The 576716-nt window shown below is 49.3% G+C and overlaps 1 protein-coding gene and 2 long non-coding RNA genes across 12 annotated transcripts; 1 reads left to right on the plus strand and 2 right to left on the minus strand.

Moving 5' to 3' along the window:
* The first annotated feature begins 10010 nt into the window (after positions 1 to 10010).
* On the plus strand, positions 10011 to 437923 carry PLXNA4 (plexin A4). Of its 6 annotated transcripts, none has more exons than XM_038556478.1 (32): positions 10011 to 10120; positions 75336 to 76604; positions 92727 to 92909; positions 281264 to 281395; positions 331787 to 331887; positions 343928 to 344051; positions 344758 to 344911; positions 346132 to 346231; positions 347059 to 347173; positions 357679 to 357879; positions 365127 to 365223; positions 365645 to 365835; positions 369848 to 369999; positions 374303 to 374420; positions 379346 to 379482; positions 380665 to 380829; positions 383832 to 383925; positions 384400 to 384639; positions 385299 to 385445; positions 386032 to 386266; positions 388873 to 389015; positions 395245 to 395513; positions 397894 to 397960; positions 398772 to 398918; positions 402507 to 402666; positions 413907 to 414010; positions 414539 to 414638; positions 415766 to 415977; positions 416831 to 417000; positions 421112 to 421324; positions 428494 to 428644; positions 430704 to 437923. In XM_038556478.1, the coding sequence occupies exons 2-32, from the start codon at positions 75420 to 75422 to the stop codon at positions 430797 to 430799; spliced, it is 5703 nt and encodes a 1900-aa protein (XP_038412406.1). In that variant the 5' UTR covers positions 10011 to 10120; positions 75336 to 75419; the 3' UTR covers positions 430800 to 437923. The 6 variants fall into 6 exon arrangements, with proteins under 6 accessions (XP_038412406.1, XP_038412405.1, XP_038412408.1 ...); XM_038556477.1 differs by lacking the exon at positions 10011 to 10120 and adding an exon at positions 11562 to 11695; XM_038556480.1 differs by lacking the exon at positions 10011 to 10120 and adding an exon at positions 11562 to 11695 and having other exon boundaries at positions 415787 to 415977.
* On the minus strand, positions 62211 to 65814 carry LOC111098723. The gene is made up of 3 exons (XR_005369287.1): positions 65226 to 65814; positions 64637 to 64732; positions 62211 to 63040 (listed from the first exon to the last, which is right to left on the minus strand). It is a non-coding gene; the product is annotated as an uncharacterized LOC111098723 (long non-coding RNA).
* Positions 437924 to 461741: 23818 nt separating the features above from the next.
* On the minus strand, positions 461742 to 483117 carry LOC111098658. 5 transcript variants are annotated; one of them, XR_005369146.1, is made up of 5 exons: positions 482967 to 483103; positions 481997 to 482068; positions 467066 to 467159; positions 466657 to 466778; positions 461742 to 463173 (listed from the first exon to the last, which is right to left on the minus strand). It is a non-coding gene; the product is annotated as an uncharacterized LOC111098658 (long non-coding RNA). The 5 variants fall into 5 exon arrangements; XR_005369148.1 differs by having other exon boundaries at positions 461743 to 463173; positions 483012 to 483117; XR_005369147.1 differs by lacking the exon at positions 461742 to 463173 and adding an exon at positions 463192 to 463639.
* Between the last annotated feature and the right edge of the window lie 93599 nt (positions 483118 to 576716).

Raw genomic sequence — 576716 nt, forward strand, 5'->3', positions numbered from 1 at the left:
CTTAGGAAGCTTCTGCGACTAACCAGGTAGGGAACAGAGGGATGGAAAGAAACTCCCTTGGAGTAGGGAGAGGCTGCCCAGTGGGAAGAAGGACAAAAACAATCTGAACACACACAAGGAAAGGCTGAGGACTCAGGGGAAAATTTGAAAGCCAAAGGGAAACAGTGAAAATCCAGAAAGCTGAATTATTTGAGCCTCCACTTGACAACTGATAAGGTTCCATAGAGGCCTGTGCTGGGCAAAGGATGGTATGTCTGGTGAATGAGGTGAACAGGACAGAAGGGGGAAGAGGCAGGTTTAAGGTAGTTCTGCATCATCTCGTTACTTTCATCCCACTCTTTGACTTGACTATATTTCTGATTTCATCCTTGACTTCCCTCCCTGGTGTTGGTGTTGAGTGGGACATCAAGACCCATCAGTCAGCTTCGCTAGATATTTCCCCCAAAGCATGACGGTTGAATTCAGTAAACATTTACTGACTCAACACAAAGCCCATGCTGTGGAAGATAATGACAATGAGCACATTAACAACTAAAACTTCAGACCCTTGAAGACATCAGAGGTCGTTTCATCCCAACTTCCATCTTCACCTAGTTTTCCAAGTGATGGAGAACTCCAAGTGATGGAGAACTTACTACCATCCAAGGAAATCTATCCTGTCTTTAGAGAGCTCCGTTAGAAAGATATTCTTTTTATTGGGCCAAAATATTTCTACATAAGATACATTCCATTCACTCATCCTATCTTGATATCTTGAAGTTATATAGAGCTAATGCAGCCCTTCAAATATTTGAAGCTGTCATATTCCCTTGAGTCTTACTTCCCTGAAGCCGAACATCATCAGTTCCTTTGAATGTTCCAAATATAATAGGGTTTGGCCAATTTCTCTTGAATGTGGTCAAGTTTTTCCTGAAGTGCAGGACCTGGAACTGTATACAATAATCTGGGTATTGTTTAGCTGTCTCAAAGTAGAGCAGGGCTATGGTTGCGTGTTCTTTGGGACTCTGTTCTTTATTAATATAGCTTCTAAGATCATTGGCTTTGGCAGCATCTCACCATTGATTCACATGGGTAACCTACTGTCAACTCCAGCTTAGACTCTAAAAAAAAAATGTGGTTACATTTCCTTGATCCTGGATTTACAAAGTTATTTCTATGCTTATCTATAGGACCTTGGCTGTACCCATATTACACTTCATTTTGTAAAATTTCCCCATAATTTTAGCACACAAAATTGCTTTTGGTTACAAACAGTAAATTCTATGTTGCTAAGCTTTGATCATATACTTGTAGCCTGAATGAAAGAGGTTCTTCTTGATTCTACATTAAGATCCATGGCACCAAATACATGCAAAATATCCAAAGTAAATGCAAAATCAACCCTTTCAAAGTGTAGAAAAATTACAAAGGTCTTTTTTAAAATTTATTTTATTTTATTTTTACAAAGTTCTATACTGGGTGGTCTTTTGAGGAGCCATCAAAAAAAGGAATTACATCATATACTCTGAAAATCTGAAAGACTTTCTAAAAACCTCCCTTTTTTCTGACTGATGCTCATGGATCTCAGGACTCCCTATCTTCTCAGCCTTCCTCTTGCCTGGCACTCTCATCCTCACCCCCAACTTCCATCCTAGGCTGCTGCTTTATTTCTCCCCTCATTACTAAATTCTTTTTCTTTCTGGAGTGCTCCATGTATTTTCAAATGTTAATCAGCTAAACTTCTCTTACCTCTTCCGTTCCTCAGCATGATGCTCCAGGTCAACACCAAAATGCCTTATTAAAGCACAAAAAAGCCCAATATTAAGCAAAAGTTGCTTTCTCCTTTTGATAGGAGGAGGATTATAAATACGTATTTATATTTAATATTTTTCTTTTATTGCGGTCGTGGACACATGTGATGACCATGCCTCCTGTTTTCTTATCCAGGTTATGAGTAAATCTGTTGAAAAGGGTTACTTGGAGAACAGAGCTCGGATACCGATCCTAAGAAACCTTCCTGTGGGTTTTCTCGAAGCACTAATGAACCATCTTCGGGGGTTAACCATTCAGGCAGCTGACCCATTCAGCCCACATTGCCCCATGTTCTAAGGATTTTATTAAAGAGTCTATCAAGTGCCTTGATACTCTTTTGATTCAGATACTTTCTCTTTCGTTTCCTTGATCGAAAAATCTCAGCACTCTGCTGAGTTAGGGAGCAAGAACAGCCTGACTGGGTTTGTTCTTTGAGATCCCAGAGGTAATCCTTGTGATCACTGTATCTCTCTCTAAATAATCATATGTCTACTTTTTACTGAACTAGTGGTTAACATTGTGCCAAGCTCATCAATTTATATTTTCCAGAACTTACCTTATTTTCATCTCTCATAAAACTGGAATGGCATTTTGCCTGCCTAATCCTTCCTTACCTCTCCGTATATAGATTAATAATTCACTATGGAGTGCTCACCTGTTAATATGTAAATTATTATTAGCATCATTGTCATTTTAGCCTGCACCGCCTCTGGGTGTTAGTTTTCATGAGTTTACTGATCCCAGTGTAGAAGAATATCGCCTTTGCCTTGAATCAAAAGTTACGTGCTTTGTCACAGAAAGGATTTCTGGATCATTCCTGGAATCTGTCTCTGATCATTTAGAGACAAACAGAAGTCCTCAGGCCAAGAAGGACACTGGTGGGTCTTTAGGAAATAAGAGATGAAGACTCATGTGGGTTGTGCACCTCATCATGCCCGACAGACAGACTGCTGTGTGACCTTCATGGCAGCCCACAAATGAGGAGCAAGATGGAGCAGATAGTTGGAAACTGGAACAAAGGCAAGCTCGACTATGATACAGATGGGGTGGAGGAGTGGTTGGCTGGATTCAGGAAGAGAGAGAGTGGAGGACTAGAGGCGTGATGAAGATGCTTTTAGCAGCAGTATTTTTTGTTCCTTTTTAACAAGCTTTTTTAAAAAATGGAGAACGTAGTACTTGCACATGGTAAAATGTCAAAAAGAACAAAAGATGTACAGTAAAACAATAAAATATATATCACTCTGGCTCCCACTCTGAGGTTTCTACTGGTAACTTCCAGAATGTTCTATGTATATACGAGCCTATATGGATATATACATACTATTCCATATGCTGAAAATATGCAAATATATATACAAATACTCCTCTTTCTCCTTTTTTTTTTCTTCAGAGCATAGATTACATAGATTTACTTCATTTGTTTGAGATCTACACTGTGTTCTATTGCAGGGGTGTACCATAATTTTAACAGTAGTGTTTGGAGGGAATGAAAACAGAATTGTGGCCAAACACAGGGTATTAATCTTAAATTTGAAGGGGGGGCAGGAAACAACAGGTGTTACAGGTTTACACTTCAGATACCTAAGTAACCTGAGATACGTCACTTCAATGTCCCTTGCCTCAGTTTGCCTAGCAGGAAAAGGAAATCACATTCCTTCTTAATTCCAGTGTTGAAAAATATGAAAAAAAAAAAAGAAAGAAAGAAAAATCTCCTTAAATACAAGATTTGGGAAAAACAGCTACTGGAAAGGGTATACATTAATATTTTCTTATCATCTAGCAGTGGGATGTGGGCAGGAAGGCAACTCTCACTCTGGCTATAGCTATGCTAAATTGAGCTGATGGTGGTGATGTGTTTGCTGGGTGTCTGTGAACAGTCAGCTGAGTAACTAAACAGGCCTCATCTGGGCTGACCCACCTTATCGTGGCCTGTTGCCAGGCCCGGGGGTGTCCTGGGAAATGTTTAACAATGGGCTTTCCCCCAAAATAAGAGCCCTGGTGTGTAGTGCTGATTCCCGTGGTGTAAATATTTCCACCATGACTGATTTCTGGCTATAGTATGCTGGCATTGAATGTAGAGGTGGGGAGAGAGGCACACAATTGGTTGCATACCGCTGCAGCCTGCGGGCTCTGAGGGGCCTCACCAGGGACACCCAACATTTGTAAAGCCTGCAGTCTGCAGGAGTGTACTGGGAGGAATGCCTTTAACAACAGAAGAAGGAGGGATACCTGGGTGGCTCAGCAGTTGAGCGTCTGTCTTTGGCTCAGGGGCATGGTCCTGGAGTCCCAGGATCGAGTCCCACATCGGGCTCCCTGCATGAAGCCTGCTTCTCCCTCTGCCTGTGTCTCTGCCTCCCTCTCTCTGTGTCTCTTGTGAATAAATAAACAAAATCTTAAAAAACAAAACAAAAACAGAGGAAGGAGAATTGGGCCAGAAGGAGAAATGGGGTCAGGTTACAGAGGCCTAGAGGGAGATGTTAAGGAGGAAAGAGGTCACCTTGGGCCCATGCACCATCTCTGGAAACTCCTTGAGACTGTTTGGGGCTTTCTTTCTACCCTCACTTAGCATAGGCACCTCTGTTGTTCTTACCCTTCCCCATTGCTACTTTCTTCCCTCTCCCTTTCTTCCTACCCCTTGTTCATGCCTTGGCTTTGCTGACAACCCTTGGGCACTGCTTGGTTCTCCAGAAACCACCAAGGATTGAGAAGATCCCCTGAAGCCCAAGAGAAGGCGATGTGACAAAGTCTTCATGGGACACTGTGTGGTGGGGAAACTGCACTGTCCGCTTCCAGCCACTTCTTGTTTCCAGTCTCTTCTTGCTGTGACACAGAAGAGTCCCTGGACCTTCCTCCTGCCCTGCAGTGTGGTAAGGGCCAGGGTCAAGTGTAGAGAACTCTTCTAGCACCATAGGGACTGGTATTCACACTGGAGTCCACACAATCTGACCTCCAAGAGGCTCCTCTGAAGGCAGGTGCCATTCAGCTTGTTAAAAAGAATAGGATCCAATGCCCCTTTGCACTTCAGTGTTGCATGTCTCTGAGGCTGACCATCTGGAACTGACTGCATCCAACTTCAGGTAAGCGTTGGACTCGAGCATTCTGTGTGCTGATGGTTTCCAGCACCCTGGCTGGGTTTTCTCATTTTCACTTGACACATTGAGATATGCTAAGAGGCTTGATGCAGGGGCTCTGAAGGGAGTTCCTGGCAGGGCACATATTGGTGCCCAGTCCCACCCAGTATGGTTGGTCTCATACACCAAGCATGTCCCCCTCTGCCCTTCTTATTCTGAAGCACAGTGGGAAAAAAAATAAAGCCCAGTGGGCTCAAATAATAAGAGTAAGAGGCCAGTGAGGCCAAGGCCAGGGGAAGGATTCCCTCTCCGCAAGTCACTGCGTTAGTCATCTATAGCTTTACAATGGAGCACCTCCAAACATCTTGACTCTACTCCACAATGTCCAGGACCTCAGTTGAAAAACTAAAAACTAGAATTATCTGAAGATTTGACTGGGGCTAGAGAATCTTCTTCCAAAGTGGCTTGCCCATGGGATGTCAAGTTGTGCTGGTGGCTGGTGGGAAACCTTGGTTCCTTTCCAAAGACTGCTAGGGGATCCTCACCACATGGTGGTTCACTTGCCCCAGTGAGTGACACAAAAGACCAAGCTGGAAGCTGCCATGTCTCTTATGATCTAGCTTAGAAATCACACATGATCACTTGTGCAGTAATGTTTTCTTGGCCACCTAAGTCAGCTCTGATTCATGGCGAGAGGGGACTGCAGGAGGGTGTGAGTACCAGTCGGTGAGGATTGTTAGGGACATTCTGGAGGCTGGCTGTCACAGTTGTTTAGGAGATGAAACTTAGACCACACCATCATCATCTTGGAAATATATGATACCAGATGCCAATGGTCAACCCATCAGCCCAAACCCATCTTCATTACGAGGAAAATGACTTCAGGCTTTTGTGCTCTTTGCACCCTAGTCAGAAGGGCCAAGCACCTCACTTAAGCTATTTGGCAAGTGAAGTAGGCAGAAGCAAGATGGAGCCTTCGTGGGGGAGCCATGAATTATATCTAATCCTTGGAATTCAGGCACACTGTAGGATCTCATGCCTCCTGGGACTGAAGTGCTTACATTTTCTTGTTGAACAAAATACAGAACTGGATGGAGGGGCACCTGGGTGGCTCAGTGGCTGAGCATCTGCCTTCAGCTCAGGGCATGATCCCAGGGTCTCAGGATCGAGTCCCCCATCGGGATCCCCGCGGGGAGCCTGCTTCTCCCTCTCCTGTATCTCTGCTTCTCTCTCTGTGTCTCTCGTGAATAAATAAATAAATTATATATATATATATATATATATATATATAATTTTTTTTTTTTTAAAGAAGAACTGGCCAGAGCTGGGACTCTGCTGTTTCTGGCCAACGAAGTTAGATCACATCCTCTCCCTCCCTCCCCCAACCCCCCCCAACCCCCACACCTACCCTGCCACTATATCCTCTAACTTTTGGTTCTTACAGTTGAAAATGCAAGTTTATGTGTTAGCTGTAAGAGAAGGAAGAATTCTGAAGAGGAGTGGTGGGTGAAAGGGTCTGGGAAGGCAGGAGAGAAAGATTTGGATCATAGGAGCTGCTTAGGGCCCAGATGACCAAGATCTACCCAACGTGTAAGGGGGGTGGGGCGGGCATCCTTCCTATCTTGGTACCAGCCTCCTGGCATGGCCTGGGAAGTCCCAGCAGAACAGCAGGGCTGGCTGTGTCCAGCAGTATAGGTGGGCAGAGGCGACGAGAGTGATGTCCTTCTCTAGGCAGTAGACTTCAGTGATGGGGCCCATGGAGAATGACATGATCAGACTGGCCCCTAAGCACGACCACCGTGTGTGTGTGTGTGGGGGGCTGTCTGTGACATAATGAGGGGAGACAGGAGGGGTTGGTCAGTAGAGGCCGAGTCTGCGTGAGCAGGGCAGGCTGGGAGCTGAGAGTCAGGTGTTCACATGTGTGTACCCTCGCTAGGACCCACAGGCTCAGGAAGCCTGGGACCAAGGCCCACACCAAGTTCAAGCTACAATCAGGGACTGTGGTGACTCAGGGGCGCCCCTCCCCCACCCTCCTCCAGGGACACTCATTTTTCTGTCCTTTTTTTACGGTTCTATGGCCCAGAGTCCCAAAAATAGAACCCCTGGGCTAGAAGCTTACTTAACCCCTTAGGAATCAGAGGAAAGAGTAAGTTTGTTTCAATGGATGGAGAATCTTGAGAGTAGCCTTTAGACCCCCAGGGGGCCGCTTGCTCGGATGCCGACCAGAGCTTGCTGGGGTGTGTAGTGGACAGCAGGTGACACACCCAGGAAGCCAGGGGCAGTGGGGAGCTGGGGCCCTTCCTGCTGTCTGCAAGGCATGCAGCCTCGTGTCGCGGGGGACGCCTCCCTCTCTTCCCAGTGTGTGCAGCGACTCGGGATAATGTTGATATTTCCACTCTCCTGCAGGTGGCGCCACAATTTAGGTTTTTAAGGCACCAGCGGCCTGAGGTTTTCATCCAGGGCTCGGTGCACCGCACAAAACCCAGCCAAGGGGCCAGCTCTTGGGGGAAAAAAATTTCTCTGTAGCACCACCAGGCTCCGGTGATTTATTTAACAAGCAAATCTGGCTTTTATCAACTTAAATAGCAGTTCTGTTCCTAGGCTAATAAAATGGTGGTAGCTAAGTGAGGGAAAACTTAAGGTTTTCTTCTCCTCTCTCCTATTAAATCTGGCCCTTTTATTCCACCGTGAGGGATCGGCCAATACTTTTCTCCTGAAGGCCCTCAATAAACCACAACCAAATTGCCATAAAAAAATCGCCTTCTTAGAAGATAAGACTTTATGAAGCAATATGACTTTCAGTTCCCCCTCTTGTGGCCGTGGGGCCTGGCAATGACTACCTGTTTTCTCACCAGCCTGGAGGGGAAGAGGTGACGTACAGAGCCAGTGTCAGCTGGGGAGAAAGCTTGGGTCCCTCGTCACCCCTCACCAGCTGTCAGGGGCTGCAGGAGGCTTGAGAGGGAGAAGGGTTTGTAATTAATGCAGAAACCCATTTTGCACTGTTACAGAGCTTGCCCTTCCCAGCGTGTCTGTTCATAGAAGAAGGGTCAAGACGACAGAGGACCTCCCCCCCCCCAATATTATGCCATTTAAAAAAGCATATGTCCTTCTGCAAAGCAATGCTAATTCCTTGGGTGTGTGTTGCGCTTAGAGTTTCCAAATGCATGAAAGGGTAGCATCTCCTTTGAATGGCACTACCTGTAAGGGCTGAGTCGGGCAGGTGAAAATGTGACATCTCCGGATTATCGAGCTCGTGGGTGGCAGTGCTCAGACTAGGACCCTGGTCTTCACGCTTCCAGTGTAGAGTCCTACTCATCCCACCCCAACCCACTCTCCAGCCTTGAGAGAGCAAATCCAAGGAGCCATAATAATAACAATAATAGTAATAATAATAAAAATCAAGCCCTGCACAGTTGCTAATTTGACCCTTCCTGGTCTCGCTCACAATGACATTATAACCACCCTTTCAACATGCCTCTCATTACTAACTGGAAGGGAAGGAGGGTAAAGGTGGTTGGCCCAATGGCCCTGTTAATGATGAAAGAAACAGCCGGGGCCCCTCACCTGCCCATTGTTGGGCCAGCTTTGTATCCCACTCCTTTTCTGGCCATTTGGTTCTGTTATTACTCTTCAGGCACCACATGGCATCCGTGTTTCTGAATGAAAATAAATAACACCACACACTAGGCAGGAGATAAAGAATAATAAATATATTTTATTTGCCACCTCTAAAAAAGGTCTTTGACTTCCCATCCATCCATCAGAAAATGACCCTGGGGCTCACCAGCAATATTCGTGTGTGTGTGTGCGCACACACACACACACACACACACACACAAGCACAGGGAGGCTACAGGAAGGAAAAATCAGTTGTATTAAAAATACACGTTAGAATGGCAGCAAAGCTGTTTTCTTGCTTCCCCTCTCTTTTAGCATTTTTATGACATACCCTGAAAGCCGAGTGGCAAGCAGAGATTTGAAAGGCTTGCCTGCCCCGCTCCCCACCCCACTGCTTTTATTAAGCCATGGTCCGTAAGTGACCCATTACGGTTTTCTATGTGGCTGTCTGCCTGTCACCTCCGGGAAAGGCCTGTGATGGTCCCGTACAGCAATTTTAGAGCTGATGGCTGAGAGTGGGGTCAGGACCATGTGAGGACAGCCTTACAGGAGCCTGAGCCTGGGCACCTCTTTAAATTTTGCATCCTGGGGACCTCACCCTGGCCTCGGTCTGCCTAGACAGGCGTTTGGCCCTGGGCTTCCTCTGCCCGGATGCGAGTCCGCGGAGCAGCAGCAGTGAGTTATTTTGTTATGTGTTTCTCTGGACTTCCGAAACTAACCTGATATTGTGTGCTTTATCTAGAGTCTGGGATCCAGGGTTTCTGAGAATAGAGGAGCCAGATCAATGTATTAACGCTAGCTAATAAGATAACTCCTCGCTGCTTTCTGGGCCATGCAATACTCAGCGGAGGACCAGAGGCTAAAAGGGCTCCACTCTGTCTCCCGGAATACCCTGTAACCAAACAAGCAAACGTCTGGTTTCCTCCTGGCGCTGGCGGCTCATCTTTGCACGGAGGCGCCCACCTTTGAGAGCCAAGCTTCGGCAAGGCGCGATCTAGCCGGGCCCTGCCTGACCTGCCAGGCGGCCCACCCCGGGGGCTCGTAGAGCTGGGTAGTTCGCAGCTCCTTTCCAAGGCTCCTCGGTTTACAACTCGGATTTCTGTGAAAATCTAACCCCTACAGGAAGGTGTAGGGATTTATGCCGTCGTCAATCATTTCCACCTAATGGCAAGATTCTCAGGAGATGTTTTGATGGGAGGGACAGTAATGGGCAGGAAGTTGGCTGCCTATGGGAAAAGGAAAGTTGGGGAGGAGTGTGAGGGGGGCGGCCGACACCCCGCGGCTCCGCTGGCCGCTCCTCGGTGATGGTGGCCCACGAGGGGAGGCAATGGTGGCGCAGCGGAGGTTGCGCCCTGGGACTCTGGTGGGGGTAGGGGTGCGGGCCGGGGCCTTAAGCGCGGAGTGGGTACCCAGGGCGGGATCTCTTAGGCGTCTCCTGGTGGGTGGGGGCCCGTTCCCGGGAGGGCGAGGCAGAGGGTTCAGGGGTGGCGCTACCCACTTCCCATCCGGCCTCTCCTCTCTGCCAGACGACTGCCTAAACCGCAGCAACGTGGAGATTTCTTTCTTCGGACCCCGGAAAGTGCCCTGACGTCGGCATTGTCTGTTTGGCTGCGGTCTGGGTTGCGGAGACGGGGAGCCAGGTCGGCCTCTCCTACACACCTGGATTCGAGTCAGGTTCCGGAGCAAGCTCCAGGGCACTTGGCCATTCATGCCCGGAGCTCCCCCGGGCCTCGGTCCGTGGGGGCCGCAGTGGGGGGGGGGGGGGTGCCTCGGTGGGGTGCGTGCGCCCGCGGGGGCCCTGCGACCGTCGGCGTGCCCATCCGGGGAGGCTGAGCCTTGCCCCCTTCCGAGCGCGCGCCCCGCGCCCCTGCCCCCCGCGCCCCTGCCCCCCGCGCCCCGCGCCGCGTCCCCCTCCCCCTCCGGCCAGCGCCGCCCGGGGCAGGGGCGCCGAAGGTCCGCGCGGGGCGGCGCCGGCGGGGGGCGCGGGGGGCAGGGGCGCGGGCCCGGGCCCCGGGGGAGGCGCCCCTGCCCCCTCTGCCGGCCGCCCTCCGACGGTCCGGGTGTCAGCCGCGAGCTCCGAGCCAGCCGGGGCGAGCCAGGGAGGGAGCGGCGGCGGCGGCGGCGGCGGGGGAGGGGAGGAGGCGAGGGAGGGAGGGAGGGGAGGGAGGGAGGGAGGAGGTGCAGGGAGGGCGGAGGGAGGAGAGAGGACCCAGAGAGCGCCAGGCAGCTGGAGTTTTTGCAGCGCTTGGCCGGGCTTCAATGCACAGCAGCAGCGAGCCGCGGCGGCAGCAGGCAGCCCGGGAGCTCCGGCGGCGGCCGAGCCAGCGGCGGCCCCGCTGCCTGCCCCCTGCAAACTTTGCGAGCGGCCCGCCCGGGGGGCCGGGGGCGCGCCCGGGAGGCCCGGCTCGGCCCGCGGCCGCGGCTCTCCGCCGCCCGCCCGCCACCGCCGCAGCCCCGGCGCCCTCCCGGGAAGCAAGCCGGCGGCTCCCGCGGCCCCGCAGCCCCGGGCCGGCGGCACTGGCCGGGCCCGGTCCCCCGGCAGGGGCGGGGGCCGGGCAGCAGCAGCAGCAGCGGCGGCGGCGGCGCGGCGGGCCGGGGAGGCGCGCGGAGTGCGCCGAGAGCGCTCCCCGGCGGGTCCCCCGCGCAGTCGCCGCGCCCGGGCAGCGGCCCGACCCGGGGAGCATGGGCGGCGCGGAGTGACGCCGCCGTGCCCGCTTGGCATCAAGGACATTCAGCCCGCGGGGTGGGCACGGAGGGGGCAGCCCCGCGCGAGAGCCGCCGCCGCCCGGGCTCGGGCTCGGGCTCGGGCTCCGGCTCGGGCTCCGGCTCCGGCTCCGGCTCCGGCTCCGGCTCCGGCTCGGGCTCCGCGCCCCGGGCTGGGTGCAGGGCAGCGGCGCTGGGAGCGCATCCGCGTCCGCCGACCTTTTTGTTGGACCTTCCGCCCACCTCGGGCGCCGCCGGAGGAGCTGTCAAGCCCCGCAGGCTGTGATTTCGCCCTCCGCTCGCCTGGCCTGCCCCGGGCTCCCGGCGCCTCGGTGGAGCATCCGCGGCCGGGCCGGGGCCGGGCCGGGGCCGGGGCCGGGGCCGGGGCCGGGGCCGGGGGCAGCCACACGCGCGCACGCACACGCCGGAGGAGGACGAGAGGCAGCGGCGCGGGCTCCATCCGCAGTGTCAATGCGGCGCTCCCGCTGAGGAGGCGAAAGCGGCGCTTCCAGGTAAGGAGCCGGCGGCGGGCGGAGAGGAGGTGCGCGGCTCGGGCCGGGATCCCCGGGCCCCCGGAGCCACCCGCTGCACGCTCACACTCGCGCGCACACACGGCCACACACTGGCACACGCCGCGCACACGCACCTGCCCACGTCCCACCTGGACGCCCGCCCCGGTGCGGCGCGGCCGGAGTGGGCATCTCCCTTGTTCTCGCTCCTCCGAGGATCCGGACTCACACTTCGGCTGCCCAGGACTTTGGGGCTGGGGTTTTGCGGATCGCCGCCTCCCCCCGCACCGCGGGAGGCCGAGGGAGCGATTTCTCAGTTCCCGCCCCCCCCCCCCCCCCCCCCGCATTTCCAGCCGGCTTTCAAACCGGGAGAAGTGAGGGGAGCTTTGGGGGAGACCCGCCCAGCGCCATCTCTGCTCCGTGGCCGTTGGACACGCGGGGGGATCGGCGGGAGACGGACCCACAGATACTCGGGCAGGTATTTGGAGAGCGGGCCGGCCCGGCGTGCAGGGAGGAGGCCAGCGAGGCAGACGGGCTGCGGTTCTGCAGGGCGGTGCATATGGAACAGGCACTGCGTTTCCCCAGTAAGAGGCAGCACAAACGCCTTTCTGGAGCGCGGCACCGCTTCCCTGCGAATGCGCCGGGATCTCAGGCAGGAAGGGGCTTCAGCGTCGCATTGGGGGTATGTGGGGATCGGATCCTCCAATAAGAGGTATGGCCTCTTCGCCTCTGCAGTCTCCCGGCACCAGCAAGCCCCCCGGGACCCAGGGACACAGGACTCGGGTGCCCTCCCCGCCGGGTGGGAAAGCGTGGGGCTGCTTTGCCTGTGCCTCTGGCTTACACCTGTCACATGCCTTTGGAGGTGTGTGTCTGAGAAACCGACCGGGAAGGGGTCGGGAGGAGGGTGTAGCGCTGGAAGGCACGGGGGTCGCCTCTCCTGTCACGACCTCGGCAATGGCCCCCTATAAGGGGACCAGGCATTCTTGGGCTTGCCAGTGTTCCCCAGAGCCAGGCTGCTCCCGACAGTGTAGGAACCACTCACTCTCCAGAAGCCCGAGGGTCAAGGTTCTATCTCCCCGAAGCTTCTCCTTTCCTTTTCGTGCCGACTGAGATTTCACAGGCTGCTCATTTTTCAAACTTTTTCTGGAGGAGGTAGGAGGTGGTTGGAGCTCCAGAAGGGCTTTTTGGCAGTTTCCATTTAGGGGTCAAAGAGCATTTCATTTGGGCTCAGTTGTTGTAGGGGGAAGGACGTGAGATCCAAGTAAAACATTATTTTGCAGTTGCATGTAAATAGAGCAGGGTCCTGTGTTTCCCCATAGCTGTCCCTTTTGGGGGTAGCTTGTTGGGCAGCCTGGCAAGAAATGGGATGAACTCGTACCCTTTATGCGAGATCATGTGTTCAGAGTGTCCTACAAACTCACCAGTGGGAAAAATATGTTGGGAGTCTTCCAGAACATGAGGAGAAAGGAGTCAACATTCTTTCGAACAAGGGGCCTCAGTGTTGGGGCACAAGATTTGGTTGATGCTGGAAATCCTGAAGATGGGTGCTGAAATAAAGGGCTCTCTCCCGCACCCCCATCTCTGCTGTTTTCAAACTTTGCCAGCTCCCGCAAAGGTCTCAGCCAGGCTGGGGAGGAGAACAGCAGACGCCCCTGGGGGCAGATTGTATTCCTGCTGTGTGCTGTGTGAACTGCCCTTTGATTGATTGGAAAGGGTAGATGGATACAGCAAAGCTCTCCCAGTGGGGAGAACCCAGTAGGGGGAAGGAACATCATTTTCTTTTTTAAAGAATGGCGTGTGTGTGTGTACACACACCCAGATATATGCGTGGTTTCTCAAAGAGCCTAGCTCAATGTGTTCGGCTCGTCCACCGTGTGACAGCAAGACCCACCTCTGGAACTGAATCATTTCCCGGCAGAACTGGATCATTTCCACACGCATGCCCTCTGAGTGCGTGGACAGGGAGGTCCCGCGTATGCGTAGAGGAGCACATGGTTTTCAAAAGAAATAGTGAGCTCCAGCACCAGTGGGTGGCTCCCAGGTAAACATTCTCTCCCGAGACCTCCAAGAGGCAAAAGATGGTGGGTGTGCAGAGCTTCCTGAACCGTCTGCCTATCTTCGGCCCAGACCTCTTGCTCCCTTCCCTGCTTCCCCCCTGTCTTGTAGCCTTAGGATCCATCATTTTAATGCAAAGCCAGCAGTCATCATGCTAGTTATAACCTAAACATTTTTAAACTTGGGTTCAAAAAAATCCCCACACTTTCTGCACTTAGCATTAGGTACCAATTTGGTTTCTAGGGCAAAGCAGGCATTAATTAACATCTGTGTAAAGCTGGGTGTACATCATCTAATTTTTTCCTGGCTCTCTTGCTGAGCCCTGGAGCATGTCACGTTGTCACACTCTCTCTACCACCCCTCAGTGGCGTTCCTTTTAAGTTCTCTAGGGTCTTCGCATGCGGAAGGGAGTCATACCAGAGAAGCTGGAACCCTGAGTGCTTCTTTTCAGCAGCCCCTCGCTGCTGCAAGGCTGAGCTCTAGGGGCTCCTTGGAGAGCATGGGCTGCCCAGGGGTGCTATTCCTTCAGGCCCAATCTGGTGTTCACTTGTAGGCTCGCCTCTGTCCTCCCCCAGCCTGGTCCTGGAGGCCCTCCCACCCCGATGCTCCAGCAAACATTTCCAGAGGAATCTGAGGCCTCCAACTTGTTTCCTTTCTGCTCTGTGCCTCTGCCTCTCCGTGGCTGCTGCTGCTGCTGCTGCTCCCTGCAGACGGGGGGGGGGGGGGGGGGGGATCTGTGAGGCAGAGTCTGCCTACACTGGGCCTCCTGATCCTGATAATCCTGATAATCACAATGAGGGCTGCTGGGAATCGGGAGGGGAATCGGGAATCGAGTGGGGCTTTCTAGGGAGGCAGCAGTCCTGAAGTGGGGAGAGAGCTGAGGGGGCGGGGTGATGAAACTGCTCTTAGCTCCTAGTTATCACCAGGCTTGGATGCAAAGAAACAGGCTGCCGATCTCTGTCCTCCCAGCTGGCTAGGGGGCATTTCTCAGCCCGTCTCCTCATGCTCACTAGGAGAAGGCACCGCGCAGACAATGCCACCTGAGAGACCTGTTGGAGTGGCTCCGTGATGGGCGGGGATGGCCCTCCGGAAAACCAGCCCGTGATCCACGCTGTGCTTAGTCTGTGCGACAGATGTGCCCTTCTCTTTAGGCTCCGCTGGCCTCTTCTTGTCTGTGTCCGGCGGCCGGCGACGTGAAGCTGGTTCAGATCCTGGGGCAGCAGAACAGGGCTCATTTCCTTGCCCTGATGCCCCCCTTCCTGCTTCCCTTTCCCCCCCACAACTGGCTCATTCACCTCTTAGCTTTGTGTGCACATCCGACAGCGCGTTCGCCCTCAAATTTGTGGCACTCCAAGAAATCAATATAACATGAATTTAACGACAGCTGGATGATTAAGTGTTATTTATATTTAAGAGCGGCATTCTAAAAAGACGTTGCGCTAATAAATCAAACGGCTGTTGGGGAGATGCACATGATTAGGGTAATTGCCCTATAGGCTCCACTGAGCAATGCTTGGCCCATGCAGACACTACCTCTTTGGAAGCTGCCCCCTGCCCCCTCCTGCTGCTCCTGACCCTAACCTCCCACCCCATCCCCACCATCCCCCCCACTTACTCACTCTTGCCTCTCTCCTCACTGTCCAGGCTGGAGCATCCCAGTTGTGGCAGGCAGGTGGAGTCCAGTCAGGGACACAGAAGGGGCATCTGCTACTAAGTGTTAGGAGATGGGTCTTAAAAGTGAAGGCAGGCAGGAGGTTCCGATTCCCAGAGCAGAGGCCTTGTTCCAGAAGGAGGAGGTGGCTTCTCTGCTTGATATGAGGCAGCCTGGGAGAAAAGCTTCCTGAGTCCCTGCAGGAGTCTGTGCCAGCCCCCCAGACCCCTGTCCTTACGATCATGTGGCATCACCCTCCCCAGGGAAGAGGCTGTGTGGACATTAGTATTTGCCCTTGTGAAAATGGCAGAAGGGAAAGGAATGATCATCAGTGATGATGGTGGTGGCTAATATTTATTCAGCACTGACTTGGAGGAGCCATCATTTAAGTGGTTTATACAGGTTGGCCCATATCCTCCACGAAACTACCCAGAGAGGCAGGAACTGAGTTATCCCCCCCCCCCCCCCCATTTCCTGCATGAGCAAACCGAGGTGCCTGAGGTTAAGGACTTTGTCCAGGATCATACAGTTGGTGGGTGGTGGAGCCACCTCTCAACCCTAAGCACACTGACCTCGGTCCTTCTCGCTGAGCTGTCTGCCTCCGTAGGAGACCTGTGAGGAGCGTGTTACCACCCTGGGGAGGTTTGTGGGAGAGTATGCTGAGGGCGCAGAGAATATGTGGTTTCTTCCTGGGACAAGTCTGTGACCCTGGGTGAAGCTATTTATTCTTCCGCTCTCGATTTCCCCATTCATCAAGTGGGACGGCCTTATCTCTGACTGTTGGCGAGTTGTGAAATTGCATGGATCGTTCTAGCAGAGTGCTCAGTTTCTGAGGGTGACTCTTGCCTCTTTTGGCAACTCCCATTTCTCCCTGGGAAAAAGTAAGGAGGAATGAATGAGTGCAGCCCTCACCTGTGCTTTTGACTCTATGAGCTCTGAGTCTTGTGCTGGTGGGCATCCAGTTGTCTCTAGTAAGGGCTTCAAATCTGCTGATGGTGTACAAATACCACTCTCTCATTTAATCCTTCAAACCATCCAGCAGGGTGGGGGACTGTTTATTCTCATTTTGATTGCATAGGGATGGAGAGGGAATGCCTGAGGCTCCAGGACACTACATGGCGGATGGTCTCTTCACTCTTGGGCAAGGATGCCCGTGGTAGGGACTTTTTGGTTCACTCATTCATTAGCCCTAGAGTCCTAGATTTTGGAAGCTGGAGAATCTTGGAAAGCCAGGGAAGGAATCTTGGCCTGTGGGCATCAGGTCACACCGGGCGCCTGGGCCATATAATAGTGGGAACAGAGATTCACTGGAGGTTGGTGCCAATGGCTGCGTGTGGGGAAAGTCGTCCTGTGTACTTAGTGTGAGTGGAATACTTTGTTAGGAATGTCTTCCAGGTCCTGAGAGGTGGGAGGTGGAGGCTGGGAGGCCCTGATGGAGCCTGTAGACCTGGCTTGGTGCTCTCCCATCCTGAAGCCAAGCCTCAGTTGCCTGACTTGGTCTCTCTAGCCTCACCTTAACATTTTAGGGAATAGCCACAGGTGATACTCTTACAGTTAGTTGTTTGGTTAATTTTTCCCTCCAAAGATAAACTTTTAGCCTACACTTTCTTTGGCTTCTTCTCTACGCCTCGAGGTGAGCAGAAGTTTCTGCTTTGTCACCTCCCATCTGGAGCAACAGTAGGCGTGGCTGGAACTGGCGTCCCTGGAGTCGTGCTCGGACCTACATCAACAGGTGCATGTGATTTCTTCGGCTCCCTCTCCTTGCCAGCTGAGCTTGACTCGCCCTCTCCCTCGCCACGATGCCTTCTCCACGAACCAGGATTCACAACAGCAAATTGAATTTTGGAATGTTTTGTCACTCCAACACAAAAACAGATCACTAGCTAAGAGGACGTCACCTCTGCAGTCAATGCGCTGAATGTAGACCCATGGAATCAATTCTGAGGTCTTCTGGGGAAGAGTATTTTCATTAGGAAGCATGTGGAGAGAAGCAGTAGAGGAGGGCAGGCGTGTACTGGGTCCCTACGAGAGGAAAGCCATGGCAGTTCAAAGGCTTTCCTGGTCTTTGCTCAATATCAGCTTTACGTCTCGCATTCTCATTGCACTTGTCCCAGATGAGCACAGCTGGATTTGCCTCCTGGTGGTGTGAGGTCTGGAGCTGGAGGCCCAACAAACCATTCCTTGGCTTTGGCCCAGAGGACAAGAAGAGGGAAAGTAAGAAGAGCAGAGTTGGCTGTTTCCCCTCTTATGGCGGGAGGAGACAATGAGAGGAGAACATGTCAGGGCTGCAGCCACCAGGAAGTGTCGTTGAACTGACCTATGTAGAGTGTCAGCTAACCTTGCAGACAGAGCTACAGTTCTTTTTCTCCCTCTCCATCTCAGATCTGCTTCCTGAAGGTAAACCTAAAATAGAGCAGCGTCTCCCAAAGTATAGTCTGTGGGAGTGAATAGATATTACATACACAAAAGTTACCACGGCCAAAGTTGGAGAAACCCTGAGTGTGTAAAGCAGAGCTAGAGTTCCTTGTTGCAGGGCTTCTCAGAGCCTTTAAACATACTAACTTGGATAGTAAAACCACCATTGGCAGATATACTGGGTAGCGGCCCTGAGAATCCACGGAGAAAAGGCTGACCTAAGACTAAGCATTTTATTTTTCTATTCTTAACTGAATAAAGGGATGGATTCCATGGATCCTACAATGAACATTTCAGCAGAGCATTCATGCTATAGACACTGGGAACTGGGTTCTGGTGATTAAGTGGATACTAGGGTTTCAAGCAGAATTTTGCCAGATGAGCAGATAGTCGAACTCCAGGCCCAGCGTTTGCCCCTTGTCCTCCCAAGACGGCAGGGAGGTTCTTAGGCAGGAGTGAGGTCCAGACAGGTGTATATTTTCTCAGGTTCCTCAATGGTTCTGGTATGTTTCCCTGGTTAAAAACCACTGGTGCTGTGGGAGAAGTTCGGTTTTAGAGGCACATAGATGTAGCTCTGTCACTTACCAGCTAGGGGGTCTTGGGAAAAATCACCTTATGCTTCAGGATCACCAGTGATAAAATGAGGGGCTTGGTCAAGATTGGTGATTGTAAACATTTTATTTTATTTTAAAAGATTTTATTTATTTATTCATGAGAGAGAGAGAGAGAGAGGGAGAGAGAGGCACAGACCCAGGCAGAGGGAGAAGCAGGCTCCATGCAGGAAGCCCGATGTGGGACTCGATCCCATCCAGGATCACGTCCTGTGCCCAAGGCAGGCGCTCAACCGTTGAGCCACCCAGGTGGCCCTGTAAACATATTTTAATATGTTTGTGGTGGAGTTCTTTATTCAGATGAAATTTTACATGAGATTCTAACACACAGGACAGATGCAAGAAGGACTGTTCTGCTCGAAGCTATGAAAGGGCCCAGAGCCTTGCACTTTTGGTTTGTCTGACCCTCACCCCTGGTTTTGGCCTGGCTTCCCTGGAAAACAGAGCCTGAGGCAAAAGCTGATGTGGGAACACTTTGTTGAGGGGGGAAATCCCAGAGCAGCAAGGAAAAAGGGGGGAGATGTAGGGAAGGAACAAAAATGACAAATGTACAAAGAATGCATCACCCAGCCAGCTAGAGAGTCCTGTGGAAGCACAACAGGTGGCTCATTACCTAGAGAAGCCTGAGGGAACACAGTCTCAGAAGAGTCTGGAGGGCAGGCACAGTCAGCACTGTGCTGGGCCCTTCTTGTGAGCTGCAGCCCCTTGGGCACCAGTCCCCCCTTGAGGCAGGGGCTCCCACCCACTTTGGGGTTGTGATGCTTGTGCAAACCAGAGCTGTCCATGGTCAGGCCCATAGGCTGGGGCTTCTGGGACTCCTCTCACTGTGGGCCCGCTGGAGCCTGGCCTTTGCCTGGAAGGAAGAAAGCTTTCGAGAACCTTAGGAGTCATGTGAGGTGTTCCTGAGGCCACTCAGGCTAGAAGTGCGATAACTGGCTGAAGACACAGCTTTGGGGGTGAGGGTGGGGTTTCAGGGAAGACCTGGGTGGCAACATAAATTGGGGGTCTGGGCTACTTGTTTCCATATAAGAAACATATCATATCTTTAGAATAGAATCAGCTGGAACAGACTGCTCCAGTGAGGCATCATTCAGCCCTCAGAAGTCATGACCCCATGGCCACGATGGCCGTCCACACTGTGGGCTACCCAGTGTAAGCCTCCAGTAGGAGCTGCGTTAAGAACAGGTTCCAGTTAGGTCTCAAGAGGCTTTCCTGACGTTTAGAGCTTATTCGCCAAAGGAGTGCCTTCCACCCGGCCATGTGTGGATACCTCAGAAACTTCTGTGTGTCGGCTGAGGGGCATGGCTGCTTGGAAGCTGTGGTCAGAGGCAACCGACCTCTGCCTTTCTCTTGGTTTTAAGAAATATTGTAAATATTGAAATATAAGACAAAAAGGGGGCATTTTTGCATAAAATACTTTGTATAAGTCATCACATCCAGCCAGCACCCCTTCCTTTTTACAACTCCTGTGTTTTGAAGCCCCTCCAGGGTCAGGTGGAGCAAAGGAATGATGGTTGGGCTGTGCTTGTGACCTCTTTCCCCGCTCTCTTCACCATTAGATACTGACCCCTGTCTTTCTTCCCTAAATGCACTTGCCTCTAACCGCTGATTGATGTGAGCCAACTCACTGACTTCGAGACATGTGTCTGCATTAGCATGTCTGCCTGAGATTTCTGGCTCCCGAGGGTCAGGCCCAGCCTCTCGTTGAAGTGTCTCTTGTGTAATCAGAACTTAATTCATACTTTTAAATAATGGTAAAGAAGCTGCTGCTAGCAGTAGTGATGATGACAATAGCATTGAAATTATTTATTTCCTTACGTCTATAGACGAGAGGTACCAATTCTTACTTTTCTTGTGTACTTGGTGCTCCACCTAGGGCCTATCATACTGGAAGCAATCAATAAATATTTGCTGAGTAAATAGAATGAATAAATGGAGGAGGAGAAGGGGGAGATGAATGGCCTATAAAGACAGAACTAGAGGCTGGTGAACCAGCTGCTATGGCGAGTGCCTGATCTCTGGCAGGGGCAGGGTTGACCCACATCAGGGCAGGTGGCTATTACAAAGGGTAAGACAAACGAGGACGAGTGCTGGCCAAGCCCATCAGTCACCGTAGAGCGTCCTGGGTTCTGGTGGTTCAGGGGCAGGTGGTCTATTGACATTGACACACATGGAATCGAACTCTTGCTTTCCATGTAAAACCCATTGTGGTTTTAGGTGCCAGGAGTTTGGGAGGGATGACCAGACTGCACTTCCCAAATCATTCCAAAGACTGATTCCTCCATGGAAAAAAACATCTGTGGCCAAGTAAGCCTTACAAACACCTTATGGTCTGTCCTCCTCTTGGAGATTCGAGATGTACATTAAAGGCATAGGAGTCCCGCTGTAGACACACCTGTTCAGTTATTCTTAGCCAACCGTTTTTCAGCTTATTTGGTGGTAGGTATTTAAGCCAATCAACAACTCCTGGAATAGTGCCTTGCACCATCCCCCTCCCTGGCCTGGCGGCCCCTCCCCCTCCTTAGCAGGGGCAGGCTAAGGAGCCCGGTGCTCTCCCTTCCTCCCATGCACCCTCATGCCCATTTGCACAGCTGCCCAGGTGCCCTCAGTAGTGAGGGTGGGCGTCCCAGGGAGGGGGTAGCAGGACCTGTCCCTGTATTTATTTAAAAAGTGATGATGTAATATATTGGGGTTGGGGGAGGTCCCATTGCCCTGGGCCTCATCTTAGCATTTCAGGGGCTGGGGGAGCCTGGGGCTGGGGAGACCAGGGGCCTAGCCCCACAGAGTGAGGACAATGTGACCTCCCCCTCTCCCCTTGCGGCTTCTCCACTCAGTGATTGGAGAGGCGATTCCCCCTCTCCTCTTCCCTCCTCTCCTCTGCTCCACCTTGGGTATAAGCGACAGGAAGAAATAATAATAATTTAAGATTCACAAACAAAACAAAACAGTGTTGGACAGAAAGCATTTGGGGGAGATGCTGGCCTTCAAGTGAGAGCTTTTGGGTTTGAGTTTGGTCTGGAGGGGAAGAAACAGGAGAATGAGTCTCCCAAATTGTTACATGGGGGGACTTTTGAGGTCCAGCTTTCAGAGGGGCTGCCTTCTTCCACTCCTTGCCATTTGCTTTTGAGAATGTCAGAAATGGCTGTGAATTGTTATGAGATGTTGGCGACCATAGTGTCTTCAGATGTACATTTTCTAAAGAAACCGTTTTAAGGAGCTTGATTGTGGCTCTGACTGGTGTGTGGAAATGTTTTTGACAAGGAGCACTTTTCGGTCGCACATGATAGATCGAGATGGATGTTTGTATAATATGTGAGTAATGACATTTACCGTCTCCATATAGTTTTCTCGGCTACTTTCATCCAATAAGAGGCTTCAGTATAACTGGAGAAATGTTCTGCATTAACAAAGAAGGCTTGAGTTATTAAGACATAGCTTCCTAAATTTTGGATAGTTGAAACAAAAAAATATTCTCTTGAGGAAGAAACTTTGCTACCCCAGAGAGGCTGAAGGTTTCTAATTAGACTATAAATCCATGGTTTCCACTGTTGTGTAGTGACCCAGAGAGCAGAGTTAGGCATTTCCCATGGGCAGCATTTCAGTGCCTGGCACTTATCTTATATAGGTAATGGTGTGTGTGTGTGTGTGTGTGTGTGTGTGTGTATGTGTATGTGTGTGTTGGGGAGGGGGTGGGAGTGGGCTATCACCTCAATGATGTTTGGATTTGGATCACCTGGGGACACCAGGCGGGTGACCCACGTGCCCAATTACAAGGCTTCAGCCATGCTTTGCTCAAGCACGGTGCTCCTTTGCAAAGTGAATAACAGTTGCTAACACACACTTACTAACAAAATTCCCCTGACGCCCATTCATGAAGCATTGCACTGGTGATTCTATCAGCATTAAACTGTTTGGTGACTGAGTTTAGAATTATAGGAATCGGAGAAATGAATTAACAATAAATCAAGTCCCAGCTGAGTTCGAACCCAACTGCAGTGAGTTTTAAATTAAAAATATCTTGCTATGATGAAGCAGTTGTAAGTCAAGCACTGGAGCTCTGTCACTCTTGACTTTAGAGAAGTGTAGCAGTCACCCTTTGAAAGGAAAACCCTGGCAACAGCTTGTATTGATTCCCAGCCATGCTGGGAAATTGCCACTTCATTTCTTCTTCATAGACTGTTGGCTTTCATTTTTTTTTTTTTTTTTTGAAAAGGAATCCTATTTGCGGGGACACGACAGAGCTCTAGGAACTGGGCAGGTGGGAGAGGGCTCAGGCCCAGGGTGTTCATTCACTGCATTCTCTTTGGTCCTTCTCAGGAGGAGCCATGCAGAAGGGGAATCTGGGTCTGCAGGTGTCATGTGATTTGTTTTCCTGCTCGGACCATATTTGATTCTTCTTTCTGGGGGATCTGTACAGAAAAACAACAAAGAGAACACTTCAAGGAAACTGCAAGACTGTCATGTTGCAGTGACAATTGCAGTGTAATAGGAAATCATTTATGTAAGTTACGGTGCCCTCTGAATGGAGCTTGTCAAAAATGTGGCTACAGCTTCTCAAGGCCTATTTTTTTTCCTCTCCTGCAAAATAATCCTGAGGTTTTCATTTTCAGAGCAATTGAAGAAGTATTATGTGCCGGGCAGGGAATAGGGAGACCCAGCTTCTAATCCTAGGCCTGCTGACTCTCTTCCAGCGAGTTCCCTCTCTGGGCTAGGCCTCAATTTCTCTTCCTTTATAGCTAGAGTAAGCCCTTGCTGTTCCCGAGCTGAAGCTCAGGAGGCGAAGATGAAGGTGGCCATCCGTATTAAAGGACCAGGTGAGCAGCAGAAGATTGTATTCGCATGCAAGGTCAGAGAAAATCAGGAAGGAGAGAGAATGAAGTCTAAGCTCTGGCCTCTCACCATTACACTCGAACCAGCTCCTGTGAGCTTGCTGAGCTGAGCTGATGAAAGCAACCTGCAGAGTCTGAAAGGAGGATGTACATGCAAAAGCAGGAGACCAGGGGAGGGGATGGTTACTGCAGGAGTGCAGAGGCCCAGGAAGGAGGGGACACCTCATTCTAGTAGTAGTAGTTTAGGTCAGGACTATGCAGAAAGAAAAGGGGTTGTGATTTCTCTTGATGTCCACCTTTCACTTTGCTTTATTTGTATATATTTACGTGTTTTAGTTGGAGAGGTAGATGTGATGTTAAGTAATGTTTACCCAACAAGTCGATTGATCAGGCAGGCAGTTCAGTCAATATTTACTGAATGCCTACTATGTGCTATGACTGTGCAAGAGCTTGGTTGTATGGAAGCAAAATGGTTTCCGTCGTTGGGGAGCTCACAGCTTGGTGTGGTCACAGCGCCCTTGTCTGTCTATTAAACCCAACATACAAGGGAGATCTGTGTACACAGACGGCATCCTGAAAATATGCAAGATTTTCATATAACTGGGTGCACTGGGTGCACCATCCAGTTATCAAAGGCAGGACATGGAGAAGGTGTCCTGGAGAAGGACAAGGGGTGCGTGGCATTGGCCGCGTGAACCTATGAGGAAGAGGTACCAGGTACAGGAAGTAGCATCGTCAAGGCATGGGGGTGAACTCACACGGCACTATCCCCCTGCAGTAGTGCAAGGCAGGGGTGGGAGGTGGGGCACGATGCAAACATGGGTGCAGCCTGGACCAGCACCAGTGTCCTGTAGGCAGTGGCAAGGCCTTAGGGATTCTCAGGTAAGAGAAGCAAGGTTTTCCTGGTAGAAAAATCACTGTGGGGGCAGCAAAGAGAAAGAATTGGAGGTGGAAGTGTGAGAGTAGTTATGGGGGCACAAGGGAGGGCTGATCAAAGGCAGTGGCAGAGGGGAGAAATGGACGAATCCGAGAGGCACATAGGAGTTTGAATTGACAGATGGGGTATGGCAGTGAGGCAGTAGGGAGCAAGCAGAGGGGGCTATGGGAGGCCTCGTAGGTGGGAGGTGACACCATTTCCAGACCCACACTTGGTTGAGGGGAAGTGGTGAGGAAGGAGGATGTGTTGTTTTCTGGACATGGTGGATTGAGATGCATATGGGACTTTGGGTAGAATCGAGAAGGAGGCCAGCAGACATAGGACCCTTGTTCCCTGGCAGCTTCATCTCAGTGCCCCCATGTAGGGTGCTACTCACCCCAGTTTTATACTTGCTTTACTTGGGGATCTGCTGGAAGCTTGGTAAGGAAGCAAGAAGACACATATATATGGATTTTTGCATTTTCCAAGTGGTTCATGGTTCAAATTAAACATACTCTCTGGCACTTTTTGCATGAGATTGTTCTGAAAACCCCCAGGTCCTCACTTTGCCATGGGAGATCTCCACTCGTTTCCAGTGGGAAAACAGTCGTACCTGGAGGCTGAGTCCTACACAAAATATTACCAAGCAAGCTCAGGATAAAGGCAGAATTTGGGTGACGGAGAATGACTAGGCCTTTGTGCTGGGCAACACTGGTTCCCTTTCTTGGGGTGTGCACCTCATTTTTAATGTGTACACACTCAAAACAGCAGGAGCTGCTACAATGAGCTCCACCAGGAGCAGAGATGGCAAAGAAAATTTTGACCTACTGTCAAATAAATAAAATCTTAAAAAATAAAAGAAAATGCTGACCTTGCCCTTCAGAAATCATGTCTTGTTTGTCTGCACATCGGAGCGGTCTGTACGGGTCCGGCCCACAGGTGGATAGGTTTTGCTTGGCCCGAAGAATGTACAGTTGGTTCACTTGGTTCATGAGAAGCAGTGCTGTTATTCGGATGCTGTTAGGTGTGGCGGCCCCTCTCTGGGGAGCCGCAGATTCCACTCCCGGTCGTCACACCTTTGCCTCACACGTTTGTGGTGAAGGTACTTGAATTAAAATACCAGCAGCCTAGGACCTAGTGGCTACTCCAGCGGTGATGCTGGCCCCTCCCTCCGTCCCCTCCCTCATGGAGAAAATGAGCTGAGGTATCAGCGTGGAGCACTTTGCATTCTACGGGGAAGCTCTGTGATTCTGGAGCCTTACTCATCACAGCAGATGCAGAAGGGGCTGGTGGTGAACACGTTAATCTCTCGGTGCTCTATCAGCATGTTTGTACTATGGAATCTTTAGAACACAGGCCATTTAGTTTGAGCAGAGTGTGGAGAGAAAATACGCAACTCCTTCAAGCCTACCCAGACCCTTTCAACCCCCTGCCTCTGCCCCGGCTCCTCTGTGCTGCTGTGGAAGGCCTCCAGGCTTGTGGGGAAGGGGAAGTAGTGGTCCCCGGACGGGATGCGGTGTCCAAGTAGCATGGACACAGTTTCCACTGGGCCTGCAAAATAGGAACTCGGAGCTTCCAGCCCCAAAGAGTGTCTTCAACTGCAAATTGGCAGCTCGGTTTCAAGTGAAACAGTGCATCTCCTCTCTTCTCCGGATGGCTCCTTGGTGTCTCAGAGCTGCTAATAAAAGTGGCTGGTGGACTCTGATACGGAATGGGAACGGGACCCGGGTAGGTAGTTTGAGCTCTAACCTTCCGAGGGCCCCACAGAGAGCACGGGCTTTCTGCGCTTCCCTCCTCCTGCCCCGGCGGCCAGCCATCCTGCATTTTGTTGGCCCCACTCAGTACAGAATAGATTCACAGAGCTGCACTTTCTGTCTCGGGGAACTCGGCAGTTTCCCCCAGTTTATCTGGTGGCAACTTATTTCCCTAGTAGGGGGCAGAGAGCTGGGCCTGGAGTCCTAAGAAGGGAAATGATCTAACCACATTGATCTGTGGTTGGGACCAAAATAAAGTTGTTGACACCACTCTGGGCTGTGCTTGTGGACGGTGGCCTATGCCAGTGGAGGAGGGGGCCGTGTTCAGGAATGGGGAGCCGAGTCCTCTCAAAGGCTGCCCCAGAGCCTGAGAGACAAAGGTAGGGGACCCCCACTGCTTCTCCTTTTGGATTTTGCTGTAGAGACTTCCCAAGGGCCTACTGGTTATCAGATGTCCTCCAAGCGGCTTGCTCAGAGGAGAAGATCTAAGACAGGTGCAGACACTCGAGGTGCTGACAGAGTGCATAGTGTCAAATTGGCTGTTGACAGCCCAGGGCTGGGTGGTGGGGGAGGTGGGAGAGAGCAAGCCTTGCCAAACCCAGGACTAACTTCATGAAGAAGTGGCTGCAACTCAATCTCATCTTCATTCCTTCCTCCCTGAGTTGATGCCAGCAAGACCGAATGCTTCCTGGCAAATACTCTATAAGTAAACAAATCAAACATTCTGGAAAGCCTGTCTTTATGCATGGTTGCCATTATTGAGTGAAATGGTATGTTCTTTGCCTATAGGATCTGGATGCCATAGAAGCCCTCATGCTTTACTTTGGTGATGGCCATGTTCCGATTGTTCAAGAGAGCTCACGTTAAAAGCTTTAGGGACATCACATGGCCAAATAGAGAAACTAACTTCCTAAACTGTCAGACCACATTTCGTCAGCATGTATTGTTTTGAAAGAATGGCATATTCATTCCAAAATTTATATTAGCAAATTTAAAAAAAGTCTGTAGGCCCAGAAGAGGTTTAACCAGCTGACAAATTTTTCAAGTAGCCTTGTTCGCATTCCACATGTTAGCTAGGTCTAAGTATTTTTGTGTCAAGACAGCAGTATACCTAGAAACTGCAAATTCAAGCTGCCGAGAACTAATTTGTAACATATGATCTATTGACTCGTGTTTTTAGCATTTTTATCTCGTATTCTCACTTCATCGCAAGCTTTGAAGGCAAAGACACACATACAGTTAAGGCACACGTGTTTTAAACATACGTGCAGTTCCCTTTGGACCCAATATTAGGGTGGTTGGATTGTCTTCTCTAGATCCCCACCTTAAATTTGGTTTTCTGAGCTTAAAAACAAGCGTGCTTGAATGGTCAGGCAGCAGCGGGGATCACACGTACCGAGACCACGACAAATCCACCGGAATCAGGAAGTAGCATTAAGGGGAAAGTCTGCACGCACTGATGGCTGTGTGCTGATGTTGAGTCTTTTATTTAATTGTCATTGCCCTACGATTGCGAACGAGCAGCTACTGAGTTGGAGTCTCGACCACAGACTTAGCATATCGATGGGAGGCACGGAGAAACAGCTCTTACTTCCTCTCCAAAATGCAAACTTGGCTGAGTTCTTGTCTTTGGCCAGAAGGTTCTGAGGTTTCACAAAGGTGAAAAAATACAAATGATAACATCAAAGTGCAATTCGAGGAGATTTTTATCGAGGAGCACAAATGGCTGCCCCTCTTGCCTGTAAGAAAATCTTACAGTTCAGGCTTTTATCAATCCTCCTTCTGCCTCTTTTCTCTGAGCCACACATGTGGGCTTTGCTGGCAAGGTGGACCTCTTTGCAGGGGGTGGGAACACCCTGGCTTTGGGAACAATGATGGAGGGCTTTCTCTCTTACTTTCCATGTGGACTTCGAGTTCATTGCTGCTCATGGCACAGTTAGGCCTGAGTCCACATCCAACTTTGGAGAAAGTCAGAGTCTGCAGGAGGTGGGAGCAGCAAAGCCCAGGATGGGTTCCTATGTGCATCTGGGTTGTTGGGCACAGGTGCCCTGAAGCACTCAGGCCAGCCCCATCCCACCGCTGGTTCGTAACCATTGGGTCTCTAAACTCCTTCCATGCTCATTTTGTGTATATTTTGCATGAGCTTCTGCCATTTGGAACTTTATTAATTAATACTTTTTTGAAACTTAAGTTTTGAACATGTTCTTACCATGGTAAATTTCATTCTGGGGTCCAGTTTGGATCCTGTTCTAGTCGCTAGGATAGTTTTGAACTATCATCAGTGGATAAAGACTTACAATAACATGACTTCTCTCATAGTATCTCATCTGACCTTCACAAGTCCTGGAACTTGTCATCCACTAATTTGAGAAGTGTGACTCTCATTCTTTATTCAAATTACTGATAAAAATTTGAAACAGCATAGCACCAAGGACAGAACCCTTTAGCCTGGCATTTCCTGGAGAGCTTCCCTTGTAGGTTTGACGGGAAAAAAAAAAAAAAAATTGATTAATCTACTTCGGGCCAAAGAAGCAGTGGGGCATCCAGGACCCAGCATAGACATTGGAGGCAGACAGACATGGCATTGTAACCTGGCCTACACCAACTTGGCCATTCCCAGTGATCAGATTATTTGGGGGCTCAATATCTAATGACTATAGGTAGGTGAGAGCTGTAGGCATCTCCACAGGCTTCCAAACAAATCAGGTGTCACACTCAATTCTACTATATATCAATGTGTCATGTGACTACACAGTAACAGTCACATAACCTGTTCTCAAAGCTCAGTGAAGACCTGATCTTCTGTTTTAACTAATGTGTCAGGGACAGTAAGTGCCTGAAACCTGAGGGCAGACACATAGGGCATGTAGCCTCTAGAGCCCTAGGCCAGCCCTGGCTCCACGAGGTAGTACAAATATTATCATTTCCTATGTGTTCCAGGAAATGAGAAAGTTTGGGAAGCCCTGACATAATGACTGTCTAGTTCGGGCTGTTGTAACAGAATATAATAGACAAGGCAGCTTAAACAATAAACATTATTTCTCATAGTTCTGGAGCCTGAAGGTCTAAGATCAAGGTGCCAGCATGGTTGGGTTCTTGGTAAAGACCCTCTTCCTGGTTTACAGATGACCAACCATCTTCTCACTGTATCTGAGAGGGAGAGGCAGAGAGGGATACCTTAGTCTCGGTCTCTTTTTATAAGGACACTAATCTCATTTGCAGGAGGGCTCCACCTGCATGACCTAATTACTTTCCAAGGGCCCTACCTCCTAATGCTATCCTAGTGGCATGAATTCAGGAATAAACAAACCTTCAGTCCATTATAATTACCCAGACAAGTTTATTTGATGGAAGGTTTATTTGAAGCAGATGCAACAGTATTTTGGTTTTAGGTTTCAGCTCACTTTCTAGTGGTATCGGAATTCAGAATCTTTTGAAGGATGAAACATAGACCCAATGGGAGCCCTAGACTGAAAACAGAGCCAAAAATGCTCTGGGCTTGCCAGATTTTTGTGCCCACAGGGCAGAGATTCCTGGACAGTATTTCTAACCGATCATCTATCTTTGACACCACTTAATTTCCCACTGAAAAATTATTTCTAACATCTCTTATGCTCTTTAGTAAACTCAGTAGTGCTGATCAAGATAGTATAGTTGAAACACTTGGGTGAACTCTGATGTGAGTCTATCAAAAGCCAACTCACCAACCCTGGTGTGTGCCTTTTTGATGACAGCACTTCAGATGTTGACTAACCATCCTTGGGTGTAGATTAGAACTAACTCTCACACATTATAGCACACTGTTTAAGCTTAAGTAGTTTAAAGTAAGTTGTAGACATCATGAAACCCTGGCTCCTTGGCTGTGTGACCTTGGGCATGACCTATCCTCTCTGATGTTCAGTTTCCTTATCATTAAAAAGGTAAGAGAATACATGACAGGGTTACTGTAACAATTAAGTGGTAAAATACACACTGCTTGGCTCATATTAAGTGCTCAATAAATGGAGGCGTAATATTGTGGAAAATTCTGGTCTGCTCTTCAGATACCTAAAACGTGTTAGTTGTAATTTCTTAGCACTTTGCAATTCGATTAAAACACTTGGATTTTCTTGGTTTATAAATAGTCACATCTGTTTTGAATGCTGGGCTTCTGTGGGCCTATTGCCTTGAGGTTCTACAAGCAAATGGGAAGACAAGAAGAGAAGGGGCTGCCTTTTCCCTAAGGATGAACTCTTTAAAAAAAAGACTTAAAAATCTATGCAGGGATTCCTTCATTTCTGGAAGATCCAGCACTTGCTTGGAGTTTAGATTTAACAGCTGTGTTTGTATATCTAATCTGTGCATAGTACAGCATCTTCTTTACCAGGGCACACGTGTAAACATACGTTGTTTTTATAGGACCTCCAGTGATAGCTTAGATAGTGTGTTTTCCTTGCCAGGCAGTGGTGATGGTTGCTGGTTTTTTAAGTTTACCACCCAGCACCCTAGATTTGTTTTAAGGGAGAAGCAAGTAGAAGACTCTCGGCTTTAACTCATGGCTAGGATTAACCATTAGCAGGTAACTGTTGCCTAGCACCTACCTGCTTCTCATGTCAAGCACTGCAGGCTGAGGCAGTTGCTAATGTTTGTCGGCCACAAAGTCATAAAGCTGACACGGTCCACCAGACACTATGAGAGGGGTTCGAGTGTGCATGGCATTGACCACCTGGATATACTTGCCTGCATCCAATGGGGGAGATTTATGAAGACAGCCCATCTCACCTGTCTTCAGTCCCACTTCAGTCTCACTTGTTTCCTGGCACGATAGCCTTAAATGAGATGGTAAGGGCCTCTGGGATTCTCCTGTGGAGTTTACGCTGTGGGTGTCCCGCTCTCCAATCAGAGTCCTTTGGCCTGTGGCACCGTGGTTGTCAGAGCGGGCCCAATACCTCTGCTCCAAAATCAGTAAAATCTCTGCATGATGACAAACCATTAAGCTTGAAACGTTGCATTATTCCCAGCAACGCTCTGGCTGAGAGGAGGGAACCACTGGGTGTCTGTGGAGAAAGGTGATGAGCCACTGCAGAGGGGGCTGATGGCGTGGGGAGTCTAGGGACTAGCAGTCCGTCCGTGTATTTTGGTGATGATGGGGCCTCGGGGAGCTGAGCTCAGGCCAGCTCTGAATGAGACGGCCCTTCTGCTGCAAGCACACCTCGGAGAGACTTGCGGCTCCTCCGCTGTCCCCTGAAGGAAGGGAGGCACCTCGCCGGCACCATCACAGCCATCCTCTGCTCTTCAGCCCTTCTAGGGGGACGACAGCCTCAGGATTTAGAACAGCCTTCACTTCAGCTGTTCCATGCCATAGACGGACCGACCGTGTCTCCTGGTAGTTTTGGTTTGAAAATAGTTATTATATCTACTTATTAATGTATATATATGGAATATATTTATATATAAATATATGATGTAAAATTAAAAATTAATATGTGATATAAATTTATATATTTATGTATAGAGATAGACATCTATCTCTATACATATATATGTATACACGTATCTATCTATCTCTACTATCTAATTTTCAAAGGGTATCTTTGAACAAAATTGGGAAGTAGTTGAGTTTTTCCTAAGCTCTCCATTCAGCGTGAAGGTACTTCCTTTCTGCCTCTCCTTTTCTTTCTTTAGACAGGGCCTCTGGCGCTAACCACAGTATTTTGTGTCCCCTTGAGTCAGGGGTGAGTGAAAGCTGGCATCCTGCCCATGTTCTATTGCCCGAGCTCTGCTGCATCTCCTTGCTGGGAGAGAGTTGCTTTTTTTCTTCCAACAACATGCCTTCTGCCCACCAAGCTTGGCAGATAAGAGAGGATAGCTTTCCCTAATTCTCCCCAAGTAGTCCTATAGACCAGTGGGGACCCTGTTGATTGTCCTCTCTCCCTTCTTCTGCGTTAGTGCTGTCCTCAGAGTTCCCTTGGCCACAGGGAAGGGGAGGTGATGGAGGAGTAGTACCAAGAAGGGAGCTGTTGGAGGAGAGAGCATAAGGCTTGACCCAAAGAAACAAGTTCCAGAGGTGACATTTAAGGCATTCGGTGGAGGGGGTAAGATGTTGGTTGGCACAGGGAGACTTTTCTAGAACTTCTCAAACCAGACAGAAAGGCCCCCGAGCACTAGCTCTATGTGTCTGTGATTCACTTTGGGCCTGGAGATGCTGTGTCTCTGGCCCTTCCTTCGCATTTCATTTGTGGATTTGTCAGGAAGCTCTGCCCCTGAGCTGATGGCTGTCACTCTTTGGCTTTTCTGATGGGTCTGGGGAGGCCTGGGGGAATGCGGAGATCCTTCCAGCAGTGTTATGTGTCTCCTGGGGCAAACCATCATCAGTATTAATGTGGAAAATAGCTCAAGGGTGATGAGAGCTGCTGGTCCCCCTGTCCCCACACTTCCTTTCATCTGTCTCCTCTCTGTCATTCCAGGAAATGCTGACCTCAGGGTGAGCAGGTCACAGGCCACACCTGGGGCTAGCAGAAACAGACCTCAGGATGCATCTCTGTGTCTAGATCATCCGGGTGCGGATGTGGGTGCTGGAGATAGGTATTCAGAGCAGCAGGGTTTCTGCCTGTGAGGTATACCCAGGACGACTGCTTTGTTCAGGAACCACAATTAGAGAGCCTCTTTTTCATGCCATGAGGGCCCCAGAGCACCCCAGAATCATAGGCCAAGGGCTAACAACAAGCCAATCCCCTGACTCCTGGCAAGACCACCCGCGGGCAGCTTATGATGGGCTGTGCCAGACCCAAGGCAAGATCTCCTGTTAGTCTCTTTCCTTTTAACAGAGCTTCCACTGGTGTCACTTAGCTGGCATCAGGGAAGGCACTGAGGCCTTACTCCTGATGTTAATCTCCAGGGAGATAAAACCCCAGTTTTCCTTAGGTCAGAGATTTGGAGCCCAAGGGGAGTGTGTCTCCAGGTGGAGGAAGCGCAGCTGGTATATCAGTGCTGACCTGAGCTCCAAGATGGTGGGGGTGGTAGTGGTGGTGGCAGTAGGGGTGGGGGGTAGGGGAGGTCATCAGATCACCCCTTCAGCTGGAATCATCATGCTTGCCTCTTCCCACCCTCTGGAGCCTTTCTGCTAGGAAGCGTGCCGCAGGAATTGGGGAGCTGATGGAGGAGCAGGCCTGCCCATTCCCATCCCCATGGTGGTGCCCAGTGCCCCATCTCTTGGGGCAGGGGTCCTCCTAGCTCCCCTTTATGGCCCAGGTCTTCTGAAGGGGCCTGAACCTCAAACAAACAACTCTCATCGTGGCTTCTTTCTTAGAGCGAGTATTTGCTGAGAACGAAGTCAACCCTCTAAGCTTGTTCCTTTCTAGGCTTGTAAGGAAAGGTCTAGGAGTTTGATCTCGAGCACCAACGTCCTGGGGAAGTTTGCCAACTGTGATCTGGACACAGGCTCTCTGAATGGCTTTTCCAGCTCCAATTAACATCCTCTCTGCTAGTCCCATTAACTCCCATCAGGAGCTCTCCTGTGCAAGACTGGGAGGCAGAGTGAGCCCTGAGCGCTACATGTGCCGTCGACGCATCTCAATTGCATGTGGGGCATTGATTCTACGTTTTCCTCCTCAGCAGACCTGCTAATAAGATTCTTTTCCCTCTCTTCCCTCCCTCCCCACCCTACCCGCTTCAACCTGGCCCGACTCCTGGTCAGACCTTGATTACATGTCTCATTGATTCCATTCAGCTATTTATTAATACGCTAATTAGTATGTTCATTTAAAGGAGAGTGACACCACTTTTTAAAAATAAATGTACAGAGGTGCAGGTTAATGGAAATTTCTGTTTATTTAACATTGATGTCTGGTGTGAAGAGGATTAGTTTTGGATGTTAAAAGGACACGAGGGTTTTTCCAGGGTTTAAATCACTTTCGCTGACAGTCGCTAACGCTCTTTGAAAGGTGACACTTAGGATCATATTGCACTTTCCTTCAGTGATCACCCCGCGCTCAGCATTTTGGGTAGAGAAGCTGGGGGAGGAGGGGCCGCTGAGAGGGTGCAGGGCTGGCCTACGCACAACTTGGATGCATATGAGGATGGTTGGCCGTTGTGGTAGAAACAAGTGAGGCACACTCACTACTCTGCCTGCAAGACTGTCTGGGCGTTTGGAATAAAAAATGTATGAATGGTTGAATATTACTTTCCTGTTAAAGTCTTGTTCTATTTGTTGTTGAGTTGCTTATGAGAGGTGTTCTCATCAGAGTTGGCTAGTTCTATAATGTACAGTACCAGGGGGTTCACACATTGCAGTGTGATATCAGTACAAGGGGGGAGCCTTGCTCCATGCAGTCACTCAGGAAGCCAGGTTCCTTCCACCTTGTGGCTTCATCGCCCCTGGGGCTTCCCAGTTCCCTACTGGCCCTTCTGCACCCGGCCAGGAGAGGAAGAAAGAGAAAATGTGTGAAGGAAGTTACGTTGCGGGTGTGGGGACTGGGCTCGCTGTCCTCAAGCCCATCAGCACTGGGACCGGACACCAAGTCTCTTTCTACACAGGAGTAAAGCATAGCTGCGGACCAGCGCAGAGACAGAAGAGTGCCTAGAAAGCCTGCAGGACACTGCTAATCCAGGAGAGAGAGAGAGAGAGAGAGCGTGTACATACCTTAGATCAAGAAAGACTTCCTGAGAGGTATTTTCTAGACTTTGTGGATAACAAAAAAGAGCTGCAAATTGAAAAAGAAAAAAAAAAAAAAAGCAAGTAGGAGAGAAATTCATAAGATCCCAAAAGGGAATAGATTTGTGTTTCAGAAGTCTCTGGGGGAATATTTTCCCTGCAGTTGGCTAGGTGCTGGGCTCCTTGGGTAGGGACTGAATGGTATCTTTGTTACAGAGAGGAAGGCAGTGTAAAGTGTATGGGATGTTGGGAGCTGCGGGGGAATCATGTTATTATGCGATGGATTGATTTGGAAAGAGTTTTGAGAAGATTCAGCATTATCTATCTTTCATGCCCCCAATGTCCCCAGTGTTATGAGAGTGAGTCTTGGCCAAGGGTACCATTATTATGGTGTGAGCCCCTCTCTTCTGCTTTTCTCCAGTGATGGTGGCCTCCTGCCTTTTCCCCAAAGCCCGGGGCAGCTTAGTGTATAGTTCTGGCATCCTTCATCTCACTTACAGCTTAGACCATACACACCCTGGCTTCCTAGCGATGCCCTCCCTTGGTAAGAGGGAGTGCCTACTAGACTACTGTCATGGGTTAAGGTCACTTAGGAAGGTGGCAGTGATTGTGCTGTGAGTCAGCTGGGCCCCACTGAAGAAGGCAACACAAATGCACATAGCAGTTTGGCAACATCTAATAAAACAATAATTCCTGCTCCTAAGGATATAGCTCATGGAAATAATAGTACTGATATGTGAGGATGTGTGTGCAAGGATGTTTATAATAGAATCAGTCTTGGAGCAGACTAAAGAGAATGCCCACCAATAGGGGAATGGCTGGATAAATTGTGGTGCAGCCACACCATGGGTTATTATAGAGCCATCCCCAAATATGGTCACAGCTAAACCAGGTGATCTGGAGTGTTTCAATGAGGTATTGTTGAGGGAGAAAAGTGTGTGGAATATAACTCCGTGTGTGTGTTTGATTCTCTGTGTGTGGAGAAACTTGTGGGAGAATACTTGGATGTCAGTAGTCTCCTGGAAGAGGGAGGTGAATGCGAATGGGGTGGTGGTGGGAAGGCAAAATAAGGTACGAGTTCAGACTTTTGTGCTGTAGAATGTGCGTTTGGCAAGGAAGGTAACCTGACTTGATTTACCTTTTAGAAATATCACAGTCTCGGGGGTATGGTGGGTGGCACAGAGGAGAATGAAGCTTCGTCAGGGAGTCAGTTAGGGGCCGGCACTACAATGTGGGAAGAGGTGAAGGCATCGGAAGGAAGGGGAGGGAAGGGAGGAAGCATCTAGAAATGGGCCAGAGGTTGATGAGCAGGTCTTGATGGTAATTGGACGAGGGGCTTACAGACCATGAGGGTGGTGCTGTACACAAAGGGAGAGAATGCAGAAGGAGCAGGTGTAGAAGTGGAGGGACTGGGCTTTGGTGAGCTGAGTTTGAGGTCCCGTGGGCATTGACTGGACACGTGCAGGGTATGGTATGCAAGGGACCTGGAGGCCAGCGGAGAGGGGCTAGGCAGAGATGTGGTCATTGCGGCCTGGTGGGAGTGTGATTTACCTGAGCCCTCGGCCAAAGTGGATTTGGGGGGGTGTGGATGGGCAGCGGACCTGGACTATCTCCCTCCTCCTCCCAGTGGGTCTCATGGAAACCTTGGCGGCAAAGGGAGGTGATTGTGTACAGCAGGATTCAGTGCCTTCTGAATACAAAATAAAGTCATATTTTGGTTAAAATCTAAATTACGATGATTTTTTTTAAATCAACGAGCTGTACTCAGAACCTCTTTAAGCGTGTAGTAATTGCCTCCTGCAGCTCAAGAAGTGCTGACCGACTCCCTGTTGCTGTGCTCCCCACGTATCCAAGTAGCCACATCCCTCTCGGCAAGAGAAGGGAGGCCAAACTCTGAGTTAACCTTACTGACGGGTGAGATTAAGGAAGGGAACAGGAGAGTAACGTAGAGGGTGCGTACCCTGATTCACCGCGGAGCCGCGGGCCTCCTGACTCCTTTCTGGGCATCTGGAAAGGGTAGGTTCATTGCCATGCTCTGGGCTGGAGGCTCTCTAAACTCCCATTGAACCCCCACAGTCCAGCCCTCATTATCTTCCTAGGGGATGTCCACTTCCTTCAGGGGATGCCTCCCTAATGGGTACAGGGGTGGAGAATGGCCTAAGACACCAACGGAGCAACAAGGGAAGAATAAGCTTGTCCAGCACCGGCATGCTTCCCGAAGTCTGGGGCAGTGCCCCAAGCCACACCTGGATCTGGGCTCAGCCTCTCCTCCTGGTAAAGGGAGCACCTGCTCACCTGTTCTGTCTTCTCCAGCAACTCCTTTTTCTACCTCATGCTCAAACTGGAACTCACATATCCCTTCCCCAAAACGAGCTGAGCATTTGAAAATCATTTTAGGAAACAAAAATCCCAGCTGCTTCACGCTGCTCAATAAACAATCAAACAAACAAAAACCCAGGGAATCTTAACTATGTCGTCGTAACTTAACCCAAATAGCGGTTTGCAGGACTGCTGAGGACATCTCCCTGCAGTCAATGTACTTTACCACGTTCTAGAACACCAAAGTGGATAGTGGTTCAGGCAAAGGGTCAGAATCAAGGAATCTACTCCCTGTGGTATTTAGTGTCTATTCACTTTGAAGGTTTTTCCAGTATATGTGCTTCCAGGTTTCAGAAATCTTAGGAGGGACCGAATATAACAAAGTTGCTGGGGTTGAGGTGTTTTATAAAGCCCCTAAGGTGATTCTCATGCACAGCCAAGTTCAGAGTCATTTCTAGTGGCTGAACTACACAGCTGTCTCTGCCTGAGACATCTCAGAGGGAAAGAGCCGTTAATACATGGTTTGTGAATGGGGTGACTAGGTTGCCTGGGATTCCAGTTCCTTTGGGTGTGATGGCAATTTTAATCATACAAATTAGGAAAAACATTGGTGTTTTGAGCCCCAGGTCAAAGAGTTAGGTTGTGTATCTTTTGGAAAATACAACAGAATTCTTGGTCTTGATCTTTGGTGAGAACATGGCCAATTCTGAGTCAGAACAGGTGTTTCTGGAATGAGTGGTGGGAGCAGAACCCGAACTGCCTGGCATCCATCCAGGGGCTCCCCCATTGTTCTCAGGGTAATCTATCTCCAGGTTATGCACCCCTGTTTCTGGATGCTTCCTGCCAAGCAAAACCCCCCAGAAGTGGACAAAATGATGGGACGTTAAAGAAAAAAAAAAAAAAAAAAAAAAAAACAAGACCTCACATGCACTTAAAATCATCCTAGGCTCGTCAGCTTATCATAAAAATCCTTTCTCAGTCATCTTGAAGTTAGAATTCAACTCAACTTTGAATTAATTTTGTGTTAGGATTTAATTTGATTGAAGACGGTGCTGGGTGAGTCTAGAACTCCACTTCCTACTATGACAACTAAGGGCTGTTCAACGCGCAGGCCTCTCCAAACCCCTCACAAACCCCACCGGATTTGGGACGTGGCATTCCTAGAAACTCCTTTGAGTCTTTCCAAAGCGAGGCTTTGTCTCTCTTCACGCTGTCCCCATCCGCGGCCCTGGAGCGAAGCCACCAATTCAAAGGGCTCTGTTTGGCTGGGTGTTTTCTTCGGTTTCACGTTTTGTTCGACAGCATTAGATGTGCTCACGCTCAGACTCCCCGGGGCCTGTGTGTGCGTCAATGACGGCTTTCTGTCCTAATTTGGTCATGGTGATCTTGGGATCTGTAGTTGTGGCTACAAAGAGAGGTGCTCTCTAGTTTCTTGTCATCCCCAGGGCTCATTTGCAAGCTGCTGCATAGGCCTGAAATAGAGAGCAGTCCGGAGAATAGAAATCCAGGCTGCCAACAAACTCTCTTGTTATCTTGATGCCTGGTATGCTTCTCTTGATGGGTGTTTGCTGGGTCCTGATGGCTTTTACCCCATCCCTGTCTTCTCCGTGGCTCTGGAATGCCTGTCCTTTGGTTCTTCTGCCCAGCAGACAAATGAGTTGGAATCCCTGGAACAGCCCTACCCTCCCCAGCTGATCCCGGGAGGAGCCTTCTGTAGACTCTTCTCTTGACTTCTGCCCTCCATCCTGCTGCATTCTCAACCACTCCTGAAGGCATTCAGGGAAGCCCTGGTGAAGGTACGGAAGGAGCTACATTGCACGGAGAGGATGTTTATTGAGTGAAAGACCTAGAAACTTAAACAGAGATGTAGATGTGGGAAGGTTTATGGAAGCAACATGCTGCAGGCTTCAAGGTAAGGCTGGGATCAGATCTAGATGTAATTTGCGTCCTGTGACTTCCTACTTGGGCAAGTTACTTAAGCCTCCCCGAGGCTGCTGCTTCATCTATAAAAATGGGGTGATGATACCTTCCTTACAGCGTTCAGTGAGCTGATGTATGTCAAGTGCTCATTAGCAATACCCGGCCCAGGGCAAGCATTGTTAAAGAATGTGCCCTACTACGTCTTCCTTTTGGAAAGGATTTCAGCTTCAAATGATCACGAACAGGAATCAGGGACAGTCTCACCGTGGAGCTAGCCTGCTGTAATTCAGTTTACTATTTCAAGAGAGGAAATATTTGAAAAATAAATGTATTTTTCAGGTCACTTGTGACAGATTGGCATAGTTTTGGCCTCCCGTTCCTTGAATAGTGAAACCAGATGGGCTAGTTTGGCGTTTGACTTACACATTTTCCTTTTGTGAATCTCATGGGTTGAACTCATGGTTCCCAAGCCCTACTTATCCTAGGATTCAATGAAGGAGTTTCTGAGAAAGTACAGATTCCCTGGCCTAATCCCAGGATGCTTGAATCTGAATCTCCAAGGGTGTCAGGAGTAGAGGTGGGGATGGGGAACCTTTGGAAAGGGCTTCAAGGGGGATCTGGTGATCAGTTTTGGAAGTTCAAGCAAGAACCCCATGACCAGTGTCAGTTTGCTGGTGGGGGGAGGTGCTGGAGCAATTTGCAGGATGGTTTCCTCTCCACTCGGCTCCCCGGTGTATCATTAAAAAAAAATTAATACTCAAAGGATTATCAACACCTATCCCCTTCTGTTCCTGAATCTAAATGAGCATGTGCCTGGTCCCGAAGCATGACCCTTTTTGGCCTTTTTTGGCCACAGTGGCACTACATTCTGGAGCTATGCTCACAAATAGTTTTCAGAAATTCTCCTTTCATTTTAGGCTTTTACATGTGACACATGCATTGGATTCCTTCTCTTTCGATTCCTCCACCCAGAGGTGCAGCATTGCTGAACCCTCTCAGCTGGGCAAAGGGGATCGAGAGGTCAAGACTGCCTTAAGCAAATCCATGTCAGTGTGGTATCCTCTCTCTCTTCCCCTCCCCTTTCTTGTCCTCAAACCTCCTTGTGAGGACCATCCCCAGCTGTGACCCTGAGGAGCTGTAAAGGAAGAGAATAAAAGCATGAGACTGTGGGAGTATGGGTGTCCCTCCTTGACCCTTCCTTGCTGCCTCCTCTTCATTTCTCTGCTTGGGTGGAAAATAGTAACACTCAGGTCACGATGCTCAGTGGCTCCTGCTAAAGTCTGAGCAATGGCTCTCTGCTGATCCTATCAGGAAAATGCTTCTGGAGGCTTTCGCTGATGTCTGTTAGATCTGCTGCAGGGAGAACAGACTTTAGGAAATGTAGAATTATTTCTTCTAATTTTTTTTTTTTTTCTTCTCAAGGACAAGTTTTAGATGTTGTGAGTGATCGTGTTTTAGAATCTTGTCAGTTTTGTTTCTTCTACAGATTCTGAGAAACCAAGGGAGGGATCTGGGAGCCTCAAATCTGTGAATTTCTAAGGATTTTCAAGGACTCTGACATGAGTTAGGACATCAGCAAGGCGTACCTCCTTCTTAGCAGTGAATGCCCTGAGCGTGCTCTTATGGTAGGAGCTACAGGGTCCACCCCTGGCCTAACTTTGGGAAAGAGACTGGATCATCTTGAATGGTTTTGCAAATGGGGTCTTCCTCTCCTTTCCTGGGAGGTACTGGAGGGCTACCCTAGAGCAGACTAGAAGGCCACTGGCTCCTTTTGCATCTGAGCATTGGCTGATGTAATTCTGGGAAAGGAAGGAGAGTCTTTCTAGGGATGGTTGAAAAACGTCCTGCTAAAATTTAGTGATTCTCAAATGGGTCCTAAACCAGTGGTTCTCAAGCATGACTATTAAGTGAAAACCCATGAGCCAAATCACATTTGTATTTTATTTAGGTCCATGGAATGTTTTGCTGTTGGACAGATGAAAATCGAGTGAATTCTGACTTCAGGGCTCAGAAATGGGAGGAGCTAAGAGAATGAGCTCCACTAAAGGGGTCTCTAATACTTGTCCCCTCCTGGATACTAGAGTTCTTATGGTCCTGGGAGCATCCATTTTCACATATCCATATTCAAAGCTTTTCTGTACGTGCCACCATTGTTTCTCATTCCAAAGATTAGCTTTGGGAGTAGGCAAAGTCCTGTTCCTGAACTTGTAGCTAGAGGATAGGACCCCAGGTCTTGGGGAGTGAGCAGAACATAGGTCTGGCTCAGTCAGGTGAACACTTCTGGAGCACTTTGTCCATTTGGGCAGTTGTTAAGGCAGCTTTTGGACTAGCTAGTTATCAAAGATGATTTGCCACTCAGTACAATTCAGTTTCTAGGGTTGGTGGGTTACCGATGGTTCCCTTCCCATGTCCTGACCTCCACCCTGAATAAATAATGTGATTCCATCAAGTCAGCAGGAATAGATCACCTTCTGTGAGGTCCAGACCCAAAGGTACTGGGGAGCTTTGTGGCAGATGGTGTCAACCAATCAGCCAGACCTTTCTCTACTCTATTACACTTCCTAACACCTTCACCCCAACTGATCCCATCCTCACCTTCCTTCCTTTCCTGCATAACACACAGCAAAGTCATGCCATCATCCGTTTCTGGGGAATCTGGAAATCCAACTGCTGTCCTGCTTGTTTTAAGGAATGAGGGTCTTGAGAGGAAAACATGTCAGAACACATTCACAGGGGATACCCTCCTTGGGACTATGTAACAAAAAAGTTAGAAAAACATCAGGTCGATCCATTGCCCTGCTTTCAGGTGGCAAAATGTTTAAGAATTACTTACAGAGAAGTGATGCTGGGCTTTTTTTCCTCATCCCAGGATCTCAGTTCAGCAGTTACTGTATTTATAGAGTGCCTTCTCTAAGCCAGGGATAGTGCCAGGAGCTGGGGTTCCGTGGGGAACTGGTAAACATGGCCCTACCCTCAGGGGGCTCATGGTCTGTCCCTGGGCCATTGTTGTTGTGGCCTCACTCTGCATCAATACCCACAGCTACTTTCTAACTCTCATTGAGTTCAATGAAGGCTGCCTGCAGGAGACTAAGAAGGGCTGGCAGGAGGTAGGGTCCTTTTGCAACAACTACTAGGAACTTTCTGAGCCCTCCCATCCCCCCGCAGAGGATATTGGGAGAGTGGCTGGCACACTCTTGAATTCCACGTCTGAGAACAGGGAGAGGAAAGCGCATTTGTTTTGTGCAGATCTTATTGATTTGGTGCAGACAATTAATAAAAAGGGCAGGAGCGGACAGGTTATGTATATGTGGGGAGCTTTGCTTAATGTGGCCCAGTGCTCTCCTTCATCGGTAGCACACGTTCGGCTCAGATCAATGCCATGCTCGGTAATTTATTTATGAAATTATATAGCCCTTCCTCAAGTAACATTTTACTTTTATCTTATTTCGTCTCCCAGATCCCCACAGTGAGAGCAGAAGTTATTTCCTCATAGGGAGCTACCTTTTGACACTCATTCATATAAATGGAAGGGGGAAAAATATCTGCAGTATGTGGCAGACATCTACCCAAAGACGTGATTATAATTTAAAGGTTTACATTTCCATTGGATTCAGTCTCTACCTAGAAACCTGGGAAGTTAACCCTAGTAGGCACCTTCTCATCACTCAGTGGAACCAATAATGAGAGTCCTAGGAGTCCCCCAGGACCACCTGTCACATAGTGATGGGGTGTGCACCTCTCATCCTCCACACACTTAAGTCTGTTACTGCGTACTGTTTATCTTCTGTGGAACTTCCTGGTTGTGCTCTGAAGCTCCAGGATCTCTAGTTATTAACAAGGAGCCCTGGGAGCTTTCCTCTTCCTCCAAATAAGAATTATGCTACCAGCCAATGTCACTTATGGAATCTCTGCTGTCACAAAATGGGGTGAGAAATCTCTGAGAGAAATCTCTGTTCCTGAAATGCAATTAATGTTATGCCATATTGTAAGTCAGGCACTTGCCAGAAGCATCAGAACTCTTTCTGGAAGAAGGTAATGTTATCCTAGTCATCAAGTTCTTCCCACAAATGAAGCTTTGAATACAACGTCAAAGCACACAATCAAAGATGAATTGGCCCACAAAGAAGCAAGGGAACATGAATAAGAACCAGCACCAACAATAGACCTGCAGGTTTTCTGGGTACTGCAGTGATCAAGCACTGGCTTTAAAATAACGATGCTTACTTACCATTTTAAGTAGAAATAAGACAAGATTGCAAAACCTGGCAGCTGACTGGAAACTATAAAAATGACAGTAGATTTGAAACATGGACCAAAAAGAAATTCTAGAATTTAAAACATAGCAGGTGAAATTAAGAACTCACTGAATGGATTTTAAAAGAATTTAGACACAGCTGAAGAGATAATTAATGACGTGGGGGACAGGGCAAAATAAACCATCTGAAATGAAGGATAAAAAATACAAAAGAGGAGGTTAGAGACATAGAGGATACCATGAGAAGGTCTTACTTATTGAACTGGATTTCCACAAAGAAAGAGAGAGAGTGAGGGAAAAGGTATTATTTGAAGACGTAATGGCAGTGAATTTTCTAAAACTGAAGAAAAATACCAATACACAGATTCATGGAGGCCTACAAGCTCGAAGCAGGATACATAAAAAGAAATCTGCATTTAGACGTGTTGTCATACAAATGCAGAAAGCTGAAGACAACTTGCACTACAACTTCCCAAGCAAGTCCCCAGTTTCCTCATATCTGTACCTTTGTGTGTACCATTCCTTGCTGCTTCAGCTTTATCTGTCCAGATGTTACCTAATTTTTCAGGCATTATCCAGTAATCTTCCTGTTTTTACCTCCATCCAGATTCGTAATTAAAATTATCAATAATAATTTAATGTCAACAATATTAATCCTACTTTTTGGACTACTGCTACCATTATGGAACACCTGTTGCGTTCTGGGCGTTGTTCTTGACATTCATCATACATGATCTCATTTAATTCTTATAAAACTTGACAGGAGTTTCTACAACAGGATAAAAACTGAGGCCACCTGGCTCTCCTATGAACTCAACATAGCATTTTACCAATTTTGTGCCATTTATACCATTTTTTCTTGAACTACTATATTTTCTATGCAAAGCCCATTTCATCTAGACAGTGAACCTCATCTTTTTGGGTCTCTTTCTGTGCCTAAGACCTAGCTTTGCACGTGCATAGGAGGTGTCCCTTTATTTGCTGAGGAAGCCTCACACGTGGCATGTCCCTGAGATGCCTGAAGTGCCTGTGGATCTGTTAAAAGTCTGAGCAGACGCACCAGTGGAAGTTGTGAGCCTGTCCCCACACCTTATCACATCTGCCTGCCTCAGCGGCTCCCATTCACACGTTAAATTGAAAGCAGCGACCGATGCTCTATTTAAAGTGTCCTCGAAAATGGTACTCAAGTGTGGAACACAGCTATTTCACTGACGTGGGCAAGGTATTTATGGAGAGGTTGTTTTTCCTTTGGATGGGGGGGGGGGGCGTTGTAACCAGAAGCCATTATTTGACACCTGTGTGGATGTCAAAAGGAAAACAATGGAAAAAAAAAACCCTCAAAAAACTCCTCTACCAGTTACCTCCATCTCTATCAAGACATAATCTTCCTGGTTATTTTCTACATGAAGCCGTGTCTCTTCCATCAGCATCCAAAGATCACAGACTATGACCCCGGGCCAGCAAAAGTTGAAGCAAGAATTGTCCAGAGCAGAGAAAATAATTGTAGTGTTCGCCATTAGCATTCCGGCAACGGCTCTCTCTGGATTTGTTCTCTACCTCAGCTTGACAGCTTAATGGCCGGAGAAGAAGGAATGTTTTAGCACAGCCAGTCTCTACCTACTGCGGGGAGGGGGTAACCGGTGAAAGCACTAGGTGAAATCTCTAGGGGAGGGGGTGCTATGGGAAAAGAGGTGTTAAGTTAGGGGAGATAGCCAACTTCATCAGAGCTGCACGCCATCCCTGCTTCCAGCAAACCCATGATTTGCATGGGCTTCCATGTCCTGTGGCTAATCTTTCCCTCCCCAGCTCTCTGTCTGGGCACCTTTTCACTGAGTGTGTCCTTTCAAATAAATCTTTATTGATTCTACTGATTAAATCCACTGCTTGCATTTTTGACAGCCAGGTCTTTTTTTTTTTTTTTTTTTTTTTTAACTCTGAACAGTACCGACATTCCCCTCTCTCTCCCCTCCCTCACCTTCCCTTAGCTAATAGCACAAGGTTTTCAAGGCAAGTTCATGCTACACCTTCTACTCCTGGACCCAACATCCATTTCCTGTAGAGCTTTTTGCAGTGTGAAGGAATCTCTAATACCACAGTGCTAGAAAATGTTTGCCTGGGTCATGGAGGTGCAGACCTAGTAGAGATTTGGCAGGGAGTGGTTAAAGCTAGAAGCTTTGGGCAATTGCATTTTCAGGTGAGGACAACATGTCTAGAATAGTAGCTAGCCCTCATGACAGCTAACGTAGGAGTCCTGGGGACTCTGGCAGCAAACATATCCTATGAAACTTCCAAAGCTTCGCTGCAACTGGTGTGATTTGATTGATGGACTCTCTAGGCAGCCTCTGACCGATGTCCTCCTGGATAGTCTGAGCCTCTAGGGCGGTCAGTGTTTCTAAGTCACGTTCTGGGCAGGACAGTTCTTCCTTATTCAGGACCGTCTTGCACAACACAAGATGAGCATCCCTGACCCTCTGGTGCTAAATAGCAGAGATGCTCAGTCAACCAGAATAGCCTCAGTGTGTTTCTAGATGCCCATGAGGAGAAACTGCCCAGACTGAGAACTTTTGCAAGTCTGAGAAGAGCATAGCTGACCCCTGTACCTCTTCCTGAGGTGGGGCACTGCTGAGGTATCTTTGACAGCTGGGTGACCTCGAACAAGTCACTTCAGAAACTCTCTGAGCCTTCGGAGTTCTCGCCTGTTGAATGGTGATGGTGAAAGAATCCATCTCGGAGGAGCCCCTGGGTGGCTCAGCAGTTGAACGTCTGTCTGCCCCTTTGTCTCAGGGGGTGATCCCGGGGCCCTGGCATCGAGTCCCGCATCGGGCTCCCTATGAGGAGCCTGCTTCTCCCTCTGCCTCTGTCTCTGTCTCTGCCTGTCTCTCATGAATAGATGAATAAAATATTTTTTTAAAAAAAGAAGCCATCTCTGAGGTTTGGTGGGAGGATTGATATTAGTGAATCTGTGTGAGTTTACAGTGTGCTTGGCAATTCACTGAGCACATCGTATGCAGGATCTCATCTGATCTTTGCAGACAACCACCCAGTAAAGTAGGATCTATTATTATTCCCATTTTACAGATTATGAAGCTGCTTTTAGTCCCATCTCATGGGTGCAAAGACTCAAGGCCATGCAGCTAGTGGGACTATAAATTTGGTCAGTGGTTCTCAAATTTCAGCATGCTTCAGAATTTCCTGGGAGGCTTGTCAAAATCACATATTGCTGGGATCTACCTCCAGAGTTTTTGATTCAGTAGGTGTGGGGTGGGCCTGAGGATTTCTGTTAAGTTCCTGGGAGCTCTGGTGCTACTGCTCTGGGATCTCGGGTTGACAGTCACTGGCCTAAGTCTTCCAATTTATAACTACTAATAATCCAATGCAATGTGTTGTGAGCTGTAAGAAGGCAGCTGGAAAGTATATCCCCTCCTCTCTGCACACGTAACACACACATCAAGGGATTTTGTATGTCCCATGTGGTCTTGGGCGGGGCTTAGTCCCCAGGGCAGAGGACAGAGTCTTGGAATCTGTCTTCACCACCAATCTATGGAGGCTTCATGTGTCCCTCAGCCCTGGGCTGAAGAGGTAGGGTCCTAAGTAGGCACTAATGAGGTCCTTGAACCTTGTAGTAGGACAGAGAAAGGCAAGGTGGGTGACAAGGTAGCAGGTAGCCACAGGGAGACACTCAGGGACTGGCAGCTTGGGAAGCGCTATAAGACGTGACTTATTATAGGTTCAGAGACCTGGACACAGACAATGTAATTATTTTATTGTGCTTGTATTTTCTGTGACTATCAGATTTTTATTCTCTTCTTCTGACAATATCCATCTGCGCAAAGAGAAGGCAAGGAAAGAGATTTTCCTTCCTCCGTACTTGGGCCAGAGTGTTAGGAGGGGAGCAGTGGCTGGTCATGGTCGTAGCAAAGTGAGAGAAGCCCAGAGAGAGGCAGACCTGGGGCAGGGGCAGCCTCCAAAAGCGTCCAGGCTTGCTTGGTCCAGCAGCCCATCTAGGGAGCTTTCCAATAACAATATTGTAACCACCAATCAAGTGATTGATTGTTTACTGTGTCCCAGGGCTTACGCTGAGCACTACCAGCTGTGGAGATGAATCCTTATTTTCAACTCCATTTTACAGATGAAGAAAGTCAGTTTGAAGATTCAGAAATTTGCTCAGGGTCATACAGTGAGCAAGTGACAGAGACAGACCTGGAGCTCAGGGCTGCCCGAGCTAAAGCCCATATCCTTAACCACTTTGCATCAATGCTCAGCTAAAACCTTGGCTCTTGCCTTGTTTGAATTTGGGAAGACTCTTCCCTTATTGCCCAGACACTTCAGCTCCACTCACCCTGCCCAGAAGCCGGTACCCCCTAAGCCTCATGGGGCTGGTGATACCCCACACTTCAGACCAGCCTTTGCCCAAGACCCTGCCCATGAACCTGAGTTGGTCAGACAATCTCACGGGGTCTGGGTGTCTCCCCTTTGTGAGCACCAGGAACACTCTCCTCTCTTGCGGGGCTGCTGTGTGGATGCTGATATGTCTGGGCTCCTGGGAGGAAAGGTGGTAGTGGCATCTCCTACCACCGGGGCGGTCACAGCTCCAGCTGCCACCCCAGTGTTTGCAAGCCTTGTGCGTGTGCCTCCTCTGGGTAGGGGGCCTCACTCGAGAGCTGGAGAAGGGGAAGGCAGAGGATGGGACTGTCTTGATGTCTTTTCTAGGAGGAATTGAATTGCAAGCAGGTCCAGGGTCAGAGCAGGATCAGTGATTCTCAGCATGCTGCAGAGGAGTTGCTCTGTGCTGGGGATTTTCCCCTCTGCTGGTTTGATAAATGATCCAGGGCTGGGTGTCCAGGCCCCACATGTGGGTCATGGTGGCCCCCACTGCCCATCCACTTCCCCATGAAATTGACAACAGAAGCTCCTGGATTGAAGGGCTTGGTCCAGATAAAGACCCCATTTAAAATTTTTTTTAATTTATTTTTTTATTTTGTTCCTATTCTTTCCAGAGGTTTCCTGTCATTGTAGATTTGACACCTCACTCTCCGAGGGCCTCTAGCCTCCATCTCTCTCCTCCTCTCTGTGTCTCCCGTCCCTTTTTCCTACACAGCACTAGCTGTAGATGGTGCTGGGAGAAGGCCCCCTGCCTACTGGGAAGGCATATGACCCTCGGTTCTGGGGTATCCTGCAGTCCTGTTTCAGGATGTCTGTCTCAAGCTAGGGAATCCCAGCTAAAGCTCTTAAAAAGGGCCTTAACTTTTTTTTTTTTTTTTTTTTGGAAATAGTCTCTTGAGTGCTGAAAATGATCTCATCCAGGGCAGTGAGTGCACTTAGAGGATTGAGGCCCCTTCCAAAAAGGCTGGCTTTATGATTTTGAGCCAAAAAAGAACCATGAAATCTCATCACTGGATTAATAACGACCATAAAAGAACTCATGTGTTGAGTTCTTAGTCGGTTTTGCACACTGCTAAGTGCTCGTGTAGGCATCAGCTGGTCCAGCGTCCTGCCCCGCGTGGGACCCTGCACACAGCATCCCTACCAAATGGACACTTGGCTTTGGACTGAGCGTGCCTGGGGTAGCCTCTCCCACAGCCAGGCTGGCCCGTGGACACAGGCAGGATGGAAATCTCTGCCTTATGGCCTCCATTCACAGGCCATTTGGAGTGCTCCAGAAAGGTCCCTCTCTCCTCCCGGTAGCAGCCCCACGTTCAATCTAGACATCCCATGCCTTCAAGAGGCCCTGGTCCTCTGTGGTTGCTTGTTTCTTTTCATCCCTTTCACTGTCCTGATGCCTCCGTGAGTCAGGCCAATGCGATAGCCTTCCTTTGCAGAAAGCAGAGTCAGGCACAGAGTGGGGATGCAGCAATTCATTCTCAAAAGATGCACTTTTCTTCTGAAATTCCCCACTCACAAATAGCTCTTTTCACCTGGTCTTCTTGGAAGTAGGACTTTCAACTAGGCCAAGTCGGCCATCTCTATAAAGCTGCTCATGAAGGGGAGATAGCTTTCTGTCTCACAGACCCTGTGAGATTGTGTGACCAACTCGGGTTCACAGGCAGGGTCTTGGGCAAAGGCTGGTATGAAGTGTGGGGCATCACCAGCTCCATGAGGCTTAGTGGGTGCCGGCTTCTGGGCAGGGTGAGTGGAGCTGAAGTGTCCAAGGGGACAAACTAGGAGTTTGGCTGGGAGAGGCAGCAACTTGTGCCCTGAGACCACAGCCTCCTGCCCCTCTCAGCAGCTGCCTCCTAGGGAGCAGGGGGTCCTCTGGGCTGGTTTCCCCCAGGACTGGATGCCTAATTGGTCTCCAGACATCTGCAGCCCCAGTGGAGCAGGCTTATGGGGCAGACCTCTGCAGAGGGAAGGCTGCCTGTGCCAGCTGGGGGTCCCACAGGGGCTGCAGAAGGCCTCGTCCAGAAGTCTTCTCCTTTCTTGGGTTCCATTCACATCCTGGTCCATTGGCTGAGCCCCGGATGTGGCAGTGGGGTGTGTGCCGCGGCAGAGGTGGGAGCAGGGAGAGAGTTTAGTCTCTCCTCTCTGTAATCCTCAGCTTCTCCCCCGGGGCCTGGAGCAAGAGCCAGGATTGGGATAAAACGATAAGGATTAGTCTCTTGTGGGGAACAAACGGAGGAGCAGGAGCGACTGAGCTGATGGGGGAGAGCAATGCAACACGAGAAGGACTGGGACTAGACGGCTGAGGCTGATGGGGGACCCTTTCTGCCCAGCACTCTTAGGAGCATTTACACCTATTAACTCACTTAATCCTCACAAAGGCCCCATGTGGTATGTGCTATTTAGCTCCACTTTATACATGAGGAGCCTGAGGTTCAGAGGTAACTTGTTCAAGGTCATAAGACAGATGCACACTTTTCTCCCCATCTCTGTGAGGAGCAGAAGAGAAGTGGGAGGCAGAGGTCCTAGGCTGGGGTGGAGTCTGGGCTCCACCCCCCCCAAATTGCCTACCCTCTGTGGACCCCAGGCCCCTGCTCTGTCAAAGGGTAGTGGTAGGAGCTCCCTCGTGGTTTTGCGGTGAGGGGTGCTGGTGTGGTACGGTGAGGGGGTCAAGGGTACAGCCCGGTGCTGGGCATGTGGCAGGCCTCAGTAATGAGCTCTTATTGTGAAAGCGAGGATGCTTCCATTTTCAATCACAGAAAAGATATCCTGAGTGTGGGGTCTGCTGAGAGGGTCTTGATCAAGGACTAAAGCAGAGTCTGGAGATAAAGGGACCTAGGTACTCATTCTCTGTCACACTTGCCTTTTGGGACAGTGGGGTATGGCCTTGCAGGCTGGCTGCCACTAAGTTAAATGAGATGAATAAGGTGCTTGAATAGGAAGAAACCTCTCCCCTTTTCTTCTGGGGCCCCAAATCTGCGGCTGATGTGAGGAAGGAGGTGGGAGGAATGATGAGTCCACTGGATGGTCTCGGTCACAAGGGCCTTTAACAGAAGCTGGATCTTGAGGTTCCTGAGTGTGTAACCCTCACTCCTTACACTCCCACCAGACCACCATCCATTCCCTGCCCAGCCAGCCCAGGGCAGCCCTTGACAAAGACAGGCTATGGGTAGAGTCTGCCTGCCATGCGTTGCCATCCATTGGGCAACACCTCAAAGTAAATCAGCACTTAAGGGGAGGTTCATCATTAATGATGGTGAATATAAATCCAGATATGAAAACAGTCTTCCTAATGCATTTTTTTTTTTAGAAGGGAGTGATGAGTTGGTGTGGCTAGTTGGTCCTATAGCCTGTAATGTGGATGATGAAGAGTTTGCGCTAGTAGGATTACCTGTTCATTTTCCTGTTGATCACTAGTGTCTGCGTTATTTGTATTATTTTCTTTCCATACTCTCCTGATAGGTATCTTTTAAAGCCACTTACTAAGTTTTTAAAACACTGGATCATTAACGTGAAATAATGCAATAAATCGTAAGTCCCCTTAATTGGCACCAATATGCAACAATATCTTGCAAATGCTGATGGGAAATTAAGGTGTGAGGGGACCATGTGAACCCCTCAGCATCATGAGAGAGCCTCTGTTGCCCTCAGGACACCTGCTTTACTCTGTAGGACATAGACCTGTTGATATGCCACCCTGTGGGTAGGCCAGTTCTATGTGCGGAATGGTAGTAGAGCTGTTATCTTTCATTCATCTCTCTCTCTCTCCCTCTCTCTTTATATATATATATTTCATTCTTTTACTATTTTCTTTCCCTTAATCTTTAGTTTGGAGACCACAAAATAAAAGACCTTCTGTGCCAGCCAACTCAGTATCTGTCCATTTGCTCCAAGTCCTGGCTGTTTTTGCTCTGGAGACTCAATCCTCCTCCGTTTGCTCCTCACATGTCCCCTTCCCCACTGCTGTGTCTCCAGACACTTGCACACTTCTGTGTGTCTCCATGAGCACATCCCTAGTAGCCAGCCTCTTGCCTCTGCACTAGGGTAGAGAGGAATCCCAGGCCATGCTTCTCTCTCCTGGAAGATGGGATGCTCCTCCTTCACTGACACTCCGACAGCACGGCGGAAGTCCAATGGTAGGAGAAGTCAGAAGTCAGGTGGCCCTGTATCAAGTTAGTTGGAGAGCCTGGGTTAGGGTCAGGGAAGAACTGAAATGGCTGGCGGGTCTCACTAGGTTATAGCCAAGAAGCAGAGAGAAGAAGTATTGCATCCTTTCTTTGTTTACGCTGATATGTTTTCCATTTCTGCAAGAGCTCCTGCTCTCCACTCCTCTTCACCCTATCCACATGGGTCAAGCTAGAACTCTCTCTTTCCTGGCCCTTTCTTCATCATAGCATTAGCCTTGGGAGTCATCACAGACCGCCATTTTGTTTCCCAGCCTCCCTTTCTTCAGCCGTCCCCTCCCCTCTCACAGGAATGTCTCTCAGTCTCATTGCCTTGCCTGGTGAGCTGCCAAAACAAACCCACACACATCATTAGCCCTTCCTTTGGAACAAGTCCGCGAGGCCATGGGGCCCCAAGATGAGGACATGTTTAAGGAGATGGGTTGGCATGGGGTGATGGCGCTGAGGCCGGAGATGCTGATGGCAGGTGGGGAAAGGAGCATGGAGCAGTCTAGGCCTGCAGCCTGTGTGTGGGAGAAGCCCGGGGACTCCACCGAGTCGGAACTCCCCGAGGTGGGCAGGGCAGCGGCAGCTTCACAGACTAGCAGAGCAGAAGGAGAACAGAGCTCCACAAGCATCAAATCAGAGAAAAAAAATGGTTTTCTTGTGGAGCCAAGGTTTTTTTTGTCTTAAGTAAGCACAAGGGACTCCTGATGTGGAAGGGAATCTTTGAATGATTGGAAAATGCTTTGGGGATGGAAAATTGGGCTGAGGCTGGCCTCTGTGGATTTGGGGAGCTCTTTGAACAGGGGGCATCTGGAGACCCTTCTCCAAAGCTCAGCGGCTGGTTCACAGGACAAGTTAAATCTTTTCATGTTGGAGGCCTTACACCCATCCAATTCCTGAATTGATATCCTGCCCCAGGATTTGGCTACCTTGGACGGGGGCTTAGAGCCGTAGGGATGCTGTAGGGTCCATTTAGGGTCTCATGAGACTGATCATTTCTTCTTCCATGTCCTATTGGGCACTTACGCTGTGCCAAGTACTGCGTACTGTGAATTGAACTATAAATAAGAAGTATATTTTCACGTCAGGAGGGCTTATTTAGCAGCAAAGTGAATACAGATGTAAACATTATGGCAAATGCAAAGTAGAAAGCAATCCACTCTGACGTTTGCACACATTGCTTGGGAAATTCAGGGAAGAAGGGAGATTCCTTTGGCTTGGAGGTTGGGAGGGATTGTGATGGTGGCAACACGGATTGCCACCACTTAGAAGGCAGGTCCCACTGTCATTCTCATTTCCTGGCTGAGGATACGGAGACCTAAAGGGAAGCAGTCATTAGTCCAAGGTCAAATTTTCAAGGGTAAAGATAGGGAAGGAGGAAGGAAAAGGGAGTTTCAAGCAAAGAGAACAACTTGGTGAAGTTATGAAAGCAGGAAAGCACAGGCCATGTATGAGCAATGAAGAGTAGTTCTATTTGACTGGAAATGATAAAAGTTAGATGTCAGAGATCTTTGAATACAAGGCTAAGTTTGTCCTCCATTCTAGAGGCAATGGGGAGCCACTGATGATTCTTGAGTAGGAGAGTGTCATGATCAGAGCAGACAAGTGGTTTAGAAAGAGGAGAATCGGAGATGTATAGACCATTAAGAGGTGACTGTAACAGAACATGAGAAGTAATGTGCTGTGCCCAGGGGACATTATAAAGAACTATTACCTTGGACAATGCAGGAGAGAAAATTTCTTCTCATTTTGGTAAGAGGCAACTGATTTCATAAGAATGAAGGAAAAGTGGTCCATTTTCCAATTCTTTCCGACTCCATCCACCCATTTATACATATTCTCCTAATCGCTAAACTAGACCCTACTCATTACCGCTCCACTCTTTTCCTTTCTGCTTACTGGATTTCTTTTCACAAATGTGATCACTTTAACGCAGTTAAATGGAATGAATTAAATCTCTTTCATGGCTTCAGACATTTATTGGCTTTGAAGGAAGTGGTATGTGAGTGCGAAGTCGACATACAGAAGCATCTAGATCACTGAGGTAAAGGTATTGCGCTGTAGTGGAGAGCACTGAACTCAGGTTCTAGGTCCAGGTGGTAACTCCTTTGGTGGTGCTAGGATGTGTAATCTGATTTTGAGTTTCTGTGCCTGCAAAATGGGGCTAAAAATACATAAGCCAGTGGGGCAAAAGAGAGATAGTGATAAGGCAAATGAGAGTCTGTATGTCAGTGGTTCACCAAGTGTGGACCCCAGGCAAGCATCATCAGTGTCACCTGGGAACTTGTTAGAACTACAAATGACCAAGTCACGCCCCGAACCCACCAAATCAGAAACTCAGGGTGGGCCTTCCAGGTGATTCAGCGCTGCATGGTCAAGTTAGAGAGCCGCTGCTGCTATATCATAGTGCTCAAGCATTCAGGCTCATGTGGGAACTCTATCTTGAGCTGTCACAGCGGTTCTCAAACCTGGGTGTGCCCACAAACACCTGGAGGCCTTGTTTCAACACAGGCCCCTTAGCGCTGGCGTGAGGCCTGAGAATATGCATTCTAGCAAGTTCCCAGGTGAAAACCCCTGCTCTATTACACTCTGGCTTTGAACATATCTCTAGCTCTCTCTGGAACTCTTGTTTCCTCACCTGTAAAATAAAGATCATGATGATATCTACCCTATAGGCTGTTAGGAAAAACAAATGAGGTAGTTCATATAGAGCACATAGCTCTCTAAACGTCCTTGTTATTCATGAATTTGTAACATATTTCGCAAATATAGAGGATCATTGGGAAAGCCGGATCACAGAGGACTACAGTGGGTCTATTTAAAAAAATTATTGTGGTAAAATATATAAAACATGAAATTTTCCAGTTTTTAAAAAGATTTTATTTATTTATTCATGAGAGACACAGAGAGAGATGCAGAGACACAGAGGGAAAAGTAGGCTTCCTGCAGGGAGCCCGATGTGGGACTCGATCCCAGGATCCTGGGATCATGACCTGAGCCAAAGGCAGATGCTCAAACTCTGAGCCATCCAGGTGCCCCCAAATTTGCCATTTTAAGTATACAACTCAATGGCATTAATTACATTGGTAATGTTGTGCAACCATCACCACCATTCATCTCCAGAATTTTGTCATCTTCCTCAACTGGAACTCTACCCATTGAACAGTAACTGCCCCCTTCTCCCTTCCACCAGCCCCTGGTAACCTCTAACCTGCCTTCTGTTTCTATGAATTTGCATATTCTAGATATTTCGTAGGAGTGGAATCATAGAATATTTGTCCTTTGGTGTTTTGCTTCTTTCACTTAGCCTAATATTTTTAAGGTTCATCCATGTATCAACACTTTATTCTTTTTTAAATCACTGAGTCATATTTAATTGTATGGATACACCGCATTTTGTATATCCATTCATTTACTGATGGATACTTGGGCGGTTTCCGCCTTTTGGCCCTTGAACATAGGCTAAGTGAACATTGGTATACACATATACCTTTGAGTCCCGGTTTCCACTCTTTTTGTCATATACCTAGGAGAGGAATTACCGGGTTGTATGGTAATTCTAGTTTTAGCTTTTTGAGGAACCACCCGACTGTTTTCACAGCAGCTGCACCATTTTACATGTTCACCAGCAATATTCAGCCATTTCAATTTCTCTCCATCCTTGAAAACATTGGTATTTTTCATCTGATGGTAGCCATCCTGGTTAGATATGAAGTGGTACCTCATTGTGGTTTTGATTTGCATTTCCCTAATGACATCTTTTCAAGTGCTTAATGGTCATTTGTCTATCTTCTTTGGAGAATGTCTCATCAAGTTATTTGCCCAATTTTGAATTGGGTTCTTTGTCTTTTTGTTGTTGAATTGCAGGACTTCTTTATGTATTCTGGATACTAGACCCTTATTAGATGTGTGATTTGCCAACATTTTCTCCCATTCTCTAGGTTGTATTTTTTCTTTTAAATATATATATTTTTTATTTTAGAAGGGGGGGAGAGAGAGAGAGAGAGAGATTGAGCAGGGAAGAGGGGGGCAGAGGGAGAGAAGCCTCAAGCAGACTCCCTCCTGAGCACGGAACCCAACAACATGGGGCTCAATCCCACAAGCCTGAGATCATGACCTGAACCAAAATCAAGAGCTGGCCGTTGAACTAACCAAGCACCCCTAGTCTATTTTTTAAAGTATAGTTTCACTGAGATATAATTGATATGCTATACACTACGTCTTTAAAGTATACAATTTAATGGGTTTTGATGTATGGAAACAGCGGTGAGATCATCGCCATCATCAAGATATGAATAAACCCATCACCCCCCAAAGTTTCCTCATGATCCATTATAATTTTCCCTCCCTGCCCTTCCTCTCTCTGCCTGTTAATAGTAATGCTCTAAATGCCCTGCGGTTGGCAGTGAGGCATAATGGGAAGATGCCTAATCTGGGACTCAGGAGGCCAGACTCCTGGTGCTCTGGCTCTGTTGGTGGATGCTGATTTTGAACAGCCTCTCCACTTGCCTGGGCTTGCTTTCTCACCTGCACATGACAGGATCCTGCTATCAGTGGTTCTCATCTACTCTGGCCACATATTAGAATAATCACCTGGGAAGAAAATGATTATTGCTTTTTTAAAAAGCTACATTTTAATAATTACTTTATAGTTAATTTTGAATAATTACTGCTTTTTGAAAAACACGGATGTCTATCCCCCATCCTTTGAATGAGAGTTTCTGGAGGTGGGATCTGTGCTTTTTAAAAAGCTCCCCCAGTGATTCTGATGCACAGTAAGTTGAGATGATTTTCTTCTTATTCAAAATTCCATGCTTTATATATCACTTTGTATTTTTCATATTGATTTTCTTTCACTCTTTCAAAAATATGGTGATGTAGGTCAGAAAGATATGTTTGTTTACAGACAAGGACACAAATCTAGACAGTGGGTAAGGGACTTGAGTAGATGTAATGTAGCGTGGAGACTGCAAGGTAGCATGTGTTCTCCATTATTCCCTTCAATTGCTATTAAATGAGGTGACACCAGCATGCAGGCAGCCAGTGGTTTCTGGGTGGGGCTCCCAGGGTGGGATACCATGGATCAGGGTTTGACTTTGTCAGTGTATCCAGAGATTAACAGACTCTCAGGACTAACTCACTCTAACTCCCTAAGACATTGATATTTAAGGTAAAATGTCACATTATTCATTTTAATGGAGTCTGCTCCTATCTAGTTAATGAAAGAATGGTGGTTGCCCTCCTAGACACCCTTCATGGCCTTCATGGCAGCAAGGTCTCCAGAGGGTACACTTGTAGCCTGAAGATGTCCTAGGTGAGTCAGTGAGATGTGTTCAGCCTTCAGATGCTTTCAGCCATTGGCGCTTTCCTCTCTGCTGAGCCATGGTGAGCATATCAGTGATGTCTCCCCTCTTGGTCAGGAGAAGTCTGCAACAGTTGACCCAACTGCAAGTGGTAGGCAAGTAAGGACAAGGGGTGCTCCTTCACATGAAGCACCTGGCAGGCTTCTCATGTGGTCCAGTTGGCCAGGTTTAAATCTTGTGAATGTTAGGAGCTCATGCCTGGCAGAGGGGAAGGTTGACTTAATCCAACCTTGATTAACCACTGGGGCTAGGAATCATTGGCTAATTCCAGGCATGCCCAACCCCCTTCTGAGGTGGGGCCCCAGATGGAGGGTGAACTCCCAAATAAAGTTAGGGGTTATATCAGTGGGAAAGGATCAGTGGGGGGTCAGCTGCCTCACTGGGGAGCATGAAATTGGAACCAGGAGGTTAGTGTTTTTGAGAACCATGTCATCCATTGCTTGGAGAAGTCTGATGGCCAGCTGTCATCACTCCTGGAGTGTGCTTCCTGTTGAGCCACATAATCATGTCTGGAAGCCACCACAGCTCTCTCTCTCTTTCCCTGGTTTGTGTAAGATTAAAAACCAGCAGTTATTGCTGTTTTGCTTTGTGCTCTGGGCCGACCACCCAGAGTTGGTTAACATCTTCTTTATTCTGACTCTTTAGATTACAGCCTTCTTGAGTTATATTCTTGTTGGAGGAAGAAACCATGTCACCTGAGTGGGCTTCAATTCCCTGCTCTTTCAGCAGTGATTTCGGGACAACTTGCCCCTGTAAGGTGGCTTCTACAGATACCTGGCACTGCTGTGCAGATGTCTTGTTACTAAATTAACTCTCAGAAGGTCACCTTATCTCCTTGTTCCAGGGACTTCTTTCTATAGCCTCTGTGTGCAGACTCCATCAGCCACCTCTTGGCTCTGTTTGAAGAAGTTGATTAGGTCAGGTGGGTGCCTGGGTGGAGGTTGAATCTGCACCTGGGCAGTGTGCTGGCAGGTGGAGTGAGGAGTTGATTTGGGCAAACACAAACATGACTGTGATGTGGTCGGGTGTCAATTCGGGTGGGAATGCGGGTCATTGGTCGGTTGCCGCATCGATCTTTTCCAGGCTGAGCATTTTGCCTCATTGATTTTTTCACTGCCGACTGACTCTTGTTCATCTGTTCACTTGGAGATTGCTTCATTTCTTTTTAGTTCATTTTTCTGTGCCTGTTTGACATTCAGCCACATTGTATTGCCCTTACTATAGGTGCTGATCACCCCTTTCCTAGGACAATCTCTGTGACCCTGGCAAAGGACTTTAGCCTCCCTGAGCCTGTTTCCTCATCTACATGGAGAGGATAACTCCTGCCTAAAGCATTGAGAAGCTGGGGGCATTTGGGTATCCAGAAGGGTAGCTCCGGAGAGGCGGGTGCAAGACTTGTTTGGTAAAGAAACTGTGGTCTTGCTCAGACTTGGCAATGGGGGAGAACCTCCACTTGAGGAGGGGTGCTGAGATTCTATGGCTTCCATTCTCCAACCAGTGCATGCAACTCAGGCCATGTTGGCTCCAGAGACCAGCGTGTATCTTCCTTGTAACCTCAGCCCAAGTATGGCTTTACAACTGCCCATCGATGTCTAATAGCACAGCTGAGACAAGCCTGGACACTTTAACAGGACTCTGCTAGGGACCTGGGGGTAATAAAGGGGAAATAAATAGAGTTACTATAACAAGTCAATGTGGTTTCCAAGTTATGTTTTATTTTGCTTCATCAGTAGATGAAACCCCAGTTTAACACCAATTGTGCCACCATGGAGCACTGTGCGTTTTTGATCCTTAGCGGGACCCAACAGATCCCTTAAAGTTTAGGCATAAAGACTGAGGCCCAAGGAAGGATGGGAGTTCCTTCTCCTACCTGCAAAGGTGTGCCACCAGTCCTGATGACCTGTGTTGGGAGCCATCTCTTACCCAGTTGACTTATATCGTGAATTTCCACTCTTCATGAGCATAGCCTTACACCAAAGACCAGGGCGGAGGAGTAATTATCCCTAAATAAGGCAGCAGCCCCACAGGATCACCAGAAACACCTGCTTTCCAGGCAGCAAGGAAGTGAGGCATCCAGACAAGGTGCTTGGAAGCTGAACTAGCTCTCTGAGGTGGGGGTAGGTGGCGAGTGACAGGGCCTTTGAGTCTGGGAACAAGTTAGGGATGGATGCAGCAGAAACCCATACTTTGTTTAGATAGACTCATTTTATGCTTCTTCCTTTCTCTGTGTTTATTTTGTTTTCCCGTCGATTTCATGTGATCACAGAGAAAAATTGCCACCTCTCTCAGCTATGCTAAGAGGAACCTGGAGAAGTGGGTTGTAACAGGTGTGTGGTGTTGTGCCGGGAGGTTAAAGGGAAGGGTGTTATGTACCCATGAGGCTGTGGTGACGGTGGACACAGTGTGTTACATCACTGGGCCTTCAGCAGAAAGGGGAAATCAAGGCGACATTTGTCCTAGCTCCTTCCCCTCACCTAGAGATTTTCCTTGCAGTTCTGAATCTTGAAAGCTTTTTTCCCCCTTTTTCAATAAGTAAAGCAAATTACCTTCAATTTCTCAGTCTACTTGACAGAATTTTTATAAAGACTAAGTGAGAAAATAGATGTAAAAGTGTTTTTGAGAAACAGAAGCCAGCATACCAACATTTCCCAAAGTGTGTACCATGGAACAGTGTTCCTAGAGATAGTAGTAGGTGTTACGCAATCAAGGATTCCTTGGTCAAACACAGTTGAGAAACCTTGGTTACCAATCCTACAACAGATGTCTTCATCAAAGGACTTCTCGGGACTTTTAATACGCTCATGTGCCTCTTGGCTCTCCAAGAGGGTGATTTGGTGTTTCCCAAACTTGATTAAGCAGGGACCCTTTGTGGGCAGAGCTTTGGGAAGGATTGATAATCTTCACTGGGTTGTACCAATATAATTGTGTGGGTTTGGAGTTGCAGGCGGGTGGAGGGGCATGCTTTCATCCAGTAAGCTACGACAGGCATTTGTCGATAGCGGTTTCTCATTTCAGTGCTTCTTCCCATTCTCATCAGTGTCTATGAAATGGCAACTACAAACAGGAGTTACTTAAAATCCAGATGAGTACTTTTGAAGGGGAAAGATTTTTTTTTAAAGTTAAAAACCATCTTAGCCCACATGCTATATCACAGGTGAGCTTTGAAGACATTGTGCTAAGTGAACTAAGCAAGACACACAGGGGCAAGTACTGTATATCTCCACTTATATGAGGTCCCTAAGGTAGTCAGATTCATAGAGATGGGGGCACCTGGGTGGCTCAGTCCATTAAGGATCTGTCTTTGGCTCAGGCCATGATCCCAGGGTCCTGAGATCAAGCCCCGCATCCGGCTCCCAGCTCCACGGGGAGCCTGTTTCTCCTTGCCTTTGCCTCCTTCTTTCTCTCTCTCCCTGTGTCTCTCATGCATAAATAATATCTTAAAAAATATAAATTCATAGAGACAGAAAGTAGAAGGGTAGTTGTCAGGGGCTGGAGGGAGGAAGGTTTGGGGGAGTTAGTGATCACTGGGGAACTGAAACCCTTTTCAGTCGGGGATGATGAAAAAGTTCTGGGGATGGATGGTGGTGATGGTTGCACAAGAACACGAATGTACAAGAACGTTAATGCCACTCAACTGTACACTTAAAAATGGCTAAAGTGGTAATTTTTATGCAATGTCCATTTTACCACAATTTTCCAAAAAGTTATTAGAAAAAAAATCTTGTCCTCGGTCTGAGTTCTTTTGATTTGGTCTGATTTCTGTCAGACTCTGGCCATCAGACCTTTGCTGGTTTGTGATCACTGAGTCCCCAGGATGCCCTTTAGAACTTGAGTGAGAGCTCTCTGCTAGGAAGTCTCTGGCTGATGCCGATTATCCCTTGCCATGTTTATTCCTTGAATAATTCCTTGAATAATTTTGGTTGGAAATTGATGAAGTTTACAAATTGGTCCATACTTCGTAACCATTTGTAATTTTCCTTTAGCAAAATTGAAATTTTGATGTGATAGTTATTTTTCCACCAAACCTAAGTGTAAAATACTAGGTCCCCGAGTAAAATATTTTGTAATTTTTATTGGCATCATCTTCTAGCTGAGGTCATTGGTGCACCATCTGCATGATCAGGGGACTGTCACAAGCGAGGACCCTGATGAGTAGGGGGCTTTCTGTAGGCTTAGGCTCAGGACTCAGCCTCATTTTATATTTCATTGAGAATCAGCTTCTCATCTAGAAAATAAGGATACCCTTAGCATCCTCTTGGGAGTATTTAAATAAGGTGCCTAATGCAGACCACACAGCTGGTTCTCCAACTACCTCCCTCCATTATTCCCATTTGCATCAACCTGGGCAGGGCCAGCTCTGCGGATGACCTTGCCCTTAATGCTCCAAATGGAACTCTGGACTTGTTTGTTCCCCTGCAAAGCCGTCCCCGTATCAGTAACGTGCCACTGCTGTTTACCCAGTTCAGTTGCTCAAGCCAAAATCAAGGAGGTGTTACAGCTTTCCCTCTCTCTCTTCCCTCTCATTTCTGTACTCACCAGCAAGCCCTGTTGGAGCAGGTTGTCTGTTTTCAGCACTGATGCCTGACCCAGGCCACCCATCACCCCTCAATGAACTGCAGGTCTTCTCTTCCACCCACAAACCATTCTCCATCAAGCAGCCGGACTGAGTTTGTGATAAACCTGACCTTGTTTAAAACCTTTCCATGGCTTCTCACACCCTTTGCAATGAAATTCACATTTCTTCCCATGGTTTTAAATATCCTCTGTCATTTGCCCCCTGCCTTCCTCTCTGACCCCATTGCTCACACTTCTCTGCTCACCAATGCCTTCCAGACCCTCAGCCTTCTGCCTTTTCCTTGCCAAGTCTGCTCCTCCCTAGAGTTTTTGCATTCACTTTTCCTTTGATCTCCCCAAATCTTTGTGTTGCTGCCTCCTCCTTGTGATTTATTTAGCCCCCCTGCAAGCATCACTTCGGATAGACCTCCACTGGTCACTCCAGTTGGGGACCCTGCTCCCACCTACAGTTACTCTATATGGAATGACTTTGCCTCCCTTTTTTTTTTTTTTTTAAGGTTTTAGCACTGTCTGAAAATAATATTTTTTTCTTATTCATTGTCATTCTCCCTATTAAGTGTAAGCTCTGTGACATCAAAGACTTTTTTGTCTTATTCATTGTGTACTCTTAGAACCTGGGTTCCTGGTATGTAGTAGCAGCTGGGTAAATGTTGAACAAATGCACGAATGGACTTGGGTCATCTTCCCTGTTTTCTGATTGGCCTCTCTCATATCATCCTTTGGCTACCCAGGGCTTGTCCAGTTGTGCCATGTCCCTGGGATGAAGGAGAGTTATCTCTCCTTCACAGGCAGGTTACCAAGGCCTAGCAAGGTGATGGCACTCCAAAGCAGTTTGGTTTTTATGCACAAATAGGTTAGAAGGCTTTCTTCTCCTCCCACTTAACAACTACACATGGGTTGTGGAACCTCCTAGATTTATCTGCTCTCCTACTTTTGATATACAGTCTTCGGTGATGATGTCTGATGGATGACTTTGTGGTTTACAGGGAAGCATTGGATCTGTCAGAAGACTTGAGTTATAGACATGAATAGCACGGCTTTGGGGAAGTTAATGACATTCTCTGAGTTTCTGTGTCCCCATCTGGACAACAACAATCATGGGTTGGATAGTGATGAATATATATTTTTGGAGTCATGAGTGTTTATTGCTTATGAAGGAGCTTGTGGAAGGCAAGGTTTACACACAAACAAGAGGTGGTGGTGGTGGAATTTCAGGCCGTGTAAGAGGAGGAGTGGGTGGAGCTGGCAGGTGTTTTCTTCTCTCTATGCAGCACTTCGTGTTTTCATCTACTGTGCAATGTGCGGGGCAGACTCATGAAAACGGTGAATCTGCTGAAAGGCCTCCTGGGTTTTGCAGTGGATTCAACCCTCTCTCATACCTTAGATCCATCTCTTGGCCTTCCTGCATCCCCAGTGACACAACTTCTGTGTATCCAACATGAATCATCCTCTGGCTGGCCTTGCCCTGGATCCTCGCAGCAATATGCCCCATCTGTATTCTTGTCACCTGGACAGAGAAGAGAACACAACTAATTCATAGGAGTGCTAGCGGAGGACCCCAGTCCTGTCAGGGGTGCAGGCAAGAGGGCCTGGAGTTGATGTTGGGGCAGAGGTTGACTTGTTGAAAACCATGTTCTGTTGCTGCTTTACAGTGATGGATGCCTTGGAGAATGGCATCGAGGGTCTTCACCATTCTGTGCCTTACTTGTGAAAGGGCAATGGGATGGGGGATTAAGATTTTCTGCCCCTTGCCTCATAAGTTGCTGGTATAAATGCAGAGGTAGGGTGAGGTTTCAGCAGAGTAGGGTGGGCAGAGCAGGAATCAAGAGTTTAGGCATGTGTTAGTGAATTTAGAATTGTTGCCCGAAATCGCACATCTCTTTGGTCGTTTGACTCATAGGCGTGTGCCCAGCAGGTGGGGAAGCAGTGTGACTCTGTGGTACATGGAAATAAGCAGGGGGAAGGCCACCAACAAGCTCCTTGGAAGGAATAGCATACTATCCTAGCATGACTTGATCAATACTAAACATTTAAAAGTTCCGTGTTGTCATGGTGATGGAATTATTTCCAAACTTTAAGCCAGAAAACCTACTATTCGGCTACCTTGCTTATTTCCAGGTCTCAGTATCTGGCCCCAAAACTTTGTTGCAATCATTCTGAGTGTGGTATTTGGTTTTTTTGTTTTTGTTTTTTGTTTTTTTTTTTTGAGGTAATATAGCTCTGTTCGGCTTCCGGCTGCAAGGGAGACTTCTGCCAAGATTTGCGGCACGCAGCTGAAATATGTTTTGTATTTTATGAGCTTTGGCTCATCGTGGAATTAAATAGCACTAATTACATGAATATAGACCAGCAAGGGAGACAACTGTTCACTTCCTGATTTTCCCTGGAATTGAAAAAGAAAGGGAGGAGGTAGAAGGACAAGTAGGGGACTGGGGAAAGGGCCCTCCCACTAGACGTTAAATGACAACAGAAGTACTGTCATTTGGCCCAAACACATGCCCAAAGGGCTGCCCCTTCACAGTGCCACTCATTGGTGGAACTAGTGACTTCCTTATTTGGAGACTGTGTGGGTGGAAAGGGGGGTGGCTCTGATGGGGGCAGTGACAGGGCCAGGGGTCAGGGAGCCACTGGGGATCCAAGTGCCAACTGGGGGAGATGCTGAGGCCCAAGGATTTGAGAGCAATGGGCTCCCAGCTGGATTCCCCCAGCACCCTGTATTTAGCATCCTTTCCAGCAAAGTCTAATGAGAGATTTCACACTTGTCTAAAGAAGGGAATCTTCATTCCTGTTTTCATTTGTTTTCTTGCTAAAGGGAGGGAAGGAAATGGACAGCATCACTCTAGCACGGGTGTAAGTTAAGCCCTTGGTTGGGGTGGGGGAGTGTCAGGGCCTAGAGGACTCTTGCCTGCTCTTCAGAGAGCTGTTGTAGGTGGAAGTCTCCAGAAGCCGGAAGAAGTGAAGGCCCCTCCCTGAAGGGTTAGCTTGCTTGCTTGGACCGGGCTCAGTGCAATGGGCCAGGACCTGAGCTGACAAGGTGCATCCCACTCCAGCCTCCCTTATTATGAGAGACAAAATAGGCTCAAGGAGGGTGATTGAGGCCCACCTGACAGATGAGTGTCCTGTGTCCTCAGAGGGCAGGCTGTGGAATCCAGACCATGGCAGGCTCTCCCAAGGCACCCCACAGCTTAGATGTAGGTCGCTACAAAGCCAATTTATGCAAAGATGCAAAGAGCCTCGAGAGAGAAACTTCAGTACCAGCCTTTTGCTTTTTAGTCAATACCCCTACCCCCTGGAGTATTGTAATGGGCACCATCATGTGACTCTACTGCATGCGACTTTGGTGGAACCCTCCCAACATCAGTGGTGGCCTGCCTTCCCTGAGGACTAAGTGCCTTACTCTTGCCTCTCCTAGATCTGTCCCAACAAGAAACTTGGTGATCTCTCTTGCCTCAACATCCTGTTTCCAGAAACACCATTTTACAGGTGGAGAAACTAAGGTTTTGAGAAAGAAGGGCAGCAGGACTGTGACCAGGTGGGATGACCATTCCTGATGGGTGACTTTGGCTGACACATCAACCACCCCCGACTGTGGGCTAAGGAGATCTGACTTTTTCCCCTGGTCGAGAGAGGAGGGGAGGGTCTGGAGAGGAGGAGCTTGTTGAGGTGAAGCCATGTATCATGGTTTTGCTTACTGCTGCCAGGCTGGGAGTCCAGGCAGAGAGGATGGCAAGGCCATGGGAAATGTGGCTGGAAGAGCTGTCCCTTCCAGATGAAAATCAGGCCTCTGAGCAAGTCTTCAATCCACCTCTCCCCAGGCCATGGCCACCAGAGGAGCTACATGGAGCGATGACTGTCCTCAGGATGTGGTAGACTCCCAGCACCTCCCCTGGGACCTGAGTGTCCACCCAGGACTTGGGGGAGCAAAAGTACCAGCAGACACTCCCTTCATCACAGCTTGGGGGTGTCCTGAGCACCTCCCCATGACATCTTTCCACTTCTGTACATCCAGAGGCAATGGGGACCCTCAGAATGCCAGCAGCCAGCCCCCCCTGGGCAGAGCACTCCTCATGGGCTGGGCTCTGGGTTGGGGCCGGACAGAGTGACCACACTGATGCCAAGTCCAGCCGGGGCATCTGACCCCAAATTCCTGGCCAGCCTGTTTCTTTAAATGAGACGCTGGAAAGTTGACGACTCTGTCCTCCCAGCTCAGGCTGCTCTTGAGAATGTTGTGTTTTTAAAGCCTCACAGCCAGACTTGGAGTAAAGAGAGTCATTGCTTAGCGACTCCCCCACCCGGAGTGCAGTGTCTGGAACATAAAGGGCTGCTGCGATGTAATAATAGAGTTCCATGTTGGGCTGCCTGGGCTCGCCGAAGCTCCCGCTCAGCTCTGCTGGGAACACGGCAGACTTGGCCAGGGAAAGGTGGTTCTGTCCCTGGGGGGCTCCCTCAGGGCCAAGGACGGGGAGGCCTGGTGGAGGGGAAACCATAGATGGGGGGCCTCAGGGGTCCAGGGACGCCCTAATCTCTGAATGGGGCGGCTCACACACTCACCCTCCTGCAGAGGCTTCTTCTAGGCTCCTTCCAAAGGCTCTGTCCATGGTAATCACGGTTCCCCAACCCCCCTTTAATCAACTGGGAAGTAAGGATTAAGAGGGCCCGAGCTGCTGAGCTTGGTGCTGAATTTCCTGGGGACCAGGGCTGGTTGCCTGGGCACAAGGACTCTGAAGCCTGCGGCCGGGTCTGCGTTACTCTGCTTCCCCATCCCTCATGCCCCTCTCCAGCCCTTCCCCCAGCCGCCAGGGCCACATTTCTCATTGCTCAAGAGAACAGAAGCAGAGCGGAGGGAAAGCGGACTGGATGGATTGACTCCTAGGCTCACGGCCTGCTCTAGCTGTTGCTGCATTGTGGTTGTGCACTGGGTTATGGCCACGCTGACCTTTCAGAGTCCCCCGTGCACACACGACTGTCCAATGACAGTGCTGTGACCTTCTCTTGGGAAGACAGCTGCTTTGACTTGATTTTTCCCCCTAGCGGTCGTGATGGATTGCACTGCGACATTCACACCCTCAGGCCCTTTTCCTTTTATGAATGTAGCCCTCATTTCTAGGGCAGCGATGAGGAGGAGGGGCAGGGGGCCGCGGGCCCATCGCAGGCTTCGGAGGCACCACTGCACAACTAGGCCACAGACGTCCCATGTAAATAGTAATTCTTCAGAACAATAAAATAACGATTCATGCCTCCTGCTTCTGGAAACCAAGAGTTTAATGTGAGAAAAGCAGGCAGTGGGACGCCTGGGGGGCTGGGTGGTTGAATGTCCACCTTCAGCTCAGGTCGTGATCCCAGGGTCCTGGGATCGAGTCCCACATCGGGCTCCCTACAGAGAGCCTGCTTCTCCCTCTGCCTGTGTCTCTGCTTCTCTCTGTATGTCTCTCATGAATAAATAATTTTTTTTTTAAAAAAAAAGAAAAGCAGGCAGGAAAAATACTGGTTAGTTAACTGAGGAGATTACAGACTCAAGTGGGAATCTGAAAAGGGCATTTGTTCCTTTTGCTAATTTGGATCAGTGGCTGTCTAGTGTTCCTTGAATTAAAATGGGAGAGCTGTGCTGTGTCCCATCCCCTCCCGGCCCTCAGCAGCACACACGTAGTGCCTCCCCAGCCCTCAAACTTTGAAAGGGCCGCTGAGGAGCATGAAGATTTTTCTGCCTTATGGACAGTGGCGCGGTCATCTCGTACCTGTCTAGGCAGCTACTTGCAATCTGGCTTTGGGAACGAGGAGGGGGCCGCTGGCACCTAAAGGGAGGCCCCCTAGAGGCACCCTCGTGTACTACAACGATCAGGGCCCCCACAGTGCCCAGCCTGGGCTTCGAATCCCTGCTCTGCCGCGCTGGCTGTTTCTGCCTGTGTTAGGGTGTTGCCAACTGCTATGACACACACATCCACCATTTCAGAGCCTTGTTCCAGTGATGGTTTCTTTCTTGCCTTGGCGAATGAGTGCTTTCATCTCTAGGCCCCATCCTCCCATAGAGCCTCAGACTCCTCTTTCTCCAACTAATGAAAGGCTCTGTAGGGAAGACATATCCTTGTCTTACCGCTTTGGTGTGGAGGTGGACCCATGACGCTTCTTCACTCTTCACAGGGTCACACTGGATACTGTGTGAAAACATAGAGGCTGGGGCAGGTGGGCCGTAGCTGGCGGCCACCTCTTAACCAATAACTTCACACCATCGGCCACATGGATGGGGAAGCACACACTTTTGGTGGATCATTAGCTTCCTGTCCTTCAGCCTTGCCCAGACAAAAGCTGAACCACGTCTAGTGTGGCACAGGAGAGGAGGCTAGGGGAGTGAGTTTCCTGGTTTGTAGTGAGTGCAGAACTTACCATGACTGGAGATAACCTCAAAGACGGACAGCGGGAAGGGTCCTATAAGAGACCACCAGCCGCCAGAGGGCAGGGGTACTGCTGTCTTCATCTTCTTCTTTTTCTTTTTTAAAAAGATTTATTTGTTTGAGAGACAGAGAAAGAGAGAGCATGGTGGGGGAGGGGCAGAGGGAGAATCTCAAGCAGGCTCTGCACTGAGCACAGAGCATGAGGCCCAATCCCATGACCCTGAGATCATGACCTGAGCTGACATCATGACCTGAGCTGAAGTCAAGAGGCAGACACTTAACTGACTGAGCCACCCAGGCGCCCCGAGGGGGTCTGTCTTCTGCATTTGAGTATCTGTACCCCGTGCAGCCAGTTCAGAGCCCCTCACGTGGTCCTTGCTCAATCGACATTCATTGGGTGAATGAAAGAATGCATGCTGATTCTAGCAACCATGTCTCCTGCATCATCTAAGTTTTCCTCAATGCAAGTTTGTTTTAAGGCCCTGCTCTTTCTCCTCAACAGAGTCTGTGCTGATTTTCTCTGCTGAATAAATGATGGTTCTCAAAGTCCGATTTGTGGATACAAGGCAACTTGTTACAATATTCCAGCCGGTGGCCTGGCAGTTTTTGTTGTAAGTCCTGTATGAAAGATATAGTTCCCCTGATGCATTTGAAGTCATGCTTTAAGCAGACAAAACTGAGTATTTTAAGTAGTTAGAAGCCCTGGACCAGAGCAGGGTAAAACCAGCATTTTAAATTTGGTCACTGTTTCAGCAAGTGGCCCAACGCCAAGATTTGCACTGTACTTTTGCTATAGGTGATCCCAGCTGCCATTGCCGACACGCTGCAGGGGAGTAGGCATTCATTTGTTCATTCATCATTTATTCATCCATTCATTCGTGTGTTCTCCAACATTTATTGGAGCCTGCTATATATCAGGCTCTGGTCTTGGAACTGGAGGGAATAGTAATGAAAAATATATAATTTCTGATCTCTAGGACCTCATATTGTTAGAAAGGGGACAGCATTAATGGACAAATACAACGGAGTTTGTAAAATGTGAGACGCTGGTGGGCATTCATTCCTCTACTAACATATCACAGGGGCTTCCTACATCAGAGGCAGGGCCAGAGATGGCTTCTTTGAAGATAAGATCCTAGATGAGGTGGGGATCCCAGGGAAGTGTAAATCTCCTATGCAGAAGATGCAGAGGCATGGACAGGTGGCGAAGACACATCCGAAGACACATGCAAGCACAGCCCTCAAAGCAAACGTCCAGCAGACAGAGGAGCACTGTGTTTGATTCTGAAAGTCAGCACATGCATACGCGTACACACACCTTTACACACCCAAATCCCGCCTGAGATAAAGCCTCACTACTTGCAAATTCTAGATTAGCTCTGTGGCCAGTGAGACGCGGGGATCTCTGGCATGCTTACTTTTCCCTGTGAAAGAATAGTCTATTAGAGAGGATGTGGTGAGAGACACTTTAGTCTTTTGGCTCAAAGGCTGGGTTTTTCTGTGTATGGGTTAGGATTCTTTCATTAACAAATACCAGAACCCACACTGGCTTATGTGAAAGGGGAATTTTTGGCTCGTGTAACTGGAAAGTGTAAGCATAGAGCTGGCTTCAGCACACTTGATCCAGACATCTGTGTGATGTCACCAGGACCTGAGATCGAGTAACTTCCATGCTCTTGCTCAGCTCTGCTCTCCTCAGTGCTTGGGCTTCATGCTGTTCAGGCCCCCCTGCCCACCTCCCACCCTCATGGCTATAGTATGGTACCCACGATTTTCAGGTGCATACCTCTCCAAGGTCACAGCCAATGGAAGACCTAGAACTTTTTCCTCAGCACTCTCATCCAAAGCCTGTGGCCTCTTAGAGATTCTGACCAGACTAAGTATCCATCCCTGAACCAATCCCCGTGACACTCCCCCTCCCCTGCTGCCCTCACTGCTCCACAGCTCTGTACTGATTGGTTTGGACCCAGTCATGTGTTCTCTCTTGGACTGGGGTGGAAGCCATTTTCCCAGAAGCTTTTGGGCTGAGAGAGGGTGAAGAGGTGGATCCCTAGAGGATAAATGATTGGTAGAAAAATAAAAGATGTCCAGCATCTTTAATAGTGTCTTTCAAACATTTTGTTGATCACGCCTGTATTAGTCAGCGTTCTCCAGAGAAACAAAAACTGTGTGTGTGTAGGGAGACAGAGAGATTGGTTTTAAGGAATTAGGTCGTACAATTGGAGGCTCCAAATCTAAAATCTGCAATGGTAGACCCACAGACCTGAGACTCAGCAGAAAGCCAAAGGGGTCTGCTGGCAGCATTCCCTCTTCCTCAGGGAGGTCAGTCTTCAACTGATTGGATGGCCACCTTATAGGGGGGAGTCTGTTTCACCCCACTCCCACTGATTTCAATATTAATTTCATCTGGAAACATCTTCACAGAGATACCCAGAATAATGTTTTTCTGCATGTCTGAGCACCATAGCCCAGCCAAGGTGACATATAAAATTAACCATCACAGCAACTCACAGTACGATACGCACTTACACCACACTGGAGCACACGTATATATGGCTGAAACCAAAGTGGTGCTAAATAGTGGTTATCCTTCCTAACTGTGACATAGCCTTGTTTTTCCCTTCTATTTTATTTCATTAAAAAGCATGTGTGACCCCCTCAATTGGTTTCTGGATTTGTGGTATGTCATAGAGATGGTCTTGTGAAACACCATCTGAGAATATATCTTCAGAATGTTCTATCATCCCATAGCAAAGGTCCTTCCGGCCTGACTTTGTCTTACCTCAGCCCAGACCTGTGCCTGTTCATGCCTCGGTTTCCTTATTTGTAGAGGAGGCATACTTACAAATATTTCTTTTACCTAACAGGGTTGTCGTGAACAATAAAATCAGAACGAGGCAATGTATATGAAACCGTTTTGTAAACTCTGAAGTAATTTCGTGAGGTAATTGCTATTTTAAACTAGTCTATAATAACTTTCTTGTCTACCACTCAGGAACCTGAGAGGATGGTGCTATTTCATGAAAATTAGTTGGAGCTCTTCAACACTACTTGCCACATAAAACAAAGACAGCCCCAATTTCTTTAATCAAAATGATGATCAGCTTCTAAAAATGAGTCTCATCTCCCCTGAGATCATTCAGCATTAAAATCTGATTTTAAAGAAGGGAAAAGGGGCGGTATGTCTGGGTTCGATTCAGAGCCTCTCAGTTCTCCAGCCTTCTGCGACTTGCCCACTCTGCTAGTTCAGCGAGGCCTTTGGGGCAATCTTGGGGTGATTCAGTCACATCATCTGCCTTTAAGAATCAGTGATGGGCTGAATGCCACCTCCAGCACTTTGTTTTAAAGCCATCTAACTGATGACCTGGGGAAGACATGGTGGGCAGGACCTAGAATTGGGAGCAGGGTTTCCTAGGTTGCATCCCCACTTATGAGGACAGAAGACAGATGTCCTGGAATGGAGCTGCCCTGGCAGGCCAGCCTGCAGAGACAGAGCAGCCTCAGGCAGCCCCGGGGGGCCAGAGGGCTGACCGCTCTGCCCTCTGCCTACTTGTGGGGCCGGAGCTGGGGGAGCATAGGCGCTTTGGTGGGGTTCCCCCTGCAGTGGTGCCCGGCAGGGATGTCTGGGGAGGCAAGCTGAAGCCCACACCCTGCTTGTTCCTTTTTTCTAACATTTCTTTGTTACTTGTTTTCTAATCAGTCCTTCCGTGGAGTGTAAAATGCGAGGCTGGTTATTCCTATCACACGTTACTGTTTACTGTGGGTTCCCCCCTCTCGAGGTGCCACCATCCTTAGATGAGGATGATAAATGTTTGAGATGCATAACTGTGTCTCATTTCAGTATCTAGAAGATGGAAGAAGAGCCCTGGCACCTTTCTGCTCCGTAAATTCATAATTACAGGCTTCCTTGCCTCGCTTCTTGCAAACTGGGAAACTGTTGATTGGCGTGTGGGTCTGTGAGTGTGTACAGTAAGGTCGGGGTATGGCAGGCACACTTCCCCGGTCCCTGCCAGGTTCTGATACAGGGACTGCAGAAAGGTCCCTCCAGAGAGTTGGTGGCTGAGCCCTGACTGGCACCTGCCTGTTTGGAGTGAGGATCACCAGCCCTGCTGGAATTGGGTTCTTGGCAGCAGTGTTCTGAGAGCTGTGTTAGCCAGCAGCGCGTATGGCACCCAAAGAGCAAGCTCCTCCAGACAAAGGCCAGGGAGCAGGTGCTGAAGCGAGTTCAAACAAAGTTGGAAGACTAGGCTGCAGGTGATGGAAAGAGCACTGGACTGGGAGTCCAGAAGCCTGAGCTTAATGCCGCCCCACCTTCAACTCACCATGTGACCTTCTGCAAATCATTTAACTTCTCTGGATCACAGCATCCTTGTCTTTAAAATCAAGGATCGGAAACCTTTACGCTGAACTGCCTGTTTCAGATGAAAAACCTCTAGATTCTTCTCTGATATTTGGATTTGCACAGGCAGTTCAAGATGAGCCATCCCACGAACTGAGATGGTGCCATCGGGTACCACCTTGTTATCATCATCCTAACCCTGTTCATCTCCTTTCAGTCTTGTCAACAAGAACAACTCTCACTTCATAAGTACTTAGGGCATGCCAGGCTGAAGGCCCTGTGCCAGGCGCTGTCCGTCGTGAACGCTCTTAGAGGTGGATGGTGGTGCCCACCTGCTGCATGTTACCTGCCAGGCTATGCCCTGTGGGTCCCAGGGGCTTGGCTTCCCCCTGCGGAGCTGGTGGGGAGGTGTTACCGGGAGATGCCCTGGGGCTTTTCTGCTTGAGGCCTTATGTGGATTAAAAGAGGCTTCCACGTGCTCTATATTCTGGACTCAGAACTGCGTGTTTCTAGAAGGACTCTAGGTTTTGCGGTTTGATACAAACCTGGGTTTCAACCTAAGCTCTGCCACTTATCAGCCCCTTGCCCTGGACAGAGTTACCGTCACCTCACTGGAGAAGCAGGTGAGAGCACTCTGACCCCAGCAGACAGCCGAGCTGAGCAGGCGAGGGGTGGGCGCGCAGGCCTAGGGACCGGCTGTGGCAAATGACGTGCCTCCTCGCTTCCCAGCCCTCTACTAATCAGATAACAAGCCTTGAGTCTCGGCTATATGTCGAGCATGGGCCTGGCACTTGGACTCACCAGTGAGCATGGCGGGTCCCCAGCCCACAGCCCTCAGCCCCAAACCCAAGTCCTCCTGCGGAGGCTACATCGATGGAAGCATGCCCCCCCCCCCCCGGGGGGGGGCCTGTGCTCTGTTCCTTCAAGCGCCTCTCCTCATTACCACAGGTGTATAGTCTCCACCTGGCAGCGATGTCCTGACAAGGCCCAGGGCTTCCCTTGAGCCCTGTCTCCTATCTCCAGACTCTCCCTGGCGTACCTGCCATTTGATAGGCTTCTGCTACGCTGACCCCTCCCCGAGGAGACCTTCCAGCTCTGCGGGTCCTCCCTTGGTTCTCGGCCAGGCCCTAATGCCACCCACCGCTTTCTCCCTCACCCCGAGCTAGGAGTCAGTGTTCCTCAAGGGACCTGCTGAGCATTCTATGATCTGTCACGCAGCATTTTGCTGTCTGCATAAGTTAGGTTCTGGTGGCACCTACCCGACCTGACCTCAGGTTCTTTGAGGGCCCAATCAGCCTGGCTGTGCTGGGACCCCGCGGCATTCTGCACATGCCGTGTACGCCCTGTGCCAGTATCGGTCACCTGGGGGAGTGAATGAAGGCCCTGGGTTGGCAGGACTGTCCTGGGCCGTGGCTACACAGCCAGGGCTCCTCTTATGTGCATTTGAGCAGGCCTGGGGTTTCTGTCAGGGTTTCAGCTGACAACATCAAGTCTTGGCTTTCTTCTTTTCTTCTGTCTTCATGGAAACTTGCAACTCTCCCCGTGGGGGCTCTCTTGCTCTACCTCTTCCCACCACCCTGTTATTGAGGATTTGGGGGGTGAACACGACAAGTTTCACAAAGCTGAGATGCCCCCAAATTGGATGTGGGCCATTCCTGCCCCGATTTCTCTCAAATAGGAAGGAATATGACACCGTCCTCTAGAGTAGAAATGAAGGAGACTGTTAGGACCGAGAGCTATTTTGTTCCATGGGGAGTTATTTATTTATTTATTTATTTATTTATTTATTTATTTATTTATTTACTGGACCACTTCTCAAACTATTTGTTCTCTCCCTTTAATGAAAACCTCTCAGAGGAGGCCCCAATAGGGGAGGCAGCCAGGATCTGCCTCATTAAAATGACATCAGGGCTCAGAGCCGGGCAGCATACCTCGAGGACTGGTTGCTGCCGTGGTGCAAGAGATCCAGGATGTGGTTTTTACATTTTGGCCTCATACACCATTTGGCAGTGGGGAGGCTCAAAGGAGAAGCGTAGGTGTCAACCCAGAGGGCTGGGGTGTCACCGACAGCCCCCGAGGAAGGGTTGTTTGCACTCTGTGCTGTGCATAGACAGTAACTGGTATACAGCCTCCCCTGTGCCCGGCTGGGGTAGACCGAGATGGATGCAGTTAAGGAGAACCCACTGTAGACTTGCACTCTTGGGTTTGAATCTATTTCTACCACTTGTAGCTATGCAGGCTGTAAACCTTCCCTAAGCTCTGCAGTGGGGACAGCTACCCCAATTCAGAGGACTACGAGTCAGGGTCCCAGCAGGAGACAGCACACAGAAATCCGGTTATTTGTGCAAAGGGTGATATAGGAACCCTTCACAAAGGTGTGGCTCCGACAGAGGCAGAGCAGTATTTGGGAGTAGGAACGGTGAGGCCCTGTTACCTCCTCTAGGACCAACTGGGGGTAGGCAGGAGGTGGTTCACAGAACCTGGAGACAAGTCCACTGGGACCTGTGGGTGAGGGTGGGAGCCAGAGCATGCAGCCCACCTCCATCCTCCTGTCCCGTCCCCTTCCTGCCAGCCTTCCGCTCATGTTCCCAACTGGCTGCACATAACCAGGCCCCAGGGTCAGCAACCCACAGATATGCAGTCCATACAGCTCAGCCTCCTGGGCACAGAGAAGGGCAGAGAGTGGGTCTAGAGGGGCAGGTGGAAGAGAGCCAACACTGAAGGGTTTGTGAGTTGGAATGAGACAGTCTATGGAAGGTGCTGGACGGTGACTGTTACAAAGCCAGGCATTGGGTGGCCATGTCTGTTCCTCCTCCTCCTCCTCCTCCTCATTGCTATTGTTATCATTACCATTATTGTTATTGTTGAGGTCGCCCTCCTGGCACTGCTGCCACCCAGCCCTGCCTGTCCCCCCACACACATGGGGGCAGAGTCCCTTGGTCTTTGGCTTCTCCAGTGTAGTTCTGTGTCCTGGCATGTGCAGAGGGCTTTCGGGGTCCAGTGGCCTAAGCTGTGAGGTGAAACTAAGCCATTATCCTTGTTGTCCAATATCACATCTTTGCTTTCCCCCACAGGGAGCCTTTCCTCCTGAGTCCTGGCCCTCCGAGGGGACTCCTGTGCCAAGTGCTACCACGCTGCAAGGAGGACCTGTTTCTGAAATGAAAGCCATGCCTTGGAACTGGACTTGCTTTCTCTCCCATCTCCTGATGGTAGGGATGGGCTCCTCCACTCTGCTCCCCCGGCAGCCAGCCCCGCTGTCACAGAAGCGGTCCTTTGTCACATTCCGTGGGGAGCCAGCTGAGGGTTTCAACCACCTGGTGGTGGACGAGAGGACAGGGCACATTTACTTGGGGGCCGTCAACCGGATCTACAAGCTTTCCAGTGACCTGAAGGTCTTGGTGACCCACCAGACGGGGCCGGACGAGGACAACCCCAAGTGTTACCCTCCCCGAATCGTCCAGACGTGCAACGAGCCCCTGACCACCACCAACAATGTCAACAAGATGCTCCTGATAGACTATAAGGAGAACAGGCTCATTGCCTGTGGGAGCCTGTATCAAGGCATCTGCAAGCTGCTCAGGCTGGAGGACCTCTTCAAGCTGGGGGAGCCTTTTCACAAGAAGGAGCACTACCTGTCGGGAGTCAACGAGAGCGGCTCTGTCTTTGGAGTGATCGTCTCCTACAGCAACCTGGACGACAAGCTCTTCATTGCCACAGCCGTGGATGGCAAACCGGAGTACTTCCCTACCATCTCCAGCCGGAGGCTGACCAAGAACTCCGAGGCAGATGGCATGTTCGCTTATGTCTTTCATGATGAGTTTGTGGCCTCAATGATTAAAATCCCTTCGGACACCTTCACCGTCATCCCCGACTTTGATATCTACTATGTCTATGGCTTCAGCAGTGGCAATTTTGTCTACTTTTTGACCCTTCAGCCTGAGATGGTGTCTCCACCAGGCTCGACCACAAAGGAGCAGGTCTATACATCCAAACTCGTGAGGCTTTGCAAGGAGGACACTGCCTTCAACTCCTATGTGGAGGTGCCCATTGGCTGTGAGCGCAGTGGGGTGGAGTACCGCCTGTTGCAGGCTGCCTACCTGTCCAAAGCCGGGGCTGTGCTCGCCCAGACCCTTGGAGTCCGTCCAGAGGATGACCTCCTCTTCACTGTCTTCTCCAAGGGCCAGAAGCGGAAAATGAAATCCCTGGATGAGTCGGCCCTGTGCATCTTCATCTTGAAGCAGATCAATGATCGCATTAAGGAGCGGCTGCAGTCCTGCTATCGGGGGGAGGGTACGCTGGACCTAGCCTGGCTCAAGGTGAAGGACATTCCCTGCAGCAGTGCGGTGAGTCAGGGGGAGGGCCTGTGGGCTGGGGTGGCGGGGTGTGGCAGGGGGACTCTGGCCTGTGGCTTCCATGGGATGTGAGTCACCCATCCCATTTTGCACGTGAGACAAGTACCTCCGTCCCTGGGTCTCACCGGACTCAGATCACCACAAGCTCCAATGTGCTATGGCTATGACACTGAGCTTATCAGAGCTGGAGGTATTGCTGAAAGGCAGATTTCTTAACTGAGCACTTTTCTCAGTTCCATACTGGCTCATGGTTATAGGAGGGCATGCTAGGAATGAGTGGGAATTATGTTTTATAGGTGTCACATGTACCGGGCATTGTTAAGGCTAGATTACCGTGTGCTCTGCACAAGACATGTCCCCATCCTTCGTACTGACCATGCCTGCAAATCACTTTCCTGGGAGCTAAAATAAAACCATTACTAGAATGAGCTAGTCAGTCTACATTTGGGATAGATCTAGAACTTCAGGGACATTGTGTTTTTAATTTCTTGAGTATCTTTAGGAAAGGGCAAAATGAGAGCAGAAGTAGGGTGGGAGTCCAGTGAGCATAGAGGCGAAAGCAGAGCTTGCTCAGAAGCCTGCATATAGTAAGCATCTTCCGTGTGTACTGTTCCATGGAAGAGATATGCCCAGCAACCTTGGAACAGTAGTGGGTGACCGAAGCGCTGGAGGAAACCGCAAAAGGTGAGAATGAAGGGTTGGTTTAGGAGGCCTTCCAGGGCCTTGCTGGGAGGTCACAGGTGCAACAGGGGACATAGCCTCCTGCCTCTCCCAGCTGAACTCACTTGTAACCTGGCTTGCTGTGGCTGGACTTCTATTCATTTTTAAAATGATTCCAGTAGCTTAGAAGGCTCCGTTCTGAGCATTTTCTATGTCCTGTGTCCATGTGCTTCCCCTTCTTATCATTCACTTAAAAGATCATGACCCTGGTTTGAGAAAAATCCATCCTGTAATCTTAACGTAGAGAGAAGAAAGGAAAATTCACATACAAGTAGAAGTATGTGATTCTTGATGGCCAGTCCAACTTTGGTGGAATTCCATAGTACGAAACTGTATTTTGATTGGCTTTAAAAGTCCAAGTTTCCCTTCATGAAGTATGGCCACTTGCCAAGCACATTTCAGGGGGCGCTGCACCCAGGCAGCCTGTGAGGAGGCCATTCCTGCGGGCGCTGGAGAGATGGAGAGGAAGGGAGGGTTTATCTTTGGTATTCTAACCTTTAGGCTCAGGCTGTTCTCAGTGGTGAGTTTTCCAGGTGCCTGGGCTGAAACTAAAAGAGGCCGTTTCTTGGAGGTACTGAGAAGCCAAGAGTCCCCTAGTGTCACAGAGGAAATGGGAGAGGCACCATTGGCTGGAGAGGGTGGAGGGGACTCCACCGTACCTGCCGAACCCTAGCGGGTGACGTATCTTTGGGAGCCTTTGGTTTGGGGCAATGACTGATCCACTCAGTAGAGTTGAGGGGAGAGGTTTATGAACTGGGGGGCCATGGATTTCTCCCAAATGCAGGCTATGAAGCACGGGTCAGGGGCTGTGTTGGGTGTATGTATACTACACATCCAAGCATAGCTCCCTGGGGGGGGATGATGGTAGGAAGCTGGCATGGGGAAGGCCCTTGGAGACCCTCTGGTCTCAACCTTCAAGTTGAATGAATTGCCCAAGGTCACATATTTTGGAAAACAAAGTCAGACGCAGCACTTGAGGGAAATTTCCCTGGCCTTTTGAAGAAGGAAATCCCACTTGCACACACTCATGCACACACATACACACCCCATACCTACACGTGCACGTGTGCACACATGCAGTCAATGCCCCTACCAGCTTGCACATGTACGCACACACCCTATGTTCAGAAATGCAAGTTTACACAGTGTGCTTGTGAAACAGCTAGTTCTTTTGAGATCAGAGGGGTTGGCTATTTTTTCCTGTTAGATGCTTTTCTGTAGAAAACTTGCTCAAATTCTGTCTTTTCGGGTGAGGCTTTTGGGAGTAGAATCAGCCACCGGGATCAGCCTGGCTGCCTATGGGCAGGTGTTTGTCCCGCCCTTGCCCCCTGCCACAATACAAAAAGCAAAGTTCATGAGGGAAGTCTGCAGAGCTGCGGGTCCTAAGACCGCATGGTGGCCTTGGAGAGAACAGAGGGACGACAGCTTTGCAAGGCAGGCTAATGCCAGGGCTGGGAGTCATGGAGGCAGATAACAAGCTTTTGATTTTTCTGTGGGCTTTAATTAGCCCTTTCAAGTTAGAGGCAAGTTCAGGGCTGAGAGCAGAAAGGAGGAGGCCAGAAACTCCACACCGGGCTGGGCTGTCTCCCCAGCCAGTGTAAAAGGCCATGCCAGCTTGTAATGTCAAGTATCGGTTTCCTTTGATTCGGCCGGCGCTTGGATTACTTTGCTCCGGTGCTCCGGTGCTCCGGCGCTCGGCTACAGTTCACTTGGCCCCAGCTCAGACCACACATGCTCCCCATGCCATCAGCCGGGCCGGAGTCCTGGGGCTCCCCAGGGAGGAGCCCTGCTGGGCGCACCGCTTGCAAACCCAGCTTCTCCTCCACCCATTCACATGGCTGCTGGGTTCCCTTCCGTTCTCCCTTCCTGCCTCGAGGCAAGGATCGGCAAGGTGAATCTAGAGTTCTCTCTTGCCTCTGAGTCCAAGATTCCCCGGAGGCCTGTGACGTGGGACAGAATCTCAGATGGATGGCCCGTGTCCTGGAGCGTGCCCTGTGTAACCACGGAAGGAGGGAAGCCTGGGCACAGGAGGTTGACTTTTAACATTCGTGTTTTGCAGGCTAGGTGTTCCCTCTGGGCTTTATCATAATTACGATGCAGGGAGTTTGAAAAGGTGTGACTAGTGGTTCATTTTTTTTTAAATTGAGATATAACTGATGCAGGGCATGGTCTCGGTTTCAGGTGTACAATGAATGTAATGATTCGATATTTGTATGTATTGCAAAGTGATCACCGCAGCAAGTCTGGTTAACCACACCAAGTTACAATTTTTTTTTCTTGTGATGAGAACTTTTAAGATCTTTCTCTTAGCAACCTTCAAGTATACGATACAGTCACCATGCCGTACATTACATCCCCAGGACTTAGTTATGTTATAGCTGCAAGTTTGTACTTCTTGACCAGTGATTTGCTTTTATTGTGTTCCTGTTGTCTTCATTCCCCAAGGCTAGAATGCTCATCCTGTGATATCCTTCAGGGTCTTCTGGCCTCTCCCATTTGTTGGGGTCCACATTCCTTCCCCTGAACTCGGGCCTCTGGAACTCAGACCAGGGAGCAGTGTGCGCTGTGAGGCCCCTCTCCCCCTCCCTAAATCCCAGCTGCCACTTTGCATATGCTCACGGAAGATGAGGCGGTGTGGGAAGGGAACATCTGTGTGACCTGGGCTGCCGTGCCACGGAGCATTCATGGAGGCACATGGTGAGCTGTAGCCTGGTGGCCAGACCAAGGGAGAGGTGTGGAACTCGGCCTGCAGGCTCCCAGAGAGCTCCCTGTAGCTTTAATGCCAGGTGAATCAGGGAAGGCTGGTGGAGCCCACCAGAAACAGAGGATGGCGGGCCGGAGTGGCCTCCTCCTGGGAATGTAAATGCGTCGCACACACAAATCTCTGAGTGGGTGTCGGGCAGGTGCGTAGAGGCTAGGAAAGCAGCCCTGGTATTTTCTGGTGCTTGTGGGAGATGGAAGTGACTTCCAACTTTGCCTTCTAGGCCATTCTTTTTCTAATCAGCCCTAATAGAAAGAGGTATCCAAGAACAAATGGCCTAGAGTCTGAAAAATGTTCTTTAGGTCTCAGGAGGGCATGGGCAGAAAGAGGGTCCTAGAGGCATCAGCCAGGGATCCCATTCTATTTTGAGATTCAAGGGACTAGGGACCAATCTGAGGCCCTTTGCTTACCCACATCTAGGAGGGTTAATGCTAACATGTAAGCTCTGTTTCTCCTGTTCAGCCCTCAGATGGTCTCTGTCTCTGGTTTCTTTTGAAAGCCGTTACCCAGCTCCCCAAACCGTCTGTATGCAGAGCACAAGATGATTGGCACGAGGAGCCCATTGCCTATGGCTTCTGTCATGTGCCATGGTCCTGAGCAGGCCAAGGTGACAGCTCCAGACTTTTCCTGGGAGCCCTGATACTCCTGACCTGGAGGGGGGCAGCCAGGCTGGAGAGCGTGCTATTGTGGGCCAAGGCTCTTGTGCTCTACATGGACCAAGTGGCCTGGCCCCCAGGGTCCCCAGGCATAGCTCTCCATGCCTCCTCAGCCTCCTGAGGTAACTCATGGAACACTATCCCTCCCACCTCCAAATGAATTAATGAATAAATGAAACAATTATCAGGCCCTGGCAATGTACGCCTTCCTAGTGGATGCCAAAATCATGAAATGACATCAGTGTCCGGGGGCTCAAGAGTCCAGGAGAGAGATGCACCCCAGCAGGTGATTTTGACCTGTGTGACGGGAACAACGGCTGTGGTCATGGGAAAGGTCATCTCTCACGCCACTAAATCTGTGTGAGTTTGGATCCAATTGAGAAGTGGACATGGGAGTCAGGGAGTGTCAGCTTTAGTGCTGATAAAGCTAGATGGGGCAAAAATCAAATTCTTAATCTTCCCCTCAATCCTTGAACTTCGAGTGACCTTGCAATACAAAACATAGGTGCTTGGGGGAGAAACTTTTATCCAGAATCATTGCCTGACACTGGTCAGGTGTCCGTAGTGGGAGTGGAGAGCGGTGACCTCCGAGCTGCCTGGCAATCCCATTGCAGGGCTTCGCATTGTGCCTAACAGTTTACAGAGGGGCTCATCACCTACTTTTCTTCTCAAAATGGTGCTGCAGGGTAAAGCAAAGGCAACATCATCTCCACTTGAGGAACTGGAGGAACAGAAAAGTCAAGTATGGCCCTCAAGGTCATAGGATTGGTAGACTAGAACCTACTCTGCATCCTAATTCTCAGCTCAGTGTTTCCCCAGTGTGCTCATTGGTGTGTTAGTGGCATCCGGTGTGGGACAGTCTATGGTGTGGGGGTTGTTGGGGCATTGCAGGGCATTGACAATCCTGGGACCCCCGTCACTGCAAGAACTAGAAAAGCCTCTCACATTTCTGGAAGTCTCTGGCTGAGGACCATTGCTAAACCATATATCCGACATGGGGCTTACCCGCCAGCCCTGCTCTATCATTCCACAAGGTTCACAGAGGTACAGGGACTGAGCTTTTGATTTTTAACCCCACCAAGCTTCTCTTCACGTCCGACAGGAGAACCCTCCTCACAGGTGCCCTTGCTTTGACTCTTGTATGCCTTGGTTTTACAGGCACTGAAGCCCTGGGAGGAGACAGGATCACCCCCCCACACACACACACAGCCCCCCACACACACCCCAGTCTTGGGCTGGCCTCCCATCCTGGCCTGGATGGGTTACTCAGGTTTGTCTGGCGCCTGGGATCCTGAAACTCCATAAGAGTGAGCATCCGGAATGGTCAGGCGGCCACCCCGGGCTCCGGGGGCTGGCTTCTGCTCGTCTGTTCAGAGTGTTTTCTTACTCCTGGCCAGCAGGAAGTGCAGCTCTGGCTAGATGGGGTGTATCCTGTTGTTCATGGCGCTAGGCAAGGTTTTTCTCTTGCCGCTCAGACCAGGAACTCCTCCTCTTGCAGGCCCCATGCCTCCTTCCTCAGCTCCACTACATGTCTCTGTCTCTCTGTCTCTCTGTCTCTGTCTCTGTCTCTCTCTCTCACACACACACACACACCAGGCCCACCAAACATGCTCAGAGCACACACACACTCAAGTCCCAGTGACAGCTCAAGTCACCTGTCTCCTTTCTCACGGGCCCAGGCACCCAGCTCTCACAGCCCATTGACCCAGTACTCCAGACCTCAAGTTTGGCCCTGGGGCGGGGGGCCTGTCATATTGCAACCCCAGTCTTTACAGAAGCAAGTGTTTCTCTCCTCCAGGTTTGGCTTCTGTTCTGGGTATGCTGGTGAGAAGGCCACCCATCTCCCCCTTTTTGGCCAGCAGGTTTTGCAGGGAAAGTCCCAGCTAAGTACCCACAGATGGTGCTTTGGGCTACAGGATGGTGGCTGGGCCTTGGGTGGTGTGCTGGATGTATCCCCCCAGATGCCACCTTGGAGCCTGCTGAGTCAGCAGGGGGAGTGATGGAGACCCAGGAGTCCCGTGTGCAGAATTTGAACACGGACAGCTGCCAAGAGACCTCGGAGGCCCCTCAGCCCTGCCTCTGCTGCTCACTCTGCTGTGTTCCACTTACCTCCTAAATCCCTCTTCCTCCTCTTTCTGCGATGCATTCTCCTCCACCCACCCACTACGTGGAACAGCTAATGCAGAGAGATCCCTCTCACGTGTGTGCACGTGTGTGCACACACACATGGCCCATACGGCATGCGGCAGCCCAACCCAAATCAGCAGCTGGGTCTCTCATTCGTGAGCATACAGACCAGCCAGACTTTACGGTCCAGCTCTGCATTCCGGGCCTTTCCTTCCAGTCCTGTCACCCTCACAGGGTGGTGTCTTGGCCAGGATTCTGGCTGGAGATTTCGGGCCCCTGGGTCTCAGCCAGTCCCATCCTATGAGATGTCACTGGGCTGGTGAGCAGCTTCCCTTTTGCTCTGAATTACACATTTCATCTCCAGGAAGGAGGTGGCAAAAACAATATCCCTTTCATAAAGTGTGTTGAGACTCCTAAGGAAAGAGAACTACGAAGACATTAATAAATACCGAGAGGCACGGAACACCTTGTGTTTGCAAGATGCTTCCACATCCTCACCGCCCCACCTGTAAGGTTCTCCTGTGGTTGGAATGAACCTCTGGTGGGGCAGAAAGGGATTTAATAACACTGCTAGGATTTCAGGCTTATATTTTGGCTTCACCAGTATCTGCGTTTCAGAGATCTGGGCTCACCCAGATGCTGCGTTCTCTAGCCCAGGCCTGGAATGTGCTCGTTTGCCTGCCCATCCCTCTGGCCCATGTTGCAGATGCAAAGTGAAGACATTTGAAGGAGAGGCTACATTTCAAGTCAGACCCCCCTGCTGTCACCTTCAGGTGTCCCTCGGTTTTTGCAAGGCAGAGGGGAATGACTGCGCATCGGTGCAGGAGGTTTGCTTCTTTTCCTTAGCAGAGTTAGTGGAGAGGAGGGGGAAAAAGACAACTACGGGAGTTTCCCAGTTGGCCTCTCCATTTACATTTTTTCTCCCCTGGAGGACTGGGCCCCACGTGCTGTCCACGTAGATGAAACGGGATCCGCGGGAGAAGCAAGCCCACGTCTTTTCCCAGTCCCGGTGTCATTACTGTGTCTCTGTCAGTGTTCCAAAATATAATGGGATTTGTTTGGCTGATTTATCCTGTATGCAGGCAACATTATCCAGACTCACACACAGGCCTGAGGAGCAAGAGGGGAAGATGCATGGCAACAAGAGTGAGGCTAATAAAATTTATTCCCACTAACAAGGGAGTGACCTCTCCCCATAATTCAGCCTGGCCAGTGGGGCCACTGCTTCCCAGGGCCTGCCAGAAAACACACAGACTTAATCACTGTGGCGTGCCCTGCTCCAATTACAGCTTTGGTGGCGCTGAGGCCGTCTGGAAGGGGAGTGAGAATGTGGGATGATGAGCAGTGTGCAACTTCTTTGCCCTTGACAGGTAGCCACTGGCGACCTTTGAAGCCAAGGCACAAATGGACAGAGCAGCACCCAACGGGGCTGTGCTTGGCACCATTCCCAATGCTGGGAAGCCTTCCCTGGTATTTCCCTATGGTCACCCAGTTTGGGCCACTGGATGAGCCTCTGCGTGGTGGCCATCTGCAGAACTGGGCCAGTGGAGTTGAGGTCCTGGTTTTCTTGCTCCACTGGCCTCTAGTTCTGGTCATGGTATCTTGGACCTGTCTGCTTGTCAGAGGGAGGAACCGGGGCTCTCAACAGCTGAGCTAGTGAGGAGAAGGTTGTGGGCTCAACCCCCCAGATCCTATCCTGGTTTGGGGTTACTCTTTGCTGGCTCTACTCAGCTATTCCTAGGAGGGGTGCATTGCTACACCTAACTGTTGGTTACAGGCCTCAGAGAGTGCACTTGGCCTAAGCCTCTCTCTTGGGAAAACAGCTCAAAATAGTGGCATTAGTTTCATCTTGGAAGGATAACTTATTATGATGATGAGTGAAAGGCTGCTTAGTGATCTGGTGGGATTGGACACAGTCTCAAACACACATAGAAATATTAAAATGAGTATAAAAATAAGCATTGCTTTTAGCACATCATTTCCATTGATTCACAGCTAGTTACGTGCGTTAGTCCAGTGAATGTTTGCATCAGAGGCCACATGCACATACAGAACTCCTAAACCATGGTGACCTTCTGTCCTATATTTTAGTATCCACCCTTTCAAGATGCTTGGAAACAGGGCACTTGACTCCTGGGAACCTTGGTGTGATTTGTTGGGTTGTTTGTTCTTCCAACCCCGAGATACTTCTCATGAAGCCCCTTCCATAACAGTTTTGTCTAACTCGGTTGTTGTGACTGTGGGTTTGCTGGCTTCCCCTCTGTGTCTCTGTCCATGTCCATTTCCCCTACAATCTCGCTGGAAAAAGACACGGTACAGGAATCATTCTGTGGTGGTGCTATAGTAAGGAAGTGGATGACGCCCCATTCCCTCACTCTGTTTTTGACGTCTGTGTTCACAGCCAGGGTAGGAGGGCCGGCCTTCACCTGCTATGGGACTTCCCTGGCTCTCAAGAGAGTTCAGGGACGATTAGAGCTCAGAAAAGAGAAAGGGAATTTTATGTAGAATAGTAAAGTGGTTGGTTGGTGGGCCGCAGAGTCCCATTTTGGGGGATTTTTGTCTTTGTTACAGAAATGAGCACTCAGGCACATTGGACTATTTTATGGAGTAGGAAGCTTTTTGCTAAGAGTCACCCTAAGCCTCTGAAAGCCTCCTCAAGATGTTCCCAGCTCCCCGAGGACTCTGTCTGCTTACTTCTCCCTCGACCCTCAGAAGGTGCTTAGAGTCATCTCAAGGGGTAGCTGCACCCTGGACCTCAGACCCTGTTGCCTTTATTAACACCTTGGGGGTCAGTGGTCATATTTGAGCTGGGGCCCCCAATAGGTGGGTAATTATTGCCTTCTTGTGCTGTGGAGCTTTACAACTGGAGTCTGTATTTAGACATGATCTACTTCAGCTTATCTGATCAATATCCCCCTTTAAAAAAATCCCATGTGCATAATTCACTGATTCCCTATTTCCAGGGGAAGTCTGCTCTGATCAGTTTTGGGGATGTGTGTGTGTGTGTGTGTGTGTAAATGTAATTAATTAATGGGAAGAATTTAGGGCTGCTGAGCTTGAAGAATCCAAGACCTTTTCTCTTCCACAGCAACAAGCCCCTCATGGGCATCCCTCCTCTTTTTCTCCTAACTCACATTTCTTTTCAAAACTGTAGCCCTCACTTTCCTTTAGGACCAAAGACCAGGAAGGGAGGAAGCCCTGTTCTGATGATTGGCCAACAGCCTCCTTCGTAGTGGAGAGTTAGTTGCTTCCAGAGGCCCCAAGAAGGCAGAGCGTTTGTCCTGGGTGGCAGGACGGAGAAGTCTTCCCTGCCCAGGTCCTGGCCCTGGAATAGGTTCCTTTGGCACCACCCTATAGGAACCTGGAGAAAACCCCTATGTAAGATGAGTGTTTGCCTTCCAGACCAGGATCTGGGGTTCTGGTGCCATTTCTCCATCAACTTAATAGGTCACATGGCAGGGGGGTCATTTTGCTCTGTAGGCCTCTATTTCCTCCTCTGCAAAATGGGACTCTTGGAGTTTTTTGCCTTCTCTGAGACAGCCAAGGTGTGAAAGCGTGGCCGTGCCCTGTGCTGGATGGAGCACTCAGAACTAGGCCCCGACTCACCTCTCCTGCGAATCCCTGCTGCTTCTGTGTGCCCCCTCTACCTCAAGCACTGTGTATACAACTGAGGCAGGGCATGTATGGCCTTATCTAGGTCATAGCCTAGGTCTATATCCCCCACTGAGAAGGGGGCAGAAACCGATAAGATGTTTCCATCTTCACCTTTTTGTGTCCTCACTGAGGCCTTTGTTCACTTCTTCCCTTCCTACTTGTCCTTATGCCTACAGTAAATAGTGTTGTTTTCAGTTAGGACCTCGGTTTCCCCTTATAGAAACAGGAGTTCCAATAGCCTAAGGTACCAAAAGTTTGATGGACAAAAGCCCAGCTAAAGGCTCTTCAGTGGGTAAGCTTGGGCAAGTGTCTGGTACCTTCTCCCCCTGTGTGATGATCTGGCCTTCCAGCTTTGGGGGTGAGCCTGGGGTGCCCAGGACTGCTCTGCACGAGACGAGATGCTGCCTTTACATTTAGGAAGGGCAGGAGAGCTGGTTGCTCCTAGATGGAAGGACTCCTCCCCTTGCTGGACCAGGAGCTGCCCACAGAGCAAGAGGGGACCAGGTCTGACTTTGTATTTTCCACCCTGGGCTCAAGATCACTGCTGCCGACCCCGAGCAGTTGGCGGCTGCATCCCTGTTTGAAGGAGTTGGCCGCATCTATCTGCCCAAGCCTGCTGGCCTACCTGGTGGGCCTCCTTTGGATCAATTCGGGATATTTGTAAACAGTCAATGCCTAGGGTAAGGGGGTGTCCTGTGGCTATGGAAGAGGCTGTGTCCTAGAGCTGAGCTAATTGGCCCACGGGGGGATGGACCTGGTGACCCTTACCTCATTAGCACCACATCTGGATCACTGAGCTCTGGCCTAGTTCTGACCTTTCCATAATAAGGACTCGATGAGGGGTTTCTGCAAAGGTGGGGCACCTGGGGGCGGGGCTGAGACAGCCCCACTGGGCAGGGGAGGTGCCAGCAGAAGCCAGGCTAAGGGCCGCATTAGCCAGAGTGAGAAGCAGCTTCAGGACCGGGCCCCTGCTGCCTTACCACCCAAGGCCTTCCTGGTGGCTTGGCACAGGTGTCAGGGTGACAGAGGTTCCTTATGAGTATGTCCCCAGGGCACGGGGCAGGAGGCGGTACCGAGGAACTCCCAACCAGATGCCCTGCTGTCTCCTCCACCCCCTTCGGAGTCTCTGCAGAGGCCATCGGACACCTCTGGGGTCCTCGGGGACTGCTTTGCAGCTCTGCCCCCAGGGAGTCTGGGGAGACGGCGGGGGAAGGCTGCCGGTGGAATTAAAACCCCCTTTCCATGGAGATGATAGAGCTCTTCAGAGTGCCAGTCTGTCTACAGAGTGGGAGCAATTTCCCTGTAATTGGTAAAGTAACCGTAACTGCTCTGTCATTTGTATGTAGCGACACGTAATTGCACGGTAACCTTTGCCGCCGTGCGCAGGGGAAGCGCACTAAGCTGTTAGATTGTAATTTGGAGTGTCAGCTCCGCTGTCCACACCGCCTTCACCGCCAGCGCTCGGGAGCCTGCCACCGAGCCTCTCTATCCGGATCCAGAGGGCCTGCTCTGGAGCGGCTGCACCGTCCCTCCCTGGGCCGGGGCTGTGGTGTCCTTGGCAAGGAAGGGACCTCCACAGGGTCCCAGGCCAGTGCTTCCCCACCTGCTGAACGAGGCTCCAGCACCTACCTGGGAAGGGGTTAAGATGCAGGTCCCCGAGTTCCTGATCCAGTAGATCCGGGGTCGGTTCCAGAATTTGCGTTCCAAATGAAACAGCGATAAATGTTCTGGATCCTGCCATCACTCCGTTCCTTCCTTCCGCCTCATAGGCCTTATAGATCTTTAGGAAACACTACTTTTGCTATCTCATCTTGAAGACATTAGCCTCTTTGAATGTGGTAACACCTCTCTGAGGTGGACACCATGAATTTTCCCCAAAACGTGAGACACACAGAGGTTGTTGGGATTGTCTAAGGATGACAAACGACAAAGCTGACACTCCTGTAGTATTTACTAAGTGCCAGACGGTGTTCTACGTGTCTTAAATCATTTAATCCTCACCCCAGCACTAGCAAGTATATACTCCTGTTATTATCCCCGGTCTACCAATGATAAGCTGAGGCACGGAGAGGTTAGATACCCTTGCTCAAGGTCGCACAGCATTAAGTGGTGGAGTTGGGGTTCAAGTCTAGGCCTTCTGATTCTAGTTCAGCAGTGTTAACCACTGGGAAATCAGGCTTTAATTTACTCATCCGTCTATCTGTTCATTTAACTCACATATGTCTCAACCTACTGTGAACCAGGAATGAAGCTAAGGGTATGAAGATACATAAAACGTGGTCCTGTCCTTGAGCTCATGGTCCCTGGAATCCAGTAGATCACAGATCTTTTTTTTTATTTTATTTTTTATTTTTAGATTACAGATCTTGACTAATAAAGCCATGCAACCGTGAGGATGTTTGTGGAAAGCGGACTTGGGATCTTCTTGCGTGGGGCAGAAGGGGGTGGCCCTGTCTGAGGCTTTAATGGGACCCTGTCTGTTCCCAGGGTTGCCCACATAGGCACCTCATACATCCCCATGGAACAGATCCTTATTTTTTCCTTGGTAAGAGTGAAGTTGCTCTCTAACAAATAAGCATTATAACAATGGCCAAAGCTCATTTGTGTGCATTTGTGGAGCAACCGAGGGAGAGGTATGGCTGGGTTCCTGATTATAGTGGGGTCCAGTCCACCCCTGGTGCCCCTGGCTGCTGCTCTAATCTTGCTGTTAATGGGGCCCAGGGGAGAGCTTGGCCATGGCAAGAGTATAAACTCTCCTCCCCCATTGCCCAGGGTGTTCTGGAATCCACACCAGCCCTCACCTGTCGAAGGCTTTCAGCAATTAGCCTTTCCTTCCAGGGCCCACACGGCCCCGGCATCTCTGCTCCTTACACCTCAGCCTCCCCGGTCTGTGGTCCCTATGGGGTCCCCCTGCAATGATCAGTGCTCTAATTACCCTCTTCCCACAGCTCAGACCCAGCATAGGGGCGTCCTTAGGGAGCCCACTCTGGTCAGGGGCCATGCTAGGGATGCTCCCTGCAGCCATCCCACCCCTGTTCTGGGCAGGATTCCCATGAAAAAAAACAAAAAACAAATATAAACTATCATCCTGCATTGACAGGGTGCTTTCCTCTTTACCCAGCATCCTCACACCAGTTTTCTCACCTGGCCCTCAGGACAGTCCTGTCTTACTGTTTTATATTTGAGTTGTGCGGTTGGGAAGGGAGCTGCCACGTGATCCCGAGTCCTGTGTCATCTCTGCTACTTCGGTGTTAAAGGTCCCACCCACCTCCATTGCCCCTGCTTTGAGGAAACAAAAAGTAGGCCCCCCTCGGGCCACAGCTGGGGGACCTCAGCATCCCTGCAGACCTGGACTGCACCCGGCTGAAAGCCTCGATCAGAACTTTATCACCTGGGGCCCTATGTAGAGGGAGAAACCGATATGTGGTGGGAAGGGCGGATGCTCGGGAGAAAGCCATCGTTGTCCCAGTGCCACGTGAGGAGCCCCAGCGGTGGCCCTGGTCCCATCGGAGCCCAATGACAACACCCCGAGGCAGGTGGGCAGTGTGCGGGATGGTTGTCAGGTCCAGGCGAGCGGACTGGCTGCCTCCTGACTGTCACGAGCCGAAGACGGGCAGGGCCGTGGCCACCAGGCTGCCCTGCTCAGCTGTCCTCACTTACCGCCCCCCCCGCCCCCGTGGAAACATCCCTCCCTGGCCCCCCTGCCGCTCGTGGTGCCAGAGTGGCAGAGACTTGCAGCCTCCAAGCAAGCCATGATTCATGCTGCAAGCGGCCAAACATGCACGCTGCTCCTTTTGTAGGGGGTTGGGTATTTATCTGTTGGTGTTCGGTCTGGCCGAGGGGAAGAAGGGTGTCCAGTGATGGGCCACTCCAGAAATGTAATTATGGGGGCTGAGCAGCCTACAGCCTATGCCAGCGAGGTGCATGTTTGTGCCAAAGGTGGTGGGAGAGTGTCAGACATGCCTGGTCTTGCTCCCTGCCTCAGTTTCTCCTTTTGCACCATAGATGATCATCCAGCTTCATCTACTTGGAAAATGCACCATGAGGGCAAAAGTCCCTGTGGCACAGCTTAAGCCCAAGGAAGTTAGGGGTGAGGGCTCCTTGTGAAGAGGAGGCAGGAACATGCAAGGCCATGAGGATTCCCAGCATGCCCTAGGCAGCCCTTGGCATGCTGGCATAGCATCCTGCTCGTATGTCTGCCAGGGAGAAGGCACTGTCCTCCCTTTATCTGGATTTTTCCTTCTTCTTTTCTTTCTGTCCCTTTTACCCTCCACCACCTGCCTCCTACCCCATGTCCTCATTTTAGGAAAGAACCATAAAGATCAGACTAAACCTTGAAAGCTCCCTCCTAACTTTGACTTCTGTATTGTTTTTTGGGGGGTGGAGGGGAGGGGTTGGGGGTTGTGTTTGGCCTGGGCTATTGGGCCAGACCACGCAAGAAAGGCCAGAGGGGATCAAAGGTGTGGTGCAGACATCTGTTATGCACGTGGCCTGCTGGGCCTGCCCCCTGTTCTCCCCAGCTCTGCCCCAACTGCCCCCATGAGAAGAAGAAGGGGAGAGGTCAGAGAGAGGTTTTAGATGCTCAGCATGTTGTCTTCTCTGAGGTGGACAATGCCCATCACCCCAGCCGCCATCCTTCGAGGGAGCTGAGGGGCCCTCTGAGTCTCTGGAAAACTCAGAGTTGGCCACTTACACACAGCTCCTCTGGCAAGAGCTTGCCTGCTGCTTCTCCAGATGCCTTTTCCTTTGGCTGGATTGAAGCCTTTAAAAAAATGACACCTTGGATTTTATTTCACTCCTTTTTCTAAAAAGTCCAAAGACGTTTACAGGCGTGAGCTCTATAGACTTTATGGAAACCCATCAAAAAGCAGGCCTTGTTTCCTTCATCTTTATAGAGTGGAAAATAAAAGCACAGGGAAGATGGAATAACTCTTCTAAGGCCACACAGTTCTTCTGAGAAAGAGGGGAGGGATAGCCAGCGTAGGTTCCTAGAGCAGCCTCGGAGAGGTCTGTGCCAGACCAGAGCTGCTCGATGGGCACGCTGGGGGCTCTGCGCCAGCTGTGGCAAGGTCCCTTCCACTCCCTGGAAGGACAGACCCGGCTGTGACCCTGTGCTCACATGGGGATCCGGGAGGCTGGAATAAAACAAGGAGAGACTCACCAGAAACACAGTGGTGAAATGGTCCAAAGGCTTTTTCTGTTGGTTCCCGGACTCCTGAAAGTGTCCAGGACTCAGGAGCAAAAGGTTGGATGCGTGTGTCACACAGGGTATCCAGGGGATATTCTCTTTAAGGAATGCTCGTAGACGTTCCAGTCATTTTTAGGGACTACAGTGCTTAGGAAAGGCTGAAGGAATGTTAAACATATTTCTTCCTGAAAAGACTTTTCAGATCTTTCCTGTAACTAATCGTTAGGAGCCTCTCACGTGGTGTTGGAATGTACTGTTTCAGTACAAAATTATTTGCCAAGGAGCCCTGTTTTGGTAGAGCATCCTTGGGGGGCTTGACTTCCACAGAAGACACCGTGGGGAATGCTGGGTGGCCCATCTTCCCCCATGCTTTAAAAAACAAAACAGAACAGGGAATCTGAGATGGGGCATCATGAGGCACCACTGTGGCTTGTTGAGTTCATTCATGAACCTTCTACTTCTATTCCTCTCTCCCCAACTGATTGCCTGTGCATGCCTCTGTCATGGTATTGTCACTCACATGTTAATGTTTCTAGTTCTCTGTTCTGCACTCAAGAGTCCTCATCTGTGTGTCTGCTCAATAATAAGTGTCTCCTCAATAATAATAATAATAATAATAATAATAATAATAATAATGTGGAGGCCACATTCCCTCTTATTCCGGAGGAGAGCTGTCTGGAGCGGCCCCTGCTCATGGGTGCTGGCCCAGGGCTTGCTGGGTGATGGCGATGATGGACGATCTAAGCTACCAAGATGGAGCCCTGAGGGGTTGGAGGTGGGGCAGAGAGGCCGCGGAGGCCAGCAGAGGAAAGAGACTCTAGGGATCTGTGTTTTTTCGCCATGGTCCTTCCAACTACTTAGGTTGACTGTTGACAGGCCACCTAGTTTCTCTGGATCTGATTTTTTCCCATGAAAGAGGATTCTCCTAGCCTTGCCATTCCCTGACTCGGTACTCCTGCTTATTGCCCTGATGTTCCCTCCTAATTTTCCTCCTTTTAAATTTTCAGCTCTTAACCATTGATGATAATTTCTGTGGCCTGGATATGAATGCCCCCCTGGGCGTGTCGGAGATGGTGCGTGGCATTCCCGTCTTCACGGAGGACAGGGACCGCATGACTTCCGTCATCGCGTATGTCTACAAGAATCACTCTCTGGCCTTCGTGGGCACCAAAAGTGGCAAGCTGAAGAAGGTAGGACCTGCGAAGGCAATCTCTTCCCACTGGCATGGATATTATCTCATGCTGTTTTACTACTTTGGCCCCAATGGGCAAGTGATACAAGCTTGAGCTAAGCAGATAAGTTGCTATTGAGGTCATGAATGATGCCCTGTCCCTCCTCTGCCTTCGTGTGGAAGGTTGTTGTGGGGATCACAGTGGGTGAGCATGCAGATTCACCTCTTTCCTAGGGCTGGTGTGCACATGGCGGAGTTACTGCAGCCTCACCCGGCCATCCTAAAGGGTGTGCTCTGGCCAGCCTGGGTTTGTGCCCTGCAGCAATGGCTCTTGAAGGGCACTGGTTGGGGAAGGTGGACAGGGGCAAGGTATGTGCCAGTTCCTCTTGCTTCAGTCCTTTTGACTGGTGCATCCATCTGGAATCCGTGCGGGGAAACAGATAAAAGAAAGTTCAGGACCTGCTGGAGCTGCTGTCGGGACTGAGAGTCAGATGGTGGGATGAAGAAACTGTGGGTATTGTGAGGGCATAGAAATGACTTGAGGTGGAGTAGAATGGTATGACCTGGACATGAGCTTTTCCTCCTCATCCTCTAGAAGCTTTCAGGCCTCAGGGTATTAGGGTGATGTTGGCCCATCAGCAGCACTGGGGGCACCCTTCCACCTAGGACTCTTCTCTCAGCCACATTTGCTCAGGCTTCTCATCTCAGTGACTTGGAGCTGGTGCCCTAGAGAGCCCCGGCTTGATTGGATCCAAAGCCTTCCTAAGACTAAGCAGTATATCCTGTTTTGTGTTGGCTGATAATTGCACTTCAGTCTCATCCCAGGGAAATATTGGTGAATCTATGTGGAAATCCTGCTTGTCTAATTTAGGCTTCCCATGGAATTCTCTGGATGTTGTGTGATTCACACTGGGCACTACCCGATCTGAAACCGTTTTGAACTCTACTTTCTCTTCATTGTGTTTTGGGGTATTAGCGCCACGTGGTCAAGGGGACATGTTCTGGGCAAATCTGGAAGACTTTGCCTACTCTCCCATCCTACTATATAACAGCCTGGCAATCATTTCTTTCTCTAAATCCGACATCTCTTGGAACAGGCAGTGGGGCTGGAGTGTGAGAGTAGGGAGGGGGAAAGGCAGGGAGAGTGTGTGTGTGAGGTGGGGGGATGTGTGGGGTGTAGTTACACGAGTAGTATCTGGAAGAGGAAGCATGTGCTGGGGAAGTGCCATGACGCGCCACCAGGATGATGCGGGCGGCGTGCCACCATCTGGTGCTGCCCAGAGAGCTAACCGTGGAACTGTCGTGGAGGGCCTTCCGTGTCAAATGAATGACTAATTTCACCATCATCTCCATAGCTTTCAGAACTATATTTCCTAATTCCCCGCATTTCTGTGAAGACTATGTTAAGTCTTGTGGCTGCCTTGGCCTGTTGTGATTCTGGCTCACACGTTGAACTGAAACTCGTGGAAACCCGAGAGGCTGCCGTGTGCGAGGTGTTGGTGTGTCGTCCTGGCATGACTCCTACCTGGATGGTGCTGTCTTCTGCCTCTCCCTCTAGTGCACATGTGTCTACGCGTCTCATCACCTCCAGCTGCTGTCAGCAGCCTGGGCCAACTCCAGTCTCTCCTCCTCCCTCTGTCCTTGGCTTCCAGCTTTCCGTGAACTGGGAGTCAGGTATCCAAACTGGCTGAAATTGTGTCCCATAAGCCTCGGTATCAAGAGAGGAGGGAAGAGCCCAGACTTTGGAGCAGGGGTCTCGAGGTGTTTCTGTTGGATGCCCAGAGGATTTCATTTTTTATTATGATTCGGAGAGTTTGGTTTGCTAGGAAAGTGAGTTCTAAATACAAAAGGCATTCCCACAGGGTGTTCATACAATGACCTGCTTCACCTGACCTGATGTGTAAATAAGCACTATTGGGAGTAGAAAGTAAGCAAGACGATTTGGGGTGCTTTAACTCTTTTCTCTAGAGACCCCAATCTCAGTGCAATGGAGAAGTAACTTACCCCAATGTGCTAAAAGATTCGCACCCACTGAATTTCCTACCCTGGGCCATAGGATCACTTACTTGCTGGCAAGACTGAGTAGATCCTTAGGAGGCTTTTTTTTTTTTTTTTTTTTTGTCATTGTCTGAGCTGGTGTCAGTGAAATAAACACTGAGAGTTCAGTGCACATAACAGAACAGACAGTTATTTTCTCTTGGGGGAGCAAAAGAGACATGTTTCCTGGCCATGGTTGCATTGTAAACCCAAGACAGTCAACCTGCAAATGTGCGCTGTTGGTCAGAGGATGGATCGAGGTCAGTGGGGCTGGCTCTCTTGCACCCGTAGAAGCCAGGCCCCTGATGGGGAGGTCAGAGTGCAGCGCATGTCCATGACAGTGGGCTGAGGACACTTCCGGGGGTCTGGGCACGCAGAGTGCACAGAGACAATGCCCATAGGGCAGGCTGTAGGCAGAGCCTTGCCTTCAAGTGTCCCCAGAGCTCAGCCAGGCCTGCAACGACAGGCAATACCTGACCAGGAGGCTTGGGGCTTTATAAACCTTGGACTGGCATTTCCCATTGTTTTGGGGAGTTGATGTAAGAACAATTCTGTTCCAGCCACCTGGGACGTTCCATTTAATTTCCAGAGCAATGGGGCGATTGGTGAAGCATAAACATTTGAGAGGTAAGAGCAGAGGGTCATGTGGGGGGAATGAGCCAGCGGCCCTCCTGGGGAAAGCCGGGCCGTTGGGGCAGCCAAACTTTCTGCTCCATGAGCTCAGAGTGGCAGCCTTTTTAATAGTTTTGCTGGAACCCAGCTACTGCTGCTGCAGACTCAGCATAGTTGGCCCAGGGGACAGTGTGAGTTGGGAAAGGAAGGCTGGGCTGCTGAGTCTGTTGTTTGAAATAATAAAAAGCAAAGGCCAGTTTATTTATTTTTTCCAAACAATAGAATTTCCCACCACCCTGCTCGCTGAGCACCACTCCCCTTTCCTTGCCATAACTTTGTATCGCTTTTCCCAGAGGTTATCGGACCACATTCACCTTTTGGGCAGAGGCCCAGCCACGAAATGCTTTGGGGCTGCAGGAGGATTTTTGCAGGAAGTTTTGTGAGCTACTGAAACGAGGGGGTGAGAATAATGGAAATCACACTGCAGCCGTAATTACAGAGTTGTCTTCCCTGAGCCCTGTAATAATCTCCTGTGTGTATCAAGGGCCGTGCAGAGTTCTTTGCAATACGACAAGAGACTTGAGGTGGGGAGGGTGGGTGGGAGGGCTTGGGGGTTTGCTGTGGGTTTCAGGGGTCTGAGAGCTAGACTGTAGCTATCCATAGGCTGCCCTCAAAATTACTGACTTTTCCTTTTGTTTGAAAGGTGTGGGTCCCCATCATTTGCAACCTTGTCTCTGATGACCATAATTTCACTCCTTTAGTGCACACATCACATGAGGCAGAGGGAAAGGAGGTGAGGAAAGTGCCAATTTGGATGTCTTTCATGTTTTCTGATGTGTGTGTGTGTGTGTGTGTGTGTGTGTGTGTGGCAGGTATTGGCAGCTTTTCCATGGCTAGTGTTATAGGCAAGTACTGTTAAGCAATGTGGCATATAAATGCTACCAGTCACCAGGAAGTACCTAGGAACTTAGAAATAACACACAGACTGTTAAAATTTCAACTCCTGGTTAAAAAAAGTCTTAAGGCGAATACTATCCTGATCTGCTGTAGAGTGTCTGCGGAAACAAGAAAATCTCTGTCCTGAGTTGGGGTAATGAGGCCAGTGTTGCCTCAGATGAAGAAAAATCTCTTTGCTTAAATATTTTGGCTCTTTCCTTGCCTCTTGCATTCCTACCACTAAGTGATCATATTTTATAGCTGCTGTTCGGCAGTGAATTTACTGCCTGACATTAGTGGGAGAGACTAATGTTCATTGTGAGCCAAAACATCATAAACTTCCACGTGAGGTGTGATGGCTCCTTTCCTTTTGTGATTGCATTGTTCCTGAGTATTTAACTAGGCTAAACTGTTGACATCTAAGGGGCAGAGCACTCTGTGGAGACTGGTTATGCAGAACTCGGACTGGTCCGACTCTTGGCCCATAGGAGGGTATGTACCCTTGTGTGTGACATGCCAAGCCTCAGCAGCCTCCCTTGACAGGGACTCAGCGTGTGTCAGCAGGGAGAGTACACAGGAGTAGGTATCTTAAAAATCATTCCCGTTGGGAATTATTATGCACATCATCAAAATTGATATTGCCTATTTAGAAATTGATTTGCTTGTGTTCCACGGTTCCAGAAGGGCAACCAAACAGAAGTGGGGTGGGGTGGAGGGAGACCCACCTGGGTCTGTATCATTCTGACCATAAGTTCTAGGGAATAGATGCTCTGTGTGTGTGCAATGCTCAAGTCACAGAGCAATACTGGATCAGAGATGTGTAGCCACTGCTTTGCGACTTCCTAAATGTATCTGAGAATTCTAAACAATCCCCTGGAAGTTTGAATCAACTTTAACAAAGAAATTCATTCCATTGATAGGACTCCAAACGGGTGAAGGTATCACAAAATCGAATGGAGATGTAATGTTGGAACTCCAACTTGCCTGGGGATCCTGAGATCAGAGCAGAGGTGCATGATCTGGGGCAGGATTTGGTCAGTGAGCTCTGTTACGAGTTTCTTCCAACAGAGGTGTGTAGGAAGCCTGTGTAGATCTGAAGGTGTGGGGTAAGTGAAGAGGAGCTGAGGTTGAAGATGCTACAGACAGAAGAGCACCACAGATGTTTTAGGGGTGCCGTGCCCCTTCTACTCATCTTTCATCTCAGGGGGGACAAGACATGGCTTTTCTGTCATTAGTCCTTCAAGCCTGGGGACCGCAAGACTGGCTGGCCTTCAGACCAACCTCACGTCATGCCAATTGCCCACTCTGGTCCATCTCCTACTTGTGCAGCCTTCCCTGCTGGGTTTTAAGCCATTTTGTCCATGCGGCATGTGGTAGATGTGGAGGGCGGCCTAAGCTGGTCAATGTCCTCAAGGGCGTGTCTTATATTCTTGAGCAATATTAAGTCTTCATTCAATCATCCTTTTTATATAAGTGTATCCCCACTGGCATTCACTTCCTGCCCCTTGCTATTTTTCACTACTTTCCCTTGGGCCCACCCATTGTCCCTGCATGTCCCTGGTTGGGGGAATCTCAGGTGGTTGCTCAGAGCAGACCTGACCAGGCATGGGGAGGTGTCCTCACCATGGAGCTTCGGCCTCAGCCCCTCTTAGAGCAGCTTGACACCATAAGCTGGGGCATCATCTCTTTCTCCTGGCAACCTCTTGAAACACACACTTTGAGATCCCCAGAAAATACTACCTCGGGAACGCTTGTCATTTTATATTCCAAATGATCATTAATAGTGCACATGATTTAAGGAGATAGTCTTCAATGAGCTTTGCCAATTCAAGATTTATTGATACACGTGTGCCACTTTTTTGAATCATATGTGTGTGTATATGTGTGTGTATGCATTTGTGTAGAGTGATCCTGATCATAAATTAAAATGCAAAGGCATTAAGATGGAAGAGAGTGCTGCAGAAACACCCCAAATCATAGAGCGCACTCAGTCAGCTGATGCTCAAATGCCAGACACGCTGGAAGAATTTATCCAGTGACACATGCAAGTGAAGTAAAATATTGTGCTTTACAAGAACATATCATTAAAATGAAAACTAGCAGCATATCAGGAGTCTGGCCATGTAACCAAGACAACAAAGATGGGAAAGGATGAAAGACATGGTGTACCAGAGGAAGAGGGAGGAGCAGAGGCGAGGGGAGGATGGGGCCCCCAGCTGTAAAGGGCCTCTTACTGCTGGGCTTGCATCTGATAGGACCCATATCAGAGGAAGACAGTATCTTTGAGTCCGCAGCGGTGAAGGCACTCGGTGAGGGCAAGACCAGGGGCAGGTCTTCATTGCCTGAAATCACTGCACTTCCTCAGCCACTTTGATGGGAAAGGTAGTGGCAGCTGAACAGACTCAGGACTTGTGGGCTGAGCTCTGATTGGGGTGTCTGCTGAGAGTCCCTCCTTGTTAGCAAGGGACTTCTGTGAATGTGGCCACATGACTGGCCGCCTGGGGGTGTCACGGAGCGTTTCTCAGCAGCTTTGGCTTCTTGTAGAGGCATTCACGGGGACCTTTTTAATTTTTAAAATTTTTTTTTCATAAAAAATTTATTTTTTATTGGTCTTCAATTTGCCAACATACAGAATAACACCCAGTGCTCATCCCGTCAAGTGCCCCCCTCAGTGCCCGTCACCCATTCACCCCCATCCCCACCCTCCTCCCCTTCCACCATCCCTAGTTCGTTTCTCAGGGGGACCTTTAAAATAGCTCTCTCAAGTGTGCTGTAGTCACTTGGTGCTTTCTATTTGGCCCCGGATGACACAGGGGCCTTGCTTATCCACTGGGACAGAACAAGTTACCCCAGAATGTAGGGGCTTAACCAAAACAACATTTGTTATCTCGTAGCTTCTGTGGTTGGGCATCCTGTCAGGGCCTAGCTGAGTGGTTCTAGTTTGGGGTTACTGACAGACTGCTAGTCCAGGAGGCAGGCGGGGCTGGGTAGGGGGAAGATGCACTTCTAAGATCATCCCTGTGGCTGTGGGCAAGCTTCAGGTCCCCACTGGCTGCACCATGTGGACCACCCCCCCATGACGGCCGTTCATACAACACAGCAGCTGAGAGAGAGAAGAGAGGGCGAGCAACCTGAAAGCGTCGATCTCTTTGAAACCCAATTTCAGAGGTAGCATCCTGTCACCTTTGCTGTATTTCGTTCCTTGGGACTGTCATATGATCCAGCCTCCCTTCAGGATGAGGGGCTTCCAGCTTCCACCTAGGCCTGGATACCAAGAGGCAGGGGCCACGGCCCTTTTAGTGGCTGCTCACCACACTACGGCCGTTTCTGCATCCTCGAGGGCACCCAAGCCAGTACTCTTAGACTTCCAGTTATCTGTTTGTGGTGCAAGGAGGGGCACAGCCCGGAGACTCTATGGCTCCCGGCTTTGTCCCCATTGGGAAGCACCTCCTTCCTTAGGAAGGGCTCCCTTTCCTAGTGATGGAGCTGGCAGGAAAGAAGATGGGAAGGGAACCCTAGTGCTTTGAACGTCTGGTGAGTACCAGTTCCTGTTCTGGGCATTTTACGTGCATAATCCTCAGCATTTCCTTTGGGGTAGATGCTACAACCTCCATTTAACACATGAGCCAAGAGACTGCCTAACTCTCCAGGGTCACATGGTTCGACCTAAGGTCTGCCCTTGACTCCTTTATGTGGTAACATCTGGGACTCTACTGAGGTTGTGCTCTCAGGCTGTGGGTTAACCTCACCTCCCCAACTGGGAGAGGAGGTGGTCACCTGGCCTCCTGCACCTGGCCAGTGTGCCTGTTGGTCAGAAACTTCCTTTCGTTCCCTCTGCCCCAGTGCAGGCTCAGGGCCCTGTGCTGGAACCCCGGGTGGTTAGGTTATAACCGATTTCCCGTGTCTAGGTGCTCCCTTCTTTAATTGTCCTATGAGTGTGCCAGGTCCATCTATCCAAAACAACTCCAAGCCTATCTATCTGTGTCCTGGGTAAAAAAAAAAAAAAAAGGAAAAGAAAAGAAAAGAAAAGAAAAGAAAAGAAAAGAAAAGAAATGAAAAGAAAAGAAGAGAAAAAAAGAACAGTTGCCTCACCCAGGCTCCTGTGGCCCCCGGCTATGACCCTGCTATAAATAGCCCGGCCCCACTGCCTTCCAGCTCAGCTCTTCAGCCCTGGCCCGGCACCGGTTGAGTCCTTAAGGGCCCTGGCTACCTTTAAATGCCAACGAAGAGCCTCCCACCTGAGAAACAATGGGATGCCCACCTACATGGCAGCTCTCCACGGTTTCCCTCTGGAGGAGCCATCCTGCTGCAGCCCCAGCCTGCACAGAGTGGGCGGTGGCCTCGGGGAGGGCCGGAGCTTTTCTGGGACGCAGACAAGCTGTGCTTTTCCACTTGCCACTGACCTGCTGCCTAGGACGCACTCGGGCGCTCCTTTGTCTTTAGCTTCTCACCCGCGTGCTCTCTCCCCACAGCCTGGGGACTGTGTGTAGAGGTTCTTGATGGGTTTTCTCATTGTTGGGTCATCCAGGGCCCCTGTCTTTGCTCATTGGATGATGGCTGCTTCTCCTTAGATTCCAGAATTGCTTTGCAAGCCTTGTGGGGCCGAGGACCTAATGACACCCTCTCCTTACCACGCTTGGTCATTTTGAGCACCTCCCCCGTCCAGCCCGGCTTGCCTTCATTTTCTCCCTAAATGTCCATCCCCCCAGCCCGAGCTTCTTGGCCGTGTCCTCAGTCCTGGGCTTGCCTTTGTCCACTGCCACCTCTCAGCTCTTGCCTGTTGCTCGGTGTCGTTATGTAGTATTGTGCTTCTGCCAAACATGTATCTCCTCATGAACATTATCTTGATCAACTCACCCAGGACCACTGTGAGGCTAGTGAGACCTGGGGCAGCCCTGATTCCACAATTCCTTCCTAGGTTTGGTGGCCTGAGGGACAGTGACTTGAGGGGCACCCTTTCCTCCAAAGCCGCCCCTGGATGCCCGTCGCCAGGTGGCATTATCTCCATTGTTCACTGCAGAAGCCAAGGCTCATAAAGATGAGGAGTGAGAGCCCATCTTCACATCCCATGTTGCTGGCACAGTGGGGTGGGGACCTGCTTTGTCCACATGGGTCCCATCAGGAAAAGAGGGCCAAGGAGTGGATGTGAGAGCAGTGGGTGTTGGCTCAGGGGTCTTCCCGACCCCATAGACCCTCCCTTCTTCTCAGGCTACTGAAACACACAGCATCCCCAGTGCCTCTCCCCAGGTCCCAACTTTTCTGGCTTCCTGGAGAATCATTCAGAAGCCCCCTCCCTTCCCCTTCTTTAGTTCAGGCTCTCTGCTGTCTCCCCAACATTTCCTCCAGTGATCATTCTGTTCATTTTCTTCAGCCTCCCCCAAAAGATCATAAGCATTTATCCATGAGTTTCTACCAGAAACAGGACTCCTCTGTGGGGACTTCTTATGATGGGTATACAAGTTTTTTAAAAAGTTGTATGTAATAATATCTTAAATGGCTCAGATTAGCGTACATGGACTAGCTTATTTAATCTTTATGATCACAGTTGTTTTGGGCCTTCCCTCAGACATGCCAGATGTGAGAGAGGAAAATACATTTTCTATTTTTTAAAGATTTATTCATCCATTTTATTATTTTTTACAGATTTATTTCTTATTTTAGAGAGAGAAAGAGAGAGAGCGAGAGAGCGAACATAAGTGTATGTGAGTGGGGGGAGGGACAGAGGGAGAGAATCTCAAGCAGACCCCCTGTTGAGTGTGGAGCCTGAACCCAAGGGGCTCGATCCCATGACCCTGAGATCATGACTAGAGCTGAAACCAAGAGTCAGATTTGAAACCGACTGTGCCACCCAAGAGCCCCAGGAAAGCACATTTTAAACTTCACTTTCAGAGTAAATCTCTTTTAGATCCCGTGAGGTTTTTCGGATAGAATCAGCTTAGGCCCTGGGTGGACCTGAACTTGCACATCGTTGACTTTAAGTGCCACCAATGGCCACTGGGGACGCTTGACCCCACCGTGATCTGGGCAGCACCAAGGCCACAGGGATGCTGGAAGTGCCCACGCTACTTCTTGCCTCCACTAGCCTGTGAGCTCTTTCTCCAATGGAAAGGCATGGGCTTTGGTGGAAGAGATTCGAGTTCATCAAAGGCAGCCAATGAATCCTTTTTCAAATGGGAGAATGGGTTCCCCAAATGGATACATTATGTATCCATTTTATCAATTTGAGTTTTTATTCAGTCCTGTTTTTTTTTTTAAGATTTTATTTATCCATTCATGAAAGAGAGAGGGGGTGGGATGCAGAGACACAGGCAGAGGGAGAAGCAGGCTCCACGCAGGGAGTCCGACATGGGACTCCATCCCGGGTCTCCAGGATCACGACCTGGGCCGAAGGCAGTGCTAAACCGCTGAGCCACCCAGGGTGCCCCAAGTCCTGTTTTGATTTATCATAGTCCATCAGAGGTTCCAAACTCTATAACCGAGAACTTCTGAAAGCAGTTTATTTTCTTCACATAAAAAATGGGCAATTAATATAGCTGGATCTGTGACCCAGTGTGTCTAAATCTTCCCAGTTGGACCACAATAAAGGCCATTTCCAGCTCGCAGTCACGCGCACCCTGGTTGGGCGGTGGCTGTGCTCCATGTGGTATATTTGGGGCAGAGACTGAAGAGCAGCCCCTCAGTCTGGGACATGCCAGTCTTCTGCTGCAAGGAAGAGAGAGGCAGCAGAGCCACCTGACGACTGTTAGAGCCGCCCCTTGGAGGGAGCACCCATTACTGCTGTTCACATTTTATTGGTCAAACCAAAGTGAATGGTGTGGGAAGTAGGAATCTGCCACGGGAAATGGCCCCATGTGGATGTGTATGGCAGGGAGGGAGAGAGGGGCAGAGAACATTTTGTCAAAACACAGTTTACCGGAAAGACTATTAGTGCGATCGTCAACGTTGAGTCAAGAAATATCAACTTGGTCATCTGTAATGTGCTAGATGCATCTTGACTTAAAGAGCTTGGTCTTTTCTGCCTTAATATTGGAGAAAATGTGTGAGGAATATAGGATATGACTGACTTCATATCATCAACCCCCAGACATCGTGTTAGAGATTTTTTTTTGAAAAAAAAAAAAAAAAAAAAAGACCTAAACCCTCTATCAGCTGGTTTTCTTGTGATTTGCTTTTTCTCCCGAAACCAAAACTAGAGTTGTTCAAGTCCTTCCATTAGTTAGGCTCTGAATGTTTGTATTTCCTTGCATTCAGTTGTCCGTAAGAGTGAGGGTACTTTTTTACATACGGAGATCGGATTGTGCCCAGCAGAGGTCTCTGGAGGTAATTAAATTATCCAAATTTATTCAATCATTTCTCTTACCTGCAATTAAATAGAGCCTCCCAAATTCATTTTCCCTGAGTAACTTAACTCCCTAAACTTCCCGCATTTCCCCCTCTGAACTCTGCTTTTCTAACTGTGAATTCCAAAATTCATTCTGGACACAGGCAGGACCTCTGGCCCCTGAGTTCCATTCCTCTGGGCGATGAACCCACCCTGGTTCCCGCTGACTACCTACTCAAGGCCAGCTCACAGGCCTCCTTCTCAGGGCTCCCTACCATCCACTGCTCTCTAGAAAAGGCAGGAGAAGTGCAGAGCTGGAATTCCGAGCCGAGGAAGCCGTCCTGCAGATTGGTTTGGAAAACATTGATTTTTTTAGCTCTCAAACTTATTTTGTAGACTGCCAATTTTTTGGCAGACACGTCTTAAACTTATATCACACTGATGATGCATGAGAGCCATCGAGCATCCATAACTGGGGAAAATGCTAAGTATTTTCATGGCTGAGCTGGTGGCAGTGATTGTGAGGGCCTTGGCAATCACGGAAAGCTCGTGAGGAGTTTGCCCTTTTGCAAATGCGCTAGGAGGGGCCCGCTTGTCCTTTCTAGGCTCTCCACCTTCTATTTCCAGGTAGATAAGACATATACCCACATGCACATGACTGTGTGCCCCCTCCACCCACACACATTCACGTCACCAGCATGCACATGTGCTGAATCCCCACATGTACCTGTACGTGGGCACTGAGGTACCAGACCCTCCTCTGCGCTCAAGCCTGGGGCTCGTCCCCTGTGCCCTCCTTGGCTGCGCTCCCCCTCCCTCGTGTTCTCTCTGGGAAATTAGCAGCACACCATCTAATCAGTTTACCTCTGACTCGCCCACTTTGGCTTCGAGATGATGACAGAGTGGAGCTATTTAGCTGTCAAACGCGCTGACTGTTGCCCAGATGGACAGCATTTCAGACATCAGAGTGGGCTCTTTTTCCTCCGTGTGTGTGTGTGTGTGTGTGTGTGTGTGTTGGGGGGGGGGTAATGAGTCTCCCAGATGCTTTTTTAAGTGCTTCTTGCATCTGCCTTTCATTTTAATGCCTCCTGCTTGCTGACCTCGCTTCCCGGCAGCCAGTGTAAGTGTGATTCCCATAATTAGCTTAGTGATAATTTAATCTCTGTGTTTTAAATTTGATTGTTTTTGAGGGCCCTGGGTCTGGGGACGGGAGAAAAGGGGACCTTTGCTTTTGTCCAGACTCTCTCTGTCCAGGGACACGCGCGGGGAGGGGACTTGCTGGATTGGGGTGGGGGTGGGGACAGTGAGAGGAAGGCCATTGTGGGTAGATTCTGGTTCCCTTCCTTTGTCCCTGTGTCCCATCAGAGTATGAAGGCAGGTGAGTATGTGTACACACAGCACTTGAAGGTGCCTCAGTGAGGAGCAGCTCCAAGATGGGAAAACATCCACTTCCCTAGTAGTCATGGCAGCCATTCTCTTAAGCCAGAGAAGGACAAGAAGGAGAAAAAGGAGCCACTGGGTGCCACCTTGTTGCATCCCACACTCATCCCTGCAGTCTTCATGTCCGGGTCCATGTCTATATGTTCAGGTGTGCACCTGGGGTTGCCTGTGCCTCTCAATGGTCAGGAACCAGGCCTGCATATTACATGAAGAGCTGGAATTGACCGCAGGGAGATCTCAGCTGTGTTTCTGGTTGCACTTCCAATTTCAGACAAATTATTTATTTGAACAATGAGAATATTGATATATGCACCCTCCGCCTCTCTCATGAAGGAGCTGGGGATAACAGGACTTCCCATCTGCAGAGCAGTCTTTGAGTCACCAGGAGGGAAAAAAATAAAAATGAAGAAGATGGTGAGGAACGGATGACTTTCTATGCTTAGTAAACTTCCAAGAAGAAAAAAAAAAAAAAAACTTCCAAGAAGAGTCTCCGAAACCCATGGATAGAAATGCCCAGGTGAACCCAGGCCAGGACTGTGGAAGGTCTCCAGAGATCGGGGCCTGTAGGGGAAACCTCAGATGCTCCAAATAGATGCACTAACCAGTCCTTGTGAGATTTAACTGTGCTCAAGATCTCTTTGGCAGAACTTCAGAAGCCCAGTGAGGAAGGGGAACGATGTCATTCAGCTGAGCTACTCTTGGCCCCTCACTGAGCGGCTAGGACATGTGAGGCCCTCGAATGGGTGAATAACCAGGGTGAGAAGGGGGCACGGGCAGGCCGTCCTCGGCTCTGAGCTTGGGTTCCCTCCTACCATCTCCTGCAGCCTGGAAACAAGGTCTTTGATTTATGAGCTGACTTTTAATTAAAAGAACAGCAGAAAAGAAATCTCATTTTGCCACCATAGGATAAATGATTCACGATCCGAACTAATTTTGCTTCTTCTCCAAATGTCCCCGTGCCACAGGAGCGTGTGCATGTGTGTCTGTGATGGGACGTTGGCTCGGGGCTCTGGTCTGACTCCTCTGACGCGTCTGTGCTCCCAGGCCTGACCTTGCCTCTACCTTCGGGGTCCTCCTGTGCTGTCCTAACACCTGCTTCCAGGTGTGCATTCTTGCCCAGGGTCACAATTTCTCTTTGCAGCTTTCCTCAGGATCTTTACTTGAAGAGATGCTGTCAATTTTAAGTTGCTTGTAGAACTTTTCTTTCTTCTTTCAACCACGACGATGTTCATACGGTCTCTGGCAGAAGAGACTTTATTTTGTGGTCACCCCGAATTCTCAGGATGCTTTTATTTCCCTGAGAGCCCCTCATGACTTCCCTTTGGCATTTCCCAGGGTGGAATCTACCAGACCCGCAGCCCATGTTCTCTGGGAGTTGATCTGCTGTAATATGACCGAATCTGATGTGGGTGTGACCTGCCACGTGCGTGGACATAAACTTGGCCTCTTTATGTGACATTTCTTTACCATCACTATCCATCCCCCACCTTTAGCAGTATGATATGGACTGCCTTTTCCTGTGGGTCCTTCCTCTGGAAATACCAATGTTTATTTGCTATTTAGAAGTATATTTCTGTCTATCTGAGAGGCTACTGGGTCTATTCTCAGTATTTCCATCCTTCCCTCCATCAGCAAGATTTGTGGGGCCTGTCCATTGGCTACAGAAGCACGAGCCAAGTGTCCTCAACACAACCAAAGGACCCTCCTGCCACTACCCTGCTGTGACTTTGGGGCAATATTGGGGAAGCCACCATAGTCTCTTTGCTCCAAGGAAGGAGAGAGAATCTGTCCCTGAAATACACTGAAAAACCTCAGGGGAAGTGGCCAGCAAAAATCACCAGCTAAGATAAGCCAGGAAAAAAAATTTGCAGAGCCACGGAGAGGCCTCTTGAGCCAGTGGCAGGAATTCGGGTTTGTACTTGGTGATGAATTTTCATTCTTCTCTGCTGGCTGACTCACTTTGAGGGATGAGGGACAATCACCCCCCTTTGCAGGGTCTCAGTCTTATTTGCAGTAAACAACAGAGGGAGTGAGCTCCAGCCCTCCCCCACCTTCTGTCTGCTGCTGCATTTATAAATACTCAGTCACATAATGTCCTGGTGTCAGCACGGGGGAGGCTCACAGGGACATAAGCCACCACTTCACAGTTAGAATGTTTTTTACTGCCTGCCACTCACCTCAAACTAAGAATTGGTATCTGTGGGCTCTCCTTCAAGCACCAGCTCACGCAGCCCGCTGCCTGTCACCAAGCCCAGCCGTCTCCTGCACCTGCTCCTCTTTCATGAGTTGAGGGAAAGACCCCTCCCTGTGCCCTCCACCTACGTTGGGGGACCAGCAGTGACGTCTACTTTCCAGCCTGTCGAAGTGATGCTTCCCAGAGCGCTGTGGGGCCCTGGGGCTGTCCTGCGAGATGAGATCACTGGTGCTAAACTTGTCTTTGCTGACAGCCCGGAACTGGATTCCAGGGTTCCTGGCAGGCTTGGGAGGTAGTCGGCTGGGGGTGAGTTCCCACAGATGCCCCAGCTCCTGCCACCACTGCTGTCTCCTGAGACGGGCTTCCTTCTCCTCTGACGCTTCTCTCCTCCCAGTCGGGTTTGCCAGGCTCCCTGTTCTAAAGAATTGCCTCCCTGTCCACCACCCCCACTGGTTCCTGGTGGCTTAAAAGGCTGTAGAAAGCCAGGTTGGAGATCTTTAGAAAAAAAAAAAAAGAGGGGGTGGCGGAGCACCTGGGTGGCTCAGTTGGTTAAGTGTCTGACTCTTGATTTCAGCTCAGGTCGTGATCTCAGGGTTTTGAGATTGAGCCCCACGGTGTGGGGGGCTCCTGCTTGGTGGGGAGTTGGCTTGAGGTTCCCTCTCACTCCCTCTCCCCCTGCCCCTCCCCTACTCTCTCTCTCTCTCTCTCTCAAATAAACGAATCTTTTTTTTTTTTTTTAAGCCAGGTTGGAGGATACGCCAGGCATCAGTCGCTTCCCTGTTCTTGCGTGTGGACAGCTGTCTTGCATCACAAGCACTGGTGTTTGGTGTTGTGCAGTCCATGCCCGGGGGTGGGGTGGGGTTGCTGCAGTTGGGCCCCAGAGCCTGAAAGAGCTCCTCTCCTCTTCAGGCTCCGGCATGTCTGTGACCTGCCGTCCTGACAGATGAGTATGGAACTCCAAGGGTCCCAGGAATTTAGAACAAGACTTGGGAATCCCATCACTGGGAACCTGGGCCATGTGACTCTGAAGGAGAGGGCTTTCTGGCAAGGGAGACGGAGCCCGGCCAGGGTGCTCCACAGAAGTCGCAGGTGAGATAGATGAGCTTCCCTGCTGGGAGGACTTGGCCAGGAGCACCTTGAGAGAAGCCCAGGGTGGGGGGGAGGGGGTTGTGCAGAGGGAGCACCAGGCATCTCACCAGGGACCAGCAGCGAGCGTTTTAGTCTCCTGTCACTTACTGACTTCAAACAGCACAGTTAGTAGGTTAGAAGTGACATGGGTCTCACTGGGCCAAAATCACAGTGTCTGACAGCTGCATTCCCTCCTGGAGCTTCTCAGGGAGAATCCATCCCCTTGCCTTTCTGGCTTCCGGAAGCTGCCCACATTCCTTGGTTCAGGGCCCTCCTCCTCTGTTTTCAAAGCTCGCAGCATTGCGGCTCTCGAGCCTTCTGTAGTCTTAGCTCCCTCTGACCCCAGCTGGGAAGGGCTTTGGGCTTTTAGGACTCGTGATGTGATTAGATCGGACTCACCTGCATAATCATCAGTGGAAGCTGATGACACTGCAAAGGTCAAAGTCACCACATCATCAGTCAGGGTTGGAGAGGGGAGGACAGGATGGAAGAATGAGAGAAAAGTGAGCAGCTACTGCGTGCCAGGCCCTTTGCTACCCAGACCTTACATGTGAAAGTCTTCGGCCCTTGCAGCAGCCCTACGTGCTAAGTGTTTACTCCAGTTTTTTCCCCAAGACACTTAGATTCAGACCCCAGAACCCACGCTCTTGTGTTCGCTCTCCCTGTACGGACATAACAGATTTTGTGTATGTGTGCCCATGTACATTCTGGAGCTTGATTTGGTTTCCTCACCCCAAATCCAGCTTTGTGTAGGTAGGGGTGAGGCCGGGGCATGTGAGGAGTTTGAGCCCCAGAGAGGAAGCTCTTGGTCTTAGCATCCTGGGCAGCTCTCCTTGCTGGAAGTTTCTGAGCATTCCAGGGCCTGTGTTCTGAGCCCCAGAGAGAGTGGGCCTTTTCTCTCGCCGCCTGTTGAAATCCCTGGACTCTCACCACGAGCTTCTCTACTTACAGGACTGAGCTCAATTGGGCTTGTGAAAAGGAACAGCTGATGTGTTACATAATTCCCTTTCAAATGTGTGTGTAACAGTATGTGCATAAATATAGTGTGTGTATGTGTGTGTGTAGGGGGGGAGTTGTTCCTGGAAAAGCTGAGGAGGACCTGTTTGCCATTTTCGATGACTTGTTCTAAAGCATTCCTCTGCCTGTCTTCTCATTCCGTTCTCCTTCTCCTGCTCCTGCAGGAAGACGGAGAGAAGTCGCAGTGCGCAGCAGCCTACGGGAAGGGATGTTAGGGACATTGGGCTTCCGACTGCCTCTTCTACTGTGTCACCATAAGGCACAGACCTCCCCATGTGACCTCAGCTCTTTGGGTTATTGACATGAGAAATTCTGCCTTTGGGCTTCAATGAGATCGAGTGTGCAAACAGATACCACGATCAGGAAAAGCTACTTGTGCAGAATATGGATGTGTGTGTATAAATCTGAATTTACAAAGAATAAATGGGGATGGCTTTTAAATAGAGCCTTTAAAAGATGAATTATGTTTTCTTTTCTTTTTTTAAGTTTTTATTTAAATTCTTTATTTAAATTTTTTATTTAAATTCTTTTCTTTTTTTAAGTTCAATTTGCCAACATACAGCATAACACCCAGGGCTCATTCCATCAAGTGGCCCCCCTCAGTACTGTCACCCAGTCACCCCAACCCCCCGCCCACCTCCCTTTTCACCACCCCTTGTTCGGTGTCTCTCATGTTCTGTTGCCCTCACTGATATTTCCCACTTATTTTCTCTCCTTTCCCCTTTATTCCCTTTCACTATTATTTATATTCCCCAAATGAATGAGACCATACAATGTTTGTCCTTCTCCGATTGACTTACTTCACTCAGCATAATACCCTCCAGGTCCATCCATGTGGAAACAAATGGTGGGTATTTGTCGTTTCTAATGGCTGAGGAATATTCCATTGTATACAGAGACCACATCTTCTTTATCCATTCATCTTTCAATGGACACCGAGGCTCCTTCCACAGTTTGGCTATTGTGGACATTGCTGCTAGAAACATCGGGGTGCAGGTGTCCCGGCGTTTCATTGCATCTGTATCTTTAGGGTAAATCCCCAGCAGTGCAATTGCTGGGTGGTAGGGCAGGTCTATTTTTAACTCTTTGAGGAACCTCCACACAGTTTTCCAGAGTGGCTGCACCAGGTCACATTCCCACCAACAGTGCAGGAGGGTTCCCTCTTCTCTGCATCCTCTCCAACATTTGTGGTTTCCTGCCTTGTTAATTTTCCCCATTCTCACTGGTGTGAGGTGGGATCTCATTGTGGTTTTGATTTGTATTTCCCTGACGGCCAGTGATGCAGAGCATTTTCTCCTGTGCATGTTGGCCATGTCTATGTCTTCCTCTGTGAGATTCTGTTCATGTCTTTGCCCATTTCATGACTGGATTATTTGTTTCTTTGGTGTTGAGTTTAATAAGTTCTTTATAGATCTTGGAAACTAGCCCTTTATCCTGATATGTCATTTGCAAATATCTTCTCCCATTCTGTAGGTTGTCTTTGAGTTTTGCTGACTGTATCCTTTGCTGTGCAAAAGCTTCTTATCTTGATGAAGTCCCAATAGTTCATTTTTGCTTTTGTTTCTTTTGCCTTCGTGGATGTATCTTGCAAGAAGTTACTGTGGCCGAGTTCAAAAAGGGTGTTGCCTGTGTTCTCCTCTAGGATTTTGATGGACTAAAGATGAATTATATTTCAAATTTTCAACAATCCCGTGTGTGTGTGTGTGTGTGTGTGTTAGTTAAAGCTTTGACGGTGTGAATGTAAAGATTTCCTATCTTTTTTATAATTACATTAAACTTATCTTTGGCCCAGTTGATTTGATAGCCGACTAGAGTTTTGTGTGACTGTTTTCCAGAAACTTAAAAATTAAGAGGGGCTGTTCCAGCTCATCCACACAAGGATTGGTCAGGGAATACCCAGTTACATACCCAGGGAACCAGCCAACGAACCAGGTGGAGTCAGGGTGTGTAAGTGCGAGTGTGATACGCCTATGTGAGAGCCCTGTGTAATTACCTCTGATGGTACCTTCTGCATTAGGGGGACAGGTGTTTCATTAAGTCTGAGAGATCTGGGACACCCTCACTATGCCGTGGTGGGATCTTGGCGTTCCAAAGTGAGCACGCAAGGATCCAACTGCCGAGAAGCTGGTTTTCTCAGCATATTTTAACTGCTTGGACACCACTGTCCTGAACGACGAGCTTATTTAAAGGATCAGAAAGACTCAAACTATACCACCACACAGCCTTTGAGAATGCTGTCTTCCCATCCCGGGAAGAGACTGGAAGTCTGGATCCCTGGTCCACTGCTTTTTTGTTCTGTGATCTTGTGTCTGCCACTTTCCCTCTGTCTATTGCAGACCAGAAGACATGCTGGGGACGTCCTTGCTGAGAGCAGCCTGTGAGTGGTTTTCAGAGCCCAGGATTGGCGGGCCCTGTTGGCCCAAGCAGGCCAAGATCTTTCAAGTGCTCCCTGCAGGGGGGCGGCAAAGGCCACTAACCGCTGGCCTCAGGCAGAGAACCCCGAGTCTTGCCAGATGGGTCACCTCGGCCACAAGAGTGTGTGACTGATTCAGCTCTGGAAAAATAACGCAGACCCCATGTGCTCCCCATTGTAGGTCAGGGGGCTTCGCACCTCTTTTGGCCCTAAGACCAGCCACTCTGCAAAGCAGTGGGGAGGACTGCAGGGAGGGGGCACTCTGAGCTCCTTCTCTTGTTTGATTATTCAATGACCCAGGAGACAAGGGAGCAGGCAGGAAAATAGGCCCCGTGGGACCACAGTCCCTTCTCCACCAATCACTTCTCAGCCTGTCTTACAGCTTCTCTAGGTGTGAAACAAGTAGTGGGCAGTTTTACCTGACAGAGCTGTTTAGAGAATCGCGAACAGGTGATGACAGTGCATATTTCTCTAAGAGGCTACGAAACATTTCAGCCTGGTGACTTCCCCCAACAGGAGTCTCCTGCTGAAGTGCCCAGAAAGCCAAGAATCTGTGAACAGGCAACCACACCCATGGCCATACTTATTTGGTCTTCTGATAAATGGTTTGGCAATTTGACTTTAAACTACTAAAAGAGCACAGAGGAGAACTTGAAAAGTGTTTTAAAAATTTAAGAAGGAGGGAGGGGCCCCTGGGTGTCTTGGTGGTTGAGCGTCTGCCTTTAGGCTCAGGGCTTGATCCTGGGGTCCTGGGATTGAGTCCCGCATCAGGCTCCCTCAGGGAGCCTACTTCTCCCTCTGCCTCTGTCTCTGCCTCTCTCTTGAATAAATAAGTAAAATCTTAATAAAATAAAATAATTAAAAGGAGTGAAATGGAGGGATCAGGGAAAGGAAATGATGGGAGAGACGGAAATAGAGCCACTGCCCCCATGAGAGGGGTTATGCCTAGAGAAGATTGCTGTTGGGGTGCCGGTCACATTCTAATGCCACCTTTACCTACACCCATGCTCCTCAGTTAGTGAGGCTGAACGCGATGGGGACTTACCCATGCCTGCTCTGGGCAACATTTATGTCATGCTTCCTGAGTGTGGGCACTGCCCTGGGTGATGGACCTCTATCAACTCAATCAGGTCTCCTAACTGCCCTACAAAGTAGACATGCTTGGGATTGCCAAGATCACTTGAGGAAACCAAGGCCCAGAGTTGTTCAATCCAAACCATGTGATTAAAGCCGTGGAGGCAGGATCCCCAGGGCAGGGCCTGGCTCTAAGCCCATGTGTGTTGGTCTCAGGCTGAACAGAGCGTGGTCACCCGCAATGGCCCGAGGGAAGCCTGCAGCCTCCCAGGAATGTCAGAACTCACCCTCTTCTTTGTCTCTTATCCCTTGAGCTGAAGCAGCCCTCCCCCACCTTGCATTCTCTCTGCCCTGAAATCTTTGGTAGCCAGGCAGTGATGGGTGGCTCCTCCCTGCCCATCTGGTTGATGGCTTCTTTCTCCCTGGAGGAGAAGAAAGGCCAGGCAGTATCTGCTTACTGATGTTGAGTGTCCTGGGTTGAGACCAGGCCCCTTGGCCCATGTGGACACCCAGAACTATGACCTGGTGTTGTTCATGGGCTTTCTATATTTGAAGGGGATGCTCCCTGGCTCTAGATTGGCATCTCTTCTTCCCTAGCCTTCTCCTCTTTTTCTAAAAATACACATTTCGAAAGTAGCAGATGGCTTCATGGGTGATCTTCCAGCCCCTTCGCCTCCAGCTCCACAGGGTGAGGTTTTCTTCTCTTGGCCTTTTTTTGCCTTCCTTCCTTCCCCTCAAACCTTCTGGCCAAGGCCCAGCCAAGTGTGTGATCACACTTTGCTCTTTGGGCTCATGCAGCCTGGGCTGAGATGCCTAATCCCTGTGGCCCTGGCACCAGAGCACAGGCCAGAGGAAGAAGGGCTTTTCTATGAATGGATCAACTTCTTGTCCTCAAGCACAACAGCCATGTGTCCAGAGAAATTCTGGGTGGTGTTACTGTTGAACTAGATTTTCCCCATAAAGAGTAACATTGCCATTATTTGGGTGGGGAAGAGGCCTTTAGATGGCTTAGCTCAGGCCAGGGACCAAGGCTTCAGGTGGCTTAGCTCAGGCCAGGGACCAAGGCTTCAGTCATTATTCTTCAGAGCTTCTAGGGAAAAGATTTTGAAGCTTTTTTTTTTTTTTTTTTTTTGAAGCTTTTTAGACAGAGAAGTCATTCGTCAAATAAAATCTTAATGGAAGCCAAACATAAAACTGATGCAAATCAGGTCAGGTTGAAGTTGCTGGTTGGGGGAAATGAAGAGGGAGGAGGTGGTTTCAGACTCCTGAAAGACTCTAGGGCACCCCATGGAGCTCAGGGAGCCCCACCTACATGTGGCTGGTCTCAACTGAGTCATGAAATCTTCCTGGTGTCGGGGCTGCATGTCTTGCGTTGTTGAGGTGAGGCCGGGGGGAATGCAGGGTGGTGTGTATGTAAGGGAGTAGAAAGAGAAGGGAACTTCTGCTGCTTCTCCTTTGCCCTTTCAAAGTGGGTGGCACCTGGGTCCCCCAGGACTACGTGATGGTCCTTAAAGGGAAGCCAGGCCCCCAGAAATGTGTTGAGTACGATTGTGCGTCTTCTCTCTTAGCCAGTATCTCAGAGCTGTGAAGAAAACAGCTTCTAGTGGGCCGCTTTTGCTTTTAGGGTGAGATGCTTCCATGGGAGAAATATCCTTGAACGTAGCTGCCAGCACAGGTGCCAGGGTCGGGAACAGCCTGTCTCCTGGGCTCCTGCAGCAGGACACCTGTGTTACTGGTGTGTTCCTTTAACTTGCTGAGAAGGGTGGGCGCCAGCTCGGGGCGATTTTCATTTTGGTGATCAACAATGGCTGTGTTAGCCAAGGTCACCTGTGCCACCACTGCCACCAGCTACTTAGGGACCTCCCCTAACATCTGAATCACACGTGACAGTTTGCAAAGCCTATACCGAGTCATATGTTGCCACGCTTACGTGGCACACCCACCTGCAAAGTAGGTGCACCGATTCTGGTTTTACAGATGAGGAATGTGTCTTGAGAGGTTACCTGCCGCCAGCAAGGTCGCCAGAGCAGTTAGTGGCACGGCGGGCAGGTTCCCAGCCAACCATCAAATCTCGGATTCTGAGTCCAATGCCGTTTACACTTTTCCACAGGTGCTTCCAGCTGTCAGGTCTGGCAGCTCAGGTTGGGAGAAGAGCAAGACGAAGGAAGGCCCTCGATTCTAGCGGGTTCTCCGCATCCCCTACTAAATGTCCCACAATGCTCCGGCTCGCCTCACCCTCCCTCCTTGGCGAGAGAGAGAGTGGGGCTCTTCCAGAGCACATTCCCATTGTTATTTTTTGCATCTCAGCACCACGTGTCTCACTATTTTTATCCTGTACTAGAAACTATTAAGAGGGGGAGAGATGTTAATTGGTATTATTACAGCAAACCGGGTCCTGGTAACATTGCAATTCAGAGGTAAGCGCTCCACTTGCCTCCCCTGCCTCTCAGGCCGAGGTAGGGATTTTATCCGTTTGGCTGGCAGCCAGCACAGATTTCTTGGGCTGGTGCAGGCCGGGGGAGAAAGAAGTGTTCAGGCCTCTGCCATGCGCCCCCGGGCCTCCGGGCCTCCACCCCACGGTAGTTGGCGAGGGAAGGATGTAGGGCGGCGGGCGGTGATGCGATTGTCCTGCCTGATGCAGCGAAGCTAGGCTGGAAGGGAGCGTGTCTGCTCAGGAAGCTCTCCTGGGGTGCCGCCTGCAGGGTCTTTGTGGGAGAATCTGGGGCATTAGTATTCACGGCCCAGCTGAGAGCGAGAGATAGCAGCCTCCTCCTGTCCTCCGAAGCCAGAGCGAAGAACCAAGAGATTAGGAAATAATAGCAACGAAGTCGGGCAAGTGTGGCTTCACTTCCAGAAGGAAGAAAGGAAGGGGATTCGAAGAACAGGCTGCCTGTCCGCTGGCTCTCTGGGTTCAGATCCTGGCAGGTTTCCTTGGCACCACGTGACTGCAAGCGGGTCTCTCACCCTCTCTGGCCTCAGCTTCCTCATCTGTAAAATGGAGCTGGTGTATCTGCCTCGGGGCCGTCATGGAGTTTAACGCACATTGCGCGCAGCGTGCAGAGAGGGTTCGAAAAAGTGGAACTTTTATGGGGAGATTTTTCTCACGTGCTCAGAGATTCTTGAGGGCTGAGTGTGCCCGAAGCAGCGGGAGGCAGAAAAATCTAGATTGCGGCCTGGTGCTGTCTGCTGACCGCTTGGACCCAACCCGTGGCCCCTAATGTCTTCTAGAGCCTCTCTCAGTGCCCACTTCTCTACCCCTGCTCAGCTTGCTGTCATGACATCCTAAAACTCTTATTTTTGATAATGCTTGTTACCTTTTAAGAGTTACTATAGCAATATGTATCATTTGTGGAAAATACAGAAAAAGAATAAATGAGAAAATGAAAATCATCTGAAATCCTACCACTTTCAGAAAATTATTATTTTGAGACATGTGCATGCAAACACACACACACACGTACACACACACGCTAATGTGGGGGAGGAGCAGGGGGAGAGGGAGAGAGAATCTCAGGCAGGCTCCACGCTCAGTGCAGAGACGTACGCAGAGCTCAATGCCACGACCCTGAGACCATGACCTGAGCCCAAATCCAGAGTTGGATGCACAACCAACTGGTTCACCCAGGTGCCCCACCTTCAGAAAATTATTATTGAGACTTGGATGTATTCTTCTGTGTCTTTATTTTCTATAAACTTGTACTTTAAATATATATAAAGTTGAGATTATAGACTCCATATATATTATATTTATAACATGCCTTTCTCTTACTTTTCATTGTGAACATATTCCCATGTGATTAAGTATCTTTCAAACATGATTTCTAAAGACAGCCTAGTGTTTCATCATACAATCCTTGCTCTTCTGTTCTTTATCTTTAAGCTTTCTGGTTTTCTTTTTAATGCTTTTACTTCCTGTTTCCTTCTTATCTGTTAATTTTTGCTTTATGGATTGGATTTTCTCTGCTTTCCCTCCCCCTGGTGATTTGGAAAGTATTCATCCTATTTAAACTCAATAGTGATTACACTTAAGTTTTTGAAAGCATATTTAAACACATAAGCATCAAAGTTAAGAATTAAACAATACGGTTTTATGTCCTTCCCTTCTCCAATTTCCCCATTTTGGCTACTATGCACTAGGTTTTTTAAGACCCATGCTAATATTTTTATACATTATGATCATTTCAATATTCCTTCATCCCTTTCAAACATAGATTCACATTTCTGCTATTCCACCATTAAAATTGCACTAAGTATTCAGGCAGCTCGAACAGCTTATCATGGCTCATGTATTTCTTACCCAGCACATCCCCCACCTGCGGGTTCTGGATTTTGCTTTATCTCTTGGTGGATCAGCATTTGATTTTAAGACTTTTTTTTTTTTTTTTTGCTATAAAGGGAAGACTGGTAATGAAACTTATTTAACCCTTGAATATCTGAGAGTGTCATTCTATCGACTTCATATGTGAATGATAACTTGGTTATTTCCTATTTCTCAAAGTTGTTGAAATTTTTCCATTGTCTCTGAGCAATGAATGTCGGAAAGTAGCCCCAGATGAGCTGATTTTGATTCTTTGATAAGTTTTATTTTCCTTTTTCCTGTTTGAAGGTTTATAGAATTTTCTATCTAGATACCAAACAAAGTATATGTTGATTTAATTTCTTTTGCATTGCATTTAAATATGCTCTTTTAATCTGCAGCTTCTGAGTTTTCAACTCGGGTTTGATGATCATGAGGGTGATCGTGATTGTGATGGTTCTGCTCTAGGCTGTTCTCTTCTAGAAGGATTCCTTCTACCCGTGTATTGGGTCCCCTGGTTTTGTTGTCTAGGACTCTCTTTTCTCCTCACTGACATACAAGTCCTGGGAAAGCTTTTCCAGTGTAGCTTTACATCTTGAAGTTAATTTCTTGCAGTTCTCTTTTTGCTGCTAAGTGCTTTCCATGAGGTTTTCACTGTGGCCTTTCAAGTAAACTCTCCTGACTCCACATCCTTCCTTTTAGATCAGTGGTGGAGGACCAAGTAGGGTCGAAGTCTGGGTCTGGTCCTGGCTGTTGTTTACATACTGTCTACTGCTCTGGGGAGCCCAACGGAGTCGTTGCAGAAGAGACCATGTGGCCAGCAAAGCAATTAATATTTACTCTGTGGTCTTTGAAAGGAAAAGCCCATTGACTCTTGCTATAGATACTATTTAGTTTGATTTCTTTCAGACAGGAGTTCTCTTGAATCATACTGAAAAGCAGATAAGAAAAATTTCTAAACATTCCCTCTTTCTTTTTCATTATATTCAATCTATCTCATAGGAAGGTATTTTTTAGTGAGCCTTCATCTTTTTGTTTTTATTTTCTGGACCTGTAATATCCATTTTACTAATTTTTTTTTCTGTTTGCTCAGCATTCCTCAGAGACGTTGTATTGGGAGGTCTGGTGGGTCTACCGGAGATCACTGTGGGCTCCGTTCTGAAATGTTTAGATTTCCAGTACCTCTCTCTCGCTGTCTCTTTCTGTCTCTCTGTCTCTGTCTCTGTGTCTGTGAGTTTGTGTTTCACTCAAAAGGCAAAGTCACCCTCATAGTGAGTGATCTGTGAGATTAGCAGAAGGTGGGATTCACTCTTACCACCTTATGCAGTAAGGGAAGGAAAGAGACGCAGAGAGGCTGTGATGATATGATCAGAGTTTTGAGTTTAAACCCTGCTTTCTTGCTCTGAAGCCCCCAGGCCCACTTCCCAGCTGGCAGCGCCACCTCCAGCTGTCCTGACCTGATGTGGTTTCCACCTGGGGAAAACTTCCCCTAGATCTTTGGCACCTGCGTTTCTGGGAAGGCCCCAACTCTGTCGTTCCAGAGATGGACTGGATGGAACCCTAGGGAGAGGGGGCTGGGAGCACACAGCCAGTGTTTTCTGTGCGGCTGTTTTTGCAAACATTTGGAGAATTTATGATTTGAATTCTTTTTATATTGTACCCGAATTGTCCACAGCCATCAGCGTTCTTGACACTGGTTTCCACCTGGTAATTCCCACACCTGGACTTCCAGAAGCAGAAGGTGAGAATGTCTGCCTGCACAAAGTGAGGCATATTTGCTGCACTCCCGGGTAAACATAAAATATTGTTTGAAAGTGATTCCCCTTCACTATGTATGTTCTCACAGGCTAGCAGGGTGTGTGTATATGCGTGCTTGTTGGAGGGGAAAAGTGAAGAGAAGGAGCAGGGCGTGCACACACTTCTTAGTACAGACATGAATTTGAAAGTTGGGCATTTTCTTTTCCTTTTTTTTTTTTTTCTTTTAAAGATTTTATTTCTTTGACATAGAAAGAGCATAAGCAGGGGAGCAGCAGGCAGAGGGAGAGGGAGAAACAGGCTCCCTGAGGAGCAGGGAGCTCCATGTGGGCCTCGATCCCAGGACCCAGGGATCATGACCAGAGCCCAAGGCAGACACTTAACTGACTGAGCCACCCAGGCAGCCTGAAAATCAGGCATTTTCACAATTTAGGCAGCTCCAATTATCTGCATTTCTGGAAAAGAGATGTGGTGCAGATGATGGAAACCAGCAGATAACTTACAGATTACTTCTACTTTGTTTGGAGATACTTGATATTAGGGGCGGAGGAGCCTGCCAGTTCACCCCAAGCTCCTGCCCCTGGCTCCGTGCTTGCTTGGGCTGGTGTTAAAGCAAACCCAGGTTCCGTGACACGCTGCTGGAAGGCCAGGGGTCAGCCCCAGGGTGGGTGGTGATATGAATTGAAACTGACTGAGGGGAACAAGCTCCACTCAAAGCCTCCGGACGGGACCCCCGCCCACCATCTTCTCGGGGCATCACTAACACCCCCTTTGCTTCACCTGGAAGAATCTCACAGAATCCAATTTCCTCCGGCCCACTTACTGCTCGTCAGCCTGCCCCAGAGTCTTCTCTGCACTGCCAAGGAATGATCACTCCGTCTCCCGTTGACTGCCGTTCCGTGTGCTCCCGGCTTCTCTGGCAGGATGGATTCTGACCAAGCAGGTTGAATTTCAAATAATACAAGAAGGTGGGGAAATCTTTTCCCAAACAAACAAACAAACAAACAAACAATCATATCGTGTTGGAAACAACAGCAACAAGGTATTTAAATTCTTACCCTGAGCTTCTTCATGCAGTTTTTAAATTATGAGCTCTGTCCCAGAAAACTGCTCAGGAGAACTCGTCCTCGCAGGTGCTGCCTTTGTTCAGACGGGCAGCGCAGAGGGTCCGCAGGCCTCCAGGAGGCAGGTGGCGGCCGTGCCGGGCTCTGTGATTCGGTCACGCCGCGCAACCGTGCATGCCTCACCTGGGCCCACATAGACGCCTGTGTTTACGCTTACTAAGCTACATATTTCCGGGCTGTAATTGCATCCCGTGTCTCCACAGCATTATAGACATGAAGGAAAGACGAGGGCTTTGCATGTTCCTAGAGATGTGATTATGATAACAGGCAGCAGACCCTGTTTGCTGTGCTTGTCCCGCTCGGCATCTCGCACAGCTCTCTGCCCCAGGTGGTGTTGCGAGTGGATGGGCTTGGCACGGACACTGCTTCCCAGCCTGGGTTTCTTGGGTAACTTTGGTTATTTATTTATTTTTAATTTAAATTCAGTTTGCCAGCATGTAGTATAACACCCAGTGCTCATCCCATCAAGGGCCCTCTTCCATGCTGTCATCTTGGGGTGACTCTGAACTGAACTTTCATGCCCACGTGGGAAAGTGTATTCATCCTAAGTGTGTGTGCCTCGGTGACTTTTCACGCGTTGAGCTCCTCCGTGTAACCTGCACCCAATTCGAGAAAGAAAACATTCCCCATTCCCAGAATTCCCCTTACACTCCTCTTTGAGTCACTACTCCCACTTTCCCAAGGGCAGCCCACCCTCCTGACTTCCCACAGCATAGATTTGGTTCTCCAGCTTTTACTTTAGATGAATGAAATCGCGTGGTGCACACCCTCTTGGGTCTCATTTCTCTTGCTCCACTTTAGGTTTATGAGATGGACCCCTATCACTGCAAGTAGATGTAGTTGTTCGTTCTTGTGGTTGCATAGCATTCCATTGTGTGACTATCCTAAAATTTATTTTCCTCTTTTATTGTTGATGAGCATTTGAATGGTTTCCAATTTTTGCCTTTTATGAACAGGGCTATTCTTAATACTCTTGTGTATGTCTTCTGGAGACCATAGATTCATGTTGCTACTGCAAATGTACCTAGGAGTGAAATTGCGAGGGTCATTGCATGCTCTCAGCTTTAGTAGATACAGCCAAATATAGACTAGATCTTTTTTAAAGGGCTTTTAAATTGTGGGAGGCTGGCTAATACCCTCGCCGGAAAATAACAGAAAGGGGTAGCTTTTTCAGACAGTTACGGCGTAGTGGGTTTCAGCGGAGATAGACCTGGTGTGTTCAACAAGTGTTTATTGACTGTCCGGTATCTTAAGTGGCTGCTGTGACAAATTACCACATAGTTGGTGGCTTAAAACAACACAGACCTATTCTCTTAAAGCCCTGGAGGTCAGAAGTCTAACATGGGTCTCAGTGGGTGGAAATCAAAGTATCTGCAAGCCCGTGCTCCCTCCAGAGCCTCTGGAGGGACATCTGTTTCCTTACCTTTTCCAGCTCCTAGAGCTGCCCTGGCTCACACCTCCTTCCTCTGTCTTAAAGGGCAGCATCGTGGCATCTTCCAATCCCTCTCTGCCCTGTGTAGTGAAGTCTCCCTCAACCGCCCTCCTATAGGGACCCTTGTGACTGCATTTTAGGATCCACCCCCAGAATCCAGGATCGTCTCCCCATCTCAGGATCCTTAACTTAATCACACCTGTAAAGCCTCTTCTACTATATAAGGTAACATCCACAGGCTCCAGGGATTAGGACCAGGTACCTAGCCATGACTCAGCCTCCCACACAGGGAGATACCATCCTCTCTTGGTTTCCCTGGGACACCCACAGAACCTGCCCTCATGGGGCAGCAGCTTCCCACATCACAAAGCTGCCTGATTGTGCTGCTACTCTTGATGACTTTTATTGCACTGTGGGAAAAGGTTGACGGATGGGACCAGAGAAGTGTATGTAAAGGATCCACCTGACAAGATTTGTTTTATCAAATTATACTACTTTCAGTGGTAATAAAGACTTTCAAACGGGTAGGAAGAAAAATATAATGCAAGACACCAAAACTGCAATGTGGGATCACAGATTATTAGATCCTGGGACAGAAAAAACAGACAGGAGGGGCAAAACTGGTGAGATCCTAATATAAGCCTGTAAGTCTCATTAATTTTGTTTCAGGAATTGTGCTGTGGTTATGCAGGCTGTTAATGTCAGGGGAAATGTGGTGAAGGATGTGCAGGCACTCTCTGTATTATCCTGGCAATTCTTCTATAAATCTAAAGTTCCTTCAAAATAGAAAGGGGGGTGGGTGGGGAAACAGTGCAAGGCATCCACTCAGGGCCAGTAGAAAGCTCAAATTCTGTTTATGTGACCTAGGATCTCCTAGGGTCCTGTGTTGGCAGAATGGATTTAGAAGATCCCGAGGGTAATGATGAGGCTTACCAAAAATATAACCCCAGAGTATGAATGGAGATGGGGGCGGGTGAGACCAGTTATCCTACCCCCCGGTGGAGCTGGAGCTGGGGTCCAGGGTGCTGCTCGGGTGTGAACGGGGGAGAGGCCAGCCTTCTGCCTGCAACTGATTCATCAACTCCTCCCTCCCACCCCCGATCCTGGCCCATCACAGGGGCTCAGTCTTTTAAGGGCTCCCCAGTGGCCAGCCAGCTCACAGCTGAGTTTGTTATCTTCCCGCACACACTTATCTGGGCATGGTTAGAGCTTCCTAATAAAATTTGTCACTGACTTTAATCCCATCACTGTCCAGACCCAGTGATTAGCCCCTCCGGTTGTTTTGGCTTTGCTTTGTACCTCCAGCCTCCTCCGAGGAAATTGGTAGAGATAGGAGTTCAGAGAGAGCTCTTGGCCCCATAAAAAGAGGACACAGAAGAAGCAAACCAGGACCACGAATAATTCTACAATAATTAGATACAAACGGCTTCGTCTCCCTCCTGCCTTCCCGTCTACCCCCATCTCAGGCCCCCCAGGCACAGAAGCAGGAGAGGGGAAGTCTTGTCTGGTCCCTGCTGGGAGCTGCAGAGGCTGGCCTCACCTCTGAGCTCTTGCCAACCCCACATGCCCTCTGCCTTGCTTCTTGGTTGCCTGTGATGGGGAGGGGGCGATGGGCAGGTCTGGGCAGGGGAGAGGAGGCTCTTAGTCAGCTCACCTGGAGCCATGCACCCACACCCTGAAACTGGCTGTAGAATTTCTGGGCCACATTTCCCCTCCCTTCTGCCAAGCCCCATGGAATGTCCTGGCAGGCTTCTGGGGTTGTATAACTCTCCACACAGCTGCAGGACTGGATGCACAATTCTGGAGCCCAGAAAGAGAGTGGATGTGGAGAATGCAAAGAGGGAAGTCTCCGAGGCGCACGTTCACTCAGCAGATATAGTGGGGGTGCTCCCGCCAGGCACATGGACGGTACCTGGGGGGTGTGTGTGTAGGGGGCGTGTGAGTGCACTGAGATTCGCCGTGTCTCCAGGTGGAAGTTGAACATACCACTGTGTCTGCGTGGGTGTCGGGGTGGAGGGACTGTGTGGTATGTGCAGGGGCTCACTGTTCCATGAGCTGGCCTTTCTCCCCTGCTCTTCGGGCCCTGCCGGGCCGCCCTCACTGCTACCTGCCCCCTCTCCTTCCTTGCCTCCCGGCCCCGGAAGGTATCCCTCTTCTCTGTAAGTCTGTGTAAGCCCCCGAGTTTCCTTTCTCAGCTGTCGGGGCTTCATGCTCTGGCTTTGGGCACCTGCCAGGAGGGAGGCAAACACCGGAATGCAGGGGCAGCAGGTACCTGCCATGCGTGTGCAGAGGCCACGTGGGCCGGAGGCAGGAGGCCTGGAGCCAGCACTGCCTCTCCGTCCGAACTGCCTGTCTCCCTGAGGTCCTGCAGCTGGGAGGCCGCGCCTATGCAGTCCCAGATGCACGGAATCTGCACTGCCGGCCGATCAGCCCCAGGGGGGCACCGCAGGAGCTGCGGAGGGTGGACGGTTCCACGGGCCACAGGAAGAGGTCAGCCCCAGGAAGGTGCCGTAGACCCAGGTGGCCCAAACAACACAAACGTATTATCTCGCAGTCCTGGAGGCTAGGGGTTCAAGATCGAGCTGTGAGCAGGGTCGGTTCCGTCCGAGGCCTCTCTCCTTGGCTTGTAGCAGGGCCTCTTCTCTCCGTGTCTTCACACGGCCTTCCCTCTACACATGTCTGAGTGTCCACATTACCTCTTCTTATAAAGATATCAGCCAAATTGGATCAGGGCCACCTTAATGACCTCATTTTAACTTAATTACGCTTTAAAGACCCTATTTCCAAATACAGTCACATTCTGAGCCGGGGTTAGGACTTCAACACGTGGCTTCTAGGGGCACAGTTCAAGCCATCGCCAGGACTACTCTGCCTCCCATCTGTAGGCCCATGTCCTAGCTAGCTTCAGGTTACAGCCAGGGAGTCCCCCCCACCCCCGGCAGAACCCTGGCTCTCTCTCCTGCATGGGTGTTTGGGCAGCTTTTGGTCTGGTGGCTTACAAATTACCTGCAAAGAAAATAGAGCGGGGTTATTTTCTTGGCTCTTCTTTTAATAATTTTGGATCAGGAGCAGGCAAGGTAATGTAGTGGCCCAAATAATAACTCTGTGACACCAGACGGTGGTGTGGCCTTGGCCAACTTACTTCACCTCTCTGACCATGTTTTTATTTTTATTTTTTTAATAATAAATTTATTTTTTATTGGTGTTCAATTTGCCAACATACAGAATAACACCCAGTGCTCATCCCATCAAGTGCCCCCCTCAGTGCCCGCCACCCAGTCACCCCCCCCCCCCGCCCTCCTCCCCTTCCACCACCCCTAGTTCATTTCCCAGAGTTAGGAGTCTTTACGTTCTGTCTCCCTTTCTGATATTTCCCACACATTTCTTCTCCCTTCCCTTATATTCCCTTTCACTATTATTTATATTCCCCAAGTGAATGAGACCATATAATGTTTGTCTAAAGCGACACGATGGGGCTGTTGTGAGGCTTGAGATAATGTGTGTGAAATGCTCAGGGCACTGCCTGGCCCCCAGTGGGTGCTCCAGATTTCTTCACCTCCTGTCCTATCAGGTACGGGACCGGTGCTCCCACCATTCCTGCAGGCGGGCTAGTGTGACAGACACTGAACCCAGCGCGCCACCGACAAGTACCTGCTGTCCACGCAGCAGAGCTGGGGCAAAGGCTACTGAGCGTGAGGTGCGGCCCTGACGCTGCTGTTTCTGAATGAACCGTACTCCAACGTCGTCCCTGCTAATTGCAGGTCGAAGACAAAACCTCTGTACAGAAATGGTTATTGATACATTGAAAGCAATGCCCAGTCTTGGGAACTTTGAATACAAAATTTGAAGAAAGAAAAGCTCACGTGGGCAGAGGCTGGAGAGAAAAAGGAATGGAGTCCCCTTACCCTACAGGCGCTCAGACTTGAACAGGAACCAGCCACCTGGGGGGTCAGTGGTTAAGCGTCTGCCTTCTGCTCAGGGCGTGATCCCGGGTCCCGGGCTCGAGCCCCACATCGGGCTCCCTGCATGGGGCCGGCTTCTCCTCTGCCTGTGTCTCTGCCTCTCTCTCTGGGTCTCTCACGAATAAATAAATAAAATATAAAAAAAAAAAACAAATCATAAATCGGACCCCATCCTAGGGTTTCTGATTCAGGAGAAGTTGCCTTTCTAGCAAGTTCTTGGGAGATGCTGATGCTGATGCTGCTGGTACAGGGACTACACCTGGAGAAGTCCTGCTGCATAATATCAGTCTTGGCTTAGGGTCCATATCACCTGGTGTTGTCCAGAGCTCTTCCATCTTGGCTGTTGTCCTAGCTGCCTGGTCTGACTTCTCTGTGCTTGACCTGGGGAGCATGGGGAGGTGGGCAGGCTTCTCGAAACTTCTCTCTCCTCTCCCTGATTCGCACAGGACTTTCACTTTTTAGCAGGTGACTATTTCTTTGGCTCTTATCCCTCTTCCCTTTTCTTACCCCTCTTTTGTGTTTGGGCCTCCGGATATTTCACCCTGACTGAGGAGCACCCCACAACGTACAGCCCCCTCACTGATGCCTGTGCTGAACCCAATTAAGAGGAGGCAGATGCAAAAAAAGAGCATCTTTCCCATCACCATCCTCATCTTCCGTACCCCATGTGCCTCTACCCCAACACATCAGTTCCGTGGCCCCAATTCCCTAATCACTTTGCCAGAGTAAATAATTGCCGGTGTGTGGTGACCCAAGGTCACAGCCAATGGAGGGATGTAATTAGGGCCTTCATTTCCGACCATTTTGGGAGCTGTCTTCCAGCTGATACTTGTTTCTTGGATCCCTCGTGCTGATGGTCATGTCCCTCCCTCATACTCCCCTTCTGAGACTGGACAGCTCGGGCTGGAACAGAATTGCTCATGAGCAGAGTCTTTCCCTACAGAAGGAAGACGGTGGCACATCCTGGGCCGGAGAGCCCAGAGCGTGGCCCTCACCCCTTTCGCACCACACGTCACAGTGTGTGAGTGCCTGCTCACCACTATTTCCGGGGAGGACTGAGACTAGAAACTTGGCCCGTGCCCTCTCTCCCTGGACTGCCCAGCACCACACGGCCACCAGGCTTCTCCAGAGTTACAGTATCTGCTTTAATCGGTGCCTTTGGAGCCCTGCTGATTCGTGCTGGCGAGAGCTGGGCCTGCTGTGAGCTCCCTGGGCTGGGCGGGCCTGAGTGCCTTGAAAGGGGTTACGGTGGGTGGCACGCTGCAGGGGGAGGCACAGGCCCTGCCTTGTGTTCCTGCCTCTTCGATCTCTGGCTGCGGGTGCCAGGATGGCTGGCTGGGGGCGATGATGACAGATGACTGCCTTGCAGGTTCTTCTGGAAGTGTTCCCCTTGGTCAAAGCAGGGGAGGCAAACATCTTCTTGTCTCTACTCTAACTCTCAAAGCTAAGCCAAGACTTGAGACAAAAATAAACCTGTGACTACTCCAAGAGAAAAGGCCAAGAATTTCTCGTGTGTCCTTCCAGCCTGCCTTTTTTGGGATGGGGAGGGGGCTGTTGAGGAAGGAAGTGGGCAGTATGTGATGTCATGTTTTGGTGTCTGGTGCTTTGAGCCTCATTTTGGAAGAATGTCCATACTAAGCCTGAGGGAAATGGAAGGTTTCTTGATTTAAGAAAAGGAGGCTCATTGGCTGTCACCTCTGGGAAGGTCACTGCTACAAGGAACTTGCACAGCCCCGCATCCCACCCCTGTGAGTGTGTGCAGATCCCAGCCTGGTGTACGCAGGCCATTCTGGGCCGCTGAGGCAGCTGAAGAGTGTGAGCTTGTTCGTGCTCTCTCTTAAAGGGCCGGGCCAGGCCTTCTGTTCCTGGAGGTCCCCCTAGGTCCAGGAACCATGCTGTCCCCTCTTTCTTCTCTTAGAAAGCTTTCTACAGGCAAGGATGTGTCCTTGACTGCTTGCCCCTCTTTTGTTTCCTCACTGGGGACATCAGGCACAGCAAACAACAAAATATAAGTTTCTTCTCCCACCCCCTCCCCCCACCGCCCGGGGGGAAATATAAAGCTGCTCAGCCTATCAGTTCTTGTTGGGGGGATGTGATGCTGACTGGGAAGGCAAAGGCCACTGCCTCAGACTCCCTTCCCATGGTGACTCCCAGAAACCTCAAGGCAGGGGTCCAGTGAAAAGGGAGCCCAAAGCAAGGCTTCACCCGGCAGCACCTGGAGGTGGAATCAAGCTGTCCCCCTGCTGCTCATGAGGCACGGAGGGGCCTCAGCTAGGAAGGGTGAGCCCTGAATCCACCTGTTCTCCCACTTGTCTTTCTTACCCAGGGTCTCCTGGAGGTGTGGTCAACCGCTATTTAAAAAGAAAGGGGGTAGGTGTCAGTGAGTCGGGACCTACCCTAAGTTAGCAACAAAAACAACCCATACCTTGAGCGTGTGGGGACACAGGAGAACGTAGCCTGGGAATTTTCTGCAGGCTTGAGTCATCTCATTTTTGAGGCCTCCAAGCCTTGGGTGGTAGAGAGCTCAAAGATTGGGTCCCTGTCTGGCTCCCTGAACCAAGAAGTGAGAGGCCAAGGATCAGACTTACCTGCCTGAGCCTCTCTGGTTTTCCAACTTGCCCAGAGAAGCTCCAAGCCAGAATGGAAGAGAACCCTAACTCTTGAACATGTAGAGATTATTCTGGAATTTCAGAGAGAGGGCTGAGAGGCCCTCTGTGAAGGTTATGAGTCCAAGGGGAGAGCACGTCTGCCTTCTTGGCCGTTGGCTCTGGGGCAGGCTGAGCAGGTCCCTCCAGTTCCTAGAGTTCTGTCCTGAGAGGAGGGCCATTCTTTCTGGTCCCCCAGTTATCTCTGGTCCCTACAGCCAACCTGTGGGGAGCAACTCTCCTCAGCAGTCAAGTGATGGAAGAGTTGGGGAGGGGGAGTGAAGTGAACATGATCGCTTGCTGCTGATAGAACAGTAATGAAATTAACGGGTAGTTAGAGCTGCCCCATTAACAGTGGAGTCAGTGTGTCAGAGCCACTTAGGGTATCAGTCTTCCAGATGTCATCTGGGACAGACAGAGCTGCTCATTTGTCCTATCTACCTTTGTGGGAAGACCTATCTGCTCCCCAGAGGGCTCACTCCCTTTCCTTTTGAAACCTTGATGTGCACCCCTAGCTGGGGAGACGTGGAAGGCCAGGGTTTTGCTAAGGTTGTTTCGGAGGCCTGTGAGAGATGCATGACACGGAAGCATTATACAGCAGCACTCCATAGCTGCTCCGAGTGCCGGAGAAAACCACAGCTGCCCGGGCCTGCCTTCCAGCCCCATCTCTCTTAACAACTTACTGTGTGAGCCTGATGTACGTACACAGCCCCTGCGGGGGCCAGTTTGCTCATCTGTAATGTGGAGGGATCCTATGCGACAATCATTTTCCTTCCTGGAGGAGGGGAGGGATTCCAGATGAAAAACAAGAACGGGTGTCCAGGAAGGAAATGGACAGTGTGACTGAGAAGCATTTCGTCCGGTGTCCTTAATCTGGAGTCGTTGGCCTGGGGCCCCCTGCTGGGCTTTTGGAGGCTGATGAACTCTGTGGAGTTGTCCATAAACAACAATGGATGAGTGAACATTTTCCAGAATTTTTGAGAAGACTCCCGGAGAGGTCTTGGCCCTTATAAAATGAATACCCACTGGCAGCTTCGTGTGGGAGCAGCCTGGACTTCAGCCACTAGATTGGGGAGGACAGCCCCTCCCCTAGAGGCAGGACCTCACTCGGCAAACGTGGCCTTTTGTCCAGCAGATGGAGAAAGCCTTGCTTCTGACTCTGGGTGAAGCTGTTAGGGAAGACGGAGAGACATGACAAGTGGAGGCAATCACACATGACAGGGGAGTCAGAGGACAGGGTTCCAAATGAGGTGCATTTGCCTCCTCAACCCTTGGTAGGAGCAGAGCTGGGGCCATGAGACCAGAATGAGTCCCTTAATTACCCTGGGCACTGGGTCCCCTTAAATGGATCAACTGTGGTGAGAAACATTGATCAGGCAAGAGTTTTGGGGAGATGGCTCCTCCTAGCTTCTGAACCCCTTTGGATGGGAACCTGGCAACAATTCTTGGCTGGCTGGACTTTGAGTTGTCCTTATTTGTCAGTGTTCTAGGTGCAAAGCTGAACATTGTCAGGGACCGAGTTGCCAGGTAAACTAAGACCCGCAGTCCCAAACCATATGGCTCTGAATAAGGGGCCAGAAGCCTGGGAAGCTATGGAGGAGGAAAACAAGTGGGAAAAGTCGGGACGAGGTAGAGAGCCCTAGGCACAAGCCCAAGTGAAGTTATAAGGTCAAGCTCGTACCTAATCAAGTATCTGTCTACCCAGCAGCTGATTTTCCACCTCATTGGAAAGAAAGGGTTCGAAAGGGTTGATCTCTGATAATAAGCCAGTGCTTTGCCAGCAATTCAATTCAGTGCAAAGCAATTCAGTGAATAAACCAAATATTTGTGAATTACCTGTTGTGTCTTCAGTACCTTACCAGGTACTATAAGAAGTAAAAGGCAGGATCTCTGCTTTGATGAGGAGAATAAGCATTTATAGAAGAAGGAGCTGGAGAGAACCATGGCTGGGCTCGGTATAAATGTGCATCAAGAATTCAGTCTTTGGTTAAGAGCTCTTGTTCTTCTATCCCTCCAATTCAGGTTTCTAAGAAATTAGAGAATCCGGAGTCTCTTATGTCTCTCCCCCCTTTTCCATTATAGGTCTGAAAACATGACCCATGATTGTTTTCCTCAAGGAATAAGTAACATACAAATACAGGAGCTGAGGGAGTGAGGTTGTGTCTGGTTAGGAAAAAACAGCCCTCATTTACAGCATACGCCAGTTTCTGTGGTGTCAATACTCCCACTGTGGTGAGCTCAAGCCGGCTTAACAACAGCCATGAAAGTCCTAAAAATGTAATAATCAGCTGTCCTGAGCTGGCAGCAGCTGGCTCCAGCCCACCGCTGTTGGCTCCAGACCACCTGTTGATCAGATCATCACTGATCACTTCATGGAGCACTGGGTCCAGATCTTATTGGAAGAGTAGTGGCTTCCATAAAATAGCAGGTTGAGCACCTACAGGGCAGCTTCCAGTGGGAATGGGAAGTTCCAGAAAGAAAATGTAGCTCTATTTAATACCTTTTAATTCCACATAATTATCAGAGAAGAAACTGAACATTGAGAGAGACAGAGAGACAGAGAGACAGAGAGAGAGAGAGAGAGAGAGAGAGTCTGTGTGCTTGTTTGGGTTCTTAAACTTAGAATAAGTCTTAACTTTTTGAAATATGCTGTGTGTCCTGGACAGAAGACTGGCTTAGATGACCTCTAAGGATTATTAAATCCATTTTTAGAAAACTTTTAATTATGTGAAGCCTTCTGACGGACTAAGGGATTAGGGCCCCTCTGCAACATGGTAACCTGGCCACCTTGCCACCCCTTTCACTGAGCCCCTCCTCCTCACACCTTCCAATCCGCTTTGCTTTAGGGTAATCTCCTTCCTCAGCCACAAGAAGTCAATTTACCTGAGGTCTGGTTGCAAACATCAGTACTTAGGTCAAAACTCACCTGGCCCCACCTCACAGGGATGCCTACTTCCTACAGTTTCCCCTTCCTTCCCCTCCAAGTTGAGAGCCCTGAAGGATTGAGGAGGAGATCCTACCCACCAACTGGGTAATGGGAACTGAGTCCATGGGGTGCTGAGCACCTGTGAGCATGGGAAGAGGGGAAAAGTCTAATTCAGCTTCTCCAGGTGAAGAGCTATCCCATCCCGGGCTCCGGTGGGAAGCTGGCCAGCCAGCTGAAGGTCTCTGAGGGGGAAATCAACCAGAAATGTCAGTCAGGCAGTGGAGCGGGACCAGAAAAATCAATGCTGAATTCCAGAACGCCAGGAGGGCAGGAGAGGGAGGATGGAAGGATGAAATAAGAGCATTTGTTTGCAATTCTAATATAACAAATCAACAGATCACCGGGCAAAGATGTCTAATGAGAATGCACATGATGGATGCGGGCGGGTGCAGAGAGGAAGGGAAGGATGGAAAGTCCAGGCACAGGCCTGCTGAGGAATTCAGAGGTATCTGTGTCCACTGTGATCCTGCTGCCAAGAGAAAGGGCATCCAGACCAACTCGCCTGAGGCTGCAAGCCCAGATCTGCCACTTACTCATCATGTGGCCTCAGACCAGTTACCTCACCTTCCTGCTCCTTCATTGCCTTCTCTGTAAAAGGGAGCCATCAGGAACACCCACCAGGTAGGGCTTTCACGGGGATAAAATGAGGTAACTGGGGTAGCTGATGCTTGCTATATGGAAACAGCCATTATTGATTTTCTTATTTAAAACACCCATCATAGTGCCTGGTGCATGAAGTTAACTCCTTTTGCCCCTCGGGGCAGATTGAAGGCTGAAGAAAGCAGGGAGGTTGGAGCCCAGATGTCACCGTCCAGGCTATGTCAGAGCCTTCACCATATTTCCTCTCTGGGTCTCTCAGATGGAACCAACACATTCCAGTCTTGTCTAATCCTGCTTTCAAATTTCTTTCTGGCTGGGACATATATTTAATAGTATAAAGTCTGGACTTCCTCACATGTAAAGTGATAGTAATGGTGCCTAGCTTAGCAGGCTGTTATTAGGAGAGGGAAATGCAAGATATTCTGGGAAGGTTCATTGTTCTTACCTAACCTTTACTGACGTGTATGAAGTATAGTCTCAGGTTTGAGCAGGCTACATGCATTATCTCATTTAACCATTAACAACCATAAGGAGTTCATACTGTTGCTCATTTATGGTTTTGGGAGATCGGGAGTTAGTTGACTAGCTATGCCCAAGACCAAACCTGCCCATCTTGCCCTCAACCCGGTGATCGCCCTACCTGGGGCCTCCTCTTCCTCCATCTGAGCTGACGTGCTCTTCTCAACATAGTGTAGAGCTGAGGTGGACCCATCAGGGAGAGAACTCAGCTTTCAGAGCTGGGTAAACAATCCCCTTCATCAAGAAGTACCTGTGAGTTTTTTCCCAATGAATTGTGGCCTTGATTTCTACCAGCTTATCCTGTGAGCCTGAGAGACTCTGTCAACCATATCAGAAGGTGGAATCTCTGAGGGAGGACACAGGGAGAGCCCAGAAGAGTTCCCAGTGAGAAGTACTTCCTGCCACCACCCTTCAGTACCACTCAGAGCATTCCATCCCCCTGGAGGGGGTCAACGGAATCTCTGAGGAGATCCCCAGAATTGTGCTTTCATGTTTCTCTCTTTCTGTCCTTATAGACAGAGAAGTGAGGTATTTGAATGAAATCAGGCAAGATCTTCCAAACCATATTTTTGCCCTCTTTCCACACGTTGGCAAATTTTAAAAGCATTTTAGGTGTGAAAAATGCCGTTCTCTCTCCAGGAGTGAGGGTCCCAGTTTAATCAGCGTGATGTGTGCTATAGAGTAAATGTTTGTGTCCCACCCCACCCCCAATATGCTTCAGTTGAAAACCAATCCCTAATGTGATGGTTTGGGGATGTGGAGCTTTGGGGAGGTAATTAGGTCAGGAAGGGGGAGTCCTCATGAATGGGAGTAGTGTCTTTATAAAAGAAGCCCCAACAGAGCTCCCTGGCCCCTTCTGCCTATTGAGGACACAGCAAGGAGAGGGCTGCCTGTGACCCAGGAAGTGGGCTCTCACCAGTGAATCTGCTGACCCTTTGACCTTGAACTTCTCAGCCTCCAGAACTGTGAGAGATAAATTTCTGTTGTTTATAAGCCATTCAGTCTATGATATTTTGTTATAATAGCCCAGACTAAGATAAGGCAATAATTGCTGACTTATACCATGGAGAGAAGTCATTTATGTACTATCACCATGGAAATAGGAACGAGACATGTCTGTGTGTCTATGAGGTGTGTCCTATGGACTCCAGTCCCCCAGGGTCCCACAGCGGCTGGTGAAGGCTGAATGAGTAGATACCAAGGCAGGCATGTCTGCTCCGCTGCCGTGAGGAGAGGGCTCCAAAAACTGGACAGAGAAAATCAGATGGTCTGGGATGGAAATTACCCCCAGACAAAACTCTTCTCATCTGCTTCAGAAATAACAGAAAAAGCAGCAGGTGGCAGGTCTGGGATATTAGACCACGGGTATAAGGGTAGAAGTCATGAGGTGATACGGTTGGCCGGATCAGGAGGTTAATGAGAACCACACTTAAGGAGAGGTCCTTTAATGGGCCTGATGGTGCTAGTGTTCACTGTGTGGGAGCAGATACGGTGATTGTCAGGTTCTTCTGGGCTTCTAGAAAAATGAATTAGCACGGACACTCTACAGGTGATAAAGAGCAGTGTCCTCCAATGTGGGGAAGGCCGAGCATGTGTGTGGTTCAGGGACCAGTGCCTACCCCCTGGCAGGCACACCCTCATCAAATCCTGCAATCCCTCTGCCCCACACACCAACATAAACCCTCATGCAGTTGTGCACTGGACCGCCTGGGGTTCCTGGAACTCAGGTCCCTTTACCAGATGCCACCTGTCGCTCAGGATGCTCAAAATGCAGCATATGGTCCTCGTTGTCCAGAATGGAGTTAATTCCTGAAAATATATCTCAGAAAAGGGCATTGCTGAGAGGGTGAGGTAAGTGTTTGGTTCGATTTCCAAATTGAAAAAGGAAAGCGTGCGTGGGAGAGAATTTCAAAATAAAAGTTTCAGATTCTAGAAAAAAAAATACTACTGAGGACTACAATTTAGCAAGAAAATGCTGTGTTAAGTTCACCTGAATGTTTTAGGTGAAGCAGGGTAGTGGGAAGCAGGGTATTTGGGGAGAAGGAACAGGGAAAGGGGGTCCCCTGGAGTTCACAAAAGGTATGCGTGGTCCGGTGGATGCCGGTTTCAGCACACAGAACGATGGGATTTGAATGGGCCCGAGGTCTTCCCTCTGCTCATTGATAGGATCAGTCTATTATTGTGTTTCCTGGAATGGAAGCACACATTTTTAAAAAGAAGCGATGCCAGATTCATTTTAATTTGAGAGAAGTGCCAATTTAGGAAATGAAGGGGGAACCCTGGAGAGGCTCCATGTTGTTGGTCTTGGGAAATTTTCTCTGCTGAATCCTTCAGTGACAATATTTTCCTTTCCATGTAATGAAGAAAAGATACAGACATGAGGTTAATTAAGAGGGACGTATCTAAAGGAAGGCTGAGTGCCGAGCAATCCGGGGGGAACGTGGCCGTGACCACCAGCGGCACCTTCGTCACTACCCTTGATTCCTATTGACTGAGCACATGCTGGGGAACAGCATGGGCCCACCGGCCGCTAGAAATCGAAACATCTGGGCTGAGAGGGCATGGAAGTCACTGTCATGAAAGCATCAGGCTGTCTTACCCTTCAGAAGGAGAAAATAATACGCAGAGTGTCAGTAGAACTGGGGTCTGGGAAGTCAGGCCAGCTGACTTTAACTTTGGGGAGCGAGACTCCTCTTTCTGAAGGCTTGGGGCTTCACAATGTGTTCACAAGCAGCCCAGGGGACAAGCATGCTTCCCCAAAGAGAACAGGGTGCAAAACATGATGCCACTCATTGGATTTGCCTTTCCTGTAGGAAGAGAACCACAAGGGGAAGATAGGCTCTGAGCATCAGCAAAGGAATCTGTTCCGGGGGGCGGGGGTGGTAAAGCTTTCTGCTCCTCCACAGAACTTGAGGGAGCTGGGCCTCAAGAGACACCAAAGGTGTGAAAAGCAGTGGAGAGGTCTGCTGTCCCTGGGACTTCTGGCCTCTGTTGGTCGGTCTCCTCCATGACAAAGCCCGGGGTGGTGGTCAGGTGTACAGCTGGGATGCCCCAGGAGCAGCCAGTCAGCACTGACACCGTCCACAACCACTAGGCCCCACTAGCACCACCCTGCCCAACGTCAGCCAGCCTGGGGCATAACGCAGGGCTTTGACCTCTCAGGGCCATGCTAGTTCCAAAAACCTAGAAAACCTTAAGTCCGTCAGGGCAGGGCAGGTCCGAGGGTAGGTCCAAAAGAATAATGAGGCAAAAGGCATTGCTTCGGGTTCCTGTTTGCTGCCCATCTTTCATGCTACATTGTAAGCTCGGAGGCCTGGTATTGTTTTTGCTTTACTTGGTGAGTGCTTCTTAAATGCATGAAATAAGTTTGCAGACAGGGCCCTCTGTGAGCAACAACATTTGGGAGGACAAAGGTCAGTATCTAAAAGAAAAATAAAAAGGACAAGAAGAATCCATGGAGAAGCAGCAGATAGGAATCCAAAAAGAAAACGTAGGAGATGGGGGAGGTGGCCCATTCGCAAAAAGTGAAACTCTTGAGGCATTCCCAAGAAGCAAGGGGGTGGAAGGGACATCTGTTAGAACTTCTGAAAATGGGTTGGGTGCAGGGGGGATGCTTCATTCGCTCTTTCCAGGTTTTTAGGCCCTTTGTTTTCCATTTCTGTGTTTCCTTACATGCAGTCTTGCAACCTGCAGGCGGCTCACCTCTCCTGCCGTCACCTGGGGCCTCTGGGGTCTGGGGCCATGAGACGCACCACACATGTCCCGGGGCCATGGGGACACCACACATGTTCCTTTAATCTCCAGCTCTTTGCTCCTGTCTGATACTTTTTTCTCTCCTCACCTCAGGCTTTGATTTGTTCTCGTTTGCAACTGGATCTCCCAGGCCAGCCCTGAAGGCCACATGTGACAATTTAGGGTCTGGAGCCTCCTTTCACCTCTGTCTCTGACGGATGGTGACTTGAGGCCAGGAATGTCACTCTTGCAGGCAATTGGTGACCTGCTACTTTCTAAAACAGTTGGCACTCCTTGCCCTGAGGGGTCCTCCAAGCGCATCCTAGTCAGACCTCTGGCCTCATTAATCTGGGTCTACCTTTGGGAACTCTGTTCTCTGACATTCAGCTTTTGTTGGCCTTGGGCAAGTCATTTGTTGAAAGACCTTTGTTCCCCTGACTGGTGGCCAAGCAATAGGATTATTATTTGACTGAATAGGTTTTTTAAATGTTTTTAAAATTATATATATATATATATATATATATATATATATATATGAAATCAGGATAATACAGTAATATAGTCAAGAAATGTACATCTATACACTATATTTATATAATTACATAATATACACATATATACATATATGTACTATATTTATATACATACATTATATTTATATTACATAAAATCAGGGTAATATAGTAACATAGTCAAGAAATACACATATATGCACTATATTTATATAATTATATATGCACAGTATATTTATATATATAAATACATACACAGTATATTTATATAAAATTAGAATAATATAGTAATATAGTCAAGAAATATACATATATACACTATATTTGTATAATTACACTACATAATATATATTATTTATATGTTCTATATTTACATAACATACATATACATATCATATACATAACATGAAATGTAAGAAAGCATGAAATAAACTCCAAAAGCAGACCTTGGAAAAGGATCCCATTCATTACTATTTACAAAGGTGGAGCGTGGGGACATGAGCACACACACATGCTGGGGTTCTATCAGCTTGGGGTTTGTGGGCAGGGCCCGGTGCTTCCGGGCGTGTGTTCCTCGTGTGTTCCTCGCTGGGGGCTGTCAGCGGGAGGTAAGAGACTCTGTTGTTCTTCTCGGTTGAGTTCAGCCGAGCACGTAGGGAGGATGCTCGCTAGACCTGGCAACGTGCTGGGCACCGCGAACCCAGAAAGAATTAACCGTGGCCTGAGGAGCTCCCAGCCCCACTTTTGGTCAGTCTTCTAAAATGGTGTAAAGGGCAGCATCTTGTCTAGGATCACACAGGAAGCCCAGTGACAAAGCCATGTTTAGAAATCACTTTTGGAATTTGCATTTTGTGCAAGGCAGGTGAGATGCCGTCTCACGGGGCAGAAGCAAGCTGGGGAAGGTGGGGAGGGAATTTTCTGTGACTAAGCTGTGAGACATAGGTTCTTAGCTCCATCTCTGATGGAAAGTCAACCCTGATGGACTGTAGACAGGCCATGATGTTGGGGTTCACCCTGGAAAGAACCCTGCATCCACCTCCTGCGATAGGATCCAAGAAGGCGAGTCTTCAGTACTCCAAGCCTTAGATTTTTCCATATGTAAAATAGAAATAATAGTGGGATGCTCACCCTCTTTCCCTTACATGGATTTTTAGGAAATAAAATGTGAGAACAGCTGTCAGAATATTTTGGAGAAATCAGCATAAAGCCATCCGGATGCTGCATCTGAAAGTAAGTGTCACCCTGCCCATCAATCTTCTCTGTGCCTCATTCCCTTCTCTACCAGGTGCCCAGTGAAACCCTGTAGAGCCCAGCAGGACTGCTACAAAGACAGTCAGATACAATTTAAAAAACATTCTACTTGCAGGCAAAAATCCCACAGCAGCGGTGAGGCCCTGACCCCTGTACACTTGGCTCTTTCCACAAACAAGTGCCTGATAATCACCCTTCATGGTGATATATTTGATTTATTCTATGGAGGTTCATTGGAGGGCCTTTAAAAAAGGAAACTGTGTAAAAACATTTGCTAGCAGCTTTAGGGAAAGGGAGGAAGGAGCAGAAAGAATTACGACCACACACCCTTGGAATTGTTATCATATTAAGCCTGTTTCCATGAGTGGATGGATTTTCTGATGCAGTTGGGTATCTTGCCTCCAGACACTGAAATTGCTGTCCTCTACCACAGAATAAATTACGTGTCAGGCTCTTTTAAGCAGTTTCAGGATGGTTAGTTTGAAGACAGCCGCGCACGCTGGGAAGGCAGGCAGGGCTCAGGGTGGGAAGATGCACTTTCAAAAGTGGCCGGTTGCGTGTCATCGTGTTATTTGCTGTGTCGTGTTGATCTGGTGTGATTTGACAGCTGCACGTGAGAGGCAGCAACCTCAAAGAATTGTGAATTGCCCTCCAGGTGTTTGTCTGTGCAACACATGTCTGTGCAAGATAGTGGGGAAGGTAAACCAAGCCTCCCTTTTTAAACACGGGGATCCTGGCATTTTCCTGCAGACTGAAGCTCAGAACTTTTATGGTTGCCTCATTGTGGGGCAATGTAACTGATCCCTATCGAGTTAAAAGTGTGTTCTATGGCAGCAATGCACAACCCAACACAGACCCATGCCCATGCATGCACACACGTACACGCACACACACACACACTCATAGAATAAGGTTTTCCAATTAGCTGGCCAGAAGCATGTTATCCTAATCCCATAAAGCTTCAGAAAACACTACACTGCTCATTCAGCTTTAGGACATTTTCTGGGGCAAAGAACCAGACGATTCTCACCCTGGTAATCTCCCAATTGGTAGGGCCTGGAGGACCACAGGTAAAAAGGCACGTGCATTAAAACATTTGCTTTAATGTTTAGGGGGAGAAAATACCATAGGCTTCAGGGAAGGGAAAGAGAGAGCGAAAGACTCACTGCCACAAACTTTGGTTGATCACCGTTTGCATGCGCCTGTGAGTCCAGAGCTTGCCCCTTGAGCCGGTGGTTTGCACATGTTTGGGTTCCGGAAGCTGCTTGAGCAGAAAACGTCCCCGCTCTCCCCCACAAACATCTCTACCCAACGTGTCACCTGAGGTGAATAAGGAGTGTAGTTGTGCATTGAATATATGCATATGCAAGATTGATGCATATGCATGCGTGTGTATGTGTGTGTGCAAGTGTGTGCTATTTGGGTAACCAAATACATACTTATTCATGTGTTCTAAAGCATGGATGGTCACACACCCTGAGAGGCTTGTCTGTAGACAGTCTGGAGGCTCCTCCGAGGCTTCCAGCGATGACTTCTTTCCAAGGGGCCGGCCTTCACGATCGCTGAGGCCGAGCGCGGTGGGCCCGCATCTGCAGGCCACGTGTCTGAAGCCCCGGCACCTGCCAGCTGAGCTACGAGTGTCAGGGCGGCTGGATCTGGCGGAGACTCTTTTATGCTTTTCAATTCCCTCCGGGGCCAAAGATAAAACAGGAACTGCAGTTCTTGAATGATACCAGGGCTGCTGAATGAACCAGAGACGGTTAACATCCTTGCTGATAGTAAAGCGTGTTATACGTGGTAATAATTGCAGGTTATAGAGCTTGCTGCCTGGGATCAAGGGTTTAAAACGGACATGCCAGTTCATCTCAACGCCAGTTGAAGAATTAATATGTCCACGTGTCTCACGGAGTCATGGCACGTTAAACCTTAGACACCATCCTGTAAAAGCCTTTCAACGACTTGCTGTCCAGTGGTGGCCAGCTGATTTGGAACAAAGCTTTAGTTTTGATATGCTGACAATCAGTTGTAAGGAAGATTGAAAAAAAAACCCATTAAACCGAGAATAGAATTGTCAATATTCAGCACATCTAAAGCTATACAGAATTGTTTTTTACTTTAAATCACCTCTCAGGTTGTGAGTCGATGCTGGGCATTGGGCGAAGCCAGGCTGATGGTCGGCAAGTGGCAGTTATGGTCACTGCCATGGTGTGACATCAGAGTCTTTGTTTTGCCATTATACCATATGTCACTTTGAAATATATGTTGGACTGATGTTGAGATTCTCAGGCTACAGTTACCATTCTAGGCGAACGTTCATCGGGTGGTTGTGAAGTGCCGATTTGCATGTTTGCCTGGATAAGCAAATCGCAGCTGAGTTGCAAATAATATTATGTATCTGATACTCCCCTAATTTTGTTGCCTCATTTTAAACCTTTGATGGGGGTTCTGGAAAATAATAAAAATGGATGTTTATTGAGCACCTAGTCCATGCTAGACGCTGTGCCCAGTGCTTTATCTGTGGTTTGTATCATAAAAACGACTTGCTCAGAAAGAGTTGCTTTACTGCCTACATCTCCCAGATGAGAAAATTAAAGCTCCAAGTGGTCACGATTTAACCAGAGTCTGTGGCCTTTACCACTTTTACTCTCAAGTTACTGGGGTGTTCTTTTGGCATGGTGTGGGCCTACATGTTTGTGGATCGTGCAGAAGCTTTCCTATAGAGTGCATCAGAGCCGTGGCTTCTCCCACAGAGGGCCCCAGGTCAAGAAGGACACCTTTTCAGGAGGCAGGCATCATGCTCCTACAACAGTGGCCACACTCAATGTGGCTACTGCCACCAACTTTTGTCTTGCCCCCCAGTCTTCCCCTCGCTGAACCCTTGGCTTTGTCTCCACTCTTGCGCATTCCACTTTGGACTCCTTACCACCCCCCACCCCCCCTTCACCTTTTTCACCTCCCTGTGTCTGGGGATGGAGGCTTCCACCTGATGTGATCGGCTGCTGTCTCCACTCACCTGGACACTGTGCAGGGCGGTAAGAGTGACTGTGCTGGTGTGCATCCCCCTGGCTGCAGCCTCTGGAGTTTTCTGTATTTTCAGGTTGTGTGTACTTAGTGGCGTGGGCCAGCCCGGGGAGGGAGAGCTCTGTCTGCTTTGCATTGAGTAAGATGAGAACAAGAGGAGTGTGAAGAGATGGATCAGGGCATGGTGGGCTAAGGATCGCTCGGTGTGGAGGTACAGATCCAACAGGGTTTTTTGTTTTCACTCAGAAGCCGCTCTCTTCCCGTTCTGTGCTATTGCAGATGCAGGAACCTCAACTTTCACATGTACACCCACACGCCACCAGTGACTGCAGTTTCCTTTGTGAGAAGGTGTGCGTGTGCAAGCACATGCCTCTGCATGCGCTATGACCACATCCTTCCCTGTTAGATATCTGTGCCTCAGAAATTGGCTTCATCAAGCCTTTTAATGATTTGAGCTCAGGACCATGAAGAGGGGAGGCAGTGAGCTACTCTTTCTGGCTGTCAGCAAAGATCTGTATTTTTCAGGATTTGACTTTTTATGTTCCATATCCTGACCTTTATGCTTCTGGAGAGCCTCTTGAAAAGCAAAACAGACATATAAGAGGGGCGCCTGGCTGGCTCAGTCGGTAGAGCATGAGATTCTTGATCTCAGGGTTGGGAGTTCAAGCCCCAAGTTGGGCATACAGATTACCCCCCCAAAAAACCAAACAAGTCCCCCCAAAAGACCCCAAAACAGACACACAGTGCTAGTTGGTGGGTCACCTAAGCTGGATTCTCTTTTACAAAGGGACAGCTAGTAGCTTTTTTCATCTGAGGACTCAGGGAAGCAGAAAGAAGGAATCTGGAAGGAATGCCCTTCCACATTAATGATGTTGGATCCAAGGTCTCAATGGGCATCATCCTTGAACAAGCAATGCTTGCATAAGACGGAGCATTCAAGGGGCACTGCAGCCAGCAGGCCCAGTAAAATCCAAGCCAATGGCTCCAGTCGGCTCCTGCAGTGGTGGCATCTGAATGGCCAACAGTCCAAGTATGCTCAACCCTCTGTCTGTGGAGTATGGCAGCTGTGAAACCACCCCTGGAACCATATCCCAGCTGGCCAGAGGGGACGGGGATATTGGTTGATCATTCCTAGCTTGTGGCACACAGCGCCCCCACCCCTGTCTCCTGTTCATTCCTTTTCATGGATGGCTGTCCTGTGCTGATTTTTGGTCTCCCCATGTCTCCTGGGCAGTCTGGCATCAGGACCTCTGGCATCAGGACCTTGATTTCTCTGTGTAGCGACTTAGGTGGGGAGTTGAATTGAGTTTTCTCTGAGACTCCCCAAGGGCTGGGGGAACGATGGTCCTGTGTGAGTGGGCTCTTCCACCCTGCTGGCTCCTTTGCTTGGGTCTCCAACGGCAGCCGTGACACTTACAGCTAGGGTGCAGGTGGAGAGCTGGGCTTCCTGAAGCAGGCTGGCTCTGTCCCCACACTCATAATCTGTGGGGCAAGCCTTCCCCCGTGCCCCGCTTCCCCGGCTCCAGGATGGCTAGGCCAAGTAATTATCCCCGACAGCTGCACGGTGCTCACTGCCATGGCCTTACCTCATCAGCCCCCCATTTTTGACTCTAGCTGCTTAAAATATAAACCAGATCCCTTGTCCCCCTAGACGGACTCCCTTCAGAGCAGGACGGAGTGTGGCGTGTCATATGTCATCTGATTTGCAGTGTGTTTGGGTGATTGCCAGATGGGCATAGGGGGAGGGAGAGGGCAGCAGAGTGAGCAGAGGGGAGTTCAGTTTTCTGGGGATGGCGTCTCCAAGCCCATACCAGACCCAGTGGGTGACGTTGACAAGCCGTTTGCCTCTGAGGCCCCATGTGTAGGTCGGAGAAAAACCTGTAAGTCACCAGTCATTTTCTGGGAACTGGAGGAGTCTGGAGTCTGCGTAGGCAGCCCCCAGCCATAACCGCCCCCCCCCCCCCCCCCCCCCCGGCCCCGACTGCGGCGGAATGCTGGAGAACGTTAGTGTGATGCTTCTCTCCATCCCAACTCACTGAGCAATGGTTGGAAGCTGCTTTCTGCGGGGCGCTGGCCCTTTCCTTTGCCTTATGGGGGTTACCTTTGGCCTTTGGCCTCGAGCTTCACAAGTGATGAGAGAGAAGAGAGTATTCCCAGGTGTCAGAAAGGAGGAAGAGAGATGTGGAGAGGCTCAGGTGATGGGACCAGGAATAGCCACTGGCGTGATGGCTGGTGGCTGCAACATGTCACCCATGTGCCCAGAGGCTTCCCCGTGCAAAGACAATCATCCTCTGATACGCACACCCCCCCCCCCCACACACACACAATTCCCACACTTCTGTCAGCTGGACCCCTGACTGGGTCTCCTTCCATTTCCCATCCTCCTTTCCCCAACAGACCTCACCCTTTCTGGGAGAGCAGGGCCATCGGAGGGTGGTAGGGGTCCTCCTGCCCGGACGGGTGGGGGCGTTCACGGACTGGGACCGAAGGCTCCAGAGCCCGCGCTGATTAGAACAGGCTGCAGTTTGAGCAACTGTAATAAGGAGCGGTCGTCATGGAAACGGGCTCTTGATGTTGTCCAGATTTCAGAATCTCTCCCTCTCCCCACCTTGCTTATTTGCCTTCCTTCCTTGTTTGTCCCCCGAGGCCACAGCTACATGTTTGGCAGGAGTTTATAGGGCCACAAGCGAGGCTGAGGAGCGTGGATCTCGGCCAGGCCCCGCCACGCGGCTGCCTTTCTAGATGAGGATGTGGCCCTGCGTGGCCAGGAAGGCCGAGGCAGGGCACGCACTTCCTGTGGGAATCCCGGAGATGCGGGCCGGCATGTCCAGATGTCAGGAGTGTAGACAGGTCCTGAGAAAGGCCGGGGAGCTGGACCTCAGCTCTGCCTGCTTCCCAGGGGTGGCCCCAGAGCAGAGCAGCTGGGAGGAGCGATGGACCTGGTGTCTCTGCGGGGGCGAAAAATCCAAGCCAGACCTAGGTCGTGGCCACCTGCAGGACCAGAAATGCAGGTGTGCTCAAGTGTCCCTCTGCATGGGAGCCTCCTTCTCTAACGGCCCCACACCTGCACTAGTCGGGGTCATGCTCACGGAGCTGAAGGTGGCCAGAGCCCGGCATGGCCTGCCACTCTAGTTCAGCATAGCGTCACTCATGGTCGTGTGCCTCAGTGTCCCTGGATGCAAGAAAGTGGGGATCATGTCCCTTGATCTGACTGCACCTGTCTCAAGGATATTGGGAGGCTAAAGGAGTTGATGGGTGGCAAACTGCTTGGATGGGAGCGAGCCTTGCTGCTGCGAACCTATTGCAGGACAGAGTTGGAACAGCAGGACTAAGAAGAGCCCCAAACTCACTCACATTGAAGAGAAACTGAACTTCTCAGTTTTTTTATATTTCTGGAGATAGACAGCAAAGTGACTGCAGGCCCCGTCCTCCCTCTTTGCCTCCCACTGTGGGAAGCTGGCACAGGTGTGGCAGAGATGCCAGCCTGGCTGGCTAATGTGGGCTGGGTCCCAGGGACGAGCAAGGCAGGCACCCTAAGTGGCCAGAAAGCCACGGAACTGGGAGTTGAGTGCGAACTGTGGCCAAAAGGGAGCCCTGAGAGCTGATGCTATAAGTGTCAAACCAGATGCCAATGAGGGATCTGGGGATGGGGAATAGGAGACAAAAGCAAAATGGCAGGAGCGAGGAGACATAAGAACAGAAAGGGAAGGAAGACCAAAGGTGGCCGGTGTCCCTGGTGTCAGGTAAGGCTGTTTGGTGGTGGACTGACCAGTTCCGGCTAAAGGTCCAGGTTAGAGCAACAAAGTAGTTGCACTAGGAGGTGATGGATAAGCCTTCATCCATTGGGTGATACTGGTCATCATCTCTAGGGCTCTGGGTCTTCGACTTTTCCTTCTGTGTGTCCTTAGCCTGGTTTCTAGCATGTTGGGCACTTTATTTCTCATTTTCCTTCTCTGCCTATTCAACTGACTATAGTGAGGATGTGGAGGCAACTTCCCAAGATGGTGGTTCTTTCTAGAATATGGGGAGTACAAGATGGGATATTAGGAAGGCAAGGGGCCACCTGACTCCTTTTGTCTCCTTTGCAGGAGGTCTGGGGTACCCCAGGTGGGCACCTCTGTCTGGGGGCCCCTCCTTCCAAGCAGTAAAATGCCTCACTCTAAGGAAGCAAGATGGGCAGCCTGTTCTCTGTTCCAAGTTCCCAGAACAGAGAGGAAGCTTCAGAGGCGAGCCAACCATTCTCTTGTTGCGGTGGTGTTTGTGCTGTCTCCAAAGGGAAACGAATGCTAAGCATGAAACTCAGAAAAACATCCTATTTAGAACGGTTCTGCCCCTGGCCACGTGTTTCCTCTTTCAGGTGTATTTCCTTTGTCCTTTACCTCTGGCCACCCATATTTCACACCAACTAGCCAAGTGGGCACCAAAGCCTTTGCTGGTGTTGAGGCTGGAAGGTGTTTAGGATGGGCCTCATCTACTCCAGGGAGCCCAAAGGCATGTATCTAGCATCACTTTGGTTGCTACAGTAAAGGGGTGACATCAAGCCACTTGCTGTAGTAACAGGTAACATCACAGAGTTGTCAGAGTGATGAATGATCAATTTCACAGTCAAAAAGATTGATTTTTCCCCCTCAAATTTTTTACTCTGGTGAGGGCACATCCATAGCAATTTGGAAATTAAATAAAACTTCTAAGTTTGCCAAGCCAACCAGATGCTTTCATCTTATTATTTTCATTCCTGTTGCCCCCTCGGTACCAGCGTCAACCACAATTCCAGAGAAGAATTATGTAAGAGCGTGCAGTCGAATGGTCAGCACTGACTGGCGTGATACCAACGCATGGAAGAGGCAGGCTAACTCCCATGGTGCCTTAGAGTCCTTTGCAGAGGTTCCATGGGACAAAACCATGGAAAGCAGGACTCAAAAGCATCTGAGTTTCAGCAATGCCATTTCTAGGCGTGTGACTTTGGACAAATCACTCGATATGTTGGGCTTCATCTGTAGAAGTGAAATGAGCCCACCTCTCAGGGAGAAGAAATTGGGAGGGTATTTGTAAAAACACACATTTCCCCTGCTGACCCCTATTAGCCAGACTCTCTTCCCATGAGCGGTCCTTCATGACTCCCTTTTATACTCTCTCCCTCAGTTTCCCCATCTGTTAAATAGAGGCAGTGGCTCTCCCACTCTCTGGCTTTCCCACCAGAGCCCCCGCACACACACTTGTTCCTCCTGTCCCCCCCACCCTGTGTTTGTGAAGAAAGGATAATAGACGTGAAAAAGCCTCGAGTTCCTTGAAACCAAGAAGTGGGATAAATACCCTATATTGATTATGATGATTATATCTGGGACTAGAAAAATATGATTGCTTCGTTGCCAGTAGCAACCAGATGGAAATGCAGGAGTAAAGGGGCGGCGCCGTGTTGTGTAGAGAGGCTCCCTGGAAACAGGAACACCTTTCTTCTTCTTTTTAAAATCTCCACTTCTGCTCCCTCTGTCTGGCATCCCTGCTCTTGGGAGATGTGGTCAGGTGTAAAATGGGACTCAAAGGGATTTACAAAATGGGCTGACTAAGGGCTTCTTTGGGAATGCCCAAAGAAGGGGGCAGGTGAGTCTTCCTACAGAGAGCTTTCCCCTTTTGAGGCAGAGAGGGGAGACCCAGCTGGTTGGCAGTGGGGGGGGGGGGGCAGGCAGCCGCTGGCCCAGGGGAGAGAGGAGAAGCGCAGGACCCACAAAGGAGATTGGGGGCCACTGAAGAGTGGGTGAGCAGTGCCCCTCGCCGAGGCCCTCTGGGGATGCTCTGGGCTCGGGTAAAGCCGCTTCTCCCTCCCAGGTCCAAGGAAGGTGTTGGTTAAGAGGAGAAGCCCCAACCTCATCTTGGATGGTGAGCAAAACTATCACATCACTGCATTCCAGATCCCTCTGCCTTGATGCCAGAAGTGCCAGGCGCTGGGCTGCAGTGTGTGCCGCACACACGACATCTCCTGTAGCCTCGTTTAACTGCTGTCCCTGCTCACAGAGTCACAGGGCCAAGGAGTGGCAACATCAGGTTTGGAACTCATGGTGCCTGCATCCAAAGGCCGTGCTCCTCAGGCCTTGATGCTAATCATTTCCCCAGCCGGCCAGAGGATTAGCAAGTGTCTGATGGCTGAGCTTGAGCATGAGGGCTCCCAGGAGAGCCTGGGAGTATTAGAGAGCCCCTGTCCTTGCCCACTGATCGGAGACTTTGCCTCCAATCCCTCTGTGATGCCCTTGTGTTCTAAGAAAGAAAGCATCTGACCCCTAGGTCAGGACTTCCTCCCTCGCTCCGGCAGGGTTGGGGGCTGTGAGTATTCTGTGAGCACACTGACTTCCTTGACAAAGATCCCATGTGGGGCTATACATTTCTTGTTGCTGGCAGCCACTAGCTGACTCTGGGAAGTGACTGGGGGAGTGTATGTCAGCTCCTGAGGATGTGGCGAGGCCCCCCCACTCCCCGGGGGGTGGGTTGGGAGGGTGAGGAAGGGAGCTAGTGGGGATCGTAAAAATGCACTCCCCTCTCCTGAGAAGAAGCTGCTTTGGCTCTAATGTGACTTCTGCCCAAGGGACATGATTTGACTGCTGGTTATATAGAAATGCATAGTATTTATCACAGCACTCAAAGAGCAGTTTAACTAATTATGAATTTACCGAATATAGTAAAGTTATTCTGGTATAAGAATCACCATAGTAGCTAATGTTTATGAAGTGTGCATAAGCACTTCACACGAATAACCTCACCTGATTTCACAACGGGGCGGTTGTAAAATTGACTCCATTTTATAGGTGAGGAAACTTGCTCCCAGGGAGGATGGACCATTTCCAGTAAGGGCTGGAGCTGGACTCTACAGCCCTGGGCACTAACCTTTGCAGATCATCCCAGGCCCCTCTTCTGCTCCCATCAGCCAAGCGGCTCCACTTGCCTGTTCCTGCTCTGGTTCAGGGTCTCTTTATTTTTTTATTTTTATTATTATTATTTTTTAATGCTACTAAGATTTATTTTATTTTTTATTTTTTTATAATAAATTTATTTTTTATTGGTGTTCAATTTACCAACATACAGAATAACACCCAGTGCTCTTTAAATGGACTCCTTGCTTACTCCAGGCCTTATGTACTCCGCTGCCCTATTAATCTTCCTAATCTCATTGGCACCCAATCACCTCTGTTCAGAAAACTCAGCACCTCCCACCACCTACACAAGTTTAAACTCCTTTGTCTACATTCTGGGCCCCAGATATCTAGATAGAGTTCAACGCTGGGCTCTTAACACTCATTGTTATTCTTCAAGGCACACGCGTGGACCAGCCAGCTAAACTACCAGCATTCTTAGAGATGCCGTCGTCACACCTAAGGCCGTTGCTGGTTATCCTTCTGGCTGGAACATCTCTCCTCTCTCTTTTTCTCTCTCTGTCTATGTCTCTCTCTCTCTCTCTCTTCTCCAATTGCACATGCTCAAACCCCACCCATTTTGACAGGCTCAGCTCAACTGCTTCCACCGTCACCGGGCCTTTCTTGATTTCTCTAACTGGGCACAAATTCTCCCTCCTCTCAACTTCCACAGGATTTGATCTTTCTTATGCCTCTAACCATTTTCCATCTTTCACATACAGTCACTTATTCATTTATTCAACATCTACTGAGCCTCTCCTGTGTGTCCCATGCAGTGCTGGGTGCTAGGGACGAAGGAGGAATAATAGGGCCCAGTCCTCAAGGTACTAACTGAATGGATGCTTGGTATCAGTATGTGTCTGATATCCATGCCCAACTGGCATCTGGCGCAGTGCCACAGGAGGCATGCGACACAATACATTTGTTTGAAATGAATGTAGATGCTTGTACTCCGATGGGAAAATGAGAAGTGGTAGGAGGACAGTGTTGAGCCAGGTTGTATGGCATAGAAAGCCAGGAGATTGGTCCCCTGTTGCTTTATATGCCAGGAGACCCTCTGGCTTAGCTAGAGAGGGGTGAATCAGGACACAATCCCTCTTCCATTCATTTCTAGAGGGGAATTACTTCCTCAGCTAAGGAAACCTCTGCTCTACTTGCCCAGTTGCTCACAATTGACAGTGATGTCAAATCGCCCTTGTAGGGAGATTTCCTGAGGGCTTCACACAGTTGGTGGTGGCCCGCCCTATCATGCCAGTGTCACCCAGCAAAGACTGACCATTAAGACTAAATGCCGTGGGGCACCTGGGGGGCTCCATTGGTTAAGCATCTACCTTCAACTCAGGTCATGATCCCAGGGTCCTGGGATCGAGCCCTGAGTCGGGCTCCCTGCTCAGCGAGGAGTCTGCTTCTCCCTCTGCCCCTCTTCCCCTGCTTATGTTCTCTCTCACTCTCTCTCTCTCAAATAAATAAATAAAATCTTTAAAAAATAAGAAAAAAAATAATGCCTGGCTGAGTCCATGGAGTCATGTCTAAGCTGCATGTGTGAAGCAACCAGAGAAATATAAAGTCTTCAAGCAGCATGTAGAGTAGGGGTTGGCAAACTCCAGTCCGCAGGCCAGATTTGGACCACCTGTTTTTGTACAGCCTGCAAACAATGGTTCTTATATTTTTAAATGGTTGGGGGGGGAAATTTTAAAAAAAGAAAATATTTCATGGCATGTGAAAATGATATGAAATTCAAACTTCATTGTCCATAAATAAAGTTTTACTGGCACACAGCCATGCCCATTTGTTCACATTTTGTCTGTGGCTGCTTGCATGCAGCAACGGCAGCCCTGAGTAGTTGCAGCACTGAGCACATAGCCCATGGGCCTCAATATTTGCCCTCTGGCCCTCTACAGGATAAGTTTGTGAGTCTTGTGGTAGAGGTCAAAGTTCCTATACCCATCCTTTTTGGTCAAGAATAAAGGACTTCTCACTTCTTCCAGTACATAGGGCCAATCAGCTGCTGGGATCAAAGGCTGGTGGTAAGCAGCCTACAGATGGACAAAGCATGGGCAGGGGTTTGGAATCTGAGTTCTGTAAAGTTGAGGTGAGACCCATAAGTTTGGGATGTGTGGTCTCTAAGGAAGGCCCCATCTTCCCTATAGGTGGGCACGGTTCTCTGGTCTACCTGACCTGTTCTGCAGAACAGTCTGTGATGCATGAGGATGATGCTGGGCCTTGCAGACTTGTCCTCTAAGGCTTTGGTCTGGGCAGCCATCAGGATCCTGGCCCAGTGGACACAGGAGCACCCCTCACTGCAGGGTGCCAGCCCTTGCAGCCCACTGCTCACCAGGAACCCTGTCTTTTTCCTTGCATTGATCCCTGTTTGGACTCAGCTCAGCCTTTTTTTGAAGTGCCTGAGATCTAGACGGACTGTAATTATGTAATTCTTCCTCGTTATCTTTTCTAATTGTTCTCAGAGCTGTTTCCTAAACTGATTGGAAACAATTGCAGACAGGGAATGGAGTGGGAGGTAGGTGAGGACCTGGAGGCTGGCCAGAGCCAGGCTGACTGCTGGAGGCTGCGTCTGAGCAGGGTAGGTGCAAGGTGGGGACCGAGAGGCAACCGCTCACAGGTCCTTTTGTCTGGGTGGTGGGGGTGGCAAGGAGAAGCACTCATTGAGGTGTTGGAACCTCTGGTTTAATCCTTCACGAATAACGAATCTCCCTTCTGCTCTCAGGCCCAGAGGCCTGGCTGTTTTCCCTTTTTCTGCTGCCTCGGTGACGTTGGTGGAGCTCCCTGGGGATTTTGGTGGTGGCCAACAGGGAACAGGGCCCTTCCCTCCTGGCATTGCATTGTTTGTGCTTTCTTGACAGAATAAAAAATGCAACTCTTGAGCCATCTAGCACCCCAGAAATCTGGGGAGGACTGGTGGAGGGAGACTTGCTACTGATTTGGGCCCGAGTGGGTGAAATGAGGCTGCTGGTAGTAGGTCCTCAGGAGAGCAGCAGAGGTGTCATCTTCCTTGAGCTGAACTCTGGAAAAGGGACCAGGCATAAGACAGGGCACGTAGGGCACTGGGGGCAGTGGGGCTCTGGGGACCATCGCTGTCACCTTGGGTCTTCTTAGCTGTGACCTCTGTTTCTTTCTGTGAGGACAATGATGCCCTCCCCACCCCCCACCCCCCACCCCCATTGCTCTTTCCCTGCTCTGCAGAAAATATGTGAGTCTGCTTCTCTTAGAAGTGCAGAGGGTCTTAGAAAGGGAAGATGAGGTGGGTTGGGGCTGGGACGCCCACCGTGCCTAATGCTTGATGAGATTCCCTCTCAGACACACCATCGTCATGACCCTTTTTACCATTCCCAGAATCCCTCTCACACAGGGGAGACTCGCTCCCTTTTGAGAACCTTTAAGAAAGGACTGAACTGGATTCTGCAAAGGTGCGAAGCACCAACTGTGGCAGATGCTAGAGAAGGCACTGGACACAGAGACCCCTTCTCCGAGGACTTGACTTGGAAGTTTGCACAGATGTTCCCACCATCTGGGAGCTGGCATTGGCAGTCAGCATGTGGGGTTCAGAGCTCTTTCCACCAGACCCAGAGCTGCCCATTGAGGCTGAGACTGGCCAGGTCGGAAGCCGCATTGCTTGCTTGGAGGGTTCAGCCCAGGGTCACTTCTGGTGGGGTGGGGGGCAGCAGCCGTCCTGCTGAGTATCTCTCTCTCTCTCTCTCTCTTTCTCCTCCTTCCCAGCCTCTGTTCAGAGTGGGGATCTAAGGGGGAGTTGGAGGGGTGCCCATGGAGTGTTGGGGACCCAAAGGTCCCTTGCTCTTCCTCAGTCCTCCACCCAGAGCACCCAGCTCCACTGGCCATTTTTAAGGCCCTAAGTCCTCTCAGCCCTAAACTTTGTTCCTGTCTCAGGTTGCCTGGGGCATGTCCATTGGATATCTCATTTCTTTCTGGGCTTAAGATCTAGGCTGAGGGGCAGAAAGAGGTTCCTAACATAGTTGTGTTCTGGAAACTCTTTTCCTCTGACCTGGCATCTTAAAGGGTGTCAGCATCTTACAGGGTTGCCCTGCTCTGGTACTATCTCAATGTCCAAGACTGAATCTCTTACACATTTTTTTTCAAATATTTTATTTATTTATTTATTTAATAAATAGAGAGAGAGACAGGGAGAGAGGCAGAGATTCAGGCAGAGGGAGAAGCAGGCTCCATGCAGAGAGCCCGACGTGAGACTTGATCCCGGGTCTCCAGGATCAGACCCTGGGCTGAAGGCGGCATTAAACCACTGAGCCACTTGGGCTGCCCGAACCTCTTACACTTTTAAAGCTTGTCATTGCCTTCATTGGGACATCTAGGGCTCATTGCCTTGGGGCAGAGCCCGCTTCTATGCCCAGTCTCTTGTTCAGTTGAGGGGATGAACGTGAGTTTCTTCATCTCTGACCCGTGTGGCCATGAAATGTCACCCTGGGGGCCATTGCCCCAGGCCAGCATTTCTCAAACTCTTTTTCATTATTACCTTCTCCAACTAGGAGAAAAATAAATTTAAATTCTTCCAAATGAGGAGGTATGACAATGTATCAGGTAGGGTTGAGCTTAAGAGGGCGAAAAACCATTGTAATTCCTAAGATTTTTGTATGCCCTCCAATCTTCATGCTCCTGGGGACGCTATGGCCCCCACTCAGAATGCATGCTGTAGGCTTTCCAGAACATGTTTCCAAACTGTGTGTGAATTCTCTATTATCTCCTGTGACATAGAGAAACAAGAGTCTTAGTGAATAAAGAGTATGGTCTCAAGGACTATGTGAGACATATAAATTTGGTCCTTTCCTGGAATGAATAGCTTCCCTTTTTGGGGCCTTACTTTTTCCACTTATAAAACCTGCTTCTTGCCCCCTCAACCAATTAGGAGACCACAGCTAGGGTCAGGCAAGCATGATCCTGGCCACATATGTGTGCTTCACATAGGGATGTGGGCCAAGGCCAGACAATAATACCATCCTGTTCTTCCTTAGTTTCTGCCCCACCATCCAGCCACCCAATGGTGCTCCTGATGGTCGTGGGAAGCCCCATGCTCACCCTCTTGGTAGCTCTTCTTCTTTTTTTTCTTAAGATTTATTTATATATTTGAGAGAGAGAGAGAAAGTGAGAGAGAGCATGCACATGCCTTCCTGCACATGAGCACTAAAGCAGGGAGAAGGCAGAGGGAGAGGGAAAGAATCTCAAGCAGATGCCACACTGAGTAAGAGCCCAACCTGGGCTTGATCCCAGGACCCTGAAATCATGACCTGAGCCAGAACCAAGAGTCAGACACTCAACTGACTGAGCCACCCAGGTACTCCTCTTGGTAGCATTTCTGATATGTCACTGTGGGGTATTGAAGGGCTGGTGACTTGCGGGCAGGTGGGGTCTTCAGGATGATCATGGGACTCTGCACGTCTTCTCCTTGGCCTGCTTTTAAGCACCCCCATTCTTACACAGATTTCCCTCCAGAGGATGCCTTCTGGCCCCTTCTGTAGGAACCACAAACCCCAGCATGCTGCTTTTGTCCTAAAGGAGGCCCTGCAGACCTTGTGCCTGCACTCTCTGACATTTCTGTTTTAGGACCAGGGAGTTTGGGCCCACTGAGCAGGGTGAGCCAGGGCACGAAGCCAAAGGACTGCCCTGTCTGTCTCTAGTTGAGCACAAGCTGAGAGCAAGTACAGCCCAGGGTCCCTGGCCAGTCCCTTCCATGCAGAGTTTAATGGGACGCACAAATGAGAAGCAGGCTTCTGGAATTTGGCTTTGGCTTCTGGCTCTCAGTTTCCTCCAGTGTTTCTTTCTTCTCTACCTTCCCTCCTGTCCTTCTCTCTTTTGGTTCTCTTCCCTTTCTGCCTCCGTGCATTATTGCCTGACTGCCCGGCTGCCTGGCGGCTTGCTGCCTGCCTCCCATTCGACTTAAAAGCAGGTGCCCCTGACCAAGCCAGGACTTGAGGTGGGATAGAGGGAGGGAGAAGGAAGAGGAGTGAGCAGTGGCCCAGTGATTCCAGTAAATAGAAATTAACCCTTCCCTGGCCTGGGGAGGTCAGCCAGCTATTTCCTTCCCCTTCCCACCAAGGTCATAAAATCCATTTCTAACTTTTACCAATTCCCCTGTTAGTACCAGAAACACACAATTAGCTTTAAAAGTGTCTCCAAGCTGTGGCCAGTTAGAAATTTATGACTTTTTTTTTTAAAAGCTTTCCTTTAAAGTGGCTAATTAGGTGTATTTCTCCAATGGTAATTTAAAAAATGCTAATTGGTCTACACTCTGGAAGGAGGAGAGAAAAAAAAAAAGTTCCCCCTTTATTATCTTGGCACTAGGGAGACATAGAAGAGACTGACCCAGCCTGAGCAGTGAGAGCAGCCTCCAAGAACAGGGCCAGGTGCTGGCCCTTTTATGAGTTTGGCAGCCAAGAAGAGGCCGGGAGCATGGTTTTCTGTGTTCCAGACCATCTCCTCAGGCAGGGGATGCGCACAGTGCATCTGAGGAGGATGGCCAGGGCAGGGCAGGGGCAGAAGTGGTTTACCCAGCCCCAGGGTGGGCCTGAGAGAAGCCTTCATGGTGGCTTCCAAGGGGGACGGATGGGGAAGGGGAGGGTGCAAGGAGGGGTCGCCCCAGCCAGGACTCACGCACCCTAGGGACCCTGCCCTGGCACAGAACTTGACAGTTGCTGAAGAACATGCTAGTGGAACACATCATTTGGGGGAGGCTGTGTATTCTGAGGACAATTGCAAATTGAATCTGTAGATACTGTTCCTACATTGGAGATGGGATGTGTCACAAGGAACCCTGGGCCAGGAACTTGGCAGGCAGAAGCCTGGGCTAGATGCCACTGACCACCCCCTGGCATGCCAGACAGGGTGGGGGTGACCCAAGACTTGTGTCCCCATGGAGAGATGGAAAAGGCCTCAGTTTGTCCGGGTGTCCCCCAGAGCTGGTGCCCCCCACCCCTCCCGGTTGGGCAGTCAGCAGCTCCCCAGCTGAGCTCCCTCTGCTCCTTCAACCACAGCCTGCCTCGGGCCTTGGGAGTTGGCAGTGGGTTTCTTGGATCTGCCTTTTCTCCAAAAGGAGCTCAGAGGTGGGGCAAAACAGCAGGGCCAGGGCAGCCCGGCAGAAGCCGGGTGGGAACCTACGACTCCTGCATTTGCAAGGCGTGGCCCTGGTGAAGTCGGAAGATAGAGTCAAAGGTTCCTTGTCTCGCAGCTAGGAAGTCCAGAGACCCTGCTGGAGAGGAGGCCTGGTGCCTTCCCTTCCGTTTCTTGCTTGTGCTCCTCGGGCCGGCTGATGGGGAGCAAGCAGCAAAGGGCAGGCTCAGGAGATGGTGCAGGACGCGCGGCTGTGGGTGGGGAGCCCTGGGTGCCACCCCGCCCAACACGGAGGGTCTGGGGACCAGGTGAGTTCTCCTGGAGAGCCAGTCACGTTTTCGCCTTGGCCCAGACGCTGGTGGCTCTAGTCCTGCAATCCCCGTGCGTTGCTATGTGAATAATACAATTACGAAGACATAGGACGGGGATACACAGAAAACATTCTGCAGCAGAGAGAGCGTGAGAGGGAGGGCCAGTGACAATCAGATATTTTGTTATCGGATCATTTCAGGGAGGAGTAGAATTCTTTAAAACCCTGTGCTATTGCGGATGGGAGGAGCGATGAGCAATTATACAAATTACTCCATTTATTTTTCAACATTAGCTTTTATCAGGCATCTCTCGCAGTTTGCCTCCTCTCTGTGGCTCCAGTAGGAAAACCAGATGGAGGTGGGGCTAGAGTCTAGCCCCGAATCTCTGCTCCTGGACTCAGTTTATCCATCAGAAATGTCAGAGGGGGGAAGCTCTGCATTATCTCTGCAGCGGCAGTGGGGATGATTTGCTCGGATGGGCAGAGCAGGGCCTGAGTCCTGGCTCTGCATTTCCCAGCAGGTGAGCCCGGGAGGATCCCTTTACCTTGTAAGCTCTGGTCTGTTGGGAAAAACCAAATGAAATGCACAAATTGTGCAAAATGGAAATATAGACTCAATGTAATTGTTACCAAAATGAGAGGAGATGATGGATGCAAAGTATCTAGCACGGTGCTGGGAAGGCGGAGCCCTCCACAGTACAGCTTTTACCTTATTACTGACTCTTCCCGGATAATTGTGCGGTGTTCACAGGGGAGGCTAAGGAGGATGAACATAGCTCAGGAGGTGTGTAAAGAATCCTGAGCCATTCTGAGGGGCCGTTGGGGCAAGGATGATAAATGTTCCTAATTTGAACCCACCACACAATCCATTTTATTCTCCCCTGCCTCTCCGAGGCTGATGTGGTGGAGAGGCCTGACTCTTTTGGCTACAGGAGGCTCTGTTTGAGGGTTCCACCTTCAGTGGTTTCCTGAGGTGCTGGGCCTCCTGGTTCATCCATCTCCTGGGATGTCCAGAATTACTTAACCTTTTGGACTCTCTGTCCAGTGGGGTAGTAATACCCACATTACAGGGTTCCTATGGGGATTAAGAGAGCTAATTCATGGCCTAAAGCTCTTGGAACAGGGATGGGGTCTTGGAAACTATTTGATGAATGCCACTTCCCTTCCCTCTGCAAACCCAATAAACAATTAATTAGCAATTAGACGTTGGGCTATGCACATCACTCATTAGCTTGAGCCATAAAGGAAACAGAAAGGACCAAGAGCCAGGCCATTTAGACAGGACCAGTGTGAATCCATCTCCGAATGGGTTTCTGATGGACAATTAGAACAGGATCTTACTAATAAGGCTGCTTGAAAGCATGGACCCTTCATAGATTCTGGAGGGAGACAAATCTGTTTTTCATCTCAGCTTTATGATGGGCTGATCACATATCTTCTCTGTGATTTTTTCATACTTGTCCATAGATGAGAAGGATTAAGTATCATTGTGGATGTAGAAAACCTGGTAGCACACAGTGGATTCCTCCGTAGATACTAATTTTCTCCCCTTCCTCCTCTCTGAGTGGGGATCAGCTTGGTCTGCGTAGGATCCCCATTGTTCTGCAGGAAAGTCAAAGCCTTTGGATCACATACGTGCACAGCCATGCATGGGGGTGAGTCGGGGCTTGGCATATGGCAAAGGCTCAAAGCATTCAGTGACCAACCGAGTGAATTTGTTCCCAAACTATTAGCATTTGTCTGAAACCACAGGTGTGTATTTAACAATGACTTCCCTGTGAAAGGCTCCAGAGCCCTTTGAAGACTTTGCCTCATTGTGGGGAAGATCCTAGAGGCATCATTTGATCTACTTCACAGGGTAGCAGGGCTAAGGAACAGAGAAAGACAATGGCTTGCCCAGGTTGCAGGGAAGCAGTGGTGTATTTGACATCTGAGTCCCAGGCCCTGCCTGTCATACTTTTCGTAGTAAATCAATTGGTGTCTCAAAAATGAGGTTCTAGTTTTCTCCTGGGGAGATTTCCAGGGATCATTTGGGATACTAGGAATCACTCTAATAATAATAATAATTATTATTATTATTATTATCATCATCATCATCATCATCATCATCATTTTGAGCACTGAATTTTCAGCTTTGTGTTAGATATGTTGTATCTTTCAATTTATTTTTACAAGTGTTATATACAAGTTTGATATTTCTATTTTATAGATGAAGCTTTGGTCAAAACGTATAGCTAATAAAGTGAAGAAGCAGCTAAGATTTAAATTCAGCGGTGCCATAAGTAAAGCCTGCTCCCTCTCCCTGACACCACGCTAACCAAGAACCAGAGGAAGAGCAGACCCGGTGAACATTCTGAAGATAGAGTCTAGATGAGGAGATGGATATTGCTAGGGGGGAAAGATGAAGAGAGTTTGTCTTGAATTTTGTCACATGTTAAAACTGAGAAAGGCCTACTTATGCCCTTAGTTCTTAGGAAATTTGGGGACTCATCTTTCATTTTTTTAAAGATTTTATTTATTTGTTCATGAGAGAGAGACACACACACACAGAGGCAGAAACATAGGCAGAGGGAGAAGCAGGTTCCATGCAGGGAGCCTGACATGGGACTTGATCCCAGGTCTCCAGGATCAGACCCTGGGCTGAAAGTGGCGCTAAACTGCTGAGGCACCTGGGCTGCCTGGGGACTAATCTTTTAAAGGTGAGCTTTTGCTTATTCTACTTTAAGAAGGAAGGAAATCCTGACCCATGCTCTGACGTGGACGAATCTGGAGGTACATCGTGCTATGTGAACTAAGCCAGACACAAAAGGACAAATGCCAAATGATTCCACTTATATGATGCCTAGAGTAGTCCAGCCATAGAGATAGAAACTGGAATGGTGGTTTGGGGGGCTACAGGGAAGGAGGAGTGGTGACTTGTATGATGGGTACAGAGTTTCAGTTCTTAGAGTTGAAAAGAGTTCTGGAGATTGCGCAATACATATGAATGCGCCTAATGCTACTGAAATAAACATGTAAAAATAGTTAAGATGGTAAGTTTGATGTTATGTATAGTTTACCACAATTTAAAAAAAAAAAATGAGTGTTCTTATTCCTGTTCAGATGCTTGGAAGTGAAGAGCCTTTTGTTGTACTGCAGCTTCTGGGTGGACACTTGGGACCACTTGGCTTTAGGTTAGGTGATGGGACTGTGGTCAGCTAAAGCCCAGGAGTTGGCATCAAGGAGCACCTAGGGGGTAGTCCCTGATGTAGACTGCATACGTGAGCCAAGAAAAGATTTGGAAAGGTCGGAGTCTCTCTCCCCTTCCACCAGACCAGCAGCTTCTGGAAACTACTGGCTCACAGTCTCATGGAAAAGATAAGCTAGCAAAGAGATGTTTCAGGGGAGTGTGAGAAACCAATGACACAGAAAACACATCCTCTCTGAAGAAGCCATTCAGGGGAACGGGGCCAATAATTAAATACGTTATGCCTCAGACTAAACAGAAGCTGTAGTCCAACTTGAGCTTGACCTTAACTCATAGACAGCTATGGCAAGGTTATTGGGGCTCCCTACACCCCCACCTATTCACTGATGCCAGAACCCTTGAAGAAAAGAATTGGCACATGCCATAAACATTGGTGACATTGTAGTGGCTCCGGGTTGGCAAACTATGGCCCACAGGCTACCTCTGGATCACCCCTTGATTTTGTAGAGCCTGTAAGCTAAAAATGGTTTTCACATTATTTAATGGCGGAAAAAAAAATCAAAAGAAGAGTATTTAATTAAAAAATTAAATAAAATGTGCCTTTCCGTGTACAGAAGTAATGTTTGATTGGAGCACTATCACGTGTGTTTATGTATTGTCTGTGGCTGCTTTCATGCAGGCATAGCAGAGCTGACCGGTTGTGACAGATCATACAGCCTGCAAAGCTGAAAATATTTCTCATCTGCCCTTTACAGGAAAGTTCGTTGACCCCAGTCTAGTCTAGTATTTTTTCAAACTGCGGGTCACAACCCATAAGTCAGTCGTGAATCAACTTAGGGGGACATGATCAGTATTAAAAATAAGTTTTAAAAAAAAGAACACTGGACAGAAAACACCAGAGTCCATCATTTGTTGTAAGGCCAATTTCTCCTTGCACATTTTTTTCCTCTCCTTAAGCTTTCATTTCAGTTAAATACACATGTATATACTCAATCATGATGAGAACTGTTTTTCCTATCTGTGGGTCTTGGTGAAAATGGTGGAAAGCTATCAGTCCAGGTGAACCTAGGAAATTTACTGTTGTTCACCTGGGCATCCGGGATAAAACCTGCACGCAGGCCTCTCAGGGACCTCTGCTCAGGGGTACAGTAGTCTGTACCTGCAGCCCAGGCTCAAGCTACGCTGGTTGGTACAGGATTCTCCACTACATTTCTCCCCCCAGAGCATCCCTGTCAGCAATTGCCACGATGTGGCTGTGAAGTGACCCCTGGCCCCAGGTAGGGCTGTTCCTTTGTTTCTGTCCAGTTTTCTCCCCCTTGAAGAGGGAGGTTTCCATTTCCCCAGAGGGCAAAGAATGAGGAACGCTCAGTCTTGGGTGGAAAAAGAAAAACAAGCAAAGCCCAGGACCAAGGACTTGGAGCTCCCTTCCTGACCCCTTCGATTGACAGCTGATACGGAGTGACGAAGGACAGATCTTGTGCAAGGTGACAAGAGGCAAGATCCGAGAAGGCTTTGTGTTTACAAACATATTGCCAAAAGTGTCACGGATATAATTGAAAAACATCAATAGCGATCAATGGGAACGAATCACTGGCCCCGGCCGTTAAAAAGGAATAGAAATTCAGGTGTGAAAGAAGTGAAGAGGAGAATCTGTTATGACCCTCCCGCTCCCTCTCCCCCTCCCCCTCCCGACCTCACTGTCCCTTTTCCTTTCCTTCTGCTCCCTCGTCACTGCCAATTCTTCTTTATGCAGTGGAAGGAAAACCATTGATTTGTGCAAGAGCATTTGCCTTGTCTTAGATGCAGAGTGAGAACAGGGCTACCTGCTTTCCCCCCCTTCCTCCCAGCCGTGCCCAGTGTGTCTGTTGAATCTCCATGAGATTCTCAGTGCTTAGCCAAATTCATGTTCTCAAAGCCATTAACCATAGGCGTCCTCCACTCTGGCCTTAAAGGCCCAGGAACAACAGCCGTTGTAATACAATAGGCCTTTGTCTGAAGTAGATTATTCCAGGCCTCAAAAGCTAAGCTTGGTTGGGTCCATCCTGATTCTGAAACCTTTCTTTTTCTTTTTTTGTATATTTTTTATTGGAGTTCCTTTTGCCAACATATAGTATAACACCCAGTGCTCATCCCGCCAAGTACCCCCCCAGTGCCCATCACCCAGTCACCCCAACCCCCCGCCCCGCCCACCTCCCCTACCACAACCCCTTGTTCATTTCCCAGGGTAGGAGTCTCTCACATTCTGTCTCCCTCACTGATATTTTCACTCTTTTTCTCTCCTTTCCCCTTTATTCCCTTCCACTATTTTTTTATATTCCCCGAATGAATGAGACCATATACTGTTTGTCCTTTTCTGATTGGCTTATTTCACTCAGCATAATACCCTCCAGGTCCCTCCACATCAAAGCAAATGGTGGGTATTTGTCGTTTCTAAAGGCTGAGGAATATTCCATTGTATACATAGACCACATCTTCTTGATCCATTCATCTTTCGATGGACACCGAGGCTCCTTCCACAGTTTGGCTATTGTGGCCATTGCTTTCATTGCATCTGTATCCCTGGGGTAAATAAATCCCCAGCAGTGCAATTGCTGGGTCGTAGGGCAGGTCTATTTTTAACTCTTTGAGGAACCTCCACACAGTTTTCCAGAGTGGCTGCCCCAGTTCACATTCCCACCAACAGTGTAAGAGGGTTCCCTCTTCTCCGCATCCTCTCCAACATTTGTGGTTTCCTGCCTTGTTAATTTTCCCCATTCTCACTGGTGTGAGGTGGTATCTCATTGTGGTTTTGATTTGTATTTCCCTGATGGCCGGTGATGCGGAGCATTTTCTCATGTGCTTGTTGGCCACGTGTATGTCTTCCTTGGTGAAATTTCTGTTCATGTCTTTTGCCCATTTCACGATTGGATTGTTTGTTTCTTAACACCCTTTTTGAACTTGGCCACAGCAACTTCTTGCAAGACACATCTATGAAGACATTGGAAACAAAAGCAAAAATGAACTATTGGGACTTCATCAAGATAAAAAGGTTCTGGGATCCCTCGGTGGCGCAGCGGTTTGGCCCCTGCCTTTGGCCCAGGGCGCGATCCTGGAGACCCGGGATTGAAACCCACGTCGGGCTCCCGGTGCATGGAGCCTGCTTCTCCCTCTGCCTGTGTCTCTGCCTCTCTCTCTCTCTCTGTGACTATCATAAAAAAAAAAAAAAAAAAAAAAAAAAAAAGATAAAAAGGTTCTGCACAGCAAAGGATACAGTCAACAAAACTAAAAGACAACCTACAGAATGGGAGAAGATACTTGCAAATGACGTATCAGATAAAGGGCTAGTATCCAAGATCTATAAAGAACTGATTCTGAAACTTTTCAAAGGCCAAGGAGGCGTGTTCATCAGGCAGCTTTCAACACTCACATCATGGTGGAAAACAAATGGCACTGTTCTTTAAATTAGGAGCAATGGGTAGGTAGGGAGTCCAAGCAGTTGTGGCAGATGTGATACGGGTGTAGACATCTGGGATGGTGACTCTTGCAGGTAGGATGAATGAACCCTGATGGACAGTGAGAAGAACCTTTCGTAAAGTTCAAGCCACTTTAGGATCTTGAGAAAGGGTATAATATATCTGTAATTAAAATATAATAATACTGGCAGCAGCAGCAAAATGGCAGCTAGGTGCCACTTCCAGGGCTGCAGAGGGTTGGGGAGCCTAGGCATCTTGGGGCGGCAGCAGGCTTGGCTGGGTGCTTGACTATGAATGATCACTGGAGTCCTTCGGCGCCCAGAATCTCCCACACTAAATCAGCTCAAAAAGTCTCAAACATAAGGAATAATAGATTAGGGGAATTTTATCCAAATAAACCAAAATGACCAAGGAAGACAGACCTCCAAGGATGAGTAGTAGGGCAATTACAGAGAAAGCAGTGTCTCACAGAACCGGAGGAGGTAGATTGGGGACCACAAGAAGGAACAGGACCCAAGGACCAAGGAGCAAGTCAGCCTTCTTGGGGACAAAACAATAGACTGGGTATGAGCTGGAGTAACAAGTTTAGTGCCGATGGAGTCCCCCTTCCCTTTTTCTCTGTCTCTGTCTGTCTGTCTCTCTCTTATTTATTCTTCCATTATATTGGTTGTTTATTAAATGCTGGGCATTTTCCCATGTTGGGATTAAGATTTAAAAGATACAGCATTAAAATCCTTGCCCTCAAGGAATTAGTGAGCAAAAGCATCACCACAGTGCTTAACTACCGGACAAAGTCTATATCCTGACATTTTTCACCTTGTCGCCAAACAGCTTTACCATTCGAATAGCTGAATATGGAGTTTGAGGGAACCCCGAGGAGCAGGGGTCTAGGAGCAGGCACAGGAGGCAGCTCTAATCAAGTGCAGGCCCTCTGAGGAGGGGTGAGAACCAAGTTCTTTAGGTGATGGGGAAAATAATGCCCAATACAGCCTTCAGACGAGGGCCACCTTCTGCTGTTTCATCTCTGGCTGTCAGAGGCTCCCCCCCACCAACCCCAGTCAGTGAGTGAGATGTCAGGAGGATGGATTAGCCTCGCACAATGAGGTACTACTAAGGATCTTTGAGGCTAGAAGGGAAGCAGGGGTCCTTGTAGAGCGCTTATAAACTTATCCTAAGATGGAGTCTGTGGGTTTCTAGTGCAGGCAAAACAGCCTCCGGCAACTTTCCTTTGCAGAGACACAGACTCCTTCTTGGTCCTGATATCATCAGTAGGATACACTGACTCCTTAATTGGACTCTGGATTGCACTTGAATTTGTTCTATGTTCTGAGACGTTTTTTCCTCTTGGTGGCTTGGGGAGAAGCACCTGTGCATACGTGAATAGCAGTGTGTGGGGGGTGGGGGGGTGGCACCAGGCTATAAAGTGGTTAAAGGACTTTTTGACAGATGTCATCCATCCAACCAACCAATCATGGGTTTACTTGAGAAGTACGTCCTGACTGCCCACAATATGCCCTGAGCCATACCGTAGGGACAGAGTAGAGAACAGAGTCCTACTTGGCTGCTTCCCAAGCTCTAGGTTTGCCGCTTATCTTTCCAATGGCTGCTCTTTCACAAAGGCCCAACTTCTCATTCTTGGATTGGACAGCCTTGTGCCATCGCAAGAAGGGAAGATACAGCAATAGGGGCAATGAGAGTTATTGCTCCCAAGCAAAACCTACCTGTTAGGAATCAGGATAGTGTGAGATTAGGATGAAAATTGCCTCCGGGTCCACATCTCAAGAGGAATCAAGAATGAGGACAAATGGGAAGGGCCCAGAGTGACAGGCTGGCTGGGAAGGGAAGGGCCCTAGACTTAACCGACTGTGTGGCCCAGGACAAGTGGCTTCCCTAGTGTTCACTGGCCTCAGGTGTAAGGAGAAGGGATTTGGCATTCAAACTCTTCAGTCTCTTTCTTCTGTGACATTGAATGAGGTGCCACTTGGTAATGACGCCAACATATTGATCTGTCTTGCTGCTTCACTCTCTCCTTTCCTTGCTGCTCCATTTCCTTTCCTTTCTAGATGTGATCAGCTCACATGTCTGCACAGTCCTTCCTGCAGCTGTTTTTCCTGAAGGGCATTCCATCTTGCCAACATCTCCCACAATCCTCTTGCCCAGCACCATCTAGTAGAACCTTCAGGGACGATGGCAATAGTCACATCTATCTGGTCACTCTGGCAGCTGCTAACCACATGTGACTATGAAGCCCTTGAAATGTGGCTGGTGTGACTGAGGAACTGGACCTTAAATTTTACTTAATTTTCACTTAACTTATGTGTCCAGCAAGCACCTTATTGCATACCGCTAACTTCTTTTCCCAACACCCCTGGGTCATTGTTGTGTTTGCCTATTTATTTCTTCTTATACCCCTGGTTTAGAGCTTGCTATCTGTAGTCTAACTTCCTTAGCTCAAACCTTCATGACCACTCACTGGCTGCGGGACCTTGAGCAATTTACTTAACTCTTTCAAGCCTCATTTTCCTTGCCTGTAAACTCAGGCTACTAATAGGCCTACCTGCCAGGATGGTTGAGGGTATTAGCTGGATAATGAAAGTAGAGCATTTAGCAAAGTGCATGGCACTCTGTAGATGTTACCTGAGGAGGGGGGATATATTTCCACCCCCTCTCTTCTCTTAGAGTGAAGTCTTAAGGGCTAAGACGATCTAACCTGGAGTTATTACTACTTAGCAGATGGAGACAATCCTTTGTCTTCCTGGGCTCACATGGGAGTCATTTTCGTTTGATCCCTATTCTCCTTGCCCATCTACCCGCTCTCTCCCTACCTCTGTGCGCGGCACCAGGCCAGAGTCAAGAGGCCTAACAGTGCCTACCCTGATGGGAGCTGAGAGACCGCCAGTCCACCCTCACATACATACGTGTGCCCACATGCACACAATCCTTACAAAGTATTTGGATCCGGGATTTCATTCCTTCAGACGCATCTGCGTCCCCTGTCTCTGGCTGCTTCTCCTCCAGGCGATGGGGAACAGGGTGACTACCCCATTAATTCTAGGCAGGCCCTTGCTCCTCTGCAGGTCTCTCACTCCCTTCAGACCTCCCCTCCGGCCAACTCCATCTCCCCGGTGACACCTCTCGATCCTGCCCCAGGAATCAGATGTCTAAATAGCAAATGAAAGATTAATGCCAGTGGCCAAGATTGGGGTGTGAATAATTTAAAGGGAAGAGTAAGCGCAAGCTCTGCTTACCACCAGGGCTGCCTGGGCAGAGGTCAGGGAGAGGTTAAGGGCCAACTTCAGGCCAAGGATAGGAGGTTGTGGATTCTAATGAGTTGACTGGGAAAGGATTTGTTGTCATTGGGTGTTGGGAAGAACTCGTAGTTACAAGCAGAAAATGGGTCCTTTGGCATTCTTGTCGATACAGGTATGATGGTTGTCACGAGGAGTGTGGGCAGTTTTCCAAGTGGGTGCCATGTTTCCATGGACACGGCAGCGCTGGAAACAACCCATCGGAGGAACTTCCTGTCCCCCCCGGGATGAGGACCCCTCACACCAGTGTCTCTGTTCTTGTTGCCACCCGGAACCTGTTGGGCTCTAGGAGTCCACATGACTGGGATATTTAATGGAATGCCTTGTGGGGATATGGACTTTGAAGTGAGGAGGGAAGAGCAGCCTAATGTTTGTGAAACGAGCAGAGTTTTCACAGTGTGGCTCTTGTCCAGGCAGGAAACCTCTGTGTGCATATTTTCCTCTCCTCTCTCTACCACCTTGGTCACCTCTCTGCTCCCCCAGCCTCCTGTTAGGTTTACCGCAGTCTCTCCTCTGATGGTTTGGGGTTTGATAAATATTTTCCCCTCCGGAAGTCTTTAGCCGTGCAGCAAGAAGGTTACATGATGGATTCTCCCCATCACTTAATTGAAGCCATAAAAAATGGAAAGAGAGTTTCCAATAAACCAAACCATTACTCACTGGTGGATGGAGAGGAGATCCCAGAACCAGGCCCTGGGAGGCGCAGCTGGGAAGCCCTCCAGCTGACTGTCTATTATGATTATTAATCACAACGGCAACAGGGTTCATCTGCACAGAGCTTCTTAATGAACTTGGACTCATGTCCTTACAAGGTTGTAGCTATTATAACAGCCAGGGCCTTTCTGTTTGAAATCCCTGAAGGCTTTGTTGACTGGGATGGATGCCCAAGTGGGAGCGTTTGTCCTGGTGCTCCCCAAATTATGAGATATGTATGGTTGTGTCTAGGCCTGAATAGTGGAAGGGAGAAAGCCACATCTGCTGTGGCTGGGGGACCCCAGTGTGATTAGAAGTATGAAGATGTGGCTCGTAGCCGGGTGCATGCTGTTTATGGGTGCCAGACTAATGGTTGCATGCTGCGTATGGCACGGTGAGAGTTTTGTTGGGTGGGTGGTTAATATGGGTATGGAAGTGAGGGCTGTTCATGGTAATGGGTATATATAATTTATATATGCTTTAAAATAGCATCATCTCTATGGGTGTATAACATTTGGGTTTCCAGGTGCATTATAAGCAGGAAGACCCACAAATTTGTTGTCCAAAATAGAAGAGTTTTGAAAGTAAAATGGGGCATGATTACTATTTTGCCTAGAGCACGCCTAAACCAGGACTTTTGCAGGCAACCAAAGATGTGTGGTGACTCCACGTACAAGCTACCTCTGAATTGCTTAGGTGTGTTTTCCATTGAGGTTGACCTCCAGTTGAGTTTATATTGAGAGCGAGTCTGTCAAGAGTTAGAACTTAGAGGTGTGGGCAGAGGGTTGCCCACAGTAATCACTGGCATCTCACCTGATTGCTGCCACATGGTGGGAAATGCAGCCCCATGGACCCTTCCCCAGACCCATTGCTCCAGTTTTAGAGATTTCCTGGTTCTCTGCCCATGTCTTGACACCTGAGGGACTTCGGCACCCTCTCCAGGAACCCAGTGTCATCAAGATGGGAAGTGTGGCCAGTGAACCTGTTGCCTGCAATCTCACTGCCCTAGGAGGGACTCAACTGACCCAGGGGATCTTCAGACTCGCCATCTGCAGGTTTGCTGTGTCTGCGTCCTGGGAGTCACAGTGCCATGAGCCAGGAGCCAGACTCTGTTCCATTGTGGTTGGGTCTGCCTTTGGTTGCCTCGGGCCTCAGTTTACCTCTATGTGAAACCCAGGGAATAATAGTATTTCCCAACAAGAGTAGTCACATCTGAGACGGCATTTGGGATGGGCTGTGTAAGAGAAATACACCTTCTTTTCTGCTTCCTCCTTGTTCTCCAGCCCCTCAGCCCTTGTTCTCCAGCCTTGTTCTCCAGCCCCTCAGCCCTGCAGTATTTTTGTGTATCAGGTGACTTTGCCTCTAAAGACCCCAGACCTTTGTTCCCTGGAGTTCCCCCATATCAACAATAAATTGCTGCACTACTGGCAAACTCCTGAGGTTTGGGAGGAAAGGAGAGAGAGGAGTCCTAACGGAATCTCGGCTGGTGTTTTCGTGGAGGTCGCTCTCTGGTGCCCTGGTTTTCTTTCCAGCTTGCTCTGTGATCCGTGGCAGTCAGTGGCTCCCCAGGTTAACACCTACGAGAATCCTGCCCCGGCTGCTTTCTGCAGAGACTCTCTCTCCCACCTTCTCCCTGAAAACCAAGAACTCCCTCATGCCACAAGCAACTAGATGCAAACAGACATTAATCCATCTGCAAAACCTCAACATGTCACCTAATCCTTATCAGTGAATCATTGCCTCCAAGGAAGATCTTCTTCTATTAAAAAGCAGTTGCCCTCTCTGCTTATAGATTTTGTGTGATATTTATACCAGATGTAGCTATCAGCACGTGAGATGCCATCCCCTTCCTTTTGCCTGGGTCTTGGCTCTTAGCCTTTGCAGATGTCTCTCATGACCTCAGTTTCCCACAGGGCCTCTGTTGGCAAGATGCTAAGCTGCATGAAGGTATCTGTCTTGCTGGATATTGTATCACCAGCACAGGAAGGGTGGCTGGTGCACAGGAAGCATGTAATTTCCTCCATCTTTCCAGTTCATTCATTCATTCAACAAGCAGATCCAAGGTCTAGAGGGAGAGACAAAACAAACAAACAAAACCAAAAATAAAGACAAGCAGTTATAAGGGCTCTGAAAGAACAAATAAGGTCTTGAAACAGAAGATAATCAGGGTTAGGGTGTACCTGGAATGAAAGGCAGGAATATCCTTTCTGAGAGCTTAAAAAAATGACAAGGAGTGGCCACGAGTGTTAGTGGGAAAAGGAGGTCTCTAAGGAGGGAGCTCTACCTGGGGGCTGGGAAGTGAAGAGAGAACTGAGCTCCCTTGAAGGCCTGGGAAAGTCTCCTGTGGATTGAATTTGATGAATGGGAGCATTTGTTGGGTTTAGAGAGGTAGGGAGGAACTAGGCCATTTCAGAAATGTGCAGGTGGTCAAGGCACTGGGGGGATGTGATTGGTAGGTAGAACTTGGACTCCTCTATACTCCAGGCAGAAGGATCTAGAGGATCTAGAGATGAAGCCCCTGGAAAGTCTGTAGTATGAAAACAAAAAGTGAAGGGGGTGAAGAATGTAATCTGAGAGATGTTGGGCAATGGGTTGGATGCCAGGACTTCTGGGTCTCCTTTCTGGTCATACTTTGACACATCGTTTTCTTGTGTCTTGTGTTCCTCCATGTTTATCAAGATGATGTAGCTACAAATAGGGTGTCTGGACTCATGTGGCTCTTGCTCAGAGTCAAGTTCTTGCTCAAGGGCAGAACTTGAAATCAGGGCCTAGCCAAAACCTTGTGCTAAGTCGACGAGACCCAAATTTCAACAACAACCATTATTTTAACAAGGTCAACAACAGCCCCTTCTTACCTCCCGCCTCTTTGGTGTCAGTTAATGGAAAGCAATTTAACTTGAGATAGATTCGGTGGTGAGAGCCAAGCCCATAAAATGTCCTTCAAGGGTTATGGTCTTGTCAATTAATCATCAGAACAAGTTGTTGATGAGAGATCTCAGGGCTGAGGCCCAAGCAGGGTGGAGAGGTGCCAGCACACAATCCAACTGGTGGGAGTTGCTTCACAGAACCTGAAGACGCACAGCCTGTGCAGAGTTTGCCCGGCTCCAGGAGAATTGGGGCCTTCATCTGCAGAGAGGGAGATGAGGGAGTTTCCGGACCGGAGGAGCGACTCGTTAATTAGAAGTTAAATGTTCTCCTATTTCTGCCAGATCTGAACGCATTCAAGTGAAAATATAGAGAGCACAATCCCATTTCTTTCATCTTTCCATTTCTAAATATTTCTTTGCCTTAAACACCCTCATGTTCCTTTAATTTGTGGCAGCTAGATTATTCATGGACAAACATGATTGGGGTGACAGCAGAAGCACCAGGACTTTTTCTACAAGACAGTGCTAAGGACTGGGCTGTTAGCTCCTGGGGCTCACATCTCACTCCCGGTGGGGTCCCTGTCCAGGAGAGATGCCAGCCTGCAGGGAGGGGGTGGACAGACGGATGGATGGACAGCCAGAAAGGGAAAGACCAGGAGTCCAGGTAGGTCCCCGGCATCCTCTGGTTCTCTTGATGGCGGTTAGTGAGGTGGAAAATGGTGGTGGGCCTGGGGGTGGAGTAAGTGCTTGGCAGAAGGCAATCTAGCGCCCCCCCCCCTTTTTGCCCATTGCTCCTGCCATCCCATTCCCTCTCCCCAGGCAATAAGCTTGCCCTTATTATTTGTAAACCAACCCTCCTTGTAAGGATTGACAGTCCTAGCCTCCATCAACCCAAAGGGCTCAATTCAGGAGGAGGGAAGATATTCAGGAGGAAAGGAGATATTCAACACATTTTACCACGAAGGGCATGAAGTCTCCTGCTAGGTCAGGCATTAGCTCTTTAGGTGATAGATCTGAGGCAGGTGCTCGGGGTGCCCTAGCGGAAGGGCCGGGGGCTGCTGGGGCCACTGGGAAGGCATTGGAAGGCAGTGGCTTCCTACCAACCAGTGCAGAAATATTTCATTATGTAAACTTCCTGGTGCATAACTGGCTGAATATCAGGTCTAGGAGCAAGAAGTCTTTCCTTGAAACTGTGGGAAGGATGGCCCAGGGCCAGAGGAGACGTACAATCACACATAAATACACATGTGAATATCCCACCTGGGGGGAGAGCTGAGGGATCCAGCCATTCTCTCATCCTGGGTGGGAAGTTAGTTCAGTATATAGATTCTCCTCATTTCCCCTGCCCTGTGAACTCTCAGGTGCTGTAGGCTCCTCAGGATTTCAAAGAGTGGCCAGTAATACCACAGAGGACCTAGGACTCAGAAACATGACATCCCGCTTGTGAGGAGGTGCCCCCGTGCTCAAAACAGACCCCCCCCCCCAAAAAAAAAACCCACCGAGTTTGGTCAAAGGGAAATGCCTGGGGGCTAGGGCTGCTGGGGCGAATGTGAGACGTGAGATCTGTCCTGCCATCCCAACATGGGCAATCCTGCCACCTGGTCCAAGTTCTGGAGATCAGCTTTGGTGGGGCTCTTGGATGGAGACCCAATGCTGAGGACCTGCATCCCCCAACAGCAATTCCTGGCTTCACAGCACAGCTGCCAGTGACCCCCTTCATTTGGGTGTTTGGCTGCAAATGTTCAACCCTAAGGGCTCCATGTCAGCATGTTTCTCTGTGGACTGGGCAAAAGCAGCTGCATCTTCTAGCAAACCCTTCCAAGTCTACTGCTAGTTAGCAGGATTATAGTATTTTCCTTGCAAGATGGTGACACCTCTTGGGCCACTTTTTGAAATCCCATTCTCAAACACAGGAGGAGAATGTTTCAAGGCACAGAGAGTTAGAACAGAGTGGGTTTTAGAGGCCATGTGGTCCCACAGGCTTGTTGTGGAGATGAAGAAGGGGGTGTGGGGTGGGTGAGGCAGGCAGGAAGGTCACATAACTTCCCTGAGGTCGCCTGCAGAGGTGATGGCATGACTGACCCTTTCTCTCTCTAATATCTCATTTGGTTAAAGTTTTTAAAAAAAGAATTTAAGAGAAAAATTATTTGTTTTGGTTGGAAAATACAGAAACATATAAAAGAAAATACATACCCAGAATGCTGCCACCCCACAGCCATTGTTAATACTTCTTTTCAATTTTTATATTAATTATTTCCCATAATTAAGATTATCATATATGTGTGTGTGTATATATATACTGAATAGCCCAAAATGAAAACCACATATATGTGTATATATGTATATGTATGACTGGATATGTATACAATCGTGTGTGTATATATATATACATACACACACATATATGAGTTTCCTTCTGGCCTATTTAGTGAAACCTTGTAACTCAAGTAATTTCTCCACTTGTTTTAAACTCTTCATAAACATAATTCTAAACATGTGCTTAAAATTCTGTTATGTGACTATATCATGATTTACTTACCTCCTCCCATACTGTTTTATATTTAAGTTACTTCTCATTCTCAAATTATAAATAATACTAATATGAAAATGATTATGTGGAAAGGTTTTCTTTTCTTTCTTTCTTTTTTTTTTTTAAATCCCGTATTTCAGACTATTTCCTTTGGCTAGAATCCCAAAGTGGTGTTTCTAGGTCAGAGTGTAGAAACACATGAAGGATTGGCGATCTATTACTAAACTGTTTTCCAAAAGTATTGTTCCAATTTACGTTTCCACCAGAAAGCTATGAACTTTTATTAAATCTTTGCTAATGTGGTAGACAGTTCTCATTTCTGATGTGAAAAATCTCAGTGTCCTAAGTTCAAGCATGGCTGTGAGGCAACAGAGATTTTGATGTGAATAAATAGTCCCATTAAACGTTTTTGAAAATTTAACAAAGCCCTGAATATACCCTAGAAAGCAAAGAATTGGCCCTATTTAGCCCAGTTGGCTAAGACCAGGCCCTAAAAGTGATGTCTACATCCCAGACTGGGAGAGATATACTGACATAGCCCAAGGAATACAAATAAAGCAGGGTAGATTCATCTCCAAGGGGCCTGCTAGAATGTACGACCTGAACAGTTGTGTGCTCATGTGCGTGTGTATGTGTACACGACTGTGTGTTATGTGTGTGCATGAAGCATGTCTGTCCCTAGGGGAAACCAGAGTGCTGGATCAACAGACTCATATGTGCATGTCCCATGATAGAAAATGGGAGTGATGCACCATCCTGTGACAATCACAAGGGTGACTCATTTGGCTTCTCGGAAGATCTATGTTGGTCTTTCTCAGCCCTGCTGTTCAGAGGTCCTCCCTGTTCTGGGGTGGGAGGTGGGTTTCCCAGCAAGGTTGAGGCCATTTCAACCAGGCTAGGGGAAAAGGCAGGCTGAGATCATGAGCAGGAGCTAGTGACAGGGGCAGTGTGGCGGGCAGGGACCTCTCAGAACCAATGAGAACATTAATGTTTGCCTCTCCAGACCCACAAATGCAGGGCTGTCATTGGAGATCTTTCAAGAGCTCCCTCTCCCCTGAAGCTCTGTAAGAATGTGACGACACACTGGAATGATGGGTCCTTATGGAAATGGAAATGCCACGTGAACTTGTTTTCCTTATCGTTAGAGAAGGGGACAATGAAAGTTTGGGTTTAACCCTCAAAATCATCACTCAGTCCATTTCAGTTCCCTGGGGACACCTTCAGCCTTTCCTGTTCATATGTAGGCAGGTCACCCTTTTCACCCTCCTTGGGAGGGAAGTTGTGAGGGATGCTGGGACCTGGGAGACAGATTGACTGAACTCTGGCCCTGACTCTGGTAATCTGTGTGGCTCCAGGCAAGTCACCTGGCCTCTCTGGGTCATGCTCTTGTCACCTGCAAAGTAGAAATCTGGATTTGGTGAACACTAGGCCTTTGCCTAAAGTTTTACATATTTGTAATATGATTTTAAAAACCGAGCATGCTTAAAAGAGTGATGTTTTGGCAAGAAGAGAGCAGTTGCTCTGAATCCAAGAGTCCAGAGGAGTGGTCCTTCCTGCCACTGGTGTGTCATGGAGGCCCCTGGGTTTCCTTTCCCATCAAAAGATATAAAGAAGTGTTGAAGGTAGACAGCAGGTAAATTAGAGTCCGGGTCACTGTGGTCCTAAACAGTCTCAGAAGGGAATGGGGAAGACCTCAAGTATAACAGTTTAGTGACCGAGCCCGGTTTTGAAGGATCCCTTGGAGAGTGTCAGTGGCTCACCCAAGGCTGCCTCATTTGTGTCCCGTGAAGAAGATCCATGGAACACTGTGTGGCAGGAGATGGGTGCCAATCCTTTCCAATGAGCCAGGGGATGTGCGCGCTGAGGATTAGTCACCGGGGCCGCGCAGGAGATCTTCTCACCCTGCAATTTAGGCCTGGCCATATCGGGTCTCTGCATCTGTCGGGCAGTCTGTCCCTCTGCAAAATGGAGCCTTTGCTCTGTACCCTTATAAAACCATTGTCATTTCCCTGCCTCTCCACCGGGCTTTCCAAACTGGGGGTCCCAACCTTTTAGTGTGCTGTTAAGTCCAGTTAGTGGGCTGTGACTCGGCGTTTTCAAGAATGGAATAGAATGAGAAAACAGAGTGCATTGCGGGTAGCAAGTGTAGGGGCTTGTCTTTGTGAAAAGCTTTGTTTTATCCTGGGTTGCAAGGTGAATGAGATCTCCTGAGTAGGTCTCAATCAAAGCCTTGAAAACTACTCTGTGGGATGGAGAACCCGAGGATAGGACGCTGGAGGCTCTGCCCACATCATCACAGTTTATATTGCCACGTGGGTATGTGTAGTGACCACCAGAAATACCACCTGGGCCACGAGGTGGCCGCTCAGCCCCCTGGGTCCTGGCTTTGTGGCCTGGGCTCCTGACTCAGGAGTCTTGCCCGACAATGCCCCCTCCCCTAGGATGACAAATACCTGTCACCAACCCTCTCCGGGCCAGCAAGATGCGGGGACCCTCCGTGTCCCTTTGTCCCTGCCCCTCTGGCTGCTTTCAAGCCTAAGATGGTGAAGAGCAGTGGCCATTCAGCATCTCCTGGTGAGTCCAGGAGGCAGGAATTTGGCCCCAGTACCTGGAATTTCATAACTAGAAGGAGCGGTAGGAGCAGCCTCATCTTGCCCCCACCATTCTGCAGGGGACCTGATACTCGGTCAAACAAACTTGTAGCAGCCAATTTAAAACTCAGGTTCTCCATCAGCGGGTCTCATGCTCCATCCCCGTATGTGTCCTCATCCTGCCAGAAGCACCACATTTTAGCAAATAGCTTCTGAGAGCTTTGGGGTGAAAACATACATCCCTGAGAAGGGATGTGTGTAACCCTCCAGCCAGGCACACACACATACGCCCCCACCCAGCTGCCCCTTCTGTCTTCACTGCAAATAACCCATCCTGGTGCTCTCCCAGAGCAGAATGGTAGCAGCAGATCTCAGCTCAACAAGCAGGACCAGCACTGGAGTAGCGGCGGGGTCAGTGGGGGTGACAGGGAAGCCCCTAGCATCCCTCCCTCTGCGTTGCTCACTCATGGCAGGCCCCGCAGCCCCATCGTCCCACCTTTCCATGCCCCTGGTCTCAGCCGTGAGAGGCAGGAAAAGGAGGAGGAGGAGGAAGAAAGGGGAAGGAGTAGGAGAGGAGGAAGGAAAAGAAGGAGAAGGGGAGGAGGAGGAAAAAGAAAGAGAAGGAGAAAGGACAACCGTGGTCATCAGAGTAGCCGTCAGAGCCTCCACGGGGCACTGATCCAGGCTTGGCGCTGTTCCAAGCACTTTACATGAATCATCTCAATTAGTCTTCACGCCCCTGTGAGGTAGCACGATTGCTACCACCACCGACCCCCTTGAGCATAGAGAAAACCAGGCCCAGGAAAGTTGCACGATTCATTGTCACACAGCTCGTTAGCATCTCTACCAAGCAGCCTGGCTTGGAGGCCCCACTGGTAACCACCGCCCTGGTGCCCGGTTCAGGGCCAGGTGTGGCCCTCGGGGCCCGAGCAGCCTCCCTGGCCATGCGGTGTCCCAGTTCTGTCACAGTGAAGCCTGCCTGGGCTCAGGGCCCAGAAGAGCTGGATTGTGGCAAAGGGTGAAGGGATGCGGGTCCCGCTGCTGTCTGCTCCGGCCTCCTCCTCCACCCTGTGGGGTTCCATGGTAGAGTTCCTGGGGTGGGTCTCCCATGGCCCAGTGGAGAGGAATCTTCTGGAAGCTTTTTGGGGGTGTTTCCTGGAGTTCTGCAGGGCAGGATTCTGCAGCGATGTGGCATCCTGCGCAGCCTCCCGTCAGCCTACTGGAGGCTTACATAAGATGCAGGCTTCTCGAAAAGCTATGTGGGGTCAGGCCTCCAGGTGAATTCCTCCAGGGGATCTGACCCATATTGCGCCACGGAGGTGCTTGGGGACCCGTGGAAACAAAAGAAGTGAAAGAAACCCTTCTCCTCCCCCCCCCCCCCCCCCCCCCCCCCCCCCCCCGCCGCCACCTACAGAGTCTAGGGCCTCCTCGCTGCTCCGAATTGCCAGGGCCAACTACGGAGCCCTCTCCCGGTGTGAGCCCCGGGCCCCCTCCTGGGTTCTCGAGTCCAGCCTGAGTCTGCCGCCAACTTACCTGGCTGCCCTGGGGACCACGGAGGCCTCCCTGGAAGGGACACCGGACACCTGGACCCTGAAAGTTAGGGTGGGTCCAGGTGGCCACCCCCCAACTCATTTGGATTCTGCACCCAAGTGGGCGCCCAAACACTCCCCTCCTTCTCTCTCCCAGCGCCCCCACCCCCAATCCCGGCAAAGTAAAGCCACAAGACCTACCTTTTGGAGGTTGTATGCCTCTGTCATCACTTTCAGTGGGAATGGGGGTGGTGGAGGAGGTTGGAGAGAAAGAAGAGAAAAGGCTGGGAGGGAACAAAAGTCCCCATTTAAACCCAGGCCAATGCTGACACAGCAAAAAAGCAAGATTAGTAAAAGTGAGCAGGAGATGATTTATGTTTTATGCCTGAGGACCCAGGGAAGGCTTCCAGGTGTCACCCAGGCTGCCTGGCTGTCTTTAGCAGCAATTAGAGCTGGACACTGTCCTGAAGCCCCTGGCCCCTACCTGCCTGCTTAGTTTCAGGCTGATGCTTTCATTTACTCTCGTGTGCATGGGGGCTTCCAGAAGCCTCCCTTCCCTGTCTGAATTGTCTTTCTCTATTCTTCCCCTTGGGTGAAAATAGGATATGGCATCCGTGCTTGGGTGTTGGGCTGGTGGAGGATGGTGTATGGCCAAGCCTTAGGATGCCTGGGTCTGGGGCCTCCATCCTCTTTCCTGGCCACCCACCCTCGTGTCCAGGCTCCAAGTGTAGGACAGGGATCAGGAAAGACCAACCAGTCTTCCCTCATCACCCCTCTGAGGGTTGTTCCCTGGGGTGGAGATGTGGAAAGGGAGTGGGGGGCAGGCCCTTCCTCTCTGGTTTTGAACCACACAGAGAGCAAAGGCAATGTAGCTGGCCGAGTTGCTGCTCGGCATCATCACCAAGGAGTGGAGACCTCTGGGTTTTGCGCCTGGGCGTCGTGGCATTGCATCAGTGGAGCAGTTTGTGTTTTGTTAACGAGCTCTTATCCACTAGCGCCCTGGTGGCAGGTCCATGGGTAGGTGTGCTCGGCCCAAGAAATGATGGACCCAGGTCAAGGACACACAGCACGTGTGGCCATGCTGCCGTTGGAGTTCCCGGCCAGATCCTAGCATGGCCCTCGTCAGGATTGGGGAGGAGCTTCTCCTGGTCCTCGGCTGCCTTCCTCTTAAGGCTGGTTGACCCAATAGACTGAGCCGGTTGGGAGCAGCCTGCCCTTGGCTCCGTGTGCCATGGGAGGGCAGTGGTGGCTGCCACAGGGAAGAAAGCAAGCTTCGAAAGGGGCACTGATGTTTTTGGGCAGAGGGCATTCTCTGGAATCAGTAAGGCTGGCCGGCTGCCCCTTACCTGCTGGCCCCTGCAGCAGGACGCGGCCCCTCACCCTTGCACATCCGTTGGACGGATTAACAACGGGCACAAGAGAAGGCAAGGAGAGGCTCTGCAGGGTTTTTAGAAGCTGGGCCTGGGTGTCCTGAAGCTCCTTATCCACCTTTACAGTGGAGTCTCCTGCCAGACGAATGCCCCAGGCTCTTGTAGGGAGATTCATGTCTTCCCTCTGCCATTGAGGTGTCTGTCACCTACCAAGTGTCCCTTTTGTCAGCAATGCTGTCTGCTACATCACCTGTTTAATTTTTCCTTTTGAATTTCCTGTGAGCTTGGACGTAGATCATCAAACTTATTAGACTTGTGTGTAAAACAAGAAGAAAAGAGTCATTGAAGAAGTACTCAAGGGACCCACCGCGTCAAGGGCGTTTGCTTTGATGTATAGGAGCTGAGATCTCTATTTTAACCCTTTCCAGGTTGTTCCTGGTATTTTCTAGTGCGGGGTGGGGTTCTGGATGGGGACACCTAATCCAGGCAGCTGAGGGCAGGTAGGTAAAGGGGTTATGAGCCATGAGGGGGACGCCTTACTTTGATACTCAGCCACACTATGTTCCACACTATGTTCTGAAGCTTCTCCAAGTTCTCCACCCTTTGGTGACCCCAGAGATGCTAAATGTCTCCTTGAGAACTCTCTCCGCTGACAATTGCTCTTGGCAATTTGCAAGGACTTAAAGCCAGTTCAGGTGGTTGAGAGATCCACCCCCGCCCAAGGGCTGGGATGGAGCCAGTTTATTATTCATGGTTTTATCCATCCTCACTTGTCAACCATCAACCGAGTCCCAAGTTCAATCCTCCTCCTCCTCCTCCCCCCTCCCTCCTCCCCCCCCCCCCGTATGACCACGCCCTCTCCAAGCCCTTCTTTCTTGACCTACCTGGCCTTCCCAACCGCTCCTGCCTCTGAGCGCCCCCCACCTCTCTGCAGTCCATGCTTGATCCCACATCTCCCAAGATGCCTTCCTCCTCCTCCTTTCCCTGAACGCCTGTAATACTTGAGGTAGTAGTTTGTTTGTTCATTCAATGGGTAGTAATTAAGCCCTAGGTGCAGAAGCAGGTGCAGACTGTTCTGGGAGCTCCTGGGTCTGTAACCTCTCAGCCAGCATCTCTGCTCCTGCCGTGGCAGCTCTCAACCTGGACGCACGCAGGATCACCTGGGCACGTGGGAGCTTTGATGCAGAGGCTGCACTCGCAACTCAGTAAGCCAGACACCAGCATCATTTTTTTTTCCTTTCACTTTCGATTTTGAAATAATTGTGGATTTGCATGCAATTGCAAGAGGTGGCACAGAGAGGCCCTTTGTACCCTCCACTCAGTTTGCACCCCCACCATGATCACATTTTAACGTAACCATGGTGCAATGTCACAAACGGAAAATTGACACTAGGACAACCCACCCATTCGGATTTCACCCGTTTTCCATGCACTTCCGTGTTGTGCACAGGCACGCACGTGTATTTAGTTGTGCATAATTTTACCACAGGCGGAGATTCATGGAATTACCTTGTGATCACATTATTTTTCAAAACTCCCAGATGATTTCAGCCTGTGACTGAGGTTGAGAGCCAGCACTCCGCGAGCCACACCCTGTTTGCATCCGGCAGTGCCCCTCAACTGATGGTTGCTGTTTCCTTCCAAATCGGGATTTCTTCTCCACAGCCAACACACCTGACCCTCTGGGAGCCGGCCGGCTGTGCCCACCCTCCCAGCTGCTGCGGTTCTCCTCTCTCTCTCTCTCTCTCTCTCCCCCTCCCCCCCCATCGGCCCCCGACCCTGACTTAGGACCCCACACGTCAGGTTGCTAGAGTCCTCCTCTGGCCCTTCCTGCACACAGAGCTATTTCCAGGGCTCGAGAATGAAATTGAAAATAGACCAAACAATGTGACAGTTTTCTGCTGCTATTTTTTCTTCCATGAACAGAATGTTCAGCATTATTTTTTTTCTCTTTTGTGCAATACTGCAAGTGAGAAATAATCTGATTGGAATGCTGGCTTATGCTGTTTATAAGCTGCAGTCACCAGCAAGCTGTGCCGAGGGAACTTTCCTGGGGACTCGGTGGGGGGTGGGGGCAGGTGCTGGCGAGTCATTGGTTACGGCCACAGCCGGGTGCTGATTAGGCTGGGAAGTAAATGCCCACATGCACGTGGCTGCTCCTTCTTGGAGCTTCTCTTTTCCTGGAAGCTTCATCATGCTTTTTGCCTGAGAGTGATCAAGGCCTGGCATGTGAGTACTGGGAAAGCACTGGGAAGGAAGGCGGAAGGTGTCTGAGGCTGGGGCACATCCGACCTCAGACATTGCCACTGAAGAGCCGAGGGGAAAGGGGGGTATCCCTAATGCCCCAAGTTTGCTTTCCCAAAGAACCTGGACTTTGAGGCCTGATTGGGCCAGCTGTAGAAGCACAACAGAGTTCAGGGTTTGGGGCTGCAACACGAAAATACTCTTTGCATCCTGTTGGGGACTCCTCTCCAATCGCCAGAGAAGGGACAGGAAGTTTCATGACTGGCAGTGTCATATGGGAGCTTAGAGAAAGTGGAATCATTATTTCCTGGGAGTCTTTAATCTCAGGATACTCATTCTTTCCCTCATAGAAGAAACAGAGGGATCATTGGCTCTCTGCCACGCGTCGAGCTTGGTTCTGAGGACACCCAATGTTTGTCTCTCTACAAAGGACTTAATTTTATTTTTTCTCCTGGGATAGGAGGGGGACCAGAGTTAAGCAAGAGAGAAAGTTGATTATTTTGATTTATCCCAATCCACAAATGCCCAGAATACGTAAGGACAGGCCAATCCCATTTTAAAATCACCTTCCTTATTCTTCAAGTGCTCTGGAAGTGTTCTAGACCTTGACACAGGTGAACGGGTGAGTTTGTTAAAAGCTCATCAAAATGTACACTTAAGATCTGTACCTTTAATTGTGCGTAACTTTTACCTTTAAAGAAAAAGAAATCACTTTCCAGACAGAAAATGGAAAAGAAGCAGTGAAGCCACAGTTAAGAGAAGAAAACTTTAATCAGGAATAAAATCCTGATTTTGAAATTTCATCCTAACTACATTTTCGTAGGCCAGGCATGGTGGCCCCAAGGCTTGGCCCCTCCGAGGCATAGACATGTGCCCATCAGGGGACTCGCTCTACCCCTGGCCTGGGTTCCCTGCTTCTGCTTCTGGAACATTCCTCCCACACTCCAGTAGGGCCAGCATGGTCCTGCCTTCCCCATGAAGCCTTTCTCAGTCTTCTCCAGTGAGCCTAAGTGACCGTTCCCTTTTCTGCTTACCTGCATTGACTGCCTTAATATAATTTGACCCTTGGTTACTGAGCATCTTTCATTTTTATGTACTGAATAAGTTAGTACGTTGAAAGGCCTTAGAATGGTTCCCGGCACAAAATAAAGCTCAATAAATGATCATCGTTATTGTTGTTATAGCTTATGCTTCCAGTCAGTCTCCCAAGGGCCTGTGTCCTTGACTGATGTGCAAGTGTGGTGGGGGCTGGCTTGCGTCCTGTGGTCATCAGCACAACGCTGGACGTTTGTGCTCAGTGAACTCTGCACAGATGTGTGTAAACTCCAGGTAACTCTAAACCTATGTATTTGTTGAATCTGACTACACCAGAGCTGACTGAGGAAAATTCTAGCAGAGTCTTCTGCACTGAGATGCAGCACCAACCTGGTGGTGTGGGGAAGGAGGGCATGCCCGGATTTTAAAACCTCTTTCCAGACCCATGTTTGAGAGACCCTGAGAAAACGCGTGGTCTCCAACACAGCCAAGAGGAGGAAGGTTGTGACCTCGGAGTACCTGGTCCTTGTGGATGGTCTTTGGAGCCTCCCATGGCACCCTGGGGTGGGGTAATGAGATGCCACTTGATGACAGCAGCCCTGCTTCTCAAAGTGACACTCAGCAAAAGGGCAGCATGACAATGACACCTGCTCACGAGCCCCACCCACCTCGAGACTGTGAGGGCTGGGCCACCCTGCTCATTAGGTCGGCATCTGTCCCCACCAGCCTGCCTGCAGCTGATGCTCATTAATCCTGGAGTCCTGAGCCTGGTGGGCCGAAAGAGGCTGAGCTTTTAGAGCCATTTATGGCAATAGGCTTGGTGACAGCCGCTAGATTGATTTATAATTGGGCTGAAGGGCCCCCTGCGTCCCTGGAGCCCAGACTCTCATGGTAGGCCAGTCCAGGAGGGTGGCTTTGGCTCACAGACTTCATGAAGATTCTCATTGCGGGGGTGACTTTCCTGCCAGATCAGCATGGTGGCAGTGCCACTGAGCCGATTCCAGCACACTCTGGGGCTTTCTGGATTGGCCTTCGTGGTTTGGGAGACTTAAGAGGACCTACCTCGGTGAGGACACAGTCCCTTTGGGAGGGCAAGATGCTCATCATGGTCTGCCCTGGCCAATTTAGGGATTAGCCTTCTGAACTCATAGCAGTCCTGCAGGAGAATAACACTAATGCAAACAGCGGATGATGTGCGTTTAGCGCGTACTATCCCCCCTGACATTGAGCAAAGCCTTCAAATGTCTTATCTCATTCGATGAAGCAAAATCAGGCCCCTTTTGCAGATGAGGAAACTGAGGCACAGAAGGCTAAATTACCCGCTCCAGGCTGTACCTTCTGAGAGGCGGAGCTAGGTGGCCTGGCTCTGGGGTTTGGTGCCTTTGCTTTCTGCTACCCCAGGGGTAGGGCTTGGAATTCCCAGCCCACGCAATGAGTCTGAGGTGTGTCAGAGATGCTGGGAGCCTCCACAGTGAGACGAGAAGCCCTGGCTGATGGAAAAGATGCTGGAGGGAAACTGAGACCCCAGTTGTATTCCAGCCACCTGGCAGCCATGGGATGCTAGATGCTTTACCTCCCTGCCAAACAGGCCTACTGTCCTCCAATGTTGTTTGTAAATTAAGGATACCAGCCTTCAAGGCATGTGAAAACACTTAGCAAAAAGTTAATAATGACAGCAGTAACTGCCCCGGGCCCAGCAGGAAGTCCCCACCACTGGGAGCACCCACCTGGAGGAGTGGCCCATTTCGGGGAGTAGCGTTGATGGGTGATGTTTCATCCGTCACCGGGGTGGATGGCAGCTTTCTGTCCTCCTTCCCCTTCCCCTTCCGTGCGCCGTGGATGTGATTAGACCTCCAGTCACCCAGTCACCTTCTCTCTGGGTCCTTCCCTGCTCCTGGCATGGGCTCTCATGAGCGTGTGGGTTGGAGTGAGCTCATCTCACTCCTCTCCCCGAATCTTCCCATCGGCTTCTCTCCACATCTCCTTGCCTCTCTCTCTTTCTGCTTGGTTCGTGATCATCAAAGACCGATCTTGGGATCCAAACTGTGAACCCAACTGTCTCCATTGCTGCAGGTTTCAGAGCAGCCGCGTGACAGTGGCGCTTTTTATGGCACCAGAAGCTGCTGATGCATAATTCAACAAACAATCTAGAAATGCATCAGAATCCAAATTACTCACATCAGAGGGATCTTGATGTTAAACACAGTCTCTTAAAAACCCACTCCATTCATGCCGGTTCCTGCACTTTTATCTTCCAGCATTTGTAAAAGTTTGGGGAATGCTGGGCTGCGGTGGGAAGTTTTCAACCTAAAACTGATGGCTGGGTGTCCCTGTGGAGGATGTGGGTGGTGTAAGGTCCCCAGCCCCCGCCCAGGCCAGCTGTGAGAGCAGCAGGTGCCTGGGGCTAGGTCTTGGGGCTGGATTCCCTCAGGTCCCCCAGGCCTGGGCAGGGGCTGGCCCTGGAGTCTCCAGTCCTTCTGGCAGGTTACACCCACAGCGGCAGGGCCCTGCCCTGAGGACGGCAGCCTCCTGATCCACTGCAGAGAGGCCGTAGTGGTTAGGGACACAGGCTTTGCAAGAAGACACGGGTTCGAGGTCTGGCTCTGGCACGAATCCTCTGTTTAACTTTGGGTGTGCTTCTTAAGCTCTCCGTGCCGTCCGTTCCTTATCTGTAACCCGTGGAACACAGCCGGACTTACCTTACAGTGCTGTTGTGAAAACCAGAGTTAATTTATGCGAGTGCTATGTAAATGTGGGCTACGGCTGTTACTGCAGAAGCTTCCATGGCTATCTAGGGGCCCTTGGGTCTTCGCATCCCTTCCAGAGGCTCTCCAAGTTTCAAAGCCCTCTGGTTCTGCCCCAGCAGCCCAGCAGCAGCCACATGGCCAGATATGAACCGTGTAGGTTGGAGGTGCCTGGCTGCCTACAACACTTTGAAAATAACCCCTCGCCCCCAGCCCACAGGTGCATTCTTCATCAGCAGGACTCCCTCTGGGGTCTTCCCTCTCAAGCTGTCTCTTACTTATTTCCTCCTCCCCTGGGCTTCAGAGTCTAAAGAAACTTCCTATCTACCCTGCCGCACCCCTACAGTCCCCTCATTCCCTGGACCGTCACCAAGCACCCCTTATCCTCGGCCGTGCTGACTAGCTCTGGAAAGCCCGTTTCCCTGTCATTTTGCAGCACACACACGTGTGCATTTTCTATGTGGCTGGAGGGGCTGCTGTGGCTAGTCTGTGCTCAAGTCCACACCTGAACGCCTAATTGGGTGTTTCTCGCACTATTTCCAGGAGTGAAGAAGGGAGTTATCTGATCAATAGGCCTCATGGCTGCTTATCAATGGCCCTGGGTTTTACCCACTTGCTGTGGGGTTGGAGAGAGGCACTGCGTCCCCTCCGCCAGGTGTGCACCTGGCCACACCCGACCCTGCAAGGCAGGGCCACATTTACACAAGGTGAGGACCTGACCTGGGTCCCTAAAGGCTGAGAATTCCCACGGCTGGCCGTGGACTCACTGGGCTGGCAGATCGGAGCCACGGATGGCCGCCGAGGCCTCTGGCTAAGCCAAGGCAGGTCTGTAAGTGCGGAGGGAGGGCAGGAGCCCGGGGGAGGACAGATATTGTGGCAGGTGGACCAGGGCCATCCTTGTGGCAGGAATCCCGGGGGTGGGAGGTAGTGGGAAGCAAGTGGGGGAATGTGTTTCATGGATCCTCAGGATTTCTTCTTGGTTTCAGTGTGACCCTGACTTCTGACTTTACGCCAACTCGGTTTGAATGCAATGTGACTTATAAACTCGTGCTGGCCTTAGCACAAAGAGGTGAGGGGATTTACTTAATGTCACACAGCGGGCTACTAGTGGGATAGATGTAAGGATCAGGTTCTCTCTCCTGTCAACGCAGTAGACGCCGTCCTGACGGCTAGAAGCTCACACTCGGACAACAGGAACACTCAAGTTCAGAGAGGTGAAGTCACTTGCCCAATGTCACACAGCACATTTGTGGCAGGGTTGGGACTGGAACCCAGCTCTCCTCATTCGTCATCTAGCATTTGTTCCCCTCCCCACCCCTGATCGCTTTTGCTGGTTTGCTCACCTGCTCCCCTCATTAGCTAGGGAGGAGGGGTCCTCCTAGGACCTGGCATCTGCTGATGCCATCTGCACTGAAATCGGCCTGACTATCTCAAGGGGGAAGGACAGAAACAGCCCTACCGGCTGGGCATCACTTCACAGGGAAGCTGGCCCATCCCAGGGCCCTGGGCTGAATGGAAGGGCAGGCTTTGCATAAGCACACACTGCTCCCATCCCCCTGCCGCCCCCTCCCAAGTGTCCTGGGTCTCCGCCAGGGCTTGGAAAAAAATAAATTCTGGATGGCTGCTAGCCAGGCAGACACCCAGGTTGTCAGGGGATTGGGGAAGGTCAGACAGGGATGCCAGTTAGCATGAGGAAAAAAAACAGAGGATGGGTGTAAATTAGTGGCCTGTGTCTCAACAGCTCCGTGCCTGGAATCTGAAATGGGCCTCACCACAAGTTGGCTGGGGATTCTAGATGACAGCACAACCCTCTTTTGGAGTTCAGCCCCCTGGCTTTACTGCCACATTTAAGGCGACATAGGTCAGTGTCCTGGTAGCACCCCACCACCCCAGCCTCTTCCCTACCGAACCGGGCGGCAAGACTCTGATGTCTCTGGGTGCCCTGTGCTCCACGTGCAGTCACACACCTCGTCTGTGGATCCCACGGGCCCCTCTATTCCCCCTACCATGTCTGTTGGCTCTTCTCTCTCTTCCTCTAGGCCAAGGGGTGCTGGAGGGTCAGGGCTATGTCTCTTTCCCCTCTGAATGCCCGGTGCTGAACACAGGGGCACATAGCAGGTGCTCAATAAATATTTCTCAGATGAGTGAACGGGTGAATTCCTGAATGAACCAATGAAGAAATGCTTAGTTAATAAGATTAGGCCCAGAGAGATGAGGTGATTGAGGCTTCCAGCAAAAATCAGCCCTGTCCAATGCCAACTTGTGGCAGAGTTTGCTCTCCACAGGTCTGTTGGTCTGATATGCAGGCCAGAGGCTCTGATTGTGGCCCCTCAAGGCTAAAGCTCATTCGCTGGACTACTAAGTGCCAGGCACTGACTTAGGTGCTGGGCTGATAATGAGATGAAAATGATGGTCCCCCTGACCTTGAGGGGATCACAGTCTGGGGGAGAGTAAGGCACACAAACTGCCTGTTAGTGGCTGTAATTGAGGGATTCATCCCCCACTGTGGGGCCTAGAAGGGGGCGTCGAGAGCCCTCCTTGGGACGGTGGGGCTGGGTCAGGCTCCGGCCCAGTGGTGTAGGAAGGGTGCTGATAGAGAAAGAGAGCATGAGCTGGATCTGGAGGGATAAGTGAAACTTGGCAAACAAAAAGTGGACAAAGGAGGGGAACACACTTGGAGGAGTATATTGACAGCCTGTATGAGGAACTCAGGCTTTATTTGGCTGTGGAGGGGTTGTAGGGTGCTGCATGCCAGCGGAAGAAGATGGCCTTCTGTGGACCTGACCACAGGCGTGGGTGCTCAGACAGATGCAGAGAGGCTGTAGGGTTTTGCAAATGGTTATGCCTCATCTGCTAACTGGCCCCGAGCTCAGCTGGATGCCGAGTCTGTGTGTGTGCCCTGGTTTGAGGCCCAGAGTTGCCACAGCTTCCAATGGCAGGGCTCCTCAGACAATCTAGAGGAGGCTGAGGACTGGCAGTTAACATAGTGACTGCTGAGCGAGGCACGTGGCACCTCACTGCAAAGGGCACTGAGTTCAGAAGTAACTTCCAGGGGCTCTGGGGCACCCAACCCCCTGCCCAGAGCATCGGCTCCCCATATGAGGCCCTTTCCAACTTGGACTATCATGACTCTGATCAGTGAGAGGCCTAGGAAAGTCGAGGAATTGTTTCCCTGGAAGCATTCAGAGGACAGGCCAGGAATAACAGCTTCCCACAAACATTAGAGGGTGAACCTGAACTACAGGTTAGAGATAATAATAACCAGGCTCACGTTTAGATACTATACGAGGGCTGGTTAGCTTTGCTTCCCCTCCTGATGGCCGGCCTTCCTTCCTTCCTTCCTTCCTTCCTTCCTTCCTTCCTTCCTTCCTTCATACTTTCACTTGTTAGTGTAATAAATAGTAATTGAATGTCCTTCAAGCACAGGGCACACAGACTCTACCCTCAATGAACTAGGAGGACAGAAATATAAGTAATTCCCACATCATGCTGTGATGTATGTCTATCCCTGTCTTTTGTTCATGCCCCAGATCCTCTGCAGCTTCTGTAGACTCCTTGGGCTCATTTGCCTCTGACTTCCAGTTGGTTTTAACAATGAGGAGTTTAGCAGGAGAGTGGGGTGGAAAAGAGAGAGGCTAAGGGTCCCCAGGTCCTCAGGTCCTCACTGCTACCCCTTCCTGCCACTGTCTCCTGGGTAGCCTCGGGCCACCTGTGTCCTTTACCTACTAGATCACTTCTCTCAAACTGGCCATGGAAGCCTTTCTCCTTTCAGCTTCCAGGAACCATTCCCATCCCATTCTCCTTCAGGTTCAAGGGTGGAGGGGGTTCCTCACTTTCCCAACCCGGGGATACTGCACTATCCCTTGAGGTTGTCCTTTATCTCACATTGGGAATCAGGAAAATGATAGAAGTGTATCTGCCCATGTCACCCTCACTAGCAGAAGACAGACTCACGGAGGTCCCACCATCCCCTCCAACATTCCTTGCTCGTCTCATTGGTATGATATGGAAACCAGAATGAGGAAGCTCGAGCAAGAGAAGAGAAGTGGATCCCCTGATTCTCCCCGTCCTGGCCCTAATGCGGGACATCACCCCTTGCGTTTCCGATGTGTGGTCTGTCTCCCCGATGCCACGATGGTTCGTGGCCACGCACACGTGGATGCCACAACTCTGCTTCTACCAGCTTCTGGTGCTCTTCCAGCTTCTGGTGCTCCTGGCTCGGGACATAGTCACCTCTCCATGATGCTGTGTTTGGAGAGAAGCAGAAACAACCGGAAGATGCTGGCATTCCTCCGCGTCATTCAGAAGGAGAAGGTTGGGCAAAAGGGAAACCCCTTAAGACCAGGGGCTCTTGGGGGAAATTACTTGAGTTCACTCTCCACGTGCCTTCCAGTCCCATGGTCTTCTCTTCCATTAACTTTTGAGTCACCAAATAATTTCCCTTTTTATTATAAGCATCCTTTTCCAGGATGAAAAGCAAAAAGGAGAAACAGAAAGCCTTTGCCCGTTTCATGCCCAGCCAATGCGAGGAAGTGAATGCTAAGTTGAACTTTCAAGGGATCCCAAGAGTATGCTGAAATGCTGGGGGCACGGGACAAGCATTTCTTAGGAAACACTGAGGGTGGAGTGTTGCTGGTGAGAAAGCGGGTGAGGACACATGGGGCAAAGAATCTCAGGTCATGCTATGGCATGTGCTGGAGCTCTCTCTGTCAAAAGGTAAAGTTAGCGAGAGATGGATTTGCAGCGGGGCCTTTCCTTTTGAGAGCACTGTCATTTCCAGCCAGAGTTCTGGGAAGGCCATCACCTTGGCTCTGAGCTGCTTGTCACTGCTTATGTGTTTCAGGTTCTTCTCATACGTTATAGGACTTGACAGGAAGAAGCCCCAGTTTGAAGCATAGAATAATGAAGGCTGGTGCTCCCTAGAATCTCCTGGAACTAAAAGGGATGAGAGAGGCTGCTTAAACGGATGAGCCCCAGGCTTGAGTGGGTCCTGAACCCCACAGCAAGAGGTCAACACGGTTCCTGGTCTGGCCACTGTTGAGACCAGTGTGGCCCTAGTATGGGCCCCAAGGCCTCTGGGCACCCCTCTGGGTGAAACTCTTTATGACTTATTCTCCAAAGGGCTAGATGCAGGACCAGAGGAAATTGTTTTAATAAGCAGATTATTTTCTCTGAATCAAAACTGGGAGTTGGGGCAGATTCTTATGATAAAATATTGGGGGTACCGAAGCTGTCATTGGGGTGGACTGTCTCGAGACTGGGATCAGTATGGGTGAGTGACTCACAAATCCCACATTTTCCCATGTTATCTTAGGCAGCAACACAAACCAGCTGGGTAACTGTGAGCAAGACACGTGGCTACCTGGGACCTCGGTTCCGAGGGTCTCTCGAGCTCTATGAAGTGAGGATTTTAGGTGAAAGAGGAGAAGAGTCCCGTGAGGGTCAGAAGGAAGTGAGGGTCAGAATAACAGTGCAGGTGGGCCACAGTGGCCCAGGGTGGCCCCCGGGAAGGGGAGCCCTGGAACTGTGACCCCAGAGTTAGGGGCTGCTTGGGAGTCAGTGAGTGTCCCTTGTGATTTCCCTGGCTGGACTAATGGGGCTGCGACTTCTGTCCTCCCCCATGTTCAGGTTCAATGTTTAATTAAGGACCAGGGCTGCCCCTCAGTGGGAATTGATTGAAGCGGGTCTGCAGCCCCAGACACAGGCACAGACGCGCTGGCGGAGGGGTGCAGAAAGCAGGCCCCTGGGGGCTGCCGGCCTCTCTGGCGCGCTGCTGGAGACAGAGCAGGGCACAGAGAGCCCTTAATGGCCAAGCACATTAAGAACATGGTTCTGGCTGAGGGCACAGGGCCCTGGAGAATGATAATCAAACTCCTTGCAGCCAGTCAAGCAGCTAAGCAGACAAGATCTAAATAAACCTGCTTCTGTCTCCAGCCGGGCGGGCCCCGCTCTGGGTTGTGGAATCGGGTTGTCTCCTCCAACAGCCTGACCTTGGACTCCCCTCTGGACCCTGGTGAGGTGCCAGCTTCCCAAAATCAGCTTCCCCACCGTCCCTCGCCCCCGTGCTCCCTCTTCTGGGCTGGCTCCCGGCCCCGGTGCTGTCCGGCCACCCATGGGCTCCGCTTTTCTCCTCCACCCTCGCGCCACAGCATACATCAGCCTGCAGGCTCTGCTGAGTAGTCCATCCCCTCTCCAACTTAGTCAAGACGCTTCGACATTAAGGATCTCGAGTGGCTTATTCAAAGATCCTCGAATTCGAGGACGACATTGTAATCTATTAAATCAGGAGCCCGATCTGCACCCATGCTTCTCCAACTGCAGTGCACGCCTAAATCAGCTGTGGATCTCATGCACATGCAGATTCAGATTCAGTAGGTGTGGCTGGGGCAGGGGTGGGGGGGCGGGCGCTAGGAGCCTGCACTTCCAAAGAGCTGTCACGTGATGCTGACGATACTGGCCCCTGAACCACACTTTGAGGAGCAAAGGTCTAGGTTCGTGTATTCAGAACGTGGTCTGTAAACTGCTTGTTCATGGCCTGCGACGTGCTTGGTACAGACACCGAGAACCAGCACTCGAAAGTTATAGAGGAATTCAGCGTCGCTGCAACGTCCCAGGGTGTGGTTGGTGTGTTTGCACTTGGTGTTTTGAAATTTCCTTTTTCTGGTCATTTCTTTTCGTGGTTTTTGACCAAAGTATCCATCAACAACTGGGTTGGAAATGTTACAGAAAAGCTCTTCAGCCCGGATCAAGTGAGAAGCAGTGGACTAGATGACTTCTGGCACGCTTGGTGGTCTCCCGGAGTCTCGGAATCTCTGCAGCTCATGTGCAAAAGTGTCTGTGTGGTTGCGACTGACCCTGGCGGCACGTGTTCCCTGCAGAGGACGCCCCAGCCCTGCGGCCCCCGCCTCGCCTCGAGCCAGGCAGGCCCTTGCCATTTCCTCACCTCGCCTGTTTTCCACGGGCAGTGTGTTCTTTCCCAGGCAGATTTCTGGGTATTTCAGACAAAGGTTTGTATCAGGGGAGTTCAGCCTCTGATGATGCCAGGAAGGGCCAGCTCACAGGAGATCAGCAGCCCGAGAGCCTCTGAACACGCAGCCTCACGGGTGTCCACACTGGGGCTGAGCAGCCCACTCCCCTGGTCCCCAAGCAGGACTTGGCGCCTCGGTGGCAACCACCTGCCCCACTTTGAGAAAGAAAAAGCCAGGCTGTGAATCAGGCCAGTGACAAGGCTCCCTGGCTCGCGTGCTCGCAGGGGAGGGCCTGGTGTTAATGAACCTAAGTGCAGTCACAACGGGAATGGGGCCAGCTGGAGCCTGCCCGTGTTTGACCTGCGGTCATTTGGCAGGCCTGGGACTGCTGGGGGAGCGGTCAGAGACGAAAACACAGTCCAGTTTGCTTCCTGCAGCCGCAGTCTCTGTTGTACTTGGCCCACTCTGGGCTGTCACGAATGCTGGCCAGGACTGGCAGGGATGACCCTGGTGGGGGAGGAGGCGCAGGACAGGCAAGACTCATTTCAAAGCTCTCCTTATTCTTTCATTCCCCAGCCTCAGCGCCTGCCCAACGTTGGGCAGCTCATGGGTCCCCTCCACCAATGCCTTGTCACGGGTTGATTTTATAGGCTCCCCTATTCTGAGCGAGAGGGAATCCCTCAGCGCTAGAAGCTCTCCAGAACATCTCGCCATCTTCACTAAATGCTAATTAGGTTTGAAAATCGCAGAAAAAAGGGGTTGATATTGAATAACCATGTGTTGAATGATCTTCTTACATCCTTTGGAAATCAGCCACTCCAGTGTTCAAAGAGGATATGATTTCAGCTAAGCTGGATTTAATTGAGTGGTTAGATTTTTATTTGTGTCTGTGATTTATTAGATGACCCAAAGCTGCTCTACCTTTCAATTTATATAATTTGCTAATGATGTTCCAGGTTGACCACAGGAGGAATGTACATGTGTGCATGCATGTCAGCCTTTGGTACGGAAGGAGGTACTTGATAAGGTGGGGTTTTTGAGCTGTTCTTTCAGAGATGCGGATGAGCTGACCTACCCTGGTTGTTCCCTTTTGCTGTGTGAGAGATACCATCCTATATCTTCCTCACACAGGTGCCTGGGGCTGCGGGTGGTGACCATGGCCAAGGAACAAAAGCAAAGCTATTTGGTTGATCCAGGGCTTGGACCCATGACTGTGGCCTTGTCATGACTGTGGCCAGCAAGCCCCTTAACGTATTTTGTGAAACCGAACCTTTGTACCCATATTTACTGAAAATGAGAAGGGGAAGGAGAAGAAGAGACTTTATGGCCACATCTGTGTACTACAGTCTGTTAAGACACTAAAAGGATTCGTCTTATTTAGATGCCTGGTGGTAGCCTCTTCCCTACACCAGCCCCCTCGCCCCCCAATACAGATGGATCCCAGATTTCTCAGAGCGATGGTTGCTCTGGAGATCCTGCTCTCTAGCTGGAGCCAAACCGAGAAAAACTTTAGGGCTGTGTGGACTTGCTTTGCATATTGTCTGCCTTGGAGGCTGGAAAATGGAAACGGAGAGTATCTATACAGTATGACCGCGGTGCTCATATCCTGCCACCTCCCATTTCTAGGGGAAAAAAGACTTCTGAGAGCATCCCCCTGCTTAGTTTTGAGCTAAGGTAAGGCAGCTGGTCTCCCTTCCCTGCCCCAGGCATGGTGGGTGCTCCTCCTGGACACTGGAGCTCCGGGATGGCCTGTGCTATTTGTGCTGCCACCATGTGTTCCAGCAAAACTGACTCCCCCATCAGAATGCAGTTGTCTCTTCATCCTGGTTTCTGTCTTTCCTGATATGACGGGATAATCTCCACTTCTGCAGCCCACGTCACCTGACATTTTGTGTGTGTGTGTGTGTGTGTGTGTGTGTGTGTACACACAGGGCAGGGAGGATGGAGCGCCCCCCTTATTGGAGCATTAAGCAATTGCCTCAGTGCTCAGAACCACACCAGCCTCTACAGTAGGAAAGAAAGAGGAAGCTAGAAGCACACGCTAAGGCGGGTCACATGTGCTACAGCTCTATAAGCATCTGGCGTAGGAGAGAACCAACAGGAAAGTGAACCAGTGTTGTCCAGTGAATCAGCGTTGTCCAGCCTCTTGTCTTTCACACGAGGGGCCACAGCTGGGCATGCCGCATCCTCTGCGTGACCAGTACCAGTACAATTCCATAATGCTCAGTCAGGAAAGCCAGGGAGGAGACTCCAGGGCATGAAATAGGAGGTGAGAATATTTGGTGTTGTAAGCTTTCATAATTTCTACAAGTTCACTGGGGGAAAAAAAGAAGGGGGTAAAGAATGCACAAAGGCAAAAATGTAAAGTCAGAGACAGATGCAGTGATCTGATCACTTGAAACAGTTGAAAAGGCTGTAATTTATTCTCGTGCTAAGCTTCACCTTACTATCCCCCAGATGATCCCCGTGGGATGCACAGCAGCGTGATGCTTGTTGTGGGTCGGAGCTCGTCCGTCTGCAGGAGGTGATGATACTTCTCTGAGCCTTGAGAAGTACGGTCTGGGTGGTTGCTCCAGAGTTGGGGCTGGAAATGAGTCCCGAAACTAGAGAGTTCATTGGGCAGGTGGTACCCCCTCTGTGTCAGACTGACCATATCTGGGGGGCTGAGACCATAATAGGCCATCTGAGCCTGCAGAGGGACAGGTAAACAGACTCTGAAAGAGCCAAAGGCATTATTATTAACAGTTCTTCAGAAACACGTCCCAGGAGTTAGATATGAAGGTGGCTGTTTGCATTTGAAGTGTGGCTCTTTTTTTTTTTTAATTTTTTTTTTTTTTTATTTATGATAGTCACACAGAGAGAGAGAGAGAGAGAGAGAGAGGCAGAGACACAGGCAGAGGGAGAAGCAGGCTCCATGCACCGGGAGCCCGACATGGGATTCGATCCCGGGTCTCCAGGATCGCGCCCTGGGCCAAAGTGTGGCTCTTGGGAATTCTAACTAGTACAACACTGTTGGAAAACAATTTGTAAATATTTAGCAAGAATATTGAAAATATTCGGGTCCTTTGAACTACCAATAATTTTTATAGGAATCAATTTTGAATTTAAGAAAAATGGTACTAAAAAAAAGAAAAAAGAAAAATGGTACTAATCACCAAGATACATATTTCAGCATTTTTTGGCTAAATTGGGATTGATCTCAAGACCAATTTATAGGGGAATGGTTAGGTAAATTTGGTATATTACAGAGCCACTAAAAATTTAGTTTATAAAGGCCAGTATTGTAACCAATTCTTGTGCAATAAACGTGAGAAAAGCACAAAACTTGTGTAATGCATAAAATAAAAACTAGAAAGAAATCTACCAAAATGCTAACAATAGTCATGCTTGGAAAATGGGACAAGATGCAATTTATTTTTTCTATTTATCTACATTTTCTCAAGCTTCCTTTAAGGAGTACTTAGTGTTTTCATAATGGAAAAAAGCAAAATTTAAAAAACAGAAAAAAATCCTGGAGAATTGTTTGGGTAACGTCCAGGTCTGAGAACAGACAGGTTTTGAAATACCAACATGTAACCTGAGGGTCTGCAGTCAGCCAGCCAGTTGACCCAGTGATGAAAAGCTCTTTTTCTGAGTGGGTCAGTGGGTTTGCTTGGTGGTGGGACCATCGCATGATAAGGGCCATGTGGTGAGCGGGCCTCAGAGAAAGATGTGTGCATAGAGGAATCAGCAGGAGCCTTCCCCCACTGCTGGGATAAATCCACCAGCCAACTAGGATTTCTTTAGGGCTTCCTGTGAAGGATGCACCCTGTTTTGAATGAAGGATGGTACAGAAGAAATACAAAAGCAAATTGCTGTCCATAAGAACTTGCATTCTTATCCAGGGAAAAAAAATAGTGCAAAGGCATACACAGAAACAATTCAAGAACACGATAATATAGAAGTACATTTGTGTGTGTCTATATGTACACCTGTGGGTGTGTATATACATATATGTACATATAAATACGTGTACACATATAAATGTACACACACATAGATATGCACACTCATCCACACATACATACTGCAAACACTCTCTCAAATATATTGGTAGCTTAGACAATATATGATAATTGTGCAATGGAAAATAAGCACTTATTGTACTGTGTTAGCAGCATTGTCTTTGAATACAAAGGACAGCATATCATTGCAGATAATTTCGATAGCAATAACCGTGATTGCAGACCATGCCAATACTCTCTCTGTTATTAATGAGCTGATGCCATAGCAATCTTCATTTGCAAAATGCCACACATAGCAATTTAAAATCTTGATCATTTTGACAAAATTGACTAGGCATGCTTAGGGCAAGAGGCTCTTGGGGGCCTGGGAGGCCCTGCCACAGAGATCCCACGTTTGGTTCTCACCTGCATCTCCCCAGGTGAGTTTGAACAGTCCTCTTGGTTTTCCCCAGAGAGACTCGGAGCGTGGAGCAGGCTGCAGGACGGACGGGAGCCAGCAGCTGCAGGGTTCTTGCTTCTGTGCAGCACTCCTCAGCTGCTCTAATATACCCAGGCAAGCACAGCAAACAACCCCGAGAGGCTCTCACTGGAGCCTGGGACAGCATCCCTGCGACCCCTGAGATGAGCCATGGGCTTAACTCTTCTGCTTCCTCTTCTTGTGGCTTCGGGGAATCAAGGAACCTCTAGCCCATTTGCTTAGTCAGGGGCAACAAATGCAGACAACTTAGAAAAATCTCCCAATGGCTCTATCCTTATGCCATGCACAGGAAAGAGACCCTGGCCTCCTTTTTTCCTTTCTCCTTCATATTTCTCATCCCTGTGACCTTTTTCTTTTTTTCTTCCTCAATGCAAGCAAGCATAGAAGTGTGAATAATTAATTAAGAGGAGCTGCAATGACTAACAGTTGTAGTTGGAATCTGTGGTTCAGGAAGCCTAGGGAGGTGGAGAGGGGAGGTTAGCAGGTGATAGCCAGGCCCTCTGCATCCTGTGGGATGGGGGGGTGGACACAGAGTCACGCCACTATCACGCCGTGTCTGGGCCCTCCACTAGAAGTCTGTGCCCTGGGCAAATGGTGCAGGACTGTAACTTGGATCACATCAGACATGGTCTACATGTTTACCCTGAATGCGCACATGCACATGTGTGTGTGACGCAGAATATGGGCTAGTGGTGTCAATTTTTTGCCTCCTTAATATCGATGCCAGATGTTACCAGACTGTGTTTTACATAACTGTAATGTCACTTGGAATTTAAATAATTGTTTTTGAATAAAAATGATCATATCCGGGGTGCCTGGGTGGCTCAGTTGGTTAAGCGTCTGACTCTTGATTTCGACTCAGGTCATGGTCTTGGGTTCATGAGATTGAGCCCTGTGTCAGGCTCTGTGCTGAGCACGGAGACTGCTTAAGACTCTCTCTCTCTGTCTCCCTCTGTCCCTCTGCCTTTCACACTCGCTCTCTCTCTTTCGTGTTCTCTCTCTTTCTCTCTCTAAAAATAATATTGGATCAAATTTGGGAAATGCTGTCCAGCTCCCTCTTTGAGATTCATACTACACTTAAGTACATTCAAATACCTGAGTAGTCTGCCAGTAAATTATTTGTTTGCATTTGTTTTCTCCAAACTTATTTGACCATGGGATCACATTTTGGGTCACATTTGTTTTTAACATCTTGTAGGACACCATCACACAGTAGACAACATAGGAAAATATTGGTCTGCACAGCTCTGCCCCCACCTAAAAGAAGATATGGTGAGACTGGAGATGTGCGTTTGAATCCTTTTCTATGTCAGAGCAGCTGAGGGACTTTGTCCCTGAGTCTCGGTTTCCTCATGTGCAACACAAGGGTAAAAACCAACAATCAACCCCCAAATTGCAACCGTGATTATATGTAATAGCAACTATCACTGTGCTTGGAACATAGGAGACTCTCTAGTCTCACATAGAAACTGAATATAAATATAATTCGTCGTAGATAAAACTGTGTTGTACCTAAGCGGAACGGATTTAGACCTATTAGAGAAACATGAGTGTCTTGCCCAGGAGATTTCCCAACTGGCTTCTGTAACCTGATATCCTGCCTCGTTCCTAACCCTGACTGTAGGAAAGTTCTGGTTTCTCTCTTGCCTACGTCCCTTTAGTTTGAATAAAGCCCATTCTTCCCGAAGGCCATGGTTCCTGGACACCAACAACAGCATCACCTGGGAACTTGTTAGACATGCATATTCTGGCCCCAGACTTAACAGAGGTAGGCACTCCAGAGTTGGGGACCGGCCATCGGAGTTTCAGCATTTCTTCAGGTGATGCTTCCGCTCACCAAGATTTGGAAACCACTGCCCTAGAGCATCATTTACGTTGACTTTGCCAAACCCCATCAGAGCTCACTCCCACAGAGCCCTTCCCCTGAAACTGAAACCTGTCCTATCTCCTCTACAGCCTCCCTGCGGAGAACTGCTGCCTATTTGTGGGGTTCTTGGAATGTTGGTGGGCTTCTTGAAATCACGGTCATGAAATTTGAAGCTGGCAGCTCTCTGTACCCAAACCAACAGGCAAGGGATGCAGGGCGCCATCTCCTCATCTGCTTCCCCCTCCAAGCCTCACTCTGCATCCAGGGCAGGTTCTCGGATCCACCCATCTGCTCCCAGAGACCAGGGCAGTTTAGCCAATGGTGGAGGAAGAACAAGCTCCTGGGGGAGAAGGTCGAGTAAGCATGTCTCCTGGTTGTTACCATGGAGGTTGCTACCCTGCCACGCATTACACGTGACCACAACCTGCAAATTCCACAGGCTGCTGTCTGTGGGGAGTTGAGCAATAGATAACAACTGTCCAGAGGGCTGTTTCTTAGGTATTTTGGTTCATTAAAAAAGTTGTCTGTGGTTCCCAGAAGCCCCAAGGGGCGGGGCTGCTTCTACTCCTGGAATCCCACATGGGGCCAGTTTCAGCAACATGCAGGCAAGTCTCAAGCCATCAGTGAGTCAGCACCTTTATATCACGTAGTGAGTGCCATCTCAGGGCTCACGTGCTGTGGTGCGAGGAGCTGGTGGCAGCTGGCTCCAAGATCGTGTGTGCAAGTGGTAAAGGTCAGGCAAGAACTAAAGGACCGGTCCGTACCCCCAAAGGCCTTGCAATCTCAAGATAGATGCTATCTTTCATTGCTTGTGAAATGTGCAGAGTTAGCATGAAGAGCTATACCTGGGGTTTCAGGAAGCCCAAGATCTAATGTTGACTTTGTCATTGATGATTGTGATTCAGGCGAGATTGTTTCTTCATGTATTCTTTCATCCTTTCCTCCAACATTGGATTAATGGTGATTATGTTCTTGGCGCTCTGGTGGTCACTAAAGGAAACATCAAAGGGTAAAGCGCAGCCCCTGTTCTCCAGGAGCCCACAGTCAAGGATGGATGGAGGGCTTCCACGGATGTACTCTCCAAGTCCAGGGGGCAGCTGGAGGACAGAGCCATGGATGCTTTGGAAAGAGAAGCGCTTCTCAGACAAAACTTTGAGATGCAACCTCCATTCCTTCCTCCTCTGCATTTGGTTTTATTAAAGGCATTTGGCATGAATTAACTCCTAGCTTTCTTCTACATCATAGGCTCCCAGAGTGAGAAGGGAGAGAAAAAGTTGCCTCATTTAACCACTCCTTGGATGCTATATACCGACTCCTGCAATATACACGCACCCTTGCTCACATGCAAGAGCCCAGCCAAGTTTCTGGATTACAACCCAGCCTACACTTGAACATCTTCAGCCTCAGAGAACTTTTGCCCATTTGATGGGCTGCCGTTACAGATAAGAGAACTAATGGCCACTTCAGAAGTGTTAGTATATGTGCTGCCAAAGCGAGTACCATTTCAGAAGTCTTAAACAGGAGGACACATACCCATTTCAGAAAGGTGTTGGCTACTATTTTGGTTGAAAGTAGACTAAATCTCAACTAGAGGTATATCCTGCTACCCTTGAGTAGAATTCCAAATCTTAGTGGTTCAAAGAAACTCAGAGGTGGGAGGGACTTTTGAGTATTCTAAATCATTCTCCTTCTCTTTCCCTAAAATCCCTTTTACAAATGAAGATTTGAAAGCCAGAGAAGTGAAATGACTGATCCAAGTTAGTAACTTACTTCGGCTGCGATCCAAGAAACTTCCTGGAACATCCGGTAGTTTTCGGGGAATGGGGAGCTTGCAGGGGTACTTTTCTGGCTTCCCGTAGTCAGAGATGAGCAGAGTCTGCAGAAATATGCCCCACGGCCCAGGATGCTGCATGCCTCCTCCTCAAACCCCCCTGATCTCCTGTGGTTGCTCCATGGTAGAGGGCCTTGGCATGAACCACACTCTTGAGGAACAATCACCCGGCACGTACCATATACCAGTCGTGTGCCGGAGGTGGTGAGAACTCTGCATTAAATACTCTTCCTCTTTGCTCTAAAGCTGGTTTTCAATTCTAAATGGAAAGAACTATTTTTATGGCTTGAGAACACTAGACCTCGGGCACATGAGGGAAGAATCACTTCTGCTGTGTAGGACCCTGAGCCGTAACAATTAGTGCCCACTTGCAGGTAGCGTCGTGACTCGAGAGTCCCTTCTGCGCTTCTGACAGAAACAAGATAATTGGAGGACTCTGGTGACACATAGATGGTTTTACCAGGAGCAGGTGACAGTGGGGGCAAGAGATGGAGTCACCAGGGTGTCACTCCTGCCTCCTTACCTCCTAGTCAGGAGAGTGGTGCAGCGTTAACACAAGGGGGACGCTTGCTCCAAAGGCCGCTGGCCCTCTGGTGGCCCTCCCCGCGGCCCTGAGCACCCTGGAGGCCTGAAGCCCGAGTGTGTCACCCTCTCCTCTCCTCTCCTCTCCTCCGAGACAGTGTTGTGACCACAGTGCTCCGTCGGGCCAGCCCCCTCATCTCTGTCCTCTCCTCAGCCCCGGGCCTCGCTACCGCCAGGCACTTCTTCACGCGCACGGTCTCCCGGAGAGCAGGTGGTGGCCGGGTGGAAAGCAGTTCTGTGCTGGTGGCCGCCGAGGGGCAGGAGGGACTCAAATGGTGTGTCCTCGCGGCGCAGCACTGGGGCAGGAGGGCAGGAGGCTCGGGCCGCGGGCTCCGTGAGGCGGAGGTACCCGAGGCGCCGGCGCTGCCGGGCAGGTGCGCGGGTACCGAAGGTGGGGAGCGCTCCCCATCAGGGCTCCCCCCACGTGCGGTGACCACCCAGCTCTCCCCTCTTGCCTCTTTGCCTTCTTTTATTTCGGGCCTGAAGAAGCCGGGGCGTGGAGAAGCGCCGAGCCCGTCGGAGAAACATCCTGCAAGTGCCGTCCTCTAGAGCCTGGAAGCCGGAGACGGGGCACTGGGCTCGGAAAAGTGATCTTCAGGACTGAAATCACTTGAGACGATTTTGGTGGGAAGAGGAGAGAACTGACTTATTTTGGGCCCTGGCTCTTTCCACTGGGCCCAGGAAACAAGGCTGCTGGGCTGCCGCTGGGCAGCGTGAGCACTTGGCGTTCACGGCTCCTCCCAACCAGCCTCGCCGGGCCAGAGGCAGGCGCCGGAGAGCCTCGCGCCGTCTGCTGCAGAGCGTCTGGGGAATACCGCGTAGAGGTTCTTTTCCCCGTGTTTTGTTTTTTACAAAATTCATGAGGCCGCGAGAGGAGGTTTGCTGGCATTCATGTTTGATGAAGAGAGAGCAAGGCAGGCAGGAGTAGCTTCTCCGGGAGCAAACATAGCCCAGGGCGGGATCCAGCGCTTCCCCCGAAAGCCGGAGGTGATTAGCCCTGCTTCCCACGATCCGAGGGCGGACCCGGAGGGGCAGGGGTACAAGGAAGCCTGGGGGCCGGTGGGACCGTGCTGGGGTGACAGTCAGCTCACACCCTCGCTAGGACAGTCACGCACACGGGGACGCCGTCTTCTGATCCCAAACCCAGGCCAAAGTGGCGGGCAGGGCCTGCCCGATGAAATTAGCGCTGATGGGCTGCCTGCACGGTGGGATGAGACATTAGGAGGCCGGGAGGCCGCTCCTGTCTGAACAGTGATTGATCGGGGCTCCTGAGAACTGGTTATCACTGAGCAAATCGCTTCCTGCAAGCGGAGATTTCACAGCAGCAATTTGGTTCCTTCTGGTTGCTTCCCGCTGAAAGCGCCTGGCCTAACATCACTGTGTATAGTCATAGAGTTTGAAGAGCCTTCAAAAAAAAAGACCCTTTAAGGGAAGGTATATGGGTACACTTGATTGGGATGCAGTGAACAGAGGCCCCCCCTGCATCGGCCCCCCGCACCCACAGTTCTGTGCTCTGCCTCACGGCGTGTGGCACCTCCTCCCCTAGCGTGTAGACTCCAGGGGTTTTTCAGCAAACTCTGTACAGCCCTGGGCCAAAGCCAACATGCCTGGTCATGAGGACTAAAAGCCCTCGGACTTCTCCATTCCCTACCGTCCTACCTACATTTGATTCTCGCAGCAACACTGGGAGGGCAGGTAGACTGAGGCACTGGGTGATCTGGTGGGGTGTGTCTGAGGCCACGCCCGTGGAACTGGGATGCAAACCCTACTGCCCACCGTTTGCTACCACATGAATGGGCAGGGTATATTGCTCTCTGCCCCTCTTGGTTCCCGTGAACATTTTTCCTTTCTAAATTCAACGCGAGGCCCCCCTGCTCCACACTGTCCTCACTCCAGCAACTCTGAATTGTGCTGCGCCTGCCCCCATCCCCTGCCAGCAGGCCATGCTGGTTCCCACCCCTCTGACTGAGAATATCATGCCTTCTCTGTCTACAGCGTCTTTCCTGCTCTCTGACTGTTCTAGGAGCTCCTCCTCAGATCAGATATTACCTACTCAGGGAAGGGTCTTCTCTGATCCCTTCTTTCTCCTCCTCACTCCCAGGCAGAACCAATCACCCTATTTCCAGGACTACGAATTCACCCCTGAAGTTTCCATGTTTGTGTAGACCACACTGTATTATGGTTGTTTGATCAGCCGTCTGTTTTCCTTCTGGGGCTCTTTGTGATACCCTGTGGGGCAGGGGCAGTGACATATGGCTTTAGGTCCCCAGTGCCATACACTGAAGAGTGCATAGAGAATTGGTTTTTGATGAAGGGAGCTGAGGGTGGAGGAACCCTGTCTACCTGGCATGCCCTTGAGCCTACAAAGACTCTTCCACTTCTTGAGGAACAAGCAGACTTCTGGACCCCTCGGGAAGATGTGAATTTAATGATGTTGTCCTAAATCCTTCTGGAGGCTGGACTGGGATGAAGCTGAGAGTGATTTGAGCTTCTGAAGAATGCTCAAAGGCAAGACATCTGTGCCATCATGGTCGGGTCTGTCCAGACCTCCACCAGGACACAAGACCCCAGTCAAACTCCCCACTCTGTAATGGGAAGACAGACAGGGCATCAACATTTGAGGCCGGGCTAAAGTGAGCTTGTGACATCCAGGATGGAAATGAGGGGAGGGCAAGGAGGCAGCCCTACCTCTGTTGGTCTTTACTGCACACACTTCAGCACACTGTTTGTTGGGGTATCTCTCTGACACCTTGGAAAGAACACAGAGCTCAGAAATGAACTTGTCAGTTAATGGCCATAACTGACTCTGGGTGCCAGACTTACTCCATCACATGTTTTTCATTTGTTTTCTTTTTGCTGTTCCCCTAAAGAATGTTAGAACATTGTCATGTAAGAGTAAGCTCACCTGTTTGAATTGATAAAAGAGAGTGAGATGAGCATTCTGTGTTCTCTGTTGGTATGAGCACATCACACAGATTTGCCTAGAAGTGAAGACTGTGTTGCTAGACATGGTGTTTCTGCTTGTCTTGGGGTTAGGGTTCAAGGGCTTAACAATTTGTGTGCCTTTTGCATAGTGGAAGAAAAGGCAAGGACCAACACCAGCACCTGTCAAAGACTCTGGGTGTGTTCATCTCTACAGATTTCTGCTGGATGTATTCTGATGCCCACCAGTGACTTCTAATTACGAGCTGCTCATGCTTACCTTCCCCTCAACCTCCACTGGCTCGGGCCTGGCACCTCTCAACAGCTTTACCTTTGACATCCTGCTTGTCTGGGGAAGGAGTCTGTCATGTGGTATTGGACATGGAAGATCAGCCCCTCAGAACTGAGAGTGAGACCCCCCGGATAGAATTGCATGTGACAGGAGAGATGAGTTCATTACAATCTGCAGCTCCTAATGAACACAGCCATCCAATGCTGATGGGAACCTTAAGGAGTCAGGCATGGATTAAAGCCATGGAGTCTTTCAAATGCACATGCCCCCTAATAAATCACATGTTGAAACTGGTCGAATTACTCTTTGGTTGTCTCTTAATAAAGACCAGGACGAGCTTCTCTTTTCTCAAAGCGGGAATGCATGGGAGCCAGGCTGCCATCTTGGTCTGGCCCAAGTCAGCATGAAATGGCTCGAGATGATCTCTGATGTGCCATGGCTGGTGTGTGGCTGGATCGGCGGCTCTGCAATCAATCCCAGCTGCTGGCCAGAGGGGGCGGGGGGAGCGCAGCCACCTGAGCCTCAGGTTGGAATCATCTCTTATATCCCTATTAAACTCTAGGCCCCTACCACATGGGACAGTTTAAGGGGAAAATGAGATTTTATTAAAGCCAGGGGACCTCCCTGACGGAGCAGCAAGCCTAATAAGAGCCGTAAGGGTTTCTTATCTTGGATGAAAGTTTCCCACTTTCCCAGATTCCTCCCTTTTGTTGCTGCTGTAGCACCCCTCCTCCACATCCTTACTTCCATGGGTGCCTCATTATTTAAAGCCACTGCTAAAAAGCCAAAAGCAGTTAGTAGCCAAACCATCCAACAGCTTTTCCTCCCCCTAATGAAGGCCAGCAGTTTTGTGTATATGTGTTTTATAGTCTGAACACAATGACTTCAAAAGGCCTCTGAGTTTCAGAGCAATAATGTGATCTGGATTATGGCAGGGGTGGGGTGGGGAGTAAAACAAGCCAGAAAGGTGGATGTGCATCTGTGTCTCCTGCTCCAGGAGGGGTCCATGACCCAAACAAGCTAAACTGCCCCCTAGTCTCAGCAGCTCACACTCACTCAGTTCATCTAGAATGCAGCAGCCTAGCATGTGAGGGATGGTCACCTTTCCCCTGTCTTCCTCATGACTTGTCTTGCGGGCCCTGGGGAGGAAGACATTGCAAGACTGGGCTTGGCCAATGACTGGGGTCACTGGTAGCTGGGAATGGGGATTAGCTCAACATTGAAGTTCAGGGAAGGACTGGTGGGTAGCCAGGGCTTATCTGCCTGCATTATAGGCTTCCTCACTACTTCTGTCATGCCCTAGCCACTTTCAAAACTTGGGATTGTTGCGTGTGCAAAATGGAGATCATGATATTTACCAGCCACATAGTACAGTGAAGATTAAAAAGGATAATGGATTCTAAGCTCTCAGAAAAGTGCCTAGCAATAAATAGTACGTACACAATAAATGTTCAGTATTTTATCATTGGCATCGCATTAAAGTGTTTTTGATTTTGCTCACAGATACTTTAAAAAATGTCCATTTCCTTAGTGCTTCCCTCCTTTCCATGCCAAGCCCTCTACTGAACCCACAAGCATAGACTATCTTCTTTAAGCCTTCTACCCTTCCCTGTTGAGAGGTGAGAAAGTTGAGGCTTTGAGAATTTACACAAAATCTCACTGTTGGTGAGGACAGAGCCAGAATTTCATTCACTGGGGACTTGTCCAGTGCCTACTGTATGTCAGGCTCTATTCTCTCTGAGGACTTAAAGCCTTGTGGTTTCATTCTAAAAGCCTTTGTCTTTCCTGCTTATCATGCTGGTCTCAGGTCTGTGGCTTGTGGGAGACGATGAGCAACATCTCCTGACCTGGGATGAATTTAAGGATAGAGAAGACACTCGAATCAGCGTAGAGTTTCTGCTCCTGCCCGAGACAGAGGGTAGAGTAGCTGAGCAGGTGTCATTAAGAAGAGGGAGCCACCATGGGCCCATGTCACCTCTTTTAGAAGACCAGCACCTACCAGAAAAGAAGCCATGTAGGTATCCAAGATGTTTTCAATGCGGAAGACATTGCTCGAGGAATAGATACAGACCACATCGTGTGTGTGACACGTGTGGTGATACTGAATGCTATGCAGTTTGTTCAAGTGAAATTTAAAAATTCTAAATGGCAGAACCACTTAGGGTTCTCAAATCTGCCTTGGCTTGGCCATTCCTCTCTGCTTCTTTTTGTTATTATTGAAGTCTAATTGACATACAATATCCTCTTAGGTCAGGTGTACATCACAGTGATTGGATATTTGTGTGCATTTGAAAATGATCCCCACAGTAAGTCGAGTTGCTATCGCCGTACAAAACCATCACAACACTATTGACTGTATTCCCAGTGCTGTACATTACATCCCCATGACTTACTTATTTTTAACTGGAAGTTTGTACCTCTTAATCCCCTTCCCCTATTTCTGCACCTTGTGGATTGGAAAATGTAAGCTCTTTATTGGCCATTTTTGCTCAACATCTGGCCCCGCACAGCATGTCACCAGAAAGAAGTTTTTTCCCAAAGCATACGGGTGTCAGTCTAGAGGCAGTGATCAGCAACAATTAAATAGGGTGGTGACACACATAATGAAAAGACAATACGGTTTTGGTTTGGGAACGCACAGTAGCAGGTTTGCATTCCAGGTTGAATTCTCTACCTCCGCAATTAGGTTTCCCCCGGGTTATTTCTCAGCCTGTTTCTGTGGACCAACCACTCTTCAGGGGCTGAGGGAGTCCAAGACTTTGCGGGTGCGTTGAGGGCAAGTGCAGACTGGGGGTGACAGATCAGGAAGGCCTCAACCGTGGGCTGTGATAAGGGAGTCATCATCCCTGTGTCTTTGCTTTGATTCCTCCATTTCAAGGACTGCTGGGATGGTTCCCCACCACGCCACCCCAAATTGGTTTTGGCCATCAATTCTCTAGCAGCCTCAGCTTTATGAAACCCTCCATGAGGGTGCCTTCCCCATGCCAGCACCTCCTTCACAGAGCTATGTCCAGAAATAGGCTCTGAGAGGCAGTGAGGCATCTGAGAGGCAGTGAGGTCTTCGGAGAGGAATTTTGATAAGACGGGATTCAAGATCCTGGAGGCTGTCAAACAGGCAGCTGAAGATGGTGCGTCCTGGGCCATCCCGGAGGGGCTCCTGGGGTAGTTCTTGGCCAACTTTTTTCTTGTCCACCCAAATGGCTCTTGTCTTAACTTATCTATATCCTTTCCTGTCCTCCCTGCCTCCTCTCCTTCTCTCATCTTTGTGACTATCATATACATAACACAGAGCCAACTTAAAACTCGGTTCATCATTTCCTTCTTTGCTCCTGTCCCTGTCACTTCTCTGCTCTTACCTGCCTCCCCTCCCCCAACATCCAAGGCATATTCATTAGCAGTCAAGTTCCCCCACCCCCCGGCCCATGTTCTTCTGCGGGATCTCCTTTCTTCTGCCCTCCCTTTGCCTCTGCCTCTGTCCATCAGTATGGCAAGTGCCCCCACAAACCAGGCATCAGCTCCCACTACCTGTCAGGGTGCCGGGCATCGTCACTGGGGACACTTGAGGCAAAAATGGGCTGTCAGGGGTGCCTTGGTGGTACAGTGGGTTAAGCAACTGACTCTTGGTTTCAGTTCAGTGACTTGTTTTCAGTTCAGTTCAGTTCAGGGTTCTGAAATTGAGCCCTGCATCGGGCTTTGTGTTCAGGGCGGAGTCTGCTTGTGACTCTCTCTCTTTTTCCTCCTGCCCTTCCCCACTCATTCTCTATCTCTCTCTCAAATAAATAAATAAATCTTAAAAAAAAAAAAGAAAAAAAAAAAGACTATCAGCTCCCGGAACATATTATACCCTTTTGAGAATCTAGTTATATCTAAAATCAGGGGATGGGCTGGCCTAGTCATAGCCCCCGGGTGCTGGAGCAGGGTAGGGAGCAGGGGCTTTAAGAATGAGTCAGCTGAACCCAAGAAACAGATCTGCTCCCTGCTCCGTTGAACGAATTTGCTACTCGCTGACATTTATTTATATCTTCTTATGTTAGTGGTAGGAAAGGAAAAGAAATAGGTAACACACATAGCACACACAGAGTCCGGGAGAGTTGGCCCTGCCAAGTATAGGCAACGCAAGGCAAGTTTTACCACCGAAGTATAGATTAAGAAAACAAACAAATGGATGATTTTATAAAAGATGTTTTGAAGCATTAAGAATTTTCAATAGAGCTGGGGGGGCATTAGCCAAGGCCAAAAGCTGGATGTTCTCCAGCACTGGAGAGGCTACACCCCAGCTGGGAAACCATGGCCGCTCTGGCGTGGAGGCCGGTGGGTTCTCCAGGAACCTCGCTCCAACCAGCTGCCTTTTCCTCCCCTGGGGTCTCATGCCAGCATCTACACGGTCCCGGACAACCTCGCAATGTGGAGACTTTCTGAATCCTGCCACAGTGGCCCCTTGGGTGGACAGAGTCTCCATTTTCCTCTACTCAGATTCCCAACCAGGGTTAAGACTGGGAAGGAGAGACACCCAGGTGGACTCTGTGGCTTCAATGTAAAACACTTGGGCTCCCCTGCAGGGGAGCCATGGCTCGTTCCAGGCCACACTGCTTACACCGCTTTGTATCTACTTCCCGGGGAGCCATAATGGACAGATTAGGCATCAAAATCACTCCTCTACAGAGAGTCTATAAAAATTCCCCTTCTTTGATGAGCTCGTCGTTCAAAGCAATGGTTTCAGGGCAGACATGAAGTGCCTGCTTGTCAGCGCAAACTGTGGTGGGAAGTCTTTCTCTGTCAACACTGGCAGGTGCTTCCTTTGGTGAATATTGTACCCACTCGGGGCTCTTCCATTCTTGCCACACAGCCGCCTGGCTTCTCCCATCTGCAGAGCCACCAGAATCACTAGCCCGTCCCCCTTGGATGGCTCCTCTGGACAGTGGCTGAGGAACAAGAGTTGGGGACCCAGGCTGGAGGAGTTCTCTGCTCACTCTGCTCCTGGAAAGCCTCCTCCTGTCAGTTTTGCTGAGAAGGGGGAAATGCGCACAATACCAGCAAGGGGTCTGGTGCTTTGTCTTAGCGGGTTGCTGGCGCCCGGGTGGCTCTGGGGGCCTGGGAATCAAAGGAGGGGCTTAGGCCACTGGGCTCAGTGCTGGCTTTGCTGATGATTTTGCCCGAGGGGAAGACAGAAGTTGAAAGAAGCTGCCTCGGTTGAATGGCAGAGGCGCTGGGGATGTTCTCATCTCCTGTGAAGGGGCTGCGAGAAGCTCTGAGCCTCTCCGAGCAGCCGGGCTCGTCAAGCCCGCAGACCCAAGAAGGTAACCCAGATGAGAGCCCGATGCAGTGATGAAGAGTTGGGGTGATTTGAATGAGGGCAGGGGGTGGAAACGCCCCCAGGTGGTGCTGAGAGCTACAGGCATTCACAGAGGGGTATGTGAGGAGAATGCAGACGCCCGACAGTGGGATGTGGGTCCCAAGGTCAGGGCTTGACATCCAATGTCACCCTGTGGCTCCCAGCTGGTGACTGCAGATTTCACTCTGGCAACCTCGCTGTTTGCAGGGCTGGGCTGCCGGGTCCTTCGGGGCTATGCCTGGCTCCTCGGCAGATGCGTGTCTGTCAACTCCCCTCAGCCCAGGCCTTGTCTGCAACTGTTGGCTGAGACGGGCACCATGCCCAGAGCAGAGCCAGGTGTCCTTGAGTGAGGCAGGACGAGCCACACCTTGTGCCCAGGTCCTCCGAGCCCACGTGGCTAGGCAGGGGCTGTGCTGTCAGCCCCTTCCTGCTGAGGTCCCAGCCCCGAGTAGACTGGAGCAGGGGCAGGAGTGGCAGGAGAGAGCAGGGCCCTGGCTCCTCCTCTGGCCCCCGAGTCAGTGGGGACGCTCTGCCAGCTGGACCTGGGTTCACACAGCTGCTCCTCTGGGCTCAGGACAGGCCCACGGAGCCGCTGGCAAGGAGTGACGGGAAGCAAGGCCTGTGTGGATGCAGCCACTTCTCTCTCCCCTCCCTACCCCCTACTCTCTGCTCCGACACTCTATCTCCTTGCTGCTTTTCTTTTCTCAAACCCTAACAACTGATCAAATAGTTTTTGCACGTTAATAAAAAAAAAAAAAACAACCTAACTGGGGGGCACCTAGGTGGTTCAGTTAAGTGTCTGCCTTTGACTCAGGTCATGATCCCAGGGTCCTGGGATGAAGCCCCTCAGAAGGAGTCTGCTTCTCCCTCTGCCTCTGCACCCACCCCCACCCCACTCTCCATCTGCCCCCCCACCCCCCACCCCCAAAGAAAGAAAAGAAAAAAGCAAACTGGAATAGAGTAATCACAAGTGATCTTGTTCTCCTTTATTTCCTTGGCCCTCCCTCTTTCTCCAGGCAATGCTGACCACCCCCTTCATGCTCTCAGTGTTTACCCATTTCCAAGACGTCACACTTTCTTGACCATCTTCCTTCTTAGGTGTGTGGTGTCATCACAGAAAACTCCCTGCCGTGACCTCTGCGTCCTCCAAGATCTCCATCTTCCAGGCCTGGAGCATTAGGAGAAAGGTGTCACAGGGGAAGAAGGCTCTGGCCAGCAGATCTGGGTGGACTTCCAGTTCCACTGCTCACCACTGGGGGACCTTGGGCCAGCCCTTGAGCCTCTGGTCCTTGGCTTTCTTATCGAATACAAGCCTGCACTGCAGGTCTGGTGTGACTACTGGGATCAGTTCAGTTGAAGGACATGGCTCCCATTGGCCCTTCCATCCTTGCTTATGCCCTTTGTTGGCTTTTTCCTCCCCCTTTGTGCTGGTCCCTAGGGGATGCTCATTCCCCAGGGATGTGCTGCCTCCATATGTGGTCATCTGTCCCAGCCAGACAGGTCCTTCCTCTAGACCGGGTCATCTGTCATATTCCTTGCATATGGTGACTCATTGCTGGTCTACTCCTTCTCCCATAATTTCTTCCCTATTTCTCTGGCTTCTCTTTGGTTCCCTTCATCCTTTTCCACTTACTGCCGGCAGGCCCCATCTCTTGCCAGTCCACACACCACCCTCTCTTCCTGAGACCTCCACTCCTTTTCCTTCTTCCTGCTGTATCTCCTTCCTCTGCTACCATCTTGCCGCCAGCCTACTTGTGCTTGAATCCTTCTTGAGAGCGGTGTGACTCACCTCCAAAGTGGGTAGCAGGCAGCGGTCCTGCAGAAGAGTCTCTTTGATCACTGCCTGTGGCAGAGCCACCAGCCCAGCCTCCTGAGCAATCTCTTGTCCCAGACCAGGGGGTCTCTGCAATCTCCAGAGCCCGGCCCATTGCCCCTCACCATGCCTGTACATCTCCACCTCTAAACATCGCCAACCACATTCCTGACTCGATCTGCATCCACAGGTCGAGTGCCATATTCAGCAAGGATTTCATTTCTAGGCATTTCAGGTATCTCTTTCTTGGCTTATTTCAAGCTCTCACTTCCATATCCAGTCCACAAGTCTCAAATGTTTTCCAACTTTTTCCAAAAGGTGAAGGTGGCCCTTTGTTGGAATCCCTTTTCTGGAATCCCAGCCAGCCAACCATCTACTTCCCAGATGATGACTCCTGATTTCCTGGAAAGCTGAAGGTTGGCTGAAGAAAGATATATTTCTTATTTAATTCTCTCTCTTTTATAAGGTAGGAAAACCGAGGCCTAGAAGGCACAGGGTCTGTTATCCTAAAAGACAGCCCCTCCTAGCCCAGAAAGTGAGAAAAGGACTGAGGACTCCTTCTCCAGGTACTGAGCTCTATCTTGTAGGGCTATGAACATAATGAGCAATGGGTCAGACTCACTATTTCCTCCGGGTTCATCCTCCGATTACAGATTTCTTCCAATTTCTCTCAGTGTGAAGCTCCGTGTAACCAGACAGTCATCTTTGAGACAAGTTCACAGCTTCTAACTAATCGCACTGCTTCTCTTCAGGAGTCGCCAAGCTCCCTGAGAGATGGGGAGGCACCCAAGGGACCCAGAGACTGCACACAGCTCTCTCCTATGATTAGTGATATAAAAGGAAAGGTGGCAGGACACCCAGCTTTCTTCCTTGCAGTGTGCTCTAACTCATTTTTTAAGTTCTCAAAGGAATAGAGTTTCAACAATCTCCTCAGTGATACAGGTGTCTATTTAAGAGGACTTGGCAGAGGAAATATTTCCTTGCTACTGCCCGGCCCTCCCTCTGAATCTCTTTTTCCACTATGGCCTGGGTACCAGCAATCTTGGCTTTGGACCCCATCTCTACCCTCTGCCTCATGTACATGGCCTTCTCTCTTTACCTGGTACTCGTATCCGTTAGCCACAGTCCCAGGATTATGTGTCCATGCGGCTACAAGAACCTTCTAGAAATTAATTGATGCAAACCCTCATTTTAGAGATGATGAAACTGAGCCCCAAAGGGGGTGCATGAGGAAGGAGAGACACATAGGTGGGCACCCATCAAAGGGGCTCTGGCTGTGTTCTTCAAAGCGGGGGGGGCACCTCCATGGAAGAGACATCATCTGTATTGCTGGCTATGTGCTCTCATGTACCAGGCACCTTGCGTCACTCAGTAGATAAGGCAGGCATTCTTGCTTATCTCCAGCTTACGGATGAAGAATGTGAGGATTAAGCCATGTAGTAATTGTAGAAACTCCCTAAATTTACAAAGTAGTAAATGTCAGTCCCGAGAGTCAACCTGCGTTTGGTCAAATTCCAGGGCCTGCCTGCTGAACCACAGCGGTGAACTATGAAGACAGGGCGAAAAACAAACCATCTTTCTCCACATCCCCAGAGCAAGGCCATGGATTGGGGATTTGGGGCAGTCAGAAGAATCCTGCCAGTTTATGATGTCTTTGCTAATGTTTGTTCTAGGCAAGAGTGTGGGCGCCATGACCCCAGGCGGGCCCTGTTAAGTCCAGTGACTTCTAGACAATTTGATGGAGATAGAAAGAGCCCCTCAAGCTAGTTATCACTTCCAGATGCCAATGGCGTCCTGCGATGGGACGTGTCCAGGCAGCTCAGCCTCTTAATGGCTCTGAGCTGGCATTAAACCACTGCCCCATCACAGGGAGGACAAGAACTCTAAAGCTTTGTACTCTGGCAAGCTGGCTACGATCTCGCCAGCTGCAAGGCCTTTGTGGAACAAAGAAAGGCAGTGCATTTCTTTCTTTTTAGCCCATTATTTGAGAGCTGAGTCTCTATCAGAATATCCTGTTATTTGCTCCACATGACAAGATCTGAGCATAAATATGTCACAACCAAAATGCTAATGGCTTCCTCCCGCCATGGCTGCCCATCTTTCCTCAACATTCCCTCCCCCTTGCCCTTCCCATGCATGGCTCTGTGTTCCAGGAGGCAGTATCTGAGCCATCCCCCCTGCCAAGGGAAACATCACTGCCAATGAGTGAAATGTTCTCTCCTAGCAGTGCGCTGGTCCAGGCCCAGGGACCACATGCCCTCCGCACACCAGCAGGTGGCAGAGCGGCTGGGATCAAGCTGTTGCTTCTCCATCCTGGTACTCTGCTGGAGCAACAGGGCCTGCCAACCACAGCCTGGGAGGGGATTTGCCACATGTTCTTGGCCAGGCCCGGGCCATACCTGGCCAGCTTCAACTTGAGTTTCACCAACCTTTGTTTCTTTGTGATCTTTCAACCTCTCCATGAGATATTCCAAACAGGCATTACTAATTGAAATTTAAAAAGAGAAAGTGATAGTATGGTGGCTCCTCAAAAAAATTAAGTATAGAATTACCATAGGATCCAGCAATTCCACTTCTGGATATGTACCCAAGACTCACAAGCAGGGACCTAAACAGATAATTTGGTGGTTGTTTGTTTGTTTGTTTGTTTTTAAAGATTATTTATGTATTTTAAAGACAGAGAGAGAGAGATTGAGAGCACAAGAGGGCGAAGGGGCAGAGGGACAGGGAGAGAGAGAATCCTCAAGCCAACTCCCCACTGAGTCCCAAGCCCAGAGCTGGGCTCGATCTCATGACCTTGGGATCATGACCCAAGCTGAAACCAAGAGCTGGACGCTCAATTGACTGAGCCACCCAGGCGCTCCTTAAACAGGTTATTTGTACAACCATGTTCATGGCAGCAGAATTCACAGCAGTGCAAAGGTAGAAACAACCCAGGTATCAATTAACAGTTTGAATAGATAAACAAAGTGTGGCATATACAGATACTAGAATAGTATTCAGCCTTTAAATTTAAAAGGAGGGAAATTCTGACACCTGCTACAATATGGATGAATCTTGGGGATATTATATTCAGTGAAATAAGCCTGACACAAAGGGACAAATACCACGTGATTCCACTTTCATATGATACCCAGAGTAGTCAGATTCATAGAGACAGAAGGGAGAATGGTGGTTGCCAGGAGCTGGCGGAAGGGTGGGGAGAATGGGGAGTTAGTGTTTAATGTGGACAGAGTTCTGATTTGGAAGGATGAAAAAGTTCTGGAAGTGGGTGGTGGGGATGGTTGCACAGAAATGTGACTGCACTTCATGCCACTGAACTGTGCACTTACAAATTTGTTAAAGTGGCCAATTTTATGCTTTATAATTTACCATAATAAAAAATATAACATATTTGAGCATGTTTTACAAATCACGAAGTCCATATACAAATGTCGATTTTCAGGTCATTAGTATTATTCGAATGAGAGGAGACCTGTGGCTCAGAAAGTTGTCTTTCCTAAGGTCGCGGATCTTGGCTTTTGGCTCCACGTCTAGTGCTATTTTCAATGTACCGCGGATGGCATGTCCACGGCATGTGGTACCAGTGCTTGCTTCTACCCCTACTGCAGACGTGACTTCGTTGATCGCTACACTTATTCTGTTGAAATTCATACTGGACCTCAGAATCATCCTTAACATAGCCCTCTGGGCAGTTACCATCAATCAGTCAGAGTCCAGCAAGCACATCGTGGCTTACTTCTTTCACATCCTCGTCCTTCTAGCATTTGTGTTCATTTCTTCGTCCGAGTGCCCCCCTTTCTTTAGGAAGTCTGAAGATGCATGTGACTGGTAGGGAAAGGCTGGGGTCCTCTTCAGAGAGCCAGGGGGCTAGCTGTGCAGATTCCCAGCCCAGAAATGCGTCAGGTGTTGGCAGCCTTGTCGTATTTGAATACTGCTGCCTTCGGCCACCTCTTCTGGATCAGTATAGCAGCCCTACCTCAGAGAGGGCGCCCCTTCCTGCAGGGGCCTCTGTAGAGAAGCCATTTAATATGGAAATGTGTGGGCAGCCCCGGTGGCCCAGGGCCTGATCCTGAATACCCAGGATCAAGTCCCACCCAGGATCGAGTCCCACGTCAGGCTCCTGCATGGAGCCTGCTTCTCCCTCTGCCAGTCTCTCTCTCTCTCTCTGTCATGAATAAAGAAATAAAATCTTTAAAAAAAATATGGAAGTGTGTGAATTGAAGGCCTCTCAATTACCTGTCCCACCCATGGCCTGACCTGACAATGCTACCAGGACCTCTAGTTGTCTCATGCTTTACAGGGGGACCAGGGGACGGACAGGACTCGTGACTGAGAAGGGGTCCTTGGTGACCTACTGGCCTTTTGAACTCCCTCTTGTTACATGATCCTGCTTTTTATTTGTGAGAAGCCTGGGCTCGATAGCTGCTCAGACCCCACTTCATTTCCAGTTGAGTTATTGATGCAAGTGAAGGAAAGAAAGGAAACAAGATTAGTGTCAAATTCCCTTCTTCTTTCTTTCTCTAATGTTCTTCTTTCCTTTGAAACATCAAAGGAAGGCCAAATAGAAATTCTTTTTTTTTTTGCACCGTCCCCATCATAATAGAATACAGGAGGGGAAATTCCAGCAAACGAAATTGTTCTCAGACATCTTTTTATTTTTCCTTTCAATAGCTTTGATTTAGGTCCCATGGCTTTAATCAAAGTGTTCAGGGGGCACAGAACTGGTTCCGTTAAACGAGGTCTTCACTTTTCCTACCCTAACCCTTCCTGCTCCTGCCCTGCTCTCCAAGTTTGTTGTTATTGTTTTTTATTAATGTGGTTGGGAAAAAAATATCCTCCCAACAAAGGAGTGAGGACCGGAGAGAAATTTTATTTTCAGAGCTAATAACTGGAAGCTGGCTTGGCCACTCTGCAGCTGACAGACTGGTCTCCAAACCCAAGTCCCTTCTCTCCTTCCCTCTCTGCTAAATTTATCCATCACTCTGGGCAAAATAAACAGAAGGCCCAATAAACAAATCAGTCCACCCACCATTTTCTGTGAGCTCACCAGTCACCTATGGTGGGCACACGAGTGGGTTTCTGTGTTTGGGGCACTGCATGCTCACATCAGGCACCACGGGCCCATGGGGGCCTTTGGAGAAGCTGGCTTCCCTTACTGATGGCATGGTGAACAGCCCCCATGGCTGCCACCCCTGCCTTATGCCTGCTTGGGATATTTCCCTCTCTCCCAGCTCCTCCCAGTTTTCCCTGGAAGGTCCCCTGTAAGCTCATCTCTAGAGTGTAGCAGTGACCTGCCCCCCAGGGCTCATTATGTTTGACTCCTTGGGGAAGGGGATGGCATCCATGACCATCCATCTAAAGGCCAGTTCTCAGAACAGGCCATCAGGCAGCTTGCAGTGATACCTCCACTCACCTCTTTGCTCCATTTAGCATTCATTCTGCAAACACTTAACGAGCACCTGTGAAGTGTTAAGAACAGGACCAGCCACCAGGGATACAAGGTGACTATAGCAGGGGTGGCCCCTGTCATCAAGCCGTATGTATTCAATAGGCTTAGAGGGCCAGAGGGGTAGACAAGGGGTGTGTGCGGGACTGTGCACGCTAGAGCCAGCCAGACACTGGGGGCCACCCCACCATGTCCCTCTCCAAGCGGACCTCTGTGCTACGTTCTAAGCTGCGGTGTGGACAGAGGCACTCTTCACTCTACAATACTCCCATAGAAGGTTTGGCTTTCCTCTTCCAAATCTGCTCACTTTTATATTTTTATTGATGAAAAGCATCATTTAGCACTAAAGGCTTTTGCTAAGCCTGCCAAGAATATCCAATGTGCCGTAAAAGAAAAGAAAAACCAGGACCCCCCCCCCCACCTTTTTTTAGCCCCATAGTCCTGGGGAGTGGCTGAGTATCATTGATCTCTGTTTTGAAGGTGAACCCTACCTCTGCTCTGATCTGCATGGTTTTTTACCTTGGTGTTGCAGAGAAGGGATGATGCCTGGGACCTGGAGGGGGGAAGCAACCGACAGAGCATATTCTCCCAAGCCTTCTTGGAGTTCATTAGGAAGGCCTCAGGGACAGCAGGAAGTCTCATGTCTATTTATAGATGAGGGGCAGATGCACCTGGAGGTCCTGACCTTGATTTCCCCACCCCCCCCACCCCGTGCCCTCTGAGGCCACATGGTCCTAAAGCAGCGGACCCCCAGAGAGATGAGCTGGGGCAGAGAAAGCACCCCTGATTTGGGGGGTATGTAGCGATGGTCCTGAGAGCTGTGTAATTTGGTAGGATGAGAGAAAGGATGTTGCGTCTTTAACATCAGGTCCCTAAAGGGAATATATTTGTTAAACATTATAATTACCCTTCAGCTGCTGAACTCATGGCAAATGAGAGCTCAATAGCAATTGAGAACTATATAGCAATTGAAGCCACACCGAGGCCCATTACTGTTTCTCAAATGATGCTTTCATTTAGATAAGGCAGATAATTATACATCTTGATTAGGTCACTGCTCCCAAGGGGATACGGCAGTTTTTCAGGAGTGCCCCCCTCCCTGTAAATAATGCCATAGAACTGCAGCCAGGCTTCCAACTCTCTTTCCTCTTTTCTCTCCAGACCTAGATAATGAGATAAAGAGGCAAAGACACAGATGCATATACATATATGTGTATATGCAGGCATGGCTCCATTTTTCACTCTCTGGCCCCAGCACTTAGGGACACGGAGACATGGGAGTTGGTGGCCAGAGAGGAAGAGGTCAGAAATAATCATAGTAATAGTCAAAATATCATCGCAGGTATATATTATCCTTTATTTCACAAAATGTATTTACATGCATTCTTTCTTTTGGTCATAGCTGCAATCAAAGCAGACAGAATGGATAGTAGAAGCCTTGGGATTTTTTCTTCCAAATTGGGTGGAACTGGATTCAAACAACAATAGCAATAACCTTTTGGTGTGCCCTCCAGCTCCAAGTTTGAGTCTGTTTGTGTTACCCTTTTATAAACCTGAGGACAGAGTCTGGGGAGGCCCAGTGGCTTCCTCAGAGCCACCGGGCTGGCTAAGATGGTGAGCTGGGTCTAGAGCCCAGACCTTCCGATCCCAGTGTTTCTTCCTCTATGTGATTCTACACCTTTCCGTGGGCTCTTACTGAATTCATAGTAAAGCCAAGTGCTGCTTGTGTAGCCGACAAGACCCTGGCTACTGCAGGCTGTGCCTTGTGGGGTCCTGGCGGCCGGCCATCCAGCCGTGCCCACAAGAACATGTCCACCCGAATCCATTCATTCGTCGTCATGGCTCCTTTCACCTTGTCTTCACAGAATTTACACGATCACAATTACTTCATTTGTAAATGTAAAAAAGAAAAGAAAAAAGAAAGAAAAGAAGAAAGAAAATCATGTGTTCACCCCTTTATCTCCAGCACCTACCAGGGTTTCTGTCATATAGTAGGCACCGAGTTAATAGTTATTGAATGAACACATATGTTAAGTTAAGGATTAACTGTGAATAAATAATGGCCTGGATGCTCTGAAATCATCACACCTGAAGATCTTGTACGGCTAATTACTTCCAGAGAATTTAATAAAACACAATCACTTCCTTGCTCAGTTTTCTTCTCCACCAACTCTCCTCCAAATTATTTGGCCCATTGTTACTATATTTAGAGATCCCGCTGCTGCCTCGTTATACTGGCAATCCGTATTCTTCAAGTTTTGTTCTGCCCAGAGTGTGTGGGCACACTGCTTCAGGATCACTTGTTAATATAAAGGGCATCCCTGTGAGATAATTGAGATTGAATCCCCCCCTGTTTTTCAAATAAGAAACCTTTGAGACACTCTACAGATGATGAACATCTGGGTTAAATTGGAAATGGGGAGAAAAAGAAAAGGATTCCTATATTTCAAAATATCTGGATAATTAAATGAACCTCTCAATCCCCTTCCAGAGGTCAGAAATAATCATAGTAATAGTCATAATATCATCGCAGGTATATATTATCCTTTATTTCACAAAATGTATTTTTGTATTTTGTATGTTGATGCCACATAGATGCAGAAAGACTTTGTTTTGGAATCTAGAAAACGAGTTCGTGGTTGCAATGGAATCTCTACCTTGGTCACAAATCTTCATCTGAGGTGGCCATCCCTGCTGCGTGGAGTGCTCTGTGTCCAGCCACTCCTGCTCTCTGGTGTGGATTTACCCGTAACTCCCTTCCCTGACTCTGGCCTAAGAAAATCCTGTACTTAACTTAGCCCAGTGCTCAGCCGAGCACTGTTATTTATTTATTAGAGTTGCCTGCAGAGTTCCAAGACCACCAGGCCTACGCTCAAATCTATAAAAACACGCAAGGCAATTTCCAAACACTGCAGTAAACTCCCCCTGAAGAGTCTGCTGTCATCGGGGATCTCAGACTGAAAAGGTTTGTGTAAAGGCAAAGAGGAGGCCAGCTCTCTTCGAATTGAATGCAGCAGGAGATGTAAAGCCCTTAATTCTTTCTTGGGAAACATCCTGTCCCCACGACCCCCACCTTGACATGCCGCAGATGAAAAGTTGAAGGCTTCCTGGTAACCCGGCTAGAGAGACAACACACCCGAGCTGGCCATTTTGGTGTCTTGGTATCTTCAGATCCCAAACTGGCCGTGGGTTCAGGGCCAGGCTACTGTACAGCTCCAGGAGGCATCATTTACAAAGAAAAAATGAATTGTGTCCTCAAGAGCTATTTGACACAGTGGCCTTGGAGTCGCTCCCAGCAGGCTGGGACCCTGGGTAAGCACTGCTTCGCTTGAATCATACACTCCTGCCCACCAGGAGAAGGTGAAAGAAGCCTTTTGTGGAGAGGATAACAAAAAGTGAGAAGGAGGTGAAGAAAAGAGGGAGGACAGGGGAAAGCAAGCGGGGCACAGAACTTTGCACTCAGTATACAGTGATGGGCGCTGGGTGGATCCGGCTCACACGCAGCCTTCCCTGTTGACCCCTGGGTGTTCTACAGAGACCCTCATTCCTGGTGGCTACATTTAAAAAGGCTGGGGATGGGACACCTGGATGGCTCAGTGGTTGAGCATCTCCCTTTAGCTCAGGGCATGGTCCCAGGGTCCTAGGATGAGTCCCACATCGGGCTCCCTGCAGGGAGCCTGCTTCTCCCTCTGCTTGTGTCTCTGCCTCTCTCTCTTTGTCTCTCATGAGTAAAAAAAAAAAAAAAAAAAAAAAAAGGCTAGGGAGTTCTTCTGTTTTTAGTTGGAGGTGTCTCCAGACAAAAGTAAAGCTTGAGGCTTCTAAGTGACCAAAAAACAAACAAACAAACAAATCCTTACCTGTCACCAGTCTGTCCATTTGGATACTGGATCTCTTGCAAGCAGGGACGATGCCCCTAAGGTTAGTGCCCTTGGAAATAGGTGGATTCACAAACTGTCCTCAGTAATCTTTCCCCATGTCCCTGGCCTCTTTGTTCTCCAAAGTGAATCCCTGGTGGAGCAGTGTTGACTCTCTAACATGTGTGAGAAGGAAAAAGAAGGTTGGCTACCGTCATTCCTATGAGAGCCCCACAGGGAGAGAAGCAGTTCTAAGTGAGTCTGGCCCCTGATGTTTTATTTGAGTTAGAGCTTAGATAGGTTCTCTGCTTGACCTTTAAAAATCCCCTTTGCTTGCCTCTGGACTTCTCAGGACTTGCTGAGGATGTGGAACCAATATTTCCTGGGCCAGAATAATTATCCGGTCTTTGTTGCTGGGTGATCACTTCTCTAATGCCCTCACTCAGGTCTCTCTTCTGTTATGGGGGTGGGTGGCAGCACCCTTAGATCTGTCCTTGCAAAAACAGCCTAAACGGTTGCCCTATGCACTGTTCTTGGTTTGGCATCGGAGTGAGAATATGAGAATATTTAAAACACGAGCCCTTCTGCTTTTGTATTTTAAAAACAGCGTTGACCGAAACGCAGGAAGTTCATCTTTAATATCACTGTTTATAAGCTGCTCGGCAATGTTTACCATGGTTATAATTGGAATCATTAAGCTTAGGTGACATTATTAATGCTGCTGATTAAGTTGCTATAAGCCCAACTTCACCATTTATACAAACAGCCAAGTCTAAGCTTCCAGTGTTCACACTTGAGCACTGGGGTGGGAAGACAAGCCCGTTGGGAGGAGCAGTTGGGAAGGAAACGAACACCTGTCCATTAGGTGGGGCTCCTGAGAAGATCCAGCTCAGAACACCTTCGCCCACTATCGGTAAAGCGTGTTCCCTTGTAAAGTGGTTCTTCCAAGAACTGGACATCTCGGCTCTGCTAGTGCGCGCTAATAAGGGATGTCCACGGTCTGCCTTCTCTCTCCTATCCCCGAATCTCTCTCCACGCCTCTCTTCAAACCTTGCATTCATTGTCTGCTGCCATGCTGGGGTCCTTTGTCAGTAACCCCGGTCAACCTCTCTGCTACTCTACCGCTTAACAAGACGAGTACCCCTATCCTTTTAAAATTAGATATAATTTTTTATTGTGGTTAAAACAAAAAAAAATCCCACATAACGTGAGATCTACCCTATTAACAAATTTGTAATGTGCAGTACAGCACTGATAACTGTAATCACAATGGTGTACAGCAGGTCTCTAGAACATTTTCATTTTGCATGACCAGGAATTCAATTCCCGTTGAACAGCAACCCCCCTATTCCTCCTGCCCCTGGCCCCTGGCAACCACCCCTCTACTTTCTGCTTCTCCTCTACATGCCTCATATAATAGAATCATGCAGTCTTTGTCCTGTGGCTGCTTTATCTCACTGAGCATGATGTCCTCAAGGTTCACCCATACTAAAGCATATGCCAGGACTTCCTTCTTTTTTTAAAGCTGAATAATATTCCATTTTACATATATTCCACCTCTTCTTTTTTTTTTTTTTTTGCCTGTGTTGAAGTATTTTTTTATTGTGTTAGAATTGACATACATTATATTATTTTCAGGTGTGCAAAATAATGGCTCAAATGTAAATACTATAAATGATCGCCACCCCCAAGTCGGCTTGTCTTCCATCACCAACATAGTCGCAGCATTTTTTTCTTGCGATGATTCGGATTTACTCTATTAGCAAATTTCCAATATGCAAAAGAATGTTATTCAGTTGCCATGTTTTACCTTACACCCCATGACTTCTTTATTTTCACTTGGGACTTTGTACCAAATGGTACACCCATTTTGCCCATTCTACACCTGACATTGGCAATCACCAATCTGTTCTTTGTCTATGAGCTTGTTTTTCTTTAGATTTCACATGAGTGAGATTGTACGGTATTTATTTTTCCCTGACTTGTGTCACTTAGCAGAATGCCCTCATTGTCCATCCACATTGCTGCAAATGGCAAGATGTAATTATTTTTATTCCACTTAATACTGACACAAATCTTCTGCCTCCTTGGTTAAGTTTATTCCTAAGTATCTTATTCTTTTTGATGCTGCTGTAAGTGGGATTGTTTTCTTAATTTTTTTCCAGATGGTTTGCTATTAGTGTAGAGAAATGGAACTGAATTTTGCATGTGGATTTGTTGTTGAATCTGCAACTTTGCTAGATTTGTTTATTAGTGCTAACCCTTTCTTGTGGAATCTTTAGGGTTTTCTACATAGAAGGTCATGTCTTCTGCAAATAGAGATAGTTTACTTCTTTCTTTCTCATTTGAATGCCTTTATTTCTTTTTCCTGCCTGGTTGATCTAGCTGGAAATTCTAGTACTATGTTGAATAGAAGTGGTGAGAGTGGGCATCCTCACCTTGTTCTTGGTCCTAGCAGAAAAGCTTTCCGTTTTTCCCAGTTGAGTATGATGCGAGCTGTGGGTTTGTCATATATTGGCCTCTCTTATGTTGAGATAGTTTCCTTCTAGTCCTGGTGTATTGAGTGCTTTTATCATGATAGGGCATTGAATTTTGCCAAATGCTTTTTCTGCATCTATTGAGATGATTATGAGATTTTTAACCTTCATCCTGTAAATGTGATGTATGCCGTTGATTAATTTTCATATGTTGAACTATCCTTGTATCCCAGGATTAAATCCCATTTGGTCATGGTGTATGATCTTTCTAATGTGTTGTTGAATTCAGTTTGCTAGTATTTTCTTGAGGATTTTTGCATCTTCACTCATCCAAGGATATTGTTCTATAGTTTTCTTATAATGGCTTTGTCTGGCTTGGGTATCAGAGTAATGCTGGCTTCATAAAAAAAGAGTTTGGAAGTGTTCCCTCCTCTTCAATATTTTGGATGAGTTTGAGAAGGGTTGGCATTAATTCTTCTTTAAATGTTTGGTAGAATTCTCTTGTGAAGCCATCTGCTCCTGGGCTTTTCTTTATTGGGAGGTTTTTGATGGTTGAGTCAATCTCCTCACTAGTTATAGGTCTTTGCAGATTTTCTATTTCTTCATGATTCAGCCATAGTAGCTTCTGTTTCTAGGAATTTATCCATTTCTTCCACGTTATCCAATTTGTTGTTGTATGTATGATCGTTATTATAGTCTCTTAGGATCCTATGTGTTTCTGTGACATCAGTTGTAATATCTCTTTTTCCATTTCTTATTTTATTTATTTGAGGGTTTTTTTTCTTAGTCGACCTAGAATCTGCCAATCTTGTTGATCTTTTTAAAAACCAATGTCTTCGTTTCACTGATTTTTTCCTAGTCTCTATTTTGTTTATTTCTGCTCTCATTTTTATTGTTTCCTTTTGCTAACTTTGGGCTTGGTTTGTTCTTTTTTCCAGTTTCTTTAGGTGTAAATTTAGCTGTTTATTTGAAATCTCAGCACCTTCTTCTTCACATACTTTTCTCTCTTGGCCTCAGGGAGTCTCTCTCTCTCTCTCTCTCTCCTCACCCCATTCCTCTCCCTTTTTTTCTCTTCCTTTCCTCTCTGTCCCTCACTAGTTGCTTCTCCTTAGACCTCTTTGCTAGTACCAGGGCTCCTTACCCCTCTTTTCTCTCACTACCTAGGGGGCTCATTTATTTTCTTGTCTTCAAACACCATCTAGACATTGGTGGTTCCCAAAATCACATCTCCAGCCCTCACATCTTTTCCTTGAACTCCATTCTCATACCCATATGCTTGCTTAACATCTCTGCTTGAAAGTCTAATAAACATTTCAGAATTAACATGCCTGACATTAAACTCTTGATTTCTCAGTAAAATCCTACCATCCTCCCAGTCTTCTCCAACTAAGTTAACGGCAACTCTGTTACCTAGGTCATTGCAATAACCTCCTCACTTTTTTTCCTTGCTTCTTTCCCACCCCTCCCTTCTTGGTACAGAAACCAGAGGAGACCTTTTGAAACATCGGTGGGACCTTGTTGCTCCAGTGTTTAGCATCTTCCAGCAGCTTCCCATCTTGCTCAGTGTAAAATTCAGTCCCTTGCGCATAGTTTCCAGCCACCCTGGGCCTTCATACTATGTCTTCAGCACGCTTCACAGGCTCCCTCTGAGTCTCTGCATCTTTGGTTTCCCATTTCTGAGACTCTCTCTGCCACAAGTCTGCCTAACCCACTCCCTTCCTCCCTTCAAGTCCCAGTGCCACTTCATCAGAGATGCCTTCTGTAGCCCCACTTCATAAAGCTACCCCATCCCATCTCCAGCACTCTCTGTCCTTCTTCCCTGGCTTTCTTCTGATTCCTTTTCCTCACAGTACTTACAAACACCTGACGCAGGAGTTCTTTATCTGCCTTCTTGAGATTATTTGTTACCACACCCAACCCCTTCTGCCCAACCAGGATGTAAACTGCACGAGAACAGAGATGTTCTCTTGTTTGTTGTTATGTCTTGTGTACCTAGACCATTGCCAGGCACCTGGGTAGCGCTAGGTAGATGTTAATTGAATGAATGCATGAAAGACTAGGCCAGACCCTTGATGGTCTCATTTATCTGAATGTTATATGGAAATGGAGACAATTGGGTGCATTTCTTGCTCATAGTCGGTAATGAAATCTGACGTCAGCTGTCTTGGGGATTTATCAGTTGGGATGTTTCAGTTGCAACTAACAGAGACTGACTGGGGTTATCTTAATCAAAAGGAGAATTTATGGGGAAGGATATCAGGGCCTCCCAGAATGGATGAGTCGCTGGAGGAGCAGGCTTGGATGAAGTACAGGAATCAGAGTGCTCTGGCGGCTGGAAGTGTGACAGCCATCTTCCAGCAAGGACAGTCTGCAGGACATTCTGTCCCTGCTATGACTCACCACTGCCACCCCGAACACTTTCTAAACATTCTTCCACGTGTGTCACCTCCTGGAGGTCCAAAGTCTCAGAATCAGGACTTCGCCGACTAGCCCAGGGCTCTTGGGGCCAGAGGCAGGGAGGGGGAGCATCCAACCCTTTGTGCTTCCAGAGTGAGGGCACTGGGTCCTGCCTGCCACCAAAACCTCCCTTGATGCGGGGGGAGATTCTACAAAGGAGGGGGTGCTTGGGGCCCGGGCTACCCTCAAAATAAGTCTAATAGGAAAAGGCATGCATTTCCCTGGTCTTTTGCAATCGTCGTTTCAAAGAAGCACCCTAGCTAGAACCGCGCCAGTGCTGACAAGGAGCTCGGGCGCCTTCGCCACGCTTTCCTGGGGCTGTCAGCAAGTTGCCTCCCGGGAGGCCTTTGTGGGGCTTCAGACCCCTTCCCTGTTCTCTGCGCTTGCCGCATCTGTACGTGCTGGTTGCTAAGCAGAGGGAGGAGCTAGAACTTCTTCCTTTTTGAAGGCAAAGAATCCCTCTCCAAGAGCTTTCTTTGCCCGGATTAATTAGAGCCATCTGCAGAGCAGGGGTGCATTAGGGACACACACATGTATACAAACAAACACACCCACGGAGCTATGCACTGAGCAGCCTGCCCCTACGTCAGTGACCTACACATGTTAGTGCTAAACAATGCTGACAGTGTATTCTGATAAAAAGTTATTTTTATTAAAGACGCTAGCCTTCCACCTTGCACCATCTGAATATTCCATTCCCTGATGGGAAAAGCAGAGCTGTTGTGGCACAGCCATAAGAATGTGAATATGAAGCACTTCAACTCCAGATAGCTGAGCCTTAGAAAGATTTTAGACCCCAGTAGGTTTCAAATAAAAACTCATCCTGCCTTAATTATGAAGTCCATGAGTCTGCAATGATACAATACATATTTGTGGATTTGAGCTCATTCCTGATTTAAACCCTTTGCTATGCATGTACCGAGAGCACGCATACACACACACACACACACACACACACACACACACACACACATTCTGCCCATGCCCCCAGCTCACAGGCATACACAGTTCTGGCTGTAATGATTCAGATGCCATTAATCCAATCCCAGCAGGACAGTTGCTCCTTTGATGTTCCCTTGGGGGAACATTCCAGGAGGTCCCCACTCTTACTGATGTGGAACTCTCTGGGGGTCAGTGAGCAAGGAGGACATGTGTTGGGGAAGAGAAAACCCCTGGGCTCAGCGTCCAAGAGGGAGACAGATCTGACATGAAAAGAGCACAGACACCAAGGAGATGCAAAGCCCCCAAGAAGCACACCAGTCTTAGTGGAAGCCCGAGGAAGAGGGCCTTCCCTGCAGGGAACGGGGCAGCGGCTCCCCCATCACAAAGCCATGCAAGAAACTCTGTCCTCCTGCCTCAGCTTCCCCCCTTGATTAATGAAGTGGCCGGGGATGGGGGGAACACATGCTTTCTAGGCCTCTCAAAGAAAGCCAAGTCCTTCGTAGACTTACTGGTTCAAGTGAGAACTGTAGAGGAAGCTACAAATTGTAGAGCCGAGATCATGCTTGTCTGTTTCTCTTTGTTCTGTAATGAGGTTTCCCTTCAGTTTCAGGAAATTCAATATCCCGAATACACTGCACTTGCCAAACAGATAGTTTAAGGTGTGACAACATGTATTCACTGGGAAGAGCTTCCCAGTGAGTATAAAAAGAGATTCGGTTTGTAAATATTAGATCTCCAAGCAACTTTTCCGACAACTATCCGTTACATAGAATCAAGTGCGCGCACCTGTGATTAAGTTAGTGATGATAAGATTACAGCAATTGGCATCACACTGATGCTAAGTTTATACGATGACAATTAGCCCGTAAATGTCAGTTAATAAGGGCATAAACACATATTTAAGAGTGGATCTAAGAACAACTTAGAAAGTAATCACAAAAAGTATTCTGGGTTGGAGCCATGAAATCCAGGCCAATAAATCTCTGCCAGCCAACCAGACATTCTGTTATTTGATAAAACTAATAATGCAAAACTTATTGCTATAGCAGAAACGTCATAAAAATGTAGTAAAAATAAACAAGCACATGGCTCTGGCAGAGGAGCTAAAAACAAGTATGGAAATCGAAGACATCAAAGGAAAGCCAAGAAGCATCTTGGCAAGTGGAAGCAGGCGATGTTCACATATATTAGTGGAAAATCTTAAGGAATTTGGGATTTTTTTTCATGTTTGAGCAATATTTTGGGAAGTGGTATTTCATACATAGTTGTCTGTGTACCAAGAGATTTCTCTTCCCAACATTATTTTGTAATGTACTTGACTGGTGAGGTCTGTTACTGTTATGATGCCTTTTGGTAGAAATATTTGAAATTTTTCAAGCAAAGGAGAGGCACCCATGTTTTCGAGGCATACACTCAGCGCTCACCTGCATTGTCTCGATTCTCAAAACGATCCTGCAGGTGGAAGGAAGGGGTGTCGCCATTTTACAAAGGACCTCCAAGAAGTCGGTCACGCGGCCGGGTGGCAGGTGTGGGTCTGTCTGATTCCAGAAGCCGTGGGCCTGATAACGTGCCAAGGCCCACGGATCGCCGTCTGCATCTGCTCCCTGTGAAAAACCCCAGCACCATCCAGTGGGGCTCAGCCTCTCTGCCCACAGCGGCCTGGACCAGGAAAGGTGAGGCTGCCTCTCTCTTCGCGGGGCTCCGCTCTGGCATCTGAGGTCTGCCCCGGCCTCGGGGACGCCTCCAGTTCTGAGCCTGTCAGCCAGCAGTGGGTGCGCATATCTGCTGGGTTCTCTGGGCAGTTTATCAAAGGAGGAGGAGAGAGAGGAGGAAGAGGAGGAGGACAGCTGTGTTTTGGATCTGCATGGGTCGCAGGTCCACTCGGCCCAGCAAGGCCGCCAGCGGGGGAAGCAGGAAAGCCGGGCGGCAGCGCCAAGCCTCCCCTGCAGGGGCCTATCCAGCTGAAAGCAGCCTCCTCGCCCTCGAATCCAATTAAAGGCCGGTACTATGTCAGTGGAAATGTATGCCAATCCTAATACAGTCTAATAAGCCTTAAAATAGCACTCTGTAAGTGGAAAGCCCTGTGGTTTAATTTGATTCACAGCCTAATAACAGGCTTAATAAGAGGGAATTGGCCCCCTTTTATTTTCCAACTGGTCTCGGCATGCTCTTTTCTCCCCTTCTTTTTTTTGCCTTCGTTTGCTTTATCTGGAGCTCTGATAGTGACAGACGAGCAGGAGTGAAGGGAGACGGACATTTCTTTCTCTTTAGATTCCTGGCTACGGGGCACCTGGGTGGCTCCATCGGTTAAGCATCTAACTCTTGATTTGGCTCAGGGCATGATGTCAGGGTCCTGAGATCGAGCCCCATGTCGGGCTCTCCACTGAGCATGGAGCCTGCTTAAGATTTTCTCTCTCCTCTCCCTCTGGCCCTCTCAGAAAGAAAGAAAGAAAGAAAAAAAGAAAGAAAGAAAGAAAGAAAGAAAGAAAGAAAGAAAGAAAGAAAGAAAGAAAAAGAGAGAGAGAGAAAGAAAGAAAGAAAAAAGAAAGAAAGAAAGAAAGAAAGAAGAAAGAAAGAAAGAAAGAAAGAAAGAAAGAAAGAAAGAAAGAAAGAAAGAAAGAAAAAGAAAGAAAGAAAAGAAGGAAAGAACTTCCTGCTGAAAGGCCCCTGGCTCTTACCGTCTGAGAGAAGGTGGTTCTGGCAACTGGCAGGGACTCTGGGTCCTTGGTACAGTGCTTGCCGCGCTTCACGCCTGGGAAATCCTTGATTTCTGTTTGCTGCCTTCCCTTGGCAGTGGGGGAGATGCATGCAGCACTCCTCAAGGCGCATATCTTATAGACTTGCCTTCTTCCTGGGCCTGGGATCCTCCCTCCCAGGACAGTGGAGCCAATGGCCATTCTCACACACCCTCTTCGGGAGGTGATGGGGTGGCTAACTATAGACAAGTCTTAAGAACACAGTCGAGAAATTGTTTCAAGGACCTGTCTTTTGGTCCCAATTCTTGAAAGAGTAAAGGATTCCCAAACATTTAAAAAGCAGAGTTCAGGGATTTAGTATACTCTTTCTTTCTTAAACAGGTTTAATGAGATATAATTCACACTCTATATAACTCACCCATTTAAAGAATGCAATTCAGGGTGCCTGGGTGACTCAGTCAGTTAAGGGTCTGCCTTTGGCTCAGGTCATGATCCCAGGGTCCTGAGATTGAACTCCGTGTTGGGCTCCCTGCTTGGCAGGGGAGGGTCTGTTTCTTCCTCTCCCTCTGCCCCTCCCTCCCATTCATGCTCTCTCTCTCTCTCTCTCTCTCTCATATAAATAAATAGAATCTTTAAAAAACAACACAATCCAACGACTTTCAGTACGATTATGGAGTTGTGCAACCATCACCACAATCAATATTGGAACATTTCCATTACTCTATAAAGAAATGCACTAATCTTTCACCACCACCCTCCCCAGCTGCCATGCCTCTCATCTCTAGAAAACCACAGATCCACTTTCTATCTCTGTAGATTTGCCTATGATGGATATTTCATAAAAACAAAATCCTACAACATGTGGTCCTTTGTGATTGGCTCCTTTCACTCAGGATAGTGTTTTCACATAGTGTATGTCAGGACTTCATTCTTTTTTGTGACTAAATAATATTCCTTTATATGAATATAGCACATTTTCTGTATCCAGCTCTCATTTGATAGACTTTTGGGTTGTTTTCCTTTCTTTTCTTTTAATTTTTTGTATTGGAGTTAAATTTGCCAACATATAGCATAACACCCAGTGCTCATCCCATCAAGTGCCCCCCTCAGTGTCCGTCACCCAGTCACCCCAAACCCCTACCCACTTCCCCTTCCACTACCCGTTGTTCATTTCCCAGAGTTAGGAGTCTCTCATGTTTTGTCCCCCTCACTGATATTTTCACTCATTTTCTCCCCTTTCCCTTTATGCCCTTTCACTAATTTTTATATTCCCCAAATGAATGAGACCATATGATGTTTGTCCTTTTCCGATTGACTTATTTCACTCAGCATAATACCCTCCAGGTCTTTTGGGTTGTTTTCACTTCTTGCCTGTATGAAAACACTTTTTAAACGTTTGTGTACAAGTTTTTGCATCGACTTACGTTTTAATTTCTCCTGGATACATACCTAGGTGTGAAATTTGGGGATGATATACTAAACCTATATTTAACCCTTTAAGAAACTACCACACTATCTTCCAAACTGGCTGCATCATTGACATTCCCAGTGGCAACGTGTGAAGATTCCGGTTTTTCCACACCCTTGCCAGCATTGGTTACTGTTCATCTTCTGTCATAGTTATTCCAGTTAACATGAAGTGATATTTCAGTGTGGTTTTGATTCACATTTCTCTGAATGTACTTAATATACTCTTGGTCTGAACAGATCTGTGAGCTAATCAGTGGTGAGTGATGACTTCAAATCTGAGTCATGATGATTATTAACCAGGTAATCTTGAGCAGGTGACTTACTTTCTCTGAATCTTAGTTTCCAGATCTGTGATGTGAGGTTGAGGTACCTCCTCTGGCCATGAGACTCTAGGGGAAGCAGCCAGCTTGCAAAGGGTAGGCAGGCAATACAGGCTCCTTCCCTCCCCCCATTCAGATATGCCAACCTCCATTTTCACGTCGCTATAGTGGGAATGATATATGTGCTCCACCAATTTTACAACAAGGTGGGGGAGAACTATAACTTTAAGAAGACAAAGAGGGTGATGATGGATCAGGATGAGTTGGGACAAAGAAAAAGGCGTTTGACACCAAGATAAAGAAATTGGAAAGGTTTTTTTTTTTTTTTTTTTTTTTTAACAAGGAGAAGCAAAGGGTGAGGAGTGACATAATAACCATCTTCAATATAAGAGGGGTTATTATGTGGAGGATGGTGACCAGCTGTTCCCCATCTCCACTAAGGACATCAGAAGGAAAAATGCATTTAAACTGTGGGAGGCAGCCTGTAGCTTAGTTATTAGGAAGAGCTCCTTCGCTGTCAGGGTCGTGAAGCATTGGAATGGGAATTTATCAAATTTCCTGTCCCTGAAGGTCTTTCCAAATATGATGAAGTGCATCCAGGAGCATGAATGAGATGCCCCAAGGCAGTTCCTTCCATCACAAACCACTTCAGTTCCTGGCATCGCCCACCCTGGGCAGCCTGCCCCGAAAGACCCCCTGCACACACCAGGTAGCGGTATAGTGACCACTTGACCCCCTCCCTGTTGGGGTTGGACTGGGTTTTTCCCTCTTTTCTCCCGAAATGGTGTGGGGGAGTCGGTGCTCTCTATTTCAGTAGTGAGTGATGTGGTTTCTATACATAGCCCCGGCTTCTAACTTCTTTGGCAACTCCTGGGTTGAAAGGTGCCGTTAAAAGAGAGGGAGAAAAAGAGCTAAATAACCTTTTTATTTGGAAAAAAATCTTTCAAGAAAAGCTCAAATGTTTGGTCCTTTAATAGATGGCTCACTGTGGCCATTATTGTCCTTGGCAGATCTCTCAGGGTTGGAGACCTAGCTAGCTGCTCCTGTTTTACAGATGAGCAGACCAGAGCGTACGCTGGGGAATGAGGATTAGGATCACAGAGGGAGCATCTCCAATGCAAGGTGCTGTTCTCACGAGAAGTCCTGGTCTGTCCGTGGTGGGTGTTATGGGAGCTTCCCCACCAGTCATTCCACCTTCCTCCCATAGCACAGTGACCAGGAAATGAAAGAAAGGTTATTTCTACCTCCAAGACTGCAGATGGGTCCCATAGGCATGAGCTAACCAGGGTAATCTCATCTGCCTTGTCTGACTGACAGTCTTTGGTCCAAATCATCCTAAATGAGAAGTGCCCCGAATTTCCCTGCCCCTGAGGACTGGGGCCTCTCCAACCTGCCGCCACCTACCCTCACCTCTTGTTTGGGGGTTGTGCTTACTTGGCCACCCCTTTGTTGCGATGTGCCTCGATATCGATCCCCATTGACCTGGGAGCCAGCAGGAGGGGCCTGGGGCAGCTAGAGCCCTGGGGACCACCCACATGCCTCTGTGAGCAACCTTCCAGCTTATCTTGGTACTCCCTACGAATATTATGACTTTACTATGTGTGTCATGATGTAGAAAAGTTTAGGAAATGTTGAAGCAGAAGAGAACAGGTTTGGGAGGGGAAGGATAGACAGGCACTTGCCCCATCCACTTGCTCATGTGCTCAGAACAGTCTGCTGTATCCTCAGCCAGGCCTCCCTCAGACCAGGCCTGCTGTGTCCTGAGACCAGGCCTCCTTCAAAGCTCCAGGAGGGTGTGAGCAACATCATAGGCCTATGTGGGTCATGTTATTATGCGCGTATTAAAGATTAGAGAACTGAGGCAAAGGGGTTGTCTGGGCAAGGTTAGTTAGCAAGTGGTCAGAGCTTTTGCCCAGGCAATCTGACCCCTCCACCCCCGGCTTTCCAGCTGACTAATAGACAGGTTAGAGGAGGAAAACAGCTGTATGTCTGACACGTCCTACCGCATAGATCACTCCTCCAGCACCAACCTACAGAAAACCTGCGAGGCAAATGAAATCTGCACCTTCTTCCCTTGTATGCTTCTCCCAGAAGAGCCAAGCCTGGGAAGGCACCCAAACTGTAGTGTCCGAGCGTCCCCCATCCATGCTCCCTTGTGGGGGAAATCTGGTTAAGATGAACGTGCTGGTAGCAATGAGGTGCTTCCAAAGAGCAAAGCTGCCTGAAGAGGCTGTGAAGGGGAGAAGGAGAAAGTGAAGCCAACTGCAGAAACCCGAGAAGCCCCGGGCCCGGGAGTTAGAAGCCTGGGATGAGGTCTGGGTTCCACCTCTAGCTGTGTGATCTTGAGCCGACTGCCTTCCACCACTGGCCTTTGGATGTGGTATTCAGACTCTTCCAGGAGCACACAACTGCCTGTCCCTCTGGGCAACCGGTCACACTAGACCTTCAGGCAGCCTCTCCTTCTGCGACTGACCCATCACCTCCTGCATAGCCTTCGTGAACAGCTCTTTTTGGGGGGGGCAGCAAAATCTCTTCACTGAGCTGGCCTGGATTCTGGCAGCTTCTCAGTCCCCGTCTCCATTCTTTTCTTCCCCTTCGCCCATCCCACTGCAGACCCCCATCCACAAACTTGCGTGCGTATCCACATCCCAACAGGCTCCCTCCTAGGAAACCCAAACTTCCCAACAAACACTCCCTCTGTCCGCCTGTGTCTTTGTTTCCAGGTGATGAAACTGGCCTTAGGCCTGGGTGGTTGTCATGGAGATACATCCCAGCTTCCCACCCTACATGCCCCACATGGGCCCTCGGGCTCTTCTGGGGAAACCTTCTGGAAGAGAAGGGAAAGATCTGGCTCTGCCCTGGGTTTCTCCTTTGTGGGAGGGGCTCCGGCAACGAGTGCTGAGTGCTGGAGTGCTGAGTGCTCCGTTGGACCCACCCCAGCTCTTTTCCATCAGGGAGGGAGCGAGAGGGAGCTGGTGACAAATCTGGGAGGTTTCCTATGGCCTCATTCTATCCACTAATTGTCCCAAGCGATGATGAGAGAAAAAAGAAAACAATGCATCGGGTTAACATCCATGATACTTATATTTTATCATCGTTGCTAAGGTCAGCAGAGGAAGACGGTTTATTCCTCTCTGATCGTTCAAGTAATGTCATCTTTCTGCTGCTGAGCACACCTTCCCGCCTTCTGATAGCACCATCAGAAATACCTCACCTCTTCATTCAGGCTCTGAAGAATAGACAGCTCATCAGTAGTGTCTACCTGAACCTCTGCCAGGGCACATCCTTCAGGAGTGCAGACCGGTCCAAATTTCTAGTAAAGTGTGTGTGTACGTGCCTGTGTGTGATTTAGCCAGACTTCATCTCTAAGCATCTCAAAGGACTTGGCCAGTGCTCTCCATATCCCAACCATTTTCAGGAGGAGAGTGACACCTTCTCCTGCTGCAGTGGGCAGTCAGAGGGAAACTGAGTCACAAAGTATAAATGAAGGACAGCGTGTCCTTTCATGGAGTCCGACAGGTTGAAATCTAGTGGCCACAAAGGGAAAACAAAGGTTTCCTGATTGTTCTGCTGCCTTTACAGCGTGTTGGGAAAACAGACCACCGCAAAAATTCTAGCCACGGGACTTGCTTTACAGGGAAAGGAGTAGAATTAGCTCTGGAGGGAGAACCTGATAACCTGGGTCTTAGTCCGGCCTCCCTCATTACTGAGTTGGTTAAATCACATAATATTTTTGAACGTTGTTTTTAAAAATATTTTCCCTAAAAAACTAAATTAAAATAGCCCCTTTCCTCCCTCTAGATGATCCAAAGGTGTGAAGATACTTTGAACCTTTCAAGGCATGCTAGAAATGCTAAGTTTAATTAAAGCCATGAGATATCTCATTTGGTGCTTGCAACCATCCTATGAGGTTTGCATTATTTTGTGAGGTTCAGAGAGATCAAACAACTTGCCCAAAGTCACCCAGGTAGCAAGCGGCAGCGTCTAGATTGGGATCCGCTGACTTGAACTTGAAAGCTTTTCATCTGCCCACAGCTGTCTGTCTGTCTCAACCAACGCGGAGACTCGGATCCAGAGAGAGGGTCATTTCAAGGTCATCCCAACAAACAGCCTGCTGTACCAGCTCTGGAATGATATGCAGCTCCAGTGACCAGGAATTACAGGAGCCTTATGGCTCATGCAGCAGATGGGGAAAGAGGAGAAAGGGATGGAGTGGAAGCAGAGAGAAAGTGGAGGAAAGGGGAGGCCATGTGAACCCCCACGCTGGCCTGGAAGAGGGGAGAGTACTGTGCCACGCGGAAGTCTTTGAGCCAAGGGAACATGTGTGTCTTTATCTCTGTCCGTACAATTTATGGTCCAGCTGGGCCCCTCCGTGAGGCTGGGCTGCTCTGCCACTGCCGGGAGAGTTACTCTTGGGGCCAAATACTAGAGGCCCTGGGGCCCTGCCAGGAGCACACTGTAGTCATGGTTATCGGAGGGAAGTTCCCAAACAGGGTGGGCTAGCGGGGCCCAGAAGATTTAGAGGGCACAACTCTGTGGAGCTCCCACAGCAACTGCCTGGCCTGAACTCATGTGTGTTAGAACCATAGATTGTCTCATTTCCTTCCCTAGGAGTTCTGACAGATGCTCTTGTTGACTCACTCATCCATTCATTCATTCATTCAACAGAGATTCATAGCAAGCTGGTGGTGCTAATTGTAGATGAGATATATCTTTCTACAGGGCACCCCAATGTACAGGGTTAATTTGAGTTTTCCTGCCCTCAAGAGAGAAGCAAGAGACGAATGTTAACATGGCGACACCCATGGATGTACGAATTATTATAGGTCACCGTAGTCTTGTGGATTATTACTTTAAACACTCTGCTCCTTGGTGGATTTCCTACTTTCACACCTGCAGCCATCCCCAAAAGGAGTTATTTTAAACATCTAAGATCAAGTCACATATATGTGTGCATTCACTCATTTGTTCACGTCACCATTTACCAACCGCTAGTACACATTTTGTTGGGGAAATATTTACCAGGTACACGTTTCCAACGAGAAAGCTGAGGCAAGATACTTCAGAGGACACACGGGATACACGATGATCTTCATCTCTCGTATTAGAGGAGAGTTTTTCCTAGCTCAGGTGTAAGTTGCTGTGGCTTTAGACACGGGATCCCCACATGCCTCAGAGATATCATTATTCCCTTGTTCCACGGAAAAGTGAGTTCTTCTCACTCTCTCCTTCCTTGACACGTAATTAAATTGTAATACAGACAGTGACATGACAGCGCTTTGAGGACAGAGGTAGAAATACAAGATGTTTTGATGAATAGCTACTGGGAATCTGCATCAAGCCGGGCACGTAGATAATGGGACAACATACAGGAGAGCCAAGGAAGAAGGGAGCCGAAGACTAACACAGAGAGGAAGGGCGAGAGTGGGAACACTGGCTGTCGCTTGCAGGGGGCCAGCGCTGACTATTTCTGAGTGCAAAAGTAGGCAAGGCACGTGGTCCTCGCTCTACAGGACTTGAGGCTCCAGACGATTCTTTATTGCAATAGTCTCCCCTCTTTGCCCCCATCCCCCACCCCGAGAGCTCAGAGTTCTGAATTTGTTTGTCTTATGGGATGGGAAGATGTGTACTTCAGCAGTTCTCTGTCATATCATGGCACATATGGGTGATAGTTTCTGGGGGCACACTGAGCGCCTTCTGTGACTTAGATGCCGTTGGGGTGCGCTCATTCAGGTAACTTGTGTCACACGGGAAAGGGCAGGTGATTCTGAGGAGGCACATCATCTATTCTCCTGCCTTCAGGCAGCAGTGGCGCATGCGTCATCCTGATGAGGCACAGTAGTCTGGGTGGCAGTGGGTGTTGCAGGAGCCATGGGTGGGCCAGAGGGAGGGTGGCCACTGTGCATCCGAACCAAGTATTTCTTATCAGAGAGGTGGTGCCTGCCTGTGCACTTAGCTTATTCTCTGCTCCAAGGCAAGCCTCAGTTTCCTGCTTGCCCTCTTTCCAGTGTGTCTCTAAGCCAGAGGACTCTGCAAGGATGACCCTTCCCTCTCCAAAGGGTGAACGTTTCAGGAGGACTTTGGGCTCCTTCTTGAAAGAGCAGTGCAATCACGATTATTAAATGGTCCATTTAAAAAGGACTTTCCAAACAGAAGGAAGGGTTGTCAGGGGTTGGGGGGACAGCAGAATGGACAGTTCATGTTTCTTGGGCATAGAGCTCCCAGTCTGCAGGACGAAAGGCTCTGGGCGGACAGTGGCGATGGTTGCACAGCGATGCCGATGTACTTAACACTGTCCCACCGTACACTGAAAAATGGTTAAGATGGTCTGTGTCACATTATGTGGCTTTTAGCACAATTAATTTTTCTTATAAAAAAGACTTGCCATCCAAAGAGTATGCCCCATCTACCCTTTATCATCCCAAAGTAGCCTCTTTTCTTCTTTTTATAGTATGCATTTCTAACCTTGAAACAAAATTCTCGAGGTACCTGGGGGGCACAGTCGGTTAAGCGTCCGACTCTTGATTCCAGCTCAGGTCATGATCTCAGGGTCATGAGGTCATCCCCTGACCCTCACCCCTTGTCACTCAGCAGGGAGTCTACTTGAGAGTCTCTCTCTCCATCTCTCTCTGCTCACCCCCCACTCCTACATGCTCTCTCTCTCTCTCCCCCTCTCTCTCTCTCTCAAAACAAGTGAATAAAATCTTTAAAAAGAATCTTACTCTGTGAATTGAACTTACACTATGACATCGAGTACTGTTCTCTTTACCCTTTCTCCCCAGGAGACTTCTACCAGCCATGGTGCTCTGTCCTCACAACCATCATCCTAGGGAGGCTCAACCAGGGTCCCTCCTCCGTAACCAAGGTGCAAAAGCCAGAGGTCTCCCCCACTCTGGCACATGAGGGGACCAGCAGGAAGGCCGCCTCTCCTCAGTACCCAGACATCCCTAAGCCGGTGAAGTGGGAGGCAGGACTCTTGTTTTGGGTTGTGCTTTCAAGTTTATTAAAACACACTTGTCTGCAGCATGATACTTTAAAACCCAGCTTAATTTATAATAACCACAGCAACAACCACAGAAGCCACTTATCTTATAGCTAAGATTAATCTGTTGGTAACTCATTATATTCACAGAACCTTTATTTGCCTAAGTGTATTACTGTGGTTCCTGGATTCTATTGTTATTTTCAGCATTGTTATTCATACCTCTATCCAGCATTCCTATTTTTATTGAGATACCTTTTCCCTTACATTTCAGTAACGCCTTAAAGTCTGTGTTTTAGTCATGATCATAAGTCCCCCAATGGCAGGACTGATTTTCCTAATGTTACGGGAAGAGGAATACAGCAAGGGACAGAGCAAGACTAGATGGTCTCCTTGATGCCAAAGGACAATTCCGTGATGGATTGATCATTCCTGTCACATACACTGACTGTGACTGACTATTCACTCTATGTCATCTGTGATGCTGGTGCTCAGGCCACTCAGATCCAAAAGGATTAAAAGTGGAACAGCAGGGTCACCCAGATCTGGGTCTGAACCCCATTTTACTAGGTACCGTACTTAATCAGTAGCTTGTGTGAATTGGGCAGAGCTGCCATCTGGATCATTCCATAAGACAGCACCCACTTGCATTGGAATGCATGTAGTATTCACTTATATTCCCCAGCATGTAATGAATACTCAGTAAATGTTAATGGTCATCTTATCTTCCTTGGGGAGCTCATGACCTAGAGAAAGAGCCAAATCTTGAAATACTCAGACCTATGCTATGAAGGAATAGGGTAAGGGCCAGAATGTGGATGAATCATCAAAGGGTCAGACCGGCCCAAGGGAGAGGGGAGGCTGGGGCCCAGGGCTGCCTTCCAGGGAGAAAGAGCAGCATCCACCCAGGCCTGGCGCCAAGGAGGGGTGAACGTGCCAGTGCAGGAGACCCAGGTCCGACTGAGGTGCTGGTCCACAGCTTGGGCCCTGGGTGTGAGGCTGGACTGTCCATAAGGCCATTGTCAAGGGCTTGAATGCCCTCTCAAGGGATTTTGATTTTACTGTATTTTAATAGTTCTAAGACACACATTTTCCCACACATTTTATCATCTCCAGAATGCATCTTATAATCGATGCACTGTCATCAATTGCCATCATTTTTTTTCTTTTTCAGTAGTACCCCAAATTACAGTGTACTGTACAATTGGCACCTCAGATAGGATGGCACACAGTGCGGTAAAGGCCACAGGACCCAAGGCCTGAGCGGAGCAAGCTTCATGCTGCTATTGTTTCCTTTCCATTCTGCTCACTTGTTCAGCGCTGGCAAATAAATGCCCCGTTGTGCTCAGATGTAATCCAGTGCTGGTAAAGGACACAAGTCCTCCCAACTCTGAGCAGTGCTGGTCTCAGGGGGCAGCACTGGCCAGGGTCAGTCTCCACCTGCTATGAACTATCTGGCTTCAAAGAGGTGATTCCAGGGAAGAGATCTTTTGCTGTTCTCCACCTCACGGTTCTTTTGTGTGCTTCCCCAGCTCTTTGGTTTCCCCTCATTCTTTGTGCCCCTCTCCTCTCCTTTTCTGCATTGAGTAGAGCTGTCCGTAGGGCATAGTAAGGCCACAGCTCACCTGTTGTGAGGGCAGGGCCAAGGTCAAGGAGGCAGACACAGGAGAAGAACAAGCACCAGCTAATGCTGAGCTAGCTGAGGCTCATCTACAACTGGGCCACTCAGAAACCCAACCCTCCCCTCCTTTGGAGGGTGGGGCCTGTTGCCCTGCAACAGTACCCTCTGCTCTTTCCACTAGTGCTCCCCGGCATCACCTCCTCTCCTTACTTCCCTTCAGACCAGTCTGTGAAATTCATTTTTATCCAGCTTTAACTTGGGTAAGTAATTGAGAAAGGCTTGATGTAATTTTCCTTAGACACTCAACCTGTTGATTTCAACCATTCTCTGCGTGGAATCTGCTGAATCTTGAAATTTAGCTGCACCTCGGACTCGGGGTGGGACGGGGCAAGAGGAAAGGTTGTGGACAAGATCTAGAGAGTGAAGAAATCCACTTGGGATCTGTTAGGCCCAGAATCCCACTCCCACCCTTTCCCTGTGATAGCCAGGCTGGGAAGCTGAGGGTGTGCTTCCAGTCCAGATCAGTATTATTTGTTGTAGAGGATCTTTAGTGGAAGAGAACAAAAAAAGTCTTCATTATTAGGTTCAGCTTCTCTGCTAGGTTCTTTCAGTTAAGAATCATTTCAGGGCACCTGGATGGGTCAGTGATTGAGTGTCTGCCTTCAGCTCAGTTCGTGATCCTGGGGTCCTGGGATCTAGTCCCGCACTGGGCTCCCTTCAGGGAGCCTGCTTCTCTCTCTGCCTATGTCTCTGCCTCTCTTATGAATAAATTAGCAAAATCTTAAAAAAAAAAAAAAAAAAAAAAAGAATCACTGGAAGTTCTTTTCAGAGCTTTCAAATGAACTTCCAAATGAGAACCCGGTCTTCCAGTCTCGTCACTATAAATCCTGGACACAGTCATGATATGTAATCCAGCATCTAGATTGAGTGTGGGGGCCTTTGAGTATTCTCTCCTAACCTAAAAAGATGGAAAACTCAGGTCTACTCCCTTCCAACTGCTGTATTCAAGCAGAGAGAAGAGAGAAAATTTACATTATTAAAGTTTGTTTATACATGAGCCATGCTTTCATAATTGCTACTTTTCACAAGTGGATTGCTTTTTCCTTTTTTAATCAGTGGCTTGCATAGGGTAGGCACATAATAAATACTTGTGAAGGAAGAATGGAAGGAATCTCTAGTTCAATGATTTTATTAAAACACATCTCATGGGATAAAATATGGAAAACTGACCTGTGGAGTATATGATTGGGAACTGAGATTAAATTTAAGTCAAGAGATTTATTTTGTTAGATAAATTTCATAATGTATTTTACTCAAGCCGTGTGTGTGGTATGATAGGGAACAGGTTGTGTCATCTGGTCAGAATTTTCACTTACAAAAGGAGGGGTGGATAGCACATCTCTGACTTTTTGACCAGCTCTGGCATTCACGATTGTAGGGATTAGTCACCTTCTTTCACTGGTTCCAGTCCCAGTTTGTCTTCTGGTCACTAAAGGGACAGGGCTGCTGCTCACCCTGTAGTTACTTGCTGATTAAGCTCCTGAGCCAGGGCAGAGCCCATATGAGGTCCTTCTCCTCCCTGGGCTTCTGGACGTTCTAAGAGAAGCTGTGTCTCATCACAGAAGGTTCTGTGGGCTTCCATTTCTCCTCATCAGCCATCACATCCCCTGAAAGATAGCTGGCGTGGAAAACAGTGATGTGGGGGTGGGAGGAGGTGTCTGTGTCCTCTTGCTAGCAGTGATGTGAGCCATCTTTCCTCCCTCATTTGGCACATGGACAGCCCAGTACCCACATGTCTCTTTAGGACGCTGCTAGGGCACAGGGATTTATCTTCCTGGGGAAAGGAAAGCACTATTTTCTTGTCCAGAGGACAGGAACTAAGTGCCAGATGAAGGAAGTGGGCAGTTGGGATCATCAGCTTCCAGGTATTTTTGAGGGCAGATCCTGTGTCTTGTTCAGTATTGTGTCCCCAGAGCCAGGCCACCCCACACCCCAATATTTACAATGTGGTTGCTAAGTAATTACATGTTGAATGCTGAGGATCATAAAGCACTCCGCCGTCCCCCTAGAAGGATATCTGGCTGTCTATAGAACACCCTCGTGTGCTTCGGAGGGTGAGGGTGTTAATCACTGAGTAAATATCCGGGTAATTACTGCACTGGCAGCCCTTTTCAGACAATTTGTCCCGAACCAGGACCAAGGTGGAGCAACTCATTCTTAGTGGTTACAATTCATCCAGTCTTGATAGCTGTTGGGCTTGGACAACTTCAGAGGTAGTGTGAGTGTGTGTGTGCGCGCGTGTGTACTCTGTGCTCCACAAAAGAAAGAAAGACTTGCATTTACTTGTGCCAGTGGATTTCAAAACCACTTGGGGGTCATAGAGTTTGGAGGGGCTTCGCTGACAATGCTAAAGTGGCTCCAAGGGCTTTGAGTTTGCTGCAGGTCCCGTGCTGGAGGCAGACGCGGCTGTCCTCACTCCCAGCCCAGGGCCACCCCTCGTGTAGGCCTCGCAGAAACTCAAAAGTTGTAAGAAGGTGCCGGCACCACAGTCTGCAGCTGGGACTCTGAGAAGGGTAGACAAAGTCCTAGCGAATTTCAGAGAGGAGCTCACACTTTGAGACGTGAATAAACAACTAGTGTCTCTACAGTACAAACATCAAGAGTGGGATGAGCAGCTGTTTTCTGAGGAAACAATGGACTTAAATTGCTCTGGGAAGGCCTCAGGGCAGACAGTCAGGAGAACTTCCCGGCTCTGTGGCCCCGCAGAGATGGGCCTACCAGCCACCGCCTCACTCACTGAGAGCGGCTTCCTGCCCTTGCAGCCCCGTGTTCTCCCGAAGGGCAAAGGAAGCCCCTTTAGTTTACCCGCCTGGAAATACGTCATAAGCCGGTCCTTGTCCACCCCCAGGCTCGGGGTCCTCAGGCTGTGAACGGAGGCAGGCTGCAGCATTCTGCATCAAGCCGGCCCAGCTGAAACCACTGAGATGACCGTGGCTGGGTTGCCCGCTTTTCAACCCTGTCACTCAAAAAGGGGCTGAACCTGCCACTACTGGGGTGCAGTTTCCTGCAGCTTTCCACAGTGACATTTATGTGTGAGAAGGGAATAAAGCACACCTTCTCCATCTGATCGCCCGTTTGCACTCATGTGCTGTGCAAGTATGAATCTGTACATCACGGGTATGCGTGCGCTGTTCCAGCCGTAGATGTTTGCACGTGCATCTGGGTATTTGCGTGAGTGTATGTGCTCCCACGGCCGGGGGACACGCGTGGACGTGGGAAGTGTGTATATAAACATGCGTGTGTACCTGCGTGTCTGGGTGCGCGAACATGCACACGTGACCCTTGTCAGGTTTGATTTCCACATCAGCCGTGGCTGATGCTCAGATACGTTCAGGTATCCACAGCACATTTGCAAATGTCCATCCCATTTTTGCTCACGCTGCTCTCCCTGCCTTTATGGGGGACGAATTGTTAAATGTTGGCAACGCAGTAAAGAGAAACTGATTTCAGTGGAATGTTCCCTTGCCCTGCAGACACATTGCCACTGCTTTTATGCAGCACATTACACCGTGGTGAAATTTAGTTAATTTTATGGTTTGTTATTACAACAGCAGAGTGGATTGAGAGAGGCAGCGTCTGTTGGCTCCATGTCCCAGATTTCCTGGGTGTGATGGGAATGAGAGCAGGAACCTCACTCAGGGGCCCAGAAGCAAAGTCAACCCAGAAGCAAAGCGGCTGCTCTAATTGGCTTTTGACTTCCGTAACTAGAGGGATCCACTGGTCAGCAGAGGCTTGGCCGCTGCCCTCACAGAGTGTATATTTTTGTCCGGGGATCAAGAGGGACAGTCGCAGAGCTACGAGAAAACAACCAAGTGATCGACAGTTTTGCTGAAAAGCAACACGTTTTGGTGGAAAGAGCTTTGCGGTCTGCAGACCCTGTGTTCAGTTCCCAGCTTTGCCAGCAACTGGCTCCTTCTCGAACCGCAATGTCTAATCCCAATTTCTGTAAAGTGGAAAGAGAGATGTCCAGGCTCTGGGGTTCCTGAGAGGCAAGCACCTGGAACATACTGGGTGTTCAGTAGTTCCCTTCCTCACTTCTCCTCTAGGAAAACTCTTCTGCTCCAGAATATCTCCAGAAGCCAGGGGAAGCCAGAGCAGAGACAGTTTCGAAACCAGACCGCGTACCAAGAGGGAAGGGAGGAAGGACACACAAGTGATTGGGCCCATAATTTCTGCACCCCCAAATCAGGACCTACATGCTGAAAACTTCAAAAGGTCTATCCTGGAAAATCTACAACAAAAACAGGTGCTGCCCAGATCAGATGCTCATCACTCAGAGTGTGAATGTGACTGGAGTCCATTAGCTCATTGAGATATATGCCATCAGGCACTCTGAATGAGGCAAAGCTATTAACATTCTTATTTATACTACTAATGAAGCTAATTAAATCTTAAATCCGAAACAGAGTTGGTGTGGACTCGAATGCTTGGAGAGCAGAAGCTGTTTCCACGAGAACATGGCTTTTCTTGTTAAATCTTCTCAGCTGGGTCCTTGGATCCCACCACCAATGATAGGGCAAGCAGATGACAAAGAATATGTCAGCCCTGCTATCGTTCCTCCAAGGTCTGGCAGCTTCTTCCATGGACTGGGAGGCTGTTCATCTCTCTACGTGTCACTCCTTCTTTCTCAGCAGACCATAGCTCAGCAGCTCCTATAGGTCCTGCACAAGCGTCATGTGTTGGCTGGGGCAGACCTCACTTCCCTCCCACAGTGGGGGAGACAGCTTTGAGAGGAGGTGACAAAACAAAGACTTCTAGATTCAGGTGCTTGGGTTCACTTTCATTCCCCCATTGGCTCAGTGTCTCATCTTTGGCGAGTTTCTTCTTCAGGAGGTTTCCTTGCTTGTCCTCTCTTGGAAGAGCTCTGGGCACACTAAGAATCTATAAAGTTGTGTTCTCTGAAGGTTTGGGTGAAAGGACAAACAACGATACCTTTGTTTCCTGAGTGGAAATGAAGCATTTCATGGTTAGTGTCAGAGCCCATCATTTTAATATAGGGTGGCCTTGAGCTTTAATGCTAAAAAAAAAAAAAAAAAAAGTTTCTATTTTGGCCCAGGAAGCCCCAGAATGAAAGTATTTGAAAACCACCAAACAAGGCTGACTCATTTAAGGAGCATTAACTCACGTGCTGTGGGGCAGCAGGGGGAGGAGGGCAGGGCTTAGAGATGAACATCCTCTGGAGGAGGATGCAGCCTTCTGAGTCATGGCATCAGAGAATAATTAGATTTGGGTGATTTTAGCAATCACTAAACCAACCCTCTTATTATAGAAAAAGGGAACACTGTTGATTTAGTGTTCTCCCTCCAGACTCAAAATACTCTTATTGTTCATTATCCCCAGTCCTAACTTTTGATAAAGCTCGTGGAAGAGGCCAAAGAGAACCGGTCATTCATGAAGACTATGCTCGGGGAATAAGGTCTTGTGAGTCACTGGACCACAGATTGGGGGCAAGGGATGATGAATTTTCAAAAGATTAAAAGGCAGCATGTTGGCCTTCATAATAACACTAGCTGAATATAATGTATTTTTTAAAATTATCTTGAAGCAGTCAAGATTTTTCCAGTGCTAAGAGCAAACATTAACCTGTCGATGTTAATGGGTAGACATCTGGTTAATAGAAAGATCGGGTAACTAGAAAAACAAAAGCAATGTCTGGTATTGAATTCTTTTTCGAGGTGTTTTGTGATCTGGCTTATTTTACAATCAGAAGATGAGACTTTACTGAATCCCCTGTTACATTCCCATTCAATCCTGAGGTCCAAGGCATTGGTCAGCAAGGTCTCAGAGGGTGGGTTTGAAGAAATGTCAGGAAGAGCATTTCCCCTGCAGCCCACTATATCCATGAATGGGAGAAGGGCGTAGGACACCCCCCTTTCACTCTTGCTTAACCCACAAAGTCCAACTCTGATTCTGGCCCTAAGAGAATGAGTAGTTCCTAAATCTTGACTTCCTCACTGTTTTCAACTGAGCCACACAATCTGAGGTGCCATTTTCTAAAGCACCATAAAACACCAGAGAACAACTCGTACGTAGCCCAAGGTCTTTACCTCCGTTTAAATGTGAGCAGTGAGACTTCTCTGGGCAAAATAATAATAATAATAATAATAATAATAATAATAATAATAGAAGAAGAAGAAGAAAAGAAAAAAGAAACAAGACTGCTTTTGGCTCTTTGCCACTTCAGTGTTTTACATTCGGCCACAAGAATTCCATTAAAGATATGCTGCATAGTGTAAAAAAAAAAAAAAAAGAAGTTACAGATGTTATAAAATCATCACGATGATCAAATGCAATTTAATTAGTGTACCAACAGTGGCTAAATTATGTGTACAAAACACCACTATGCTCAAAGCACCTTACGAACAGGGAAGAATTAGGTCCTACAGGACCCCAGAGAGGGGAGTTGAGTTCTCTCCCTGTAGGAGAGAAGAAGAAACAGAGGGGCTGGCAGAGGGAGTGAGTTTCTGTGCCATGCCAACATCTGGCCCTCCTGCAAAGTGCTGTTGCTAGTGCTTATGTGGCAAGGCAGGATGGTGGCAGCGTCTTGGACAATGTCTTACTAGCAAGTCCCCGCAGGGCTCCCAGGAAGCCGGTCATTGTGCTGCTTCTCCTCACTGGAGGGGAGACATGCTTCCCTCTGGCTGCTTTGTTCTCTGGGATCCCCAAGCCTTGACTCTCAGCTCTCCAAGCCTAGGCGCCTCCTTGAAGACACCCCACCGTGGTCACGTCCCTCCAGCAGCTGAGGACCAGGCACAATTAGGCAGCCCAGTGAGCTCCAGCCACACCTGCTCTCCCTGCGGGACTGTTAGCAGTGGGAACCTGTGAGGAGTTGGGGGAGGGGAGCCTCCCCTTCCGCAGCCTCCCCTGGCACCAACCCTTGCCTAGGTCACAGTTGCTTGGTGCTTGTTGCTACCTTCCCACCTCCCTAGTTTTCTTCTTCTTCCTCCTTGCTGAGGATCCAGGGGAGCACCAGCTCTGGGCTGGGAGCAGGTGCAGGATGGGGAGGAGCTAGGGGAGCCCATTATCACTCTGCACACACGTAGCCTAATTAGCATCAGCCGGGAGTCCTGGCAACAAGATGGTGCTGTGGACCCCCACCCCACACACTCCCCACCAGCCACACCCAGGGCGGGCTGCTGTGGGGAAACACGCAGACATCTGCCCATCCTGATTTCAAACCACAGAATTGGCAACTGGTAATGTCCTTTGAGGTCATCAAAGATGATGACTTTTAAATTGTGGCATGAGACCCATTAATGTGTCATGAAAGCAATTTAGTGGGTCGCAACCATCATTTCTAAGAAGAGAAGCTAGCAGAATGCATGTCACCTATCAATGAGACTTTTCCTTCCGTTGTCTAGGAGCGTGTGTGTCCTGGGTTGAGATGTACTTGCGTGATGGTAAGGCTCAAAGAAAAAGCTGGAAAAAGGCATGGCAGCTCAGTCCCACTTCCTTCTGCTCTGGTTTCTCTCCAGGCTCCCTGAGCCCTTGAGAACCATCCAGTATGCAAAGATTTCTGTTGGAGGAAGTGCCTCAGCTCCATTGGCAAGCTCGTCCTGGTTTCAGGAACGCTCCCCACTTCCAACAAGTTCTTCCCTGCTGTCTTGCCTGAATACCAGTCAACACCGTTTCTCTTACTTGGTTCTAGACATCTTACCACCCTTCATGTAATAATCCCTGATTAAATTCTCCCCATGAGGAGTTTAGAAATCCCAGCTCCTCAGGTGAAGAACTGGGCACACTTTCCATAGGTGACATCTCCCCTTGCCACTGGCTTTTTTCTTGACACCATCTCAGCTACCCTTGAATGAGGCCCTTGCTACAGTTAAACAAGACTGGGATGAAGATGTTCTTGCTCCAAACACAGCCATCAAGACCAGAGGTCACAGAGGACAGTGGCAAGGAGAGGAGCCTCCTGAGTTCAGAGTGGACCAGGTCACAGGAATGGAATAGGGAAAGGCTGTGTCCCAGGCAGGTATCAGCCGAAGTCTCAACCTAAATGACGAGAATGTGTATTCCTAGCCTGCAGGTCTCAGTCATTATGTACGAAGAATGGTGATGGACACAATGGTTTCCATCCAATCCCTTCAAAGGTAGGGAGAGGGAAGAGTCAGGGATTCCAGAGGCTTTTATAATATTCACTTAATCAACAATTAACTTGTCAGTAAAATGTGAGCACTTGGGGGCACCTGGGTGGCTCAGTCGGTGAAGTAGCCAATTCATGATTTCAGCTCAGGTCATGATCTCAGGGTCCTGGGATTGAGCCCCGTGTTGGGCTCCTCACTCAGTGTGAAGTCTGCTTGAATCTCTCTCTCTCTCTTCTCTCTCTCTCTCTCTCCCTCTGTCCCTCCCATAAATAAATAAATAAAATCTTTAAAAACAATGTGAGCGCTTGAAGGAAGTTCAGGAACATCTATGTATATTTCAGAGAAGGTACACCTACTGCCCACTGGAGTTTAGTGCCTTGACCGGGGTCACCCAGAATTCTGTGGCTGAGGAGGATCTAGAACCCAGATCTCAGTGCTCAAGCGCGTCTTCCACTCTCCCTGGATCCTTGACTGTTGCTACTGGCTCTGGTGGCACTACTTCTCCTGTAGGAAAAGGAGAGTGGGACCCATAGTCCTCTCCCCGTGGGACGTTATTGCACATAGTTGGAGGCACGTGGCCATCACTTCATCCAATAGTGGTGCCTGGGCCCATGGGATGGGGAGCTGGTGCTTTGGAACATCTGAAGGGGAAGCATAGAAGGAGAAAGCCTGAGAGCAATGGCCACACATTATTACGATGAGAGAAATACTGTAAACTTGAGGTTATTACTTTTATCATTGTTATTATTAGATTTAATGGCTGAGTGAGCAGTTCACTTGGCCCTAATAGAAAATTGGTCCTGACAGCTCTCCATAACCACGAGATCTGGGGAAAGGCGATTGCAAGAAGTGCTCTCACCTTTGCTGGGGCGGGAAATGCGCAAGGCTCAGATGTGATGGCCCAGGTGCCCGAGCAGCAGAGCAGAACATCTTGCCCCTTCCCTGGCCTGTGGCTCTAGGCAGGAAGGGGTGAGGGCAGGGAGGCTGGAGGCCCCAGTGACCCTTGGCAGAGGCAAGCACTCTGTCCTTGGCAAAGGCAAGGTCAGTAAGGTTCAGTGGCTGGGCTGGGAGAGACCCCCATATCCATCTTCTTTCCACTCTCAGCTGAGCCCCTTAGGACTGTATCTCTGCCTCCCAATTGCTCTTCTGTGATATTAATTTGTGGTTGTATTCATTCCTGCTGTTATTATACAGCTAGGTGATGCAGAACAAAGCCTCTCATTAACATGGCCAAGGAGCTGTTGCTACTGCCAGGGTTGACCCCCTCCCCATCCCCACCCAGTCCCACCCCAATCTCCACTCTGTCTTGGCTGGAACAGAGCCTTGAACCTTGGAAAATGACTGATGGATCCTGAGACCCAGACAGCAATTCAGAAGCCAAAGGTGGCTGGGAAATCTCAGTAAAAGGAACAGCTTTGCTCTGTCACTGCCCTTGGCTGCCCTTCCCCTTTATTAAAAAATAAAAAAGTGTATGATACTCTAAAGCACCACCTGTTACCCCTTATGACAGGTGTCTTGAGCTGCTTTTGTGATGAGCAGAGAGGCCTGCTGCATCAGGTCACATTCGCAAGGTGACTGCCAGGGTCAGTGGTGCTATGTGATCTTGGACATATCCCCCCACTTAAGCCCAGTCGACCCATGACCCGGGTCAAACCCACAGCCCAGCTCCGGCACTCAGCCCCCTACCCACCATATCACTCGCCTAAGGGTGTCCATGGGAACCACTCACCTCTGCACAGCCAAATACTGGCACAATTTGGGACTGGAAAGATTCCCAGGTGGGAGTCCCTGGCACACCAACTTCTTTACGTTTTTACATTTTAAAGTGTGCCATAAAGAAATACTCAGGACTGCTACTGGGCAGAAGGCACGTTTTATTTCTAAGGACTGAGGACATTTCCCACCCTTTCTCTGCCTGTCCCCTCTGCATTGTTCAGTGTAAGTGGGTCATATTTCACTCTGAGTGGTGATTCCTGGAAAGTGTGAAGCTCCGTTCTGATGGTTTTTCCGCCACTGTGAGACTATTGATTAAATCCCGGTGGCTGTCCCTGATGCCCTGATAGGAGGTGGCCAGCACTGCTAAGGTCTCCCCTCCTGGATTCACTTCATCTGCACCACCTCTCCAGCATCCTCGGCTCAGCCACACTGAATGCCTCACTGTTGCCCAAACACCCCTGGTCTTTGCACATACTGTTCCTTAAATTAAACTGTTCCCTCTCTTTTCTCTTGGCAGAATGTCCACTCATTCCTTAGGAACCAGCTCAAGGACATCTGCTCTGTGACCCCCTCTCCTGGCCTCCTGGTGCCCATGGCACCTTCTAGATTCCGACTATAGCCCTCAACACACAATGCAAAGCTCCCCTTGAAAGAGTCAGGTCCCATTGACGTTATTTGTAAGCTCAAAAAAATATCTGTTAAATGAATGAATAGAAACCTTTCATCACAGGGGTCAGAGTGAGTGGGTGAAGGTCACCAAATAACAGATTCAGGGGCAGTGGGACTAGAATTTGGGAACCCTGATTCTCAGGTAGGGTCCCATCCATCTATCATCAGATTTCCTGAGTGCATCCAGAGGCCAGGAGCCAACTCATTTTTATCTCCATGTCCTGTGATCCCTTGAGAATGGCTGGTGCAGAGGGATTTGAATCGTTATTATTTCGGTAATTAAAAACAACCCATGAAGCTAGAGGCCCATGATGCAAACAAGGAAAAGCAGCTGGAACTGGCTCCAGGCTCTCAGGCGATGCTGCCACAATTGAGGGTCATGCTTAACCGATTTTCTCTGCTTTCCATCAAGGCAGGGTGTGACAGTCCCTGGATCCTCGGGACGTGGGGCCACAGCAGGAGGACAGGGCAGGCATTGGGATGAGCACCCTTGGGCAGAATCTTGTGGAGACACTCTCTAAAGGAGCTCACTATCTCCTTGTGAATGAGGGAAACACATGCGAAAAGACATAAAAATATACTGAGAGTCAGACTCAGGCCTGGGGTGAGAGGATCATGATGGTGGTGTTCCCAAAGAGTAGGGGACACTCCAGGGTGGGTCTGGGGTGAATGCTGGAAAGATAGGATTGGAGCTGGATTCAAGGGATAGACTCTACCTGCAGTGAGGGGCAGCGTGGGGGCATTTAGACGCGGCCTAGAGGTTCCTCGAATGGGGTGACAGCAAGGTATCCTTGGAGCAGAAGTTCTCAGACTTGGGTGTGCATGGGACCAGCTGGGGCCTGTTACAGCCCGCGCTGCTGGATCGGCCGCTAGAGCTCCTGATTCTGGGCTGGGGTGGGTCTGAGAACTTACCTTTTGAATAAAGCACGGGGTACTGGTGCCGCAGGCCCCAGAACCCCGGTTTGAGAACTGCCGCGAGCTCCCCCTGGGAATAGGGCCCTGCGGATCTCTGGCCAGGTGTGGCATCCCCCCACGGTTGGGTCGTGAGCAAAGACAACCTCTCCTCATCTGCAAAACGGTGTCCCCACTCTTAGTTAGAGTTGCCGTGAGCGTGACACGAAATAACGCAAGTAGCAAAGCTGATGGCTCTTGTCTGAGATAGCCAGTGAGGTGTCCACAGGGAAACCCGGTTCGGATCCCCGCTCTTCTCCCGTCCCTGGAGTCCACCGTCTCGTAAGAATGGGCAGCGGGTGGCCCAGGGGGGAAGGGGAGGGCCTCTCTGCGGGCCAGGAGGGTGGAACCTGCATCCCGGGGAGCGCGCTCCCGTGAAAAGCCATCCCCGCTGAGGGCTGTGTCCCTGCCCACGGTCATCAGGAGCCCTCCTTCTCCGCGGGATGCAGGGGGTGAAGGGCTTGATGGGACCTGACCCCCTCCGACAGTGGGTGCTGGCGGCAGCCGAGCGGAGGGTGGAAGTGTAGTGTGTGTCCACACGGCGGGCAGCTGGCTCGGCGCTGAGGCTCATGCCCAGGCCACACCCTGGGATGTGGCGCCGAATCCAGCACTGGCTTCTCGACACCTGCTCTCTGCTCTGTGCGCCCCCTCCCCCGACGCCCAGCCCAGCCGCGGGGGCCCGCTCTCCCATGCATGTCCTGCTTGCCCAGGGGATGCCAGCAGTGCGAAGCGAGGGGCCCCCTTGGGGGAGCCTTAGGGTCCCTACTGGGTGGGCTGTGGAGGTTCAGGTGGGTGGTGGGTGTGAAGTGACGTGGGGGAGGTGACAGGGACCAGTGCCGGTGAGGTGCGTGTTCCCCAAATGCCGGGGACATGGTGGCCGTCTCCTACCAGCTGACTCAGGAGGTCTCCCTGAGCCCACCTGCCCCTGAGGGCTGCGGCCGGGAGCTGTTCCTTTCTGGAGTGTTCTTCCGGCTGCTGTGGTGCTGGGGACTCCTGGATGGCGCAGAATGCTCTGGATGCTGCCGGCTTTCCCTGGTGCCTGGGGACTCTGCAGGGCAGATCGGGCAGAGAACGCGGCCTCTCTAGTTCTTCCCTCCCGTTCGGCTCCCATGAAGTCCTAAGGGGTTTTTGCCCTTCGCTGTCTCCGAGGCCAGGACTCTGCTGAACCTCCTGGCTTCTGGGAATAGTCTGCCCCAGAGTCAAGCCCCCCTGGCCTCTGGTGCCTTCACACGGCCCACGGACCAGAGGTAGGGGGTGCGGAGCAGGATGAGGCGGCCACCCCCATGCCGCCCACGCTCCAGCATCTGGCACAAAACACTCCTTTTGTCCTGCCCTCCCCCAAACCTATAAACCTCAGTGATGTCGTGATGGAGACTTGGTGGGGAGGAGGGGGGAGGGGGGAGGGTGTCATGGGCCAAGAGGATCAGAAATGCAGCTGAGGAGGTGACTCAAAATAGCTCATGGAGAACAGGCTTCTGCTTGACAGGCTGACAAGGATGTGCCTGGAGCCAAACACTCCTCTTTGAATGCTCTGTCTCCTTCTAATTATGGATCTGTCAGGAGGAAGAAAAGCCAGTGCCCGCCCGACCCCAGTGACCCTTCACTTAACTTGGAGACGAAGAAGGGAAGCTCAACCCCCATCGGCAAGGCCAGACACCTCACTGGGAAGACATCTGCCCACCCCCGACCCTTCCATGGGGACCGGAAGTTCTCTTTGCCCGAGCCACTGGCTTCTTTCCAGATGGATAAGAGAGGTCACCTGTGTCCCCAAGCAGGGACAAGTCTCCCTGTTCTTAGGGCCTAGTAGGAAGAGTGAGGACATCCTCCTCATCCAACAGGTGGATGAGGAGGCTGGTCCACAGAGGACTTGCTAGAAAGTTGTCTGCCATCAGGGACTTCATTATAAGGTTTGTTAACTTTTATATGAAAATTCTTTTTAGAGGTTTTAAATTTAGTATAATTTGATGAGTAAATCACAGAGTCAACACTGTACCTTCTTCACACAGAGCATTCTCTTGGTGTCCTGAGGACCTAGAGTATAGCAAAGCCTCCGTGCATGCGTTTCAACGAGTGACTGACTCTGGTGTTACAAGGATGACTCGTGAAACGCATTCAGGGAAGGCCTCACTTTCCAGTCAAGCAGGCTGTAATTTTGATCTTGTTCTGGAAGAATTTATCACTTCAGGAGGATTTAGGGGTAGAGGTGGGGATGAGGGTGATCAGTAGAATTTGCTAATTAGCAGTTATAATCTTCCTTGATTCTTCCAGATAAAAGCTCATCAAAATATATACATATATAAATATGTCCACGTGTGTGTGTGTGTGTTTATGCAACTGACTCATCTCTAGGCACTTCTAACCTAGACTGCAGCTTTGCCTCAGAGTGCCAAATTATGGTTTGTGGACCCCAGGGGCCATCCTTGGAGTGTCGGTGGTGTGGGCTCAGCAAACCTAGTCTCCTCCCTACCTCCCTTCCTCCTTCTTTCATTCTGTCCTCACCCCCTTCTGCCACAAGACTTCTTGAGAACCCACTTCGTGCCAAGCACTGGGCACAGATCCTGGAGGAGCAGCAGGGACTCAGACTGTTCCTGCCTTCAGCAGGTTCACATTCTAGCAAGGGAGACAAGCAGCATTCATCTCAGGTTGCGTTTCCAGAAAAATTAGACTGGGCGAGGGAATGGTGATGTCTTAAGGGGATGGAAGTCATTAGAGTTGGAAGTGTCAGAGAACGCCTCTCTGGGGAGATGACATTTGATAAAAGGACTTGTAAGAAGTCAGGGAGCTGTCACGTGATGTTCTCTGGGAAAGCATCCCAAGTGGACAGAGTGGTCCTGAGGCAGAAAGCGAGGTATGGGCAAAGAGGCGCTAGAGAGATGGAAGTGAAGTGAGCAAGCAGGAGAGTGGGGTGCGTGAGAATGGGGAGCGGGTCACAGAGGCCACTAAAATGCCTGCTAATCATTATTCAAGAGCTTCCAGGCATTTGATTCCAGGATTTATTAATCTGGGTTCTACAGGAGAAACAGAACCAATAGGAGAAGTAGATAGATTACGGATGGATGGATGGATGGATGGATGGATGGATGGATGGATGGAGATTTATGATAAGGAATTAGCTCACATGATTATGGAGGCTGAAAGGTCCCGCATTCTGTAGGCAGCAATCTGGAGAGCCAGGAGAGCCACTGATGCAGTTTTCAGTCCGTACCTGATTCTGAAGCCAGGAGAAGACTGATGTCCCAGCTTGAAGACAGGTGGAGTGAGAAAGTTCTCTTCCCCCGCCTCTTTGTTCTACTCAGGGCTTCACCAGAACAGAGGAGGCCCACTCATGTTGGGGAAGGCAGTCTGCTGAGTCAGTCTACCCCTTCAGTGGTAATCGCCCGGAAACCCCCTCACAGACATGCCCTGAATGTCTGACCACGTATCTGGGCACCCTGTGGCCCAGCAAGTTGACACCTGAAATTAACCATCGCACAAGGCGGTGCAACTCAAGGTCTGTAGAACAGAAAAGAGACTGGGTGCTGGGGCTAGGGAGGACCGCTGTGTCAGAGAAGCTGGCTTCTGTGCACCTGCTGCCTTTCAGGCTCTGAGGGCTTTGCACACCTGTGTCCACCCTGCCCCATTTACATGGCCATCTCCAACATCCACGATGCCTGCTGGGCCTCCTTGTACTCGTCTCTTAGGGCCACTGTAACAAAGTGCCATAAAGTGGGTGGCTTGAAATGGCAAACATGTATTGTCACACAGTTCTGGAAGCTAGAAGTCTAAAAACCAAGGTCTCCACGGGGCCACGCTCTCTCTGAGACTCTAGGTGGAGCCCTCCTTGCCTCTTCTGAGCTCCTGATGGCGGCCATCTGTCCTTGGCATTCCATGGCTCACAGCTGCATCACTCCAATCTCTGCCTCCACTGTCACATGGTGTTTTCCTCTCTTATAAGGATACCAGGAATACTGGATTAAGGCCCACACGAATAACCACATCTCATCCCAATCACATCTGCACAGCCCCTAGTTCCAAAGAAAGCCACCTTCATAACTACTAAGGGTTAGGACTTCAACATATCTTCTGGGCAGGCACATAATCCAACCTGTAACCCCTGTCTTCCTGAGCCTCCCAAAGGAGCCAGACACTTGGCCAGAGTGGCCTTGATGATTAAAATTTCAAGAATTCCACAGCCATCTTCCAGTTACCAACAAATCCACTGACTATCACTGGCCAGGCACCTCGAAGCTATCTTTGTAGCTTTGGGGCATCCTTGCTCGTACCCCAAACCCAGGAGAGGTTTTAGGCATCCTGGAAACTACTCTGAGAAGTTGGGTGGTTAAATCAGAAGGACAGAATGGATGTTTCTTTCTTCTCCTGGGATGAGCTGAGGGTTACCTTGAAGCTGGGGGCAGGTGCCTCGGCTGCCATGAGAGTGTTGTGGGTGGTTTGCCAGTCGGAGGTCCCCCCAAAAAGTAAATTCCAACTGGAGAAGAGAAGGCTACTGCCCTGTTTTGTTCTCTATGGAGGGTTTGAGTTCTTGATATTAATCTTTTCCCCCCAAGGACATGAGAAAGGCTCATAAGTTGGAGTCTGATTCCTGTCACCCATCACCCAACGCTCAGCCACCTTTCCAGGAATCTGTGATGCTTATGTTTGGGCAGAATTTGGTTCTCATCCATTTTTCCAGTGCCCCTGCCATCCTGTAGCACCCAGAGAAAATCCTGTCAGGATAAATGCTGGCTTTAGGCATCTCTTCCATTAGCCCCAGGGAAAGGCAGTTTAATCTGCAAAATTACTTTAAAGTTACCAAGAGGGCTCTCCAATTCTGAACATTTTTAATAGCCACCACTCATTCCTTTCCCAGTGCAAAGAAGAGATTTATTCTGGCCAGCTTATCCCAAGTAAATCTTGGGTATCTCAGTTTTACATTTTAACGAGAAACAAGCACTTTATAATAACCGCTCAGATTAAACTCCAGCATACTTTCAAACCATTAACCTGGAAGGAATTGTAACGATAAATTAAACATATTAATGAAGCTGTACTACAAGCTCAAAATTTGTTAGGTAAATTGTAGCATTATTAACAACCAACTTGACTTATCACAATCTATCATTGGAGGGAAATGAACTAAAACAGTGATTACATGACATGCAAACCCCGCTGGAATAAATGAAAACAGAAATGATTGTTAACAGCAAATGCAAATCTGTTGGGACATTTTCATGTGAGTGTCAAACCTAGCAGATCTTTTACATTTTTCTTTTTAGTCCTTTCTGCCTTCCCCTCCTCTTTCCAACCCCTCCATCCCCTTCACTCCTCTCTTAGGAGGATCTGAGGGTCGATTTGGGGTTTATTGGTCCATATACTTGTCTTCAGTTCTGCACTCACTTTGCAGAGAGAGCCTAGTTTCTGCACACGGTGTAACCCCCTCTGGGCACCTGTTACCCGTTGTTTGCAGACGCTGTGATTATTGGTACCTGAATTACTTTGCACCCGGGTAGGACTGCAGAATCTTACACGCTTGGAGAAACCTTGGAGATACGAGGTCCTCACTTCCACATAAGGGAGTGAAGGAAGGCACAGAAGGTGACATGTGTTCTGATAGCCACCCAGATACGAAAGTGGCAAAAAAACAGAAGTTGCCAAGTGACACATCTGCACATGAGACCACACATTTCTCAATCCTGGGCTCAGGGCTTCAGATGGACCCTGGTCACAGTCTGAGGGTGGTCCATGCTATAGTGGCCCAGCAGGGGCACAACCACCCGTGGCCCAGGGGAGTCCCTGGAGCACTAAGCCCCTGCACGGCAGAGCCCTTGCCCAGGCAGCGGTTCTGGCCAACCTACTCCGGAGTGTCTGCCTAGAATTGTCCTGGGACATTGCAAGAGAACCTGGCCAAGCCTCTGGGTTGACTCAGTGTTGACAGCTTTGCTTTTACTGCCTTGTCACAGTCTTTGGGGTTACTGATGCCCAACTCCTCAGATCACTGTGAGGACTGGATGAGATGGCACCTGGACAGTCCACTTTGCAAAACTACAACCTAAGCAGACAGCATAGTGTCATGGTAATGATTGCCGGCATATCAACACACCTCATCGTCACATTGTCTGAGGAAGAATTAAGTACAAAGTACTTTCTTCCACCATCAGCCCCTCCCCCTACCCAGCATAGGTAAACTAAGGCCATTCCCCAATGGGGAGGGGATGAGAGATGCGGCAATGTTGGGATGTAGGGAGAAGGGGAGGAGGGGAGGAGGGGGTGAGGGAGAAGAGGAGTCAGTTGGGAAAGAAAAGCAGCTGCAAGAGAGAGGAGATGCTTGTGCTGTTTCTGCTGGAGCAAGTCTCAGCCTTTGTGGTTGGCCAGCTTAGCCCAGCTGCCAGGAGCCTGCAAAGCCAGCGGGTGGAGAATACAGGTCCTCGGCTTTGGAACCAGGGCTGTGGAGGCAGGCAGACAGGGTGGTGGCAACCACAGTGCTAGAATCCTGGACTCTCCTGATGACTCTCCTCAACCCCTCAGCCTCATGTTCCCATCAGGGCATCTGTCTGTTGGGATTCATGAATCAGCCACCAGCCCTCAGCAGTGTACACACACAGGTGATTTACAGCTGGGGTGGGGGGAGCGGGGAAGACGTGCTGGACAAGGTGAACTCGCGGGGATCACAGCTCAGTGGCCACCTGAGTTATGTGTCTCTCTTTCCATAGATCTCTTCCTTCCATGAATTTCCATTATGTCACCCAGTGTACTTCCTTGGTGCTGGAGGAGAATTCACCGATATAAATGTGCCCCTCTTCCCAACCCTTGTGTTTCTGATCTTGAGACCCCCTCTGAACTATACCGTCTAGAGGGGACCCCTGAACAGCTCTTTAAGTCACGGGAAACTGAACCTTAGGACAGTGATATCCACACCTGGGTTTGTGACATTTCTTCTTCCTGAGTGTCCCTGGCTGTTTGGAAGAGTGACCCAATGATCTCCTAAATCCCTAAAAAAAAATAAGTCATAATGGTTTAAACATGCATATGGGGCATGATGGGCTTAAAAAGATGGAGGAATGTTTTAAGCCAAATGAGCAATAGCAATAGAGCAATCAACTCCTAAATGGCCAGGCACTCTTTGGGGTTGGAGGCTAGAGAGGTTGAAATCGCATCAGACTCACTTGCTGGGGAGGGAGCTGTGTCCAGATGCTCAGCCGTGCTACCTTTGTGTTGTATGATAGAATGTGGCCACCGCTTCATGCCTTCTGATGCTCCATCTTGGAGAATGAAGTTGAATAAGGCAGCCCTTTTAGGGAACTGGAACTCCAGCCTTGGTTTCCAGACTCAATGCAAGTGGTGGCTTAGACCACAGTGCCTGCATGCAGAGAGTTCCAGATTTCTCTGCCACGTTCCTTTGCAAACCCTTTTTTTCACCATATTCATTTTGATTGAATTTTTTTCTCACTGTGATTCTACTATAATTGTGCCCAATTTAGCAACTGGGAGAAAAAAGGCATGGAAACTGGAGGGTACTTTGCAGACATTGACACAGTTGGGTAGATAGACGCGTATTCTGGCTTCTGCTTGTTGCCACTTTCTTCTGTTGTGGGGCTGTAAGGCTCACCACATACCTCCTCCTTCCCATAGTGGCTTCCCTTCCACCTCCATGCTCAGCTGGGCTGTCTGTCCAGGGGCTTGCAACAGGGCTGGGAGGTCAGTCACCTGTGCACAGGCAGTAGCCACACCTTAGCCTCTCCAAAGTGCTTTCTGCTCCTCCCCACCCCCAACCCACGGAAAGAGCTTCAAAATTTTGCCTTGAATGTTCACCAGACTCCAACACATGTCCCCCAGGGCTCCCTCCTGCCAGTCTCTCTGCCTTCCCACAGGTCTGTCTGCTAGTGGATGCCGACATAGCAAACACACATGGTGCACCAACACTTCGGCACAGCGTCGCTTTGAACAAGCCCTACCAGGGGATCAGCAATGTGGAGAGCAGATGTCAGAGGTGACCCACCGTCTGCCGTTTATAGGAGTTGCTCATTCTCCGGGTCGGGGAATGTGCACAGAGACGACTGTCACAGCCAGTGCCATGAGCATCCAAGAGGTTGTCACTGGTATCTCTCTGGGAATTGGCCCATGATTTTAAGAAAAATAAAAGAAGAAAGCTTGCTTAGAATGCAGACCTGCTAGGGCAGCTAGAATTTACGTTCGCGCAGATCCTGGGTTTGACATCCTTGCCTTCAGCAGCTTGGCAGATCGAAAAATAACAGTCTTGTTTTGTGTGTGATCAGAGTTAAGTAAACCAACCCCTGCCAAGTTCTTCTCTTTGTCGGGAGAAAGAGATGGAAGGGGGTGAGGGCGTCATGAGTGTGTGTGAGGGGGCGGCAGGAGAGCCAGGTGAGCAGAGACAGTAGGAGGGAAGCACTGAGAACAGTGCTGGCATCCGACACCCTCTCACGGGTAGAGGTGGGGCAGGGTGGCCGTGAGTAGGCGTGGCCAGGAATGGGAGGGCAGGAGAATGAGGAAATTTGGAGGCCAGTCTCTGGCTTTCCCTGGGGACACCTAGTAGCCACCCCCCTCTGTTGGAGCAAGCCTTCTCAGCCTTTAGGGAACTTCCAGATCTCCTGGAGGGCTTGTTATAGACTGACTGCTGGCCTTACCCTCAGAGTTTGTCATTCAGTAGTTTTGCAGGGAGCCTGGAGAATTTGCATTTCTAACAAGTTCCCAGATGCTGCTGGTCAGAGGCCCACATTCTCAGAACCACAGTGCCAGGGAAGCCACAAAGCTGACTTGCTTCAGACTTTTCCAATCCAGATGTCACGGGGGGGATGTGTATTAACTGGGCTTTCACACTGTGTCCACCGATAGAAATGTTTTTATTCATGTGAAGTGCTTAGGGAAGCCCTGAACCCCTAAACCTGCCCTCCTCTTGCAATCAGAAGGTAACACATGAGAGCCGCACCTTCAGTGTCTGGGGTGTGATAGGCTGAATTGTATGGCCCCTCAAGAAATGTGGAAGTCCTGACCTCTGCTTCAGGCGAATGTGACCTTATTTGGAAATAGAGACTTCGGGAGGTACTGAAGTTATTTAGATGTAATCCAAGTCATGCTGGATTAGGGTGGGTCCTCAATCCAGTGTCTGGTGTCTTCATAAGAGAACAGAGTGAGAGATTTGGACTTAGAAATAGACACAGAGAAGAATGTCCCGTGAAGGTAGAGGCAGTGGTTGGATTTATGCTGCCATAGCCAGGGAAAGCCAAGGCTTGGAAAGCCAAGCCAGCAACCACCAGACCCTAGGGCAAAGCAAAGAAGTATTCTTTCCTAGAGCCTTCAGAGGGAGCAAGGCCCTGCCAGCACCTTGATCTCAGACTTCTAACCTCCAGAACTATGAGAGAATGAATTTGTGTTTTAGGCCACTGTGTCTGTGGTATTTTGTTATGGCAGCCCTTGCCAACTAATGCATGGGGGCTTCAGAGTCTGACTGTGTTATCTCAGGAGCGGCCAGCTTGACCACTTTGGGTGGGTCTGAAGTCGGCTGGCATTCAAGGGAAAGGCCCCGCTCCCCAAGGACATCCACATTCAGCCTTAGGCCGCTAGACTTGGAGCCTTGCTTGGAGAATACCCAGGGAGCCGAAGACTTTGCCAGGGTGACCGGCCGGGAAGTGGGGGAAGGAGGGAGTGTGGCCCTGCCCTGCACAATCGCAGCAGAGCCCCGTGACCACCAAGGTAGGGAAGGGTGCTAGGCTTTTCAGTTTCGACAGAATGAAAGAAAGCGAGGAAGGACAGCAAGGTAGTCGAGGAAGGACAGCAAGGTAGTCGGAGAAAACCTCCTGAGGGCGCGGGACGTGGCCGATCTGGGAGGCCAGGAAGCAGGCGTGAGGAGAGAGAACAGCGGTCTCTCGGGACTGTAGAGCTTGAACCTCAGCAGAGGAGCACAGCGGTGATGTGTTTGAAGAGCAGGAAACAGCTGGTGAGCATGAGAAATCACACAAGGCCTGAGAGCAGGCCATAGTTGGAGCCCTCCTCCCCATACCTGGGGCGTCCTGGTTCCCTATTTCTCAATCTGGGGTTCCCTGGCTCCTGCATGGGACTTGCCCGTGGTGCTTATTGGAAATGCAAATGCCCGGGCTCCCCCTCGGCACGGCCACGCTGACAGTGAGACTCCCAGGGGACGGGCCTGGGACGCGGTGTTTCCACCGACTCCGACTCCGCAGGGAGGTTTTAATGCCCAGGAAGTCTGAAACCACTGCTGCAGATGCTTCAGGAGCGCTAGCAGGCCTTCCCCTTTCTAGATTAAAATTAGGGGAAATTCAGGGGAGCAGCAGAGAGAGGGGGAGGAGGGGAGGGGGTTTCAGAGAGTCTTTGCTTGGCTCTCCCCAGTGGGGGCCGCGCTGGCGTCCCGGACACACCTCCCCTCCCACCTCGACCCGAGCTGACCAGGGTCCCCGGGCCAACAGGCTGGGATCCCGGCCCGTCGCAGCTCTGCCACCTACCGGCTGTAGGAGGAGCTGCAGCGCGCGGCGCAGAGCGCACGGGGCTTCGGGAGCAGCTTCGGGAAACCCGGGCGCGCGCACACGCGCAGGCACGCGCACAACCACCCCCCACCCCCACCCCCACCCCCGCCCCCGGGCCCGGCCCCGCTAGCCCAGCAGCAGCTGCTGATTCACCTGTTGCTGCAAGCACAGATGCGTTAGATTTCTCAGTTCAAGGACTGATGAGATTGGTGGGGGGAGGAGGGAAAAAGAAAGCAAAGCGCAGGATGATCACCAGAGGCTCTGAAAAGACTTCCTCTTCCTTCCTCCTTCCTGTTTTCAGGGAAGAACACAGAGGGTAAAGATGTTAGTGAGACTTGTGGAAACTGCACTCTGCGGGGTGGGGGGAGGAACAGGCAAGCTGCTGAGGCTCTGGGGGGAGGTGACAGGGGGCAGGGAGAGAGGATGTAAGCAGCCCACCCTCCCTCCTCTGGCCCCTCCCCAATTGGGAGCACAGACTATTATGCCCTTCCCTTGAGGCATGCCGCCTGGCCAGTATTGTGGCCTTGCCTGCCTCAGTTTCCCCAATGTGAGCAGACAGGACAGTGGCATGAATAAATGGGTGCCTCAAACCCCACCAGAGCGTTAGGCTCACATCTGATCTTCTCTAGGGCTCAGAAGGCGGGAATGTGCATCAGTATCACCTGTCTGGCTAGGAACGCTCTGGAAACTGGCCCCAGAGCTACTCTGCTTTCCGGCCCTCCTGTCTGACTGCCTACACTTGTTTGGAATGAACTTCCCACCCTGCCTTGACTCAGGCTGTGATCCTGTGTCAGAATCACCGGGGGGGCGGAGGGGGGGGCGGCATTTCATTGACCAGGTTACCTTAAGTCTTTGGGGAAAGAGTCAACAGTTGTTCCCAGGAGTCACAGACTCTTGCACTCTGGCTTGCAAACTTGGCCCACCAATTACTTTTGCTCCATTTCTTGGTCTCTTGGCTTTCTTCCTACCCCTCTCTGGAGCTGCCTGGCTGGCTGTAGCCTGAACCAGCTGAGGGAGGGGCCCTAACGTGGGTGTCTAGGCAATGAGTACTGTCTTTTGCTTGTGGTGCTCTACTTTGCTCTTGCTGTGCATGACTTGGTCATTGTGAAACTGCTGTGGTTTGGCAAGGGCAAGCAAATGGACACTGAATGCCACAAAGCATGCACAATCAGGGCAAGCTTTGTCACAGACCAGTAAATCAAATCCGGTCCAAGTGCAACCCAACACAATCCAATCCAACACAACACAATGCAATCCAAACTAAGAAATGCAATCCAATCCAACACAACATGACCCAATACAACGGTACACAATAAAACAAAATAAGCCCAGCCAGCAGGCAGTTTTATAGCACCTCATTTCCTCATCTCACTCTGCATTGATGGAACTGGTGAGGTAGGGGTCCAGGGAGTGGATTTCCCAGGTCATATTCGATCCCTTATTTACAGGTGGTTAACAGCAAGGGAATGTCATGGCAGCATGGTGAGGGCAGTGGGCTCAGGAGTGAAGAGAATGGTGACTTGAATTTGGGTACGCAGTTGGGTTTTTGTTCTGCATCTGTTGTTGGGGGGGCTGAGGTGTAGGGACAGGTTACTAATGTGAGTAACAATCTTCACTGATGTGAGGATGCACCCAAATAATGGGCATAAGGACTCTTTGCAAAGTTTTAAGCTATTGTTAGTTGAGTAACTACTTTGTAGACAAGAGTTAAATCTATGTTTTAAAATCTTAGCCTGGAGGCCCTTTAAGAGCTGGGGTTCCTACCCCACCGTGACTCCATCTGGGAAGGCAAAAATCAAATGCTGTTCCTACATTGACTGTTTTCCATGAGTCCGACTAGGTTGATTCCATTTATATTAAGAATATATCAAGGATTTCCAAAACTCCTGGTAGAAAGCGTACTTTGTAGATACGTGTTGTTCCCTTGACCCATGCACAAAGGACCCAAACACAAGGAGCTGGCTACAAGACAACTGAGAGAATGTGGATGAGTCCACGTGATCCACCTCCTGACACAAAGTAGGCAGCCTCTTGGTGGTGAGGGAGTATTTTGTGTTTTGTTTGGGACAATAAGTCAATTCTCACCTTTGCTAAAGGAATGAAAATGCTCACTTTCAAGGGTGTTATCATAGGTTTCCAGTTTGGGAAAGTAGTGTACGGGTGATTATTTTGCCCTTGGCCTGCAGGTTAAAGTGCAGTGCCTGGAAGAGCATTCGGGGGGTCTCTTGTGCCTGCATGCAAACTACCGTCCCAGGCTTTCTGCTCACCTGTCCCTCTGAGGTCACCTGCCCTAGCCATGGCTGGCTGGTCCCCACCACACACACCTGGCACTGTCCTTCATCCCCACCTGCTCGTGCCAGCCCATCACAGGACATGCTCCTCCTTGTAGTTCCTTCTGTTTGAATCATATTCTTCCTTTGAAAGTCAGCCCTAATCACCACTCTTCCGGGAAGTGCCCCTCTCGGTACTAACCATTCTTTCCTTCTTGTGGCCACAAACAGCCTGTTGCCTCTGTACTTCACTCAAGAGAAGCTTGGTGTGGGCAGTCAGGCACATTGGGAAAATCCAGAATTTTCCACCCGTTAACTATATCTGACATCAGGCATTCTGAGTTTTGGTCTTTTTATGCACAAAACATGAAAATAACCTTTATCAGAATTGTAGCTCATTTATTAAATCAACGAGCACTTGTTGCATACCTACTATGTGCAGTGTGGATTAAATTAGAAAATGTGAAACTGCTTTCTAAATTGTGTGTCTGTGTGTTTTAGATCTTAGCTGTTTCAGACAAAAAACCCTTGAGGGTCGAAACCAGCCAAACCTCTTTTGAATCCTTTGCAAGATTCCCTTTGTGTCTTCTGTAGCAGGAGTTTAAACAGAGGTGCTCAGTTCATGCTTAACCATGGTATTGACCTAGAGAGAACAAGACCCCCAGAGGTTGCACACAGCAGGTTGGTATGAGAGCTGGTGGGGCCTCAGTTTCCCCGGCCTCAGTCACAGAAATAGCTCCCCCTGCCCTTGGATCCTCCAACCCGCTCATCTCAGTTGCCAAATGAAAAATGTAGGGAGAGAAAGCTCTGGAGGATGAGCACAGGTTTCCACTGGATAAACAAATGCTTGGGAGAGCGGAGGATAGATTATTGTTAATTATCTGACTCCTTTATTTATGTAGTGTCTGTAATAATAATAATGATAATAATAATAATAATAATAACTGTCTGAAGTGCTGGCAGCCCATTGGAGACTGAGGAAATAATTACCTGCTTAGAAATCCAGGAGGAAATTAAGTGACGTGAGACGGTTTTGTTGCTGGCTTCTTTTTGTCTGTCTTTCCCGAGTGCTACACGGCAAGCTGACAGGAGCAGAATCCTCTGGGCTGAAGAGGGACACAGAAGTGTTTCCGTCCTGCTCATCCCGGGTCTACCTTGAGAGGCAGGAAATCAAGTTCACTACCTAATGAATGCAGCTGCGGGTCCAGCCCGTGGACCCCATCCTACAGACCCAAGATGGAGGGACATTCTGATCTAGCACCCAAGGCCTTGTGAGGTGGGCGGTCAGTGGGGCTTCTCTTGGAGCCTGGAAGCTAGCGACCCCTACAATCTCCTTCTCCTTTCCTGAGATTTCTCAACCCTCAGTCCTGCGCCTCTCCTGTCCACTGGGCTCTCGCATCAGTTCCCCCTCCCTGCAGACTTGGGGCAAAAGGTGGAAGGCCCCAAGAAACAGCAGGGAACAGTGACCCCTGGTGGTAGGCGCTGGCATGAGGCCCACCAAGGACTCCCAAAGAGAAAGGTCTGTGAGAAGAGCCCAACCACCAGCTCCACCCTGAGTCAACCCTTGGAGGGTACTTCACTTGAAGTCTTGGGTCAGTGAGGCGGATAAGCCCTGAGATTTCTTTTTGTAATGATAAATTAGAGTCTTGAAAATGACATAGATTTTGGAGAGATGTTCCCAAGCAAAACTGGTGGCAAATGAGGCTCCTCTTTACTTCTCCAAAAATGCCCCCCTTCTCCATCCTGAACCATCTTGATTTCTGTTGTCCCCCCATTAATCTTTCATAAGGCACTCCCAATCTCCTCTGTCAGGGAAGAACCATATGTGGCCAACGAAAACCCATATCAAGCCTCTATAATTGTGTCACCCTGGACCCAAGAGTACACCTAAACTTGCCATTTTGCTGGTGGTACCTAGAGAGACAGGAGACCCCTTCTAAGCCAGGGCCTCTCACTTGACCCCACTCTACCCATCTCTGAAGGTCAGCTTCCCCTCCCTCACTGGAATATGTATGTCTTAAAAGATGCTTAACTCAAAGAAAATTTCCTCAAATTTCATCATTCGGGAATGATGGTGACAGTGGAGAAGATATCTTTCATGCGTTCCTCAAAGGGACTCCCTATTCATCTGCAGGTTTACGTAGGTTAAGGCATGCAGCCTCTTTAAGCTGCTGGGCTGAGAAATGGGAGAACGTTCTCATTTCTCAACTGAGTGAGCCCTTTGTGTTTGTTTGGAGACAACCTAAAGGGAAGTGGGAAAATGTGACCTGTGTTCTTCCCTTTCACCAGTGACTTGCCAAGCTGTATTCTGTAATCCATGAAGTGTGCCAGATTTGACCTCAGCAAGAAGGTGAGAAGGCCAGCCTGCACAGTGGCCTAAATTCTGGCTCTGGAAAATGTCATCATGTCACAATTTCACGTTCTACCTCTAGCAGCAATGGCCAAAGGCAGATCCTTAGCAACCACTTTCTACCGAAGCGCCAGTCCCGGATTTCCAGAGGCAACCAGACATAGTCAGCTGGCCGTGCCATCATCACCTCACATTTAACAGATCTCAGACTCACTCTTTATCTTCATATCTCCGACCCAACTTGTCCTTGGTCCCACCGTCCCCTTGGTCATCCAGGTGTGACAGTTGAGAGTTGTCACCAATCTTCAAGCTTCATCACCTTCTACCTCCATTCTTCTCCTTGATGCCCACTGCCTGAGGACTAGGCCATAATGAACATCACAGTCTTTTACTGTCTGGTCTATTCCATTCACACCATCCAATGAGAAAGATGTGTTGCAGGGACATGCAGTTTCCTACAGCAAAAAGTCTTATAAAGGGGAATTATTTCCACATGGCCCCAAACGGCCACCATTCAACACACTGTATCCCTTACCATATCTTCAGAATACACTGCATAATACTACAAGGAATTTCATAAATAAGACTTTGGATGACCATTAGTGGCTTAATATTGACTCTAGGCTTGAAGAAAAAGGTTAGAAGTTATAAGGGCATGTCCCTGAGGTGGAGTGTGGTAGGAAGAATGGGAGATGGGCACTCAAGGACCATCCATACCCACATCCAAGAGGCCAGATGCAGAGAGGTGGGGTCCAGCTTCTTCCTCAGACCATCAGGAAAAGAATTAGTGTCACTCGTCCTATGATAAATTTCAATGTCAAGTAAGCATAGGAGACCAAGCCTCTCTCCCTTACCAGTGATGTAACCATGGTACATAGTTATGAGGGATGTGCCTTGGAGTATCCTATGAAATAACTGTGATAATAACTAAAAACTCTAGATCAGCATTGATGATGTGCCAGGTGCTGTGCTAAAAATGCTTTTCATCTACTAACTTATTAGTTCTTCCTGTCAGCGAATGTGGTAGGTACAATTCTTCTTTGCATCTTACGAATGAGGACAGTACGGGATTTGCGAAGTTGACTCATTCCCCAAGAAGTATCATAGCTAGCTCATGGCAGAGCTGGCTCTGGAGCCCATGTACTTAATCACAGCACCACATAATTTCTTGGCCAAGCCAGGAAAACAACATCCTGACATTCAGAATTAAGTGTTGGCCAAATGGAGAAAGGAACATATTAAGACATTAATATGGCATTGGTATATCGTATCAACATATTGATTCTTGATGTTACTAACCCAATCAGTGACGTTCCTGCCCTGGGTTACTTGCTGCCTGGTCTCAGTTTCCACATCTGAGCGCGTGGAGAGAGAGATCTCCCACAGGAGCGAGAGCGGTGGCTGTGGGCTTTGTGCAGTGCCTCAGAGTCGTGAGATCAATAGTTTAATTGCTGTGAAACACGGGCTGGGTGATGCTGTATAAATAATTGTAATAACTGTGGCCGGTGACGGAGAGGATGGTTTTCCAATATCTTATTTTAAAATGCATTTCTCTACAATTAACTCCACAAGCTTCTGGCAGAACGAGTATCCCATACAGGCACAGGGATTTTTGAGGTCCCCCCCCCTTTCGAGACCCTTCAGCTTGGATACCTCATGCTTTTTCCAGACTCTCCCTGGCCTGGATCAAAGGTCACCCATCTGACTTTAGGAGAGTGTCTTTAGGCCCCTCAGCCGAGGGTGGGGGCGGCTTAAAGCGGGGTCTCTGTGGTTTTCCTAGGAGGAAGGGTGGTCAAAAGACCCTTTGTGAGAATCGCAGCCAAACTCCCTGCTGGCCCTGGGGCCCCACGGCTCTCTGCATCTGTGCATTCCAGCACTGTCTGGTGATGTCATACCCGGACAGGGACGTCCTTCTCCACTCCAGAATTCTAAGCCCGGGGAAGGCTGTTCCCCACAGTGTCTTTGGGAGCGGATTTTCTGGCTGCAAACTATTCACATGCCTCACCCAGGCCTCATGAATTCCTGGGTTCTCATTTGAAATAGTTCCAAGTGTTTCTTTCTCAGAGTAGCTGCTATAAAGAAAGAAAGAAAGAAAGAAAGAAAGAAAGAAAGAAAGAAAGAAAGAAAGAAAGAAAGAAAGAAAGAAAGAAAGAAAGAAAAATGTGGGCAGTGGCTGCGCGGGGAGATGTGTGGGGATGGAGAGGACAAAATAAGTAACACTTGGTGAGCTGTGAGACAGCACTGAGGGAAGCCCGCTCCTCAGAGAAGATCCGGATACTGTTTACTGGACAATAATGAACCCTGTCACTGTGGCACCTGCTTTTTTTTTGTCAGTTGTTGCTGAGGCCAGATTTTATGCCAGCGAACTTTAACCCAGTAGGGGGCTCTACTCACTGGCTTTGTGGCCTTGGGTTGGATGAATAAGACAGAGCCCTGCTCTCAAGAAGCATAGAGGCAAGGAGAAAGATGAGTGCGCACGCGAGACCCCACGTCGTGATGAGCCACAAGCGCCACGATCGAGGCACACAGGGAAGTGCTGCTGGAGTACAGGCACGAGGCATCATGTCTATACCAGGAAACAGTGGGGGCAGTTCTTGGAGAGAGTGTTGCCCAGCTGAGCCTTGAGTAAACACGAAATGGATCCCACACTTACTTCCGATCCTCTTTTTGGCCATACTGAAAAAAAAAAATAAGTAAGTTCCTGGCTAGCTCAGGAGCCAGTGCCACTTTGAAATTCTGGTGTAGATACCAAATGAGCGCAGCTTGACTCTCTGCCTGTTTCAGGTCTTTGCAATCCACTGACATTTGAAAGGAACCCTTAGCCATTCAGCCAGGAGCCAGATGGTGTCACTCTGACCAAAGTCCTTCCCGAAGGGAGGGTGCCCCTTGGCCCGGAGGGTGAATGGCTGAGGCCTCAGCTTTGTTTGGGGACTTGTGTTTGTCTTCGGGGAAGCCACCGCCTTGGTACTTTGCACTAAGTAAATAGAGGCTGTTCTCAGCCTCACAGAAACACACACAGGTGTCCTTGGATGGCACCCCTCGAAAGGGCTGATCCCCCAGCAGCTTGATGAGGCTGTAGGGAAAGAACCCAGAGCAGAGCTCATCAGAGAGAGCAGATGTCGAGGTGATAAGCACTTGTCTGACGCTCCCTGGGTTATTTATTTGTCAAGGAAATTGCCAAACAGTGCCTAGAGGCTAAGCAACAGTCCCAGGGCTTCACGCAGGCAGCTCCAAACAGTCTGACAAGCAGGAACCATATAGGGCTGGCTGCTGTTGCCGGCCCTCACTGCTAGAAAGAGCTATGATGGTCCTTTAAGGACAGGACTCAAAGCCCTGTACCCTTGGGAGAGTCTCTGAGGGGCTGGGACCCTCTTGATCTTTTTCCGGTGTGATTAGAACTCCTGCATCCATTTGTTGCTTTACCAACCTGCTATTAAGCAGCTCTAGTGTTCACAAAGCTGTTGGGGTCCTCGCCAGGGGCCTGTGCTGTGCTGCGTGAGCGTCACAGTCACACCGTCTCATCTTCATACTCACTGGGCACAGCACGTCCTAACCAGCAGTCCTGTGTGTTTACTGCTTTCTATGGACCAGACAGTTGAGTAAGAGCCTGGTGACACCCTGCCGGCAACCTTGAGCTTGGAATTCTGAGCCGATATTTCAGCTGAGGATATTAAATAAGCCTGAAGGTCTGCCTGAGGTCACAAACGTTAATAAGAGGCAGAATCAGGACGCCAGCCCGGCCGGCTACACAGCCCATGCTTAGGCGCCGGGCCGCACACCTGCCCCCAGGATGCTGGCCCCGTGGCTGGAGTCAGCACACCCGGAGTGTGGGGTCAGTCGTGATAGTCCTCCACACCTGCGGAGACACGAGGTGGCTTCAGAGGCTGTGCGGGCCCCTCCGGTGACCTGACAGGAGGCAGTAGGAGTGGGATGGAGAAAGGTGTTGGAGGAGTGTCCCACCCCAGGTTCCGAGGGGTCGACGCACCCGAGGTGGCTGAAAGGAAGCAGGGAGGGGACTAGAGGAAGGAATGGGGTGAGGGAAACGGTGTGAACAGGAGTGGGCTGGTCCCAGTCCCGGAGGGAAGAGGAAGGCCCCCTGCCTGGCAGCAGGGGCAAGGCTGTGTGGGTGCTGCACCCACACCTGCTTTGGGTGGGCAGTGTCTGGGGGTTGCTGGGCAATAAGAGGATGACAGGGGTGTTCCTGGAGGGGGTCGGGGCTAAGGGGAGGCCTGGGGGCAAGGACTTGGGCTCCGCTCTAGGGTGCTGATGACAGAATGTAGAGGATGGTTGGGCCGAGGGGGTGAGGTTGAGGACATAGCTAGGAGACGTGAAGGCTGGAGGTGGGGGGCTGCCTCTGAGCCCGGAGAACACTACACAAAGTCTACTCCCTTCATGCAGTCAACAGTTGATTCTTGAGTCTCTACTCTGTGCTAGAAGCTTCTGTTCTCTAAGCTAGGACCCGCCTGGTTAGGACTCCTAAAGATCCTAAAGATCCTGCCACAGCTCATGCGAGAGCCCATCCATCTCCCGTCTTCGCCCTACGCCCATTCTCCCTGGGTGCTCCAGCTGGACAGGGGTCTCTCCTCGTTCTGGTACAGCTGCATGGAGCATCTGCTGGATCCCACCCCGGAGGAGCTAGGTCTCCAGGAGGAGAGAATTGCTGACCGCACATCAGCCCCTTGCTGTCATGATGTACCTTGTTCATTAACCCCTGTGTGACTGCAACCATTGTGGGGGGAGAGAGGAAATACTCCCCTACACCTGGCAAGGGCGCCCGGAGCCCAAGGACTGTGTAGGAGGACCAGGAGAAGAGTGACTTGTCTGAGTCCTCGAAGAGGCAGAAGGGGAGTGTGGATGAAGAACCAGGAGTTCGGGGGTCTGGGTCTGACACTGTCCCTGACACCACGCAGGGCACTGCTTCATCTTGAGGCAACTGGCCTTGCTTCTCAGCATCCTGCCAGCTCTGACTCTGCCTTCTGCCCCCGATCGGTCCTCAGAGACACCTCTTCTCTCTCTGAGGCCAGGCTGCGGTGCCCCACTTCCCCTCCTGTGGTTCGCCCAAACCATAGGCATGAACTTGTTTTCTTCTTTCTCCATAATGTCACAGGTTTTCTGAATCATGCCCAAGTTGAGCCAGACTCAGGGTTTCCCAGCCAATTCCTCTAGCTGTGGGGCAGCTGTGTGAAGGCGGCTGTATCCACGTCGGTGGAATGCCCATCTGAACATTCCATCTGTGGGCGCAGACACTTCCCCATCCAGTTTCCTGCCCCCTCTGTCCAGCAGTGCCCCCTTTCTCATCTGCTTCAGGCGGCCCAGAGCAGAGTTGTGGGTCCTTTTCTCTTTCCAACCCCTAGATGACCTCGTAAGATGCTAGGAACCCAATCTGTGGACCATGTCTTCCAGTCTCTTGACAGCACATATGATTGCTGCTCCCACTGACCAAGAGTGGAAATCGTGGGAACCGATTCCTTGGAATTGCCTCCATAGTAATCACTGCTGACATTTATGGAAACTGGACTGGGAACTTTCTCTGTGCTAAGTGTTCTATATGCTTGGAACATGATCAGACTCCCACAATAAGAATAACAGTATCTGTTTAACATCTGAGGAAAGTGATCCTCAAAGTTTGGCAGATCATCTACGCCAGAGTTCCTGAGTAGCAGAGGTGGGGTTCCCACCATCTGCTCCTGGGCTTGCCCCCAGGCCCTTCTTCCTGCACACGGCGTCTCAGGAGCAGAGGACTCTGGTCTTTTGTAACATGGATGAGCATAGTCCATCTGCCAAGCCCCTGAACCAGCTGATGTGTGTAAAGCACATGGCGCAGCTCATGGCATACGCTGAATCAACTATTCATCTCCACTTGTTTTTCTAGGAGTAGGTGCAGTCTGTCCAGCTGCGTGGTGGCCACAGGCACACGGGAAGTGGCACCCAAGGCTTTGGGGTATGGGTTACTCAAATAAATGGTGGCTGGGGTCACAGTCTGGCTGACCCACCAAGGTTTCCAACCCATAACTTGCACCTGCTATACTTGCCAGCGAGTATCTTGCAAAGGTGAGGCAAGAAAGGCTGATTTTCAGTATTTCACATTTGGGGTATGCTGGTTTGAACCTTTTTTCTCTTTCATATCAATCCTACTGACTTTCCTTTTTATTTCTTCAACATCTTTCACTCCTAGACCTGTATCTTATTCTTTGTGTCACACCCAACCAGGGTGGCGGAGGGATGGAGGCCATTATTCCCCATTTCTCCTTTTGGGGCAGGTGCAAGGTAAGATGTCCTATTGGCAACCTAGAAGTTGTCCTTCAGTTTTGTGGGTGCATAGCAAGAGACCCAAGGGGACTCATTTTCCCCAGAGTGTTTGGTAACACAGCGCGGGATCCGTGCACACACAGGGCTTGTCTAATTAATTACTGTTTATACTCTTGCAGTTCCTTTCACATCCTTTTCTTCCTGGCTGGAATCAGGAAATCAAAACAAAGCACCCTCATTGGGGCAGCCTGAGCAGGGTCTAAGCCCACATCCTGAGCCCTGGGATTCGAAGCTGGGAAGAGGGGCTGTGGCATGTAGGTGAGTCCACTCTGGCGAGACAGGGCCCTGCTGGCCACTGGGGTCTGGGCCGGACAGTTGCCATCCCTCTCCTGCTTCTGAATCTTCCAGTTAGAACACCCCCAACTGGTCTGGGTTCCTTCCTGTGCCACTAGGGAGCTCTGCATCATGAGACAAATTATGATGTCAATGAGTAGTTTGAACATTTCCATCCATTCATTTGTTCAACCAGTATTTATGGAGCACCTACTACATGGCATGGCTCAAGGGTTGGGGGTGCATCAGTGCACATGAAAGAGAAAGATGTCTGCTCTTGTGGAGTTTACACTCTAGCAGGAGAGACTAACTATAGTGCAATAAGTGAGTAATCACAGAGCTATGGAAAAAAGGAAAGTGGAGCCGGGAAACGAGATTGAAGAGCCAGAGAGGCGGGGGGGGCGATTTTAGAATGAAAGTCCCAGGGGAACCTCAAGTGACACTACAAGTGAAGCTCTGTGTCCAGGTGTCCACGGCTTAGGGCCAGGGGAATATTGACAGTAAGCCAGGGCCTGGAGCCCAAGAGAGGTGCCCTTGGTGGAGGAGAGACTCGCAGGCCCGGCTGTGAACTTACAGACCGTCTTGTCCGCCACCCTACAAACCAGGCACCTCTTCCCCCAGGGAAATGGAGACATGGCAGGAGCTCCTTGCCCTCGGGAGCTCTAACCCTACAACCAGCAAGCCACCTCCCTACTCACAGCTGATGTTGGTGTCCCCACACACCCTTCCCGGTCCCTCCTCATCTGTGCAGGAGCTGAAACACCTGCCCTCCATCACGTTGTCTCAGACTTGTAAGGGGAACGTGGGAGTTGAGACGTGGCCTCATCTGCAGAGACAGAGAGCGAGCACGTGTGTACACAACTGTGCATTTGTGTCTGGGAGTATGTGTGTGTGTGCCTAACAGTTCCGACTATGGCAACTCAGGCCTAGAGTTAACTTCTCAGGTCATTCATTCATTCAACTTAGGAGTGCTTACTGCCTGATGCTGGCACTCTAGGACGAGTGCCTGCTGTTCAGCCTGTGTGACAAGATGCTGAGTGACAGTGACCAGATTATGTCGCTTAGGGTCTGGGGGTGCCAGTTACGTAGACTGCATAAATAAGATTGAAAAGTTTCATTATTTTTCCTCCTGAAAGACACGATGGCCCTATAATGTCCCAGGAAAGAGGATCCTGGTCACTCATTTCCCACCAAGGGTCCTGCCTGCTATCTCTGCCTCAGAGTAAGGCAGATCAAGGCCAGGACACCTAAGAGAGCCAAAGTTGTATGCTCAAGGCTCTTGAGAGGAGCAGAGCCCAAATCCCTCACCTCCCTCCTTGGGCACCTCACCTGCCCCCTCTTGTCTGCACCCTGCCCACCCCAACACAGGCCCCAGTTTGCAAAGTGATTGGTCTGTCTGGTGCATGTGCTTACACAGGAGCCCCTTGAGATTCTGGGGACTTCGGAGACTTGCCTGAAAGGGAAACAGGTCTACTTCTGGCTCTGGCACCGCCTGAATGTGGGGCACACGTCTCCATAAGCCTTGCCACCCCCTGCCCCCGCTCTGGGAAGGAGACCTGGCCCTGTGGCCGCCCACATCACCAGGTTGGCTTCCACTTGCCTCCGTGTTTAGGCTTGAGGGTCCTCGGGTTCAGTCAGCCCCCACACTGCCTCTCCAGTTCCAGCTCCATTTCCAGGCCTGCCAAACGAGACCCCACCCTCTCCTTCTTGTAGCTGGGCCCGGCCCAGAAATCTGGCAGTGTAGACCTTGACCGGGAAGTTTGGGGGAGGACGTGAAAGGAACGAGGCAAGGGAGGACACCGGGGGTTGCCTGTATCTTTAAAGATGAATGGCACTGTTTGCTCATTAGGGAGATTATTCCAAGCAAGAAGGCAGCCAGAACGGTCTAGTGCAAGCATCTGCCTGCTACTGGGAGCCGATATTTATTGTTCAATCCTTCAATGGATGTAAATCAACAGCCCGGCCCAGATAATGTTCCAGTAAACAAACAAGCAGCTGCCAGGAGCTCCCCGGATGGCTGACCTTTGTGGAGGCCACCCTGCTGATGTTTTAATAGCGCTCTGCCTGGCAGCGCAGACACTCACCGTGCCAGGGATGAAGAGAGGTGGATGGGTTGGAGGAGAAAGGGGGACATGCTGCTAGGAGTAGCCCGGGCTGCAGACTGAGCAGGAGGGGCAGGCCGGGGATGCCTGGGCACCGGAGTAGGTGTGCCTGTGTGTGTCCCCCGGGGCACACATGCCTGCCCTGGGTCGGCTGCCTGCAGGGGATGGCGCGGTGTGTGCCAGACGTTGTGATGGAGGTTCTTGCGTGGTCCAGGCAGGACTGATGCCCAAGTCACTCTGCCCTAATGCGGGCTCACCCATTGTTGCTTTTCTCATCTTTATGGAAGTATATTTGACAAATAAAAATTGTATGTGCTTAACCTGTAGGACTTGATGTTGTGATATGTGTATTTATACGTACATTGTGAAATAATTGGCGCGATCAAGCTAATTAACATATCCGTCACCTCATAGGGTTACCACTTTCTTTCTTCTTGTGTGTGTGTGTGTGTGTGTGTGTGTGGTGTGATGCAAACTCCTAAGATCTATGCTTTTGGCAAATTTCAAGTATACACTGTGATCACATTGCTGTATGTTAGGTCTTTAGAATTTATTTATCCTCTATAACTGAATCTTTATGCCTTGACCAGCATCTCCCCATGCCACGCTCCCCCTGGCCCTTGGCAATCTCTATTCTACTCTCTGCTTCTGAGTCTGACTATTTTAGATTCCACATAGAAATGAGATCATGAAATATTTGTCTTCCTATATTTGGCTTATGTCACTGAGCATGATGCCCTCCAGGTTCATCTGTGTGGTTACAAATGGCAGGATTCCCTCCCTTTTTTAACATTTAATAATATTCTCCTATTTGTATGCATGGATTACATATATTTAATACATACACTCTACATCCATGTGATATATATATCAAGTTTTCTTTATCTATTCAGCTGTCAACAGACGCTTAGACTGCTTGCGTGTTTGGCCGTTGTGAATAACTCACTGGTTGTTAAATATTGAAATTCTTCCCCATGACTGGCAGTTGGCTGTGCCCCTAGACCCCCAAGAGCCCACACCATCCAGGTCCTGCTTTGCCCCTAGAGCAGTATTGTCAGGTGCAACTGGAGCCTCTGAGACTGTGCCCCCTGTATCATCTCTTCTGACTGCTTGGTTCTTTCTCAGCACTTCTTAGATGTTTCTGACTGTCACCCAGGGTACAGGGCAATCCTTGCCAAGCAAGAGGTGTGTCCAGAGTGCCTATAGCCTGAATGCAGAAAGAGAAGGCAAGGGCATATCAAATAAGCTTGCTGAGGGCGAGGCTAGATCAGAACCGAGCCCACACACAGCTGTGTGTTATAACTCGCCTGGACTGATGGGGACCACACAGCTGGTTGGAGTTTACAGCTTGTGAGCTCCAGAAAAACGAAGACAGTAGAGCACATGAAGGTCCCAGGAGATACAAAGGTGTTGTAGCCGTGGAGAGGAGTGAGCAAGATCTCAGCTGAGGGAACCTCTAGAAGGATTGTCAGCAGCCAAATTATTAGCAAGGTCGCTTGGAGAGTACAGATCAGAAGGCAGGGATGACGATAACCTAGAATTGTGCCATCCAGTAGGACAGCCACTGGCCACACGTGGTCATTAAGCACCTTTAAAAGTGTGGCTTGCTAAAAAAAAAAAAAAAAAAAGTAAAAATAAAAAAAATAAAGTGTGGCTTGTCCATATTAAGGTTTGCTGTAAGTCTTAAATACCCATCAGGATTCAGAGATGTAGCATGAGGGAACGTATGTAAAATATATCACAAACAATTTCTTATACTGTATATATGTGAAAGTAATAATTAGTATTTGGCGCACATTGTGTTAGATAAAACAGATCATTAAAGCTAATTGCAATTAATTAAGCAATTTTACCTATCTTTTTAATGTCACCATTAGTAGAAAATTTAAAATTTCACATGTGGCCCACATTTGTGACTGGCATTGTATTTGCGTTGTCCGGCGCCGGTTAGAAGAATGTTCCGTTGGGTCTATGGCAAGACTTGAAGGGACAACCACACCCCATCACAGAACACGTCTACACTCAGTCTCCTCAGGACAGTGCTGAGTGAAGAGAACCAGATTCTTCCCTCTGACCCTTCATATTTTCACTCTTCTCTCCCTGGGCCAATATGGATATGCCTTAATAAAATCTGTTCGTACCACTGATTTTGCTACTCCAGATCCATCTTCCTGTGGACTTAAAAGATTTTTATCTCCAAAGGTGGCTTTTGAATAAACCTGATATTACTCACTATGTGTTTTATTACCCACATTTGCAGAGTTGGAGGTGCCACGTTGGTAGCCCTTTTGTCTGTATGGTGCACACCCGCTCCCTGAAGTCTCCCTTGGGGCTGAGCCAATGATTCCTGGTTACACTCCAATCAGTGGCCAAATCTCCTGGGAAGAGGGAATGGAGGCCGATGAACACCCTTGGTTGTAGCATTCGCCACTTGGCCTTATGTGTGTGGTATCTGAGCCCTTTAGGAGACAGGCCTCCCGGAGGACAGGGCAAAGACCCTCCTTTCTTCTACCGAAGCTGGCTCTGAGCCTGGAACACAGTGGCGTTCCATGAATGCCCTGTGGATGATGAATGAATGCAGAGTGTCCCTCTGTCAGGGGGCATGTAGGGTCAGGACTTGATCTTCTCCTTGGTGTTAGCCTCAGAGAATAACATCGTCTAAACACCCAAACTTACACTATCAGCTTCTTTACATCTTCTACCTTAAAAAAAAAAATAAACTTCTATGTCCATCCTTTCTCAGTGCTCAGGTGATCCACAAGTATCACCTGCATAGTGTGAAAGAAGAAATCCTGTTTGTTCTAAGCTGCCACCTCCCAAGCTTCGGGGTGGCTCTTGTGTTGGCAACTGAACCAGAGCCACTGGCCAACACATCTCCTTTGATCTCATCTATGCCTTTGTGGCCTGAGGTGTCTTTCCTAGGCTGTTCTCCAGGTGCAGGCATCTGGATTATGTTTCTACCTTATCAGGGGTGGACTGAACATGCTATTCTGTATTCAAGTGAACTTGGCCAGGAGAATGGCTTTGTTTGTTTTCCCCTGAAATCCCATTTGAATGCTGCTTGCCATGTTGCTGGCCACTTGGGCTGCCACGGAGTATGGGAAATAGTGAATGATGACACCGAGCACTCCTTTCTTCCTCCTGCCTCTCACGTTGAGTATTCCTTGATCACACCTTGATCAGCTCAAGAATCCATGCCCATTGGTAGAATGTGGCTCCTTTTCCTGCCGAGAGTTGACCATTTATATAATAACTACTCATTTTTCCCATCTTTGTTAAGGCATAAGTGACAAATAAAAATTATATATATTTAGGGCATACAACTTGATATCTGTATGTCTTGTGACATAATTGGCACAATCAAGCTAATTAGCATATCCATCACTTTACATAGTTAACCATTTTCCTTGTGTGTGTGTGATGAGAACACTTAAGATCCACCTTCTTAGTAAATTCCAAACACACGATTCAGTATTATTAACTCTAGTCACATTGCTGTATGTTTGATTTTCAGAGCTTACTCATCTTCTAACTGAAACTTTGTGCCACTTGACCAACATCTCCCCATTTTCCTCAACCCCCCGCCCTTGGCTACCATTATTCTAGCCTTTGCTTCTAGGACTCTCACTAGTTTAGATTCCACATATAAGTGAGATCATGCAGTATTTGTCTTTCTGTGTCTGGCTTATTTCATATAGCATAATATTCTCCAGGTTCATCCACGTGGTTGCAAATGGCAGGATTTCTTTCTTTTTTAAGGCTTTATTATATATATATATATATCATATACATATATACATACATCTATATATGTTTTGTATATATACATATATAACATGTATGTATATCTATATGTGTGTGTGCGTGTGTGTGTGTGTATATATATATATATATATATAGTATCTTTTCATCCATCAATGGATATTTAGGTTGTTTCCATATCTTGGCTATTATAAATAATACTGTAATAATCATGGGAATGCAGTTATCTCTTTGAGATACTGATTTTGTTTCCTTTGAATAAATACCCAGGAGTAGGATTGCTGGATCATAAAGAAGTTCTATTTTTTTTTATTTTTGAGGACCCTCCGTACTGTTTCCCATAGTGACTATACCAATCTTCATTTTCAGCAACAGTGCCCAAGAGTTCCCTTTTCCCCACACCCTTGCCCGCACCTATCAGTGACTACTTAGTGAGCACCAACCGTGTCCTGGGTGCCATGCTGGGCAGTGGAGCTACAAGGCCGAGTCTCTACTCCCGTGAGATGCATGGTCCCAGCCTTTTTAGCCATGTGCCGCTCTCCTCCCCAGTGCTTGCTGAGGATATACCATTTTTCTGTAGTCCATCTCCATCATTGGCCTTCTTGCTATCCCAAAGAGCTTAGATTCATCTGCTTATCTTCTAGCTCCCTCCTCTAGACCGCTTATACAAAATATTAAATAAGATAAGTCATTACACCAGCACTTGGGAAATGCCCCCAGTCCCACTCTTCCATGCAGAAACATGTCTTCTTCTGCCTCTAAGTCGATTCTCTCTCCACGGTCAAACTGCCCAAAGTCCCACAGAGACTCATTATTTTTAAATGTCTTTTCGCATGGAACCTTGCCAAAACCTTTCGGGAAATCTAAATCACTAAGGGCCAAGCACTGAACTAGGAATCGGGAGCCCTGAGTTCTAGTCCTGACTGTTACTGGTTTTTCACTGAACTTCAGGTAATGCACAGAACGGCCTCCGCCTCAGTTTCTTCATCAGCAAAATGAGAACGGTTATAGTAGTAGTCAACATCATAAAAATCCTACAGCCACCAGATGAGACAGTATTATTTAAGAATGCTGTGCAAGGTAGAAAACAAAAATATAAGGGATCATTATTTGAAAATTTACAACAAAAAAAAAAAGAAAAAAGAAAAAAAAAGAAAATTTATAACAGCATCGTCTTCATATGCATGATTCTTTCCCAAAAGAACTGCAGTAGGCGCAGACATGGTCCCTCTGGCACTCCCGGGGTGGTTTGTTTAACATCAACTACTTTCACTTCCAGAAGGGATATAGGTTTATACAACCAAAAGAACCTGGTTCAACATGCGTTAGTAGAGTACATGAACACACGGAGGCATGGGCAGAATCAGTCAGACCTTGGTATGGGTTGAGGCCACGCCATTTGCTCGATGTGTGACCATGAACAAGTTACTAAACCTCTCTGTGCTTCACCTGTAAATGGGATGTTAATGCTTACTTTGCAGAGTTATGGGAAGTTAATATATGTAAAAAGCCTGCATCAGACCTGACACATGGTAGCCACACAGTTATTAGCAGTTCTTGTTGCTATTGTTTACATGAAGCCCAAGGAGCCAGCAGCTGGGCCATCCTACCTAAATTTGATGATTATCCATCATTCAGCCATTTCTACCACAAACTCCTCTTATCCAAGATCTGTGTGAGATTCTTCCAACAGATGGATGAATGAATGCTTTCCTTTCTGCTTTCTGAAATAAGAAGTGGACTATAGAGGGGTGTGGGGAAGACTGCCTTTCTAATTACTGCTTCCCCCCCACCCCAGGCAGAGTGTGGAAGGGGGTACCATAACCCCATCCTGCCTCCCTGGGGAAGGCCCATGAAAACTTGCCCTAGGTCCTCCTGGGTATGTCCCTCTGTCCCTGCCCTAGCTCACGCAGTTTCTTCTGATGTCCACCAACATCCAGCACATCACCTGTGCTAAAGAGCAGGGGGTTGGGGCCCAATGATAAAGAAGATTGATCAGAAACTGCATCTAATTTCCCCTGGGGATCAGACCATGGGCACTGGAATGGACTCAGATCTACCAGCATTTCCTAGGGCAGCCTGCTCCTGCTGGCAGCCTTAGGGGGCTGGAGACCAGCCAGCATGCTCAGTATCACTCTTGTAGTTCTTATGCTGCAGCTCCAGAGGTGACTCACAGCTGGGGATGAAGCCTGGCTGGGCTGGGGGCCAAGGCCATCGCCACGCGGTCAGACTTGGGTGGTAATCCCAATTGGTTTTGCATGAACTCTCATTTCATTCAGATTAAGGAAGGACCTGGCCAGGATAGACATCTGGTGGCATGGGGGTGGGCACAGAAGCGGGAGGGCTACTGGAATCTGAGGCATTTTGATTTTCAGAGCTAAAATTATTCCCTTTCATTCCTTTATTGGTTTTTGATTTTGTTTTTGTCTTAGTGAGCTTCATGAGAAATCAGCAGAGAGGAGTTTTAACTGCTTTCTTTTATTTCTTCATTTTTTAAATAAATATTTGTCAAGCTCAAATATTTCAGCATCAGAATCAGGAATGACTGGCAAAAGTGTCTGGAACTGTATAGACCAGAGACCCTGACCTCAGCCCCCTACCTTTATCTAGGTGGCATGCCTCAGGGGGTAAACACGAAACCCACCAAGGAACAAGATCTCATGTAAAGGGTGGTAGGAAAAGCATGGACTTCAGAGTTGAACCTAATTCTAATACTGTCCCCAGTTTTTTAAAAAAAATTGTATTTATTGATTCATGAGAGATACAGAAAGAGAGAGGCAGAGACACAGGCAGAGGGAGAAGCAGGCTCCCTGCAGGGAGCCCAACGCGGGACTCGATCCCAGGACCCTGGGATCATGTCCTGAGCCGAAGGCAGATGCTCAACCACTGAACCACTCAGGAGCCCTGTCTCCAGATTTTATAGCTCAGGCTAATTGTTTAGTGCACCTCTGTCTCATTTTCCTCATCTTTTGTATCAGTATAGCAGTTAGGACTTTTGATGTTGAAAAAAAAAAGGTCTTTTTATTCTTTTAACAATAAGGAAATAACTTGAGTAACTAGAAAATCCTGACATAGAGCAGGCTTTGGAGTCAGTGTGATTCAGTGGCTCAGGGACATCACCAAAGACTAATTTTTTTCCCCATCTCTGTACCTAAACCTTTCCTGGTTTCAACCCCCCTCTTTATGACAAGAGGGCTGCCCACAGTTCTTAGAGCTAGCTGTCTTTTTGACCTACTGAGGGTGAGGAGAAATTCTCTCTTGCCTGATCACAAAACTCTATTTGTCCCTGCTTTGCTCTGAGTGTACATGTTGATGGCTTGGACCTGCTTTCTCTCAATCACTGTGGCAACAGAGTGAGATTAAACTGATTTGCTTGTGCCCTATTGGGAGCACCCCCCCCAGGGGACGCAGGGGGTGGATCCTGTCTTGCCCCCAAGGTGAGAGAGGGTGGAATGGATGCTGGAGAGGCCGTGCAAAGTCAGGACAAATGACCACTAAGCCCGCAGGATTGAGAGGATTACACCAATAAGGAATTATGTGCAAAACCATTTCTTAGTGCCTGATGTCTAGGAAGGGCTTAAAAATAGTGCTTAAGAGGAAAACAAACAAACCGAGCCTGGAACAAACCTTAAAGCAAACACACAAATCACAAAATAACCTAGTGTGAGAGTTCGGTGAATTCAACAGAAACGAGAGGCAGCACTTTCAGATGAATTGATGTCATCAGTAGATGTTAATGTGGTGTCCCTTCTGTAATTTATTTGCTCTGAATAACTTCTCTTCTCCTTGATCTCATGAGAGGCTAAAAATTAAATATTAAAAATTAAAAGTAAGAGTGCATTATGGGAATATATGGAATATAATTTTTTCTTTAGTTTTGTTACTGAAACCTCTAAAATTACACTGTGGGTACCTTATGGAGTCTTCTACAAATGGCATTGACTCAAGTTTGGTGATCCTCTAGCTACTGCCTCTCCCTGTCTCCCTCTGGATGTTTGATCCCAACCTAGGTGGGTGGCATTGTTAGTACTGGGCAGCGATTGCACTGAATCTATGAGCTCAGGCTCCTAACTCCTAATGATTCTGATTCTAGAGACCTGGGCCGGCACCCCAGGTCAGATGAGCACCATGTGGCGTTGGGAAGCTGCTGTCTAGATTTGTCATCCACTACGGGGGAGCATGGGCAAAAGTCTGTCCTGGCTGTCTCCACGTTGTGCAAGCAGTTCTAGGAAGATCTGTGGATGGCCCAGGGGTGATCTGCCATGCTAAGTGTTCTCAGAAGTTTGGAGATGACTCATGATCAACGTGCATTTTCCTGGAATGCTCATGTCCCCTTCCCTGGGGATGTGAATAGAACCTCTAGGAGGTTTCAAGACCTACATCTAGTCCTAAGCCTGAAGCAGAAGCCTATGGTTTAATGGCCAGAATGAGTCCACTCAGTGTGAAACTTCTGGGGTTGGCACTTTGCCTGGTTCCCCTCAAAGATGTGCCATACTAATGTTAGGGATTAATAACAGGGGAAACTGGATATGGGGTATATGGGATCTCTCTCTACTGTCTTTATAAGTTTTCTATAAATGTAAAAGTGATCTAAAATAAAATGCTTTTTAAAAAAGAAAAAACAAACAAACAAACAAAAAGATGTGGCAGTGATAGCTGGGTAGCTTTTTCAAAGAATGAGCCTGCATCCTTACACCCAACTATTTTCTGAGAACAAATCTAACAAATAATATCTATCGCCTTTCTGTTACATGATGACACTCTCATGTGAGGCAGCTTCAGTTACCTACTGTTTACCCAATTCCCAGTCCCTGCTCCCTAATACCAACCTTATCCTCCTCTCCGAAGACTATAAGCCAAGCCTCAAAGACGAAAGCCTGAGGCAGAGAGCCAGAGAGGACGACACTAGGTGCTTTGTGATACCTGGTTTGGTCTCCCTGCCTTCCCTTCTCTTTGCTTTTCCCACCAGGAGGCCCATGGGGGGCTTCTCACCCCAGATCCTCATGGCCTGGCCTTGGGGGCAGAGCTCCCTGCCTCTCCCGTAGCTGTTGGGAGGGTGTCGGGGCTGACGCTGGACTTCAGGCAGTGTAGGATCTGAACTCATATCATCTCTCCTCTTCCTCTTCTCCACAGATCCGGGTGGATGGGCCCAGGGGCAATGCCCTCCAGTATGAGACTGTGCAGGTGGTGGACCCCGGCCCAGTCCTCCGGGATATGGCCTTCTCCAAGGACCACGAGCAACTCTACATCATGTCAGAAAGGCAGGTAAGGCTCTTGGGCTCTGTTAGACATTTGTTTTGCTGCTAAGTACTAGCCTGTGGCTCAGTGGAAACCTACGGGAGGCCAGCTGCAGAGAAGGCATTTGATTTATTTGGCTCAGTGTGTATCTTTTTGGTTATGCTGCCTGGGGACTGAGGCTGAGTGCCCTGAAACAGGGAATAAAGCATTTAAAATATCAAAACATCTGGGAGTCTAGAACAAATCCACTACCTTCAAAGTGATGGGTGAGTATAGATTCAGGGCCAACCTTTACTCTCTTTTGAAGAAACACGGTACAGATGCCCACATTTTTTTGTCCAGATTTCCCTACACAAAGTATAATCTCCTACCAAGGTCACCTTCTATGGTGGGCAAGGATGAGTTGCCCAAAAATCTTGGTTGAGGTAACATCACAGAATGGTCAAATGGATGGAGATTCAAAAAAAAAAAAAACAAAACAGGGTTTGTGTGTGTGAAGTGAGACGATACAGCATACGTTCTGAGCCTTTGTGTGTACCTTATAACTCTAGCATGAAGTTCCATCAAATTCCTTGAGGCCAAGCCAGGCAGAAGAGGGAGGGTGCAGGAATTACTGTTAACTGATACTGAGTAGGAAGTAGCAAAGTTGGGCTTTGTTCCTGGAACTCAGCTGAGTACTAAGTAAGTTCTTCAAGGCTCCTTGGCTTATACCAGGGCTCATATGTCTATAGCAGGCAAAGGTATAAATTATCAGCTTGCAAATTCCATATATTCAAGAGTATTTCTGGGAGTGCCCTAATTCACAGCCCAGAGTGCTCCACCCCACAAGCACTACCCCCTCAAGGGTGGATTAGCCCTGCCACACCTTGCCTCTCTCATCTCTATGTTGGCTGGGTCATTCCCAGGAGCTGTCGCTCCAGTCCATGAATATGTATGTGACAAAGGCAGCAGCCATGAGGGGCAGATCCCATCTCTTATTCATCTTCATTAGTGAGGCCTGAACTCCCCAGAGGACCTTGCCGACAGAGTCTGGATTGTTCTGTCTGTCCCCTCTCCGCATAGGGAAGGAGATGAATACCACATTATGCCACCCACAGGGCTTGTGCATTATGCCTTGGCAGCCCACAGCAGCTCCATCCTCCCCAAGAGCTCGATGACATCTTCTCTTGGTGTGGGACTCCCCACTCAGCCACACTGGGACCTTTGTGGTGCCTTCGTGGAGGCTGCCCTGGTCTGGGGATTGCCTGATGTGGGGCCAACAGAGGCACATTTTACCCCAAGAGACAGGACAGGGTATGAGGCTTCTCCTCTGCTTTCATTCCTTGCTCTTTTTCAATGGGGCCCACATCCCACACTCCCTGCCTACCGTTGAGGCCCTAGATACTGAGGGAAAGCAGCTTTCCTTAGTAGAATGAATCCTTTGGAGAAGACCCAGTACCCCCACAGGACATTAAGTATTTCAGGATGTCTTGCCTGAACCTGGAACTTGAAGAACTTCCAAAGATGGAAAATATAAGCTATGTGGAGCCCCCTCTGATAACTGAGTTGGGATTGTGAGCTCTTTGTCCTCTGCCATTCTGCTTTCCTGAGAGCAGTCAGTGGTCAGTGCCCACTCAGGCTTGGAGAATGAGGTCCACTGGAAGCTCTGGATTATTGGAAAAGAAAGGATGGCAGGAATGGATGGAGCCAGGGCATTCATCTATTCTGGGGCTGCTCCTCGCTGAGATGGAGGGCAGCCTGCCATCAAAACAAGAGGCCGAGGCCCCTGACAGCTGGCCCAACCCTGGTATCCAGTGGGTTTGCACATTCTTTTTGTGGGGAGCGGTAGTACAGCAAAATGGTTAAGTGCACAGGCTTTGGTGTAAGAATACCTGAGCATGAACCTTAGCTCCACCGTTTACCAAGTATAATTTCAGGTAAGTTCCGTAACCTCTTTAAGACTTAGAATGGCATACTCAACCATTGCATGGAAGTAATAATAACATCCAATAGTGTCCCAAGGATCAAATGATGCAGTGCATGTAACAAGCCCAGCACAGAGTAAGGGCTTGGTGATTGGAAGCTCTTATTCTTATGACACTGCAACAGGAGGGTCTGGACATTGCCCATGTTTGAAGTCAGGCAAGTGGGGGCACCAAGATTCTGGGTGACCTATCAGGTATGGAGCTTAGGAGTTCAGATGGAGGCTGAGGTGGGCAGGGATTCAGTCCCAGTAAAAGTAGATCAAGAACCCACAATCTGCTTTATTGACTGGGCATACCAAGTAGAGCTGCGGGCAAGAGCACTTGGTAAATATTCTAGGGCTATTCCAGCGTCTGTCAGCTGATGGGTTGGTGTCCGCCATGCTGTGTCAGAGCACTTTGCAGCGCTGAGTCTACAGGTCAGTCTGTATAAGCTCAGCAATGATGTCTGTTCTGCTCGGAGGGCACCTCCCTTTCTCATCTGGCTAGTTTTGCGTTATCCATCAAAACTGAGCTGTGCTGCCACGTTCTACCATGAGTGATTGATGACTTCTGGGTAGACAACTCTTTGATAGCTCTTCTCACACTGGGATGTCTTTCTTACCAGACTGTCAGCAGCTTGAGGGCCACCCTATGTCTTCTTTGTCTAAAACTCACCTCACCTACACCTTTGATATTGATAATTATTTGATGAATGAGTGAATGAATCCCCATTGTCATCATTGACCCAGAATTGGAAAAGAGAGGGACCGATACAAATTATCTGCTGCTTATCTTAATTCCCAAGTTTAAACTTATATATATAATCAGAAGACCACACTTCGGACAAAGGAAGTATCTCCCAAACCTCAGTCATCTGTTTATCACCACCATAACTTTTATCCTGCCCTGAACTATTTTTTGCTTTGTGTTTTTATTTAAATAAACATACTGTTTAAACCTAAATAGCCTAATTTAACCACCTTTTACATAGTACTATTATAGATCTGATGTGCTAGTCATATATAATGCCTAATTGTGATATTGTGGCTTATAATAAGAAACATATATTTAGTCTTCATCCCCATTTCTGGCACTGGGCTACTAAAACCCATGGAATTTCCTGAGTGACAAGAGCAATGAGAGAATCTTTTGTTATAGTATTTGGTCTCCTGTCCTCAGTTCCTGAAATCTTCAGGACCCATAAAACTGAAAAGGGTGTCTTGTTATTTGTAATAAGCCCCTTTCAGCCACCACTGAATTTTTGTAGGTTAGGTGACTTTTGGAAATCCCCTAAAGAAGGAGGGGGTGTGAGTTGGGGTGAGTGGGGTGTTGGTTGTCTCGGGAGCCAGCCATGTGATTAGAGGGGCGGAAAAGGTAAGGATGGTATAACTAGTAGAGGTAGAAGTGGAGAGTGGGAGGTGTGTGTGTGGGTGTGTGTGGGTGTGTGTACACACATGTATGCATACAAATACGGTATATTTCTTGGCTCTGTGACCATAGACAAGTTACTAACCCTCTCAGTACCCCATTTATTCATTCAATACTAACAATTATTGAGCACCTACTGTGAAGCAGCCACTCTCTAGATACTAGGGATTCTGTGAGGAACAAGACAGACAAAATCCCTGCCCTGTTAGTGCTTATATTTTAGGTAGAGACTCAAGATCACAAATGAGTAAGTGAATGAATGGTGTATCTCACATGCTGATGAATACAATGAAAAATTTAACAGATCCAGTGGGAATGAGGTGGTGGCCAGGAATATGGTGGAGAATGCTCTTTAAGGAAGGTTGTCAGAGGGGCACCTGGGTGGCTCAGCGGTTGAGCATCTGCCCTTGGCTCAAGGCATGATCCCAGGGTCCTGGGATCAAGTCCTGCAACGGGTCCCCTGCATGGAGCCTGCTTCTCCCTCTGCCTGTGTCTCTGCCTCTATCTGTGTGTCTCTCATGAATAAATAAATAAAATCTTCTAAAAAAAACGAAAAAATAAACCTAAAAAAAAGGAAAGTTGTCAGAGAAAGCCTCCTAACAAGGAAACTTTTGAGCAGAGAGAAGGGTCAAGTGAAGTGTCAGGAGGCAACTGGTAGCAAATCCTCATCCAGGCAGAAGGAATAGCTAGCACGGAGGCGGGTGATGGGAACACGCCATGGCATTTCTGGGGATGCAGAAGGACTGCCTTGGAACGAGGAGTGGGAGATAGTAGGTGATGCCCTGGGAGAGAGGCCGTGCCTCAGCGTGTGGTCTGTGAAATGGGAATATAGTAAATGGTATTGATCCCTTTGGGCACTGACACAGGCCAGATGAGCTAATGCCCGTAGAAAGGGCTTGGCTCAGCATCTAGGAGTGAGTGAACACCCAAACTATTATGATGATTTGCAAATTGAATAATTCCAAGCCAGGATATTATTTGTGCTATTAGGAATATGTGAGTTCTTCTTTATTTCTCACCCAGTGAGACTTTCACTTTCCATTTGTACTTGTCCTGGGTGTGTCGGAGGGAGTGTACCCCTGGGTATCTCCGTAGAATGTGTGTGTGTGCACACCGCCCCTGTGTCCGCCCCTGCCTGTGTGTCTCCCATCAGCCTCCTTCTCGCTTCATACATGTCTGTGTGTATGTCTACAGTGTGTATTTACTACGACTCCAGTTCTCCCAAGGGAATGTCTACACACATTGAAACTGCTGTGATAAAAACCTGCCAAAGCAATGGGAGGGAAGTGAGAAAAAATGTCAGCAAGGCAGATGAATGAGATGAAGTGGTAGAGCTGGGCTGTCCTCAGGTGCCCTGGAGCAACCCCCATCAGGGAAGAAGCAGCTGTCCCCCACATAAGGCAAGTCTCTTTGATAGGCCCCAGACCAAGTGGCACATTCAGCATCTCGGCCATTTCACACCCCAGCCCTCCCCTGCCTGAAGGCCAGAGGCACCAGACATGTTTCTGTTTTGAAGACACACTTCCATTGTGTCTGGGCCAAAGCCATCTTTCATGGCGTTCTTTGTTTTACAGACTCCTATTGACCTGCTGGGCCTGCTTCTAGGTCCAGGCTTGAGGACACTCTCATGAGCAGGTGACACTCGGGTCTTAGCTGTGATCCAGGACAAGATGCCTGTGGGTACTGAGGAGGTGGGTCTGGAGGTGGGTCCACCTGCTCTGAGTTCCTAGGAAGGCAGGGCCAGGTGGGGCAGCTCTCCTTGGTTCCTTCCAGCATAATCCAGTGGTCAAGTAGTGAGGGCCATCTTGCTTTACAACATATTACCCACACCTGAGTCATTCATTCACTCAACGAATATTCACTAAGCATCTACCATGTGCCAGGTGTTAGCCCAGGCACTGGGGACAAAAGGGGAAAGAAACAGATAAAAACTTTGACTGTAAGGGCTTGCAGTTTTAGGAAGGGGACACGAGGGCAGCCTGGGTGGCTCAGTGGTTTAGCGCTTGCCGTCAGCCCAGGGCGTGATCCTGGAGTCCCAGGATCGAGTCCTGCATCCCACTCCCTGCATGGAGCCTGCTTCTCCCTCTGCTTGTGTCTCTGCCCCCCCTTTCTCTGTGTCTCTCATGAATAAATAAATAACATCTTTAAAAAAAAAAAAAAAAGGAAGGGGACATGGCAGAGAAGCCACCGATGGACTGGGTAAATTATGCAGTAGACCAGGGGCAAAAGGACATGGGCCAGGGTAAGTGGGATCTGGAGTTCTAGTCAAAGCAAGAGAATTGCCATTTTCTTTATCTTTATCTTTATCTTTTTCTTTTTCTTTTTTTTTTGTGTGTATTTTTTTTATTGGAGTTTGATTTGCCAACATGTAGTATAACACCCAGTGTTCATCCTGTCAAGTGTCCCCCTCAGTGCCTGTCACCCCGCCACCCCATCCCCCTGCCCACCTCCCCTTCCACCACCCCTTGTTTGTTTCCCAGAGTTAGGAGTCTCTCATGTTTTGTCACCCTCACTGATTTTTCCCACTCATTTTCCTTCCTTTCCTCTATGATCCCTTTCACTAATTCTTATATTCCCCATATGAATGAGACCATATGATGATTGTCCTTCTCCGATTGATTTACTTCACTCAGCATAATACCCTCCAGTTCCATCTACGTCAGTGTAAATGGTGGGTATTTGTCGTTTCTAAAGGCTGAGTAATATTCCATTGTATACATAAACCACATCTTCTTGATCCACTCATCTTTCGATGGACACCGAGCTGTCCTTCGCATCCACAGTTTGGCTATTGTGGACATTGCTGCTAGAAACATTGGGGTGCAGGTGTCTCAGTTTTTCACTGCATCTGTATCTTTGGGCAAATTTCCAGCAGAAAAGACCCCGAATAGCCAGGGGAATATTGAAAAAGAAAATCAGAGCCGGGGGCATCACAATGCCAGATTTCAGGTTGTACTACAAACCCGTGATCATCAAGACAGTGTGGTACTGGCACAAAAACAGACACATAGATCAATGGAACAAAATAGAGAATCCAGAAATGGGTCCCCAACTCTATGGTCAACTAATATGCAACAAAAGAGGAAAGAATATCCACTGGAAAAAGGACAGTCTCTTCAATAAATGGTGCTGGGAAAATTGGGGACATCCACATGCAGAAGAATGAAACTAGACCACTCTCTTGCACCATCCACAAAGATAAACTCAAAATGGATGAAAGATCTAAATGTGAGACAAGAGTCCATCAAAATCCTAGAGGAGAACACAGGCAACACCCTTTTTGAACTTGGCCACAGCAACTTCATGCAAGATACATCCACGAAGGCAAGAGAAACAAAAGCAAAAATGAACTATTGGGACTTCATCAAGATAAGAAGCTTTTGCACAGCAAAGGATACAGTCAACAAAATAAAAGACAACTTACAGAATGGGAGAAGGTATTTGCAAATGACGTTATCAGATAAGGGCTAGTTTCCAAGATCTATAAAGAACTTCTTAAACTCAACAGCAAAGAAACAAACAATCCAATCATGAAATGGGCAAAAGACATGAACAGAAATCTCACAGAGGAAGACATAGACATGGCCAACATGCACATGGGAAAATGCTCTGCATCACTTGCCATCAGGGAAATACAAATCAAAACCACAATGAGATACCACCTCACACCACTGAGAATGGGGAAAATTAACAAGGCAGGAAACAACAAGGATGCAGAGAAAAGGGAACCCTCTTGCACTGTTGGTGGGACTGTGAACTGGTGCAGCCACTCTGGAAAACCGTGTGGAGGTTCCTCAAGGAGTTAAAAATAGACCTGCCCTGCGACGCAGAGGGAGTTGCCATTCTAAAGTCTTCCCAGAGAGACGTAGTGTGTAAACGGGGTGAACGGAGGCCTGTTGTCCTACGGTCTTCCCTGTTCTTTGTGTTTCTGTTCAAGTTCTTGGCTCGGGGTTGTGAAGCGGGGCTGCTCAAGTGTGCCTGTTGGGACGAAATTGGTGAGAGGGCCCTTTCGTGACTGGGATTTTTACCATGTTGACTTGAGCTGGGAAGTTTGCTTCAAAGGAAAGGTGGTAGGGTAGTCCAAGACAGGCTCGAGCCATTTGGGGCCGGAACCCCAAACTGGATGGTGCATCTGCTGTGTGATAGGGGGCCATTACTGCTTCTTTCTGCCTCAGTGTCCCTCCCATCCCCAGCCTGCCTCCCGGGAGTGTCCTGAGGGCAGCCGACGTGAAGCCTGGCAATCTCGGGTGTCTGCACACCCCCACCTCATCACACATGGGGCAGCGTGGAGATGGTTTCCGCCCCCGCTGGGCTCCTGTAAGAAAGCTTCTGAGTCTCTGGGCACCGGGTCCAGGGCGCATGCCTCGTGAGGTCCCTCCATGGTGACACGGCCTGGCGTCGCTCTGCCTGACCCTGCAGGGGACACAGCTGTGTGTGGCAGTGTGTCTGGAGGGCTGACACTGTGACAAGCCCGCTTGGACGTGTGCTCCTGGGGCCCAGACCCGGCTGCTCTGAGGGCTCCTGGGAGGGAAACTGAAGCAGGGACCTGGGAGTGAGTGACAGGCATCGGAGCCCCCTTGGGCCCTGGGAGGAAAGAGGAAGGTGTTGCCGTGTGTCACCCAACTTCACTCAGACGGAGGCCTTCCCGTTTGTCTGCAGCTGATCCTGCGGGTTCCAGCGTGTCATTACTGAGATGCTCCCACTTCTCACCTCCTTCTCAAGAAAGGCAGAGACCGTCTCCATTTTACTGTCGCAGAACCAGAGGGACCCAGACAAGGGAAATGACTCCCTAGGTGCTGGGAGCCCGGCTTCTCCCCAGCATCAGGAAATCCCAGATCTGGAAAAGTGCTCAAGGCTTAGTCCAAGCCTCTCTCCTGCAGACTTTTCCTGTTGCAGTATGACTGAGGAGCAAGCCGAAGCCCCGAGAAGTGAATGGCTTGTCCAGTGTCACACAGCACGCTGGCCAGGGAGCCAGGTTAGAATCCAGCTCAGCTCCTCATGCAGTGTCTTCTGCAGCCCCTCTTCCCAAGAGGGACACGGAGCTGTCTGTGGGGGCAGGAGACGCTCTTTACCTTCTGGTCTTGTCAGCAGGAAAGTTCTATACCTGACTTCTTGACCTCCAAAATGAGCCTCAGAAGGCAAAGGGGCTTGCCGAGGGTAGAGGGCTGAATGAGGCAGTGGGGGCGACAGTAGGAACTCAGAATCACCCCACCGCTCCATGGAGGAGGTGTCCTGGCTTCTTCCGCCTTACTTGTAGCCTAATACAGGTTAAGACAACAGCTGCCTTGCAGCCTCTATTCTAGAGCCTCTTGGGGTACGTGGGGCCCCAGACACAGTCAACCCATCTCATCTCATCGAAGCAGTCAAGCCCCCTCCTTTTCCAGTAGATGTGTTTCTAAGTGGTCACTCACGGAGGCATAAAGCCTCGGACACCTGAATATGATCGAGTCCAGTAACCTCCCCAAGAGGAGAAATGACAGTGGCCTGGCATTTCTCAGACGGGGTGACTGTGTGTAGGAGGGAGACCGCAGGACATGAACTTGGGTTCTCATCCCGGCCCTTTGCATGCTCACCAGCTCTGCCACTGGACCAAATCATGCATGCAGTTCACACTTCGGTTTCTTCATGTGTAAAATGCAAATGATAATAACCACCTTTCAGGGTAAAGCATCAAAGGTGAGATCTGAAGGTGCCTAGCATGTAGCAGGCTTTCAGCAAGTGGTGGGAGCTCTCTCCGTCATTATCATCATTATTATTACCACCACTTTGGTAGCCGAAGGGTGGTTCATCTCTGGGCACCAGCTCCCCAGGGCGCCCTGACACCCATGCCCCCTGTCCATTTAGAAGCCCCTCGGATGACCCCTAAGGCCGAGCATTCCCTGCATACCTGCTGGGGCTGCCCTCCAGGAGACCGAAGGGCCAGGAGCCTGCAGTCTCCCACCCCAATCAACAGAGCTGTGCAGCCTCTACAGGGCTGGGTGGGTTTTCCTCTGTGCTCTACTTCCACTCGGGGTGGGGGGGAGGAGTTCTAGTGTGTTTGAGTCCAGTTCTAGTGGACTTGGGATCATCACAGATAGGGCACCCTAAACGTCTGCTGACTCCTCATCTCTCAGGACCTATAAGGCAGACGGGGAATGGCTTATATCCCTTCCCTCTGCTCAGAATACCAGAAGAGCTAGTCTGGAAAGAGGGCAGCAGGGGAAAGAGGAGGGGGTGGTGCGGGAGGAAGGACGAGGAGATCCGAGGGGCAGGTGATTAGGGGAAAGCCTTGGCAGCTCCTGATCCTGAGCTCCATTAAGCGTCTGTCTCCGGCAATTGCCCTGACAGTCACATCTCCTCTCCACTCGGTGCCGGCATCCCGAGACCATCGGGGCACTCAAGGGCCATTTCAAAGACAACTACCTGCAATATTCCACTTAGCAGCATGTGAAGAGACTCCAACAGTGTGGGCAAACAGGGCTAGGGCCTGCATCTCTGCCACCTTCCAGGCCCTTCCTCCCACCATGTGTGTTAATCAAGTGCCCACAGCGTGCGCTCCCAGCCCAGGTATTGGCCCTGCACAGAATAGAAGAAAGCAAAAGGAAGGCACTGCTCTGGGAGCCTCTGTCAGGGGTGAGCTGGGAGCAAAGTCCAGCCTGCAGGGCATTGAAACAAAAGCGGTCCTACAGTGATACCCTGGAAATCCAGCATCCTCATATATAGAGCTGGGTAGGGTGGAGGACAGAATGTCAGCCTGAAGAGCACAGTCTCCTTGTGCATTTGTGTAGTCTCATGAGGACTCTGGTCTAGAGGCCAGAGCTCTTAGAGTGTTTCCCAAGATAGTTCTCGATTCTGTGGGTCCTACTCAGCTCCTATATCCTCCTACCTCAGGTGGGTGTGGATGGAGCTGACTCCTACCATCCTAGCCCACGCCCCTGTCCTCTGGGGATGACATCTGAATGGGAGTGGTTCCGTTCTGGGAGATTCATCGACTCGTGCTTGAGTTCTGCAGAAAGAGAGTCTGGGAATATTGGATACTTAAGTGAACTGTGTACTCAGTTTGAATATTGATGAGACATTTTCAAAAGTAAATAGATGCATGTTAATTTGTGCCATTGTTCAAGATGACTAGTTGGCATTAGTGATGCCACATGACTTTACCAAATGCAATATAGGCATAAAAGGAGAAATTACAAATGGCAGGATTATATCTGATCCGAGTCTCTTAAGTGCATTTCAGATATTTTGCATAGACAATGGAGACTTGAATTTGAAACTGACTCAAAGACAATGCCATCGTTTCAAGGAAATGCATAATTGTTGAGGGGGAGACTATCTGGATATTTATTTGAAGTTTTGCACAACAGCAAAAGACTGAGATGCAAGCAAAGAAATAGGTATGTCCTCCTTAGAAAGGATTCTGAGCTGATCCTGAAGGTTATCCGGTTACCTGCTGGATGACCTGAAGGTGGTTCAGAGCAGGAGCTGGAACCACCGGCCCTTGTTTTTGGTCCTAGCTCTGCCACTTGCTACCTATAAGACTCTGGGCAAGTTATTTAATCTCTGAGTACTTTCAGTTTCTCAACGGTTGCTAGTGCCCACCACCTGGGTGTTGACAATGAGTAAATCAGAAGGCATATATAAAATTCTTAGTGCAGTGCCTGGCGCATAACAAGGGCTCAATAAATCTTAGCTTTCCTCTTTATTGTTTTCAGGCTGCTGGTCTAGTAGAATGATGTCTGAGTTTTATTTTTTTTAATTTAACCCATAGTATTTTTACTTCCATCATTCATAAACTCACTTCTGCCTCCTCTGGGGCATGTCAGGCCCCTGGTGTTTGGTACCCAGGGTGGCAGAGAGCAGAGAAGGGCAGCCTCCACTGGCCACACTTTCCATCCCCTGCCGCCCCGCAGCCTGAGTCCACAGGTCCCAAGGGCCTCTCGGGCTGGAGCTGTGGTGGTTGACTCTGCCCAGATCGCTTCCTTGAGACACTGCCCTCCAGCAGGGGTCACTGCTTATACCAGAATTTACCTGCAGGGTAAGAGGGGAGGCCCTTTGAGGAAAGGTCCTATTGCCCTGAGGCCACTTTTGTCCACAAGGCTTGAGGAAAAATGCTGCTCTCATTAAGCTGAGGGCATCTGGGATCACACACAATACACGTATGAAGCATGAAATGTGACCGAGGCCTCCTACCTGACCCTTTACCTCACTGCTTTAAGCATCAATTAATCCAGGATTCCCCAAATTTTATTCTCACAACCAAAGTTTGACAGGACAATTTTTTTTAAGTTTTCTTTGGTCAAATACATTTGGAGAAATCTGAGTTAGGTAGGTATCTTTGAATCCTTGGTGAGTTGATGAGTATTCTGTGCTTCCAAGCTAGGGGTGGGGTGGAAAATTGGGGACATAGTGTCTCCCAAGCTCATGTGACCCCAGAACTCACTTTACCAGGAGCACCCAGAGTGGCTGGTGGAGTATGGATCCTTCACTGGAAAAGACTTCATTTTGATCTTTTCCAGCCCTTTTGATTTCAGCTTCCTGCTCACTGGTGGTCTCCCTGGCTCTAGTCTGACCCTGGCTTCTCTCCTTTTGTGCTGTTCCAACTCCAGGCATAAGCTGAATTCTGTCTCAACTCTCCTGAATTCAGGAAAGGAGGGTTCTTTGGATTCTAATCTCAAGGTTGCACCTGGACCTCAGGCTGCTCACTGACCTCTCTGGCTTGCTGCCACTCGCGTGAATTCCTCCTCTATCCTAGGTACTCAGAACCCCCCTCAGCTCTGAGCCTAGCCCCAACCTTGATTGACAACTCATTGTCCTTCTCTGAAAGCCATCAATTTTATTAAAAGTATTAAAATCCTGCCTCTTACCTACCGTTGCCATTCAAAGCTGTACATCTGGGATTAACAGAATTAATGTATCATTTTACTTCTGCTCAGATGGTTCTTAATTTAGGGGCCATTGTTTATTTTCATGTGTTTATTACTCTCTCTTCAACAATGAAATAAATGTTGACAACCCGATATCTCTCAATTCACATGATTTAGAGGAGGCAATTTATCTACTTGTTATTGCTTTGATCCAGAACACCAAAGACCTAAAAGCACAAACTCTAAAATGTTGAGCACCATTTTTGCTTCTCTAGTCTAGTGGTATTAAAGTGCACTTTGATGCTAAGAAGTACAAAGAATAATCTGATGGGACAAAGGAAGAAACCATTAGAACCTTTTCTTTTTTCTGTTTAAAACAAGAAATTTGGTTTTAAATATTTAAATATTTAAATGTAAGCATTTAATAGACAGTCGATACTGGATACTGTTTCCCTGCCTTTGTCTGTATGTCAGGCATCCATATTTCAGAAAGGCATGGAGGTACATGGGAGCTCCACATCTCCCAGTGGTGATACTGGTGTTCTTACTGGCTGATTCAGTTTTAATATATTACAACAAGTTTGCAATTTATGTGCAACAGATATTATCAATATTGTAAAAACAAATCTCAAAATAGAGTCTTTACAATTTGAAATGGAAGTAACCATGAGGAATCATTTGTACAACCCAGAGGTTTGCTGGTTATGGAAACATAATTAAACATTTTTCTTTTAAGAGAACCAAAATGTTCCACATTTGCTGATCTTTTCAGTTCTGACAAGCAGCTGTCAGAAGTATGTCACCTTGCTGATAACTTTAAAAAATTAAACACTTCACCTGCCCCCTCAATATCAAGGTAATACGTTAACAAATAATTAGAAAGTATCCACTTTTAGGAAGAATTTATAGCATGGGGAGACCATTTCGAAAGGAAAAAAAAAAGAATGTTTGGAAATATTTTCACCTTTATGTGATTTTGTTGTTGATGATGAGAAGGTATGACACTAAAAATTTCTACCTAAAAACTTTTAAAACTTGGAAACAGAATCTTCTACTTGCTGAAAAATCTTCCAAAGGAAGCATTTCAGAGAGTTTTGACCCGTTTTTAAAATATATATAAAAATTCAGCACCTTCCGATTAGTTGAAAGAATGGCTGATTGACATCAGAGAAGATGGAAATCTACCAGCTGAATCTCAACAACAATCTTCACATAATTGGTGCATGAGACTGAAGAGAAGCATCTAGATTTAGTCAGCATAGCCAACAATGCTCTTTTTGCATTTCTGTGTCTATGTGAGGTGTTTTTTTCCATTATGACAGCCATGAAAGCAAAGTTTCAAAATAAATTGAACCCTAGACCTCAGTACCCCATACCACTAAGTGCTCAACAAAGAATTTCACAAATAATGAAGCCAGTTCTAACATATCAGTCCCACCATTTTTAAATAATAATTTTCTTGGAGATAGTAAAATGTTTTATATCATCCATTAACAAAATAAAATAAACACTAAAATGCTACTTTATCTTTACCTCATGTCTTTATTTCTTAACTTTGTGTGTAGATGGTAATGCAATCATATTAACAAGTAGAGCATATATATAGTCTTTATAAACAAATATGTGTATTATAAATGCATGCTCAAAAAATTTTCACTACAAGGTATGCAATCATCAATACTCTTTAGATACCCACTAGCTATCAGAGTATGTAAATCTGCAGATGCTTCATAAATTAATCTCCTTTAATCTCTAATCTTCACTTTCCTGTCACTTTTACAACAATCTTCTCTGTACACAAGAGTCTGTTAAGACCCAGCTCAAAAGTCCACAGGGCCCATTGTGCACTGGTGCATTGGTTGAGTGGAGTCAGTATGGTTAGTTTCTTTATCCTTGGGTACTTTAGCCAATGTCTTTTAGGTTTTTCAAAAGCCCAGATCACTGAGCAGCAGATAGAACATTCTCTCTGGGAAGGTCTATAAGGAATTTGAGATGATGCTGACAGATAAGACAAACTCCAGACAGGCAGATAGCATGATCATGGCCATGGCCATACAGGCCGGCAGGGAATATTTTTGTATTAAGTATGGCCAAAATGACTGTGGATCTTGAGAACTGTTTTAATGGGCATAAATCTGTCAATCTGGAGGTAGCCTTTGCTCATTATGTCTCTCATTTCCCTTTTATTTTTCCTTTGTCTCATTCTCTCTTTCCTCCCATTTTTTTTTTTTTTTTTGGTATTCTTGTCACCTTCCTCCTCTTTTTTTTTTTTTTTTTTTTTTTAAATCTCAGTCTCTTTTCTAACTCTTCTCCACATTCACCTTCCATTTTCCCAGTCTCTGAGAAGGAGGGAGAGCTAGAATGGGGTCAAGCCTGTGTTTTTCAAACTGCCGGTCATGACACATTAGCGGGTCGAGAAATCAATTTAGTGGGTCACGAAATCAATTTAAAGGGTCGTGACCAGAATTTTTTTTTAAATGGAATAGAATAAAATCGAACAGAACAGTGTCCATCAAGCACAGTAAGGATAAGTACTATTTGTGAAACTATATATGTGCATGTATGTGTGCCCTGGATTGCAATGTAAAACATGTCTTGCCATGAGTCATGGTCAAAGTGAAAGCCATTGGTCTAGGAACAACATCTTGCATGTACCGGCAGTAAGTTTACTTAAGCTTTAGCCATCCAACTCACATTTCAAATGGTGCTAATGACATCATCTGGCCCTCTGCTGGTTTTTATTCAAGTGACTTCTTAATTTCAACAATTGGCTGGCTTCCATAGTTATTTGTTGACAGTTTAGTGTGGCAGCGATGGGTAGCGGATAAGGCATTGGGCACAGAGTAAGGCTAACTGGAATTAAGTTCTTGACTCACAAGATCTTCACTTCTGTGTCTTAGTTTCCCATTTATGAACTATCAATGCATTCCAAACTATATTTCACTAAACTTCACTTGGAAGTGAATGTATTTCTACAGCTCACTGAGATGATGGAAGTCCCCTCATAACCAGAGGAGATCAGGAGTGCTATCCTCTCCAGGCATTTCCCAGCTGTTGCAAGAGCTGAAAAGATCCACATGGTAGCACACTTATGGCCTATCCATAGCAACGGAGCACACCATCACACATCAGTGGGGAAACTGTCCAGATGATCATAAACTTCTATGTAGGCCTAGAAACCTTTGTCCCTGCAGATCTGTGTGTTGTCCCCATGGGAACATACAAAGATGCACAAGACATCTATGCCCTCAAGGAGCTTAATATTTAGTGATTATGTTCATCACTTGCAGTTTGCAAGAGTCATTGTGTGGTACAGGGCCAGCTGAGTCATGGTTAGCTTTTCTTTGCAATGGCCTCTCCTTGTCTAAACTCCTAGTTTCTTTTCTGTCTGTGGGAGCTGGACACAAACCCTAAACTTCCTTGCAGTCCTGATATTTCTTAGTTATAAATGTAGACCTGACTCAAGTCAAGATGAGAGGGGCAGACTCCAATGGTTCTCCAAATACCAAATCCTGCTGCATTTGCCATGTGCACCGAAGGGAATAAAACTAATTACTACCTTCCTGAAGAGCTGAGCATGGGTGGATACACCCTTGAAAGTGGCCAGCAGAAATGCTTCTTGTAAACCATTCTCCCCATGCAGCCGCCTGCAAGTCTCTCTGCTACGGCCTTTGCTATCCAAGGACCCCTTCCTCGGGCCATTAGCGAAGAGGCTGGTCATTATTAACTAGTTGGCATTGACTAATGACACTAAGCTTTTTTTGGCCTTGTGTGGGCTGGTGGCGGGTGTTCAGTTGACCCCTGGAATTTGGAGTTTATTCTGCCATGAAAACAAAGAAATAAATTAGAAGAATGAACAGAAGCCCCTATGGTTAGCCAATAGTTAGAGATAGCTCAACAGCCTCAGCTGGTCCCCTCCGCAAGACCACACTCACCAGAAGACTCCTGCCTCTTAGTCCCCCACCTTTTTAAAAATATACATTTTATTTATTTATTCATGAGAGACACAAAGAGAGAGGGAGAGACACAGGCAGAGGGAGGAGCAGGCTCCATGCAGGGAGCCCGATGTGGGACTTGATCCCAGGACCCCGGGGTCATGTCCTGAGCCAAAGGCAGACGCTCAACCACTGAGCTGCCCAGGTGTCGAAATGCCTCCTAGTCCCTTGGCTGTCATTCCCAGATTCCTGGTCCTACTCCTGTCTAGGCTAGTGACGTGAAGAAAGAAACCCCTGTTTCTCTGCCTCTGTCTCTGTTTCCCTCTCTCTCCCCTTTCCAGAGCCTGATGCTATGAAAAGACATAGTGTCTGTAAAACATCTTGCATACTGGAGAAGATTTAGAAATCTTAGTTTCATGTAAGGAACCCATTCTTTAAAATATACTTTATAGGGGATCCCTGGGTGGCTCAGTGGTTTAGCGCCTGCCTTCTGCCCAGGGCATGATCCTGGACTCCTGGAATCAAGTCCCATATCAGGCTCCCTGCATGGAGTCTGCTTCTCCCTCTGCCTATGTCTCTGCCTCTCTCTCTCTCTCCCTCTCTCTCTGTGTGTGTGTGTGTGTCTTTCATGAATAAATAAAAAATATTTTTTAAAAATAAAAAATAATAATAAAATATACTTTATAATAGATTGTATATCATGAGTACCGCAGAAATCTTTCTGCACAGAAAATAGCTCTTTTGGGGCACCTGGCTGGCTCAGTCAGGGGAGCATGCAACTCTTGATCTTGTGGTTATGAGTTCAAGCCCCATACTGGGTGTAGAGATTACTTAAAAATAAAATCTTTTTAAAAAAGAAAGTAACTCTTTGAACGTATTCTACAATTATTTACTTTGTCGATCATAGTTGATGTTTTCCTATGCACTTATTATTAAATGATCTCCTTTCAATTTAATTCTATAAGCACATATCATTGACCTACTAGCAGGGCTGGCAACTACAATACAAATCTGATGGACCTCCTGTTTTTGTCTGTAAAGTTTTATTGGAACCCCGTCACACCCATTCATTTATGTACGGTCTATGGCTGATTTGACCACAACAATGAAGAGCTGAGTGGTAGATACAGGCCATATGGCCATTGCAAAGTCTAGAATAAAAACTATCTAGCCTTTTATAGAAAACAAGTGGTTTCTCCTGACTTATTCTGTGTTAAACCTCGAGGTCAGGGAACAAAGGGGTGGGTACAAAAGAAATCAAGCAAGATCCTTGTCCTTAGGGAGGTTACAAGTTCACGAGAGGAATTTTATGTTTAAACATAAAACTTAAACAGCCAACAGTTGCCAGTTTTTTGCTCAATCACACATGTGTGTCCCCACCTTTCGGTCTCTGCTCCTGACCTACTATATGTCCAGGGTGTCCTATGACTCAAGTCACCCAGGAAATCGTGTGCATGCTCCAAACCTGCATTTCACATTGAGTCATCCGCACCCCCATCTTCTGGTTTGTCTTGGCAGCCCCAGGAGGCCAGCTTGGCAATGTGTACCATGTAGACACTTGATAAGCATTTGGTGTGTTTAAATGAATCCTCGCACTGATTTGGGAAAGATGGGAGAAACATGAAATGATCTTCTTTTTACCAATTAAAAAAAAATCCCAAATGGAGCCTGGATCAGACACATGAAATCAATCTCTCTATGTCTTTCTTCAGGCAAAAAAACTTGGCTTTGACTTTAAGCCAAGTGCCAAGGGTCCCCCCAAATAATTAAACTATTTTAGTAATTGTCTTCTACGCAAGTCACTCTTTCTGGAGAATACCTGTACATTTTTATCTTATAGATAAAAAGGGAGCCAAATAACTCATCCCTTCTCCTGCTTTCCCACTAAAATCTCCTAAATCCCACTACACAAAAGGACATTTTTTAAAAATCAAAATGAGAACAATAATTTTATGTGACAGGATTATTTATATGGCTGCTCTCCCCATGATGAATCCATCTAGGGGCTCAGCACCTACCCCAGATGCCAATTCATAAATCAGGAAATGCTATTACCCACTGGCCATAAAAACAGAGCCCACCCCATCACAGAGGACTCATTTCAGGAGTGGCTGCCCCATTTCAGGGCAGAAATGAGTTCAGAAAATCCACCTGGCTGTCCAGAGAGAGAAGAAATGTCTTTTACTTGATAAATAATCAGTCTTTCCTTCCTCTCAATCCCTTTTCCCCTAGAAATATGTAGAATTAATGGCACAGATATATGCCATTCCACAGAAAAAAATAATAACAGGGCTAACTAGATTGAAATGAGTCAAAGGGCAAGCACAGGGGTGGCAAGAAAGCTCCAGATTTCCCGTGAAGCCTTTCCTATTAGCTTAAATGCAGTTCGAGAATAAACAGCTTAGAGAAAATTTAGTGGGAGTCCTCCTTTCTGGCATTCCTCCTGCAGGCACCCATTAAGGACAGGCAGAGAGCCAAAGAAAAGGGCCAAGAAGGCGAGAGTCATTGCAAAAAAGCCTGGGACAGAGTAAACCGAAGTCTCCGGATCCATCTGTGATTCCTCCAGTGTGATTGTGTACTTCATTTTTATCTCAACAGATACGTGTTAGCATGGGGAGAGCACATAAAGAGAGTTAGAGGAAAGAGAAGAAGGGAGGAGGGACAAGGAGAAGTAAGGTGGCCGGAAAACTCTTCTGGGGTTTGGGGGGCAGGGTATGGTCACAGTCACTTGGCAATAGTGAAGATCCAGCAGTAGACAAAACAGATAATGCCCACACATTTGTGTAGCATCATGCTCAGGGCATCGGGATGGACAATAAAGAAGTCAGCAAATAAATAACCAAGATCATTTCTTCTAGTGGGAGGTGCTACTAAGAGAAGTAAGATGGAATTCACATGAGAGCAGCTGAAACTAGCAGAAGGGGGCAGGTTTGGTCTACAAGGCTCAGGAAGCTCTTTCTGAATAATGACATGTGAGCTGGCTACTGAATATCTACGAAGAAAACATTTAGACAGAGGGAACGGCAAGGGGCAAGACTGGAGTAGGATGCATTTGGCATATTTAAGTGACAGAAGGATAGTTACCACGAGAGAGAAGGCAGCGCAAATGCCAGCTCACGCTGATGTACAGGAGACAATTTTGGGAACCTCCAACAGTGCTCCAGTAGCACCAGGTCCAGGTGTTGGTGACTAATTTTTTTTTGTCTAATTTATCCAGTATCAGGGAGCTGTGCGAATAAACAGGAGAGGGCCCCGGTGCCCTTAGCTTATCGCTCAGACCGGCCTTTGTTTTGAGCATCTTCGTCTACAAGCACACCTAGTACAGAAGAGAGATGGTCCTTGAGAAAACAGCACAATGAAAGCTAATACTTGCTTACTGTTACCTTGACAGTTTGAGGGATTTTTGTGTGTGCGTTTTGTGTTTCGTCAGTTTTATTGAGGTATAATTAACATGCAATCACCAATTCTCAGTGTATAGTTATGTGGTAGTATTGGAATAGTTCTGTATCCTGATTGCAGTGGTGGTTACGTGAATCTACACATGTGATGTAATGAAATAGAACTATATACATACTTGACACCAATATAAATTTCTTGGTTTTGATATTCATAATTTTATAAGATGTAACCATTTAGGGGAAACTGGCTGAAGGGTACTTAGGACCCTCTCTATACTATCCTTTCAATTGCCTATGAATTTATAATTATTTTAAAGTAAAATGATTTTAAAGAAATAAAAATAAAAAATTTTAAATGTAGAAAGAGGAAAAAAATTTTAAATTGCGCTACAATTATTGCAGAGATCCACCATTGGATACAAAAATCAAAGGGCAAAAGTTTGAGGAAAAAATTGGATATTTTCAGTCTCAAAGTATTTCCTCCAGGATATTTCTTAACTACAAAGGGAAAAATAGTAACTTTACAGTGGAGAGACCACCTTAGTCAAATGATCAAGGTTAGCGTCACCCGTAACAAGACATATCAGTATCATGATCCCCTTGATGAGATGCACTGAGAAGGAAACAGAATCACTTCTGTGATATTCTTGCCAAAAATGCACAACCTCATTCTAATTATGCGAAAATCTCAGACAAATCCAAAATGAAAGACATTCTACAAAATAACTGACTAGTATTCATGAAAAGTGTCAAAGTCAGGAAGACAAGGAAAGATTGTTACAAATTAGAGGTGACAAAGGAGATATAATAACTAAATGGAATATGAGATCCTGGAACAGATAGGAAATTTAATAGAAGAACTGTGACATTAGAATAAGGCCCAGAACTTAGCAAATTGTATTGTACCAATGTTAACTTCCTGGTTTCCATAATTATAGCATGGTTACCTTAAACATTAGGGAACTTTGGGTGAAGGGGATATGGGAACTCTTTGTACTTATTTGAGCAACTTTTTTGTAAGTCTGTAGTTAGTTCAAAATAAATAGTTCTTAAAGTTGAAAAAAATGTATATAATAATGCAATCACCCCTATGGTCCTGACATAATTCCCATCGCCCCCAAAAGTTCTTTCATGCTCCTTTGCAATGGATCTTCTCCCTACTTCTCCCTCCCCTGGAAATCACTGAACTTTGTTCTGTCACAATAGTTTGTGCCTTTTCTAGAATTTCACATAAATCGAATCATACGATATATAGTCTTTGCATCTGGCTTCACTTACCCAACACAATGCTTCTAAATTCATCCATGTTGTTGCCCCTTTTTATTTGCTGAGCAGTATTCTATAGTATAATTGTACCTCAATTTACCTATTCACCATCAAATGATATTTGGGTTATTTCTGTTGGATGATTATAAATAAAGCTCTTATGAACACTCTCATACAGGTTTTTGTAGGAGCAAAAGTTTTCATTTCTTAGGTGAATACCTAGGAATGAGATTTCTGCATCATAAGAAGCTATCAAACTGTCTTCCAGGATGGCTGGATTTTGCATTTTTACCAGCAACGTATGAGAGTTCCTGCCACTTTCCCATCCTCATTCACACTTGGCATCATCTGTTTTTTTATTCTTGCTGTTTGTTTTTGGTTTTGTGTTTTGTTCTTAGCCAATCATGTAGGTATGTAAAGATATCTAATTGTAGTTTTAATTTACATTTCCCTAATGACTAATAATAGTAAACATCTTTTCATTTGCTTACTTGCCATCTGTATATCTTCTTTGGTGAAGTGTCTGTTCAAATCTTTTGCCCATGGGGAAAAAAAAAACAGATTGTTTCCCTTATTGTTGAGTTTTGAGAATTATTTGTATACTTTGAAAACTCTTCGTCAGATATATGGTTTGAAAGTTTTTTTTTCCCAATCTGTAGCAAGTTTGGGGCCCGTCAGAATAGGAAACTGACACACAGGTTAAGCAACCTCCCCAAGGCAACACAGTTTATGAGAGTGAAGATAGGATTAAACCTCAAGGATCTATGCTCTTAGCCACTCTCCAGTATTGCCTCCATAGCCACTCACTGTTCCAGGTAGAGGTAAAGCTGGATAATCAGCATGACCAGGTCTACTTCTGATGGGTCTTTCTACCTGAGGAAGCTTCAAAGTTACCCTGGAGTAGTCACCAGAAATCTTGGGGCCAGAGGGCCTGATGTCTTTACATGTAGAACTCTACTAAAGAACATTTATCTATAAATGGAGGACATGCCTTGGCAGCCTTCCAGATTCCATAAAAATGATCATTCATTAATTAAATTATTTTAACCACACATAACAATTACTTCTTCAGAGAGTAAAAAGTAAACTCTGCTTTATAATGATAGTCATTTCCTGAGTTTATTTTCGTCTCCTGTACCTAATGTTTATGGAGTTTGGTTTGGAAGGCAGAATGAGATATTTCTTCCAGTGTTCTGAAAGTCAGAGCCCATCACACTCTTCTGCAGAGGATGCAGAAGACAAAGGAATTTTCTGTAACTGGAAGTTCCTCAGGTAAGACTTTTGGACTCCAATTTCTGCTTAAAATGCCTTTCTTCCTCTTAGATCTGGAACCTGTCCCTTGTTATTTTGAATCCTCGTGGTTAAGTGCTGTCTAAAATTACAAAATACTCCTCATTTTATACTTAGAAAACACACACTAGGGCCTCATAGTAAGGCATGACTATAAAAAGGAAACACATTCCCAGGGGTCCTAGGCTCCTGGTCAGAGCCATAGTCATCAGCTTCCCTGATGGGAGGGAGTCAGCTGCCTTCCTTCTCTTCTTTGTCTCCAAACCTGTATCACTGTGCCACATGAGAGTAGCCCAGTGGAAAACTAAATATAGATTCTGTTATTCATCAATATAACTTTCTTATATCCAAGAACCAAGACCTCAGGTAGAAAGAAAAATTGAAAAGTAAAACATTTAAGTTCAGTCAGCTAAGCTGCATACAATTCTCAAGGCTGGAATAGCCTATGGTGTTACGATTCTGGAGACAAAGTGACAGGAGAGGCGTGTATGTGTGTGTGTGTGTGTGTGTGTGTGTGTGCACATATGTTCAGAAACAAGGCATGAAGAATCTCAGGTATGAGTTTAGTGTATTGTGCTTTCCACTAACTTTAGTTTCCAATGATGCTCTTTTCAATAATTCCAGAAACACAGACATCACTTAAAACAGATGATGTCTGCTCCATGAAGATGTAAACTACATTGGGATGATCTTGCCCACTTCCATATGTTGTATAATTTGATTATTATCTCTCTATGTAGGCAAATCCATTCATTCAATCATTTACTTGCCAAGCATCTGATAAGTACCTACCCAGTACTAGGTACTGCCCTAGGAAGAGAGTTATAGAAGTAAACAAGACACATCTCTTCCTTCAAGGAGTTCATGTAATATTGAAAATCAGCATGTAAATTCATAAATGCAGTACAATGAGGTAAATGTGACAACAGGACTGATTAGATTATAGGGAGATAGCACAGAGAAAGGAGTGATGAAGAAGGCCACACAGGAGCTGAGTTTCAAGGATAAATAGGAATTTACTGAGGGAACCAGAGAGGAAAAGGCTATTCTAGGCAGAAGGGACAACATTGCAAAGTCAAAGAAGACTTGAAACATTATGGTGTCTTAAGGGAAGCTATACAGAATTTAATGTCATTGGAACATAAATTAAGATGAGAGATTGGTGAAAACTGTAGAGTTGGATGGAGATGAGATCATACAGTATCCTAAGTACCATACTAAAAAAAGGTTGGATTTTAGTCCATAAACAATAGATTCATCGACATGATTTAAGTAGGGGCAAGAACATGACAGACTTGAATGTCAAACGGATCGTTCTGGTGGCAATATAGTGAACAACTTTTTAAAAGGGAGAAGTCCATTTTTTAAGACCAAGGAGAGCCAAGGAAGAAGTTTTTGCTATCACTGTATCAAGTACATATTTAATTTAATCTTCACCAGCAGTGCTACAGAGTAGTTACTTTTATTTCCTTTTTACAGATGAGAAATTGAGAGGTGTATAATTTACCTGAGGTCACCCGGCTGGGAAGGGGTAAAACTGTGATTATGATGATTCCAACAAAATTTAAAGCTTCACAAAGATACAGTTTCCAGGGATACTTAGGAGGTTAAATAGCCTTTGTGGTAACAGTATGTAGGAGAATTTAAAGGAAATAAAGCAGTTCAAGATGATTCCTGAAGTTCTCAGTCAATGCAAATTAGTTGTTTGATGATACCATGGGCTCAGAGAAGAAATACAGAAGGGACATCTTTCCAAACCCTCATATGTTCCCTCTCTTCATAAAAAGTGTCTTGCACCTGTTCTCTGAATACTACCCTCTTCAAACATACAAAGGATTTTTCTGTCTACATTTTCTATCTTTTGTTTCTTCCTGTCACCTGTTCTTTCACCACCCCTCCCCCATCTTCAGTCAAACTCAAGTTTTGTTTTCTCTCTTTTTTTTAACCTCAGCCCTGTTTCCTTCCTACATCATCAATACTTTGAGTTTGTGGCTTAGATTTCTTACTTTCTTTTTTTTTTAATTTCTAAGCCTTTCCTCAATCCTTTGCAATATGGTTTCCCCAATGAAACTACTTCCTTAAAAAGGTAGACTATGACTGCCTCTTCACCAAATCCCATGGTCTCTGTTAAGTTTTCATCCTCTTTGACCTCTGCTTGATGCTTACATCCATCACATCATGGCAGTGATACTGACCTTAACTTGGCTTCTTCCTACATTGTAGAACTCTGATCGTCAGAAATTCAACATGGATTCTTTCACCATTTTAAAAGGAAATTCAGAAATATAATTCTATGCCAAGTTGAACCATCAACCTCTGTAAACATTTCTTTTATAGCTTTCCCAAATAAACCAACATCCAAGTCATCATCATGGGGTACATGGTGAGATGAGCTTCTTTTTTACCCAAGTGAAAAAACTTCCCTTCTTCCCTATATATTTGATGTCTTTGGTAGCAGCATAAAGGTTTTATTGTGATAGTCTTGGATTCAAGATACCAAAATGAGCAACCAACAGTATCGATTAAGATGGGATACAATAGAGTAGGATATGCTTCAAATTTCAGACACTTAACACATAAGATTTTATTTCTTATTCATTTGAAGTGGACTATCAGTTCCGCAGTTTTCTAGAGAAGATACTTCCCAAATGAGAACTCAAGGATAGATGCTGATTCTATCTTGCCTCTGTTATATCAAACATGGTCTATATCATTGTTGCTGCAGAGGAAAGAGAGAATAAGGTGATTATACATCTTAAATGCTTTGGCACAGCAGTTATACATATCACTTCTACTCATATCCTTACTGACCACAATTTGTCACCTGGCCTCACATAACTGCGAGGGGACTAGGAAGCTCAGTTTCCATGTGCCTACAAAGGAAAGAAGAACCTAGTACAAATGAGCACTACTCATTTCTATCACATTAAAAAGGTTCAAAGAATAGTCTTCCATAATCTTCCATAAAATTCCATCCTCTAGCTCTGAGACAAGTACTCTTGTAGCTTTACCTTGGTCATGGATAGTTGAGCTACAGCTCTACTCAGAGCCAAGAAAAAGTGTTAATTCATATCATGGAAGCACTTCAAATGATAAAATCAATAATTCAATGTTTCAGCACCAGAACTTGAGGACAGCTCCCCACGTTGTAAAGGATTCTGCTTGGCTATAAGGTTTCTTAGCAGTACTGATTTTCTGAATTTTTATAGAGGTATATACACATTCAGAGTCACATACTGCAATTAAAGCCCTCCTTACTTTCATTCCTCTATCCTACAAATTTGAGCAACTTCTTTGAAGAGCAGGAACAGACCACCAAAATGCCATTCTCTCTAAGTGTTTGGTTGACAAGTCCATCTAAATTTTAAGTGACAGCCTCCACTCTGCACTTAAGAGGCTGCGCTGCCTTTAGCCCTAATGAAACTGCCAAGTAATTTTGGAACCATGGGGAAAAGTCTGGCTCTAGCCCACAGGGGATATATTGAATAACTTGGTTCTTGCTGACCTCAATTGGTCTATAATTTCTAGACGTTTTTAGCTATCATCTGTGAATCTGTCCTTTCTCTCCCAGTTCTTATTTGGAAACCATCTCCATGGTACATATAACTGAAGGAGTCACAGGCACAGCAATTACTGATGAAAGAAATTCGCATGTGGCAACTTCTTCCATACATGGTATAAAAATTAATAAACATTTACTTTATGACAAGTTAATAGCAAAACTGTAGGTAGTGATATGTCCTCATTTCTCTATGTATACATATCTCTTTACACAGAGTATTTTTTCTCCAAATAAGCATTTAGGAAGATGAGTTCAGCTCTTAGAAAACCTAAGGGTGAACAGAATGGATTTCTGAGCATGCTGGTATTCTCGATTATTCCTGTCAACCCTTCAAGCACGTTCTTTGTCATTCTCATTAAGGGTGTAGGCCTCAGGACTGACTTCTCATAATGTGCTAAGGGCAGCTCCTGCTACCCTCTGCAGGCCCCCTATTTGCTTCATTCTTTTCTCTTCTTCCTAGTGATAGAAATATCAGACATCCCAGCAGCGTGTCCCTGTTCTTCCAAACCTGGCAGCATCTCAGGGAAGAGGACAACAAGATAAAGCCAATCTCTCAAGAAAAAATAAAATAAAACCATTAAAGGGACATGCTTTTTGGAAGGGCAACAGGTAGCAGAAAAATAGCCTGGGAGAGGGCAGAAAAAGTGTCAAAGTCACATCACAGGGTCAGGTTTTTGCTATTTCTACATCAGGACTGTATCTACACCTTCAGATCTTACTGGCTTTTCCAGACACAATCTAACCTGTCATCTGAACACTCCCCAGGTCTGAGGTAGAGCTGATGTGGTGTTCCATTCTGCTCTAGGCATCAGCAGCATTCTTCACACTCCTTCCCCATCTCTAATGTTTGTTCAGCAGTCAGCACACCTGGACACATTCCAAAAATTAAGAACATAAGCTAATAGAATAATAATACCCTGTATTTATATAGCACCTTCCTTGGAGATATGCCAAGCCTCTACCAACTGCATGTCACCAAGACCACCACCAGTCCCTAATGCAGGGCTACTGCCACTTGCCATAAGCAAAGACAGCTTAGATATCAATATGGGCAACTTAGGAAAGGTGACATGATACTCCTCTACCCCATATCACACATTTGCCAGCCAGGCCAGCAGTTAATGTGCCAGAAACATTCCTCAGTTGACCAAGAAAACAACAGACAATATCCAAGTGAAGAAAGCTGACACCTGTACTTCACCAAGTCTGGCAACCTTGCCTCCTCCCGCAGGTACCCACTGTCCGACATGTCCACTGGGAATGGATTCACCATGGGCACCTGCACTGTGCATATGAGGCAAAAGCATGAGCTTTTAGCTACACCTCTTAGCAATCTCTGGGGTTTTCCTTTCAGCCCCCAAGTAAGAAGTTCTGTGCTCCTCCCACTAATCACACTTGCTTTGCTTACAGTAACTTTTCATAAGTATTTAGTGATCATATAAGTAATCCATAGTTCCAAACCCATGATGAACCTGATGTGTATAAAAGAAAGGATAATGGACAGTTATTGTATTTGGGATTAAGGGAAGTGAGGCAAAGGGGTAAAAAATAGTCATGATGGTCCCCTGGTTGGATATCCCTCTCTGACACCTTACAAAGAAATCTGTGGCAAGCATGGAGTAGACCATCCTGCATATTTCCCTGTGCAATAAATTCCTTTCCCAAGAGACCAGGGCAATCACCACAGGTTAGGGAATTCCATGCCAGCCACATCATGTCTCAAGACCCCACAAACCATGGAATGGTACTAGAGGCTGGCAAGTTCATAAATTATCCTCCCAGTTGATTGCATTTTTAATCAAGGTGTCCACCATGATCACTAATGGCCATTGCTTACAGAATGAAGCCCCAGTATTTATCTTGTTTTAATTATATTAGAAAGCAGTGATATTCAATTAACCAACTAATCAAGTAAGCCAATCAATACTGGTCCTGGCAGGATCCTCCATAGCCCAGCTCCTTGTTCTGGGTGGTAGTCCATGCTTTAGAGTCAGATGGAGTTAACTCTTGATGGCCAGGGTTATGCTACCAAGAAGTAGGCATGAGTAAGGAAACCAGGATTCAGCTTTCAGTCATGGGCAGAAACCTTACGGGTTCTTTCCTTTGCCTGATTATAGTGGATATTTGCAGCAACCCCCTTTAGGTTAAGGTGTTATTTGTTCTACAGTGTATATAATTTTTTCCAAATATACATAGGAGACATTTTTCCCATCCTGCAGATTGGAGATCTGAAATCCCCAAGTCCTATAACAAGCCAATGGCAGAGCTCTAAACATTGAGTAGATCTGATCATGGGATGACAGCATGAAGTAACTTGTGATGTTCCTAAGGACTGCCAGATGGTTCCTGACACATGAAGTAGTCCTGACAGCAGGCAGACCAATCTGGAAGGCCTCCACCAGACCATTTTAGGTATGTGTATCTAGACTTGTGAACAGCTGGGAGACACGGTGAGTCCAGAGCAGAACTGCTCCCAAGGTGAAGGCTCAGTGAACAGGCACACCCTTTGCTCCATTCACATGTGCCCAGGGACACATGGCTTTGTGACTGGGTGGTTGCCCAAGGCTAGGGAGTTGTTGCTGGCCAGAGAGGAATGTGTGTCCCTTTGGCCGTACTCATGATCCTTTAACTTTTACCTGGTTCCTCCTACACACACACACAAACCTAATCATTCACATAGCAAGCCCACTTCCCAAGGCCAACTGATGACTGGAATTCAAGGAATATTGTCCAGTCATCCCATTATTTTTTCTGGCTTGTAGGGCAAGAGCCACCATAGAATTTCCCCTGGATGCTCCCTACTTGGGTGATTTTGCTATTCATTGGATCCCAAACTCTGTGATGGTTTCAGGAATTCCCACCCTTTGCAAAGCTGAGGATCCCAACTGGAACCTCTGAAAATGGTCTGCTCCTAGATGCAGATGGCTTCAGAAAAGGAGAAATGTCCAGAGAAGATGGGTAGGTTCTAGGACACCCATCTCATTAAACCACAGCCCCTCACAGACAAATTTAATCATTTCACAGACCAGTCAGATTGCCCTTAAAAGGGATATAAGTCTATTTGATGACTGCAGACTACACCCTAGCAGTACCTCTTCAAATGCATCCAAATTCCTAAGGCATCCTTGGAAGGAAAGTAGGAATTACTTGGTGCAGCCAGAAAACCAATGCTTATATTATATGGAAGAACAGCACATTGCCAGTTGGAAGAACTACCCAAGCACTCAAGTTCTTGTGTCTCTGTGGACTACTGCTTCAGGTGGGCTAAGAATTAAAACCTGATTCCCTGTATGTGGCTGTCTGAACCTAAGCAAGTGTAAGGGAAAGTGAGATGTTTCGCACAGAGATACCTTAAAAGGGAAAGAATCTTAAGACTGCTGTTCATTTCCAAACATTTGATGAGTTTCAATTCATTAAGAGTTTTGTAGGCTTGTTAATTTAATAAGAGCAAATGGGGCCCTGATGTCAGACAACAATCAGTAATTTGAAGGGGGTGAAAAAAGAATAAGAAGTAAAACAGTCATTACCTAGCACAGTGTTTAATCAAAAGACACCAGAAACTTGCAACTTCACAGTGATGTTTTCAAAGGTTGGAGATTTTCAAATGTATAGTCTTTGACTCTGGCTGGCAGGCTGGAAAAAAGGGACATAGTTGTGATAATTGGGTGCGATGGAATTTAAAAGTTCAACCTCAACTGCTCCCCCTACAAATACACATACCCAATCGAAACCTTCTGTCTTTCCCTTAAGCTGGATTCAGTTTGAGTTTCAGCCCAGTACTTCAAGAAGCAGGCTTTATCGTGGTGTTTGAGGTCTGCTGAGCCCCACACTAATATTAAGTCAGGTTGTTCTTGACTTTGACCTCTCAAGACCTCCTTTTCTTCTAATGAGTTTTTCCTATTTTCACCTCATGCCTTCCATGTTATAGATAGGACCTCTGTGCTTTCCCATTTACCCTGCTGTTCACACTCACAGGTGTGAGTGTGTGGTCTGTGGGTTTCCCAAGTCCTTTGGACTCCCCCATTCTACTCTAGCCACCTGCCTTTTGATAGTTGCTTGGGATATTAGTGCCTGTGAGTGGCCTGGCAGGGTCACAATGCACAACACTTGCGACTGTGCCCTAGCCTCCTCTTTGAGGGGCATCCAATTCACATTTCTATCTGCTTGGGCCTGACTACCCTGGCATCAGCTACACAAGACCTCTAGGCTGAGAGTCAGAAATCTGTAGCTATCTAGGGAGAACTGCATGGATCTCATCTGCCCTATTCTTGGTTCACTTCTTTACCCGAAACTGAAAATGACCCCAATCCTGGCCTATTGCTCTTTTTCTGCTCTCTGATTCTTTCTACATAGCACCCTGCCTATTGCTACCCAGTTTTTAATTGTTTGATTCATGATGCCAGTTGACCATCCAAGAATGAAACTGTTTCAAAGGCTTCTCGTTGACTTTTAGGATGCCCTCTTGCCTGACCTGACTTATGGTTTAGCACAGTACGTAGCCTGGGATAGAGACCCAACAAATGCTTGATAAATGATAAGCCAAATATTATTGTAAGTGTGTGGAATCAACTCATCTATTTTGACCCAGAAGCTTTCAGATGATTTTGATCCCTGGAGAGTCAAGCCAGGCTGAATCAGGCAGGACTTAGCTGAGGTCGAGGCACAATTCAGAATTCATACCCAGGACTTCCCAAATTTATGAACCTAATCCACTAGTTTCTCCCAAAACCCAAACCCAAGTCTTTACAGGGCTCTTTCCACTATACCAAACTTTCTCCTGCTGCCTGCACTTGTTGCCTTCTGTATCTGTTGCTGTAAGCATAATGAAAAGCTTGCAGTTATATCTACTTCTGGGACCTAGCTGCTCTAGTGGCATCAAAAAGGGACAGGCTAGGTATTTTTTACAGTCAACTGGTCAAGAAACAGATGGCAGTGGCTCAGGGGCGTCAGGAACCCAGTGGTGTGGGCAATGTTAGAAACCTTCCTCCTTGTGTACAGAGAAGCAGTAGAAAGGCTCCCAAAGCAAGCGTTGCCTGTGCTATGTGTCCCTGATAATCATCCCTGAGAGAGGACATATGTTGCCCTTTTGCAGAAGAAATGAATGAGCTCCAAGTCAGGTAAATTCAAGAAGAAGGTCAGGTTGGGATCAAGTTGGTTTTTTGTTTTGTTTTGTTTTGTTTTGTTTTGCTTTTTCCTGTTGCTACCCAAGACCCACACTAGACAGTCACCCTGCAATAATCTCTGGGCTGTGGCTGCATCTGCCTAAAGATAGAAACAATTTTAGTATCCAATGCAGAGAAAGCAGAGGGAGCAAACGCCAGGGGAGAGGGTTCTGATGGGATATAGATTCCTTAATAACAATTACCATGAGCACCAGAGCTTTCAATTTAATTAAACCAATTCTTCAGTGTGGGGATCTGTGCCTGGGCTTCGTTGCTTTTTCTTCTTTCTTCTTTTTTCTTTTTTGTTCTTTCTTTTTTACGATGTGCTTGCCTCCTTGGTGTTGTATCTCAGTGTAGCAGGATATCTGAAATGATGATGAGTGGATGAAAAAAGAAAAATGATTTCTCTTCTGGCACCTTAATGGAAGGTAGGGAAAGAACTGAATCGAGAAGTTAATAGTTACTATCATTTATGCTCCCTGGAAAGCCTGATACAGGCGAGCTCTAAATTATCTTTGCTAATGGGACAGGGGTAGCAAATGAAATGATGTCATGGATCTGTTTAGCACCTGCCATCTCCCGCGTCCTTCCCACGGGATGTCTCATTGAACCTGCCCGGCAGCTTTTAGAGTCATCATTATCCTACGTAACAGGTGATAAAGGTCAAATGGCTTCTCAAAAGCCACAGAGCCAATGGCATGGTGGCACAGTTAATCTCAAATCCAGGTCTTTTGATTTTAAATCCGAAGCCTCGGGAAGCCTGGGTGACTCAGTGGTTGAGAGCCTGCCTTCAGCGCAGGTCATGATCCCAGAGTCCCGGGATCCAGTTCCACATCAGGCTCCCTGCATAGGCCTGCTTCTCCCTCTGCCTGTGTCTCTGCCTCTCTCGCTCTCTGTGTGTCTCTCATGAATAAATAAATAAAATATTATAAATAATAAATAAATAAATAAATAAATCCGATGTCTCTGCATTGACTCCATAAACAATGCTCCATTCTCATTTGGTGTGTCACTTTTAACTGTTCCTCCCACAAAATCAATGCAAGAAAAGTGGCCAATTTGATAGATTGTGTTATTTCCTTTCTGTCTTCAGGAAGGGATGCTGATGATCATAAAATATTCCCAAGCAGACCTGCTGGGTGAAATGCTCTGGTAACAACCAAGGCAGGGATTGCTAACGGCATTTTATAGTGGAGAAACAGGCTCAGAGATGCTAAGGAACTTGCCTGAAGGCGCACAGCTAGTGAGTAGTAGGTAGACCTGGTCAGCCCGCTCACGGATGATGTGCCATTTGGCTGCTGACTTAGCCAGTTTGAAATGCTGTCCAGGCCCCCTTGCCGGTAACCCTGTGCAAGACTGGTAGTGAATTCACACGATCGGAACAGACCATAATAGCCACTCGTGGCCCCTGCCCCATTGGGTGGGTCAGCCACGCCAGCTTCCCTTCCACACAAGCTCCCCGGTTCTGCGTCTCTGCTGAGAGGACAGGAGAGCCCCAGACACCCAGGGGAGAAGTTCGGCCCCTCTCTCTCCCATCTGGCCCTGCCCCGTTCATCAGTGCTCTTGTGCAGGCTGTACGAAAGGAAGCCTCAGGGGCCTGGCCCTGCCTGGAAGCACTGAGGCCTCTCAACGAGCTGCTCCCCATGAAGGAAGTAAGACCTTGGTCCCACCGCTGAAAGGAGTTGCTTCCAAGAGCCAACTGCTGCTTGTTAGCTGCCCTCCCCACTCCATCCGAACCTTGAGCCACAGTGTCACACAGGTGTGTAGACTCGAACCCTTGACTTTAGCCAAGGGTTCACGGATGACAGGCGACCTCCAGGGCCCAGCAGCCCCCTGATACTTTAATGCCCTTAAAGTAAAGTATGCCACCCAGTCCCTTTTATCCTCCTCCCTGGGTATATCGTTGAGCTCATGCCAGGATGGGGTCTCCCCCTTGCCCCCCGCAATGGCCCTCTGAAGAACATGGCTCCTCTCTCCTTTGAGCACATCAGGAATGATTCTAACAGCAATAGTAATTGATCAGTTAATTAATTTAAAAGACTCATAGCCCCAGGAACCTGATATATGTATAACACTGCGCTGTCTCTCCCCATTTGTCTATGCGTTTGTCTGGGGGCTTTTTCAGACCCCCAGACAAGGAGCCACTTCAAAGGCCAGTCCCACTCCCCATGACGCAGCCTTCCACCACCACTGGGAAGAGAGGGGAAGGTCCATCAGGGTCCCCTATCAAGGGGTCAGCTGGAAATCAAGTTATAACCAGCACGACGTGTTTCAGGAGCATCTCAGCTCCCATGCATCGGGCCAAGGCATCATTAATAATCCACAGCCTAATGACGGAGATGAATACTGGAGCAGAGGGGCAGCCTTGCTGTGGTGAGGCGGAGGGGGAGAGTGACTTATTAGCCCTGCTCCAGGTGTAACCTTCTCCCCACAGCCAAGCGGGGGCCAGGATGATTTATTGGTACAGTAAACGGATTTTTATAATTAAAATTGATTTTCAGTTTTAGCCTGGTCTGAAAGGACCCGGTCAAGTTCAAGAGGGGAAAGGGGGGCAATCTAGGGAAAGAAAGGGAAATGTGCTCTCAATTTCCCACATGTCAGATTGTTAGAGCAGGAAGGAACCTCTCGTTTTACAGGTGAGGAAACGGCAGCCCTGGGAGGTTGGCCAGCCTCAGATGGTGAGATAAGGCACAGCTGGGATTCAACTCCCTTGAGTCTCCTGCATCCCTGAGATACACACACTCATTTTCCTGGGACTGTGTGTGTACACGCTCATAGAACCACAGTATACTGTGGCGTAGGTCGTTCACTGCACAAGGACACATAGCCAAGGAGATTCTCGGGGCTGCAATCCAGCCATGTCTTGCGTGCTCAGGCAGGGCTGCTGCTCCCCAGAGAATGTGTTCAGAGGTACCATTTGGGACTGTTCCCCTTAGGGGTCAGCCACTGGCCAGTCAGTAGTTGCCTGGGTCATCTGGGGCTGTGCCTATTCTATCCTCACCTCCCTGTGCAGTGCCCAGAGGCTATGTTGGGCTGTTTGATGACCTGAGGGCTCTGCTGCAGACGGTGGAGCTGTCTCGGGCTACTGTGTGCCCAGCCCAGTGCAACCCACCACATCAGGCATTTGAGCCCCTGGGTTTGTCTGAAGCTAACCTAGAGCTGGCGCAGATGTGTCTGCATCACACAAATGGGCACATCTAGAAGATGGGGCAGGTGTGGCTGGCACTCCCACACGTGCATGCTGCTCTTGACCACTCCCCCTAGGGAAGGCCCAGTTCCAGAAGGGGAGCTGCATGTTCACACCAGAGTCCACTCAGCAGACTTCTGTTCCAGCCATCACAAGGCATGCAGTCACAGGACTCTTCGTCCTTGCCCGTCGCTGGCTCCCCACACCAGGTCCTGGGGCATATGGTACCTGCCATGGACTGGCAAAAGCCAAGAGAGCAAGAAGGGATCCATGAATATGGGCATATTCCTTTTAAAAGATGATAGAAAGTGATATATGGCCTCTTCTCCTAGCTTAGTATGTTGTTTAAAATAGACTTTATTTTTCAGAGCAACACTAGGCTCATAGCAAAATTCAACAGAAAGTACAGAGAGTTCCTACATATCCCTGCTCTCCTCTCCCCCGACCCCCTCCCCAACCTGGTGTGTTTGTTATCATCAAAGAACCTTCGCTGATGTATCATAATCACCTAAGTCCATAGCTGACGTCAGGGTTCACTCTTTTTATTGTTCATCCTATAGGTTTTGACGAACGTATGTGACCCTTATAGTGTCAAAAGGGTATTTTTGGCCCTGAAAAATCCCCTGTGCTCCACCTATTAATGCCCTGCTCCCTCCTCACCCCTGGCAACAGCTGATCTTTGTACTCTCTCCATAGTTGTGCCTTTCCCAGGATGCCCTATAGTTTTAATGATACAATATGTAGCCCTTTTCAGATGAGCTTCCTTCACTTAGTAAAAATGCCTTTAAGCTTCCTCCGTGCCTTTTTGTGGCTCAATGTTTCTTTTTAACATTAAATGGTATTTTGTTGTCTGGATTCATCACATTTTATTTATCCGTTCACCTGCTGAAGGACATCTTGCTTGCTTCCAAGTGTTGACAATCACGAGTAGACCTGCTATAAACATCCACATGCAGGTCTAGTCTGTTTTCCATCTACCTACCCGGACTACCACCCACCATAGTGAAAAGACCCAAGACCCAGATGCACAAAGATTTCAGGGAGTCCAGACTGGCGGGAAGGACTTGGAAGTGCCCCCCTCACCCCACAGGTGTCCCACCTACGCCTGCCCCCAGAAAGTATCTGCCTGCTAGTGATGGAGGAGGGGCCTCCTAGAAGGCTGAGTAACCAGGACATGTTAAGAATGCTCCCAGTCCTTTGTTTCTGTGATTGTGAGGAGATTACCGCAGTGCACGAGCAGCCGGTTAGGACAGCAGTATAGAGAAGCACCATTTAATGCTACATTAACGGTTCCGTAAGTCACGTCTGATTACCCATAGTGATGTGCACAACCCTTATCATTTGTCCTTCGAGTTGGGTGTAACTGGCACACGTGTTGCGCAAATGGCTGTGATGAGTGCTTGCGTCCAATAAAAGGCTGGATCTGGAGACCTGAAGGTCTCACCCAAGGCCGGGATCCTCTGCTCCTTGTGTTAGGTTTGAGCAGCCAAGCGGGGCTTCCAGTTAACGGTCTCTCCTCCCCATGAATACTCTTGGAGCTGTGGTCTGGATGGCTCTGGTGACTTTTTTCTAAGCTTCACAGAAAGTCGAAGCCTCAAGCCCATGCTGTCATGCATGTGAGGGTCACCAGGAGCCTGGCCACAGGGGACAGGGAGGAGAAGATGAGAGAGCAAGGAGAAAAGCCCATTCTGAAGGCAAAGGTGAAGGCTGTGGTGGGGAAAGGTCCCCCCTCCTGGAGTCGTTGGGAACTCAGGACTCCCCCGCCCCCTCTACTCCATTCCCAGGAATGTGCTTTTAGAGGCCACCAGGAGAGACAGCTCATTCAGGCTGAAGTGTGACTGAGTGACCCTGCCAGGAAATTTCTGATAAAGAGTAAAAGGGATAGACAAGGGGGGAGATCAAATTGCAGAGAGGGAGGGGCTGCCCAGGCAGGAGGAGGGACCACCTCTACCCCACAGTGTTATCTGTGTCCACTTTGTTCTGGGTCCAGCCCTTTGTGGGACATGATGCCTTCAGTTTGCACTACTCACCCTCCCTTTGCTCCTTGAGAACCAGAGGATAGAGCAGGCCCATGGGTGGGGGTACCTTTGCAAGGTTTTGCTGAGTCTAAGTGGACAGCATGCCAAGGCTCTTGCAGAGACGACACAGGGCCTCTGCGGAGAAGCTTTCTCATCAGCTTTTCTGCCTTAAGTGCCCACCTTTCTGATCGCACCCTCTACCCCAAAGACATGGACTCATTATGGCCTTGTCCTGACAAGGATGCCTTTGTGTCTCTGTGGTTCTACTAGGGTCTCCCTATATTTAGGAAGCTGAGTTGATGGGAGAAACTGAACAGCACAAAAGGCCAGGGTGGACCCTCCCAGACCTCCCCGTCCTCAGAGACACTGTGGGGCCAGCACAGGTGGGAAGATCACTCGGGGTGTGACCTAGAAAGTTTGTCCACGCTACTCCCTCAGAGGTCCCGGGCAATGACTGAGCAGCTGAGAGCCCCTCTGGGTCAGAGCAAACCAGCTCCCCACTTCTGGCGTGCTTTGAGCACTGTGACATTCTGCTTAGCCCAAAGCGTTGGCCAGCACATGGACTCAGCTTGCTCCTTGGCCTCAGACCGTGCCCATGAACCCCCAAACAGGACATGGATTCACTACCGCTCCCCAGATAGCAGCGCCCCGGCACATAGGCAGGTTCTGAAGCCTGCAGCCCCCAGAGCTAGTGAAGCAATTCCCTAACTGGTCAAGTGTCCAGGCCTTAGGCACAGCATTCCCTCCCTACTCCTGCCAGGGTGACATTGTACCCCACTGAGCGGTGGTGTGGGGTCCCGCCCTGCATGAGATGAGAGAGCCATATCTGGAGATGGGAGTTGTGGATGTTGAGCAGACCTCACCATGGAAACGTGCAGCCAAGGAGCAGCTCTAAGAGATAGTTAAATGGAACCTCTCCAACCCAATCCTGTCATCAATTTCCATGATGTTTGGATCCATTTCAGGCAGTCATTGCTCTTCATGGGGGGCTGGGGGGGGGGGTCATAGGCTCTTGGCCCTGGCAAGAGAGGGGATTCCAGTGGACAGGGAGGCTACACCAGCCGTGGAGTGGTTGTAGGTCATGCACTCCAAGCCCTGTATGGCTGTGTGCCCTGAGCCAGTCCACTTAACCTCCTCCAACCAACGTCCTCATCTGTAAAATGGAGGCTGTTGTCCCCAACCTGGCACCCTCACAACGTTGTGGTGGGGGTCACACGCAATCACGCCTGTGAAATGGCTTTGTAAGTTTGGACGCCAAGCCCAGCAGTCAGGACCACCACTGTTCCCACTCCGCCTGTCTCTGCACTTTGGAGCCTTCAGCCTTCTGCATCTCTCAGACTCCAGGGCAGAAATACAACTCCTCAGCCCCTGTACCCAGGGCGAGCCCATCATCAGGGTCATTGGTAGGGGGGCCGAGTGGAGAAGCACTGGGCTTTGTGAAAATACTAGTGCCTGGCTCCTGGAAATTCTGATTTTGCTGATCCGGCCTAGACCTTAGCATTTTCTAAAAGTTCTACAGTTAGGGTTTAGTTAAGAGCTCAGCTAGGTTGGGAATCCCTGAGCCTAGACCCTATGTCCCCACCCTGCCATCCTCCCTGGCACTTACTACTGCCCTGATTCTCCCCTGGAGTCTCCACATTGAGGGGGGCCTCCACATTGAGGGGGGCCACACTCAGCAAGCGCCTGCCTGGGGAGCATGAGAGGGGAGTCCTACACCCCACACCAGCACCCCCTCCCACCCCACCCTGTGTGCCCTGGACTCTGGTCTAGCCCAAGCTCTGTTCACAGCAGCATCCCAGGCAGGCGTAATGGAGTAGAAAGGCTTTTTAAAATGCGTTCCACTTATGGCACGCTACCTGCCCTAAACTGTCACATTTGTTTCCTTGCTGCTACCTCGGTCTTCATCCTGCAGGTTTGTTTGCAAATTCAGCAACCGCCCTGGGTTTCAGCGTGTCTGGAGGCTGCATCCTCGTGTCCCTGTCACTGCAGGGTCTGCTGGACTGTGTGCCAACACCACCACGCTGGGCCTCGCTGCCCGACCCCGGCCTGCCAGACATGCCCCGCCAGCCAAAGTACCCACATGCCGCACGCAGCACGGCCTCTTGTGCTTGGCCGGGAGCCAGCGCCGTTTCCTGTCCCAGACCCACAGCCAACTTTTGATGATGCCTGTTCACAGAGGTCAGAGGAAACGCTGAATAAATTAAGGCCGCAGATAACCCTGACCTCATTTCTTCCAACAGCTAGAGCGGCTCCCTGGCTTCGTCTGACTTCCCCCAGGGCTGTGGGCAATAACACGAATGCACGGGGGTTTCCCTCCTCTTCCTGCCCTCTGCTTGCTATTTGAAAGCTAGGAAAGGCTGTCAGAAAAGCTGGAGGGGGGAGCGGAGGAAGCAGGGAAATGGTTGGAAAGTTCTGAGCCAGTTGTGGAGCCAAACCCCTATCCGGAGGGCCAGGGACTGCGGAGCTGGGGGCCATGGCATCACTGGGTATGGCTGGCGGGTCAGGAGTCCGGTCATAGGGTCCCATCGGGTCCTACCTCCTTCCCCAGCACCACTTCGAAGATAAGCAATGGCAGAAGGGCCCAGCGATCACAGGGGCACACCTGGAAACCTTGAAAGTTGAACGTTTCAAAAATAAGTAAAAATAAACAAATAAATAAAAATAGAAGTTGAACTTGTCACGGCCATGGTTGCCGTCGCTGCCACGAAAGCTGCCACGTGTGTGGCGCCGATGCTCCAGGAGCCGCGTCGAGTGTCTGACTGGGGCCAGATTATTTCATCTGCATAGCCTTTTGCAGACAGGGGAACGTGCAACGCCTGGCCAAGGCTAAGGAGCCGCAGAGCTAGAATCTGAAAGGTGACCCCTCAGATCACAAAGCCCAGGTCCTAACATCTGCCCTGCCTGGCTCCCCGGTGGCCCTCCCTCCCCACGGTGGGTTCCGCACACCTGGATCCCTCTGCCAGGCCCTGCATCTACTGAGCTTCTGTGTCACAGGCAATGGCAGTTTGTTATTGGGAGCTGTTTATCCCTGGAACAAAGACTTAAGTGGACAGAGAAGGAGTGGCTGAGACTCCTAGCCCTCCCCCAGGCCATCCCACACATGGCCTCTGAGAAGGAGCACACATTAGCCAGGACCAGACACCTCCTCCCTCCCCTGCCCCTCCCAGGGCCAACAATTATTTCTGACCTCGCTGAGTCCCCATCTAAATATAGCCCTGGCCAGCCGCTTCTCGTGTGAGAAGGGGAAATCTGTTTCAAGCCTTAGTCTGATGTACATCAGACTCCCCAGCTGCACACCATGTGCGATGGATGCGTCACCACCACCTCACCGCTCACCCCTCAGCAATGACCCTCTTAACGGAAACCACATGGCGCACCGCTACAGTGCTGTGGGGTCAGTTCCCGGCAGATGGACGTGGGACACTCTGCCTTAGCTCCTTGGCTCGGCTGCCTGGACACACGAAGGCCCGGGTGGCATGGCTGGGTTGCCTGGTGCACAGGGGTCTCATTTAAAGAAAGGCAAGAATGTGTGTATCCTCTCCTATCTGAAGAGCTACTGCAAAACGCCCTCAGGGGAGCGTCCTTAATGATGTAAATGCATCTGCCCATGTGAGCAAGATGACCCCTGACCAAGGATACTCAGGTATTAGAGGACCCTCTTCCTCTTTCCCCAGCAGCAGGCAGGGCCCCTGCAAGGGGAACTCCCATAGGTTTGGGAGAGTTCATTGGCTACCTTGAGGCAGGGGCTGAGAGCGGAGGAAGAGGACTCAGGTTTCTTTGGGGCCCCTGAGATGCTGGAGTGTAGAAGACCCCCTGAAGTGTCTCCATCTCCTTTCATTTGGGCCCCATGATTTTTCCCAGAGTCAGATTCCTTTTTTGCAGGAAGATGTTTGTCACTATCCAAAGGAGCCTCCCACCCAGACAGGAATGTCTGCAAGGGAAGGTGTGTTTCTTTGCCGCCATGGCCTTGGACACTCCTGCCCTTCGATGTGTGCAAATGTCGCTCCTGTTACTAGACACACACACCTAGGCACACACTCAGCCTCTGTGCGCCCACTCACACCCGCATACCATTGGCCCACAACCACCCTTCAGTTGAACAGTTTCGCTGAACAGTTTGAACTCCTGACCGGTGCTGGGGACGCTGGCCAGCAGTGCCCTCAACAGAAGGCAGTTGGAGGGAAGGGTTGGGTGCTGGGTGGAGAAGGGCCTGCCCTGCCACTTCCCGCTAAGAGTCATGCCAGCGAGCCAGAGGGTCCCGGCATGTGTCTGGGAACTCACTTGGCTCAGCTGCAGGGGCCTAGATAAAGGTGTCATGGTGCCAGCCCCTCCCCCTCCCTCTTCTTGGCTGCCGGAACAAAGGCCTCCGTTGAGCAGACTGGGCTTGGGAAACCCACACCAGCAGGTCCCCAGTCCCAGCTCAGATGGGACTGTAGCCTCGTCGGCAGCACTTGGTGAAAGATGGCTGGAGAGAGACGGCTGGAATGGGAGCACACTTTGATCCCCAGGACAAAGGCTCCTTCCCACCTGTTGGGCTTGGCAGTGGGGAGGGAGGCTCCCAATCTCCCATGGGGTGGGTCCCAGGAGCCCTGCCTCTCCCTTCAGCCCCAACCTTGGGGCTAGGTCAAGAGCAGACATCTTGGGCAGGAGTCCGTATCTGGGGATGGTCTCAAAAGAATAGTGTTCATGGCCACGTGGCTTTGGACAAACACTCCAGCAACTGAGCTTCACCTGAAAAATGAGGGGACTGGTAGCTAAATTGTTCCTAAGGTCCCTTCCAGCTCATTAACTCTGTGAATGCCAGAACATTCCTCCCATGGAATGTAGGATGTACGTGGAGCTAGTCTCCAGGCTCCTCTGTCAAACGCACTGGATTGACCCACCCAAACTGGTGCCTGCAATACTGCAGCCCAGACCGGAAGATGCGGTCCTCCAAGCACACTGTGAGAATATGACCGTGACAGTCCCAGGACGGGAGAGAAGTTGACCTTTACGCTAAGAGATGAACTTGTGGCGCTAACAGAAATTACAGGTTTTAGGGTTAGAGCCAAGACGGGGAAATCCATTCCATGTGGCTCTTGGAATATGAGCTTGACAGGAACCCACTTCGTTCCTTCTTGGGAGCAGTCCCCCTCTTGCTCACAGATTCTCACTTGCCATGCCTGAGCTGGGTACTAGGTGTGGAGAGATGAGGAGAGATGACTTCACACCACCCCTCTGGGGACGGGCACATTTTCTCTGGGAGAGATGCTGGAACAACAGACCTTGTTGTCACTGGCATTGCACTAACACATGCATCCCAATTACTCCTCACCTCACCCCCCAATTACTCCAACCCTTCAGAGTGCTTACTCTTATCCTCAAAGGAGGCCAGGAAGGGGCAGATCCAAGACTCACACCAATATCTGTCCTCACCCGTCTTCTCTGCTTCTCACTTGGCACTGAGATAAAACTATGCCAGACTCCCTTTTTCTCTCCAAGCACATCTGAAGAAGCCGGGAAGTCTCCCTGGAGGAGGAGGGCTGTGCTACAATCTACTGTCCATCCCGTTAGGGCTCCTGCTCTGTGATGGGCCTCTCTGCCCTCTAGAGGGGCCCTCAGCCCCTCAACTTAGCCAGCCCTTCCATTTGACAGTACACAGCCCGGGGTGCTGTGAAATTTTCAACCCAGAGAACTGGGGTTCAGCAGAGGTACCAGAAGTTTTTCAAGCCCCAGGGCTGCCTCCAGCGAGTCGGCACATTGGAACCTGGTAGCAGGCTGCTGCCCCCGCTTCCTTTCAGGTTCCTGCCTTTGTCACTGTCCTGCTGTGTGACCTTGGGCAAGCTGCTCAGCCTCTCTGGGTTGCGACTCTCCCATCTGTGCACCTGAGAAAGGCATCGCTCTCTCGCTTGGTGAGGGGTCTGCTTAATGACAAACGTGGCCAGTGCAGCGCAGCCCACACCGGGAGGCGGAAGATAGGATGATTTCTCGAGGCTCTGCAGAAATCGCGCTGAGAGCTCCTCACCCAGCTACTGCCGCTTGCTAATGAGGAACAGCATATGTTGATGATTCCGGCGTCAACACTCGCTCCTTGGCTGTCCGAGTTCCCAGAGCAAACTGGCTTCCTATTAGGCATTTATACTTATTAATAGCAGCAAATTGCAGCCCTCCACAACATCTGCTACTTTCCATTTGCAAGGAGCTTCCCAGACCATTTGTATTAGTAGTATTTTGTGACCGACTCTCCCAGGCAGAGTAGGCCTGGGTCCTCCTATCTGGAAACGAGTCAGTGGAGGTCTAATGAGGGGAGAGGATTGGTTCAAGGTCACCCAGATACCCAGAGTGGATTAGAGCTCAGGACCTCAGCTCCTAGGCCTCGTGATGTGAGGCTGTTGCCCTTGTTGTTCTGAGGATCGACAACCTTGACCCTGGAAGTCCTGCCCACGGGCAGGTGGGACAATGCCGACAGCCAGGGCTGCTGCTCTTGACCTTGTGCGTGAGCCCTCTGTCAGGGAAGACCTCCACTGGATTAAGCTCGTGGCTGGAGCACAAGCGGGAGGAACTGCTACGTTTAAGGCAACCCATTCCTGAGGGGCTTGTATTGCCACCAAGTAGATAAAATCATTTCCCGGCACTAGGGCAGCCAGGAGATCAGTACAGGGAGTCGGTCCTATGAGTATCTGTGCTTCCAGTTAGCCATCTGCACCTGGAGAACCACGTTCTCCTTCCAGAGGCTTCTCTGGTACTTTGCGTAGGGGCTGGACCTCCCTGAGATCTAGTCTCCAGTCAGAGAGTTCGGAGAGCCTGGTCAGCATGCAGTACACCAGGAAGATTCATTTGTGATGCTAGACCCAGCTTTTCAAAGCAAAGTGAAACCACCACACTGCAACCTTTCTCCCGCTCTATTTCCCCTCCCTTCTACCTTTCACAGGACCTTTGTACGTGATGGCCGGCATCCGCTTATCAGCTACCTATTGCCAAAAAGGCCGTGTAACAAACCCCCAAAACTCAGCAGCATATAACAATGAGCATTAACTCTCGTACTCATGGACCTGCACATCCATTGCATGTCAACTCATGTAGGCGAAGCTTGGCTGGGCAGTTCTGCTTCAAGCTGCCGTGCCAGCTGGAATTGTCTCCCGTCTGTGGGTTGGGCTCTGGTCTGCTCCACATGGGTTCATTTGGCCAAAGAGGAAGCCGCTACACAGGGAAGCTCTTTTCCCGGCAGTGACAGAAACACAAGAGGGCAAGGCTGACCACAGAGGCCTTTGGCTTGTGCTTCTTATCCCATTGACCAAATCAAGTAGGCCAAGTCCAAGTCAAGGGGCTAGAAGTACACTCCACCTCTCCATCCAGCATGAGGCCAGATAGGGGTGGGCATGGGGATGGAGGAGGTTACCTCAAGATGCAGGAGTCAAGAGTTGGGACTCCTGACACCCACAGCTGTGACCAGCCTCCTGGCCTTGGCCTCTCTTGCCAACCTGCACGGTCAGACCTACCTGCCACCTCTGAGCAAAGAGGACGTGGGTGACTATGTGCCAGGACCTGGAATGACCTGAAATAAACATGCTTCCTGAACCAATGCTCAGCCATCACAAGTTCAAGCCCTGGCAGTGGGGGGCTCAGAGGTCATCCCAGAGACAAAGGCTCCATGCAACCCTTGCATGGCCCCAAGTCAGCAGTGATGAGGCCTACAAAGGCAACCAGAGGCCACCAAAGGAAAGAAAGGCCCCTGGAGAGGTTTGGAGGGGCACCCCAAGACCATGATGCTGAGATCCATATGTATTGCTGAGTTACTAATTTTCTGGAAAAGGACTGACTTTTCCCAGCTCGACTTTCTTTGCTCAGACACAGGAGGACAGGACGGGGATGGATAGGACAGCACCGGGGGCCGATGCAGGATCTGCACATCTTGACAGCTCCACAGCAGCCCCTCAGAGTTCCCTAATGGGTCTTCTTGCATCTTTTTTCCCCCTTTTTTTGACAATTTTGAAGGAAATTGGGTACTTAAGAAGCCATTGGACATTTAAATTAACCCCCACCATCAAGCTCAGCATAGCCACTGCAGCATTAGCATCCAATTATAAGAGGAGAGACAGAGTAATAACTCACATTTCGACCAGAATGTCAAATGCTTGAACAAATGAGAAGCACTCACAGAGACTGTATGTTGTATCTATGGAACATTTCTGAATGTAATCAGCAGAGCAGCAGGCACCCTTTGGGATGCTAACAGCAACAGGCGGAGTGGGACTCTACTGCCAGAAGAAAGCATCTTCCAAAATATCAGAGAAACCAAGCAGAGTCTAGACAGTTGGGGACCAGGACTCAAGAAGATTCCCTGAACTGTCATGAGCACACCCAGGCCCCAGGCCCTCTAGGCCGTGGGCTCTTGGCGATCAGAGTGCAGAAGCTTGTAAAAGTCAAGGTCATGGGGCGCCTGGGTGGCTCAGTGGTTGAGGGTCTGCCTTTGGCTCAGGGCGTGATCCTTGGGTCCTGGGATGGAGTCTAGCATCGGGGTCCCCGAGGGGAGCCTGCTTCTCCCTCTGCCTGTGTCTCTGCCTCTCTCTCTCTCTCTCTTTCTCTCTCTCTCTCTCCCTCTCGGTCTCTCATGAATAAGGCTGAATGAATAAATAAATTGAAATTAAAAAAAAAGAAAAGAAAAGTCAAGGTCATGCATTCAAGGTCATGAGCTCCTCCACTCTCTTGGTCACCTGGTCTTTTGATCCCCAGCCATTGTTTGTACATTCACAAACTTATTCATGGGGCCGGGCAGGTAAGGGAATGAGAAGATGCTTCTATCTACAATATTTAAAAACCAGACAAAACTATGATTTGGAGAAGTTTACTTTGGAAGTAAAAAGGTAAAGAAAACCAACGTGAGTCCCAGGAAGGTAATGGGTTTAGGAATAGAGGTAGGGGATAGATACCAGCACACAGGTGCTTCCTGGTCATAACTGAGAATGAGAGCCAAACCAGAGGCTAAGCAATAACTGGAGAATCTTATAAAAATCAGAGAGTATTTGACCTCATAAGACCTATTTAAATTCCGAGACCCTCCCTCATGCTCTTGGAAGAGGGGCAGGGTGTGAAGAAGGGTTCTGGGTGGAACAAAGCTGTGACATTATTTTTCCAAATCAAGAAATAGAGACCCAGAGCCTGAGAATGACAGACCCAGTTACATCAGAGCACATGATAAGAGATATGTATTCAAAGCCCTTTCGTCCATTTGAAATTAAATTGAAAAGAGTAACAATGCCTATCTTTTCACCCAAGGATCTCAGAATATTTTATAAACATGAATTTATTAGTCTAACACCAGAAACATTTGTCTTTTTGTGTCTGGCTTATCTCACTTAACATAATGTTTTCAAGGCTCATCCATGTTGTAGCATGTGTCAGAATTCCCTTTTTCTGAAAGGCTGAATATTACAATCATCCCTCCTTATCCACAGGAGATACGTTCCGAGCCCCCTCGGTGGAGATGTGAAACCATGGATAATACCAAACCCTGCATAGACTATGCTTTTTCCTACGTATAAATACAAAGCTGTGATAAACTTTGTAATTAGGCACAGTAAGAGATTAACAACCATAACTAATAATAAAATAGGACAATCATAATAATATACTGTAATAAAAGTTATGTGAATATGGTCTGTTTCCCTCTCAAAATATCTCATTTACCGTACTTCTTGTTGTGATGATATGAGATGATAAGATGCCTACGTGATGAGAGGATGTGGGGTGAATGACATAGGCGCTGTGACCTAGCGTGAGGCTGCTGTTGACTTCTGATCACATGTCAGAAAATGGGGATCATCTGCCTCTGGACTGCAGTAACTGAAACCAGAGAAAGCAAAACCGCAGATGAGGGATGGAGGAGAGAGATGACTGTCCATACCACATTCTGTATGTCCATCCATTTGTTGGTTTGCTTTGGGTTTGGGTTGCTTTGGGCCGCTTTCCACCTTTTGGCTATTGTGAATAGTGTTAGTCCAAATATTGGTCTATAAATATCTGTTCGAGCCACTGCTTCCAGTTTTTTTCTGGTGTGTACCTGGAAGGAGAATGACTAGATCATATGATAACTCTATGTTTTTGAGGAACTATGACGCTGTCCAATAGGACTTAGCACAAATCCAGTGGAATGTGCTGAGACAACTCTGCAGCCATGTCCAAACCCATCCTCCCAAGGAACCCCACTTCCCTCCCAGCTCTGCATAGGCACGCACAGAGGTTCTGAGAGGTGGTGGGGCTTCTGTCTTTAGATGCAGTGAGGGAGCAGTTGCAGACACATCAATCAACACATCTCCTGGAGTCCAGTGGCCAGGGGACAAACTTCAATCTTCTGTGGTGTCTGAGGCCATCCATCACTAGGATGGCTTGGGTCACATCACCATCTGATTCGTTCTCCAAGCAGAAGCCCCCTCCATGACTTCCTTTTCTCACCTCTTCCTGTGGTCTGAATTCCCTCACGCAGTTAATTAGCATGCCTGGCACTGTAGCTTAAGACTTTAATCAGCGTGGGGTGGTTTTAATTAATCGTGTGGCTCTGCATCTGGAGTGGTTTGTGTTCCAGGGTCAGAGAAGGAACTGGTGATGGGGGAAGGGAGAGGCAGCTTTGTGTGGCATAAGGTGTGGATGGAGAATCTGGAGGTTTGGGGGAAAAGGATCACAGTGCCATGGTTGCTCAGAAGCTACCTAGGCATCTGCGCAGCTTACTAGCAAAGTATGGAAGGTACCCAGAGCCGTTAGGGCAGAGAATTGTACCAAGATAAGTGATGAAGTCAGTCTGGTTTTTGGAAGTGGCTTAAAATGTCAGAAAAATTTCTGATGCTTTCCAAGATTACCCATGGGTGGGAGAGTGAGGCAAAGCAGTGCTATAGATTGGGAGATGTAGAGTCCCAGAGGGATTGGCCATTCTGGGGAATACTGCCTGAAAATGGGACTTCAAGAAAGTCCTAGAGAGATAAGAGGGGTGGCACTTGCCTCTCAGTTAATAGTAACCTTTTTATTTGGTCTGTCAGAGTCCTATGGGCTCCTCAGTTTTTAGCATCCACCCTTTAAAAAGAATGGGAAAAAAAAAACTAGATCAAGCTCAGAAGAGTAATAATAAAAAAAAAAATGACTGCACGCATAGAGAGAAAGATCCTATAAGAAAAGGTTGAGAGAAAGCTGGGTCTCATAATAACTGCCTAGGAAGGACTTCTGCTCCTGTCCCACAGGGATCCATCTAGATGAAAAACAGAGAAAAAGACAGGCCTGTTAGAGTACCTGGTAAAAGCGCTGAATAAATCCAGGAAGCTGGGCTACCCCAGAGTTTCATCTCAGAGATGAAGCAATGACTGGTTTTAGGGGCAGACATCGCAGTTCAAGGAGGAAACGGTATGATCAAGGTGCTAAAGAAGAAAAGTTCCTCCCGGCCTGTTACACTCCTGGTGGAGTTCCGTGGGGCGGGCAGGCTGCCGGAGCAGGATCCTGTGATGTGGCGGAGAGGTAACTGTCCGTGCGACGAAGAATGGGGGATGAACGGCAAAGATGACAGTAATAACCGTTGCTTGCAATGTGCTCGTGCGTTTCCAAAGCAGCTTCACACGTACCAGATCACCTGTGCTGTGGGGAGCTCCGTGAATGGGGGTGGGCAGGGGGATTTTGTCCCTATGTTTAAAGTCGAGGGAAAATGAGACTCAGAACATCATTGCTGGTAAACATGGTAAACGATGGAGCCAGGATTGGAACCCAGCTCTGCGGGGTCCAGTACTCTTATACTCCTTCCAACCAAACTAAAATCACGCTCACTTAAAATCGGGAGAGGAAAGATTTTTATGATTCTGGGTATTGGCACTGTTTAATCACCAGTTGCGAGATATTTTTAGAAATCTGAATGCAAAGCCTTTTGAACATCAGGTTCGCCAAGCAGCGGGCACACCCCAGAGCCCCATGGCACATCCATCCAAGACACATTATAGAACATGTCAATGGGAGAAACTGGGGAGGATATTAATTAAGTTTAGACCAAGAAAATGCTTTTGATTGAACAAGCCATGATTTTCTCCTCAAGCTCGTGCAAAATATGGAGTGCTAGACAAGCAGCTGGAACATATGAAAACATTATTATGTACTTGTGTTACCGACTTCCACCATCTATGGTCTCTTTTATTACTTTTTTTCCCCTCTAGGCATCATGTTTTCAAAGATTTTTGCCTGCTAAATAAACTGCATTTATTAAGTAATAATATATTTCCTATTTTTAATATAGGACATACATCACCAAGTATGCATATAAGAAAGAAAACAGCCACCATCCAATTTCCATTAGGCTTTTGGAAATATTGAAAATAGCTTGTGGACCTTATTACCCCTCACGAATTCCTGGGAGCCCAGGTATTTTGGGCTGGGAACCAGGGTTTATATACTTACATGACCAGCATGTCTGTGCCCACTTAGGGGGTAGGAAGAGAAATTAAAGAGGCAGTAGGAATAGGGTAAGTTCCTGGCTGTGCATAGAGCCAGCAGGGTAATTTGTACACAACGGATTGTCAGAATTAATTGCAAAAATGGGAAAGTCACATGTAGGCAGAGCTGAGGCATAGCCCATGCAGATTACATGAGCAGTAGTAACAGGAAAGATGAAATACCACAAGTGCAAAAAGATATCCAAGAATGTGGAGAGAGGGTCACAGAGGCCAAGGACAAAACTCTAAGATGGGAGCGGGAGGCCAACAGGTAGCTGGGAAGAAGGAACACTGCAGTGTAGTCATTAAGAAGGCTCCGTGTGCACTTGAGGTACAAAACCCAAACCAAAAGATATGTAAAGGGAATAAGAAAATGAAGGTAGAAAGGGAAAAGAGATCATATGGGGTTTAGAATTAATTATTAATTAATTCCAAAAGATGGTTTCGAGACTAATTGAGCAGACCCTGGTGCCAGTTCGCCTGTGCATGAGTTACAAATAGCCCCTGCCAAGTGTACATAATTTTTCAGAGGCAGATGCCCCCTGCAGCAGCAGGAGGGGTGGGCGTAAGTGGGGGGGTGGGTGGCGGGGACACAGCCTGTGCATTTGCTCAGGAAGCACAGAGGCTCAGCCAGGTCGATGTGATCTGTGCTTCTCGGCGCCTGTTGTCTGACGGCAAAAAATTAAAAAGGACAGTCACATCAAATTCTCTTAGTGCAAGCTGAAAGATTAGGTAAGAAGTCTTCTGCTGAGATAAAACAGTGTCCCAAATAGAAAAAGGATGATTCAAAAAACAACAACAACAAAAAAAAACTTTTCATAAAGATGAAACTGGCAAAATAGACAATAAAGACCAAGGCTATTGAAAGAAAATTAAAATTCCATTTGATCCTGGGTATCGTGATTAAGTACCTCTTATGTACTGGGCCCTGAGAAGTCACGTAAAAAGACATCCGGGCACGAAGCTACGTTGGGGAACAAAGAAATGCAAAAGATCTTGCAGAGCATGCAGGCGATGGAAGCACTTGGGCTAAGCAGAAATGTCACGTGGAACATTTTACATGAACAAGCGGCTGGCGAAAGCGAGTACAGGGCTTTGGGGTGGGAGAGGGAGCCTCTAGTCATGAAAAGGGTGTGGGCAGGAGGAGAAGTAGCTAGCAACAGCTGTTCTACGAAAGCACCAGAGTGAAAAACCTTGAGAGCCATTTGGCCAACAGCATGAGAAAGAGAGCAGGTAGGTTAACAGCTACCAAATGAGTTCAAAAGTGTGGAGAATGAGAAAGAGAAGGGTCTTGGACTTGGCTTACTTACATGCTCTCAGGAACCACACAGATCATACCAATGAAACAAAAAAGAGTAAAAGAGATGAACCCAGAAGAAGACAGTACACCTTATAGAGAAAGAAAAGAAAGAAAAAAAGAAAGAAAGAAAGAAAAAGAAAGAAAGAAAGAAGAAAGAAAGAAAGAAAGAAAGAAAGAAAGAAAGAAAGAAAGAAAGAAAGAAAGAAAGAAAGAAAGAGAGGAAGGAGAGGAAAACAAGAATGGAGAAAATAAATATTTGGGTTCATTCCATTTTTAAGAAGTAAGCAGGTGATGGATTGGATGTTTGTAGAGTATTGGGGGGTTGTGATGGTGGGAAAGCGTCAACTCACACTGTATAAATATCTTCTATAACAATTTAATATGAAAAAAAAACAATTTAATATGAGCTGTAAGGAGGTTATGCAGGGAGAGTGCTAAGAAGGTAACAGGTGGTGTCTCCCCCGGATGCTCAGGTGGCCACCCGCTCCAATATCCCCTCAAGGTCTCTTCCAGCCTGGAGCTCTGGGCCTCTTCACGTTCCTACACTGATTCAGGTGATTTATCTGATGGAATAGCATCTCTTCCTGGGGAACTACAGGGAGTTGTGCAAAATCCTGATCACCCCTCTCTTGTCTTTCTGTCCCAGCTCACCAGAGTCCCTGTGGAGTCCTGCAGTCAGTATCGGAGCTGCAGCGAGTGCCTGGGCTCGGGCGATCCCCACTGCGGCTGGTGTGTGCTCCACAACACGTGAGTACTGCTGGGTAGCTTCCTCCTGCCTCGCACTTCCTCCCTATTTCCCCTCCTCTGTCACCACTCTCCTTCCCTCTGATCTCTCTTCTCTCCCTGCCTTTTCTTATGCTTCCTTCTTTGTACCAGTTGCCAATCCTATCCCCTTCTTTGGTTCTGACTTCACGTTAAATTGCCAGATTCCCATAAGAGATATGTGGAAATGTCAGCCTGGGAATGATGATGAATTGGGACTTGGAATCACATGGGTAATTACACCCTGGAGGGCAGGAGGGAGATTATCCCAAACATTCCTGACTCTGACTTGGCTGCAGAGTGAGGCTCTGGGACTGAACGCCAGGAAAAGGCACTGGCCTTTGTTGTCAAGTCTCACGTGGGCCACTAGATCATGTGCGAGATATGGACTCTCCATTTAGTGATATGACATCCACATAAGACCTTCTTCAATATCTCCCCAGAATCTTCTGGTATTTGAGGTGTACATTTCGAGTGTGCAGTCCCCAAGGACCCCCCTCTGGCTGTCAGAGGACCCTGCGCCTGGGCTTTCTAGATCCAAAGTCCCTGTCTCAAGGGCTGGGCACTCTCCCTCTGCACCTCTCTGCACGGGTTCCACTGTATTCTCGAGAAGAGGGAAGAAGCAAATGGCATAGGGTGGAGATAAATCAGAGTAGTGATCTGAGGGCTGCAGTGCAGGGTACAGACAACCCACCCAGAAATGTGCTCTTCGTTGGGGATCCAAAGACCCTTGGCATTGCTGACTGGAGAAGCCAACAACAGCTGGGCCCCACGCAGAGGGAATTTGCTGCCAGTTAAACTATTGTTGCTAGAACCCCAAGCTTCTGGTCAACACTTGAAACTGAGATGCTATCAGTCAGACCCCATGTTGCACATTAGGGAGAAGGCTTTCTTACTAAAAAAAGGCTGGTCACATCCAGCCTGAACTGGATGTGACCAAGGACATCTTCCAGTCATTCTCAAGTGTGAGAAGGTGGGGGCAGGACCTTGCCCCCATACCAGGGATGCTTCTGAAAGTGAGAAATGTCCTCTTAAATTCTAGTGCATCCTCTCCCAAGGGCACAGTCACCCTCCCGTCCCTGGGGACAGGCTCATGCATCATGAGACCTTGAGCTCTTTGAAATCCCTCAGATGTATTATGGTGGGAAAAATTGAGACCCGTTGACTCACATAAGGGAGGATGACTGGAAACTAGGGGGATGGGAATGTATGCAAACATCTGTATGGTGACATGGAGCAGTAGAGCCCAAGAGCAGCCAGCCTCACAGCATGGGAGAGATTGGGTTCAGAATTCAAAGCAGCTCTGATGGGTGCAGAGGAGTTGCCTGGGTGGTACTTTGAAAGGTAGAAGGGAAGTCATTTCCTTTTTCCTCTGCCCTTGGGGCCTCTCAGGAAGGGGTCATGCTCCAGATCCCTCGTTTCCTCGGGGGCCTAGGCCAGCTGGCTTTTGCCTTAGCCAAGGGTAGCTCAGCAGATCCTGGCGTGGGGTACCCACACTTAGCGTCCGTCAAGGGCAATCAGGAAAGCTGGCCCCTCTCGGACATATCATGTCTGTGGCACCCAGAGACAGGTCTCCATGCCAGCCTTGGTCCTGCCTGGTGACACTGACCCACATGGCACTAAACCCTGTGTGGAGGAAGGACCCCCTAGGCTCTGCAAAGGAAGCAGGGGAGCTGTGAGTAACCCTACAACCTGTCCCTAGAGCTGAGTTAAACAGCAAAAAGGAAGGGGGGACCCAGAATTATTTCCTGTGTGGCCTCAGTTTCTCCTTCAGTAACATGATACCTGCCTCCTATCAAGTGGACTGGGACATAATACCTGAAAATAGGGGTGGATTGGGGCCAAAGAGAAGTGTAGGTAGTTGGTGAAGGAGCCCATCAGCCTGCAGTGAGAAGCCAGCACTCTGCCTCAGTGTGGCCTAAAGAAAACAACCAGGGGCACCCACTTCGGGCATCTCCCACCAAGTCCAAATTTTACATGGCCCGGCTGTAAATCTGGGGCAGCCCAATTCATCTGCGAATTGGAGACAGTGATGCCTGTCTTGCTGCCTCGTCGCGTTGTCAGAGAATGAAATCAGGAATCACCACACAGTCGGGGAAGGACCAAGAGCTCCTGGGTGTGGGTGCCCTGCCTCTCTTGACTTTGGTCACCCCCACCAATTGTCTAGATGGCTCTGTTGAAGCTGCATCCTTCATCCTTCCCTTCCCGCGGGATCCCAGCCTCAAACTGCCTTCCTCTGGGTGGTAGATGCTCCTGCTGGAGTCTCCTCACCTCTGTTAACCTGGCATCACATCTCACGTTGGCGTTTGCCTGTCTTCTTTGCGCGTGTCATGTTGGTACAGCCCTTATCGAGTTGCTCAGCACTGAGCTACTGCTGCTGGCAGCTCTTCCTTCCCCAAGATGCCACAGCGGGAACAGGCGTGGGAGAGCCGCGAGGGACCTAGCAGGTTGGCTGGGATGGAAATCACTGGAATCTACTTCTCACTCTTTGTAAATGTGCTATGGGGTTTGGACAAGTACAGGCAATTCCCATTACTCAAGGTCACTCTGTTGCGTAAGTCACCACAAACACCGAATCTGAGAATACAGAACCACCACTCCTAGGATGGTTCCAGGGTGGGTTCCTACGAGCCTCTGGTCATAGCATGTCTGTCAACAACTTAATACATAGCTGTGTCTTACGTGTGTCTCTGTTTAAAGACACCTTATTTAATATAAATTGGTTTCTTTTTAAACATTGAACTCAAGGCCAACAGCACTAGAACTCGTGCCTGAACAAAGTTGACCTAGCACATGCATTTTCTCCATAAGGCACAACATGTTCTTCTCATGCTTAAGAACACTAGACAGCACTTCAGCACAATACCTGGGGGGCATTTTAAACAGTGTCATCACCAACAAAATGCATGAAAATGCAAAAAACACGGCACTCAATAGGCCATGGAAAGGACCTTTGTTTAAAGTGTGAACTGAAACAAGAAAGCAGAGTATCCTCAACCTCGTTCAACCTCTGATAGGGATGTGTGGATGTGGCCACTCACATCTTTCTCCACTCTGCTCATGTCCAGAAATGACCACAAAAGGGCCATAAGTATCCAGTTGTGGATTCCATTTTATTTTTTTTAAGATTTTATTTATTTATTCATGAGAGACCCAGAGAGAGAGGCAGAGACACGGGCAGAGGGAGAAGCAGGCTCCCTGTGGGGAGCTGGATGTGAGACTCAATCCCAGGACCCCGGGATCACACCCTGAGCTGAAGGCAGACGCTCAACCACTGAGCCACCAGGTGCCCCTCCAGTTGGGGATTTTAAATAAATGTTAGCAAGTACGGTGAATTTGCAAATATGGAATCCACAACTTAGGAGGATCGTAACTCTGTACATCAGAAACTTGGCATCTTCGTTTATAAAGAGGAAACACAATACCTCTCTGTGCCAGTGGCAAGTGGATAAAATCAGATGATAAATGATGTTGTAAAAGTCCAAGGCACACCCCCAGGCCAAGGTGGTAGTTTCTGAAAGTTTGAGCCTCCTGGTGCTGGGGTCTATGCAAATGTGTCTGATAAATCTCACCCCCCCCACCCCCGCCGGGGGAGGATATAGCTCCTGAGCACCCTATGTCGAGACTGCCTGCCCACCCTGATGTTGCCTCCCAGAGTTAAGGACTAAGGAGAATCGTTGGCCCCCATGGCTAAATGAAGAAGAGAAGGTCCCTGGATCTTCTAAGATGCTGTAAATCAGAATATAATGCTTAATATAGAGAAAGTGAGATAAGCAGGTCTTAAGTGTACACTTTGAACAATTTGGAAGGCCCAGGTAATCCACACTCCCACCAATATCTACAAAATATCTGGGACGCCAGGCTGGCTCAGTCAGTTAAGCAGTTGACTCTTGATTTCGGCTCAGATCGTGATCTCAGGGTCATGGGATCAAGCCCCACATCACATAGCATCAGGCTCCACGCTCAGGCAGGAGCCTGCTTCTCTCTTTCTCTCTCCCTCTCACCACCTCCCCCCCCACCCCCACTGCTCACGTGCTCACTTTCTCTCTTCCTCTCTAAAATAAATAAATAAAATATTTAATATAAAAAGATATACAAAACATTCTTCATCCAGAAGGTTCTCTCATGTTCCTTCCCATTCTTTCCGGTGGGCCTTTCTTCCCTAGTCACTTAAGTTCAGGTCAAAGCCAGACACCGCTTTTTCTAATACACTCTTCATTTTATTTTATTTTACTTTATTTTATTTTTCTATTCTATTCTATTCTATTCTATTCTATTCTATTCTATTCTAATTTTCTCCCTTTCATTTTAAATAGTTGCCAGCCAGACATTCATGGTTGGGAGAGATGCATGAGGACATGGCTAGAAAAGGCTGAGGCAGGCATAGGTAGTGCAGAAGGTGGAGGAGGACCAGAGGGAACCTGCAGATACTCCCCCTGGGGGCACCTCTGTTTGCTGAGAACGGAGCATGGTGGAAAATGCAGGGGCTTTATTGCATGTGGGAGTGCTGTGCCCCCATAGGTCTTATCTGTACACCTTTTCACTCTGGCCTTGCTCCCTCAGTGCCAGGCACTGGGCGAAGCTCAGGGGATACAAGGGGACTGCATCAGCCCTGACGCTTCCTGAGAACCAGGACCCTCATCCGGGGAGGGGGCAGGGAGCAGGGGTTGCAGACTGTGCCAGAATCGGCACATTTGGTAAGTCCCCATGATGGGCAAACACCTGTGCTAAGTGTTGCGAGCCTGACCCTCAGGAAAACCAGGGCAAGAGAGCAGCAGGACTCTCTTGAGAGCAGCAGGACTCAAAGGAGGGCTCCTTTGAGTGTTAAGGTATGTCCTTTTTCTGTCACTTTTGCCAACTTTTCCATGTTTCTAGGGAGTAGGAGGCTGAGAGCTTTGTGGGAAGAGGCCAGCAGAGGCTCTGTGCGTGTGTGAGACAGAGAGAGGGAGGGAGAGAGTGAGAGAAACAGGGGGAGAGAGGCGGAGGAGCAGGAGAGAGAGCGAGTGCATAGTTTAAGAGCAGGGCCCCTTCGAACAGGTGGCTCAGGTAGCTGAAAGGGTCCTTTCTACCAGCAAGGGCACAGGTGGGGTGCAGACTGAACAGGCTTAAGAAATGCTCGTGTAATTGAAACGTCCCTCCTGTTGTCTCAAGGGACGGGCCTGCCAGCCCAGTCACACAGAGCATCACCCCATTGTCCCCTCGTGCGGTCCTTGACCCAGCCTGCGGGCTTGCTTGTTTCCAGTGGCAACAGTGATTTCAACAGGCTGGGTTTTTATTTGTGCCTGAATCTTGAGCCCATGTTCCCCGGGGCATTCACCTTGGGTCCGAGCCTACCTGTTCTGACAGCCCACCTTTGCCTGTCCTGGGCCTGGAACATGCCCTCCAACCAGCATGCTTGGCACGTCCCAAGGCCCCTCTCCATCTTCCCGCCACCAGGCCCAGGCCAAGAAGCCCATCTCCGTCTCAGCAGGTAACAGGATCCCACGGCAGGCCCAGCCACATGGATTGTCCCCAGACGTTACCTTTCTGAAGAAGATTGGTCAGCGTCACTCCCGGGAGGCTCATGTAACCCAAGACATCAACAGGGGAAAGATAAGATCAGCTTTTATAAAGTCTCCCCCTTGCCCCGTGGTGACCCCTCCTCCTTACAGATTTCTTCTGTTGGGAGAATGCCCACCCCTGGGTGCTTGGCACAGGGTACTGTGCAGTATCCACCCCTTTTCTCTTTTGTATGGTTTCTGCCAAGATGTAGAGAGTGAAGGGAAGGAGAGGGAGAGACTGCCATCCAGAGCGGAAGGGGGAGGTTGCAGCTAGGAAGCTGTCTGTGCACCGAGCCAGCCTGGGCTCAGTTTCCTCAGCTGAGAGCGGCAATGGAAAAGCCACCCTGCCGCCACACTTGAAGAGGAAGGGAAAGACGCACATGAAGCACCTTCACGGTCCCCGGAGGTCACCCTGATGGCAGTGACTGTAGGAGCTGAGGCCTTGGGCCAGACCCCAGGGCCTCCTCCATGGCCTAGCCTCTCACTGTCCCCCCTTCCAGGACTGGCAGGCTGTGGCTGGGCGGCTGGAAGCACCCACTGCTGGGAAGTCTCCCTGCCTCGGGCGACTCCAACCAGCCGCACCACGGGGGCAGCGTGCCTTAGTCGGCCCCGGCCCCTGGGAAGGTGCAAAGTCTGTCCCATAGCCACGGCTGAGCATCCCCTTAATGAAGCACGAACAGATTCCAAAAATGCAAGTCCTTCCTTGCTGCTTCTTCGCCTCTCCCATAGCCTGGTTCTATTTTATTTTTAAGCTGTGTCGAAGGACTGCTTACTACCAACCTGCCAAGGCAGTGATCTCTCCGAGGGCCGTTTGCAGAATGCCCACACACTCCTGGGGAATTGGTAAAATCCCTCTGCCCAGCAAACTTTGCAGTCTACGCTCTGGTCTTCCCTGAGTCTTTGCCAAGAAGTTATCAGCCCCCGGTCCCGAGGGATGAATCCCAGACTGGATACTGGTGCAGTCGAGTTTTTCCATCTGTGGCTCAGCTGATAGACAGCATGGGATTAAGGAAGCTTGTTTTCCCCTCTTAACTCCTGCCTCCCCCTCCTCCCCACACGCATGTGTAGAGCACATGCTTTCAGGACTGAAGGATATTAAGTCAACACTGTCATCAGCTCATAGGAATTAGGAAAGCCTGGGGTCCATGTGAGCGCTGTCTCTCTCTCCATCTCCTGCCCTCTGTCCCTCCTCCTCCCTCCAACCCGGCTCTTCTCTCCACCTCCTCTTTCCTAGCCTTTCCTCAACCCTTAACAGAAATAAGAGGTCTGAACAGTGCTACCTACTGGCAGAGAGAGGAGAGAAGCAGTCCCCACTTCCCCTTCCCTTGGGCAACTGCTAAATGTAATTCTCTTCTCAGCAACAGGGAAACCTCCACCCCCACCCCAGGTCCCTTTTACCACCACCTGAGGTTGGTGTTCGGGATATCATCTGTTTGAGGAGGGGGCCAAAGGAAGGCAAGGCGAGAGTCCCACCTGGCACCCCCTGGGAGTCAGGCTGTGGGCCTGACGTGACGGTAGTGAGCTAGGCCCACGTGGTTGCTGTGCAAGCCAAGCCCTCAGAGGTTCTCAGGTCTCCTCCGGACTCCTGCTCCTGCTGGTTCTATTCAGTCCTATTCCGCCCTTCCTCCTGCTTCAGCAGCTGGGACCCATGAGGGAAGCCCATATCTGCTGCTCAGGTTGGCTTTGGAGCTTTAGAGATGACAAAGGGCCATTTCACCAGCTGGTGGCCAAAGGGAAACTATAGTGGAGTCAGTGGTTTACATTTGGTTTTTCCAGGAACAGCCTCAGTACTTAGGTGGAGACTGTGGTGTCAGTCACTGGGTCTAGAATCACAACACTGTGGGGCACGGCTGGTCCACGCTCTTCACGTAAGAAACTTCTTGCACACGCATCTGCCTAGAAGGGTTCCCTTCACCATCTAGCTCACCCTCCTCCAGGCTGCGCAGCTGTGCCTGCCCATTTCCCTGGGCTTTCCTGAAGAGGGCAAGGCTAACAGGATGGGCAAACCCAGTCTCTTCCCTCACCAGGGTTCCCGGATGGGGACACAGTGACCAACCAACGAGCCCCTGTTAGAATAAGCCATTTGGGGAACCCTACCCCCACTTCCAATTTTTTCCAATCTCCTGGTGTTCTAACCACAGCTCCCCACGATGGTGCCCCTCAGCCCAGGCCATGGCCAACGTGAGACATTAAGGATGGGCGAGAAGGAGGGTCAGCAGTGGGGAGAAGTCAGGACATGTGCTGGTATCCAAGGCTGGGGGACCCTGCTGGAGGGCCTGGGAAGGACCAGCATGCCCCACCCCACCTCCAGCCTGGAGGTTCACCCAGACCCCACTCAGAGCCCCAGTTCCAAATTGAAATTTGCTCGCCCAGTTGGCGGCCCTTAGATGTTAATATTTCTATCACTGTCCTTAGGAATTAATTTTTAAAGAAATTAATCACCACCTCTTCCCTCTCCCTCACCCTCTTCCTTTCTCCGTTCCTCTCTTTTCCAATTTTCCACTTGGCTGGGAATTCTCCAGCAGCGAAAGTTCAAGCTTAGGGGAGGGCGGAGGTGGCTGCTTCATTAGAGAGGATAATCTCATTGGAACCACTGGCTTGAATAATAACCCCTCCAGGGGCCAGGCCTCTGTCCCCATGGTCTTTTCGACACCTCTGAACTGGGGCTGGAGGGCCCAGCTGCAGAGCAAGAGGGATGAGGAAGGGTTGTAGAGAAGGTGAGCAGGGCCGGACTCCAGTTCTGGGGGCCCGAGCTTGTCTGCGCAGGGTCTACCTCCCGCTGGCCACCCGCAGGCCTGCATTGTTGGGGGGCCGTGAGGGTGCTGTTTGGGCCACTGCCTGAAGACTCTGTCGCCTGATGTGCACTTTTTGAGACCTGCCTGGCAAATGGATTGAAGCAGGACCTTCCTCAATTTCCCACAGTGGAGTTAAAGGAAATGCTATAGGAAGGACCCAGGGCCCTGTTGAAGGAAACATCTAAGCCACCACCTGCGCCGCCCCCAAAAGTCATTGCATGAGTCCTTTGCACATTTGCCAGCTCTTGCCTGGGCTAATGAGAAATCACAGCCCTAGAAGAGTAGGAGGTCATTACCCTGGCGGACCCTGTAAGAACTCAGAAGGGATCCGTCCTTCCCCCTCCATTATCCTATCACATCTAAGGTCAGTTGCCTGTGCTTTTGGACATTTGCAGCCTCCAGCCTCCACCCTCATGGGCCCTGAGGGATAGTAGAAATGTCAAAACATCCCTGACACTGACCTTAAACTTGACTTTCCACTAAGAGAGCTGAGTAGTCAATACCCTTTGACAGCTAGTAAGAAAGCAGAGCTCCAAGCAAGCCAGACCACTCTTGCCCTCTTTCCTCTGTCCTGGCCTCTGGGGCTCCCCATCCTCATTAGGAAGAAAATTGCTAGAGCCATCTCTGTCTTTTTGTCTCTGATTTGCCCCGTGGGCCAGTCTGAAAAAATCTGTGCTTTTGTGCCAGCTATATTTTGGAAGGCTTGCATGAGGAAGGCAGAGCAGGGGTGGGATCCTAATACTGGTGGGCATTCATGGAGGGCTTGTCTCCTATGAGCTATGCCCTGCTCTAAATACTTTACTTGCATAACCTAACTTAATTCTCCCATAATAGCCCTATTTGGTAAATTCAATTCTGTCCCCATTTTGCAGAAGAGAAAATGGAGGCACCGAGAGGTTAAGTAATTTGCCCAAGATTACACAGTTAGGTGAGATGTTTAAAATTGTAAGCTACGGTGGCTTCCTTGGTAAGACTTAAATCTGGGGGGAAAGGGATGACAAGTATTTGGTTTGGGGGCTCTCAAATTTGGGGAGCCATGGCAGGATGCAGTCACATGAGCTTTGGAAGCAGCAATCCATGCAGGTAGACCTTGTCTTGAGATCCCACAGCTGAGTACCTTTGTACATCTGCAAGAGAGGGTGGAGTCCTCTCTTCTTCGTCTGTTATCTCTAGTTAGCAACTCCAGGTGATGCTTGGCCTGGACACGGGTTCATTTTTCTCCCTTCATAATTTAATCAAAGACATTTTTCAGACCTACTGATTGCTCTTGGAAATAAGGACTTCAAAGTTGGGGAGTCAGTGAATAATTTAAGCCTGTACCAGCTCTCTGGGTCTGCTGTTAATGGGAGTAATAACCCTATTAATAGCGATGTCAGTGCAGATACCCTAGAAAAGTCCATAACATTAGCTTAATGGCTGGAGGTAATGAAGTCCTCACAGAGGAGCTAGCCTGGTAAATTAACTTCCAAGACTTTTAGGCAGATGCCCTTGTTGCCATGGTCTGCTAAAGCAGCCAGGGAGTGCCAGGGAGGTGACCAATCCATGTCTGACCCTTCGCTCTCGGGATTCCTAGAAGGATCCTGGAGAATTCACAAACTGAAATCATATCCAAAGCACATCCTAGTGGCAGGCAAAAGTAGCCATTCGCCTAAAGACAAAGCTTGAAGGGAAATTTTGAAATCGTCTCAAGCAACAGAAAGAGAACATCAAGATGGTGGAGAAATGGCTTTAGAGTGCAGCACGGGGGTCCATCCTTCACATCTCAGTCTCGAAGATTCGGAAGGATGGTCTTGACACCACGGTGGTCAAGAGCAGAGGCTCCAGAATTCATCTGTTTTCAAATACTGGTTCTCCCTGATTGGCTGGTGACCTTGAGCTAATTATTTATCCACGCTTCTTGCAGTTTCCTGGTCTACAGAATGGTTTTTAAATGGTACCTGCCTCGTGACATTGTTGAGAGACTGTGACATAAACAATAAGCCTCTAACTGAGGTGCCTAGAAGCGCTCGGTGACTAGCAGCCACTATGGGATTACTCAGAATTATGTTCTACTTTCTTGTTCCACATCCAACTTACTCTGTAGCCACCATTTTTGTCCCTGTATCTCCTCTTCTTCCTTTAGTCCACACTTTCGGTGACTTCTGACCCCTCCGCCACCTCTCCACCATTAGGCTGTTCTTCTCACCAAAGCCAAAGATGCCTTCTTTCCCTGCGGTGTTCTCTGCATTGAGTCACCCCAAGAGTGGCCTGGGGTGTCCTGGAGCCTCTCTTCCCTCATCCTCAGCCCCACCCTTCAGCGGTCTTCTCCCTCCCCAGTATCCCCCCCACCCACCCACCCCTCCGCCCTGTGCGTCCTCCACAAGACCTCCCTGGCTGTTCTGGTTCCTATTAAACCCCTTGCCTGGTACCCCTGCCTGTCTTGCGTCAGCTCCTGACATCCTCCTTCCTCTAGACTCTTAACCAAAACAGATCAGCCCCTGAGGAATGACCTCCCTGCCATCCCAGCTCCTCCAAACTTGTCCCTCTGAGAACCCTGCTCCTCCTTACCCCACAATAGAATCAGGAGACCACAGTTTCCAAATGATGGCAGCTCAGCGAAGGTCCCTGTGCCCGTGGCTTATCCGACTTGGATCAAAACACTGCTCCCTGAAGCTCAGATAGGTGTGGGCAGTGAACTGTCAGTGGAAGGCAGGATGCCCTGGCCTCGGCAGACAGCTTCAGTCCCTTCCCCATGTGTGACGTGCACATCTGGATGAAGGGCTGTGATTTTTACGTGCATGTTTCAGCAGCCTCATCGGTCAGGACTGTAAGACCTCAGGTCACCCTGGATGTGGGCCACCTGTGACCCTGGTAAACTTCGAATGACATAGGATGCTGAGCAATAATAGAGACCTTCTCTGGCAGTTACCGTGCGCCAGGAAACTGAGATTCCCATCCGAGGCAAGCTGGCTCCGGAGCTCGCTTTGAACTACTACTATACTATGATCCTGTGATCCTTCCTTCCCTGCCTTCCCGGCCACCTAACATTTGCCTTCTGTCTACTGGCTACGAGGTATACAGGAGATTCCAGAATAAGTCAGGCTTAGTTTCTTCTTTTGAGTTCACACTTTGTAGGAGAGGGCTGCATGTAACCCAATAGTAATCATATAATCGAAGAAGTTCTAGACTAGAAGAAACCCCAGATGCTCCGAAGGGTGGTGGTGAGAGACTGCAGATGCATCATAGTTGAAGCATGTCTGGAAGAGCAGGTAGAAATTGGACAGGGGAAATGTGGAGAGAGGGTGGTCCAGAGAGCAGAACTGGCTGACCAAGGCAAGAGTGTATTGTATATACAGCGAGAACAAGTCTCGGCTTGCCTAGGAGGGGAGGAGAGTCGCAGGGCTGAGAATGGGTGGGGAGGTAGGAGAGCAGGGCTTTGCAATCCTTTATGTGCATGAGGAGTATGTCAGGGGTCTTTCGGGTGATCTTAAGTGTCTGCATTGGGCAACAAGTGATTGGGATTGCCATCTTTTTCAAAATCCGGCATGGGGTGGGAGGAGCAGGAGGGAGGAAGGGGCCAGGAAGGTCAGTCCTGGACACATTGAGTTTGGACACATCCTGGGAGCCACGGGCAGTGCCTGACCCCCGTACCAGCCCCTCACTGGAGCAAGTGGCCTTCTCCGGAGTCACTGGTCGGTCTGTCCCTCCCAGGTGCACCCGAAAGGAGCGCTGTGAGCGGTCCAGAGAGCCCCGCAGGTTTGCCTCTGAGATGAAGCAGTGCGTCCGGCTGACCGTCCATCCCAGCAACATCTCTGTGTCCCAGTACAATGTCCTGGTAAGGGCAGTGGGATCTGGGCCCAGGGACATGACAACCCTCTCCCCACCAAAGCCCCCCAGTGCCCCTCTGGAGAAGTGGGCCACGCCTGACCAGCATAGCTGCTCGAGAGCAGCTTTGAACAATGTGTCCCTGGAGGTGGAAGAGGGGAGCATGCACAGGACTATTGGGGCAGAGGCTCTCTGCATAATGGGTAGAAAAACAAGCAAATATGTGATACCAAAAATGACCGAAAGGGTGACCGAGAGAGGGAGGGTATTGGGAACTTTATTTCTGTCTGTAAGATGGGAAGGATGTATGTGCAGAGGGAGAAAGGGGCAGGATGGCTCCCATGTTCATGCCCTGGGCACTTGGTGGTTGGTTTGCCATTTTTCCAAACATGGGGACAATGGGAGAGGAGCTTGACCAGCAATATCTCAGTCCTACCCACCTCTCTTTCTACAGACAAATCCCCTAAGCATTCCCATTTCCTGGAGCCAAATCCATTCACATGCAGTGAAGGTTCCTCCGTGTCTGTCTCTTCACTCCCCACCACCTTGCCTCTGGGCCTTGTGATCAGTTGGCTGTCTTCTTCTCTATGTTAATAATGCCTCCTGTTTTCTTTCTCTCTGCTCGCTTGCTCTCCCTCTATCTTCCTTTCCTATGCACACTCCCCTTCCCCATTTCACGCTCTTCTTCTCTCTCGCCTCTGCGGGGCTGCTCACAGCTGGTCCTGGAGACATACAATGTCCCGGAGCTGTCAGCCGGCGTCAACTGCACCTTTGAGGACCTGTCAGAGATGGATGGGCTGGTGGTAGGCAATCAGATCCAGTGCTACTCCCCAGCAGCCAAGGAGGTGCCCCGGATAATCACAGAGAACGGTGAGCGGTCCCCGGAGGCAAAGCTGGGTGGCATGTCCTTCCTCCTGCCTTGATGAGAGCTCGGGACAGGCATGGGGGCATAGAGGGACCACACAGGCAGGGGAGAGTCAGGGGAAGGGGGTGCTTTGGTGGGTATGATACAGAGGAAGGGGATGAAGTGCCTTTCGCTGCTCTTAGAAATGACTGTTGAAACCAGGTGAGCATCCTGGAGTCAGCGTCATCCTAGGTGAGGAGCAGCTGCAGAGGGTGGAGGGAGGGCTAGGCCGGGGCAGCCTCAGAATGTGCTGGCTGAGTTCAGAGATTGTCCTGGAGCACGAGAGGCTGGGCATGGGGGGGAGGGTAATGGGGGAAGGGAAGCTTGTCAGGAGCAGGGGTGGGGGTGCAGAGCTCCTCTGCTTACCTTACCCTGCCTGCACCGATGGGTCCCTGATCTCGGGCCATGGCCTGCCATCCCCAGCCTGCCCTGCCTTCCCAAAGCTGCATGTTCATGGCCAGCTCCACTTGGAGGAACAAGGGTGGACAGAGGCCCAGTGCTGGTGAGGGACAGGCCCAGCCTGGGCAGATTGATTCCATGTTGGCGCTCCCATTTGGGCTTGTCACATTTGTTCCAAGCTGATTGATTAATGAGACTCTCGGGGAAGGCACAGAACAAGGCTGGAAGTGGGGGGCCTGGGGTCAGGGCTGTGAATTAAACATGGACTCCGCCAGCTGAGGATTCCAGGGACACCTGCCAAAATGGAGCCCTGAGCCCACCAGAGGAGGGGATGTCAGACCAGGATGTCTCCTTACCAAGATGGGGAATGAACTTAGGTGGCCACATACGTGCACATGCATGCAAAACCTCTCACATGGCCCATGGCAATGTCACAGAGAGTCTACACTTTGTCCTGGTAGCTAATCAATGTGTGTGTAATTCTGTGAGTCTGGTATGGGCACTGTGCATGCAAGCCTGTCAGAGTATGCATACAGGAGGGAAGCTGGTGAGCACATGAGGGTGGGTTCTGGGAACGCAGTGTGGATGGAGGAATAGACCAGAAGCACCCTCTGCAGATACTCTCGGGGCTGTCCTGGGACTGAGCCCTGCTGAATCAGAGTCCTGTCAGAGCTGAGAGCACCCCAGGGGGAGCAGGCTCCCCTTTCCCAGCATGCATTACTCTTAGTAAGACCCTCACACGGGTCTTGACCTCCCCCTTGAACTTGTGGCTGGCTCTACCCCACAGGAGACCACCATGTTGTCCAGCTACAGCTCAAGTCAAAGGAGACGGGCATGACCTTTGCCAGCACCAGCTTTGTCTTTTACAACTGCAGTGTCCACAATTCGTAAGTGGCCCCCAGCCTTGCTCAGCTCCCTGTTCCTGGGGTCAGGGTTCATCTGGAGATAGAGGATGCTAGCACTGTTTGCAAGGAGTTACCATCTAGAGGCCCTGTAAGAAGGGGAATGAGACAGGTCCCTCCTCTGGTAGCCATAGGGTTCATGGGAAGGCTGGGATAAACAGAGTAAGAACCTGTAGTGTGGGGATCTCCAAATCCCTAGCCCATACATCTTCTCTGGCATCAATCTGTCTAACCGATTTGGCTCCCACCATCTGTTGAGGAGGAGGGTGCTCCTCATTTGAAGAATGGAGCAGCCAGAACCCCAGGTGAGAAGAGGGGTCTGAGGAGGGAGAGAAGCCCCCATGTGTGTCCAGGCCGGGGCAGGTCCAACGAGCACCGAATGCTCAGCTCTCCCCAGTCCCCTGTGGGCTGGGTCAGGACTCTGGCTGTGGAGGGCCAGAGTGGGGCAGGAAGGCACATGCTGGTGAGCTCTGGCCTGGGGGTCTCACTCTGGCTCCAGCTGTAGCCTGGCCCTGTTTGACTGAAGCATGGCCCCACAATTCAACAAAAGAGGGCACCATCCTGTGGAGCTGGAGGTGGTTGGTTGGGCCCTTGAGGACTAAGGTTTTCACCTACCTGAGTGAGGGGGAGGAGGCCACAGATTCTGGGCATCCTGAGAACCTGGTGTAAAAAAGGGATAGACTGGCATCAGATCTGCTTTTTCTGAATGTTTGAAAGTGGTTTCTCCTACTATGAAAAAATATTTTGCTAGGCCCTTGGCTTTGGGTTCACTGAGGTCCTATGATTTGTGCCTCTTCTTCCTCTGTGCCCAGGTGCCTATCCTGCGTTGAGAGCCCATACCGATGCCACTGGTGCAAATACCGCCACGTCTGTACCCATGACCCCAAGACTTGCTCCTTCCAGGAAGGCCGAGTGAAGGTGCCGGAGGTAGGTCTGTTGAGTGCTGTTTGCTTGTGAGCATGGAGCGCACACATGGCAGGCCTTCCCTCAAGAAAACAGGCAAATCCTACAGCACCTTTTTCTGCCCCAACCCTGACTCTTAAGGGACCACTTCATGAAAGCAGTAGACATGCAAAGCTCTGTGCTAGGGCCAGTGGGCTCTGGGTCAGTCCTGGAGGTTCAGATACAGGCAAAGGTACATTCCAGATCATTCCAACCATGAAGACCCTCCACGTGCCAGGGGAGTTATAGACCAATTGCAAAAAGATGGGTGTGCGCATGAGATAGAAATAATTATAAGTACACAGCAAGACAATGTATAGACTCCTTGGCTGTCCCTTGGAGCATTGTCCACCAAGCATATCTGAGATTAAATTGGACAAGTTGAGTAACAGGGAGAAATAAGAAAAAAAGAATAGTCAACTTATCAACCAGAGTAGTGGTTCTCAAAGTGTGGCTCCCAGACCAGTGGCATCAGCATCACCTGTGAACTTAGTTAACCACTCCCCCTCAGACCAACAGGATAAGAAACTCTGGGGGTGGCCTTGGTACATGGTGATTCTATAGCACTGTCCCATTTGGGAATCACGAGAGTTGGCTTCATGGTTAAGAAGCTGCGCTTTTATTTTCTCCTAATCTTCATTCCTATCCTTTGTTGTTGTTGTTTTGTTTCATTTTTTTGTTTCTTGAGAGAGATTGGGAGAGAGAATGCACATGGTGGGAGGGGCAGAGGGGGAGAGAGAGGGAGAATCTCAAGCAGATGCCCTGCTGAATACAGAGCCTGATGAGGGACTCGATCTCACAACCCTGAGATCATGACCTGAGCCAAAACCAAAAGTCAGATGCTCTACTGACTGAGCCACCCAAGCGCCCCTATTCTTACCCTTGAACACTATTCATCATCATAATAGAAATACTCTATGCCTGCGTTGGTGCCATTCTTAGGAGGTAACTTTGTGGGCAAGGACCTCAAAGAGAATGGGTATAAAAATACTTTGGAAAGGTCTGCTATGGTTCAGCCATTATGGTGCTTATGTGACTCCAACCATCAGGCCAGGAGGACTGAACAAAGTGGTTGCTTTGGGATGTGGTTATTTCGAATAGAAAGATATATATATATATATATATATATATATATATATATATGGAGAGAGAGAGAGAGAGAGAGAGAGAGAGAGATTGTTGGTTAGACCCCACTGAATGCAGGGGCAGAGCTGCAGCCTGACTCATGCTATCTCCATCAACACTGGACTCAGTTTCCAACATCTTCACCCCCTTCCCTAGCCTTGGGTACACCTTTCAGCCCCCTTCCCATACCCACATGGGTGCCATGACCATGTGGCAAAACCCACATCTGTGAGAACAGAGAATGGTCTTGATGCAGGAAGCCTAAGAGCTTTTTGGGGAATAGGAAGGGAATGGTAAGAACCCATCACAGTGCCTCGTCCCTTCTCCCAGACTTCTACCCCTGTGAGAACCCTAACTTTGGCCAAACCTTTAATGGCAGGAGGGAAGCTGTCTTGTCTCTGAGGCTGAGAGGGGAGGGTGATGTCTGTTCCACCGCCAATGCCTGCTGCATTGGGCCCTGCCAGCCCAAGGGGACATGACTGAACTCTGTCTGGCAATGAGAAAACCCAAGCTCAAAATCTCGTCTTCCCAGGCTCTGATGGCTGAGCGGGAGTTCTACAGGTAGAGAATGGACAGAGCAATTGATTTGAGAGGTAAAGTCAAGGAATGGTGAGGGGGTCACGGAGAGAGGATGATCTGACTGAGTGGGGGGATGTGAGGAGCAAGCACAAGAGAGAAACAAAGAGAAGAAAGAAGATGTTGTGGAAGTCCCTAGACATAAAGCCCTCTCCCTCTACAGTGAGGCCTATCCTTGGCTAGAAATGGCTGCTGTGTATCATCATCAATAAAAGAGACCCAGACATAGATTGTCCCTTTATGGGGAAAAGGAGGAAAGAGATTGGCGTGTTGGCTTTGAAAAGGAAATGCGAAGCTAATGTATGTGTCGACTCTGTTCTCTTTTAAGACAAAATGGATCTAAAGCTCGTAGGACAGATGTGGGTTTGACAGCAAGGGGCGCACCCCCGGCATGTAAACCCTGATAAAAGGCTGTCCAGTCTCCTCAGCCCTGAGCCTTTATCCTGGGTCATGCGGTCAGGAGAAGGCCTGCTTCACCCCCGAAGACCAGGGGCTGGCGGCCCGGGAAGAAACCTCTTACTTTGTTCAGGAACCTGCAAGTTACTTGATGGGAGCAGAAGCAAAGAGGTTTTCAGCCTCTCTCCGGCTTTCCAGGCTGGCATATCTGGCACAGGTTTCATGTGTGGAGAGGCCCAAGGATAAAATAGATGAAAGTAGAAACAATTGAGCTATCTGGTGGATTTCAAAGGCCCCTAATCATTTAATTACCTTGAAGGAGGTTTTCAAATTTCTGCTTTTTCTTTCTTGTTTGCTCCTCTTGTCCCAAGTCTCTTTCTTTCAAATACATAAAAGAGGCTTGCATCTGCCACTCAGAAGGAGGGGGGAAGAAAACTAGAGGAGAATAAAACAAGAGCCCACCGTGTTTCCCAGTGTGGTTCAGGGATTCCTGTAGAAGAACAATGTCTTTGAGTGCCTGGGTTGCCAGCCAGACACAGCGCCCACCTACTCCTGACACTGGCAGAGGCTGCCAGCGAGTCACAGCACCTCAGATCTGATGCCGGGGCTCCCAAGAAAGGAAGAGGCCTGGAAAAACGTGGCCAGTGGAAGGTGGTGCTGAGCTAACCCATATGATGGCCACCCTCAGACACTTTCCATTTCACCCAAGCTGCGTTATGGTGAGCCTAGCAGGCCATTACAGCAAGAAGCTCCCAGGGACCCTGGAATCGCTATGCCTCCCTCCCTCATCACATCATAGGATGGAAGTACTTTTCACTCCTCTTTTGCCTGGATGTTTATTTATTCTAAGGAAAGCAAGCTCTAAGCCTGTGTTTCTGGCGCAGTGTTGGAGGCTGCCTTTTACCCAGCTCAATCTAGGGCCATTTTGAGTATAATGAATGTAGAGGAAAAGCCAGAGTTGACCGCTTCATGATGGTCATTGTGGCAACATCTTCCTGGGGAATGTACCAAAAGGAAAAGAAGTCATCAATATTTGTGGATTCTTGACTCATCCAGCCATTTGGGGTCATACAAGGAGGTCATTGTGCTCAGAGCTTTAAAGAAAACCCCTGGCTGCTCTTGGAAATAAGGTGACTTTTTATTTTATGTCGTTGTTCTGTTTTCTCTCTTTTTGTTTCTGCGGCAGGGGTTCCTGCAGTGGGAATAAGGGGTAAACAAAGAAAATTATGCATTTGAAAGGTGATTTTATAGAAGCCCCCAGACACAAGGGTCCCCTCTCCCTGCCAAGAAGAGAACTTATTCGTAGCACGGTACTCAAAGCTTGGCACGGGTCACCCTCCATCCTGCATTACCCAGTCCCTGAGCATTTCCCATATGCAGAGCATTGCAAGACGTTTCAGGGTGTGGGAGCTGTCTGTAGTCTGCAGGTAGAGATGGGTAAAATGGGACTGCTGGTCTACATGACCTCTAATATTCTTGAATTGTAAGTAGAAAGAAGCTGGAAAGTGCCAAGGAGCAGCCCATACCTAAGAAGTGGTCTTAGAGGGTGAATGCTCAAGTCCAGGCTGTGGTCTCCCTGTCCTACTTCCAGGGTGACTGCCACTCAGCCTCAGAGCCTGCAGCTTCCCTGGACCCATCCCCATAGGATGAAAGGGGGCCCTGGGCCCAGAGATTCTTCTGGAATCCCCAGGCTTTCATTTCTTTTCAACTTTGAGTGTGGGGAGGCAGACAGCATCCTTTTGTTAGTCAAGAGGGAGACTGCCAGGTGGCTCTTCATTGCCCCAGCTCCATCATGTATCCCCAGGAAGGCTTTCATCCCTGCGTCTTCCAGTTTCAACACCGGCTTTGTTGACTATCACCAGGGATGTTGGATTACCTCTGTTTTTTTTTTCCTCCCAGAACAAAGAATACATTCAGGTGAAGTTATTGGTCTGGAACAGAGAAGTGGTCGATCATTGTTGTTATTATATTAATGGCAAGTACTCTAGCATAATTACAATTCTCAGAAATAGAATGCCCAATAAACATATGTTGTTTGTAGTAACTATATTCCAGTTACAAAGAATGATTTTGTTTCACTAATGAATGGCATTGTGATAACAAAGGCTGGGTCTTTGGATCAGATGCCAGATCCCGGGTACCTAAAAGAAAAGAGAGAGGAAGGAGAGGAAGGCTGACATGGGGTGAGTCTTCCTGCACTTGGCCCCATTCTCCCAGAGTCAGGAGAGACTGCTTGCATCCCAGTGGAACAGCCTTTCCCGGAGGCAGCTGTTAACTGGGGCCACCTCTACCAGCTGGGCAGGACCTCGGGTTCCCCAGTGGTTTTGACCCAAGCCCCCATCAGGCCCGCACACGTAATAACGGTGCTCCAAGCAAATCCACTGACAAGAATTTATCCTCCATAGACTCTTTTACTGTTATGTCTCATCTAAACTGAAAAGCTAAGTCAGCTACTGAAGCTGTTCCCTGGGCATCAGGCCAGATGGGCTTTGCTAGGAAGGCCCACAGTGCACAGGCTCACAAGAGAAAGTTCCTGCAGGCCCTCTCTTCTGGAAGTTCAAACAGCGTTTACTCCACGGAGCACATGTAGGATCATAAGAGGCAAGATGCATTCTACTTGATTTCCAAAGCAGTGCTAGAAATGTTCTTCTAACAGTCCCGACCACCCCGGCTAGAAACCTGTAGATGGGATGGGTATCCTAAAATCTGCCAGCCCCCATCCTCAGTCCTCTCCAAGAATGAAGAGCTGGCAAAGTGAGTGGGGTCCTAGGCCCTGGGCCTCTACTTGCCCCTGGTGCTCAGACAGGGCAGGCCAAGGGCATTTACCCACCACCCGACTCAGTTGGGAAATGGGGTCAGCCACCTTGTCAGTGATTCTGGCAAGAGGAGCCATTCCTGGGGCCCAGCCCCAGGGAGCAAAACCACTCTCACCATGCCCTTCACCTCCTTTGAGAAAACAAAGCCAAACCCAGCTAAAGAACTCACTTCCAATCCGTGCACCACCACCACTCCAGGTATTGCATTCCTGGGCTGCCATTTCTCCAGACAATTGAACTTTCCATCAATCTCGGCTACCCCAACCCCCCCTTGAGGTTATGGGTATTTCCTTTCTGTATTATGACTTTGCTCTCTCCATAAACCAGCCCATCGTAGATCACACTAATGGCATTATAAACTTGGGGAACAGCAAGAAAATATATGGTGCGTTACATTTTTGTATTGGGCACTGTGGGTCTGAGAAGGTGAGTGTAAATTTGGGGCGTTGGTTAGGGCTAGGGCTAGCTTCTTTGGAATTGATGGGGGCTGAGGTGACATTAGTGGCAAGCTGTGCCCCTGCAGATCACTTATTCCTCAGCTGCCCCTCAGCCCCTGCCCCACAGTCCCCCAGAGCGTCACATTTCCCCAGTCTTGCTGTAACAACTGGGAGAATTAGAGCCCTCATCTAGTACACACACGGGGGGCTGTAAATCCACAGGCCTACCACCCGCCTCCCCAGGCAGCACCAGCCCTAAGGGAGGTGTTTTCTCTCTCAGCTCAGCAGCATGCTTTATGTCCTTGTTCAATTATTTAAATATGCAATGAAACCTCTGTATAAAGCAGCCACTGACATGCTGGACACGGTGGATGGAAAAGCTTTCATACGTTGGCTTGCTCCTTCTGCTCCCCACAATTAGTGGGACCATCTTTCCTTCTGTGTGCATTTCAGTGAAAACCAGAATGTGCGTGGGGCCGGACAGTGGACCTGGAGCCCACATGAGCCACCTCCCAAAAGCCAAGACATTAAAGGTTTCCTTGCACCTGAAACCACTGCCACTCTCATCCCTCAGTTCTTCCAACTGCAAAATGTAGCCACAGGCAAAACATCCTCCAAGGGAATCTGATCCTGAATGTTTGCATTTGCCTCCAAATAATCTTATGAAATGAGGTTGCTTACCACCTCGGAGAACTGGCTGTTTCCAATGAGAGCTCAGAGAAATCCCTTCCTTGAGAAAATGAAGAGTATTATGTTTTTGAGGAATTCTGTATGGAGGTTAGATGTTCATCTGGGGACACAAGTCAGTAAGATGACCAGGTGAAAATACTTTGTCCATTGTCATTGTGGGAACTGAATGAGGTAACTGGTGTCCTTAGTTCCTTTATTGTGAACGTGGGGGTGATCACATGTGTTGGGCTGTGAAACCAGATAGCAAATGGGAAAGCACGTGGAAGGTAATGGAGGTGGTGGGATGTGCCCTAGATGGACTCCCTGAAGCCCCTGTGCCATGTTAACTAAAATCATAACAGCATCACACACTGCCTGCCAGAGCCTACCGCTGCACGACTGTACCAGATTGCAGTGTGTCAGTCATTAAAAGATTACGCTTCCCTAGCGGTAGGTAAAGGGCCATTTCCAGAAGGGACACCCCCACCACCACCAGCCGCTCCAGTGTTCGTTCAGTTGGTCAATATTTTGAATGCCACACTTGAAACTAGTTGAGTAGGCACTTTTACCCCATCCTAGAGATGGGAAAACTGAGCTTTAGAAAGGCTATATAATGATGTGTCCCAGATCATCTATTGGGTTAATAATAGAACTAGGACCATACAATCCATTGAATCCGAAGCAGCCTCTTCGTTCCATGGCAGAGGAGATGCAGATGGTCTGAGGGACTTGCCCAAAGCCCCATGATTGTGGCAGAGTTCCTGTCTCAGAGCCTATAGAACATGCTGTAGCAAGATGTCCCTCCCAGAAGAAGGGGCCGCTGTTAGAAGAGCAGTGGACAGACCTGTACCCATCTCCCTGTGTTTGGGGCACTTGGAGCTATTGAAATTGTTAAGAGCAGAAGCCTAGACGGGGTGGGAAAAGCTAGACAGTTTATGGGACACCCTCCAACCCCACCAAAAGCCCTTTGGAGGAAGAGTTTTTAACCCCCATTTAGAGTTAAGCTAAGCCATGATTAGAGCCCTTTCAAGGCTCTGAAATGAGCAGGAGGAAAATAGCCTGGTGTTCAGAGTTCAGAGACTCCCCATTCAGGTTCTTTCTAGTTAAGGATGCTGAGAGGTGATTGTCTGAGCCCCAGGCCATGGTGGAAGGACTTGGAAGTGAGGTCTTCCGACACGAGTCCTAGAGAAACAGGGAGGTTTCTCTGAAACCTCCCATGAGCATCAGACATAGTGGTGGTTTTATACCTGGAATCTCCGTGTGAGGTAGGTCAGGATCTGAGGCCCTGGGGTGGGAGGAGGGAGCAGTGTGGTGGCCATGGTCCCTTCATGCCTTGCCACCTAGGGAAAAATTGCCATTTTACATTTCAATTAAGAGGGACACTGGGGTCAATCATCGGTGCCACCAGAGGAAAATGGGCCTGGCCCAGCCCTGGGCCTCTCCAATTATTATTAATGAACTTACTCTCAGACCTGCCAACCTTTTTATATGCAAACTAGGTCTTATGGGGCCACTGGCAATCAGGACTCATTAAAGAACACGAGCCAAGCCTCCCTGAGAATCTTATGGGGGAACAGAGGCTTGTGTGTCTGCCCACATCCTAGACTAGAAGCAGCCCAGCCCCAGAAAGGTCCCAGAGCCCACAGGATGGTGTGGCAGCTCAGCAGTCCTGCGGAGCTCAGAGAGATCCTCCCAGACCCACCAGGCCACCCTGAGGTGGTCCCGGTCCACCAGCCGGAACTTGCCTCTTTCATTAAGAGGATGAAAGATGGTGGGTTGGCATTCAACTTCTTCAGCTACCAGTCTGCGGTTACTGAGCCATTACATTTCTTCTCCCTGCCTCAATGTCTCCTTTGCAAAGTAGAAGGGATCCAATAGGTTGGTCCAGAGAACTTCCCAGATTCTAGACACCTCCTGAGCATTGTTCATGGACAGCAACATTTTGCCGTAAGAGATGGAAGCAGGAGATCCAGGACTTCTCATACTCCAAATGCAACTAGAGACCCGGCTCCCCTAGGCAGACGTTGGATGGAGCAGGAGGGCCGGTCAGGCTTGTGCATGGGGAGGGAGAGGAGAGCTGCCCAGGGCTGCAGGCAAGCAAAGAGTGCAGGTGGACCATCAGGCTTGGGACTCCCTGCTTTTCGTAGATCTTCTCTCTTGCTTCTCCAGCTTCACACCCCTCCTGCTCCAGTCTTGAGTGTCATCCTAGTCACTAAATCGTTCTTGTCTTCTCTGTGTCCTGTCTATCTCATCTTGCTGGGGCCAGGGGGGCTGAGGTAGCAGACAAAATGGGGGCACAAGATGCGGCTGCTAAGATTTTGCATGTGAGACCCAAGGCCCTGGAGACTTGTGCACTTTAGAGTCTCAGGACCAAGTATTGGGTTCAGTGCTCTGATCCTTCTCCCCTCCTCGTTGCTCCTCTGTGTTTTCATTTATTTTTAATTGTGGAAAAATCCACACATGAACCTTAACCTTACCATCTTAGCCAGTTTTAAGCGCAGTTCGGGGGCGTTAAGTACATTCACACCATTGTACGACCATACCACCATCCATCTCCAGACCTTTGTCGTCTTCCCCAAAACCAGAATCCCGTCCTCATTAAACACTAAGTCCCTATTTCCTCTCCCCCAGGAACCCCCATCCTGTCTCCATAAATGTGATTACTCTAGGTGTTTCGTATGAGTGCTTTATTGTGATTGGCTTATTTCACTTGGTAGAACGTTTTCAAGATTCATACTTGTTGTAAGGTGTGTTAAAATTTCCTTCCTTTTAAGATGGAATCATATTCCATTGTAAGTATATATCACATGTGGTTTATCTATTCGTCCACTGATGGACACTTGGGTGGCTTCCACTTTTTGGCTGTTGTGAATAACATTGCTGTGAACGTGAGTGAACAAGTATCTGTTCTAGTCTCTGCTTTCAATTCTTTTGGGTATATATCCAGAAGTGGGATTGCTGGATCTGCCTCTCCTCTCTTAGCTGCTTTGCAGAATAAAGCTACATGCAGCCTGAAGGAGAGAAGGGATTAGTTTAATGGGCCCAGGGCTCTTGCTCCCCTATGGCAAGACTCCACAGTAATCAGGAAGGACAGAGGTGAGACCACCCCAAATCATAGAACCAGAACTGGTAAGAGCCGAGTGGGTCCTTGGATTCCATCTGATGGACAGATAAGGAAGTTGAGTCTCCAAGTAGGCATATGATGAGTTCAGGGTTCCATAGCTTGTCAGGAGCTCAGCAGGCATGAGAGTGTGGGTCTTCTCCCTCCCGTTTCCATGACAGAAGGGGCTCGCATTTGCCTTCAGACCCAGGAGGAGCAGCTGCCAGTTGCTTGATTGCCTAAGACCCTCCAGTCTGCCATCCCCCTATACCCTCTCCACTTTCTCCTGTCAGGGAGGAGTCCTAGGGTTATAGGCCAGGAGCCTCAGCCAACAGCAGCATCCCCAGGAAGGATGTATGTGCCGTGCCTGAGATGGCCAACTTGCCCAGAAGTCATCTGTCCCAGCATGCCCCAAACAGCACCATAACAGGAGTAGTCTGGGGGATGGGGGACCTGACTGACTGACATGGGGGATCCAGGCCCTCCCTGTGTCTCAGAAAGCCTCACTTCTGCCCATGCCCAGTCAGGCCCTGCATTACTGACTCTCTTCCACCCAGGTCCTCAGAGCTCAGCTCCGTGGTAGGTCCCACCTCTGGACAGAGAGCAGAGCACCCTCACTCTGTATTTGGCCCCATTTCCCCCCCAGCCCTTCATGGACAGAGCTTACCATCTCAGGGGAAAGGGCCTAGTCATTTCCTCCATCCCCCAAGGCTCTCTGGACCCCATTCAGTTTGAGGGATGAGTATGCTCATTGTAAGCATCCAAGAGGTTCTCCATGTACCTGCTCAGAGGGGCATTTCTTTGGGGTCAGGCCAGCCACGGAGTGCAGTCAGAAGCTTCTGGATTCTAAAAGGTCTCTGGGACTCATATCCGAACATTCCCAATTGCCAAATCTCAGCCATGTATGGAAGACCCTCCAGGGCCCTCCTGCTGTGGTCCAGACTCACATTCTAGAGCTAGGGCCCAGGGCTCACTGTACAGAAGCTCTGGTGGGTCTCTCTGTCCCAACTCCTGGCAGCCTAGGTCTGAAGCACAGGGGTCATCGGCCCAAAGTGGGACATGGGACGCCCAGCAGCAGAGTCTGTCTCTGCTAGGGTGGGAGGGATGCTGAGAGGGGGCAATCGGGAGTTCAGAGTCTGGAATGTATTAAAATGGAACCCGAAGAAGGCGGGGGGAGAACCTCAGTGAGGAGTGGCCTCCAGACAGTGACTGTGGGATCTGGGATTTCTCGGACCTATTCCCTCCCACATAGAGGCTGGGGATGGGGCAGCAGTGTCTAGAGCCTTCTGTGGGTATGTCCGAGGGAAGGTGGAGCAGGGCAAAGATCTGGGCTGTGTCTGGAGAAGCTCCTGCACCTGCTGTCTGTTCCAGGACTGTCCCCAGCTGCTGCGAGTGGACAAGATCCTGGTGCCCGTGGAAGTGATTAAGCCCATCACTCTGAAGGCCAAGAACCTTCCGCAGCCACAGTCCGGGCAGCGCGGCTACGAATGTGTTCTCAGCATCCAGGGCAACGAGCAGAGGGTGCCCGCCCTGCGCTTCAACAGCTCGAGCGTGCAGTGCCAGAACACGTCTGTGAGTGCCCGCGGCCCTGCCTCCCCCCGGCCGCCTGAACCCCCGCTCCGCCCCATCACTGTTCTTTTCGAGAACCCCGTCAGCTGGGCTCTGCAGGTTTCCCCCAAACACCCACAGCACAGTCCAACTCTCTGCCTCACTGCTTCCTCCAACCCCGCTTGCCCGGCACAGTGCTGGGCTCTGAGGTCACCGCGTGTCTGCCCAAGGCAGGGGCCGCAGTGGCAGGAGCTTTGGGACCAGCCATGGGACCGCTGTTTGTGGCCAGAGGTATTTGCAGGGCGTGTTAGGCTCTAGAAACACCCGTGTCCGTCCCCCTTCCTGAGACGAGTCTGGAGTCCCTGGGCCCTGCGCTCCTACCAGGGCTGCCCTGAGGGCCTCGTCGGGGCCTGCAAAGGCCCACTGCTACCTTTACACCTGCACAGAGGCCGCTCCCAGCACAGAAGCCTTCTGAGACCAAACACCTGCAAAGGGAGCAGTGGAACAGGGTGGAGCTAGCTCAGGTCAGCACAAACCTGCCCGATGTTTAGAAAATCCACATTAGGTCCATGCCCGACCATGACAGGCCAGCAGGCCCCGCTGCCGATGGCCTTCGCCTGATTCCTGGGTACCTCGCAGTGTGCCCTGACTATTCCTGTCCCGCTGCTCCTCTCCGGACCTTGAGGTCTTCCCAGACACCGTTCTGCTCTCTCTCATTCCCTTTCTCCACACACAGATGCTCAAAGCTCATGAGGCTTTTAGACTCATAGTATTTTCAAGCTGTAGGAAACCCTAATAGTAGTATTCCTCACTGAGCAAATGAGAAACTGAAGGCCCAGAAGCAGGGGCAGGTCTAGGTTTGTGGGCTGAGACAGATCTGATCTGGGGGACCTTCTTTTAAGAATAAAATGTAATAAACACAAAATTAAATATATAGGCAGGCCTGAGAAGGGGCTGAAGGTCCACACACCTCAGGGTAACTCACGCCTGCCCAGAAAAAAGCAGTATGTCTAAGGTCACACAGCTAGCGGGGGGCAGGGCTGGGTCTGGATTCAGGTCCCCTCCTATGTCACACTGCCTCCCATTCATCCTTCCCATTGCTGCTGGGTACTTCTATACGGTGACTGTGTTTGGGATGCGATGTAGGGGCAGGGAAGTCCTGGACAAAGCGGTTCATGGGAGCACCTCACTCTCCCTGCAGGAAAAAGTCTGGGGGTAAATGGAGCTCAGAGAGGCCCACATGTTTGCCCAAGGTCACTCAGCATTACAGGGATGGAACAGACAACCGTGGCCCAACCTCTGAAACCCCAGATGTGTCCCCACAGCTCTCGTGTGCACATCCCCCTCCTGTCCCAGCAGCCAAGGATCCTGGCAGATTTCTGCAGCGTTCTGGATTAAACCTGCAAGCAAATGGAATATTAAACACCTCCTGTTTTCTCATAAATCCTGAGGCCAACCAGACTGGCCCCAAGGGTTTGGCTCTAGTGATTCTCCCCCAAATAAGTGAGTTCCTGCAGGAAGAAAAAAGTCTGAGCCCCATATGAGTCAGTGGAGGGCAGATAGGGGTTTAGACCACAGAGAAAAGTCTACTTGGTCAGAGACACTGCCCTGGGAACCTGGTCTCAGAGGTGGCAGGAGGGGCTCTGACGATTGAGACCTTGTTTTCCCAGACACTACAAGACTCGGCCTCACCAACCCAGGGCTTCATCTGGCTCCGTTAAATAGACAAGAGCACCCATATAGCAGCCTGAGTTCATCCTACAAACTCCGTGGTCAGAACTCAGTACCTTGGGACCCACTGCCTTTCTATCCTGCCTACTGGCTTCAGCACTCCTGAGCAAGGCCTGACTCCCTGAATGAGCCCACTAGGGGTCACATTGTCCTGACCGAGGGGGGCAAAGTCGGAAGCCTCCGGGGAACAAAGGTGTAAAATGGAACCCTGACAAGTGGTTGGGTCACCTCCGGGGGGTACCTGTGCCGGCATCCTGGTCAGTACCAAGGAGTCAAGGAGAGGCACTGCTGGACATCTGATGGTCTGACGTCCAATCTTCAGGATTTACAAAATCTGCTAGTCACATATAGCTCCTTACGCAGGAATTTCACATCTGGAAGCCTGATGCCCCAAGACACAATGGTCAAGTCCACTTCCAGCCCCAAGGGCCAACCCCTCAGCCCCCGATGGGGTTCTTGCCCAGTTGGCTGGCTTCCTGAATGCAGGGGCTCAGACAATTCACATTCCAGGAGACTTCCCACGTCCCCAGGACCATGGTGGAAACATGACCTGGGGCCCGAGGCTCTGGCCACCAATGAGAGGACATGGTTTCTAGGCTCCTGGCACAGCCCTCTGCAGTCCCCGTAGGAGCTGGGGTGGGCGCACCCTGAACTCCGGCACTTGGAGCTAGGAGTCTGTCTGAGGCCCCCCAGCCACTGGGGGCCAGTAGGCAAAACCCAAAATCGCTGCTCCAAAGCAGCTCAGCCTTTTTTATTTCAACACCTTTATTTTCCTCACCTTCGTGAAGAAGGTGATGGGAGAGTTTTTTCTGTACCATTTTAAAGTCTTAAAAACTGAGGCAACAGGAGGTGTATCCCACAGAGGGTAGGTTCCAGGAAAAATCCCCTGTAGGCTCCGCTGCAATCATGCATCCAGGGGGGCTCAGCTCTGACCTTTCCTAGGAGCCCCTGTTTCTGTTCAGGGACCCCAGCTGAGATGCTGAACTGGGCCAGGATGCCACTCACCATCGAGTGACTTCCTAAAAAAACTCTGGGGTCATAATCAGGGGCAGGCCTCCTTTACCATAGTTACAGTACTATAGAGGACAACATACTATTAGGGGAGGAATAGACCTCAGGGAGGATGTAGTAGGATCCTGCGACAGAGGGCATCTCTGAAGCCCAGAGAGGGCATATGACCAGCCCCAGATCACACAGCAAGTAAGCAGGGAATTCAGAACTTGAATCCAGCTTTACCACACACAAACACACACACACACACACACACACACACACACACACACACACAGCCATCCAAGGTTGGGCAAAAACTAGCAACTGAGCACTTTGTACCCAGCCTGGGTGCAGTCCCTGGGAACAAGGTCTGCTATGCCTCAGAGAGGACTGTGGAAGGAGGCATGTGGTTTCACTTCCTAAACCCCTGAGTGTTCTGGAATTGGGCAGTGGGGTGGAGAAATCCAACAAAAAGTCCAGGCTTGTGATGGCAGAGGAAGGGGAGGTGACAAAGAGGTCTCAGAGGAGAGCGGAGAAGGAAAAGTAGCCCAAGAAAACTCCCCCTGGCTGTGAGGTGACAGCAGGTCACCTCCAGCCCATGTATCAGGGACAGTCCCTGAGCCATCGCTGTAGCCCTGGTTGGGGTGAGGGGGTTTATAGGAGGAAAACAGGGCAGCTCACAGGCAGTGGTTGGAGGCAGGAGCAACTGTGGGTATTCTTGGCCTCCTGTAGACCAAGGCTCCAGGGGAATGACAAGCACTGCTAATAATAATAGTGCCCAGTACCCGCCTCTCAGTCACTGGCAATCACGCGAGCAAGTGGCCGCAGCGGGCAGCCAGCTCCAGGCCCGGCTTCCACAGACCCGCCATAGCCTCCCGTCTTCTCCCCGTGTGCCAATCCACCCCGTGCAAAACAAAGATGGGGAGACCGGGTTGGGGACAATTGGGATGGGGAGGTAATTGGCCCCCTCCCTGCTTTATTGGAACACGGCTGGGTCTGCTGAGCCCTCTGGGGTTCTGGGGTGGACACGGAGCACACACACGTTTCTTATGTCATATGGATCTGTCCACCCGAGCGGTAGAATTCGTCAGCGCCCTATCTCAGAGCTCAGAACAGGGAATGGTTAGAGGAGAGGAAAGACCGTCCAGATTATATAGGTCTTGTCTTTGCTTTACAAGGTAGAAGTTCACCACTTTCCCAAGGTAATGAGCAACGTCATCCCCTAGCTGGGCTGTGGTGTGCCAGACCTTGATTGAGACACTTAACCTCCTGGCCCCTGAGAGCCTGAAAGCTCTGGGTTTTGTGCAGATTAACTGCCCGCTGATTACAGAGAGCTCTATAAATGCTAAGTGCAGCAGAGGTGGGGAGTCCTGGGGGATGGGAGCCAGTGGTCCAGACACCCCAGCTGTGGGTCCCCTCCTGCTGCAGAGCTCTGATCATGGGGAAAGAGCCTCCAGGAATGAGAGTGACCTCCCTAGAGACAGAGGAGGTGAGGAGGGAGCACCCAGGGTTAATGACTTCTCTAATATTTAATCGTCAAGATCCCTGGAATGAGCCATAAAAAGATAAAGCAATACCCGGCATAGCTGATCCTTGAAGCCTTTCCTTTTCAATCTTCCTCGAAAAGTGAGTGCATGTGAACACACACATGCGCTCCAGAACACATAAGCATTCTCCTATGCACACATCTCCATATGTACCAAGTGTCTGGCGCATAAACACTCAATAAAAGTCTGCTATTATTACTTCACATAAACATAAACATGGGGAACACAAACATATTTTTGGACAGCATCCCCAAATGGAGACACACAGACCAAAACACACAATAATACTTGAGTGCTCGTTCCACGTGACCGGCACTGTGCTCAGAGCCACGAGGGTTGTCTCCCACCCCCCAAAGAGTCCTGTTAGGTCTGTCCTGTTTGTGATTCCCACTTTACAAACAGGGAAACCAAGACTTACGTCGCTGGCTCACATTCACACGGGTGGGCCGGACAGAACCACTCTGTGGCAGTGCGTGCACGGATGAACACACAGCTAGTACGGGTTTGACGCTGAGCTCTTCTCAGGTGGGCTGTGTGTGAACTCGTTTGTGCACACAGACACACGCGTGCGTGCATACATAAGCAGAATTTCTTGCCTTGCTCTCTGGGGGACTTCAGGGCCTGTAGGTTCTCTTGATCTTTGGCTGGCAGGCCTCTGATCACCACCCGCTGCTTTCACATTGAATCCTGACTAGATCCGGGCCTGAGACGCAGGAGCCAGGCTTGGATCCTGACTTAGCTGGCCCTCACCCCCTACCCCTCAGCATCCATCCTAGAGGTAGAGGCTGGAACAGCCGGAAGCCAGCCTTTGCACCTTTCTTGCACTGGCGCCTAGGAGGAGGGAGATGGGAAGGGAGAGAGGAAGTGGATCTTGGCTGGAGGTTGGGCTGGGAGGGAGATCTGGGAAAGTGTTTCCTCCCTCTCCCCTTCCCTACCTACTGTCCCCCACCCTCTTTTGTTCCTGCACACCTCTGCTGCACACACGTCCTGCAAGGAGTGGGGATTCTCTAGCTCCTGCAGCACCAGCATCACTAGGGTGGCTTGTTTGAAATGCATCCCCAATTTCCAGTCCAGCAGGTCTAGGGGGAGGCCCTGGGATCTGTGCCTAGGCCCCCTAAATGATTCTGATGAATGGGGCCCACAGACCACCCCTGAGAACCACCAGTCCAGAGAGGAAGAGGTTTTTGTGAGAAAGCTCGGGATGCCTTAGAGAGACCTAGCCTGGCCCAGAAGCAAAGAACAAAATCTCTGGGGAGTTGATTACCACACTACATGGCAAAAGATTTGAGTCACTAGCTAGGTTGGGCAATCATCAGAGTCCCCAGTGTTGTTTCTGCGGGGCTGGGGAGTTTTGCTTTGTTCTATGGCTCGAGCGCAGACCTGGGCCTGGGCTCCGGCCTCGCGGGTCACATGGGCAATTCTATGGGAGTGCGGATGGTACAGTGCAAGCCACTGTCACTTTCAGGAAACACTGAACGTGGCTCCCTGGTCTAGGCATGTGGCTCCCAGGAGTTAGTGAAAACTTAGGGGGTGCTAGGGTAGAGCCTGAAGAAGACTGGATGCCATCCCACTTGTGTATGAGGACAGCGTCACGGCCTGTTCACATTGGAGCACATGCTGTAACTCAGGAGTTTAGGGCAAGTCCCCAGATTAGGATCACAAACATCCCCTCTAGAAATCTCCATGAATAGGCTCCGGAGGGGGAGGCACCAGGACAGGCCCGGAGCCCCTCCCCAGGCTGTGTGTTCCCGAGGTTCTGAAGCTGCCCTCCTCTTAGTGAGGGAGCTAGCAGCTAGCTAGTCCGAGGAGGGAGCATCAGCTGCCTCCGTCAGACCCATCAAGACCCCCATGCCCTAGCCCCTCCAAACTTCAGCTAAGTTGAAAGAGCCTTTGGCTCGGCAAACACCACTTCACACCACGTCTCCTGGGCTGAACCCCTCTAGCAAGTTGCAAGCCCTCAGCCCCTCCTTTACAGAAAGCCTATCTCAGTTCCATTCCTCCATCCACCCCCTGTGGAGGGCAGAATCTGGTGGAATAATGAGAAAATCACCAGGTATGGATTGGAAATGCTGCCCTGGGCAGGCTCGGAGTTCCTGCCACCTACCCTCCCCTCCTTCTCTGGAGAGTAGGAAGTGTCCACTATCAGAAGGCGGCTTTGGGGTGTGAGGGCTGGCACCTCCCCCTTCACCCTCTCTTCCCCCTCCCCCAGCACTCAGTCCCAGGGACCGACACCCAGCCAGGTAGGGCACTGATGCTGAGGAGGGCAGGGCAGGGAGGCAGGACCCAGCGTCGACCCCCCCAGCGCCCCCGCACCCCCTTGCAGGCCTAGAGGCAGCTCCCCCATGGGCAGCCAGCCACGGACCTGAGGCCTGGCCTCTTTGAGCCAGTGGGTGCCTTTGGAGTCTTGGCTCACATTCCCAGGTTTGGCCACTAGGGTGTCCAGGGATTTCCCACCTCACCTCTCAGCCCCACCCAGCTCTCCTCTCTCCTAACCTCCCTCAACTCAGCCCCTTCATTTCTGGTGCCTGCACCCTCTACCCCTGCCTGGAATCGGATCAGCCCTCTCCAGGTCTTTGATAAACACCCACCTCCTCGGAATTTGCCTAGAAATTGGAAGTTCCCAAATTGAATCAAGCGCCTGGTGGGGCCTAATGGCAGGGTTCCCCTGGGCAGGGATGGAGGATGCTGGGAAAGCCCAGCTGTGAGCCAGCATCCGTGGGAGGGGGAGGAGTCGCTTGATGTAATCTGCTCAGGGAATGCACATTCCAAACAGTCTCCCATCCAGGCCTCACCCCTCCCCTGCCTTAGTATCCTGCCCCTTGCCCCTATCCTTCCCCCAAGGCACGCTTCCCCGAGTGTGCACCCCCATATGCACTCAAGCACATATATAGCAGATCCTTAGGCCTGAGCACTCCCGGGGTCCACAGGCTGAAGAGCCAGCTCTCCCTAGGAATCCCTGTGACCCAGCTTTCTTCTTTCCTACCTGCAACCTGGCTGCAGTACTCCTATGAAGGGATGGAGATCAACAATCTGCCTGTGGAGTTGACGGTCGTGTGGAACGGGCACTTCAACATCGATAACCCAGCTCAGAACAAAGGTGGGGATGGTGGGCCCCGGTGGGGAGGCAGGACAGAGGGCAGGTGTTATTCCATCCCGCCCCCACACCCCAGGGGGGGGTCCCTCTCCCTCTGGCTCGGAGCCTGCCCTCTACACCTCTCCCCTGCTCCGTGACCTCTCAGGTGTGGGCCCACTGTGGGCAGTGGCTCTGGGAGCCGCAGGGTGAGTAGGACTGGCCGCAGGAGCCCTGCTGATTCTGGAGGGAGCCCCAGCTCCCCGTCCAGTGGCGCACCAGGCCCCGGGGTTCTTTTGGTCTCCTCCATGTCCGAATGGCTAAAGGAACAAGGCTGCTTGTGTCTCAGCATCCGAGGTGGGGACTGCACTCCTTGTCCCCAGGCCCACCCCCTCCTGCTCCGCCTCTCACCCCAGAGTACCTCTTGCCCCCTCCCCCCCGCCCGCAGTTCACCTCTATAAGTGCGGAGCCATGCGAGAGAGCTGCGGGCTGTGCCTCAAGGCGGACCCGGACTTCCAGTGCGGCTGGTGCCAGAGCCAGGGCCAGTGCACTCTGCGCCAGCACTGCCCCGTTCACGAGAGCCAGTGGCTGGAGCTGTCGGGTGCCAACAGCAGGTGCACCAACCCGCGCATCACAGAGGTAAGCCTGGGCCTCTGGGCCCTCTGCGTGGCCTCGGGCCCTGCCAGCCATGCGTCGCTGAGGCGACAGCCACCACGGTGGTTGGCTGGCTGGGGGCGTGTTTGTTTTCCTGCCCAGCTTCCCCAGAAGCCCGGGTTTTGGTCCAGGGCTGCTTCCTTACCAAGGAAGGTTGAAAACAGAGAGGGGCTCAGCTGTCCTGTTGGAGTCTCCACGTGAGCTGTGTCAGAAATGACTCCAAGTCCTGGCCACTCTCCCTTTGTCTCTAAGAGTCTGAGTGATGAGGCTGTTAAGCTCCATCGGGGGCCGCCTCACCAAGCAGTTAGTCCTGAGCAGAGGCTGGGCGCAGCGCCTCTGGAAGTGGAGAGGGTGCAAATGGTGAGAACCCAGGACTCACTCAAAGCAAGACCTAAGCAGAGAGATGACAAATGACAAATGGATTTGGAACACAGTTCAGGAGGGCCCAGGGGACACAGGCCCTGGAGCAAAGAGCAGTGAGGGCCAGGGCAGAGCTAAACATGCAGAGAACAAGGCTCGAGTCCCAGCTCTGCTAGCTAATTGCTGGGTATCCCGGGGCTGATTTATCACCACCTTTATGCCTCAGCTTCCTTACTGTGCAACAGGTCCTAAGGTTCCATCTCACGGAGGAGAGACAAGGACTGTCTGAGAGAACCATGCAGATTGCTGGCTCCAGGCCCAGCACAGGAGGATCTCGCCATCCTCCTTGTCCATCATCCGCATTGTTAAAGCTACTCCCATCCATGTCTAGGCCAAGGGGATCACTGCCCCTGGGGTTTATGTAGGTCACCTGGTATCTCCACCTCCCCACTCTCAATAGAGAGACCCCCTCAGGCACCACCTCCCATGCTTCCCTGGTATATGTGCTGCCGAAACGAGCACTATGCTCCCCTGGTAAAGCAAAGAGGAGGCATGCATGTCTCAACAGGGGGACCCCCTGTACCTCTAGCACAGCACACCTTGCTCGTTGTAGGTACACAACGCCTCTTTGCCACAGTGGATGCTGATTTTAATAACAAAGCAAAAAGGGGCAGAGACAAAAAGAGGAAAGGAAGCTCAGCCCCGTCTCCATACATAATAAGGATAGATTGGTATTGGCTCTGTGCAAGGTTTCACAAACACATGTGTCTGATAATCTACTAGTGGCTGCTACAATGATAGGCAAATTTGGTGTGCAAGGTATTTTCAGTTGCAAAATATTTCCACATCCCTTACTTTGTCCATCCTCACAGCCACCCGGACATGATTCCTAGGGCTGTCACAACAAGTAGCACAGAGTCAGTGGCTTCAGAGACAGAAATTCCTTGTCTCTCATTCTGGAGGCTAGGACTTGAGACCCAGGTGTGGGCAGGACCCGTCCTTCAGAGAGCTCTGTGGGAGGACCAGCTCCGGCCTCTCTCCTGGCCTGCAGCCCACCATCTTCTCCCTGAGTCCCTTCTCGTTTGCCTTTCTGTGTGTCCCTGTCCAAATTCCCTCTTTATATGAGGATGCCAGTCCTGTTGGATTAGGACCCACCCGAATGGCCTCATTTTAATTTGATGAGGTCTTTAAAGACCCTTTCTCCAAATAAGGCTCTTGGAAGTACAGAGCGTTAGGACTTCCACATATGTTTTTGGGGAGGACACGATTTGAGCTATAATGCCTGCCAAAGCCAGGGTTTGTAGCCTCCTTTCCCAGATACAAAGAGCAACGTTCAGAAATATTAAAGTCCCGGGATTCTCCGGTGGCTCAGCGGTTTAGCACCTGCCTTCAGCCCAGGGTGTGATCCTCGAGTCCTGGGATCAAGTCCCACCTCAGGCTCCCTGCATGGAGCCTGCTTCTGTCTCTCTCTCATAAATAAATAAAATCTTAAAAAAAAAAAAAAAAAGAAAAGAAAGAAAGAAATGCTAAAGTCCTCTCACCAAAGCCTATATCAGACAGGTCCTGAGTCCCAGGTGTCTGGATTGCTAGACTAGTCTCTCTCTCACCACAGAGGAAAGACACTCCCAGATCTATTCCCTCACCCCTCCACTCACAAATGCTGCACACACACACCAGGGATGTGTAAAAACAGGTAGGGAGCCTGACCTGTGTGAGTGCACAACTTCCTCCAGCAAGGCAGGCCCTCAGCAGTGGCCCTCTGTATGTGTCTCCCACTCCGGCCCCTTCACCCTCCACACCCCCGGTCTTCTAGACACAGTGAGGTGGCCTCAGCCTCTACCTCAGTCTCCTGCATGGGTAGGAATCTCAACAGCAATTCTCAAACTGGGGCAAAAGGCATGCATTTAACCTACAGAAGTATCCGTGGAAGGAGAGCCCTGGGCTTGCCCCCGTCTCCCTCCTCCCCAGCCACCCCCACCCGCAGAGCCCTTAACACGGAACCATTCCCAGGGGCTGCCACGCGTGACTGCTAATGGTGTGTCTGCCGCAAACAGTGAGACTTGCTTTCTTCTTGGCCTGAGACCAACAAAATCACAGGGAGGAGACGGCAAATTAAACAAATCTCCCTGTGACGGAGGCTATTTACTGGCTCCATACTGGCATTGGCCCTCCGGGGAGCCGGGGGAACCAAGGACTGGGCCCGAGATAAAGCTCCTTTTTCAGGACAACACGCCAAGGCTAGAATATCATGCAGCCGCTGCTGCCAGGTGCCAGTGGGGCTTTGGGGACAGGGCTGGGCAGGCATTTGGGAAGAACGTGCACTCCCCCTCCCGGCCCTCCCTACATCTGCCCACCTCCCGCACACAGAAATGGGCTCGTGTCTCCAGGGGACCTGTCTTTCTGCGATGGGAACATGAAGGTTTTCGCATGAAACCTTCACAACTCACGTGCACGCTCACTCACAAACAGGCATGGGTAAGAAGGAAATGTATTAACTTGTAGGTGAATGGCCTTCCCCAGCAAGGCTGCCCCTCCAGCCTCGTTTCTCTTACTTCCCCCTCCCACCTTCCTCCAGGGTAGACCCCCCAGTTGTGACCTTTGGTGGTGGAAAGAGTAGGTGATGTTAAGAGGTGGGTGGTCTGGGCTCCTTCAGTTGTGATCCCATTGCCACTGGCCAAGATCCAGGTACTGGTGTTGAGAGACACCAGGAATGGGAAATGTGCCCTTCTCTGATCTTTTGGATGCCAGGAGAGGCTGGCACAGAATGTCTTCTACCACTAAGGTCACTAAGTGGGATGTCGTAATTAGATTGTGGCAACTGTCCATAGCACCTACCTCAAAACAGGCCCTGGGGTGTGGATTCCCAACATTTCAGTCATGAGTCAACACCAACAGTGACATCTCTGGAAGAAAAGCCTGTCATTCTGGCCAGTATATGAGGTGAAATCTAAATTAAACCCATCTCTGTTAGAAACCAAGCCAGACAATGAAGGCAAATGCTCCTCTAAATCCAGGAAGATGCTTCGGTAGTTGTGGTTTTCAATCCCAATGACAACTTGAGAAATAGATATGGTGCCATCACTGAAAAGTCCAGAGGAAGTAAGACACTGTCCCTGCATCCCAAGACTCAGGATCTGAAGGACAAGGAATCAGACACAAATCACTGTTACCATGAAAGGAGCATAAAATTTCAGCGGAGAGGGAGAACAACTGGTTATGGAAAAGTGACATTTGAGAAGGATCTTGAAAACGGGGTGGGCTGCCATAGTGTAGAGGGCTGAGGGTATGAATTTTCCTTCAGAATGGAACAATATGAACAAATGCCACAAGGTTTTATTCCTTGATTTTCTATGAATCACCTGGTCACAATACGGATCACATTCCATCCCCTCATCTCTTCCACAAAATAGGTGAATGAGACGATTTGAACACTTCTCCCAACACCACACGCTAACGTGGACTGCTTTACCAGAAGCTCCTGACATCGACAGTCCCAGACCTGGGTGTCCTTATAGATGTGGATCCAACCCAGGGAATCATGCAGAGATGGGGAAGAGCCAGGAGCCTCTACCCCATCAGCAGGTGGGGGATGGCTCTGTCTTGATGCTTGTCAAAGTACCGTGCTTCTTCCCTCCAGATAATCCCAGTGACAGGTCCCCGGGAAGGGGGCACCAAGGTCACCATCCGAGGAGAGAACTTGGGTCTGGAATTCCGGGACATCGCCTCTCATGTCAAGGTGGCAGGTGTGGAGTGCAGTCCTTTGGTGGATGGCTACATCCCAGCAGAACAGTAAGTGGGAGCCCCGTGAGACGGAGGGAGGGATGGCTATGTGTTGATGACTCACCTCCCCTGGCCAACAACTGGCAGCCAACAGCACACAGTGTTAGAGACCATTGGGGTGGGGGGAATAGAATGCCCCTAACATTCGAGTGTCCTCCCCAGCCCTCCAACCAGCTAGCTGCCGTATTGGCAAGTGTAGAAAGGGGTTGGGGACATGGGGCTGAGAGGGAAGAGAAATGTGATAGCTGCCTCCTTGGGGCGTGGCCGTGACGAAAGCAAAATTAAAATCTGTAAGAGAAACGTGAGTTTGGATCCCTACCACTCCCCCTGCTGCTGTCCCTTAGTCCTGACTCGTGTCTTCCTCCAGTTACAAAAGAAGCTCAGCCTCTGCTACTCTCTGTGGAGGCTGAAAATGAAACTCCAGACCCACTCCATCCTGTAGGTGTTTGGGGTTGTTTATCTCTTTTTCTCCATGCCAAGTCACGGAGCATGGCGTGGGTCATTCCATGAGTGACCTTTACCTCCCAATCCACCTGTTAGAGGAGGTTTGTGAGTCATGTATCATTGCCTTGTAAATAAGTAAACACAATTTTCCAGCCCAGCAAACACACCCATGAAATGCACAGCACGATCTAGCTTTCATCCTACTTTGCTGCCCCTCCCAGAGTGACACCTTGCCACTTGACAATTTTTAGGTCTCCCTTAGGTACATCAGTGGAGTTTACCTGTCCGCTTGCTGGGTCTTGCCCAGATTTCGCGATTCTGGAACCATCAGTACCACCATCCTCAATCCCCACTGATTTCCATCCAGAGCTTCCGAAAGCCATCTCAGTAGACCTTGTGATTGAAGGGTCTACTCTTGATAGAATTCACCTCCCTGGTCCCGCATGGCTTATTTGCCCAAAGATGTTTCTGTGGCTCCTTCAACTATTGGAGTACTTCTGAGGATAAAACCAAAGCCAGCTGCTACCAAGCTGTTGTGATTTGGGGAACTTTAAGATGCCCTACTCCAGGCCTGCATAGCCAACTGGAAAATATATGATTTTAAAGTCACATGATTGAACTATTGCAGTGCTAGTTAGATCAGCGGATTAAGATAGAACACCCAGAAAAGAATTCTGATATGTAAAAATTTAGTATGTGATAAAGGTGACATTTCAAATCAGCAAGGAAAGCAAAGATGAGTTAATAAGCAGAGCTGGTTAACTCTGAAAAAAAAAAAAAAAAAGACAATACCAGACCCTCGTTTCACATTATACACCAAACTAAATCCCAGATATATTAAAGAATTAGGTGAAAAAATAAATCTGTGGAGTGATTAGAATTTCTTTGATTTCAAGGGAAGTATAACTGTTCTAAGTATAAGAGCAAAAGAAAACAAGTTATAAAGGAAAAGATGAGGGGATCTGAGTGTCTAAAACTTAAAATTCGTACATCAAAAATCATTGTAAACAAAGAAAAACGTGAAGCAGTAATCTGGGACTACCGTTACATCTTATGACAGTTATTATGTGCTTTTTTTAATATACAAAGAGGTTCCATAAATAAAAAGGCAAATATCACAAAATGAGCAAAGAGCATGAAATGAGCATGAATGTGCAATTCACAAGACAAAGAACCAAAAGTCATGTGAAAAAGTTAAATATCATTAGTAATCAATGAAATAAAAATTAAAACAATGGAGAAAACTTTTAAAAAGTTAATGCCCAGTGCAGATGAGAAACATGAGAAATAGCACACTCATACATTCATACTCTGAAGGTAAATTGGGACACACTTTGTGGAAGGCAATTTGGAATGTGGATCGAAAATCTTTAGCCTGGTCATAGTGTTTCTAGAACTTTCCTTAAATAACCAGAATGCACAAATATGTATTTGCAAGCACACTTATTTTGGCCTTATTTGTTAACAGTGGAATATAGAAGCAACTTACATATTTTTAAGTAGGGAATTAATCAATTCTTAAATCATTATACATGCATAAGGCATTAAATTATATAGCCATCAAATCTGATATTACGGGAGAATCATGACCAGGCATATGCTCCAAGTGTATTAGCGAGAACATCATTCACTGAGCAGAATAGAGTTTCTCATTAATTCTGTAAAAGGAAAACAAGACTGAACACATGAACACCAAAATGTTGACAGTGAATATTTCTGGGTGGTTCAAATGGAGTGGGAGGAAGTGTATGTACGGCAAGCATTTTTATGCACTTTCTCTTTTTTCTTTATCCTAAACATGTATTCATTATGCTATCTGGACAGAAAGGCATATATTTTTTACTGGACTGTCACCCAGAAGTTCTTTCTTTCTTTCTTTCTTTCTTTTTAAACTTTTATTTATTTATGATAGTCACAGAGAGAGAGAGAGAGATTGAGAGAGAGAGGCAGAGACACAGGAGGAGGGAGAAGCAGGCTCCATGCACCGGGAGCCTGACGTGGGATTTGATCCCGGGTCTCCAGGATCGCGCCCTGGGCCAAAGGCAGGCGCCAAACCGCTGCGCCACCCAGGGATCCCAAGTTCTTTCTTTCTAAGAGAGACCTGGAAGCCATAAAGTAAAAGAAGGAGCCCCTGAACCACAAACACTTTTAAACTTCAGTGTGGGAAAAGACACTATAAAGAAAGTGGAAATACAGGTGGCAAGATGGGAGAAAATAATTGCAATACTTACTAGAAACAAAAATTAATACTCCTCATTCAGTAGCTCCTACAAAAAAAGACCACCCATTAGCAATATAAAGAGACAGTCTTCAGACTAAAGGAAAACCCATCTAAGATTTTTTTTTTTTTTTACAACCGCACACACATACTTGTAAATATCTGCAGCATCACTAGTGATCAGGGAAATAAAAATGACAGCAAAAAAAGCGATCTTTTTTTCCTATCGGAAAAACTTTCAAAGGATTGATAATATCTAGTGTTAGCGAAAGAGTGAAATAATCTCACCCAATTGCTTTTGACAGAAGCATAAATCAGTAACGACCCTTTGGGACCATTATTTTCCTCTCCCTATCAAACATCACGTACATAAACAATGACCCCACAAGCTCCCCCCTTTGGAGATTTATTCTAATGAATGTGCAGTGCTTGAGGATATTGCACATATATTAGTTGGTTCATTTTGCAGGTTATCTGGAGTAGGAGAAAAATCAGGGTAAGTTCAATGTCCATCAGTAGGAGGAGGGATACATAACGGTGCAGCCACAGCCACAACGTGAAGCGCTATGAAGCGTTCCGAGAGGATCCCGTAGGGCTGTGCGCGTGGCAACACAGGGCAAGTCCACGCTGTGCGTGCAGTAAACGACAGGGGTTTAGGACAGTGGGTAGTTAGGTTTCACTTTTATTTTTAAAGTCATGTATATGTTTATATATGTATGTTTTATGTAATTGTACACGTGCATGTATATAACACTACGTGTGTGCGTGATACCAAACACACACACACACACACACACACACACACACATCTGGGCAAGTTGCCTAACTTTTCTGTGCCTCAGTGTCTTCATTTGTAAAATGGAGATTTTATATATATTATATATATTACATATGTTTGCAGGGATCTAGAGAAAGCCTACGAGGAGATAGATCTACATATGAATACCAGACTTTTTAAAAGAGATTAAGAGTGAAGAAAGGGACACTTATTTTTACTGTCACACTTCTGTACTGTCTTGTTTTCGAGGGGTGTGAACAAATTTCATAATTAAAACAATGAACATTTTTAAAAAGGGACACGTCTCCGGCTCCTCTCCCCCCCTCCCCAACCCCCACCCCCCAGCAGGAGTCTCTCCTCTCTGCCAAGTGCCCAGCTGGGGCTGGGGGCAGAAAGCACTCCGCGGAGGCAGTCCATACAGTAGGAACCAAGTGGCCTCGGGCCAGGGTCTGAAAACCTCAAGTGTCCTTCAGGGTCCCTGTCTGACATGCTGTGGGCCCTTGAGAAGGTCACTACCTCTCTGGCCCCTGCCAGCCCTGTTCCCTGAGCTGTTTGGCTGAAACATTCCCCACTCTCTGATTCACAGAGGGAACAAAATTATTGAATGAGGGACTGAGTGTCTGGGGTCAGAACACTAGGGATCCTAGTGGGCTCTCACCTGACAGAGTCTCCATGGAAATTGCACTTCCTCACTGCCCAAGAACCAAAAAGGAGCCTTACAGGGAAGGATTGGGGTGTCTTTCTCCTCCTCATCCCCTGCCTTGAGACCCTACCGCAGAGAAGCGGCCAGGGTAGGCGTGGCGCCCAGGAGCCCCATGTGGGCATCCTGTGCCCCTGCTGTGACCACGGGGTCTGTCCTCCCTTCCCCGCAGGATCGTGTGTGAGATGGGAGAGGCCAAGCCCAGCCAGCATGCAGGCTTCGTGGAGATCTGTGTGGCCGTGTGTCGGCCCGAGTTCATGGCCCGATCCTCACAACTCTATTACTTCATGGTGAGTCCCGGCCATTGGCAACCCAACCGGGCGCAGGTCACAGACGGCGTGACCATGGTTCTGGGCCCAGCTGGACCTCTGTGGTCAGACCCCAAGCAGCTCATGGGAGTCTGTCGTGCAGCGTGAGAGCACAGTCCTGGAAATCTGAAAGACTGGATTCAATTTCAAACCTTGCTATGTCTGGCCCCGACTCCAGGGAAGCTGCTCTGGCTCTCGGGCCCAGTGTCCCCTCTGGCTGAGTGGCAGTGTGTCTGGCCTGGGGTGGGAGCCCTAGCTCTGCCACTTATTCACTGGGCGAACTTGGGAGAGGTGCTTAACCTTCCAGTGTCTTCATTTCTAAAATGAGGGTGATAATACTTGCATCTGCCCCTTAGTATGGTGACAATTACATCAAGCAGATGTGTCCCTTCTCTCTTCTCCTGCATGGTTTCCACTGTGCCCTGCCCTTTCTTGGTACACTGGCACCCCATCACTTCTATCCCATCATCTACATTCAGCCCACCTTCTCCACTCCTCATAGCTCCATCCTATGACCTCCTTAATCCCACGCCCCACCCCACACCTCCCCTGCACCCCACTCCACCTTCCTCTAGCCACATCATTACCCTCCTTGCACACCCTTCCCTGCCTGTGGCCTGTCTGCAGACTCCGACCTCCACATTCCCTCCAGCCAGGACCCTCGCTGGCCCAGCAGAGGCCACCCCTGGTGAGGGGTTCTTGGGGGGGACAGGGGCTCTCGGGACCTCTCGGGACCTTGGGCATGCAGGAGGCATGTGCTTCTCTGCTGCCCTGCTCACTGCCTCATTTTCAAAACTGTCTTTCCATCCAGTTAACGTCTGGGGTTAATGACAGCTCTGATGGGATACTTTCCTCATGATTACGAGCTGCTTTAGAAGCTGGGAGCCTGAAGTGATGGATCTTATGCCTGGGCATCAAATGCTCCAGAACACATCCCAGGGAGCCCACTTTTCACCCTCCCTCCTCCCACCCTCTGTCCCTCCTCCACCTTCCTCGCTCTCTTCCTCCTTTCTCTCTCCAACTGACAACCATTTATCACCTTGCACCATCACTCCCACTAGATTATTTGATAAATATTTGCTTAATTGGTTGAATCTTATAATTTGGTGGCCCTGGCTCGTGGGTGTTCCAGGGATGATTCAGAGCCTGCACAACCCCTCCCCGGACCCCCTCCCCCCACCGTCCAGAAGGAGAGGTAGGACGGAGGACGTGCATGCAGACATGCCTGTGGTGGGGGGCCCAATCTGGGAGGGATGTGCAGCCACCACCTCCTCCCCCCACCGCCCTGTCCTCAGCTCCCTGCTCCACTCTTAAGAACCCCCCCTCCTCCTAAACCCGGTTGGCCAGCGCTGCCTGTGCATAACACACATATGGGATGGATTTAATGGATGTGTTGATTCAAATCCCATCTCTTTAGGATTTGTCCCCCCACCTTCTTTGGAAAGGCTTTCAGGAAGTTTCCAAATGAAACCCAACACACCTGGACACAATCAGTGACACACGTGTCCGTGTGTGTCTATAGAGAGACGCGGGTGTACTCTGTGTTATATGGATGTCTCGACACGTACGTGGTCGATCCAACTGAGTCGAGATACCGAGAGGAAGAGAGACAGAGATAGAGGCAGAGACAGTACTCCCCAAGTGTCTTCATCCCCACTTCTAGAAGGACCCGGGGCGCTGCTGCCTTCAGAGGCTGCCCGGGCTCCTCCATCTGACCCACCCTGTCTGTCCGATCCTGTTTCCCAGGGCTTTGCATGGCCTGACCCCTTTCGTCTCCCCATGTCCTTCCCCACGTTGCCCTGAGCCGTGTCCTCCTTGTCAGCCCAAGCTCTGCTCCTGAGTCTCTCAGTGCCTTCTCTGAATACACAGCCTGTGGCACCCATGGTGCCTGGCCCACTGGGGACTCCCTGGCATCTGCCCACACTGCGCTGGCCGTTGCCTCTCAGACCCGCAAGTCTTTGGAGATGAAGCCCTGGCCTTTCCCTTCTTTGTTAGCCCCCCATGGTGCTTAGGCACTCTTAAACCTCTCCGCTCATTGGAATCTCCTGTGAGGCTTTAAACAAAATGCTCTGGAGCCCCCCTGAGCTGAGTCACATGCTAGAGGTGGGGATCCTAACTCAGCCCAGGCTGAGGACCACCGGCCTAGGAAAGACGGCACTTATGGAACAGATACCACATGCCTGTCGCTGACTGGTCCCAGGCTTAGTACTTACAAGGAGCCTGTGCAGTATTCAAAAGCTGCTTCTGCTCTCAGGTAAGGCCAGTCTTGCTTGCACTCCTGTTTCCACTCTGGAGCAGGATGCGGTTAGGTGCAGGTAACAAGGCAAGGCTTCAAGGAAGAGGCTGAGCATACAAGGAGGAATATGATGCTCCAGATGAACCTGGAGTAGTGGGAAGCAGTCCCTGGTGTAAGGGACACAGGTGCACCAAAAGATGGGAACACAAGAGATGGAGAGGGAAGGGGGTTCATGAGAAGAGAAGAGGTCAGAGCACAAAGATAGGTCGGGAAAGATGGGAGCTCTTGCCGCAAGGCAAAAACGCACTGGTCCAGTGGGGCTGTGGGACTCAAAGATTTGTGCAGCTTTTTTGTTTGTGGGATACCTCTGAGGAATGGTACTGGTGCCATGTGTCTACTGAGGAGGACTTTCAGGGAGGAGGCACGATGCTAGGGACCTGAGTCCTCCACAGCCTCCAGTGTGCATCGAAGAGCCCAATCATTGAGGCTGCCCCTGCAGAGCTCCTAGGGTGCCAGGGTGGGAATGGGGGTCACCCCGGTGGTGAGAAGAGACAGGAGGACCCTCTGTCATGCTCCCCAGCATCTCAGAGCCTTCATTGCCTTTCTGCTCCACTAGGCAGCTTGCAGGGGGCACACAGAAGCCCCTGACTCTTCTGGAGTCCTGAGACAGCTGGAGAAGCTGGAGACTTGGGGCACATTGGGGGTCCTTTTCCAGGGGTGCCTCTCAGGATCTGGAGCATGCAGGGGAGCCCCTTCCCAGTGTTGAGGTTGGGAGTGAGGTTTGGCTCTAACTCCGTTTCCCTCCACAAATCAGGTCAGACTCTCATGTGTGGGTTTATTCACCCAGAACCCAACCGCCAAGGCCAAGGGATCAGCATTCTTGGTTTTGCCCTCAGATCTCCCTAGAGATCTCCATGGAGGGAACCTTTTCCTCCCCACCTCCATCCAGGAAACAAGTGAAGAGGCGACAAAAAATACAGAATTTGATTTCCCGTGCAAACATACCATGAAATATTTATGAAGCATGACTTGAATAATTAATAGTTTCTCACAACTTTAAAACATGTCTCCATGTCATCCTCTGCTCACCCCAGAATAATCCCCCCCCAAGCCTGCCACTGCAGAGCCAACAGGGATTCCTCACTTGTATCCCTTCTAGAACCCCATCTACTGGGGGGGGGGGGGAGATGGAGTCAAAGTCATCTATCTTTGACTCCATCTCTAGGACCAGCCTTACCTCCCGCAGACTATCCCTCTCTTTCCCCTCCAGACAATGGAGCAAAAGCATCATTTGTGGGAGGTGACCCCATTACAGAAGCAGAGAACCAGCAGGTGCCTTTGAGATAACTCGTTTTGACCCAGCTCTCTGATGTTATGGTCAGAGAGGTTACAGGACCTGTTCCGGGTCACACAGCAAGATCTAGGCAGAGCTAAGAAACCAGGGCTCTTTCCAGGGCCTCACCCCACCCTGGTCCAGGGCTCCGTTTGGGCCAGTAACAGCGCTAGACTGAAGCATGCCTTAGCTTTGGGTGCAGGGGGATGCCAGGCTCGGGCTCTGCAGGGACCCGGTGGGCAGCAGGGCATGTGGGCCCTGCCAGCATGCAGGGTAGACACTGTGTGCACCGGTCAGCAAGTTGCCCAGGCTCTTTCTCTCCTTCTGAGGTGTTAGGAATGGAGGCCTCTCCTGGGGAGCAGGCCTGCCGGCCGGGAGCTCAGTAGGTTCAACTTTTGGTGTGGAATTCTTTAAGGGATCAGGGAGAGATAAATCTTCATTTTTTTTTTTTTTGAATACTTGTATACCTGTGTTTATTTTTTTTAATTTTTTTCTTTTTTATAAATTTATTTTTTATTGGTGTTCAATTTGCCAACATGTAGAATAACACCCAGTGCTCATCCCGTCAAGTGCCCCCCTCAGTGCCCGTCACCCAGTCACACCCCCCCCCACCCTCCTCCCCTTCCACTACCCCTAGTTCCTTTCCCAGAGTTAGGAGTCTCTCATGTTCTGTCTCCCTTTCTGATATTTCTTCATTTAAATGCAGATACAGGCTTCTCACCTGGGACGAGGAAAGTTTTTTCCATTAAAATGCTAATGAAAGAACAAACCACAACTCCAAATCCTCAGCTCTCAGGTGCCCCCTCTCATCATCCCATCCTCACTCAATCCACTGACCCTTCTTGGCTTCTCTTCCTGGGTTTTCCTGGGGTCTTCAGGACCCACTGCTCTGGCCTCTGGGTGTTTGGGCAGCCCTCTGGAAGAGCCAGCCCCGTGGAAGGAGCAGATCACCTTCTCAAAAACAATTGAGGAGATGCTAGAGAGCCAGAGCTCTGGAGTCAGATCTGAGATGGGCCGCTTTTTAGCTGGGTGAATCTCTTCTGTAAAATGGGTACTAACACCTACCTTGTAGAATGGATTGGGAAAATAAATTATATAGACATGGATGAGGAAATAAAGCCTGCCAGTTAGAACCGCAGCACGCAGCAGCTGTTATTATTACTGTGATTATATAGAGGTATAAACCCGCAGGTCCAGAATGTTGCTTCTCCCCACAAGCCCAGTAGGACTCCGCGGGCTCTTTGGGAGGCCACTGTTACTGAGCAACTCCGGGAGCGGGGTGCTGCCCCTTCAGACCCTGTCCCAGTCGTGTCTCAGGCCACATCCTTTCCTACACAGACGCTAACTCTCTCGGACCTGAAGCCCAAACGGGGGCCCATGTCCGGGGGCACCCAAGTGACCATCACAGGCACCAACCTAAACGCGGGCAGCAACGTGGTGGTGATGTTCGGGAAGCAGCCCTGCCTCTTCCACAGGTAACGCACCTCCAGGCAGGCCTCAGGGGCTCACAGCCCAGAAGGTGGGGTGGGCAGGGCTGCCCCAGGGCAGCAGGCGGACTCCAGGGCTCACTCACCTCTTGGAAGTACTTTCTCCTCCCTGAGAAAGGGGCCCTTTGCTTTGAGGGAAGATGGTATGGGCATACCTGGCTGTGGGTGTCTGGGGCTCAGTCTGGAGCCCTGCCAGGCAGCCCTTCCCTAGATGGGCCATTCATGCTGTTGCCTGCCATTTAGCCTCTGTGCCCCAACACCGACCACTGATACAGAACCCTGGGGTTCCATGGACACACTTGGGAATCTAGAGCCCCTGCCCCCTGCCGCAGAGCCAGTCAGGACTGCTGAGACCTGCCAGGGGCCCCCTAGCCCAGCTGGCTGAGATTGAACGTCCCGAGGGCCGCCAGCTCTCTCTCCCCCTGGTTGCACCCTCCAGGCTCAGGAGGGCACGGCCTCCATAAGCCAGGCACCTCGGGGATAGCAAGGAGGCCAGGGCTTCATCTGATGCAGGACTCAGGGACGTGGTGGGGATGTGACATTCCACACATGGTTCCCCGGGGCCAGAACCATGCTGAGGGTTGCGATAGATCTGAAGTCAGGCCAAGGGTAAAGAAAAAAAAATCCTTCTGACACTTGCTGAAATAGGAAGGAAGAGTTTACTAAGGACTATTGCAATGGGTGTCAGAAAGGAATAAGGCTTCACTCCAAACATGCCAAAGACAGCTGGGGATTTATAGCCACCGGCAGAGCGAGGGGTGCGCGCGGGGGGAGGGGGTGGGCTTAGGGGTCACTGATGTGATATTAACTATCGGTGGCAAGAATAGGAAAATTCTTGCTAAACTGACTTAATAGGATTCTTGCTGAAGGCAGCCCAGGGTGATCGGGGATCAAGGGTTGGAGAACTCTGGCTGACCTGACTTAGCAGGATTCTTGCTAAAAATGGGGCTTGGCAGGCCCAAGATGGGGCCCAAAGGATGAGGCCTCATTGAAAAGAGGTCTCCGAGGAGCCTGTTCACGATTTGGTCCAGGAGAGGGTCTTTAGGGCCTGGAGGCAGTGTGCCCCGTGGCCTCCGAGGCCCTGCAGACAGGGCAGGGGTGGGCCCTGGCCTTGGACCACTGTCCCCGCCAACACCCAGGAGCCCAGCTCCATGTCTGCCCTCCCTGCAGACGTTCTCCATCCTACATCATCTGCAACACCACATCCTCAGATGAGGTCCTGGAAATGAAGGTGATGGTGCAAGTGGACAAGGCCAGTATCCACCAGGACCTGTTCTTCCAGTACGTGGAGGACCCCACCATCGTGCGGATCGAGCCAGAGTGGAGCATAGTCAGGTAGGGGCGGCCCTGACCTAGGGTTTCCTTCCCCGACTGTCAAGAGCCAAGGACAGCTCTGGGGCCCGGGTCTGCTTGGAAGACTGATGACCCGGGGTTGGTTCAGAGCACCGCCCCCTGGACCATACCTTCCTGCCAGGGCACCCTCCTTTCACTGAGAATACCTCTGAGTGGGACCCAGACCCAGAGCCCAAGCTCTGGTCAGCAAGAGCCCATGGCCCCTAATCTGAGGATTTGGTGTATGTGCCTGGAGGCCATGATACCCTCACAGTGACTGCGGGGGGTGCCAGGCCTGTTCCCAAATACGGGTGATAATTCCAGTCCTGCTGAGGGATGTAGGAGAAAGAGTAAGATCAGATCCAACTTCTCCTTGGCCTAAAGCAAACAGCATGTCCTTACCACCAGGGTCCAATTCGAATGCCCATCCTCTGGATTTCTATAACCTCCTGCCATCCCTCTGTCATGCTCTGTCATGATCTCGAGTTGTCTGCTTGCTTCGCCCCTCCCTCTACTGCACACTCCTCAGGGGCAGGGACTGGGTCTTGTTCCCTGTTCTTTCCATGGGGCCAGCATGTGTATAGAGAGCATATGTCCTGGGAGGCAGCCAGGGATGTGCTGTTACAGGAAGACCCTCCAGTGCCACCTCTCACTCAGCCGTACACCAGCTACGTAACTTCCCAGGGTCTCCTCTTGACAGATTCACCATGGGGGGCTTTGGAAATTCCAGGGTCCCTGGGGCCCCTCTCAGTCCCCTGCTTGGTGGGGCTCCAGCATGTGGCATCTCACTTCAGGGAGGGAACTGCAGGAGTGCTGCTCTGGTCCCTGGAGGATAGATCGTAAGGAGAAGCTGCTGCACAGAGCATTCTGGCAGCAAGGCCCCTGCTGACCATTGGGAGACTGCTGAGTGGGGGCCTAGGGGGAGTGCAACAGGACTTGGGGTGGAAAGGACTGAGCTTGGCCCAGCCAAACGTCCTCAGGTTACTTAACATCTCTGGGCCTGTGGCTTCTCATCTGTCGACTCCCTTCCGGGACACTGGGAGGGCTAAGCCAGATGCATATGCACAGTGCTGCGCCTGGCTCAACTCTCCACCACTGCCTCTGGCTGAGTCCTCAGCCCTCCTCACTGTTGGCTTCAGTTCTAGAAGGCATCTGGCATCGGGGGATGGGGGAAGGCAAGAAGATGTAGTTCTCATGGCTGAAGCAGGGGGCAGGGACAAGTCCAGTCCAGAGAATAATCTTTTAAAATAGGGGTCAGGAGACTCCAACCTGAGGGCCAGATCTGGCCATCACCACCTTTTATAAATAAAGTTTTATTGGAACACAGCCATGCTCCTTCGTATATGTTTTGTCTATAGCTGCTTTCTCACCACAGCAGCAGAGTTGAGTAATTGCAACAGACCATATGGCCTGGAAGCCTAAAATATTTACTCTCTGGCCCTTTCCAGGAATGTTTGCCACCCCCGGCCTTAAACCCATGAAAGACAGGCAGCCTTTGTGGAGATGAGATTGGTTATCCTCAGCCGTTACTCCGTAAAAGCCAAACTTAATAAGCTTTGGCCATGATTTTAAAGTAGATGACTATAAGGCACAGAAAGCAGGAAAGAGTCTGTAGGAAGCTATTCTGGGATTTGTCCCCAGGGCCAGGTGAATCCAGGAAGTTGGTGTAGCCCTCCGTCTAGACAAACTCAGCAGCTCCCTGAGGAACTCACAGCCTAGTTTAAGTCAGCTCTTCCTCAAGTTGCTGTCATGGAAATAGAGGCTGCGTCCTTCCTGGCACCCAGAGGCCAACCCTGAACCACGTTCCTGACAAGAGGGAGGTTGGAAGCACGTTCTGGGCCTGCCAGCCGGCTCTAGAACTTTTGCTGCAGTGAACAAATTCTCTGATGGGGCGAGGCTCTGCCAAGTGTGGCTTTGCATTGCTCACAACAGCCTGGGCTCTGCACGCATGAACAGTGATGTGGGGGGTCCGTTCTCAAACGTGGATTGAATTGGCGATTAAGAAGATTGGGAGATGGCCAGATAGCAGAATCTCATTCTGGAACGCAGCCACGGGCAGAAGAGCCTGTCAGGGTTTTATAGGAATCTTCTTGCATGTATGTGCGTGCCCTGTGCACGTGCTATGCGTGTGCGTGTGTGTGAGTGGGAAGGCAGGTGGAGGGCAAGAGAAAGCCAGGGAACAACTGGGAGTGTAGCGATGGGTAGAGATGCAGAGAGGTAGAAATGAATATGGGCGACAGGGATTCTTCACTCACCAAGCTTACGACTGTTTCAGATAGTAGGACTCTTCTTGAAGATACTTCTTGATGGTAGGGACAATGACTTGTCACTTCCTTTGAGTAGGCCCCCAGGAAGTCAGCCCCTGCCCCATGTCAGCTTCTCAGAGCCCTCTAGATAACAATGGCACCCAGGTTTTTTTTGGAAAGCTACACAAAGAATCTCCTGCTCCCTCCTCACCCATACCTGGCTGACACCCAGGCTACAGGAGACCCGAGTCTCAGAACATGCGCTGTTTGCCTTCCTACATGAGGTTCCTGGGTGTCTGGGCTTCTGCCTTTCCCAGACCTCAGCAGACTGAAGCCCAGAGTCAAACTGTGGTGATGGTCCCGGGGAGAAGACTGTGCTCAGACCCTGGAGGGTCTGGTGGGGGACATTCGGGAGGAAGGCTTTCCTTAGGCCAAAGTCAGTGTGAAAATCTCCCTGTGACTGGCAAGGGCCTTGGGAGAGAAACCGGGGGGCTGCAGAGAAGCATCTGACTCAAGCAAGCCTCCAAGGATGCCAAGCTGAGTGCAGGATGGCCACAGACATCTGGTCATCACTGGTTCCCTTGGCTGCTTAGAACTCATCCTTCTTATTATTCAGTCAGTTTGCTACCATTGTCCCCGTGAACAGTATCACGCGTCCTGGTTGGCATAGCCTTTAATGCCAGAGCCTCATCATCATCATCATCACAGTTGTCAAGTGCCCTGTGCTGACACGCCTCCTTTTCTCCCCCACCCCATCAGTGGCAACACACCCATTGCCGTATGGGGGACGCACCTGGACCTCATACAGAATCCCCAGATCCGTGCCAAGCATGGAGGGAAGGAGCACATCAATGTGAGTCCAGGGCTGGCAGGGGGCCATGGGGCTGTCCACACAAGATGTCACTTTCCCAAAGGGTGTGGGAAATCCCAAGTAGGGCAGGTCCCCCGGACACAGATGACCCATTGGAGCTCTGGGATGGTGAGATGAGGGAGCAGACATGAGGGCATTTTTATACCTTGGGATATGGGCAGGGAGAAGCAATTGCTTCTGGGGGGTCTGGGGTTCCATTCCCTTATTCCTCCAACTTTCGGACCCCCAGGGCTGTTCCTTAGCTTAGAGAGAGCCTAGTCACTGCCACAACTGCTGTGGGCACAGGCACTCCTTGAGTGGCCAGCTTCTATGGTCCTGGCTGCACAGGGGCGGTGGCCCATCCTTAACTGTCCCGTCAACACCATGCGGTGCGATCGCACTAAGGAAGCCCTGGTGGGTGTGTTGGGGCTGTGTGGGCCCAGACACTGCATGGTCTTCCCTCTCTGGCCCCTCTAGCTCTGTGAGGTTCTGAATGCTACTGAGATGACCTGCCAGGCTCCAGCCCTCGCTCTGGGGCCCGACCACCAGTCCGACCTGACCGAGAGGCCCGAGGAGTTTGGCTTCATCCTGGACAACGTCCAGTCATTGCTCATCCTCAACAAGACTAACTTCACCTACTACCCCAACCCCGTGTTCGAGGCCTTTGGGCCCTCGGGAATCCTGGAGCTCAAGCCCGGCACCCCCATCATCCTGAAGGTAGAGCGAGGTGGTGGGCAGGAGGCGGGAAGCAAGGAAGCTGCTGCATGGAACAGGGAGGCTTTCCAAGTCACAGAGAGAAGCCAGAAGTCATGGGCTCCAGTCCAACTTCATAATCGGAGCCCCTAGCAGAGGTTGTGTCATAGTCCAGAGTATGAGAAACTCCACTGTCTCTGAGTTTGTATTAAGAGGCAGACTCTCTTTAGAGGCCACAGAGACCTGATCAGGGCAGCTGGATCCATCCTGGCCATCTGACTCCCAGGCTTTCTCTGTCCCCTGAGTCCAGGACCTGGGAGGTCAAAGGCTCATGATCCTTCCTCCCATGTAGCCCTTTGCAAACCACAGTATAGGGTTTCTTTGGAGCACGGGTTGCAAATCAGTTATAGCACCCATGACAATTCCAATCAACTGGGAGTGATTGACCCCAACACTGCGTTGAGAAGGGTTGAGGCTGCATTTGGTTAGGCTAAAGAGTGCCTTGATTACGGGCCCCACTGAGGAAAGGAAATGGTAGTGTAAGTGCCACAAAGTTTTTGGAAGGTGGACTCTCCACCAGCTCACCAGCAGGACGGGACCTCTGGGCGGGAGGATGTGGCCTCCAGCCAGTCGCTGTGGTCCAGACTCTGGGGTGCCAACTGGGGCTTCCTTGTGCCTCCCAGGGCAAGAACCTGATCCCACCCGTGGCCGGGGGCAATGTGAAGCTGAACTACACGGTGCTGGTGGGGGAGAAGCCGTGCACTGTGACCGTGTCGGATGTGCAGCTGCTCTGCGAGTCCCCCAACCTCATCGGCAGGCACAAAGTCATGGTGAGCCTGGCAGAGGGTGCTGGGGGATGCGTGATGGCTGAGGTGGGCACGAGGGATGCCAGAGTGTGAGCAGACCAGCTCCACCCTGGGCACCAGGGCTTTCCGGGGGAATCCTTATGCTCATCCTACTCATCCTCTTATGGAGCAAGGCAAAGCTGCGTTAATATGATGTGCTCGGCGCCTGTTACAGGCAGGGCCCGGGCAGGGCAGGACGACTGTTGGCAGCATAACCTCATACTCCGTGCCTCGGTCCTTATGCTGGGATGAGTCTCAGGGAGCCAGTCATCGAAGTCATGTCAGACTTCTTGAGGTCCCAGTTGTGTGCTGTGTCCTTATGAAGATGACAGTGCTGGTCCTGAGTACTGTGCAGCATCCCATCTCTGGGCCCCCCAGACCCATCCCTCAGCCCCCACACACCCCCCAGCGGTTCTTACAAGAGCCAGTGATGATGGTTCTCCTCCCTGGAGCCCTTTCCGTCTGTCCCCCCACCCCGCCTGTGGCCAGTTCATCAAGGTCCTGGGCCTGCTCCCCCCTTGCCCCAGCTCTGTGCCAGCTCCCAGCTTCCTGTCGCCTGCTGTGCCCCCAGGCCCGCGTCGGTGGCATGGAGTACTCCCCGGGGATGGTGTACGTGGCCCCAGACAGCCCGCTCAGCCTGCCTGCCATCGTCAGCATCGCCGTGGCAGGAGGCCTCCTGGTCATCTTCATCGTCGCCGTCCTCATCGCCTACAAACGCAAGTCCCGCGAAAGCGACCTCACGCTGAAGCGGCTGCAGATGCAGATGGACAATCTGGAGTCGCGCGTGGCCCTGGAGTGCAAAGAAGGTACCGGGGGACCGGGGGCCATGGTCTGACCTCTAACTCTGGCCTCTGAGCTGGTGTCCAGACCCGACCCAGATCCCAGCAGACCCACCCCCTCCCCTGGTTCCCCAGGTCAGGCTGGGGTGGTCTTGAACCCCAGAAGGGCAGCTCACAGCCACAAATCCTGAATCCTGGCCGCCGGGGTTTTACACTCCCCTCTCGGGAGGGAGCTTGGGGTATCTTGACACACAACACGTTCAGCAACCTTGAGCTCCCCGCCTTTAGGCTGTAGGGCTGATTTGAGGTTTAGAGGGAAGCGGGTTGCACAGCTTGTATTTTTAAAAATTACTGACACCACCGTGATGTGAAGTCAGCGACGCTAAATCTAGGAAGGAAACCTAGGAGTCAGAGTCTTGTCGCCCCCAGGGTATCATTTCGTGAGTCACCCTGGGAGGGTCTGAGTGGGTTCTTTGCTGTGGACTTTTTTCTCGGAGTCCATGGGCCCGTACCTGGGGCTCTACCAGCAGGGAAGCCGCGGCTCCGTCTGATGGGGAAGCGCATCCGTCCCATCCCTCACTACACCCTTCGCTGTCAACACGGCATCTGCCTTGTGGGACTGTTAATTACTGCCTTTTATTATATTTACGCTGCTTAATTTTTTTTCTCCGCAATGTACTCTTCCCTCTAATTAGGTGTAGTGATTAGAATCTCTTTTATGTGTGGCGGGCGCAAGGCTTTGAATGTTGGAGGCGCCTAGTGACTTGAAGGAAAGCTGTACCAGCCGCCAGCCGAGCACCCCGACTGGGAGGGGCCTGGGAGGGGAGTGCGAAGCCAGGTTCCTCTGAGAACGTTCTGGAGGAGACATCAGCCTCCAGATAGGGAGTCCAGCCGAGGAGTGTCAGTGGAGGCACCCGGAGAGGGCCTTGGTTCTGGCTCGGGAGAGAGCCATTCTGCACCATGAGATTAGCCCCAAAAGGATGTGTCAGGGGAGCCCAGGACCGGCCCTGGGCGGTGTAAGGGGCAGCATGGGTCCAGGCAAGGTGAGTCCCCAGAGCCCTGACTGTAAGCCAGGACGTCACCCACACATACACCCAGAAGAGGCCCCGCCTAGGCCCTTCGCTGATGAAACACACACTCACTGCCACACACACACACACACACACACACTCGGATGATATACACATGCCACTAATGCCACGCACACATTACATGCATCCACACACGCATGTTCCTCACTCAGCACATGCGGGAGTGCTCATCAGGCTTTAGGTGACCGCACATGCCAAAAATCTTAGTGACCCCCCCCCAATACATGCAAGTACCCACACCTTGGTGTAAGTTCCACACGGATGCATTAGGGCTGCTCTGCCTTCTGAGTCACTCGCCTTGATGGGGACACCCTGCATCAGTGTGACCAAGGGTGCGGAAACAGCAGCAGCGCGGGAGAGGGTCCACGGAGCCAGTGCAGGGGGCCGGGTGGTGCTTGGTTGTTGTGCCAGATAAGAAGCCCCGCTATCCTCAAGGGCCAGAAACCTGAGATCCAGAGGCCCGAGGTGGCATTGGGGGGGCACAGGGGGCCCTGGCCGCAGGGCCTGGGGCAGCCGTGCTGTGTTCATGTGATCCGCAGAGCCCACGGAATACTTTTCCCTATTCTTGTGCTGATTTCAATATTAGGAAGTATCGTTGACTCAGTGCCCACTGGCTGTTCTTTGCCAGCATGGGTTAATGCATCCGGGCTGTGTGTGTCATGCATGCATGTCAGTATGTGTACCTGTGCCCAGGAGAAAGGCAGAGCAGGGAAGGGCCTGGTGCCTCCTCTCTAACTGCCTCCCAGGGTGGACAGCAGCCTGGGGGGAGGGCCGTGCTCTGGACTGAGGGTGCTTACAGCTTGGGTACCGTGTAAACACCTGGGTCGGGTGCTGGACTTTCTTGGGGCCCAGAGAGAAGGGGGCCTTGCAGCTCCACAACCATCCAGAAGCCTGAGCTGCCTCCACGGACAGCAGTGCCCACATGCAGGTCATAATTCACCATTGAGTGGCATCACCTTGAGGAAGGAAGGACAAAGATATGCCCCACACATCTATCCAGAAGGAATCTATTAATGTGGCATAGCTTCGTCTGGTCCCACTGGGTGGTTGATGGCTCCTGTGAGCCACCTGGCCCCAAGCTGGGACTGCAGAAGAAATTGTTCTTAACTCATAAAAGGAAGACCGCTATAAACATGCTGAATTGGGAATAGACCCTCCGCCCTGGAACCTCTCCCCTCCCTCCCCCGTCCCCTGATAGTGGAGTCCCACCCCACCCCACCCCACCCCACCCCAGCATAGTCCGCAAACCAAAGCCCTTCATCTTCAGAGGGAGGCGGCCTTCAGGTCTCAGCAGCAGGACACATCTGTGGACAGCCCACCCCCATCCATGCTTTGGAAGGGATTTGGCCCAAGACCAGCTTCCTTGCACTACGTCTTCCTCCCCTTCCTGTGTCATTCACCCCAGCTACCTAAAACATCCCACATCATCCTGCACGCCTGCGGTCCATTGCCCATGTCTCCCTGGGGTTGGGGTGAGGATTCTGAGCAGTCAGACACGGGGGCCGCTCCAGTGAGCAGTCTCATGGCTTCCCTCTGTGCCAGCTTTTGCCGAGCTGCAGACGGACATCCACGAGCTGACAAGTGACCTGGATGGAGCTGGGATCCCCTTCCTGGACTACAGAACCTACACCATGCGGGTGCTGTTCCCCGGAATCGAAGACCACCCTGTGCTCCGAGACCTCGAGGTGAGAAGCCGTACCCGTGACCAAGCCTTGCCCCGTGAAGGTGTTATAGTGTGGAGAAGGGTCTCCGTGATCTTCAAGGGCAGGCACCCTGTTTGGAGGTGAGAAAGCTGAGGCCAGGGAGGGGACGTGACTGGTCTGAGGCTCCCCCCACTGGTCAGCGCCAGCCAGCCAGTCCCTCTGTAGGAAATGAGGCCACACCAGGGAGCCTCTGAGCCAAGTTGGGAGTAGATCTGGGCTCTAGGGGCCATGGACCCATTGAGAATTGAATGGAAGTTGAAGGGAAAAACTGTACCCATATGCAAAAGCCAGAGATGTGGCAGACAGACGGTGTCGTGTGTTCATTGGCCGCCTGTTTAGGAAACCACAGTGTAAGGGACTTAGGTACATAGTTGGCGCTCACTCAGTGTATGTGGAAAAGATAAGGGACGTGCTGGGAAGGGAGGTGGACGCATGAATGGTAGGAACATAACCGTCTTTTGTACCAGCAGGACCTCATCTTTTGAACATTTTATCCCACTTACCGTCTAGCATAGTATCTGGCTTATGCATATATTCATGTTACGCTTTGTTCCAAAAGGGATTTGGGATGACTTATAAAGATAAATACCAGAGAAAAGTGAAAAATACAAATGAGGAAACCAGGGCAAAATAATAATCATAAGGAATAATCTCTGCGAGTTGACGGCGTGCTAATCTAGTCTGCTTTTAAGTCCTTGGTTTGTGTGTGTGTTGATTGACGATCCCACAAGCGGTCTGAAGAAGGTGCACTCATTTTAGATGCAAGGAAACTAAAGTTTCAGGGAGAACTCTGGGGTCACCTGCTGGGAGGGGGCGGGGCCAGGATTTGAGTCTGGAAGTTAGACTCCAGGGTCTGTGCTCCTTAGGAGGAAAAGACTGCGTGTCACTGTCATGCCTGAGGGCTCTAGATTCTTATCAGGATGGATCAAACATCTCCAGCCAAAGCAAAAACAGAAAACGAGACAAACTCTGAGATTTACACCGTCCATGACATCACAACAGACCCCTCCCCCCCAGCTCAGCAGTGGCGCGGTTCTGCAGGTGTTGGCCCTGCGGGAATGTCTGCGTGGGCTGGCCGAGGGGATGGGGAGGCCGTGCACCTCTCCAGAGGCAGAGTGGGGCCCCGGGGACTCTGGAGCCCGCGTGCGTTTCTCCACAAACGTTTGTTAAATACAGCGTGCGCCCGTGTGCGGAGGCCTGTTCCCCCCGGGCACGCTTCTCCAACGAGGGCAGGGGCACTTCCATGTGGAGGAGTGTCCCCTTGGCCCCTCAGGAGATAGCTACCAAGGGGCACTCCCAGAGGTCATAGACAGTGGGCCCTGCGTCCTCACTGAGAACACCGTCTACATCTTGATGTTCTAGCCATTTTCTTGGCCTCACTCTTCCTGCCTGTGTCCTCTCTCATTCTCTTTCATTTTTCTCTGCCATTTATTTTTTTGCCCAGCCTCATTTTTACTTGCTTCAAAATACCAGGGTGTTTGGTCCCTTGAAGACTCTGCACTTTGCATATGCACTTGCACCTCGAGATTCTCAGAGTCTCCAGCCTGGCTTGGCACTCACTGAACACACCCCCAAGGGCAGTGCGCTCCCAAGGACTGCCCGGGGCGGGGGCAGGACGGTCACAGGGCTCCTTCCTGCACAGGACCTCACGGGTGGTGGTGCAGGGTGAACGCTGCCGTGCTCCAGATGGCATCACTCATAGGGGACACCTCTGGACTCCCTCAGTGTACAACCTGCCTCACTGTGTGCAGCAGCCCTGTTCACGGAGGACAAGAAGACAAATGATTCCCTCTCACCGCCCCTCCGAACCGTATACCAAGACGCTTGCCGAAAGCTGTTGGGAGCCCCCGCCACCAAGGCCAGCTTGGAGGCCTTGCTCCTGTGAGAAGCAAGATGGGGGCTGCTCCCCAACTCCTAGCCTTAGTCTTCAGGGCGGCACACAGCCGGGAACCCGGCTCGGCAAGCCAGGCTCAACAAACAGAAACCCCCAGCCAGCACCCTCACCCCCACCCCCGCCCTCAGAGCCTTGCATGGAGCCAGCTCCCTGCTTCCCTGGGGCCGCACTGGCCCTGTCTGCCTTGTTCCTGACCTGAGGTACCCCCGGACACAGGCTTCCGGGCCAGCAAGCTCCACACTTTGCCAGAAAACCTCAAGAGCTTTGCTCAGCACCACCTTAGAGATCCATAATTTCTGCACTTCCCAGTGACACCACCTATGCCCTGGGCTGAACATGCACGAGGGCACCCCAGAGTTACTGACTCCCCTTCTCCATCTGTCTGTCATGGGTGTCAGACGAACCCAGCCCTGGGAGGGCTGAGGGGGGCCTTGAGAACCAGGGCTGCTGGGTTGTCGTCACCTGAGCAGCCTGTGTGACCTCCAAGCTCTTCGGTGCACAACCTGGACACCCTGCCCCCGCCCCACCCTGTTCCTCTGGCCCCCGTTACAGATTACACCATGTCCGACCGTGACCCGATTCCTCATCCAGCACATTCAGCTTTGCCCTCAGACCTGAGTCTTCTCCTTCTTCCTTGCCTCCATCATGTGGGGAGACGTTTAGTTCCCACCCTCCTGCTCGTGAGGGAGTGAGCAGCCACCTCCACACACCTCCATGAGCTGGAGCCGCTGGGATGGCTGACTGTCAGGCACAGGCTGACTCAGGTCACACAGCTTTCCTCATTTTGAATCGTGGTAAAATCCGCATCACATAAAATTGACCATATCAATGATTTGTTCGTGTTACAGCTCAGAGTCAGTGCGTACACGCTCGCTGCACTGCGACCATCACCACCAGCCGTCTCCGGAGGGTTTTCATCTTCCCCACATGCTACCGCGTCCCCATTACACATTAGCCCCCCATCCTCTCCCCCAGAAACCGCCCTTCGACTTCCTGTTTCTGTGAATTTGAAGACTCAGGGCACCTCGTGGACATGGAATCATGTAGTATTTGTCCTTCTGGGATGGGTTTATTTCACTTAGCAAAGTGTTTTCAAGGTTCACCCCGATGGTAGCACATGACAGGATTGCTCTCCTCTTTAAGCCGGAGCAATAGCCTGTTGTAGGTTTGCAGCACCTTTTGTTTGTCTCCTTATCTGTCAGCAAGCACTTGGGCTGCTTCCACCTGTTGGCTACCCTGCATGATGCCGCTAAGAACGTGGGTGTACAGGTATCTGCTTGAGCTCCTGCTTCCACCTTTTGGGTATATACCCAGGACATACGACTTTTCATTTCCATTAGACTTGCTGATTAATTGACCAAAATCAGCTTTTCCTCTCCCACCCGAGCCTGCGGATTCACACAATCCAGGACTCTTGCCTGGATTGGTCTTTGCTGATTTGTTTCCAGCCCTGTCTTACCACTGGAATAGTTTCTCTCTGTTGGCTTTCTGAAAATGGAAATATTCCCAGGGAAGCCACTGACGAATCTAAAGCAATGTTTCGCAACCCTTGCAGCCGTTGGGATAGCTGCCCACTGGCTGGGCACGGGCGGTCGGTGTGTGAGAGGAAGCAAATGTTGTCTGACTTCAGTCTGTCCTGGACACAGGCCACCCATCCCCCTCTTTTGTGACCATCAGGTGAAGGCAGGCATGGGGGTGAGGGGTTGCCTAGGCACTGCACAGGCACGGATCCTTTCAAACCAGGGAGCAGGGAGTGAACCGTAACCACACACCCCATTTTCAACCTACCCATGCCTCCCAAACTCTAACCTGTTGGGTTACAATTAAAATTTACTATCCAGTTTTATACTCACAGACTTCAACTAAATTATCGAACCATCTGGTGAATAAAGAAAGTCTTGTTTCAGAGTGGCATTTGCTTAGGGAGCAGGGGTGGGAGGGATGGCAAGTTACGAAGGGGAATTGTGCGGGGTATTCTTCACCAAGATACTTCACTTCCTTCTCTTCATAAAATGGGGAGAAAATTCTTACCTTCTGCGCACCCCCGGACTCCGGGCCAATGCATTCAATGTCTTGAAAACTCCTGGGCGAGAGGAATGGGTGAACAGCAGCCAGTGGAGTAGGAGAGGCAGGTAATAAACCTGCTGTTAAGTGCGCACTGCATGTGCCAAGCACTTTACATGCATTATCTATTTAATGCCCATAAAACAATATGACATGGGCACTCGTATTCTCATTTTACAGGCGAGGTGATAGAGCCCAGAGGTGACAGCTTTCCTCCGTGCATGAGTCAGTTAGTGTCTCTGATTCCAAAGCCTGGGCTGCTGACCGGCACGCTGTGGCCTCAGCTTTGCTGGCTGTGCTACACCTTCCTTCTCTGGGCCCCAGGCCTTGGGACCCAGAAGGCGTGTGCAGCTAAGCCACGAAGTTCAGAGCACGTCCTCTCACCAAATGTGCCATGTGACCAGCCCTGTGTTCTCATCTTCCACTCCAGGGGCCCTGATGCCAAACCTGGCTGTGGTTCCCTTGCCCTCGATGGGCAGCCTGAGCTGCCAGGAGGCCCTGCATGGGAGGCTCACAGCTGGCTCTCAGTCACCTCTGAGGCCCACGGGTAGGACCGAATGTGGTGAAGAATGGGGAGGACAGACAGGGCCTGGGAGGCCAAACAGGCTTGGGTTTGGGCATCCAGCACCCTCCTGCACCAGCTGGCTGGCCTCGGGACTGCTACAGTAGGTTCTCTGAGAGATGGTGAAGAGGACACGCGCACTCTTGCTTGGCTGGAGAGATGAATACGTGTGCCAGCGCCAGGCACTGCCCACGGTGGGTGCCCAGCAAGTGGCATTGTCTCCCATCAGGACAGGTTGTGGAGCAGTTCTCTGGGGGGAATGAAGGACAGACAAGGTAAAACATGCATACCTGTGTCAGGGGTGGTCACAGAGCCGGGAGGGAGCTCAGCGGGATGTATGGATAGCTGGGCAGACTGAGGTCCGGCTGGTGGCAAGCTGGGGCTGCCCCCTACCCTTGTCCTTCCTTGGCCAGCCCCTGTGGAGTAGGGAACGGGCTGCGGGCTGGGGAGAGCTGGGCAGGGCGGGAGCTGAGATCGGGCCCACCTTAGAGACGGTCGGCTGTCGTGTGGGGTAAACGGGTCAGTATTTCTAGAGCGTGTAGAACAGCGCTCAGCAGAGTAAGGGCTGACACGACAGCTCCAGTAGCTTCATGTCTCTGACGAGGAAGTGGAGTCTTCTCAGGGTCCCCAGACTAGCACACAGCAGTGACAGTTAACCCCAGCTCGGCTGAGTCAGACTGCACCCTGCGCTGCTGCGCACCTGACGCTCCTCCCCAAAGACTCCCGCGGCCGGGACACGGCCCCTCCTGCAGAGGCCCCTGCCCCCCCCCAGCTCCCCACCCCACAAAGGGTGCCCTGCTCCGCTCTCAGAGGGCTTCACCTTGGGGGCAGAGGCTATGCTTGGCTAAGTCACCTTTTTGTTTTCATGGGTGGATACACACAGGGCAGTGCACACGTTGCCAGAACACCCTGATAGGCACCGCCGTGGAGCCAGCACGCAGGTCAGAGAGGCGTCCTCCCAGCTCAGGCGAGGGCTGGCTCAGTGTGGAGATGCAGGCAGGAAGACCAGCGCTTCCCCTCTCCCCGGGTCTCAGAGGAGTCTCGGAGAAAACAGCAGACACTAGAGTCAGTCAGGGGGCACCTGAGAGAATGCTGGGCTTCCTCCCCTTTCCTGGCGTGAGTCACCTTGGGCCCCCAGAGACCTGAATAGACTTGCCCAAGGTCACACGGGGCGGCAGTGCCAGAGCCTCTGTGCACCTTGGAAGTCCTGACAAGGAGGCCACGGGTCTGTCAACGGGACCCAGGTGGCCGGAGAAGGGTCAGCATCAGGGCAGCTGCAGGCTCAGGTGTGGTGATCCCTGGCCACTGGGGTCACCTGCTGCAGCCCCGGCCTCCTGGAGGCCGCCCCGGGGGGCTGTCTGTGATGCTCACCTGCTGTGGCGTGGGGGCCCCTCACTGGCTCTGTGCTACCGTCAGGGAAGAGCTCAGGCTCCGAAGTGGGTGAGGACCCCAGCACTGCCATGACAAAGGGTGCCGTTGTCTCTGTGCCTTCCCCCGACTCAGCTCCAAAGCAGAGGCAGTGTGGGCCGCCACGGGGTCAGGAGAATAAGCTAGCACGGTGCCCACCGCCGGACCAGGGCTTGATGGCATTGGCTGGGGGGCTGCGGCCCGAGCGGCGGCGGGGACTGGGGTGGCAGGGTCCCCGCTCCTGTCCCCGGCAGTCACGACCCCCGGGGGCTCCTCCTCTGCAGGTTCCCGGCTACCGGCAGGAGCGCGTGGAGAAAGGCCTGAAGCTCTTTGCCCAGCTCATCAACAACAAAGTGTTCCTGCTGTCCTTCATCCGCACCCTGGAGTCCCAGCGCAGCTTCTCCATGCGCGACCGCGGCAACGTGGCCTCGCTCATCATGACCGTGCTGCAGAGCAAGCTGGAGTACGCCACCGACGTGCTGAAGCAGCTGCTGGCCGACCTCATTGACAAGAACCTGGAGAGCAAGAACCACCCCAAGCTGCTGCTCAGGAGGTGAGGGCGGGCCCGAGGGGTGGCAGGGGCCAGGTCAGAGAGCCCCCGCCCAGCCCAGCCCACTCGGCCTGGCTCTTGTGCCTTCTGGGGAGACCGGGGCAGAGCTCCAGAAGGAGCAGCCAAGTGCCCAAGGGTAGGCGCCGACTCGCCCAGAGGCCAGGGTGCACCCGGTCGCCCTCCTGGAAGGACCCGTCCACCACGCCCATCCGCTCCCGGACATCCTTGTCTTCTCTCTCTATCCCTATGCTGCTCTGATCGTGACCCTTTCTGCTGCAACGCTTGTCTCAGGGACTCTCCGGGGGCCTTTCTCCCATCCCCTGGCCTTATCTAAATCAGAACGTGAATTAGGAGAGATACCCCGGGCCTCTGCCTGCCTGGGGACCCTCCTCACCACCTCAAGATTGGGAACCCGAGCCCCTGGCGGCTCTCCCCGCCGTCCGGGACCAGCAGCAAGGAAGCGCCCGGGAGGCTGCAGGGAATGCAGGATCCCAGGCCCCGACCCACACCCCCGGGGCGGAATCTGCATGCTCACAAGAGACCGTGGTGATCGCGGGCACGGGAGGGTGTGAGGAGCCCTGGGCCAGCCGGTGTGTGAAGGAGAGCGGGGCGGCGGCCCCTGCCACCGCCCTGCACCTGCCGGGGGCTCCGCGGGGCTCCGTCCCACGCCGCATCCTCCTCGGCGCTGTGCAGACCTCAGGGGCCACATGTGGCGACAGAGCCCTATCCTGGGGCTTCGGCTTTGTAGGAAACAGAGACTCTGTGACCCCAGCCACGCTGCCATTCACACTTGCCTCCTACCTGCGGGAACGCTGTGTCTCATCTAGGCTGTGTCCGCTGCGTCTTCAGCCTTCCAGCGGACAAAGTGGGAAATCTCCCACGGCCGGCCATCCCGTCTGCCTGTCCTCTGCCTTCCGCCCTCGACGTCTGGGTCTGAGGCAGCGCCTCCCGCTTGGTCCAGGGGCTAGACTTGGCTTCCACAAGTGTTTACCTCAGGCTTTTTCCTGGTGCAGCGGGCATTCGCCTGCACAGCTGCAAAAGGTTGCTACCTATCGGAGCAATCAGACAGCTTTGGAAACAGCAAGGTAGATCATTTTGATTTTTGTTTTACTTTCACCACGCAGCCACCCACCGGCGTAATTCTAGGGTTGCCGCTGCCTGCCAGAGCTCCCACCGACAATTTCCCGGCGTGGCCTCGCTCTGAGTCTGTGCGTCTCCGCCTCTTGTTTTCCAGCAGGGCTCTCCCAGATGCTCTCTCTCCTTCTGCCCTCCTCCGTCTCCCTTTCTCCCCCTTGCCCCGGGCTGGCCCCCTCATTTCCACGGCCTTCCTTCTCTTCTCCTCCTGGCTTCCCCTTGTGCTGGCAGCTGCCCAGCTGCCTCGGGATTGTAGCTCTTCATGTCTTCCGCCAACTGCAACTTTCGAGTCCATCCAAACATACCTGGATGGGCCGGTTGCTCTCTCTGGAGCTGGCCACACGCTTAGCACAAGCCTGAATGCTGTTTGTTTTCTCTAAGTGGATGCAACCAAAAGTGTCTTTTGGCCATAACACTGCTGCAGTGGCTTCCCTTCCAAGGTAAAAGGATAAGTGGGCTTGGGTCGCAGTCTAACAAACGATGCAAGACCCAAGACGGCACTTCCAGTCTTTTGCAAATGAAACACCAACAGGGTTCCAGGGTTCCAAAGGATGTGGAAATAGGATAATTTTGGCATCAGTTGGGATGAGCTAGGTATACAGCTTTAGTTCGTGTCAGCTCTTGGAGTCTTTCACTTCAGGTGATGGGGTCAGTCTAATCTATCTGGCCTTTGTCGCCTGACCCAGTGCTGTGGGTCATTGCCTGGCACCTGCTGGAGACTCCCGCCACCTTCTTTTCTGTCCCCTGCCCAATTGCAATCTCCCCAGGTTTTTTTCAGTTTCCTTTTTTCACCGCCCCCCCCCCAATAGGAACTATAAAGCTCCCTAAAGCTGTCCCATCCAAGTCACTAGGAGCCCCATGTGCCTGTTCAAATGTAAATTAATTAAAGGGGAAGAAAATGTAAAATTCAGCTGCACACTAGCCACATTTCGAGTGCTCATTAGGCCCCTAGGGCTGGTGGCTACCCCACTGGCCAGCAGTGAGAGCTCTCATCATCAGTGCAGAAAATGCCGATGGACGGAGCTGCTCTAGTGCATTCCCACCTGACTCCAGAGTGTCGTCTCCTGGCTTCATAGGCAAAGCTTGTCTCGTCATCATGGGGTGTCTAGGCTCCACAGAATTCAAGTATTCTTGGATCTCAGGATGTGGCCCGAAAGCCAGAAGCAGCAAAATCAATGCAGTTATTTCCCTGCTTCCTGGTCCTCGGGCTCTGACCAGCCGCTTCTGTCATTTTTTCTTGCTGGGACAGAACTGAGTCGGTGGCTGAGAAGATGTTGACCAACTGGTTCACTTTCCTGCTCTACAAGTTCCTCAAGGTATGATGGGATGTGGGGGTATCTCTGGCCCTGCAAGTTACCTACCCCCCAGCCCCTGCCAACCTGCCCTACTTCCCTGCACACCCCGAAGCCCACAGTCCCCAAAGCCTGGCTCATAGAACCCCATGAAGAAATGCAGTCCCCCCCATTGCCATCACTATCACCAGGGGGACAGACTCCTGACCATCACAGGAGACAGAGCCCATCCGCCTCGACCCCCTGCCCTGTCCGCCCTGGCATGAGAGACAATGCCCTGTTCCACAGCCCACTTTCTCCCAGGCCAGGGGGAGCCGAGCCCCAAGGGGGAGCCGAGCCCCAAGGCCAGAGTCCCCTTGTAAGCTCATAAGGATTCATCCCTTAGTTCCCAGCTTTCTGCCCTCCTGGCCTCCTCCTGGGGCTGGTAAGTGTCCCAGGCAGGTACCACAGCTGCGTGTGGCAGCAGATAAGCCTCCTGTGTGCCTGGGAGGTGGGAGAGCTGCTCAACTTCCAATTATTACCTTGCTTTGTAAGGACTTCGCAGCCACACAGCCACCGGGGACTGACCTGTGTCTCCTGCTGGGCCGCAGGGGAGGCAGTGGAGCGGGGTGGGGAGAAGGAAGGGAGCGGGGACAGGAGGCAGGGCTGGTGAGGAGAAGACGGTGGTCCAGAGGGCCCAGACAGATGCACGTCTGACGGGGGCGGGGGTTGACAACAGAGCAGAAAGAGGAGCAGGAGAGAGTTGGAGCAGAGGAGTGGAAAGCAGCCCTTGGGGGAAGCGGGCTCCAGGAGGCTGGCCCAGCGCCCGCCCAGCACGGTTCTCCTCTGTGCCCAGGAGTGCGCCGGGGAGCCCCTGTTCTCGCTCTTCTGTGCCATCAAGCAGCAGATGGAGAAGGGGCCCATCGACGCCATCACCGGGGAGGCCCGCTACTCTCTGAGTGAGGACAAGCTCATCCGCCAGCAGATCGACTACAAAACCCTGGTAAACCAGCCTCACAGCTTTGCCCCATGCCCCCTGTAATGGGGCTCTGGCCCCGGGCAGCCCCACCCCCCAGCAGAGGGAAGGCTGAAATGCTGAAGAGCCGCCTGCCCAGGCCCAGCCAGGTGTCCCACATAGGCCCGTCCCCAGACTCCCTCACCTGGTTGGGGGGGACTAATAGCTCACTTTAGTGTGCTTGCAGGCCAGTGTGCTGATCATGGGGAGCAGCTGGCGGGCTGATTCCACGGAATGAGTGCCTTGTCGGCTCTCCCGGGGTGGGGAGTGACACTTCCACACAGAGCAGGTGGGCGCCCGAAGGGAAGCAGCCAGAAAGAGTTCCTCAGGGTTCGGAAGCCTACCTCGGCACACCGATCTGAGTTCACATACACCCAAGACCCGAGGGTGTGAGTCCAGATTGGCCTCGTGGTTACACCTTTGTCAGGGAATGTGGGGATTCCCTGTGTCCCAGTTCAACCCCCTCTTCTGATGGCCACTGTCACCCTAGGAAGCAGCCACACTCAGCAGGTAGGAGCAAGAGGTCTGGATTGGAGTCCCGACTCTGCTTCTGACAGGCTGGGTGATTTGGGGCAGGTCCTTCCATCTCTGAATTGGGGTTTCTTCATCTGAAAAAAAAAAAAAAAAAAAAAGGAAAAAAGGAGGATAACACCAGGACTGACCTACACAGGGCTAATAATAGTGCATATCTCCCAAAGTTGTCCAGAGGACGGAATGGGGCAAGGCGTGCGAGGCAGGGAGCCCAGAGTAAGTGCTCACTACTGCTCACCTAGGCCCTGCCCCCTCCTTCCTGCCGCTGGCTGTCACACTTGGGTTCTCTTGGATGAAGGTGTGACTTCCCACCAGGCCTCTGCTAGGAGAGGGGAGAAGGTGTGAAAAGAAGGAGGTAGAAAATAAGATAACAGATAAGTGCTGGGGGTGAAGCATGGGGGGCACCCAGGACGAGGCTGGGGCAGGGGTGCAGGGTGGTAGGGGGATGGGGACAGAAAACTAGGTGGAATTTAAATGCACTAATGGGGAGGGGTGCCTGGGGAGCTCAATCAGTTAAGCATCCAAGTCTTGATTTCAGCTCAGGTCATGATCTCAGGGTCGAGAGCTCAAGCCCCATGAGGAGCTCCGCACTGGGCATGGAGCCTGCTTAAGATCCTCTCCCTCTCTAAAAACTTAACTCATTAATTTACAAAATGCACTTCTGGGGAGATGTGACATGCACAGGCCGGGCCGGGACAGAGGAGAGTGGGGCTGACCAGCCCCTGGCTGGTGAGGAGGAAAAGAAAAAGAGAGAAAGCCAGAGGAGCTCTGGACAATTTGGGCCAACCGATGCTATCCCTATCCTGCAGTGAACCCAGGGCCAATCCCAGACCCCACGGACGACAGGGAGGTGGTCCCTCCTGGCTGGGAATGATGTGGCCCTGAGGCACCTTCCCCCCATGTCAATGGGCCAGGGCAGGGGGTCCCAGTGGGCATCCAGACAGACATGCTGGAATGGGCTCCCCAAGGAGGCTTCAGAGGAGCAGCGTGTGTGACTGGGGCCCTTGCTTCCCTGCAGTCACGTTTTACTCTGGAGGAGAGAGTTAGAGGCTCTGATTAAAATGAGAAAGGGGGGGATCTTCCCCAAAATAGAGCCCCGAATAGATTTTTTTTTATTGGAGTTCAATTTGCCAACATAAAGCATAACACCCAGTGCTCATCCCATCAAGTGCACCCCTCAGTGCCCGTCACCCAGTCACCCTCATCCCCCACCCTCCTCCCCTTCCACCACCCCTTGTTCGTTTCCCAGAGTTAGGAGTCTCTCATGTTCTGTCTCCCTCACTGATATTTCCCACTCATTTTCTCTCCTTTCCCCTTTATTCCCTTTCACTATTTTTTATATTCCCCAAATGAATGAGACCATATAATGTTTTTCCTTCTCCAATTGACTTATTTCACTCAGCATAATACCCTCCAGTTGCCGCCGAATAGATTTTTAGTGAGCTACCACCGAAATGCCTCCTGCCTGGCCTCCCCCCGACGCTGTCCTTTCCCATCCTCAGTTCCTTCCCCGGGACTGAATCTGGCACAATGAGCTGTAATAATGCTCTGTCCCCAGATCGCAGCATCCTTTACCCCAGAGGCTAGGCTGCCCTGGATGATGGGTCTTACCTCCCGTGTAAGGAACTTGGAATGGGTCAGGGGAGCACAGCCATCAGGCGGGGCACTGAGGGAAGAGACATCCTGAGGAGAGGAGAAAGAAATTGCAAGTGTTCTCCCCTGGGAAGAAAGGGCTGCAGGGAGATGTGAGGCCACCTGAGGCCTGAGAAAGGGAACCCCCAACAGGCAGAAGGGGAAGAGCCCCTGGCTGGTGAGGAGGAAAAGAAAAAGAGAGAAAGCCAGAGGAGCTCTGGACAATTTGGGCCAACCGATGCTATCCCTGTCCCAGGCCGGAGGGGCACCACAAGGGACAGGTGCTGAGAGGCTCAGGGACACATCACTTTGTAGCTAGGGGCCCCTCAGAGGTGTTGAGTGATTGATTGGCTTGACACTAGAACTTGGGCTTGCACGTTCCAGGGCCCTGCTGCTGGGAGTGCCTATTAGCATCACCGGGAGCCTGCTAGTGCTGGGTGCTCACCCAGGAGCCTCCTAGGTAGGTACTAGATGCTCACTCAGGAGCCTGCTAGTGCTGGGTGCTCACCCAGGAGGCTGCCAGGTGCTAGATGCTGGATGCTTACCTGCTACACCGCAGAATCTCGGGCCCCAACCCAGACTTCCTGAGTCAGAATCTATATTCTAACAAAACCCATGAGTGATCCTGTTCACATTAAACTTGAGAAGCACTGAGCTAGCAGGAAAAAAACAACAACAAAGAAAAACATCTGGCAGTTTGCTCAGAAACTAAGCAAGGGGCACAGAAATGGGAGTGGGGAAGGAACGTTCTGGGTGGAGCCGTCATTTGGCCAGTGGCCGGGGAACCCTGTGTCTCAGTACAGCCACCGCTTTTCCAGATGCCCTGGAGCATCCCATGGGGTTCTCCTAGGGCCACCTCAGGGTCTCTAGGGGGAGGATGCCCAGAAAAGGCTGTGCTGCTTCCTGGGGGAGGCTGAGCCCAGAGCACAGGACAGCAGGGGCGGCCAGGACAGCACGAAGCAGCAGGCTGTGCTTGGCCACTAAGCGTCGGACAGTGAGGGCCCAGGAAAGCTTTAGAAGGGACCCTTGGTCCAGAGTTCCTACCACCATTGTTTTCCACTTAGGACATTTTGAGGGTAAGAGTTTGGTTTTATAGATTTAGGAGGTTTTTTTCCTTCTTCTTAATGGAAGAAGCATGTTCCCATTTGAGCTCTCAGCAGTCTGGCAGCTAATGAAAGGCAGGCGTCCAGGGGCCAGAGTTCTGATTGCCACCACATGGAGCAGGAGGCGGTGGGCGAGGAAGCTGTCATCTGCGTCTGCAGGCATGCAATCGGAGGTGGTGGGGGTGCAGCGAGAGATCAGGGAGGGGAGTGTGCGTGCAAGGGCAGTGTCCAGGCGGTGGTGTCCAGGATGCACCAGGGACCCAGCGCTTCCTGCTGCCCTCCCCCACACGCCTCCTCCCTCCTCCTCCAGGTCTTGAGCTGTGTCAACCCAGACAACGCCAACAGCCCTGAGGTCCCAGTGAAGATCCTTAACTGTGACACCATTACTCAGGTCAAGGAGAAGATTCTGGATGCCATCTTTAAGAATGTGCCCTGCTCGCACCGGCCCAAGGCTGCAGATATGGACCTGGGTGAGTAGGTCTGCCCACCCGGGGCTACCCTAGGGCTGGTCAGAAGCACCCTCCGTGGTCCAGAGGCACCTGGGTGCAGGGAACGGGCATGCTCAGCCCCAGGAACCCAGGGAGCCTGCCTCCATGGGTGCTCAGCAAGCAATAGGCAGAGAGGGCACTGCCGTCTGCTGGCAGCACCGCTACCTCAGGGGTCCTTGGAGTAGCCCAGGGGTGTCCTATCTGCAGTGAAGTGGATTCAGGCTCAGTCTATGTGGTCCGAGGCCCCACCGCCACCATCCTTAGCCCCTGGGCCCTTCCCCTCCCCTCTGTTCTGTGCGTGCCATTTTTGCTGACTACCTAAGGCAGGAGATCTGGGTCAGTGATGGAGGATGGAGAGAAAGAAGAGGGGGAAAATGAGAGATGACAGCCTGCTGGGGAGCAGGATGACATTTTATTTGAATGTTCCACGAATAGATCACGTAGCCTACATAAACAAGGGCTCGCCACATAGGGCCAGCTGTACTGAGACCCAGTGAGGGTTGGCCTGAGTGTTTATGAGATAGCATCCTGGGGAAATCCTAGTGGGGCGCTCCGAGCTCCAGAGGGGCCAGGGCTGAGGAGAGGCAGATGGGCATCATGGCAGAGAGATGCGCCTGGATTGGAGTCCTGACCATGCTAAGTCCCTGCTGTGCGACCTTGGTCAAGTTACTGCCCCTTTCTGTGCCTTAGTTTCTTTACCTCTATGGCAGAGATAAATAACAGTGCGCACCACACCGTGTTGTAAGAATGAAGTGAGAGGGTGCGTGTGAAAGCCTCTGGGCGCAGCACCTGGCCCGTGGCACACACTCCGTTAGCCTTGGCCGCTGTTATTACTGATCATGGGGATGACATTGGTCAGGAGCAGGTTTGTGCCTGTTCGTTGATCCCGGGCATGGAGGGGAAGGTGCTGACGCGGATGTGCTTGTGTCTGGAGCAACGTAGAAGTGGGAGGACTCCAGGGGCCCCTCACCCATCCATCTGGTCTCTAAGCTGCCTGCAGCTAGGCCATCCAAGACAGATGGGCATCTACCCTATTTGTAACATCCAAAGGGGACCTTCGTCCCCTCTCGAGTGGCACCTACCCTCCTCCCCAAATTCTGATGCCAGCAGCCTCGGGGTCAAGAAGCCCTGTAACCCACCTCAACTCTCTCTGCTTCATTTAACACCACATCCCCTTGTTTGGCTCCCGACGGGCCGTGTCCGAGGCATAGGCACCCAAGGAGAGAGACTGGGCAAGCACCTGCTCCCCTTCACCTGGGAGGTGGCTCTGCGCGTGCTGCTTCCAGGACAAGAAGGACGCATATGTGAGAGTTGGTGGCGGTGCTGTGTGAGCCAGCATGTCACCTATGTGTCCCAGAGCACCAGGCACCTGGAGCAGAGTGACGTTTGCACCTGCATGCAGGTGACTCTGCCACCAAGAAGATTCCAGAGACTGACATAGGGAAGGCACCTGTTACAGAACCAGTGGGAAGGAAAACAGCTACCAGGAAGGAAGACTCCCGTGTTCCCTGCCCCCAAACGATTAAGTGGGTTTTTCCGTAATGGGTCTCCCGGTGACAGTTAAGTTCATGGAGGGTGGGGGAGCCAGGCAGCACCCACCATCCCTTCTGTCGAAGTGCAGGACCCATGTCGGTGCACCTTAGCTTCTTGGTGTCCTTATCTGCCCAGTGGGTGGGAGGATAATCCTGGCATAGTGAGGCCAAGAGGAGGAGCTGCTATAAAAACCTTCATGCAGGGAGGTGAGTTTGGAGATGGTGCTAGAACCCAGGAAGCGCCCCTGTGTGCATGTGCAGATCGGATTGCTGCTTCACTTGCTGGGAACTGGGGTGACTCCTCAGGAGGGAGAGCCACAGGTGGCTGCATAAGCCTCCACCTGAAGCATCCAGACCGAGTTTTTGCACCTGAATGCCTCCTCTTCCTTGCCAGAAAGAGGCAGATGAGTTCTCATCCCTTGGAAGGAAGAGGAGGCATTCAGGTGCAAAAACTCGGTCCTGTGGTGGTTCAAACACTTCATGGTTTCAGGATGGGTGGGAGCCAATGTTCTTCAGTGTCCTCTCAACCCTCAGCTAAAGGGGTGCCCTCTAGAAGCAGATTTAGGGCCACATTCTCTACACGTGCTTGATTTCGCAGCCAGTATGTGCTGCTCAGGATTGCCCTCCCCGCCCCGCCCCGAATCTGCGCATCCTGAACTTGGAAGGGGAAGGGGCTGCTTCTTAGCTTTAGAAAACCGGCTGCCTTAAAAGGTCTAGGTGTGCAAGCCCAGCAAAGCAGATCATGAATGCAAAGATGGAAAGCATCCTACGGCCATAGCGGGAAGCCATCTGCAGTGGAAGCAGCAGTCTCGGAGCAGCTGCAGGACTTCCTGCCATCCCCCGAGCAACGAGCCATGGGGCCCAAGTGGGGCTGCACGCTCTCCAGGCTGCTGGGGCCAGGGACAGGCGGCCGGCCTCCCAGCAGGGGCTGGGTGTCCTGTGACGCGCTGCCCACTGCGGCTGCCCAAGAGACCAAAGGGGCCACCTGTCCCATCAGAGGTGCTGCCAGGGAGGACCCAGAGACAACCGGGGCAGGGGGAACGAAGCCTCCGACAGCAGGGAGGAAGCCAAAGAAGCGGGGACCCCAGGCAGATGGAGCCTCAGGGCCCCACCTTACTGGGGAAGGAGTGTTATGCCCCACTCCTCACAAAGGCCCCCTGTGCTGGGTGCTCTACCAAGGAATGCCCTTTTTTCTATTAGATGCAGAGCTTGGAGCTGCCCCGAAAGCTCCGGCCTTCTTTCTACCAAAGCCAGATTGCGTAACAAGGAAATGAGGCCTCCTTAGAGACCCGAATGCTTTTTCCACATGATTCAACTCAGCCTCATGGCCCCCGAGGGGAGAAAGAGGCAAGGCAAGTTTTTCCCATCATGTAGGTGATAGTGCTTTAAAAGTCTAAAAGCAATTGACAAATGTAAGGTGCGATTATTATCAAAAATTAGTCTATGCCGAAGGGACATTGCACAAAGCACAGAGGTGCATAGAGGACTCGGCCACACGCCTTGGACAGAGGCAAGCTAGCCAGGCATCCTCCCTTCGTTCCTCCTCGCCCACAGCTGAGGGCATGGGGCAAAGGCTGCCTCCCCCGTCCTGATGCCAGCCCCCCGCAAGGAAAGGGCGCTTGTCGCAGAACAGCTCAGAAGGGATCAAAGACAATTTAGACCCCCGCCCCGCCCCCCATAACTATCCTAAGTAAATCCAGCCCCAAACATCTCCTCCTGCCTTTCATCCTCACCGTGGCCCCTGGCCTGGCCTGGCCCCCTCATGGCAGACACTTGCACTCATTGCTCCTTGGACTGAAGTTCTCTCCACTTCCTCCATCCACCCTGTCACCAGGCATCAAGCAACCAAGTTGGGGAATGTATCAGTCGGGGTTCTCCAGAGAAACAGCCAATAGAACATGCAGAGAGAGAGAGTTATTGCCAGGACTTGCTCACGTGATCATGGAGGGTTAGTGCCCTTGGGCTGCCCTAGCCTGACACCATCGGCTGCGCGGCTTGTACACAACAGCAATTTCTTTCGCACAATTCTGGCGTCTGGGAAGTCCCAGATCGAGATGCTGGCCGTTTTGGTGTCTGGTGAAGATTGCTTCCTGGTTCAGGGGTGGTGCCTCCTTGTGTCCTCACTCGGCACAAAGAACAACGGGGCTCTCTGGGGTCCCTTTTATAGCCTCTAATTCCATTCACCAGGGCTCCCCCTTCACAACCTTTTGTCTCACAGAGACCCCACGTCCACGTCCCATCACACTGGCGGTTAGGACTTCGATGTGAACATTTTGGTGGGACACAAACATTCGGTCTCTGGCAGGGGCGGCCGGCAAGTCCCAAATCCACAAGGGAGTCTGCCGGGCTGGAGGCCCAGGTGAGAGCCGGTGTGGCAGGTCACGTCCACAGGCTTTCTGCCGGCAAAGTTCTGTCCTGCTCAGGGGAGGTCAGTCTCCTCTTCTCTCCAGGCCTTCAGCTCATCGGAGGGCAACTCACTTCGCTCAAAGTCCACTGATCTAAGTGTTGATTGCTAAAAAGCACCTTACAGAAACTTCCGGAATATTGTCTGACCACACAGCCGGATGCCAAGGCATAGCCTTAGTGACACATAAAACTAACCAGCACAGGAGCCTGTGAACCAGCAAGGCCTGCTTTCATCTCAGCCTGTTGGAATCTAGGGAAGGAAAGACACCCTGGGGCAGGGGCTGGGGGCTGTGCGGGGACAGGAAGGCGTCGGAAGCTCCCGAAGCACGGTGGTGGCGATACCCCACTCTGATACACGAGGCTGTCTTTACCCCAGTTATGTCCCTTCCCACCCGCAGGTACCAGATCTAGGTACCCCATCTCCAAGCACTAGACTCTTCAATCCATGTATCGGAAGAGCTGACCTCGGGGCACACTCTGTGCCGGGCATGGGGGTACCGGTGTGAGCAGGGCAGGTTCCCTCATTTCTTTGCACAGCAACAGAAGGCAGGACACCCCTCCCTCTGAGCCATGGGACTCTGTCTCAGCACAGAAGAAATCACCAGTGCCGGTCTGGTCCCCTGCACAGCAGCATCTGCCGCTCAGAGAGGCAGTGCCTGGGCCCCGGCCACGCAGCAGGAAGGCGGGGATAGCACCCATGTCCTCCCCAGACAGTGTCCCCTTGGGCTTTGACCTGTCGAGAGTCCTCCAGTTTAATGTGGATGCTCTCCCAGTAGCCCCTGGAACTCCACCACCCCCTCTGTCCTGCTGCTCAGGGTTCAAGTCATGCTGAAAGGATATATATGTGTTTTTCAAATCAGTAATTCCTGCATGCAATAAAAAGATACACTATCTTCCGAGGGAAATACAAAGAGTTCACAGCAGCCGTCTCCCCAGTTTGCATTTTCCGCTGCACCTGATGATGGCAAGGACAGATAAAGATAATGGGATTTTTTTTTTCCTTTCTTTCTTCTTTCACCTCCCTCACTCCCTGGAAGGTGGAAGCATAACAAATTGGGTTGTGAGTGTGTCTGTCCTTTGTGCCTGGAGCCTGGAGTGGGGCACGGGGCGGGAGGCAGGAGCTGTGAGAGGGAGGTCAGAGCTAGCGGCAACCTCTTGGTGCCGTGCATGGGAACCCCAGGGTCACCTTCCCCCTCCCCGGTGCCCACCACCTGCCTTCGCTCTTCTTTGACACTGCGCACCAGAGCCCCGCTGGGAGGACCCCAGAGCCTCTGCATTGCAGACTCAAGAATGTCCATTAAGCTCCAGCTCATGTCTCCTTAATCGAGTCGCAGAGCACAGCCTTCTTTTGCCTGCAGCCCTGCAGACTTGCACCAAATAGCAACATCTAGCCAGAGCCGCACACTTTACAGTTTATATGGACTTAGCCTCTCACGTGCAGACAACACACTTCCACCTGGGACCTTCTTCTCGGAAGCGCCACGTCTCATAGTTCAGTTATTTTATATTTTAGAACTTGCTCTCACAATAAATTGTTTTTTAAACAAAAGGGATTTAGATGGTACCCCCTTCCCGGTCCTGGGTCAATCTTCCAACCTCATTGCAGTGACGCTCTGATCCTGTCACGGCCACTCCCCGTTCTTCTGTGATACATGTCCCCAGCACTGGGGAGTGGCTGGGTGTTGAGGGTGCCTGGGCTCCCTGCCAGGGGTCTGCTTGGGGCTTACCTGTCGACAGGTGTCCAGCAGTACTCTTGTCTCTGCCTCCAGCCCTCGGCTCAGGATCCCGTCCTTGGGGGTAGAGCAGAGCCCGTGCAGGTTTGCCAAGTGCTCCTGGTGACAGCCTGCTCTCAGCACCCCAGAGGGAGGCCCGGTGGCCTGGGGCAGGAGAACAGGCATCTGCTGTCAAGGTCCCTCGTGGGCTAGGAGGGTTGCCTCAGCCAGCACGGATCAGTCTGGGGGTCATATCCGTCCTCCCTTGCCCATCCAGTTTTCTGTGATGGGTCCAAGGAGAGGTACTGATAGAAAGAATGGAAGGTGGGAGGGGAGTTGCAAACTGTGAGTCCCCACCCAACGGTGAAATGAAGGGCATGCATGAATATGTGTGTGCATACATCTATGTGTGTGTGTGTGTGTGTGTGCGTGAGTGTGGACGTGTGCACGTGCACACGCCTGCATACTAACACCACAAGGGCCAAAGCTCTTGCAGGCTTATGCTCCAGGGAGGAGGCGCCCGTCAGTCTAGCACCTGCTGGGAGGTAGGGGACCCTCCAAGAACCAGGCCAGGGATGTGCTTGGGGCCAGGGTCTCCTTCCATGGTTGTCCCGCAGATGAAGCCCTCCCACCTCTCTGGCCTAGCTTCCTGCTATTCCCCCCACCACCTTCTCAAAACTTGGGGGACATACCATGATGCTCCCATCTCCACTTCCCAGACAATTTCCAAGCACTGTGTGGTCTACCTCCTGAACACCCCCCACATCTGCACTCCAGTCCCCATTCTTTGGCCGAAAGCAGTCATCCTTGGCGGGGCTCCCCCACCTCGTGACCTCCATGAGCTCCCCCCTTCTCATACGCCTCATCTCCCCGGCCCACAGCTCACCCCCAGATGCCTTAACCAGGCTTGCCAGGTCTTTCCTGACGCACTTCTGACTTGCACGTGCCTCTCCAGCCTTTCTGCCGACTCCCACACTGACACACATTCACGGATCCCCCAAAGCGTCACATAAGTAGCACCTCTGGACCAGAGCGCCTGCTGCCTTTGCCCCTTGGCCCTCCCCCCAAGGCTCTCCTCCTTCTTCCCTCCACCCAACCCCGATCCTGGGCCCCTGATTCTTCAGGCTCCCTCCCGCCTTCCACTCCGGGAGCCCTTCAGGAACCAGGGCTTAGCTTTCATGAGCTGTGATGCCCTCCCAGCACAGGGTCTGGCCCACAGCGGGTGCTGGGCAGGCGGCGTTGGACTGAGTGAGTGTGCAGTGGGACTCTGAGATTCTCTGGATTCGGATTTTCTGTACGGTGGCTGCAAGAGATGCCTCTCCCTGGATGTCCTGATCCAGAGTGCGCCTTTTCTCAGGGTTCGGGGGCCGTCCCTGAGCTCAGCATCCCCCATCATTTGGTGCCTGGAGGTAGTCTCGTCTCTCTCCATGGCCCAAGGGCAGGCGGAGTTGTCTGGAGGCGGGCATCCACCGGGAGGATGCTGGCCATGGGCCCAGCTGTCACATCACCCCTCAGCTGTTCTAATGGGGTCACCTTGTGCATACATAGCAAGGTGTGGACACAAAAGAGATATATTTTTAGTGCTGTCTTTATAGGCAAGACAGAAGGAGCCTGTGTGGTGAAGTGGGTGCTGAATTTGGGATTGGGAGGCTTGGTCCTATTGATTTTCATTACTGACATGAAAACTAAGCGTATGTTGAATATGCAGCAGCACACAGAGTGCAACATGAGACACGCCCTTGCTCAGCCCCAGGAGGCTGAGCACACACTGCCCGCAGCCACACACACTGCCAGGGGCACCAGGCCGCTGTCCTTGGGAGGTGAAGGTGGCAGGCCCGCCTGACCTTCAGCCACCCCAACCTGCTCTTGGGTTCCTCACTGCCAGGCAGGGTTGAGATTTCCAGAAGCCAGCGATGACATGTGAAGGGTGGATGGTTCCCGGGATAAGGGGAAGCCAGATGCTTTGGCCTTCCACCTCATCCTTTCCTGGTCCCGGCAGGACGCAGCAGAGCCCCTGGGCTCAGGCCCCTGTCGAGACAAGGTCACGAAGCAGAGCAAGAGCATTCTTGAGACATTCCTGGTGAGTTCAAGGAGAATAGAGGCCACGGCTGGTCTGGGTGAGGGGTTTCAGGAAAGGAAGGAAAGCGTGGCGCAGAAGCAGAAGGGTGTCCAGGCCAACAGGTAAAACTGAGGACCTTGGCAGAGAAGAGTGAGTTTCCATGTCAGCCCACCTAAATTACTGGGCGCCAGGGAATCTCGTGCCTTCCTGCTGCAGTCCGCCCCTGCCCCTCCATCCTGGGTCGGCTCAGCAAACTTCCCATGGCCTTGCTTCTTCCTACAGACCTCAGGGATGCAGCTGCCAGCACCTGGCTCCCACCTCTTTGGGCTTGCATCCATCAGGACTGGTTTGGCGAATGTCAGGACAGGATGGAGAATGTCACTTTTTTTACCTTTCTTAGATTTCAGGGGAAAAATCAAACCCAATTTTTCTGTATGAGAGACAATGAACCCAACAGGCTCAAGAGATCTAAAAACAGGGCTGAGGGTTCTCCTCCTTGACTCCAACTCACTGTCCTCACATTGGTACTTGGGGGAGTATTCCTAATGTTTGGGGATAATTGCTAAATGACCATGGTTGCTCTCCCCCACCCCCTGCTGCCTGCTAGTACCCCACCCGAGCCGTGTCCTGTCTGGAGAACACCCGGAGCACTGGGGCCCCTCTTAACGTCACTGTATCCAGTGTATCCAGGTGACCTGGCCCAGGGTCCCTGCCCAGAGAAGGTGCTCAGTTAGTGCCCGGGGAAGAGAACTCAGCTGGTTACCAGAAGAAGCAGTGGCCTGGGGAGAAGGACCCCTGTGTCTGCCTTCCCAATCTGTTTCTTTAATTTCCTGGTCATGAATTTGGAAGGATTGGTGATGATAATTTAAGACAACTTTCCTTCTGGCACCGGCTGTGCCTCCTTTCTGAGGAGTTCAGACCAGCCGTTGGCCCGGGTTGCTCACGGAATTGTTCACCGTGCACCTCCAACTGCAGCTCTCTGCCTGCCCATGGTGAGCACCAGCACACGGGCAGAAAATTCTCCTGTACTGCCTGGAAATAGGCCACCATCGCTCACTCACCCATCCTTCTCCTTCCTTCCTTCATTCACGTGTTCACTATCCCTTTAATAAACACTCCTCGAGTACTTACTGTGTTCCTGGTGCTGGACCAGCACTGCTGGTAGGCATCTAGCAGCATCAAATTTTTGTACTCCCAAGGACAAGCCATCATTCCTTGACTGCCCTGGGGGGAAGCATGGCCATACTCTGCCCTACTTTTTACAGTTGGGGACATAGAAACAGACTGATTTTCATCTGCTTACATAATTATTGGACATGACTCAGAACCGAGGCTGCTGAGTACAGCCGCGCAGGCTGTGCACTGCACAATTTCAGGGGCGTTTTGCAACAGGGAAGCCTTGCATCGGGCTCCAGAATCAGTCACCAGCTGTCATTGCTCAGTCCACCAGGCTGTGTGGCTTGTTCAGATCCCACTGAACTGAGTTGTGCTACAACTCCAACAGCAAGTGGTGCCAGTGTAGCTGCTAAACCAGAAGAGCTGGTTCCCGTCTAGGCCTGGCAAGCCCACAGGCACATGGGTGGAGGAGACTTCCTTCTCTCTTAAGCCCAGCCAGTGGACCTAATACCCAGAGCTCTTCCCCTGCTTTTCCTCCAGCCCCCCCTGTCTGCTGGGCCCCCAAGTTGTCCCTGTACTTCCCCCCACCCCCAACACAGCCTCTGACTTAATGGCCCTGGTGCCATCCACCAGGCAAGCCGGGGAGACCCCAGAGGCCTGGTCTGGTAAGGCCTGCTGTGGGGCTGGGTTAAAGCATGCCACTGCCTTATTCCTTGACCACAGACTGGCCTCTACCACGAGTCAGACTATGCAGCATATCAGCTGAGTGACCTCTTTGCCCCTGCCACTCAGAAACACATGTGTCCATAAAATGAAAAGCAAAAGCAAAAACCACAACAAGTGAAGCATTGCCAACTAGGTGCCTCCATGGGGCATCTCCCTGTCAGCGTCTCACCCTACCCTCCCCAAGGCCCAGATCGGTGTGATCAACTCCCAGCCTGCCATCCGCAGGACTGAATGGTCGGCGGTCTCCGTGGACCCACTGAGGCCCCTCAGCTCCAGTGAGCATGTGTGGTACCCTCATATTCACATTCCTGAGATGCCCCACACTACATGAGGCTTTAAGCCAGGCAGCAGGCGAGCCCAGGAACTGGAGCAGGGACTGGGGCATTACGAGCCTCTCTGCTGCTCCTAAGGGCAGGCAGCTCCCCTCCTGGGCCTGTTTTCCATCAATAGCACCGGCCATGCCGAGGGCACCAAGCAGGGAGGGGTCCCCACTCTCTGTGCCGGTGACGTGGTCAGCTGGAGACCCAAGCTCAGCCTTAGCAAGAAAGAACAGCGTGGGTAGGGGTCGATTCTGAATCGAGTTCCTGGAGGTCATAGGAAAATACACCCTGGGGTCAGGCAAGAATGTCGGGTGACTCCTGCCAGGACCCAGCTGTGCTCTGTGAGTCCCAGGGCTCTTGCACAGCTCAGAAGTATTGGTGTCTGTGTGGCGCTGAGCGGGCTGTGACCGCCTGGAAGACAGATTCCTGGCTTCCTGGCTGGAACACATGGGAATGCATTTGAATTTAAAAGGCTGTTTTTCTTTTCTGGTGTGTGCATGTGAACATATGTGCGTGTGTGGGTGCGCATGCCTGGCACGCACCTGGGTTTCCATGTGCGTACATTTCAGGACTGGAGCGTGTGCTTCTGCATCTCCATGTGATTTGTACCACGGGTGGTGACGGCAATTTGGTTGATGAGAAACAGTCTCCTGCTTCCCCATGTGGTATCCACCCAAGAGCCGTTGTTATTTGGGCCCAGGGGGAGAATGCATAGAAACGTATACCTATAGTGTCAAATAATCAGGTGCTGAATGGATCACCAAGATGCTGCTATTCACATGGCCTCTGTGGGGATGGCGCTGTTCCTGGGCACAGGAACGGGTTTTGCTGGGCTCTGTACACACATTCACCCAGCTTCCCTGCCAAGGGTGACTAACCTGCTGGCTTTTGGGTGCAGGACACACCCCAGGAACAGGACCAGGGTGCACAGAGACTGAACCTGCAGCCTGGGTCTCGTTAGCTCCAAGACCTTGCAATCAAGCAAAGGAGCCCGTGGTGGTGACGATGCCGCCTGGCATCTGCTCAGCGCTTTCTTAAGTGCCTCGGCCTGCCTTGTTCATTCAGCCAGTACTTACTCAGCACCTGCTCACAGATGTGGCCACTCACGGCGGCAGGCGGGCAGGGGAGGATAGCTGATGTTACCCGTCTTGTGTCCCTGAGTTTGGTGGGATGAGACCAGAGCTAGAACTCAGGGCCCTTCTGCACAGAGAGCTTCTCACCCCTCCCCAGGGAGGGTCTATCCAGGGATGCATGCTCCACATGGCACAATGCAGCTGCCCACCCCGGGCCCCTGGGATCCCTGTAGGAGGGGCTCAAGGGCCTCTCTCAGACGCGACTGCTCTCCCTACAGAATGGCGACAAGGAAGTGGGGCCAGGATGATCCTGCAGGATGAAGACATTACCACCAAAATTGAGAATGACTGGAAGAGACTGAACACGCTGGCCCATTACCAGGTGGGGTGACTGTGCAGGAGGGGTGGGGCTCGCTCAGCTGCGGTGGCCTCCAAAGCTCAGACCTCTCTCACCCAGAGAGGCTGGACACCACGCTGTGCACCCACCTCTCCCCCAGCACTTCTGACTCCCTTGGCCACCCAGGGAAATCTGACATCCCCCAGCCAGGAAACCTTGACCTCTTTGAGATAGGACACTAACATGCGTGCCTCCTGCAGGGTGTGGGCAAATCCCCAAGAAAAGGCCCTTTGTTGGATGATCCCTGGGGCATAGTCCAGGTGCCCTCTCAGGGAATCATCAGGATGGAGGGTGCTGCTGAGTGAGAAGTTCTTGCCACAGTTGCTCCAAGAAGGAGCCACAGCATAAGATGCTACTCAGCGGTCGGGTCTGTCTTGTTTTTTTCAAAGCACAGCTGACCACCTCCAAAGTCCCCCCATCTTCTGTGAGGCACTGACTGCCCCTGAGGTCCAGCTTATCTCCTGGGGTGACAGACTTTCTGTACCCAGGCTCTGAGAAGCCTTCTCCTTGCAGGTGCCAGATGGTTCTGTGGTGGCCTTAGTGTCCAAGCAGGTGACAGCCTATAATGCAGTGAACAACTCCACAGTCTCCAGGACCTCGGCAAGTAAATATGGTGAGTTCTCCCGGTCGGCCTGGGGAGGAGAGAATGCCCGAGCTTGCGGAGGCGACTATCACGAGGGCAGCCCTGCTGAAAGGCAGCAGACCCCTGGGCGGGAGTCAGGGGGGCTGACTGTCTCTGGGGAGAGCCCGAGTGGGGAGGGGTCTCCACATCTGGAACTCTGCGCAGGAATTGAGGACTTTCATCCTTGACAAACAAGAAGGAAATCTAACCTTCATGAGCAGCTTACACTCTACGTGATGCTTTCACTTTTGTGATATTCATTATCACACATCCTGTTCATAACAATCAGTGAATTAAATAATTATTATTTCCCCCTATTATGCAGATTAGCAAATTATAACTCAGATGCAGAGACTCTAAGTGATGGGTAAAGGTCACACTGTCACGAGGCAGTTGAGGGAAGGTGCAGACCCAGGTCTCTGGCTCCGTGGTATGGGGGAGGGGGAGAAGGTACTGGAAGTGGGCTGGGAGCCCCGGGGCAGCCCTACTCCGCTTCCACCTGTGTGCTTTGGGGCCAGCTGCCTGACGGCTGCAAGACCTGGTCCTGCCAGCAAAACAGCAAATGAAAAAGTTACTGACTTCACAGAATCAGTGTGGGAAATAAGTAGAAGAAATACGGTGGCACCTGCACACAGTAGGGCCTTCGCCTTTTCTGCACCACACTCTTTCCACCACTTCCCGCATATCAGCCAGCAAGTGGGAAGGGCTGGCCCAGGCCAGACGGGAGGATCGGGGGAAGCAGGTGACAGGGCCGTGGCTCAGCCGGTGCACAGTCATGAAGGGAACGGGCTACCCACTCCTTAACAGTCTACCCAGAACACATCCTGAACCATCACCTCAGAACTCTTTCAAGGAACACACTAACAAGGGACAGGCTTATATTTTTAGAAATTGAATAATTTAGGGCTGGAGAGATGCAAGTCCAGGAGGGCGAGGGATCTCAGTGGCACGGAGAGCTTCCTGGAGGTGGCAGGCAAAGCATCCCAGTTTCAGGGAACCGTTGCTTGCAAAGACACACAGTCAATAGCACCCGCACGCTGTAGGAAGGATCACACAGCCGTGGCCATGGCTGGAAGGGTGGGGGGCCGGCGTGTTGGGTAACTACAGGCCTCACCCAGGCGGGGTCACTGCATTGGCAGAGAACATGATCCGGTACACGGGCAGTCCCGACAGTCTCCGCTCACGCACACCCATGATCACCCCCGACCTGGAGAGCGGAGTCAAGATGTGGCACCTGGTGAAGAACCACGAGCATGGGGACCAGAAGGAGGGTGACCGGGGGAGCAAGATGGTGTCTGAAATCTATCTGACGCGTCTACTGGCCACTAAGGTAGGGGACCTCAGGCAGGGCCGGGGCAGGTGTGGGGTATGGGGAGGAACTTCATCAGAGCCGGCAGGTACCTGACGTTTGTGCCAGGACCCCCCTGTTAGCCACCCAGCGCCGGCACTCTTCGTCAGAACCTCAGAATCCTTCTCGACCCGGTGCGCCAGGCAAACCCCACCCGGGCATCACGGTTGGCATGTAGTCTGAGGCTTTGTCCCCGCCCTTCTCCGTACCCGTTCTCAAATATAGAGACATGAGGTACATCTGTTCACGCTCTCTGCCATGCCCCCACGAAAGGATGACCCCCTCTCTAGGGCATCATATTCAATCTCTAGCGAGGGGCAACTGGGCCCCCAGCAGTGGCTTTCCAGGCGCTACCTCCAATCCTGGGGACACTGTGTGCCTGCGGCTGTCTTTCTGCTGTGGGTCTGGCCCCCGCCTGCTCCCTGCAGAGCCAAGTGAGTACCTGTTCCTTAGCCAGAATGCTAAGCAAAACCCGCAGATCGTGCTTGTCTGCTCTGACCGAGGGAGCTGTTCATTAGCATTTGTGAAAGGTGCTAAAATAACACCACCCAAGGGCGTCAAACCAAACTGTGTTGCTGGCAGAGCAAGGCTTACGTAGGTCCAGTCACTGGCGCTCCGTCTATTTTTGCACGCGCTGGGGAGGTTTAGGGAAACAGATGAAGACGGTGGGGGACGGCCGGCGCCTGCACCCACCCGGTTCCCCCGGGGCCCGGGCTGCGCGCTGGCCTCCCTTCCCCTCTCCGGGCTCCTGAAACCCGTCCTGGGCCTCGGCCTGGCCTCAGCGCGGAGCTCCCTGGGCGGAGCTGGGGCTGAGCTGGTTGCCCTCGGCCCGCAGGGCACGCTGCAGAAGTTTGTGGATGACCTCTTTGAGACCATCTTCAGCACGGCGCACCGGGGCTCGGCCCTGCCCCTGGCCATCAAGTACATGTTCGACTTCCTGGACGAGCAAGCGGACAAGCACGGCATCCACGACCCGCACGTCCGCCACACCTGGAAGAGCAACTGGTGAGCGGAGCCGGGGCCCCCCACTTCCTCCGCGGGGACCCCTCGGAGCGGGCTCCGTCACCCAGCCTCCCCACCCTCTCCCACCTCCGTGCTCCCTTCCTCCCTCACTTCCCTCTACCCAAGCCTCCTTCTTTTCTATCAGCCAACCAGTTAAGAAATATTGACCTAACCGAGTGAGCAAAAATTAACATGCTGAGCGTTGCCACCAGGTCCCTGTCGCGTCCAGGTCCGCCCGGCCCCGCGTGCCTGACGCCGAGTGTGCAGGCAGCGTCAGGCTGGGCCCCAGGCACGTGGGTGATGGACAGGCAGGTCGCTGTTCGGACAGGGAGGCTGGTGCGATGGTAGAGGGTGCACGTGGGCAGCTGATCCGAGAGGTCGGCATCTAATGGTGACTCTCCAGGACAGCTGTGACCTACGAGGCATCTAGGTCAACAAAAGGTATTTCTGTTCTATTAGAGAAGCAATGGTCTCCCCTTTCCCCCAGACATGTCTTCCACACTCCCTTTGGGAGGCCAGGGACGTGGCCTTCAGAGCAACTCTGCAGAGTCACGCTACAAGGATGGGCAGGATCCTATGCCATCCTAGCCAGAGTTGTCTCTGCTTCATCTGTCTCAGAGACAGAGGGATCCTTTGAGCCCTGACATCCCAGCCGCCCCCACTGTGGTCCCTCCATCTGTCCTTTAACACATGTGCCCCTTCCCCTTCCTGTGTGTACTCTGGGTTTCTGTCTGCGACGGCAAGGTCAGACATCAGTATTCAGTGCCTGGTGTGGAACCTTGCACAGCGCCATGGCTCAATAAATATTGATGATGATGTAGGGCCCAGGTGGTCTCTACGTGAGGGCTCTACCTCAGGCAAGGCTGGCTTATATTTAGTGCCATGCATTCCAGAATCGCCTCCCTGTAGCTTTTAAACAGCCCCTGTCCCAGGTGGTTCTTCCCTAGAACATTCTTCCAAGGCAGCACAAACCTGCTGCCTGGCACCTGCCAGCTTTGGGGACGGCCCTGGCGCTAGGGCACAGCCAGGCACCCCGACAGCCAGCCCGGAGCCACAGACCAAACACAGATGACAGCAGGAGTCAGAAGCGGCACTAAAACCTATTTCATGTCATCTCCTTTGGCTTCTCATCTCTTCCACCTGAGGATTAGTGCTGTCTCTGCCGAAATTGGAAAGGTGGGCAGGAAGAGAAGTTTGGACCATAGCACCAAAGGGCTGGGTGTGCTCCCACATTAACTCTGGGTGAAAGAAGGTCTTCCCCCGTGGGCTTCTTGCAACCCTTTTTGAAGTAAGACTCCCAGAGTCTGGATCCCCCATCTAGTGCAGGAATGCTGGGTGAAGCCTTTTCCCAGGCCCGATGTGTCCTGGTGCCCGCCTCGGGCTAGGATGCCCATCCTTTCAGCGGAACTCTGCAGGCTGTTCCGAGGCCCGTGTCCCTGGCCTGCCCAAATCTGCTTCTCTCTGCCAGCGAGTCTTCCTTACTTACCACCTGGTCTGATTGTGAGCCGCCTTCACAACACGAGACATGCTCTGACCAGCCTGGCTCTTGGTTCTGGCTGGGGAGAGGTGGTATTTCCAAAACCCCCCTACCTGCCCTCATAGCCCATTACAAAGCAGACCCCCTGAGGTGGTGTCTGAACCGTTTGCTTTCAGCCCATTCCTCCTTCTAGAGGAAGACCCCCGCCAAGGATTCCCTAACGCCCCTGGCACCAGCTCTTCCCAATACTCCGCTGTCCTCACCAGCAACTCCAGGGCAGTGCTGGAGTCAGCAGTACCAGGCCCGAGTTCTTGCACCAAAGGACACGCTCCCTCTGACCCTGCTTGCTGCCCAGGCGAGAAGCAGTTGGTCCGGGAATTATGAGATCTGCATCCTGACTTAGAGCTCCTTGTCCCTAAGTGGAAAAAAAAAAAAAAAGAAAAGAAAAGATTACTTCTCTATTCCTGGCCAAAGTTGTGACTCACCTTGCCCCCCACTCCCCTGCCCCCCTTCCTCTACACTCCCCTACCTTTTCTCTTTGAAATAAACCTGCTGCTCATTTAGCCTGAGTGGCTGCAATCAACCAGAGATTAGTGCCACCGCTAATGTTAATAATATGCTAATATTTCATTAGAGGCAGGAGCCTCGGTGAGGTGCCCTGGCTTCCCTGTTTGATTTGCCTGTCAGCACAACTGGCTTAAATAGGGGGAGTGTTGGGAGAGACAGCGGGGGCGGAGCAGACAGGGACTCCCTGTGTCCCTCTTCTGGGTGGGACTTCCAGAAACAGGAAGGTGTGGATAGGCATGGGAGTCCTCCCTCCAGAGCTCTGACCCTAGATGTCGTGGGCTCCACGGGCAGCTACAGTGACCTTGGCTTTCACTGTGTGTCACGATTTTCTGTGTCATCCCTTGATTTCCTGTTCTGCACTTCCCGGGATGAGACAAGCACCACCTGACCTTGCCAGATCTCGGCACTGCCCGCCCGAGTGCCAACGGCGCATGCTGTGGGAACAGAACACTTGTGGATTGATGGGCAGTCTTGAACAAGAGGTCTTTCTATATTTTAGCATTTGTCATATAGAGGTACTGGCTGCTAGTGGAGACAACAGATAGAAATATTGTACTTGCTGTCCTGAAGGAAGTAGCTCGAAGGGTTGGCGTTCTAAGAGGCAAGCCAAACGCACATGAGCCCTGTCACTACCACCAGCAGTTGGAACAGCAACCAAAATCCTAAAATGTCAGGGCCAAAGGCAAGAGGTGAGCTGGTAGGAGCAGAGGGAGGGAAACAAGCAATCCCTTGCTCAATGCCACCCTGCTTCCTAAGCTGTATCTCAGTGGGCTTCATGGACCCACAGGGTGGGAGAGCCAGCAGTCTGGCCCAAGGCGGCAGGTGGGCACGTTTCTCCCGATGCCCCAGGACCCTTTCTGGCAACACAGACAGGGCCTTGCAGTTATCAGACCACACTGCATGGTTTTTTCTCTGTTTGTCTTGGTTTAGCTGATTCCCCTCACACATCCTCCAGGCCTCCTCCAGCTAGGGAACACCTGTGAGTCTTTATTTTTATTTTTTTTTATTTATTTATTTTTTTAATTTTTATTTATTTATGATAGTCACACAGAGAGAGAGAGAGAGAGAGGCAGAGACACAGGCAGAGGGTGAAGCAGGCTCCATGCACCGGGAGCCCGATGTGGGATTCGATCCCGGGTCTCCAGGATCACGCCCTGGGCCAAAGGCAGGCGCTAAACCGCTGCGCCACCCAGGGATCCCCACCTGTGAGTCTTTAAAACTCAAGACCATCAAGTGTCCTTCCCTCTGTGAAGACTTTTTGGACCCTCCTCTCGGGGTGGCCTGGATGACATCTCCGCGTGCCCCACATCAGACCCTGGATATCCTTGGGTTCCAGCACTGATCAATCCCAGAGCACATACTCTATGGCGCGTCTGATGCCCCCCCAACCCACCAGAACACAGGCTTCTTGAGGGCTGTGTCTTATTCACACTGTAGCCGCAGGTGCTAGCATAGTTCCAGATATGCAGTAGGTGCTAAGTGCGAGGGGTATACAGTAGGTGGTAAGTGCAAGGAAGACGGAGGGGGAACACCAGGGGCAGCTGACAGCCTGTCATGTGGGTCTCTAAGGCCAGCTCTGAGAGGAGAAATCAGTTAGCTACTCTAAAGGGCTCAGCCCCAGGACCTTCATTGTGTAGGATGGAGCTGATACCACCAGCCAGGGGGCAAGGAAGTGCTTCCTTCCAAGTCATACAGTGGGATGCAGAGAATAAGATACAAAGCCTATATTCCAGGTTATTCTTTAAGGTTTGCCAACCAGATGTACCTTGTATCCAGCATAGGGGGCAGACAGTGGAATAGTCTGGAACCCGTCCTGGCCACCTCTGAGCCCAAAGCCTGGTCCCATCAGGCAAGGTGGTAGTCCCATGGTGCAGGCCGGGCATCAAGCCCTCACCGGAGCCCATGGTTCAACCTTGCTGATCCTCAGTTTCCTGGAAGGCAAGTTGGCTGCATAGGCTTTGATTAAGGATGGTTGGTGCCCAGCCTTTTCTCTTTTCCCGGAGAATTCTCCAGACTACACCACAGAGCCCTGCCCTATCTTCTCTGACCACCTGCCTCTTCCCTCCACAGCCTGCCGCTGCGGTTCTGGGTTAACATGATCAAGAACCCTCAGTTTGTGTTTGACATCCACAAGAACAGCATCACGGACGCCTGCCTCTCCGTGGTGGCCCAGACCTTCATGGACTCCTGCTCCACGTCAGAGCACCGGCTGGGCAAGGACTCCCCCTCCAACAAGCTGCTCTATGCCAAGGACATCCCCAGCTACAAGAACTGGGTGGAGAGGTGAGTGCTGAGCCCGGGAGCCACAGTAGGGCCCCTTGCTGCAGCAAACAACTGCTCTCCATGAGGGCTCCCCACCCCAGTGGATGGAGACAACAGATAGAAATATTGTACTTGCTGTCCTGAAGGAAGTAGCTCGAAGGGTTGGCGTTCTAAGAGGCAAGCCAAATGCGCATGAGCCCTGTCACTACCAGCAGCAGTTGGAACAGCAACCAAAACCCTAAAATGTCAGGGCCAAAAGCAGGAGGAGGTGAGCTGGTAGGAGCAGAGGGAGGATCAGTCACAAAGCCTGATCCTGCAATTGCAATGCCCACACCCCATTGTCCCCAGTGGCACTGTCAGCTGAAGCAAGACCCCGGGGAACCTGGCTGGAAGTTACCACTGGGTTCTGCTTCCCTGCCTGGAGGGCCCCAGCCCTTCGAGGCTGAAACGCCTTCAGGCCCAGGAAGGAAATCAAGTCGCTGCTCTGATCCCCACCCCAACAAAATAAAACATACAAACAAATCTTCAAGGGACCAAATAACATCGTGGCACAGAAAATCTGGAGTCTTCTAACCTGTCTGCCCCTGTCCACGTCAAGTGGGGATGTCGTTCTCACTCTGACGCTTCTCCTGGCCCCAGTCCCTTGAGCCCTCCAAGACGACCTCTTGATGCCCTGCACCCTGTAGTGCTTTCTCGGCCATCGTAGCCCTGACCTAATCGCTGTCTTACACAGTGTCCTGTGCTTGCAGGGCCGTCCGTAAGCTGGGGAGCCCGTCTTCCTGCAAGGCTAACTTGTGGTAAAGAACATCAGTGGCTTGTCTGGGCCAATCAGCTCCACATACCAAGCACCTGAGCTAGGCAACCAGCCAAAGCTTTATTTATTTATTCATCACAGTAGCCCTGGAATATAAGAGGACAGGATTATAACCTCATTTTCTGCCCATGAGAGTGAAGAAATACACATTCAGAATGGCTAAGTAATCAGCCCAAGATGACTTCAGTGGCCAAGATAAGACTTGATCCCAAATTTGGGTGACGCCTACATCACTTTTCTACTATTTATGATACTTTTAGACTTGGCCTCTACCAAGCTATATGGTGCCTCTGTGTGAATTAAGGCAGGTGCCCTTTCCTAGAGAAGGGTGTAAGCCCAGGCCAGGGTGCATGGTTTGTTGAGGGATGGACTGGTTGTCACCCCAAGCACCTTTGTGCAGTGAACAATGCACAATTCCACATGGCAGTCTCGATTTTAGAGTCCCTTTCTCTTTTTATCATACAGCCTAAAACTAGGAAACCTAGATGGAAGCTCAGTTTTGAGGCCTTTTTTTTTTTTAGGACTTTTTTTTCTTTTTAATGAGTAAAAGATGCCAAAAATTGTTCTTGACTTAGTAACTGAAGACAAAATGAAGAGTATCATTTCACCCATAGCAAAGAGACAGTCTCCATACTTCATATTTGAAAACTGCCTTCCCTTGTAAAGAGCTGGAATAACTAAGAGGGCATGGAGTCCTGGCCACCTCAGTAACATAATTCTGCTAACAAGGGTTGAATTTTATTCTTTGAGATCCTCCCCACCCCTTCCTGCTGATGCGTGTAGTGGGCATCGGTGTTGGCCAACCGAGAGAGAGAGAGAGAGAGAGAGAGAGAGAGAGAGAGCTCCTGTCCTTGTATTTATGTCTGAGTCATGAGGAGAGGCTCTCACCTCCACAGAGATGGTAGCTCATTCTTCTGACCATAGAGCTGCCAGAAACAGGGTTAGCCCTCCTGTGTGGTCAACAGCTCTTCAGCAAAGAGAGAGGGGGAAAAGGTGGCAGCAAGGCCAGATTATCTGGGCACTGGTGTGGCATCACTGTGCTGGGACCTCAGGTCGGGGGCAAAGAATCAGGGACGTGGGGGGCAGGGGGCATTGCTGAAGCATCTGCAGAGGGGACACTCCCCAGAACAGTTTGCCAGTCAAGGGTGAGAGTAATGCATGCGCAGGGCTAATGGCCTTCCTGCCGCCCGGTGCTAAATGAAATCTGTGCCACGCAGCTGCTACGGGTCATGAGGAACCCCAGTCCATTTGGTTATTTTTAGGAGTGGCTTGATGGTTTCCATTTCTTATCCTGCCAGTTTCTTAGCAACCAGTGGCACTCTAGGGAGAGTCATCTTTCACTAGCCTAAGATCCCACCCAACCCTTTCTCCTCCCATTCTGGGACGAGGTACAGAGACAGGGGGATTAGGAGACAGTGTGGACTGGTCTGGAGATCAAGTCTAGAGTGCTTCTTCACTTGGTGATGGATGGATCGATTCTGCTGTCGCTGCCTGAGGAACCTGGCCCCCGAGTTTGTCTGCTTGCTGGCAAGTGAAGCCTAGAAGCACAGAACTCAATCACCATCCACTGTGAGCCTGGTCTCCCACCTCAGCCTACCCAGGGCACCAGCAGCCTGCAGGTCAGAAGAATGTCGGTAGAGCCCAACCTCTTATGGCCAGGGCTTACTCGCTGGTAATGTCACTGCCTGAGCCTACAGACAGCCCACACAGGACTCAGGCTTAGTGACTCGCTGTGGGAGACTGCACCCTGCGTGCAGCACAGCTGAGAAAGAGGACTTACCCTGGCTGGTCCCCTCTATAGAGCAGGGGGAAGCATCTGGATTCTGGAGACCTCACTAACTCTGTCGGTTGAACCGCCTAGATCATTCTATCACACCTATGCTGGCTTGTATCTCCTAGAAGTTCTTCATCTACCCACACTCCCCCAACCCAGTCCTCCCATCCCATTCTTCCTCCCATCCTCCCATCCCATTCCTGCCTCCAAATACCTTTTAGTGCTAATGGTCAGCGGCTCTACTGCAGACTTCCAGTCTCTGCTGCCTCTCTACAAGTATCCGGGTTTTTGCTTATGGCCACACCCAGAGAAAGGGAGCAGGATGTCTAGGTCCCCAGCAGCAAGCAACTACTACACTCATAGAGCAGAACTCAGTGATGTTGTCACCATGAACAGCCCAGTGTATCGTGACCAGTCGTAGTTCTTGTATCATTAGCAAGAGCCATAGAATTATCGTGTTAAGTGGGGGTTTCCTCTCATTTTAAATTGGTAGAGCCTCAAGGTTATTCCTACGGCAGCATTAGCCTCTCTCACCTGCACTCAAGGCTTTCCAGGTAAGAATGAGTGGAGTGGAATCACACTTGACCCGCTCAGAACTGGACTGGGCTGTGCCACACATCAGAATATCATCTGTCACCTGTGTCACAGCATAAAAAAGGTTAAGAATTTTGAATATTTAAAAATGCCCCCTAAGGAAGCCATCCATTCAAAATATAAAACTGTGACGGTTCACCCTGGGAGCAATATTGGAATACAGACATTTCATTAACTTATTCATCAATCCGTGGGTCAAACATTTATGGTCTCCATCAAGAGTGTATGGGGCACGTGGGATACATTACACTGGATCCTTCCCTTGTGGCTCTTGTGGTCCAGGAAGACACGGACAGGCATTCAACAAGCCCCAGGAGCTGTAATAGTGCAGCTGGGAGAGTAAGAGCCTGATTCTGCTGGGCCTGGAGAGGTCAGTGAACAGTTCTCAGAGGAAAAGACTTTTGTACTGGGCCTTGCAAGCCAAGTGTCTGTATATCAGAACATCAGGCTCTAAGCATTTTTCATGTCTATGCCTTCATCCTTGAGGTTGTCTGAAGAGATGACAAAACTTTGTTCTTCTAAGAGTTCAGGGCGTTGGAGACCACTTTTGTGATCACTGGAGCTGTCATAATGGCAGAGATGAGATACCCGCCATCACATACTGGGCCCATCCCCTAGAAGCCCAGTTCACAAATGCAGAAAATTCACCATTCTAGGACCCTGCCTTCATACAGCTCCCCAAGGACCCACAAGGGTACTGGCGTCCCATCTGGTATGAGCAAACTCAGCAAAGAATGCTAGGTAGGGCCAGTGGTGGAACTCAGACATCCTCAGCAAGTGTGGTCTTGGCCAGCCTGCCAGGTCCTGGCCAGCCAGAGGGAGTTCTTGGGGGCCTTTCAGAGCATCAGTCCCTTCTGAAGGGGCTCACCTGCAGGTGAATCCCCTGGGAGGAAGTTCAAGTACACGAGCCCAAGCTGACCTTTCCCTTCCTCACTGCACAGACTGCTGATAAGAACACTTGTTTGAAGTTCATTAACGGAGCATAATTGCATTCTTCACAATCAATAAGCCTTCTCGGTGGCGGTGGCGGGGCCCAGCACAAAGGCCAGCCCAGCGGGAGCTGAGAAGGAAGCAATCACCCACACAGCCAGGGAATCCAGGGTGAGGTCATTATCAGGCTCAAGGGGTGCTAGCAAGGCAAGAGGGGGGGGGGACACAGCCTTGGAGGGGATTGAGGAGAGGTCAAGGCAGGGTCAGCATGCCCTGTCAGGTGGATGGGCCCAGCTAGGACCCGGCAGGGCTGGGGACAAGAACCAAGCAGAGCGTCAGCCAGACCCAAGACCCACACTCATCCAGGAAATTGAGCCTTCCATGGCCATGCAGCTCAGCTAATTAGAACTTGCCGAAGATGAGGACATGTGCCTGGTGCATTCATGAGCAAGTGTGTGACCACAGACGTGCGCTGGTCCAATCCAGCGGCCTCTGCACGGAGACAGCAGAGGAGAGACTGGGCTGCTCCATGTAGACATGAATGGTAGCATAATGCAAAGCACATCCGGGTGAGCCACCACCCATTTCTTCAGATGAAAAGGTTGGAAGCCCTGCCCTCTCCCCCCTCCACCCCGAACCCCTTCCTCCCTCTCTTTCTCACACACAGACACACTTTCTATATATTCTCTTTGGAGAAATGGACCAGGCATCTAGCACACTCCGAGGCAAGCCTTGTTGAAGGGACAGAGTGCTGGGCACCTGCTATTTCCAGTGGAGACAGTGGTCCCTTACCTGGGCTCTCGTGCACCCCGGGGAGCTAAATACCACAGGAGGAAAAAAAGCCTGATGGCCCATTCACATACCCGTGAGAGGTGTCACGGACAGGCAACGGAAATGGCAGGAGTCTTTGCCTGTGATGACAGTCATGTCCTGTGAGTGAGGACCTGGGTTTTTCATCCCGTTCAGTCTATCTGCCTGTCCACAGGTGACAGAGTGTCACTGTCAGGAGGGAGCTCTGGACACAGGTGTGTTAGCAGAGACGCGCTGGGCCGCTGGCCGTGGAGAAGCCAGGAAGATCATCGGTTCATGGTCTTCGCCAACGTGACCTGACCACACAGCCCTCTAGCCGACCAGTGCACTGAGACAGTGGCACACATCTCCTCGGGAGGGGACAAGGTTGGGAGCCACCACCAAAACCCCTGGGTCTCCACTATAAAATGGAACGTTGGCATTTACTGCCCTCCAGAAATAGTGCCAATGAATCGAGTCTCTCGCCGGAACATTTATACCTGGAATGTCATTAAATCACCCAGGACCCAGAGGACGCTGAGGCTGTCGAGGGGTGGGTTGCAGGCCGGGAAGAGAACGGGCTCTTCTGGGATGGCGTGAAGGAGCCATAAGGCAACAGGACAGGGAACCGGGCGGGGATGGGGATGGCTCTGAACCTGAGGGGGACAGGGGTCAGGGGACCAGCCATGACCCCGCCCTGGATGAAGGTTGTGAAGGATGAAGTCCGCATGGGCTGGGGGCAGGACGGCCTTGTCTGCGGCCCCAGGCGCTTCCGAGAAAGGCCATCTCATTAAGCTCTTGTCCCTGGGCCCAGACCTCCTGCCAAAAGGCAATCAGCTCAACAAAGCAGTTGGCCAGTGTGTCTGTGTGTGGCCCGGCTTCTGAGGTCAGAGGAGGCGCCCCCTGACCAGCCCCTTCCTTTGCCAGAGCACACAGATTTCATCTCCTTCCCTCTGCCTCCCTCGGAAAGTTTCCAGAATGAACGCCAGGTCTACAGACGCAGCAAGGCTATGGCTCAGGGCAGCGGGGCCACCACGGCCCTCGTCGGCCCAGGAAGGCTCTGGCAGCAAATTGAACTGTCATTTAGTTGCAGACCCTCGAGCTTGATGGCTAGAGGAACACGCAAGTGCCACCTCTCCAGCTTGTCACCTACTCCTGGGCAGAGAGGGGGATGGAAGGGGGGATGGCACAGGACTTACGCATCCGTGGGCGGTACCCTGAGAGGTGCAGACTGGGAATGGCACAGGGCCGAGGGGCCAGGCTGAGACGGCACCAGAGCCTCCGAGGATGCCACACACTCGCCCAATCAAGCCCTGAGTTCTGGGAATCCCCGGGGCCTGTCGCTGGCACTTGCACTTACACCGGTGAGCCAGTGCCTCTCCTAAAACGGTGTGTCCTCGATGCCTCCCTCACCTTGGCCTATCCCCACTCCGCCACCGTCCCACCACCCTCCTCTGTTCCAGGTTCTCAGGCATGCCCTTCCCTGCTCTGAGGGCTGAGGCTTTCAGTGCAGGCTGAGCTGGGGTGATCAGGACTCCAGTGCGGAGAGCGGTTCCCCGGATGCCCTGATGTCTCTCCCTGCTTTTGTAGGCTCCAGGCCCATTGGTGTGGTCCACCCCCAATAAGCACCCAGGAAGGGGGCCTGGGTGTCTCTGGGGGCTCTGGGGCCTTTCCGTTCCTCATTAGGACCCTGCACAACTCCCCTCTGGTGGAGGAGTTGGGGTTCGCTGCATATAATGTCAACTTGCAGAAATTAAAAATGTAAATGCTGGCGTCTAATTAACCAGTTGACAGCAGTGCACAGCTGCAAGTGACAGTGACTGATTGCCTTCTGCCAGCCTCTCTCCCCACGCAGCCCCCCTGCCGCCCCCGCTTCACCCAGGGAGCCCCCCGAGAGGGGAGGGCATCGAGGCAGAGCAACCGCTTGGAAGCCCAGTGGAGCCCAGTGGAGGGCACCTCTTGCGTTTGTGGGAGGAGGAGTGGCAAGGACAGAAGAGCTAGACCGGGCGCCCTTTGGGGGCTGGGGGCCAGGCTGAGGCAGGGGACGGCTCCTCCTTACTCCTGCTCCCACCCCGGTCCTCCCCTGACCACTTCGGAGCCACATCCTCCCCCTGCACCCGAGCTGTACAGGGCCAGCCCAGAAGCGCAGGTGGGAGAGGGCCCGCCTTGGTCCCCAGGGGGTGGTGCCCGCCATCCGCCGGCCCCCGACATCGTGCCGGGAGTTTCACTCTGCCCGGGCCTCTGTCCGCACGGCTGCAGCTCTTTCTTCCCCTCCGCCTTCCCTGGCAGGTATTACTCGGACATCGGGAAGATGCCGGCCATCAGCGACCAGGACATGAACGCGTACCTGGCTGAGCAGTCCCGGATGCACATGAACGAGTTCAACGCCATGAGCGCGCTCTCGGAGATCTTCTCCTACGTGGGCAAGTACAGCGAGGAGGTGAGCCCGCCCTGCTTGGCACCTGCTGGGAAGGACGGGGCAGAGATGAACAGTCGCTGCCTGTGTAGCAGCCTCTGCACAGGAGCCCCGGCACGAACCCCAGACGACCCCCGCCTCTGCTGGGGAAGCTGTCCGCCGCCTTGGACTTGGCGGCTGCGCTCCACAGACTGGGACCCTAGAAACCTTCCGTTCTGCAAATTCGGCATTCATCCCGATTCTCAGATATTAAGATAAAGTAGCAGTTTCTTTCTCTCTCTCTTTCCTTTTTTTAAATTCTTACTTCCCTGCTTGTCCCTCTTTTTTATTTTTCCCTTTTCTCTCCCTGATCTGTCTTTAAGCAAGCAGTTTCCCACCCCCATGGTAGGCTGCATGGGAATGGTATGTGGGAGAGGGAGGGGAGGGGAGGGGAGAGGAGGGTCAGGACAGAATAGATACAGAACAGAGTTCCCCAGATGGAAAAGAAAGCAGACGCTGCCTTCTTCCTGGCCAGTACAGAGGTGCTTATGGGAGGGTTCTAGTTCATGCAGGCTTAGCCCAAGTGGGTTCAGAATCCAGGCTCCCTGTGTCTGAGCGGCAGCATAACCACCTTCCCCTGTAGTGGGAGGTAGTGACAGGAGCTGGAGCCAGTGCCCCCCCGTTCTCCGCCTCCTCCCCGCTCATCACTGAGAGGGCCTAGGAGCCCCAGGCCACAGAAGAGGCCCCAGCAGGCTGTGAGCAGCATAATGCTGCAAGCCTCCAGTGAAGGGGAAGCCAGCTGTGGGTCCCATAGGGGAGGGACCGAGATGCCAGCCTGCAGGCTGGTGCTGGTCCCGGGCAAGGCTGTCACCTGCCCGTGGCCACATGAGAGAAGTAAGGATGATGCGGGATGTGCCAGGGCAGGAGTACAGCTGCCTCATCTTGCAAGCACTGCCCTTTAGTCTACAAGGACACTCGTCTACTCTTGGTGTAAAAATGCCCCATCCTCATGAAATACTAGCGCCAGGAACTGGTGGTTCTGGGCCAGCTAAGAGGTCGGCAACTCCACCTTGGTCTCCCCACTTAAAAATACACTAAGTGGGCCAGGAAATCCAGAGCTCTGGGAGCCTCCTCTGGAGCCTTCAGCCTCCTCTCTGGCTCCTCTGCCTCCCTACCCCTCAGCCCCAGCGCCAGGAGATGCCACACCTGTGTGTCAGGTGCCCCTCGTGGAGCAAACTTCATGGGAAGGGCGCTCGCATGTGTTAGGTGACCTTGTCCTCTCCAAGGGAGCCACCCACACAGGGACCAGGAGTTCCCCCATTATACAGATGAGGCAATGAGGGTTCAGAGAAGTGATGTGTTTTTCCCCAGATCACCCAGCTAGACACTCTAGATCTGTTATTCAGCCTCACGTCTCCTGAGTCTGAGTCAACTTCTCACTTATTTTTTATCGCGTCCTCACTGTCATTCTTCTCTACCAACCATCTGATCCCAGAAAAGGCTTTGGCAGATGTTATCATTCACTGCTAGTGACCAGGAAAACATGAGATATCCCCCTTGGAAGGATATTTTTTTGTTGACACGCAAGCAAAGCCAAATGACTTTCTAAATGTGGGATCAGGGGGCCTCAGGGAGCTGATGGGGAAGATACTCCTTTTTAGGAAGGAGGGGTGGGATTTCTTAGTATCTATGAAAGCACATTCCCCGGAGACACCAGGCACCACACTTTACGTGGGGGTAGGCCTGTGTGTTTGTTAACCTGCAGGGACCTGGTACATCTCTGAACAGGTGTCTCCTGCCCACTGCCAGCTGTCTTACATGGGCAGCAGAGCGCATGCATTTATTCAGACATGTTGATGAATGTGCCGACTCCCTGTGCTCACTGACACAGGGGTACCCACCTGCTGCACCCCACCCCCGAGTGCCCCTGCATCTCTCCATCCCTGTTAGCCAGGCTGCCTGCTGACCCAGAGACTTCACGTGTGCAACTTCGTGTGCACGTGGCTTTCCAAGCCTGACCCCGCTCGCCCTGTCTGTGCACGCCCTAGGAACACAGACCCGTATGCACAAACTAGTAACCTCCCCGTTCTTGGCCCTTCAACAGATCCTCGGACCTCTGGACCATGACGACCAGTGCGGAAAGCAGAAACTGGCCTACAAACTAGAACAAGTCATAACCCTCATGAGCTTAGACAGCTGAGAACCGTCCTTCCAGGGCCCCTGGGGGGAGGGACACACCAAGCCGTGCCTCAGTCTAGATTATCATCTTTACCAAGTGCAAGTTCCGACTGGCGTCAGCAGCATCCCCTGAACAGCGCTGTCTCTGTCTCCGCCTCTTTCTGTCTCTCCCTCCTCCCTGCATCCCTTCTTTCTCAGTTGCTCTGCCAACATGATCCAACTAAGCCACCACCCCTCAGTGAGTCCAGGACGGCCAGGCTCACACGGGGACCTGGCCAGAAGATATCAGAGGGGCTCTCTTTCCTGGCTGACTCCCAGGCATCAGCAGAGGGGGCCCAAAGATGGAGGAGGAGCCATGGAGAGAGGACGCTCCTGCGTTGCTACTCCACCTTCCACACTGGGCCAACCCTTGGTCTAGGGAAGAGGCAATGAGCTCAGTATTACCTTCACTGGGAAGACATCACCTGGCTCTCTCCCTTCCCAAATGCCTATCTCCAGGGGGTCCACCAGGGTCTGGGCCCCGTTGCAACTGTGAGAAGAAAGGCCACAGCTCCCGCATACGGAGGAGTAAGGATTAAGGGGGTGGGGAAGGAGTAGAGAGGTGCTTTTCAAGCTGCCTCTCACTTCTTGGGTTGGCATTCAGAGGCCACCTTGTCACCTTCTAGTCTTCTTGGAGCCCTTCCAAGTGCTCCTAGGGACCTACCCGCCCTGTCCCCTCCCCTGCCTGTGGAAAGCCAGACGGGAGAAGCAGCGGTTGCATTCCACTGTGGAGACCCTCCTAACCTTCTGGTCTGGCTCATAGCAGCAGAAATGTAACATGGAGGGGGAGAAAGGGAAAGAGGGTGGCATCCACCCTGGGCAGAATCGGTTGTTTTCCATTCACCCCCAAATGCAAATGAAGCACGTCCATAGTCATAGGCTCATCCGTTGCCGGATCCTTGATGCTGTCTAGAGAAAGCACCTACCTGCATCCTCCTTGCTCGGCACTCATCAGGGGACAATGTAAAATGCAGAGTACATCCAGGAGATTCTACCTCCAGCCGCCTTTATTGGCTCCGTCCCCACCCCCCTTCCTGAGAACTCTATAGAAGCTTGGGGCAAAGAGCTGAGGCCCTGGCCCCCTGCAGAGCCTGGTGCCATTGCTATGCAGACGACATTGTCACTGGACTGTCCAGACCTACTTGGCAATGACTCCCTCACCACCTGCTGTCTCTTCGGTCACTGCCCTTCCTCACCTCATCCCTAGTCATCATGGAGAGAACCACGCTCAAGCACAGCCTCACGGAAACAAACCAAAACGCCAGCCAAACTCAGTCCCCAGCTCGCCGTGTCTAGGAGGGACCTAGGACTCAAGTGGAAGGAGCTGGCCAACAATGAGAGAGAGACATACAATGGACCTCGGCCCTGGCATCTGTTTCTCCATCTGTCCTTCCATCTCCGATCTCTCATTTCAGCCCGTCAAGGCAACGTGTGCTCGGACACGGGTGAGCAGGGGCCGTGGTAAGAGACGGTCTAACGTAGGGTCATGGAAACCTTAATCTTGAAGGGACTTTAGATGCCATCTGGCCCAGTTTCCCACCATAAGCAAGAGACTGTCTTAGCAGTCCTGCTGGCTAATTATACCCCACTCTGGGAGACAAGGAGAAGCATCACCTAAAGTGTGGTTGCAAGTCAAGGTTCCTGTCTTGCCTTCACTTCCTGAGCATCAGACATCAGTCTCTGTCATCCATTCACAATGAGCCCCAGGTGAAAATGGGAAGGAACCACTTCATCTCCAGCAAAGTTCATGGAGCACCCTGTACTTTTAAGAACTCTGGCCCCTTTGGATATGAGTGTGTGTGTGTGAGAGAGAGAGTGTGTGTGCATGTGTGTGCATGTGAGTGTGTCTGCTCTAGGAGCAGGCAGAGAGAGCTCGAAAGGATTTCTTGTCCTATGGAGGGGACTCTGAGGTGTTTCTCTTCTCCATCCTTGCTCATTCATTCTGCAGCTTCAGGACATTTCAACACTAGCTTTCTGTGCTGAGTGCTGGTGGGTGGAAGAAGAGTCACCGGTCCGTAGGAAACCAGGGTGCTCAGTGGCCGAAGGAGGCCTGGACTGGCCTGGAGGCCGGGTGGAGGTGACCCACAGCAGGGCATCATGTGGCATGAAGGAGAGGACAAACGGGGACAAAACACAAGTAGCTAACAATGGAAAGAGGAGAATAGGGGAAAGATGTACGTTGTGGGGGGAAAAGATAACCAAAGGTTTTGGCAAATGAAGTGCCAGGTGAAGAAGCATGGGCTTTCTGCCCTGGACCATTTCATTTCCTCCCAGGAAGCCACGGACCCTGGCCAGAGAGGAAGCATGTGAGAGCGGGCGGGTGGGCGGAGGAGGCACGGTGGCCAGAAGATGTATTTGCACACGTGAGGGGTTGGGGAGGAGAGAGACACAAACATATTTAACACAGATTCGCTGAGTGGAAACCGAGTGTGTGTGTGTGTGTGTGTGTGTGTGTGTGAGCGCATGTATGAGTGAGTGTGTTTGATTTATTTTTTAAGTTTTGCACAGTTAGGAAAACAAATTAGCAGGCAGAAAAGAAGACTGTTATCGTGGTTCTGCTGAAGCTTTTATTTTTTACCGGATTATTATTGTTATTGTTATTGTTCCTTCGTCGGTACAGAACCCCCCTCCCCAACCCGCCCCTGCCCCGGGTTTTGTCACAAGAGAAGCTTCAAACACCTCAGAGAAAGCTCGATGTCGGGAAGAGAGAGGACAGGACAGTGTCCTGGCTCTCCTCCTTCCTCCTGGAGGCGGGTTGTTTGCTGAAGCCTCTGTGGCCTGCTTGGGCTGGAGAAACAGGAGAGGACCACCCGGAGCTGCTACCCATCTTGTCCGCAAAAATTCTCTTCTCCCTTTTCTGTTTGTTTCTCTTTCCTTTCTCTGTTCCTTTTACAATATTTTTTTCCATTTGGATTCATGCGCACATGTGATACATTTCCAAGTAAAGACAAGGCAGCGTTGTCGGAAAGCTGTCCTTGGCTCCCATGGTCTTTCCAGAATATCCCCTGGAGACCCCCAATCTCCTTCTGGCAAGCCAGAGACCCCCAGAGCTGCCCCTGGAGGGGGGCACGCAGACCAGCACCCCGCAGAGAAGGGAGCTGGACAAACTGGCCCCAGGAAAGGAAGGTCCCCTCGAGCCCTCCCCCATGACTGTGAATTTGCAGGGTCATGACTCTGTTTAAGGTGGAATCTTTATCTAGGTTCTTGGGTCCCAGGCAGAGAGAAAGGGAAGAAAGGCCCATCTTCTCTCACCTTCCCCTCCAACCGCCTCCTGCACCCTCCCGCCCTTGAGACCACCAGGGTCCAGGCAGTGCCGGGAGATCACACAGTCAGAAAAACAGACCTCGGTTAGATGGGGACTTTGAACGTAGGAGGGAGATGGGCTGACGCTGAGGTGCTGGAAGGCAGGCAGCTTTATGGCGTCCTGAATTCAAAAGGACGGATGGAGAGAAGCTGAGACAGGTGGCTGCGGACAGGTCATTCCTCTCGGGAGAGGTGTCTCCCCAGGGCTGGGCTCTGTCATCCTTTGTCCCTCCTTGTAAGGAGAGACGCCGGCCTCTCTTGGTACCTGCTAATAGGGCCACTAAGTGCAGATGGCTACTGTGTCACTTAATTCCTCAGGAAAATACTTTTTCTTGCCTTCTTTCAATGTGGTTTTAATTCGGGGACTGAGGACAGCCTGAGTGTGCACAGGCCAACGTAGGTTCAAACCCCTGGGACATGCACACCCAGAGTCGGCTCTAGAGCCTCCCTCTTGTGAGCCAGTGGGTGGACAGGTTGGGCCGAGATGCCTGACCCAGGCTAGGGTCAGAGAGAGAAGTCCTCTTCAATCATCCCAAAGTGAAGCAGACTGTCCAGAGCTGTGCCAGGCAGGAGTGGGACCCGCTGACAGGTAAGGCCGCTGACCTTGGCCACTCAGGCCTGGTTCTCAACACCCCCAGCCCTAGGCTAATGTCCAGGTAGTGTCCCAGTACCCCATTCCCCCCCGTCTGAGGCCCTCTGCTTGCGTTCCCCTTGCATGTCTGGCTTCTGAGAGTGTCCCTCCCCCCGCAGAGGCAAGTGCACCCCCTTGTCCCCATTGCCCGCAGCTCTGACCCAAGGCTGCGGACCTCCTGGCACAGGAGCCTCAGACCTCACAACCCACCCCCCCCAGGGCAAGCCCCTGCCACCATTCCCAGCATTGCCTCCCTGAGTGATTGGGGGTCCCCAGTCCCACCTGGGCCCTGGGGGTCCCCCATCAGAGGAGCCACAAGCAATGATTTCTCAAGCAACCTCCACCCCCTGCCCCATGCCAAGTCCTGCTGATGTTTCCAGAACCCAAAACAACCACTCGCTTTGACCTAACAGGCAAAGCCCTGTTTTCCATCTGTCTCCATTCTCAGGAATGAGGCGACATTCTTTGGGCTTCACAGGATGTGAAGTCAAATACTTAACCTCGTGAGGGTTAAAGTGAATTATTCTTAATCAAGAGCAAACATTCCCACCTCTCAGAGAGCAAGGAGGGAGGGGAAGAGGCAGGGAGGCTCTGCAGGCCCAGAGACACTCCCTCCGCGGTCCTTGCAGGAATGGGCCGCCCCAACAGGTGGTCCTGGCATGGGTCCGAAAGACCTCTGAGAGGCATGTCTAGGCATGAACAACCTCCAGGTACCAGAGTCCCTGGAAGAAGCCCCTGCCCCAGGTGGATCCAGGCTCCTTCCTGGCCTTTCCTCTCACTCCTAGTTCACGTCAAGGACCACCTGTAAACCCTGCATGCTTCCCGTCAGCATCCAGGACAGGTGACGGAGAGCCCCTGACCCTGCAGCCCCGCCTTTTTTCTTTAACCTGTATGTGAACTGTCTATTTGGGGTCTGAGGTCATTTGGTTTTTGTTTGTGTATGTTAAGCGTTGGAAATTAAGGAGGGAGCCCAGGTGTGGGTGTAAAGTCCAAACTGCTAGAAGGGAGAAACAAAACTCTTCACCTGTGACCTGAGAAGGATGAGAAGAGCCTGGGGGCTGGGGCTGGGGGGCTCCCCCTGTTGTTAAAAAATGGGCCAGGATATTCCCCGGATGTGGACGTGCCTGGGGAAGCAGCCTCCATGGCTGCTAATATTCTCGGTGCTTCCTGGGCACCTGGGATGGCTGGAGCCTGTGATGCCAGGCCTTCCCCTCCCGTCTCCTGCCGCCTCGCCCCAACAGGTGCCACTGGAGAGACAGCTCCAGAGAGAGGCTGGGAAACCATGGGCCTCCATCCTCATGGTGCTCTGAGAGTGGCAAAGCCCTCCACTGGAAAACTTAGAAAAAGACCCCCCCATCCACAAAGGAATCTCTGTAGTAAAAGTTTTGGACTTTCAAGAGAAACTTTTTTTTTTTTAAACTACAAGTCTTTGCTCCCTGATAAAATTGTTGTTGTTGTTGTTTTTTAATTTGGGGAATATCCAACTTTATAAAATATAGAGGATTTTTTGGTTGTAAAAGTAATGCATACTCATTAGAGTCCCAATTAAATTCCATGAGTAGACTGGTGACTACCCCAGCTCAGCAAAGCTGAATGAAACAAAATCCCTAATGAAATTAAAAGAGGTTTCTGTCTTCATTGGCAGAGATAGTGAGGGGGGTGGGGGGGGGAAATGCTCTTGGTCAGGTGTGCCCCACCCCCCTCCTCCTTACCCCCTTTCACTTTGTCCAGTCTTGGCTCTCTGGACCGCCCCTGGTGTGGCTGAGCCCCCTGCAGTCCCCACCAGCTTTCCTCAGACCGAGGGGTCACCCCGTTGGGGATGGGCCATGGAGGGACCAAGCACCCTCCCCCTGAGAGTGCAAACGCTCATGGCAAATAGACAACAGGTTCTATGCAGTTCATCTTCTACCATTTTTTTTTTAAACTGGAATTAGAACATCTTTTGTTAGTATCTTTGATCTTATGAGTCAAGCACATTTTGGAAGGGCTCCCTTTCAAGAGTGGAATTCAAAACAGAGGATACAGTTAAAGAGCAATGCAAAGGACACTTCACCAAGTGAGACCGCTCGCCCAATAGGACCCCTGGATGCGGCTCAGGCCTGTGACCAAGATGCGACACGTGTCTCTTGTGTTGTCCTGCCTCCTCCCTTCCCCAGCGTTCTCCCCAGCTGTTGGCTCGTTAAACCTTCCGTTCTTTAAAAAGAAAAGCTAGTTTACCTCAAAGATTCTTGTTTCCATTTGGAAACTAATGACTTTGTGTTTTAGAGTAGATGACCCTCCCCTCCATCACCCCCTGCCTGGGGCTGGTGTCCCTGAGGCCTGAAGGCCTTGCCTAGTCATGTGTTGGCAATGCCAACCAAGAGCAAGAACCCAAGGCCCCGGAGACAGGAAGGATTGGGTGCAACTGGCTTCCTCCCCACCTTAGCCGGTAAGGACCAGCCCGTCTCTTCCAGCAGGGTCCTGCCGAGTAGTCAGCCCGTCTCTTCCAGCAGGGTCCTGCCGAGTAGTCACCATAGTAACCAGCAATGCCAGGGTACCACCAACAGAGACCTGCTCATGAGTGAGCTGTGAGCCCGGGCAGAGGGGGGGAAGCTGGCCTGATCACATGACCCAGAGTCAAGTCAAAGACTAGAGGGAAGAGGAGAAACAGGGTAGGATGAGTGGGTGGTTTGAGGAACAGCAGAGGCCTTCGAGTCTTGGAGAGAGGCCGCTGAAGGGGGTAGGGCAGGTGGGTCCTGCTCCGGTCACCCCCTTCCAGCTCCACCCCAGCTCCGCTTCCATAAAGTTCCCACCTTGAACACTGACACTTTGTTAGAACAAAGCAAAACATATCTTTAGACAACAGTGTTATAATGAGCCTCAAAGATAGGTGGATGGAATCGATTAGAGGAAGAGGGTCTTCTGGTTTTGATTTTTAAAAAAGAGTATCCTAGTAAGATTAAGAAAAAAAGGATTTAAAAAAATAAAGTTTTTAAAAAGGAAACCTATGCTATTTAAATTGGAGCCCAGTTGTAACTTGGTAAAGGCAAGCTTCTGTACCTTTGTTATAATTAATTGTATACCTGTGTATGTAAATATAAGGCATTCCTATTTTGCAGTTCAGAACAAAAAAAAAACCTATTTGTAATATAGAATAAAGTTTATTAAAAAATAATAAAAATGCAGTTTTGGGATTTGGGTCTTTTCTCATGCCTCTGGCTGGAAGCAGGCAGAGGGGAAGGTTGGCCACAGGTAAGCCTCCACCACGTACAGGTGGGGCAACTTGTCTCTCCAGCCACATGGTATCTAAACATTCTCTTAATTATGGCTCTGTCTTCAGTTACAAAGCAGATGTCTCGGGAGGCGATAATGCCCCCAGATAGGGACAGCAAGCATGCTACCAGCAAGCGCTGGCAGCAGACATCCCTTCCACATGAAGCCAGATCAACCTCTGAATCCTCCTCGACACAGCCCTCCAGCTTGCTGGAGTTGGTGCCGGCGAGGGCACGAATTGCCATCCCTGTTGTGAGCCTTCTTGGCAAGCCACACCTCAGTATGAGTGATCTCATCAGTCTAGCCCACCCCCAGCATTTTAACAGAGGGTAGAAATCTTGAACCCAATTGTGCTTCTGGCATAGGAGTAGGATAGGGAGAGAACAAGAAGGGGAAAGGTGGCGGTGGAGGCAGGGAGCAGGGAAGCAGACAGCTGTCCACCTGCCACCAGCGTTCATCCGTAGTCCATAGACTGGCCTCCAGGGCAAAGTGGGCCGTGCACAGTCAGGTCTGGGCCCAGAAACTCTGCATCATCCTCTGCATTCAACTGGCTGCCCTCCCATGGATCCTTTTGTCTCTCCGAGCCTCAGGTCAACAGCCAGAGAAGGTTGAGCTCCATGTCTCCAACATCTGTATAATTTGAAGTGAAATCCATGAGAGGGAAGCAGGATAAGAAAGGAGAGACAGAAACACCAAAGTGGAGAGCGTAAGTGAGGAAGAAGGGCAGGAAACAGGGTCGGGAGAAGACAGACAGACCCCAAGCAGCCAACAGCAAGTCCTGCCCTCCCTCCCCCCGCCATGCTGGGGTTCCCCCAGCCTTCAAAGCAGGGCCCCCAGATTGTAAACGGAAGGAGTCCACCAAGATGGGAACTCTGGGGGCCAGAGAGAAAGGTGACTTGGTGCCAAGTCTGTGAGTCCTGTCTTGTCCCACACCTTCCAGAAGAGAGCCCTCCTGAGATAAGAGGCAGCCGCTAAAGGGTAGACACAGCTCCACAGTGACACCGAGACACCACCACCTCTGGGAGACACGTCCTACAGCCAATGACCAGGGAGCACATCAACCTTGGGACAACAAGGGAACGAATGGCACCCAAGAGGGAAAGTGGGGATTAGTGACCCCAGACCCAACAAACTGATGGGCTCAGATCAGAGTGGTAGCTCTTTTCCAGTAGTTCCAACAGACAGGGAAAGTATGTTTTCTTTTTTCCTAAATGATGAGGCAGGCTGTGGTGGGGATGATGGTCTCGGTCCGAAAGTTCAAATCAGATTCCACCCACAATCAAGTTCTTGTCCGTCCACAGGCTCCTTTACCTGTGTGATGTCAGGCAGTACCACCATCAGCCACCATGACCTTGGGCAGGTGGCTTCTCTGTGATTCAGTTTTCCTCTCCAAGACCTGAACATGCTTCTAAATGCTCTATGAAACCCAGGAGAGGGATCCCTGAGTGGCTCAGCGGTTTGGCCCCTGCCTTTGGCCCAGTGGTTGAGCATCAGGGCGTGATCCCAGGGTCCTGGGATGGAGTCCCACGTTGGGCTACCCGCAGGGAGCCTGCTTCTCCCTCTGCCTGTGTCTCTGTGTCTCTCATGAATAAATAAATAGAATCTTTTTTTAAAAAATGATATGGTACAAACAAAAGAGTGTATCCAGCCAAGGCCTGAGTCCGACTTTAGAATGGATGCCATATTAGTTAGCTCAGGCCGCTGGAACAGAAGACCAGGCTGGGGAGGCTTGAACAACGCATTTGTTTCCTCATGGTTCTGAGGGCTGGAGGTCCAAGATCCAGGGGCCAGCATTAGTTTCTGGGGAGATCCCTCTTTCAGGCTTGCATAGAACTGCGTCCTGTGTCCTCACATGGTCTTTATTCCGTGCGCGCATGGGGAGAGCTCTCTGCTCTCTCTTCTCATAAGGACACCGGTCCTACCAGGTTAAGGCCCCACCTTTAGGGCCTCATGTAACATTAATTACCTCCCTAATGACCCAATCGCTGAATTCAGTCACATTGAGAGTTAGAATTGAATTTGAGGGGACACAATTCATGCTCTAACCGATGCCCTATTTGTTCATTGACAGAAAGTAAATATCTTATGAGAAGGGACATGAATGTATTTTGATTGTTAGCCTGTGAGATTCTGGAAGGCAGAGATGTTATCAGTTGAACTGATGTTACTCATGCTTAACAAATGTCCAGCACAGAGGGAGTGTTCAGTAAATTATAAATGGGTAGCGGGAGGAACGTGAACAGTAAGCTGGGAGAAAGCAGTTGGCCACAGTCAGTTGCTGGCTCATCTCCCCACCCAACTAATACGCCTCCATTTTTTTCCATATCAAGCCCCATCCCCTCCCATGAATATTTTATCTCTAGGAAACGAATTCCTGGACTCGCAGCCAGTGGCTATCTTTTGCAGGTTGTTGGGAGCCAAGCACTGCAGTCAAAACCTCTCCCACGGCTGGGAAAGCTGCTGCTGGCTGTGCAGGATAAGTGGGGGCAGGGGCAGATCGCTTCCACCCCAATCCCTTCTCCAAACCTGTGCTGCTTTTCTTTTAACAAAATTCCCACCTTGAACACTGCCCGCAACCCACAGGGCTGCAGGGGGCGGGGGTATATGCTAAAGCCGAGGCAGGTGTACGCGGTCGGGTCGTGAGTCGGGATAGCAGGTAGATCGAGTCACTGTTCAACAATTGCCCCCCTCACTCCCTGAATGAGCAAGGCGGCTTCCCATCCCAATTAAGGCAGGCCAGCCAAGCCACTTGCCGATGCATTCGAGCACTCATGACGTGCCACCTGCAGTGCTCCATCAGCCTGGACAGTGAGGACAATGACAACGCAGAGCAGAGACACCAGATGACCCTGCATGAGTGGAAACTAAATCTTTGCTGGGTTAAGTCACTGTGGTGGGGAGGGCATAACAGATTATCCCAATTATTACGGGGAACTGGAAGTTTAACCTGACCGGTAGGTAGTCCCTTAGCTGATAGATAATACATGAAATCTCACCTTCCACCCACAGACAATTATTCTTTTGACCTCAGGCTTTTTTTCAAAAGATATTATTAGCTAATTACAGTCAATGTGACTCATTCTGTAGATGTTCCTAATTTTCCTGAGCTGGATTTCAGACAGACTAGGGGGAAAAGGGGAAGAAAGAAGGAGTAAATCTATAGAGAACAGGAAAAAAGGGAGTGGAGGGGAGGGAGGCTCCCTGGAGAGAGACATGAGGAGTAAGAAGATCAGAAAGGACTGCCTTTAGCCACCTCTGTGCTGGGAGATTTCTGCCCAGTGTGCACCCAGACCCCCGCGGTGGTGAGAGGTCTCCAGCCTCAGCTAGAGGTCATGGCACTCACACCACACACTGCCCTAAGGAGAAGCTATTTTGCCTTTTAAGGACGAATTCAGCCAAGGTGGTTTTATTTATTTATTTTGGGTTTTTTTTTTTTTTTTTTTTTTAGAGAGAGACAGAGAGAGAGCATTCCACAGGGGTGAGTGGGGGCGCAAAGGGAGAGGAAAAGAGAGAATCTTTTTTTAAAAAAAAAAAAGATGTTATTTATTCATGAGAGACCCACAGAGAGACGCAGAGATGCAGGCAGAGGGAGAAGCAGGATCCCTGCAGGGAGCCCAATGTGGGACTGGATCCCAAAACCTGGGATCACACCCTGAGCCCAAGGCAGACGCTCAGGCACTGAGCCACCCAGGTGCTCAGGAGAGAGAGAATCTTAAGCAGGTTTGACGCCCAGCACAGAGACCCACACAGGGCTCCATCTCACAACCCTGAGGATCACAACCTGAACCAAAGTCAAGAGTCAGATGTTAACCCTACTGAGCCACCCAGGCACCCCCACCAAGGTCGTTTTAAAACATAGCCTACAGTTTTCTATATACTTGGATTTTGATCAATGGATCAACTCCCGGGAAAGCCAAGAGCTCATCCTTACTAGGGGCACAGACCATGTTCTCAGCACAAGTCCTCCTCACGATAGCAGCCCCCCTTGGGAGGCCACAAACAACAAGGTCTCATGAGGCCTAGAAAGACCCATCCACACTCAGATGCTGACTCTTCTCAGCAGCATTTTCAGCTCCTCTAAAACGGAGGCAGGGAAGGAACTCACACCCCCCAACTGAAGAGGGCCCCTTCTTGCCCATGTTCCACATTGGACCACAGACCTGGGCCATGCTTCCCCATCTTCCCAGTCCCCAGCCACCTCCTGGTTAAGCCTATCTGACTCTAATGGGTGCCAAGGCAGGGCCTGGGGGGACAGGAAGCAGAGGGGTCATGGAGGGGAAGCTGCTGGTCACTAGGATACTACGATGGACTCTCCATCCATTCACCAGGAGCACATCCTGTTTCCTGCACTAAAAGGACCAGATCCCCTTGAGAGCCAGCCTGCACCACCCCCAACTCCACACTGCTTCTCATTCCTTCTTCCTCTGTAGTGTATGACTCTGGGGTAACACAGGCTAATAAGCCACTCACTCAGAACTGTGTGACTGCAATCTCCAAAACTAATTTCCTAACCCCCCCTTTGCAGCCTGAACACATTCTCTACATAGAGTAATGATGAGAGACCCAGGCCACCATTGCCCAGCTGTGTGAACCCTCAGTAGTTTCCTAACTGGCTCCAAATGTCAATTTTCTAATCTGTAAGGATGGGAAAAATAACACCTTCCTCACAGGGGATCGAGTGAGGCAAGGACACAAAGCACTTGGAGCAAGTCCCGACATCTCGTGAGGTTTTAGTGGATGGCAGCTTTTGGCACTGAGTGGCAGCCTTCTATAGGAAGAATCGCACATGTTCTCTCTCTGGCCCCAGCTCGTGGGCAGCGTATGGTAGCCACTCTAAAAATCTCCGTGAAATAAATGATCGAGTCAGTGCAAGGCTCTTACAACTGCCCAAGCCCTGAAATGCAAGTAGAGATAAAAAGCTTCCCAATAGGGGCAGTCCAGGGGGCTCAGCAATTTAGCGCCACCTTCAGCCCAGGGCCTGATCCTGGAGACGCAGGGTCGTGTCCCACACAGGGCTCCCTGGATGGAGCCTGCTTCTCCCTCTGCCTGTCTCTCTCTCTCTCTCTTTCTCTCTTTCTGTCTCTCTGTCTCTGATGAATAAATAAAATCTTTAAAAAAAAAAAGGCTTCCCAATAAAGTATAGAAATGAAGAACAAAAAAAGATGATGAGTGCCTCAGTTTTCCCCCAAAGCAGAGCTGGAGACAAGGGCTTGTGAGCAAGTGGCTGACTTGGGGAAGTGGACCTGAGGAACAGAAGTAGAGGCAGAGGAATGAGGACAAGCCAACTGAAGGGTGTGTTACCGAGCGGGTCCCCACTGTGGGCAGCAGGACTCCGTCTCCCTTGGCCCCTCAGAACAGGACAGTGTCCTCTCAGCATGTGTCCCCGGACTCCCATTCCCCGCTGCTCAAAGGTCGCAACACGGGCTGCTGGCTCCCACAAACTCCTAGGTTTGCAAGGCTGTAGGGATGGCCATGTGGGTCCCCCCCCACCGACCCGGGCACCCCAGTGACCCCCGAGGGTAGGAGTAGAGGAGCGCCCAGGGAGAAGGCAAGGTGGACGCAGTCTGGCTCTGTGCTGTGCCCGCCCCCTCATTGCTCTGGCGACAGCTGGAGTTGAAAGGTGGTCAAGAGCGTACAAGGTAGAGCGTAAGGAAGTCTGCAGCACAATCCCAAATCCTTTAAAAGCCTTAATAATTCTATAAAACCAAGATTAAAGTCATTTCAAGAAGTATTTTCTTGGGGATCCCTGGGTGGCTCAGTGGTTTAGCACTGCCTTCAGCCCAGGGCGTGATCCTGGAGACCCAGGATCGAGTCCCACGTCGGGCTCCCTGCATGGAGCCTGCTTCTCCCTCTGCCTGTGTCTCTGCCTCTCTCTGTCTCTCTGTCTCTCTCTGTCATGAATAAATAAATAAATTCTTCTTCTTCTTCTTCTTCTTCTTCTTCTTCTTCTTCTTCTTCTTCTTCTTCTCTCTCTCTCTCTCTCTCATGAATAAATAAATAAAATCTTTTTTTTTTTTAAGTATTTTCTTGTTTGCGAGCCCTCACCTGTCTTCTATGTCTCCACTGTTGGATCACTCCAATCACTGGCTCCTTTCCATGATTCTCCACAAAACCAAATCTTATTCCACCTTGAGAGTTGTGACCTGGGTGAGCAAGGGAAGCACATCAAACTGATTCCCAGCCTCCGATGTGGTGAGGGCTGGGCTCGCATACTGGCTCCATGATGCACCCGATTCACAGGTGACTTTTCAGAGGGACTTGATACTAATTTTTTTTAAGATTTTATTTTTTTATTCATGAAAGAGAGAGAGGCAAAGTTGTTGCTAATGTAACCTGTCCACCACCTTCTGTCTTTCTCCTGCACGCCAATTAGCACCTTATCCCGGGTGGCTGCAAACTCTAATGGTCTATAAGGCACCACTCAGCACTTGATTTCAACAGATCAGTGCTGATATGTACTTGATGATTTTATTCCCTAAGAATTTTACCTTCTCTATGCCTCCTCATCTCAGTTAACAGGCCAAGGTTTGCATTTCTTCTATTCTGAACTGAACCCTGGATACATAGTAATAAGATAAATGCCCACTATTCTCTATAAAGTACTAGAGCACAGGAGCAAGTACTTCCAGAAGACTGCGTAACGAAACCAAACTCATCCTGAAGACAAGGTTTCTAAATGACCTGTAGTCTTCTGTGTCCTGTCAACAAAAAAAAAAAAGAAAAAGAAAAAGAAAGAAAGAAAGAAAGAAAGAAAGAAAGAAGAAAGAAAGAAGAAAAAGAAAGAAAGAAAGAAAGAAAGAAAGAAAGAAAGAAAGAAAGAAAGAAAGAAAGAAAGAAAGAAATCCTTTAAGAAATGTAGCACTGATAAGATATCTACTTAGAGTAGATAAAGAAGAAAACACAAGAGTCGGTAGGGCTGCGACCCTGATTCAATGCCCTGTGACAGAGGGTCGTCACTTCCCAGGCCACAAAGACTTCCACAAGAGATGATTTCGTAAAGTGGAATCATTCATTCAACTCTCAGGATCCAGCCTTAAGTGGTAGTGACCTACTAGACTCATTTTATAGATGAGGACACTGAGGCTCACACCAATAACCGCTTCGGTCCTCGACAGGGCGAGCAGCAGAGCTAGGGGAGCTGACGTGTGAGCCGAGGTTTCTCTGCCTCTAACGCCTCCGCTCCCACCGAGTGTGCTACGTCATAACACATCAAACAAAGTCCCTCTCTCTCCCACTGATGGCTTGACCGATTTTCACCACAGCATCGGAAATACAAAGAATGTTGCACGGAACAACGAGCGAGGATGGGTTTTGGGCTGCCACCGTGACCCGAAGCAGGGAGGGAAGGACAGACTTTGAGTGGCAACTTCTGACACATTTAGGAGCCACCATCCCCGGGGCTGAGACACTCGCGGGCCCCCTGGTGGGGTCACCACAGCTACCGACGGTGGGGCCCAGATCTCCGATAGCATGCTTCACCGTGGGCCTCGCGTGACCGTCGACCATCTGTCTCCCGGCCTCACTCGCCTCATCTGCGAAATGGCAATAACCTGTGAGACCGTTGTGGCAGTGAAGTGCGACTGTGCACAATGTCTGACGCAGTGTAGCACACCTCAGGAAAAGGAGCTATTTTTTTTAAGGTTTTATTTTTTTTTATAAATTTATTTTTTTTTATTGGTGTTCAATTTGCCAACATATAGCATAACACCCAGTGCTCATCCCGTCAAGTGCCCCCCCCAGTGCCCGTCACCCATTCACCCCCACCCCCCGCCCTCCTCCCCTTCCACCACCCCTAGTTCATTTCCCAGAGTTAGGAGTCTTTATGTTCTGTCTCCCTTTCTGATATTTCCTACCCATTTCTTCTCCCTTCCCTTCTATTCCCTTTCACTATTATTTACATTCCCTAAATGAATGAGAACATACACTATTTGTCCTTCTCCGATTGACTTACTTCACTCCGCATAATACCCTCCAGGTCCATCCACGTTGAAGCAAATGGTGGGTATTTGTCGTTTCTAATGGCTGAGGAATATTCCATTGTATACATAGACCACATCTTCTTTATCCATTCATTTTTCGATGGACTCTGAGGCTCCTTCCACAGTTTGGCTATTGGGGACATTGCTGCTAGAAACATCAGGGTGCAGGTGTCCCAGCGCTTCATTGCATCTGTGTCTTTGGGGTAAATCCCCAGCAGTGCAGTTGCTGGGTCGTAGGGCAGGTCTACTTTTAACTCTGAGGAACCTCCACACGGTTTCCAGAGTGGCTGCACCAGTTCACATTCCCCCCAACAGTGCAAGAGGGTTCCCCTTTCAAAAGGAGCTACTTTTACCGCTGCCTCTCGGACTTACCTTCGAAGCCTGCTTCTGGTGCGACCCCCACCTTTTTTAGACCCTGGATGTGACAGACGCTGCAACTGGGGCCGGGGGAGGGTAGGCCTCCTGGCAGCTCCCCGTCCTCCTCCCATGGGCACGGCTTCTCAGCCGGAGGACGGTCTGGGCGCCCCCCAGCCCGCGAGCTCCCCCGTGGCCCTGCGGCATGCTTGCTCCCTGAGGAGAGGCCGGTGGTCACCATTGGTAGAAGGGCCAATGGCAGCCCTGGCCCCGACGAAGGAGACGCCGGGGGCACCCTCACGCCGCTCACCTCGTCCAAGGAGGGATCCAGGGTCCTGGCATGTGCTTCCAAACACCAGGTAGAATGTCACTTGTCCCCCACCCCCACAGAACCCCACAGAACCCCTTCCACCTGGTGTTTGGGTCCTGTAGCTCTTCAGTTGGCCTCTTCAGTCTCTGTTCCTTGGAACTCACTTTGACAGACCGTCTAGCTCTGAGGCCCAGCTGTCAGCACCCAGCACCCCTCACTTTCCCCAGAGAGCTTAAGGGGCCTGCTTAAAGCCTCCACCAAGGGAATCTCCCATCGTTGACCTCCTGAGTGGCCTTCCTGGGGGCCCCGAGTAAGGTGCTCAGGCCAGGCTGGACGAAAGAGTGGGCCCCAGTGAGTTACGAGGCTGTAATTCCACCAAGGGCTTCTGGAGAGATCGTAAACTCACGTCCCAAGTCTCCCGTCCCCTGGCCCCTTTCTTCCCCAAAATGATTTATGACCCTGTAATTCTGAGGCGGGACTGTTTCTTAATTCACATCATCCAAATATTTTCCTAAGGCCATCCAGGTCCTTCTCTTGGCTTCGAACTTCCTATCTCAGGGCTCAAGAGTGGCAAGGGCGCCGTCTAGAGGCTGGAGGCCTTGGCGGACTCCTGGGTGGAATCACAAACCACATCCTTTCTGCCACTTTGTAAGAGGACGACACCTGCCTTGACATGGCAGGTGGAAAACCACGTCATGCCTGAAACCAAATGGGTACGAAGAGCCTTCTCTCTATGGCTGTGTTTTCACCCTTCAGATCCCCGCAAGCACTAAAAGGCTGTATGTAAATGTCCCACCGTCACCACAGCCCTTCCTGCGCCCAGGCACACCCTGAGGCCAATGGGGCGTACCTTCCCGGACACTGTAGTTCACATTTGTGACTTTACGGTCTGCCTCTCCCATTACAACACAAGCTCCCTGAAGACAGGGACTTTCTCTGGTTGGGTCCTGCTCTATCTTCAGCATCTGGAACATTGCCTGGCCCCAAGCAAGCACTCTAGAAATGTCTGTTGAGTGCATGAATGATGTCCTGAGCAAGTGAATGAGTGTGTGAAGTTGGTCTTTGGCACTGACCCCAAGCAACAGCAGTGAAACAGAGGCTCTCCTTAAGTCCTAACCCCGCGCTTGAGCAGGAAAAGGGGTGCAGCTGGTGTAGGAACCTTCCTGCCATCTTCCCTTTGTTGCCAGCTCTGTTTGGGATAGAGGCCCAGAGAGAGTGGGTTGTTGGTGGAGAGAGGTGACTCTCCTGGAGCTGGCACTGGGGCCAGGGTGGGACCCCTGAAGGATAACCCATCCTGCCAACTGTGCCAAAGGCCTCTTGTCAGACACCTCAGAGGCCTCTATGGAAACCTGCAGTGGATGATGTGCCATCACTGGGCCCCGGGGCATCCGGCCAGGGATGGAGACAACAGCTAAGAGCTCCAGCTCTGCAGAGTAGTGGCCACCCTCTCTGGCCCAGACTCCTCCTTCCCACTTTTTCTGACGTCCGCCCATGTCTGCTTTATCTCTTTAAGATCTGCTCGTGTTCTCCTTGGTGGTGGCTGGTAACTATGGAAACTTCAATTAGGCTGTTTTGCTCAATGTCTCTAAAAATGGCCAGTGCAGGCGGCAGCAGCCCTTGACTTACCAGAGACCCAACCTGAGCTCTTCCATATGTTCTGTTAGGTCACACCCTTTCAACATGTAAGAAAATTCTCCTCAAGCTACTTGTGATGAAAGACCAGTTTCTCTGTAAAGACTTCCAAATCATCACAGCCCTATGTTTTTGTAAAATACAAAAATACAAAACAAATTAAAAATGAAACAAAAACCAAAAAAGCTATGGAACATACAAACCCCAATTCTATCGTGTAAATTTGGTAAGCCTAAGAGTACTATAAAAGCTATTAAAGTTTTTGGGTGCCCACTCTCGATCCCCACGCTGTATCACCATGGGTGACTATCAGTTCGTGGACAGACTCCAGTCACGGGCCACACTTTCAATAGCCCTGGCCTGGAACCCCAGGGAGAGGATGCAGGATGCCACCCAGGGCCTCCCCCTAATCCGGGTGCCTCTCTGACCAAACCTGCTGACTCCATCCTGCTGTGACCTATATTCAAGCAAGCCTCAGGATGGAGGGTGGGGTCACCCCGGGGAGTACCATGGAAATGTTTGCACCTGAACTTGAGCCAGTGTGTGAGAGAAGCAACCGCAGAGGCCTTGTCATGCTGGGAAGTGCTCAATAGCCAGGAATCTGGGGCTTGATCATCCATCATGAGATGCTTCCTGTCCAGGCTGAATCCCTGGGTTCCAGCACAGGATGGGATGGCACAGACCAGGGGTCACTCAGAGCAGGGTCAGACCGAGTTTGTACTGCCCATGATACACCAAATAACCCCATCACTTTCCCCCGTGCCTTCTATTGGACTAAAGATCGCTGTTCCCATGACCTGGAGGGAAGCTATCTTTTTTTCTACCTTTCTTTCTACCCTTCTCTGGTGTTGAACCCCTTTCCTCTTTTAAAAGAATTAAACTATTCTGGAGCCCCTGAGTGGCTCAGTCGGTTAGCTGAGTCGGTCAGCTCTTGGCTTCGGCTCAGGTCATGATCTCAGGGTCATGAGATTGAGCCTGGAGTTGGGCTCTGTGCTGAGGACGGAGCCTGCTTAGGATTCTCTCTCTCCTCTGCCCCTCCCCCACCACTGGTGCACCTGCACTCTCCCTCTCCCAAATAAATAAATAAATAAATAAATAAATAAATAAATAAATAAATAAAACTTTCTGTAAGTAAATTAAGGTATGCTTTTTAAAGTAATTACACAAATATCAAATAGAGTTCTATGAATTTATACACATCCAAACGAAGATATAGGACATGTCCATCTCACCAGAAAGTTTCCTCAGGCCTTTTCCTAGTAGATAGTAACTTTCTCCCGCCCCCTGAGCTAACTATGATTCTGATCTTTACCATCATAGACCAGTTTTACATTAACTTCACATAAATGGTGTCAAACAGTGTCTATTCTAATTTTTTCTTCTTTCATTCAATAAAGTATCTGTGAATTCATCCATGCCATGTGGCCTGGTAACTGGGTTCTTTCTTTCTTTTTTTTTTTTAAACTGGGTTCTTTCTTACTGCTGTGTTGTATCCCGCTGCTGCTGCAAATATTCTTGTATGACTTTTGGGGAGTGCACATATTTCATTGCTTTCAGATAAATATCTACTAGGGTAATCGCTGGGTCATAGAGTAGACCATGTTTAGGTTTAACGTAGACACTGTCCGATAGTTGTCCAAAGTGACTGAGCAAATTCATACTTCCATCGGAAATGTCCGAGAATTCAGGTTCCACATCTTCGCAAGACTTGGTTCTCCTGTTCTTTCCATGTTTGCCGTTCTGGTGGATGTATTTTGGTATCTCAGTCCGGTTCTGACTGCACTTCTCTGATGAATAGTGTTGAGGCCCTTTTCATATGATCTTTGGCCATCTGGATATCTTCTTTTTGTAAAGTACCTGTTAACTCTTCTGCCCTTAAAAAAAAAAAATCGAATTCTTTATTAGATGTACTTTGAAGATTTTTTTCTAGTCGATGGCTTACCTACTCACTTTCTGAATGACGACTTTTGCCTGGAAAAAACAAGGTCTTATTTTAATGTAGTCCTGTGTATCACTCTGCTCTTTTATGGTTAGTATTTCTCTGTGCTGTTTGAGACAGTTTTGCATGGCCCCAAGGTCATGAAGATATCTCCTATGTTTTCTTCCAGAAACTTTGCTATTTGATCTTTCACATTTGGATCTATGCTCTACCAACTGCTAATTTTTGTGTAGGGTACTGAGTAGAGGACAAAGTTCATTTTTTTCTCCATATCTATCTAATTGCTCCAGTACCATTTATTGAAAAAAAAAAAGCCATCTTTTCCCCACTGATTTTCAGTGGAGCCTTTGTTGTAAATCTTGTGACTGAATATGTGTGGGTCTATTTCTGGATTCTCTATTCTGTCTCATTGATCGGTCTATTTGTCTCTCCTGTCTTTATTGTTACAGCACCCTAGTAATTCTCAAAATCTCTTCTTCAATCTCTCTCACCAGTGTTTAACAATCTTTAGTGCAGAGGTCTTGCACATCTTTTGTTGGGTTTATTCCTAGCCATTTGATATTTTTTATCCTACAGTAAATAACATTTTTTTTTGTTGTGGTAAGAAACATAATGAAAAAACATAATGCAAAAACATAATGAAATCTACTACCTTAAACAAAAGTACATTAGCATTAACCATATGCATACTGTTGTGCAACAGATCTCTAGACCTTTTCATCTTGCACACCTGAAACTCTATACTCATTGAACAAATACCACATTTCCCCTTCTCCCCGGCCCCCAGTAACTACTTTCTATCTTCTGTGTCTATGTGTTTGACTACTCCAGGTTCCTCATATGAGTGGAATTATACAGTATTTGTCTTTTGTGACTGGCTTATTTTACTCAGCATAATGTCCCCTAGGTTCATCCATATGGTAGTGTGTAACATGATTTCCTTTTTGTTTTAATGCAGAATAATATTCTAAAGTATGTAGAGACAGCATTTTCTTTATCCATTTATCCATCAATAGACACTTGGGTTATTTCTATCTCTCACCTATTGTGAATGCTGCTGCAATGAACATGGGTGTGACAATATCTCTTTGATATCTTGTTTTCAGTTCTTTTGGATATATACCAAGAAGTGGGTTTGCTGGATCACATGGCAATTCTATTTTTAATTTTTTGAGGAACCTCCATACTGTTTTCCATAGCAGCTGCACCATTTTACATTCCTTGTAAATAGCACTGAAAAGATCTTATTGTCCAATTGTTTGTTGCTAGTATCAAGAAATTCAACTGATATTTCTGCATATTGACCTTGTGTACACTGATACTTGCTAAATCCAGTTACTAATTTCAACAGTTTGTAGATTCTTTTGGATTGCCTATGCATACAATTATTACATCTGTGTGAAGAGCTTTACTTGCTCATTTTCAATATTTACATCTTCTTTTTCTCTTCCTTGCCTTATTGAACTAGTGAAAACCTCTAGCACAGTATTGAGCAGACCTGGTGAGATTATACATCATTATCCCTCCCTAAACGTAAGGGATCTCCCATCTCCTGAGCCTTGCTGGGAGGCAGAGCCCACCTCCCATCTAGAAGCCAAAAGAAATGCCAGATGCTCACTCTCAGTTTCTTTTGCAACCAGGGCATAGGGAACAGAAGGCACACTCAGATGGGGTTCAGGAGAGAGGTTACTAAAGGGATCTCCTATAGTGATGTGGGCGGGGCTAAAAGAGCCAGTAAAGGGCCCAAGTGCCCAGAGAGCAACATTAGGAAGCTGCCCTCGGGTGGGGGTTACATGGGGGTGGGGGGAGCGGGCAAGGTGAGGAATAGTGGTGTCTGAGGCTGCTGCTCAGGGGGAACTAAGTCTCACAGGGACGTGCCTGGTGTCCCTGAGGCAAGCTGAGGCATCTGCTGTGACAATTCTGTGAGCTACCTAATATCTGTTCCACAATTTCCTCTTCTGTTTAAACTAGCCAGAGTCAGATGATCTGACCTGCAGCTACGAACCTAAGACATGCCCGACGATGGCAACTTATCTCCATGCCTAAAATATCTTAAAGTGTCACATTCTACCATCTGATTCATTCAACAAATATTTCCTGACTACTCCTTATGATCCCAGCCGAGGCTGGACATGCACTCAGATACCTCCATCATAACTCACTGCAGTCAGCACCTGCCGGGCAGCAGGTAGAAGCAGCTGCATTTTAGGGATAGTTAAAGCCACAGGCTAAAAATGGAAATATTCCTGAACACAGATGTGACTTAAAATTTTTTTGAGATAGATTAAATAATTTTACTAGCGAATACATAAAATAATTTCAAATAAAATATTTTTATTTGAAACAGTCATGTGTCATGTGTATTATGTAAACAGTATTATCAACATGTGTAAACAGTTGAGCACAAAATTTGCAGGACCCCTCAAAACAAAACATACACTCTCAAGGAAATTCCAAGTATCCATAGCGGTGCATTCTTTGATACAGAATGGTAAGAAAAACCATAGTGGGGTCTCTGATTCCTGTGCTCATGATGTGGGGCATCAGATTGCTTCAGGGGCCTGAGGCTTCACCTTCAAAGTGCTACTGATATAAAGAAAAGCTGGTAATAATCTAGGCACTAGAATGTAGATGCAAGTACTATATTTGAAATGGAAGAGCATGACTGATTTTATGAATGTATTTAAAAAGGTTCGGTGAATATCTCATGCTAAACACCCTGGCCCTTGAGTTCTGGGCTTCTACCAGTTTGACAGTCCCCTCTCGTCAATGGGGCAACCCCCACTTGGCCATTGTATTATCAGTCAGGGTTCTCCAGAGAAACAAGGTAGAATATAAAGACTGGTTGCAAGGAACTAGTTCATGTGAGTGCAGAGGCTGAGAAATTCTGAGAATACGGTGGGGAAGCTGAGACCCAGGAGAACCCATGGTGTAAGTTCAAGTCCAACAGCCAGCCGGCTTGAGATCCAAGAAAGACCATGTTCCTTGTAAGTTTGAAGGTAGGAAAAGACTAATAACATCTCAGCCCAATCAGTCAGACAAACAGATTCCTTCTTACTCAGCCTTTTCGTTCTGTTCAGGTCTTCAGTTGATTGGATGGGCCCCTGGTTAGGGAGGGCCATCTGCTTTACTCAGTCATCTGATCTTTTTATTTTTTTTTTAAGTTTTATTTATTTATTCATGAGGGACCCAGAGAGAGGCAGAGATACAGGCAGAGGGAGAAGCGGGCTCCCTGCGGGAAGCCCGATGCGGAACTCGATCCCAAGACTCTGGGATCACGCCCTGAGCGGAAGGCAGACGTTCAACCACTGAGCCACCCAGGTACCCTCAGGCATCTGATCCTAATATCAATCTCACTCAGAAATGCCCTCACAGGCACACCCGGAATGAGGCCTGATCAAATGTCTGGGCACCCTGTGACCCAGTCAAATTGACAAATAAACACTTAGCCAAGAGAGCCCCATTCAGAAGTCCCAGTGGACTCATGGAGAGGCAGCAGGACACACAGCTCCTCGAGACTCCCCTTGATGCACCCACCAAGACCCCTCACAGGAGTGCTCTTTCTCCCCTGACTCCCTGAGGCCAAAGCTTCCGTGAGAACTGTGGGAGCCCAAGGAAGCTCATCTCTACCTTTCCACCATCTGGGTGCAGTCCAGGGGACCAACCTATCCTGGTTTGCCTGTGGCTTTCCTGATTTTAGCACTGAAAGTCCCCTGTCCTGACAAGCCCCAGGGAACCAGCCACCCTAACACAGCCTAACCTCGGGATGGTGAGAAGCTTCAAACCTTCATGCCCCATCTGGGCTAGGAATCCTCATTTTCTTCCTCCTGGGTCTCAGAAGGATGAGTGGGAACATTAAAGCTTGTTTTATTTTTACTCACACTGGGTTAGTCACACAGTCTAAAGCCCAGCCATCCAGGGAACAGAGAAGATGCTTTTAGTCCCTCGTTTTGATCTAAGAAATTAGTTTTTAATCGGATGAGTGCTATCAATGAGGCAGTGCATGCTCCAGCCCCTGCATGTCCTCCTCAAGGACAGACCTGGCACAGGGCTTGCTGGACTGTTTGTGACATGGTCACTCTTCCCCCAAGATCCTCTTAAGGACGACTGATTCTTGGGATCATTTCTGTGTTTCTCAAAATGCTTTCACACTGGCTTCTGCTTTATGGATTCCTTCCAACCAAATGTAGCCTCAAACAGGAGTTGAGTTTTGTTTTGTTTTTTTAAAAAATTTACTTATTTATTTGAGACAGAGAGAGAGAGAGAGAGAGAGAGAGAGAATGTGCAGAAGCACATAACAGAGGGGAGGGGCAGAGGGAGAGAATCTTCAGCAGGACTCCCTGCTGAACAGGAAGCCTGACACAGGCCTTGATCCCACGACCCTGAGATCATGACCTGAGCCAAAACCAAGAGTCAGATGCATCACCGATTGAGCCACCCAGGAGCCCCAGGAGTTGAGTTTTGATATCCTCATCAAAGAGTGCTTAGTCTGTGCAAGGGAGCTTCAGAGCCAGGCAGTGTTAATCAGAAAAGACTTGGCTCCTGACCTCCCTGGGAGTTCTCTCTGACCTCCCCCCCCCCCCCCACCCAAGCCAATAATACCACCAGAAATACACAGACAGGGCTCTGAACAAAGACAGGGAGAGAGAGTGAGAGACAGAGCAGGGCGATGAGGTTTTCTTTCCCTCTCTCTCTCTCCTTCTCAGATAATTTGGGGCCATAATGTTATGGCTGTTGGCTTTCATGTTTTCACAAATGAGATGTTGCCTGCTTGCCCTCAGAGGCTCTCTCAGCAAGGGGAAAACAGAACCTCTGATTCGACAGCTAAGGCAAAAATGACCCTGTAAGTGTGGTAAGCCCACAGGAATGAGCTAACTTAGGGCCATGGGGGAACTGGAGGATGTCCCAAGAGGAGACCCCATGTCCTGCTGAGATGGGACTGCACCTCCCTCCCCCCTGACCTTTTGGGGGTGATAAATTGATTATTAATTATTGTTATTGCTGTTCACAGGCAAGACATGTACAGGACACTCAAGTCACAAAGCACAAAAGGGCCTCCACCCTACCCATGTTCCCTGGCCATCAGTTCCCTTCCCCAGGGACAGACGCTGCCCCATTGTATCTCCTCCCTTTCCAGAGAGAGCCCACATGCACTTTGTCATGCACTTAGGAAGCTGGATGTTTGCAAGAGACAAGCTCGAACTCAGTAAATGGAGGCGTGGAGATCCAAAGCTTGTTTGGCTACACATCAGAGCCCCAGAAGCAGGATTTTGGGTAGGGGAAGTATTTTCTCAAAGGAGAGAAAAATGGCACCATGTGAGAAGCAAGATAAACAAGAGCAGGAAGAAAAAGAGAGGTTGCCCTGTGTCTGAGGGCTCATCTCCCAGCCCTCCCAAGTCTGGGTTCCAGGTATGAGCGCTCTGCTGCTCCTCGGGGCTCAGCCTGAACTGGGCTAGTGGTACCTGGACGCCTTCCTTCCACAGGCTCAGACCTGGACCTGCTCTACAGCACTCCTGGCTCTCCCACCAAGGGGGGTAGGGAGCTCACTACTTTACACCATGCTCCTGGAAAACTTGGGATTGCCTGCAGGTTTCTTCTTCTAGTTCTTTTTTTTAAAATATATAATTATTGTATAGACTAGACTCTCTTCCCACACAATTTCATTGAGAGGCTAACTCTGCCTTCTGGAACCAGGGTAACAGTGTGTATGGGCAGGTTGGAAGTGGAAGAAAGATACACAGTGAAGCCAACTTTCCAGGTATAGATTTGTGAAAGCAAGGGGACATTTGGGGGCAAGGCCAGTGGGAGAGGAGCCACCTGGCCCTGCCACTGGGAAGTGTGAGCTTGCAGGACAGGGTGCAAGAGGTGCATGGGGTGGATGGGCTCACTCAGGCCAGCCCTGCCCCACTGCCAGGCCCAGAGCAGCCTCCTCCTAAAGTCCTCAGAGGCAGCCACCAAAGGCAATCTTGCTCCAAGCTCCACTTCCTGACAACTCTACAGGGAAGAATTAGAGTTTTAGGAGGAGGCTATGCCACAGACAGAGTCAGCATATAAGAATACTGAATATAAGAGCTTCACTGTTCTGGGCATAGAGCAGAACTCTAGATCATAGAAGGCCTGTCCTTGCCCTTCCAAGCTCCCAGTATAACTTAACTAGACCACAAACAGGGTCAGAGTCAAACAGATGACTTAACCATGCTTTGATGACGGCAGAAAGAAATGCTGTAGGACAGTCCAGGATTAATTGCTAAATGGGGAGTAAACGTGTCACTGTCACAGGACCTCCATGGATCCAGCAGAGAGCAAAGGCTTTCCAGAGGAGCTGGGATGGGAGCCACACCTTGGAGAATGGATAAGTTACAAACAGGAGAGAGGAGGGTGGATTAAGCCACATCAGAGAAAGGTAGTGGTCACTGAAGATCTCAGGGCACCTGTCCCCTGTCCACCCACGTATACTCAGGTCCTGACACCTGGGAGAAGTCAAGACCTTATCCAAGGTCAAGAGCTGGGGCAGGCCAGGATGTAGAACTTCTGATTCCTTGCTGGCCTCAATGATGCCTCCCAGAGCCTTTCTATCTCCCATTTGTGCATTATGGCCTGTCACCCACACTCTGCAGCAGCCTGAAACAACAGTGGCAAGCAGGCCATCATCCTGGAGGTGGTGGCAGGAGGAGGGAGTGTCAGCAAAGCCCTACTGTGAGTGTCTGGGCTTCCCCTCCCCACCCCAGTTCCTCTCTGCCATCTGATGGCACCTCAGCCCGCTTCTTCTCACTTGCCTGCAGCTAAGTGGCATAAACTGTTTTTGCTGCTCCTTTTTTTCTCCCTCTTGTGTCCCCTCACTTTCAGGGAGAAAAAAAAGCGCTAAAGACACAGAAGAAAATTGCCACTAATGTTCTCTCCCCTCCCTCCATTAGAGTTAGCGCTCATAAATATTGAAGAGCCAAGCTCTGTCAACCTCTGTGAGTACCATTGTCTGTCTGCTGGCTGTTGCCCCCCTCCTCGGTCTCCCAGGGCAACCCTCCCTGGAGGCAGAGGGAGAGACCTGCTCCGGGGAAAACCAGGGAAGCGGGCTGGGGCTGCCCTGCCCAGGGAGCTGGGCCACAGACAGGGGCCCAAGGGTGTCCTCCTACTGGGGTGGCTACGAGCCCAGAGGAGGAATCATGGGAACCTGCAGAGAACACAGAGGGAGACAACAGGGTCAGGGACCTTGAAAGGGAAGTGGAATTCTCTAGAAGACACTGAGAAACAGGTTACTAAAATCATATATCCCACAAAACACAAAACTTGCTAGAAAGCACCCACCCCTCCCACTGGCTCCTAGGTGAGATCCTTAGCTGCTACTCTGGGACACCCGATAGCAGGGGAATGGGGGCGCCCCTCTGCCTGGCTCTGAGGCACGATCGGGAGGCCAGAGGGGGGGATCCTGTTGGTAAAGATGGGACAGGGGTGGCAGACTCCTGGAAACTAGGCCCAGGAGCCCCCACATGCCTCTCCAGCTTGACCTAAGTGTCCAGGCTTTCCATCCATGCAGTCAGAATTCTCTGCCCCCAAATCTCAATACCCTGCCCAGGCCCTCTCCTGGGGCATTCCCGTGCCAGGCTGTGGGCCCTCTGGACGGTAGTGCATCCTTTGAGGGCAGGTGTGGAGCTGTCAGGACATGTGCTGTACACTAATAAATCAGAGGCCCAGCCAAAGCCCGTGCCCACATTAGCTTAGCATGGATTACCATATAAATTGGATTTTACTGCCATTTCCAGTTTTCCCTTCCTAATTTACCTCTTCTACTTCCCTCTGCCCTAGTGAACCTTTCTCTGGCAAGTCTTCTGTTTCCAGGGGAAGAGAAATCCTCTGTCTGGACTCCAGGTCCTCCGGGTCTGCCCCACCCATCAGAAATGTTCTTTTCTCACCCATCTGATCCAAAATGGTGCCGCCTCTGGGCCTACTGACGCCTCTGAGTCAGCCGCATCTGTCATTCTCGATGCCTTTGTATTTTCTACAGGACACCTGCTGTCCGTTTTGGTGTTGCCAACCTTGCCAGCTTGGAGAGTCTTCTTGACACAAACCATAGAGGTTTGGGTGCTTTGCCCTACACGGACTCAAGATCCTTCCATTTAGGAGTGATCCATGGGCAGAATTTTTGCCACTCTTGCCGCCTTGGTCTCTCCAGCACCAAACCGTCTCACTGCAGCAACTAGCTATGAACCATCCCCACCGTAAGAAAAGGAAACTGGCTCTGAGTTGCAAATCGTGATTGGAAACTGGCACCGAAAGGAAAATAAGCAAGAAATACAATATAATGAACGCAAGGCTCTGATGCCTCCTGTTCAAAGCTTTGTCTATCCCAGGCTGCCAGGGGCTTTTGTTTTTTTCACCAAAAGATGGAAAACTGTCTCTCAGACTAAGGCCCACAGTTGAACTCCCAGAACAAGCAAGGAGAGGCCTGGCGCATCGCCCAGCACCTACCCCTTTCCGATTCCATCAGCTATAAGATACTGAATGCCAAGTCTGGAAGTCAGGGAGAATTTCCACAGAGCGAATTTCAGCCCTGATCAAAAGAATGTCGGGCTCTCGAACCACTAGCTTTTTATCTTGCTCACTATTTGACAGCCAAATCAATTCTTCCCTTTTTTTGCAACAGTTTTTGCTCCCACTCTGATCAGCTCACAGCTGGTAGAGAGAGATGTTTTCCTCCTAAAGCCACTTCCACACTCTTAATTCGTGTTTCTTAGAAAAAGGAGGAGAGGACCCTGATTGCTCGTGGCCATTCCATCTTGGCTTCAGGAGTCCTGCCGGTGTGGTCCCAGGGAAGCCACCGACAAAAAGATCTCTGGAAACCGACCAGTTAATACACTCTGTGAAGGATTCACCTTCAAACAAGTACAGGCAAAGAAAAGACTGGAAAGAAGCAATTCTAAGTGAGTGTTTAGCTTGTGCAAAGTCCTGGAGGAGGCAAATCACACATATCATAGGAATATCATTTATTCTCCTATCAGTTTACCACCTCTCTGTTGCCCCTCAACCTTCTGGCCATCCTGACCTGCCTCTGCTTATGCCCCCAGCCCTAGCCCCTTGCACACGCATCAGCTGAGAAATCCTGATCAAGATTCTCAGGTCTTCTGATGTCATCAGGAGAATAGGCAGATAGAACCAAAGAGGCTCAGAGAAACAGGAGGGTTTGGCCAGAAAGGCTAAGATCACATACTTAATAAATAACTTCAAAAGATAGGGAAAGTGTGGAAAGTCAAAAGGTGTGTGGCTTGAGAGGGTCTGGAAGTCTGACACGTAGGCCCTGGAGAGGTACAAAAGAAAAGAAGGGGTAGTTGAAGAAGAGCTCTCAAGAGTGACTCTGAGTATGGGCTTGGGTTCTCTTTGATGTTCTTCAAAAGACCCAAGTAAAGTTTGGAATTCCTTTTAGATTGCCACTTGGCTAGTGTTGATCCGTACCTCTTTAAATGCAATTCTCTACAAAGACTGAGCTATGAGGGTTCACCAGATTTACTCGGGTTACTCATCAAGACTCATTTTTGGAACCTAAGGTACAAAATTCAACTGCACCTGAAATTACAAACTTTATCCTAGACTCAAAGCAAGAACAAAGAGCACAACTTCTCTCGGACAACTCAGCTACTGTAATCAACCTAAAGGTAGGCAGGTGGAGTATCAGCCAGAGGGGCAGAGCTGTTACCTTAAGTGGATCTAAATTCATCAGGCATGGACTTCCTCTTATTTTGACTGCTCAAAAACAATTCCAGTTTCTTAGGAAAGTCATTTTATTGGGATTGGGATAAAGATGAATGTTTCAGCTCTGTAAGGGATTTTTTTTTTATTTTCTTTCTTTCTTTTTTGTCCCCCCTTTGGTATCTTGATTCAGTGAGCTCACATAATGCTGCATGAAGCATCCTTTTCCAAACCTTCCACTCTTCTGCAAACTGCAATGCTGGCTTGCTCATCATCTCCCTGGTTTCTCTGACTGTGAGGTTGCAATAAATGAGCCATATGGGGCCTTAGGATTCATTTTGGTAGATACCTTTATCCCTTAATGAGACGAAAAAGCAGTTTTGTCTTTACCATCTACTGTTGGTAACTAATGCTTTAAAATAAAGTTGTGGCATCTGACTCATTTGAATCCAGTGAAGTTGAGATAATTGTGAATTCAAAACAATTCTAGCTATCATACACAAAACAAAAAACAAAAGAAAACAACTTCTTTCTTACCTCAAATTGCCCTATCCTATTTTGTCCCAACAGTTTTTATAAAAACTGGTCACACATCATGCAAAGATGATACATTTTTGCGGTGAACATACTATACCCCAGTGACTAAATTCACCCACTAGCATTTTACCAGACTTGCATTATGGTTCTGTCCGTCTATCCATCCTCTATCCAATCCAACAACTCATTTTTTCTTAAGACTTTTATTTTCTTATTACTTTAAGTCATCTCAGCACCCAACATGGGGCTCAAACTCAGAACTATGAGATCAAGAGTGGCACGCTCCACCGATTCAGCCTAGCCAGGTGCCTCCATCTCATTTCTTTCATTTTACCATTTATGTTTATTTTTTCTTGAAATATAATTGACATATAGTAATGTGTAGGTTTAAGGTGTACAGTACATTACTGCACTTATTTATTGCAATGTAATTACCACTGTGACATCAGCTAGCCATCTCTATCACTTCACATAATCATCATTTCTTTTCTGTAGTGAGAACAGATCTACCTTTTAGCAACTTTTAAGTCTATAATACAGTATTGTTGACTATAATCACTATGCTGTGCACTAAATCTCCAGGACTTGTTTATCTACTAGTTCCCAGTTTATACTCTTAAACACCACCTCCCCAACTCCTCCACCCCTGGTAGCCACCATTCTACTCTATGTTTTCATGAGTTCGGCTTTTTTTGATTCCACATATAAGTGATAGCCTATAGTACTTGTCTTTCTTTGTCTGTAAGGTCCGTCCCACTGTCACAAATGGCAGGATTTCCTTCCTTCCAGTGGCCAAATAATATCCATTGCATGCACACCCCACATCTCCTTTATCTACCCCGTGATGGACACTTGGCTTGTTTCTGTATCTTGGCTATTGTGAAGAACGTGGCAATAAGCATGGAAACACAGACACCTCTTTGATATCCTTTGATATCCCGATATCATTTCCTTTGGATAAATACCCAGTGGTGGAATTCCTGGATCATATACTAATACTTTTATTTTATTTATTTATTTATTTATTTATTTATTTATTTATTTATTTTTACTTTTCTGAGGAATTCCATGCTGTTTTCCACAGTGGCCAAACTAATGTACATTCCCACCAACAGCACCCAAAGGAGCTAAGAATGCTCAAGGGAGAAAGGATAGTCTCTTTGACAAGTGGTGACAGGAAAACGGGGTCACCACGCGCAGAAGAATGAAATTGGGTCCATATCTTATGCCATTCACAAAAATTAACCCGAAAGGAATGAAAGACTTTAAACATAAGACCTGATGCTATAAATTTTATTTTGCATGGGGAACCACAGAATAAATTCTCAAAGTTCTCTTAATTTGGGTGCATTGTACACTTCAGGACAATTCTGTGTAAATAATTCAGCATGAGTGTCATTAACTAGATTTGAAGATTTTTTACAGATTTCTTTTGAGATAAACTTTACATACAACAAAATGCACAAATCTTAAGTGTACATTTGCTAAGTGCATGTATTTGCTGTGACTTAAATCCTTACCAATACAGGGTAGCATGTTGCTTTCACCCCAGAAAATTCTCTAATGTTTTGCTCCTCAATTCTCCCCTGCTCCCCAGAGCAACAACCTTTATGAAATTTTTTCTGCCACACATTAGCTTAGTCTGTTCTAGAACTTCATAGAAATGGAACCGTACGGCATACTCCATCCTATTTTACTTGCAAAGTAAACTAACCTCTAATCCCTTCCAGTATAGGGAATACTTGGGCATTTTTTTTCTTTGTGTGGTTTTAGTAAGTAAAGAGTTTGTTTTCTCCCCATAAAGCCCAGGGTTCTATGGGTCATTACTCTTCATGTTGGATGAATGCTACCCATAAGCTGAAGCAGTTTTAGCTCAACTGTCCAGAGCAGACAAGGCTGATGAAAACAGAGGATATCTGTGGATTAAATGAACTTTGTGGTGGGTTCCTGCAGCCCTTCACTCATTTGTAGGGAATGTTTCATGAGGCTTCATTACCATCTGGATCGTCCAGGGCTTCACGGGACTGCTCGGTCTGCAGTTTGCTCAAGGTTGGAAGTCAGAGTGTACATTTGGCATCGTACACACCCAGCCTGGGTCCTCATTTGCTTCATCCCTCTGACCTGGAGGACTGCAGGCATCATCATCTCTTGGGTACTTGGGTCCTGGAGTCAGAACTGCGAGGGCCCTGTGGAATTTGTGACTGGAGAAAAATGTCTTGTTTTTCTCATGTTCTCTATGGGAGGGAGCAGCCAAAGGAAGAAGCTGTCTGCATTGCCTGTGGTATAAGACCACCCGCCGGCACAAAATAGGAAGCAGAGGGAAGTAAACAAACCAAATTTTGAAATGTACTCATCACTGCAATCTGTCCTCTGCACGCTCTTGCATCAAGAGATTGTGGGGACGCAACCAAGCGGAAGGTACTAATCAGCTGGCCCCATGACAGCATCACAGAGGGGAGGAAAGGCATCCAGACAGCAGTGGCGGGCCCTCCCAGCCTCAGTAGGGCAGGACGCTCTGCCTCCAGGGCAGAGGGCTAGTGGCTCTAGATAGCCACCCGGCTTCCCTGCACATAGAGGTTTTCCATCAGCCACCACTGCCTTGGAGGCCCCATGCTGAACCCAGGGGTGGTGCAAATGGGAAATACAATGGTGGTACTGGTGGTGGTGTTAAGTGAGGATTCTTTTGAAGCTCCTATGCCTGTATCTCAGGGGTGTGTGAGACGGGGCACCAGCAGCAAAATTCTGCAGAACTCACCAAGAGAAGAGTAAATGTTAGTCCATGTGGTCAGTGGAATGGGGGAGGAAGAGGGGTCGCCTCCTCTTCAGATGAGTAATTGAAATCAGCTTAGTGTTTACAAACATTAAGACCCAGATCCTGCCTCCCTAGGGCCTCAGGTGCATTGACGGCTAGAGACAACTGTCCGCAGTTTCAGAGTTCTGGTCTGGACTTAATAAGATTGCGAATGGAGGTAATTAGAGACCAACTGATTATCAAGGATGAATTGAGAAGTGTCATGGGTTGGTGTACATTGAAGTTTGAGGACCATGCGTTCTGGAAGCACGAACCAGACTGGGAAATCCCCAACTTCTCGAGATGGAGTGGTGACACTCAGAGACCTGCACACTCAGCCAGCGAGGGAAACAAATCTTCAGCCGTTGGCCACTGAGGAAGACCCATCATCAACTTCCCTGAGAGGCCCAGGGTCAGCTGGTGGGAAAATATGAAAGATTTTCTTCTGTGTCCTCCTATTAATTCCCAGCGTTGAGGCTTAGTTCGCCTTGCATGCTTCACTCGAAAAATATACAATGACCCTGGGCCAGAAAGGACCCCGTACCTTGTACGAGAAAGGACCCTCTCCTTGGAGCTCATAACCTAACTCAGGGACAATGGTTTACTCCTGATCTACTTCCCTGTCAGCTGTATTTCTCCTTCCCTTTTGACACAAGAAAGGAAAGAGAAGGAGTTTGAATATTTAAAAACAAAGGCAAAGGAAGGAGAGAACAGAGTGAGTATGACTCTGCATCTACTGTTTGGGTGTATAATAAAAGCACACATGGTTACTACCTCAGGAACTTATTACCGAGTGTCAGGCTAAGAGACAAACTGGATGACTCAAAAGTTTCAGATGAGGCATTTGAGTTGGGGACCAAAGGGACTGTTCTGAGTTCCACTGGCAAATGCCACAGCTAAGAACTGACTCCAGCATTCCACAGTAGATACTGAAATTAAAGACACTCCAGAAGAAACTCTTGGGAATTGCCCATCATTATCCACCTCTTTACACCTGTGTTCACTGGAGTCCAGGTCTGGCTCCAGCTGTCCCCTGTCACACTCCTTCCCTTCCCCAGGCCTGTTGAGGACTCTCCTTCTTCACCAGGCCCAGGGAGAGTTTGGAGAGCTCCCCATACCTGTGCCTCCAGGTCATTCGTTTTATAGGTTATCTCCCTGACTTCCTGCCTTCCGAGCCCCAGACCAGCTGTCCAGTTATCCTAGTGGAGTCTCACCCCAGTAGAGCCCAGAACCACCAATGCTTGGGTCAGCAGAGGGCACAGCCACATGCCTCAAGGGCCAGAGTCATGGGAGAATGGCCAAAGCAGGGCTCAGCCTCCACTGTGCCCACGGAGGGTCTGCTGCATCAGCTCAGCGAGTCCTAGATGACATGGGCAGGCTTGCCTCCCAGGATCCTCATGGCCTGTTGTGCTTGTACTGGTCACCCACCCCATCTATCTGTTTGTCTCCTGTCGCTATTTCATGCTCCCTGAGCATTCACGGAGGCAGGGGTGACTCTAAGCGAGGTCCCCCTGCCCTTCCAGCAGCTGCAGTTCAAAGCACCTTTCCTTCCTTGACAATTTAAAGAGCAAAACTGTCATAACCCAAGTTTCTGTGTTCAGTGAAACAATGCCAATTAAGTCTCCAGAGAGTCTGCAACTTTGGGGAGCCACTCACAAGAGGGCTAAGTCTCCAGGGCTGCAAACAAGGGGCCCTCATCTGGCGATGCCAAGGGACCAGCTCCAAAGAAGGGATGCTGGGAAAGATGATATCTCCTCTTGGACCTTTCTAGAAGCCTGGGCTGATGTAAAACTTCTTCTTCTTCCAGACAGCTGAACCCTTAACCAACCACTTCCTTTTTAACCACACACACACATGTACACACACAGACACACAAACACATGCACCACAGAAATGCACACATAGGCAATGCCACATGCACACACATGCACACATATATATGCATACACATGCACCACAGGCATGCACACAAATGCACGCATATACAGGCACACACACATACACCACAGGCATGCACATGTATGTGATGCCACATGCACACACATGCACTCACACACACCAATCTCCACTATCCTAGCAGGCATGATTATCCCCAGTCATGCTTTGCCACCTGAAACAGTTCACAGTAAAACAGCTGTCCCCCAAAAAATGTAGAAAATAACATAATTCCTCAGTGCATGACCGTGTCTGAGTCGCACTGAATCTATCAGCTCATCCACATCAGGGTCATCTGCCTGATGGAGGACATACCTAAAGGCCCTGATGGTACTTTTCACTGGGGATCTCAGGGCCTGTGCAAGTCACCTCGTAATTATTCCAATGAAGCAAAAGGAATCCAATTCTAAAAAGAACATACCCCAAATCACACTAACTGGATTTAAAGGTGTGATTGGATTTTGTGGTGGGTGCTTTACTTCATGTAAGAACAGGTTTCAATTCCCTGAGTACACGGTGGCTCCCAGCTTCAGTGCAAGGGAAGTAAGCAAGGGTGCTGGGACGAGGGAGGGAGGCCGCCCTGGGACCCCGAGATGCCCCCGGAGGTCGCTCAGGTCTTTTGTCCTGCAGGTGAAGAAGGAAGCTCTTGGGAGCAAACAGTTTGGGGAACAATGGCAGCAAATCCAGAGGGACCCTCAGAAATAAGCTCTTCTGACCACCCCACCTACAGATAAGGACTCCTGAGCCCGAGAGGTGAGCACATGATGAAGGTTACGAGTCGGCTAGCGTAGGGGCTGACTTCCCACTTGGCCCTGTGTGTCCCACACCACACAGATGCGGCACAATGCAGCTCTGCCACAATAAAATACGTGTGACAGAGGCTTCCCTCGACATGACAAGTGGAAAACACAGATTAGTCCTTTCTCCAACCCTAGAACAATGGATAGGCTTCTCTGCTCTCCTCTGAACAGAGGGTCCTGACAGTCCACTTCTGTACATCCTCTAGGTCTCCAGAAAACCTGCCTCCGCAGCCAGCATAGCCAGTGGAATTGACCCACAGGGAAGTGGGGAAACAGTCCCTGACCACCTGGAATTAAGTCATCTATGCATTGGCCTTGCCCCGTCCCACACACCGCTAGGGCCACCATCCACTGCCCGACAGACTGTGCGCTCCTCAAGGGCAGCGACCGTGTAAACTCTGTGCTAGCTGCAGCACCCAATCTGGAGAGTTCCACACAATGCTTGATACAAATTAAATCAAACTGGCTTGGATTAGCTGGTAAACAGAAGCTGGCTTTGCAGTGACTTGGACAGGTCACTGACAGGAGTGCTACCCGCCAGGGGAAGCACAGGCCTCTTGCCAAGCTCCAAGGCCAGAGAAACAGCCGAGAGAGCCGACTGGACAGCCAGGACGTGGCCTACTTCCAGGAACGAGGGCAGTCTGGAGGGAACACCATCGAAAAGGCCCACAGGACTTTGGTGGACACCTCTCTACTCACATGTAGTTTAGAAGTTGCTGAATTTCCAAAACAGGGCAATAGCCTTGGAGGGTGACGTGGCCTGAGCCGAATAAATGCCAAGCCTGTGACAGGTCTTGAGGAAGTCCAAAAATCGAGAAATCCTAGGGAATGATGTGGTCAGGCTGGGCCCCTTTGGGGGAGGAAGCTGTTGGCTGGAGGAGGGACTTGGGCATGGAGGAGCCCCGTCCCCCTTCTCCTCCGGCCCCAGCAGCTGCTCCCCTGCCTCAGCAGCAGGGCCCCACTGAGCTCCAGACCCCAGGGCTCGGGGATGGAGCTGAGGAGACTCCCTGGGGCAGGCCAGAGGGGCCCCTCCCAACCCCAGGGAACTTGAGAATCCCAGCCAGCCTTCAGAAGACACCAGAGAGGTCTAGAAAGGCCCAGAGCCTACCTTCCTCCCTAGTGCCTCCTCCTGGATTGCTCTGACTCACAGCCACGCTCCGTCCTCTACACAGAGGAAGAACAGACAGGAAAACACACCAGCCCTGCAGGGACGGAGCAAGAAGGTGGACAGGATGAAGCGAGCGCTCCTTCAGTAGAAGCAGCTCCACGGCAAGAGCTGCCCACCGCCTCCGAGGACCCAGATGGGGCCCTGGCACCAGAACCTTCTATCAGGGCCCTGCACTCCCACCCCCTCCTCCCTGGCCCACCTTGAAACGGAAGTCCGGGGCAGCAGAGGGGCAGGTGGCAGGCCAGAGGGCCAGGCGGGGGAAGGAGTCCCCAGAGCTGCCTTCCTGGGATGTGGCCACCACCTACCTGGTCGGCGGGCTCTGTGCACACCTGCCGGGCAGGGCTGGCAGCACCAGCTCACAAGGGCCCTCCCCGGGCCTAGGGCCTGACCAGCTACCCTTTCCCCAGGGCTCCCCAGGGCTCCCCAGGGCTCCCCAGGCCAGGAAACAGCCGGCCCTGGAGCGTTGGCCGGAGGCCCCATGGGGCCCATGAACGTGGAGGAGACCGGCGGGCTCCCGCAGGCTGCGCTCAGGACACCCCAGCTCTCGGCAGTCACAGCACGCGTGGTGGCCAACGGTGGCCGCGGCCTCCAGGCCCTTCCATTTCCCCTCTTGCTCACTTTGCTCACAGCCAAGTGTGGCAGATGGAAGCCGGTGCTGGAAACTCTGTGGACGTGAGTTCCAATTCCAGCTCCACCCCCGGCAGCTGGTGGCCTTGGGCAGGGAACCTAAACTCCTCAGACCTCAGCATCCCCACCTGCACAAGGAGCTAGCACCTCCTCCCTCGGGCTCCCAGTGGGGACAAAGGGAAACCCTGAAACAGATGGGCCGGTGAGCCTTGACCCCAAAAGGTGCTCCTTCAGGGCTTACTTTCCTTTCTGCTTCCTTTAATGACCGCGGGAGGGCCTGGCACTCCTCTGGGGAGCCCCTGTTCCAGCCTAAGACATGATGAAGAAGGAGGGAGGCTGCAAATCATAGCATTTATGGAGAGTAAGGGGCTTATAAGGAGCTCCCATAACCCTCTGGACACCACTTGGGAGTGGGGGAGCGAGAGCTCTGCTGCCAACCCCCAGGAGAAGGAGGAAGGTGGTGAGGAATCAGTGCACACAGACACAGCACTGTCCGCATGGGAGCTGCTTGGTGTGTCCAGTCTTGTGTGTGAGCTTTGTGTGCGAGCAGAAGGTGGGGGACCGTGAGGCTCGCTCTGGTCACCTCTGTGCCTCCAGGAGCCGGGCCAGGATTAAGTATGTTTGATGATGGGTATTTGTGACGGAAATTCCCTAATGAGCTACAAGATTGTTATCTAGCACTAAAACAGTATTATCATAAATACTACAAATTAGGCTGGGCCACCATTGCTAGATCAAACAAATAATATGAGTCATTGAAATGAGAATAAACCAGAGGACCAGCCCACGCAGTGGCTGGTGCCTTGTCAATTTGTGTATTTGCTTTGGACCACGTGGGCTAGAGACAAAAAGTGATCCAGTCATATGTCAGTCCTGTTGTTGGATGGAAATTCTCCCCAGGAACGAAGTGAATCAACGCATATAACGTGGTGTGCAAGCACGTAGACGAGAGAAGTGTTTTATGGTGCCACACTGGAGAGGGACGTCGGCCCTCAGTTCCTGGACAAAACTGCAGCATTCTCTCCTTTTAATTTGCAGATGCAAATGGATTTCATTTTTGACATTTTTATCCATAGTTTGAGAGAACAACGCTCTCTATTGGGATTGGCTGGAGCAAATGAGATGATTTTCTTTATCATCATTAAAATATTGGAGCCCTTCTTCAAATAATTGACTACAGAAGCAATCGGTCTTCTCTCTTTTCATTACTGGGAGATCACCCTCTCTCTTCCTAGTCTTTGAACTCAACCACTATTCAAAATAATCAATATTTTATTTTCAAACAAAAGCACTTCGACAGTTCCATTTCACCAGGACAGAATTGAAAGGCATTGGAACAATTCGTTCTGAGCCCACCAACTTTGGTCAAGATGACTCTTCAGAGACTGCTGTTTGCACATGGCAGGAAGGCTCTCTCTCCCATGTGCCCTGCAATCAGACAGGGGCAATATGATTGAATCCTGGCCAACTCAGTGCAAATGGAGGTGACATAAGCCACTTTTGGGTCTGATCCTCTACCACGGTGACCTTAGAGGTCCTGTGTTCCTGGTGTTGCTTCTGCAAGATGAAGACCACGTGGAAATATTTGTTGTGTTAAACACTAATAACCGACTGACACAATCATGCAGCAGTATTTCAGATTCAGCTAACATTTGCAGCTCCTTCCATGCCGTGGATCATAATGTATCTGAGGGTGAAGTCCTTTGTGTCTATCCTCATCACCAAGTTATCTGATCTCTCTAAATCTGATCACTTTTTGATCAGGAAAGCAGTCATGCTTTTGTTTGTGTTCATAAAGAACTTGTGCCTCTGGCAGATTACTTAGCAATAAAGAAAGCTCTTGCCTCCTCTAATAATGAGATAGCAACTGCCAGGTTATTCAGATACAACAACATGACAAATAAATATTATAATCCCCATTTTACAGATGAAGATATTGAGGCTAACAAAGTTAAATAACTTGTCCAAGTGATATCGCCATATAAAAAGAGGAGCCAGGATATAAACTCAGACCTTTCTTATTTCATGCTTCTATTTTTTCCTTAAGCTACATTATCTCTTGATTTTATCATTTTTTAAAAAAAAGTAGAAGAATTCACAAAATGATAAGTTGAAGGACCCACTTTGTGTTATCTTCAAGCGAGACAAACCTTAGGCTGAAGATAAAGAAATGAACTTTGAAAGAACTCACGCACATGTAGACAGGTCAGATTTTTCCTTTTCTTTTCTTTTTTTTTTTTAATTAATAGGCTTTATTTTTTAGAGCAGATTTATGTTTATAGGGAAAGTGAATAGAAAGTACAGAGAGTTTCCATACACCTCATCTTTCCTTCCCTATATCTTCTATAGTTATGGTACATGTGTTACAATTGATGAGCCAATATTGATATGTTATTACTAACTAAAGTCCACAGTTTATATTAGGGTTCACTCTTTGTGTCGTACATTCTATGGGTTTTGACAAATGTCTAATGACATGCACCTGCCATGACAGTATCATACAGGTGAGTTTCACTGGAGCCAGAATCAGGGAAAGATTTCACTGACAAAGTGGACCATAGGTTGGACTTTAAAAAATGGATAGGACTTTTTAGATGTACCAAGAACCATGAACAAAGCCAAAGAGAAAGAAAAGCCTAAGGGCATTATTCAAGAGAGAGTGGGCATGTCAGTTTGTCTTAAACAGAAGGCTCACACTTGGGAAGGTAAAACAAGAATGAATGCATGTTTGACACTATTATGTGCCAGGCAATTGCTAAACATTTTACATGGATTAAGTGACCCACAGAACAATGTATGATATAGACACATTATTTCCATTTTTAATGAAAGGTGTGCCAGTTAAATCTTGGAAGGGTTTTTACAAACTTCTCCAAAGTGACAAATTGGTATTTGGAGGATCAGGAATATAAAATTAGGCTGAGTCCAGAGCCCTTTGACTCACTGCACCATAATGCCTCCAAAATAAAACCAAAAGAACAGAGCAGATAAAACAGAAAAGATAAATTAGGGACCATTTAAGGTTGACTTGGAAGTCAAGCTATAAAGTTGTTTTCTTTCAGCAATATAATTTCCAAGAAAAGTATATACTAGTATCTCCTTTTGATAGCTGAAGCCAGGAAGAAAAGGATAAGTATGAATCTACAGAATTTTGCCTGCTTCATAACAGCTTATATAGGCTTTTTTTAAAAACTCTATTTAGAAGAATGACATGATAAAATCATATTTGGGATGTTATTTATCTGAAGATGCTATGTCAGATAGATCTGGGAGAAAGAGAGCTGAAGGAGAATCAGTTAAAAGTTTACTGGCATCATTCAGGTGCTGGGCCACAAGGGTTTGGACATGAAATGGCAGTTGTATGAATTGAAATAAAAGGATGGTTATGGCAAAAAAAAAAAATGTCAAGAGAGAATTGGCCAATCTTGGGTATGAGAGAACCATCTGGAGGAGTTAAGTGTACCTGAGAGAGTGACGGGACTATTTTTGAAGACACTAAAGGTTAGAGGAAGGACACGAGCTAGGACTGCAGCTGTGCTGGGGACATCATGATATAACTGTCCAGCAGAGATGGAAATCAAGTCTGGGGTGGAGTGAGAGGGTCAGGTGTAGACTCAGAGACCTGAGAGTCACCTTCGTAATAGTGATGAGTGTGAAGGGTGGAGAGAGGGGGAAGAAGAAATTCTTGGACCAGGTGTGGAGGGAGGAGGACAGCTCAGCAGACAGGAGCCAGAGTCCAGGATTAAGTGGGCTTCACAAGAACATCAAAACAAGATTGTCAGATGCTACCCCACTGAGAGACGGAGGCCACGCAGGCCAGGAAAGGGCCTTTGGAGTCCTTTGACATGAACTGGAAAAACATCCAGGAGAGAAAGAATGGAGATGTGGGTGGCTCGGGAGTGGGGACCCAGGTCTAGGGATGCTTCAAGCAGAGGAAGATCGTGACTTTTCTCAGGCATTGAAGGCCCAGAAGGCTAGATTTGCTCAAAGCCATTGTTCAAATGCCAAGGGAACGAGCAACAGCAGCAGAGCTCAAGAGACTGTGAGGAGAGCTGTTTCTGAGCAGCTGAATCAAGAAGAGACACCCCCCGCACCGGGAACATTAGACAGAAAGTACTGCAAGGGTAATGGGGTTACCTCTGGAGAGAAGGGGTGGGGATGCCATGGGAGGAACATTGAGTTGTCACTGGATAGTATATTCTCGATTTCATACCGTGTACAATAATAATTGCTCCTCTGAACAGGGCAAATAGGTGAAACTGTGACCACCCTTCCACACAAGGCTGCATCAAGCTGGAATCAGGGACTCTGAAGTTCCATATGGGAAAGAAGACTTCTCCTTGGAGCAAAAAATGTGCAATGGGCTCATGTCCTGAGAACTGATGCTCCCTCACTAGTTGTGGCAAGAAATCAATCAGAGGCAAAGACGAGGCTCGTCCTCCACCACCCTTCTCTTTGTCTTTCAGTCCTTTTTCTCTCCTGTGTGTGTGGGTTTTTTTTCAGGTATTTTGCATCATGCATTGTGGATTCAGCACTGTATTAAGAGCTGGTTTTATTTTTCATTAGAAAGCAATGTTAGTTTTAACGTTAGTCCAAGAAGAGCATGATTAGGAAGGCAAATCAGCTCCAGAGAATGATCAAATGGTACATTTCAGAAACAGATGGTAATGATTTAAAGATTATCCATTGCCTTTGGATTACCCATGCTATTGCAAACCTCCATCAGCCCTGGTAACCATGAGGTGACTCTGGAATCCATAAAAGCCCTTAAAGCAAATGCAAAACTCCCAGCCATCACTAGTCTCGCTTTTCCCCCATGGGACTGATTTAGACTGCAATCAATTGTCTATGAACTCAGAGCAGAGAATGTTCAAGTTAGGACTCACCAACAGGTAATCAGAATCCAGGGATATTTTGTTTTGAGACTCATTTTCTTCTCTCTCACCACACACACACACACGCTGTAAGTGTGGAGAAACCCACATTAATCTGATTGCTGAGGACTGATGCTAATGCTGAAATTACTCTCTGGAAATCCAAATCCATGTGTTATAACATCATAAAGGGGAAGCCACTTTACTTGATAATGATTGAATGCTGCTCTTTGCTCCTTTAGACATTTCTATTTTAGGTGTCCAGAGTCTTTTGAGCTCTAGACTCGAGTCCTTAAAACAGGAGAACAGGCTGGTGACAGAAAAGGCAGTCTATGCATCAGATTCTTCCAGGAGCTCAGAGCTGGGAAACAGGAGCTAGACTGGAGGCCTCATGAGGCAAGGCAAATGAGTTGGCCTCAGTCCTGGGCCAGCTGGGGCCAGAGGAGAAGTCAGGAGGCTGATGCCCAGAGGCCCTTTGTCCTCCAAGGCACCAGAACCAGACTCCAGGTCAAGTACATGGCTTATAGTCAGGCAAAGACTGTGTGCATTCTGAGTGTGAAAGGCAGTCTTTGAGATGTAGTTTTTAAGCCAGAGATTCCAGAACTTGAGAGACCTTCTGAAGGTTTGTGGAAACAATCAAGCAGCCTGTGTGACACAGCCAGCCTGTCCTGGACACTTCAGGAGGTTTGTTCATTCTGTACAACAAATTCACTTCTCACTCACCAGATTTGTCTTCAACCTCATGGTTCCTAGAGGGGTTCCTGGAAGCAGGGACCAGCAGCTGCCAATTACCTTCAGAAATGAGCTCAGAAGCCCAGAAGGAGCCTTCCTCTTGAGAATTATGCCTTCTTTGGGCATAATTAGGCCCCTGTGTTTGGACTTGCATAGCTGGATATGGGACAATCTGCTTCTTTGGATGACTATACCAACTGGAGAGAAACCAAGTACCCTTCCTGACCCCAGGCAGCAGGATCAGGATATGGGATGTTTTGCACATCCCCAGAGTCTTTCTGGCATAAGAACATTAGAGAAAAAGAATTATTAGAATTAATGTTTAAGATTCTGACATCCAGACAAGATCTTGCACTCAGAATGTTCTGGCCCACCATGAAAGTGGACAGCAAGAGAGAAGTGCGTCAGAGAGTGATTCATCTCCCTCCCCAAGAAGCCTGCAAAGCGTCACAATGCTTATCTCTTCTAGGTGGACCCGGGCACTAAGAGTTCCAGATTCCAAGATGGCCCCATGCCTCTAGCCCTGGAGAAAGGATCTGTGCCACAAGCCCTAGGGTTTGAGCATTAACTGTCCTGCTACACCTTGCCAATTGTGTGCTCCCCAAGGATGACTTCACTTTTTTGCAAAGGGAAAGAATTAGAGACTCCTTTTTCAAGAAAAAAAAAATGGAGATGTTTAGCACACACTCTGTGCTAAGAAGGTTCATGCCTCCCCTCAAGGGCTTCAGGGGTTGGAGGCCACCCTGTCTGGTCTCAGACACCAGAGCTCCAAGTACCTTATGCAGAACAGTAAGCCGCGGCAACACTGAGAGCAAGATAGACTTTAGTGACGAGGGGCAAAGAAACAGGCCGGGAGGAGAGAAGTGGAAGCCCATCTCAGGAGCAGGGCACAAATCCAGGGCTTGAATGCATCACTAGTAGGAGGTCAGTGATGGGACCAGGAGATAAAGTCAGCATGAGCGCAGAAAGAGGACTTGATGCTGGGATGCGTTGGGGAACTCCTAGCAGAAGATCGAGATCGTAACTTAACAGCCAAACACAGCACCAGTGGTAAAAAGAGGGGTTCATTCTTCCAACATTGAAAACCTTGCTCTGCTCTGGGGACACAGAAAAATGAGACCATTCCCTGCCCGCCAAGGAGCACACAGCAAGGTGGAGGGAAGACATCCCTGTGAACTGGTCATCTTACCAGAGTAGCTGGAGTGTGGGGCACAGCCACGGAATGTGAGCATTGGAACGGAGAGAAGTGACGGGTGGGCAGGCTCTCAAGGGGAGCCAGGGCCAGGTCAGGGAGTTGTCTCTATAGGCGATCTCACTCTAGACCTGACCCACAGATGGCAAGGGGCCATTGAGAGGCTGCTGGCATCCACTGAGGTCAGAAGCAACAGGAACCAGCTCTCACTTATTTAACCAAGAAAATTCACATGGAAGGAGAAAGGCAGCTCACGCTTACCTCACGCTCAGCCAGGACCCCTGACCCAGGGCTGCTCTGGGACCCCAAGGATTTGGGGAGCTACCAACGGGACAAATCAACTGTGCCCCACATGGCTGGCAAGTCACAGTCCAGAGAGAAAGTCTGACACCAACCTGTGGCCACACGCCTGCCCCCTTGGTAGACAGTCCCACCAAAACGGGCAATGTGGGTGGTCCTTCGCCCCCACCCCAGAATAGAAGATTGAGGTTCTAGAGCCAAAAGGAGGGGCCTGACTCTTGGGTGACCAAAGATTAATGGAGAGCATGCCTTAAGTGTCTAGGCTGGGGAGTGACATAAAAACATGTATAGTTGAGAGCAGAGGGTCAGCAAACGTTTTCTATGGAGGGCCAGAGAGTAAATATTCTCAGCCTGTGGGCCAATGGTCTCTGCTGCATCTACGCAACTCTGCTGCTGTTGCATCTATTCAACTCTGCAGACAGGCAGCACTTACAGGGGCAGGCGTGGCCGCGCTCCAGGAAGGCAGTATTTATAAACAGAGGCAGTGGGCTCCCCCGGCCTATGACACGCTGACTTATGCCACATTGGGGTGGAGGAGACGTACAGGAGGGGAGAGAAAGAAAGCAAAAAGAACAAACAGGAAACCGTTCTATGGGATCCCTGGGTGTCGCAGCGGTTTAGCTCCTGCCTTTGGCCCAGGGCGCGATCCTGGAGACCCGGGATGGAGTCCCACGTCGGGCTCCCGGTGCATGGAGCCTGCTCCTCCCTCTGCCTGTGTCTCTGCCTCTCTCTCTCTCTCTCTGTGACTATCATAAATTAATAAAAGGAAACCGTTCTATGAAAATGTGCCCTGTGGGTTTTCTAGCAGATGCAGCCTATTGGGGAAAATTCTGTACTTCTCTCTCTTTGGGATACCACCAGCCCCAGGTAAGGAGTCCCTTTATAAACTTTTATTTTCATGAACATTCAGTTCGGTTTCCCCTCGCATTTAACTTGTTTCTTAATTGTCAGTTCCTGTAGGGGGTTCTATTTGTTTTCTCTCTTTTGTAGGGTTTTCATTCTGGCAAAGGCAGCAGCAGTTCCTCCTCAGCAGGATGCCTGCCGCGTATTGACTTCTCCCCCCTTTATTATTGTACTGGAACTATGGGCTTCCCAGTGTGGGACACCTGTATTTATCTGAGTCCATTTTTAAAAATACAACACAACCGCATCCCCACTTTTTGGGTTGCTGTCTTGCTCGATGCTGGCAGCCCCACGAATCTGCCCCCATTCCGCATCTTAGTCATTATGCGGCTCGGCCAAAGAGAAGGCGCAGGGGCCCGGGGAAGCTGCACGTACCAGGATGGCAAGGCAAAACCCTAGCCCCTCTTCTGTAATCACCTCTTCGGTATGAGGCAATATGCTGTGAATTAGTGTGTTCCAGGCCTGGAGTGGTAACATATGGTGTATCTCTGCTCATTCTACATTAAATCCTGACATTTTGCAGCTGTCAAGATAAAGCTGTTTATATGAGTAACATTGTAGTTTGTTTATAGGGAAATAATGTGTAGCAAGTTATGATTAATCAAGGTGTCTAAAATCTGCTGGAGACTTCTAAATAGATTTGTTTTCACTGCCGTGCTTTCTGTCTCCTAGATCAGGGGTTTAGTGGCCCCCCACCCTCTTGGTAGCTCACACACTTCTTGGTCCCGGCTCCTGCGGGACAGGCGGGGACGGGGAGGCCAGGGCCACGGTTGCAGAGGCAGGAGGAGCAGGGATGTCACATGGAGTGAGGGGACACAAGAGCCAACGTACCTTCATTGCTGTATTTTTGTGTTTAGAACCCAAGTCTCCAGTTGGAGCATCACCTGAAGAGCTGTCCATAGGCGATGGAGTCTCCAGGGAAACACAGAGCACATTTAGCTTGGGTTTTCCTGGGTCCCAAAGGTCAGGGGGCCCAGAGACAGTGCAGACTTTAAGAGTCTCACCTCCTAGAGGTTGTATGAACCCCTTATGTGTGTGGTTCTGGGTGCCAATTACCCATTTGGCACATAGCTGGTTAAAACCCAAGGCTCCGGGGAGTAGGAAAGAATCCTATAGCATCCTCTCCCGCTGAGCCGTCCTGCCAGTGCAAGAATCCTTCAAGTCCACTGACAGCGGTGTCAAGCCACCACCTGACCCGTCTCGGTGGGACAATTTCAGCCACCTGTATGACTCCAGGGAGGGTCACATGCCGGGAGGAGATTGCCTCCGGAGCCTCGGCTAATCTGCCCTAGTTTCGCCCTGTGGAGTAAGCTGAGTCTCGCTAAGGGCTTTTCCGTATGAAAAACTTTCCGATCTTGTCAACGGCCACCATGTCCTCTACAGACCGAGCTCTACATCCCCTGAGCACTGCTTGCAGTACCTAGGCCCCTCCACCCTGGCCACGCGCCCCCAGCACCAACTGACTGGTCTTTATGCACCTGGAAGTGTGGGCTCCAGCATGGACCCATCTGGGGGTCCGCGATGACCGCAAGCTCCAACTGAGCTCTCTTACCTCTTGCACTCCATTCCATGGCTCCCCAGTGGGGAGTGCGGTCTGAAGGCACCGTGAGTAAGAGAGTCTCAGAACAATAACCATCATCATCATTGGCCCTGACATTTTTTTGAGCTCCTTATCATTTTAAAGGACTTTCCCTTTGTTCAGGCACAATGATCTCCCCCAAACAGCATCTCTGTATTAGAGCACCTCTTAGGTGCTAGGTGTACTTATTCTGTGCCTCTGAGCCAAATGTGCAGATACTGCTACAGAGGAGTGTCAGCATGCACAGATGCATGGTTGGATACACATGCACACACGCACACACACTCACACGTGCACGCACCCTTCTGTGCTGAGCACGCAGCAATCCTTGCCCCACTGCTGGCCGGGTAGAGAGGTGGACAGTCAGCCCCCACCAAAGGGACACACAGGACACAGTGGAGGTGGCTTCATCCACAGACCAGAAGATGCATCAGCAGACCTGGTGGTGCAGCATCAAGGGCCAGCTGCCTTTTTGGCCGTGGAGACAGAGCCAGCAGTAGCAGCAAGAAGAGGAAGCAAGTAGCTGTAGCATCACAGCCCTGCTGTGCCCATGCCTTCCTGGGCATGCAGAAGGCAGCTGGCAGGAAGGCAGGCAGAAGGAGAGGCAAGGAATTTGCTGCCTGAGAGAGCAGGGCGATTCCACGGTGGACAGAGGGGACCTTGTGTCATCACCCAGCTCATTTTCAGCAGACAGCTTTCCTTCCCCTAGTCACCTGTACCTTGGATGTGCTTCTAGAAATGTCCACGGTGAATGCTTACAGAAAAAAGCAGAGGGCTAAGACTGGAGTCTTAGGAGATGCCCCAGTTCAGAACGGACGGGAGAATATGAAGCCGCTGGTGGAGCCGGGGCAGGATGGGTCCAAGGGGCAGAAGGAGAACAATTTCGAGGACTAGTCAGTCCAGAGATGGGGCTTCACTCACCTGGCTGGGGTTAGCAGTGAGCTTGCATTGGAAGACACTGAGTTTAGAGTTTAGCATCACTGAACCCTCCCTCCTGGGGTAAGGAGAGTCCCCTCATTGATTCAGAGGTTATTTCATCTCCGTAACTGGAGATCTCGGAGAGCCCCTCTCATGTTGCCATGCGGCAGAGAGAGGGGGGCACCAAGGCACCCATTTCACGGGTCAGAAAACACAGGTAGGACCAAGGAAAGGGCAGGGGACGTGAAGCCAGGGATGAAGGATTCCTGCAGAAGGTGGTGCCTTCCAAAAACCACCAGAACAGACAAAGAGCTGAATCCAATCCAGAACCCGGCTCTCTCCCTCTACCCCCCGTTGCCCCCACCCCCCTTTTCCTGTAGAGACAACAGAGCGAGCCTCTTGTCAGAAATTAATGTGGCACAGGACAGTTAATCAAAGCTGAACCGCCCCCTGCCCCCGTGAGTGGGCAGCTGAGCACCTGGAGCGGAGGCAAACCCTCCCCAGCACGGTCCACCTGCAAGGGCGGGGGTGGCCCTGCAGGGGAAGCACAAAGCCAATTTCTTCCCATAAAAAATGATATGAGGTGAAAAACCGTTTACTGCACATTAGGATCCACGGTTGGGCCATTTGTATGTTTTACTGGGATGGTTATGTCACTAAACGAAGCCTGAAAAATCCATCATGGGCAGGGAGCCTGGCAGTGGCCTGGTCAGGGGAGGGGAATGGGGGATGGCGTGGCCGGCAGGGGGAAGAGGACAAACGGGAAGGGACAGATATGGGTGTTTCGGGGGGGCCTCATGTCCAGGCACTGTCCCAGACCACTCGGGTTCACGTCAAAGGGCCTGGTGAATCCCCCATCAGCTCCGCAGTTACTGTTCTTCCTAAACTGAAGCTCAGAGGTTCTCTCTACCCTAGTCCTTCTTGGCTGGTTCTGGGGATGCACTAATCTGCCACTTCCAGTTTAAGGGGTGACTTTAGTTAAATGCCTATGTGCTAGGTGGGAGACCCTGTCATTCCCATCACCCATCAGGACCCTCCCCCTTGATCCTTTGGGCCCTGAGCAACCACACTTGTGGTTAGAGAAAGAAATAACTGAGAAGACCCTCGCCAGTTGGGGAGCAGGTACCTAGGGAGTGGAACGCAGCAGGAGGTGAGTGTGGGAATGCCATTGGAGTGGCTGCATGTAATCAGGAGCTCTGGTAATGAGCGCCAGGGCCAGCCACCTGAAATGCCACTTGTCCCCTTGCCTCTAAGCAGTGTCTGGCTTTAGCAGACTAATCAGGCATTGGAGGCCTTCCTGGCATCCCTTCCATGCCACCGACCCTCTGCTATGTATGACCCTCAGATCCCAGAGCCAGATGGGCCAAGAGAATGTCTGACCAGAGCCCTTTGCCATCCAGGTGAGAAACCCAGGCAGGCACTAGAACCTTGTTCTCCCAATCCCAGCCCCCTCTCCTGCACCTTGCTGCTGCCCCAGGGTCAAGTGTGCAAGTGCAAGGGGGCCCCAAATCACTAACAGCCATCCTCCCTGACCACAAGGCACAATCCACTACACTGGAGTCACACGCAGCCAGGGCATTTACTAGAATGCAAAACGTTCTCACCCCAGCCTCCTGCTCCCCCATCTCGCTTTCCCTTTCCATAACACATAATCCCCTGGCACCACCAAACTGAGAAAGAAGGATGCCACCCTGACCATCAGTCCCCAGTGCCTGAAGGAGAAAGGCAGGGATGTCACTAGATGCCAGGCAGGTAGATGGGCTGTCGAGATGGCTGCTTGGACCCAAACCGCAAATGGTCATGAGGTGGCTTGAGGACAAGATGGAGAGAACAGCCGCTGAAGGTCCTTGACCACAACTGGAAACTGTGCAGCCGCCACGGGGCTGGCATGATGCTGGGTTTTGCTACAAGTTCATCTGAGGACAAATCAGACACCGCATCCTCACAGAATCGACTCGGCCGTCCCACTCATCTTCCCAGGTGAAGGCAGTGGATGCCAGAAGAAAAAAATCCTATGTGTCAGGTGGGTGGCAGGGATATTGTGAGTCCCAGCTTGGCACGTGCAATCTCCTGTGCAGTGAGAGCGAGACAGGGGTCTCCCCAGGGAGTGAGTGCAAGAGCAGATGGTTGGCAGCAGAGGAACAGCATCCCTGTGTCGGGGGGCGGCCGGGGGCGGCGGCAGTCACGCAAACTCTTGGCACCGGGAGGCCTGGGTTCTGATCCCTCCTCGGCCACTCACTAGATGGTAACCCTGAACGATTTCATGAACTTCTCTCTGCCTCAATTCTCCCTTCTGTAAAACGGGGAGAAGAAGAGCACCCGCCTTGCAAGGCTGCCTAAAGACTTAACTGAGTCCTGCCTGCCGTGTTTAGGACAGGGGCCGGCGCATGGTAAGTGCTGCAGGAGCACTGGATGAAACAAAGGAGTGGGGCCTGGCCAAGGAGAGCCAGCCTGAGACCAAAGGCAGAAGTGGTTCCAGAGTGAAGGGGCCGCTCAGGCCACCCCCACCGTGACTAACGTGGATGTCCTTATTTCCCTCGGCTCCCGCTGCCGTGTGCTGCCTGTGAAATGAGTTCCCAAGACCTGCCTCTTATTTTCTTATTGAATTTCAAGATAAAATTAGGGTTGTGTCCCTTAGGGAGCAAATGTGCCCCTCAAACAAAAATCTCCCCAGAGAAAGCCTGTTAAAATCACATATTTAAAGGGACCTCACAATTTTTCTGACAGAGTATTAGTAACAATAAATAAATTGCCAAATAGGGCTGCAAACTTGCAAGCCTGCTCGGTCTTTGAGTGACAGTTAACATCTCATGGGAAAGAACGGTGACAGCTGAACATGTCACCAAAGACACGGCCTCGATTGCACAGTATGTGAGGGACTCCTTCCGGGGGGAGGGGCAGGCCCAGGCCAAGGACAGCCAGACAGGGGACAGCCCAGAGCCCTGTGGCAGGAGGTCTAGGGCTAGGAGTCATGGGGGCAGATGAGGCCTTCCCAGCCTGGCGTCAATGAGCCGGAAGTTGACCTGAGTGGGGAGGCAGGAGGGACACAACCTATCACTTGTGGGGACTGATGGTGTTTGCATCAGGTGGACGTCCAGGCCAATAGTGGGGCTAATGTGGGAAAACCAGAGCAAGGCCCTGGGAAAGCAGCGAGCCAAGGGGGGGAGGAGGTTGGGGCACAGGGCTGGAGTCCAATCTCCGCCATGGGGACAGGGAGGAGAGAAAGGGGAACAGAGACGGAGCCTAGGCACAAGAGACCCAGATGGGAGACCAGTAGGGCTTGGGTCAGGAGACCGCATGTTCAGAGGCCTGCATCCAGCGCAAGGGACGTTGTGGGAGTTGGAGGACAGGGAGGAGTGGGCAGGACAGCAGGAGGATTCCAGACCTTTCCAGGCAGTGGGGAAAGGTCAGAATCCTGTAAGAATGCTCAGAGAACTTCAGAGTGGGCCGGTAGGGAGCCATGGTCATAGCTTAAAGCCTGTCTTTAACTTTAAAGGGATGTCCCAGAAGCCTCTGTATTTTAAAAATGAGGAGGTCAACCCGGGGAGGCAGAAATCCAGCCAAGGCCAAACATTCCTGGCACCGCAGGAAGCAAACAGGTGAAGATACACCAACACTGGGACTTGACTGGAAGACAGGGACTAAGCAGGTGTGCACTGCCCACCTCGGACAGACGGCCCAGGGCACCCGGGAAGGGCTCATCATATCACATGAATTTAGCAAGAGGGCACAACGCATCCACTTACCCTTTGGTCCATAAATTTTGCTTGGTCCTCTTGGTCCATCAATCTTGCTTATGTAGATTGTTTAAAAATGTTCTGTGGACACAAAACTTGTTAATGGGCTTTCGCTTGGAGGAGAGGCAAGGGACATTGATGACAGAGTGCAAGGGACATTTACCTGGTATTTATATATTTTTCATGTTCTAATTTTTCACAATAATCATATCTTCTTTTCATGATAAAAGGAGATATTAAAACAGAATGTGTTACGGGAAGACATACAGGATTTTTTTAAATAACTTCTAGAAAGTTTGTATAAGAGTCGGTTTATGAGGGTTTCTGGTGGTTTCTGGTGGGTCCAAAACAAGGGGATTCGTAATAGGAGGTTGTAGTGGGGACACACTCGCCCTGTCCCCGGCTTCCTGCCTGACCCAAGGAGTTAGATATTTGCACCCTTGCTGTGCTGTTGGAAAGGAACCTTTTGCCCATTTTGCCCCTCGAGTCAGCCCCTCCTACTCTGGAAAAGAATCATGATCTATGATCTATGATGGGATTGGCAGGCTTCAAACCCCAGGGAGCTCCTTTTCTGTGCCCTGCAGAGCTCATGTGTTAAAAAACCGCAGGCACCTCGGCCTCTGTCTGTCTCCTGCAGTATCTTTGCCCTTGCCCACCCAGCTCCCTCCAGAGCAGCTCTCTGTGTAGACTTGGGGGAAAAACTTGGGTCTTTTGGGATCCAATTCTCTTTCCCTAATCCAGCTTTACCAGCAATGAGGCTGATTATTTTAATTTATTTTTATCTGACTTCTGGTCTATTTCTGAAAGGACTCAGAACTCATGGAGGGATATGATTAAATGTCATATATCTAGTCCCTCAAAAACAACAAAAAAAACCCACAAGATCATTAAGGCACGTTGGTAAAGAAAGCTTCTGATCGGAGGGAAAGTGTCAGAAGGATTTGTCACCAGGAACAATATCAACATAAGAACAACCAACCGTGATGTTGTGATAAAAGAAGTAATACTCATTTGGTCTTCATACCCCGTCTTTGGCACAGAGCTCCTCAAACCCTTGGAATTCCCTAAGTGAGGAGAGAGAGAGCATGGTGTCTTTTGTTATGTTAATGAGGTGACTTTTGGAAAGCCTCTAGATAACCAAAGGCTGGGAGCCGGTTGCCAGGGGAACCGACCATGTGATTAGAGAGATGGAACTTTCTGTACTACCCGAGCCCCTACCTCCAGGGAGGAATGAGGGGCTGAAGATTGAGTTCAGTGATTTCATTGATCGTGCCTAAGTAATGAAGCCTCTGGCAAAACCCAAAAGGAGGGGTCTGGAGAGCTTCTGGGCCGGTGAACTGGTGGAGATCCGGGGAGAGAGGCGTTTCTGGGGAGAACACAGAAGCTCTGAGCCCCTCCCCGTATCTTGTCCAATGCCTCGCCTCCACCTGGCTGTCCCTGAGTTATATCCTTTCATAATAAACCAGTAATCTCGTAAGTAAAATGCTGTGGGTTCTGTGAGCTGTGCTGGCAAATTAATCTAACCCAAGGAAGGAAGGAGTCTTGGGAACCTCTGATTTATAGCCAGTGGGCCAGAAGCACAGGAGACACAACCTGGACCTTCCATCGACTTGTGGGATGGACACCTTACCCCGTGGAATCTGATCTCATCTCCAGGTAGCATCAGAACTGAGCTGAACTGTGGGACAACCCAGTGATGTCGGAGAATTGTTTGGTGTGAGGAAAAACCCTTACATATCAGAATTGGTGATCAGAGCCATTACTAACATGTATTTATTGAATGTTTATCAGAGGCCAGGCCCTGTGCTCAGTACTTTATATGTTGCTTTTGGTTTGGTTTTAATTCTTAATGCAACGTTCCAGAAGAGGAAAGTGAGACTCAGCAATGCCAGGGTGGGGGCTGCTCCAGCGAAGCTGAGATTCACACCTGCGCGGTCTTCCCAGGCCATCTTCTTAAGCACCACCCACTATCGTGGCTGATTTCACCCTTTCCTTGTGAGGCAGCAGTAGGTTCGCCTCCCCGGCTGGTGGGACAGCCAGTTCAGGTGGAGGTCATGACAGGGCCGTGTTCAGAGCAGCAGCAGAGGGTGCACAGGGACAAGGGCAGGACAAGTGAGGACCAGGACACGTGTCCAGATAACTGGGGGTGATGATCGAGGCAGTCTGGGGAGCCAGCCTGGGCCATGATCCCCAAGAGACCTGCACAGACGCAGCCCCTCAGGAGGGAGGACTGCAGAAATCCCTCAGGTACCCCTTGGGCTTGAAGCATGGGCTCATCCTACTGGCCTTACACCAAGGTTATTAAAATACCTTCGATTCTTTTCTGCAAGCTTGGCCATAAAATCATGGCCATTTCAACTGCAGAGAACCTGAGAAAATCATTCAACTCTCTGGTTCTGGAGATGAGCATACAGGCCTGGGAAGGTGAACGAATTACCAGAGGTCACAATGCAGAGTAGGGAGGAGAACTGAGGAGTTCTGAGTCCCCTTGCAGTGCTCTTTCTATGGTACCACCTCAAGGCTTGGGATACTCCCCCTTTCTGGTCCTGCCATCGTGAACCGTCTACTTAGGCTTGGGCACTGTGATGCGCCTCAACTTGTGAAAAGCCCAGCATGGGTTTCTGCTCTCAGCTATAGACTCCCAGTGAGGTTCAGGAGATTGTAGGCACGCTGTGAGACACCCAAGCGTATGCTCAGCTCTCTGGACTGGCAAACATAGCTCTTAAACCTTGTAGGTTGTAAACAGATGATAGCAAATGCGACAGAGAAATACAGGATTGATTTTCTATGTCAGGAGCTGCTCCTAATTTATGCTCTCTATAATTACCCGCATTCCATATCTTGAGAGACATCTATTCCAGCAGCTCGAGATAGGAAGATAGGATCTCACCTCCCTCTCCTCGCCACCGCTCCCAAGCACACAGCCCTTGGACTGCGGGAGTTCAATAGTCTTTCCAAGGTCACGGCGCAAGCCAAGAGCAGGGTGGATAGAGAAATCACGTCCCGACTTTCCAGGTCTCTCGTGCTGAACCCCCTCTCACATTACCTCACCTTGCACAGATTTCTGTCATCAGAGGAGAAAAGGTCATTCAAGCAAGAGTTGCAGAAGTCACTGGAATAAGGCACACACATTGGGTCTCATCCGTGGGGAGGCCCGATGCAGGCAGATGGAGATGTAAGAACAGTTTCAAGAAGTTAAAAGAGTGTCTGCTGGCCAGGCGGTAGTGATTTAACAAAGGGTCTGTTTGCGGTGGCAGAAGAAGACCCCAAACTCTGCCCCTCCCATCATGCAGGCCTCCCTGCTGTTCTTTTAATAGAAGCATTTTCCCTGCCTTCCCTCCCTTCCCTCCAAAAAACCTCACAAATATGTTGTGTGAAATATCAGAACTAATTAGACCAAATGGTGTTCATATCTGTCACTGGTTTTTCTGGGGGAGAGCAGGCTGTGTCGTGGAGGGAAATTTTGTTAACTAATTAAGGACGATTTTTAGGGGAGAGTGTCATGTTCCTGTGGGAAAGGAGGGTGGGACGACTGGAGAGGGTTCTTGGATGCACCAAGAATGGAGATTAAAAAAAAAAACAAAAAAACACAGCGACACCCGGGTGACCTGGAAGGTGGTATGGGAGAGATGCCTTGGACTGAGCCCCCACAGCAGCCATTCCAGAGTTCTTCTTATAGTCAAAAGAGGACACTGTTTGCTCACAAATGAGAGCGTACCTACCACACCGATGAAAAACTCCACAGGAAGGAGGAGGTAGTTTTTCCCAAGTTGGTGCTTAGCAGTTGTCACTACTGCTCTTACACAACCAAGAGCAGGAACCACATCTTAGTTTGCTCCAGCTCTCAGCACAAGTGAGGGGACGCTGGTAGTCACCCCTAAAATTTGACTGGAATACGGCAGAAGACAAAGAGGATGCGTTTATACAAGTCTCACTTGTGCTGGAGACAAACTAAGATCCTTTGATATTTTTTTTCATTGAGGAATATCTAAAGAGAAGTAAGAGAAAAGAGAACGTAAGGATGTCGAATCAGCAGAAGACAGAAGGAACTTGGAGCTGCCTTCATGAATTCAAAATACTGTCTTGTGAGAAAGGGAGTGGATTCGTTCCAGATCAAACTAGGACTTGCTGGTAGAAGGTCTCAGGTGAGGGACTTTGATCTGAAACAAGAAAGAACTTTTGCATGATTAGAACTGTCCCAGAAACGAAGCGGTCGGCAGCAGGCCGGAGGCAGCTCCCACCCTCCTGGGCGGTTGAGCCCAGCTGCCCAAGCATCACTCAGAGCTGCTCAGGACAGTCCCTGCAGGAGGGCTTCGACTCTGGGGCTCCTGAAACGCGGGCTGCCTGAGCCTGGAGATGTGCAGCTGTAACACGCAGTATTTCAGTTGCGTGCCAGCAAGGTGGTTTTCCCTGAAGAAGGAATAGGGTGAAGGCCCTGAGAAAGTCTTTGAAAGCCTCTTCACGGACAAGTCTTTTTTTTTTTTTTTTAATATTTTATTAATTTATTCATGAGAGACACAGAGAGAGGCAGAGACACTGGCAGAGAGAGAAGCAGGCTCCATGCAGGGAGCCCGATGTGGGACTCGATCCCAGGACCCAGGATCATGACGTGAGCCGAAGGCAGGCGCTCAACTGCTATACCACCCAGGCATCCCCATTTTGTTTCTTAAATTCCACATATGAATGAAATCATATGGTATTTTTCTTTCTCTAACTGATTTATTTTACTTGGCATTACACTTTCTAGATCCATCTATGTTGCCCCAAATGGCAAGATTTCATTCTTTTCTATGGCTGAGTTATAGTCCATTGTGTACACACACACACACACACACACACACACACATATCAGCATATATAAATATGCACCACCTCTCCTTTTTTATTTATTTTTTTAACAGTTGATGGACATTTGGGCTCCTTCCATAATTTGGCTCTTGTAAATAATGCTGCTATAAACTTCAGGGTACATGTATCCCTTCAAATTAGTATTTTTGTATCCTTTGGTTAAATACTTCCCCTGCAGGGAGCCTGATGCAGGACTAGATCCCAGAACCCCAGAACCATAACCTGAGCCAAAGGCAGACGCTCAACCACCAAGCCACCCAGGCATCCCCATGGGCAAGTCTTTAAAAATGCGAGGAGGATAGGGGTGCCTGGGTGGCTCAGTTGGTTAAGCACCCAACTCTTGATTTCAGCTCAGGTCATGATCTCAGGGTCATATGATCAAGCCCAATGCCTGGCTCCATGCTGAGTGTGGGGCCTACTTAAGATCCCCCCTCTCCGTCTCCTTCTGTCTCTCTCTCGCATTCCCTCTCTTTCTCTCTCTCTCAAAACTAAATTTTTAAAAAAGTGAAGAGGATAAATAGGAATTCTTCAGGAAATACCAGGATGTGGCTTGGCTCAGGCACAAGGTGGGGGTACAGGTGCCTGGGGACCCCACCTGAAGAGCTCTTCCGTGTTCTCACTCCCCTGCAGCACCCGGACTCATAAGGCCAGGCACACTCTGGGGTGCCTAGAACTAGGAAGACACATTTTGTTCAGCTGGTGCTCAACCCCCAGTGATGCTAACAGCATCCTTGCTCACCCCTCTGTCACCCGGCTTCCTGGCCTGCAACCTCCGGCCCCAGAGTGACTTCTGATGAGGTCTGCACTGAGCAGCAAGGAGACACTGTGCTTAGGGAGCAGACAGTGTCAGTGGGGCAGGGGGAGTGCCAGACACAGCACCCAACAGGTGGACCTGTCCTTAGACTGGATTCAGATGCTGGCCCTGCGACTCACTGGTTATGTGGCCAAATTGCTTGACCTTTCTTTGCTCTTAAAAGGAGGTGATATGTTTACTTAGTTTACGGGATTGTTGTAAGGATTTGGGATCCGCACAGCAGACGATGGCCAAGGACACAAGTGACACACGGTCAGCACCACGCGAGCAGCTGGGTTTGTGAGGGCCCTCGGCCCTCTGCCCCCCAACCTGATGCCACTGCTCTTTGAGGAGATCAGAGAGGCCACCGTGGTCTTAGGTTACAGGAAGGCCACCATCAAGTGACCCAGATAGCACACGTCAAGGGCTGCGCCAAGAGTGGGGATGGTTCCAGCAAAGCAAATTGCAAAGGCAAACCAAATCAGGGAGTGATCGAAGCAAGAGCGGAGCAAAATGTTCCCCGGGGACCGAGGGGGGCTGTCTGCACACCGGGCCTCTGGCTGCTGTCCTGGCTCTGGAGGCCTCGTGGCCATTCTGCCAGCGGCTCCCAGGGAGCCCTCCTCCAGCAGCCAGGCCCCTCCCCGGCCCCGCGCCGTCACCCCGGGGCTCCCGGCCAGCCATGGTTTCCCTCCTAAGAACTTCGAAGCACCTCCAAGGTAGACGTGGCAACTCATGCGATGGATGGGGGAACCGAGCCGGCGGCTTCGGCTGGCTCTGAGTCGCAGCCTGAGTGTGTGTTGGGCCTGGGGCCAGCAGTCCCCCTCCCCACCGCCCCTGCTGTCCCGGGTCCCACAGCCATGGCTCCTCTCTGCCCACCTGTCTGCTCCACGTCCTCCACGAGCACCCCTTGTGCGGGTCTCCTGACCCTGCCCTGCCCTGTGGCTCTGCTTACTTTAACATACACATAGATTACAGCTACATTAAAGAAGCCTGAAAATACCAAAGCAGAACTAAAGCAATTATTATAATGCAGCCTTAACAGCAGCTGTAATGAAACAGAATTAAAAATGTGCCAGCATAATCACAATTCACTGTTCCCAACGACCTTCCAGAACTGCTTTCATTTGGAAAGTAACATCCAGTCCTGAACTGTCAGATGGAAGGAAAAATTCAATTGTGCCTCCCAGCGCGGCCGGGTCCCTGGCTACCTGGAGCCCTGGCTCTTCCACATGAAGACATCTGTCCCCTGGCTGACGCTCCATGGTCATCATCCACTGGCTTTGTGGAGCGCAGGGGGAAGGGACACAGGGGCTGGCTTATGCCTCTCCCCTCCCTCCCCTTGTGGCCAGGCCCGCCCGTTCCACGCTGGAGCAAATTCAAGCCTGAGCAGCATCCTGCCTGTTCCTGCTGCACACAGTGACAAGTCGCATTATTCCAGCTGATTCCTGCAGCAACCCTCAGATGCAGGCTCCGTCACCTCCCTCAGGTGATGAGCAGGGAAGCGGGGACTTAGAGAAGTGGCCCCTCACAGCCACGCCCAGTGGGGGCCAGATCCACCACTCGGATCCTTGTCCTCAGACCCTAGAGCACAAACCCTCACCTTAACTTCATGAAGCAGAGGAGAAGTCGATTTGGAGGGGCCCTCGGTTACCTGCTCCCGACGGGGGCACGGGCGGGGCGTGATCAGGGTGAAGTGATGGCAGGAGACAGAGAGGCTTCCTCGAGGATGCATCTCTGCTGGAAGCATCATGGGCAGTCGTGTAAAAAAACACTAGGGCTCAGAGACTCTGCACCCCTGCCCACGCCCTACCCAGCTTTCTGGAGCCTCGCCCCAAGGCAAACCTCACATCGTCCTTCCGAGCCTGCAGAGTCCTCTCGAGAGTCAGAGATGGGGACACGACAACAGAAATGGGGACGTTACCTGGCTCTTCATTTGTGTTTGGTTTTCACAGAGCTGCCACCATGTCTAGGAGTGTGAGATGCTGGCACCTTGTCACACTGGACCAGGAGTGGGCACACGGGGTGGGGGAGCCTGGTCCCCAGAGGTTCCAGGGACAGTCAGCCCCTCTCCCTTCCCCAGCTCCAGGCAGCCAGAGCCCCCCCCACCTCAGATGCTAAGGAAGGTGCCCTGAGGACTCTAGTTCTAGAAGCCCAAAATCTCGAATGTCTTATGACATGCTCTGCAGACATGCAGAGTTCGGAACGGCTCTCTCTGGCCAGCCTGGGTTTCTGGAGAGGGCCCTGAGCCCCAGGCTGCAAGCTCTCCACGGGCCTGCACCCCACTCCACTTTAATCGCCTTGGGGACCCGTGCTGTCTCCACCTTGGGTAAGGGACGGTAACAAAGCACCTTTCAGGTTGCGTGTGGGATCGTGGCCATCTCCAGGTACCCAGGTCTCAAAGGTCACTATAAAGAGACTTGAGTGCCATACCAAGGTTGCTGGTCAGCTCAGCCTGCCTCCCAGGTGAAGAGGCATCCGGACCACGCCGCAAACGCTGGCCTCACCCCTTGCCTCTGCTGTGACAGGAGAGGGCCATCAAGAGAAGCCACCTCCGGCTTCTTCCTTGGGCCGCAGTCCCGCTCTCTGAAAGCCCTCCCTTCCCCACCCCTATCTGACAGAGAGAGCAACGCGTCCGTAGTAACTGGACTCAAATCGAATAGGACCTGGGTTTTCCTGGTCTGTTCTCCCGCATGGAAAACGGAGCTCGCCTTCTAGAGGTGAGAGGGTCCTAACTGTGGTGGCGGGTGGCAGCGTCTGCGGAGAGCACCGAGCACCCAGCACGGTCAACCACGGCAAGTCCAGGCCATGAGGTCAACTGAAGACACAAAAATGCTGTGACCCCACCTTTCTTCACAGGAATCGCATTAAAACCCCAAGGTTTGTAAGTGCCAAAAGAGATCTTCAAGCACCTGCTGGTTAGAGGAACACGAGACCAAGGTGTGTCCTGCACAGTCGGATTAGGTATCGGATACTTTTGGTGAAGACACACATGCTGGGGAACAGAGAAACAACACAGCGCCTGAAAGGCCTGTGGCAAGCAGGGAGCTGGGGCGCCTCCTGTTCCACCCACCTCTGCTGGCCCGAGGTTTACAGCCCCCCTCCTCCCACCCCCAGGCGCTAATGAGATGCAGGGAGGGGTCTGCAGGCCCGATGGAGTGGCTTGCAATTTTTGTTGCTGTTGTTTTGAATATATCTTCCTCTAGTGCTCTGCCAACAGCTTGTTAGCACATGGCTCTGGTGAGTGAGAAGGCTTTAGCTGGTGTGACGCCTGCCCCGGCCCATGCGGGGGTATTCAGGACATTCGTCTACAGTGTCCCCAGACAGATGCTCTAGAGCCTCTCCAGCAGCCAGTGGCATACGGACACCAGTCAATCGAGGCCCCCCACCCCCACCGTGTCCAGGGAGCCAGATTTCTAAGCCCACCCCCCACCAAAGTTTCTTTTCCCATCTGTCTTGCAAAGGTGTGAATGGATCTGACAAAGGATGCGGAAGGAGGGGACCAGGAGAGAAATTAACTGCACCCCCTACTAGCACATCACCATCACAGCACACACACATACACACACACACACACACACACACACACGCACTCACACAAAGGCAGTCAGACATCTGCCAAAGTAAGCTCTGGCCAAAGGACTAAGTCCCAGAGGGCATGTGGGCAAAGCTTTCCCACTGTGGGGTGCGGTGTTCAGAAAGGGTGAGGAGACTTGGATTCAGGTCCCTGCTCTGTGGTGGGCTAGTTGACCCGAAGCCAGGTACTTCCTCTCTCTGGACATCAGTGTCCTTCCCCCGACGGTTAGCCTGTCCGAGCTTTTCTAGAAGAGCACCTGGATTGTACCATGCCACCTGTAACCTAATGCCCAAGCCCACTCTGGAACCATCTCTTCACTGGAGGCCCAACAGCGTGGAATTTGTTACAGATTCGAGGAGCAGGGGAAAACACACAGGCCTTTCTAGGGATGAGACCGCTCACCTGAGCCCCAGAACCAAGACCTCTGGCTGCCCAAACCCTGGGGTCCGTGCTGCAGGTACTTCCTCCCTTTGTGTATAAAGTCCCCAAATACATATTTCTGTGTCTCCAACAAGCTGCAGGTAACTTGTTACATGCTTCCCGGACCTCCCTCATATGGGACCTATCAAAAGCCTTATGTTCCTTATCCGGATCCCATTTCTGGATCACTTCATCTCAATCCATCTCTCCCTCGTCTGGATTCAAAGTGCTTGCTGTTTGGACTTGTCACCTGACACTGGTCTTATGCTGCCTTATACTGGATTAGACTTCCTGTGTTTCCTCTCGGCTAGATTGTTGTTTGTTGCAAGGTAACAATGTGTGTCGTTTTGAACTAATGTAGAGAGTTGTTTTGTTTGTTTGTTTGTTTGTTTGTTTACCTTAAATACTTACTATCTGCTATTTATTTTAATGCATCCGGTTTGTTTTGGTTAGTATTTTCATAGTATGCCCTTCCTCATTCCTGCTACTTTCAAATTTCCTGTATCCATCTTGTAGAGGTGTGAATGGATTTGACAAAGGATCAGGAAGAAAGGGAAGGAAGAAAATGAACTACACTCCTCCTACTAGCACATCACCTTCATCACCAACACACACGTACACACACAAAACCTCATATTGCACGGGCAACCAGACACCTGCCAAAATAGAATATGGCCAAACCACTAAGGAGAAAAAAGCAAAATATGTTTTAGGAGTTTCTTATAAGTTGCATAATTTTAGACCCAAGATTAGAAATTCCATCTTTAAAAAAGCAAGGTTAATTGATTTTTATTTATCGTGATTGCTAGTGTGATTTAATTCATTTCTATCATCTTGTGTTGCATTTGATCGTTGTTTGAAGAGAAACTCTTCAGTGAGTCGCCCGTGCTTCTCCATGTCTTAGTGGGTATCCCAAGAATGTAAGGCTCTGAGCTTGTCACCTGGGTCACTTCTGGGGGTTGTGTTCACATAAAGAAATCTGAGAGAATAGTAACGTCTCCCTTTCGAACACAGCACATGCTCACTGCCTGCTTAGAAATAGATTCCCCATGCACGGTGCTCCTCAGCTGCAACACACACTCACTGCACATGCAACACCCCATCGGGACCCCTCTGCTTCACCTTCTGGGGGCCACAGGGGCAAAGATGAGCACATGATACTCATGGTGGTTGCTGTGGATGAATCTTTTTTTTTAAAGATCGATTGATTTTAGGGGGTTGAGGGGCAGAGAGAGAGAGAAAATCTTCAAGCAGACTCCTCTCCGAGCGCAGAGACATGGAGCTTGATCCCAGGACCCCGAAATCATGACCTGAGCCAAAATCAAGAGTTGGCCACCGAGCCAACTGAGCCACCCAGATGCCTCTCTGTGTGAATCTTAAAGCCCTTTGTCTCTGATCTGAGAGTCTCATGTCTTCCAGCAGCACCCATGAAAGAGCGACAGGCTAACTTACTCACGTGTAACCAGGATAAATCAAATCCCAGGCCCTTCACAGTCCTGGTAGTAATCACCATGGTGATTTCCTCCTCGCTTCCTCCTATCATGCCTCCTACGGGAGTGACTCTGGTTTCTTTATTCCTTTTCAACCTCTGTTCCATGGAAGTCAGGCATTGTACTTCTCTTCATTAAGTGGCTATTCCTAAATAACCACTGTTTAAAAAGTTGAGTCTAACAATGTTTACAGTCACCAATCACGGTCTCTGTCCTCCTTCAGGACAGTAAGATGCCTTCCCACCCCGTGTCCACTCCCGCCCTGCGTCCTTACTCTTATCGGAGTTTACCGTCACCTTGTTTGTAATCTACTTTTTGTTACTGTGCTGTTGTAGTCAGTAACTGATATTTACATTTACCAAAAAGCTGATCTTTTTGTGGCTATTTTTCTCACCATAGCTTCTGGCTTTCCACTCCTTCCATCTGGTTCAGTTTCCATCTCACTGAGTTTCATTCTTTAGCTGTTCTTACCATGGGGATCTGGGAGTAATAAATTCTCTTGGGCTTTGTGTGTGTTAAAAACTCCTTTCCCTTCATCTTTAAACGGCGGTTTGCTTAGGATCCAAATTTTAGGGTACTAGTTGTCCTATAGCAACGTGAAGATACATCTCCTGTTGTTATTTATTTTTGCCAGTGAGAAGTGTGCACTTCAATGGTGGCCAGTTCTTTGTGTAATCTGACTTCTAGCGGGAAGTTTTTCAAATTTTTCTATTTTTTATTTTCTGTAGTGTATCTGCAATGTGTCCAGATGTGCATTTGTTTTTACTTATTATTCATGGGACCTCTTATTCTTCAATTTAAGGATTTAGATGTTCCTTTCATTCTGGAAAATTCTCCTCCAAGATATCTGCAAATACTACCTCCACCGTCACATACTCTCCATTTGCTCCTCCTGGCATTTGACTAGGTGTATTTTGACTACATATCTGTTAACTCTCTTTCATATTTTCCACTTCAAATTCTAGGTGATAGTCTTGATGTACCTTCCAGATCACTAATTCTCTCTTTGGCCAAATACATACTACTACAGTGCACACACACACACACACACACACACACATACACACACTGCTACTATTATACTGTTAATGTCTAATACACTATTTTACCCATCTAATATAGTTTATATTGTAATGATACAGCTTTTCTTTCTAGAAACCCCCTTGCCTCCTTTTCAAATCTGTTTCTGTATTGCTCTGTCCTGTTCTTATCATTTTTATTCCTCCTTCTATGTTTTTAAATGATTTTAAATATACTCTAGTCAGTGTCTATTTAAGATTATTTCCCCTAGATCTTGAAATGCTAATTATCCAGTTTTCTGCTTCTTCTAAGGGTCCCTCTTCATAGCTTGTAGGTTTTCAGAGAGTCTACTTTTTTATTGTGGGTTCTTTGGTGGCATTTGTTTCCTTAGGTAATCCCATGTCCTTGGTATATAAATGGTAGCATCATCCACCTATATAATACTATATGTTTGCTTTTGTTAGCACCCCACTGGTTTTAGCGGTTCTGAACTGGTATGTATGTTAGTTTACAAGCATTACTTATGTGGTGTAAATTTGTACGCATAGTGAAGGCTTAGGTTTCCAATTTCTGGCATATGACTCTCTTCCACCCAAGGCTTTGGTAGATGGCAAACTTTCTTGAAACTTCCCCAAGCAGATCTGCTGAGTTTTTCTACTGCCTTCAGAAGCTCTCAATTTGTGCCAGAAGTCCTCTATCACGTTCCCCCACTCACTTAGATTTGAGGCTTTATTTTGTTTTAAGATTTTATTCATTCATTCATGAGAGACACAGAGAGAGAGGCAGAGACACAGGAAGAGGGAGGAGAAGCAAGCTCCATGCAGAGAGCCTGATGTGGGACTCGATCCCGGGCCTCCGGGATCACATGCTGAGCTGCCCAGGCACCCCTAGATTTGAGGCTTTAATTCTTATCCTTGAATGGATGGTAAAACCCCAATCTGAACCCCTAAGGCCTATGTCTGGGTCTTAACCCCCTTTGGACTATCATAGTTTCAGTTCACACTCAGTGCTTGGATTTTGAGCTCCTGCCTCATAAATGACACAGGGAATTTCTCTAATTCAATTTATTCTTGTTATATGCAGACTTATATATGCATAGGTGGAAGGAACACCCTTCCATATCCACTCAGTCTGCCGTATTGATTGGGAGTCCTCAGCTAACTTGTAACTAACTAACAGCAGGAACCATGTCCCGTCTTTCTGTGCATGCCTTTACTGTAAAGGAGGCCAGAACCACACACAAATCAGAGCTCAAAAAGGGCTTGTACCAGTCTCGGGGTCTGACAATAGGGGCTTTGTTAACTGAATCGTGGTACAACAGTGCAGTGGAATGTGGTGCAGCCATTTTAAAAGATAAGGAAAACGTGTAAGTGATATGGGAAAATATTACCAATATCATTTTTAAGTGCAAAAGACAGGTTTAGAGAATAGTATGCACTGTTCTATTGTATAGAAAACAGACTGGACAAAAATACACTGAAATGTTAGCACCAATTTGGTCCCTAGACGGTGAGAGTATGGGCTATTTTTATTTTCTTCTTTTGATTTATATTTCCTATAGTTGACATTTATTTCTGATACAATAAGTGTGATGCATATGAATTTAAGTTAAAACCTGGTAAAACTCCAAATGCCAAATAAAGAGAAAATCTGAGATGTGCCCTTTGGTTCCTCCCTCTCTAGAACATTTGTGGGCTTACACTGTCTCGGAGGAGTGTCCATTTGACATCCATACCCTGGGGAGAGGTTGCTGCTTTCTGAGCAATTCACAATTGCCCTCACTTCTCCCTGACACTGGAAGGGTTTTCGCCACGGAGCAGTGGGCTTCTGCAGACTGGCAGCCACCCATTGGTCCTGTGTCATGATGCCTCCTGGCCCATGTTCCCTTGGTAGCCCTTAATGGAGAATGACCCGAGGGCACCCCACACCTAGCATCCCTCTTCAGTTTCTACTCCCACACTAATTACACCCCTTACACGCTACCTGGGGTACAAGTGCTGTGCCGGGCTGGTGAGTCTGACAGCACCGCATGCTGTACACAGGCCTGCCCTCCTCCATCACCCTGGGCTCTTCCTCATTAACCCATGTTCTGTTCTTCTTCACATTTTGTTCTGGACCTCACTGCCTTGACCTCCCACCAGAACTTGATGGGAAGCTCTCTAATTCTATCCTTAACAGATCTCCATGGCTTTGAACTTTAGGAAGCAGAGACTAGGGTATCAGTCCTCCCTACTCAGAAGGAACGCTGTGTTCCTTTGGGCGATTAAGTGAACTTCTCCAGTGACCAGCTTTTCCAATTCCAGTAGAAGTATCTTTGCTCAGGTCACAGGAGTATTTATATACCCTGACTGCAGAAAGGGGGGCTTCCTACCATCTGGACAATTGCCTGGTTAGAAGGCAATTCAGGGAGCCCTATGGCAGATAAAAGACAGCATTTCTTATATATATGATAAGTTATTAGGATGATAAAGGACAGTAACTTGACTAACCAGCATACAGATTTGTACAGTGTCCTGCAGATGAGGGTGGGGTTGCAGAATGCCTGACCCACGACCCAGGAGAGAAGCCAGGTGGTGCCCCGGTTCCACCCCAGGACCTCACTCCAGCCGGGTCATCCGCATCACCCACCTATTTAGTGGAAGCTAATGAGCAATGTTGAAATTAGTAGTTTAGATTCTCCCTGTGGCAAGGTCCTTCTTTTCCCTGCTCCATTTTTGGCTGTTTTTGTTCCCGGAAGCATCCTCCAGGCAGAGATCAATTAAAAGTAGGCATAAGGACCACAGGAAGGACCGAGAAAAGAGGTCTATGGGTAGCCCTGGAGTCCCTTTGTCTGAGGACTCATTTTCCCCTACCTCTCTCCATTTCGCTCTCCTCCCACTCCTCACTCCTGCCTCTGGAAGTCGGGGAGGGGCAGACAGTGAGCAGGTGGCTCTGGCTGGTGCTTGAGTTGGTGGCAGGTTGGGCAGGAAGATGCTTGTCAGCATACGGGCCAAGGGAACACATGGCCCCGAGTTCCTGGGGACAGGAGGGGAACAGGCAGGAGCAGATGAACTGCTAAGCAACAGGGTTGGTAATTTCAGCCAGGGAACTTTCCAGCGATAAGAAATAAGGGAAGGCAGCCAGTGGGGGAGCATGGGAAGGGAGGCTGAGGGACTCGGTAGCCCATCTCTGCATAGTGAGATCTCTGTTGATTTTCTTTTGAAAATAAAACACTATTCTCTGTAGGAAGCTTTTGCTTTTCCCAACTTGCCAAGCTGAAAACAATAGAAAGCCATCAGCACGTGACTTCACCCTCCTCAAAGGAGAAAGTTCCTCACACTCACATTTAAATCATTTCTGAGCTTCAGGAGGCGCAATGGCTGAACTTAAACACAGATCAACATACAGGGAACGGAGCTCGGGGGATCTTAAAAATAGCTCAGAAGGAAGTATACCACAGTGTGAATAGCAGTGGTTTCTAGGTAATGGGATGATGGGTGATTTTTTTCTTCCTGCTTCATACACTTCCATACTTTTCATGTTTTTATGATGTGCAAGTACTGTTTTACAACTTTTCAAAAGCTATTTTAAAACCCAGACAAAAGCAACATTGATTCGTGGAACGAGGAAAACCTGTGGACTGGTGTTTCCAGAACCTACCTTAAAGACTTGATCTTTAAGTCTGTTACTTGATTTGACCACCACAAGCATCCAGTGATATCGACTGTACCCTTTGTACAGATGAGGAAACTGAGACTGGGGAAGTTAAGTAGTTTGTCTAAAGCGACCTAGCTGTGACTGGCTAAGTGAGATTTCAACCCAGGCCTGTCTGCCCTCGGGCTGTGCACAGGAGTGGTGGGCAGTCACCATGTCTTATTGCCGGGTGCTTCTTGGTGGACACATAACTTCACCTTAAATAGGCCAAAGGGGTGAGGTGAGGAGCAAAACTAGAGGTGGGCTGCATCCTGCAGAGCTATATGGGCCTGGGGAGGAGTTTTGGGAAAACTGAGTTTTTGCTCCTGCTAATATGCCCCTTGGTTCAGCAGGGCTACCTCGGCCCCTGGGTTTTCATGATCTTTCAACACAAACACCCAACAACTCAAAATTTCTTGTGCTTCTTTTAGTTCAAATTCCCAAGAATGGGAGTCTAGTTGACTGAGCCCAGCCTTGGCGGGCTTCATTAAGAGAGGTCTTTGTAGCCTCAGTTGGGGGGTCAGAGTGGGCCAGCTTCCCTGTCCTTCGCCGGGATCTGAGTAGTCAGGCAGTGACAGACATCCAATAAAGGGAAACTCTAATGGGACCTGGGATCCAAGCGGTCAATTCACAGACAGAATCATGTTAAGGGGAGAAAGGATCTCCTCTGTTCCTCATTCTGCTGTTGTCCTCGACATGACCAGTTTGGTGAGACACAAGAAAGGGGCAGAAAGTCCTAAGGATCGATGGGAAGAGGCAGGGAGAAACATATGCATTTGTGAATCTACCTGAAAGTACGATAAGGATCAAAACACACCTTTCTGGTGTGAAAGTTTCAGAATCTAGATTTGTTGGACCTCCCTCAAAAAAACCAAAAAAACAAAACAAAACAAAAAAAAAAAAACTTTTTTCTACTTCTTATCACCTGATGTCTTGAGAACTTTGTGTCTAAGTTCTTCATGTAGCACACAATTACTTTCTAAGCATCAAGGAAAAGCTTCTGTGAGCCCTGGCACTGAGTTCTCATCCTAATCTTCTCAGCTGGGAGATGCCACAGCCACCTGCCTCTCGAACCAGGCCAGCTGACCCTCAGAAGCCTCTACTGGCTGAAAACAACAGACAAGCTCCCAGCCTAGGGAAGTTCATGACTCAGGCTAAGTCATTTCCGTCATGCCTGGCCCCAGACCCTGGATAAGGCATCCCTGTTCTAAGCCCCCACAGAGACCACAGAGGCAGAGCAGTGTGGGTCTGTCCCGGGGCGGTTGCGCTGTCTGTCCTCCACCATCCCTGGAGCCCCCATGCTAGGCTGTCCTGGATCCCCTTCCAGCAGCCTGAAAATCCACCACTTGCCACTCTGGTCTTTGCCAGATCTTAATCTCCAAGTGTCAGGAAGATCACGTTCATGTCACAAATCTCAGCAGCGATATTCCTTTCTTATACAAGAGCCGATGTCTCTGTTTCTACTTTGTCCCTTTCCCCAGCACAGACCCCAGGCCATTAGTCACAGGGATAAGAAACAATATGCAATGACTCTGGCTCAGTCTCACATGTGTTTATATACTAGTTGTGGCACACAGCTCATTTCTTCTCCACCGGGGCCCCGCGCCTAACCCACTGCCCTCTCATTGGCTTCTTAGGGTCAAGTCCAGAATCCATACACCCAGCTGCTGGATGAGGAGCAGTTCTAGAACAAGGAGTGGGAGTGGGCAGCTGCCTGCAGGATAAGACAGACCTTTGAGTGCAGTGCCTTGGTGGGGTAACATGAAATTACCCTGGAATACAGGAACCCTGTCACTGAGGATGGGGGTGGGAGGTGCCTAGTTGTCAGGCAGTAGGATTCTGATTTCTTGTTTTAGCAATCCAGTGGGGTTTCAATCACAAGGAGGTGGTTATCAAGAACCGTGAAGGGTGTGAGGTGTTACCCTACTTGCAGCTAACAAGTCAGCCTGCCACAGTTCCACGGATTCTATCAGAAGACAGGAGACACCTGGCTCAAGACAAAGGACTGTTGCTCATGGTAGTAACACCAGCCAGAGTGTCAGCATTTGCACCAAGTCCTCAGGCCCCAGCTTCCACAGGGCAACACAAAGAGGAGACTACGGGATCGATGTGTGCAACTCAGGGATTGAGTTACAGGAGAACCTGGAAGCTTAGGGAACTCAAACCTATTATAACAAGTGGTAAGTCTGCTGGCCCTCTGTCCTAGAGGGCAACGTACTCTTTATTAACTGGAGAGTAAACAGAACTGCCTTCTGCCCTGGAAGGAAGAACTATCTGTATCTGCCAAAGAGGTTTGCTATACAAAAATCCTCAAACAGCCCAGAACAAAAGCTGTCAGTGCTTCTACTCACAAGATGTACAGAAACACAGGAGACCTGTTGAGAAGCATCTCTTAATAACAGTTACACAGCGCCTGATTTCAGGGAAAATTGCTACCAGTGAGGTCAATAAATAGTACTGGTGGCTGACAGTGCAGATAGAAGCTGAAATGTAATCCAGATATGTGAATGTAAAAGCAAACGTTGACCTACAGGTGTACCGTTTAGTATTTGTGTCTGATAACCAGGTGGCACATAACAATTACGAACATCAGGAAGGATGAGTCAGATAAACCTTGCGAAGGTTACATCTGACCACAAGGCATATACACTAGATCACGGGATGCGGTCCCACAGTGTGGCTTATGAATTTTCCTCTCTCTCTGTTTTTCAGATTAGATTATTTCTGTTGGTTTCTCTTCAAGTTCAATAATCATTTCTTCTCGCACTCCAATCTAAATCGCATGTTATGCTTTTTAGTTCTAACCTTTCCACTTGGTTCTTTTTCTTTTCTTTTTCATTTCTAAGATGCCCCATCTGTTCGTGCTATTTTACCTCAAGTCCTTACACATGTTTGTAATAGCCGTGTTAAAAATCTTGTGGCTAATTCCAATATCTGGGACATCTTTGGTTATTTTTCTTTGGACTGCTTTTTCTCTTGACTATGGGTCATATTTTCCTGCTTCTTCTGCATCTGATAATCTTTTATTCTATTCTGGGCATTGCAAATGATGTATTCCAACTTTTGATGTAATGAAGTCAGAGGCTTCACTTCCAAGGAAAAATAGGTCTTCATATTTCCTTTTGTTTCTACTTACCTCATCTTTTTTTTAATTTACAGATTTTATTAATTTATATGACAGAGAGAGTGAGGACAAGCAGGAGGAGCAGCAGGCAGAGGGATCACATGTTTGTTTTTTTTTTAAGATTTTATTTATTTGACAGAGAGAGAGAGAGCATGAGTGAACACAAGCAGGGGGAGCAGCAGAGGAAGAGGGAGAAGCAGACTCCCCGCTGAGCAGGGAGCCTGATGTGGGGCTCCATCCCAGGACCCTGGGATCATGACGTGAGCCAAGGGCAAATATTTAACTGACTGAGCCACTCGGGTGCCCCTACCTTGTCTTTTAATACATCTATCTCATATATTTCATATTGTAAATAATATACGGTTATGATACTACAACTAGGCAATTTATAAAAGATGTACAAACTGTTGGGATATCTGCTCAATTTTACTTAATTCTTTTTCACAGATGGAGTATATGATTTAAAAGTTTAGAGAGTACAATTATAAATAATGCTTTCATTAATGTACATATACATAAATACATAATACATGCATATATACACAGGTATAAACACTTACGTTTATAGATATTATATATATATATAATTTAGGCATAATACTGATTATTTACATAAGATAGTTACCTAGAAGTGGAATTGTTGAATCAAATGGTGTGCACATATTTTTTTCAAGTTTTTGACTCATTTTGTCAATATTGTCCAGTAGTCCTCCAGAAGGATTGTACCAATTCACCCTAAAGCAGGGGAGTAGGAGAGCATACTCTCCCCCACAGCCTGCTAACACTGTCTACATTTGGCGTTCTTCCCTATCTTTAAAAAGGTTTTATTGGTAAATAACAATATTTAGGTTTAATGAGAATATCTTCCTTTAGTCATAGACTTGAACATTTTTCATATATTTACCATAATAATTGCCTTTTTAAATTGCCTGTTTATGTCCTTTGCTTTTTGTATTAAGATGATTCATCTTTTATTTAAAAATTAACTTTAATACTCAGCCATTAGAAACGACAAATACCCACCATTTGCTTCAACGTGGATGGAACTGGAGGGTATTATGCTGAGTGAAGTAAGTCAGTCGGAGAAGGACAAACATTATATGTTCTCATTCATTTGGGGAATATAAATAATAGTGAAAGGGAATATAAGGGAAGGGAGAAGAAATGTGTGGGAAATATCAGAAAGGGAGACAGAATGTAAAGACTGCTAACTCTGGGAAACGAACTAGGGGTGTTGGAAGGGGAGGAGGGCGGGGGGTGGGAGTGAATGGGTGACGGGCACTGGGTGTTATTCTGTATGTTAGTAAATTGAACACCAATAAAAAATAAATTTAAAAAAAAAGGAAAAAAAAATTAACTTTAAGAGGGATGCCTGGGAGGCTCAGTGGTTGAGCATCTGCCTTTGGCTCAGGTCATGATCCCGAGGTCCTGGGATCAAGTCCCGCATCGGGCTCCCCACGGGGACCCTGCCTCTCCCTCTGCCTGTGTCTCTGCCTCTCTGTGTCTCTCATGAATAAATAAATAAAATATTTTTTAAAAATTAACTTTAAGAGATATTTTTATAAGAAGTATCTCCATTCTTTGTTTGACACAATGTTGCAAAAATGTTTTTCAGTTTATTATTTGTATCTTTATTTGTTGGTGACATTTTCATATACACAGTACATTTATGTCATCAAATTTATTAGTCATTTTCTTCATGGTTTCTACCTTTGGAATTATACTTACAAAATCACTCTGCACTCTTAGATTACATAATAATATCAATATTTTCTCTTAGGACATTTACTTTACATTGAAATCTTTAATCCATCTGGGATTTATTATGATAAATTATGCAAGACAAAAATCTTATCACACACTAAAGTCTTGTGCATATATTTGGGATGGTTTCTGGGTTTTCACTGAAATCCAGTGATCAGTTGAACTATTAATATGTTACTTACTATCACCACCCTCTAATTTTTTTTGACCAAATAATGCATTTTCACATGTGGCGTTACATTCCAAGAATGACATTGACAAACCAGAAAGCATTTAAATGTGGAGTTTTATAACTACTTCGCGTAATAAATATTTTAAAAACTTAGAATGTTTTACTTTGAGAAGAGAGGATTCAATGCCTGTCAAAAAGGAGGAGTTCAATAAGTAACCTAGGGGGGTTACGGTATAGTTATTTTTCAAATAGTTAAAGATCTGTTATATGGATCGGAATAAATCTGGAAAACTCTAGAGGAAGGAACCAAGGCTAATGGGTGGAAATTAGTAGAAGAAAATTTTGTCTTAACAACCATCTCTCCTGACAACTGGGTTGTTAAGCAGAATAGGCTGTCTTGGAGTGGAGGGGGAGGGCTCAGAGCTCAGAGGTGATGGCTGCTGCTCACAGAAAAAGTTAAAAAACAGACAACTAATTTTTCAAGGATGTAATAAAAGCAGCATTTACAGCAAATAAGGGCCTGTGCTACTTCAAGGACATTCAAACTCTTAAATCGTGGTGTTTGTGATCTTATTTCCCAAAACAGAAAAAAAAAAAAAAAAACCCACTGTCATAACTTTAAGGAATCGAAGCCTGACCAGCTAAGAAACCAGCAGTGAGTGATCCCTAAGGTAATAGGGCTGAGCCATTGTTTTCCAAAACTTTAGAAGCTCTGGTCCATTTCTTCTTTGTCTATGAGGTGGCGGGTGCAGGGCTGGGGCTGGGCTGCTGGTTGTAAAACACATGGAAATTTAATAGGTCCCCACAGAGTCCTCTTTTTTGTTTACAGTTTTAGGCCTGACTCAAGGTGCCCCAGGTACAAAGGGATATTTCCCCAGACAACAAGAAAAAAGTGGCCCCAGAATCTTGAGATCTCATTTTCCTCTTCTGCAGACACCAAAGCACTAAGCAAAGGTACATTCCGTCCTCTCTTCACCTCCAGGAGGTGTGAAGAAGAGAACTCTCCTTTAATTTTCAGGAAAATATTCCAAGGTCCCAAGAGCTGTCCTATTCAACTACAGTGATTTCATCGATTATTCATCCCCTGGCTTGGGGAGAGGAGGTGTCTCAGCCATGCTGGGAGGCAGAGCTTTGAAGCAGCCTTCTTTGGACTGGTTTCCCTGGGATGGAAGCAGGAGCCCAGAACAGGAGGGCAGAGGTTGTCCTCCCTCTGAGGCTGGCAACCCTGTGGAGACTATCTCCTCGCTGAGGACGTTGGTTTAGCAAGTGTCCAGCCACCTAAGCATTCCGGCTACAGTCTGCTGAAGACTCACAGTTCTGGCTTCATTCGAGGCTATGGTAGAGGATAAAACACCATATGCCATTGACCGTCCAGCCCTCAGGTAAAGATAAACACTTGGCATAAGACGTGAGGCAGAAAGTGGGCGGTACAAGGTGTCACAAACTATTAAGATGGACATAATTCACCATTAACGCATAAAGAGGAAAGTGTGTGGGCCTTATAAACATAAGGTTGAGTGAAAAAAAACACAGAAGTTTTGTATTAATCCATTTATATAACATTTAAAATAAACATATTTAGTGACGCCTGGGTGCCTCAGCGGTTGAGCGTCTACCTTTGGCTCAAGTCGTGATCCTGGGGTCCTGGGATCGAGTCCCACACTGGGCTCCCTGCAGAGAGCCTGCTTCTTCCTCTGCCTCTGTCTCTGCCTCTCTCTCTGTCTCTCATGAATAAATAAATAAAATCTTAAACACACACACACATTTATGATGTTGAAGTCAAGATAATGGTAATCTTGGGATGGGTGGTGACAAGTGTCTGGAAGGGGACACATGGGGGCTTCTGGGCTGTTATTCACATTTCTGTTTCTTAAACCAAGTGCTGGTTCCTTGAATGTACTCAGATTGTGAAAATTCATTGAGTTGCACATTTGTGATTTATGCACTCTTCTTTATAGGTCACACTTCAATTGAACATAACCAAGAGGAAGGTGATAACTTGGCCCTTCTCAGTCCTGTTCCAAGGACTTCTGCAGGTTTAAGCCATTTAACTCTCCCAGCATCCTTGTGTGAAGTAGGTGATGCCTTCTTCTTCTCAGGACAGATTAGACTCATGTGGCAGGCAAGTCACATCAAATCTTGGTCTTCGGGACTTAAACCTTAGGCTCACATTCTCATTAAATATTTACTACATAGAGAGCAAAGTAATACCCCCAAACCCAAGAAGAAGAGGAGAGCTAGGATTTAGACCCTCTTCAAGCTTACAAATGGAATCCATGACCCTAAGGAGACCTTGCAAGTCAGGGAAGAGTCCAAGAGCTCCCAGGGCCCAGTGGGTCCCTTGTTACTCAAGGACTGATCCCTTGTGGGCTCTGTGCAACACTGGAAACTCGTTTTGTGGGTTCTCTCTCACCAGACCGTAGGGATCCCTCCATCTAGAGACTCAGCTGTTTCACAGACTCCTCCCAAGCCAGAGTACGGGCGGGGGGGACGGGGCACTGGGGTAGGCATGCAGAAAACGCAGGTGGTCTGTCCCAATTCAGACACTTAATCAGATCAGTTAAGCAGAAACATGGCCTCAGACAAAATTAAATTATGGTTTCTTCATGCCCTAGTGGAAAGTTCATTGCCCCAGGCTTCAGGAAGCTGTTCCAGTTACTGGCTCTGCCATTAAGTATTTGTTCTAACCTCTCTGGGCTTTGTTCTTCATCTGTAAAATGAGAAATTTAAAATATAATTTCTCTACATCCCTTTCAGCCCAGACTTAGGACCTAAAATACTGGGCTTTAAATTTCTGCCAGGAAAAAAATCCTAACCCCAGATTTGAGTATAGGACTTTGAGATTGCATTTAAGTCTTGACTCAAAATGTAGTGCTTTGCAATTTCTCGGCATCTCAGTTTCCTATACCATAATAGAGGAAAAATAACACTTTTAGGAATTGTTGCCAAGATTCAATGAGTTGATGAGTGGTTCTCAAACTTGACCTTGCTACAGAATCACACTGGGGTCAGGAGGCTTATTAAAACCCCCTGCTTGGCCTTCCTCCCAGTACCTTTGACTTATTAGGCCTGGAACAGAGGCCAGAAAGCCGTGTTTCTGTCTCGTTTCCAGGGGATGCTGATGCTTCTAGTCCCAGGGTCATACTTTGAGAACCCCTGAGTTACTGTATTTAGAAGCTCATAATAGAGTATGAATCTAAAATGTCTTGACTTGATCCAAATGGAAAATGGTTCCTCAGTGCTAACACACAGCTATATAGATGATTCATGCTCTTACCTGACAGGCAGTTGGAGGGTAAACCAAATGTCCCCAGGTTCCACCAGCCTGTGGATTCCACTGGGACAGTATTAGCACTGATAACCAAATTTACTGTCTCATAGCCCCAGAATACAAATTCAGGACCTGATATTTGGGGGACTGTCCGTATGTCTATACATGGACCTCATGTTCCACAAGGTTCTCTCTTTGTTGATGTTGCTCCCACACACACACCAAACCACTCAGTGGTGGTCCCTTGTCACAGCCATTCCTGCTGGTATAGTCTGGCTTTCCTGGCCAAGAGCTATCTCCCCACAATGTGGCAGCTGTGACATCCTGAGGGTGCCACACAGGGCTACATTCCCTTCAGCCCTCCCAGAGGTGTCATTTCCTCACAGAAAAGCAAGAATGGCTCTCCCTTCAACCCTACCACCCTTGTCACTGACCCCTAACGTCACACATCTGTGCACTGGAAAAACTTCATTGCAGAGAACATGCCCCTTTCATTTCACAGGGCAGCAATGCCAAGCCTCTCTTCCAATCACATTTCCTGGGGGAAGTGACCGAATGGCTTTGGTTGGAGGACAAGCCTACTGCAGAGATAAAAGCATGTTGGCTCCCCTCAATCTTCAGTAACAAGACATAAAGGGACATTGGAATGTCTTACATACTTAATTTCAACATCCTCCAATGGAAATATTCATAATATCTTGCTGGGATCCTAGCAAATGTGCATGGATCCTATTCTGGGCAAAAAAATATGTTCCTAATTCCTGGGCAAAAAAACATATCTGATTTGGCAAATTCTTAGCCAGGTGGTCACACCAGCATTGAATGATCTTGAAAGTAAAGACAGAAAGAATCCCCAGCCCAACAGGTGAAATGTAAATGAAGGAAACTGTAGCTGGCCTGAGCGCCAGGACCCAGTAGGGCAATGGGGCCAGAGTAGAGAGGTCAGAAGGGAGTACAGGCCTTCCAGAGTCTGGGCCTAACCATGGGTGGGCAAGTTCAGAATTCTGGAAGAGGGCGATAGGCAGACCAGTCATAGTTGGGTCACATCTCTGCTCAATCATCCAAAGTCAATGAAGGCAGCAGGATCCCTAAGACAGATTTTTTTTTAAAAATTGCTAACAAGTTTTACACTGGGAAATAGAAACTAATCATTATATTTTAAATGCTTCACTTTGTAAGATAGTTTTCTTCCTTTCCTTCAAAAATTTTTTGCTTGTCCTTATTGTATCTTATCCTTACAACTCTGCTATCTGGTGGATACAGTAAACTGAGGAGCAAAAGAAGAACTAACACTTACCTGGCCTCCAACATCACCGGAGACTGTGCATAGGACAAATGAATTCATTTAAACTCACTCTGTTTTGGGGAGAAATATCATCTCTAGTTGCAAGAAACTAAGGCTCAAAAAGGATCCCTTGCCCACAGTCAGTGAGGCTGTAACAGCAGTACCCAGATTCCAACCCAAGTACATGCGACCCCAAAGCTCATCCTCTTTCTTTCTTTTTTTTTATTAAAGATTTTATTTATTTGAGAGAGAGTGTGAAAGAGAGCACGAGCAGGGGTGAGTGCGTAGGGGACAGAGGGACAGAGAGAAGCAGACTCCGCACTGAGCAGAGACCTCGATCCCAGGACCCCGGGATCATGTCCTGAGCCAAAGGCAGACACTGAACTGACTGAGTCACCCAGGTGCCCCAAAGCTCATCCTCTTTCCATGGACTTTATTATACGTGTTGACCAACATCACAAAGCAGTCGACGACGGACTCGGGCACAGGAGCAGTTTCTGCCAATACTCAGTACCTAGTTTCGAGTTCTATCCGGCAAGACATAGTACGTAATTGTCAAAGTCTCACTTTAAACAAAACAGGCCCATTCAGCGTCACCCAGAAAATGCCCACAGTGCCTAATGGTGGAGGAGAAGCCCCTGCCCACCTCCCACCACTTCTTCACCCTCTCCCAACACCTGAGCGAGCTCCAGAGTACTCAACAGACATTTTAAAAGCAGTGATACAAAACTGCATGCAAAGACCCAAACCTTAACATTATACAAACAACACCTTTCTATTACACTGTTCAGCTCAGAAGTAGTAGGCTTGGAGAGTAAAGTTCTTTTTTTTTAAGTGAAGGGTTTGTACCCTGATTATTTTCCAAGTTCATTTGAGATGGTTTGCAGAATGAAACAGTATCTGAGAGGCATTCAAAAGATCAGGTAAATGCAGGTTATCAAGCCCTTGAGATGAGCTAATGATTACTGTTGAGCCTAAACATTAGCTGCATCTCCTAACAGGTAAAACATAGTTCTATCTAACGACGATAATTTTTTATTTATTTTGTGGGTTTTTTTTAAAGACTTTATTTATTCATGAGAGATACAGAGAGAGAGAGAGAGAGAGAGAGAGAGAGAAGCAGAGACACAGGCAGAGGGAGAAGCAGACTCCATGCAGGAAGCCCGATGTGGGACTTGATCCCGGGTCTCCAGGATCACACCCTGAGCCAAAGGCAGGCGCTAAACCACTGAGCCACCCAGGGATCCCCTATTTTGCAGTTTTGAGTCTTTATTTAAGTTCCACTTAGTTAACATGCAGTGTAACAGTAGTTTCAGGTGTAGAATTGAGTGATTCATCACTTACATGCAACATCCAGTGCCTTCCTTAAGTGCACCTCACCCATCTAGCCCATCCCCTGCCCACCTCCCCTCCTGCAGCCCTCACTTTGTTCTCTATCTCTAAGAGTCTATTATGGTTTGTTTCCTAGTCTCTCTCTCTCTCTTTTCTCCCCCTCCCATATGTTCATCTGTTTTGTTTCTTAAATTCCACATATGAATGAAATCATATGGTCTTTCTCTGATTGACTTATCTTGCTTCACATAATACACGCTAGCTCCATCCATGTCGTTGCAAATGGCAAGATTTCATTCTTTTTTATGGCTGAGTAATATTCCATTATATATATATGGAATATATATTATATGTGAGATACATATTATATGTGATATATATATATATATATATATATATATATATATATACCACATCTTCTTTATCCATTTGTCAGACAATGAACATTTGGGCTCTCTCCATAGTCTGGCTACTGTTGATAATGCTGCTATATATATTGGGATACATATGTCCCTTCAAACTAGTATTTTTGTATCCTTTGGGTAAATATCTAGTAGTGCAATTGCTGAATTGTAGAGCAGTTCTATTTATAACTTTTTGAGGAGGCTCCACACTGTTTTCCGGAGTGGCTACCCCAGTTTGCATTCCCTCCAACAGGACAAGAGGGTTCCCCTTGCTCCGCATCCTTGGCAACATCTGTTGTTTCCTGAGGTGTTAACTTTAGCCATTCTGACATGTAATAATTTTTTAAATAATTAAACAGTTTTTAAAAACTGTAAGTGTGTATGTGTGTGGTATGTCACCAATTTCGAGGAGAAATGTTCCCTGTGATTATTCATATGTAAGAGACAATAGGAACCATGAGTACTAGTATTTCTTCTCTCCTCTCTTTTTTCTTTCTTGCCATCTTGCTTTGCTTTCTCCCTCCTTCCTTCCTTCTTTCCTCCCCCATTTCTCTTCTTTCTTTGGCTTATGAAGTATAGAAAAGTATTGAACAGTAAAGAATAATATGTACCCACTCAACACCCACAAGTAACTTATGCTATATTTTCCAAAGGAAGATAAACATAACAATTCTAAGAGAAAATAATGAAAGCTGCTTCTTATATCATTCACAATTCATTTCCTATTCCCTACCCCCAGGAATAATCACTATCATCAACTTAGTGTATATTTTCCAGTCCTGTTTTTAGATATTAAATATAAATATAAGTAAGTACATATATATACATATATATAGATAATATGGGTAAGTCTCATGTAAATAGTATCATTTTATGTAATTGGTTTTATGTAAATAGTATCATTGAACAGAGCATTCGACAACTCACATTTTCCACTCAACATTACGCATCTGATCCCTATCCATGTTGACACAAGAGATCTAGTTAATCCATTTTACTTGCTAAATAGTATTTCATCATATGACCATACCATAATTTATTTATCCCTGCACCCATCCCTACTGGACATATTTGTTTCCAATCTTTCAGCATTATGATCAAATTCTGTATGTACAAAACAGCATATGACTGCTTGTATGTATCTCACAGAATTTTTCTTTGAGACACAGACCTAGACATGGAATTGCATATCTATTTCAAATTTTCCTAGGTTGCATACATCAGAATTCACTATGGTGTGTGAAACCAAAAAGTGGCTTAACTGAATGATATTAGATGGCCTATTAAAATTCTGGCAAGACCAGAGAAGTAGGCTGGAACAATATTGCCAAGGATGCCCCTGCTTGGAAAAATACTTCAGTACACCTCAGAGTTGTTCTAATAGAAACACCAAAGTTGCTGTCTAGAGCCCATGACTCTATGGTCTGAAACACCAGAAATTCGAGTTCAGCTACTGCAGAAGAACCAGATATCTTTCCTCCCTTATCATTCTGTAATGCTTCCTTCATCAAATATCAAGGACCTGTACACAGTTGGATCTGTGTTTGGTCTACCATGTTCTACTGACATATCTGTCTATATCAATACTATGCTGACTTAATTATCATGTCTTTATATCTTTATGTTTAGTAAGGCAAACCCCCTCTTCTCAGAATTATTTTGCCTGTTTTTGTACATTTATTCTATATGAATTTTAGAATCAACTTGTCAAGTATGAAGATAAATCATGTTGAACTTTTTATGTTATGTACATTGCATTTATAGCCTAATTTGGGAAGAATTGATATCTTTATAATAAAGACTTCTCATCCATAAACATGTTCTATCTCAGCATATTCAATTCTTCCTACATTACTTGAATTTTCATAATACTTATTTTATTATAATGATTCACACCTATGACCTAGGTTTTCTTGCCATTCTAAATTGCATCTTTTTCAAATTAAATTTTCTAGTTTGGCCAATACTGATGTGCAGAAGGCAGTAAGCCTGGATATGCTGATCCCCTACCCAGCAAACTTGACTTAAGAAAACTATTGATAACTTTTCTGTCATTTGGTTTTTTGCAGAAACAATCAAATAATGTGTAAATAACAATTATGTCTTTAACCTTCCAGTCCTTATCCTCTCTTTTTATTTTTGTGTTTAATTGCATTTGTTACAACTTTACACACAATGTTCACACTAGCAAGGATTAAGAGTGGACATTCTTGCCCTCTTTAAATGAGTGTTTTGGGACGCCTGGGTGGCTCAGCAGTTGAGCGTCTGCCTTTGGCTCAGGGCATGATCCTGGAGTCCCAGGATCGAGTCCTGCATCAGGCTCCCTGCAGGGAGCCTGCTTCTCCCTCTGCCTGTGTGTCTCTGCCTCTCTGTGTGTCTCTCAGGAATAAATAAATAAAATCCTTAAAAAAAAATAAGAGTGTTTCCAATCTTTTGTAATTAATTATGGTATCTGCCATAAGTAGTAGATACTACTATTAGATTAACAGAGTACTCTTAATTTGCTAAGAGATCATGTTTTAATTACAAATGAGTCTTGAGTTTTATCAAATCCTTTTTCTACATCTATTGATTGATTTACCCCCCTCATTTCATCTTTGAAGAAAACAAACAACAGTCGCAGCCAAGATAGAATCCAATTATCAGATTATCAGAACCAGAAGCATCCTGAGATATGATCCAGTGTTCTCAATGGGACTGTGGCATGAACGGCTGGGGGAAACTTGTACTGTTCAGGATTGTCCTGCATACAGGAGGACTACCATGCCTGGCCTTCTTCGTTCATTAGAAGCAAGATGCACCCTCTAAGTCATCTGGAAATAAAAAACTGTCCCCACGGATTTACAAAGGTCACTGGAGGTGCCGCCATGTTACTTGGACACCAGAAGGGTCCAGAATTGTCCAGAGATCTGCAGGGCTTGTCCTAACCCTGAATTACCAAGTTCTTCCTATGGATTCACTTTAGAGCAGTTTTGACATCTCCCTGCTGTGAAATCTCCACTCTGATGGCCCCAACCCTTGCTAAAGTGGTGTTGAGTTGTTCAGATGCCTTCTAATTACCTTTGTTCCTGCCCTAAGCAATCCTTCCAGGGATCCCTATTTTCCCTCATTGTAAATAATTCTAAAGACCCATCTCTTCTCTCCGCTCCTGCTTACTCTTCTCTGGCGAGTCATGCCTGACCTGCCACCAACCTGCCAGTCCCACTTCTCAGATACAGTGGATCTCAGCAATAAGAGAAGAAGGAAAGTGACTTCTCAAAATTGAAGAGCCAGAGGTACTGCTTGCATTCTGCCCCCCTCACTCAGCCACGAGCCTTCCAGTAGGAGCAGAGCATCCAACAGCTCCATGCTCTTGCCCCACCTCAGGTGCACACACAGCATGCCAACAGCTACCCAGGCAGGGCTCTGCCCAGGCTTCTTCAAGCCCGACCTTTTGTGGGTGTTAGGGGAGCAGCCTGGAGCCCCTTGGGAAGAAGAGACGCAAAGGTGAGTCCCTACCTTATGTTCTTACTTCCCAAACTACTGCAGCAGGGGAAGTGGGGGCTCTGGGCCAGGACGGGGTAGAGGAAGGGAGACAGTAGTCATGGGCTGGGGTGGGTAGACAAAGTTCTGCTCAGAGGGCACACTTTATTGCCTTCCCATTGGAAAGGAAAGCCAAAGCAGCCACTTCCACATCAGGACCTGGATGTCCACCAGGAGACTTGTGAGGGTCATCTGGTCCAGGCTGCCCGGCCAAACCAGTATGAGTATACCAGAAGCCTTCCTAGTCTCAGGGCACTTAGGTGCCTCCATTCATGCTGTCATCACAGGTTCAAACCTTTCTTGAGGATTCACTTTGTGTTCAAAGGTTAAGAAACCAATTCCCACTTTCCAGTGCTCCCCTTTCAGCTGGGGAGAAATCCAGGAACACGATTCTAGGAGAGGGTGCGCAGGGCCCCAGCAGAAGTACGTGGAACAGGAGGCAGTGACTGTCATCACAGGAGGGCTGGGTAGGCTCCACCAAAGGGAGTGTCCCTCCATCCTTCTGTCTGTGACTTGTCTGGGGAGCGGGCCGACAGGTCCAGCCCAGCCCGGCAGACACTGTGGGTGGGTGGCACCCATTCCACAGCTCCCCCATTCCCACTTTGTCCTGCTCCTTGGGGAGACTTCTGTCCCAGCCACACCAGGGCTCTGGACTCCCCCTTTCAGTCAATGAGCATCTGGGGAACAAGGGGAAGAGAACATCAAGATACCACTGAAGATGCCCTGTGCTAGGGAAAGGGGGTATGAGCAAACCTGGCTGGCTGGCTCCACAGTGGAGGACTGGCTGGAGGTGGATTCTGAGTCCAATCTGGGCTTCTTTGGATTCTTGAAGGATGTATATTGGAATCACAGATGCCAGTGACCAGAAGACATTTTAGAAATCATTATTCCAAAACTTCAGTATAAAATATGCCCATAATAATTTCCTAAGTTTCAACTGTCTCCATTTTTGATAGTCGTAAAGTTAAAGGCTGTCAATGACAAAGAAAAAAATAGAATACCTACACCCCTTACTAATTTACCATATGGACAGCATGACACTGAGGACATTCTTCTCCTTCCAGTTACTAGCTGTGGGACCTGGTACGAGTAACCTAACCTCCCTGAGCCCTCTACTCACCTGTAAAATGAAGACAAGGCTATATACCATGCATGGTTGTGGTAAGAACAAAACTCATGTGCATTTGGCAGGTGCTTAATAAATGGTACCTAGCACTATTAGTCCTAGGAGCTCAGGAGCAGGAAGACAACTCCATTGTCTACCATTTCTAAGAATAATTTCTAAGCCAGAACTGTAGTACAGACCAACTCCAGTAAAGATGATATTCCAGAGCAAATAAAAATGGGATTCAGTTAATGGAAGACTTGCCAGGTCAATAAGGCAGAGGGGAAAGTTATTATCAATTTCTGTATTAAGGAACTCTCAAAAAAATATTAAGGAACTCTCAGGGGGAAACTCCTGAGAGGAAATGCTGCTTATCCATCCATCGTTCATCCATCCACCCATCCATCCATCCATCCATCCCAGGAAGGAAATGAGAGCAAGAACACCCAAATGCCATGAGTTCCTGGATGTCAAAACCATGCCCCAACCCAAAGGACATGAACAGAAAAGTCAACAAAGACAAAATTCAGACAACCTGTTAACAAACTTTAAATGTTCATTTGGATTTATGAACAATTTAAAATTCAAAAATAGGGATCCCTGGGTGGCGCAGCGGTTTGGCGCCTGCCTTTGGCCCAGGGCACGATCCTGGAGACCCGGGATCGAATCCCACGTCAGGCTCCCGGTGCATGGAGCCTGCTTCTCCCTCTGCCTGTGTCTCTGCCTCATTCTCTCTCTCTCTCTCTGTGACTATCACAAATAATAAATAAAAATTAAAAAAAATAAAAAATAAATAATAAAAAAAATAAAATAAAAAATAAAATTCAAAAATAAAAATCATACCATTTTCCCCTTAACTGTGTGGCAATGGTTTTAAAATGTGAAATCTCCATGTTTATAAGGGTTCTGGGAAATAGTCACTCTCAAGAGTGCTGCTGGGAATCCTATTTGAGGTAGCCTTTGCAGTGGTTAGGAAGAGAGGCTGGGCAGGGTAGGTGTAGGGCAGGTGCTGCCTCACGCACACCACCTCCAGATGGGATCCATCTGTGTGCGGTCTGCTCCTGCCCCAAACAAATGGTCCAACTCTAGAAAAACGTGTATTTGCTTTGACCTCTCTGCTTCATTTCTAGAAATTTACCCTTGCAAATAATAATGCCATGTACAAAACATATAGCTATAAAGATGTTCCTCACAGCTTTGTGAGCAGTATTTAAAAGCCATAAACAGTCTAAGTGCCAGCAATGGGCACTTGGCCCAGGTGGCAGTGCAGCACAGTAGCTCCAGGACTGGGAGCCAGAAAGAATGCAGTAGGGTTCAAGCGCCAATCTTCTGCTCACTCCCTGTGTGACCTTGGGCAAAATATTGCCTAAAAACTTGTTTTCTTATTTATAAAAGGTGGATAGTAATAGGATTTACCTCATAGATCTCTAGTAAGGAATAAATTACATGATGCATATAAAGCATAGCCCACAGGAAGTACTTTATAAATATTTGCTATTATTAAATAAATTACACTATAACCATATGATGAAATTCACTGCACCCATAAAAAAGATGTAGAAAACTATCCAACGACGCTGGGAAATGTTTATGGATATTGTTAAGTGCAGGACGTGGGTTATTTACTGGATGATATCTAGTTTTGCTAAAAATATATTTTTCCAGAAGGAAAAGAGTGAAATAATTTACATCAAAATGCCAACCATAGTTATTTCTCAGTGATGGGATGACAGGAGATTTTTGTTTTCGCATCTGAGCTTTCCTATAGTTGCCAACTTTTCCTCAAAAGAGAAGCAGAAAGAGGGCACCATCAGTAACATGACTCTGTTGGCTATTTATTTATTTATTAGCAAAGATGGACAATAATTGATTTTACCCATAAAGACATTCCCGGAAACCAGGGTAGAGAATGGTGTCCCACAAAACTCCTAACCAAGTGTTCATGCCCTGCACCCTTTTGGGGAGGAAACAGCCTAAGAAACCTCCTAACCCAGAGGACAGCAGGTTCCCTCAGCCTGTGGGACCCACGGGGCCTCACCTGAGTCTGTGGGTCCCACCCCCAGTGCCCTTACGGAAAACAGGTAGGGAGGAGGGGTGGGGTGGGGAGCAGAGGGGCAGAGGTATACCCTTCTTCACCCCCCTGCCACACCTGGATCTTGCCATCTTCTTGGCTCCTGTTTTTTATTCAACCCCCCAGGGGCCACCATTTTCCCACTGTGTCAAGTTTTCCTGTGTGTTGCTTGACCATTGGATCCCTCAGGGCAAAACAGAGGCCCCAGAACCCCCCCATAGCCAACCTGGCCCGAGCACACAGGTCCAGGGCAGGACTGGCTACTTTCTGGCCATGTCCCCTCCAGGTCAGGCCATGGCAAGGAGGAGAGGAAGGAAGGACAGAGGGCAAGAAGAGGAGTGATGAGCACATCCTTTCCTTTGGGCAAAGGAGGCAGAAGGTGTGTCTGAGGCCTGACATGAAGTCAGCTGGCCTTCCTTCCTGTCCCCAAATCTATCCCCAAGCCCCCAAGTAAACAACGTTTCTCCAGGCGCACAGAGAAGTGGAGGCCAGTGCCTATGAATGGCATAAGGAAGTGATGTCCCGGGCTTTGCTTTTCCAGGCGGAGAGTCTTGCTCATTTCCAAGGGCACCATTATCCTCATGTAGCGTCTACGCTGCACGGTGACCCTCGCAGAGCGCCCTCCATCTCGTAGGGAAGGTAGTCGTGAGGCCGCAGTGGCTCTCTAGCTGCTTGCCACACCCTCCAGCTCTCTCCTGGTATTCACACACGCTGGGATGGCTTTCTGAGGAGGTTTCTAGATGGCTAACCCTGATTGGGTGCACCCGAACAACTGTCTAGAGTAAAAGAGAGCTTTTCTCCCCTGTCTACAAAACAAAAAATGACAGTAAAACCTGCTCATTTGCCAAACCCACAGGACCACTGGGATGAGTGAACAGGGTCATCCCAGAAAGAGGCCCCGACAGAGAGTATTTTAACCCAGAGAGAGGCCTGAGCCCCGACTGTGTCTGCCTGCAGAGCCCTGGTCTTAGCTACTCCATCCTACCCTCCTGCGAGTGAATGCGGCCCTCAGACCGGGGGGCTCTAGCTGGAATGAATCAGAGTGAACATCCCCGAATTGGGATGTTACAGTTGCAGCCCTAGCTTTTCCAGCTCTCGGTACCTTCAAAGGCCAAGTGTCCCTTTCCGTACTGTCCCTCCTTGACACCTTTGATGCCCACCTGCTTGATCGTTGCCATTGTTTTTTTTTTTTTAAATTTCAGGGGAAACGTGGCAAGGGCTGCCATTTAGGGACACAGATGCAGAAGAGAGAAGGCACTGCGAGCAGAGGGGAGCAGAGCCGGGGGGAGACCAGCGCCAGCCACTCCCTCCGTGTGAAAGGCCGCTGCTGTCCCCTGCCGGGCCCCCCTCCTTTCCAGCAGGGGCTGGGATGCCACATCCCACCCCTGACTCGCAGAAGGCTCCTTCTTCCGGGTAGGAGCAGCGTCTTTTGTTTCGGAGAACTTATGGCATCTTAGAGCGCCAAAAGGTAATGGTAGGGCCCTACCTGGGGCACCCCAGGCCCGGGTCAGGAGCCGTATAGCCCAACTGAGTTAGGGCCTGTCGGTCACCGCTTAGGCTACAAATACACGGAGAGCTGGAAGAGACTCCTCCGGCAGGGACACAGGAGAGAGGAGGCCGCAGAGCGCCAGGTGCCCGTGTGACACACACCCCCATCACCCACAAGGGTCCCTCTCTCTCCTTGCCTGAGGGTTTTTCCAGAAATCAGGCTGCTCTAAACTCCGTGCTAAGGTAACACGGTGCGCAGGAGCCGAAGCTGCTCGGGTGAGGGCGGAGCGGTGGGGGCGGGATGGGCTCCTGGGCATGTTTGACTCAAGGTGTTGGCGAACAGGATCGTAGAGAAGCTCCCCTCCCTCAGGGACCCCATAACAGCTTCCCTGTTGCCAGGAGAGGGAGTTCCCGTCATCCTCCCTTCCTCTTGTCAACGGCTGGCACCGCCTGAGCTGGAAGGCGGGCTGACAAGGTTAAGGGGAGAGAAGATCTGATACGCTCTCGTGCTTCTCAGGTCCATGACAGGCAGGCTGGTGCGGAGCGGCCGTGGCTCTCCTCTGGTCCCCTCCCCAGACAACCCTCGGCTGTGCCAATCAGGGAGGAAGATAAGAAGCAGACTCTGAGTCCTGCTCCCACAGCCTAAACCCTGAGGTAATTATTTAGGGGAGCTCCGACGTGTCCATCAACCTCAAGCCTGGGGCCTCCTCTCCACGTGGTGCTCTCCCACATGCCCTGTGCATCGCGCTGGTCACCATCACCTGACAGTGACACCCCCTGGAAGAGCCTGGCCCACTGCCGGCTGCGAGACACACCTGCCCCCAGGGATGGGGGCCCGTAAGCCCCCAAGCAGAAGCCCACGCTCCCACCCCAGGTCACCTGGGGCTGCTGGAAGTGCGTATCAGGGTCAGGCTGCAAATTCCTTATTGCTGGTCCTCAGTGAGGTAAGTATAAAAACTGAGCGAGCGTTTTGAGACTTTTATAGCAATCCGATAGAGTAATTTAATGTGTTTATTCTAGTAGTAAAAGAGGACTTGTGTTTTCATATCTTTTTATTTCATTGTCCCAGAAATGTATTCTAAGGAATACATTTTTTAAAGAAAAATAGAAATTTTATAAAAATATCATTCTGCAAGAAACTGTCAAAGAAAAACCCTGTTCCTTCATCCCAGCTAGTTTGAGAAGCACGGGTCTAGATAGAGTACACTGCTCCAAGCACACGGCGCCGAAGCCTCCAGGCCACTGCCTACTTGTTCTCTTCTAGGAATTTTGAGGGACCTCAAGAGTGGAGGAAGAGAAAAGACAGAGGAAAGAGATGGGCCGACTGGCCTATAGGGCAAGGGCTTCCTTCTAGTGTAGCCTGCCCCACCGGAACCCGGCCAGTCTGTACTTCACTAACCTGGCATGGCAAATCCAGTCCTTTCTGGCCCTCATTCCTGATATTATGGCTATGGGGCAGGTCAAAATAAAGGCAACACACTGCGGGCGTGGCCCCTCTGGGTGGCCACCCAGAAGGCCCACAGGAGGGCAATGCGCCAGCCTTGAAAACACTGATCCCCTTGCACCGCCTGGCTGCCCCGACGCCCCTCACCACTTCCCTTCTAGTCTGGAGGCTCTCTCCTTTTAAGGAATTCAGGCAGATCAGGACCCGAGCCCCTCCCCAACCCTCAAGCTGACCAGGACCTCCTGAGAAAATTCTTCAGCTCAAGCGGACTACCTACTGCCTAAAAAACAAAAGCACTGTGGTCACATGCTTGGGCTGGAGTTCCAATTCCTCCACCCCTCCTGTGTGACCTCGGGCCCACCACTCACTCTGTCGGGACCTCAGTGTCTCCATCTATGGAATGGACATAACAACACCGATGTCTCCTGAATGTGTGTATATATTATATGCCAGATGTTGGCCATCACTTTACCTGGAAAGCCTCAAAATAACCCTGTGAGATAGGTGCATCTATTCTCAGACTTCAGGTGAGGACACAGGTGTGAAGAGGTGAGGAGCTTGCCACGTCCCCAGGGTGAGTGAGAGCCAAGGCTGCGCGTTCTGCGGGCCTCCACCCAGCGCTCCCGTGTTGGGTCATTGCGGGAGGCCGCCACAGCACCTCTCCCGGCTCGAGGGACCGCTGCGGGGATAGAACAACGCACTTGGCGGCCTACCTTCCTAAAGATGAGTTGCTACTGCTTTCCACATGATTTTCTAAGGGCTCCTCGAGGCCTCCAAATGTCCCCTGGCTTCCAGGCTCCCAACTAGGGTAGCAAAAGCTTGGTGAGTTCCAGAGGTAACCAAGCCAGGGCTTCCCTGGTAGGTAGCCTGGCCCGCACACCCTCTCACAGCCCAAGGTCTCCTATAAATATGCCAACAGCAAATCAAAGGCTCTGAAGCAAATCTCAATAGTTACTTAATTTCAGGCTCTGAAGCATTTTCAGCCTTGCACCTCACATCCAAGCTCTTCCATGTGCCCAGCTCCTGGATCCAGGTGCCTCATCCTTCTAAATGCTGAGCCCCCTCTCTGCAGAAGACCAGAGACACCAGCTCTTAAAAGAAGGGAGCAGGACTAAAGGGTAAGGAAGACATTTGAGGAGGTTGCCTGACTATCCATAAATACTGATGACTACTTGATGAGTCCACATTGGAGCCAGGACTCTTGCCAGGGCTTCCCCTGGAGGATGTTTAGTGCAGGATCGGGGAAAGCTGAATACCAACTTCTTTCCCTGACATGCCCTGAAAGGCAGACCCACTCTGATGGGCACATTCTGTTGAAGGTCAGTGTGCCAAGCAAGGTGTCCTCGGTATCTCTAAGCTGTATGGCATACCGCCGCGGAGGTATTAGCATTCTCACCTGACAGATCAGGAAACCGAGGCTAGAGAAGGTAAGTAGCTGCCCCAAGGTGGAGGCTGGCCAAGCCAACAGGTGGAGGAGCCAGCATATGACCCAGCTCTGATGAGCACTGGTGTCTGAGCTTGTCCCCCTCCAAGAAACCCCGTGTGTCCTCTTTGTGAGACAAGATCCTGGATCTCTTCCAGGTTCTAGTTGCCTCCCCTCCTTCCCTCTCCCCTGAGCTCCAGGAAGGGCTCCACTCCACCACCGGCATCCGAAATGATCCTTCCAGAATTCTAGCTTCCATACCACCCTGCCAGGGGGCGGATGTGTGCTCTCTTTACCTTGTCCCCCTTTGGGTCTCATTTGTTTTACTTCCAAGGTGGGTGCTCTGGAGAGAGAAAAGGTAAGCTCATTTATTGGGTGGATGCAGAGTGTCTGGAGCCCTAGCTTATTGGTGCTTAACCGCCTCCCAATTTATAGGAGGAACCCATGTCAAAACATGAGAGACTGGAGATACCCTCAGCACAGCCTTGTTCCAGGTCTATGGGTTTCTGGAAACACAGAGCAGGAAAGTGCCATATCCCTCGCCCCTCAAGGGGCCGTGACGGGTATGTCAGAGACACAGTCTAAGCCTCCGAGTGACTATGTCCCATGGCAAGGTTGGCACAGTGCCCACACCGCCACCAATACCAGAATCCTCTTGGGTGCTTGCTTGTTAAAACATGCATTCTTGGGCCCCGGCCCCCATCTGAACAATGATGCAGTCTGCAGGACGGTCCAGGAGTTTTCTCAGGCTTCCCAGTGATTCTGACGTTTACAAAAATCATACAATCTTCGACTTAGAGCACGGGTTGCAGAAGCAGAACCATCTGGATTCGAATCCTAACTTTGGGCAAGTTGCCTAACCCCCTCAAGCTTCAGTTCCCTTCTACTGTAGAGTAAGAATAGTGCCTGACTCCTAAGACATCAGGAAGAGACAGAGAACGTGCTTAGTTTGTGACAGCTAAGGAGCCCCTGTAAGCTTGTCCACTTCGGCCCAGACACCCACAACTTGAATATAGTGCCCCGATGTGGTAAGTATTCAACAGGCAAGGCTCAGACTACCTGTTGGCTTTCGCTCTCACAAACCAGGGGAAATTGAGGAAACTCAGCGACGAGAGCATTACAGGTGGTGGACAGTGATTAGAGGGGCAAACTTTAATTCTAAGCAATCAACCCACAAGTAAGTGGTGAGCATCTGCTGTGAGTCCAGCAGCGCCGAGCAACCACGGCTCCTAGCCACGGCAACTGGATTTTTACCTGAGGAGATGAAGTAAAAACGTACAGGTTTAAATAAAATAAGAATTAACTAAAAGAACAAGACAATCATCAAGAGATGCTCCCCTTTGGTTTTTGCATACGGTGTACATGTTCGTTAATTGCCTATTATGTGCCACGGACTCTACTAGAAACCGAAGATAACAAGGCTGAATGATACAGACCCTGCCTCAAGATATTTAAAGTCCAGAAAAGGAGACAAATCAGCAAATACGACGAGCAAATCAATGTTCATGATTAATTTACTTTCTTCTGGTTATGCATATTGAAAAAGGTTAAGTCTCACACGACTCGAAATACTTCATTCGGAGCCGCGGAGAGCAGCCCGAACACTTGAGAAGGCATCTGAGTCTGGTTTCCTCTCTCCCAGAATGCAGAGCTTCCGACGCGATGTCTAGAGCCAAATATAGCGAGTAGCCCACTCTGGGGGCAGGAACGGCAGACAGTGTCGAGACTCTCCTCTAAAGGCAGCCTGCAAAGTGTGAGGACACAAGTAAATCTGTCCTAGACCGTTCACCACCATCCAAGAGCGGGGAAATGCAGAGCACACCCAAACCACCTTTAATAACCCCAATATCGTGGGGAGGCAGACGGTTGGGAGGGAATCCACTCACATCCACACTTTCTGCAAACTCGCGGCTCAGTTCCTTGAGGGGAGGAAGAGCATCTGTTTGTTCACTGCCATTTGGCCAGCGCCTAGTGGGGGGCGGGAGGGGGGGGTACTGAATGACTCAATGAGGCAACTGTCCAGACGGGAGAAGCAAGGGGCCCAGTGTGCAGCCCACCAGCAGACCTGTGGATCTGTAGCAAACAGCCCTTTTTATTTTTATTTTTTTTATTATTTGTAGTTTAAGAGAGAGAGAGAGAGAGTGAGGAGGCAGGGGAGGAGGGAGAGAGAATCCCAAGCAGACTCCCCCACTCAGCGCAGAGCTCAGGGCAGGGCTCGATCTCCCCACCTTGCGATCAGGACCTGAGCCCACATCACCAGTCAGACTTAACCCACCGAGCCGCAGGGGGCCGCATCAAACAGCGGGTTTTGCAGCCCAGGGGTCTCAGAGCTCTGCACCTGCGCCTTCGGCATCTCCCCTGAGATGTCGGGGGGCACCTCAGACTCAGCGGCAGTCAGCCTGTCCACCCTCCCTGCACCTGCTCCCTGCGCCCCGGAACTTGGATCCCGAGGAATGCGCCGCTCTGCCTCTCACAGCGCCCAGAAACCAAGGACGGGGCATTTTGGGCCCTGTCCCCACCCCTCTTCACCCACCCGCCTCCGGGCCGGCTGCTTACTGCCCACAATGCCCTCAAACGCCCCTGCATTACTCCAATCCAGGCCGCACTCGCCTCTGAACTAACCCAGGTGCTCCCGGCTCCTGGGCCCCTTGCCATCCCCAGACTCCTGCACCTCCTCTCACACCCTCCCACCATCCCCAGACTCCTGCACCTCCTCTCACCCCCTCCCACCATCCCCAGACTCCTGCACCTCCTCTCACCCCCTCCTTGCCATCCCCAGACTCCTGAACCTCCTCTCACCCCCTCCCACCATCCCCAGACTCCTGCACCTCCTCTCACCCCCTCCTTGCCATCCCCAGACTCCTGCACCTCCTCTCACCCCCTCCCACCATCCCCAGACTCCTGCACCTACTCTCACCCCCTCCCACCATCCCCAGCACTCCTGCTCCTCCTCTCCCCTCAACACCTTTTCTTTCCATCTGCAGGAGGTAACTCCCTCTAGTTGGTCAGGCCACAGACCTGTTCTCTCCTTCTGGACTAGGACAAAGCCCTCTTGCCTTGACTCTAACATAATTCTCTCCCTCAATGTTCGTCACCGTTGCTATTCTTTTCACAGTCACTGTCTAAAGGGCAACTATATTCGCGCACCTGGTGACAAGCAGGATGGTAGAGACGAGGAGGCAGTTCCCATAGTAGGACTCAGCTTCAGCCCAAGAGCTGGGAACAGAGGGAGGAAAAAAACCAGTCCTTTTTGTGCTAGGAACGTCTAAAGGAGTGAGCCCCCAGCCCCTGGCCTGCTTGGCTTAAGGGAGGTGACTTTGACTCGAAGGGGCAAGGTGAAATGCTCACAGCCCCCAGGTATGTCCCACCAATGAGCAAAGCTGGCAGGGTGACAAGAGGAGGGTGAAGGCCTGAAGGCACAACCCCCCTGGGAGCTGTTTCAGCCCCGTGCTCTCGGGTCTTGTCTTATTTTTTCAGAGAAGTCCGAAATCAGGATTTTATATAAAGTCTCCTGATTTTTGAATGCTGGCAACTAGTTCAGAAATTATAACAAATAATTTGGGAGCCAAATAAAATATATCTGCGTTCTGGTTTCTGCAGGCCGACGTCAGATGGCCGCCCCTGCACTGGCGATGTTTCTGTCTTCCCAGCCTAGCCACCCACGGCCTCATAAGGGATGCCCCTCACCCTTCCCAGGACTCGGCATAAACCACACCTGCTCTGGCTGCTGCTTGGCACCGCACTAAATAAGCTCCTTACCTCAGACCTCCTGGACTGTCTCCAGTTTGTCCGTCCCTCCCCTGCCCCAACCCAATTCCATTCAAGGGTCCACACTGGAATGTGAACATCACTAGATGGAGGCCAGCCAGGTACCCATAAATGGCTTTTCCTACAAACCACCTTTTAAAAGAGCCTTTCTTCGGTGGGGAGGGTGCTCAGGGGAGCTGGAGCCTGCCCTGGATCTCCACGTGGCCTCTCTCCCCGCCCGTGCCTGTCCCCCTCAACCTGCCTCCACTCAGTAGTCCCTGAGGCCAGAAACCTAGAGCTCCAAGGAATAGAGTTTGAAAGTCATCGCCCCATTCATCCCCCAAGGATTAACACTCAAAATCAGCTCTCAAAGGCCAAGCTAGAAGAGTTGAGACCCTCTCACACCACAAAGTTGGATATCTTCAAATGCCACTGCCAGCAGCCATCCTCTAAACCCACTGATCAGGGACTTCTGCTGGGAAGAGGGGTATGGAGAGCCCCAGATGGAAGTTTGGGGCAGCACCCAGATGGTGCCCACTTCCCAAAGGGGGAGTTAACAGCAAGAAGGAAAGGGACAAGGCTACAAACTGCCTGTATCTGGATGTCCTATAGGAGCCCCATGTACCCTGCAGGTCCTGACTGTGCATCCGAGGCCCCCCCTCATCCTCTCTCCTTCCCAATCCCAAGGATGGCACCACCTAGTCACCAAGTCCGACTCCTGACAAGACGCACTGAAATAGTTACCCCATCATCAAGACTACAAATTCCACCCTTTGAATTTTCCCATATCCATCTCCAGTTTCTCTGTCTTCATGCCCTAGAGCCTCAGTTCAGGCCACTGTCCCTTTCCCTAGGTGACTGTCATCGCTGTGCAGACGACCCCTCTTCCTCCCTCTTCACCCCAAATATAACCCCACCATGCTGCCTGAGGAATCTTCCAAAAGCCTGGAGACGATGTGGCCGTGACCTCACTTCTGTTGTGTCCCCAAGTGCACCCAACGGGGCAGCCTTCCAGGACTGCCTGGGGATGCCCGGGCGCCCTCTGGAGTCCCTGTCACCACACCTGCTATTCCAACTGCCTCAGGTCCCTCCCCCACCTCCCCATGAGCATCCCTGTTGGTCCTTCAGGGGGGGGTCTGAAGAGGCCTCTGACCCTGCAGAAGGTCTTTCCTTGTTCCTCACACCCTCTCCACTTTCCCTGCTTCCTCTTTACCCCCTTCACCTACTGTCATGGGATTTCTTATCCCATGGCCCTGCAGCACTGTCTTCAGGCACCTCTCACCCTAGACTATGAGCCACTCCAAGGCAGTGACCATGGTTCAGACACACGCTGCAAGCCCAGTGCCTAGCACAAAGTACTGAATGAATGACTGGAACATTCTACCCTCCACCTTGTGCCTGGCGTCGGCTGTTTCCAGTCTCTCAACACACACGGTTGAATTTTAGCATCCGTAGTTTATCTCCCAGTGAAATTTGGTGCCAGCTGTGGTCACCTGTTTGATTGCTCTCTGAGCTCTGCCTTTAACTAGAAATTAATTTGGATTACTTAAGCTTTCCTTGCCCACCGGAGAACTCTGGCTGGGTAAATCCAAAGCTGCCGGCGATTTTTCTTTTTCCGTTTAATCTCTTTTCTCTCATGCGCCAACTCTAATTTTGTGCTTTCTGGCTTCCTCCCCCCATCAGTGCTTATTTTTAATCTGCCATGTCTGACCCCTCACAAATGGTGATTCACCTTGGATCTCCACCTTCCCACCTGCTCATCTCAGGGAAATTGAGGCCAGCCTTGCCCAGTGGCTCAACTACATCATTTGGGAAATCTGAAGCAACTCTGAGAACAGAGAACAGAAGGGAGGAGTCCTGAACCCCAGTCTGCCACCCTCCCAGCCCAGACTGTGCCTCATTGCTTCGGAGGGTCAGGGATTTTATTTTATTTTATTTTATTTTATTTTATTTTATTTATTTATTTTATTTATTTTATTTTATTTTATTTTATTTTATTTTATTTTATTTTTTGGGGGGTCAGGGATTTTAAAGGCCAATTCTTGGGCTAGAAGTTCCGACCGCCAGCAACGAGGGCACGGAACATGCTAAGGAGGTCAGGATGGGGCACTCACTGAGGCCCATTTTTGGTAAGACTGCGTCCACCCCCACCTTGGGTCACCTGTGCCTGACAGAGAGTATGTCTACTTCCCAGCTGACCCAAGAACCTCGTTTCATCATTCATACCCCCTTCTTCCCCGTCCTAGTCCACATCAACTCCCAGTCCTGCTCTCTTGGCCAGAGACCATTCACACTTCACACAAGCTCCAAAAGCAAGACTGGCACGTATCTGCTGAGAAAACTTGCAAAAATCTAGAGGGGGGCATGGGGCTGAGAACCTGCCAGGAACTTCAGTGAAATCAAGAAAAAAAAAATGCTTATCATATAAGTTGTTCAAGGTACCCTTGCCCAAAGACACACAGGAACTGAGCAGAGGAGCCACCAACTCCAGTCTTTGTGCAAATAGCAAATGGTTTTGTACACAAAGTCCACAGCCTCCACTATATCCACCTGCAGAAAGTTCCTGTACAATGCAGGTTCTTATTTGAGGGAGAAGAGTCTGTGATGTCAGATCAGATCAGAGTTCCCTGAGTAACTGGCAGCTGTAAGAAGTCCAGAGAATTTCGGGCACCTGGGTGGCTCAGCGGTTTGGTACCTGTCTTTGGCCCAGAACATGATCCTGGAGTCCCGAGATCGAGTCCCACATTGGGCTCCCTGCAGGGAGCCTACTTTTCCTCTGCCTGTGTCTCTGCCTCTCTCTGTGTCTCTCATGAATACATAAATAAAATCTTAAAAAAAAAAAAAAGAAGAAGAAGAAGAAGAAGAAGAAGTCCAGAGAATTCCACTTAGTGATTTGACAAAGCTCTCCTCAGCAACTGTCCGGGCATCCCACCATGCCCAATCCCAAGGCAAGCCTGCTCTCAAGAAGCTTACGGTCCTGTGGGGAAGATGGCAGAGGCAGAAACAGAAGTGCGAACCTTGAAATTAATGTAGAAGATTGATCAGTCAAGCCGCATCTCTAGGTGTGAGGTTATATAATCCTTTGGAGCCCATAAAAAAGAAACCATCAGACAAATCAGCCACCTTGTAATTTTAACTGAAGTGCCTAAACCAGTTTCAGCTCTGAAAACAGAAATTCTAGCATCATGCTTTTCTCTAAGTATGCAAGGCAGCGTGCAATTTACCTGCGCTGGAATTAGCAGAAACGGCTAGGATTTGTGAATTCTCCCTTCATTTATATTTAAAAGAGAGAAATCCATTTATCCCAAATTCATTACCCACAGATAGAATTTGCCCCTTGCTCCAATCTAGCTTTAAAGGTCACAGGAAATCATAGAGGAAATATGTAAACTATATTGACCATGAGCTCACATGGAGCAGGAAATTGCAGAAGAAAGGGTCCCTCCTGGCTAACTGATACTTCTCATCTCCAGCATTTTAACTTTTCTTTTCCTTTTTTTTTTTTAAAGATGTTATTTGTTTATTCATGAGAGACACAGAGAGAGGCAGAGACACAGGCAGAGGGAGAAGCAGGCTCCCTGTGGGGAGCCCAATGCAAGACTCGATCCCAGGATCTTGGGATTATGACCTGGACCTGAGCGGAAGGCAGACACTCAACCACTGACCCTCCTAGGCATCCCACATTCTAACTTTTCTGATCAGTGGACACAAAAGGGAGTGAAAATTGGTGGCCTTGATTTGGCAACACTTAATAAGTGTTTAGAATATTCACACATTTTGGCTCTCAATAATACTTCTCGGAACCTATCCATAGGAAATAGTCAACAATGAGTATAAATTTGTATCTGGAAATATTGTTTTAAATAATTTAAAAATCGAGGGCAGCCCCAGTGGCACAGCGGTCTAGTGCCGCCTGCAGCCCGGGGTGTGATCCTGGAGACCCAGGATCGAGTCCCAGGTCAGGCTCTGATATGCCTGTACATCAAACTGAAAGTAACACAGAAGCCATACAAGAAAAGATGAACACTTCTGACCATAAAAATATGAACATTTTCTATGGCCAAACAATATAAATAACATTTACAATGTCAAAGACAAACAGGTAAATTATTTGCTACATATGTGACAGGCAAACTAATTTATTTGATATCAAAAGAACTCTTCAATATCAGTGAGAAAAGAATAACCCAACATAAAAAGGCCAATCACCATGTGAAAACATGTTCAATCTCACACAAAGAAACGTAAACTGTATTAGCAGCTGGATTCAATCTTTCATCTATAATATAGGCAAAGTCCAATAATAACCAGAATTTTTAATTCTGCTTATTCATTTTTGATGGAAGTATAAAGCTGAAGGATAATTTGATAATCTGCCAACATCTGAACTTCTTAAATATTTCCACTGTAGGAATTTATCCTTGTATATACACTTGTACAGGTACATAAAAATACATAGGGTATTTGCAGTAGTGCTGTTTGTATCAAAAACCTGGAACAATATAACAAATAAAGGATGGTACTTCCAGAATGTGCCACCCAATGGAGTGCTACACTGCTGTTTGGCAGAATGTGGAAACCCTACATAGACCATTATGGGAAATGATGCCCAAGTTACACTGGTGTACTGACTGCTAAGTGAACATAGAACGTTGAAGAATATTAATAATGAATAGTCTCATTTGTAAGGTATACATATATTTTTTTCACATAGGATAGAAAGTGTCTTGAAAGATATGAAAGAAACATACATAATGGCAACTTCCAAAGGATAGAACTTGAGGGGAACGGGGATTTTATACTTTACTTTATGTCATTCTCAACTGTTTGATTTTTGTCTTTCAATGGTTATGTGTTATGTTTATAATTTTTTAAAATACTTGACCCATTAATTGAACCATTATTAATAACCTACTCTGTTACTGGAATTCTGTAGACCCTGGGGATACAGCAGTGAATGGATAGACATTACTTCTGGAGTAGTAAAAAATAATGTGAAGGGAAATGGATTATTGCAAGATGGGGAAAGAGACTATAGTAATGGGAAGAATGCTTCCACCTGAAGCCAAGCAAAACGTTTATAGGGAAGAGTAAACAAGAACTGCGGGGAGGGGGCAAAATGAGCAAGGGATGTGATTAGACAGTTGATGTGGGACTGTTTTCCTTTGTGGTCAGCCCATTTGCAGGAGGGGTTGTGAAGGTGAGGCTCCATATTCCATTGTTGGCTCAGACTGAGCATGGGTCAAAATTCAGGGTTTAGTAGGGTGGGAAAATGCCTAACTAAGGTTTGGTCAAGACAAGTGAGTGAGTATTTTGTCCACATTGATCAGGAACAAAGAGTGGAGCTAATCATTTATGAGACAAACAATGGGAATTTGTAGGATCTGTCTGGCCTTGCCCTCGGTAAACAGGGGGTTATCCCTGAGTCTTAGCCAACTCATACTGGGTAGGTTGGTTCTTTGCAGTCAGCATTTCCAGGAACACAAAGGAGCGGAAGATTTCTTGACCATTGCTGTTTTCCAGAACAGAGCTCAGGTAGTATTTGACCTTGTCAAAGACAATCACAGCCCTCAAAGAGCTTTAATTCGTAAGGACTTAACAATGAAGCAATCAAATAATAAATAAAAGTTACAGAACTGTCATCAGATGCTTTCAGAGAGAAATGACTCCCGGCCCCTGAGGAGGACATATCAATACCACGGTTAGCTCCTTAGCTTTGCAGTTCCAAAAATTCATCTGTATCTGCCCAGGACCAGACTGAAAGATCACTGTAACAGAACAGATGGTGCTGAAATGGACCTGATTATGTACAAAGATGTAAGATTCATTACAGCTCAATGAGGGAAAGCAAGGATTACCCAATAAATGGTGTTGGGACAATTAACTAGCAATTTGAAGAAACAGTAATTTTCAAATCTCACTTTATATTATGCACTAAAATAAATTCCAATTGAGTGGAAGAGTTGAATGTGGGTTTTTTTTAAACATCAAAATCTCAGAGAAATAGAATTGAGTGTTTTCCAAACCTCTAAAGGAAAGATAACTTTGTAGGCTCAGAAGCAATACAAGGAATAAAAAGAAAAAAAAGAGTAAGATCTGTAAGTCTGACTACAAAAAAAAAAAAAAACCAGTAACATATAAAAGCAAATGGCAAATAAAAAATATTGCAACAAATGTAACAAGAGGCACTATATTTAGTATTTAAGACCTCCTGTATATGGGTCAGAAAGAAATTAAGACTGTAAAAGACAGGGCAAGAGACACTCACAAAAGAAGTTACATAACTAGCAAACAAGGATTTTTTTTCTTTTTTAAATATTTTATTTATTTATTTATTTATTTATTTATTTATGAGAGACATAGAGAGAGAGGCAGAGACACAGGCAGAGGGAGAAGCAGGCTCCATGCAGGGAGCCTGACGTGGGACTCGATCCTGGGTCTGCAGGATCACGCCCTGGGCTGAAGGCGGCGCTAAACCGCTGAGCCACCCGGGCTGCCCAGCAAACAAGGATTTGAAATTCTCACTTGTCAGAGAAAAAAATAAAAATTAAAACACCAAGTTACCATTTCCCTCTGTTAAGTTAGCATAAATTGAAAAATAATACCCCTGGGACTTCCATTTCTGGTGAGGATGTAGAAAGGCACAAGTGACTGTTGAACCTGCCCTAGCAATGAGAACTAACCAAGTAAGCCACAAAATCATGGTTTTCCAAACCGTCAGAGTGCTCAGGATGCAAAGAAACCTAAATAAACTAAATTGCAGAAATGACAAGCTCTTCCTAAGATAGAAGAGATCCATGGCTGCTTCTACATGTGAGGTGACAAGGAGAGGATATCTGCCATAAACTCAGATAAAGAAACAGCAGCCCAACTTGTTACAACATCTCACAGGTCTAGGCGAGCTCCTATGACGGGTCAGAATTCCAAGAACCCCAGCCACGGAGCAGGTGTACACCCACCCACATGCCAAAGCTTTCATATAGGTCTCTATCAAGTACACAGGTAACAGGCCGAAGGCAAAGGACAAGAACCCAGAGATTTCCCTTCAGTCAGGCAGCATCTTCCCCAAGTGCAAGACCAGTGAACAACTGGATGGTAAGAGCTGAGAAGTCCCTTCAAGGGACCCAGGGCCTCCCCCAAATGCAGCATGATGGCCTTCCTAAGACATAGAATGGGGCAGAAAATGAAGAGAGGCCCCTCAAGTCGCAGAAACCTGGGGGAAGGACCTAAAACTCAAGCCGGCACCCAACTGCCAAGCAGAGAAAGAGAAAGCCTCCCATGGTTCAGAGAGCTGCCAACAGAGCTATGAAGCATCAGAAGATCTCTTGGGTCTCATTGGTACACAGAGCCCAAGCCCTAATGAAGAGAGTGTTGACAGCACTCTCAAGCATTCTGAAGACAGGGGTGAACTGGACCAAACTGAAAATTAAATGCATTCATACCCTGCCCAGCTAGACCTTTGATGGTCCCGTCCCTCACATTAGCAGGCTCATAGAAGGGACATAACCTTTCCTGGGGGGTAAATATTCTTTATGTCCTTCTCCAGTGATCCTTTACACACAATGTCCAACATAAATAAAGAATTAAGAGACCATAAGATACGAGCCAACGTGATAGGGTCGAGAGAGCAAGAGTAAACAGAAGAAGACCCAGAGATGGCTCAAATGTTAGAATTATCTACACAGTGACAGTGAAATAAACAGAATTAGTATGTATGAACGAATGCAGAATTAGGAGAGGGATGGAAACTATTAAAAAGAACCAAATGGTCATGTTATTAATTCTTTCAAAAACCATGAATTCTGTTTAAAACAAAAATTATAACAATGAATTAATAGAGCTTAGAGCACATATAATTCGTTATTATAGCTTTCATTTTTATGAAGTCCAAAAGAGGTAAAAAGAATTTTCTTGAGTAATTAAAATATTCTATACTTGGGGGAAGGGGATTAAAGGTGTATATAATTGTCATAACTCATCAAATTGATTTCTTAAAATATGGGCATTTCATTTCATACCACGTATACTTCAGTAAAAAAATTGTAATATTATCTTAGGCTGCTGAGGGCATAGCAAAACCAATACTCCTGTAAATCGGACAATTGTTTTGGAAAACATTTTGGCATTATTAATCAAGAATTATTAAAAGTCCAAATGTTCTAACTTGACAATTTCATTTAGCCAAATATGGTCTTAAGAACTAATTCAACAAAAAGGGATATGCACAATAATGTAACCCATAGTGCTCTGAAATCCAACACTGGATAATAATTAAACAATGTGCAATGAAACATCCTTATAGAATACATTTTAGCCACTGAAATTATATTGTCATGGGGTGCCTGGGTGTCACAGTCGGGTAAGCATCCAACTCGGTTTCAGCTCAGCTCATTGGATCTCAGGTTCATGAGATCGAGCCCCAAATTGGCTTCCATGCTCAGTGTGGAGTCTGCCTAAGTTTCTCTCTCCCTCTCCCTCTGCACCTCCCCCCCACTCTTTGCATACACAGGCTCTCCCTCTTATTTACTATTAAAATAAATAAATAAATTTTCATGTTAAAAATTATATTGTCATGACTACATAACAAGCTGAAGACAGTTTAGACTATAAACCTCTTCACATCCTTGAAAAAACACATAGTGAGAAAAGCACTAGAAAGAAAGAAACTGTAATGATAAGTCATTCTTATGTTGAGCATGAGAAAGTATTTTTTCTTTTCAGCTTGGTTATCTGCATCTTGATATTTTTCTTTCCTTTAAAATGTTTTCAATTTTTTTAGCTTTCCTTTTTTTCTTGATATCTTCACAATATTGCATTTTCCTAAGAATGTGGTTTTTTTCTGCAGTGATTCTCGTATCATTTATGTCCTTCCATCATTTTCTTTGTTTAAATTGTTTTTTTTATTGCACAAGAACCCCACGATTATGTTTTCATGATTTTTCCTGTATATAAAAAGACCTCAGTTTTACCCAACAGTTTTTAATTTCTAGAAAATAAATGGGAATGGACTTTCATCTCTGAATATAATGAACAGGGTAGGCTTTCCCAATGACCCAAATACTTAGGCCTACCTGACGGAATCATGATACACAGCTACATGTTATGTCGATTAATATAAAACATTAAATCTATTTCCCTGGAAAGCATCTGAAAACACTAGCAGTGGTTAGTCTCTGGGTAGTGAGATAAGGTCAAACTGCTTTTTCCTTGTCTGCTTTTCCTACACTGAACCTGTATTATTTTGTGACAAAAAAAAAAAAAAAATGGTGAACTCAGATCCCAATTTCAGGCTCAAGCTTTCCTGAAGCTCTGGGCCCGAGCCTGACCCAAGTCAAGGGCAGGGAAATGCAACTGGAAGCTTCCCCTTCAGCATTTCATCCAGCTATCTATGCTCTGCTTCCCATCCCTTGACCTTACACCCATGAGTCACGCTGTCCACATGCCCCTCACCTGAAATAAGTGAAGGAAGCGGGGACCCTCAGTCTGGTCTCTCTCTTGGTCCCTGGGCTCCTTGGTGTCACCTAGGCAGCTGAAGCAATAGCTATACCTACGTTTCCTCCCCAAGTCCCCGGCACCAGAGCCTGCTAAGCCATCCTAGCTCTGGTTCCTGCCAGACCTTTATTAACCGTGACAAGGGTTTGGAATGCCTGAGAAACATCCTAATCTCCCCGTCTCCCTGTAGAAGCAAATAGAGTTAAAGGAGGCTGTGGAGGGTGGAATGGTGGCAGATGCATCCCTGGAGAGCCCAGCTCCAGCCTTCCTGGCCGGCCTGTGTCTCCCCCTCTCGGCTCAGATCTCCTCTCAGGAGCCTGGCCAAGCCTGCTCAAGGGGAGCTGAGGAGGTGACTACAAATCGAAATGAACATCCTGCTGTAAAGAATTCAGGGTGGTGACAAATAGCTTTATGGGGCCCTGGCATATTGCAGACAGCAGAGAACTCTCGCTTCCCATCCGCCCCTGAGTAAATTAAAGAGACACCCCTTGTCCCTCCCTCTTTCTGACCCCCACAGTACTCAGAAAAAAGAAGTGTGACCATGCCTAATGATGAGGGGGAAAGGAACAGTCCAAATTAGCAGGAACCTCATTAAAATATGTGTCTCCTCATAGCTATTCAATCACTAATTGAGTTTTCTTGCTCACTTTAATTTTGACGTTGGTGTCTTGATTAATTAACTCTGTCACCAAAGCCCCAAGGTGTCACAGAAGGACTCACCAGGAGTTTATCTTACTACGTTCCAGCCACTTGACAGGTAGGCTGTCCCTGGCTAGCTCCATGGGTGATGATGACCTGAGCCTGTCATGGTCCCTTGAGCCCTGGAGGAAATGGAGACACATTGTCATTCCCTAACTGTTGGCCACAGGGCCCAGCCAGCAGGAAGAGAATCAGAAGGCCCACCTTGTTGCTTTCCCCTCTCTGACAGCATAATAAATGTCCTTCTCTCCATCTGCATTCTCCTATGGATACGAAGTTCATCACGCACACCATGGCCAGTGGGAGAGATGGATCACAAGTGTTGTTTCTGGATAAGCCTTCTGGGAAATCACGTGGTCACTCACTCATTCCTTCATAGAAGTATTTACCTGTTTCTGACTGGCCTGCGCTGGACTTGTGGGGAAGGAAGTGGTCCTAAGAATTATAAATTACGGGCACTGCCCATGAGGCATTTATAATTTTAGTTGAAGAGCTGTGACATTCTCTTATAAAAACAGAAGCCAAGATTTGGTGTTCAAAGGAAACCTCCAGGTGGCAAAACCAGTAGTCGTGGATATTTCAGCCATTCCCCCCCCCCCCCCCCGCCCCCTCCGCACTTCTGGGACCCCCTGGCTTGTTTCGCACATGCAGAGTAACCACAACGGAGCCACCAGCAGGGGGAGCTTTGGCAGGAGAACTTAAAAAGTCAAAGTTCTCTTCCTTCGTCTGGCTTTCTCCATTCTCCCTCTGGGAGTAGAGGGATTAGGTCACAGGGGACAGGGGTTGGGGAAGGGAAACTCCCCTTTCACCTCCCCCTCGGCCCACCCCACAGAAGAGGAAGACTGATCCAGACTCGTCGTTGCTTTGATAGTTTGGACTGGGCTACCTGTGAATGGAGCCGCTCCACCCTACAGGTGGGCTGGGGGTCTGCTCCTGGTCTACACGACACTGGGACCTCTTAGGCATCTTGCTTTTTTGTCTTTCTCTGTTATCTTCAGCTTGGTGGCGCATTGTCCCTGAGCACACCGTGCATCCTGCCCTTTTCTCTCTCCTTTCCAAGCAGAAAAGAAAGAAGATTCATGACCAGAGATTGAATCTTTTCCTATGGTATTTGGTGTGGGGAGGAGGAGAAATCAAAAGCCACAGCTGCTTCTGTTTCCTCCAGCCTAATTTACAAAATCCTCTCTGTTGTGGCTCTGAGTTCACCCTCACTAGCATTTAGATGCTGTTTTCCCTACAAGTTTCATCCCATGAGCCTTTCTCTAGGAGACTCCTGATGGGGCAAGGGCAGGGGGAGGCGGGGGAGGGGAGGCTATGATCTTGGGCAGAATACTGCTATGCCAGTTACCTTGTCCAAAGTCCATCCACGAGTGCTTGACACACACGGGGAGCCAATGAGGCCAAGTCAGCCCCACAGCGTGCCTAGTATTTCAGGGCTCTACTCGAAAGAACTCCCTTACCACATGCTCATATCTGATACATACTTTCCCAGATTGTCCTGCTTCTCATATCTCCTACTTTCATTCTTGATCTACTTTTTAGCCTACCTTGGCAACCAACAATAATACCTTCTGCTTAAAAAAAAAATCCTAATGGCTTTCTATAGTCCTTGGAATAAAATCGAATCCCCTCACCATAGACTACTCGGATGGCTGCACTGTTGATCTCAACACCCTCTGCTCCTCTCTATGGAAGGATCATGCATCCCTATCCATGATTACATCACTTTTGGCCACATAACTTGCTTTGGCCAATGGAAGTGGCACATCTACTTCCATGCAGAAGCTGTAAGACCATCACATGATCCTCTACCTTCTCCTTTCCCTCCACTAAGAGACCAGAAGTGTCCCAGGTAGGAGTTGTCCCATCGTTCTGGGTCTTGGCATGAAGAAGTTTTGCAGCCAATCCATACCAGACATGTAGTATGAGTGGTAAATAACCTTCCTTACTGGATGTCATTGAGATTTGAGGGTTATTTGTTACCATTCAGAGTACACTGACACATTCTATGGTGCAATCCAACCCCTGGCCACTTCTCCAGTCTCCTGTCCTAACTTCCTTTCCCTCATCCACTACATTCCAAATGCCCTGGCCCTCTTTCTCTTCCTTGAACATGCCATGTTTATTCTCACCTCAAAGCCTTTGCACAATGCTGTTCCCTCTGGCTGGATTACTTTTCCCTGAGGTCTTCACATGGCTGGCCCTTCTTCACTATTCAGATCTTGGTTTGAATACTAGCTTCTTAAGAAATGCCTACCCTGAACCCTATCTAATGGGGTCCCCCATCTATTCTTTGTCATGTCATCCTGTCTTATTTTACATCTGTCCACTAGTTTGTTATTGGTCTTCCCTCCTTGGGGATGAATGCTTCGTGAAAGTAGAGATCTTGTCCATCACAGTCACAGTGCTATCTCCAGACACCACAAGGTCACCTGACACGTAATAGACACTCAGTAAGTATTTGTGTTATGAATAAATAAAAGTCTCTCCCAAACTTTAAACCCATTTTCAACTGCCCACTGGACACTTCTTCCTAGAATTCCTGACTCCACAGATCCAAAGCAGAATTCACAATTCTGTCCCCTCTTCTCCCACTGCAAACTTGTCCTCATCTTATTCCTGATTAACCGACTCCATCCCTCACTCTGCCACCCAAACCAGACTCCTCAAGTACTTTTGCACTCCTCTCCCTCACTCGCTTCCCCCATTCCCAGTCACTGGGCTTATTCTCTTTCTTAACTCTCTCTCTAATCCACTTTGTCCTCATTCCTACATACCTGCCCTCACTCAGGCCCTCATCATCCGTTGCCTGGATTATCACAATCTTTGCAGAACAGGGTTCCCTGTTTCCAATTCTCTCCCCTCCCATCTGTGCTGCACACTGCCACCAGAATTATCTTTCTAAAATCTGATAATGTCACTCCTCTGTTTAGAAGGATTTAAAAGGAGCTCCAGGATAAAGTTTAACTCCTTAGAGGCCATGAGATACCTCTGTGTCCTGACACCTACCAACTTCCCAATGTGTCTGCCATGCACAGCCAGACCCCTCACCCCATCCGGCCACACTAACCAGGTCAGCAGATGCAACATGCATCTGCACTCACTACTTCCTCTCCCTAGAATGCCCTTCTCCTTTTAGCCCCTTGCCTTCCCAAATACACACACAGGAACATGCATGTGTGTACGCATTCCCATCAGGACTCACCTACTGAGAGCCTTCTCTGCTGCTCTTGCTCCCTCTGTGTAGCCTGTCCCAACTCCTCCCTGCCCTCCTCCTGAAAACAAGAAAGTAGCTCTAATGATGAGCTTGATGCCAACGTCTCTTATAAGATCTCATAGCACCGTATCCTCTTTGGGTACAGATCTGTCTGTGAGATTCTTAGGGGCTGAACAAGCAGCCTGTCGTGTTTGAGTTCCCAGTACTTTACCCAGCATGTCTTTCCCGATAGATACATAGCACGTGCTCAATAAATCTTGTTCCAGTGAATAGATGGATAGCTGGTATTAAGTATAGGGAGAGAGAATAATGGATGAACTAAATTACATTACAAGCCAGAGCACTCGTCTGCATGATATGACCAGGAAAAGAATGCAAATGATAGTTGAATCAACTCTTAGTTTCAGTTCTGCCCTAATAAAGCTATCCCACAAAGTGGATACATGCCTGGAATAAGAATTAAGAGGATCCCATAACTTAAGGAGTCCTTAGCTCCAGACCTCACCAGTACATTGACCTCTGGTATGGATCTTAAATTCTTGTCCTTGGTGTCTTCATTTACAGTTTATCTAGCCTTCTCCCACATAGGTATTATAAGAAAGGGCCTTCCTAATGTTGCTCCCATTTCACAGAATCTAAAAAAGGTATATAGTAATGTCTCCAAACCACACAACTGGGAAATCAGCAAAGTCAGAACTTGAACTAAGGGTCTCTGTTTCCAAGCTGTGTGTCCTCCTCACCCAACTGGGCTGTCTTCCCCTCCAAAGACAGAGCATCAGTAAGTGGATTGTCTCTGTTGCCACCACCTCTAAAATGCTTTAATGCCAGTACCTTCTTCCCTGCAGCTATCTTGAATCACTTTCCCCACCCAACCTCCCACTGTCCCAAGGTGCCTATTAGGGTATATTAGATCCAAGCCTCTGGGGAGTGGGCCAGGACCCCTGGCTCCTTGCCCAGGAAATGGAGGCTCCCCTCCAATGGGGAGCAGCAAGAGCTCCAGCAGGAACGTTCAGAAGCCAGCCTGTCATTTTAGAAGATTCAGGTTCCAACTTAATACTATTTGAGGCTCAAAATAGCCCCTCCAGTCTTCCTGCTTATTTCTTAAATGCAGTTCTTAACAGTAATGATGGCACCTGTGGGGGAGGAAAAAGAAGGGATTTAGGCTGTGAGTTGGTTTCATGTCACCTAAAAGGATTATTTTTTACCATCAGAAAGATAATTCCCCTCCTACCAGGGGGGAGGATGGATTAGGTCTTTACTTCAGATGGCACTTTATGAAAAGATTATTTAAAGATTACAGGACAAAATGGATGCATTTGACAACATCTGCTAGGGCTGGGTTTTTTAGCTGTCTGAGAAACAATTGCTAATTTATACAATTAATAGATTGTTGGCATTGGTGCATTGTTCACATCTAGAGGCTGTTTGCCCGCAAATGTCCACACACTCCTGTTTCTTTTCCCATCACCCCACTGATTTTTGATGAAGAATGACACAAAATGCCACTGCTTCCATGAAGTCTTTCCTGATCTCTCCATTTGGAAGTGGACACTCTTGCACCCAGACTCCCTCCCCTCTTCAAAGGTATCATCACCACACGGCTTTGGGTAGGAGATCTACTTGCCTGAGCCTTCGCCTCCTGAATCGGAAGCTTCTTACACACGTCATTCCTCAGGCCCCATAAAACTGTGTGTGCACTTGGTGGGGAGAAATATAAAGGCTACTCTGTGCTCCCAGGTCTCAGCAATGCCCCCAGGGGTTGTGGGGAAGGAAGGTCTTGGAGGCTTCCAGGGGTCAGGCCGGCAGTGGTGTTGCTGGGGCAGGCTTCTGTCGCTGAGTCTCACCACCTTGTTATTCACACAGAGGCTTTGGGGCTGAGGGCCCCCAAATTCTCGTTTGCCCTCTCTCTCTCTCTCTCTCTCTAGTTCACCCCACTCCTCCTGCCAAATCTGCTCTTGTGAAGTCCATGTGTGCCCACAGGCCATCACCTGCCATCCTGAGGGGCCTCTAGAGAGCAGTGCAGCCTAGAGCTTCTAGGTCAGACACCCCAGGGCTCACATGGCTAAGTTATGCATGGTGGGGCAGTTTGGGAGAAAATATTGAGAATAGGGACTCCTGGGGGGCTCAGCAGTTAAGCACATCTGCCCTCGTGGGCTCAGGGTGTGATCCTGGGGTCCTGGGATCGAGTCCCACGTCGGGATCCCTGCATGGAGCCTGCTTCTCCCTCTGCCTGTGTCTCTGCCTCTCTCTCTCTTTCTTTCTCTCTCTCTTTCTCTGTGTGTGTGTGTGTGTCTCTCATGAATAAATAAAATCTTTAAAAAAACAAAAAGTATTGAGAGGAAGTATGGAGGATCCTGGATCACTCTCTGGAAAGCCTTTGCACAGTACAACAGAAGCAGGTCTGCTTTACTCAGAGCTGAAAGCTGCCTCCCAAATCCCCAGAGATCTGGGAGTGGCACCTATATTCATTCACAGCATTGCCATCCCCAGGGGCTACCCACTCGTTCAGCCTCTCCCCTGTCATTCATTGCCCTTTGGTCCACACCAAACTAATGCCAGCCCCAACCCGCTGGCCTCAAACTCCTCCCTGCATCCAAGGAACAGTTTCTCCTGCCTGGACTGCCTCCCCTCAGTCCTTCTCCACCCCACGAATCTCTCCTCCACACCTTTAGACTCAGCTCGGATGTCGGCCACTCTGTGAAGCCTTCCCTGATGCCTGATAGACATTATCTGAGATACAGAGAAGCAACAACCACGTCTCTGAACGCATTCACTAATAAACGGCTGCTCATAGTAAATACTACTCAACAACTACTTATTGAGGGCCCATTGCATCCCAGGCACTGATCTCCACATTTGGAATACAGCAGTGAGCAAAACACACAAATATGCCCACACTTGTGGGCTTACACTCTCGCCAGGGGCATTGTGTTGATTGTGTGTTATTATACACAATATATTTACTTCGTAAATGTAAATGCATACATTTACCATAACAAGTAAATTACACAACATGTTAGAGGTTGATACGTGTGTGCAAAACAGAAAAAAAAAGGGATGCCTGGGTGGCTCAGTGGTTGAGCATCTGCCTTCGGCTCAGGGCGTGATCCCACCGTCCCAGGATCCAGTCCCACATCAGGCTCCCTATATAGAGTCTGCTTGTCCCTCTGCATGTGTCTCTGCCTGCCTCTCTCTGTGTGTCTCTCATGAATAAATAAATAAAATCTTCAAAAAGGAAAAAAAGCAGAGGCCAGAGTGGAAGCCAGGTGGAGAGACTGTGTGGAGGAAGGAGAGGCCATCCCTATCTACACTGCTGCCAGGGCCACAGGTGGGCTTCACAAGAGCAGGTTTGTTGGGGGGACCGGAGTGAACTAGAGAGAAAGAGAGGGCAAATGAGTATTTGGAGGTAGCGGGTGTAGACAACACTTTTGAGGCTGGTTGCAAAAGGGAGCACAGGAAAGGGACACGAGCTAGAGAGGAGACACCTCTGCCTGTTTGTGTGTGTGTGTGTGTGTGTGTGTGTGTGTGTGTGTGTGTGTGTGATGAATAAATAAATAAAATATTTGTTAAAGGTTTATTTATGTATTTATTCATGAGAGACATGCAGAGACACAGGCAGAGGGAGCAGCAGGATCCCTTCAGAAAATCCGATAAGGGACTCGATCTCGGGACTCCAGGATCACACCCTGGGCGGAAGGCAGCTGCTCAACCGTTGAGCCACCCAGGCGCCCCCTAACAGTTTCTGACACAGGGAAGAAACTTTTGAAATGCTTGCTGAATGAGTACTTGACACCTCAAAAATGAGAGAAAATTCTCATTTCGGGTTCCTCCATAAAATTCACCCACATGAGTTACCAAGCTGCATTTTCCAAAAACAAAACATCCCTGTGACATCGAACACCTTTATGCAAAACAGTGATTCATACTGAAGTATGAAGCAGTTTCCTTGGATACTTTTAACAACCAGCGAACATGGGCCATCCCTTATCAGTTGGACTTTTCCATGGAGTGGGACAGAATGGAGATCTGGGAGGGATAATTTGGAAACTGAGGTACCACGAGGTAACAGAAGACTAGATGTCCCAGCCCAGTGGTTGGTCCTGCTTCAGCATGGCCACGCCAAATACTACTGGAGAGGATGTGGGGGTGGGACACAAGAAGGAGTTCAGAGGGTGAGAAGAGTTTGTAAAAGGGCTCCTCAGTGTGAGGACACTCGGAGCCCCCGTGGCCGACAGTCTTGAGCTCCATCCCAAGCTCCCACCCATTTCCACATGGCAGGAAACAAAGCGTCTAAATCTAAATTGGTGTTTCTGATTGTTTTAATTAGTAGGCCACCTGTGTCTGATTCATTTTTTGCCCTTCCAAACTTCCCATCAGTACATATATTTGGCATCATGCAAAAGCCACTGGCCTTGTAGTGGCTTGAGCTCTGTGAGTCTGGAGATGGGCAATCACGGAAGATCGAGCAAGAGAGCCATGCTTCAAAGCAGCGAGGGGGAAGCTGGTACTTGATCTTCTTACTGCTGACCAATTTCCTGCCTTCTCTTTAGAAATAAGAGTTCTAACTAGTTTAAAGTGAAGTGGAATCGTTTTTAAATTGTACCTTCTGGGAAATGCTGCCACTGCAAGAGTCCGCTGGCCTGGGACCCTCTGCCAGCTCCACCTCCAGGTGGTTTGAGCTTCAAGCCTCTTGTAGTCCCGAGGCTCAGTTCCACTTTCCCCACGTTTCTGACCCTTGGAACTTCAACAGGTGGACATCTGTGCATTTTGGGACCAGTCAGCACTGTGCCCTAAGAGACAAGAGAGAAACGTGATACGGAAGACGATGAAGAAGCCAATAAAGGAAACTCTGGAGCAACTCGGCGAACTGAATAATTTCACAAAAGAAACTCATGTTGGAAATAGGACTGTGGTAGATGAGCCCAGAGGAAATGCAACCGGCCGTCCAGGCAGCTATCAGCCAGGCCTTTAAGACCCCAGATGTCAAAAAAAAAAAAAAAAAAAAAAAAAAAAAAAGACGCCAGATGTCATCAAAGGATTTGCAAAGAGACAGCCAGGTGAGCTCCGGACAAGGTCAGCAGGGATGCACGGCGATCTCGTGATGGGAAGGCCCGAAAGAGGCCTGAATACTCCACAGAAAGTAGAGATACCAAGAGCTCTCGGGAGACCTGGGGAGAAACAGACTACAGACATGAGGCCTTCCTGTCACCAAATACAGGTGCTCTACTCAGCCAGTTTGAGAAAGTCTCTCCAAGACCTTGGCTCTGGAAGCAAAGTCCGGCAATAACAAGCTTTGAAGTTGGAAAAAAAAAATGACGTGGCATGGAAGTTTGGGATATTCTTGCTATAAATGGCATCTGTCTTCTAGGGATTTTTGAATCGTTGCAAAGAAATCAAGAGACTCTAGAAATGCACTGATAACCTAAGAAAAGGTGACTGAAAAACATAGTCATGGCTTCCGGTTATACCCTTCATCCCTTCATCATCGTGCTTTGTGATCCTAGCCTTGGGATGAGGGACCCTTAGGACCTGACTTATTATGTCTTTATAGTGTTTGAGAGAGACAACAGGTCACAGCTCCTCTGCCTGTTTTTATTAAGCCTCCTTGTTTTTAAGTGCTTACCAGCATTTACTAACGTAAATGAAAAGATGTGAACTAAAAATGAAAATTGAAATTAAAAAACTAAATTGTACCTTCTGTGATTTTTATGGCTAAACATTCCTGCATTATATGGGCATAGCTCCTGTTTATCCGTTCATCTGCTAACAGACGCTGGGTTGTTCCCACCTCTGGGCCGCTGTGTACATGGGTGCAACAGCATTTGTCGGGGTCCCTGCTTTCGATCCTTTTGAACACAAACATAGAAGTGGAATTACCGAATCACAGAGTGAGTTCTACTGCCCTTTTGAGACACTTCCCAAAAGGAAAGCAACCGCACAATTTTGTACCCCACCACCAATGCATCAGAGTTCCCACTTCCCCACATTCTCACCAACACTTGTGATTTTCTGCTGTTGTTGTCTTCATAGCCCCCCTGTAGGGTCGTGTGGGGTCTCACTGTCCTTTTGACTTGCAGCTCCCTGATGACTAATGCTGTTGGGCACGTCTGCAGAGCACCAAAACGGTAACAAATACCTGTTCTGCTTGCTTCAGGGCTCGGTAACAGGGGCACATGGCACCGGGGATGTGAATGGACTTTGCGACGCTCGGTGCAACTTATTAAGATGATGATGTTTCCACCAAGGCACTGACGTGCGACTTTTACTCAGAGGTTTGAGTGCTTCTGAACAAGAGCATCACTGCACGATGCGTGGAGGTGGGAAGAGACGACAAAGGTCCTGTTCTCACCAGGGCAGTCCTTGCCACTCCCACGACTTCCACCACTCAGGGGTACATTCTGATAACACCCTCTTGCAAGTGTTTCCAGCTGTTTGGGGGCCCTCGGACTAAATGTTATCCCCCTCCTTCAGCTGCTGCTCCCATGTGGAATTGGGAGTCTGCTATGTGGAATGGATTGCGTCTAAGAAAGATTTTGACATTTTTTTCCATGTACATTTGTGTGTGGATTTGACCTTAGGGTTTTATTTTCTTTTTTTAAGATTTATTTGAATGTTTTTAGAGAGAGAGAAAGATTAAGAGAGCGCAAGTGGGAGGAGAGGCAGAGGGAGTGGGGGAAAGAGACATTCTCCCCATTTTTGCTTCAATCAGAGAACCATGTCGGCTCTGAGGGCATGGGATGCCTGGTGGGATGATTCTTGTGGGTCTGGATTTCTAGAAACACTAGCGTAGGGGCATTTGACAGTGTTCTGAGCTTCTGAACAAGCTCTAGCCAGTGAAATCTGAGTCATTACTGTTTGTGTGACCTCATAAGCCAGAATATAAAATTCTTCTCAGGTCACATGGTCAGATTGGTAATGGTGGTTTAAAATCATTTAAAGCCACAAGGTCAGAGGTCCCTGGGTGGCTCAGGCAGTTAAGCATCCGATTCTTGATTTTGGCTCATCAAAATCATGATCTGGTCATGATCTCGGTGTCCTGAGACTGAGCCCCATGTTGAGCTCCATGCTCCAAATCCCACCCTGCTGGCACCATGCTCTTGATCTTCCAGTCCCTAGCACTGTGAGAAATAAAGTTCTGTTGTTCATATGTCATCCAATCTATGGCATTTTGTTATGGCAGCTCAAAAATACAAAGTACTTAGCACTATACAAAATTATACCAGTTGTGCATTTATTAAAGGCATAGTATTTATTTTATGCCATATTAATATAATGCACATTTATTTTATGCAATATTGATTGAATGCATAAAATAATAACCTCTTAAAGGTTCCTATCCCTTTACTGTGCTTTATTCATCCAAATAGCACCAATCTCCACCCACATGTTATTTATTTATGTGTTTGACCTACTAGTAGTCTGTCTCATTAGAATGAAGCTCCCTAAGGGCAGGAATCTGGCTGGTGCCCAACAGTGCTTGGTATGGCATAGGCCTCCAGTAAATATTTGTTGGATCAGAGCATCAGTTTGTACCCGCTTTCTGAAACAACACGTTGCCTCTCCAGATCCAGCAAGGAAGGGAGGCTCCATCCCCCTGTCCTCCACATCCCATTTCTCACTGTGAGGGAGGCTGGCTCATCTCTGGTTTAGAAGGCCTTTCTAACCTCTGGGCACCAGCAGTGCAGATTTCTTTCAAGTAGTTGACACAGGCCATGACGGAGCAGCCGGTAAGAAAATTCACTGCTTGTTCAATGCTCTGGGTTCATGGTCATCATCACAGGCCAGCCCTGTGGACATGCAGTGTTCCCCAGGGGCCACTGAGGATTCAGCCCCCCAGGTGTCAGGAGAGCAGACCGCCATGAGAAGGGAGGAGCCTTCATAGAGTGGCCTGGTACCTCTCCAGGATCTAGACCAGCGTGACCAAGGGGCCCCTCTGCCCTGCAGCTCCTCATGGACTTGGGATAGCCTCTCCTCTTCAAGTGTGCTTGGTACTGTGGCCTTAACTTTTGGCCCATTCAGGCCCTTCAGCTTCTCCATTTTGAGCTACTGACAGGACATACTTGCAGACAGCATAAATCACACAAATTGCTACTGTTGCATGTGCGTGTGTGTGGTAAAATATACACAAGGTTTATCACTTTAGCCATTTTAAGTGTATAGTTGAGTGGCATTAAGTACATTTGAGAACATGGTCCTTCAGCCTCATTTGGCTCAGGTAATAACATCTTCTTCTGCCTTCCCCTGGGTGTCCTTCTTCCACCCTGGTCACCTCTTAATCTTCTTTGTAAGCCATCTCCTCATCACCTGACCTCCAGACATTAGTATTTCCTAGGGCTTAGCCTACTGCTCTTGTGTACACACTCTCATAGGTGATTATATATGTTCCCACTGGTTTAAGTAGCATCTGTAATTTGATGGCCCCCAAATTCAGATCTGCAACCCACATCACTCCCTGAGTTCCCGATTCATATACACCATATTCATATGGTGGTTATTCATATAACCACCTCCTTAAAATGCCCACTTGGATATCTCCTGAGAATCTGATAGATTTTCTTCCCCTCAAATCTTCACGCTCCTCCATCTTATAAATGGTACCACTATTCCCACAATTGTTTAACTAAGAAAACGAGGACTCCTCCTTAATTATAATCTCTCTCTGCCTCCAATTCAATTCATTACCTCATCCTGTTGGTTTTGTTTCCCCCTCCAAAATATTTCTTGACTCCATCTATTCTTTTATTCACTCCCTAACATGTGATTCATCCCATCACCTGCTTTCACCTGGATAGTGTCCTCACTAGATATGCCTGCTTCTGGTCTTGCACACCTATAATCCATTATCTCTGCAGAAATTAGGTCATGGGACATGCCTCCTCCCTCAAATATTTAATAGCTTCTCATTATATCTCAAATAAAACACAAATGTCTCATCATGACCAATAAATCCTAAATGATCTGTGCCTTGCCTAATGTTCCCAGCTCATCCTATGGCTCCTCCCCATTACACTCAGCCACCCCAGCCTCCTTTTTTCCTTGAATATACAGAACTTTCCACTTGGTGGCCTTTGACTATACTCATCCCTTTCCCAAGAGATACATACATTCACCTGCTTTTTCCCTGGTTGCCTCTTTTCCTCCTTCAGAACTCAGTTACATGTTATGGCTTTAGAGAGGTTTCCCTGACCGCCCTAATTAGGTACATTTCCTACTTCTGCATTCTAGTAATTTCTTTCCTAGGATGTATTACAATTTGTGCTCAGCTGATCATTTGAAAATATTTTTTACACCTTCTTAGTGTCAAACACTAAGGTAGGCCCAGGGGATATAGCTGTAAACAAAATCTGGTATAGCCCATACTTTAACAGAGCTTTTAGCATAGTAAACATATATTAATTTCTTTTAAAAATAACAACTGTGAGTGTATAATACAAAATGGCATGAGTACTACAAAGAAATTTTTATTTCAGAATATAATTAAAAAGCTAGCACTGGACTAGAATGTGGGTAGGCTTCCCAGGGAAGTGATGCTTCAGCTGGCATCTGTGGGATTAGCAGGGGTCAACCAAAGGAAGAGATTAGCATTCCAGGCAGAAGGAAAAACTTACGCAAAGATCTTCCAGCAAGATAGAGCAAAATTCTAGGAAGGTCAGGGCAGCAGCTGCAGAGAATGAAGCACAGAGAAGTGCATGATGCGACCAGGGAGCTAGCCAAGAAACACCATGCCCGGGCCTTGTAGGCCACGTCAAGCAACATGGTTCGGTCTCAGGAGGAAAAGCGAGCTATTCAAGGGTTGTAAGTAGGAGGTGGGTTAGAGGTTGGGACTCACATGATGGCATCTGCTTTTTTTTGGAAGATCACTCTAACTACAGTGTGGGAAGCCACTTGGGGAAGCCACAGAAGAGCTGAGAGGCCAGTGGGTAGCTTTGGGCTAGCCTGGGGGGCCGTGATGATAGCAGGCTTGAGGGCTGGCAGCCGAGACAGGCAGAAGAGGACACACCAGGAGGGTATTCAGAAATCAAATCAATAAGAATTCATGGTGGATTCCATAGACATAATGAAGAAGAAGGAAGTCTCAAAGAAAACTCGATTTCTGACTTAATGGACTACAGATCATTCACTGAAACGGGGAACACCAAAAATGAAAAACAGAAAATTGGACGTGAACTGGGCAGGGGTTCCCTGAGGGAGGGAAATCTTGAGTTGGTCCTAGCCCATTGAGTCTGAGACGTTTGGGAAATTCAAAGGGAGATACAATAGGATTTTGAGAAACAGTGGGTCAAGAGCTCAGTACAGGGTGTGAGCTGAAGCTCTAATTTAAGGGTTCACTGATGTATATGCAAAGGACTAGATATTTTCATTCCCCCCAAAATTCACATAGTGAAATCTTAAACCTCAATGGGGCTTTCAGGAGGTGATTAGTTCATGGTGGAGAGCCCTCATGAATGGGACTAGTGCCCTCATAACCAAGGTGAATTGTTTTGAGTCTGAGGAGACAAGAAGGTGGAGTTTATCTTTAGCCAAGATGAGAGAGTCTATGGGAGAAGAAGGTTCTGGGTGAAGATCACTAGCTCGATTCTAGCCTGTAAAGTTGGAGGTGCCTATGAGAGCTGTTGCACAACTGTTGGGAAGAGTCAGTGCTGGAGGTAGAAAATGCTGAGCCAGCAGCACATAGATGGTACTTAAATAGATAATCTTTAAAACCAACAAGATTACAGGAGGTCACCTTGAAAGTAAGGGTTAAAAAGAGAAGAGGTCTGAGCATGAGGCCCTGGGACACCCCAGGTTTAGAGGGCAGGAAGATGGAAGAAGCCAGCGAAAGAGACTGAGAAGGAGGGACCAGCGAGGAAGGAGAACCAGAGTAAAAGGTTTCCCTAGAAGCCAAGGGAAGAAAATGCTTCAAGGTGGAGAGAGGTAACCACTGAACTAAATGCAACTGATAGGTCCAGTTAGATGAGCACTGAGGAATACGGCCACTGGATTAGCCGTGTGGAACTCACTGCTGACTTTGAAAAGATTCATTTCCGCAGTAACCCACAGAGGAGAAAGATGGGAACCAGTGGGTATGGACAACTCTTCTAGGAGTTTCACTGTAAAGCAAAGGAGAGAAATGAAGTGATAACTGGAAAGTGCTTTTCCTAGTCACACTGCCAGTTAAGGGCAGAGCAGGAGTTACATCTGCCCACATCCCACCCTGGGCTGCACAGGCTGTTTACCCTGGAAGCTCACAGGATTTCGTTGCTTCATATGACCCCACTGCCGTTTGAATTTCTCATCTCCCTCTCGTATCTGCTCACACAATCTCTTTCTCTCCCCTCTCCAGCCTCCCTCCCAGGAATATACCTCAGGCCTAGGAATGGGGGTTGGAAAATCCAGATCTCAGGGACACGGCTGGAGACAAATTGGCAGGACACGTGCCCGTATGACAGTTCAGCAGCTCCAAATCCAGGCAATCACTACTGAGGTTCTCCACAAGAAGTAGAGTTTCTGGGCTTGCACCTTTGGTCACCTGGCCCCAACTCCCCAACCCTACCAAGGGATTGGATGGCTGCTGACATCTCTTCCTTTCCTGGAATCCCATTCTAAATGCTGCTTACCACTTCCTGTGTGATGACTGTGTGGGGCCGCTGGATTAAATACCACGTGTCTTACAACTTTTATTCTTTTACACTGAAAACACTGCAAAAACAAAACAAAAAAATGACACTTGTGCTATTTTTACACATGAGGAAACTGATGCATGAGGAGGTTAGAACTTGCCAAGGTCACACAGCAAGTAACTGGGACGCCTGAAACTGGAACCTAAGTCTGAACCCAAAGTCCTTGCTTTAACTGCTGTTACGCCATCTCTCAATTTCTGCTGAAGAGCAAGACACAGAAGCAACTTCAGTCAAAATTTTCACGTTAATTACTGTCTCCTCCCCTCCCTCACTGCAGAGCCAGTTTTCTCCAAGGTGACATCTCAATCCAGCCTTGACAGGGAAACAGGTCTACATACGAATGGCAGGTCCTGGTTGGAGATAAATAATTGAAGGGCTAATTCCTGCCACTGCAGGAAGCAGGAAGAGAGGGAGAGAGGAGGGAAGTTAGGGACCACCACTAAGGTCCAGGACCCTAGCGAGGGAGGTGGAAAACACTGGGAGGGATAGACGCTTCCACAGTCTCTTTCTCCAATGAGTGCACCGTCACTGTACTTCCCCAAATTACCTCCTGTAGTAAGGTATTTACAGCTTGCCACCCCAAACCAAGATGTTAGTTGTGACCATTATGACAAAGTATTCCACTCTCTCTAATTGGTCTTGTCCTGGCATGGATGGCCATCTGGAGCATTCTTTTCAAAATACGCCACAATTCCAAAACTGAACTGTCAGTTTTGAGAGAACAAGGAAGGAGAGGTAAGCTTAACAGGCTTACCTGGAGACTCCCTACGGGGTCCATGAGGCATTTCTAGGCTCTTCCAGGCACCAGGGCAGGGACCAAAAGGGCTACTGACATCACATTTTGCTGACTGTCCCTCAAGATGCACATATCCATGGAGGCGGGGGAGAAAGATCCCATCCCCTTTTGAGTAAACACATACATTTGATTCCCTTTCCTATTAAGCCACATGACCTCAAACTGCATTTTATTTTCCACAATTTTCGATATTTCTGAAGCTTTCTGCAATAACCCTGCATTACATTTATAATAGGAATGGGTATTAAACTTTCATTTGTTTTTCAGGGACAATCTGGAAATAAGATGCCCAAGAAGGTAATGAAGTGGTTGGTGTGCAGTAAGAAAGATGTCAGCTCTAGCAAAAATGCCTCTCCCAGGTTGGAACCCTTCTCACTGGTGCGTCTAAAAGTCATAAGCACAGATGCTGTGGTAGCAGTTTGGATCATTAGTGGGTTGTGCTAGGGGACTGCACTATGCTCAGAGCTGGTAGGAAAGATATTGGGCTGGTCTTGGGGAGCCAGGAAGAGCAATTCTACTCATCTCGGGCTACTTAGTAAGGAAAGAATTAACCCACATGGGGTTACCCAGCCTACCAATGAGTGAATTAGTCCTTGCCTTGCTCTCAAAGCCCTGCTAAGCAGTTGCTTTTCTTTTCCTTTCAAGGGGAGTAGTGGATTTCTAGGCATCACAAGGCAATCTCACTGTATTTAAAGAACACATATGTTCTCGAAAAGTTGTTTTCTGTAAATTAAATTTTCATATACTTAATCCTACTTTCCCATACCTTTTTTATTATCAAAATAAGTAACCTTCTGGAGAGAATACAGTCAATCTGCTCTTGGGAATATGACACAAGGCGAAAGGCAGCACACTTGTTTTTTGAAACAGGAGTATTTTTAATAAGCCTCTAAAAATAAGGTATATGTGATAAGTTTCTCAAAATAAGTTATAAAATATGAATGTAAGTAGCCAGAAATATCTGTCCCCTTGGCCAGCAGCTTCATGGTCCAGAGGAAAACCCATAATGATAGCTGAGCTGAAGAAAAGAGACTTTAAAAAAATCCAATGTTTGAATATTAAGCTCTTATCTCTCAGCTCCAAACTTACCCTTCTGTTCTATGCTTTATGACAGGGGTGCTCTGGCACCCAAAGCCACCTTCCCTGCATAACCAGCTAGATTCTCAACAGACTAGTCGATAGGGGGCACTAGAGGAACGCTAGGTGGCTGCTGGAGGAAGTAGGGAACTGATCCTACTGGTTTGCCTCCTAATCCTTCCAGTGTCTCCCTAGCAGAGCTTCTCCATTCTGGAAGTGGCAGCTTGGTTCCAATTTCCAGTTTTCATGCTCCCAGAATGAGGTTCATTGGGGTCCCTTACTTGCAATGGTGTATTGAAGCAAGCTTGCTCAAGAGAATTTCAGGATTTTTTGCAAGCTAATCTTAAGCATGATTACTATTAAAAATTAAATTGCATCAACTTACTATAACAGAGCTGTACTGTTAGAGCGGTAGTAACAAAGCACCCCAAACTGGGTGGTTGAAACAGAAGTATATTTTCTCACAGTTCTAGAGGCCAGAAGTCTAAGATCAAAGTGTCTTCAGGATTGGTTCTTTCCGAACCAATGGAAAAATCCCTTCAGTGTCTCTCCCCTAACTGCTGGTGGTTCATTGGCAATCTTTGGCATTCCTTGTCTTATAGAGGAATCACTCCAATCTCTGCCTTTATGTTCATGTGGGATTCTCCCTGTGGTCATGCATGTCTCCAAACCTCCCCTTAGGACACTAGTCATGTTGGATTAGGGCCCATCCTACTGATCTCTAAATAGGTCAATTCTGAGATACTGGAGGTAAGAACTCCAACATACATTGTGGGGGACATAATTCAATCCATAACACAATTAAACAAATTACAGAGAGAGAGAACAGACAATGGTTGCCAGGGGTTACAGAAGGGGAATAAAGGTGTGACTATGGTGGGGCAGCAAGAGGGAGTTTCTTTGTGATGATAGGAGAGCTTTGTATCTAGATTGTGGTGGTGGTGGTGGTGGTTATACAAATCTCTATAGATGATACAACGTCATAAAATTATACACAAAGACATTAAAAAATGAGTAAATGTAAAAACCAGTCCAAGTCTGTAATCAAATTAATCATACTGTGCCAATCTATTTCCTAGTTTTAATGATGTATGAATGTCACTATTGGGAAAGCTGGAAGATGTCACAATTGGTACAGGGGTACTGTTTTTTGCAACTCCTTTCAAGTCTATGATTATTTCAAATTAAAAAAGGCTTAAAAAAAACAGACACAAAAAAACCCCCAAATAATCCAATTAAAATTGGGCAGAGGACCTGCACAGACATTTCTTCAAAGAAGACATCCAGATGGCCAATAGACACATGAAAAGATGGTCAATATCACTCAACAATCAGGGAAATGCAAATCAAAACCATAATGAGATATCACCTCACACCTGTCAAAATGGTTAGTGTCAAAAAGACAAGAAATAACAAGTATTGGTGAGGATATGGAGAAAAAGGAACCATTGTGTGGGTGGTGCAGCCACTCTGGAAAGTAGTATGGAGGTTCCTCAAAAAAAAAAAAAAAAACCGAAATAACATATGACCCATTAATTCCACTACCAGGTATCTGCTTAAAGAAAATAAAAACACTAAAGATATATGCACACCTATGTTTATTCCAGCATTATTCCCGTTAGCCAAGATATGGAAGAGCAACCTAAATGTCCATCAAAAGATGAACAGATCTTTTGATGATCTGTTTTGATGTTCTGATGATCTGAACAGGCAGCCCAGGTGGCTCAGTGGTTTGGCGCCGACTTCAGCCCAGGGTGTGATCCTGGAGACCCAGGATTGAGTCCCACGTCGGGCTCCCTGCGTGGAGTCTGCTTCTCCCTCTGCCTGTGTCTCTGCCTCTCTCTGTTTGTGTGTCCCTCACGAATAAATAAATAAATAAATAATTTTTTAAAGATGAACAGATAAAGAAGATTTATATAATACATATGCATAATGGAGTAGTATTAACCATAAAAAAAGAGTGAGATCCTACCACTTGAGACAACGTGGATGGACCTTGAGGGTATCATAGCTACTGTGAAATAAGTCAGACAGCAAAGGACAAATACATGATTTCACTTATATGTGAAATCTAAAAACCAAAACAAATGAAAAACAAAGCAGGAACAGGCCAGTAAATACAGAGAACAACCTGGTGGTTGCCAGGGAGGGGGAGTAGAGTGATGGGAAAAATGGGTGAAGGGGAGAGGAAGATAGAAGGCTCCCAGTTATGGAATGAATAAGTTACGGGAATAAAAGGCACAGCATAGGGAATACAGTCAGTGATATCGGAATAATGCTGCCGGTGACAGATGGTAGCGACACTTGTGGTGAGCACAGCATAACTTACAGAGTTGTTGAATGTTGTAACACGTGAAACCCACGTAACACTGTGTGTTAACTATACTTTGATAAAAAATAAGTAAAATTTTTAAAAAATAAAATTTTTAAACCAACAAAAGTCATTGGTACCCCAAACTCATTACTTCCTAAATATTTGCATTTCGCTGTCACCTGTGCTCTGAGTTCCCAGCCCTGCAGATCCCTTGTTCCCAGCTTCTAGCTTCTTCCCTTGTTGCCTCAGCCCCTGAGATGGCAGCTATTTTCTGCAGTTATTACAACTCTGCACTACCTCCATGTTCCCTTCTCGCCTTCTGTTCTCTAACACCTGCTTAAGGAAATCCTTATATTAAATTCTCTCTGTTAATTATGTTTGTTTTCCTGACTGATATAACCAGTCAACACAAATGTTCTCCAAACGATGCAAATGGCTCACATGATGGTAGAAGATAAAGCATTTTCATTTTCCAAAACCACAAAAGGCCGAGCCTAGATGCCTCTTCTGATTATCCTAGGATTCTATTTTGGAAAATTGGCATTCCCAAAGGATGCTGGGAAGCAGAGCTTGCGTGACCCTGAAGGTAGCATAGCAATAGCCGTCTCAGGAGCCCAGCTTCATAAGATTATAAAGCAATCTCAGAGAATAATACTTTGTTTTAGAAATTAATAATAATTTTCTTTCTGATTATAAAGGTAACCTATGCTGCATTGTACATTACAGAGAGTATAAATAAATACACAATCCCAATATCCAGAAAGATACCACTCTTAGTATTTTTATGTGCCTTCTTCCATAATTCTTGTGATATGTAATATAAATAATTTGTATCTGTCTATAAATATGTAGCTTTTAAATATGTAAAATGGGATTGCATTCATTTATAGACCCTGCTACATTTTGAAGCTAATTATCAATCACCCGTCTTCCCTTTGATGAATAAATATAGGCTTTAGGTAAGGATTCTGGCAGGGGACATGCCTGGGAATCATGGCTAGGGAGAACATGGCTGGGGTTTGTGGACAAACAGACTTCTAACTCTCATCCCACGCCCACCCCAATCTTTAGAATGGGGTTCTTAAGGCAGACCCTTCCTCAGCCAGCTGCCTGTGAGATGATTTTGCTGCTTCAGACTCTCTGATCTCCAGAGCAGGGGCAGCGAAGACCTCAGAAGGCAGGGCTGGCCCCAACCTTCTGCGCACACACTTGGAGCAGGACACTTGCCACCTGTTGGGGAGACCTCTCCCCAGCACCCAGGTCTGTCCACTGGAGAAGAGCCACTGTACCCTCCAGCTCCCCCAAAGAAGGAATTATTAGGAGCAGTGAAATCTGAGAGCATTTATCTCACCAGCAAAGTAAATCATTCCTCTGTCATGCAGAGAAGCAAATGAGAAAAAAACATGGAGAGAAAAGCTGAATGTGTTTTCTTGCCAAAGCTCCTTCTTGAAAACACAAGCTCCAAGGAATAGGAACACCCTCACACACAGTGTTTATAGCACACTTTTTCAGGTAATGCTATATAGCGAGCGAGCCTATCTGACATCCAAATGTCTTCAAAAACACGATTTTATATTTCGTGGGGGGTTTTCTTATTATAAAACAATACAGAATCATTGTAGAAGTTTGAGAAATAAGGCAAGCTCCAAGAAGAAAATGAGAAGCACAGTTAATCCCATGATCCAAAATAACTACTGCTAGCATTTTGGCATGAATCGTTCTTCGTACTAGGCATTACTTTTTTAAGTGAATTACACAGTATATATTGTTTGGTAACATGTTTTTCATTTAATGTACCTAAAACACCTTTACATATGTTCCCATTTGTCTGTTGCTGTGTAACAAAGTACATCAAAACTTCATGGTTGAAAACAATAATTTAATTTTGCTCACAATTTTGTGGATCAGGGCCCAACCACATTCCAGGAGATGGAGAAATAGTCTCCATCCTTCCAAGGTCACATAGCAGAAGAACATGTAGGATGGAAGATGGCCATCTTCGGAAAATACAATATGCTGCATATTATTAAAAATTCTTCAAGGACGCCTGGGTGGCTCGGCAGTTGAGTGTCTGCCTTTGGCTCAAAGCGTGATCCCAGGGTCCAGGATCATGCCCTGAATCGGGCTCTCCGCCCAGCGGGGAATATATTCTTTATAACTATAATTGCTGAATAAGATGTATTTTTAAATGTGTTCATCATTGATTTGATGAATTTCAATTTTTGCAGATATTAGAAACTATGTGATAAACGCCTCCATAATGAATATTCCTGTACAAAAAAACTTTATCTGCATCTCTAAAATTTTTATCAGATTAAAGGTGGAATTACTACTGGGCGACAGAATTAAAGCTGCTTGATATAAACGGCAAATCAATTTCCAGTAAAACCCTAATTTAGATCCACTTCACTTTAATTTTTTTTTTCCACTTCACTTTAAAATATTTTGCTCCCCAAAAGAAAAATAGTCCCATCAATACCTTTCTTTAAAAACATAGTTGACAATTTTCCTCTATTATTTTTCCAGATATTTTCAGATGTGAAAGCAACTCCCACTGAAATTTTTATTGAAGATTAATCCAACCTATCAATGAACCTAGGATGAACTGGCCTCTTTCAAAATTGTCTTCTGGTCTGGAAGTTTTGCATTCTGTGCTACCTTTATCCTCATCAGTGGAAATTTACTCCTTATTGAATCATTCCTAGCGTGTTAAGCCTTTGTAATTGTTTTAGGTAGGACGGTGTTCTCTATTTTATATTTAAACTGATTATCAATGTTAAATTGGGCAAAGTGCTTACTTTGTATATTTGTTCATAGTCACCTGTCTTTCCAATTTGTTATTAGTTCCAAGAGTCTGTGGCCTGATTCTCTTAGGTTTTCTGAGTAGACAATTGTCTTAACTGTAAGTAGTGGAACTTTTGATTTTCTTTCTGGTCACCCATCTTACTTCTGCTTCCTATCTTTCTCTGTTGGCTAGAATATCCAGGACAGTATTAATATAGTGAGACAAGGTATTTTTTATCTCATTCCTGATTTTGACTAGACTACATCTGGTATTTTCCCTTTAAATATGATATATGCTATTGTTTAATATAAATATTCTTTATTACTTAAAGAATCCTCTGTTTCTAGTTTACTACACCTGTTCATTCATAATTGGTACAGAAGTTTTCTGAAATGCCTTCTAGACATTTACTAAGATGGTGGAGATATAATCTTCTATTTTCTAATATTAAATGATTTTTGTATTCCCAGAATAACAAAACAGAATCATCATGAAGTGCCCTTCTTCTTTACCTGTTGAAATTGATTTGTGCACACCTCAGAAATCCTGTGTCTACATAGGATTGTAGATGTGAGATTGTAGATGTGAGAATGGTTAGTAACTTTCTATTTTATGCTACCTTTTCTCAAAGTCTCTTACAGGGGTATACGTTTTATGTAGAGTGAATGGAAAGGTTTTCATATTTTCTCTACTCTGGAATAGGCTGAATGGTAGAGAGATTATTTGGTCCTTTAAAAATTAAAAGCAAAATCATCTAAAAGCAGAGTATGTTTAGGAATCAATTCTTTTTCTTCTTGTTAATCTAATCAGATCATCTAAATGTTTTTAGTTGCATGTCTTATTCATTCCAGGTAGCTTTTTAATATATTAGCATAAAGTTGCCTTTCATTATCATTTGAAATTATTCTATCTGTTAATACATTTCCTTTCTCCCGTGCATTTTTACCTCTGCATTTTCTCTTGCCATCATACTGTCAGCCATAAGTTGTCTATTTTGTGATTTATTTATATTCATTCTTAGATTTATTTGTCTACTATTTTTGTTTTAAAAAAGAATTAATTTCTAAAATATTTTCTAAGTACTGTGGTCCTTACATTTGATTGACTGTTATTTTTCTTCAGAAAAATTTCTTCAGAATATTACTTAATTTATTTTTTCTTGTTTAATTTTTTTGAAAGCATTTTTAAAACTATGTGTATGCCTTGAATTAACAGTGCTAACTATAACCCACGAATTTAAGATAATGTTTTTATTTTTGAATTGCTGAATGCTTAAAATGTCCTCTTCTCACTTAGTAATATTTTGGGGGAATACTTTTAAATTTCCACGTGCTTGAAGTGTTTCTGTGACTTCTGAGATGATTTCATTACGGTAAGAAAATACAGCCTAAACAATGTCTGCTTTTGTTATTTATTGATGTTTATTCTATGATCTAATGCTACGTATTCTTTTATGTTGTCAGCGCACCCCCAGAGAACAGGAGGAGGCCAGAAAGGCTCCCTCCCTCCAAAGTATAAGGTCATTTAAGTCTATCCATATCCCTCTACTCCCACCCCCTCTTTAGTGCCCCTCCTAGAAAGGAAAGCAGAAGTACAGGAATAAATGTGAAAGAGTAAGCACCCCAAATACCTTGAGCTAAGTTATTAGGGCAGACTCATTGCTATTATAAAAATATTATATACTGTGTTTCCCTGTTCTATCCTACTCTTCTGGATGGCCTCAAATCTGAGGAAATGATAAAGACAGAGAGAGCAATGGACTGCTAGATCAATATGAACCCTTGAACAGAGCACCACGGGTGTGAGCATATGGTTTTTCCTTGTCCTAGCTTCCTGAGTATCTGGGGGCTTCCCTCCAAGCAGGAGTCCTTGGAGATTCAATAAGCAATGTATGCTTTGTCTTGTTAAGAATAACTTCTACCGAATTCAGAAGAAACAGATTAGTATCACTCAAAACACTGTATGGACTATGTGGGTTCTGCATGACATTTTTACAGCCAAGCCACATCCTTCTTCTTTGTGACATTTGGTTGTTGTTGTCTCATACAGACTCTTCACTAGACTATTCCCCAAGATGGAGCTGAGTAGACCACACAGAATCTACCCTCCTTAGTGCTTAATTCACTTACCTGTGGGTTTTCATATCATAATGACATTTCTTTTTTTTATTTTATTTTTATTTATTTACGATAGTCACACAGAGAGAGAGCTAGAGAGAGAGGCAGAGACATAGGCAGAAGGAGAAGCAGGCTCCATGCACCGGAAGCCCGACGTGAGATTCGATCCTGGGTCTCCAGGATCGCGCCCTGAGCCAAAGGCAGGCGCTAAACTGCTGCGCCACCCAGGGATCCCATAATGTCATTTCTTAAAGGCCAGAGTAACCATGCATAGCTTTGCACAGGACAGTCTGAAGATGGTACAGATTTCTTTCTTGTAAGACAGCACATGCTCTCTTCATGATTTGCACCCAGTATCCCTTCTGACCCCCAGACCAATATCTAGAGACAGGCTAGAGCATAGCCCTTCCAGTAAAGTATTGGTCAAGCTAAGGGAAGAAAGGAACTGCATCTCACAAGAGCTGCAAGACCTGATAGAAGGATGGCCTATTTAGCATTTGGCAGAGACCCAACTTGAAGACCTTACCCTGCAAGGATGATGTGCCATCCCACTCTGCAGGATACAGACTATGTCTTAAATAATGATCACTATGTGGGTCTCTGAGGTGCTTTTGGGTGCTGTTGAGGGCCATGGCCCTCAAGAGGTTCAATATATGCCAGGTTTTTGCCAGGCTTCTTATCACTTTTAAGCAGAAACAGATTTTTGGAGGTTCTTACTCTGCCATTTTGGAAGTCAAAATTGTCTCCATCCTTTCCCCCTGCTTTGTTTGATTAAGATAATCTGAGGCTTCTGCTAATGTGTTTTCTTCAGAGAGAATACATTTGCTTCTGGCAAGAGACACGCAGCACTACCAATCCCAGATCGCATCAATCCAAACCAGGGATTGAGGTGACTTGAAGCTGGCTTCGGCCCCTGCCAGGGACAGACTATTCCTGTTTCACGTTACTCCAGTGATGTAACCACTCATGGTCTTAACCCAGATCGTGGGGTTTTATCAGGGCCTCCTACCCCTGACATGTGCCTAGTTCCCTGAGTCTGCCAAAAGTTCTGCTCAGCATCTTAGCCCCTCAGCCATGTTGACTGGAATTGCCAGACGTTCATAGGAGAAAACTGGCCAGAAGATCCAGGTTCGCCTCACTGGGTCTCCCTCTTCTCAAAGAACTCAGCCCAGTGATTCTTCATTGACTTGTGATTTCTCAGATTTTTTTCAAATAGATTTTTAAAGATGTATTTTGTCTAGCTTTTCTAGTAATTCTCAACAGAAGAATAGGGCTGAATTGCCAATTTGGACCCTAGTGGAAACAGCACAGTGTTGCCTGTCACAGCGGCAGGAAGCATAAAGCAAGAAGATGACAGGAAGGGTTCACCTCCCGGATGAGTTAGATATTCTATTTTTTTTTTAAGATTTTATCTATTATTTGAGAGAGAGACAGAGAGCACGAAATGGAAAAGGGGCAGAGGAAGAAGAAGAAACAGACTTCCTGCTGAGTGGAGAGCCCAACGCAGGGCTTGATTCTAAGACCCTGGGGTCATGACCTGATCCCAAGGCAGATGTTTAACTGACTGAGCCATTCAGGCTCCCCAGAGTCAGATACTCTTGGGGAAACTTCTCAGATGGTCCACACACAGTCTTGTTTCTATCCCATCAGTCAGAAGTTACTATATGGCTACATCTAGCTTCAAAGGGAGAGCAGAAAATGTAGGCCATTTGCATTGCATGCTGCCACCCCAAATAAACTCTGGGTCTTGTTACAATGGAAAAAAAGAGAAGAATGGATTTTGCTCAGGCAACATAGTCTCTGTCACATTCCTCAACTATAAAATGGGAATAACAGGGCAGCCTGGGTGTCTCAGAGGTTTAGCACCGCCTTCAGCCCAGGGCCTGATCCTGGAGACCCTGGATCAAGTCCCACATCAGGCTCCCTGCATGGAGCCTGCTTCTCCCTCTGCCTGTGACTCTGCCTCTCTCTCTCTCTCTCTCTCTTTCTGTGTATGTGTGTGTGTGTGTCTCTCATGAACAAATAAATGAAATCTTTTTAAAAAGGGAATAAAATTAATTACTTAACTTATAAATCAATTAAAGGATATATATATAAAATGCAGGTAAACTTCTTAGTACAGCACCTGGTACGTGATGAACATCAATAAATGTTAACAACAGTATTATTTATATAGTACAGTATTTTGAATACAATAGATTATTTCATGATAGACACAGAAAGGAACAATCTCTCACACTTCCTCTCTCTTTCCCATAGTCACCTAAAGCCTCTTATAAACTCAGTCAGATAAACTTGAGAATAAAATCCTTATTATTACTGCTTTGTTCCCAATAGTTGAGTATTTGCTTGATTTCTAACAGCTGATTACAGATTTAGCCGTAATAGGCATTAAAACACATGTAAACCTCCCTTATAATTCCACTCTGGAATTTTCTTGGAGTGTCCATATTTTTACATAGTTTCATCCTTTTCAATCTAACAGATGTATAAACAGATATGGGGGTTTTCTGCACCTTCATAAAATGAAGGTCCTGATTTTTAGCTGCACATACAGCAGGGCTCGCCATGCTCATTAAGAGCTTCTGTATGATATTTAGAGACATTCTGATGGTTCTCCGCTCTTATTTCTACTTCTTATGAAAACCACACTCCGAGTGTCTTATCCATATGGTAAGGGATCAGTTATGGGGGTCACAGAATTTTCACTCCAACTACCACAACAGAACAACACACTCTCATATCCACCCTTCGGATATGAGTGAGTGTGTGTGTCAGTGTGTGTGTCTGTGTGTGAATGAGGGAATGTGTCAGTGTGTGCACATGCGCGTGCGAGCGTGTGCGTGTGTGTGTGTGTATGTGTACTGGAACCCCAGCATGGCAACAGTATCACTGTTGGTGATTATGAGAAGGAGAAAAATTACTGGAGTGACACAAATTACTAATTACTCTATTATGCAGTGAGAAGAATAAGAAGCTGGAAGTTGTTTCAGCAAATTCTATTTTTAAGCAAATAATTGTTGGGTTTCCAATGCTCTAAATTAAGTAATTCTCCTCGAGACCTTCCTTAAGTCTCCCTCTTTGAACTCCAATGGCTGGCAAAGAATTGCAGCTGGCTCTGGGATGGGCTTCGGATTTCATTTGTAATTATTTTTTTTCCAAACATGCTATCTTCAAAATGAGATATCTTCAGAGGTGTTTTTCTTCCTCAGTAATTAGGAGTGGTCTTACTGAGTCATTCACCGCTTTCCCTCCCATTCTGTAGGAGGTGGAATTGAGTAATAGAAGATATTTGGGGAAATAAATAAATAAATAAACACTTGGAGCCAAGTTTAAGACCAGGCACTGCCTCCTCCTGACTTTGTGTCCTTGGGCTTTGCCTATAACCTTCACCCATGTTGAAGAAGTGAGATAGTATATTAGCACTTTTTAAACTGGGATGCACTGTACATGCTATGTGTTGTTATTAAGATGGCCAAGAACGGCAATAGCAAGAGAGCTGCATAATCAGAATTATAATAATAGCTCATGTTTTTTAGGACATTTTGAGGATTTATCATGTGCTTGGCACTGGTCTAAGTGCCTTATAAGCACCCACTCATTCAGTACTCTGACACAGGTACTAGCGAGTCCACATTTTACTCATCAGCTACATAGAGCGGGTGAGTAACTTGCCCAACATCACAGAGCGAGGGAGTGGCAGAGCCAGGTTCAAATCCAGACACCCTGGATCTAGAGTCCACACCACCATTTGGATGGGCTGGAAGGACCTACTGGCCCACAGGCCTGAACACAGTGGCCTAGTTCCCTGCCCTCTGCTTTTCAACCATAGGGTCAAGCACCACCACCCCGTGCCAGGGCATCACAAAGATGTTCTTCTGCAGCGGCAGTTACAAAAATGGCCACTCTTCACCAGAAGTAACCAAGATGACAGAGCAGGGGGGACTTGTATGAACAAGCTGCTGGGGTGCGGGGCAGAAGAAGGCACTGGGCTGGCGAGTATAGACAGGAGCCCAGAGCTGCTCATCGCCCCCAGTCCGCCATCAGTCCCTCACAAGAGGGATAATGTTCGGGACAATCTACCTCTCATTCTTAGATCCATCTACCTGGTCACCAGCAGACTCTGAGAGGATGGATTGGATCAGGGCGGGCAGGGAAGGGAAAGACCGTCCGCCAAGAGGCCCACACAGGTGTCCTGTGAGGGCAGGTGTGCGTCGGCGGGCAGCTCTGGAGATGGGCTGTGTGAGATGAGATGACTTCAGGGGCGGAGTGGGCAGTGGGCAGAGCAGGAGGCAGACAGCGGTGTGTCCCCTTCGGGGTCCCGTCTCTGTCATATCTACACGATTCCTTTAACGAGAGGTGGTAGAGAGCACAGGGGCCGCGGGCAGAGGGCCTGGGGCTGTGCATGGCCTTGGCAAGTCGTTCTTCCCCGGCCTACGAACCGGAGCTAAGAATCCCCGGCTCTCTACGAGCTCTACAAACGAGAGATAATAACTGCCACACACGGGCCACGAGTCACCACCAAGACAATGTCCTTTGTAAACAGCCTCGGGGAGCCCGGTGAGGATGCCGACCAACAGGGGTGCCCTGGTCCCAGTGCCTGGACCCTGCTGCATGGCACGGCTGCCGAGCCACACTTGCACTTAGCTAGCAACTTTTAAGCTTGAAAGACAGAATAAAGGAGAACCACGTACGCGAAGCACGTGCATAGAAGAGCACACTGCTTGGATCCCAAAGTCAAGGGAGCGAAAACCACGTAAGGGAGCCTCTGCGACCTCTGGCAATTTGATCTCATTCAAGGACAGCATTAAAGAGAAGAGGTGTTCCTGGGCCCCAGGCAGTTCAAAATCTTGGCCAGACTGGCAAATATTTCAGCAGGAGGCTAGCAAAATTGATGCCAACTTAAATGAATCTCCTTTGTGGCTCTGCAGGGGTCTCTGTTTGCTCTGCAATATTTTCCATTGCTATGTATAGAAAACAGAGTGTTCTAGTGTCTCACCAGGGCAGGCTTAAACTAGCAAGTGCCTGCAAGGGAGGCGGGCCACACATGGAAAGAGGGGCTTGGAGGCATGGTCGTGTAGGTGAAGCTGGTAAATCCCAGCAAGGCTGGGGGAACATTCCCCCGCTTGCAGGGCACTAAGAGCTTGCATTTCTGCAGCAGCGTGGGCACCCTCAGCACAGCAGCCACCCCAGATCGCCAAGATCGTGTGAACATTGCAAAGTAGCTTCCCCTCTCTGAGCCTTCATTGCCTCATGTCTGAAATTAATATAATAAATCTAATCCTGACCCTACAACATTCCTCTGGCTCATTAAGGAACAGATATCTGGGTTACAAGGTGGTTGAGTGGGGTGATGCATGAGCCATACCCTAGCACATAGGACATGCTCCATCATCCCTGGTACCTGTGTCTGTCCCTGCCCAGACCAACCAATGCTATCAGAGATGGTTTCTGGTCAGTAACTGACCGGCTGACTCTAAGGAGGTCGAAGCACCCTGGAGTGAGGGGATGTGCTTCAACCCTAGATCCTTTGGAGAGTCTGAACCTCCAGGGAGTGCTGCTGGGCAGGTGGGCGTGCAGGAGACTGAGCCCAGGAAGTCCTGAGCATTCTCTGTGCCTCTGACTCCCTTCCTTAGTCTCAGGAATGAGGCCCAAGGGACAAATGAAGAAGGACAAGGAGGGTAAGGAGTCAGGGGCTTTGGGGGCCACCAGAGATTAGTGTCAAGCATTTGGAGGCTGAGATCAGAGTCTCTGCCCAGAGGCCCAGAGTGTGCAGACAGCCCCCCGGTGGGAGGGGGGAGCAGAGGGGAGTTGGTGGGCAGGCACCAAAGGGCAGGGGAGGGAGACGGGGAGAAATAAATCCACCCACCAGCATTTCAAGGACTCCCCCCACCACCCTATCCCAGAGCACCTTCACTTCCCATAGCTCAGCGTGCGTTGTTGAGAAGGTAGCCCTTTGGACAAATCTGGCAAATCAACGGGACTGGGGAGACCGGAGGGTTCGGGGAGCAGAGGGCTAGAGCTTTTATATCCGACACAGTAATTTCTTTAAATGACAGAGCATAGGTGAGAGAGACCATCAGGTGGCCACGTGTATGTACGCAGTGTCTGTCCTCAGGGCCAGGGTCTTGCGGGGCAGGCGTCTGCAACCCCAGCACCACCACAGGAGCTGGAGCATAGCAGGTGCCACAGAAAACGTTCTGGAAGAATGAGTGAGGGGCACCTGGGAGGCTCAGCTGGTTAAGCGTCCGACTCCTGGTTTCTGCTTGGGTCATGAGCTCAGGGTCATGGGATCGAGTCCCCACATCACATGGGGCTCTGCGCTTGGCGAGGAGTGTGCTGGAGATCCTCCCTCACTCTCCCTCTGCCCTTCCCCTGCTCGCTCGTGTGCTCGCTCCTCAAGCCCAGGTATGGGCGGCGTCCAGTCATTAGCGCGTGGAAGCGGCCTGAGGTGGAGGGATGTGGGGCAAGTCAGAGGGCAGCAGCCCCTCTCGCCTCTTTCCCCTTCCCAGTCTCTCCTGCTCACCACTTTCCCCACACCCAGATGCCTAAAACACAACTTCATCCTGTTTCTCCCTGCTGGAGAATCTTCCATGGCTTCCTATTTCTCATGATATCAAAATCCCGTTCCAGCTCTTAGGCCTTTGCTCTCTCCCACCCCTCGGCACTGTTCCCTGGTCACCTCGGCCACCACTCCTGACCCCACTCAGACTGTCTCCAAGACTGCTCATCCGAGGGCTCCAGCTGCTGGGAACTGGCCTTGCCTCTGAAACTTCCAGGTGTCAGTGGTCTGGGCCACACGCCTGGCAGATTGTGGACCGAATTCTCTGGGCCAATCCCAGCTCACCACAGAAACTAGATTCCCAGAGGAGGAGGAAACTTGCCACACATTTTCTATATCCCTCCCCATAGTATTCGGTTTGCAAATGACTGACACCCACGTCTAAGATTGCAATATAATCCATCAGGTTCAATGTAACCATCTACTGAGCTCCAGCTACTGGGGATTTGCAGATGGGTGAGACCCAGCAGCCAATTCTGACACGGGGGTCACACTCAGGTGGAGGCGGGCACCAAGGAGGGCCCCCTGCTCACTGAGAGCCGGAAGACGCTGCCCTCCCTGAGCAGGAGTTAGCAGGGCAAGACGCCTGTGTGTGGGCAGAGGCCGCTGCTTGCATAAGGGAGGGGGTTGGGGCCAGAGACTGCCACTGAGGCAGGTGACCAGTTGACACAGTAGTCAGAAGCCTCACAGTCCCACCTCAGGGTTTCAACATGATCCTGAAGCTTATGGGGTATTAATGAGGGAAATGGACACATTGACAGACACATGATTTACCCACGCCTTTAACAGGAATACACCATCTCTTAGGGTTAGCATGTAAGTAACAGGCCTGCCAAAGAATATCCAGAAAAGTGTCTCTGGGCATCCCGAGCTCAAAGAAAGGATTTCCCTGTCTCTATTTAAGATTAATTTTTAATCTCAAGAAACAAGCTTTATGAAAGACAATTCGTTCTTACAGATTACTAAAAGAATACTAAGACTAAGAGTGGCCCCCACCAGAGCTGGGAAGCAGCCACCTGCCCTTCTATAGGCCCTCTGGATCCCCTCACCCTGTGCCCCCTCAGCTCAGCCCCCATCTCTCCCTCCCTCCCCAACCCGCATCAAAACTTCTTTCTCCTCCCACTTGATCCTGCCCTTGATGCTCACAACTCTCACCAACCCCCACAAAGGGATGTGGGTAAGTTGTTTATGTCTCCGGGGCTCTATGACCTCATTGTGAAATGATTACAACAAACCTAGCCCTAATCCAAATCCTGTCCCTCACCCTAGTGCTCAGTTCAGTCTGGACAGATTGATGAATGATTACCAGAACCATGTGGTGTGTAAGCCACGTAAAGCACCTGCCATACTCAGGACATAGAAGTGTCGACCATTTCTGGCTCCTCTGTCCTCCTCTGCTCAGATCACACGCACAAAGTTCAGTTTATCATGGGTGTGGACTCGGTGTTCGTTGGGGAGGGAGGCCCTAAGAGTAATTGTTCAGCTAAGCAGATGTTCGAGTAAACTGTGGTTGGTCTGCTTATGGACTATCATGCATACAAATTCACTTAAATACATATCTCCAGGAAAGACAGAACATTTATGGCACACCTACAAAAGTATCAAGGACTTTTTGTACGTTTTCTTGGCTAATCCTCCTAAGAACTGTGACAGTAGTTATTAATCCCATTTTACAGATGAGAAAACTAAGGTTCGTAGGGGTTAAGTGTATCTCAGTTAAGTTATTACTTCAGAAAGGCTCATTTAGAATAAAAAGAGAGAGTGCATGAGTAGATATGGGTACCAGTGCCCTTTTGGTGACCCTTGGATCCCAACAGGGAGTCACCATCGACTCTGTCCTTTCATTGGTTGGCTGTAAGACTTTAGATAATCTTATCCCCCCTCCCTAGGGAGGACCTCAGGGTTATTTTTTGCGGTGTGTTTGTTTGCTTGCTTTCCAAAGCAAGGAGGGGCAACATCAGATAAATGAGCTCCCCATCAGCACCCACCTTACTGGGTTCTCTGCAAGACTGCGTCTAATTTTTACACAAATCACATCTCTCATTTCCAGAGCCCGTTTCTCAAAAGCCATCAACCAAATCAGGCCCTGAGCTGGATTTTTCCCAGCTTTGCAGTCCACACCTTCATTTGTAACCGACGCTGCCAAGTTCATCTGGTAGTTAGCTGGTCAGGGCTCACTGCCTTCTCACCCTGAGGACAGTCATCAACGTTGGGAAAGGAAATCAAAAAGAGCGTCGTGGCATGTGAGGGCCGGGGGCACCTCCAGGACCATCTCCAGTCCCCTCATTTTACAGGGGAGGAGTCGGCATCCTGGAGGAGCTGAGGGACTCACCACAGCTCCACCAGCAAAGACGGTGCCCACACACTGGCTTCTGGGCATTTACAGACTAACCATGAAATTAGGTGGATCGATAGGCAGTAGGAATTGAACCCAGTAGGCTACAGGCATTGGGGGCTGTCAGGAAAGAAATGCTCAGGGTGATAGAGGAAGGCTTTCTGAAACACATGTGTCGTGCAGCAGGCATCGAAGTGTGTGACAAACCTGGGAAGGAACTTGTCCAAAGACTCTGAAACAGAAATATGTCTCAAAGGCTGGAGCACAGACCGTCGTTTGTGGCTAGTTCTGCCAATATCTGATCCCCACTTCCTGAGAAATAGATTTTTTTTAAATTTTTATTTATTTATGATAGTCACAGAGAGAGAGAGAGAGAGGCAGAGACACAGGCAGAGGGAGAAGCAGGCTCCATGCACCGGGAGCCTGACGTGGGATTCGATCCCGGGTCTCCAGGATCGTGCCCCGGGCCAAAGGCAGGCGCCAAACCGCTGCGCCACCCAGGGATCCCTGAGAAATAGATTTCCTGATTTTTTTTTCCTCTGAGCATATGAACACTCAGAACAAAAACTACATTTCCCAGGCTCCTTTGCAGGTGGTTATGGCCAAGTGACTAAATTTTGACCAATGAGATATAAGATAGGAGTGCTGTGTGCAATTTCCAGGAAGTGTCTGTGCCCTTCTCCCTTTCCCTTTCAGCCAGCCCTTCTGGCGCAGGTGTGATGGTTGGGGCCGGAGCAGACGTGCTGGACCATAGGATGGCATGCTGACAACGGCAGGGCAGCCAGGTTGGGGCTACCTATCTGCATGGTACGTGCTGGAGCTAGTTTGTGCAACCACACCCTGAACACCCCTATTAATCACATCTTGAGAATGTAGGGATCCCATCCTCCCTTATATTTGCATCAAGCAAAATGTGCAGAAGAACATGTTCAGTGTTTAAGGTCAGGGGCTCTGGAGGTGGCCAACCAGGAGTGTCTCCCTTGCAATGAAGAACGCCAAGTTGGCAGGCCTTGATCTCCTTGGAACCCTGGCCGTGCACAGAGGGCGAGGCTAAGTTGCTGTGCCTTAAAAGCTTGTTTCACACAGATCCCAGCGGTGGACGCTCTGCCTTCTCGGGCAGTCCTGGGCTCCCTGTACGTAAGTTCCCCCAATAAACCTTTCTCTCAATTTCTGTCTCTGGATCTTTTCTTTGGCTTCACTAGACCATCACCCACCTTTGGCTCAGGGTGTGCTGGCATTGGCTACACACTATCCCCAACTTCTTTACATGAGAACTTCTATCTTGGTTAAGTCACTTACATTTGTCCTTTTTTTCTCCCCAGTTGAATCTAATTCTAGCTAAAACAGAAGTGGAAGGGCACCTGGGTGGCTCAGTTGGTTGATTGTCCACTTTCAGTTCAGGTCATGATCTTGGGGGTCCTAGGATCAAGCCCCACAACAGGCTCCTTGCTCAGTGGGGAGTCTGCTTCTCTCTCACTCGGCCCCTCTCTCTGCCTCCCTGCTTGTGCTCTCTGCTCTCTCTTTAGCACACATGCACTCTCTCTCTCTCTCTCTCTCTGTCAAATAAATAAATAAAATCTTTTTTAAAACCTAAAAAATAAAACAGAAGTGGAAGAGAAATTCAGAAGCCCCTAATAAAATCCAGAGATCAAGAAAGGAGAGCTGGTCTTACAGAGAGTTAGTGAATTGAGAAGAATTCTGACATGGACATGCTGGTGGACCTAGGGAATGTTCCAGGTAGACTAGTGGTCCTCAGATTTGATCGTGCATCAGAATCTCCCAGAGGGCTTCTTAAACCATAGACTCCTGGGACCCACCCCCAGTTTCTGATTCAGTTAGTTTGGGAGATGGGAGCCTGAAAACTTGCATGTCTAATGGTAATGAGCTACCAGGATGCTGATGCTGCTGGTTCAGAGGACCACACTTTGAGAACCATTGTTCTGGGCTTTTCAAAAATACATACCCAAACTCAGTTTGGGTGGGTCCAGCTTTGCATCTTGAACATGGAGATGTGATGATTTTCAGCTGCTTTCAAAGATCTAGGAATGTGGGGAGCCAGGAGAGGGCCTGAGCAACAGCTTGGCCGAGCTGAGCATCCAGCAAAGAGATTTGTGATGCAAATGATTTACTGGTGTTCAGCTGGGAGCAGAAGGGATTTCAATATGGTGAGCCAAATCGAATTCATTACCTGACAATTAGCTCTAAATTAATGCAAGACTGTGCTGCCTGAATGTGCTCTAAGGAAGAGGGTCCCTGACAGCTTGAGATGGGCAGGAAGAGACATCGATCTTAGCTGGATGCAGAGATGACATTTTCCCAGTTTGCCAGTGTACCCGGAGCTCAGAGAAGGGCCAGTGTCCACTTGGAGGCCTCTCTAATCCCCCTCCCTCCAGATTTAGCCCTGAGTGACCCAACTTAAGCCCATCCAGAACGGACCTGGTCTCCCAATGCCCTTGCACCACCAGATTTGTTCTTCTGAAGGCTGCCTCAGGCTTGCTCACAGGCTGGCTGCGGATTCTTTAGCAATGAGATGCTGCAGGATGAAGCTCATTATGTAGTAGAGGAGCAAACTGTCAGCATTGTACGAATATATTTGACTTCCTCAATGGAAGTTGCAAATCCCTGAAGGATAGGAATTATTTTCCTTATTTCTTTAATTATCTCCCCATTCCTTCCCTCCCCTCCCCTTCCTTCTCTGCCTCTACTATGGGGCCCCTGAAACGGTGCATACAAGAATACAACCACAGTAAATGGGCCAGTGGATTGAACATCTTTAGCATTTTACTTATTTATTCATTAAACATTGCCAGGATACAGATCATGATGGCCTCTGACCACATAAAACTCGTAGCCTAGTGTAAGAGGCAAGCAAGGAGTTAAACAACCAGATGGGTATGTCATATGGTCCTAAAGGCCTGCATGTAAGGGACTTGAGGCCTAGGGCACTTTGTTTGCCAAATGAAATATCCTGTAAGCATCTCAGCTCATGATGTGGACCCTCCCCTTCCCCCCAGGACAATCCTCAGCCCTGCTTAGAGCCCCCACCCCCTGCTTAGGGTGCAAACAGATCACTATCCAAAGGCATTCTCTAGAGTCCTATCATGCCTCCAAATCTTCAGGATCACTGACTCTGAAAAGCCAAGGTAAACAAGGTAAATGAAGCAAGCCAAGACAGGAATGCTAGGGGCTAGCTCTGCCCCTCCTCCCTCTAACACCCCCAGCCCAATGCCTGACCAAAGCACCTTCCAGCTGGGTCTGCACTTCCCAGTGTTGCCTGTGACAAGTTCAGTGGCCTCAAACCTGCATCTCTGATATGCCTCATCTAAAGTACTTAACCATACGGTGCCTGGGTAGCTCAGCTGGTTAAGCGTCCAACTCTTGATTTCAGCTCAGGTCATGATCCCAGGGTTGAGAGATAGACTCCTGCTTTGGGTTTCATGGTCAGTGTGGAGTCTGCTTGTACCTCTCCTTCTGCTCCTCCCCCCTGAAAGCACTTGCTTGCTCTCTCTCTCTCTCTCTCTCTCTCTCTCAAATAAATAAATAAAAGTCTTTAAAAAAAATAAAGTATATAACCATTTTGACAAATGGTCCCCAACTGTTTTTCTTCTGGTATGAAGACTGCAGAACTGTCATTCAGAGAAAGGAAAACCAAGCCCATAACCACCCTTGGGCCATAGTCTCTCCAAGCAACAACTACTTAGGCAATTTGTGGGCTACATGTGGGTTTTAAAAAATTAAGAGATGCCAAATTACATGTGTATATTGTGTTACAAAAATCCTTTGACTTCCACTACCCATTTCTTTATTTTTCTTTTAAAATTTTTTCTGACTTTATTGAGGAATAATTGACAAACGTAAATATTCAAAGTGTACAATGGGATGATTTGATCTATGCTTGGGTTATGGAATGATTACCAAGATCAAGATAATTAACACATCCATCACCTCACATAGGTAACGTGTGTGTGACGACAATCCTTAGGATCTACCCTTAGCAAGTTTCAAGTGCACAACCTCACATTATTCACGATAGTCACCATGCTCTACATTAAATCACAGAACTTCTACTTCTAACTGGAAGTTTTGTACCCTTTGACCTACATCGCCCATTTCCTATCCGTTCCCCTAAGCCCTTGGAAACTACCATTCTACTCTGTTTCTATGAAATTGTCTTTTTTTTTTTTTTTAAAGATTCCACATTCAAGTTATCCTATACAGGATTTGTCTTTCTCTGTCCATAACTTTATTTAATTACCCTAATCCTTCTTGGAGTTCCCTCCATGTTGCAGAAGAGTCAGTCATGGAACCACGTTCTCAACCCTGGCCTGACTCTCTGCCGTGAGCTCTTCCCACACACTGCACCTTCATCACCCACAGGAGACAGTGCATCCACCACGTGCTAATAAAACCGGTATGTGTGTCTGCATGTCAGCCTCCCCTTCCACCCACTCCGCCCCCAAGGTCATCACAGCTGCTTGAACCAGTGCATCAAAATTGTTGTCGCAGAGAATAACAAATGTTGGGACAACATGATGTACTCAGGGTAGCATCTGTTTGGGCAGCATTCTCCAGAGAAGCAGAACCAACAGGAGATGTGTGTGTGCATGTGTGTGTGCGTGCATTTAAGGGACTGGCCGGTGTCATTGTGGGGCCAGTAAGTGGAAAATCTATTAAGCAGGCTGCAAACTCAGGCGGAATTTGATGCTGCCATCTTGAGGCAGAATTTCTTCTCAGGGAAACCTGTTCCTACTCTTAACACCTTCGACTGATTGGGTGAGGCCCACCCACACGGTTGAGGGAAATCTACTTAGTTAAGTGTAGACCTGCTGCCAAATAGGCTCCGAGACCTTAAAATCTGCTTTCTGTCCAGTGACCTTGAAGTCCTGGGCACTAGTGAGCTAGAGTTCCACACTTTCACTACCCCACTCCCCACACCTACCCCCTGTAAACACCCCACCCAGGATTGATTTTCCTAACTTATTCCTTACCTTTGATAAATAACTCCTGCCCTGTTCTAGTGCTTTCCTCTGACTCTGTTTATTAACAACGTTCAAGATTTTTCTTATCCTATGATGGGTACTAAAGGCACAGGAGGCAAGCTAATCACGCAGAAGGGAGGTCCCCAGCCAGCCCTGGCTCCACACCAGGCAGGGACACTTATTTGTCAAGGGCTGATGGAGGCAGTACGGGCTTAATGCAAAGAGTTCTGGTTCTGACGTCGGGTCTGAGGGCCATCCTAGAGCTGCCTTGGCCTCTACGTGGCCTTGGGCAAGTACTTAATCTCCATGAACCTTGGCTTGAAGACCATCTGAAAACAGGGTGTTCCCACCTAGAAACTGAGATTTGTTGGGAGGTCAGCGGTATGGAAAAGCAGCTTTACAGTGGAGAGAGCGGCACGGGCCTAGGTCGAGCCATGTCCCCACTGTCCCTCAAGCCTTGTCACCCACCTGCCCTCAGGCAGCCCCTACGTGGGGCCCGTTCTGGGTACTGCGGCTGCGTACGTACGTACCATCACAAATGCACCCGCATTGAAAACAACCCCTTTATCATGCCCAAAGATCCTGCTGGCCAGGAATTAGAAAAATGTTTAGCAAGAATATCTGAGGCCTCGGCCAGAAAGAGTCTAAGACCAGAGGGGCTCAGTGACTGGGCACTGGGGTCACTGAGGACCTGTCCACTCACATGCCTCGTTGTTGGCCGGGCCTCACCTGCAGCAGCCAAAACACCTACCTACACGTGGCCTATCCACGGGACTGCCTGGGACCCCGCACAGTACAGCGGCTGGGTTCCAGCAAGTGTCCCAAGGGAGCCAGCTGGAGGATGTGCCCCCCCGGAGAGTCACGTAGCATCACATCAGTTGTACTCACATGTCGGCTCAGATTCCCGGGGAAGGAACACAGGCCCCCACCTCGAGCTGAAAAGTCCCCCTGTAAGAAGAGCATGCGGGATGGGACATGCTGTTGCAGCCATTTCTGGAAAAAGTCAATCTGCCAGAGGGTCTGAGTCACTCAATGAATGAACAAGCTGGCAAGTTCATATTCTGGACCAGAAATGAAACTTGAAAGATGTTGTACCCCTCCTGACTCCAGGTGTCCACTGAGACAAACACAACCTGTACCCACGCCAGGAAACAAAGTTCAAAGCAGGACGTGTCTGGGAGGGTCGAGGGCGGGGGGCAGACTGCACACCTGCCCTCTCCTCCCACCCCTGAGCTCTCTGCCTCCCGCAAGGCCCTATTTTCCAGAGTAATCTCAGCCTCCCATTCTGTGGGGTCGGCCCCTCTGAGGTATTTGCCGTGTCCCCTGCCTTCTTAGCGTGTGTTCCACGGGGAGCAGCAGGGGCATTACCTGGGAACTTAAGAGTACCAGGGTAGGGGAAAAAGAACTTGACTTGAAAAATGCATGCAAATGGGTTGGGCAAACTCGGGCAAATTCTTTTACCTGTCTAAGCTTCAGGTTCCCTAATAACTGAGCGTCCTAGCTACCTCTGCCGGGGAGTGTGTGTGTGTGTGACGGTGACGCCCAGGGCTGGCAGCCCTTCAAAGCTCCACTCTGAGGGCCAAGTGCAGCCTTCAGCCCTCCCCGACCCCGGCTTGGCCCAGGCCTCTCCCTGAGTCTCCCTTTTGCCAGGAGGTCCATCAGGAGACAGCAGGAGTCTGGCTGCTTTGTCAGAACTGCAGGGAGATGGAAAGACAGACGTCCCTTCAGGAACCACCAAAGCGAAGGCTCGGGGAGCCCCCCTCCTAGGAGACATCTGCCTCCTTAGGAGAAAAGAGGGGTTCATGGGCCTGCTCTCCTATAGAGATGTTATTTATTCTCTCTAATAGACACTGTTTATCACCCACTTACAGGAGTTCTGGCTGGGGCCTCTGCCGCCCTTCAGACTCTGGAAATTAGGTCAGTCCTTCCAGAACTTACTCGCACTGGGCGACCTGCCAGGTAGGGACAGCGAGGGTGCCCTCCCAGGGACAGGGGCTTGGTGAGGAGTCACAGAACCCAATCCCTGCACCTAGGGACAGTCACCAAGGTCAGGAGCTCCTCCCAGGGCCACCGCCCAGGCCTGCCAGGCTCCAGGTGTGTGTTTTGGGAAGTGCAAGGAGTTGGGGGAGGGTAGTTTTACATAGAAATCATACATCAGGACCATCCTGGAAACCAGGAGAAGGGCTGCTAAAAAATGTTAACAGGATAACAAAATATTCAGAGTCTCTAAGCCTTTATTTAAAACATGCGCCAAAAGATCCCATCCTTCCCTCACACTAGAAGCTCTCAAGTGAAGTTTTAGAACAAAACAAAAATTATAAGTAAAGAGTATGAAAAGAAAGCTCAGTTGTCACTCTGTCAGCCCTGGCAGCTGCAAGTCCTTCCTTCAACCTACCTTAAGTCTCACTGCCACGTGTGACCCGCAACTAACTGCCCAGCACCGTGAGCGCTAACTTCTCAGCAGGCACCCCGTGGGCTGTGGTTCTGGAAGACGAGCCCCCAAGGGGGCAGAAAAATCTCTCCATAGCTTTTGATTTTCATTCTTTAGGGTCAGGTCCAGGCGTGTTAATGGTCTTGCCAAGCCAGCCAGCCTCCTCCCCAACCTAGAGTGCAGACAATCAGCCCTGCTCAAACTGACCTTCAGAGGTGGGTGCGGCGCTGCGGGGACATTTGATATATTTTCCCCCAAAGGAAATTGGCATGGAGGCTACCTACTAGGGAGAAGTAAAAACTGGGGAAATACTAAGCCATAGAGATCAGGGACTTTCTAGAAGGCATATGTCATGGAAAAGGCTTCCGCTATTAATTGGCAGGATGACCAAGCTTCAATTTCACTTCTGGACCTTGGCCTTTGTGTCAACATCTAACAGGTCTGCCTGCTACCTGTCCTCTACAATTTGGAGGGTCAAATCTTTGCGGTTCTACAGACACTGTCCTCCACAGTCATTTATCAGGATTTTGAGAACATTCCAACTGAGAGTGCGAGCACTATGTAAATGCTAATAACAATAATTCACAGCAGAGCCACCAGAATAGCATCCTGGGAGGTCACCCGAGGGTCCTTGGAGTGGGGACACAGAGGTCCAAGCTCAGCCTTCTCTGACTCACCGTGGGGCTGCGGGCCAAGCTCCCTCCCCAGCCCAGGCTTGTGAGAGGAACCCATTATCCCCGCCTCCCACCTGATGGAGACCTGCCAGGGACCCACTGACAAGGGAGCTCTGGGGGCTTGGAGCCGGAGATGCTGGCGGCAGATGCCCCGCGGGGGCGCCAGGCCTCCTCCACTCCATCTGGCTGATTCACAGCCACATAATCTGGTTAATACAGATGAGTTCTGATGGGTGGGTCCTCGCAGAGCTATGTAAGGGCCACCCCGGATCCCCTGGGACTCGGAGAAGCCCGTCTTAACAGGAAGGGCTTGCTCTGGGCACTCACAAAGCTCATCTGGCTTTGGATTTAAAGGCAGAGGTTGAAGGAGTCTCTGATAGTGGGGTGGGAGCTCTCAGGTCCCATCTGTCTCTAGGCAATTCGGGGGACATGGTAAACTTTCATCCCAAACCAGGGGCTGATTATGGTCTACAGTCTGAATAGGCCACATGGACTGGCCAAGGGGTCAGCATTCTTGACCCGTGGCTGACCAGGCCCCCCTCCTGTCTGATCCAGAACTGCCTCCACCTTCCCGAAAATTCTTTCCTACTTTCTGTCCTAACTTCATGGCTCACCATCAGTTCCTCCGGAGAGTGCTATCTATTCTTCCAACATGCCGAAGTCACCCATCCATTCATATGGATGTGCCAACAGGTAGATGTCCTCTTCCTTCCAGGAGCCTCCATCAGAGGCAGAATAGGACAAGGAATGAACAGGTGGGGAAGTGTTTGCATGACCAGAGACCCGGTGCTGAGATGACTGGAGAAGAAAGGAGAGGAATTCTTGGCAGGCCCAGAGAGGTGGTGCTTAAGACGGATGCGGACCTTCGCAAGGTGACATCTGTTCTTCACAGATGCCGAGTCAGAGAGTTGGGGTATCTGCCCAAGGACCCAGCTCCTGAAAGCTTTCCTAAGAGATGCCCTAAATCCTTGTGTGTCATTTCACACAATTGCTTACATGTGCATATGTGTGATGCAAGAAGCAGATAGTTCACATCTGACCACTACAGGGGTTCCTATACAAAATATGCCCACAGAAGTTTCTAGAACCTCAGCCTTCCCACCTGGCCTGTTCAGATGGGAACCTCTCATGCCAGGGTCTGTTCTCGTGTTCTCCCCACCCCACCACCCCACCCCCAATCAAAATTTCCAGCCCTGAGTTCTCCAGCTCACTCTCATCTGCAGCTCTCCCCGGGGCCTTCCTTCCAGGGGTCTCTGTTAGAGCAAGCTCGTGTATACAATAAACGGAGTCACTCAGCAGCAGCTGGTGAACGTTTTCAATGAGTTGGAAAATCAGGTTGAATGTATCATGAAATATGGTGCTTACACCGAAGCCCAGACGTGTGGGCTAAGTGCTTTGTGATTAGGCCTGCCTTTACCCATTCCCATCAGCCCCTCCTGCCTCACCCTCCGCCTCTCCTTCTCCAGAGTTTTTAAAGTTAAAATCTGCCTAAATATTTTATTAATATCTTGGAAGAGATGCTTCTTCAGGTAAATGGTTCTTTGCCTTGGGGGCCAGTGTGATCTTTTGCTTACAGCAGGTGTGTTGCCTTGTGCATGTGCATGACTGTGAGTGTGTCCTTG

This window comes from Canis lupus, chromosome 14, assembly GCF_011100685.1.
Source record: "Canis lupus familiaris isolate Mischka breed German Shepherd chromosome 14, alternate assembly UU_Cfam_GSD_1.0, whole genome shotgun sequence".
NCBI classification, from domain to species: domain Eukaryota; kingdom Metazoa; phylum Chordata; class Mammalia; order Carnivora; family Canidae; genus Canis; species Canis lupus.

Bases quoted from the DNA above. Each gene is read 5' to 3' on its own strand.
- PLXNA4 (XM_038556478.1), top strand. From the start codon at position 75,420: ATGAAAGCCATGCCTTGGAACTGGACTTGCTTTCTCTCCCATCTCCTG. The intron at 344,052-344,757 runs GTAAGGGCAGTG...GGCTGCTCACAG, and splicing joins TGTCCCAGTACAATGTCCTG to CTGGTCCTGGAGACATACAA. The intron at 395,514-397,893 runs GTGAGGGCGGGC...TTGCTGGGACAG, and splicing joins CCCAAGCTGCTGCTCAGGAG to AACTGAGTCGGTGGCTGAGA.